General features: G+C 41.9%; 28 protein-coding genes and 2 long non-coding RNA genes across 54 annotated transcripts; 19 read left to right on the top strand and 11 right to left on the bottom strand.

Moving 5' to 3' along the window:
- Nucleotides 1–891: 891 nt before the first annotated feature.
- On the top strand, nt 892–32076 carry fmnl3 (formin-like 3). 7 transcript variants are annotated; one of them, XM_085782059.1, is made up of 26 exons: nt 892–1479; nt 15708–15791; nt 15918–15998; nt 16112–16188; nt 18213–18296; nt 18872–19018; nt 19928–20036; nt 20202–20278; nt 20747–20840; nt 21940–22014; nt 22103–22213; nt 22303–22452; nt 23059–23160; nt 23366–23726; nt 24207–24299; nt 24401–24525; nt 24862–25064; nt 25151–25454; nt 25541–25621; nt 25717–25846; nt 25939–26099; nt 26316–26417; nt 27325–27417; nt 27544–27667; nt 28543–28665; nt 30579–32076. In XM_085782059.1, exons 1-25 carry the CDS (start codon nt 1366–1368, stop codon nt 28632–28634), a joined length of 3174 nt encoding a protein of 1057 aa, XP_085638185.1. In that variant the 5' UTR covers nt 892–1365; the 3' UTR covers nt 28635–28665; nt 30579–32076. The 7 variants fall into 7 exon arrangements, with proteins under 7 accessions (XP_085638185.1, XP_085638184.1, XP_085638187.1 ...); XM_085782058.1 differs by having other exon boundaries at nt 28543–28655; XM_085782061.1 differs by lacking the exon at nt 28543–28665 and adding an exon at nt 29209–29252.
- Nucleotides 32077–32306: 230 nt separating this feature from the next.
- lrp1ab (low density lipoprotein receptor-related protein 1Ab) lies at nt 32307–113909 on the bottom strand. 3 transcript variants are annotated; one of them, XM_085782057.1, is made up of 89 exons: nt 113423–113909; nt 101105–101245; nt 88852–88989; nt 81956–82075; nt 81528–81656; nt 80959–81219; nt 74925–75087; nt 74283–74505; nt 73229–73418; nt 72968–73111; nt 72580–72816; nt 72206–72386; nt 71626–71848; nt 70904–71093; nt 70653–70775; nt 70207–70347; nt 69693–69818; nt 68491–68607; nt 68309–68389; nt 68023–68190; nt 66576–66758; nt 65829–66026; nt 65408–65653; nt 64901–65098; nt 63464–63668; nt 63075–63239; nt 62571–62815; nt 61547–61678; nt 60315–60542; nt 59993–60167; nt 59522–59616; nt 59236–59385; nt 58939–59079; nt 58668–58796; nt 58449–58580; nt 58203–58337; nt 57962–58091; nt 57730–57856; nt 57416–57567; nt 57141–57265; nt 56514–56888; nt 52110–52299; nt 51715–51919; nt 51409–51601; nt 51153–51278; nt 50911–51039; nt 50440–50559; nt 50064–50177; nt 49808–49957; nt 49583–49705; nt 49292–49408; nt 49046–49174; nt 48805–48933; nt 48492–48632; nt 48138–48325; nt 47093–47276; nt 46913–46998; nt 46690–46809; nt 46385–46572; nt 46037–46242; nt 44150–44338; nt 43677–43825; nt 43335–43428; nt 43114–43230; nt 42852–42971; nt 42614–42736; nt 42394–42519; nt 42187–42303; nt 41458–41564; nt 41189–41321; nt 40806–40928; nt 40567–40689; nt 40318–40455; nt 40084–40221; nt 39846–39965; nt 39479–39765; nt 39175–39353; nt 38978–39084; nt 38635–38754; nt 38354–38530; nt 38090–38230; nt 37815–37988; nt 36887–37048; nt 36546–36717; nt 36000–36101; nt 35807–35874; nt 35634–35727; nt 34641–34785; nt 32307–34167 (listed from the first exon to the last, which is right to left on the bottom strand). In XM_085782057.1, the coding sequence occupies exons 1-89, from the start codon at nt 113493–113495 to the stop codon at nt 34030–34032; spliced, it is 13656 nt and encodes a 4551-aa protein (XP_085638183.1). In that variant the 5' UTR covers nt 113496–113909; the 3' UTR covers nt 32307–34029. The 3 variants fall into 3 exon arrangements, 2 of the variants coding, with proteins under 2 accessions (XP_085638183.1, XP_085638182.1); XR_015036161.1 differs by having other exon boundaries at nt 35634–35874; nt 64889–65098; XM_085782056.1 differs by lacking the exons at nt 32307–34167; nt 34641–34785; nt 35634–35727 and having other exon boundaries at nt 35734–35874; nt 40318–40452; nt 64889–65098.
- Nucleotides 54416–55658, top strand: LOC146984668 (galanin receptor type 1). The gene has a single exon (XM_085782075.1). The coding sequence runs from the start codon at nt 54547–54549 to the stop codon at nt 55582–55584; it is 1038 nt and encodes a 345-aa protein (XP_085638201.1). The 5' UTR covers nt 54416–54546; the 3' UTR covers nt 55585–55658.
- A 6348-nt stretch (nt 113910–120257) lies between the features above and the next one.
- Nucleotides 120258–137110, top strand: LOC146984669 (RNA-binding motif, single-stranded-interacting protein 2-like). 3 transcript variants are annotated; one of them, XM_085782070.1, is made up of 14 exons: nt 120258–120557; nt 127575–127783; nt 131141–131199; nt 132215–132306; nt 134421–134578; nt 134844–134923; nt 135096–135205; nt 135331–135377; nt 135470–135563; nt 135754–135804; nt 135927–136037; nt 136471–136551; nt 136639–136720; nt 136841–137110. In XM_085782070.1, exons 1-13 carry the CDS (start codon nt 120483–120485, stop codon nt 136714–136716), a joined length of 1245 nt encoding a protein of 414 aa, XP_085638196.1. In that variant the 5' UTR covers nt 120258–120482; the 3' UTR covers nt 136717–136720; nt 136841–137110. The 3 variants fall into 3 exon arrangements, with proteins under 3 accessions (XP_085638196.1, XP_085638197.1, XP_085638198.1); XM_085782071.1 differs by having other exon boundaries at nt 120359–120557; nt 127578–127783; XM_085782072.1 differs by lacking the exon at nt 120258–120557 and adding an exon at nt 121990–122345.
- Nucleotides 137111–139192: 2082 nt separating this feature from the next.
- Nucleotides 139193–149144, bottom strand: senp1 (SUMO specific peptidase 1). Its single transcript, XM_085782065.1, has 18 exons — nt 148506–149144; nt 148257–148315; nt 147974–148155; nt 147806–147881; nt 147502–147694; nt 147229–147370; nt 147020–147138; nt 145166–145446; nt 144990–145053; nt 144652–144690; nt 144461–144545; nt 144221–144361; nt 143742–143873; nt 143404–143607; nt 143233–143312; nt 143031–143115; nt 141418–141513; nt 139193–141214 (listed from the first exon to the last, which is right to left on the bottom strand). Exons 1-18 carry the CDS (start codon nt 148637–148639, stop codon nt 141152–141154), a joined length of 2175 nt encoding a protein of 724 aa, XP_085638191.1. The 5' UTR covers nt 148640–149144; the 3' UTR covers nt 139193–141151.
- A 2260-nt stretch (nt 149145–151404) lies between these two features.
- Nucleotides 151405–155205, bottom strand: LOC146984671 (protein lifeguard 2-like). Its single transcript, XM_085782020.1, has 12 exons — nt 155005–155205; nt 154118–154208; nt 153873–153961; nt 153645–153709; nt 153501–153554; nt 153371–153421; nt 153232–153271; nt 152850–152887; nt 152610–152697; nt 152355–152450; nt 152189–152242; nt 151405–152099 (listed from the first exon to the last, which is right to left on the bottom strand). Exons 1-12 carry the CDS (start codon nt 155017–155019, stop codon nt 151950–151952), a joined length of 831 nt encoding a protein of 276 aa, XP_085638146.1. The 5' UTR covers nt 155020–155205; the 3' UTR covers nt 151405–151949.
- A 602-nt stretch (nt 155206–155807) lies between these two features.
- Nucleotides 155808–159437, bottom strand: slc61a1 (solute carrier family 61 member 1). Of its 2 annotated transcripts, none has more exons than XM_085782021.1 (2): nt 159306–159437; nt 155808–158081 (listed from the first exon to the last, which is right to left on the bottom strand). In XM_085782021.1, exon 2 carries the CDS (start codon nt 157998–158000, stop codon nt 156552–156554), a length of 1449 nt encoding a protein of 482 aa, XP_085638147.1. In that variant the 5' UTR covers nt 158001–158081; nt 159306–159437; the 3' UTR covers nt 155808–156551. The 2 variants fall into 2 exon arrangements, with proteins under 2 accessions (XP_085638147.1, XP_085638148.1); XM_085782022.1 differs by lacking the exon at nt 159306–159437 and adding an exon at nt 158806–158838.
- A 935-nt stretch (nt 159438–160372) lies between these two features.
- On the bottom strand, nt 160373–173263 carry nr1d4a (nuclear receptor subfamily 1, group D, member 4a). 2 transcript variants are annotated; one of them, XM_085782023.1, is made up of 8 exons: nt 172693–173263; nt 165926–166228; nt 165753–165841; nt 165509–165653; nt 162647–163230; nt 162358–162543; nt 162020–162230; nt 160373–161891 (listed from the first exon to the last, which is right to left on the bottom strand). In XM_085782023.1, the coding sequence occupies exons 1-8, from the start codon at nt 172712–172714 to the stop codon at nt 161695–161697; spliced, it is 1737 nt and encodes a 578-aa protein (XP_085638149.1). In that variant the 5' UTR covers nt 172715–173263; the 3' UTR covers nt 160373–161694. The 2 variants fall into 2 exon arrangements, with proteins under 2 accessions (XP_085638149.1, XP_085638150.1); XM_085782024.1 differs by having other exon boundaries at nt 172699–172933.
- Nucleotides 173264–174940: 1677 nt separating this feature from the next.
- Nucleotides 174941–220129, top strand: rarga (retinoic acid receptor gamma a). 3 transcript variants are annotated; one of them, XM_085782025.1, is made up of 11 exons: nt 174948–175057; nt 175187–175301; nt 180780–180846; nt 188303–188638; nt 213782–213930; nt 214289–214430; nt 215557–215720; nt 216158–216334; nt 216610–216814; nt 216988–217146; nt 217327–220129. In XM_085782025.1, the coding sequence occupies exons 4-11, from the start codon at nt 188470–188472 to the stop codon at nt 217692–217694; spliced, it is 1533 nt and encodes a 510-aa protein (XP_085638151.1). In that variant the 5' UTR covers nt 174948–175057; nt 175187–175301; nt 180780–180846; nt 188303–188469; the 3' UTR covers nt 217695–220129. The 3 variants fall into 3 exon arrangements, with proteins under 3 accessions (XP_085638152.1, XP_085638151.1, XP_085638154.1); XM_085782026.1 differs by lacking the exon at nt 180780–180846 and having other exon boundaries at nt 174941–175057; XM_085782028.1 differs by lacking the exons at nt 174948–175057; nt 175187–175301; nt 180780–180846; nt 188303–188638 and adding an exon at nt 199753–200357.
- A 2958-nt stretch (nt 220130–223087) lies between these two features.
- On the bottom strand, nt 223088–235210 carry calcoco1a (calcium binding and coiled-coil domain 1a). Of its 2 annotated transcripts, none has more exons than XM_085782067.1 (15): nt 235055–235210; nt 233718–233882; nt 233513–233615; nt 230800–231002; nt 230388–230600; nt 229959–230107; nt 229788–229857; nt 229528–229683; nt 228824–229078; nt 228438–228563; nt 228192–228287; nt 227270–227357; nt 226858–227105; nt 226533–226624; nt 223088–225178 (listed from the first exon to the last, which is right to left on the bottom strand). In XM_085782067.1, the coding sequence occupies exons 2-15, from the start codon at nt 233847–233849 to the stop codon at nt 225151–225153; spliced, it is 1959 nt and encodes a 652-aa protein (XP_085638193.1). In that variant the 5' UTR covers nt 233850–233882; nt 235055–235210; the 3' UTR covers nt 223088–225150. The 2 variants fall into 2 exon arrangements, with proteins under 2 accessions (XP_085638193.1, XP_085638194.1); XM_085782068.1 differs by having other exon boundaries at nt 229959–230104; nt 230385–230600.
- On the top strand, nt 232632–286600 carry LOC146984676 (uncharacterized). Its single transcript, XR_015036163.1, has 3 exons — nt 232632–232715; nt 264749–264843; nt 286471–286600. It is a non-coding gene; the product is annotated as an uncharacterized LOC146984676 (long non-coding RNA).
- hoxc13a (homeobox C13a) lies at nt 280132–284598 on the top strand. The gene is made up of 2 exons (XM_085782029.1): nt 280132–280938; nt 283370–284598. The coding sequence occupies exons 1-2, from the start codon at nt 280275–280277 to the stop codon at nt 283624–283626; spliced, it is 921 nt and encodes a 306-aa protein (XP_085638155.1). The 5' UTR covers nt 280132–280274; the 3' UTR covers nt 283627–284598.
- Nucleotides 286601–291545: 4945 nt separating the features above from the next.
- On the top strand, nt 291546–294654 carry hoxc12a (homeobox C12a). The gene is made up of 2 exons (XM_085782079.1): nt 291546–292247; nt 293426–294654. The coding sequence occupies exons 1-2, from the start codon at nt 291659–291661 to the stop codon at nt 293662–293664; spliced, it is 828 nt and encodes a 275-aa protein (XP_085638205.1). The 5' UTR covers nt 291546–291658; the 3' UTR covers nt 293665–294654.
- Nucleotides 294655–305117: 10463 nt separating this feature from the next.
- On the top strand, nt 305118–308432 carry hoxc11a (homeobox C11a). The gene is made up of 2 exons (XM_085782076.1): nt 305118–305961; nt 307425–308432. The coding sequence occupies exons 1-2, from the start codon at nt 305223–305225 to the stop codon at nt 307655–307657; spliced, it is 972 nt and encodes a 323-aa protein (XP_085638202.1). The 5' UTR covers nt 305118–305222; the 3' UTR covers nt 307658–308432.
- Nucleotides 308433–316323: 7891 nt separating this feature from the next.
- hoxc10a (homeobox C10a) lies at nt 316324–319547 on the top strand. The gene is made up of 2 exons (XM_085782089.1): nt 316324–317164; nt 319147–319547. Exons 1-2 carry the CDS (start codon nt 316450–316452, stop codon nt 319422–319424), a joined length of 993 nt encoding a protein of 330 aa, XP_085638215.1. The 5' UTR covers nt 316324–316449; the 3' UTR covers nt 319425–319547.
- Nucleotides 319548–320377: 830 nt separating this feature from the next.
- LOC146984681 (uncharacterized) lies at nt 320378–340910 on the top strand. The gene is made up of 2 exons (XR_015036164.1): nt 320378–320514; nt 340787–340910. It is a non-coding gene; the product is annotated as an uncharacterized LOC146984681 (long non-coding RNA).
- hoxc9a (homeobox C9a) lies at nt 327416–329987 on the top strand. The gene is made up of 2 exons (XM_085782081.1): nt 327416–328095; nt 329143–329987. The coding sequence occupies exons 1-2, from the start codon at nt 327552–327554 to the stop codon at nt 329388–329390; spliced, it is 792 nt and encodes a 263-aa protein (XP_085638207.1). The 5' UTR covers nt 327416–327551; the 3' UTR covers nt 329391–329987.
- hoxc8a (homeobox C8a) lies at nt 333510–337299 on the top strand. The gene is made up of 2 exons (XM_085782083.1): nt 333510–334292; nt 335694–337299. Exons 1-2 carry the CDS (start codon nt 333857–333859, stop codon nt 336008–336010), a joined length of 753 nt encoding a protein of 250 aa, XP_085638209.1. The 5' UTR covers nt 333510–333856; the 3' UTR covers nt 336011–337299.
- A 5514-nt stretch (nt 340911–346424) lies between the features above and the next one.
- Nucleotides 346425–347799, top strand: hoxc6a (homeobox C6a). 2 transcript variants are annotated; one of them, XM_085782084.1, is made up of 2 exons: nt 346425–347054; nt 347478–347799. In XM_085782084.1, exons 1-2 carry the CDS (start codon nt 346658–346660, stop codon nt 347786–347788), a joined length of 708 nt encoding a protein of 235 aa, XP_085638210.1. In that variant the 5' UTR covers nt 346425–346657; the 3' UTR covers nt 347789–347799. The 2 variants fall into 2 exon arrangements, with proteins under 2 accessions (XP_085638210.1, XP_085638212.1); XM_085782086.1 differs by having other exon boundaries at nt 347481–347799.
- Nucleotides 347800–349389: 1590 nt separating this feature from the next.
- Nucleotides 349390–352355, top strand: hoxc5a (homeobox C5a). The gene is made up of 2 exons (XM_085782088.1): nt 349390–350051; nt 351289–352355. Exons 1-2 carry the CDS (start codon nt 349574–349576, stop codon nt 351495–351497), a joined length of 687 nt encoding a protein of 228 aa, XP_085638214.1. The 5' UTR covers nt 349390–349573; the 3' UTR covers nt 351498–352355.
- A 6313-nt stretch (nt 352356–358668) lies between these two features.
- Nucleotides 358669–363398, top strand: hoxc4a (homeobox C4a). Its single transcript, XM_085782082.1, has 2 exons — nt 358669–361922; nt 362431–363398. Exons 1-2 carry the CDS (start codon nt 361487–361489, stop codon nt 362790–362792), a joined length of 798 nt encoding a protein of 265 aa, XP_085638208.1. The 5' UTR covers nt 358669–361486; the 3' UTR covers nt 362793–363398.
- An 8697-nt stretch (nt 363399–372095) lies between these two features.
- Nucleotides 372096–375150, top strand: LOC146984687 (homeobox protein Hox-A3a-like). Its single transcript, XM_085782078.1, has 2 exons — nt 372096–372598; nt 373933–375150. Exons 1-2 carry the CDS (start codon nt 372226–372228, stop codon nt 374478–374480), a joined length of 921 nt encoding a protein of 306 aa, XP_085638204.1. The 5' UTR covers nt 372096–372225; the 3' UTR covers nt 374481–375150.
- An 8869-nt stretch (nt 375151–384019) lies between these two features.
- Nucleotides 384020–390760, top strand: hoxc1a (homeobox C1a). Its single transcript, XM_085782030.1, has 2 exons — nt 384020–385396; nt 389031–390760. Exons 1-2 carry the CDS (start codon nt 384820–384822, stop codon nt 389438–389440), a joined length of 987 nt encoding a protein of 328 aa, XP_085638156.1. The 5' UTR covers nt 384020–384819; the 3' UTR covers nt 389441–390760.
- A 36087-nt stretch (nt 390761–426847) lies between these two features.
- Nucleotides 426848–432165, bottom strand: cbx5 (chromobox homolog 5 (HP1 alpha homolog, Drosophila)). 2 transcript variants are annotated; one of them, XM_085782036.1, is made up of 5 exons: nt 432030–432165; nt 431301–431481; nt 430507–430735; nt 429722–429822; nt 426848–428413 (listed from the first exon to the last, which is right to left on the bottom strand). In XM_085782036.1, exons 2-5 carry the CDS (start codon nt 431429–431431, stop codon nt 428272–428274), a joined length of 603 nt encoding a protein of 200 aa, XP_085638162.1. In that variant the 5' UTR covers nt 431432–431481; nt 432030–432165; the 3' UTR covers nt 426848–428271. The 2 variants fall into 2 exon arrangements, with proteins under 2 accessions (XP_085638162.1, XP_085638163.1); XM_085782037.1 differs by having other exon boundaries at nt 431987–432165.
- Nucleotides 432166–432800: 635 nt separating this feature from the next.
- On the top strand, nt 432801–435925 carry hnrnpa1b (heterogeneous nuclear ribonucleoprotein A1b). Of its 2 annotated transcripts, none has more exons than XM_085782034.1 (11): nt 432801–432846; nt 433398–433514; nt 433884–434030; nt 434126–434336; nt 434427–434510; nt 434627–434677; nt 434787–434840; nt 434923–435051; nt 435132–435281; nt 435358–435421; nt 435589–435925. In XM_085782034.1, the coding sequence occupies exons 1-10, from the start codon at nt 432835–432837 to the stop codon at nt 435408–435410; spliced, it is 1008 nt and encodes a 335-aa protein (XP_085638160.1). In that variant the 5' UTR covers nt 432801–432834; the 3' UTR covers nt 435411–435421; nt 435589–435925. The 2 variants fall into 2 exon arrangements, with proteins under 2 accessions (XP_085638160.1, XP_085638161.1); XM_085782035.1 differs by having other exon boundaries at nt 435132–435278.
- A 613-nt stretch (nt 435926–436538) lies between these two features.
- On the bottom strand, nt 436539–442118 carry nfe2 (nuclear factor, erythroid 2). Of its 3 annotated transcripts, none has more exons than XM_085782031.1 (4): nt 441249–442118; nt 439400–439478; nt 439198–439311; nt 436539–438391 (listed from the first exon to the last, which is right to left on the bottom strand). In XM_085782031.1, exons 2-4 carry the CDS (start codon nt 439445–439447, stop codon nt 437102–437104), a joined length of 1452 nt encoding a protein of 483 aa, XP_085638157.1. In that variant the 5' UTR covers nt 439448–439478; nt 441249–442118; the 3' UTR covers nt 436539–437101. The 3 variants fall into 3 exon arrangements, with proteins under 3 accessions (XP_085638157.1, XP_085638158.1, XP_085638159.1); XM_085782032.1 differs by lacking the exon at nt 441249–442118 and adding an exon at nt 439631–439679 and having other exon boundaries at nt 436910–438391; XM_085782033.1 differs by lacking the exon at nt 441249–442118 and adding an exon at nt 439636–439656 and having other exon boundaries at nt 436910–438391.
- A 6146-nt stretch (nt 442119–448264) lies between these two features.
- copz1 (COPI coat complex subunit zeta 1) lies at nt 448265–452826 on the top strand. 2 transcript variants are annotated; one of them, XM_085782039.1, is made up of 9 exons: nt 448265–448291; nt 448773–448841; nt 449896–449977; nt 450072–450163; nt 450939–450994; nt 451093–451170; nt 451297–451348; nt 451437–451475; nt 452179–452826. In XM_085782039.1, the coding sequence occupies exons 1-9, from the start codon at nt 448274–448276 to the stop codon at nt 452224–452226; spliced, it is 534 nt and encodes a 177-aa protein (XP_085638165.1). In that variant the 5' UTR covers nt 448265–448273; the 3' UTR covers nt 452227–452826. The 2 variants fall into 2 exon arrangements, with proteins under 2 accessions (XP_085638165.1, XP_085638164.1); XM_085782038.1 differs by having other exon boundaries at nt 451297–451475; nt 452179–452385.
- Nucleotides 452827–463631: 10805 nt separating this feature from the next.
- On the bottom strand, nt 463632–471928 carry znf740b (zinc finger protein 740b). Of its 2 annotated transcripts, XM_085782041.1 has the most exons (7): nt 471843–471928; nt 468815–468948; nt 468409–468636; nt 467886–468014; nt 467650–467785; nt 467208–467326; nt 463632–465833 (listed from the first exon to the last, which is right to left on the bottom strand). In XM_085782041.1, exons 2-7 carry the CDS (start codon nt 468857–468859, stop codon nt 465684–465686), a joined length of 807 nt encoding a protein of 268 aa, XP_085638167.1. In that variant the 5' UTR covers nt 468860–468948; nt 471843–471928; the 3' UTR covers nt 463632–465683. The 2 variants fall into 2 exon arrangements, with proteins under 2 accessions (XP_085638167.1, XP_085638168.1); XM_085782042.1 differs by lacking the exon at nt 468815–468948.
- A 1110-nt stretch (nt 471929–473038) lies between these two features.
- On the bottom strand, nt 473039–477820 carry csad (cysteine sulfinic acid decarboxylase). 3 transcript variants are annotated; one of them, XM_085782045.1, is made up of 14 exons: nt 477805–477820; nt 476752–476897; nt 476540–476666; nt 476370–476460; nt 475906–476128; nt 475711–475790; nt 475372–475426; nt 475129–475245; nt 474960–475024; nt 474778–474859; nt 474471–474670; nt 474062–474113; nt 473876–473965; nt 473039–473721 (listed from the first exon to the last, which is right to left on the bottom strand). In XM_085782045.1, exons 2-14 carry the CDS (start codon nt 476887–476889, stop codon nt 473548–473550), a joined length of 1494 nt encoding a protein of 497 aa, XP_085638171.1. In that variant the 5' UTR covers nt 476890–476897; nt 477805–477820; the 3' UTR covers nt 473039–473547. The 3 variants fall into 3 exon arrangements, with proteins under 3 accessions (XP_085638171.1, XP_085638169.1, XP_085638170.1); XM_085782043.1 differs by lacking the exon at nt 477805–477820 and adding an exon at nt 477006–477268; XM_085782044.1 differs by lacking the exon at nt 477805–477820 and adding an exon at nt 477006–477033 and having other exon boundaries at nt 476752–476894.
- Nucleotides 477805–480354, bottom strand: LOC146984695 (uncharacterized). Its single transcript, XM_085782046.1, has 4 exons — nt 480271–480354; nt 478675–479015; nt 478498–478587; nt 477805–478414 (listed from the first exon to the last, which is right to left on the bottom strand). The coding sequence occupies exons 2-4, from the start codon at nt 478988–478990 to the stop codon at nt 478134–478136; spliced, it is 687 nt and encodes a 228-aa protein (XP_085638172.1). The 5' UTR covers nt 478991–479015; nt 480271–480354; the 3' UTR covers nt 477805–478133.
- Nucleotides 480355–513194: the final 32840 nt, after the last annotated feature.

Below are 513194 nucleotides of genomic sequence, written 5' to 3' on the forward strand. Positions count from 1 at the left end.
TTTATATCATTGCCTTAAGTATTACAAAACTGTGCACAGTTTGTCAGTGTTTATGAATTATGTTCCAGATGAAGTTTTATATGTTTTAAAAAGAGCTTTCTGAAAGTTACTTTTATAAATCAAAGTATTACAAACCTAGACCCTCACATTACCACTGAGAACAGAGGTACGGTACTGTAAGCAGAGTCTGAATCACTGTGCTTTTATGAAGAGAAAACTTTGTAGATACTGAAAACTCATCGCTGGTGTTCTTACACCGAAAAGCTTCTTTGTGTTTGTAAGTGTTTGTAGCGCTGAATGCAACAGGCCAATACCGTCGGCCACGTTTTTATTTAGCTTTTTGAGCTAAACAGCCACGAGAATCATGCAAATATTGAGATAGCTTCCACGTAGCACCACCGTCACCTCACCACAACATTTATACTCTGATTTGTGGTCGTGGAAAGAAAATAGTGTTTAAATGTCAGTGATGAAGAAGAAACCTGCAGTGCTTTGACATAATTTGAACATGTAGCTGCTGAACTTCTTGATTAAAGTTTGCACTCTCATGAACCAAATCAGTTTTGCTGCTTTTTTATTTTTGCCTCACACTAATAAAAAAAAAAGAAGGGGAAAAAATATATAATTTAGGGTCATTTTGATTACATGTCATAGTCGTATGTCGCCACCAGGTCGCGATAAAACACCGACAAAACCTCACGTCTCCGTCCAGCTGCATGTGGGCTCACTGCCTCCAGATGTGAGGGTGGGGCGGGGTAAACCAACATCAATTGATTGACGTGTATTTGAGCGAACGGGGACGCCGCATGCCCCCCCTTCGAGCGGGGGCGGGGCTACAGAAGAAACCCTGCCCTCTGAGTGGAGGCAGCAGCGAAGAGCTTAATCAGGATCACACAACAATAATGAATGGAAACACGTCGTAGCCAAGAAAGTTGAGCAGCAACTAAAAGTCATAGTTGTTCGGCGTTTGATAGTTGTCTTTTATTATTTTATTTTATTTTTTGTAAGTTATGGATTGGCCAGGCAAATTAGAGAGTACTTTCTGGAGGAGAAAGCAGATGTACTTTTATTGCTTTTGAACAAAAAAGTAAGTTTTGAAGGGAAACTACAGAGAAGGAATTCACACTGTAAAACTCGAACTCGTCAATTCGTGTAAATGGCATTTTGGGACATTAACACGAGACTTCTGCACTGTCAGCTTTTTATCTCGGTGTTGAGAAGTGGATTATTTGGATTCATCCGTTAATGAGACTGGTGGAATACTTTTTCCTGCTTTTCCTCTAACTTGGATTATCATCACTGAGAGACGCAGAGGAGGTTTTTAAAGTTGACAAGGGGGGAATCCAGTAGGCTACTAGAAAAAAAATGGGTAATATAGAAAGTGTGGACGGACAGTCGGAGATGAAGCATCACATCATGCCTCTGAAGGTGCCCATGCCTGACCCCACCGAGCTGGAGGAGAAATTTGCCATTGTTTTGGTAAGTTTTAAACCTAATAATTATATCAGGGGTTTTGGCCACGGTTACAATGAAATATGTTGAATTATATCACACATCCGCCTGGAGATCTGGTGCTGTGTTAAACAGCCTCAAACTGCTCATTCAAAGTCACAATAATGCCATGACAAACATTTCTGATGGCAACTGTGCAAAGAATCAAAAGTGGGCATGTTTGCTATTGTATCTTTTTTAGCTGAAGGTCTGTTTGTATTTACACTTCCCGTCCATTATGAGTTGCTGATGTTTTAAATGAAGCGATGTGAGTTGCTGTCCCGCCCCTCACTCCCTCTGCCTGTTGCCCCCTACCTCTCTCTCTCTCTCTCTCTCCCTCCCTCTCCCCCTCTCTCCTGCGGTTCTTTTGTCTCGGCTAAAGTCAGACAACTCAGCGTTTGGCTGAAGTGGCAAACACTGAGAGCACAGCGTGGTTGTGCTGGGAGTATAGTGTGCACTGCTGGTGGAGGTGGAGGTTGGGTGCACATCCATGGTTGGGTGTGGTGTGGTGTGTGTGTGTGTGTGTGTTTATGTTCGGGGGACTCCACTGCCGACTCCTTGACACAGCAACATCACAGGATTTGGAGTTTGGAGTTTATTTTTTGAAAAAGTGCTCTCGCCGCAGGCAAACCATCTGAAAACAACATTTTCTGAATTCCCCCAAAACTCCCACACCCGAAGAGTCCCTCCCTCCCTCCCTCCCCCCTCTCTCTCTCTCGCTCCACATCAGGCTGGAGCTGCACTGTCTGAGCGCTTTGTAATAATGAGCTACGCAGTCAACACCCACTTTTACCATCTATCAACACAGTCAAGTGATTCTTCTGTCATCCTACAGTGGAAGGACGGTTTCATTTGGCTGGAACTTTTACAAATTGAGTCTCTTTTTGAGGAACAACAATGTGGACTGGAGTTTACAGTAACTTCTGTGTCAGGCTGTTATTGCTCATGACAACCTGAAGCAGAGGCTACAGCAGTCAAATCAACTAATTAAATGATTATTAGATAATGAATTAACAATGGCAACTCTCAACCAAACATTTGATCCGGTTCCAGCCACTCCATTATAAGGACTTTTGTCTTTTGTGTTGGTGCATATCAGCAGGGCCAGAGGTCCCCTAATGGGCTCCAAGATCAATCAGAGGGGTCCGTTGAGATAATTAAAGGTGATAGGACAGACAGACAATGATGTGATTTTTCTTGCTTTTCTTAAAATGTATCATTTTGTTGTTGACGGTAATTAGGCCTATACAATAACTTTCTTGTACATCAGTAAGTTGTCCTGGAAATGTGTCTCAGACCAAAAACTCTTAACATTGTCTCTACACAGACTTTCATCAGATGTAATTTATATGAAATCATATGAATTCAACCTGACGAGGATGTCTAAAGCTGAATAGCTTGCATGTGATATCTGGTTTGTCCTAAAACAAAAATGTGAAAGTAACAAGTTGTGGTTTTACAGGGTCACTGTCACCAGCTGAGGCTTTTACACTTAGTTTTTTTCTTTAACAGACATGTGCACAATGAAATTCTGAACAACCCCAGACAAGAAATCTGTATTTCCCAGGTTATATATATTTTAACTAGTTCTATAAACAACAGAAAATCTGAAAATCATATTTTGCCCCTGTCTGAACTGAGACCATAACCTGTGGTAAGAAGTTACAAGTGCCTCATTTGGGTTCATGGGGGGTCACAACAAGCTGCAGGAATGGTGATGCAATGAAGCAATAATATAATTTTTATTTAAATTTTTACATCATGATGCCAGAGTGCCCTGTTGGCAGCGAGTGACTGCATGTAAATGGCAGAATATCCCTCATGTGATGTTGTTCACAAGACTTTTGTTTGAGTTGTGTATTTGAACAGTGTCTCCGGCCTACTCTGCTGCACACACAGAAAACAGAAAGCTCCATAACGTCGCCCCAGTGCAGACTCTGCCATATAAAACGCATAGACACAAACCTCAAATAGTTTTTCATATGGAGAATAGACAACCTGTATGTTTATTTTGTCTATTTTTTGTCAAACAGTACCATGAGGGTTTTCTCACAGGTGCTTATTTTGTGTCTCCTCGCTCCACATCTCAACATAACCACACCCAACCTTGATTTTCAGCTGTTTAAGACCTTAATTACAGTATAAAGCAGTAAAGAGCCAAGGTCCTCACAGCAGTTCTCAGATAGTCTCATTCTTGAATACTTTGCGGGTGCTCTCTGTTTCTGGAATAAAGCCATTATTTGCTTGCCAGAGCTATCAGCAGCTACAGAGTAAAGCCCTCATATGAAGAGACGAGCACAGCAAGAAGCCATTCAAGGCCCTCTTGCTGACTGCTGTGCTAACTCTCAGCCATTATGACAATTATGCACCGTACCACACTGTACAGTAAGCGCTGAAGTGACAGCTCAATTTTTTTTTGCCTCTTTCCCTCACTGCCTGGGTGAGTCAGTTGTTACAGAAAAGAAAGTTTAGATGAATGTAAGCTTTTTTCCATATGACTGATGGGTTAAAAAGATTTGCAGCCTTCACATTTCCCGTAAAAAGAAAGACTGGAAATCATTTTATATCAACATTCACCCTGCCTGGAGACTGGAACAGTCTACAGTTGTTTGCCCTTAAACACAACGTCAGTCCCTGTTATTATGCTCAGCCGTGCAGAGCAGATGATTTCTGTGCAAGAAGCAGTAGACTCAACATTTCAGTTGTGTTTCTGACGAGGGGGGGAAAAAAGTTTTCGAGCTCTCTCACCCCACCCCAGGCTTCCCCACATTAGCTCCAGATTTCCTTTACTGTGTGGGAAAGAACAACATGCTTGTATATTTTAGTGTCCTTATCAGACAATGGTCTCCTCTCTGCCCCACTTGCCCCTTGTTGCGAGATAAAGGTACATCAAAAGCTTCTGTCCGTGTGGTTGGAGCTCTCCAGGAAGACAAGGCCGTGGCTTTGGTGTCTGGCAGTGGCTATACTTCTGGTGTGCTCTTTCCAAACTATCATATATGCCAAAAATAGTCAGCGAGTACACATTGCTTTTTCTCTCCACTACTCTGAGCAGACACCCCCCCCCCACTATTTGTACGCAAAGCAGAAACTGGCTTTGTCACAGCCTCAACACTCTCCATAAATAGATATTTTTGAAATGGGTAATTTCCACTCCTCTGGACCACTGTGTTTCCTGCTTCATGATGGCATGCTGGTGTAAACTGATGTGTCTGCATCTGTGCGGCGGGACTGCTCTCTCTCTCTCTCGCTCCCTCTGTTTCTCAGACACAGCTCGCAGACGTCCCACTGGAATGACAGCTGCCCATAATGATGTCATGGGTGCAGCAGCCTTCGCCAGTGTAGTAATATCCCTGGGCTAATGAATTTAACAGGAGCGCTCTACTGTAGATGGTGGAAGCCAATGGAAGAGGAGTGAGACCCCTGGGTTAGCTTTGACTACTTCATGCGGTCTGCTAATAAAATGCTCGGGTCGGGTTTAACTGGCAGCATGTGCTAAAAGCATCCTATCACTTCTTTGCTCTCTTTCTCTTTTTGTCCAGCATTGTCAAAAAGTGCCTCAACTCTATCTTTTGTGGTTGGAAACAGCTGCCTGGCATTTTCCTTTCTTCATTTCACAGAGGAAATTGTATTGTAGCCAGTGGTCGTTGTGGTTGGTTTGCTTTACAGTATACGAACTGTGTTCCTGCAGGCCGCTACTGGTGTGGAACATACAATTAGTGACGCAGCTAAAGATATAGATCTACGTAGACCTCACAGGTTGAGATCTCTAAAAATATATCTTCATCGTCATTGTTCACGTTCTCTTGATGGTTTTGGCTCCTCCTCCTTGGTAACTGTTGCATATTCTTGGTTTTGTCGAGGTGGAACCTCTCATTCAGACACCCATTGACTGTTTCTCCTACTTTCCCCATTTCCTGAATTTACTCTCACTGTGGGTCTGGCCTATAAGATAACCTTCTCCATATGACTCTGTCTTTATGAAAATGATGTGGAATGAGCGAGTGGCATTTTCAAAGGTGCACGTCAGGCCCGGGGATCTTCTTTCAAAGTGCCGGTGCACCAATCCACTGCTGGATTCCTGCGGTCTAGTCTCGGCTGAGGCCACAGGAGAACTCAAGAGAGGGAAAAATCTCTTTCAACTGGCGGCCTGCCACTGTTCTTGGTTGTAATGACTTTACCAGTATTTTTAAACAGCGCACACATATTTAAGAGCTGTTACGGGAGCAGCATGGGATTATTTTCACCACTTGATTGCACTGGAAACCATTTGAACCGATTTGTCTGACTCTGCTCAACTCGCCCCCATCTTTTATCCTCTGACATTGAGTTGCATCATGCGTATGTGGGCTACCATCTCAGCTTTTCTTTTGAGGTTTGATTGTGCAGGAGCAAAGTCTCACCATCAAGTTGCATCCAACGCTGGGAAAACTACAGCTGGAGAGTTTTGCGTGAAGTCAGTGTTATTGAAATCAGACATGTCGACAGTGCGACTCTGCTGGCCTGTTTGACATCACTGTTTCATGATGGCTGAGGTCTAAAGAAAGCTGCCTCGCCTGATAGATGCCACTCAAGTGGAACTAATGGAGTCAAGCTGTGCAATGTATTTATTAGACATAAATCATTTTTATTTGTTTAATGGTGGCTTGGTTTATTTATGTGTCTGATAAGTCTACCACTCCCTTTCTCACACTCATCATTCCTGTCTTCTAAAAAGAGAAAATGTGTTTGTTACGTAGTTGGGGAGGGAGTTGTGTACATCTGGCTTAGCCACCCACCACCATATCCCAGGAAGAGAGGGATTATGGGAATTGAGTGCACACAGTTAACTTAGTTTTAGAGCAGCAGTGCAGGCTGAAGGGGGGGCTCAGCATCAGGCTGTCCACCTGGCTCTCTCCACCCTCGGGCAACAATTCCCCAATCTGGGCCGGGCTTTATGGCGAGTTTTACTGCTTCTCTACTCCTCTCCTTGCAGCTATTTTAGAAAGCAAAGGTCAAGTTAAAGACCATGACTGAGCAGATGAAAAACATCCACATTCAGCAGTGTGTTTGAAATATCCCCATAAGATCCACCAGGGTGGCTGATGCCATTAAAATAGTCTAATTTGCTTTCTTGCCTAGAGTTAGATGAGGTGATACATGTCACTCTTACGCCTGGACTGGAAATGTGAAGCTACAGCCAACAGCCCATTATCTCAGCTCGCCTGCCTCTGGAAAGAGAAAAGAAACAACAACAAAATCCTTACACCTCTTAAAATCACCAATTAACACATCATTTCTCATTTGTTTACTCCATGCAGAAGCCAGGCTATAAAAATGCCAGCTTACCTGTTTCTCTCTGTTACCGGCCTTTGTGCTATGCTAAACTAAGCTAAGCTGCAGCATCAAAATGAGAGTGATACTGATTTTCTTATCAAACTCAAACTCTTGTTTTGAGCCAGATAGTCCTGTAAAGCTAAAGGTCATGTGGTATTTGTTTTATTTGCTTCTCCACATAGCTGTTTAGAGATAGAGTTGGCAATTTTGACTCTTAGTCAGAGGCAGCAACTAGTGAGACACAACTTGTTTGCTCACATCTCTGAAGAATATGTCTAGCCTATCTAGATTTGTTCATCTTTGCTCAGAAACTGCATGTGTTTGCCATTTAGATGCACATGTAAGTGTTTTTTTTCTGGGGCATGTGCATGTGTGAGTGCATTTGTGCGTGTCGGTGGGGGTTTGCATTGCTGCTCTAATGCAGCTGCACCAAGGCTGTAGGTTGGAGAAGTGGTTTCCTCCTCAATACAATGGGGACTCTGTCAGTCAGTGTTGTTTTAGAAAGGGGGCCTCATCCCCTGGTGCCTTTTGTGCCTCAACACTGTTTTTACGTGGACACGCAGAGGAACTGCTGTAAGCTAATTTTAAGAGTCAGTGTACTGCGGCTCGATGCCACTTCTCCTATACATGATAGTGACGTCATGTAATTATTTCCCCGGCCTTCCTTAAATGACAAACAGTACTTTTTTCTTTGTCATGTCATGTCTCACTTCTCAGGCCTTTTCACAGTGACACTTAAACTGAATTAAGTCATACTGAGAGAAAAGGGGATTTTTTAAAAAGACATGTGACTCGTAATGGGATTCGTGTGAAATTTGTATGTAGCTTAATTATTTTAGTTTTGCTTTTTGTTCCCCTTTTTTCCCTCCAAATATCACCAGTTCTCATACAAACTTCCTCCAAGGACAGAGATCCTTAGAAAGTTCATTAGTTTCACAACTTTATTTTATACGCAGCTCAGGCTCAGATTTGTTGCCCTTTCTCTTTGGCCGACCTTCATCTTTTTAACTGGGCAGTGTGTCAAAAGGCCTGACCAGCATGAATTATTGAGGCATTCATGTACCTGCATTCCTGACATTCCCTGTGTATATCGTCTTCTGGCTGGGGCTTCCCTGGCCCCTGCACAGACGCAAAGAGGATAACAAACAGGATGTTCACTACGCAGGAATGAACGAATACCTCCGAATCATGACCAATTGTCGTATTTATTTATAACTCAGTCCTTACCTGACTTATGTCTTTGTTTGTGCCCAGATTTCCTAGGTACAGAATGTTTAAATAATCAAACACATTGGACAATATCGTTGTCAGGTGGGATTGCTGGAATAGTTTTACACTATCTTTGGGACAGAGAGGCTTCCGATAAGCTCACATAAACAAGTTTTCATTTTGAAGCTGGAGGAACATCTGGTTTCAGAGGGACCTTGAGCTCAGGACATTTACATCTTTATCTTGGGCTTCAAAGACATCTGTGATGATAATAGGCCCTAGCTTGAACCCAGCAATCACCGATGTCAATCATTATTATGTCACTTGTACAATAAACATTTTGGCCAATGGGCAGCGGGAGGTGGTTCTTGATTTATCAACCGAAAAGGGCATTTCACCAACTTCCTGTTGCTTCGCTTGGCCGTGGAATGTCTACTTGGTTGTGTGTTGTAAAGACAGGTCTGGAGGGAAAGTAATTTCTTTCAACAGAGTGACTCCGAGGTCACAGACTAGAAGATGGGAGTCCAGGGAGGCTTCAAAGTGCATTCAGGCTGTAGAGGGGAAGGCAGTGGACTAGCATGAGGGCAGGAGGCTGAAAACCTCACACCACAGCTGTTTAACGTGTTTCCCTTAACTCCCAATTTAATGGGGATCACCCCATGATTTGAGCTGCAAGGCTACTTAGGGAAAGTTTCAGCCGTTAGATCGACTCTGAGTTTTATCTGCTCTCATCAATTTTTTTGAAGATCAAAAAACAAAAACTGTAAATCTGATAAGTGTTTTTAATAATTTGAGTAATCACCTGACATATAACATTTCAATATTGAATTGGAATCAGTTATTGGTAAGATGTATCTATCTCTATGACAGGTCTGATCTGGAAATACATCAGTAAGATATTTCCACTAGAAAATAGTTCACATAATTGTTTTTCAGTGACTTGTTTGACTTGTTTTCACTGACTGCATGCTTTGGGTTTTTCTTGTGATGTATGTGGTTTGCCCACAGACACGACATTTGCAAGTAAATAAGGTGCATGTCTTTACCTGTTGTGTTGATATCTCAATAAACAAGTGGTTAACTGAGCCTGTTTATATTTGCTTTGTAAACAAGGACCAGCATCAGGAGGAGTGGACAGGGAGGGGTGCTGAAAATTTTAATTTGACTCTTCCCTTTAAGAAAAACATGTTTTTCTCTCTGTCTCTGGGAGGGCTGGTAGCGTCCACCCTCTCCCAATCTTGCAGCATCTTTGTGCAGGGCCTGTGCTTTGTTGTGATTGCCTGGATTGAGTTACCTCACAAAAGAGCGACAGGCTGATCAGGTGTCTGCTCAGAGAAAAGGGGGCAGTGTTTTCTCACACTTTGCTCTGTCGCTTTTAATGCAGAGAAGTTTACCTTGAAGCTGGAAAAGCAAGTATACATTCATTCTTTGGACACATGAACACAATGTAGGTGTGTGGGTATGCATGAACGCACATAAGCTTGTGTTACACGCAACAGCCTCGGAATAAACCTAACATTACACAGAGTACGTTTTTGATTTCCTGAAGAGCTGAGGAAGTCCCTGCAGCCCCATGACGACAACAGCTGAGTCTCTCATCCTGTCTCCTCTCATTGTGTTCCAGTACCACGGAAAAGGAGGAATCCAAACAATAACACTGACAACCTCATTCATTAACACAAAGCTCGTGTGATGTTTACTAGATGCTGTCATTGGCGGAGTCTGATTCACACTTACGTTTACCATGAATGAAGTCATCTTATCAGGTCATCTGCTGATGAGCTCCACCTCAGGTAGTCATAAGCGACAGTACGTGACTGTGACGTGTACAGTGAGACAGAAGTCGCGTCTATATTTACCCTTCCTGTTCTTCTTTGCGTTTCTAAAGGATGTAGGCAGTGATTTGTTTCTCTTCTCTTTTTTAAAATTTTATTTAAGACATGTAATATCTACTATATCTGGCGGTGCATCACTTTACCCCTCTAAAACATGCTCAGTTAATATGCTTAAAGAAAACATGGCCATGCCAGGTCCCATACTCATTGTGTTTTCTTTGCCTCCTCGTTGGCTCCACTTCCTGACAGGGATCCGTGGTCTGGCTTTTTCTCCCCTCTTCAGACGGTACGCTTTGTTAAAGAGTTACAAGTCTTATCTTTCTCTTTATTGGCTGGCTCAGTATTTTCTTTTGTCACCAAGTCTGTACTGAAATGTGTTTGTTTTTTTCATATACAGCTGAAATAGAATATGTTGTGTTTACTTATAATTTAGGGGAGAAAAAAGGAGTGAACCAATAAATTCGCTGAGATTTTTAATGATAACATTTTCGATCCAGTATATGATAAGTATCCAAGTCTTAGCCTGGACTCAAATGTGAATTAAAGTTATGGCAAAACCAGCCTTTTATCCTGTGCAATGTGTAGCAAGAGTCACAGGATGAACATCCCGACAGGATCTGGAAAAGCCGACCTCTGCTTTAGTAATGGTCGTTTTTCAAACCTCAGCAGCTCAAGTCTCAACAGAGATCAACTGTTCAACTCAAACTCAAACCGACAACTCAAAGGTCACAGAATTGATCTTAATTCAATTCAGTTCAGTTTTTATTTGTATAGCGCCAAATGACAACATGCACAACATTAACAAACCCCTACAGGAAATATGCTTGTTGTCCTTCTTCATTTTGATGAGAACACTGATACATTGATGTGAGTAAGAAATGCTTTACTTGGGAAGAGACAGCTACACCCTGGCTTTGTTTTCAATGTGTGCCCTATGCTCAGTGCTTTGTTGTATTGCATGTGGCCTGGGAGCCTTGATTATGTTGGCGGGACGGCTTCCATTAGAGGTTCTTTTCCTCCCGGGCCCCACCTTGATGAGCAGACTCTCAGACTTGTTGGGAGGGGGAAAGGGGTCTGTCTAGGCCTCTGAGTCTGAACTGCCACAGGCTCTGTCCAGCATGGTTAGCTCTTCAGCCACCCACTCCTTCCCCTCTGAGCTGATGACAACTAAGTCTGGCCCGTGTAAACCTTTCAGAGTAGATAAAAAACACAGACACGGTGCTTCCAACCCACTGATACAGCACAAAAGGGAGAGTCACATTCAATGCATTTACGTAACGTAGGCTACTTTCAGAGTACTTCAGTCTGCAAATTTGATCTACAGTAGATATAATAAATCACATTACCTTTCTATCACTCCACAAAGGTACCCGAGGCATAATGTTTTTCAGCTCGTCTGTCCATCTGTCCACCCTCTTCTTGTGAATGTGATATCTCGGTGACGCCTTGAGGCAATGTCATCTAGTTTGGCACATATGTTCACTTGGACTCAAGGATTAACTGATGTGATTGTGATGGTCAAAGGTCAAAGTTTGAGGTCACAGTGACATCATGTTCTTGTGAATGTGATAGTAGTTATTATTATGTCATGCAGTACCACAAATCATACAAGCCACATCCTGAATGCTGCACACTCATCCTCTAACAATACGGCTTTAAAAAAAAAAAACATCTGTTCATATTTTAGGGTTAGAGCATTTCATGAAAAATGTAACAGTCCAAATCAAAACAATGCAGTAACTTTACCACATAGCTTGCAGAGTACAAATCTGCTGCATGCCTGTCAGCAACCTTTATTGCCAGTAAATCTGGCAATGCAGTATCCTCTACAAAAACAAATAGACTGAGGGAAGTCTAGTTTAGTTTGGAGTATGACGGTGTTATATCTCATCCTGACTGAAAGTGTGAAGCTGTGAGAAAGATCAGTGAGGAAACATCCTGTCACTCTTTTCCATTTGTCTCTCTGGGAGCGTCCTGCTGGAGCTGCAGGTCATAAACTTAACTCAAGGCTAATTGTAAATCAGTTCGGATTAGGAAGCTGTCCGGTGCAGGGCAAATGGAGTTGCCCTGTTGACTCTGAAGTCTGAGGTGACCATGGGCTCCTCAGCACTTCCCCCATTCAGTTGTGGGGATCTGTGCGTGACTTGAGCACTCGGCTAAGTCCCTAATGGCTCTTCTGGACTCTGCATGCCTCCTTAACCGGCAACCTGACCCCGTCAACTACTTTAACTGTTGAGTCTTTAAAACCTCAGTCTTCCTTTGTCAATGGCTCAGATGTCGCTCTGTTTTAGAGTTTCTACCTTCCTGTTTGGCCTGTGGTTCTCTACAACGCTGTTTTCCGTCTTAACGCTCGCCCCCACTTTGCATTTCATAATAACTTCTCTCTTTCAGGTCATTTACCTGTGACTCATCCTAGGACCACGACCAATGACTTCTTTCACTTTCAAATTGTCTACCAGTCACATTTTCTTCTTCTCATTTAAAAAAATATCATTATCTTAAGGTAACAAATTCAGATGTGGTGTGTTTTTGTCTAAAACTCATATGTAAAACGAAGAAAAGCTCACCCTAAACCCTCACGTATTTATTATCTGACTGTCTCCAATATTATTTCTGTCATCATATGTTTTGTCACTGCGTTCTTTCACTTCTCTATAACTGATGTGTTTGCAAATCTCAAATTAAGCAAAAATAGTGGGTGTATATTGATCAAGTTTAAGTATATTAGAATTTAACACACAAGAGTTTTCATTCTGTCTCCACAGTGACTCTGTTTGGTAACTCAGTCTCTTGTCTTGGATCACAATGGGGCCCTAATGATCAGAGAGATAGTGGTGATAATAGAACCAGTTCATCTGGTTGTGCAGTGTACTGGTGTTGTGTTTTCCCCAGATCCTGCTGCACACAGCAGCACCAGGGGGCATACACTGACCTTACCCACCAGCCATTGTTAGCAATTTTCTATGAGGGGAAAAAAAAAATAGCTCAAATGTCAAAGGATGGGAATGGCACAGTACCAAATCAAAACAAAGCTCCACATTGAATCTTTGTCAAACCAGTCTCAGGTCAAACAAGAAAGGCCTTGCAGGAGGAGAGAGTACGTGGGCAACATGGCAACATAACAGGCAACCGAACATTTTTAGCATTTCTGTAGTATTTTATCCCTAAAATGGTCTGGTTGATCCCAAACTATAAAGAGACACAGCTCCCTCAGCTCCATAAGACGACTTCTTTTAGCGTCTTATAAACACAGGAAGTGCAAGATTGTATCACTGTGGGAGAAAGTGAAATGAAATTAGCTAAATTGGGTTACTTGGCTCAAATTACCCAAATCTAGTCAGAAAGGAAACATCCCCTCTGTTTTTTGCCTTGTTGGAGGATAAACCTCTTCTGTAGACCCCCATGTTCATATGAGCAACATCTTTTATACAGGTTTTTTTTTTAACAGTTGTAGTACCACACACATCTGCACACAGTCCCACCAGTATTTGTTTACAGTACCTGAGGCTCCAACTGACAAAGAGCAGAACATCATTAAACACCAAAGTCGTCAGTGTGTGTGATGAATGTGAATGAATGCTTTCTGTAATTGAAATTCTATACGGTTCTTCTTTTCCTTGTGTGTGTGTGTGTGTGTGTGTGTGTGTGTGTGTGTGTGTGTAGAGTCTGCATGTTTTCCAGGGATTCAGAATCAAATTACCTCAGAAGGAAGGAGGCCTTGCTCTTTGCCTGTTTGCTCCACAGTTCTACTTTAGTATTCGTGACTGACCTAGAAAACAAAGTGAACTCAACTTTGGGCCTGGAGCAGATATCTGGACTTATTCTTTTCATCCAGCATTCAGATGTTTTGTTTCAAAACCAAACCTATGGGCCACATATCTAGAGCCAAAGTAGTCACTGTACAACTGATGCTGTATTGTACTGATGAAGTAATCCATTACTTCATTATGAATATGAACAAGCATCAGTTCACAACTCAGGAGGGCTCAGGTCCAAACCATTTACCATAGGATAGATTAGGGCAGCAGGGCTGGTAATGAACAAGATTGTAATAAATAATATGCCAACAATATTCTTCTACTAGCCTACTACTGATTATTTTGTAATCAGTAAGTTGTTTTATCTATAAAAGCTTGAAAGTAATGATTAATTCTTGTTTTTCAGAGCTTAGATTGTGTGTTGAGATGTGTTGTTTTGCCTGGCCTGCAGTCCAAAACAGAAAGAGACTCCGTTTGTAAAAATGTATAAAATCAGTTATTGTATGTGCACAAATCAGGGCAATTTAACAAGGGAATGAAACGAGATAATCAGAATAGTTGCTGTTTATTACTGCTCATTAATTGAATAGATTAAATATGATATTTAATTTTAATTCACTAGCTGTTTTTTTCATTAACTGTGTTTAGTGTCAAGCCCTTGCTAAAATGCTCAGATACAGATAATTTATAGCTAATAATTCATAGAAAATGCAACTCTTCACCCCCTGAAGACTGTGTCGTGGGTAAAAGCTCCCCGGGGGCGAGAGTTGCCTGGGGGTCAGACAGGAGAGAAAATTTACTAATATAAACTGCTACTATAAACAAGACACATTCCTCCTGTAATTCTCAACATCTGGTATGCATGTTAGGTCTCTCCTCTGTCCTGCATGGGATTTATAAAGCAGGTTGAATCAAAGGCCCTGTATGTACGGTAACATCTTGGCACTGATTTCCACTACAGTTATAGCCTGTTAAAGATTTTTTAGGCATTTAATTTATAGACTTTTTTTTGAAGGGCTTCAGTTTTGCACTTTGTAATTTGTCATCACCAAAATATGCCATTTACCGTGAACTTACTTGTCAGCAGCACCATCACAGCCTGACTCATGGTCGTGCTGACTGAGTGAGTGATGCGGTCCTGATGTGGAAAACTTATTTTAAAATACTTGCATGTGATATTCCTGTGATATTCCAACACTGCCAGTCGTTGTCATGGGGACAAGTATGTATTATTTTCCATCCATCAAACACCAGCAGTGGCAAAACACCAGTGTGAACATCATGTCTGTCTGGCCTGGGATGGGTTAACAGGGCAGGGTGCTGCGTTTTAGACGGCAGGCAGAGTTATAGCTGCAGGTTAAAAGTCAAGCTGACAGGCCGTTTGTGGCCGGGCTTATGGGGTTCTGTTGATACGGGTGTAAATGAGGGTTCCCAGTGCAAACAATCCCTCATGTCTCTTCAAAGAGAAATGCTGAGGGGATCAGTTTCAGGGGCTGGCAGGCTCCCTCATATTGTCGCGCTTCCTCGTTTTTAAGATTTCCATGTCAGCCCCTGTTTACAAGCTCTTGGCTTGGTCAAGGAAGTAATTAGTCATATAGTTTGTGTGTGTGTGTTTCTTCTAACAGTGATCACAAGGACATAAAACGCTCAAGTGGAATGGTCTCTGTGCACAAATGAGAGCATTTAGGATTTAATTTGAGCCACAGTGAACTGGCTGCCTCAGGACACCTCATGCGGCGTTCAAGTGTTTTTATTGCAGGATTAGAGGACAGGCATGCTAACGGGCCAGTACTCTGATAGTGGCTTGCTGTGGTTAAAAGCAAAAGCCTGAACGACGCTGAGGCAAGAGAGTGCAGAGGAGATGCAGTTCATCTCCTGCGTCAGCACGCAGGATGCTGAAAGTCAACACAGGAAGTGAGGTCATGGTGCAAGTCCCTAAAATTTCGTCCAGTGCTTTGCCGTTGGCGCCAGAAGTCTACATAATCCCAGTGACACACACCACTGTAAATCAGCAGCTTCTATAAATAACCAAAGAAGCAAAAAAAACAAAAAAGGAAACATGGCTATGACTGAAACTGATGCTTATGTTTTATATTTTCAGAATTCTATGAACCTGCCTCCAGACAAAGCTCGACTCCTCCGACAGTATGACAATGAGAAGAAATGGGACCTGATCTGCGACCAGGTGCGAACATAAACTCCAATTCAAAATTTGCATTGTACACACACCTGCCCTTATAATTGACTCTGGGCCTACACAATGACTTCAGCAAACAGACATTATAATGCTTCCTCTGTTATGTGTCCTCAGGAGAGGTTTCAGGTGAAGAACCCGCCTCACACCTACATCCAGAAGCTACGAGGATACTTAGACCCTGGAGTCACACGCAAGGTGGGACAGTACATAATTTTCACATATATGTCAACTAATAAGAATCTGTCAGCTCTGACACTTGCACATTGACAATTCTGCAGCAAACTCTCTACTTCCATTGTGTCTTCCAGAAATTTCGCAGACGGGTGCAGGAATCTACAAAAGTCTTGAGGGAGCTGGAGATCTCTCTGCGGACAAACCACATTGGGTAATCAATTCTTATCCTCAAATTTTTAGCAAAACCAAAATACTATTTCCCCTCGTAAAGAATAGTTCTGTTTGTGCTCTTGCTGCTGCAGGGATCCAGATCTCTCTCTCTCTCTCTCTCTCCCTCTGGTGCCCTGATCTCCCCCATTGTTTTAACTTGCCAAGCTCTGCAGCTCCACTTCATAGAGCTGGTCCTCATAATGCCCAGATGGTAGCCATTGTGCTGCATCGTCCACTCCCCCATAGTGTTGAGCAGGAAGCTTTGTTGTGTATGCCAGAGGGACAGGAAGACACTCTGACCAGTGAACCCAGTGAAAAGCACAAAACACACACAAGGATGCTTTCATGTTTAGACATTGTCTCATACTAAAGCAAACAACCTTTTGTGTTACTTTTCCATATTTTGCTCCAGAATTTAATACTATGCAGCTCACTATACACCACAGTGTAAGTGAATGCTAGGCTAAGCCTTCTAGCCTTTGTCCTTAGGGTTGCAGACATGGATTTTGACTTAATCTGATGTCACACAATCACTTTTGCACAAAAATGTGCTGCAGGGACTTGCCACTGAAAACCAAAAAAGGAACGTGTAAAATGGCTTTGGTTTTCCATAGCATCGACTGTGCTCCAAGAATAACTCATATTCTATTAGACTTCATCAAAAGGGTCTGTTTTAATGCATTTCCCAGAAAGACTCACAGGCAAAGACGAAGAAAAAAAACAAAACAGGAGGGCTATTTTCAGAAGACTTTAGTGGGTGGGATTAAGTGTAACAGATGCTGGTTTATTGTGTGTGTCTGAATTCTGGGCCCGTTCTGATGTGTTATTCCTGAGAATGCCAAGAAAATCTGAAATAGCAACTGGTTGGAGAGAAGTAGAGGGAGAGGCTGCAAGAGAGGACGGAGTGAGGGGTCACAGGGAAGGAGAGAGAAAGGGGAGGTGTATGTGGAGGGGTGGGGGGGGGTGTTAGACAGGAAAATGATGATCAAGCCTGCCTTCTTGTCCACCCCCTCCTTCTTTCCTCCTGCACCCAATCTTACTGCTTTGTTCCCTTTCCTTCTGTACCTCCCCTCACCTCTCTTCCTTTTTCACCTCCCACCTTCCCTTCGCCGCTGTGAGACTCTTGATTGCTTTCCTGCCATTGGCTAGCCGTCTGTCATCTTAACCAGTGCTCCAAGACTATTTTAAGAACCTTTTACCCCAATCCTGTCCTGCTCCCCTGTAGTTCCCCCTGTAGAAGTGGGGAGGAGGTGAAGGGGGTCTGTGGGGGAGGCAGACTAAATACTGTTGGCTGTCAGAGATCCGACCTGAGTCCAGCTCCTTTAGCCTTATGCCCTCTACATTCTTTCTCTCATCGCAATGGGAATTCCTTTGTTTGGAGTTGTTTCTCCGTCCAGAAAACTGGAGTTAAACGGGGAGGAAATCTGAAGCCTCGCTCTACTTTTCTTTCCAATGCATTCCTGCCATTATCTCTCAGTCATGGAAGGGGAAACCCCTTCAGAGATGTTCTTAACAGAGTACAGTAAAGTAGCACTGCAACTTATGATTATGTTCATTCCCCATCTATCTGCCAATCATTTTCGACAGGGGAGACGTTGTGTGCACTGGCACATGCAGGCAATACCTAGTTATACACACATACCTTCATATTTACACATCCACCTGTCTACTTATTAATGTAATCTATTACACTAATCATTTACCCTGTCCTGTGTCAAAGTCAAAATTCTCCATATTCTCCCTTTAAATATAGAATTTACTCTCAATGTTTGAACGTAAATATGGGGATTTCCATTCATTATCTCAGGATGCATTACACCTAATAAGACAAGTAGATGTCATTGTCAATTATTCATAGTAATAAAGAGGGATGGCCAAAACATTTCCTGAGTTACAGGCTAGATTAATTCTTACGGTTTAGGAATCACATCAATCTCCGCTTCTCTCTGTGTCTCTGCTAAAGGATACGGGTGTGTTCATGGTTTCAATGCCCTGCTCACCCCTCTCTCTCCTCTTGCGTCACAGGTGGGTCAGGGAGTTCCTCAACGATGAGAACAGAGGTCTTGACGTCCTGGTGGAGTACCTCTCCTTTGCCCAGTGTGCTGTCATGTGAGTTCTCTTGCACAAATACATTAATTACACACACACACACACACACACACCTCCTGACTGTAGGCCAAACCTTTCCTAAAGGAACTGGGTTGGGCAGGGAATCCAGCTGCTGAGTTCACACGTTCTGTCCTGTGGAGCCTGTAATAAGCTGCTTGTGCATCTAAAATGTGCTCGTGACACATTGCCTTCTTTGGATTTGTTTGTATGCCCAGATGCTATATGGTGTAGTCTGGAGCTATACTTGCCTGAATGGGTCAGAATCTCTGTGCTGAGCTTTATCGTGCAGCTTGACAACAGTTCCTGTGATAACCCTGGCTCTCTACCAGGCTGCCTCGCTAACCTAACCTTCCCCTTGCCTCTCATCTACACCTCTGTGCCTCTGTGTGTGCTTGTCTGTCTGTCTGTCTGTCTGTCTGTCTGTCTGTCTGTCTGTCTGTCTGTCTGTCTGTCTGTCTGTCTGTCTGTCTGTCTGTCTGTCTGTCTGTCTGTCTGTCCTTCTGTTTATTCGTCTGTTGGCGTGTCTGTCGGTCTGTCTGTCGGTCTGTCTGTGTGTTTGTCCGTATGTGGCCCAGGTTGGATTTTGAGGGGCTGGAGAATGGGGAGGATGGCTTCTTGGACAAGGCTAAATCTTGGAGTAGGTCAATAGAGGATCTGCACCATATGAGCACCCAACCCTTCTGCAACACACTGGTGCGCTCTGCCCGCCAGTCTGTCCTCCGGTACGTATTGCTTTAGCTAGCTTCCCCGCTATTACCTATCCCTGTTATTGCCTCGCTCCGCTAACCATGAATGCTATAAATATGTACCCGCATGCAAACAAGTTGTCTTGGTGCTGTTTTGTTTTGTTTTGGTAAAATGCCTGAATGGTTGATAAGTTACCGGTCTGCTGACCTTTCTCTTGAACTCAAGGCTCTGCGCAATCTCTGTCAGATGATGAGCTGTATCAGAGATACAAACTGCAAGTCTCTGACCTTTTGCACCATGTGTCTCACTTTTGTTCCTCATCCTCCCTCATGTGTCCAGATGTGCGTTTGCACTGTCTTCAGATGAGAGCCAGCTGTGAGCAACAGCACATGTTGGACAGTTGCGATTCTCCTCTTCATCACTGAGCTACAGAGACATGAGATGAAATTAAGCATTACCAGTGTTTACAGAAAGACAAGTGCAACAGAAAATCCTCCACGCTTTATAACATTCAGAAATAGATGAACATGAACTTCTTTTAGAAAATGTTATATACAAAAATGCTAGATCATGAGACACTGTAAAACCCATTTATAAACTGGACAAGCAGAAATATTATGGGCACAGGCTGACTGTGCAATACAGTTACATAATACCAGTCTGTGTGCACAGACCTCAGTCAGTTGACAGCAACAAGGAAACCAGGCTCCCATAATGCATCTGTAACCTCAAAAGCCATCTAAGTTTTTTCTGTCAGAACTCGCTCTCTGTAATTTTCTCTCTGTGTTTCTCTCTGTCACACACTTAAAACAAGAGTCATATGAGAAGCAGATACACTTCAGAAATAAACGGAACAAGCTGCCATTAATAATACATTCTATGTAAGGAGTTGAGTTAAAATGTCTGTACCTCTACTAGGTATTAACTTCTTCCATCTGTTGCAGCTATGGCACAGTCTCGAGCAGCAAAACCATCAAAAACTCCCGCCTCGTGAGCCAGAAAGATGATGTGCATGTGTGCATCATGTGCTTGAGAGCAATCATGAACTACCAGGTAACAACCACCAACACAAACACCATAGAGGCTCACATAGATTATTATAAACATGAGCATTGTGTGTTTCCTGCGCACTCTGTTGCACTGTGTATATATATCTAACCAGGTTTCTCTGACCACATCCTGTTCACTCTCTCTTGTCTCTCTCTTTTCCTCATGTAGTATGGCTTCAATATGGTTATGTCTCATGCGCACGCAGTCAATGAAATTGCTCTCAGCTTGAACAATAAGAACTCACGGTAAGAACTGAGGCCCCCACGTCCTCACAGGGGCTGGGTCAAACAATAGGGGAAACCCTGCAGCCAGTTCATATGATATGCTTCCCATTCTGCATGGGGCTCGGCCTCTCTCTGAAGTTGGGGCTCAGAGGCTCATATACAAGCTGTTAAAGGAATGTTTACCGAGGGGAGATTAGTGGTAAACCGCTGGGGCTGATCACTTCATAATGAAGTCTACCAGGGTAAACAGTTCAAAAGCTATAAAGACCTGCCCCTGCTTCAGACCTGAGCATGGATTATTATTATGTCAACTTCTGTATGGTGATGCATTTGCACTAGTTTTGAGGATCGCATGCAGAGACATACATTCTGCTAGTGTAAATAGCACAGAAATTGTGCTTCTTCATTATTAATTGGAGATAGAATTAGTTTTTGCACTTGATATTTATCCATGTATGTTTTCCTCATGAATGTCTCCTGTACTTTCAGGACAAAAGCTTTAGTCCTTGAGCTGCTGGCTGCCGTCTGTCTCGTCAGAGGAGGTCATGAGATCATCCTTTCAGCGTTTGACAACTTCAAAGAGGTGCTCAAAGATGCTTTGAAATGAAATTTGATCCATGATCATCTAACATTTCACTGTTTACAGTTCAGGATGAAACTATGCTAATTTATGTGTTAACTATGCTAACTTATCTTTATAAAATTGCCATCATTTCCCACATCACCAGCCTGCATAAAGAGTGTAGTGTAGTGTAGAGGAATGAGCATTTTTTGTCTACTAAGGGTGTAAGCAAAACCCTACAGTGGTCCTGTCTCAGGTTATTAGTCTCATTACGACACCAGATGTGAGCTAACCTTGAACAATGATAAGGATCAACTCCCTGATGGGAGCCAGTGGACCACAAAGGTTTTCTTAGCCTCTCAGTTTCTGTCTGCACAGTCATCTAAACACCGGAACAGGACAATTACCTTGCAGCCTAAAGCCCCAGAGAGACACAAAAGCCAATCAACCCACTAGTCAAAACAAGATGGTATTTTATTTAGTGGTATTTTTTGAAGATTATACTTTAATAGAAGGTGACACATCTAAAAAATCCCACAAAAACACCATCTGTGGTATTCAGGCTGTAACAGTAAACAAAGATTAGGTCCACACCGACTGTATCTAGTTAGAATTAGGAGAAAAATTTGGGGAATTGAGACAGCAGTGCACTTCTGTTTTCCTCTTTTCTTCCACTGTATTTATATGCTGGAATGTGCCTTAAAAATTCCTGAATTTCCTTCCCATGAATTATAATAATAAGAACATGTTGTTGCAAGCAGAGGAAGTTGTCCTACTCTACCTACAGCTAAGATCCTGGGATTGGTTATGTTTGATCCAAGAATGTGTTTAATAAAGACAAAATACTGCATTCAATTATGCTTAGTTACATGATATATATATAGCACAGTACTAGGGGTTTTGGGCAGGATTTATGGGTAATGTCTACTACGAAGCCACAGCTCTTCATATACAATAACAATAATAGAGATGAATAGTTATATTTTATTTGTTTATCTCCTCTGCATTTTTGCCAATGTAGAATAACGTTACATCTTATTTCTTTTTTTTTACCGTTGGAAATGATCAGTTTAAAATGATATTTTAAAAAAACTCTATTTTTGCTTCTTTTCCATTTTAGGTGTGCAAGGAGAAGCATCGGTTTGAAAGACTGATGGATTACTTCCGCAGCGAGGAGGGAAACATTGATTACATGGTAAATGCAAATTATCCATACGTGTCTTCCCTGTGGTGTGAATCTGAATCCACTCATCTGATTAAATATAAATCTGTCTGTGGTTCAGGTTGCTTGCATGCAGTTCATTAACATCGTGGTCCACTCAGTGGAGGACATGAACTTCAGAGTCCATCTGCAGTTTGAATTCACTAAGCTGGGATTGGATGACTACCTGGAGGTAAGAAGACATTATCCTCACATGGAGATTATGTGAAAAGTTTGTCTTTACAGTATCACTCAGTCTGATTCACTCTCTCCTCATGTCAGAAATGTAAACATACGGAAAGTGACAAGCTGTCGGTGCAGATCCAGGCCTACCTGGATAACGTGTTTGACGTGGGTGGTCTGCTGGAAGATGCGGAGACTAAGAATGCAGCACTGGAGAAGGTGGAGGAACTGGAAGAGCACCTGTCCCATGTAAGTGCACCGCCCAGTCTGGACCACCAACACTGCTCTCTGGGCTCATTTATGAGACTGTTGTGGTTCACCAGCTATGTACTTAACTTGGCTGTTTCTACGTGGTAATTAGAAATCTACTCAGTGTTTGCATTTCACAAGTGGTTCAGGATAATAACAGGGTGGAGAACACTGGCAAATACTGTGCATGTAACAATCTTAATATTGTTCATGTGTTGCCTCAGTCTTTCTGGGCAGTTGCCCTCGTATCCCACGCCGCTTTGCAAAGACCCTCTTCACATGGAAAGGTCGTGGGCAGCCCTGACATCACTCTAGGAATTTCATAACAAACTCTTTTCTCAGAGGTCATGAATGATGGAGGAGGATGAAATGATGGGGGAGGAAGATCCCTGTGAATTCCTGTACAGCATGTGTAATGTGGTGAAAATGAAAGCTGAAAGCTATGTCATGCTCCTGCTGCGTCATGCTGCTGGATTTATCTTTTTTATTGATGATGCACTTTGCGTATGAGGAGAGAGAGCAGGGAGTGGAGCTGGGAGAGATGCCCGAGCCGTGGATCAATTTACCCCCTCTCATCTCTCTGTTGCTGTCTGCCCTCGATCACAGGTGACGGAGAAGCTGCTGGAGGTTGAGAATGAAACAATGATGAAAGTAGCCGATCTGGAGAAGCTGCTCCTTCAGAAAGATAAGGAACTGCACACAGTGCGGGTGAGCTGGCAGTTGTAATAGCGTATTATTGCGTGCATGTAACAGAGCGAGTTCAGCAACTGTGTATGTTTGAGCAAAGATCTGTTTGAGATGCATGTGGCTAAATTGCTGTGATAGCAAATTAGGTCAGGCAGGAAACAGGATGTTTCTTTGGCTTGTGGAGTCATTGTGTCGTGCTCTTTATCCCCCCCTGGTGACTGCTCAGGAGACATACGAGTCGACCAACACCCAGGTCAACACCCTGAGGAGGATGATCAAGGAGAAGGACGCCGCCTTCCAGAGGCACTTCAACATCGAGAGGCGGCTCTTGGAGCTCGAGCAGCAGGGCACCATCCGTTTGCACAAGAAACCCGACGGAGACATTGCGATCGAGCCGCTGGGCGTGGGTGGTGGCGTCGGGAGCGGTGGCCTTGGGATCCCTCTGGGTGACATCGGGCAGCTGTCCCTGGGTTCAGTGACGGGATTAACAGAAGCAGGAGGACCAGACACCAGTTTACCTCCAGCCAGTCAAGCTCCTCCGCCACCTCCCCCACCACCACCTCCCCCTCCCCTGCCGTCTGCCTCAGGTGACGGGCCGTGACTCGCTGTGATTATGTCTGCTGACACATATATGTGAAAGTTAATTTGACTATAGACTCTCAGCGGAGGTCTATTTTCAGTTCCCCCTTTTTTGCTAATTCGTGCCAAGCCAGGTGATGGGTCACGGCAGCGTTCTCATGGCCCAGACAGGAAAAGGAAACACAAGCCTTGTTTCCTTTGTGTGCGTGTGTGCAGGCTGATTATCTCTGACTCTTACAGCAGTTTTCAGTTCTTCATAATAAATCTACTTAACCAGGAACAGGCCTCAGTAAGATTAAAAATCTCTTTCACTGGACTGTTGAGCCAAGATAGTACAAAACACAGAAAACATAAAACATACAGGTTATAAAACCTAAGACAGCCTTATAATGAAGTAGAGAGCATATGAAGACCACAATAAAACGATGACAAAATAATGTACTCATCCAGTAAAAATACTTTAATATTGTCTACTGCGTTAATTACAGGCCTGGGTGCACCAGTCCCACCACCACCTCCTCCTCTTGCTCCACCTCTGCCAGACGCTTCTCCCTCTGTTATCCTGAGCCTGGGCCTGTCAGGTGAGAGCACAAACACAAAACAACATGTTTCTCTTATACAAGTACCTTCTATTCTACTGCAGGGAGCAGAACAGAAGTTAATACATGTATGTGTTTCACAGCTATCAGAATCAAGAAGCCCATCAAGACCAAGTTTCGCCTGCCTGTGTTTAACTGGACGGCCCTGAAGCCCAATCAGATCAACGGCACAGTCTTTAATGAGATTGATGATGAACGTGTACTTGAGGTAAATCAAGCACACACACAGTTACACCTTTTTAAGTCCCTTAAAACCTGGTTCCAAACTTGGTTTAAAGTCTTTATTGCAATCTTTGGTGTTATTATTAAACGTTCAGCTGCTTCATCAGGACTGTGTGGGTGTGGTTTGATCAGATTTGATTGACAGTCCTGGCAACATAAGCAACAACCCACCAGCTGCCATCACATTTTGATGATGTTGCTGAAACCTGGTTAGAAATATGCATCACTGCATTTTTACAACCGAGGCTCGCCTGCTTCGAATTAAGAAGAAGCTGAAAATATGTGTTCAAGGCCTTTATAGTAAACTGTCACTCATCTGCAGGAGCTGGATCTGGAGAGGTTTGAGGAGCTCTTTAAGACCAGAGCCCAGGGTCCAATTGTGGATCTTGCCTGCACAAAGAACAAAGTAGCTCAGAAGGCCGTAAATAAAGTCACCCTCCTGGACGCCAATCGCTCCAAGAACTTAGCCATCACGCTGAGAAAGGCCAACAAGACCACAGAGGAGATCTGCAAAGCAATAGAGAAGTAAGTAGTTGTTATGAACGTAAAAGACGTCTTTGAACCAGAGACAACATAGAACAGGTTAGTAATATGAGTCATTGTCTACTCAGGTTTGATCTGAAGGCCTTACCCGTGGACTTTGTGGAGTGCCTGATGCGTTTCCTGCCCACGGAGTCGGAGGTGAAGGTGATGCGTCAGTACGAACGTGAGCGGCGTCCACTGGACCAGCTGGCCGAGGAGGATCGCTTCATGTTATTATTCAGCAAGATTGAGAGACTCACGCAGAGAATGAACATCATCACCTTTGTCGGGAACTTCACCGACAACGTCAACATGCTCACCCCTCAACTCAACGCGGTCATCGCTGCATCTGGCTCAGTCAAATCCTCGCCAAAGATGAAGAGGATACTCGAGGTGAGAGGAGTTTATTTTGACTGTGTGTTTTAATATCAGCAGCGTTTGTGCAGCGTGCTCAACTCGTTCCTCTGGTTTTCTTTTAGATCATCTTAGCCTTGGGGAACTACATGAATAGCAGCAAGCGAGGCTGTGTTTATGGCTTCAAATTACAAAGTCTTGATCTGGTGAGTAACACACTCAGAAATACTCAATTTATTGCCATACCAAAAATATTACACACAGTGTGTTGTTAATTCCATTCATGTCTTTTGTTACACAGCTGCTGGACACTAAGTCTACAGACAGAAAAATGACATTGCTCCACTACATAGCTCTCATAGTGAAAGAGAAATATCCTGAACTGGCAAACTTCTACAATGAACTGCACTTTGTGGATAAAGCTGCAGCAGGTGAGTTTGCATTGTAGTAACATGAGATCATTTCTGTATAACATTCTTTTTGTTTGTAAGTAAGTCATAACATCTATTGAATGTGTGTGAAGTATCTCTGGAAAATGTGCTGCTGGACGTTCGAGAGCTGGGGAAAGGCATGGACCTGATCCGGAGAGAGTGCAGCCTCCATGACCACTCGGTTCTGAAAGGCTTCGTCCAGTCCAGTGATACACAGCTGGACAAGCTGCAGAAGGACGCGAAGTCGGCAGAGGTATCCAACACTGTCCTCACCTCCTAAACCTCAAAGTAGCCACTGGAAAATCTGAGAATAGACATGAGGCATTGCTCGCACTCCACGTGCAGCTCACTCGCCTTTCACACACACACACACACACACACACACACACACACACAAAAACATGACTCTAACTCAAGAGTGTTTACAAACATCGCTCCCACTCTGGCACTGTCCTCTTCCTAATTCTAGGAAGCCTTCAACAATGTGGTGAACTACTTTGGGGAGAGTGCCAAGACGACTCCACCCTCGGTGTTCTTCCCTGTGTTCGTGCGCTTTATCAAGGCCTACAAGGTGAGGGCACCAAGCCGGAGCAGCACCTGTGCATCTCTCCTCACTGTTGTACTGATGAATTGCAGCTTTCTCTTGTTCGCTCTGCACAGCCGGGAAGTTCCCTGGTTTGTCTTGCAGAGTAGGGGCAGAGCTTTTGGCTGCCTCTGTGCCACAGGACGTGGCGTAAACTCCGAGGCCAAATAACAGGAAAGGCCAGCTGGGTCTGACTCTAGAGCTGCAGCTGTGGTGTTTAGACTGGTTCTTCCCCCTCCTGTTCTCCCCTCCTCCCCCTCCGTCCCTCCTCCCTTTTTTACCCCTGGACAGCCTCGCCCTGCCCCACCACGCAGCACACTTCCTCAGATTGTTCTCGGTCTGGATTTATGGGATCTGCTCAAGGAAATGTGGATTTCTGTGCGCAGGGGTGTCTGTCTCAATTGTTTATATGTCTCTTCAATGAATAGTTAGACATGTGGCAAATACATTAATTCACTTTTTTTTGCCTAGACTCAGATGAAAGGATCCCTGAAACTTCTTGAAACTAACAGATGATGTTCATCTTAGAATAAAGTTTGAAAATGGGGAAGCATTACTTTCTGCCAGAGCTAGGCTTGTTGTTTCACAATGATTGGCTGTAGCTTTATATTTATTATGCAAACTTACCAGTACTATCAATCCTCTTGTTTATCTCTCAGTAAGAGAGTAAATAAGTATATTGCTCAAAATTTGCATGTGTTTTTTAAAGGTTGAAAGGGGGAGGGGCAGAAAATATATTCACAATGATTGGCAGTTCATCAAAATGCGTCTTCCCTTTTTATGTTCAACCTCTGACTTTGTCTGTTCTTACTACGCCACACAAGCGTGTTGACTCGAGTTAATTTGAGCCGTGGTTTCTCGCCACCGACCTCTCGCCTTCTTGTCTCCTCAACAGGATGCAGTGGAAGACAACGAGCAGAGGAAGAAGCAGGAACAAGCAATGAGAGAAAAGTTATTGGCTCAGGAGGCCAAACAACATGACCCTAAGGTACAGTCCAAGCGCAAGCGATTAAGCTGAATGAAAGCCATCAGATGTTTACTCAGTGCTAAATAAAGCCTTGTGGTGTGCCAGCAAGTACAATGAACGGTACAAATCTCCTCTCCACCGGTTCAGGTCCAGGCCCACAAGAAGAGGCAGCAGCAGCAGGAGCTGATCGCAGAGCTGCGCAAGCGGCAAGCCAAGGACCACCGGCCTGTGTACGAGGGCAAGGATGGCACTATTGAGGACATCATCACAGGTGGGCCAGACAGCACCTTAAGTAGAGCCCATGTGGGTCTCAGCAGCCCCGGCCGTCGCAGGCCGAGGATGACTGTGGTCATTCACTGCTCAGCTCCTTTGAACTGCACCTTGTGTTATGTGGTCCAGACACAGCCACATCTGGAGCACAGCACATAGCGGCCGCTAGTTATTCCATGACGTGCTGTCTCGTTAGCTTTGAAATGAACAACGCTAAAGCTGTTGAGCCTCAATATGTTGAGCTGAACAGTTCAATATGTTGGACCATGTTATTACAGGATCTCCCTTTAAAGCTCCCATGGGTGGAGTTTCAATGTGTTTGTAGTATTGTAGTATAGTGACATTTTGTTTGTAGAAAAATAGCACAGTCCCAGTGAAAAGTGAATGGGGATTATACAAGTGTCTTTCTTGAATGTACCACCAGGAGTTGCTAAAGTCCAACTATTTCAATTTCTACTGCTAAGGGCTTTAAAAGGGCAGTATCTACAGCCTCAGGAAACAATCAGTGATCAGTACTTACAATGTAAATAATATAAATGTTGCATTGGTATGGTTTTTAGTAATAATAATAATAATAATAATAATATTAATGATAATGCTAATAATAACAGCTTATTATCCAGCTCCAACCCTCACTTTGTTCTAATTCTATTAAAAACATCCTGAGGCTTTTACCAGTTTTACCTCCACAGATGTGCCACAAACAGCACTGATCCGCATTTCTCACATTCATTACAGTCTCTGAAAATATGAAATATAAAGGTGGGCCAGTGCCCTCGCCCCTCCTCCTCTTTCCAACCCCCCTACCCTCCCTTCCCAGAAAGCCAAGTGTCTCAGGTGTGACATGTTCTCTCTCCCTCCCCCTCCTCCCCCCAGTACTGAAGAGCGTGCCCTTCACAGCCCGCACTGCTAAACGCGGCTCACGGTTCTTCTGTGAAGCCAACCTCTGTGACGACGCCAACTGCTAGCCCTCCCCCCCTAATGCCAAGGTTGATCCAGGTGTCTCTCGTATGCCTCCTGACTACTGTGCATGCAGCATGACCCCCCCTCCATCCCTCCCTTCCTCCCAACTCCTACCACTACAATGACTGAAAACTAACTTGGGCCATCATTGGTTGTTTGTGTTCTACTACTAGAGGACTCCTATCAGGCATCTGATGATAGGAGTCAGCCAAACCTCTTTGCCTGGCATCAGAGCTACATGGAAAAAAAAACAACACAGAAAAAAAGAAAAGTTGTACAGAGTGTCAGCATATTTTGTGCGTGAAAAATATGGTTATACACTCAGAGTACAATCAGACATGACTGTGATTGAATTGCTGAGTGAGAGCATCATGCATGACGCTGTAACAGGCTGTGCATTATTATAGCAGATTTCTTTTCATGAAGCTGAATTCAACAATAAAGAGGTTTGGCTAATTTACTATTTGTTTTTATCAGCAGTGCCTTGTTCCATGAGACTAACTTGTTTGGTGTTGGTTTTTCCGGCTAACATGTGACTCTTCTTTCCTCAACCACCACTCTTTATTCTACCCCCTCCAGCTGAAAAGAAGATTAATGACAGTATTTGCCACTCCTAAGAGAGGGTAAGGAAGGTAGCCTGGCTGAAACCCGGCCCGCTTGGCCTTCCAGCTCCTGTGTGCTGCTACAGTGATGTCAGCTGCTTCAGCTAGTGCTTCGGATGCAAAATCAAAAACAAAAGAGAAAGATGCTTTACAGCACTGAGATTTGCTTTACCACACAGAAAATGATCATGATGAGGATTAATTAAAAGTTACAGTATGTTTCATGGTTTTAAAGAAATCCAATGTCACTTGTCCAAATAGCTTTGAAAACATGAAATCAGTGTTTTAATTTCCCACTAAGTCTCAATCACACATCCTCTGCACTATTTTCATTGGTAAACAATATTATTCATTTAACTGTACCCTTGTATATCATCATCGGTATCCTCACTCCCTCCTATTATATGTTGCATGTTGTCCAGTGTTCATTGGTCTCTCACCTGTCAACAACGTCCGCCATGTTTTGTCTTTGCTAACTGTCATCCGCAGCTATTTGGTCAACAGGCTCTAGGGAAATAAAAAGAGAAGCATTGAGTCAGATACACAGTCTGTATCCAAACTTGTTATAGAGTTCAATGTTTTCAGTGTTTTCTCGCACTTATACGGAACAGGCTCATTGGTTGATGCTGCACAGATGAAGAGCTTGTTGACCATAAGTACTGTAACTGTCATAATGATGGCTATGTGTTTTTTGTACTGCTGCATTCTTAGTGTTACCACGTTGTCATAATCACATCCCCAAAGCCTTGGATTTCACTGGTTTGTGTGACACTGGTACCAAGTGAAGTGCAAGGTTATGGGAATGTGTCATTCAATGTCTAATCTGCATTGTTTATGCTCTTATTTGGCATTTTTATACTTCTAAAATGCATTTAACAACGTTAAACTGCAGACATTAAGGCAGATATTCTATAATGATTTGAGATATACAGTAACATACACTCAGTGGGCAGTTTATTAGGAATACCTAGCTAAAAGCAATGCACTCCAATACAACAGTATTGCCATAACTCCTCCCAAATGAAGATTATAATGCTGAATTTGAGTGATGTAGATTGTGAACTGTGATGCATTATAAGTGTTTTCTGATTTTTGTGTTTTTTATTTATATTGCCTACTCTCGTTGATGTTAATGGTTTTGATAAAAAAAAATAGAAAGACATAATTTTGTATGTATCTAATGAACTGGCAGCTGAGTGTATGTCCTCTACATTTACGTCTAAAACACTGCACTAGAATGAAAGAAGCTCAAGTGAGTAGCAGTGAAGTTGCAGTTTGACCTCTGGGTCATCTAACATGAGTGTCCCCCTCCCTGTCTCTTACTCCTTTCTCCATGCCCACTCACAGATCTCCGAAACCAGCCTTTCCTGCGAGCTGACGCATTGATCCGGAGCGGTTGGAAGAGACCCTAAACCACTTATTCGTCCCTTATTATCCCCTCCCCAATTATAACCTTCCTCCCTGTGCCCCGATGGCCCATCTCAACCCTGAGGCTGCAGATCACAAAGACTGAAAAGGGAGGATAGGACAGAGCCCTTGTCTTAGCCGGGTAATTTATTTATTTATGGAGGCCCTTAACAGCCACTTAAAAGTGAGCAGGCATCGTTACAGAAGCACAGTCGGCTACTCCCCCCACACTCACTGCAAGAGGAAGACTTTCCCTGCACTGTTGGCACTGAGAGCCAGGCCAGTCGGAGGACAGAGACGTACGTACAGGTGAGGTGAGTGGAGGACTGGTGGACCACGACGCAGGAGGAATGGGGATTTTGCTAACAAGTGCCTGCCAACATGAGGATCTTATTCCCCAAACTGTTAATTTCCTCAGATAATGCAGGATTTAGACGGGGAGGCAGCCAAGGGAAGATGCCAACACTGCTGCTGGGATGTTTGCCTCGAAGACACTTACATAACCTTCTTCCAAATAACAGAGAAGCTTTGATCTTAGACACTTGGGGACTGTTCCCTGACATCAAGCCAAGTCATCATATTCAATCAAGACTTAATCCTGACTATGGTTTTTTTTTTAGATTTCAATCGCATGTATCTCTGAGGAAAAGACCATCTACAGTACTGGTTCTTTAGGAGAGGCTACCTAAGCCTTTTTGAATGTGTCATGTTTTGCTTCAGAAGTGCCTTTTTTTGTGTAAACAGTGTTATTTCTCACACGTGAACCATCATTTGTTGATCTTACATCTTTCATTTGTTAAAGACTATATTTTTAATTGCCTTGTACTTTAACATTAGCCTTATACGGTAATACTTACAGCAATATGCAAAAGCTCAAATTCCCAGCTTTAACAGCACTCAACTAGAAGGTGAGAGGAATAATGATCTTAAACTTGCTTTGATTTACCTCTCTAGCACATCAGTCTTAAAGCTCATAACATTTGACATTTGTCATTGTGCCTTGCCCAAGCAGTTGTTAAGAAAATGAATGTTGTACGGCTCGACAAGACTTTCTGTCACTTTTTGTGACACAGGGGAAGTGACAAATGTATGAAGAAGATTCCACATGGACCAATGTCAAAGGGCTCAGATGTTGTTAATCTGCTACAGATGTGGTGATGGATGAAGGACGTTTCCATTTGTATGATGTCTTATGTTTTAAGCTTTTTTCTATCTCCAAAGAGATGAGTGTCCTCCTAAGAGACATTGGCACAAAGGGAGTGATTCTTTACACTACTTAATTTGGCTTACATTGTATGAGACACTATTCTTCAAGTGGACATTTATATTAATGTACATTTAAATCAAGAAATTTACTTTTTAGAAGAAATGATCCATGATATTGACTATTGACTGAAAGATGACACTTCCTTTTTAATAAATAAGATGAATTATGTAACTACAAGACCAAAGACTGTTATTGCAGAGCATGAGTGTGTAAACAAAGGTTTGTGGTCTTTTTTTTTTATGATGAAGCAACATGCAGACAAGCGCTTACCACATGTTCATGTTTTATTTTTTTGTTTACTATTTAGGATAGCTCATGTTAATTTCTGATGTATTCCAGCAAGAAATAGTGAGCAATAGCTTTTCCTCTCCATCTCTCCAAATGACGGACAGAGCCACCGCACATTTCTACTATAAAAATCCATTTAATTTCTTATATCAAAAAGAAATAGAATCATAACAAAACAATCAGAACCACAAATATCCATGTGGGTTTTTGCCACCAAAAGAATTTCTTCAACTGAAAAATGATTGTTCTAATTTACATGGTTGGGTGGAAATCTACCAGAACAGGGTGTTTAAAAAAATGTTATGAATACTGTTAAAAGTGAGGGGCAAAGCAAGAGTGTTTCCTCTAGGATGGGTGTGTGACAGTACCATGCAGAGTGATATGGCAGGTATGGCTGAGAAAGAGCTCAGTTAAAAGCAGCATGGTGAGCAGTGAGACACAGAAAGCAACTAGACTAAAAACCAGGCTGACACACAGACAGATGGTTAGCGTTAGCAGCAAGGCAAAAGAATTAACAAAGGAATGCTTATCAGGAAGCTGATCTGTCTCCTTCCTGGGAATGCATTTAACAATGAGCATTAACCTAAATTACATGTCCATGTAATTACATACAATACAAAGAAAAAAAAGAAAAGAAAAGAAAAAAAAAAATCTCCCACAGAAGTACGTACCATCGAACGGTCTCCCAGGCCTCTCCTCAGAGTACATTTACAATCAAAAGACAAGGAACAAAGGCTAAATGTTACCATTCCCAGCTAATTATTTGTCGCAGATTGATTTTCAGTGATGACCGGAAATTCACAAAAGCTTGCCGTCACTCCCAAAAACGAACTTTCTACAACAGTTTCAGAGTAAAATCCGGCTTCTGCCCAGAGTGTCCTGCAGTAGGCTAAACCAAGGCCACGGATATCCATCCCAGACTTTTCATCCTGGAATGTGGACTCTAATTACAATCATCTTCATCCAGCACACTCACACACTGCCGCATTCATTTCTAACACAAAGTATGTCAATTATACAATGACTTTGAAAAAAAAAAGAAAAACTGTTAAAAAGTACAGACTGCTATTTGTTACTGATGTTTGTATTCCTGGGTATATTTTCAAGACACTTTGTTAATAGGTTTATATATATGCAAATATATATAACTTTAGTCTGTGCAAGGAGGTAAAAGACAATCACTTGAATGTAGTTCTTTGAGACGACAGAACAGACACTGTCTGCGGTGCTGAGTCCTCCGTGTGTACATGTGCAGTTAAACAACTCATTTCTCCCTTTAGACCTCCAGCAGCAAACTTACATATACACATTAATGTGAAAGACTGGGCCGAACCAGCATCCAGGAAGCATTCATAGTGAGCACTGACACTTCTCCTCTCTTTCATGAAGAACAAAGACTTGGCAACATTTTCTATGATGGAACAATATTCTGTTTTTTCCCCTATACAATTCATACAAAAATAAAAAATTAAAATTGTTCCATGGCCATTTGTATCGCTCTATGTTTTACATTTGCACAGAGGTAGTGGCTATATGTGTGAGAGGGGAGGGAGAGCTGTGAGGAGGAGGTGAGCAAAATTAAAAAGAAGAACTGAATAAATGTCTATAAAATGGTTCCTTTTTCATCACCAGAGGATTTTTTGTCAAAGAACAAAATATAATACTGCAATCACTTAAAAAAGTAGTCCTTCATTTTATACATTTTATACAGTGTTCTTGCTTTTTTTGTTGCTTTTCTTTTCAGTTGGTAAAGGCATAAGATAAGAGAGCTTGCTGGCTCAGCACTGGGTTGGGCAGGGCAGGGCAATGTTGGCAGAGTTCAATCCAAGCCAAGCTCTACGCTAGCGGGTCACTCATGTCCTCGTCGCCCTGGGAGAGAAGCTCCTTCTTTTCATCTGTGCTGGCCAGAGAGTTGCGGCTGTTGTGGGCGCCCATGTATAGGGTGGCATACACTGGGTTGGTGAAGTTGGTGGGCTGTGGAGCAAAGGAAATTACATAGTGAGAACAACGTTTATTGCATATTGTACTTACAAAAACTGAAGATTTTCCCTGCTGGACTGGAAAAACATTGTGTAAAAAAACAATATATACAGTGGAAATGCTTGTGATCACAGCATCTCCTTTTGCCCTCTTCTGCAGTGGCTTATGGCACCAAACAAAAAACATGGCTCCACAAGCTTTTCCTAAAATTACATGAACATTCAGTTTTTCTTCTGGAAATTTGCAGCGAGAACATTCTCCTACCACACCAGTGTTTACTGGGGTCAAGAATTATTTTCATTGGAACAACTTTCTACCAAAGAAATAGCAGCATAGCCCAGACTGTGCTAGGGCAGAAGTTTCAGAAACTGATATCATAAAATTTGCACAGTTGGACACGTTTTTTTTTCTGAGATTTGACTCCTAGGACTCTTAAACCAGAGTCAGAGTGCATTTAACATCATTACCTTGTCTGGGTCCAAAGCAAAATCTGAATCCAGGAGCTCCCCGGCATCATCGTCAGGGTCTCCTTCATAGATCTTATAGGCAGGGTTCCCAATCTCAACATTCATTGCACCATTTGTCATTCGGTGGTGCTGGAAGCCCTTGGCACTGCAGACAGACGAAGATAAACAAACTCAACCAATAGCTTTAGACCTTTGTTTTTAAAAAGGACGATTAGATATTTTTTGGGAGAAGCCCAAAATTGAATATCAAAGTATTAAAAACTTGGCATGTACTTAGCACCAGCCACAAACAATCCACACAACCAAGACAACAAATATTAAAGGTTGTCAAATGACCTTTTTTTGTCAAAAGGTAATTTGATCAAACTCTAGAGAATATACCGCAGCATGTCTATTGTGGAGAATGCTGGACTTTTCGCGTTGCAAATATTGGGCTGTTTGCAAGCTTTTAAACATCTTCATAGATGCACAATTGTATATTTTACTATGCAAGAACATAGCGTAAGCCTAACATTTACACATGTAAACAAGGGAGGGTATGGAGTTGCAAGAGGGACGAAAAATATCAATTGTTTGTGCATCACCAGCAAAACCACTTCAGGTAAGAGTCAATAGGTCCCTGTGTTGCTGGGTTGGAAACCCCACAGAAGAAAATAGGAGATGACAGGCAAAGACAAACAGACAGTTTTCTACATTGATCAACAGAATGGACAAATGGACCAACAAAAAGCATAGCCATAGACTAGATATAAAGGAAGGGAGGAGACAGGATTTGTGGGTCAACAGGTTAATTATGTAACCCTATAAAGTTACCGCGAGCACTGAGAACGAGATTTGCCTGGCCATAGAGACCTGGGAGACAGGAAATAGATGGTTATCAAAAGGGTAAGAGAGAAAAAGAGGCTAGATTGTACAGGTGTGAAGAGCAGGTGAGAAATGGAGTTTGAAAAGATAAGAAAAGAAATTAAAAGATTTTTGAAAACCAGGACATACCCGCGCATCCTCCGCTTGTACCACAAGATGGCACCAACCACCAGCAGTGCCAGTAACAGCAGCAAGAGCACTGGGATGACGATGGAGGCAGTACCTGTGAGAGAGCACATACCGTGAGCAAACAGGACCAAAGTGCATTTTCTACAAACAAAACTCTTTGTCATGTGACTTACTTCCAGTAGGAGTATCTCTAGTAGCAGCTGCAATTTCACATCTGTATCCTCCCCATCCAGTAAGACACCTGGGTACACAATGAGTCCAAGTCGTGAAAATGTGTATGTGTAAGAGAGCAAGAGAACATTTCAAACAGGCAAGAAATAATAGAGAATAGAGTATATTAAGATGAGGGTGGGTGTCATATCTTACTTGCACTGAGGCAGCAGTGTGCGAGTGTCAACTGAACATTGTCCATTAGCGCAGTAGTCCAAACAGGAATAGCAGCTGGGTTGGGTCTGACCATTGGGACAGCTACACACACATACAGATAAAATATTTATTATATTCCTCAAACATTTAAAACAATACTGCCTGTGATTTAGGAATGACTGAAATGTATGTACTTTGTATATGTTTCCACCTAATTTTATCTCCACTAAGGAGGTTCTGTTTACACCCTTGTCGGTTTACTTGTTTATGTTTGGTACAAAGTGGTTATGAGTAAGCCTGCTGACAAACTCGACAGAGTGATGGGGCAGGGTAAAACGAATAACCAATAACAAACAATAAAACCAGGACAGATGTGTAGGACACCCTTGGCAGAGACATGGTCTCTACGTCAGTGTAACCAGCGCATGGATTGAAGTCTGACCTTGCCCACTTGCTACTGAGCAGTCCAAAATAAATATGAACAAATATTTACAAATCTAAGTCTAATTTATTTTGTCCAGAGCCTGCGTTCCACAGTGTACTCACCTGCAGGAAACCTCCCCTGAGGATGACGTCAAACACTTGCCCGTTCCACAGAACTGACATTTGTCCAGCTCGCACTCGTGTCCAATGTACTGAGTGGGGCACATACACAGCTTGGTGCCGTTGGAGGTTTCTAAGCAGGTTCCACCGTTCTGACAGAACCCTTCACATTTACCTGAGGGTGGAGGGAAGAGTTGTGAGAGGCGCAGAGAGAGCACTGTCATTGTGTTAGCAGTGGGGGACTGAAGATAATTTTCACACTTTTGTGACAGTGTTGCACATGCTTTTTATTCCGATCTGCACTATAAATCATCAGCAGGCTAATGTAAAGCGTTGCCACTTACTGTACTGGCACTGGTCTCCCTGGTACTCTGGCGGGCAGCTACAGGTTGGCTGGTTGCCCATGTTGACCGAGCAGTTTCCTCCATTCACGCAGTAGTTCTGACAAGTGTGGCGGTTGCATGTGGGCCCAGTGAAGCCCTTGGGGCACCTGCAGGTTGGTGCACCTACAACCCAGGTAAAATATGAATAAAGAGTTAAAAGTCTGAGACAGTCATAGTAAATGAATTAGATAAAATTGAGACCGTGCATGTCAAGAATTTGGGTCCTCCACAGCTTTTAAAACTCAGTAACAGAATAAATTATAAAGCACTAGCACAAACTGCGGGTTAGGGATGTGGAAATTGCCTTCATGCTTCATGCCCTCTCTGTTGTAGCCTTCTGGCCTGTGATTGTTGTTGCTAATGAGTACTCTAGAGAGCTCTGCCAGACATCACAAGGATGTGTGCAAATCGCACTAACAATGCTCCGAACAAATTGAACTTATGCTAAATTAGTTACGAGAGCAGCATTATAATTTCATGTGAAATTTGGAGTTTATCTCACTTAACTGACTAATTAGAAACATTTGCCCAACAAGGAAAATGTCCTCTTAATAAACACTGGACATGTTTGGGTTTCACATGGTGAAATCCAACATCCACCAGATGTTGAAACATTTCACTGAAGAAAAACAAAAGTCAAACTACTTCATTGAAAATATTTGCCAATCTACAGTATAAGTAGATGCAGTAGGACTCCCACCAGCACTTGTCCAGATGTTTCAGAAAACAGAAATATACACCACTGGGGCCCATTAGCACATCTGCTTTATTGACAAGAAAATAAATATCAACTAAATGACTTTTTAGTTGCTAAATAAAGAAAGGATCCCAGCGGGTTTGGATTAATGAGTAGTAAACAGGTGATTATGCCCTAGCGCTGTGCCCTTACCTGTATGAGAAGCAGTGCAGGTGCCACCGTTCTTGCAGTAGTCCCTGCACTGGTTGATCTCACATCTTTCTCCGGTGTAACTCGGCTGGCAGCGACACTTGGCCACCTGACGGGCGTTGAGGAAGCAGCTCCCGCCGTTCTGACACTGAATGTCACAGGGCCCTGTGGGGGGAGCTGCAGAATGGGAAGTCCACGTTGAAGCAACACTTTCTAAAAACCCTCACATGCTGAATTGTGGAAAGTGAGGACATAGTTGTAATGTGCTGCAGGCTTACAGAACGGTGACAGGGTGGGGCTCGGTCTCTCCACACACGTGCCATTGTCGGCCATGTAGTTGTTGGGACAGGTACACACCGGTCCACTGGGGCTGAGCAGACACAGCCACTCACACTTCTTCCTGTCACATGGGTTGGTCACTGATACAGAGGGAAAGAAGACATGCAGTCAGAGAAACATCCATGGTATACATTAAAAAATAAAAACCTGGGTATATAATGTATGTATATACAGTAATGTATGCATTCAAAGTATACACTCACTCTCTGGCTGCTTGTAACGGTGGTACAGGACTATGTCAGTGGCGTGGTTGATGCCTGTGGTGAGATTCTCCATTGGGCCTTTACCAAACTTATTGACCCGGAAGACGACGTTATTGATGTATGTGACTCCATATATGTAATCCTCAAAGACATCTATGCTGAATGGGTGAAGCAGGTCTGGAGGGAGGAGAAAACAGAAATGAGACGAAAAGCGCAACACACAAGCTGGCAACGTGTTAATATAAGATTGTCGTCTTTGATTGCATGCAAACAAACTCAACTGTTTTTGATGCCGGAGACAGCTATGACAGGATCAGAGCCATCCAGACGAACGCTGCCAATAACTGAGAGTTTAGCATCTGCCCAGTAAAGACGCTCATTGAAGTAGTCCACAGCCAAACCTGTAGAGGCAGAAAGAAAGAGCCATGTAGATAAAAACATGGCCATCGATATAAAATGAAAGGCTGTGGTTGGGCTGGGCGGCTCCAGAGTGTAGTTGTTGTTGTCTAAAGTTGTTAAGTTAAGTGTGAGTTGCTAAGTGTGAGTTGCTGGGAAAGAGCACGTCAGCTGACTCTTCCTGGATAAACGTGGGTTTAGAGAAATGTGAGCTATTGAAGTGCTGACCTGTGGGCCACTGGATGTTCTCATGGACTAGGGTTTGTCTCAGGGTGCCGTCCATTGAAGCTGTCTCAATTTTAGGGTGGTTCCCCCAGTCTGCCCAGTACATGGTGCTGAGGGGAAACGCATAATAGAACACATATTATGAAACTGAAAAAACGAACATATATTTTATATGATTTTTTCACTACTGTGTCTCTTACCCTCTCTGTGGATCCACTACAATGGCGTACGGCTCGTCAATCATGCCAGAGATGAGGGTCTTGCAGTGTTGTCCTGACATCTGAGCCACTTCAATTACATCCCGACCGGAGTCAGTCCAGTACAAATTACCAGCCACCCAGTCTACAGCTATACCACGAGGCATCTTCAGCTCTTTGATCTGAATACAAGCAGCAGAAAGGAAGACATTTACAGGATGTCTGTGAGTTTGTGTGTGTAGTGTGTTTGTAGTTTTTACAAAGAGAATTACTGTTTGTCTTTCTGCACACATCTGAGCATCGTTACCTGCAAGTTGGTGATTCTGCCCTCGCTCTGTCGTCGGTTACGGTGAGAGTTGGAGGAGGAAGATGATGATGTGGATGGTCCTGGAAGTTCATAGGAAGAGATGCGTCCCGTGTGCCAGTTGGTCCAGAAGATGCGGTTGGTCTTAACATGCAGGTCCATTGCATCAATGCGCACACTGGCATCCCCTTGGAAGGTCTGCTCGTAGCGCCAGTTTGGCATGCCTGGGTCCAGGCTGCGGATTTCATTGTCGTCAGCGATGTAGAGGATCTGTCGACTGCTGTTCATGTCTAAAAGGAAAAGATGAAAATGTCACAAGTATGGCCTCACAAATTATTATAAAAGAAAGAAAGAAAGAAAGAAAACTTACTGTCAGCCTTGCAGCTGTCATTAATCTTTGTAAAGTATTTGTGGCAGCTGCATTTATGGGAGCCTTTGGTGTTGTTACAGATGTGGGAACAGACTCCAAACTGGAGACACTCATTCTTATCTGAAAAAAATGGAAAGTCGCAGGAAAATCATGTTGAAGACAAGAATTACACAGCCTCCAAAAGTGTAATCATTTTCTATATTTTAAATATTGTTAAGTGATGTATGTGTATGTATACCGCCACAGGTGTGGTGTCCTATCTTGTGGAAGCCTGGTTTGCAGGAGCAGAAGGAGTCTGTGCCATTGGTGACACAGTGGGCTTCATCTCCATCACCACACTGAGTCCTGTTGCTCCTACAGTCATTTAGCTTGGTGTCTGAAAACAAGCAAGCAACAAGAGAAAGATGAGTACATGCATTTAGAGTTTTAATACTTGAGACCTCAGTAACACAGACATTTGACCATGAGGCACCTGTTTTGCAGTTGATCTCATCAGAGCCGTAATCTTCACAGTCATTGAAGAAGTTGCAGCGCAGAGTGGAACTGATGCATCTGTGGTTGGCACACATGAACTCATCCTTTTCACATGTGGGAACAGGTGGAGGGGCTGCTGTAACACAACACCCACATGCATAGACAGACACACAAACACATACACAGGTTAATAATCTTGATTTAAGTAGAAGAAAAAAGGGTTTTCAAAGTGATTTGAACAACTTACGGCAGTTCAGTTCATCAGAGTTGTCGCCGCAGTTATTGACGCCGTCACATCTCTTTGACACTTGCAGACACACACGGTCATTTTGGCAGCGGAAAGCTCTAGTGGGAGGACACTGGAACCTCCCTGCGAGCCGAACAGAAAAGGAAGACAAGAAGGACAAAACGGCGAGGACATGTCAGGACAAAATATGTAGACTGACAGCGTTTTAGAGTGCGTGTGATTCACAAGGCTGCACTCACTGCATTCCTCTGGATTCTCATCTGAGTTGTCCCCACAGTCATCCTCGCCATCACACTTCCAGGCCAGAGGTTTACACAAAGTGTTGTTGCACTGGAACTCATCCTGAGGGCAGTGACGCCCAGCTGAGAAAAACAAGAGAACAAAAGAAGAGATTTTTCACTACTGCTATGTGTTTGCAGTGAACTTACTTCACCCTCTTTTTGTGGCATTTAACATCTGGGTGTTTTGCTACAACAAGCTAAATGTGTGACAAATCACAGTCAACACACTTCTGTCTCATTTAGATTTCAATTTCAACTTTTCTAAATGGGGTGGCATTGCAGACATATTGGTAAGAAGACAATAGAATTGAAAACATATACAAAGGCAAACATTTCCTCACCAGCAGAGCCACAGTTTTCCTCATCACTGCCGTCCATGCAGTCAGGGTCAGCGTCACACCTCCAGCGGATGGGTATGCAGTGTCCGTTCTTACACTGGAACTGGTCGTTGTCGCACTTCAGATCACAACCATTCTGTAGAGACAAAGGGGGGGGGTCAGCTTATACACTTACAAATAAATAGTAAACATCCACAATTTAGTATCATTATCTATCAGATAATAATAATAAATGTTTTTTTAATGTAACCAAAACATAAACGTTTCTGCACCTCATCAGATCCATCAGCACAGTCGTGGTCGCCATCACACTTCCACCTGCCGGCAATACATCTGCCGTTTGTACAGGCAAACTCGCTCTCTGAACACTGCCGAGGCACTGCGGAAGAAGAAAGACAAAGGTAATGTTGATGACAACACTGAAAAACACATGAAAGAGCACAAACATGGGACAAATGTTGAAATAAACACACAGGAAATTGTAGAGGTCATTTGAGAGACTAAAAGGAGCTCAGTAAATCTCAATATTACTTTGATGTATTGATAATATAACTGGTGTCAAGTCTTGTGCAGTGGCATCTAGTGGCAAAGGAAAACAATACAACAATGTTTTTTTTTTAAAAAAAGAATCTCTATAGAGCTCAGCCTGCAGACTGTCACAGGTAGGTGGGGACCACAGTTAGACACAAACATGAGAATGAAGAGTTTAAAGTAAAAAGCACAGCAGGGAGGTGACACTGAATATGAAGGTGGAGGAACTTACCTCTGGCTCAAGCCAACAGGACAGTATGAAATGAAACAAATATCAGATGAGGTAAGGCGCATCAGAAATGACAGGGAATGAATGTTAGTGACTTCATAATGTGAAGTTAAAGAGACAAAGGTGCAAAGAGAGTATGTTACCAGTGGACAAGGCATGAACACGAATGTAAGTGGACGAGGTGAGTTAACGAATGCTGACGGAGCGAAGGTGTCGTTTCCAGGCTCAAAGTGACACTTACTACACTTGTCTTCATCCGAGTTGTCCCCGCAGTCGTTGTCATAGTCGCACTGCCAGCGGCCCGGGACACAGCGGTTGTTCTTACATCTGAACTGGTACGGCTCACACGTCCTCTCAGCTGAACAAAGCACAAAAAAATGTTATTCTGTTACAATAGAAAAACAGAAGCATCATGTCTCTTCAGTGCATCTGGAGAAAAGACTCTTACCACACTCCTCTTTTGGTTCATCTGATGCATCGCCACAGTCGTCCTCACCGTCGCACTTCCAGCGAGCAGGGATGCAGCGACCGGAGTCTTTACATCGGAACTCATCCACACCACAAGTCATCTGAGCTGGAGGGGAGAGGAACATTTGGGGGCGGTTACACAGACAGCTTATCAGAATGACTCAGAATCAACTAAAGGAGAAATAAGCCGCGAGTCCTACTGCAGTTGGTGGGTTCGTCAGATCCGTCCACACAGTCGTTGTCGCGGTCACACACCCAGACGCGAGGTATGCAGCGTTTGGTGATGGCACACTGGAACTGAGTGGGAGCACATGTGACCTCAGCTATGAGAAAGAATAACAGATTCACAGTTACTTAATGAAGTCAAACACCAAAGCGAAAAGAAAATCACATCAGAGCTGCTCCTAAATGAAAAAAAGAGAAACAGCTTCTACTCACGACAGTCCTTCTCATCCTCTCCCTCTCCACAGTTGTCCTGACCGTTACAACGGAAGATGCCTGGGATGCAGCGGCTCGGGTGTGAACATTTGAACTGACTGGGCAGACAAACGTGAATATCTGCAGGGAAACAGAGATGATATGATGCTAATCAGTAATCAATAATTAAGTGGTGTTGGTGCCGTACAAGAAAAAACTGGGCATGGTGCAGATTTGAAAATGCAAAGATAAAATCTGAGGTTATATAAAGTGGGACACATACCACAGTTGGCCTCATCCGAGTTGTCCTGGCAGTCATTGTCTCCATCACAGATGTAGGCAGGGTTGGTGCAGATGCCTGTGCCACACTGGAACTGTCCCGGTCTGCATTTGAATTCAGCTGTCATGGAGGAAAACAGACACGGTTGATCAAAAACTCCTTTCTGCAGAATGACTCCTTCTACGATGATTAAATCTAACTCCATGCATGCTACTGCTACTCACGGCAGTCTGCTGGCTCGTCCGACCGGTCACCACAATCATCCTCCGTGTCACATTTCCACCAGAAAGGAATGCACTTGTCGTTCTTACAAACAAACTGAAAGCAAGGGAGGGAGAAATGAATCAAATTATGTGACATCACACCAAAGCTTCACTGTTTCAGTCCCACTGACAAACTAGAAGCCAGCTACTGTATCATTGGGCTCCTGGCCAATGTAAATATTCAACCACCAAGTATAAGCAGTTCATCAAACAAGCCACAGCGGGACACCCAGATATGAAAATTCACTTATCAACTGCAGTCGTATTCATATTGATGATGAGGTGTTTACACAGCCTTCCTACCTGGCTGGCTGTGCAGTTGGACATGCAGGTACGTTGATCATTGGCCAGGTAGAAGTTGGTCGGACACGCGCACTTGTAGCCTCCTCCAGGAGAGAGGAGACAGAGGTTACTGCAGCCGCCGTTGTTCGTCTGGCAAGGGTGGTTGAGCACTGGGAAAGAGACGGAAAAATGGCTCGTCAGCGCAAGATCATGGTTTTATCATATCTAGATTAAAGTAGAGCAAGTTATAATTTCAAGAGTGTGTGTGTCTTGGCATCTTTAAGTTTACCCATCATCATAAATTCCTACACCTTCACACTTTTTTTTAAGTCTTTCCTGGACCAGATGTTTAGCTAACATTCATTATACTGAAACAGAGTCAGGTAAGCAAATGTTTGGTAATAGGATTGTAAAATGTGTTGTTTCTATGCTTTGTCTTAAAACATCTTCACAATCTCAACTTTCTACGTGCTCCTCGGTGGTGTGTGTCTTACCTTCAGGCTGACGATAGGGATGGTAAATGTGGATGTCCATGGGTCGATGCAGGGTGCTGATCAACGTGCTTTTGTTGGTACCGAGAGTCTTGTGAGCTCTGTTAATGGACTTGGTCTCCCAGTCGGTCCAGTAGATGTACTCTTCAAACAGAGTCATGGCAAAGATGTGGGGGATGTCGTTGCTGAGAACTGTGGAGACACAGACAAACAACAAGGCAAATTGTTCATGAGAAAACACCTTAATCTTTTATAATGAAAGTTTCTGTCTTTCTATGGCTAACCACTGCACTTACATGATGACAAAGAAACTTTTTGCTTTTTCTTTATAATTAAAAAAAAACCTCTGACAGTAAACAGTCTGCATTCCAACTTGATTTAAGCCTGTGCACAACAGCTGGTGTCTGATGAAATAAATATGAGAAATGGGTAAATATAATCCATGTCTCAAACTCCCATGATATTCTAGAAATTCATGGCCCATATGTTGCGATTTTGGCAATCAATCATCATCTCTTCTTATTCTTGCTGCTGTGATGTTTCTGCACCACAAAGAGGAACAGCTGGTTGATGTAAAACAGGAGCAGGGTGGGGTGCACAGCTACAGTGGCTCCACTATATCTGTGTGTTATGTAAGGGGGTCCACGCTTCATTAGGCTTTACACTCCGAACGCACTGTTTCTGCTCCCATATTCTTTTCATATCATGTGTTTGCTCTCGTTGTTTGAGGCTAGCGCGTTGTGGAGGAACACCATTATTTTCTGTTGTAAAACAGCCATCCAAGCACATCACACATGCGTGGATAGGCACATGCAGGAAGACACACATGAACCCCACACACGTGGCAAATGTTCAAAACACCTGGTCATCAAGCGACTGTGTTTTCAGCATTGATTTCAACAAACAATGGGCTTAAAACAAATTAAAGATTTTTTATCATGTGATAGGACTGGGTTTACAACATCACGTCGAACTGATATATTAGTCAGATTAGCATGAAGCGCCCTTTGGTTAATCGTTATCTAAATTCAAACAGACCAAATCTTGTTCTGCAAACACATACAAGGCCACAAGGTGTGTGTGTGTGCGTGTGTGTGTCAAAGGAGTGGTGCATAACTAACTGGACATATTACTGGTAGTCTAACACTAAAAAACTATGTGACCTTCTACTTTGAATTGGCTTAGAAATTTTGTATAAATATTAGTTTTATTGCAACAGCACTGGTTGTTTTGCAAGACCTTTTTTTTCCTGAAATAATGTTGAATGAAAATGTCGGCATGTTTGAAACTGACATATAGCACAAAGCTCTCATACAAGTAAGTTCTTTAGATACTATCCCATACACCCACAGTTTTACATAATGTCTATTCTTCATCCAGGGAATGATGGGATGCCATAGCTGTGGTGTTCAGCAGCGCTTAGTGAATGTGAGAAATTTTAATACAGACGCCCGCTGAGCTCCATTCTTTTGCACACCCAGTTTGCTGACAATATCAACTATTGTAGCGAGTGAGCTAAACAACTGGGTGCTATGCAGACGTCACACACGCTAGAGGCCTCACTAATGAGGACAATCTCCCCCATTCAGTGTTTCTGTCTGCTGGGCCTGTGCTGCAGGATTTTGTCTGAGCTGCCTGCTTACGCTTGGTGCCATCATGACTTTATTTGAAAAAAGGAAACTCATTCATACAAGTTTCAGCACTTCCTCATTCACATTCACATAATTAGCCATGTTTACATCATCATCACTTGTTGTGAATATTTCTGCGTGCCAATACATGCACATGGAGTCTCATGCTGTCAACTATGAGTCAGAAAAGTGTAATCCACCATGTTGCTCTAGGCTGTAAAAGCAGTACAATTCATTTCTGAGTCTATGAGTCTATTACCTGTGTGTCTACTGGTGCCATCCAGGCTGGCAAATTCTATGTAGTCCTCCCTGGCATCAGCCCAGTATATACGGTCATTGATGAAGTCCAGGGTTAGTCCATTAGGCCAAGTGATCTTATCCTCTATGATCACACTTCTGTTGGTGCTGTCCATCCCAATTCTCCCAATGTGAGGGTTGTCACCCCAGTCAGACCAGTACAAGTACCTGAAGGCCAGGGAATAAAGACAATTGTTTCGGTTACAGTTACTCTTTTAAGACTTAGTGACATTAGTTTATCAGTTAAAATATAAAATATTAAAATATGACAAAAAAATGGGCTCAGTTTCAGGAGAGCGATGTTTCTCACCCATAGCGCACATCCACAGCCACAGCACGAGGTTCCCGTAGGCCGCTGTTGACCAGCACAGTGCGATAGGCCCCGTTGAGTTTTGACACTTCAATGGTGTCCCGACCTTTGTCACACCAGTACAAATTTCCGCCGACCCAATCCACTGCCAAGCCATCTGGGTTACTCAGGGAGGTTCGGTGTAATACCTGCCAGGTGAGTGGGTCACAGGGTGAAACGATGATTGAAATACTAACACAACTTTCATATAAATAAGTAAATGTGAACAAAAAAGTAAAACCACATTCGATTTTTTCCTCACTGACCTCCATGTTGCTGCCATTCATACGCATGCGTCGGATCATGCTGCCCTGAGTGGTCACATCTGTCCAGTAAATCATCTGCTCGGCATAGTGAAAGTCCAGCGCCACTGCGTTGTTAAGACCCTGAGGCAAAGATAGGTGCAGTTTCAACAGGTGCACTGAGGAACTTCACCTCGTCGTGTGACAGTAGGTTAAACAGAGAACCAAAAACAGGTGAGACACTCACCTGCTTTATGAGAGTGTAGTTGGAGCCATCCAGGTTGAGTTTTCTCAGGTAGTATCGGTTAGCAAAGATCAAATAGGGTTCCTCTTCTACACACAAATACCAGAGAGAAAACCAATTCAACAGGATTCAACTGGCTGCGAGCACCCAGCAAAATGCAAAACATACATGTGCATGCCTTACCTGATGTGGACTTGCAGATGGTGGGGTCATTGGGGCTGAGTTCAAAGCCATCCACGCAGAGACAGTGGAAGCTGCCATGTGTGTTGATGCAGCGCTGAGAACAGGGGTAGGTGGCTGTACACTCGTCTACATCTACACACGTTTTTCCATCACGCTTCAGCTGGAAACCAGGATGACACCGGCACTGAGAAGGAACAAGAGCACAGGAGATGTGTCACAATCTCACAGTTTATGGGTTCTGGCACTTCTGTGGAACAAGTACAAGGGCCTGCCACAAAATCTCCTGAAAGATGAGTTCTTTTCTTATAACCAAAAGCCTATTTTTTTCCAATTTCCTAAGTGAAGTGGTGCTGATATCTCTACTCCGATGGGAGTTGCTTGAATAGCTACAAATCTGACTTGCTAGGTTGTGTTACAACAGTGAGCACAGTTAATGAACTTTTTCATACGCACATCTGTGTTTTTCAAAGAACACCACACACACTCGCTTCCAAATTCTACTCCCTCGCTATTATGTGGGAATTTGCAGGATACTAAGCCAGATACACAAAAGAAGTCACACATGAGAGCAAATCTGTGATGGAAAATACTTACTGTACTTATCTGTAATAGCTTCACTACACCCACATAAATAAATGTTTTTGGCATCCATGTAGCTCCTTATCATTTTTTAAATTAAGCTCTGACCACAGGCTCGACACCACAGGCATGAGAGTTCACTCAGAGTTTAAGGTGTTCTAAGACCGGCCTCCTACTTTCAAGAAAAGGAGCCGAAACATGTTTTTGTCTTACATAACCGCATGCCTGAAGTGAGTGGTTCCCAACTTCTAACTTTTTTTTTTTTCCAACTCCCATTAATAGCATACAGCTCATTTGTTCTTGAGTAACTGTGCATCTATTGTAATTATAATTTCTTGGCTAATTTCAATCTCTGAGTTAATGCTATAATTTGATTTCTTTTAATTGAACTTTGACTGAAAACATGTGTAAAAATTGAAAAAGAAAAAACCCCAAAACCTTTACATCAATCATTTATATGGTTTACCTTGTAGCCAATCTTGAGGTCATCACAGAGCTGCGAGCAGCCACTCAGCTTACTGTTGAGACACTCGTTGATGAAGCAGTTGAATTCATCAGAGCCATCACCACAGTCATCATTGCGGTCGCACAGCAGAGTCTCATTCAGACATTTGTCATTACGGCACATGAAGGCTGACTCATTACACGTCCTCTCTGAAATCACGCACAAATGCCTTGTTAGATTACTGTCACTTTAAAAGAGGGTGCAGCTATATGGCCTGTTTGAAAAAAAAGTTATTCATATTATGACTAATACTTCATTATTATAGAAGATAAATTCTAAAGTTATAAAGAGATTTTAAAAAATGGTAACACCTACCCGAGTCAGTGCAGCGTGGGTTCTTGGGAGCTTCATCTGAGCGATCCTGACAGTCAAACTCTCCGTCACACTCCCATTTCTTTTGGTTGAGGCAGTGTCCGTTGGCACAGCGGTACTCATCTGGACCACATGTTGGATATTCTACACCAGAACAAGAGCACATTCAATATCAAATTCAGCCTCACTTAGAAGTAAGTACAAGTATAAACACCATTCTCACATTCTCTCACAACATGTTGTGTAGTTGGTTTGTTTTGTTCTTTTTATTACATTCCCTCTGAGTCTTCATCCATTTCTTTTCACAGACACTCACCACATTCTGGGGATTCATCCGAACCATCGGAGCAGTCGATGTCATGATCACACACAAAGTGTTTGGGGATACACTGTCTGTTCTGGCACATGAACTCATTCTCGGCATCACAGGTGTTGTTGGTGTACACTGGAAGCAGAAATGAACTTATAATTTAGTTTGTCTCTGCAAAGTTTTCATAAATCACTTCAAGAAGAGGACAGATTTTTCCATAGGAGCATTTAGTAACTGTCCCACTCACTGCAGCCAGCCTTGACACTCTCATCAGCTCCATCAGGACAGTCCTTGTCTCCATCACACTTCCAACGCTGAGGCACACACATGTGGGAGCCGGGACATTGGAAAGCCTCAGGACTACAGGTCTTGGATTCTGTCACAACATGATGGGAAAGTTACTTGGTGATATAACAACAGGAAGTCTTAGGCACGCATGTCTTGGCAGGAAGTACTTTTAAGATTTTGTGAGTTGAAATAAAATGTGACTTACTGCATCTCTGGTCCTCGTCAGACCCATCACCACAGTCATCAGAACCGTCACACACCCAGTGGCTGGAAATACAGCGGTGGTTCCCACATTCAAACTGGGTGGATGTACAAAATTTGTCTGCAAAGGACAGCAGAGAGAGCATTTTGGAAAAATTACTTAATTTACCCTAACCGTAAATCATGTTTTTCCATGTGCAGCAGGAAGTCTTAAGAAAACAGTCTGGTTTTCTGGCATGCCCTGTGTTTTGAAGAAACATCTGGGTATTTGAGGACAATTTTATTCAGGACTGACCACAGTGTGTCTCATCAGCTCCATTCTCACAGTCATTCTCCTTATCACAGGTCCAGCTCATAGGAATGCAGCGACCGCTGGGACAAGCAAAGAAGTTGACTGGACATTTCAGCTTCCTTTTATCTGTAAAAAAAAAAAAAAGAAAAAGAAAAAAAAAACTTAATATAAAATATCTGACAATTTAACAAAAAATGTAAGTTTTAATAGGGGAAACAAAAATGAAACCTGGGCAGTTTCTCTCATCAGAAAAGTCTCCACAGTCGTTGTTGCCATCACACACCCATGAGGACAGATAACAGAGAGTGGTTTTCTCACAGCTCTGGAAGGAAGCTCCTTTTACTCCCAGGCGGAAGAAACGAGAGCAGTCGGTGGCCTCTGAGGAATGCATAAAAAAGCTTTTAAAAACAGCCTTACAGAGTAAAGGGACATTAAACCACATAACCCTACACATGTCTCAGTGGTATCATCTCAGATTACTTACGACAGTTCATTTCATCACTAGCATCTTCACAGTTGACCACCTGGTCACAGCGGCTGTAGTTGGAGATGCAGCTTCCATCTTTGCACTGGAACTCTCCAACTTTGCACAAGGTCACTGCAGGAGGCATAAGAGTTTTTTTAATGAACAGATGGGAAGCAAATACAACCTCCTCATTAAGTCAACTTTATAATCATATACTTGTCAAAGAGCGTATCATTAGGCTAATGAACCCACTCTATGGCTCCTCTCTGAGGAGAGACAGCTTAAATGTGCAGATCAGACAGTTTGACCAGTAAAAACATTGCAGTGTGGAGTGAGTTAGTTAAAAAGGTATCCAAATCTTGTTGCACCTATAAAATGGAGAGTAGTTACTCACTATTGCAGGGGAGCTCATCTGAATGGTCACCACAGTCATCGGTGCCATCACACCAGAACTGGTGGCCGATACAGCGACCATTCATGCAGCGACGATATCCTTTCTTACAAATTCGATTGGCTGTGGAGAAAAAAACAGTTGATTAAAGAGTCCTTTCTGTATATTTTAAATATTGCATAATCCACCAATTTCGAAATGTATGGCTGAAACTGATAAGCTTTACTTTAAATGTATTACTTTTTTCTCTCTACCACACCTCTTTACTCAAACTGTACAATACTTCCCCTAGTCACATTGCATATACGCCATTTTCCCCCTGATGATCTGATGAATCATTGTATTTGTGCACTCATTTTAAATAGCTTTGAATATGATAAACAGCTAGTTCTCTGCACAATATAATAATACACAATATAAATGCTGCTCTGTGAGCTCATTGTTCCCTAACAAATAACCCCTTTAAAAACTCACCACAATAGGACTGTTTCTCATCAGACTTGTCCTTGCAGTGGGCCATGCCATCACATGTCAGGCTGTAGTTGATACAGTCACCGTTTCCACACTCAAAGTCATCCACACTTCCACATGACACGTTCAGTGCTGGGGAAATAAATACAATTGATTCACATAAACAATCAGCCTTGTAATGTCGATGAGCCATTGTGTAATGTGATCCTGAAATACTCCAAAAACATTATCTGTCTCTCTCTTACAAACGCAAGTGTTGTCTTCCAGAAGTTGTCTGTCTCCACGGCAACTGCAGTTGACCCGTCCATCAGATGTGGGCAGGCACAGGTCTTGGCACCCTCCGTTATTTGATCGGCAAGGAGAAAATTCACCTGAGGAATGTATAACATAGTTTGTCAAGGAGGGTGTCACGCCCTGAGAAAAAGCCCAGTTGCAGGAATGATGTAAATGAAGGGAGCAACATATACAAACAGTACAATGACGGCAGTGGATGATACTCACAGCTGTTGGTGTCATTAGCCACCGCAACGATTCCCATTGGCTGCTGAGGGATGTCAGCACGCAGCACTTTCATGTCTCCTCCTGTGTACTTGTCAGCTCTGAGGACGGCTCTCCTCACCCAGTCGGTCCAGAAGATGTAGTCTCCATACACAGCCAGGCCAAATGGATGGACAGGCTCATTCTTCAGTAAGACCTGAGGGAGAAGGAAAATTACAGGCATAAATTTACAGAACACTAAAATTCAATTCGGTGCCTTGATGTTTTTTTTTAATAGTCATAAGAAGAAAAAAAGTAGCGATGTCTCACATAACGGCTGCTTCCATCATATTCACAGCGTTCAATCTTGTCCAATGTGGCGTCAGAGAAGTAGAGTTTCTCAGCACGGTGATCTATAGCCAGGCCGTTGGGAGTTTTAATGTCATTGCCGATAATCACAAGCACATTGGCTCCATTCAGAGAGGCCCGCATGATGCTGGGAGACTGCTCATTCCAGTTGGTCCAAAACATGAGACTGTAGTGGGAACAAAATGCAGCACAGGCATTATAATGTGCAGCGGGAGCTTCCAAAATGTCTTGGAATAGCTAAAAGTTACGGTTGAGTGAACTAAAATAAATCTGCTGTTCAAAAGGAAAAAAGAAAGAAACACTATTGGAACAGGTCCCTGAGTGCAGAGCATCAAGCTTCAACATTAATGACTCACTCCTGACACTCGTCCAGCACAAAGGCTCTGGGGTGGTCCTCTCCAGACATAGTGACCACGGTGTTGCGGTTATAGGCCACAGAGCGGCTCTGGTCCACTGTGTGGCGAGTGATGGTAGAGGTTGTGTAACTGGTCCAGTACAATGTATCCCAACCGCGGTGGTACGCCAAGCCCTCAACTGACCCAACATCTGCGGAACAGAGAAGTAAGAGGTTGGCCCTTAGTAAATATTTTGGACCGTTGATGATAGTTTTTCTGCCTGTGGTTCCTTTGTTGCTGTGCAGCCAAAGCTTTCAGAAGCATATGGCTTGGGAAGAACAAGCCCTTTTATTTCACTATAAAAAATATCACCTCTCAGGGGTGTTAGTAGGAGCTTTAACGAGGACCTTCAATGAGAATTCAACAAATCATTAATCACTGTCATAGGTGTAACAAGTTGCCCCCATGTTTAACTCTTTGAGGTTTTATTAAAGAGGCAGCGGTAAATGCTTTTTTCCCCCCATCTTCCCACATCAATTCATGAATGGAAAAATGTTGTGAGGAAGACGGTCAGGGTTAAAAGGAAAAGTTAAAAAAGAAAAAAAAGAGTAAAATAAAAGCAGTTCCACACAGATCCAAGTATTTACCACGCCTGCTGTTCCTGGAGAGAGTTTAAAGAGTCTGTATCATCCTGTCATTTCATGGCTGGCTGCCTGCACATACAAATACAGCTCCCTGTGGACACACTCATTCATGGTGACTCCTTGTTCTGGGAGGAAAATTGCAAGTAGAACAGCTTGAGACACTTTAGGGACACAGACCAGGGTGAAGAAGTCAGCCGTGAATGGCAAAGATAAAGCAGCTGTGGCTCTCGATATCCATCGCCCTTTCATCCTGCAAACCCCACTCATGGTACATGAAATAGGAGTACTATTTTTATCTGTGCTTCCCGCATGACACACAACATCATGGAAAAGGACACTGTACTGCAGTCTTAGGGGCTCCAAGGTCTGCATCCATCTGTTTTAAGTCACACTAGCAACCACCTTTATGACCACTTACACCGAACAATAAAAACCTGGATACTCCACACAACTGTTTGCACTTGGCCGAAAGTCAATAATAGCCCTTTAAGAGATGTTTCAGATGAATGACAAAGTGCCATAATCAACCTTAATGCAGGACAATGTTAAGGTTGAATATGTTGTTAACAAAGCCACATAGAACTAAAAGACCAGTTCAGGGACAAACCCAACACAGAGTCACAAGAATAAAGCTGCTTCTGCTTAAAAAAAGAAAAAAGAAAAAACCCAATCAGGTTGCAGAAAGCACAAACAGAAAAAGGTGTGTATGAGCAGGTAATCGCTGGGATTAGAGGAAGAACACACGTGGAACAGGAATGAGTAAAGTTCATTGAAGCCAGTATTATGTAACGAGAAGCAGAGCAGTCTTCCCTCCCCTTGCTGGGATCAGCTCAGCCCCTGGTTACTGTGCAAACAGCGGAGAAAAGCTATTGAGATGTTCATTGCCACTCAGAAAAACAGCCTTTCTGACAGTCTCAGGAGTAGTGCTGCCGCTACTGCCGGAGTCTTTCTTGTTTATTTTTTATCACAAATTCTACAAATTTCCGAGGAGCTTCCTAATGGACATTATTCCTCCTGCCTGCGGTGACCACTTAGCATCAAGTAGCATTGACTGTTTTTAAAGTGGAATGTCTGTCAGCAGATACTGGGATGAATTTGTCCACTGAAATCAATACAGCTATAGAGTAGCTGCTGGTACTGACATCTCTTCTCTCTTTTGACCCAAACTACTTCTCCTTGGATTTACACACAGGAGATGCTGAGACAGCCAAGGAGAAGCCAGCGTGCTCTTTAAGGTCATGATTTTATCATTTTTGTAGCTGTGGTAAACTGGATAATGACACATGTTTGGAGTTTTTTGAGACAACTACTTGATTTTATTTTTTCACAAAATGATACTATTACATCTAATCATCTTTTAGGTGGTTTACATTTCTTCAAAAGACTGCAAGGGTACAACAATAAGGGACAAAATTGTAAGGGATTCAGCTGGATTCAAAAAATCTTTGAGCACTTGAGCATAGTACGTAAACTGTGACCAAATAATGGCGATCGATCTGTTTTGGCACATCACATTTACAGCTTCACACACAAACTAAACATAAGCAGCAGCATACCTCTGATTCTGTCTTCCAGTGGGAGCACCGACTATCAGTGCCCATGAAGTGGTCATCTGACAAGCATGATATTAACTGCTTAGCTAATTGCTACTGTTATGAGAGTACTGGCTGTCTTAATGGAGTGTGGTCGTGCCTGTGACTAACACAATTTATGACATGAACTAGAGTGAACAAATTCATCATCCAGACACTCTGTGAACATGCTGCTGTGATGCGTAACATTAACAGGCCTCATTAGACTTTTATTGTGGATGCATGGAGACTTTGGGGATGCAAGGAAACAGCAGCAGCCTTGATCAAATGAACCGCGCAGATGAGGCTTTGATTAAGGCCGTGGTGCCCATCCTGGATGGACTGATCCTGGTGACCGGCCTTGTTGGCCAGACCCTCGTCATCATCATCCTTACCGGCAGGAGGAGGAAAGCAAGTCAACCCCCGCATGGTACAGACACCCTGCTGCTGGCTCTGAGTGCTGCTGACCTGCTGCTGCTGCTCTGCCTCCCCTTCCACACCTCTGCTATCACCCTGGGCTTCTGGCCTTTTGGCAGCTTCCTGTGCAAAGCCATCAGCTTCCTGGGTGTGGCCTGCTCGTCTGCCTCGGTCTTCACCCTCGCTGCTCTGGCCGTGACCCGCTACCTGACAGTGGTTCACCCCACCTGGGCGTACCGTTCAAGAATGCATCGACGCATAAAGCTTACAGTGGCTCTGCTCTGGGTCCCTGCCTCAGCCTTGGCAGCTCCGCAGTTTGCCTTCCGCACCATTACCATGTCCAGTGCTGTGTACTGCTTTGCCTTCCTGTCAGACTTCAGCCAGCTGGTCTACAGCATCGCTCTCTTCCTGTTTGGCTTCGCACTACCACTAGGCATCATCGTGTTAATGTATACCAAGATCTACTGCTTTCTCCGACATGCACGTCTCCTGGGGAACGCTCCCCAGCTGGAACGCTACCAGAGGCAGGTCACTCACACTTCAGCGCTCCTGGTGCTGGTCTTCACTCTCCTGTGGCTGCCCTCCTACGCCCTCATGTTCTCCTTCATCGGAGGAACCATATCAGGCTCGCCTGGCTACAACATCATCGCCATCCTGGCCAGACTGTTGGCATCCTCAGTAGCAGTGGTAAACCCTGTACTCTATGGCTTTATGTCTCAGAAGTTTAGAAGAGACTTACTAGAGCTGGGGAGAGATCGCTGGGGATGGTGCAAAAGCTGTCTGATTAACTGTCCTCATTTAATGAGCAGGGACATGGTGCAGCCCTTTGAGCTGGACACAACCTCAGAGAGAGGACAAAACTGAGTCTTTGACCAGAGGAGAAAAAACACTGCTACATCATTACTGACTTGATCCTGTAATTAGAGCTACTCGACATGGACAAAAACAACATTGTGATATTAATAATATTATGTTACTTATCTACGTACTTACAGTGTATTTTTCAATACGATGCAATGTAAACATATCATGGTGTTAAAATGCAAATAAAAAGTTGATGTAGTATCAGTCTGATTTATTGCAGCATCTTATCTGGACTCATACACTCCTCTAACTTCAGCTGAGTTCACAAATTCTGTAGTCAGTGGATGAAAAATTTATGTGGAGAAACTGGCTACGATTCTTACAATCTGCTAGAAAAATCCTGATCTCAGGGTAACATCAATAAACAGACTAACCTCATGCACTTTTCTTGTTTTCCTGTCCTTCCTATCAAATAATTTATGTTTTAAATATTGCTTGCTAAGAACATCTTTGGTCCAAGGCTTTTAAATGCGATGTTTTTCTGGATGGAGTTCAACAACCTACTCTTGAATAATTTAAAAAGAGTGTGATTTGAAAGACATTTCAGCTGTGATATAAGTAAAAAGCCCAGTCTGTGTGTGTTGCCCAGTGTGCATGTGCGTTTGCAAGTGTGTCCTCGTCCTGAAGCGACAGCCCTGAGTGATGTCGGCCTCCTCTGGTTGAGAAGCTGCAGCTGTGTGTATGTTACAGTGGATCCTTGTGGGTGCTTGTGTTGTCAAGATGTGTGATGATGGCTGTTTACAGTGTTGAGGGGACGAGGGACAACATTCAATTATTAATGGAGAGGACAGGGAACCAACTAGGCAACAGAGTTTAAATATAAGTATTCAGACTGAGTGAAGCAAAGGTTTAGGTGTATTACTGAGTGGAGTCTGAAGGATTCTCTGATATTAAAAAGAAAAAGAAGTGATTGATGACTTCACACTTACTGTCCACCACGATCTTGCGGTCTGTGCCGTCATCGTTGATCTGCTGGATGTTGCCAAAGTGGATGTCGCTGAAAAAGATGCGGTTGGATCCCTTCCCTCCGCCCCCGTGGTAATCAAAGCTGAGCGCGATGACATTCTTCATGTGATCAGGATCCTCAAATGGTTTTATTGGCGCGTTGAGGTTCGTCTCATCGGACAGGTGGATGCTCTTCAGAATGGTCCGCTCCGAGTACAGCAGGTATCCGTCATAGTCGCGGCAACTGCGGTTGTCCTCTGCCAGCATGCCGTGAGCACAGGCGCAGGTGCGCTCCGCGTTTCCACGGAAAAGACACAGCTGTTGACAGCCACCATTGTTGTCTTTGCAGACATTGGTGCCTGGGGAGAGTGTGACATGTTTATGGGGCGTGTTGTAGAGCAAAATAATGTGTCTCGTTCTGATTCCTGGAGGGTGTTTGTTAAGTTGGGTTTTTAAAGTTTTTAACATTGAGTGTGTGAGGTTGTTGTCTTCGTATACGAGGATAAACCTGCAGCGGTTCACTGTTGTGAGAACATTTAGTGACTTCTTAAAGAAAAAGCCGATTTTTACAGTTCATGTGTATTTTTTGGATGTTTGATGTGTTTTCCTACCTTGCTGCCTGGCCCTGTTGAAAACCTTGATGTCTTTCAACTGTACGCCAATGCCAGTCCTGAGCTGCACAGCATCTGTAGCATTGTCTTTGCTGCCTCTCTTGATGGATCCATTGGCATGAGTCCTAAACAAAAGACAACAACACCGAGTCCATTAACACTACGCTACAAAACTAAATTTCTATTATATGATTTAGAGTTTGCCATCCATTAAAACTATGGATAGATAGAGAAAGATGGTTGAGTGATTAAACAAATACATCAAGTGCACTGACCTATCACTCCAGTAAATGTATTGCTCAAAAACAGACACAGCAAACATATCCATGTTGTTGTTGGCCAGAACCAGCTCTCTGTTTTCTCCAGTCTCCAGGTTAATGCGTTCAATCTTGTCTGTCCTGGCATCACACCAATACAGGAGACCCTCCTGCAGAGAAATACATATGCATATGAAATATATCTCTTGTTGCACAACGGAGCATGGCCCTGCCTCTGAAAAACTATTGCATATTTGCTCAAACTAGACATGAAATCAGAAACATGTGTTTTGGGATATGTAAATCAGTATGATGTCAGCTTCAGTCCACACCTCGTAGTCGATGGAGATCCCATTCGGCCAACTGATGCTCACATTGACCAGGACCAACCTCTGGGTGCCGTCCAACCGAGAGCGCTCAATACGGGGGTATTGACCCCACTCGGTCCAGAACAGATACCTGCAAACAGGGACACATTGCATGTCAGTGGAAATAAATTAAATGCAACCACACCTTTAACACTATTGCAGCAAGCAGAATTGTACTGTTGGTAAAAAGCCTCACCCTTTCACTGGGTGGACAGTGATGGCTCTGGGTTTGTCCAGTCCCTGAGAAATGACCACATAGCGGAAAGAGCCATTCAGTCTGGCCACCTCAATCACGTCAAATCCCTGGTCAGTCCAGTAGATATTTCCTGTGAGAACAGAGGGATATTAGTCAGCTTCATAATCTTTTTCCCATGCTTATGCACCGAATGATGCACTAGTGATGGATTTAATGAAAACAGAATGAGTTTAGTCTAGACCTGCTATCCAGTCAACAGTGATGCCCTCCACCCTGCCGATGCCATTGGTGACCACATCCTCTCTCCATGTCTGATCTCTCTTGGCCCTGCTGATGGTGCTCAGCCCCATGTCCACCCAGTAGATGGTGTCGTTCTCTGAAAAAGAAGAGACCATTTGTGTCACTCTATAAATACCCACTTCACTGTGATAATGACAACTTGAAGATGTCATTCAAGCAGTTACGAATGTCCCTCAGCATCACTCACCTGCGTGGAAATCGATGCCCACAGCCAGAGAGGTGCCAGACACCGGCACCAATGCGTCAGATTTGTCTGCTGGATCAAGTGGAATTCCTCTGATTCCCTCATGAACAGAGTAAAGAAGGAAGGAGCCCATTCCTGCTCAGGGAAAAGACATTTACTTTTTGTTTATATGACATGCTGCATTTCTGCTGCTGTGAGTGTGGCTGTGAATCAGTGTCTTACCTTCACAGGACTGCTGTCCTGTCTTGAGGCTGTACCCGGCAGTACACATACAGGCTCTGGTTGTTGGTGATGTAGGGAGACACAGCTGAGAGCAGTCACCGTTGTTGTTGCTGCACAGGTTGATACTCGCTACAGGGAAGGAAGAAGATCAGTCAGAAACAGTGGGGGCGAGAAGTGAGAATAAAAAGTCATGGTTTGGAGAGAGAATAAGAAGCAGTGACATTTCTTTTCTTCTTTTTTTTTTCAAATTATAAAATCACATAAGTCTTACCTTTCTGCACATCCTCATCATAGATCCTCATGTGCATCATAGGGGAGGTGTTGTTTCGCAAAACCTTCCAGTTTCCTCCGTCCTTCTTGTCACATGTTCCTATCTGGTCAGTTCCTTGATCTGCCCACCACATCTTGTCTCCTACAGTGAGAGAAATTAATTCACATCTTTTTGTTATCCCTTTAACTTGTGCTGGTGAGTCTAACACAGGGTCGAGCAGTAATATGATGTAACAATAAGAATTCTTACAGAAGGGGACAAATTAGTAGGAGTGGCTTATTATTGTGTTCATCTTACCCATGATGGCCAGTGCAGTAGCCTTGGTAAGTTTGCCTTTAACGCCTTCCAGGATCTCCAGTTTAGATCCGTCCATCTGACATCGGTTAATGGTGCTGTTTCCTGAGCTGATCCAGTACAGCTGCTCTTTTTCAAAGTCAATTGAGAGGCCTGTGTGAAAAGAATAATGTTGCTTTTATAGATACACATCTGTCATTTCTCTTCTTTCACCCTGAAGAGCTTAATAGAAAGTCAAAATTAAAGTCACTGTCAAATATTCTTGGAAGAGGACGGTAAATCTGCTCACCTACTGGTCCCTTCTGATTGGTGAAAAGCAGGGTGCTGTTGGTACCATCCATGTTAGCCATGCTTATGTTGTCACCATCAGTCCAGTAAAGCTTCCTGGGGAGGGATACGAATGGTATTAGATGTGGAGAGGAGCTGAGATCTATTTTGTGAATATCAACAGTCTATCCAGTGCGAGAAGCATCAGGAGGATCAAAATGAGGAAAAGCAAGTAGGTCAATGAAGAAGAAGCATTAAGAGACCGATTGTTGTGCCCCAAACACCTAGATCAAAGTGTATTCCTCTAAAGAATGAGTTCAAACAAAACCCACAAGTAATTAAGAGCTAAGCCAAGAAAAACTCTGCAATCTGTGCAATTAAAATCAGCAGGAACTTAATTAAGTATTATTGGGAGAAACAGAACGCAGACAGAGCATCAGACAGAGCAGGCACATGTTGACCTAAGACAAGAATAACTAACGGTAATACTCACCCCAGTATAGGGTGCAACACCAGACAGTGGGGCTTGTCCAAACTCTGGATGACAGCATTCTTGAAAGATCCATCTAGTCTGGCCACATTGATCTGCTTCTTATTGGCATCATAGCTGGTCCAGAAAAGGTTTCTGGACACCCAGTCTACAGCCAACCCATGGGCATTAGGAAGATCTGGGAAGTTTAAGAACCGCAGAGAAAAAAAGGTTAGATGCAGTGACCAGAAACTCAGTTTTTTCTGACCCTTGTGAAAACTATGCATTTATGAGAGTCTACAAAGCATTAAATAAAGACAACAAATACTTCTGGGATTGTTCCTACCAGCAGACACAACAGTCTCCACCCCTGTGCCGTTGATGAAAGCTCTTTTTATCGTCTGTGTTCGAACATCTGACCAGTAGATGCGATGCTCCACGGCGTCATAGTCCACCGCTGTCACATTATCAATGTCCGGCACAGTGAAGGAGATGATGTAATTGTAGTAAGGGTTGTCGATGTCAACACCTCGGATCTCGATCTGACGAGCATAAAGAAGGAACTTTCTGGACTCTGGAAAAGAAAAACAAACAAAGAATAAGAAATGCAAACATTTACTAGAGGTGTAATAATATACAGTAATTAGAAATTTAAAAAATAAGATATTGATCTAATGTTTATATGTGATGTTGTGTTAATATTACACACAATAATATCATGATGTTAGGCCTTGTGGATCTTTTGCTTATTACTTCATTTGGTTGTCTTTTCACAGTCCATTAAGTGTAATGCATTAATCTTTTGCATGTTTGTACAGTTATGGTTGCAGACTCTCTCTCCACCTCCCTTTACTTGTTCATTGTCCCTACATTGTGATTTAAGGTTAGGTTAAGGGTTCACACTGACCAGTCAGTAACAAAATGTTCTTGTCAAGGACTGATTACCTCCTGGGAGTTGGCGGGTGATGATAACATATAACTCCCTCTCAATTAGGTGTGTGTACAAATGAAACTCAGCTCTGCGGTGAATGTATCAGCATTCATGAAAAAAAAAACTATCGACTCAGACTGCTGCTCTGATCCCAGAAAAATCCTGTGTAACAAACAATGCATCAGATGCTCTCTAATCCAATTATCCTTGCATCTACACCGCTGAGATGAGGATTGTTCTGTAGAATGCTAAACATTTAGACCGACACTTGGAGTGAGAGTATGTGCTGACATGCACAGAAATTTTCAGAGTTAGCCCTCAAAATTATCCCGAAATCACACTGCAATAACTGAAGACTTCAGCACATTACTTGTTACAGCCTCTTATAGGAAAGGGAAGAAGGCTGCATAGTGCAAACAGAGATGCAATCATAATGTCAGTGTAAGAGCTGATGAGGCTGATGTCACATTCAGGAGATCATGTTGCTGTCCGACTCCTAAAAGTTGTGAGAACAGACTCCTGCAAACTGGAAGCCTGTCCCTCGCTTACTGATGACATGAATGATACTGTGTATCACACGACTGTGTGTATATTCTCCATAACCACAGCTTTTAAGGTAGGAGAAAAAAGTGCCAGGTGTTGTGTACCTTTGCAGGTGCGTTTGTCAGGCTGCAGCTTCATGAGGTGAGGGCAGGCACAGGAGAAGGTCTGGTTAAAGTTGATGAGACAGAGGTGGGAGCAGGGCCCTTTACCGTCGCTGGTGGCACATGGGTTGGGAGCTAGAAGAGAGAGAGAAGATGAAGAGGACGTGTAAAATATGACAGAATGGAGGGAGGGTCCTTGGATGCTGCAGTGCATCTTATATTTTCAAAAATTCAAAAAGCATTTACATAACCTGTACATTCTAGCATCAGACTGGGCCAAGAGTTTTAATGTGAGATGCAGTTTCCAAAGTGTCACAGGAGTTATTTTCTCATTTTCCTGAGTGTAATGGACCTCTCCGTCAATGCGCCCTCAAGGAAAGTGAGAGTGCAGAAACAGTTTGTCTACCAGGCCTGTCAACACAGCTTGTTGCCTCATCACTGTCATGGGCATTGGTTGCAGCTGTCAATCAACAACTCTGCGAGATCTCTCTTTTTCCGCCTCCAATTACAGGACCTGGTGGCTCTCTGCTGCCCACATACACCCCTGGGACCCCGTAGCCATTGGCTACTAAACATCAAGGTGACAACTCAATGTGACAGAATCCTGCAACACAGTTCTCACAATCCTACTACCATCTTGTCAATCATGTGTGTCTGTGAGATCAACACATGACATTTAAGTCACAGGGGAAGGGTTTTATTTCCTACCCAGCCGGTGGGAAATGCCAAACAGGGATGACTTTTTGATCAACAAGGCAGCAGGACGCATCCAAAATTGCTGCCAGTGTGAGGAGACAACGTGGCTCACAGCTCTAAAAGGTCAGCTGACTTTGGGGAATAGGAGTTGTGAATCAACACGGTCAGTAATGAACTGTGAGCTTGTCACGATTCTCCTTAAGAATTAAAGCCCGAAACAGTCAGCTGCATGACAGAGCAGGGCTAAATCTGTGATATGTGATCTCTCCATCTGTGAGTGTGAATTTCCAAATGAGCAAATTCATGCATCTGTGTCTGGTGTGGAACCTACCCTGGGGTTGTCTGGACGGGTGATAAACCTGCAGGTCAAAGGGTTGTGTGTTGGTGCGCTGGACTACGGTGACATTGTGCCCAGTCCACTTGTTGGCTTTGGCGAGAGTGTTAGTCCTCCAGTCAGTCCAGTAGACCTCGCCTCCATACATGGTAACAGCGAAGGGGTGGGACAGATACTCATGACCCCGCAACACTTCAATCAGCCCAGAACCGTCGTACATGGCAGAGTAGATAGCGTCTGACCTGGAGAGGAGGATTAAAGCACAGATGTATACTTTACATAACAGGGGTAACATGCGCATCAGCTTAAGTATATGCACGTTGCTCATGTCGGCAGATAAGTGTGTAGTTTGTATGCAGTTTTACATAAGCATAGCGCCTCTGGATGTTTATTAGAAAAGTGTATAATAAGACTGAGCAACTGAGTGATGCAATCAGTGAGTGGGTAGGTGCAGTGAAATGAGAGCGCTCTGTATATTCAGAGACTAGTGGCAAACATTACCTGGCATCGATCCAGACAATGCGTCTTTCCATGTAGTCCACAGTGAGTCCGTTGGGCCAGCCGCCACTGCCCGTTTCCCTGTGGATGGTGCGTCTGCCTTCACCACTCATAGACGCTGCCTCAATCCTGGGCAGACTGGCATCCCAGTCCGTCCAAAATAGAATACTGCCAATAGAAAATAATCAGTGTTAGGGGATTATCCCAGATGTGCATACAGTTTATATATATCCATGTCATTTCAAAGGGAATAATGTGGGAGGAATGTATCCTACACTGAGGCGTTGTTGCCAAAAGACTGAACTAAAAATGAAATGGAAATTGTATGTAAGAACTACACATAGAAATCAAAGGTGTTTTGGCTTTAGTATGCCTTGTTCCATGTCCCTTACCCATCACGAGGGTCTAGGGCAATAGCCCTGGGATGCTCCACCTCCCCAGCCAACAGAGTGGTTCTCATGGTCCCGTCCAGTTTGGCAACCTCGATTTGGTCTAGGTTGCTCTCCACCCAGTAGATGTTTCCTGCTATCCAGTCCACAGCCAGGCCCTCCGGAGTGGCCAGTCCATACTGGATCACCACCTCAAAACTGGTCAGGGCTGGGCCGGAACACACAAAGGAAATGGGTCTTAAAACCAGAACGGATCAGTTGTTGAATTTTATGACATTTTAATGTTAGAGGTCTTTAAAGTAGAAAAAAAGGAGGTTGTAATTCAGGTAATTTAGTTTAATAGCTTGGGTCATTTCACATCCTCCAGGGTGAGAGAATCTCTAGCCAGCACATATGGTTCATTGCAAAAAAAAGAAAAATCTCTGACAAACACTGGATTGTTTAGAATTCCTTACTCTTAAGGAATCTGTCAGTGAACGCACTGCTGCTGTGTCTGTCAGTGTGACTTCAACCAGCAGTATCTTCCCAATCCCACTGCCCCGCTTCTAAGAAAGACCTCCCTCTCTTTTTATCATTTCCCAGAAACCACTGGCTGTCATGCAAACTAAGTGCAAAACCCAAATGTGTCATCATCACTGGCTGAAGGCAATCAGACAAGTTCCTCACATGTCCTTCCAGTAGTAATTAGAGGGAGCGGGATAGGAGTTCTTCACAGTTTGCTTCAAGGAAATACTTGCATTCTGGTTTCCTTTCTGCGTGTAAGTGTGAGTATGAGTATCTTTATTATGCAGCTGCCGCTACCCAGTGTATGCCAGCAACTTTGGAGATGCTGAAACTGCTTCAATAACAAGCAGCATGAGCTGATGTATGAGTTGCTCACAATGTCTCCACTCAGAAGCTCTGTTTTAATGGTGGAGTTGGAGGGCTGGGAACTGGAACCACAGTGTGTTGTGCCTCCTACGCTACATCAGTGTTCTGGCTGCAGTCACGCACAGCGAGTACTGAGATAAATGGGAAGAGACAAAGCCTTCCGTGTGCCCCCTAAGTGCTGTGCTGGGAACACAACCTTGATTGGCAAGGAGACCTGGGGTTTTGGAGCAGGAAAGGCCGATCGTGACCTGGGAGATTTATTCAGGGTCACAGACCGCCACTGCTGACCACAGACTCTTTTTTAAAAACATTTGGCTCTGAGAAATTACAGAGTGGATTTGCTCAGCGGAGGTTAATTTCTAAGAAATGCACAGTTAAGCACAAACACAATTTCCTATCGAAGGAGGAACAATTTGCTATTTTTATTTCACTTACGAAGAGATGACACTGAAAAATGAACTCATTACAATGTAAATTACACTGTTCTGAGTGGCCATTCATTTCATCCCCCCATCTATCTTTCAGCATACCCTAAAGTTATAGAAAGCTGTAGCTTACTTATTTCCTCACCTCCATTTTCAGACAGTTTCCCACGGTAGATCTTGTCCTCCACAACATCAGTCCAGTACAGCGTGCTCTGGTTGAGGTGAAAGTCCAATGCGATGGTGTTTCTCAGGCCTGGCACCAGCACGCTGAACTCCCCCTTGTGAAGCTCAATCCTCCTGATCTCATGTCGGTTGGAGAAGATGATGAAAGGCTTAAAGGGATCTGAAGGCGAAGAAAAGTGTTAGCATCTCACCATAGTAAATCATCATAAAACTCCTTGTTGGTCTTGGATCAAATCCTAGAACAGCTGTCCCCCCCTCACCCCCCACCCCTCCTATCTGTCCTTTTTCAAAGGAACAAACAGAAAAACTGAATGGGGCTACCTTCTGCACCATAATGCATTATATACAGTACATACAATATAATCAGTATTGTAGAGTTTTCCAACAAAGTTAAAATATGCTTCTCTCAATCTGAAGCCAAAAAGAAACTCTTCGTTTTGTAGTGAGTGAGTAAACTAATTTTCCTTACCAGTGCTTTTGCAGCTCTCCATGTCAGCCTCCAGCTCCCAGCCCTTGTAGCACGAACACTTGACGCTGGATTTCTCCTGATCACACTTCTGGCTGCACTTTAGGTGTTTGGGACAGAAGCTCTGGATCTGGCAGGTCTTGTTGTCAGCTCCCAGCTCCATGCCCAAGGGACAAGAGCACATGAAGCCCTCTCCAGGAATGATGCTGCAGTTGTGACTACAACCACCATTGTCCAACGAACACAAGTCTGCATGCAACAGACAGAGATGAAGAGGTTGTAGTACATCTAAGACAGAGGAGCTGTGAGCAAGTGATTCTGTGGAGTGTCTGTGCTGCTTTAAGTATCAGAGGACAAAACAACCTGGCACTGAAACACATGTTGTGTTTGTGTAGAAATATTTTAATGAATAAAGAATGTTTACCGCAGAGTTTCTCATCGGAGCCATCGGGACAATCGTCAGTGCCATCACACAGCTTCTCAGTGGGCAGACAGATGGAGTCATTGGTGGCACACATGTGATGAGACAACTTGCACACCAACGCCTCGCAGTTATCCTCATCTGAGTTGTCCTCACAGTCACTGTCGCCGTCACACACCCAGGCCCTGCTAATGCAGCGAGCTGACAAAGACCACAGAACATCAACTTTCAACCCCTGCTGTTTTAGGTCTTTTATCTTAATATATTCATAAAGATCTAGATAAAGTTTTAGGTCTTGGTAACACCAGTCTTTTTAACAGCAAAGGTTTGAAACAAAGTTCAATTCATCTCAATGAAATTGTGAAATGAAAGCAAAATCAGCTTTTGCCGAATTGAGTCTGAGCTGTGTTGACCAATCATAAATTATTGTGACAGTGCTGACATTTAAAGGAAACCATCCAAAATTGAGGAATCTTACACAATTCAATTTTACATAATCTGTTTCACCAAATGAGAGGCAAAGGTAATACATTTCTATCCAGTTCTCCATAAGTGAAACCGACCACAAAGAGCAGCAACTGCCTGACTCATGAGCTAATACATTTCCCAGTGCCAGTGTCAGGGGTCACTGATCATCTACTCCTCAATTCTTTGTCCCAATACGTCAGAAGATGAAACTGAACTTTTAGAAATAGGAACGGTTCATCAACCTTAACCCCCGGTGTTTCAGGCAGCTTAAAGCATCCTCACCTGAGTCCCTGCAGCTGAACTTGACTGCAGGGTCACACATGTGGGTGACACCCTCACAGTTGTTCTCATCACTCAGGTCCATACAGTCCGTGTCGCCATCACAGCGCCAGCGCATGGGAATGCACAGGCCATCCATCCGACACTGGAACTCATCTACGTGGCAGCCGCCTGGAGGACGAGTGGCTGCAGAGACAAACAGCGAGACAGAACATGACAGGTTGCAACAAAGAAGATGGAGTGCGCCGTTAAGCAATGTCAAAGAAGCAATAAAATATCATTATAACTCAGCAGCTGAAAAATAACCAGACTAGAATCACAACCCGCAGACATCACAAACACAGACCACACAGTCACACACAAAAAAAAAAACTTAGTCAGGAAGTGAGAAGAGGAAGAACAGGCCTTTCTAGTCATTAATTAATGTGTAGGTATGCTGGGAAGCCGGGACAACAACTTGACACAGAGCCAAGTTAAACAACAGTGACACACACAGCTCACTGACTGATGTTACAGGCAGATTAAAGGCACCACGGAGGAGGTGGCACAATGACATCCTCTCATGGCAAAGGTCAACGTTTGGCACAGCTTAAGCAGAAAATGGCCTGGGGACTTTTCACCACAGAATACAATATACAGGAGGGGAAGGCGAGAGTATTGCTTTTTTATGTCAGCTAATGACTTCCAAACAGTAGGCCAAGAGAACACACAAACACACACACACACGCACACACACACACACACACACACACACACACACACACAGCAAGACACACACAGAGCACAGATTGCTCATTAGACCAACAGGTCACGCTGCGCCCCGTTTTTGCATGCTGGGACTTGACAGCAGTTGGCTGCATTTCTGCATGGATCAAACAGAAGATACACCCCCCCATACACACACACACAGTGCACAGGAGCATATGCTTCAAAGCAGACAGCTGAAGAGACAGTACAACACTGTGCTGCGACATTGTCATAGTCCTCGTAAATTTTTCCACTCAACATGACCACTAACACTTATTTTCAACTATCAGCATGTAAAATCACGTTGGTTGCAGCAGAGTCACAACATGTTTGCCATTTGCACAAGAGCGTGAAAGAGTTTAATTGTTATCTAACCGCAAAACATAATCACATCCTGAACAGTGCAACGAAGAGGATTTGCTGCAAGTGATAAGTGGAAGCCAGGGGGCAGGCCGGGGCATGAAGAGGGAAAGAAACGGGACAGAGAGGAGGTGGATCCAGTCTCCATTATGATAACCTCTTAACAACTGCAAACAGCAACATGTAAACACTGTGAAATACAATACATGATGTGATGCGGGCTTCACTTGGGTGGAGCGCGAACACAATTTTCATCTCAAACTACGAGGGAAAGGAGACAGTGGCGCCACAAAACAGTTTAGAGTGGTGCTGTTTTAGTTTTGGACACAGTGTAGTTTCCTACCCTGGTTGGTGCAGTTGGCATGAGTCTCATCACTGTAGTCTCCACAGTCATTGTCGCCATCACAGGTCCAGTATTCTGGGATGCAGCGACCACTGTTACATTTGAACTGGACACTGGAGCATGAATGGCTGCAGCCTGCTTCGTCACTGTTGTCCCCACAGTCGTTGTCTGTACATGAGCACACACACACACACACACACACAGAAAGATTTTATTGTTGGCTGCTGGATTGTTTCAAAGTGCAGCTTCATGGAAAGTGAAGAACGTCTCAGAGGATGATGCTCACCGTTGTCACAGCGCCAGTTGATGTTGATGCACCGGCCGTTGGCACAGGTGAATTGGGTCAGAGGGAAGCAGGTTGGGTAAGCTGGCCGGAGTCAAAATTCATAAGTCATCATTTGTCATCTCAAAATAAAATATCTGCTGCTCACGCAAAAGCAACAGAATAAACCCACGGTAGAGACTCACCACAAGAGTCTGGTTCATCGGAGCGGTCTCCACAGTCATCATCCAGGTCACATGTCCAGGAGATGGGGATGCAGCGCCCACTGGCACAGGGGTACTGGTTGGGTGGGCATGTACGAGCTACAAAGTGTAAAACAGTTAAGATGTTGTAAATAGTTGTTCCTTTTTAAAATACAGTATGCCCCACTCAACATCTAAACTTGAAACAACTCATCACTGTTACAGACTCCATGCTCAAACACCTACCGGTAATAGATTACCATTAATTCTGTTGCAACAAATAGTAATTAATAATATGCATATCCTGAACACAGCACACTTATCTTAATCGAGTTAAAGGCTTTTTATAATCTCCTTCAGTTTATTTGAGATACTGAGATCGCTCTTATAAAAGCAACAAATGGTGCTGGCCAAGGACCATTGCTGCGTTTCAGCCCATTATCATTGATGTGACAGATCAATACATTCTCCTGGGTGGTTTGTAAAATCACACTGACATAGTCAGGCTCCAAAATGTCTGCTGCAGAGGCAACTTATCCGTCTGCCCAAAGTTTCAATAGTCTGTTCACTGTTTCTCTTTTCGCAATATCACTGTTCACGATCCTGCTTAGAAAAAAATATTCAACAATACACTTTTATTGTTTTATTAATGCACCAAAATTATTCTGCACCTCATTTCAGTTTCTTTTAGTGTGGGTTATGTGTTGAAAATACTCATCTGAAAACAAAAACCCAGGTTACATAATTTGTAGCTGTGTTTATTCATGATGTCTATTCACTGTATTATTCACTGTATTTGTATTATTGCACTTATTGTAACGGTATTCAGTATCTTTTATCCTTCTTTAGCCTGACCAGGGACAAAGACTGCAAATTAGCTGAAGCTAGACGTCTTGTATGCATCGCATTTTTCATTCTTTGTGGCAATGTTGTATGTATCGTCCCTGTTAAATAAACATTAAAATAAAATAAATTACATAATGTATGAATTTGCCCGATCTGACGTCTGCAAACACCAGAGCAGTAGCATCATAGCTTTTGATGAGGTCTTTACAAAGTATTAAAATCTACCACAAAGGCATGAAACATCAACTTTGTGTCTCATATAAACAAAAGACAAATACAAAACTGAAATAACCTCTAAGCTACAAAGAACTCCAAAACATAATCACACCCTGGACGGTGCAACATGGTCGCCCCCTTACCAGAGCAGGTGGTGTTGGATTCATCTTCATCATTGCCGCAGTCGTTGTCACCGTCACAAAGCCATCGCAGGGGGATACAGCGGTTGTTCTGACATTTGAATCGGTCAGCGGGGCAGGTGTGCTGGTCTGCAGGAAGACAACAGGAAAGCGTGCATCAACACTTCTTTGTCAGAAACAGTTTTATTGTGAGATTCTTAAACACTGAGCTGACGGCTTTACTAACACTTTGTGTTTGATTAATAATTCTGTAACCCTTTAAATATGTCACGTTAAATGAAGTGCAACAAAATGAGCAGATCATCCAAGACAAATACGAGGGCCTGGTTCTCACTATCGCCTGATGAGGAGAAATCTGCCCAGTCAAATTACAGCCACATTACGCTGCATGGAAAGAGAAAATCTTGGAAACTACAATTTGCGCTCTGTCGGTTCACATTAGCTAGGACCTTTAAACACAATTTTTGTTTATCTTTGTTGTTGCTGTGTAGCCATGACAATGACGTGGCACACTCACGGCAGAGCCCAGGGGCCTCATCGCTGTTGTCCAGACAATCGTTGTCCCCGTCACACTTCCAACGCTCTTGGATGCAGCGGTTGTTCTGGCAGGCAAACTCCCCGGACTGGCACATGGGCGGGGGCACATAGGAGGGGTTGGCTGGAGATGAGATCAGGGGATAGGAGCAGAAACAGATGGGCCACAAAGACAAGAGCAAAGTACCAAAACACAACAAATCAGTTTTCATTTCTCTTCAAGTTACAAAAATATAGATGGGGATTCTTCAAAATGTCTCCACAGATTTGGAAAAGACTGGGGACGGTATAGCTTGCAAATGGAAAGTGCAGCCTTGAATTCTTTAACTGCCTCAACTCCTACTGAGTAATGAATTTTCCACAGCCTTCCACTCTGAACTTTGAAACCTCTCTACTGTTAAAGGAGCTAATGGTAGAGCAGCTAAGTACCTTTGCAGGTGACATTATCAACATCCAAGATTTGGTCATCGGCACAGCCACAGGACCTGCCGTTAGGAATGGCGAGGCACAGACTGCTGCAGCCTCCATTGTTAACTCGACACACGTTGGTGCCTGCACAAAGAGACAGACAAAGGAGACAGTGAGAGTACAGTAATAACAATAGTCTGCAGTGTTTTCATTGTTAAATTATACTCATCATTTGGTCATTATGAACTATAGTGGCAGAGATATAGGCCTACCTTGCTGCTGGTGTGCGTCATACACTCTGATCTCAAAGATGGGCGGCCTCTCATTGCGGAGCAGAGTGACTGTCTTAGTGACTTGGTCCAGTTTGTAGATGCTGCCGCCACGATACTCATTCCAAAAGAGGAATTGTTTGTAATGACATAAGCCAAAGGCATGGTTAAGCTCCCGCCCCTCATACACCACCTGTTAAAGTCAGGAAACAGATAAATCTTGTGATCAGATTGTTGGAACTGCACATGTTTAAATAATGTATCCAGGACAGGAATTTTGCAATTTGGCCTTGTTGTGTCCTTGAAAAAAATATCTGCCCTGAGGTAAGACAGTGTGATAAATTAGCAAACGAATAAGATAGGAATTTCAACATATAGTCATAGGACTGGACCTTTGTGCAAACAATTAAATGCATGAATAAATTTAAAGTTGAAAACGTCTTGTTTGAGCTTGTTTTATGTATTCATGTATGTATTCATTTCACAGATAGTTACACATCCTTAGTCCTTAAATTACATTAATAATAGACATGGACTTAAAATCATTGTTTTATTTTATGGCCTTGCTGCCCTGGCTTTTGGCCTTTGTGCCCTCAAAAAATTGACATCACAAAAGGCCATGTGGCCTTGCCCCTAAAATTATGAAATTCCAGGCTTGAATGTTTCTCTTCATCTGTAAATACACAAACATATTACCATCTCTATATTCCCTGTGCATTACCAACCTTTCGCTCAGTGGTGTTGAGGTAAACCATCTCAATCCGGTCGTAGTAAGCATCTACCCAGTACAGTATGCCTTGGGGAATGTCCAAACTCAAACCATTGGGCCACTGCACCGTTTTACTGGTCACAAACACTTGATGATTTGAGCCGTCCATCCAAGCTTTCTTTATCTTCCCTCTGTTGCTCTCTGCAGGGTCCTCCTCCCAGTCAGTCCAGTACATCCATCTGGGAGATCAGAAGACATCACATTCAGTGCCATAAGACTTTTACTGGAGAACTGAAGACTTCAAAAATGAAAAACTGAGTTGTGATGCTCTTTGATGGAACATCCCACGATACAAAAATAGGGCTATCAAAAAATCATTTGAGAGCCCTTCAGCTCCCACTCACAAGTGTGACTACTGAGTTCAACAAAAAAAATCTACAGCACAAGCAGCCCACATAGATACAAGTAAGAAAACCTCTGACCATCATCTCCCACTACTGAATGCTGCTGCAGCCAAAAATTAAAACTCCAACATAGCATTTATGAGAAAAGAATATCAATTAAAATAACAAAAGCCTCCCCATCCAGTGTCTCACCCATTCAGGGGGTCTACCACAATGGCACGAGGATGACTCATCTTTCCCTCAATGAGAGTCTTGCGGGTCTGTGAAGCCTTCTCCAGCCTGGCAACACTGATAGTCTTCTTAGGCCCATCGTCTGTCCAGTAGAGATTACCTCCCATCCAGTCTACCGCTATCCCCTCTACTGTGTGGATACCTGAGATAAGCAGAAGAAGCAAGTTTGAAAAATGAACCATTAGCCAGCCAATTCAGGATGAATATGAAGAGAAGAAAGTGAAACTGATATGGAATAACCTGACTGAGTTCTTATCCTCCATAAATTCTTTGTAGCAGCTAGGATTTTGTTGAAAAGTAGAAATAGATTACAGATCCTATCGCTTCAGTCTTACCTTCCTTTAGTATGGTGTCTCTCTCTGTGCCGTCAATCTTCTGTCGGCCAATTATGTAGCTGGTGGCATCAGCGAAGTAGATAAATTCACTTGCGGCGTGGTAATCCAGAGCTCGGGGGTTCATCAGGTTCTCAATGGGGATCATGTACTCATCAGGCACCTTGGCGTTCATGTCCATGCCCCTGATGATTCCAGGACGACCCTTACCGTACACCAAGAACAACTCATGATCCGGTTCTGCAGAGGAGGAATTAAAACAACACTGTCAATGATGTCATCACTGCGGACACTTTATATTACATCCACCAGTCATAGCTGCTGAGGCTGATGGGGATAATAAGTTTATATGTTTGTCAAATCAGAGGTTTCCTTCATTCTTAATACTCACTCTTGCAGGACTTGCCATCACTACCGAGGCTGAATCCAGAGCGACAGCGGCAAGTACGGGTTTTGTGGCTGTTGCTCAGCAGACAGATGTCAGAACAACCTCCAGCCTTCCCGAACTGATCCAGGGCACACGCATGGCTGCGCACTAAGCAAATAGAGCAAGGCATAAAAACAACAGTCGTGAAATAGTACACATTAGCAGCAGACATGGATCTAATGTCTCAGAAGTTCAGATTTGTGCTGCGCCTTCCAGAGTAAGGACCTTGAGGTTGGCGCCTCTGGTGGTACACATGGAGTGCAGCTCCCCGGTCGACCCGCGTCACCACCTGGAAGTCAGAGCTGTTGAAGCGGTTCACTCGGATCACGCTGGTCTTGGGGTTGAGGTTGCCCTCATCCGAGTTTGTAGCATACAGGTAATTCTCAAAAACAGTCAGTCCATAAAGATGCTCAATCTGAAATATAATGAGACAATGAAGAAGCAAAATTTAACACATCTTAAATTTGCTTTTGAAAGTGCTGACATTTTGGGTAAAACAACTCATGGTGCGTGACTAATAGTTTGTGGGATATCGTTTGTGTACACTGTATACTTTTCTAACAAACTATTCCTCAGAATAAGAGAGAGACGGACAGACGTGCACAGACAGAGATAAAGGCAGAGTTTGTGTAAACTTGGCACAGGGCAGCATAATTGCTCCACTTCCCATTTACTGTTAAATAGAGAGGTTTTACTTTTTATAAGGGTCTGTACTGTGCAGTTCTCCTCTACTGTCAGAAAGATGTATGGGTTGGGATCATGTTACCTTACCCCTCCTCTCTCTCTGACTCTCTCACACACACACACACACACACACACACGGTCGCCACCACCTACCCATCACAGTCCTGATTTCATTAAGATCATTACTCCACTATAAGTTTAAGGGCTTCACTCTGGCCAGACTAATATGTTTAGAGAGGCACTAGCCTGGAAAATCACACACTCCTTAACTAATATCAATCAAGGCAATAAAAAAGAACTTATCCCCAGGAGGGGTAGACTGTCTTTGTCTAGGTACACAGGAGACAACTAGAAATTAGTGCTGCTTCTAAAGAAGATTAGATTAAATCAATGATGATACAGATTTGTAAAGCAGATGTTTCATGTCTCAAAGGGATGATTAAAAAGTCAACAGGGACTGTGGCCTATTGCTGTTTGCTGAAATGTAACCTTTCAAATGAAGGCTGAGCAATTTGAGGTCTACACTGAACTGTATCTCTGGACATTTGGGGATGAAGCTTTTTTTTTTGTGCATGCACCAATCCCTTTGCCTCACCAGCAGGCCTTGGATGATGGTGTGTCGGTTTTTGCCCTCATAGTCCACCACTTCAATGTAATCCAGATAGGCATCAGCCCAGTAAACCAGGCGGTTGACCAAGTCCAGGGTGATACCATGGGGGAAAACGATCTTACTGTCCACCAGCTTAGTGCGGTTCTGACCATCCATGTCACAGCGCTCCACCCGCGGCGTAGACCCATAGTCTGTGAAGAACACTTTACTGTAGCAGAAGGAGAGAAGAGGAAGGACGGGAAGAAAAAGACGACGGTGCAACGTGAGAAAAAATGTCATTAGCGGTCGGCGGTCGTTATGTTTTATTACACAATTTACCAAAAATAAGCAATATGTGTTACTCATTATAATGAGTATAAATGATTTCCTGAGCAAAATAAAGAAGTGATACTGAAAAAAGGAACTACATCAGGTACCAGATTGTCAGTATCAGGAACCTGAAACAGCCAAAATGCAAGTGTTGATGTGGCACACTAGTGTTCGTCTAGGTTTCCATCTGGAGGAAGTGCTTTGATGCCTGCTTGCTCAGCACGTTGTCTGATCATAAGACAGCATTTTCCTTTAAAGGGTTGCTCAAACAGTACTGAGGGTAGTGTTAGGTCAAGTAGGCTGGAGAGAAGTACAGACCCCATGGCTGGGTCCAAGGCAATGCCCTTAGGGTTATACAGCTCCTGGTCCAGCAGGGTCACACATGTCTGGCCGTTCTTGTTGCAGACAAACACCCGATCATCCACGTCATCCACAAAGTAGAAGTTTCCGGTCAGCCAGTCGATAGCCATCTGCTCAACATCTGAGAGACGTAGAGCAGAGAAGAGAAAAAAAGAGCCTCATGAGAGCACAGTCATATAACTATTAATCATAAACCAAGATCACTTCATAATGCCATGACCCTCTTCTCAGAAGTGCCCACCCTCTTGAAAAACACAATAACAGTGCTGAATTAATGAGTCTCTGTCCTGCCCTCCTCTTGTCTTTGATTAAGGTTAGCAGTGCATTGGAGAGAGAAAAAAACACAAAAGACAGATATGGATACGCATAAAAGGTGAAAGCCTGCACTTTCTAAACTGATCTTCTAGTAACATAGACTCTCATCTGTAGGGAGACTCAAGACTTGTTTTAGGAGATGCACTGGAACTGACTGACCTATTCTAAATACTAAAAATGACAACAAACAGAAAGTCAGTGCCAGCTAAGCTTCATTTGGTAAAAGGGATTGTTAGCATATTGCTACTGCATAGGACCCATTTCAAGTGTGCACGTTTTCATTCACTAAAATAAAGAAGCCATGGTCCCTTCTAGTATTGATGTTTGGATCAAGGTGGATCATTTCTCATAAGCCATCAGTCTTCAGGCAAGATTGTGTTAAATTTCAATTTTAAAGTTCAATGGCTAACTCATAAGGCCGCATATAGATGTGAGACCAGTTAAAGGAAAATCCATGGACTCTACTGGAGGAAAGAACAAGTTTCTTCGATATTTTCTTATTTGCTGTTAAAGCGGTGGTGGAATACGCTCACATAGTAAATTTGTCATCTGTGTGAAATAAACCAAATGGCTTGGCCATGGCAGCACATATTCATGACACATACATTTTAGGGATAGAATTGAACACCAAGTGACCTGAAATACTGTTGCAATACGTCTCCAAAAGGAAGCCGACATTATGCAACCCGGTTACTAAGCTAGAAAGAGGAAGCTTTGCAGATGGAAACCCTTACATATAGATATACTCCCAGCATTGGGAAATTAAGTCCAAAGTTAGCACTGGAAACATTTCTCACTCCCTCAGAACTCTGTCCTGGATGAGACTGGCTGCAGAAGTCCCAGACCACAGGGAGACCCAGCTTGAAGGGGGGGCTTGAAGATACAGTCTTGTGTTTTAACAGCTGCCACCACGATTCCTTTCAAAGCAGAACACTGTATACACACATGCACATCACACAGACTCTCTATTCACACATATACTATCAAAGTGACCACAGGTGTTTCTCCAGTTATTCCAATGGACAACTTTGATGTCGGGGTACACGACTGGGTTATAACACTAACAACAGTGAGTTTGCCATCAGACTACCCCAAGTCTCTGATTTTTTTTTTTAATTAAAAGTTATTTTCAAAAAACGGCCTCAAAGGCCCCAACAATGACAATGCTGCTGAGATAGAGCCAAAGCAAGTTGCACAACAGAGCATACACACATCTGGACTCAATGTAGAAACCCCACCTACCAAACGTACACAGAGCCTCAGAAGGACAGCCCCACATGGGACTTACAGTATGTTTGGTGCAACAATGTAAGCGGAGAGGAGGGGAAAATGGGAAATTATGAAGGATTTTGGGTCAGTGGTCAGGAAAGAAAAACGGATATAGGCCTGCTGATGGAGAAATAAATTCATCACAAAACATCAAAAGCTGTGGTGCAGCTCTAATCTGGAAATAATTTATGGACAATGGTGGTGGTCATCTTACATCTAAGAGGGGAATAACAGTAAATATATGAGCTAATAAAGAAATCACAGTAAAAGAACAGAAGGAGGGAGTAGAAACCAATCCAAGATGTTTCATAAACATCACAACCAAGACTCTGACAAAGGAGGTTTGTCATGCAGCTAAAAGAGATAGCGATACTCCCATTGGTATCAAGTCTTAACCCAAACCCTAGAAAGAAGTCCAGCTGGAAGCCTGGCTGCACAAGGCATTGATTAGACTCATATAGAGCCACTTGTGCAACACAGTGAGTAATGCGTTGTGTAACAGCCTTCAGTTAGTGGACCACCTCATCCAAAGAGCCAGCCAGTCTGTTTCACGTCCTCGCTCATTCAGCTTCTGGTAAGTGGAAAGTTTGCTGGGAAACTGAATGAACCCACCCTTTTCTCTCCATCCAACAACCCTGCACTCACAACCACTTTTCACTTCCTGCCCTTTAACACCTACCAAGCTCACACTACTCTGAGGAAACATTTCACAGACCGAGGGGGTCTTACTGGCAACAACAAACATGCTTTCCGCCCTAATAACATAGCTATTTACATACAGGGCCACAGCTTTAAACTAGTCACACACCTCCACTCTATTTGCATGTGTTGCAAGTTTTCCTATATTTATGCGTTAGTGCAAAGCAGACAGGAATCATCATGTGGCTTCCATAATCCTCCCTGTGCCAAGAAGATCCTATTAATCTGTGTAAAAACCTCTTTGACCTCTCTAGAGCACAGTTTTAGAGTTTAGCGATTATGATTTTCCATAAGGATCTGACATATGACCTCTATTTAAGAGGCAGTAATTCGTAGGATGTTATGCCAGTTTTAAATCTCCCACTGCAGCAAGTGAAACAGAGAGGTTACTGACAGGAAAGGAAGGTCTGAGAGCAGGGGTACTGTGACACAATTCCACCCATGACCAAAAGGAAAAAGAAGAAAAACGAAAACATGTTCTGTTTGGATGCAAGAATAATTTGGTAGGAAGTTACCCTTTGGTTTAATAGGCATCTTTCCTGATCAAACTATGAGTATATAATCCGATCTCGACACACAATCTGTGGACTGATGCATTCTGGAAAAAAAGGCGACGAAAGAACAAAGACAGAGAGAGGAAGGGGGACTGAACGATGGACACAGGGACATGCGGAGAAGTGCTGGTCCCTGCTGTGGAGTTCCGCTCAGAGGGTGGAGAGGTTGGGATGACTAGGCTCTGCTCCCCTTTTATCTTCCCAGTCAGGGAAATCACACATGCAAACAGAGCAGGCCACATCTGCAACTCTCGTCTACTTATCTGCCCTCCTCTCTCAGGCTCCCAGAGGCTATAAATCACCCTCTTTGTGCGAACCCTGACCCCAAACCCCTTGCCTCCATGGTTTCATTCATACCCATCTAAGGCCAATCCACAGGTCTGCCCATCACACTTTCTGGAGTACACCTGAGCCCTGCTTGTTATAAAATATAAAATAGTGCTGACAGAGTCTGTGTTGGTATCAATTATATGATCAGAATTTGTTTGAAAGAGCAGGTTCCCTTTAAAGTAGAGGTAAGAAGACATATGGGTAAATCGAGAGGGACAGAGTTCGCTCAGGTCAAGCTTAGCTAACATTTTAAAGCATGCGACCACAAGGGAAACCAAACATGCAGTATACGGCCCCTCCACTACATTAAGGGTGGGCGTTTGCTCCCTTATCACAACTGAAATCCAATCTGACAAGACAGCAAAGATTGTGGAGTCACAGTCTCTTCCCTTCCACACAGTGTGGACCAACTCATCAGAAACTAAGACAACCTCCACTAACAGTTAACAGACTTTAAAAAACAAAAAAAACAAAACAAAACAGAAGCATTTTTATTTAAATGAAAATTTGCACCATTTCACAAAATAATTACTATAAACTTTGTGTATAGCTATTGTCACTAGGTACAATATCTAAATGGCAACCCACCTCTCTGATGCAATTTCCTTGGGGAAATACTTAAAATGCAGAACCAGCTTACTTTGCCCTACTCATTGTGAATGCTGCAATACCCCAAAATTCAACTGAAAGTTACTGCCCAAAACGGCTCAAACTGATATCATCATCTGATACCTAATCAGATGCCAAGGAAATTGCTCAACAGAGGTTGGTTGCCACTAAGATCTTGTATCTAGTGACAATAGCCTGACTTTAGTTTTACTGAAATTATGAAAGGAAGATTCAAGTAATATCCAACACAATAACCCCCTGCAACAACTGAGGATACTGAAAATAATACTGCAAGTCATTTCAGGCTGGCTGAAATGCACGGTACAGTAGAAGCATTTTATAATCTGAGATGTTCACAAATGGGCCAGAAATTTCAAATCTTAATTCATAAAAGGTAATATGTCACCAAGTAATGGGTGCATGAGTCAAAGGTATTTGGGTCGGGGTGTGTGTGTGTCTCTCTGTCTGACTGTGAGCCTCAGCTATGAGCGTGTTTTAGTGACCTGACTGGACAGGACCTGAGACGGCCAGAGGAATGTAGAGGCTGTTCAGGCTGACATAACCCAACAGAGGAATGTAAATACCATCTGCATGACCACTCGCATACACACAGACACACACCTCCAAGGTACAGCAAATCACTACCTTCTCTCTCTCCCTCTCATTTTATCTATACCCTGTCTCCTGAACTTCAATCTGTCTCTCAGGGTCCCTGTCTATTCCACCCCTCGCCCCCATTCACCCCTGAGACCACTTAACAAAGCGGCGAAATCAAAAAGCCAGAGGAGCAAGCCAAGACAATGAGTGCGAGGTGGGATACAGCCCACACCCCATGAGAGTGCCATGAATCAGCTGGGGAAAAAATAATAATAATTTTAGGACGCTGGGGTTTACTGAGCCCCCCAGCCTCGTCTGTGCCTCGGCTGTCAGCAGCGACAGCAGGTACACGAGCTTAATTTGAACTGGATATGAGCCGAGGCACTAAGCACGGTGCAGGTTTTGTGAGCCGCATTACAGGTTCTACACAAACATCTTCCCCACTTGTTTTCTCCATGTCTGCAGTTTCAAGCCTGGGGCTAATTCTCAAGGGAACGATTCCCACACGCACCTACGTACAAGCACACGCACAAACCCACAGCCTGGATTATATTTTGTCTAGGTCTCTGCCCCCATCCTTACAGAGTAACGGCTCTGTCAGCCAGGCAAATAAAAACAAACCTTGTCAGACTGGTAATCAGAGATATATATCATGTCAGCATTATATGAGTCATTCTCTCAAAGGGAAGTGTTCCCATGCTGTGTATGTTCATCTACTTGTGTCTGTGTGTGCGTGAGTTAGGATGGTGCCCATGGCCATGATGATCTAAATAACACAGAGCAAACGTTTCACTTCTCGGTGTTTATCAGTTGTGGTCTTTATTGCCTGACTACACACAAAAACATGCACTTACACATGCATCTACCTGCAGTGCACCCCGGGACAAAATGTGCAGTGCTTGGGAGAACTTAACATGGCCTACCCAACTGCAAATGTCATCATGGCAGAAATCAATGACGGGAGTTGGAGTACATCCGATTAGATTCAAACACATCAGGCGAGTGCAGTAGAAAAATACATACAGGCCTCTAAATAGTATATAAATCAAGCTGCACAGTGGGCTACTGTTTGCCTGTCAGGAAATGCGCAAACTAACGCCTGAAGGCACGCTGGCAGCCTTATATGTATCGTATCACCGTAAGTCAGCTCTACACATATTGCCTCTACAGGATGATTTAGTGTGTGTCAGGGTGCCCCTGTTCTTCAAAGAGAAACCTTTTGGAAAATAAAGCTGGACTCAGCGTTTCTAGTTGGCACTTTTATGCTGGTATGAGCAGCTTTCTGAGATGAGACTGTATTGCTTCACATCTTACGTTTGTCTGAGCTAGCAAATGAAACGCTGACCATTTGATTCCTGGGGCAAAGTATGGAAATTTCACACAGAGTGAGTTGACAACTTGAACTGACTACCTGAGCACTGCCAACGTGCTCTCATGCAAGGCATTCATTTCTGTTCCACAGGGGATCCTACAGCTTAAGTCATGTTTTCAGTGTACCCGACAACATTTTTTATAGGAAAGCTGTGAGTGGAAAAAAACATCTAGAAAAAAAAGGCTCATCAATTTCTGTTACAGTCGGATGAGATTTCTCGATTTTTGTGAATGAAGGTACTACTCACGGTGCAGGCTGAGGGAGATGTTGATGGTGCGGATGTTTATGACAGATTTCAGGTCAGGGATGTTGGCGCACTTCAGTTGGGTGGCGGCAGGGGTGTCACCCACATCTATCCAGCACACCGTCTCGTCAGCATAGATGAAGTCCATAGCCATGGTCTGCTTGGTGGTGATGGTGGGTAACCGGGACGTGGAGCCACTCAGGGAGGTGCAGCGGATGTCATGCAAGTTAGCGATCAACAGCATGGGCAGACGATCCACTGGCTCTGATGATGATGATGAAGAATGTGATAGAGCGTGGGGTGGGGTGGGGCATGGGAGAAATAAGGGGGAGGGGGAGATGGAGAGGAGTCAAAAGGTCATCCATTCACCGCATACCTGTAACACATCTCTCTCTCCAGTAAACAAGCTTGTAAAACAAACAGGGATGTCACACCATGCAGATGTGATTATCTGATATAGTACAGCAGGGGAGCCATTTCCAACAGGGAACCAAATCAACTCTAATCTTTTGTTGGTTTAGTAGGAACAGCATCCTTGGGCTCTGCTGCGCTTTTTGCATGTGTGTTCTCACCATTTTTGGCTTTGCAGGAGCGGTTGTCTGGCTGCAGCAGGTAGCCCTCCACACAGCTGCAGGTGTAGGAGCCCTCTGTGTTCGTGCACGTCTGACTGCACGTCCCGTACACATTGCACTCGTTGAAATCTATAGAGGAACAACAATATATTACAGAGGCAGCCAGCGATGAGATGTATAGGGATAGTACTGTACTTGTTCACAGCTTATGCAACCATTTCTTTAGGTGGGGCAGAAAAGAAAAGCAAATTCTCAAATATGCACTTATTTTCTACCAGGGGGCATGTGGATTAAAGAAACTCTAATCTTCTCTACATGTTGCCCCACGCTAATTCCAGCCAGAGAACAGAAAAGTCAGAGTAATCAGATGAATACTTTCAGTGTTACTTTAGCAGAGCGAGAATATATCTGCCAAATCACCCACTCACCTTTACATGTCTTTCCATCTGCAGCAACCTCAAACCCATTTCTACAGTAGCACTTAGGCCCATCATGAGTCACAGCACAGCGAAACTGGCACCCATGGGAAGCACAGTCTGGTGCTCGTTCTGTACCAGAGAAAAACACAGAGACAGAGAATGTTACTAACTGTGAAGGCCAACACTGACGGAGAAGCTTTGATTTACAAGGCAGAGAAACACGGATAACAATGGCAGCCAAGTGAAACCTGTCTAAGTAACTGTCTACTTGATCAGGTTTGTACACAGATAAGCTTTCAAATGTTTATGTTAATCCCAGTGCAAGCCATACTGTTAATATCCTATCACATCTCCACTGGGAGATCAGATAGGATTGTGGTTGCATGTGCACGCATGTGTGCATGTGTGTGTGTGTGTGTGTGTGTGTGTGTGTGAGAGAGAGAGAGAGAGAGAGAGAGTGGGGGGGTGGGGGGGGGGGGGGCGGGGGGGGTTACACTCGTGCACCAATGTGTGTTCATCTGTGCATGTGACAGACCAAGTTGATTTGAATGTGCACGCGTTAGAGGGCCTCTTCTTTCCCGCCCCCAAGGGAACTCAAGGACACATCCTTTTGGCAGGAAATGAAAGAGGGGCATCCACACATCCCCTCACCATGCTCTCTATAGGGTGTGTGTGTGTGTGTGTGTGTGTGTGTGTGTGTGTGTGTGTGTGTGTGTGTGTGTGTGTGTGTGTGTGTGTGTGTGTGGTGATATGTGCGTCTAGGCTTGGGAATAATTGGGATAGAGTGTCTATTGTAGACTGAAGTGATGCGTCAGAGAGGGACTCACATCTGACATTACAAAGCAAATTATATTTCATCTTCAGCTTAAACCTCTAATAAAGAGTCTTGTGACCTCAGGCTTAGAAAATATTTCATTACTTTGGTAATGTGTGCACCGACCAAAAACGGGGATGTGACACGTGGCGCGGGTCTTGCCCTGGAGTTCATTCAACCTAAACCACAGAGCTGGGAGAGATGTCTGTGAGTACATGCCAACAAATGGACAGGTATTATCCTGATGAGTTTATTCAGTAATATTCTGTTTATGTCTCTCCTGTCCCTATGTCACAGATGTAAGTAGAACTTCCCTGAATTATTCCTGAATGAAGACAGTGGCATGATTTATGACAGGTTTGTATTCTCAGGCTGCAGACGAACAATGCAACAACCTCTAGCTCCCCTTTGAAGCTCCCAGCACAGCTGCCACAGCAATATTGAGCAGCCAGTGCAGAGCAAAACTTTATTTAAAAAAATGTATTGAACTTGTTGAGAAACATTTCAATTTAATCCTTGACCAAATAAGTAAGAGAAAAGTGGTTTCCAGAAGAAGAATAAAATTGACCTCACTCTCCAACAAAAAAGGTTAGTGGTCACACACACATAGTGATGCATACAGTAGTTAGTGATAGTATGGCTGTGAAGAGTGTAGATCGGACCAGTGAAAGGCTTAAAGGCCCTTGGCACTCTGGGCCACAATGACCCTTTTGTTGTTGCCCCACTGAAAGGAAGAGTCCCCCAGCAAACACTGTGGCCCCATATCAAATCCATTTACCAAGCCCCAAACTGTGAGAGACCACAGGCAGCTACCAAGCTAAAATACCCATAAATGTGCCTCTGTTCCAGATCTGTTTGTTTGGTTTTGTTACCTGAGCTATGGGTGGCCAATAAGGACAAAATTACTATTATTATACAATCTTCCTTAACATTATCTCAATACCAACCTGCAATGATACAAATTCCATTGTAAACTTGTGTCCACCCATTTTTCTAAATGTAATTTTGCTCTCAGATAATATAATTGAATAGAATTAAAATAATAATAACAATTCAGATTTTATCTTAAGAAATTACCAATCTCAAATTTAACATATCAGATTTTGGTTGACATAATTGTGTGCAGAAATAATAAATGTTACTGCATTGCCGAGGTAACAAAGACAATATTATTGGATCTCTAAATCATATTTTTGACTAATTTGGTATTTACAAAAAAAAAAAAAATTACTTTCCTGAGGCAGATTTTCATTTTGGAATGTGAATCTGCTAAATACTTCTGCTCTTCAAACCTAAGAGCATTTGCAGGTGTTTAATGGCAGGCAGACGTGCCATGGAGACTGAAGCAGAAAACAACAGCGCAGTGTCAACAGAGGTGGAAACAAGCGCATAAAGGGCTTAGGGATATGGAGTGGTAAGAACGTTCCAGCTCCAAGCAAACAAGAAACAGCAGCGTGTCAGATGTTTGACCAGGGGTTAATGAACGAAGCAAACAAATCACACACTGACACACTTGAGGCCTTCAGTCCTAAACAAGCATGCCAGAGCCATTGATCGTTCCACTGCATGGATGGAAACCCTCAATTTCACTCATCTATAGTTCTTTAAGGGGAAGCCGCCAGAGTATGAACATGTTTGTCAGTCGGCACACTAGGCTTAGTTTCACCTGATGACATGAGACAGTTCAAAAACCAAAAATACCCTTATGTTGCAAGACTGTGTCAATGAGAGTTTGAGTCAAATGATGAATTTGTCACGCATGCACGATAACATCACATCAAGAAAATACAAGATGAGATTCTGTTACAATCCATAGATTGCAAGCATTATAATGTCAATATGAACAATCTCAAGATGTGTCTGGAGCCAGTCCTTAGCTTCAGTAGACTAGACACAAGGTTGTCAAATGACTGGCTGTGCTACCAACACACAAAATGCACACATAAACGAAAGAGCAGAGCAATAAGAAAAACGGTTCATTAGCAGAGGCTATAAAGAAGAGTGGGAGAAGAACTGCTCTTGGCATCTGTCCATAACCACTGTATGAGAAAAAATTTATGAAAGTTGACATTTTGTGGTAAAATCCAATCATTGGGTTGAAGGGTCTGTGCAACAGGGTGACGCAGGTCGAATGAGACAGAGACCAGGTGGTTCTGGGGTCACGGTCATTATTACGCAACAAACCTGTCACGACTGAATGATTCCATACACGTCTCTCCTTAAAAAGATCAACTCATCTATCCATCAGCTGGCTTGAAACCAAATCCCATTTCTTACTAAAAACCTAACATATGATAAGCCTGTCTCCATTTTCAAAGTGGAAGCTGAACTGAAACATCACCTCTATAAACTACTGCAGTGTGTGACATTGTAAAGAAGAGGTTATTCCCACGACATTCCTACCTTTGTGCTCTCACTGTCTGGAAGCATGTCCACACATGCCCTTGTCCTCTACCTGCAGCTGGCAGCAACCTACTGTTCCCCTACAGGGCTCCATCAAGTTGCCCAACTTCTTGTTCTTACACTTAATGTCTCATTCATTCTACATACTCCAAGTATTTACTCCTACCAATAGAATGTATTTCACTTTGCCTGCTCAAGCTGATCCTGGTCCAACTTTAATATTTTCACAAGATGCTATTTCTTGATTGTATAAGGTGCATCTGTGTCTATACTATATTTCTATCTATGCTAATTGTTTGCAGTGTAAGACACAATTTTCACGTAATAAATTTGCATTCTAGTAATGTCTACCAATCTCATCTCAGTTTACCGTATCACCAAGGTTAATTAAACAAAAAAAATCAGACCCAGTGTAAGACAATGCTGCTCACTCCATGAATATGTTGTTATGATATTGTTTCATAGTGCATTTCATAACTGATAAGTAGAATAACCGAAAAAGTGAGCCATGCCTGGCACTGCTAACTAGACATAAAGGAGATAAAACTATGTAGGTATGTGAAAGGCTGCATAGTCAAAGGGAGTGAAATGACTATTTGCAAACACAAGCAGGGCAGCGGCTTGAGTAATGAGCAAACAGTAGCTATCATAGTCCCAAACAGTGGCAGCATGCTGCCTCAGACATCTAAATCTAAACTTGCACAAATAATCAAACACAAATGTACAAATACACATGGAAAGTGCCCACAGTATTGCAACAGCAAACATTCCCGGAGAAAATCAATACTTCTATTTTCTTTAATCTGCAGCCCATTTTGAGTAAAGGGTTTACAACACAGGAGTGTCTCTACATACAGTGATGGGTAAAAGACTAAGTCAATAAAAACAGGTCTTATCATGCAGGACAACTCTAACGGCAGCCAATAAACTCATTTAGGTCAAGACCCTCTCATGAATAAAGATGAAAATGTGGTCTTTCCAAAAGCAGCCTCAGGTCACCTATGATTCTCATTCCACAGTTAGTGGGACATGAAGGACAATGAAAGCCCACCGCATGCATAAACAATAGCATCAGGCCATGACAACAATCAGGGGTCCCTTTTGGACAGCGAGAAAAAAGGAAAAGCTCTTAAGAGTGCTTCCATGACCCCATTTTTCTTTTCCCTATCAATCAGTCACTTCTGAGGGAGGCAGGTCTAAAGCCTCACTCTCCCATGAGAGGCCCCATCACCCACAAGTTACAGAGAAAGGGCAAATGAAGGCCCACAGATCAATGAATAGACTCAGCTTTCACTCATACAGAAAAACAACACAACTGCCAATTGTGTGTAAAGGCTACATTTAGTTAAATAGGCTTTGTTAAATATAGTCTTGGGACTATTTGTTGTAATTTGACCAAAGACCCGAAGTTAGACTATAGCATAATTGTGTGACAAGCATCACTGGATCAGGCGCTCACTGAACTACGTCGGAAACAAGTCTATTGTTTTGTATGTTTTTTCTTAATGCTCTTGGGAAGGCACCAGGGCCCAGTCGTACGCAGGAGGCTACGACTGAATTGTGTATTTCCTTTTTTTGTTATTTCAAAAGTTGTAAAGTATTTTAGGTTTTCTACCAAAGATACTATTCAAGTTCATTTTAGATAAAATAGCATATAACAAACACTAAAAAACTGACTGTTAGGGTGTAATATGACTGGCAATGGCGTTTCCCAAACATTTTGATCCATGTTGACAGCATGATAATATGTTCAAGTTCTGATTTGTTTTCACTTTGCTTTTACCTTTTCAAACAGTAAAAAAAAAACACAGATCAAGGGTCAGACTAAAAGCCTTGGAACCGTACTACCAGTAACAACCTTACCACCCATCACAACACCACTGAGCCCACCTGATTACTCCCTGATATCATTCCTAAATGTAATTCATGCCAGCTAATCTCAACTCTTGCCACACACTATGAAAACAGTGAGGAAATTTATTTAAGTCAGATAAAATTCCTGCTTAACCTACCTTGCTACGCTCCCCTTTCTAACCACTCTTGTCAACAACTTTGGCAGAATTACTTGGACACACTGACTGACAAAGTGTGCTTTCAGACATCAGCGCCCAGGTACACTTGCACAACCCTGCAGTTTGTACAAGAAAACACTAGGAAGCTTGTGAAAGGCCAGCCAGGCCTTTCCCTGGAAAGAGGGGAGCTCACAAACAGCAACGCCAAAAGTTTGTGTGTGGGGTAATGGGTGTGTTTGGGTGTGTATTTACAAGAATGTGACTGTGTGTGTGTGTGTGTTTGTGTGAATACATGCATGCATTACAGGCACATGAACATGTAGCTGTGTGCGCGTATGTGTGTAAGTTTAGGTGTGTCGTGACCATTGCCGCACTGAGGACAGCTGGACTTGTGTCCTCGGGGACAGCCTGTGCATGCTGTGACTGGATGATGTCATTGCTTCGTTGTAGGCTTGTCCAGCAGTGATGACCAACACGTGGGATACAAACAATCTCACTCTCTCTGTACAAGTGTCCACTTCATCTGTCCAACAGTTCCTGTGCTTTGCTTGCCTTATGTTATCACACTAAAATGATCTGACTTTGACTAATGACTTTAATCTCATCCCTGTGTAGAAGATTTGTTTTAAATACATGTAAAGACACATGGGAGTGAAACAACAAAGAATTCTGAAAATGTCAATTTCATGTAAAATAATGGAAAAACCTAAAATACACAAAGTCTCAACTGTTATAACAATAAAAAGGGTAAAAAATAAATAAAATAAAATAAAAAGAACTAACCTCAATGTATTATTTTAAAACATACATGTGCCTACCTTTGCAGATACTCGTGTGGCCAATAAAAGCTTTGGTCAACACTCCGAAATTAGCATAAAAGATAAGGTGGTCCAAGATTAGAAACAATGTTTAAAAACCTGGCAGCCCCACCTGTTGTTACAGGACTTTTGTGCTAGTCATAAATATTTGATTAAGTGATTTCATATTCCGGGAAAGGCATATTGATAATGTATCGCTACTACAACAAGTGGATTGGAGAGACAAACAAAAAGTGGTGCACAATAAAAATTAAAAGCAGTCATGCATCGCAGCATGAGTTATTGCGGCTATAAACAGGCAAAGCTTCAGACAGCTTTATCTGAGACTGCCTGGCTGAATACTGAGGCAATCCTCTGAGGCCAGTCAGTGTTTGCTCCTTTGTCTGTAGCTACAAAGACCAGCACTATGGACTCAATATGTTCCATCTATCATTCTTCTGTAGTCCCTAATTAATAGTAGAGGATTTGATGGGATTCTTCTTCAGCTGCATCTAGGCTGAATGCTCATCATTCCCGCAGGGATTGGGGAAACATCCTCATAGCTGAGCTGATTGATAAATTAATGACTTTTTTCCCAAGAAAGCCAAATTCCATTGTAATTGCACAAGCCAGAGCAGGCCAGAGCAGGCCAGCTCATTAAAGGGCCTAATAGAAGAGATTATTGGATAGATATTATAGTTTTGGATGGGACGACAGGGAGATAGCAGTTTTTTTGTAGAACAGAAGCCGATTGGTCATTTTTGACCCACAGCAAAGGGCAACACTCTTTGTGTGTGTGTGTGTGTGTGTGTGTGTGTGTGTGTGTGTCTGTGTGTGTGTGACAGAAGATATATTGAAAGTGATTGTGCCATCTGTTACCTCTGCAGTGAGGACCCTCGTCCCAGCCGTCAGAGCAGTCGGGGACTCCATCACACACTTTGCTCATATGGATGCACACATCCAGGTCCAGACACCCGTGATCATTGACAGGACACTCGTTCACTCTGTTGTGTGTGCCTGCAACACAAGCAAGACACATCTAAGGAAACAAAGCAGTAAAAAGCAACAAAAAAAACAAACTCCAACAAATAAATAACTCGTGCACAATGGTGAACAGAACATGTGTATTTGTGCACTGCATTATGTCCTCCAGCCTACAAGTAATAGGACATGGGCAGTCGCAGTCAAGATCAATCTTTATTTAATCAGTTATTTTCACTGAGATCACTGAGAGACCAGCACAAAGCGGTACATGGTGCTGTTGTGTTCTTCTATCCACTGCATCCTCCTCTTTCACTGTACTTGTATGATGATATGATGACAAAACCTTATGAAGGTTATGGTTACATAATTCAGGGATTTACTGCAGATATTTCTTAAACTGGAACTCTAACTGCTGTTACTCTTCCCCCCCATCCATCACCTGCACCATGTGAGAGTTCATGATTTGGTTCATATGACAATTCAAGTAAAGTCTACGAGTCAGCAGATCATCATCACGATCAGACTGATACATCGGCTGACTTAAGCTTATTGCAGATACTTGTGCTGATGTTGATATCAGCTGATTAATGCCAGCAAATTGCTGCGCAGAAATACCAAACTAGGTTTGAGGTTATTTAGAAACAGTGTGTGTCACCATTACATAGTTTGTCAGTGAGCAAGCACTGCCAAGCTGATGTCCTGCCCAGGGATCCACAGCAAGATTGTTGTTTATGCAATGTGTTACATAATTTTTTTTTTTAACTGATGGATGAGAAAGCAGCTTTCTTTCCTTTCAGCTTTGTCGTACAGCCTATTTGAGGGTTTCACTTTTTCCTCCTCGAGTTTCAGTGAGGTCAGGGCCATCATCAGGGACGATACCACCTCGGTAGATTTACCTGTCACACTGTCTAACTATAAAGGACCTAAGGTCAATTGGCTGCCAGTCTTAATCACAGCCTGTAATTACTATGAGCTATGTTTTATCTTTCTATTCACTGCCATAGGCCTGAAGTTTTTCAATTAATTTCTCCTCTGTTGTGAGGAGGACAGTCTCATCAATCAGCGTTAAAAAGAAAAGTCAGTTTAGAAAACAATCTTCTCTGAATCTGCGTGTCATCATTTTCATACATTAGTCTTGTGGTCTACGGACTGAAATACAAAACTGCAGAAGACTGCCGCAAGATAAAGGTTTGAGGTGAGAGAGTTAAACCTTCCCTGCAGGTGTCAGAGAATGAAAACAAAAATATTATGCACATATGACCTGCTTTACGTGCATGGTTTAAATATGTACTGAATGACAGGTAATGAAATGTCTGCAAATGTTGAAGGAAAACAATTATACTTTTTTTTTTTTTAATAAACAAAGATATATGGGATCTTAAGATGTATAGAGGGCAGAGGAGACAATATGATTTGCTCTGGTCCTTTTTGTTTTTCCTATTACCAGCGTCAGACCAGAACCGTCGATGAAATCTCTTCCTTGCACTTTCTCCCACTCTTCTCTCTATCTCTCCTCTCAGCCCACACTGCAGAGCAAACAGTTTGCTTTGGCTGTTTTTCCTCTTCTTCTTCCTCCTCCTCCTCCTCCTCCTCCTCCTCTACCTCTCTCGCTCTCTCTCTAACATCTGCTGACCCATTTTAGAAAAACACTAGAAGCAGAGAAAATAAAGTTTGCTTCCTTCACAGGAAACGATCTGTAGAGTTCTATGGGTTATGTGTGGCGCTGGTTGAGATTTTGATAGCATGATATCTGCATATGCACAGTCAGAGCTGTAAACCTGATTCAGATGCCTCCTTCAGAATCTCATACAGGCAAAGTCTTTGGTGTCTGAATATTAAGCAGCTGTTGCAGCCAAAATGCAGTTCCTTTGACCCTTACTTCTGCTTTTATCCATTTGGAGCTTCTGTGTATCTGAGCTGCGAGTCAAGAGGATTGAGAATGTGGCACTGTACAGATTGTAACTTCAGCTAAGAAAAACCTAAAGTATGATTGACATGACTCCACATGATATAAAGGATTTTATTTCTGTGCCATGCACATTTCACACAAGTAAAGACGTTGGAACTTTTTATAGCTAAAAGGAAATGAAAAATACATATAACTCAATAGCTAAGACTTGATACATTGTACCAAGACAAGTCATGTCTTTATAAACCAAAGTGTGGATGCATAAAGACTTATATGTGGGAGAACATTTGCCTGCATGTCGACATTCCCTGAAGGAAACCACATGAGTCCTCTCTATCCATCCGAGAGATTAATAACCACACACAGAAACATTACATGTAACTCAGATAAAACAAGTGCCTTAAAGTGACAAGAGCTTCCATTAATGATCCCACCACAGCAGCCTGTGTGGAAAATGTGCCACATTCAAACAGAGAATTAGCTTCTAATACATCTGGCTTAGGGAGAAGGAGAGTAGCTTGCCCAACTGGGGGATGCTAGCATATTAGCAGCCCTCCTACAGTCTCGGCCTCTAAGCCAGCCTGATTTACATTCAATAAACTGCCAACCTGGGGATTTCTACATAAACTGCAGTACCGGGAATAAACTGTCATGCACACTGGAAATGAAACCCCTGCCAAGGATTTAGCACAGTATAAGAGACACTGAATGCCATCCGCACACATCAGTGTCTCTGCAACTATGAATACAAGTAAGTATATTTAACAAAAAGTGACATATTAAGGATTCAGCAGTCAGACTGATTAACTAATATGGCAACTGTGTGCTCCAGTGTCTCAGGATACTTATACACAACACACCTTTCCAATGGACAGGCAGCAGCAGGAGGCTGAATAAGTTTTTTGGATATGCGCTATAACTGCCAGTAATACACAACAGCCAGAATGAATTGTTTGAGTTCCACAACACAGTAATACCTTGGCAGGAGCTGAATAGGGACCAGCAGCAAAAAACGAAATAGAAAAAGGACAATATGGAGGATTAAATAACTTTGCAGGAGGGACAATGGAGAGAAACCTGCTCCAGTTTGGGAAGTTGTTGGCAGTGCATTACAGTAAGCCCCCCCCCCCCCCCCGCCCCGCCCTCCCCACTTCTCGCAGTAGCCATTTTCTGCGTCATCTGTCAGTAGAGCCAGAGCATTACTGAGGGCAAAGAACACAGCTGAACTTCTGATCTTCTGTCTTTCTTCATTTGCACATGTGGTTCGCACACACTATGCAAGTCTGAGTTTTATCTCTTACTTGCACAACAAGTGGTGTCCACAATTTGTTGAGAATAATTCTGGAAGGCGTTGAGGCCTCAGTGGAGTTTGAAAAATTGAGGTTTGGAGTCCATATCTATAAACTTGGAGCAAACAGAGTAAAGCTCTTTGGATATTTGTCCTTGCCGCATTTGTGAGAATATTTTACAGACTTCCAGGACACAGCAGCAAAGCGAGGGGTTCGTAAAGCCACACCGAATACTATTCTAATATCTTCCAGTATATCCACCCAGTTTGCTTTTATTTTAGGACAAGACCAGACACCTGGACCTGTGAGTTTAGGTCCGTACTGAGATACGAGATTTTAGGCGGAGCCCAGAATTACATTGTCATCACAAACAAGAAGGCCTGCACTCATTCTGTCCAAGTGTTGATCCCATTAAGGTTTTCCAAAATCAGAGTGGATATTTATGTGGTGTCATTGAAGTAACAGCTGTGAAGTAATTTGTCAAATCTGCAGTGCCATTTTAGAACTGAAGGATCATTACATGAAGATGTAGCTGCAGGCCAAAACAACTGCAAGCTACAGCATCATGAATAAGGAAACAAGCATCTGGCTGTAAAGATGGTAAAGACATAATATTCCTAAGTTCCTAAGTTTCTATTAAAGTAGACGCACACCAACAGCTATAAGATGTTGCTGCTCAGTAGAAAGGTGCAAATCTTGATTCAAGGACTTAACTCTTCTGTCTTTTTTATATGTCCAGGGTTGAAAGCAAGTCAAACTAATGACAGTGAATAAACCCATCTTACTCAACACCTGAAAACACCATCTGTTGAGAAAAAAAAAATCTAAAGTAAGCAGAAAGGACTGACTTATGAAATGTGATCATGTATCATTAACATTGCAACAGCTGTCCTTCACCAAGGGAAGAATGATTCACAGTTTGCAATGTAAATGGTAAAGTTTTGACACTTTTGCCCTTTGGCCCTTTGGATTTATTTCCTGCTTGTTGGACATTGCATAGTGCTATTTAGTCATATTCACTTCTTCACTGTTCATGGAACTTTAACTTTCTTCCTGCCATCATTATCATGTTTGCTTTTAGATTTCAGTAATTTATTAGCTTTTTGTGACCTGTAAACACTCTCAACCCAACGAACGATCTTTCTTTCAACAAAGGACGATTTCCAAAAATTAAGTACATCTCACAACATAACACAACAAATTCCTATGGTCTTTCCTAGAAGTGCCTCTTTGCATTCAGCTTACAAAGAAAAATGAAAACTCCAGGATTTGTAGGAGACCAAAAGATATATCACCCACTGGTTTATGTTTCCTACTGGGCTCATGTTACTTTTATTTATACTCCTAGGAACTGTTTAAAAATTCTATGAAACATAGCTAAGATTGTAAAAATGATAATCATCTCCATCTGTATGTCCAGGACTAGTATTTTCCCTACAGTATCATTAGCAGGTGGAGTGGAAGTTTTTTCATAGGAGTGAAGGGATGTAATTATAACAGGACATAATTTTAGAATAATGTAATATGTCGCTTTGCTCAGGGATTATACAGATTCTCCAGTAAGCGATGCAGCCTGGGAGACAGCGATGCAGCTGAGAACAATGTGGGATGAGTGGATAACAGACAAAGAAAAAGGGGGAAAATTACAACCTTCACACCTATTAGAGGGCAGAGTGGGGATAATTACATTATTGCAGTGAACTGTGTTATTAGCTGTGATATTAGAATATCCTCTCTGTGTCTGCAGGGATCTTGACGGTTAAACCTTCGCCATTCTGCGGCGTGATCTCTTTCTTTTACTTTCTTACAGTAATCACAAATTAAAGAAATGAGTGCCAATTAAAACATTATAAACTGTGAGTCACACCATAGACCGTGTTCAGTTTTATTGAAATTCATATTGCAGCATGTGCTTATGTGCAGTGAAATATTACTTTGCGCAAAGACAATGTTACACATTTCCCCAGAGCACAGTGTGGATATAGGCAATGCATTGCAGCCTGAGTCTGTGTCACCTTCAAATAATTCCCCAAACACAGATTGCTGTTATCCCTTGCATCTGGGTTCCATTAAGTTAGTCTGACCGGCACAAGGCATCAAGAGTAGCGACATGAGAGGCAGTGTCTCGCAATGTGTTCTTCCCTCCAAACACCTCAACCTCTAGACCCCACCATCCCCCATCCCTCAGTTCCCGTAGTTATGCAATGACCTTAAATTTGGATACCCTGTCGATCCTTTGTCCTGAACATAAAAGCCTCCTTTTCTTCCTGCTCCTCGGGTACCATGGAAGCCCCTGACTGACTTCCATAAAGTCTGCTGTCAGCTCAAATGAATATGTTGTGCAGGGTGACAGGCAGGCCTGCCCACTGACCGACTCTCTGCTCTCTGGAATCACACATGCCAAACCCTACGGAGGCAGCCACCGCACACAGGGCTAACAGAGCAGCACACTCTGCTGTGCCTGGAAGAAAACCTGATGTGCTAGTGCTTTCCCTCCTGCTTACACACTTAACATATGAAGTTATAACTGACAAAAATCATGTGAATTACTATATCTAGTGTCTTGACTGAAGAAATCAGCTACTACTATATAGAAATCCTGACAAAGATCATGTCAAAGGGAAGATATTTTAAGAGTGAATCAAAACCCCAGAAGCTTAAAAAAGGGCAGAAAAACATTTTTGAAGTGAAACTCGTGTATCATAATTCACTTCTTCATGATGCCCATGCATATAATCAGTGTACTCTGGAGTCAACGCTCTGTCATAAGAGGTTAAAACATATTGCCTCAATGTCACAATAACATCTTCTATGAAGAGCTGCCAAACCCAGTACATTGAAGTGAGCTATGGTATGTGAGCAGTTCATTATACACTTACATTAATTTGATCCGACCAGATCGACGGCTTTTAACAAATTGGAAACACTTTACAGCCACTCTTCAAGTCCGCAGAGGCTGAGTGTTAAAAGATGGGGCTTGGGTGGAGTATACAAAGTTCTTTCAGTAAAAACAGCAAAACAAATTCGTCAAATCTAGTTACCTGCTTATTCAGACATTTGAATCTTTATCTAGCTTCAAATACAATCTGACTGTCACACAGTCACACAGACCATTTCCTCTAAAGTGTCGGAAAACAAGTGGCTAACAAAAACAAACCCAAGTCACCATTCACAACCAGAGGGGGGAAAATCTGAGGCAACTGCACCAGAGGAAAGACTGGAGATGAGATATGAGGTGCAGGGGACAGAGATGACGAAAGCCTAGCATCTCCACCTGTTGTGACAGACAGGGAGGAAGACAGAGGGACGGAGTAGGACAGAATGAAAGAGGGAGAGAAGGAGACAGGGCGTGGAGGAGACAGCAGAGAAAGGGAAGTGGTGCCTGTGTGGCGTGAGAAAGCCCTGTGTTCTCTGTCTGTTGATAGGCCGGTGAAGCTGAGGAGGGCTCAGGGCCACAGACCAGAGGGATTTACAGGGCTTTGCTCCTTCCTCTGTGGAAGCAGTGTGTCAACCACTGCCACTGCAGACCCTCCTGCCCCTGCCTGGTGCCCCCTGCAAGTACAGCTACATGACTGATTACAGGCTATGAAAGGATCCCTCCCCCCAAAACTCTACTGTAAAGGGCTGTTTCTATAGAAAGAGGATCAGAGTCTTACAAAGCCATTTCCATTTTCCTCCTGAGCCTAAATGCTAATCTGCTCATTTTCTTCTATTCAAAGCCTTTTTCTGTAAGATCATCCCTTCTCTGCATCGCTCCATGCCTCCATCCCGTCCCACTACCTCCGCAGTCTGCTCTTCCTGGTTGTCTTGGAGAGGCTGCTGGGCCATGACAGTCAGATGGGCTGGACAAAGGACCAGGCTGGCAAGTGTCCAGAGGGGGCTCAAGGGCAAGAGATGAACAGATAACCTTGTTGTGTGGCCCACAGCCGCCTCAGGCAGCTGCATGGAGATGATAACTCAATCTTCATCAGACCTTCTTACCAGCTTGGCCCCCGGCCCTTCACAGCTCCTGCAGCAAAGATCCAGAATGTGTGTGGGCCAATGGACATGGTACGATTGTGTTCTGCGAAGTACTTTCACTGCAGTATTGTGCCACCACTATTACATCAGACCACCTCTTTGAAGCAGTTTCCAGTGTGTTGGCGCTAATTGCTCTGTTGCAAGCAAATGACATGAAATCATATGTTCACCGAAGGCTTATCATGAAAGTTTAATGAAAAGGAGAGTGTGTCTGGATTTCAAGGTTCACATTTGGCTATTGTTACATGAAATGCTTTTAGCCTCTTCAGCCAAGGGTCCCTCAGTTTCATTATGAGTCTGCATTCCAGGTATATCCCCTCAAAATTACTTTCTAGCATCAACGAGGAAAGCAAATGAATTTGTGTGAGTATATGTATGTGTGTGCTACTTTTACCAGCCTGTGGAGACAACTTAAGCGACAACTTGACAGAGTGAGTAGGGAGTGGCTTGTCATTTGCAAGTGTTAACTACTTTGAGTTATCAGCCAATTTTCTCTCCCTGAATGAAAGTGGATAGCATCTCATGGGAAAAGAAAATAAGTGCATTTGCATGACTGAGACGCATTTCAGCCCCCGCACTGAAGTCCTCCTGTGGACATTTTCATGCTAAATCAGGGGGTAAAAAGTCTAACAGGGAATTAGGGGCAAACAGTTGTTGCATAAGGTTTTTTTGATGTTGAAAGGGATTCCCTTATGGCAAGGGCTTCTCATGACAGAGAAAGTGCTTACATGCTAGGACTTACTTGAACATCTGTTCCCATTCCCTGGCTCAACCACAGTGAATGAGGTTCACGCAAGACTCATAATTGCACACAGACTATGGGTTACAGACAGGGAGTCAGTGCTTTTTTTTTTTTTTTTTAAACCACAACTGGTCGAACAAAGCTGTGAAAAGGAATGAAAGTTATGACACAGCATTTTTAATTTTAACAACAGAGTCATGTAAAAGTGGTTTGAAAACTAAAGCTATCAAAAGCATCTGATATGGTGAGATGGAAGATTTCTACTTGAGAACTACAAAACTATCTCCAAAACTTTTACAGATTTTGCTGTAAAATGCTGTGACCTCATTATGACTCTCCCCATAACTAAAAAAAGGCAGAGAATTCAAGAGCTGAAAACCAGTTAAATATTTAAGAAAAACTGTTCTACACCCGTGTCACATCAGCAAAATGCAGAGAACCTAAGAGAGTAAAATGTCTCTGTGGGTTTTCTTTTGTTTTTGGTGGTAATCTGTTGTGGATAAAGCCAAGACTTTTTATACCAATACTTTTATCTTTTATGGGGAGCTACGTGCACAACAATCTCAACTGCGTGGTTAAATAAAGACAGCACAAATGAACACACATACACACCCCCCCCCACACACACACACACACACACACAAACAATATTCAAGAATCTTTAATCCACATCTCTTAGGCCCAAACCTCATCAATCCTATGTGAACTGCTATACGCTGTCACACTGACTCCATGAGCAACACAAACATCCTCTCCCTCACTATTTTATCAGTGCAACATGGAGTGAACTCGCTGACAGCATACCACAACTATAGGAGCATTAAAGAGCAGCAGTCCTGTGCACAAAGCACCATCGTTGAGACAGATACAACATAAACTTCTGCCCCGAGGACACATGTCAACCACTTCCTGAGCCCTAAGCCTATATGTAATTGAGGTGAAACGGCTTGTCTGAAACCAATTGAAGCCATGCAGTGAGGGGGAGCCACTGCAGTCCCTGGGAGAGGATGACAGGGTCACACCTGCAGACAGGGGCCTGTATAGGCAGCCTGCTGATGGCTATCTAATGTCTACTAGGGGGAATGAGAGGGAGGTGCACACTGGGGGTGTGAGGGCTATGATGGCCCTACAGCTGGCAACCTGCCCAGACCCCCGCTGAACCATTTACGATGACAATTCATCCAGATCCATGGGCAAAAACACACATCCACATATGAAGCCCCCTATCACTCTGCTTCAGTACCCCTCTAATAAACAAGCCCATAGGCTAAGGATGCTGACATGCAACACTGACCCCGAGCATCACCACAGCATGTCAGTGCCTCATGCGATGTAACAACACCACTACTGTGGCAGAAGTCTGTCTTTAGCTGCTCAGTTTAATTACAGCCCTGATGAATGGTTTGGAAACGACAGGCAATTAGACCTCCAGACAGTATGATACTGAAGAGTGCACTTTCCTCCAACATGGGCACTAGAGGTGTAGATCAAAAGATCTTCAGCAGACAAATGCACACATTTACAACACCCACCACTCCGTGAGAGAGTGAATTCACAATTGTTGTAAATAAACAGGTGGCAATTACCAAAAACAAGATCCTGCTTTAGTGGCAGTGTGATGTTTATCCGAACACTTGAGCTTGCGGTGAGTGGAATAATATAGGCAGGCTCTGATTTTCACTTTTCACAAGTGCCCTTTTCAAATGATAAACAAATTCAATTTAGAGACAAAGCTCAGAGCTGGCCCTGCACACTGCCTGCAGTGTCACAGTCTCTGATTTACAACATGGCCAGACTGTGGGGTGATCCTGCACCAAGACGTAAGCAGAGCCAAGCACCCACAGGAGGGAGAGATGGAGAACAGAGGAGAAAGAGGGAGGGAGAAAATATGAGGAAAATGTTTTAGCCATGTGAAATCGCAGTGAGCACTCTTTGTAAACCAAGCCTTGTAGTTAGTAATTAACTTGAACTGGAGATAATGTCGTAATTATAGGACCATGCACAACCCTAACTCCCATCAACACTAACACACTAAAACTAGACCTGTGGTCTGGGTGCATGTTGAAACAAAAGTCTGAGAAGCAGGGAATTTTCTCAAAAATGTCTGACTTTCATAAACTAAGTCTGAAAGAGAAAGTTGGACAGCTTTTGTAAACTTGTGAAATGCAGCTGATAAAAAAATAATCACTAGACAAACAGATGACAGCTTGAACTGTCAAAAAAAAAGGCATCAATTTCAGCCCCCCTCTAAGATGGATCTGTTTTTAGCATGCCTTTATATCTGCTATTTCCATATCAGTTCAGTTCTGAGCTTCCTGGCTTATAGCATGTCTCTTATGATGCTTTCCAGTAGGGGAGTAACCAGGCTGATGACCTCCAAACTGCTCAAGCCCATGAATGGAAAAGTTGGGATAAAAAGAAAAATACGTTTTCATTCCTCTGAGTCCAAGCAGGATTTTAAATACGGTAACCTTCAAAGTCATTCTCCTCCAAACTCTCCTGTCTCCATCTAGGCTGGCTCGGCCCTATTCAGTCTGTAGCTTTATCTGCAGCCCTCCCATTCCAAACACTACTCACATTTTAATGGGTAGATCAACTAAATGACTGTGGATAAAATCACAGTCTGGCTGCCTTTCCTTGTGATACTTAAAAGGCGCCTTGCCTTTGACTGTGTTTTTTAGGCTGCAAACACACAGTGCTGTGCAGAGAGAAAGTGCATTAATTTCAGTAACAGATATTTATTATGACTGCCGCAGAAACTTACATGAATAGAGAAGTGCTTTAACTAAAGGTAAAGCGACAGGCAGAGTAGAGCCCATGGGAAGCGAGTAATTGAGCAGAACATATCTTGATGTTCTGGTGAAACACCGCTCTCCATCTCTCCACGCAGAAGATGAATCACACCATTGTCTGTGTCACAAAATTACATAAGTGCTATGGAAAATTCACTCAGTTCAATCGCCTGGTAGAAAAAAGGGGCAGAAATTGAATGGCCGCAGCTTGCTTGACTGAATTATATGGGTCACACTTGCATAAAATTGCACATGTTCTGTGATTGCGGTTATTTACAAAACTACAATTGATAATTTTCCTTCCTTCTGAAACATCCTTTCATTGTACCCCGTATAAATTAAGTGTTAAGCTGTCGGGAGCAAATTCTCACAGTGAAATCTGTGTGAATCGATAAAACACAGAAGAGTGACAGAGGGAGTAGATGAGAGACTTTTATTTCTGTTCAGCTTCACCTTTGTATTTTAGCTCTGACTCAAACTGTTGGGCAGCTCCTCCTCAAACTAAATCATTTCAAAGGTCGGACACTTGATCCAGCAAAACTCTGCGCATAGAGGAGATTACTTGACCTGTTTGTGGGAGAGGGATGCAGCTAACTTTAACTTTCTCTATTTCTCCACCTACACTTACAGTATGTACCAGTGACCAAAGCATCAATAATGCATCATAATACCCTCAGTTATCTCACACATTTTTAATCCATAATCCTATGTATACTTAATTGTGTTTTTACCCACCAAAAAACAATTCCCTTAAATCTGGGTGTCAGCTGCTTGTCTCTGCGTGCCAGACTGTTGTGAGAATACTTGCGGCATGACAGATGTAAGGTGTGGCACATGCAGACAGTAAAATCACCATTAGCGCCTGCATATAAACAGAGGGGAGGCTTTTACCAGAGAGAGTTTATGGATGGAAAGGCGGGATGGGGAGGCTGACAGATGTGAGCGGCTGGGACAAGACTCTTAGGGACTGCACAGATCCCGCAAGAGTCCAGACAAGAGAAGACACATCCCTGAACATTCAGACTAAACATGGCCACATAATTAGAGCTATAATTCAGCAGAGCAGCCAGAGCGCACAGTGTGACGCTGTGTCCTTCGTAGACAGGGCATAACCTATCCTCGTATTCAGGGCTAAATTAAACGGTCTGAACATTGTGCTGGTGACTCTTTAAAGCCATTTAGAGGAAGGGTTTTTAGTTTTTTTTTACTTTTAACGTCATGTACAACATTGTGACTGTATGAGAAAAAAAAAAAGAAAAAAAACACTGAGAAAAGTTATTTTCCAAAATATCAATCTGAAGAAACAACAATGCTCTGAGCTGACAGCTTGGAGAGATCATGAGTACACAAGTCTGCTGAATAGTTTCAAAAGCTGCTATCATGTAGGCAAACTTACAGATATCTGGTGATTCGTCTGAGCCATCTGGACAGTCTTTCTCCCCATCACAGCGCCAGCCCTTAGAGATACAAGTCACCTGGTCCTTACATTCAAACTGCTTAGTGCTGCAGGTCTTAGGATGGTCTTCAGTTTTGGGAGCTGAAAAAAAAGCAAAGGAGAGTTGATAAATAACCTTGAGGAGCAGCCGTGGGGTGGAAATGTTTTTAAATCTTGAATACATTTCAGGAAAAAAATAAAAAGCAATCCTCAGGCATCCAGTCCAAGGAATCCCAGCGTGAAAGTGAATGTTTCTTTAATCTGTTCTTCTTTTTGTTTTTTGTTTTTTAAAACCATTCTTTCCCGTGCAGAATCTACATAGGAAATTTCCAGCTTCAAGCAGAGATCTTAACTCAGCAGGGCAAAGCAACATGCAGGGTCAACCTAAGTTTACAATGACGTTTTTGTATCAAAGACCCGCAGGCGCACACTAAAACCTCCTCTACAAGTTTACAACCAACAGTGGTGCCTTTTAGTTCTGGGTTTGTTTGTTGTTTCCCCCTCTTCTTACGAACATCTCATTTCTTTCTGCCTTTTTTTTATTACTCTTAAGGTGTTTTTAAACTTTCACCACAGAGCCTCTTTCATGTGTCACGGCACAGACATAACTGGGCATTCAATCTCCGTCTGACCCATGGGAAAGTGCAGAGCACTGGAGTTCTGGGCAGTTAGTCAGCGCAGATTGTTGAGGTGTACCACAGGCTAGCAGCGCCGCAGCAACGCTCACGACCCATCAGCGGTGTGACACTGCTGACATGCTTTAACTCAGCCACGCTCAGAAAAGCCCAGCTCGAGTGGAGCTCTGCCTACACGGTCTTGCATCAGTCTGTCAACACTGAACCTGTCACTTGTGTAAACATTTATCCTACAGGGTTGGTTCATCAAAATTGCAAAAGAGAAATATATTTTCCTGCTTCCCTCCTGTGGTATCCAGCTGTGTGAGTTTTGGTTTTATTTGCTCAGATTTTGAGACATCTGTCTGTGAGATTTCTACCCTCACTTCAATATAACCGAGATGAATTTAACAAACTTATTTTATTGTCTATTCAACTATTTTGTTTTTGTAGAAAGTCCATCTCATGAAAACTGATCACACTGAGGGCTTTGGATTATTGTGGTTGACAGGAACATTGTTTCCCAGAAAAACACATTCCTGTTAACATTTCTTATGAGGTTTAAATGCTTCAAGGACCATGAATGATATTCTATTCATCTTTTGGAGATACATCAGAAATCAATTTTTTTCAAGAACTGGATAAATAAAAGCACCCACATGGCATTACAGTTAATTTGGTTGAACTGACCTTTTAAATGGAACACAATGTTGAAAAAAAGACCAAAAGTAATGAATAAATTGAGTATATATAAATTGAGACTCAGTGACAACATAATCAATCACCTGAACATAAATTAAAATGGAGAAAGCTCTAGTAAACATTCTCTAGTAATATTTTCTCCCATTCTGGGGAAAAATGAAAATGGGTTTCCACATATAGAAAGAGGAAATGCTTTCCTGAATCCATGTGGTCAAAAATGTAACACGCAATGAAAAAAAGACCACAATGTCCGCACCAGGCAGTAGGCTGTGTTACTGTATTGTTGTGCAGCAATGCTCTGGGAAGGACAGTGCCGAAGGTCTCATTGTGATTCTCTGCAGGGACGTAGCCCTCTCTCGCCCTGGATGACTTGCCTCCCTACGTACTTGGCAGGCAGAGAGGTGTTTGGGGCGGGCAGTCGGGGGGTGGTGGGGGGGTGCGCCGCAAAGGGGCTTGGATGTGACTGAAATCACAAGAGAGCATGAAGATTGTGTATCATTGCAATCACGTTCCTTTTGACTGTCAGACTAGTGGGTTTAGAGCCTTGTGTGTTTTTTTTCATGTGACAGTGAAGTGTAGATGTCTGAGTGTCATGTTTTTGTAAATACAATTAGAAGCTAAAGGGCTGCAGGGATCAGTTCACAGCTTTCCCATTATATGAACAACACCTTGATATTTGAGGAGATTAAGAGAAAGAGGGCGCATTGGATTTTAAAATGCAGAGCTGCAGACCCAGTATTCTTTTCACATAATGGCAGGGGCAAGGCTTACAAAACAAAATTCATGACATACAAGAGAGTAAGATGCCATAATACAGTCTATATAAAACGTCATTAGACTGAGATGAAAGGAAGAAACAGAGCTGTAAATGAACGGTCAGAGTCCAATGACTGGATCACTTAAAACGACATGCACACACCCCAGCCCTTGGTGAAGAAATGAGAGGGAGGCTAGCCGTGGCCTGAGGCCAGTTTGTTAGTTTTGCTTCCTTTCAGCTTACCAGTGTCCTGGTACATTTAGTATGGTGGTAAATACATCGGATTTGCCTGCGCTTATATGTTGCCATTTAATCTGACTAAACAATCAGACAAACAGCCACACCGCCTGGGCCCTGAGCTGAAATGACTAAAAGCAATGAAACCTTGCTATGTGAAGGCATTCCCTCTGTCTGTCTCTCTGTGAAGCAGCTGGGTTGAGTTGTTCCCCGTGAGTGGGCATAAAACTGGAAATAAAACATTGTGGGTTCTAATTTTATCATCGTTTTACACACCAGCATGAAATGACCACAGAGGGGAGAACCTCTGAGCCTAATTGGAGGTTGTGGCTGAGGAGGGGTTAGAGACTGAGGGAAATACTGGCAGCTTTCCCCCTCAGCAGTCCTCTTTCAAAGCCCACTTAAAATATCTCAAACAGAGATGCGAATTGTTAATTCAGCCTGCAAAGTCGCTTTTTTCCCAAAGTTACTGCCAAAATGCTGACAATTTTTGGAGGGGCCAAATCAGGCTGGGATGTTAAACCATTTGAGTCCACTTTGCCTACAAAAGGGAATGAAGAAGGCCTTTATTCGGTGTGCTGGGATTGGCCCAACAGCAAACACCAATCCCATTGAATCAAGGTACATACTCCACTTACAGGAACTCCTTTAAGCCCTGTGTGTTTGCCTCCAACAGAGTTCCCTCCTGATAATGCCATCCTAACTAAAGCGTTTCCTGCCACAGCTGAATGGCAACTCGATCACACTGCTGCAAGTAAATGATAGGAAATCCCACTGCATTAAAATATTCTAACCACAAAAGAGGAGGATTATCACATTTTCAATGAATTATAACTTCACTGTCTGTATCTTAAAATTCTTAAAAGTAAGATCAGTACAGTATATTTAAACATGATAACCTGATAAAAACGACCATCCTATCTATTAGAGCAAAAGGACATCCAATTAGAGAGGAAAATGAGAAAAACAGCTTTCACAGCCTTTGAAACCCACAAGAGTTTTGGATTTCACACTATTACTCAGTAAGAGGAACTTTGGAACATCTACAGGAAACAGTGTTTCTATTTCTGAGGATAAATTATACCATGTACAAATATCTTTATTTGGTGGCTTTAGAAAAAAGAAAAGAAAAAGAAAACGGAGCTTGTTTTAAAAACATCCGCCTTCCACAAAAACCAAAATGCCTATCTCTGTCACTCTGATCTACTTACAATGTGTTTCACTGTATTTTATTTACAATATCCTTATGGTAAAGTGATTAAATATGAACTCCGAAAAAAGTCCTAGGCAACTATAAGCAGAGTGAATTGTACAATGAGAATCAGCAGGGTGAATTTTCTGTCTGGAAACACAGTGCGGTGCCTCAGTGAACTGAGGTCTTACAGCCCTTACAGAAATTTTGCTGGATTAAACCTGTTAGATTAATGTAGTTGAGTAGAAAGTACAATATTTTCCAATGAAAGTGGAGTGGAAGTATAAAATAGCCTACAAATGTTTTGTGATGGGTAAAGATATTTTAATAGTAGTCAACACAATCATCAGAGTCTGACCTGTAAATGAAAAAGAAGGCTGGTGTCTATCTTAGAAGCTAATGTCAAAAGGGTAAAGGATAAACTAAACCACCACAGACACATTAATATTGGAATAATAAACTCTGTATTGAAGCCAAAGTGATTATCTACAACTAATCCTTCACTGTCTTACCGCTCCTGACCTGAGTACCTGTTTTGTATAGGCCTAGGTAATGAAATGACAAGCCAAGACTAGAAATGAAAAGGTTAACTATCTGCTACTGCTAGTGAACATTAGTTGGCTAAACTGTGACTTAAAGCTTAAGCTTGTTTTTTTTTAACCTTTTTACTTAAAGCTAAAGTTTAAAACTATCTAACATTGGTTAGCTAAACTGTAGGCTAACTTAGAGGGGAACTATGCAACAAAGCTGGCGAGAAATAATGGATAACGTTATATATCATACCCGCGTTACTATGTGTACATCTGTGTAGTCTTATCCGTCATAAACAAGAGATTACAGACATCGGGTCGGCGGCACTTATCTTGTCTTGCAAGGTTGGTTTTCGGGCCAAGAGACGCTACGTGGAAGGCAGAGAGCCTTCCATCTCTCTCTTAACAAGTTACAAGTCATTTATTTAACCATCATTACTCTAAAGTAAAAATGTATAGTTAAGATAAAAAATCATGCATAGGTATATATAAACAAGTTAACACTGGAATCTATCTGTAGAGGCTTGACACAATCAAATTCAGAAGTCTGACGTTGATAAATAAAATAAGATAAGCTAAAAGATAAAAGTGTAGTAAAAAAGTTAAATGGTTAACCACTACCATCCAACAGAGTCTACTGATTCCGGGAAGAGATTGAGTCACTGATCGAGTGAAACAGGCAGAAAAGAGGTTGAGCCGGGTTCAATTTAGGTTGGTCTGTAATGTATTACAGGTGGAAAATGTATTGTAAAAAGAAATGGCAGGTGAGGTGGACATGTTTCAATTCCCCTGAACTGTTGTTTTTACCTCTATTGGGGTCTTATTAGTTATATCAGGGACCATAATTTGTAAGACTTGAGTGCCTGTGTGAGCTCCAGCTCTACATGAATGGAGTCAAGCTAAGACATAAAATTAATTTCTTTAATTGCTATTATTCAACAAGCACACCGGCTTATTGTAGGTGCTCTGTGGGGAGAACATAGGGCTGAGCAAGACTGTTAATGTCAAACTGACTTCTCCACACTGTTGCTACTAAAAGCTTTACTGATCAAATGTTTAAATCAACTATGTGGATGCCCAGGCTCCAACTGGCTGACACTGTTGGACCAAGAGCATACTGCCACTTGTATGGAGCCAACACTGTGTCCTTATGCAGGGCCACTGGAGCTCTATGTTGTGTAAACAGTGCACACTGAAGTGCCCCTAAGCACTGTGCATGGCAAAAAGCATTAAACAAGAGCGAATGAGCAAATGCATAAACACAGAGCTCTTATAGAAATGTCCGTCCTGAGTGCCTAGTAAAGAGAATAAATTAGCTTCAAGGCCACTCTTTCATCTGCAAGAAGGAATTTGAGGTGTTGCTTTGTCCTTATGTCATTCAAAAACTTTGCAGAAACAATCTTTAGGGGCGGATGGGAACTCATGTGGGATGGGATGGTGAGTAAATAGTGCTGTGGCACCAATTCAGCAACCAAGTGATGGAGGCCTTCAGACCATCACCACCTGGGGACTCAACACCACACCTCCCACACACGCCCTCCCTCCCCCCATGATCGGCCTCTCTCAATATGGCCATCCGTGCTCGACAAATCAACTCCAGAACCATGCAGCACATTCCAGCACCTTCTAATTGATTTCATGTGTACAGCTTTGCCTCAAAAAAGACAATCTGTTACAGACGAGCAGCTGAATCTGAAAGGAACCAAAAGGCTTTGCTTTTTTAAGACAAGGGAAATTTACTTATTGTTGGATTTTCTTTGGTGCAGGGCTACTAGCGAGTGCATATGCTAAGAGTGGGAGGAAGCTCTATTGGACTGTAATATGTGTTGCAAGTTTGCTTCAATGATCAAAACACCATACACTATAAAGATAATAATGCACAGAACACACACACCCAGCTAGGACATTCACCAAACAAATACATGATATCTGAAAGAAATTTACTTCTGTATCACAAGCATGCTGCCAACACTGAGCTCATCTTGGTATTCAACCAACCCAATCCAATTCTGGATAATTTCTAGGCTGAGCAATAGAGCATGTATTCTATCAAATGCTGTTAGAAGATAACAGTATGAATGAGAAAGTGAAATGACTTGAATGAATGAATAAATAAACGGTGGTCTCGATGGTCTTGCTGGGCACAATGGCAGTGGCATGGAGAGAGTGGGAATGAAACCAGGACTGTTTCTCATCACCCACCACTTCTCCCCTTCCTGGTCCTCTCCATTGTGGAAATCGTGTCTTACAGAGTATTTCGGGGAGTGAGGAAAAAAGCAAACAGACTACAGCATGTAATTAGACCCAAAAAGGTCAAGCTTGAAGTGATTTCTCTGTTTAGCAGGATTTCAAACCTAAAAAATCAAATGCAGTATGAGTAAAATTAAAACCAAACAAGCACCACAGGGGAGAGAATGGAGTCAAATTGAAGACATTATTCCTTCATTTTTGTGCTGCATTAATTATTCAAACGGAACACTGGTTCTTTTTTGTAACCAGAGCCTTTTAGATGTAAATTGTAATACATCCGTGTAAAACACTCCCATATGTAAGAGTGGAGAAAGTGTCTATCTGATACAAGGCTGTGGAAGCCAGTGAAGCCAGTGAATTTACTCTCACTTCAATGGTAACACAGTGTAGTGCCCATCCAGTGGAAACAACCACTTAGCTTTGTGTCAAGCCACAGCAAAGTACTGGAGCACTTAAACCAGCTCACAATGCCCATGCAATATCCATAGGCTACTGAAGCTCTAATCCGCTACAGCCATTTTCAAAGAGTTTGAGCATGCATAAACAGCAAAAAGAAGTTAGGACTGGGAGTTAGTAGCTACTCTTGTGCCTAAAAGCCTTGTTTTTGTGTCATCGCACAACAAAAGAGGTGCAGCTTTGACCTCAGAGGTAACCTGATGAGGCTGTGCAGGATGTCAACGGGCCATGGCAGTAAAACACAACGCAGTAAAAGAAACACGGTGAGTGAGTGTGATTGATGGACATAGAGATAAATGTAAATAGGCTCGGGGTGCTTCCAAAGGAGAGTTCTTCTACACACAGCCTGAAGACTCTGCAGTTCTCCGCACCCATGGAGGAAAAGTCAACCCAGATTCAGCCGTTACAAAAACAGAATATGGGAACCACAAAATGAAGGCTGGACCACATAAATTGAAGCATTCACTGCAACTGAGAGGACTGTAAATCCTAGCATGCCTCATTCCTCCAGTTACCTCCTTACTTCAGCTGAGGGATGAAATGTTTCTGAGATTTAATGTGAGTGGATCTCCATGAATCCCTCATTAGATTCACACTAAGGGAGGTGGGCGGAGGGGGGTAATGTTCCTGGCTCAATAATCGCTAGGCATGACTCATAAACAATGCACAAATGAGCTGTCATCCACTTAACATCGTTACAGATGACCTCTTTGTTCAGTGGTGAGAAATCCTAAAACCTGTGTGATACATAAAAGGTGTGTCATGAATGTCAATGTGTCATGAATGTTCTTTAGATGGTTTGAAAATGTGGACTGGCACTGTAATAAAAGTGTGGATGATTCAGCTTTCCTGCAGGATTTTTTTTTTCCATAAATTTAGTAAATTAAGAGTGTGCAAAGAATGATTGCCCCACAAAAGAACAGAATAAAAGCTTTTTGCAGCTTAGTTTACTTTTACATGACGCTGTAGACTTTGGCAAGCACAGTTAAAGCCAAGGATGCACACGCCCTGCAATCTTGATAGCATTGTTGGAGACCACAGAGGAGCAGGCCTACATACAACTGGTTAAACCCAGTCGTATTTTAAGATGATAACAGAATCAGACCAGGAAATACAAACTTGAGCATTGCAAAGGGTAAATAGTTTTGTGTTAAAAATATAAAACACACGAAGCACGAGAGAAACATTTGTTTTTCAGCCACAGTGCTTATTGAGATGACAAATACCTGAGTGAGGAGAGATCTAGCAAGTATTTTACAAGTACAACCGTAATTGATGACAGATGCAACTGTCAAGTGTTAAAGTGCAAAGTAAAAGTACTAGATATGTTGAATAACAGGGCCACTCATGTGAGATGAGTCTGTGATTATTTTTGAATAGCATGATATTATAAATGTTACATTATCATTGTCACACTAATCCTTCCCTCCACTGGGAGATCTCGTTTTACACATTAGTGATAAAAAAAATTGGATCTAATATTTTTCATGTATTGCACATTTGATAAAGCAAAGCATTAATGTACTATACATAACATTTTTGAGTAGTGGTGTTCCAGCCACATATTATGGGATGCATTCAACTCAAGTTACATCATCAAAATACAACTGCAGTGCATTTTGTAAGTGCTACGCCCAAAATCCTACATATAATATATTAAACTAGCAGATGTCCGTTATATCAGCTGGTTATACAAGAGCCATTATCTGTTTGCTGGTTTGAGCTGCAGTGCTGGAGTAATCTGACAGACTATTTGATGACGAGGTTGCAAATTATCAGATTAAAAGTAGTGAAGTTGCACAGTACTTCAAATGGTGAGGTGTTTACACCATCAGGTGGATTATTTCAATTACAAACAGTTAGGGGTGGGTCAGAGTGGTAGAATAGAAATTATTTCATCTTGTTTCATCATAGAAAAATATTTGTACAACATTGGTCCATCAACAGTGGTATACAAATTTACATAACCTCACAGTACTGTCATATCACCCTGACACATACATGTCAGACACGAGGTGCCATAAAGAACTGAATTGTGTCCACATCTTTGTCATGACACAGAAAGTATAAATGTTTGGTACAAGTGCCATCCAATGACTATGATTCATAGCTGTGACTCTGATGAAAGTAAACAGCGTTGACACTTTGCAGCAGTCCATGAAATTGGAATCTTATTTCCAAATATCAGATCCTCCACTCTGACCAGGTGTGAAAGCAACCAAGGGTCCCTACGATCAAATCGATTCTCCAGTCAAGCGCAAAGCCAGCAACATCGGCAGCTCCTGAAGCATACATGAGCGTGAGTGGGTGAAGCCAGTATTCTCACAGCTGTGAAAGGTGTCAGGCAAACATCGCAACCCTTTGTAACATTTGAACTACTCTGTGTGCTCTCTTTATGAAGTGCATAGAAAAGCAGCTCCTCTCACATCTATCACAACTATGAGCAAAATGTGCTTTGTTCATGTGGTAGGCTCCAAAAAACAACATTTCCAAGAGACATCATTATATTCACGGCCTGATATAATTACCTACAAAAACCCAATGAATCTTGCAGAGCTGCATTAATACACACCCACACTCCTATTTTGTTAAAGAAGCCGCTCTGTTCCCTTTTTGGGTCTTAGGAGCTAAACAGGGTAAACAGTGATGTAGCTAGCATAAAACACCAATTACAGTACACCCCTGCTATTCACAATCAACAAGCACTCTTTCATCTGCAGTCTCACGCCTTCGATATGGGAACAATACTAAAGACATTTATGTTAATCTGCTTTTACCTTCTAGTCACAGTTGTTTGCAATGCAGTGCAGGAAGAGGAGGGATAAAAAAAGGATTTTTTTCTGCAGCTACGGTCAAGAATCCCACTGTCTGCTATCATCATTTCGCAAATATTTTCACTAGGTTCAGGCCTAAATGCAAAACACCTGCACATAAGCTTTACATCAGTCCTCAAGAAGCCAAGTCAAAGAATGTATCAAAAGTGGACACTTGGCTATATTTCACTATTACATATTCACATATTTAAGTTTTTCCATCCTGTTTCTTTGCACAAGGACTCTTATTGGCAGAAATCTGCGCATCACCTGTGTTACCTCACAAGAGTGCAGTCAACAGACAGCCTCAGGTGTACAAAGGTACAATAACCTCCACTTGGAAAAGCTGCAGAGAGCAATTCAAAGTTCTATTATCTGTTGAATTTGTATAAAGGATGCTGAATTTTTCCAGCAGATGTTTCCAGTGACAGTTCTGAGGAAAATGTATAGCCTGGTTCCAATAAAAAGGTCAGGCAAACAGAGAGTAGGCTCCTCAGGAATTCAACCTCTTTAGCCTCTGACCCATATTTACACTTTTCACCAAAAGGATTCTCCTGCCTCTTAAAGGGTTTGTTGTGATCCTGTACGTAAGCTCAGTAGTCATAAAGTTATCTAGGCCGCACATATAGATGATATAATATAATTCACCAGGAATATGTTCATTTCAATATCAATCAATACGGAAAAACAATTCGCTCAGAAATGCCAAAGGGATCTGAGGATCAATCGCCAATTAAAATAGTTGTTAACTGAACTGTATGAATGTTTCATCATATTCCCACATCTAAGAGTGGATTAACTAAAACCACCAAGCTCTGAGAATTGTGCATTACCAGACTGGATTTTGTCAGACTAAAAGGATGACACCTTAAGTGCCACAATAATAAGCTCTAGTCAACATCAAAGGTCAATAACAAACAAAGAGGTCTGTCCAATGTTTAACTGTTAACTACGGCCTTCTGACCCTCGAGTCACTAATCCTTTCCCATTCATAAATTCATGCTGTGGCCCAGTGGTGTTCCACACAAATCCAGTCCAAGTGGCCTGCCTTAGGGTTTGTATCCAATCACTCTCTACCCTTTAAAAACCAACACTGCTCCTAAAAGGGAGGCTGGTGAATCAACTGTTAATAATAACACAACACACACACACACATCATCCATCCACATTTCCATCCCTCACTCCTGTGATGTAACTATGTGTCAGTTTCAGAGACTATCTAAGACTGATTCTTGAAGTTTATTTCACTTCACCCGCCCTCAACCCCAGCTCTTCAGCCAGTCCCTCCCCCCCTTGCAGTCAGATCTAAGTTGGATTAATGGTCTCCCTGTGTCCAGATGTTACATACTGATGGAGGAGGAGGGAGGAGCTTGCAGACTCCTGTAACCTTAGCTATAGCTTTCACTGTGAACAGCCTCCATCAAAACCTAATGAATCTTACATAAGATCTTCCAAAGCGGAGAAGGACAGGGGCATATTTTGTGTAGACATAAGAAGCTCAGCTGCTGTCTAGTGACAAAGTTATGTGTAACTTAGTGCATTACTACATCAAAGTAAACAAAGCAAAAGCATAAACTCAACATTGAACTCAACATCAGATTGACATTACATTTATCCATATCCAAAGGTGTCAGGTCGGACCTAGATGGGACCATGACCTTTTTTTTAACACTGTTTTAGAGACACAAAATATTATAAATGACTTCAAACACACCTCTGAATATGATTTGTGCTATTTTGTGCCTTCATGTTTCTCTTCAAGTGCTCAAGAGAGGGGGAAAAAACAAGCCGTTAGCTCAACAGGTCTGCATTGCATTGTCACAAGAGCAATGGTGCATTTAGTATCTCATTATTACTATCAGGGATTGTGGAGTATTAAGGAGCTCCGGGGACGTTAAGAGGATAACTGGACGACTATTCATTTCACTATCAGACTGTACCTGGCTGTCACTAATAAACTATGCTTCCCAGGCAGTAGGACAAGCCGCGCCATTAAGATTACACCTTAACAAGCAAACACAAGTGTTGTTTTCATATGCGCCAAGTAGCCTGACTACAAACAAACATGAAAATTGATCTGAGCGATGATGACTGCCACGGGTTTGATAGGAAACTCAGGCGTGCTCGCTCTCATTCTGGGGAATCAAAAAGCACAGCACGTTTTAGGGTTTGGATGGTGGCGATCAGCTGTCGCCTGCACAGAGGATCACACATGAGGAATTGTGGGGTTTTGTTCTTAGAAATCGCGAGGAGGCTTCTTTAGCCATTTTGTCGCAGTCAAGTCAGAAATGATGTCGTTCTGTGGAAATGGGTCGCTCGAGCAAGTGTTTGCGATGATCGCCTTTTTTACCTGCTGGATATCCACACTGTGAATAAGCTCACTGTCTGCCATCCTCGCAGGCAGGCAGGCAGGCAGGCAGGCCCCTTTCTGTCTGCACGGACAGGAGCACAGCTAAAAGACGCAGACAGATTTTTAGGCCACTGCTTATTTGAAACGCTACTTTCTCTGATTAGAGGCTTCTCCTAGTGATCGATCTGTGCCTTGTGAGGAGGAGACTGCTGTGCCACACTGTCTGATTACGGAGACAACCTATTTGCGGTGTTGTTGGCTCTAACTCTGGTAAACGCAGGCCTGTGTAGAGATGCTTTGGAGGTTATAAAAAAAAAAGTGGTCATGCTTTCTCTAGTAGGCTATCACAATGCAAGATAACACAACAGGCTTTCTTACCTACGGTGGCACCGTTAGGAGATACGATCTCCAAGTAGAGTATAAATCCCAAGTAGAACAACCTCATCGCCATCTCCTGAGCAATGCCCGATGGCACTGCTGTTACAACGGAAGAGAGGAAAAGTTGGCTGGATTTCTCAAACCGAACAACCCGATCGACCACCTCATCCGAACCCCCTCAATGGTCCGGGTGCGATTGTCCGTTCAGTTGCACCCTCAGCCCCGCACGGTTGGACGGGCTTCAGACAGGCTTCTGCAATAAAAGGCGACTGGCTACAGCCCGGCGAGGCTATAGGCAATGCAGCAGCACAGTCATGTATATTTCTGATTGATTATCGGCATTCAAACATGATGCACAGTGCAACCTCTGTCTCTCTGTGCTTGCTGGGGTCTCTATTTCACCACACCATGCCACTAGAGTCGTCCGCTCGTACAGGAACCCTGCAGCCGCCGGCTCTGCTCAGCTCATTCCGTGGTTGCCAAACTTAAAAGAAAAAGTAAAAGTAAAAAAAAAAAAAAATTAAAAGCCTTTTCTGATTATTATTTTTTTCAGCTCGGAGCGCCAACGTCTCCCTGTGCTTGTGACTGCATGAGTGGATGGTGAATCTCTCCAGCTCCAGCACTGTGGACGAGCCCGTGACGTAACGCTCGACTCCTTAAAAATGGGATAACCAAGCGTCGAGCGCGCATTGCGCGTGCGCCAACACACCTCCTTTTCTCCTATTTCATGCTCTTTTTCATCAACAGTGGAGGTGGGAGAGAGGCGGCGACTGCAACTGGCGCTCTACAGTCAGCCATATTGGCTCAACGTTGCTTTCTTTCTTTCTCTCTCTCTCTCTCTCTCTCTCTTTTTGTTCGGCCCCTGTTGACCCCTATTGTACATGGTTGTCCCATTATCTCCCAGAAACCAATCAGCACTCCAGTGATCGATCGGTCAATTGGCGCAAAACTGAACATTTATTTGTTATGTGAAAGGGAAAATTCCAGAAATTCAATGACAACAGACTTTAAAATGTGAATATTCGCCATATGTTCTGTTGTTGTTGTTGTTGTTTGTTTGTTTGTTTGTTTGTTTGTTTGTTTGTTTGTTTGTTTTTAGCAAAATGTTACAACAATTTTGATCCTAAAGAATCCATTGATTGTAACTGAAACAACTCTCAGATGTAGCTACAAATGAGTTAAAACAAATGTGTTTTGCAGCCTTATACTGTAAAGGTTAGTGGGGATAGAACATTAGTCAAGGTTTTCTGTGTGTTAATTAGGCCAGTTAGTTAAAGCAATCTGAGAAAGCCTTAAAAAATAAAGAGACAACAAATAGCCTATGAAGAAGACAGTTATTCAGGTCGACTCTGGGGTCCCTGCAGCTGTCTGCTTTGCCTGGCTGATAATCCAGCTTTGTTCACAGTTGCTGAACACATTTCCATCTTTTAAAAGTTTTTTCAAATAAATCTGTGGCGTGTTACTGGTTGAAATCTCTTCATACATTTCCAGCTTCCACGTGAGAAGATTAAGTAAAATATATACAACAAAATACAAAAAAAGATGCAAATCTTTCCATGCTGTTATAACCTGTAAGCAGCTGTATGCTTAGAAAATTAGAGTCATGTTGTTGGGAAATGCAGTAGCAATAGGCTACCTTTGCAATGAAACTCTTCTTTTGAATTAGAGGCCCAAAGAAATTCTTGCCTGTATGCCCTAAATTAAGCGGTATAAGCGCATGGGTCTGGTTTTTAACATTCACACATTCAGAGTTACACCCATTTCACAAGTTAAAGTGGATATTAATGCAGTGAGACAGTTGTGTGGTTTATGTGTAGCCTACACTGTGGAGGCCCTTCAGCCTCTACATTCCTCACTAAATCCCGCCCCCTAGTGGCACAGGGGAATTAGAAATCAGTGAGATTGTTATGAGATATGATATGGCATATTTCTGGATACCTGAACAGCTACAATAGTTTTTCAGCTTCAAGGGCAGGGAATTAATCACAGAGGGAATATATTTTGGGGATTTTAGAAGCAAGTACCATGACTGCTTGCCAAAACTAAGGACAAAAGGTTAAATCAGTCTGGATACAAATAATTCTTTTATTCAGCAAAAAGCCCCAAAATATTTTCAATAATGTGATGAATTTTCAAGATTTGTTGTGAGTTTAAAAACAACTCTTTGATATACATAACCAGAACACTAAGTAACATCAATGACAGTAAATCAGCCCTGCATGAATATCTACCTAACTGAAGTAAATTCAGATATAGGCATCTTCAGAGAGTAGTCATTTGTTGTTTCAATAACCTCTGAATCTTCCACATTTTCCAACTTAGTAATGTATTTATAGCTTTGAGCATCATAATCTTTGTTGAATTCTTCTTTTGAGTTGTGCCTGTTCGGTCTTCTCATGAACTATCTAAACCTGCAGGGGGCACTGAGCGCTTACATTACAGAGGCATGCAGACTGGAAGTCATTTTACTAATATAACAAAATCAACTCAACATTTTGTTGCAATATTTGGTCAATATTACACAGCCCCCCTCTGAGGAGGCTCTGATCAAAGACTCATTTGGTTTACAACTGAACATGAGAGGATCTTGGCCCTGTGCTGCAGCGGCTTTGTAACTGTAAAATGCTGTTATGACTCTTTCTGCAAACCTATGGTGTTGTACAGTGTTTGTGTTATTTTCCCACTGGCATGTAATCTTAGATATGAAAAACAACAGGTGTGTATTTCACACTACACAAACCGACAGTAACCTCAATGCCACTGGTGTTAGGAATAAACGTGCCTTTTGGGGAGTTTCAGCTTACAGATGTTTACCCAGAGCCCGAATCACAGGGGAGAATGTGAAGTATGCGGGGAATCTGTGAAAAAACATGCCTCAAGTGTCTGGATATCTGTTGAATCCAAGCACATTTTCATGCAGAAGATGAAAACAAAATATAAATGCAAAAGTTAGGGGAAGATAGTTAGAATAGCAGTATTTAAATGTTTTTTCTTTTTCAATCTTTCACTCCAATTGTTTCAGTAAAGCCCCTCAATTTAAAATCTTTTTTTTTATGTTTGCAAATGTGTTTGCTTTTAATTGCATTGCTGTCTCTCCTGTTTGTCAACACTAGTGAATCAACATGATTGCTGGTGTCACCTCAACCTGAGAATGCCCCCTTTTGTGGGAGGAGGGTTGAGCATTGTCATCCAGTAGAGACAGACGCCAGCATGCTGTGTGGGAGACAGCTTGAAAGAGTGCCAGCGTAAACACTCCCAGACCACATGTTCTCCCAGGGCAGAGGGGCTGGCCTCTCTCCAGGCACATCTGCACACAATCCCTCAGCTTTTAGCAAGCCTGCCAAGGAGACAGAGCGGGGGCAAAAGGAAGGAGAGGAAAGTGAGAGAGAAGCATTCCCAGGCAGAGAGAACCTGCTCCTCCTTTGACAGTGGTGTCAGTGATTAAAGTGATGACGTTTGAAAGAAACAGTGAAAAGCAGAATGCAAAAAAAAGGAGGGCCACAGCAATCTGCGACCTGTCTGCAAGGTTGAAAAAAAAATCAGCATGTCAAGGCTTACCACCATCTTTGTAACTGTGCATCTGCATCACACCACCAGATTTACATGCCAAGGTCTGCCTGGCTTCGATCGTTACCCGACCGGCCTGTATCCTTGAGAGAAGATGGATTGCTGCATGAATCAAATTGCTGACTCTCTCACAGTCACAATCTACATTCGTAGCTACGCTGCATATGAAATACACAATGAATGTCATTTTTCACCATTTTCTTATTCTGCTACGCTCATTTAGAAAATAACAATCAACCAGCTCTTATTGCTTTCATGTAAATATAAACATATGCCCATCTGTCTCTGACATCTCCCCTAACACCCCTTCACGGTGCTGCTGCTCAGTTTGCTGGTAAAGTGCGGCTTTGTGCATGTTTTTCACAGAAAAGGTAATTACTAAGCAAGCTATGCTGACAACACCTGAGGAATGCGGAGCATGCACCAGCAGCCTGTGTTCTTCTAACCCCCCACCACCACCACCACCCTTTCCCCTACCCCTTACCCCACCTAACTTCTCCCCCATCTGCAACCCTCCCCCCCTGTAACTCACTAGCAGGACTCCCAGTCCAACACAGAGTTCATCGTGACATTTTCACAGGAATCTTGGATTTGTAGACATGCAGGTGTTATTTTTATTTTTGGTTGTTCTGCCAGGAAAGATATTTCAGCTCTGGAATAAACTGCTTGATACACAAAAATGAAATCTATTGTATTATACAGTTACAATCACATCATATTTTTTTCTATCTTTTGGTGGAGGAAACCCTATCCAAGAACCCACAGTTCCCAGCAGGCTCCAATATTCCCGTTACTGGTGAATTCACAGTATGTGTTGGCTGGCTCAGGCCCTCTGCTGATTGAGTCACTCCCCAAACTGTCCTTGAGCTGTGTGGAACTCACAGCCCATCTGGCTGAACACTTGCACACGCATATCAAAACATTGCATAGATCGAAACAGGGGGAGTGAGCGACACTGGATGACCTAATTGTGGTCTGAAATGGTCCAGTCGAAAAAACATCAATATCTAACCAGAGAGAATGATGGCAAAACAGAATAATGTCATTTTTATGCAAATGAAACCAATGCTTCAAGTTTTGACATCGTGTGCATGTGTGTGTGGGAGAGAGAGATTATGAATTCAGCTGAGCCTCTCCCATCTGTCTGACTAGACCGTCATGATGAAATCAGGATGAAATCCCTTGTGCATATAGATCAACACAAGTATATAGGCCTCTGTCTCTGTCTTTCTGTGATGCTGGGTTTTACAGATGTGGATACATTTAGCAAATCCTACTGCTAGAAAAAAAACAGTATGGCTGAGTGAACAATTGCATATGTTTCCTGCACACTTGAGGGCTAATCAGTCAGTGTATGCAAGACAAGACAAAAGGGTCAGGGGATTTAGTTGCGAAGCAACTTCTGTTGATACAAACACTTTTTTTTTTTTACTCATAAGATGAGAGACATCTAAATGCACACATATGGGGCATGAATTAATATAAACAGGCATCTTATTTATCAAGAGTTAATTTTTAATTTGGGTCAGATCCAGAAACATAGAATTATTCAATTGCATTATTGCTTCAGCTACATTATACTCAAGCGAACTGTATCTATATCTCATGCAGTATAACTTAAATATCTTGCAACTATATGTCTGATGTGAAATATTAGTTTACTGCAAAAGCAGTTGCAGCATAAAACATTTAATTTCACCATTGTCTCTTGCTATTGGAGACATCAGCACAGCAGAGAGATCACATTGGTTTGACATCAGCCCAATTTTAATGCATGGATGGACTCACGTGTGATCACATATAGACTGCATAAAGTATGTAGAACATTTTGCTTTGCTTTGCCTATATTCCATACATGCACTTTTTAAGATATAATACTGTTTTTGTTTTTTATTCTATAAGGCAGCAGAGAGTTAGTTTATTAGTTTTCCAGTCTTAAGCAGGGTTAGTAAGTATGGTTACATGCCATTTGTTTAGTACTGTGATGCTCTTGTAAAGTTTTTTTCACATCTGTTTAGTAGACTGCAACCAGTTAATCAGGTTTCTTTGCTTTGTTAAGTCTGCAAAATACCACACTGAGTTAAGACATAATTCACTCGATCAAAAGAAGAGGATGTGACACTTTAATTATCAGTGTTGTTTTTAATATTGTTATTAGGGTGACCAGGGTGAGCCTTTTCTTTTTTCTTTTTTTTTTTTAGAAAATCAGGTGACTTCTTCACTCTTGAATGTGTATATGCTGAAAACCATTGCTCCAAAACACTTGAACAATGCAGCAGTGAAGCTTGAAATCACGGGTCTTCAATGTTTTTCAGGCCAAGGACCCCCCAAACTGATGGAGAGATAAAGCACAGACCCCCTACTTTAAATATTTATAAAATTGTGTATTATATTAAACTAGGCCTAGTAGCCTACCATGTATAAACGTACCCTGGATTCAATACTCAACACAGGTTCGTATATTCGTGGTCGTGCCACTGCCATTTATAAACAGACCTTGTTAGTAACTGATACCAATGCCAATATCAACAATGTCTTTCAATTGAATGATAATCATGCATACAAGCTATTCAAATTGACGTTTTTATTCTAACCATAAATGTGGAAACAAAAAAACAAACAAAATTGTATAATCAATTTCATGACCCCCCTGCAGCACCTCTGCAGACCTCATAGGAGTCACGGACCCCCTGTTGAAGATCTCTGCAAATTGTAGTGAAAATGGTAAACAACTGGAAAAAACACAGTATTGACAAAAAAAAAACCCAAAAAAACCTTGAGTTATCATTTTCAACCACAAAAGCTCTTCTTATGACATTTTATTGTCTTATTGAGGGAAAAAACTCTTAACTCATACATGTTTCTGGCTGCCTATTGATTTAAACAAGTTGCCATAACCTGCTTCAGGCAATAAGAATCTTTTTAATTTTAATAATTTAATTTTTTAAAGGTAAAAGGTATTCCAGGTCACAGTGAGTCATTTGTACTTCTTCTATTCAGGGAATAGTGCACTATTCCTTCTCACTTCTAGTGTATTATTGAAGCTTGACACTAAAACCAGATGCTATGGTGACTGGCTAAAAGGGGAACACGTGGGATTCAAGAAGTCAATGTCCCTACTTTTGAATATTTAAAAGAAAAATCACAATTCGTCATTCATCCATCTACAAAACACTAGAACTTTAATGCACAAACAGTTCTGCTTTTTTTCCACCTATAATCCTGCAGGGACATTTGGCACTGGTATGGGGGGAATTAGATGTAAGATATATTTAAGTGTGTTGTTAAGTGAGCAGGTAAGAGAATATGCTGCTGGGATCATGAGCTTGAGATAAAGTCAGATATAGAACATATAGAGCCGGTGTAGAGTGAGTGCTGGGAAGAGCGACTCCAATCACTACCGCTGCTCCTGGCTGAGTCTCCCTGGCTGACGTCAGCTGACTGCCCTGGCTCTCCGCTCCTCCGCTCCTCCGGACACAGCGCCGTGGTAAAAATGCTGCTCTCTGTGCCGCCAAGGACAGGAATCAACCCGTACAACGGCTACACCGGCAAAAACAACAACAAGAAGGTAAATAACACCGGCACAGCCCGTTACTTCTTCTTCCCCTCTCTGTGGCTTGAAATGCGGGAGTCATTTCTCGATGCGGTGCCTTTTCGAGCTCAGCCGTCTCCAGTTAAAAGCTGCTCGGCTGTTTAAGCTGCAGTGTCCTTGAAAGTGGATCACAGGCGACGCTTAAACTCTTGTTACTCGCTGTTGCAACCTTCGCTCTCGGCTTTTTGGATGTTGGTGTGACACTGTTACAAACTAACACGGGGCCCGTTACATTGTCGCCCGTAGATTACTACCACAGTTTGCTTTCGTTTGTTCCTGTACGGCCGCTGTTCTTCTTCCTACACCCCAGCTCTGCACGCACTGAGCACGGCTTCCAAACCGGCTGAATACGACTCCGAACGAGCTGAAGAAAAGCTGCCGGTGTTGTACTTTTATATGTATTCATAGGGGCTCAATCAACCGCGTCTTTGCTTAAGTAATGTTTTCATTGAATTAAGGACAAGTTAGCAAAGTTTTTTTTTTCTCCTCTTTTACGCGTACACGTATGCCCCACCCCTTCAGTCCTGCTCATGATGACTGAGGGTTTGCATGGCACTGAGAAAAGGAGGAAAGTTACAGAGCCCATGGAAGAGGTCTGATATTGATGTGATGCATGTGGCCACCTGGGATATGTAGATCAGTTGCAGCTCTTAAGGTACAATATTGATTAGTTTGATTTCTCCTATTGATAATTAATAGGGTGACACCGGCTCTGTTTTCAACCTCTTCTGTATAGATCACAGCCTACATTCAGGGGTATTTAGAGGTTCTAGCATTGGACAAGGTTGTTTACAACTATAGGGACAACATGTTAAGTATTTAGAGAATTTACAATGTTGATCGTTGAAGATTTTTGTTTACCTGCTAAGATCTCAACCTACAATGTGAATGTTGCAGCTCAGCTGTAACGTGGAACGGCCTGTTAAGCGCGTTGATGTGTGACTCTCAGCATTTCTCCAGCAATGTCTCAACAAAGCTGAAATCAAACACCTCCCTCCTTGCCTGTGTTATTCCCTTCCCTGCCTCACGGCTGGCAGGAATTCAGATTGCTCAGATTAATGACCTGGAATTCCTGGAATCCTGGATTCAGACAATGTGCTCATTTCAAGGAGGTGGGGGGGCTCTGCAAACTCAAACCTTTTTCCTTGAAAGAAGACATGCACACACACACACACTCTCTCTCTCTCTTTTTTTTTTTAATTTTGCATTGTTAGAGTGCCAAAGTCACACAGAGAGGGGACTTGTAAATCCAGCGTCAAGTGCTAACCCCCTTGGTCTATGTCTTTTACTACAAGAAAAAGGGCGGAGAGAAGGATTAAGAGGACCCCCCTCTTCCCCCCTTCTGCTTTCAATTAACTGCCCCCAGTCTTTTTTCTTTTCTTTCTCCCCTGTGTGTTTCACATACCTTGATTTCTTGTCTGTCAGTGCTTCAGTTCACATGGAGAAGAGAGCCTGAACATTCCTCCTAACTCATGAATGTACTCTCCGGACTGTTCAGCGTGTTTGATACCTGTTGAAAACAGATTTTCCTGAGGTTTTTTTTTTTTTTTTTTAAATAAAACTGGATTGAGTCAGGAGAGCAAGGAGAAGTCTCACCTTTTAGCCACAGGACGCCAAGGACTTTCATCCCTTTTTTCATTTGGCTCTTCTCAGCTTGCACTGCTTTTTTTTGCCTGCAGCTGCAGAAAGATAATATAAAGAGATTGTGTCTGTAACACAATGATCTTCTCCACGGTGCCTTTAAAGGTCTCTTTAGCCAAACAGGTAGGACCCCACATTTCAGATATTTCTCCTTAATTCAAGATACAATGTGATGTACTCATAAACATAGCCTTACTCTTAGCAACATAGAGATACAGATTTTTACAGTTTGACGTTAACAGTACTACTGCATGGTTATGGAAGGTATCAGTATGTTAATGCATTTCCACATTGTTTTGGAGATGATGGAACATAATATAGATTTGTTGTAGGAAACTACATCCATCTTAAAGGGATGGAGATAACTAAATGACAGCAGTAAATAGGAAGACCTTAAGAATATTTTGAGAGTAGCATCAGTTTGCACAAAGGGTGTGTGTTGCCAGAGAGATGTTGCATTCAGTTGTCACACAATCAGGCTCATACCCTTGCTATTAAAGTTAAAGTCATACATCCTGCCTCACTTAGCACTCGTTGTTCTCTCTCTCTCGGATGAAAAAGTCCTTGAGTCACTCACGGTCCCCACTGGCATCACCTCTGCGCTCCCTCCAACTGTAATCACCTCATCAGTCTTCAGCTGCTGTCTGGAGCCAGCTCCCTCTCTCAGCATCATACACGCTGTAGGCCAGTTACTGTGGTCATGCTTCTTACACACAACTATAATAATAACACAAAGTGCTGATTTGTCTTTCTGCGACTATAACTGTGCACTTTGATATTAATGGGGATGTGAGAGCTGTCGAGCTTCTCTCGCCCCAGTGGCTGAAAGCAACAAAGCATCAATTGTACATCAACAGATAGGATTAAGTTTGTTTTAAATCCAATATTAGTATGTCAGCTGTAAATAAGTCTATGTTTAAAGTGCACACAGAGGGATTTCCTGATTTTTTTTCCTGAGTTGATCTTGTCTTGTCAAGAATCCTAGTTCCCACAGAACAATTGCCTCCAGGAATGTAGTTCAATTTAACGACAGCTTCAACTCTGATCTTAGACCCAGTGCATGCCCCTCTGCAACCCCCACCCACTTCAAGGAGAGAAACACAAACATTTGTGTATTGCAAAGGAATGTAAAGAATGCCCACAGATGACAGTGGTGCATGTAAGGAGCAGTGTAAACAGATAATGTGGAAGGAAATCTGTAACATGTCAGAGGGTCAGGTTTTGGGCATGAACTAACTGAGGGGATATGCAGTTTTACAGGCTGTAAAATTAGATTTGTGATTCCCAGTCATGCACATTTAAGACTCTCATCATGCTCTCTGACCTTCCTAGCTGTTCTTCTGCATGCCTGTTTTTTTTTTTTCTTTGCTTGCACCAGCACATTGGGTATTACCTTACATGGGTGGCAAAACACCTGGAGCTGGTGCTGGGCACTGGTGCAGATGGGGAGTAGGTGTGGAGCTGACTCACTGCCATCCTTTTCTCAGAAGAAACCTAGCAGAGCGGTCTTAATGAGACACTACCTTCTGACTAGAGAGCACATGAGAGGGATTAGCACTTTCCGCTAACAAGCTCAGATCCCAATTAGACAGGCCTCACTAGCCAGGCCTGGGCCCGGACTCGGTCTCCTGTCAGATTCTTTCTCCCCAGGCTTCTGCAGGTGCATCCCTCCTGATAGTCTCTGCAGGCCGCCTACAGTGAAGGCAAGTGAAAGCACAGGAAAGGCCTGTGATTGTGGAAAAACAAACAGCGCACTATTGATGATAAAGAAGAGAGGGAGATTAGAGAAGAGGACTAAGATGAATAGGGTCTGTGAGTCACTGTGATTTTCTGGGCTTGTCTAAAAAAGAGGGAGAAACATTTGTTTGGGAAACATATGGCAGCTGTGGAGTGGAGTTGCTGTTTCTCATGTCAGTAATGACTAAAAGAATGTTACAACATTATATGTACTATAGGCTCTGAAAGTAAAAGGAGGAAGCATTTAAACATAATGACTTGATTGATTCAATAAAAACTATTTTTGGCAATATTTGGTGAGTCCACCCAATGCCTTTCAAACAGCACCAGTTTTCCTTGGTACATTTGCAGGCTGTTCAAGTATCTTGTAGGACTTGTCTCAGGTCTTCTGTGAGATTCAGTCTGTCCCAGATTGTCATGAGGTCTGTTGGGTCTGTACCGTCTGTTGCAGAACTCCTCGTGGATGCAGATAGTTCTTTATAACTCTGCTGCTTGTTTAGCCATTTGGCTCCTTGGTTGTAAGTATATTATGTAGAAGAATGTAAATACCTAAAGTGCTTGGAATCTAGTTTCACGTGCATTGTCAAATTTACCATTACATCACATACATGTTTGGTGTATGAATTAATATTCTCATAATTAACACAATCTGTCAGTTTTCCTTCCTGTTGACATTTTCCCAGCTTCCTAAACATCTACAGTGTGTCACTGTTCATGAAATCTGTGTGGGCATGCATAACATTACAGAGCACACATTAATATTGCAGTAATGTAATAATAAAGCTTTCACAAACCAGAGACATTATTTTGAGAAGTCTGGGTGCTCTTATTTTAACTGGATAAGCACTTTACCTTAATCTAGTTATACATAATATGTTTCAGATTTTATAGTTTCCATGTATTAGATGGGCTTAACCTTTTTCATATTAAACTCAATTTGACAAAATCTTATCCAGGATTAATCTATGTAGTGGAAATTTTTAGTGAATATTTTTGTAACCTGCCTTCTTCTTGTAATGGGAAAGATGCAAACCATCATATGGTTGCTTCATTATGATAACTTCATTTAGACACTTTTGTAGTTGAAAACAGTTTCAATCAGAGCTAAACCCCTTGACTGTTTTAAAGGAGTAGTCCTTTATCTGCATTCTTGCCACACAATTGTTTTTACTTCTGAGAATTTACAACTACCTGTCTGTGCAGCCTGACATCACCAACAGTCAGTGAGGGGAGGATGCCCACATTCTTGTTCCTCACAGAACAAGAGACGGGATTGTTCTCATGTTGGCGCTCTCTCTAGGGACCATTGATCTCTGTATGTGTGCTGATATAAAAAATATCATATTTGAATGAAACCCCCAAAGACATGCCTGAGTCTTTATCTATCAAACGGTGTCTGTAACATTAACTCAGGTTAGATTGGAAATATTGTGATATTGTGTTCATTCAATGATATAATACACACAGACTAGCTGTCATGACAGATGACACTGAGCTATGGCTAAAAACAAACAATAGAGGGTCATTTGCTTTTCTTTCCCATCATCCTTTGCTACCTACCTCAAGAGGAGCTGTTGATTTTCTGTGTTGACTGACATGATGTGAGGCCAAAAATGTGTCAAATTTCATTTTTAAACATCCAAATCCTGTTAATCACCACATCAGAGTGCTGTTTGAATCTTGCTTTCAAACTTTAGAATATTGTTTTGAATTTTGTAAAATGTGATTGTCTCGTATGTATTTTTGTTCCAATGTGAATTAAACTAGTTCTGTTGGGTTTGAGCAGAGCCACGGCAGAGAGAAGTAGAGAAGCCTTAATTAGCTTGATTCGAGCAGTCTTTTGACAGCTCCTTCTCTGTTAACAAGCTGGTGGTCCAGCTCTGACCTTGTGGTGTCCAACAAGCCACCCCATTGTTCCCTGGGGCCGGGCCCGCTGACCATAACTAATCAAACAGTTCCCCCTCCTCCAGCACTGAGGGGACACTGAATTTATCACTTCCTGACTAATTTAATTTAGAAGTTTGGCCTCAAATCATGGTACTAATAAAATAAAAAAGTTCAAAAACATATCAGTTGTATGCACATACAATATCTGTACATGCTGCAGTGTGTTAGTACTAAAAACACATCCAGTCATGCAGACAGTCATGGTTTGGAGATTGGAGCCAAGACCTCAAAACAATAGCAGCCAGCAGAATTTGGTTTTCGCTGCTCAAAGCACTGAAAAATCAAATTAGAAAAAGAAAATATAAATGTTTCTTTCTAGAAACCATGTCCTGGTTGCTGTTGATAATCCACACATCTCTCTGTGAACAGTTTTGATTGGAACAGTTTCAAATACTCCCAGTTAAAACTGTTTCAGCTTCAACCCGCAGCACAAGAGCCTCTCATCGAGCCACATTAATTCCAGCCAGATTTCATATTACACTCTTTGTTCTTGCATTTGTAAGAGGGATCATTTCCCATACATGCTAGATTTTTTTTTTGCAGTGAAGGGTTCTGCCAAAAGTATAATTTCTCTGAGGTTTTGTTCCATTCAAATTGAGGTAATTTTGATTTGCATTCCTAAGTCTGTAATAATAATAATAATAATAATAATAATAATATGGTAATATTAACAGTGAAGGCAACAGCTCTCTTGTATGATAGTATTCATAGAAAACCCATCAGTGAAACACTGATAGTCCTTTTGCATCAGATGCCCAGGCACAGTAATCAACTGTGTGCCTTCACTAATGCACGATAACATGTTTACAGGCAGCACTGTTTTACTAGATAGGGTGAGTTCAATACTCCAGTCAACATCCACTCTTACAGCATTAATCTGAGGCATGCAGTCTGAATTTTGTTTTGTGCAAATGAATAGTGAACATACACATTAGTAAAATGCTGACTTGTAGAACCAATATTCATTTACCTTCCAGTCAAGCAGGATATATTGGAGAAACTAAATCACTGTGTGGTTGTTGTCGAGGCTACAGGTTAATTATTTAGAGTATCTGCAAAACCTGCTAGTTATAGATCTTGGTTTGGCTTTTTTTTTTTATTCAAATAAATCACTGCACATTAAGAGCTTTTAATTAATTTTCTTGAAAGCACATTCCTGTGACTATGACCTTGCTTTTTTAATGTCTTCATATGCACAAGAAGAGCAAACAACTTTGTCTATAATCCTTTAATGTGAGCATGTACACGTTGCTCATTCATCTATGCTGTGGTGTTGATAATTCTTTTTGGATGACAGAAATGAATTGGTTTACATTATAACACCTATTTAATATAGAGCAGATTTTGTCTTCTTTTTGTAAATCTTTCATGACATTATAGCTGACCTATGAAGTCAGATGAACCAGTGAAATTGCTATTGATATCCTGGCTCTGACTGTGGCCCCATTAGGACGTTTGACACCATGTCATTAGGCTAACCAGCCGCTGTTGCTCACGTTCTGGCTAATTGTGTCCTTAATTTATTTTCTCCCCATAAGCCTGTAGTTTGGACAAGTCAGTTAGTGGACCATTAACCAGCTGCTCTTGCTTCATATTCAGTTTAGCTACCACATCAATACATCCATTCAATTGCTCTCTAAATGCGCTCTTTCTTTGCTCTTGTTGCAGCAGACGTATGTGTCCCCCTCCAACCATCAGATGGCTCCTCCAAGCCCCAACAACAACAACAACAACAGCAGCAGCAACACCATCAGCAATGGCAGTGGTGGTGGCGGTGGCAGCAACAGCGGGGGAGAGCAGCTGAGCAAAACGAACCTGTACATCCGTGGACTCCACCCAGGAACCACAGACCAGGATCTGGTCAAACTCTGTCAGCCGTAAGTCACCCAAAAACCAATCGCTTCAGCTGTCTACCAAGACACCTAATAAATCTCTCTCTGGCTGCTTGCGCTGAGTATGAACCAGGTTAGAGAAGCAGAGTAGATTAAGATAGAACAGAGTGATGGGTGGATGGATAGATGGCTGGGTGGCTGAAAGACTGAATGGATTGCATTACTACACGGGCAAATACAGGAGATGGATGGCTTCCTCACACTTGAAGTGCACATGAATGCTTAAGTACACCTTAGCAGGTATTTCTGGAACACAGAAGACAGCCACATGTTTTTCAGGCCCATCATTTAGTGGCCTTATGGAAAAACCAACAATTATTTGGCCTGCAAACTAACTAAGACCTTTCACTTTGGCACAGCTAAGCACAGACTTTCCAGCAACTATACAGAACGTTTAGTCTCCCTCTCTCATGTTAATTTGTTCTCTATGGCTGGTCTTGCTCCTTCTTTGACTTTGAACCTATATGAATTATGGCTCCTCTGTGCTTGAGTCTTCACCATACATTATGATGACAGTGAGACTATACGTTATCCCAATTCAAAGTCACATCATGCACTATAAATACCATGCTATGTTGCTCTTCAATGTGAGTGTGAGTCTTTGAAAACTGTCATGGGCTGCGCGTAGTCAGACATCAAACAAGAGCATCATCCAATCCATCTGATATGTTTGTTAGGTCTTCAGTGGGAGACATCAAAACAAGTAGGGCTTAAAAGAACGATCTGGGGTTACTTAAATGAATTCTGGAGCCTGGTGATGAGAACCAGAAGAGCAGAGGAGAGGAGTGAGAAAAAAAGGAGGGAAAAGGGGGCAAGAGGGATTGAATAAGGGAGGGAGGGAGACAGAGAGAGAGGGAGAGGGAGAGGGAGAGGCCTGCTATTTTACAGCTGTCTGGAAGATATGGCTCACATGAGGCTGCCCAACCCTACAGGAAACGGCAAGCCCAGGGGAAAGGGAAAGACAAACAAGGGCAATGGCATGAAGAGGGGGGAGGTGGGGTTGGGGTGGTGGTGTTGCTGGATGGAGAGAATCGGAGGGGGGAGGAGTGAATGGAGTTCAGGGTTTGTGTGTCAGGTGGTGTTCTGTGGGGGTAGTTCTCATATTTCTGCTTTTACAGAGCAGATAAAATCACTGCATGAAATTTGCCTGTTAGCAGAGCGCATTAAGGCCAATGTAATTCACAGTTAAAGTAGACTGAGATAGGATACTCTGATAGCTAATAAAGGAAAATGCTTGTAGATCAGGGTGTAAAACAGCAGGAAGACAATTCACAGAGGGGATTTTAAATACTTTACTCAAAGTTGGAACAGTTAATATGTACATACTGTGAAGACACAGAACTCCTAAAGCTCCCCTCCCCCACACCTAGAGTTGTTGTACACACACTCTGATATATACTGCGCAGGGAGTGAGGGATGAGAAGAGGGGATGGGGGTTGGTCCTCCATCTCTGGCCCCTGCAGTTGCCTCCCTGGGTGCCTCGCTTCCGCTCTGGCCCTCACCCTGGTCCTATCTCTGGTGGTTGACCATGGATGGATGTTGGGCTGGTCTCTGTATGCTGTGCTCTCTCACACATGGCTGAGTCTCTAACTCCTCTTATCATTCTGCATCATGTAGTCCAAGACCTCTGAGCACAGTTCAGTATCTCTGAGCACAGTTCAGTATCTCAGTGTCTTCAGTATCTCAGCTGTGAAAGCAGGGGAGAGCAGCAAGTAGAGCTCATAGCTTCATTAGATATAATGTGCAGTAGGAGACTGGGTGGGTGGCGGTCTGCACGCAGTAATGATGCAAATGAGAATATAGGGAGGGAGACAGTGTTGGCATATCCACCCAGTCCAGTTGGTTGCACCTCAAGGTTTAGAATAAGAAATGCACCTTGAAATAGTAATGTTGTATAGGAGGTCAGATGCATAATACAACAGATCTGCAGTTGACATTTTCTGTTTTCAATTTGCAGAGGATTTAAATGGGATAAATGATATAACAGTGTCAGTATGTTAAGTAGAGAAATACATTTTAATGGTGATTTTTTTTAGAGCATGTCAAAGTGTTTTATGTTAGATAGAGATGCAAATAAGATTTAGGAATTAGGATTCAGCCATTCAGTTCGTAGATTGGTTTTAAGTTGTTTCTTACATTTGACATTATCAAACATAAGGGGAGGATGAGTTCCAAAATTCAGTAGATGATAAACTGGTGATTGTTAGGTTACCTTGTATTGCAGATTCTGCAGAATTGATCGATGTAATTCAAGTAAAATGTGAATTGAATACTTGTATACTCAGCACAGTATGTATTTATTGATATCCCCAACATGTAATTGTGTAGTTTATTGTTATAGCTTTCAAATAAATGAGTAAGGACTCTTGGATAGTCACAGTGAAACATAATAATATTCACAGGTGACTTTAAGATGCCTTTGTTGCAGAGAACAGATTTACAGATCTCTTTTTCTCTAAAGGGGAAGTGACCTTATAGTAACTTTTCATTTCCAATTCAGAGTAATCCAAGAGATTAACTGTCAGATTACAGTTTTAGCAGGTCATTGCTTAATCCTTATTAATAAAGTGTATTTTGAAAGTGACTCCTCTAGTCCAGATGAAATGTGGCACTGGTTCAGCGTCTGGATGAAAGCTGGATTGCATCATGAGGGGCACTAAGACCCAGTGGAGGGTTTAATGCTGCCTAGAGGGGAGCTGGTTAGGAGAATGAGAGTATGGCTGGGAGCCAGCATTGGACAGGACAGCCAAGGAGAGGCATATCAGATTACACTGCATGCACATGCCTGGAGAGATGGGAACTGATAGACACTCTGCCTCACACAAGCATTTGCCCAAGTCAGGCACTATCCTGTGTATCTGCAGTATCTGTAGCTGGACAGCTCGGAAGATAATGCAGATTTTTTTTCCCCCCATATTTTCACATTGTGACAAATTTCCCTTGAGACATGATCCCTATTGACATCTGTGTGTGAGCTAGCTAGAATGAATAAGATATACATAACCTATAGTTTATTCAATATACTGTATATTCTCTCTAGCATGCAGAAAGCCACAGGACAATAGGCTTATTTCATTTAATTTATGTCCCACCCCCTCCCTAAAGATCTCCCCATGCACATCATTTACTATCAGATGGCGTAATTGTATTCAATGTCATTGCACTTACTCTGATAGGTGAATTATGAGTTGATCATCATGGAGCACATAGTCTCATAGGGTGTGTTAAGTTTAGAGGGAAACTACTTTGCCTCTGCAATGCAAATAATGAATTTAAACACGTGAATATTTACAATGCTCAGTACAAAGATGATGCCTGAGTGTAAACTTGAATGTTTTTCAGGTATGGGAAGATTGTGTCCACCAAAGCCATCCTGGACAAGACTACTAACAAGTGCAAAGGTGAGGCATAAAGGCATTGGCAGGTTGAAAAAGTAACCGGCGAGCAGAGGTTTAAAGGTCAATCTGTGCAAAGATATGTCAGGTTTTGGTTTTAATGTGGAATTTCAACAGGATTTTAAGTGGGAAAGCACCTATTTCATGAAAAGCAAAATAACAGACAGACTTTTTGCAGCTTCAGGGTTAGTAGCACAAAACAACTATACATTCTGCAACCTTTTAATAATAGTTCACATAGTGTTTGAATCTAAGAATCTAATAAAGATGAGGGAGAAGTACATGTATCCTTGAAAAATGCTGTACCTTTGTTTATGCTATTGATTTCATTACATATTGTTTGTACTCCATATGTTGCAAGCATGGTTGAACATGGAGTCAATAACTCTGAATCTGAAATTGAAAATTTGAAATCCATATACATGATCTGTGATATCTTAACATTGCTATAATTGCATTTGAACAAGCAGTATGGACGACTGTACGCAACAACTAGCCTAATTTAAAATAGAGATGCACTGTTTTGTGTATGGCCTCTCTTTTTCACTTAAATCAATGTGTTCAGTAGATAATGTATTCACTGACACCTTATCTTGTCAGCTGACAACAATTTCACTGCATATCAACAACAGAGAGGTGAACTAACGTCACAGGCATGACACCAGACAGTTTGTCATCTCTGCTGTAGTTTGTGTGGAAAGTTACAGATTCCAGTGTTAAGGTTGCAGCACAGTGCAGACACACTCTTTGCAGTACAGCTGTTTGCTTTTGGTTGCCAAATGTTTACTCTGTGTTAAACGTTGCACTATTCCTACTTAACAGGTGTGTATTGTGTGACATAAATAAAGTCAGTGTTGTATAACTCTACATCTGTCCTCAATAGAGAAGCAAGATCCAGACAGAGCAGATTCAGTGTCTAATACTATGAAAGCTGCATGAGTTTACATTACATGTCCGTGTCTATAGAATCCTGTGGTATGCATATCACATTGTCATAACTTGTATGTCTCGCTCCCTGCAGGCTATGGCTTTGTTGACTTTGACAGTCCAGCTTCAGCTCAGAAGGCAGTGACAGCACTGAAGGCGGGTGGAGTGCAAGCTCAAATGGCCAAGGTAAGTAAGATGACCAAGCTGATTGAGATAGCAGCTTTTTGGTGGATTTATGTATAACAACCCAGTGTCAGGTTGAATCAGCACAGTAAAAAAAAAAAAAACAGATATTCAAACAGTGACTCAGCAAAATGTTAAAGGCTGAATTATTAATTACTGTTATTCAGGATATTTAATTTCTTGGCAATTTTTTTCTTTTCAAGCGTTCTGAACTGTGTGTTCATGCGTGAGGTGGTGAACTACATGCATATATTAGTTCAAGTTGAAATTAGCCTGTGTATGTGTACAGTAGGTGTATGCACAAACAGGAGTCCACAGATGCAAACAGGTATAGTGTGTAGACGTGTATGCATGCATGCATGTCGTGCTACATAGTGGTGACGGTGTTGGGGGAGTGTGTCCCAGGGCCTGGTCTCTCAGCTCCCTGTACAAAGGATCTGTCTGTTCTCCCTGGTGGCATCTGACTCAGTGTCTGAGCAGCTCCCCAGTCAGCAGGGCCCTGTGCCCAGCCACCCGCCCTGTCAACACACGCACACACACACACACACACACACACACACACACACTTACACGGGGAAAGAGTACACTTGACAATCACGCATGCACTTCAGCAGCCTTGCCTCAACCGGATTATGACACACTCACAAGCATGCACACACGCACGCACGCCACCAACACCCTGGGAAAGCTGATCTGTCGTTAAGCTGGATCACTGACATTCATACGGCTTCTTGCCCACAAAATAACTTGATTTCACTCACCCCTTCACTCCCGGTTTTACAACAGGGCTTATGTTTGCGTCAGATTTCTCTCTGACTCAGTATGACTCACTGGCGGTTGAAATCCACAGCAGGTCTCCTCTGCTCACTCCCGTGGGTTCGAGCTTCATCATTAGCTTGCGCTGCTGCGAAGGAGAAAGAGGAGGAGGGAGGTGAAGGAGAAATCACCTTCACCGCAGGTCGCAGCGATTACACATGCATTATTCATAGGATGGAAATTAATTCGCACTGCATTTACAGGTTTTTAATCACATCTGTACTCTGTACTGAGATAATGAATATGCATAATGGTTAGAGGGTGATACAGATTGGTTATCTTACAAGGTACTGTTGGTCAAATTAGATTTGTTTGAGCAGGAGGCAAAGAAAAGCCTCCAAAATAGCTGAAAAGCAGAAAATGAAACTGTGGCTCTCAGAGAGATTTTTTTCCAAGTTGTTTTCTAATAATTTCAAGTACAGTTTTGGAAAAACTGCATAATTAGTGCTATTTATGCAAGCCGACAGAGCCGGCCTCTGTGCCTGCATTCAAGGTCAGGATTACCACATGAATATAACTGCTTGAATGCAAGCGACATATTATTACCATGACCCAGGAAACAAGATGATAATGTTCGCCTTGTGGGGAGATGATGGGCACAATGCTTTAGATGTTCTGAAGATTATTTCCAAAGGTCTTTGTCCGAAATGTCTTTGCTGCGATTCTCCATCGAGCAAAAGCACATCATCATTTCAGATCATTCATGGATGGAGAGCCATATGAAATGTAATTATGCTTTCATATCACATTACCGTGCTCCTGCGCTTTCATCCTCTTAGAGTTTAGTCTCACACAAAGAGCCTGTCTTCTTCTCTTTTTGGTCATAACATATGAGTGATGGAGAACAAGAGAAGAGTGAGGAGGAAAAAAATGGGTTTGATGAGTAGAAATAGAGGGACAGAGAGAGACAGAGAGAGATTAAGTGAGAGAGAAGTTCATCTGAAGTCCAGCCAGACTATCTCCACCATCTCTGAATATCTGTTTTCTCCTAAGATCCCATCCACTGTCTCCACAAGGCCAAAATGAAATTCTCCTCAAACTTCAAACCCTCTACGTCTACTCTCAACTGTTTTTCTAGCTGTCTGATGTCCTCCACCTGCCACCCTTCCAAATGTCAGACATCCCACACACTTCCTGTTCAAAGGTTATATAAATTCCCCCATGATATCTTCAGTCCAGAGTTTTTGGAGGGCTCCTGTCAGCACAATACAGTTGGGATTTGCCATAAGCAAAATGAAGAGCCTTGGCTGCTGGTCCACATCCGCATTCTTAAATCCTCCTTCTGGCCTCTATGCATTCAGCAACAGGAGCAGGACCCCACCAACCTATACATCTCCAACCTGCCAATGTCCATGGATGAGCAGGAGCTGGAGAACATGCTGAAGCCCTTCAGCCAGGCCATTTCCACACGCATCCTTCGCGATGCCAACGGAACCAGCCGGGGAGTGGGCTTTGCCAGGTACGGACTTTGTTTATTTCCTCATCTTTATTAGTACAGCTTTTGTTAAGTCAATCAGTGGTGCTGCAGCTGCATGAAAATATTCACTTGCACAAAGAAATATCCAAAAATTTGTGTTAGCCAGGAGAGGAGTTACACATCAACTTCATGTTATATCATTAACCATGGTGAGTGAGCCCCCTGGTGGTTAAAACAGGTAGAACGTTTGTCTCCTGTGAATGTAAAAGGCACTATTGCATTTACAAGACATGACATTTTCCTATAGGATGGAGTCAACAGAGAAATGTGAGGCCATCATCCAACATTTCAATGGAAAATATATCAAGACTCCACCTGGAGTTCCAGGTTTGTGTTTTTTTGTTATTCTGGCTGACATGTTGATTGGATATTGCATCTTTAAACACATCTCTAGTCCAAGGAAATAATCTGATCCAACGAGTTATGCATTCATGAAAATGAATGTTATCTTTCATTTTAAATTATATTTTCTCATATCTAAAAAAAAACCCTTGTGCAGTGCCGCCAGAACCCTTGTTGTGCAAATTTGCTGATGGAGGCCAGAAGAAGCGTCAGAGCCAAGGAAAATATCTGCAGAACGGCCGGCCATGGACAAGGGATGGGGAAACTGTGAGTTTTCAGATTTTTCTTCATGCCTGATGACCGCTGTTTTTCTTATTATGCAACACTGCAAGGCTTGTGATTGATCAGCCTCATAATCACAAGCCCGTCTCTCATCTCTCTTTGTCCTCCAGGGAGGAATGACCCTCACCTATGACCCCACCACATCCTTACAGAATGGGTCAGTGCTATTACTCTGATAAACCCCTTGTATATCCAGAGGGAATGGGGGTCATGTTGTGGTGACTAATGACTTTGTGTATCTTTCTGCAGATTCTACTCCTCCCCGTACAGCATTGCCCCTAACCGGATGATCGGACCAACCTCTCTCTCCCCATACATGCATTCACCTGTCTCCACCTATCAGGTACAGGGTATTTTCAGGTCTTCAAGACTCTTTGTTAAGATGCCAAACTGTGAAGGACAAGCTCAGACTCACGGTCAAATCCCCATAAATCCCATCATAGCTTTCCTTGTATGTTTTTTTTTTTAACTGATTGAGCCTATTCATATTATGTCACGTTGCCCTGTTACACGTGTCTTTCTTGTTCCTGCAGGTACACAACCCATCCTGGATACATCACCAGTCGTACATCATGCCTCCCACAGTCAGTATCTACAATCTCGCTGCTTGCCTTCCTGTTTTCGTAGCAGCGGACATCTTTTAATGTTCTGCCTCTCATTCATAATATTACGTTCCTTCCTACACCCTTTATGTTTTTTCCCATAGGGAGCAGTCCTGACGCCAGGCATGGACCACACCATGTCCATCCAGCCGACCTCGATGATGGGGCCCCTGACACAGCAGCTCAGCCACCTCTCCATGGGCAGCAGTGGCACAGTCAGTAGAGTGTACAGAACGTTTAGCATTCAGCTGGCATCAATATTTAACTGCTAAAGCTGCATTTGGCACCCTGAAACACCAGCGGTGTCAAATGACGGCTCGGAGCAGCTGTCTACCAAACTAGCTAGTCTGGGATTGTGTTATACAAGACGATACCAGAGGGATGAGAGAAGCAATGATCTCAATTTTTCCCCAGTCTTCAGTCATTACTGCCAAACATTTTGGGTGGAGATAACTAGAATTTTATTTGGGTAAATGAGGTGAACTGGGTGGGGTGTTCCTCTTGAATAGTGGCTCCCTTTTGTAATCTAGGCTGATGAAAGTTGTCGTAATTTCCAATATGAATCGCATCTCATGCAGCGTTAGTTGACAGCGTTATTAACAATGCCATGTGAAATTTTTATTGTTATTATTTCCATTCTGTTTTCAGTATATGCCCGCAAACACATCTATGCAGGGGACCTACATCCCCCAGTACACCCAAGTGCCTGCCACCAACATCTCAGTCGAGGTAATGACCTCTGTTTTGTCTCACTAGAGCAGATTAACACTTGAACACAATGGATTTTTAATCTTTGCTGCCTCCCTCTCATGTCAGGAAAGTGCCGTCCAACAACCTGTTGCCATAGAGACGCCCACAGAACACACAACCTACTCCTACCAGCATAACAAATGAAGAGGTGGGTTTTGATCATCACTGGTGTTGGTGTTTGTGTGTGCCTCTGTATGTGCACACTGCACAGGTCTTCATTTAAAGACATTGTTGTTTCTAATTTGCTGGTGTTGTCACCCTGGGTCAGATCTTCCTCTGGAGCTGGAGTGACTCTCAAGGGGCCCAAGTGCTGAAACTCGGCACAGTGACAGTGCACCTAAGGCACCAGGCACTTGGGAGGAACATGGACTGTTACACAGAAAGGATATACAGAAAAAAAAAAGATATTTTCTACAAACTCATATTTTAAAGCAAACTCTTTTACTCCAAATAAGCAAGGCTGGAGGATTGCAGGTGTTGGGAAATGGAAGAACAGGACAAGGAGTGTCTATTTTGCTAACGGTCAAGAAAAAGTCACACACAGAGACACACATTACATATGTTTTAACGGTTTGTTTTGAACTTTATTCTTTTATTCTTTTCTTTATTTCTTTTCTTTATACCTTTTCCAGGGGGAGCTAGAATGAAACCAGGAAAAGAACACTTCAAAAGTCACGTTTTCTTTTGACCTTTTTAAAGACTTGCTGATTTTACTTCTCACTTTTTTTCAGTCTGATACTTTCAGGCTTTTTGAACCTGCCTTTTTGTACATAATTCTTTGTTTTGGTGTGTTACTAGCGTCATGTGTTGTCGTTTGATTTACTGGTGCAAATATTTGAATACAGAAGGCTCAGATACGACAAGCTAAAGTCATTCAAAAAGCTGATGACTCATGTTTTAAACAGATATGGTGCTGACTTGGATTAGCTTCTCTTGAAGTGGCAGCGATTTTTTTGTTTGTTTGTTTGTTTGTTTGTTTTGTTTTGGGTTTTTTTTTTTTCCAGGTATGAAACCTTACCTGAAGTGGTCTCACTTCTTTTTGGCACTTGACCCTCAAATAATTTATAGTTCCAACAATCTCGACAAAGCTTCAGACAATCAGAAGATTAGAAAGAAGAGAAAAATTTAGAGATGATGGTCATTGATGACAGATTTAACAGTGAAGACGTCTTTAAAAGCTAAATAGATTTAAAGCATTCCAGAGATTATTATCGAAACGTTCTAGATATTGGTTCACTGCTCCATTTGATGAAAATCCAAAGTTGCTAAAGAGGGATCACATCTCATACAGAGCTGCCTGTAAATAAGAGATTTTAATTTAGTTAGGCTTTCTTTTGATTTTCAGTGTGGTAATGCTTCGGTTATTTTAACAACAACATTATAGCAAACAGTTTGAACAAAACTGGTATCTCTGTTTTTTTCCTCATTTCCCTTTCATTAAAGGGGAAGCTGAATCTCCACTGACATCCAAAAAATTAATTTTCTGAAGCATGACTTAGGTGTTGTTATTAGAGTATGAAGTTCTTATTACAGAGACATGAAAATCAACTGATAAGGTGTAGCTCTGCCCTGTTTTATCTCCAGAAAACACTATCAGTGTGGATTGTTATGGCCAGTAGAGAGATTCTTTAATACTGGCCATTGCTGTGTGTTTGCATTTGCTTCTGTGTTTCCGTTTTTCACCCACATGATTTTTTTTTTTTTTTTTTACATTTCTTATTTAAATGTTTTCTTAAGTTTTTTTTTTTTTTTAATTCAGTTTCAATACTTTTAAGATTGATCCTATTTTTCAAAGAAACTTTGATTTTATTTTTGATAGTGTGTTGAGTGCTTCAAATAGTGAGAAATAGATGTTTTCAACTTTGTGTTTTTTTTAAATAGTGATTTGTTTGTATGTTTGCATACTTCTCTTGTTCTGGTTTCAGCATTGATGTCAAAGAGGCTTTAAGTTTTTTTTTTTTTTTGGCATTTCAGTTCTGTCTGTGTCACAAACGTTGGCACTTTATGAACATGACTCCTGATCATGGATGAATAATGTACACTAGGTTCAGATACATTGTTACACACTTGTACCCACAGCAGTTGGGGACAATATAAGATAAATATATGTTCAAAACCTTGACTTACCTCATCCTGCCAGAGCAATGTAGATTCAGTTTGTGTACAAGGTTCACAGGCAATAACCAACTACAGTAGGTCTCATGGCTGTTCACAGCTGGTACTGTGTCCACATCCTTTAACTCTTCCGTCCAATGTTCGGAAAAACATGCCCAAGGTCTGATGATCTATGCAATTAATTTATTGTCCTTATAAATGCAATACTACAGATATCCAAGAGACACCTCACACTATGACAATGGATCACCTCACAATATGACTTCACATTCTGGCTTACATGGATTTATCTTTCATTATACAAACACTGAGTCTTTGTTTTCTGACTGAAACATTTGTCTTTGGTTCATTAATTGTTGGTAAAATTGCTGCATTAAAAGGGAACTATTTCATACCAAATGTGGTTAATAAGATTATAGTAAATGTAGGAACTATAGAAAAAAAACAATATGGCAGGTGTGCTTTATGTGTATGAAGGCAGGTGTTGCCCACTTGTCTGTCCGCATTTTTATGGACACCATAGGGTTGTGTTAGATGTAGTTCACAGTTCCATCCAATTACTTGTGCGTCCCGTCTAGTCCTGTTTCGTAACCTTGCTTTCCTCTTTCTCTGAGTAACTGAAACTGTTTTCTTCCCTTAAAAACCATGAAACAGTTCACTTCCAGGAGAAAATTAAACTTCACAGAAATGCCTTAGATTTCACTGGAAGGGATAGTGAAGTGCTACTCAGATTTGATGGGCTTGAACTCTGACTGGAATTCTTTTTTTCATGCACTGCTAATGTTGAAAAGATTTTTGTTGTATCAGAACTACTCTGAACATAGATCTATGAAGCAAAGAAATATTTACAACTTTCAGCTAATATTTTGTGTTCCTTTGTCATTCCATTATTTTTTATCCAAAATACTGAATAAAAACTGAGTGGTGGCTTACTGAGTCTAAAGAACTATTGCTGCTATGTTTGGATTGCTAAGTATTTAGAAAACTTTAGCTGAAGGTCATTCAATATATCAAGTCACATATGGGACCAGTTTGTAACACATGTTCAACAATGTCCATGCAGTCTGTTTTTTTTCTTCTGTGCATCAAACAACCTTTCCTCAGTAAATGTTTGTCTGTCTGTGCCATGATGCAGGTCTTTTGTCTCCTTCAGCTCCCTACAGCTATTAAACTTTTAACTTGGTTTGATTTTGAACTTTTTTTTTTAATAAATCTTTTTTTTTTCACTGTGGTTTGTTGGTCTGAGTTTTTTTTTTATTACATGGGGTGACACATTTAATCTTGTAGAAGAAATAATGCACTCTTAAATAAGCCAAGACAAATTTCAAATGTCCACATTCTCTCATGTTTATCAAATTATCAAATATGGCAGTTTTATATCAAACCAAACTGATTCTGAGGTAACACAAAGAGCAGTCACAATACATGAGAATTTATTTCTAAAACAGACTTGGTTCTAGATAAAAATAGATAGGAAACAGGTAAAAAAAAAAAAAAAAAAGTATATTACACTGTTCAAGAGGCTGTATATGTTTTAAGTATGTACAAAATTCAAAATATACTGAATATGCCCAAAATTTGCTGTTGAACTAAAGGAGACTCTGAAATACATAAAATAGACTTTGACCATAATTTACAATCTTATATCAAGAATCAAGAAGGAAATGGCAAAACCTTTTTACCCTGCTCTTTTAGGGCGTAAATAAGACTGTTATACTCGTGGCAAGGTAAGACAACATTCTGTTTTCATTAGAAATCATACTCTGAGGCAATGTCACATGTGAAGACTTTTTGTGCATTTTAATCCGATGAATTACAAAAATAATCCTGTTTTGGGTTTAAATGTTAAATATTGCAGAGAAAAAGAAAAAACAAAACTATTCTCATGCCCAAATACAAAGATTTTTGGACCGTATACCATTCAATTTTCTGTTTTGTGGGCATTCATATTGTCAAAGTAAAGTCAATATGCCTTTGCACATACCAAGAGTATAAACATCGTCAGTGACAGCAACTGTACTATAGCCGTCATTATAAAAACAATGCAGCATAATGTACTCATCTCTCTGTAAGACAAAAAGCATGTAAACTTTGTGTGTTTGCATCAAACAGAACATTGCACCTCAGAGTATGGTCTGTAAGACAGTACAACGTGTAATTTCAAAAACAGTTCTGGCTGGGCAATATAAAACACGCAGTGTTTCAGCTGCTATACTGATGCACCGTGGCTGCACCAACAAAAAAAAACTGGAGAACAGGACTGGGAGGCAGTGCATGGGTGCTCCAGCAACATCCCATCAGCCAAGATCAGCTGAGGGCTTGATTGGCCTTAGAGGATGGAGAGTGGCAGAGCTGGTTCCTGATTTGATGCGCTGGTGTGCAAGTCTTTCCCAGCTGCTGAATGTAGCTCATAGTCTCGTGTTTGTAACAGCGAGCTGACAAGTTCACAATCCTCATCGTTACATCACAACAGCTTATGGTTCAGAATTTCCCAAACCATCCTTCTTCTGAAGTAGGGCATGTGTTTCTGTGAATAAAAGAAAAAGGATCATAATATTAATATTATTATTAATAATAATAATAATAATAATAATAATAATAATACATTTTATTTATCACATGCTTTTACAAGTGCTCAAAGTCGCTTAAATATCATGCAAGACATTCTTAGGACACCGCCATAATGATGTTGCCAGATAATCTTTCTTTTTTACTGCTGTTTGTTATTACCTGTGTGAATGTGATTGGCTTGTCTTTGGTAATGTAATCCGCATATTTGCATGTGAACATTCCACAGTCGCTACCATTCATCTGCTGAGGGATCTCCTGTGAGGAAACGAGAAATAAAAATGTTAATCTGCATTTATAGTTACAAGTATTCCAGACTAACCTGCAATGCAAAATGAAATAATCTGTGACAGTTTGACAGGGCATTTGATTAATACCAATGACTAATTTATTACTTTACCATCTGCTCCAATTTTGCATTGATTTAGCTGTGCTTTCATTCTTAATGATGAATTGATTTTGAACAGTAGCACATTGTACCCTAACGACCCAGCTAACCTGTCTAACAGTGCAACAGCCATCGTCTTTCTATGAGAAACACAACAATACTCCTACACAAGATGCTGTAGTAGTTTAAGATTTATAATTATTTTGTCTGCAAATTTTCACCATTTTCTGCAAATGGTGATGAGCTGACAGACAAATGAATTTCCCTTTGGGGATTAATAAAGTAATTCATATTCATACATCGAAACTACTGCTAGTTACCAAGAAATAATGAAGGGCTATAATGACTCCTTATAATTAAAACTAGTTCACTGGTAAGAATACTGCACTACACCATGGACCTGGACAATCAAGCAAAGATGGAGCAGCATCCCAGACTGCAACCAAAATAATCTTATGTGACGACTTTTTGACAGTGTAGAAGTTACATATTACATATGCTCCCATACATGCAATACATATGTTTTGGTGTCCTGCATGTACCGTGTGGGAGTTCCCTGGCTCAGTTAGTCCGACTACCTGCACTCTCTGTGACAGGTCTGTCTCTATTACAGTCGCTCTAAAATAATCTAGGTTCGAATGACAGGCTCTTAAAGTTACCATTATCTATTCCTGTATAACATTACAACTACAGGAGCTAGTGGAGCTATGAGAACAGATACCACTGGAATCTGTGAGTAATTCAACAGGTGGGTTTAAATCCCTGCTGTGAGGTTATTCATCCATCCAGAGTGTTTGTACTTTGTTACAGTTGTTAAACTTTGAAGATAATGTTTGGTGCTGAAGGTGGTTTCCTATCCTTAAATATTACTATTTTAGACAACATAATGGTTTTATAAATAGAATTTCAGATATGAAACAGACACTCCTCTGATTATTACCACAGTATTACAGTTTAAGTGTTAACCAAACAAATGCAAACCACATGGTCCGTGCCCAGTTTATAGGAGTGATGTCAACCTCTGGGAATAGACTTGTGACAACATTGCCTCTGCCCTCAACCCACGATAGATGGTGACACAAACATCTCCACCATGCTATGCCTGTCTCGTTCAGAATGGAAGGTCATAAATGTCCTGATTAGACAATTTGATATTGTATTGGTGCTTTAGCAACAAAAAAGTGCAACCAAATCATGTGCAACCAACTGAGAAACATGTTAGCATCAGTGCAACAGAAAAAAAGTTCAATCTTGAGCTCTGTAGAAACACTACTAGCTCCTAACACTGTAACCTGGAGCTACATTTGTTGACAAAACAGCACTGACAGGACACAAATATGAAAGCAGACTTCTTGAGGCTCTCATCCTTTGTGCGTCTTGGACTTACACTGCACTTTTTGCTGGACATAGTCCAACCTGAGGTATCCAGTTCTTTGCCCTTCTTGTCCTTACTTTCCTGCTGCAGGTAGTCCCTGGGAAATAAAAAATGTATTATTTCCTGTACACAACAGTGACTCGCCAGAAGTTCCCCAAATATGCAAATATACATCTCATTCAATAAAGAAACAAATCTGAAAAAGAAAACTTACAACAAGATTTTGCATGCTTCAGCGTTGTTTCCTCCCAAAGAATCAAAGTACATGACGGCCTTTTTGCGGAAATCCACCACCTGGGACAAACAGATGCTTAATGAAAAAACAGTTAAATAAGACAATAAGACTGTTACTTCCAAGCACAAAATTATGAATGGTAAGACTTACAGAGAGGCACCAATGCACATCCAAGTGGACAGGAACCAAGAGGATGTCTTTAGAGAAGATGTCCATCTTTTTGGTCCAGCGGCGGACAGCGGAGTATCCACTGCTGCGCAGCTTTGGGTAGAAAAAAGTGTTGAACGTATTGACGGATGGCATGTTGGGGTCCTTGCTGCGCTCGACCAGCAGATTCATGTAAAAGTTGATCACCTGAAAGATTAAAGGGGGAGAGTTTTAATTAACTAGACAAGCACTGTGGTCAGGTATCCATATATCATGTACATAGGACCCTAAGGTTTAAATTAGTTTATACAGATCTTGGCTTGAGGATAGTATGCACTCACTTCATCATTCAGCCAGTTGAGGTTGCTGAGGGTGTGCAGGTCTTTGCGTGTAAGGCTGAGACCAAAACCTTCGCTTAACACTTCATGAGGACTACCACCTCTTAGCACTCTGTTCACATCTGCCTCCATCTCCTAAGCAGAAACAGACAGATCACACAAAATTAGGAGTTACATATGAATTTCTTCCAAAAGATGAACTTGCAGAAACAAGAAATGGTCTATCCTTGTAGCCCTTGTTAACTTAATTCTGATCTAGATAATTTGACCAAAAGAATGGGGCTGTAGAAAAAAAAATTGCTTGCTAACTTCAGTGGGCCTGAAGTAATTTACAATAAACTGCACGTAAATGCACCATTCAGGCAAGTGTTTCTATTTTTTTAAAATAAAATCACACATTCAGAAATGAAATGCATGAAAAGATATTTCCTATTTGGATGGGTCCTCTGAATTTGAGTACATCAAACAAACAACATCCATACCTCTGTGAGTTCAGGGAATTCTGGTTTCTCTTCCACAGGCTTTGGTTCTTCTATCACAGGAGTCAAAGGAACTTCCTTCTCCAAAGGAACTCGAACATGGACCTCTACATCTGGGCTGCGTTGCCCCTCTTCAGACAGGCGCTAGGAACATGACACAGGTTATTAGGAAAGCCAGAGGTTGAATTAAAATGCACAATTCACAAATTAACCTGAAGGAGGCTTTCAGTAAATAACAGACACCTGTCGTAGCAGCTGGGCAGTCAGGGCCTCCTGCTCTTCTATCTGTCTCCGTCTCTCTCGCGCTCGAGAGTCGTACATACTCGTTCTATAGAGGCATAAAAACAATTGTCAATGTGGCCATAATCAAATTTAATGAGTGTACAATAGACCATTTATGTATTTAACAATTAAATGCATTGGCATGTACTTACAATTCTTTGATCCATAACTCAGCTTGGAAACACGGCACCCTGTAAAATCAGAGTAATATATTGTTTTACATGTACCAATTTGATATACGAGATTGACTTAAGTCATTGTTTTTACTTTTACCTCACACTCATAATGCTTCACAGACTTAAATTGTGTGTTCATATAAAAATCTAATTCATTGCGAAGTATGAACTAAACAACATACAACATGAAAAGCATAAATGTCTCCCATTGGCATATTTTTATTACGTTTAATCATATTACAAATTACATTTTCATGAACCAGGGAAATGTAGGTCATCATATAACAAAAACTAGACTAAAAACAAATACTAACCTTGAGCTGTCTTTCTTTTTACCCTTTTTCTCATTTACGATAATTACAGAGTCACCATCATGAGCTACAAGAGACGAAGACAAGGTTAATCCAAGATGAAGAACTGAATCAAGCAAATATTCAATTCACCTGCAATACACGACTTTCATAATTCCTATATGAGGCAAGTATCCAACCTGATGATTGTGTGTCCTGAGAGGAGTTGTCCTGCAGGGCAGATGGGGAGGGAGCAGATGTGAGAGTAGCTGCTCTATTAGAGCTAAGGTCCGTGTCCAGAGACCATGCCTGGATCCCTGGCCTGCTGGAGTTCCCAACTGGGCTGGGGAGGTTGCTGGAGCTCTGGCTTGACATCCCTCTCGGGCTGGGTGGGCTGCTGGTTCCCTCTGAAGTTCCTTCTGCTGCTGACCCAGTGAGGGAAAACTGCAGCAGCCTGCGGCTGGTGGTCAGGAAGCTGGTGCTGATTAGAGCATGAGAAGGGTGAGCAGAATAAAGCACAGGCACTATCTAAGATAATTTCCATACATAATCAAAGGGTTAAGTCATACAGTATATATAGCATGGCTATGACTTACTTTTACTAGCCATATGAATACATGAATAGTTTGTGATGCAGTAAATATGGATTCTCTTTCCTTACATGCCACTTCCAACTAAAAACCATGGGTGCAACTACCAAAGAGTATGTACATCTGTTGATTTCACATGGAAGTAGGATCTTGATCATTTTGTCCCTCTAACACACACAGGCCCTCATTTATCAAACTGGTATAGATTCTGGTGTAAGTATCAGCGTGCACCAGGTGTCACTTGTGGTTTACAAAAAGTGTGTACGCTGCCTTTTGGTGTAGACCCAGCGTGGTGTTGATAAATTTGTCACACCCCGATATATTCCTGCTTTAGAGGCCTCGTCCTGCCCACTTTACGACATGGAGACACGGAAGACGGGACTTTACTGACATTACCATGTTCAACAGTAAGAGGGCGGCTCCATTAAATATCTGGACATTAATAGAGTGATTGTTTTGTGATTGGTACAAGCGTCACTGGTGGATGGAGGCTGCAGACGCACGTATCACAGATGACGTTAGGAAACCAAGTAATCTCATGAAATGCTCCTGCAGTTTACTAAACATAAGTGTTTGAGATCAGAGCCTAATTACTGCCGTGAACGCAACTTTATAACCGTCAGCACTGATGGCATGGTTCCACTGATGGAGGGATGTGAAACACCGGGCCCAATCCCTGATCCCCCGCTGACAGGTCCCGGTGACAAAAAAACCCCTCCACTGTGGAGGTGACCTGCACCTGGGCAGGTGCCACACCGGAACGGCTCGTCTCCCTGCTCAATCGGGGCTCTGGTGTCCAACAGAGAAAGAGACTGAGCAGCTGTTTATCAGTGAGATCGTGGACGTTTCTATCTGTGATCTAACAATACTGTAACAGGTCTGTCATTGACCGTTTCTGTTTACACAGCTGATTAATGAGCATCTGTCATATTCACCTCAGTTGCTCAAAATAAAAGTTGAGTTAAGTTTTCAACACGGACATGAATATGTGGTTGTATCATCTTTATTTATTTTACTAATAAAAACAACAACAATGTGAGGTCCACATCGCTGCATTAGTATGGTTTAATAATCATTCTGACACAGCAGCACTCGTTCCTGCATGTTGTGCACTGGTTCAAAATCTGCGTACACCTGGTCAGAGCTGGCATGAGATTTTTGCGTGCCTTACGCTCACGTTCAGATTGATAAATGCCGATCCTTGCGATTTGGCGTACACCCATTTTTTTTTTGTGTACGCACATTAAATAAATAAATGAGGGCCACAGAGTGCACAACCAACACAAAAAGTGGATAAATCACTAGTGCTGAGCTTATGCGCTTTTGGAGCCACCCACTGGCCTGTAAGTGAATTCTGAAAGTACTTTTCCTACTGTAACCACCTTCTCTGCGTCTCTTTACATGTTTCATTGACAGGTAAAATCATGGCATCGTAAAATATCCTGCATTAGAATTACTACTTACAAATCTCTGTGTGACCTCACGATGCTGTGTGAGCTGCCGTTGTGAAGGAAAGACGACTGACCACCAGAGACCATGGTCAGAAGCTGCTTGTAGATCTCCTTCTCCTCCTCACGAACGGACTGGAGAAACAGAAAGAAAAGTACATATAAACAAATGTAACAAACAAATTCAAAGGAATTGTAGGGTGCCTTATCGTGCCGATGTCCGACCTCCTGTGCTGTGCAGCGGGGTCTGCTCATATGTATACGGCCGGATGAAGTGCTGTGTGTTGGGCTTTGCACCACTTTGATGGGAAAGGTCTTCTCATACATGCTGGTACAGCCACTTGTGGTGCCCACTCCACTGAAGAAACTGCAGAAACAAAATGACAGTTTGGGACAACAAATATCATCAACTAACTGACCTCACCCAGTGTCACAAAAAACAAAAACAACCACTCAAGCGAAAATGTTGAAAGGCAAAAAACAAGATCTGAGGAATACCTTGTTGAACCATGTGGTCGGAGGTTCAGGGGTCTGCCCAGCCGTGGAGTGGAGTGCTGTATAGAGTTGACAGATGGTGGCAAGATGACTGAATGCCCATTTGTTTTTGGCACCTCACGATGTGTGGGGCTCATGCACACCTGTCTTCTGCAGACTTTTGGTCCCACAGTGGACTTCTCATTACGCAACCACTCTAGAGTTGGAGGGAAAACACAGTAATTAAATCTCTCCAAGATGAGATGAGAGACAGCACAAATCCTATCGACCTTGATGAAAATGCTAATACAATGCTGTAAGTTTTTACCTGTTTTAGATGTTTTCCACTCCAAGGTTGTTGCAGGAGCAGCAAACATCTCATCCAAAGAGTTCCTTTCAGCAAGCTTTATCCAAACAAAGAGACACATTTAATTTTTTTTTTTAAGAAGAAGTTTTTGACATACTTTAAGTCATGCCCCTAAAATTCAATACTTACTGGCCTGCCTACCCAGGCTGCTGCAGATGTTGAAGGCTGTGGCTCTCCAGGTGGAGGTCCAGAGGAGGCAGGCAGCATATTTTTCAATTTAGGGCTTACACTATTCTTCATCCACGAAGCCACACTGGAGCTATGAGTCTTAACTCCTTCAGCTGCAGTCTTGACTGAGTCAATAAGCTCACCTAGACACATTTGAATCAGATACAATTGTAAGTAGCAAAACAGATTTAGCTGTGACCTCATAGATATAAGCGAGGCATTAGGGTAAGTAATTTGCAGTTACCCATTCGTGACTTCTTTATCACTAAGCCATCTTGGTCGATGTTATCTCCATCTTCCAAACTTGAAGTAAAACGGTGAACGAAAAGACGAAAGTTAATAAAATGTTACATTAATTCAGACAGACGGATTATTGTTTTCTTTGCATTACAAAAACTGTTAAAACGCGGGCCCAATATGGTTTAACGGGACCGTGTGTCTTTTTAAACTCAGTGTCATTACACATGGGAAACATTGTTGTTACAGCTCATACCATTCAATTGGTCTTTTCCTCCTCATCTGATCGTCTCCCGGTGCTCGGTGAACATCTGAGTGCTCCGGAGCTGGCACACCGTTGCGAAGATTGGCAAAACTCGTTTCTATCCATTCGTAGATTTTATTCAACATGGCTCAAAAGTTTTTTGTTTTTGTTTTTTTACAAATAGCGCCTCTGGTTGGGAGATAACAGTTAAATCGCCGCCGCTGCTTTTCAGTCTACCTGCCAATGTAGTGAAACCAAAACTAAGCTGATACGCTTCATCGACTGAGGCCGGCTAGCTGAAGCAGTTTGAAAGGCTGACGCTCTTCACAAATAACATTTTACTTTCCTCCGACATTAGCTAACCGCTAGCTAGTTAGCTGAGAAATCGCCAGTTGACTAAGCTAGCACGCTATGCTAACTCCCCCCTGCTAGCCGCCGTTGTTAGCTACACAGCTAATTTATGGAAGTGTGTTTAAATACCAACGGGGATGCGATAAGTCGCAACCGACACGCTTGGAAAAACGGCTATCATTCTTGGCTCACGTCCTAACTCATTCATGTATCCTTAACGTGACTTTAAATTGCGTATAAACTCGTTGAAGAATAACATCTCCCGCTTCTTCCTCATTCAAAACCACAACATGGCTGAACACAACGCGCTACCATCGCACGCTGTGATTGGATGACTGTGCACTGCTAGTGCGAGTGCGCTACAGAGTAACTGGTCGCCTGCAGATTGGGAGGAGAGCATTTAATGTCACGTCACACCCGCCGGCACTGACTGACTGAGGAGCACAGGTTCATTTATTAATTTATTTTTGATGATACATAATATTGGAGCACTTGTCTGCTGTTCTATGTACAGTTGTTTGTATGTACAACCTTTTTCAATAAAGTTCATTGAAGAAAAAAAAAAGAGGAGCACAGGTTCAATTTTTCCCTGAAGCCTCTGACTGACCCTCTTTTTGTTGTTGCTTTGTTTGCTGTTTTATTTTCTCTATGTATTTTATTTTATTCTTTGTCCCTTTTGTACCATCTTTGACTTATTTATTTACCTTTTCTTTAAACTATATTTTTGTAATCTAGTATTGTAGGCCTACAATCAGTGAAGTGCAGTCAGGTGAGGCAGGTTAGGCAGTGCCTCACCTAGGCTGTCAGGAAAAATTTAATTATTCAGTCAATCCAAGGTTTAATCTTTTTTTTTCTTTCAGATAACTTTACCACAGGTTTAAATGTCAGCATTTGGGGATTTTCATCCTACTCTGTCCTAGGTTACTGCCTACAATGCATTGACTATTTGTGTTTGTTGTTGTTGTTTTATATGCTGTTCTACATCAATGTATATCTTGTTGGTTCTGTAGGTTATACTTGCCCAATAAAAAGGGAGAGAGAGAGACAGAGGAGCACAGTTTCATTACTATCACATGCACGCAATCACTTTCCCCGTGTGCCCGACGCAGTTATATGCAAACATTTTATTGATGTAGCCTACATGCACATGCCAAACACACGCAGTTAGTCGAAGTGACCTATGCTGTCTGTCAGAGTTCTTTCTCATTCATAATTAGGCATGACATCATCAAGGAGGTTTAGTCTTTTGCCTGTGTCTGTAGCTTCCTAATTTAATTGATAACGATTCAAAACAAGAAGAGAACGTGGTCATGTTTAAAAACAAAAGTTGGACCATCCTGCATACAATACGAGTTCAAATCTAGTGTAAGAGCCGAATTAAAACTTTGGAGTCATAGGCCAAAGTAGCCTAGATTGGAGGAGGACTGTGGGCCAGTTCTCACAGTCACTTGTGCAACAATAAACCGGATTAAATGAATATATTATTATTGCTGTTGTTTATATATGTGCACAAATCAAGAGACCTGAAAGTAATTATATATATGTGAGAAAACAAATGTGTTGAGTGCTATAGGGTGTGGAAGGTCATTTCTACCTCTGGTGCTGGATAGGACAGAAGGTGGCTCAGCTCAGGCATGCTTTTAATTGCTGAATAGCCATGCTTAATTAAAGTCTTTTTATTTTTTTTATCCTCATGGGTGCCTCAGTTTTTGTAATCACCTCCAATAATTATATACAGGCTATTTTAACAATCTTCCTTCATTCATTTCCTACACTGAGTTTCACATCAATAGGGGCTAAGACAGACTTAATACTGAGTGAATGTAGACATATTAAGATATAATCAAAACAAACCAGTGAGCACACTCGTACACATTCACCCTTTAATAAATGAATACAGTGACATTAAAACTACAGTGAAATGTTTTTAGAATAATATTATACTGGAACAATGTCATCAAATAAAGGTATACCAAGGCCACTTAAGAAGACTAATAAACTCATTTCAAGCTAAACTCACCATTTCTTGCTTTCTAAAATATAGGTATCACTCTGTCATAAAAAAATAAACTTCAAATCTCATGAAATATAGCATTCAAGCCCCTCCACAAACGTAGGCCTTATCAAAAGTTAGAGTAAATTCATGCCTATTTGGCACCATCATGTTAATATTTAATTATCATGTCACCACTTCAAACAAGCTGTATAAGCTTAAATATTATTAGGACCAAAGACTACAATGCCAGCAATCAAGGGTTTCTCAATTTCAGCATTATCCATGAAGGATGACTACACAATCAGCAATTAAAAGAATTCAGGTTCAAACACACAAATTAGATAAATGACATTATAAATAAACAGTGACGATGATAATAGTTGAATGCAGCAAAAAAAAAAAAAAATCAACATATAGACCTCACAGTATATAACATATAACAAATCAAGGCAGAGATCAATAGCAACATCCCGAATCCAGTAAATAACATTTTCAGATTGTCATTGAAAAGTCACAAACTGTTAAAAACAGAAACTAATTTTTTTTTTTAATTTTTAAAAGAAAAAAGTTATTTCTGTGCTTTGCGTGACTTAATCAACACCCACAGCAATAGTCCAGACATGTGATGACCGTACTTGGCATAGTTAGGGTTTTTTAAGAGTCATGCATAATGTACTGTTGACCAAATACCTCCAAACAAGCACAGACATATTGTTTGCAGGAGATTTGCGATGCCAATGCAAGAATGGATATATGACACCCATACAGCTTCATATGAACACTCACAGAATGTTTTTTTGTATCTACTTTAAATGGATCAACACCACAGACCACTGATCACTGGTAAAGCCAGTAAGCTAATCCCATGTAAGGGTTCCCAAACATGCAACATCAGAGGGAAAGGTTGTAGACATCTTGGATGTGAATATTGATATGTCTATGTCTAGCTGTACAAGAGATTCACAAAGTATTTGTGACCATGTCAGTATCAGGCAAAAGAAAAAATAAAGCTGTTACAAGAGGAAGTATTGTCACTACAATCACCAAAAATTCACAATGTCTGCCTATATTTCCATAGGTGAATCCTTTGTCTGTAGGTCAGAAGGGGTTTAGTCTCGCTTTGTTCCAAAGATTTGGAGGAAGAAAGAGAAGATGTAGATGATATCAAGGTAGATGTTGAGGGTGGCAAAGACATATTCCTCTGGACTCATGGTGTACCGCTTGTTCCCCATGAGGAGTTGGGTGTCAAATGCCAAAAACTGCAACAGAAAATACAAACAAACTTTTTGCATGTGTCTGATCCTTGTCTACAATAGACTTATGTGACTGAAATTTTCTGTAGTCTTACCATGGTAAACAGTATAGCTCCCAAGGCAGCGTAAGTGGCATCCAACCATGGTACCTAAATGGAAATGATAATTTACTTAGATGATTCCAGCATGTACTGTATGTCATACAAAATAACTTGGAGCTCACAATCATATTAAATGTATCTATATCCTGGTTGTACTTACATATTGAAAGGGAAGGACAAGGGCCAGCACCAGTCCAGAGATGAACATGACCATGCAGAAGACAAAGAGCACACCTTGGTATGATGTAACGTCAAACTGGAGGTAGAAAGCACATGAGATCAAAGCTAAGTATGTTTATCCAACAGTATGAAAAGCTGATAGACACAAATGACTCTCTAACTTCACTCTGAATCAAGCATGTTTATCAGATAAAACATAAATACAGGAGGATAATTTTTTCTTTTATTTTCTCACCTTAGTTTGGAAGCTGAAGATTGTGACCAGGAGGCAAACAGTTGCTGTGATGCCCAGACACATCACCACTGACTTGGTATTATAGAAACTATTAAAACAAGAAATATACAGAACTTGTTATGCATGTTTCAAATTATTCATGCTGTGAAATTAAAAATACATCAGTGACTACACATGCAGTAAAACCACCACAAGATACAATACAGGGCACAAAAATCAGTGAGGAAACATAAAGCATACCTGGACAGCATCCCTGTCATGTAGGAGAGGGACAGGGTCTGTAACAGAAGATATGATTGTCATATAAAATTTTGTTAGTTATTCAAATCTCACTCCACTTGAGGAGAGTCATGGATTGACAGCATTCATTTTTCACATTATCAGATTGTTAGATCGTTAGATCACTTTGACTGTTTTACAGTCTTTTCTGGGGTGAAACTCATGCATAAACAAATACTGTTGATGTATACCAGGGCTACACAATATGCAAAACATCATGTTGCCATTATTTTGGCAGGTATCATGAGTGCAATGTGAGTCACAGTTTTTCATAGTTAAATAGCACTGACAAATAGTAGAAAGAAAGATTTCTGATGGGGCATGCATGTTGCTTTGTACATACAAAGATGGCAAGCAGAATCAGATTCCATGGAAACTGCCTCCTGCAGGAGTAAGGAAGGACAATGTAACTGATCTAGTAAAAAAAAAGTAGGCTATTCATTGATTTTTGATGATGTACAGTCTGAGAACTTTTGACTTACCTTGGTGCAGAGCAGCAAGACAGGGTCAGATAGGTAACAAAGAACACAGCGCTGTTAAACAATAGGGATACTGTTAGATATGTTATGTATTACTGGCTTGAGACTGTTCAAAATTAAACTTGTTACTTACTAAGAGGCCCAGTACCATCCAGGGTTGGCTTGAATGTAATCCTTCACAGGGTCACTAGAAGTAGGATAATCTTAGGTAAGCACACTACCCAGTGAAGTTGATCAGAATTGCTTGCTCATTGAGAGATAAGTGTGAAAGACTGACCAGAATGTGAAAAGTGCCACAATAGCCAGAGTGACCAAAAGCTGGATCATCAAGATGGCGTACACCTAAGGACGTTGGAGAGAAGAAAGATTGTATTATTGCCAACTGGTATGTGCTGGTCAGGCCTTTAAAGTTTAACAATGTTCAACTCGGGTAAATTATCTGTGACACTCAGCATTCACAACAGAGATAATATTGTAATCAATGTGATGATGAGGCTTTTGACACCTTACGAATGAAGACCCTCCGGATGTTGCGATCATCCCAGGTAAACTCCGTGAGCATCTCGACATCACTATAGCAAGGGGCACTGGTGCCTGGAGGATATGTTTATTTCCATTAATTCAAGACCTTTTTCATTGCCAAAATTCACATTGTGTTTTTCACCATCACAAAAACATGATAAACACTGTTAAATCTATTTGTTGAAAATCAAGACATAGACAAGCAGCCTTCTTAAGGTTTTGTTATACCTGCAGTGGCTTCCTCATAGCTGGGAGGAGCTGGTGCCACTAAGGCCTCTCCACTTGAGGACCCATTGGTGGTCTTGTTTGCAACTGAAAGCTGAAAGATGAATGTCATCCTCTAGTTTAAAGTAGTGAAACTGTTGATAATCCTGCAGAGTAAAGTTTTCTTGGTGTCTATCTAGCCTATATGTAGACTACTGTGGGGTGAACAGGGGCCCAAAAACAGATGTTCGCCCCAGGGCCACTTAGGAGTTTGATTCGGCCATGGTTAGAGAGCACTGGTTACAATTAACGGACTGTCCTTTGAAATAATTAACATTAATTGTTGTATCCTCAAAAGAAAAAAGAAAAGAAAAAAGGACCAGGCCACAGTAATCTAAGTAGCACCTCTTTTTTTTCTTTTTTCTTTTTTTACCATAGCTACAGACAGAAACTTGTTGTCATGGTGACGCACCGTGGTAAAACAACCGGTGACGCATTTCAATCACCTCATCTCTGGTAACACTGAACACCTTAGCATCACGGGCTACATCACAAAACTATCAAATTAACATACATGACGAAATATATCAGAGGATTTAGCTGTAAATACTGTGCTACAGGACAGTGAAGCTCTCAGTGCACGATTCAAGTAGACTGCTACTCTCTTATTGTTATATCATTAAAATCGCTGTTTTAGTAGCCTATTTAAAGCTGAATTGCAAAAACATCTGACAACAGTGAACAGTGAGACTAGAGGATGAAGTAGAGGCACGCATATCAACTGACTGTTACGTAATTATCTAGGCCACACTAAAAACATCTCAAATGTAGCCTACCGCTGTTCTATCTCTTCGTGATTTACATTTGATAATAACGGAGATATTAGCTGAATAACAGGATTAAGCTCATACCTTGCCCTGTGTCATGGTGCCAACCTGTCTTCCTGCAGTAGACTAGAGGCTGTCCTGTTATGGATGCCAATGGGGCTCTGGTGTCTCCTTTCCTGATATTGTAGTTCTTCTTGCAGAGAGTGTCACAGAGGATTGACAGCTGTAAGAAAAGGCCTCTGATAGTGCGATCCTTTTTGCCCAGACTGAACACCGTGTGACGATGTTGTGATGTAATCCCAAAACAACGCAGTTCAGACTCGTGCAGATACCCCTCCCTCACCCGCAGAGGGATGTTCTAGCAGCATCCAGGTGAAGCCGCACCATAGAGAAAAGCTGGGACTGTACCACAGCAACGGTAAAAATGGGGAGGATGGTTGCCTGCATGATGTCCGATGAGGAGAGAAGTCCAGAAATATCTGGAATTAGGGTCTGCAGTGAAACATATTTAAGGGGTAGCCTACTGCAGGCAACATTGTTAATTTTCTACATTTCAAACAAGGACTTCTGGTTAGTTAAAATGTTTTCTGTAAATTTGAACAGTGACCTTGCATTCAATTAACCCGATTCAGAAGTGACATTTTCTTTCCAGAAAAGTTGAGTACTCTACATGTTAACTTTCACATTAATTACACTGTAGCTACTGTGAGATACAATGGGTTTTCTTTATGTTAAACTCGATAACACCACTATGGAGAATTTCCCTTTAAAGATGTGGTTAATAATAATAATACAAGAAAACAGATGTTGTGAGACAGAATACATATCATAAAACATTAGTATATCTCAAAATAGAAATTACAGCAAAAAGAAGTTTTTATTAAGTGTGATATGAGATATTTTATTTAAAAGTGCAAATAACAGACATGTTAAGACACTACAAAGAAAAAATTCAGTAGATGGTGCTGAAAAAGTATTCAAAGTAAAACGGACCTACTGCAGATTGCTCTTTTCAATAAAAACAAACCACCAACATAAAAGAAATCAAAGTACTGTGTCAGAGGTACTGCATGAACTGACATTCAGATACCAATCTACTTACTAGCTATGGCCTTTTTTTTTTGGATATTTCTTCAACTCTCTGTAAATTAATGTCTTTTCCTGTGTGTTGTTAAGCATTTGAAAGACAAGTCAAATTTTCCAATACCCCTGGGGCCACTGACAGGTAAGATTAATTATATCCTGTCAAAATCATCCCATCTCCCTAAAGGTACACACACTGAGGCAAGAACATTTTATCTGGAACAATTAATGGAATGATTCATGGGTTTTGGACATGGCTGACTAAGTTTTCAGCAATTTGCATGACAAATGAAGGTAGACATGACCATGTTCCCAGAACATCCTCTACACAAACAGAATTAATAAGTCTCTCCCAAAAGAAGTAACAAGGTAAACATATAAAAATGGATGTTTATTAAATCTTCATCTCCCAAAACAGCCCCTAGGGGCTTCAATTTCTTTACTGATGCATTTGGCAAAATTCTGGTCAAACACACAAGGTTTCTGTTTTCAGACAAACAAATACATTTTGAATCAGTAAAGCATGAATGGATATGTTGCCCATCCCCTCAGTACATCTCCCCCTCCCCTCTGGTTCCCTCCAGTTTCAGGTCTGTGTCGTTTCTCCCCAGAGTGAACAAACTAACAACAGCCATCAAAGCTGCCAGCATCATAATGGCACAGCCTCCAAACATGTGTCGGGTACCACTGCCCGCCTCCCCTCCACCTGTTCCTGATACCTCCCCATGGAGGGCCAGCAGCCCTAGGCAGGCCAGCAGGTGCAGAGGCAGTCGGAACCAGGCCAATACACCAGCCCGCTTCTCCTCTGGGATAACCCTGCCCTGGAGAAAGCTGACTGCTGGAAAGTAAAGGCCACAGGCGAGCTCCAGCAGCAGGAAGGCCAGAAATGATTCATGAGGTCTAGGTTGGCCTGGGGCAGTGGAAAAGGTCAGCATGAAGAAAGAGAAGAAAGCCATCAGCACAGCCAGGCAGACCACATGGCCAGGCTGTAGATGGTAGCGAGTAGAGGTGGCAAGGCGGTACAGCAAGGAGCCAGCCATGCTGGCAGCCATCAGGCAAGAGAACACTATTCCTAAAGGGGGCCCATGAGGGTCCAGTACCGGGGTCCACAGGAAGACAAAAATGTAGAGTACACTTTCAAATATAGCCTGCACTCCACCCAAGAGCATGACTCTTCTGTCTGAAAGCAGGCAGCGCAGCCCCTCGTGGCAGCTGCGTGAGAACCTGGCCTTCGCAGACAAACGGGTCACACCTCCATTTGGATTGCCAAGAAGAAGTGTCTGTTTGTCCACCTCAGTTGCTCCTTCAGCCTCTTCCTTGCCCCAGTCTGTTAGCACCACCCAACCACAGCACACCAGGCAGGGCACAGCCAGGAGAAAGGGAGCCACTGGCCCTAGGTGGAGCCATTCTGCCAGCAAGTTAGCCACTAGCCCTGCTCCAACGGCGAGGCCATGGTTCCAGGTAGCAGCTTTGGTGAAGGTGCTGGGGATCCACTCCTTGGGAAAATCATGGACGTCTACATGTCGATACACATACCAGGCTTCAAATGAGGTGGTGAGCAGGGATGTGGACAACCCCCCCAGGACACGGCCCACAATCAAAACAAAATAGTCCCTGGACAGCTTTGTGAGACAACAAGCAGAGTAGGAGAGGCAGAAGAGAAGGCATGTGTGTCTGCGGCCCAAGGCTTGAGCTAGCCAGCTTGAAAATGGAGCAAACAAAACACAGGAAGCCAGGCCACACACATATAAGATGGCTATTTGGGATTCCAGGAAGCTGTAGTGGCGATAAAGTTTGTAGAGGTAAGGGCCCTGGAGCCAGTCTGCCCACAAAGCCAAAAGGTATGCCCGGAGGAATACGCTCTGGAAGCGACGGAAGGCTGGGTTGGCTACAGCGGTAGGGGTAGACTGAGGTGGGGTGAGACGGCGTGCTGTGATCTCGAGGCCAACACACAGGGCAAGCAGGAAAATTATGGCAAGATATGTTGTCACCAACATGGTGTGATGAACGGCACCCACTTGAAGTCAAACTTGAGATCTTGGGGCGTTTTCAACTCTTTTCTTTCTGTTTCTCAGCACCTGTGGAGACACAAAGTAAAGAAGTAGGCAGGAAACCAATGAACCAATGCTGAAATTAGTTTCTAATTTAGCAATTAAGGGCAAAATTACAGGACAGAGTTTTTTAGACATGCCAGTTAAAACTTAAACCTAATTTGTGAAAGACAAGTAAATTGCAAAGTGTTTTCCTCAATCCAGAGTCCATCTCACCAGGTCTAGATCAATCACCATTATTCCCAGAGTTTTCAAATAAGGACCTAGATTAAATAAAAGAAATTAAAGATGTTTTTGCCCAGTTGTTATTGGTCAAGAAGAGCTAGTCTGTTGTAGTCTCTGGATAGGAGAAATCCCTGAAAGATATTTCCCTTAGTAATGGTTTTTCAGTCACAGGTTACACAAATTCAACACAATGTTATGCAGTCTTAATGCCATTGTAACTAACTATACCTTATCATTTACAAAAAAAATATTTTAATATATGCCTTAGTTTGACAATTGCTATGTTTTTTTTTCTTCACAATAGAGGAAAATAGAGGCTAATGATCGACCCTTGTCCTGTATAGCGTATTGCATTGCCACCAGATCTTGTATACAGTATACAAGATCTGGTGGCAATACAATACGCTACAATACGTTGAACATTAGTGCAAGATCTATCTGATACACAATAGATGTAATAATTAGTGTGATCAATAAAAAGTCCAGGTGCGCAGTTTGTCCTTTCAAAAAGGGAAAACTCTCCCACCTGAGAGAATCAGCGTGGTGGCAGCTGAGAGGACTCACGACACTTTCGCTACACTTTTTTCAGCCAGAAAGGTCAGAAGTCAAAGTATGGTCGCTGTTGAGCACCACTTGGTCCGGGGGCTGGTTGGGAAAACTTAACTTTCCCCTCAACCTCGGCAAACTCTATGACAGAAGCAAAGCATTGCTGCAGCAGTGGCAGCGAAATCGCTTCACAAGTCGTTGAAAGTCAGGTCAGCATGAGAGTCAGTTGTTTGTCTTGTTATTTTTTTCCCGCAAATGCACATGAAAAGCTCGGCTTTTAGAAAACTGGTTACTCAACAAAACGGCACTGGCCAATGTCAATTTAACCTGCAATAATATATTTAACACTGATTAGTAGCTGATATTGCTATTTAGCCATCGCTAGCTTAAAAGCTAACCTACTAGTAAAAATAAACCCGTTATAGTTTCATGCTGCTCTACTAAGTGTTTTCCTGTATAATGCTCTGAGATGTGACTTACCGTGTTGCGTGACAGCGGTCCCATAGTAGTGACACGACGCGGAAAGTGACAACATTAAACTTAAGTTGCTAGGTGATAGTGGAGGATAAAGCTAAGGAAGTATTGCCTTTAGCAAACACACCGTCCACTTCCGGCATCCGGCATGTTCCTTTATTTCACCACAGGGTGGCAGAGTCCTACTTTGATATTTCTTACACCGTGGCAGCAGAAAGTTGAATGTCTAAAGAGTCCGCCTTTCTTGCCTTTCTTTGCCAGCAGTTTGTCAACGTTATATGAGGTAAGTAGCTGTGCTGTGTAGTTTTCCCCCGTGTTTTCTCATGAAATTTACTCACAGGTCCGAGAAGCTGTGTAGGCTACGACCTAAATGAAGTAGGTAGATTTTTACAAGAGTGTCTGGCTTTTATGCTGTAGAGTGGTTCTCAAACTTTTTTAGATCAAGGACCCCTAATTAGACCACGGACCCCCCACTGGACAAAATGTTGAAACAAACACCAGAAATACACAAATAGGAGACTGAATAACGTTACGTTTTTTAGTCTGTTTACGTGCAAATTAGGGCCAATGGCGTGAAATTCTGGAAAAATGTAATATTCCTGGGGGGGGGGGGGTATTATTTTATGTCTTGCTGTTGAATGACTGTTTGTTTATTGTGCAGCTGAGAAACTGAATTTCCTTCGGGATAAATAAAGTATTTATCTATCTATCTATCTATCTATCTATCTATCTATCTATCTATCTATCTATCTATCTATCTATCTATCTATCTATCTAAAATTTCGAGGAAAAAGTTGGGGACCCCCTTAAACCCCCCCCCCCCCCCCCCCGCCCTCCCCAGGACCCCTGGTCGAGTCACTTTGAGAACCACTGCTGTAGACTGTTTCTAGCTAGCTATGAATCACCCTTTAGGTTGTCCCACATGCACAGCAGGCTGTAAACCTGTGTGAATTGTGACAATAGGCTATAACTTTGAGTTGCATTACTTACTTTTTCAGATTCACACAGACCTAACTACTCAGCATGTTTTCCAAATAAAGAACAAACAAATAAATCAACAACAACAAACAAGCTGAATAATATTTGAACTTTATATCATTATATCATTTATATTTAGGAACAGAAATTTACAAAATGTACAAGATGTGCTCGATCAGCCATAATCAAACAAGCAAACAGTGAGAAGACCAATCAAACAAGATCTCTCACCCAAAAATATCTCTTCTGTTTGTATGACAAACATTGGGGGCAGAGGAGGGGTGGATGCGGAGTGAGTGCTGGTGATTTCAGGGATTATGCTGGTTGGTTACATCATCTGATAGCAGGAAGTGTGTCGTGTGTTAGCCGTCTGAGAATCACTACTACATATTCTCCTGTGCAAAGCCCCCTAAGCATGGCCAAACCCCCACCTATTACAGGAAGGTCAGTACATTCTTCTTTATACCGAACTCATCTGTCCGATCCATTATATATCAGTTCAGTCATTGATACATAAACATTGGGGTAAAATAATATTTACAGCAACAAAATTAAACAAAGGAACTACAAAACCCAACATGCATGGAGCAACTCCAACTGTTCAGATGTGATACAATATAAGATGACAGAATATTTTTGGGAAATCATAGAAAATACCATTGAAGTTGGCATGTTCAAACCCAAGGTTTGCCAAATGTTATCTGGAAATTCAGTCAAAAATACAGACAGGATGCATCATATTGTGCACAAGTGACATGTTAAAATAGTGGTCTCATTCCAGTGCTAATGCAGATGGCATGTTTGTGAAACAGTGACAAACAATTACCTTAAAATTTCAGATTTTGCTATGGACTATATACAGGTTCCCTTTCTCTTACATACAAACTGGCATAATGTCAATCATCACTACTGGTCCCTAAGTAATAACTGTTTAGGTCTATGATATTCGTCTTTCAGCTGCTGCTTAGCGATGGCCCGTTGATACTGTATGATTTAAGGAATAAACAGAAGTGAAGTGGCTTTTATTCTTAAGTACACTGGAAAATGGACAAATGCACAAATGATCTGTCCAAAAGGGTAATAATAACTCTACATATTATTTTGTTTACTGGAACAATGTCTTTCAAGAGGTGTTGAGGTTTATGTGTATACATGAGATTGTATGCATATGTTTATTCGTCCCAAAACACGGCATGAAGATCAATAGTGACTCAAAAAGATGGTTGTCACTGCCCTCATTTATCCTTTTGAAAAACACTCCTTAGATTGCAAAAGTTCCTTGTTCTTCAATTTTGAAGGTAGTCGTGTCCTTGGAAGATATTATTTGGGTGTGCATGTGTGTGTCCAGCATGGTGTACTGTATTGTCTTTTGTGTAAAATAGTTTGTGTCTCTGTGCTGAGTGAACAAGTGGCCTGCTCAAGGGTCAATGCGAAAGGCCAACAGTTTGTCGGAGTGCAGATTGTTGAGGGTGCGCAGGTCTGGCAGGCGCAGAAGGAGTTTGGAGAAGAGGGCGGTGTCATCTGGACGACGCTGGGTGATCAGTGACCGTAGAGCCCGGATCAGACCCTCCTGGAGCTGCTCCACAGCCCACATGTCCGAGATCCCAGAGCGGTCTGAGGGACAGACAGGATGTCAGCGTGAGTTATTGACAGAATACATTATCAGTTCATTAATCTATCACTGCTTTCCAGCTTTTACAACAGTTTTACCTCCCATAAAGTAAATTGTGCCCCCCTCTCACCTGCAGAGACCAGCACCACAGCCATGAAGAGAGCCATTTCATCAGGCTCAAGCCCCAGGGAGCCCAACTTCTCACTGAACTCGAACATTGCGTCCAGCAGCGAACCCATGCCCAAAGCCCGCAGGGTAGACAGGGGGTAAGTTTGGCCATTTAGGAATGTCACTGTACGTTCCTCAGCATTGAACAAGGTGCAGAATCTCACCATGAGAACCTAAACACACAAAGAGGAGGAACACAAAAAATTCAAACACTTAAACCAACTACACATTTGAACTCTTAAGTTACACATTTTGCAGTTATTGCAGGTGATATTAATCATTAGAAATATATGTAATTACCTGGAAGGTGCCTGATTTGAGCAGCATGACTTGGTCTTGTTGGCTAAGCCCTTGAAATCCTGGGATGCCCTTGGCAAACTCGACAACCTCCTTGACAGCAGGAGTGAAACACTGAGAAAAGGATTCCCATATCTCCTGACTTGAACGATCTGCCCCTGATACAGGGCACGCATTGAGAGGACAGGCCTAAAGAGGAAAAAAAAAAGATGGACAAAATTAGAAATTATAGGTAAAAAAAGACAACATGAATGGGAGTCTTCATCTAACTTAGCATACTTGCTACACTTACCAGCACTTTAGCTCCCTGAGCTAATTTCCATGGGCAGGAGGGCTGATTTGTGGCACTTTCTGTGTTGCGAAAACTGTTATGATCAGCGGAGTTGCCTCTTTGAGGTATTCTTCTATTAGACTGGTCATGATTCTGGTTTGTAGACACTGCGTAGGTGTAGCGATTGTTGTCCACATTGTGGAATGTAGGCTGGTTGTCATTAGGGGCAACTGGGCATAGAGTGGCATGGGCTACAGGGCAAGACTGATAACTCTGGGCAGAGTTGGGATGAGATGAGACTTGGGGGAAACTGGCATCCTGAGAAAAGCGAGATGTGTTGTGGTGGTTGTTGGTGGTGATGTGAGCCCTCTTGGCTGGTCTCTCCTGGCTGGTAGTGTTGCTGGTGGTGAAGATGTCGCGGTAGGCTCTGGAGATGGCCCCAATGGCCTCCTTTGAGTTACCATCTTCTGGGCTGGGGGGAGCCTCCCTCACTAAAGGTGAGTCCATTTCCATGGCAGCCGACTCATTTAGGCTATTCATGTAGCTCTGCATCTCGTCCAGAAGTCGCTGCTTCTCTCTCTTAGGGATGCGGCCAAAACGCACAGCTAAGGAAGACACAAGAAATGAGGACGGATTAGCCTCCAGTCATTGTGACAACATGGAGATGTACAGTTATTTGCTCAATTTTTCTACTTTATTAATAAATGTTATCCCCACTTTGTTTATTATTTTGCTTGAACCGAATGCTCACTAACATTTCATACATTTCTAAGCACTCCAGTGACAACCAAGACAAAATAGTATGCTATCTTTTAAGTTCAAGGGGCAGGTACATTCTACCTATGCAGCAGGTCAACATTGGAGGCACAGGGCTCCTTGTGTAATATATATTGGATATAAAGTGAAACAGTTACAAATTACAGTTTTTTATACAGATGCACACATCAAAAGCACAAATAACTCCTAAAGTTTTGAATGATCTCAAGGAGAATCAGGGAAGCTGTGAGATGAAAACTCCCCATCCCCCTTCCCACAGTAACCATCAGCTGGAGAGGCTATTTATAGACCCCCTGCTACCATCTGCCTCATCCTCTCCTCTATCCACCCCTGTCTCCTTCCTCTCCCGCTCCCTCCCTCTGTTTGTAAGTAGGGCAGTGGGGCAACGTGAGCGTGATGTCACTGGCACTCAGATCATAAGAGGGAGAAGGATGAGAGAGGTGGGTTTGAAGAGAGTAAATGAGCTGAGGAGAGAGTAGTGAGTAAGTATAGAGGACTGAAGTGAGAGACAGTGATACATTGAAAGTGAGAGTGTGTCGATGTGCGGAGGAGGTGTGTGTGCTCAAGTTGCAGTTAGATCAAGCAGAAAGTTGAAGGAGTTGAACTGTACAGCCTCAAAGATTTTTGTGAGTCCAGTGCACCTGATTTTTTTTGTGTGTGTGTGAGTGGATGTACTGTCATTTCTACATGTCGAATACTTCACACAAAAAGACACCATGTTGGGTCAAGTGAGGCAATTTACTTGACCCAGTAATATGCACAGTAGATATTAGCATGTTGCCAAATCTATGAGAATGTGCTCGCTGCCTGCAGGGTTCCTTGATGAGGATGGGGCCAGTAACATAGCATGAGATTAATCCCTTTCATCATGGTTAAAAAGAGGCGAATGCCGACTAATGAGCTGTTGATCTAAAAATGTTGCGCTGGTTAGAGGAAGAAAAGTGTGCCGTCATGCCAAGAGACTTTAATGCTTGCCTATATTGTAGAGCCAAAGTCACACAGCTGCCTGGTGTGAAATCAGGGTGTACTTTATATTGTGGGCTGCAGGCAGTTGCATGCGGTTTTCCTGTTTTTGTAATGGTTGAAACAGAGCAAAAAGGGGTTTCTAGGTTGTGGTCCCTTACGCTTTCTAAATCTTCCCTATAGGGGTCAACTTGACTGTTTGTTCTCCTCTTCGGTTGCATTTTGACACCCCATTTTCTCTCTCAACCAAAAATGTCAAGCACATGCAGAAATAACACTAACCTCTTTACTAGATTAGGCAATGCGGGGTACTGGAGGGTGGAGATAAGCAGCAACCATACTGAGAGGCAGAAGACAGGAAAACTGCACCAAGTAGGTCATGATGTATGAGTACACTACAGGCCAAATTCTGTATTGTTTTTCTAGGTCAGCGCAGCTGTTTTCTTAATGTGTGATGATAGGTGATCAATCAATGTTCAGCTATCAGAGGTAGAACTAGGTGATGTGAGCGTCACGCCTGTTAAATTCTGTCACAACGATTGGCTGTTTTTGTGCATCTCTCGCTTAATTGTTGCCCTATCCCTCATTAATTGCAGTAAGATGTTCTATGAGCACACACAAGGTAATCAAGTTGACCCTGTTCCAATTTCCTAAAATAATTCCTGTGTTTGCTGCAGTTTTCTAGATGATAGATAGCTTCGGGGACTTCAAGGCTCCTCTTCTCATAAATCATTGTCTAAGGGGGAGATGTAAGAGAGCTGAGGGGACATGGAGGAGGAGGGGCTGAACTGAACAAGAGTTTAGAGGTAACAGTATTGTGGGAAGATGCTGCAAAGGACAGGGGAAAGACACAGAGAAACTTAAGAGAGTGATACAAAGCCAGATGGTTATCTTTGGTAGCGCAAAGACACGGTAGAAGGGCAAGACAGGTGCAGGTCTGCTGATCAAGTGAGTACCTGAGCTACTGGCACGATGACCTCAAAAGACTTTCCGCATTACATTTTTCACACAGACCTACATATCAGTGGTGCTCCGCTTTCGGGCTGCCCATTTCCCTGCTGCTTTGCCTAATCAGGGCACTGTGGTATTCTGGCAGAACTGCAAGAGGGTCTCTCTCATTAAAAATGTGTCAGGATGTCTCACCATCTCTTGACATGCCAACCGAGAGGCATTTCTTGAAACGGCAGTGCTGGCAACGGTTTCGGTTCATGCGCATTATCAGACAGTTCTCGTTCTTCACACACATCTTGTAGTTGATGTTCTGCTGGATGCTGCGGCGGAAGAAACCCTGAAACACAGATACATACACATATGTAAGATGAAACAGACCACCTACCAAAGGCTACAGGTTCAGTTGTCCCACAGGGGGTGTGTGATTGGGGCTTACCTTGCAACCTTCACATGCATGCACTCCATAGTGGAAACCAGACGCTATGTCTCCACAGACTTTGCAAAGCAGGACCATTCCACCTGTCTCTGAGGAAGGGCAGAAGGGCAGTTAGATACGTTGCAAAAACTTAAATCAAGAGAGAAGTTGTTATGCAGTGAGGAGATACTTACTTGTGAAAGTTCCTGTGAACCCGCATGGTCTCTTTCCTGCAATGGGGTGGGTGTAGGTATGCTGTGGAGTGGCTGCAACTGAGGGGCCGTTGTAGACCTCTGGGAACTGGAACACCAGTTTGGAGGATGGGGTGGTGCATCCACCTGCCCTCTGTTTCAGTGGCCCAATCTCTTGGAAGGTAAACTCCTCTGGAGATGAGGGCTGGGAGTGTGAAGAGGGAGACTGTGTCTGGTACCCACTGGAGGGGCTGCCAGGGCTGGGACTGGCACTGCCAGAAGAACCAGCATACAGGATGACTCCACCTGCAGACCAGGGAAAGATGAAGGACATTAAACCACTGAGCTGAGAGTTCAGGCAAACAATTTCATTCAGGTACTGATACTAAGCGGCATTCATTTTTTTGTACGCTGTATACGCAGACTACCGTATGTTATATTGGAAGAATTAAATCAGCTGTAAACCCATAAGAGAAACAAGTTGGCCATCAACATCTCCTTAGAAACCGTCCTGCTGCTCTATTGGAAGTGATGTGATGTAATGTTGCACAACCTCTGGGCAGCAGAGAAGAGCTCTGAGAATTTGCAGCGTCGTTGCCTCATCCTGAGTGTAATAGGGGTAATGGTGCGCTCAAGCGGATAAAGTGGGCGCTAAAAATACTGCTGGTAGCACAGCAACAACGCAGGCAGGCTTCCTCTAGAAGCACCAAGGAAGCGCCACTTTTCTCTTCTTTTTAGTAAATAATTCCTGCCTCATGCTATTGCAGTATTTATATAGGCACCGCACCGTATAAATGTGTGCAATGTTTTTAGTCGTGCAGTTGTTCTCGTTCTCTCTCTCTCTCTCTCTCTCTCTCTCTCTCTCTCTCTCTCTCTCTCTCTCTCTCTCTCGCATCCTCTCTCTGTTGCGCGCGCGCATTTCAAGTCATGCGTTGTGGATGAGCTGAGACACGGCCTCACGTGTCTGCGGGGTCTGCTGCCTCCTCCGCTCCAATAATAGCCTCGCTCCCCTGGCACCATGCCCAGCGCCAGCTAACAGCACGACACCTGACCGCCGCCTCACATGCATGGACTCCTGACACGGTTACTGGCCGAACCAAATCCGCAGTCCCGTGTTGAAATATACAACAATATGAAGTCAGATCTGTGTTTATAAACATGCGCTGACTGGGAAGCTAACCCGGGCATGAGGTGGCACCGAGTCTCAGCCTGAGAATGTGAGTCACGTTTTTGCAGATGGAAAAGCCTCAACTGCATGACTGGACTGCTGTAATAATGTAACTATTTAGTGTACAGAAGAGTCCAGCAGAGAGAGAAGGCTCAGAGTGACAAATATGAAAACCAAGGCAAAGAGTCAAAAAATAATAGAGACAAATGGGTTCATCCTTAATGCTTGACTTGCCTTTTGCAACACATATGTCGACATCTGAAATTCATGTTATAGTACAGTGATTAAGCCAACTCAGCCTTGTTTGTGGAAAATCATGCACAAATGCAGCAGGCTGGTCCCTGTGTTGCTGTGCTGCCCTTTGCTGCACAAAGTATTTGTTTAGCTCAAATGTTTTGATAATCCCTGGACCAGCACGTGTTGGTGGATTTGTTGACTCATGCCAGAGCCATAGACAGATCCAGCAGACACAAGCCTGAGCCTCACCTCTCCCTGAGCTTACATGTAGACAGTGGTGGCCCTGCCCCCACTCCACCCAAACACATTGCATGTCCACCTGAAGGCTCACATGTAGCCTAGAGTGTTTATGAATGACCCTGAGAGCCACTGGGCTGTAAACACTGTCAATTAACAATCTGTTTTTTACAGCATGCTTTCCTGAGTTGATGGGCGGGCGCCAAAGTGATCACCTGCATGTTTTCAACTGTCATAGTACAATCCACAATGAAAACAATGCAGGCAGCATCAGTACCCAGACCAATGATTGATTAAGTGTTTGGCAGAATTAGTATAATTGATATATTTGTTTATTATTGGTATAGCCTGTAACATCAATCAAATAATAATAAATTGAACTAGGATATATTAGACATATCATTATATTATGTGGAATTCCTTTTATTTCCACATAAAAACATTCAAATTCCTGGTTTAGGCCACTTACTAACATGCAACACTGACCATCCTGATATAGTTGTGTACCTGCATACAAGCTACTGCAGCCAAATCAAACTTCACTTGGTTTTCTTTGGGGGGTGGGGGGTATTACTCTGTGGGGATTTCCCATGCAGACACAAACAGGATTGCCGTGCACACTGTCACAGAGTGCACAAGACGGTTACAATTTAGGTCACTGCAGACAGCATTAATTGAGGAGTCAATCAGTCCTCAGTGCCCATTTTAAGCTTAGCCTACCCGTGCAAGCACTAATCTGCCTGGGACTGGAGGCAGGCAGAGAAACGTGAGCAGTGAGCAGTTCACGGGCGAAAGAGCTCTTCTCCTCTCTTCTCCTTCCCTTTTTTTTCTTGTCCTTTATCACTCACTTCGACTGTTTCACTTTAATGCCGGACATGGACACAGAGGGAGCGTGCCTATGTTCCCTCAGCCCTATGTTCCCTCAGCCCTATGTTCCCTCAGCCCTATGTTCCCTCTGGACTCTCTCTACCTATCTGGACTCTGTCTATCTGGCCTGTCTAGCCTCTACCTGGTCTTTTTACTAAACTTAACCAACTCCTTTCTTCATTGCCTAAACCCAACCAATGGTGGGACCAAAGGGCTGTGGGAATAGGGCCTAATTTTCAGTGACAACAAAAGTTAGAAATGAGGGAACATAGGGCTGAGGGAACATAGGGCCTAATTTTCAGTGACGACAAAAGTTAGAAATGAGGGAACATAGGGCTGAGGGAACATAGGGCTGTGGGAACATAGGGATGACCCCGACACGGGTATAGCCTACTGTTATAGTGACCATGTGTTTGCCTGCCCTTTAAAGTTTATCTTGGCAGCATTACAGTGTGTATTGTGCTGTACCAGGAAAAATATGTATGGCAATCAAATAGTTACAGTGCTACTTGGGTGTTTGCAGTAGACTTTATTAACTCCAACTTGTATAAGTAGGTCAATATCACAGGAACTTGATCAAATTGTGCCCATGTGCCTCCAGCATTTCTTCAGACTGACGCTGCCTGCACATGAGAGCTCTGGCTCAATAAATATCTGGACAGACCATATCAGATTGTCACAGTTGATCATTTATAAATGTCAGGGCGATGATTTGAAATGTGTACTTTCATATCCTCGTCGTCACGGTTGTTGTGGCTGAAATCGCCTGGCACGCGCTCCGAGTTAAATACGGACCGAAAACATCCGTTTCAAGGTTATGCGATTTTTATCAGGGAACAGAGTTTCCATGCAGCCTCTCGGTGTCTTTAATCCGCTATCTGTTTCAGCGGCGTTAGGGGAGCACAGCGGATGAGAGAGGGGGGATGTTAGGTTTAACAGCAGAGTCACGTTCCAGCTGAAACACACCCTGAGCGTATGTGCGCCCTGAACCGATGGGCTCGGGGACAGATGTTGAGTCAAAACTGAGTCAGCTTCATGCACACTGCGAGGTTTCTGATTCGAGGGAGGGGGGAGGTTGGTTGGGTGATTTCAATACAGGCAACCGGCGCATGAGGCGGGCAAACGTGACGAGAGAGAGAGAGGCAGAGAGAAGTTAATGCATGGAATCGCTGACCCACTGACCAAGCTCTCCCTCACCATCACCGCGGGCGGCATCAACACTGAAACGTCCGTGAGAGCGAGGAAGCGGCAGGAGGCGGGAGGAGGGCCCGGGTATCTCACGCGTCGCACGCGGCTCTGCAAGGGAAGCCACGTGAGGAGGCTTTTTGACGGAGCTTTCACTGAGAAGACATGAAGCTGCGCTGCAGCCAGGAGCCAGAAGCTCCCACAGTCAGCCAGCGGCTTATAATTGAACAGCCAAATTAAATAGACCAGCATGTTATGCGCAGGGGTGGTCTGACTGTGCACCACCAACAGCAGCGCCTGCACTGTCAGCTAGTCGCTTTGTAAACAGTAGGGTGAAATTAACGTGTCAGCATGTGGTCACTCAGACCTGAGTTTGTATTCTGAAGAAATGCATAAGATGTTGAAATTCAGGTTAATAACAGGCTACTCTTGTTTTCTAACCTATACAATTTAGATGTTAGTTTCTTTCATCTCTATGAATAAGTGTTTTAGAAAAGGGGGAGTAGTTCAACTGCAACACAAGTCAGTTCCCACTCAGCCTCTCCCATTCAGAAAGTTAGTTGTCAATAAACCCTGAACTGGAAGTCCTGTTTGCAATCCAGGAAAAAGACTCACTCATTTGTGTGGACTCACGTGTCTGTTTTAAATAGGTGCATTGGTATTTTGTAGATGCCAGAGTCTTAGATATGTGAAAACCAATGTAGTTATCTTACATAGCTTATAACTTGTGATTATTATCATGGTTAATCATGATGCTGGCAAAACTTGGTCCCCGACTAATGAGTTTTTTCAGGAACTTTGGAATTTAAGTAATGCCATTTTCCAGTTGGTGGTTAGGAATGGGCCAGTTTTAGGGCTCTGTGTGCTTTGAACATGGTGATAAAAATGCTAAAAAGCTCCACCAGGGGAATGTCAGAGGAAGTTTTAGTGGCAGAACACAGCACATTAAGTTATGTATTGGACAGAGGGGAACGTCTGTTTTTATTATGTGAGCTTCATTTCACAAGTACATGTGACCTACTGTAATTGGGTACTCATACTATCATGGTGCTACTGAGAAAATGCCGGTGTGGAGGAAGACTAAATATTTGCAGTGCTATGACACCATATTACAACTGACCTTAAACAGAAGGTCAAGGTTGTACAGGTCGATGCAAATGTGGATTCTGGCAAATATTATAATGTAGGCTATGTGAAGATGCACAGTACATTTTCAGTTATTAGCTTGACTGGCATTTGGTTTGCAAACATTTGCAATGATATAAACAATTTTACAACTAACCCAAGCCCCCCCCTCCTGGTTAATATTTATTAGAGCCAATGGAATAGGCCTATACTGTTATGACAGTATTTATCTGCATATGATCTAGGGCCCATTTTGTATGTTATATGGCATATGAGACATGCCAACCCCTCACCCTCACACCACCCAATCATATCTGCAGGTACACACACACACACACACACACACACACACACACACACACACACACACACACACACACACACACACACACACACACAGACATACGCACACAATCTCATTTTATCTGCAGGACTTTATGAGCCTTATAGCCCACCACTGCAGCCATATATTTGCCAGGTTATGATGAAGTTTATGAGCTTTGTTTAGATCACACTGAACTCATGAGTGAAATGAAGTCATGTGCATTCGCTTATTGAAATATTAACAGTCAGTGGACCCAGTTCAAGGTGGTCACTAAACATTTAAATCTAAGAGAGGACAAAAAAGTGACACAACACTTGAAGAAAGTTAAAATAAAAATAATAACATTTATCATCTATATAAACTGTAAAAATACATGTTGAATAAACACATTGAAACTTATATTTGCAAACTGGACCTACAAATCCTCATTCACTCACCTATTCCCAAACAGCAAATATCAATAAAACACCAACCCTACAGTTAATACTACAGCTATTATCTATGATTGCACGTTTAACTGCTTTGTATGCTCTGTGAAAAACACTGGCCCACTTTATCAGCATAAGTAGAAAGTCATAACCCGGTGAGTGGGATTAGTGTTGCCTTCAGATTAGAGTAACATGTTGACGGTGCTCAGGGTGCGCCCATCACCTGTGCTGGAACGTGACCGACACTGTTGTAAATGATTCACCGTCAATTAGGAGAGGAAAGCAAGAAAACATGTGCACCTTTGGCTGACCTAGAATAAAACACTCCCTAATGCCACTTAACAGATGGGAGTCCTGCAGCTATCAACTTTTATATGGCTTTGATAAAGGAAACAAACACTAGAGAGTTTCCTTGTTTTTCTTCCTCCCTCCTCGTGAGATGAAGGGGGGTCAGTGCGCAGTTAAGGTTGCGGCTCTGACAGATTATGATTACAGTGACAGCCAAGTGTACTGTAGCTCCACGTGAGTTTGTTTTCATGAAGAGAAACAGGAAGTGGACAGCCCCACTACAGCCATATGGCGCGGCTCGCTCACAGTGGAGCTGCACAGCCAGGCGCTGCCTGTTTAAACAGCTACATCATGCAGCAACTTTTTCACAACTCCGCGCACAAGTGTTACAATTCTATTTAACAGAAACAAGTTGAAGGGTCTTAATCTTATTGCATACGCCAACAGTACTCCCAAACAGTGATAAAACTACAAAGTGACCAAGCTCTGTGATAAGTTCATTCTAAAAAAAATTGCATGCAAAAGTGATGCTTCGTGCACCTATACTGATGCATGTGATGAGAAGTCACACGCGGAATTGCAAAAATAATCGTCAGTTATTATTAGTTATATTAGAAAACAACACATTGTGAGCTTTGGGGTTGGTTTACAAAATTATTCATATCTTAGAATGACCAATAGAGATAATTTTCCTCAGCGTTACACTAATAAAATGTTAATTTTGTTTAAATTCACATTTATTTGAGTTTTAATAATATATTGTAAGTTCAATTGCTTTGGCATTTTGATATCAACATCAATGAAACAACATCCTGTTAATCAATTTGACTATTATGCCATAAACATCCTTAATATCATGGTGGAGCGGTTGCTTCATTCAAATATGTAAAAATGTTCAAATATAACTTACCACCACCGGGACTGTTATCCATGTCTCTTGTTGAAGTCGATGACGTTAAATATACTTGAAGGCAGATGTCAGTTAAGTGTCACTAGACTTGAGCAAAAGTCTTTTGAAGACAGGTGAGAAAGTCAAGAAATAGCTTTGCGTAAAACACCTGCTCCATGGAGCGCAAAAAAAGAATTGGGAAGCAGTGATGGAAACGAGTCCACTGCGCGTAAAGTTTGTCCACAGTAAACCGCAGGCTGGTGCCTCTCTCAAACTGTGTGTCTCTCTCAGCTCTTCTCAACCAGAGGTGTGTCAGACAGGCAGGTCTCCTCGGAAAAGATACCTGGATGCCTTCTGCGCGTTGGATACTGCGACTCAGCTCGAGCGCATGCGATGTTGCACGAGCGAAGATTAAACGGTTCTCAGAAATTCCAAGAAAGTAGAGTCAGCATATCCGTGAAGTGTCAGGCATGACATACACACCCACTGATACAAACACCCACATCAATCACGTTTGCAGGTGAGTTGGAAATGTGACCGCCTTTCCGTTCTCCCCAACTTGTGTTGTGTCTGTTTGTGTGGGATTTGGCTCACTCTTTGTATCTCGCCGAGTCCCTTCTCTCCCTCTCTCCCCTTCACGCTTTTGTGCATTTTCATTGGCGGGGATCTGGAGCTGAGGGGAGTTTGATGCGCTTATTCGACCGTGGTATGTGTTCAGTAAAGCCACGCTACATGTGCGCTCTGCATGTGCAGGGGAGAGCGCTGCCCTACTGATACACATTTTATGCAAAGTACGGAGCGTGTGGTGCTGAGGGATGGAGAGATTGGTGGATGGAGCACATGGACAATAGGCGTGGCTCACCGTGACTGCTTGTTCTGTGACAAGCAGCGCTGCAAACGGGTGGTAAACACTGAGACATGCCAAACATCGGGTAAGTGCCAAGTTTAAAGCCCATGTGCCAAAGGAAACTGTAGAAGCGCAACTGGATCTCTGACACACCACCAACACACTGCTGGAGTAGGTGACTAAACCGTAAACACTCAACCATGTTTCACATTTTGATGACTGAAAAACGTAAACTACGGAATATTTTGAAAGTGTGATTATTTTTCGCCTAAAGTAAAACAAGATATTCTCTCTGCGTCTGATAGAGACGTCAATGACATTGAAAAAAATAACGAAAAACAAAATTAGTGTCTGTTGTTTGTACAACAACAGGGTCTAGAACACTATCAACAGCAAACTGTCGCCTGTCTGAAACTAAAACAGGAACAACCCAAACACAGCTTGAGGAGAGCGCCCCTCAGTGGCAAGTCACCGCACTGACAGACACAGGCAGGATCCGATTTCAAAACTCAACAAGAGGAAACGAGAATAAACCATAAAAATAAACAAACCAACAAAATAAACCACAGCACACTTTTTTTTCTTTTGTCTTAACACACTAAACAAAAACAAAACAAAGAAAATGTTATTCTTATAACAACAACTTTCTCCACTACTACTAATTATAATGATAATACTAAACTGTTCTTCCACTATTCAAATAAAATAATAGTAGTATAGTCGTAGTATCTATCTATCTATCTATCTATCTATCTATCTATCTATCTATCTATCTATCTATCTATCTATCTATCTATCTATCTATCTATCTATCTATCTATCTATCTATCTATCTGTGTACTTTAATGACTTGTTAACAAACCAACAGATCCATTTCTCATACTTACACAGATGGGAAGCTAAACAAGTAGCCTAGATTATTATTACTATTCAGTTGATAAGAGTAGTAGGACAAAATTTTATTGTAGGGTGATTGCAGTATATGTAGCCTATTAGTATCCCTCATCAGCAAATGAGAGTGTATTGGCTGTTTGTTCGCCTACATTAAAAAAAAAAATCTATTTTGTAACTTTCACATGAATCTCAAGGAAATTTAAATCGAATGCAACTGGACTTGGTTATTTGTCTAGGAAGACGTTTCACCTCTCATCCAACAGGCTTCATCAGTTCATGTTCGCATCTGACCAGGCTGAGACTGGTCTAGAACTGAACTGAACAGATGAAGCCTCTTGGATGAGAGGTGAAACGTCTTCCTAGACAAATAACCAAGTCCAGTTGCATTCGATTTAAATTTACTTGAGATAACTATGACCTGGACAAATGAGAATATCCACAGGCGTATTTCACATGAATGTCTTTAATTGTTTTGTTTCTTGTGTGTCTTCCATGTCATCACGCCCTCAGTGACAGTATGGCGGTCCTGTAGTCCTCTCTTCCGTCACTAGGGGGAGTCACAGTGCCACAAATCTTCACGCTCGGCAGCTCCCATCGACGCCCCTGCGCTGCCGGGACACAGTGACGGATTGGCAACAAACGAAGGTAATCTGACAAATGACTGAAATGATCTCTGAAGCGTGAGGCCAAATGGCGTGATCTTTACAAGCCGCCGCACCGGAATACAGGACTTCTCTGAAGACTGTCCATGACTTTGTTTTGTCTCCTTCACAGAAAAAAAGAAAAAGAAAAGAAAAAACTTCGCCGTGCGTGCGCTCGTCATCCAAACTATTCACGCTTCAAACTTCTGGGAGGATGTGCTCGCGTTTGAAGCTCTAGGCGAAAGAAGGTAGGCTTGTGTACTCTACATAAATCATCTCCTGTCGTGATTAATTGGATGTGTCTGAGAATAAACGAAGCTTAAAGTGTGTGTTTACTCTGTGTGTGTGTGTGAGAGAGAGAGAGAGAGAGAGAGAGAGAGAGAGAGAGAGAGAGAGAGAGAGAGAGAGACTCACGCACCCATCATGAGAACACGTTATGGCAGGGCACGAGATAATTACAGGCTGGTGAAACTGTTCGGGACTGAACAGAACAGGAGTTGCTGCCAACATACACACCTGCAAAGCACTGCTTAGCCCCAGGCTGAAAAGACACTCTTCATCACTGTCTGTCTGTCTGTCTGTCACCCAGCCCCCTAACCACCACCACCACCACCACCCATAACCCCCACCCCCACACCTTGTTGAATGTGTGCTTTATGAGGATGATTCCAGTTAAGGAGGAGGCTGATGAGAGACTTAAGTTTATTCCGGACTGAATCTCTCTCGTAGTTTGTTTTAGATTAGCTTCCAGGGCGGTTGATTAAGATCAGGAAAGCATAGCAAATGAGCAAAGAATGCAGAAAATTTTCCAGTAGTGGACTGTGTGGAATTAGCCTCATGATCAGCACAGATTTTTTTTTTTTCCTTCTTCAGAAAATAGGCAACAGAGACCTGTGTGTAATCTCAACATACATCATATACATATTCATATATGCCAAAAAGTAAAAGCAAATGAAAGTTTTGTTTTTTTCCCCCATGTTTCCTGTGCAGTATTTAGTGCCCAGCTTTCTCACAAGGGCAGTTTTATGTGCAGGGAAGGAGGCATGGAAAAGAAGACCTTTCCTTTTGAGCTCACAGATTTGCAGTAATTACAGAATCACTTCCATATGTGGCTCTCTGGCTGCCTTCTCGCTGCCCCCACCACCCCTCTCTCCCCTAGTGTTCTCTCTCTCTCTCCCTTTCTCTCCCTTTTTTCATTTGCATTCTCCCCTATTCCTCATTTTTTTCCGCTTTTATTTTTCTGGATTCCCCCTCATGCACTCAGACCATTTTTTTTGTAAAACCACAGCTTAAACAAAGTTTATGATAATCAGAACATCCTGGCATTTTTGGCACACGGCTGTGCTTTTTGGTGATTCAATTAGACCACGCTCGCCAAAAAAAAAAAAGACAGAAAAAGAGTGTCAGCGATTCAGTGAGAAGAGAGAGACATGGATGGGAGAAGGGAAATGTTGAAGAATAAAGAACTATGAAAAAGAGGAAAGAAAAGAGAATGGGAGTTCAGTGAAGAATTCGAGAGGCAGGAACAGAGCGTGAAGGAGGGAGAGGTGGAACAGAAAATGAGGCAGAGAGAGGGAGGGCTGGAGTAATGCTTTTTGACAGAGGTGGGTTCAAGATGGGTTCATGGTGACATCATGGCTGATTTTTGAGGAAAGTATAGACAGGAGAGCCGTTCACCTTTCATTGGACACACATGTTGGGGAATAAGCAGGAGCGCTCATGTGCTGGCACACACACTGGTAGCTGTGTCGACAACCTCTGAATGCAACCCAAAAATATGCACAAAAAACTCACCCCTTTTTTATTTTCTCTCTCTCTCCCTCCTCCCCATCTCTTTTTCCCTTCATCTCTGCTGCAGTAAAAAAGCTTTTGGCTCTCACTCACTCTTTTCCAAGCTTTGTGCTCATTTGTTTTTGTTAGAGGAGTACATACTGGTATATGCCCTTCGGTCCCTAACACATACATTTCTCCTTTGCCATGAGTAACTCATTTTCCTGTGAGTAGTATTCCTCTGTGTATGTTTTTACTTCAAGGCGGTTGGACTCTAAATGAGCGCACTTTGCCAGGCGGGATGAATGAGCTCCTTCATTTCACAGGATGTGTGTTTGAGTCTGTAACCAAGAAAGTGCAAGCAAGTATATATTTGTGTGTCGTGTGCGCATGAGTGTGTTTGCGGCACATGTGTGTGCGCGCACAAAATGACTCTTGAGCGGGGCGTGTGCGTTTGCCCCGCGTCCCCCTGCCTGTCTCAGTGCGGCACCAAACTGCACATGACATCAATCTGAATGTGGGGAAATAGTGATCTCATTACAGGCATCTTGTTACTGATTAAAACCTGCCGCCACAGGCACCAGCTCCCTGCGCCCCTTCTCACCTCCCCACCACCACCAATCCCATCAACTCCCTCCCCCACCCCCACCCCCTGCTCCTCTACAATCCATCCATCTCTCCATCTCACCCTTCAGGTTCCCTTTCCTCCCTCTTTCTATTTCACACCCCTTTCTCTCACATTCCCTGTACCAGTGGCCCTCTCGCCCTCCGACGCCTCTCTCCTCCTCCTCCTCCTCCTCCTCCTCACTCCATCTCCCTTTAACCCCTCTAACCTCACTTCCTCTATGTCTTGCTCCCTTCTTCATCCCCCCCCTTTCCCTTCTTTCCTTTCTGCCTTTTGCTCCTCTTCCTCTGCCAGCGTGCCCCAGGCCTCTACTCCGTAGCTCCGTGAATGCAAATACGGCTGAGTCTAAAGTGGAAACACACGACTGGGGTATGATGATTCCATGAATATTTCATATCTTCATAAACACACCCAGAGAAGCTGAACAATGCCTGTGTTTGCCAGATGACTTCCTGTGAGGAATTGCCTCCCTGTGTTCGACTTTTTGTCAGAGCACACTGTGTTAGGATTGATGTCAGGGCAGTGCGTTATGATGTCACAGGCTGAAGTTAATGATACGAGAATGGCGGGGGCCATAGGCCATGTTTCCAGTGGTGCCCAGAGAGAGAGATAGCACCCTGATCTATCTTCATTATCCCCCACTCTACAGCCTCCCAGACACAATGATCATAAATCTCTGCCTGGAGCACACTTCACTGACACTGAAACACAAACACTAGTAACCTCTGACCCTCTTGCTGCTACTGCCTACACACACACTTATCCATGCACACAGACACAAGCGTGCGTACACACATATCCACAACTGCAGACATGCGCACGCATAGGCACACGCATAGGCAAATCCTAAGCACACCCCCTGCTCAAGCCCAGTGTCATAATTTAATAAGGAACACAGCATGCCCTGTGCACTGACACACACACGACCATCTTCATGCACTTGACTGCACATTCTGACACAAACACATGGTCTCAGTCAGACTGATGGCATCACACTGACTTGAAATTCATACTCCACAGTTCTCATCACTCTGACAGTTAATATACAGTTAGCTTTTCTCACTGTCCTATGGCTGTGTTTACCCTCTTGTTTCATGTTACACAATCACTGATTTAGTACTGCTATGTAAACAGTTAAAGGATTTCTATTAGCCTTAGTGGCCTCATAAGCAACACATAAATCAAATGTAAACGAGATAAGGATCAGCTGAAGTGCTTTCTGCAGAATGGCTTAGATCCGTGCTTCCTGAATATAGGGTTTCTGCAAAAAGGCAACACAACCTCTCACTACTTATCCATTTATTCAGCCTGATTATGTGCTGGAAAATCCACATCAAAAAATGTATGAAAGAACATTTCAGTAAGCTACTGTAGGCCATATGTGGCTGTAAAGATTAAAAGCACGTAGGAATAACCAAAGCGAGGCTGGGAGGGTTTTTTTTATGATTATGACGGCTTGACTTTATCCCGGAGACACTTTGGGGTCAGTGTATTTGAGGATAAGATCTCTGCCTGTATCAGGCCAATTACTGAGGTTTACAAACACAAGCAGCAGTTATAGCTGGTCTTAAATGTACATGGAGCTGGGAAGACCAAGGAGAGGAAAGGTCCCACATGCTGCATTAGTTGGCACTTCTGTTTCACACTGTGAGAACTGAAAGAATCAAGTGATGCATGGCCAATATGCCTGAAGGGCATCATTTTAGATGAAGTTTCAGAATAAGTAGTGCATGTATAAGTTGGTTATTTTGAAAATTCTTGCTGCACTTATTTGGTTTAGACATGCATTAGACTAGATGTCGCTTACATTAGTGGGAGGGAAGCACGCATGTATTTACACTGACACGTGTGTGTGTGTGTGTGTTTTTTTTTCTGGTAGAAAGTGTAGTAGATCTGTGCGATACTGAAGAAGTAAACAGTGCCCGTTGAGGTACCAGTTGAGGTGTGCCTTCTCCTCCCAGTTTTGAGGTTTGAGGTGCTCCTCATAACCAAAACAAGCTGAGAAACATTGCATTAAAAAAAAACAGGGCACACGCCCAGAACCGCAAACACATAAACACAGATCTGAAACATATGATCTCATATGGAGAGAGGGGCATGTTCAGGGGCACACCCAAATCTGTCGCTGCTGCACAGCTCTGCCATCTCACACATGGGACTTCCCTTCAGCTGATGTGCCACCACTAGTTTCAGTTTAGGGACTGAAGTGATTTAGGTTTAAAACTGTGCCACTTTTTGTTTTTTGTTTTTTTTGGGGGGGAGGGGGCTTTGAGAAAGTGTCACTTGCACGAAGACTAGCAGGATATCAGCAGATGTTGTTTATCCTGAAAAGTACAAGCTTTAAATGCTAAATTCTGCTACACACATGTTCTAAAAAAGGGCAAATATTAAGATGGTCTTGTCTTTGTTTCTCACTTCCTTAATCAGTTTCAAAAGGACCCATATATGCTCTGTCTTTAATGTTCCACTGTATCCCTTCAGCAGTATAGCTTTAGCAATAGTAATAGCTGTGATTTATTATCAGTGCTATGGGAAGATTGTTACAGAAACACTGCAAGCAATAAAAAACAGAACCAATGACAAACATGTGTTACACAAACAGCATGTACAGTTCATGCCGGTACAGAGTAGACAGGTTATTATGTTGTTATGATAGGTTATGATGATGTTAATTCCATGAATTGATCACACCAGGAAGAAATGAATAGGTGAAACCGCAGATGTTCTTGGAAGAAGAAAGCTAACAGTGTCTGCATTGAATCAAAACATCATAATACTTGTTGAGGATTTTCAAACATCCTCTCCCATTAAACAGCAAACATATTGATTAAACATGCATGATCCTGGATCACGACATCGCTCTGCACTTCAGCATGCACAAACAGTTTGTAGGTAAACCAACTCTTAGCCAAGAAGATGAAGGAGAGAAAACGAATTCACCCAAGAGACAAAGAAGGGAGAGAGAATTAAAAACAGAAACTTAAGCTCTCTGGGCCTTTTTCTTCCCTCCAGGCATTTTGTGGCTTGTGAAAAAATGTGCTGTATATTTGAAGTGTTGGGTCACGTGACAAAGGAAGGCTTTATGAATCAGAGAGTATAATTATTTCTTAGTGAGTGAGAGAGTGAGTGTGTGCCTGTCTTTGGGGAGTGAAAGAGTGATTTTAAGAGGTAGAGACTGGGAGAGAGGAGGAGGAGGAGTGCAAGAGGGGGAGTGAGAGAGAGAGAGAGAGAGAGAGAGAGAGAGAGAGAGAGGCTCATTGCAGCTCTGTCTTTGCTGTCAGAAGGACTCTGATGAACGTACACACATCTTTTCTCCTTTTTCCTTGGCTAGCTCCGCTCATCAGACCGTTCCATCAGGTCCTCGATCTGTCCGTCTGCCTCATCAACGCGAGAACTTGGTGAGTCATTTGAACTTAAGTAGTATCGAAGCAGTAACTTTAGTCATTGTTTGCCTTCCTCTTCTCTATTCACTCTGTGTTAACAGACAGAGAAAGAAAGAGAGAGACTGTGTTTTTTGGGAATGGGTCGACAGTTTTAATTGAAGTCAGAGACCGAGTGTGCAGAGACACTTGAGAGACTTCAAGACAATTAATCATTGTTTTCCCGAAATCCGACCCGACGTCCATGTGTAAACACTAAAATGTCCTGGCGCACATGTTTGTTGCATGCAGGGTTTTTAGTGTGTTTTCTTCTCTCTACTTCACAATTGTGAGACAGAGTTTATATGAAAACATACTTAAACGTGTGTGTGTGTGTGTGTGTGTGTGTGTGTGTGTGTTTGTGTGTATGTGTGTGTGTGTGTGTGTGTGTGTGTGTGTGTGTGTGTGTGTGTGTGTGTCTGTGTGTGCACATCTGTGCTTATTAATGAGAGTTTGAAGTGTTACCCAGTTGCCTGTGGAGCTCTTTATTATTAGCATATGTGTGTTAGTGTGCACACGCTTGCATGTGCGTGTTTGATGTGTATGAATGTGTACTCATCAGAGGCGTCACCAGTCCCTGACCTGTTTTTTTTTAATATTTTTATATAACATGCATATGAAGACTTGGAATAGAGAAGCATTGTTTTCCACACTTCATACAGCACAGACTAATTCCTGTGGAGTGAGGTGTGTCTGCAGCTCTGGTCTTAGTTTACATGAAAGTTTATTCATTGTGTTCCCATAGTTAGCAACTTGTCAGTGAAGATTATTTATTGATGCTGGCATATGTGCTAGGTTAACAGGTTCCACTTGTTACAGCCATGTGGAACACTGTGCATTTAGCGCAATGTGATTTGGATATCAGATAAAGATCAAGCACCTGATGTCAGACTGTAGCTTTCCACAGTGCTTTGGTTTATTGCTCCAGCAGTGACTGGCCAGTAGGTAAAGGGCTACAGCTGGACTCCTTTGGCTTTGCACCTGCTGTCCACTGCTTATTTCCCCTGGTGGACTTGACATAAGTGTGAGGGACAGTTTGATTGAAGTGAATAGGAAAAAAAAAAAGAAAAAACACCCACACAGCTGAGTGAGGACTGGTGATATCTGTGAAGCCCTCTGCTGTCATCTGGTCTTTGAGTTTGACACTGAGTCTGTCACATCTGGAGGGGAAGAAACGGAGCTCATCCCTCTCCTTGGTGAGCCACCCTCGGGTCTTTTTCGAGGACGAGGTTGTCCATACAGAGCAGCTTTACCTTCATGGTGTTCAGTCACAGCATATTGTTCATGTTTTCAGTGACAGTTTGGAATCAATTATTATCTGCATTTGCTGTTTTATGGCCAAGATGTGTGCATCATTACCCATGAACCCTGCTCTTGTGGTCACAAGCGTGTTGTGTAACAGCCTCACCCGCCTCCCCAAAAACATCTCCCTTTTTTTTGTCCTAAACATTCACACATGAAACAACTCTCCTGCTTGAAAATTCTTTAGTCAGTGCTCACATACTCTCTATTAAATAAAGCTACGTTGAAACAGAATAATAAAGAGTTAATTTTTCTTGCAGTGAAACAGTGTGATTAGTGGTAGTTTTCCAATCTTACAGTAAATGACCTCAATTTAGACATGTCTGCTTGGGCCAAAAGGTTAAATGTCATTAAAGAAATCAGATAAAATCAGACAAAACAGAGGCTATAGAAACAACAATAATTTGTTACTTGGACTTTACAAGCGTTTCTTTATTTAGACTAAAAAAAGCAGAACTTGGTGCCCTGTGTGCTGAATTTTCAGGTGGAGCCACTGAAACAACAGCTGATTCATAAAAGCTTCTGTGTTGCAAAATCTTCTCTCTTTGTGACATGACTTTGAGCCGTAAATCTGGGAGTTGTTGATACCTGTCGTTTTCTGGAATTTCTATAGCAATTAAGGCCAAGTGGTGGGGAGGAGTTACACAGGTGGTTTTAGGGGAATCGAGGGGCTCTCTGCTGCCACACTATAATTAACAAGGAAACTATCTCCACTCCATTTCCTATGTCTATTTTTGCAGGTGTGCTGCTCTGATTGTGAGGATTTACATTTTCAGTCTGCCTCTGAGCCCTCATTAAAAGATCTTTTGGCACAAAGCTGGGCTTGAATGTGAGTTGTTTTCCATGTTGCGCTTGCATGTGTGTGTGTGTTTGGGCCTGCTTATGTCTGAGTGCTGCTTTGACTCCCGAGGCTAAAAGTGGTGGTGGTGAAACCCATCCATTATGTATCTCTTTATACAGAGAAAGGATTGTTTTCTCTCTGAGTTGAGGAAGAGAAACACCTTCATAGCTGCCTGTGAGACTCATCAACAGTTCCTCTTTCAGTAATTTCTTCACAAGACATGTGAGAAATGCCAGCTCTGCCCTTCGCTTCACTAGAAAAGTAGCCATCACGATGTTGCCACTTCAGACTTGCAGCTCTTGCTTTATTTCCTGTCTCTCTCTGGCTCTCTCTTTATTTCTCAAAACATCTTACCATCATCTGGCTTGGCCTTTTCCTGTTGTGGTGTGTTTTCTAACTCTGCTGGACCCACTGCTGGAGTCTCCATGTTGAGTATTCCAAAGAGCTCTACCACATCATGGAAACAACAAGCTGTCAGGATGACTTCATCATGTCACAAAGTGTTTTATGTCTTAGTGTTAGTTCTCACTCTTTCCATACTTCTCTCCACCACTGCAAGTGAATGCAGCTTGTTATTGACATGATGTCTAAACAAAAAAAGAGCGCGGGAGAGAACAACATAACAGGAATTAAAGTTTAAAGATTGCGTAAAGGCACTCCCCAGTGGCACTCCCCTAAAACAATACGTCTATAAGTGACAAACGATTACACAGAGGTACTACTCTGGATTGTTGCTGTAAGCAAATACGTGTTTGTGTGATGCCAAGAGCAGGCAGATGTCAAACAAGTTTTAAGTGATGGTATGCAGATCTGTTTGGAGACACTGAACCGTCTGTCACTATATGTCTCTCTCAGAGCCATTAACCAGCCACTTGTTGAAAGACCGGGAGCTGTCAGCTTTGCATCAGATAATAGTGTTGAGGATATTGTTTTCACAGCCAAATACTGCTGACGCCAGCGACAAGATCAGATAATGCTCTCATGATCCCATTTCAATATGAACATTTGAATTTTTTTTATTTTTTTCTCTGTCAGTCCTGAATCCATAAACAGTTTAGCAGATTCTGATAGCTCTGCGTTTGCATATTAAGCAGTGATGATGACAATAAATGTTAATTTAGCTCCAAGCTGATGGAAAAGCCATTCACTTGGGACTCGGGCTGTAAAATCATTGATTTGACTGTTGTGGTAGCATGACTTTATCCATGACCCAAAACTTAAACATAACCCTCTCTGCTTCAAGTCGTTTCCTTCACAAAGTCACTGAACATTAATCATTTGATGATGTTGACAATTGGAAGTCAGTGCCTGGAAGACATGCAAGGTTTTCTCTCAAAAAATGAACAGGAGTGAGCAAGTCAGAGGTGGAAAAAGGGTGAGAGGACTCAATGGTTCTGCCAAGCTTTTCCTGTCAGGATACATGGTACACTTCATTTATCTCGAGGCTGTGACTTTACAGTTCAACCTTTTTGAGTAAAGGTTTTGACTTGCTGCTCTGCCCGGGCTGATTGACACATATTTTTATTTCACCTTGCAGGAAATTTCTAAAAAGAAATTGCACATTGTGGTCTTCTGTTGAGCTCAGGAAACTCAACAAAAAACGGTGGACTCACCCAGAAAAGTGAAACAAATAGAAGTCTCTGAAGAGGTCGTAAAAAAAAAAGAAGTTTGACTTCAAAGGCAAATATCCACAAAGACAAACATACAATTATAACTCAGTGCAACATCACGCACAGTTACTGTAAATTCTTTTGTGTTTTCCTTGACTGGGATAAGAAATGTCCTCCGGTAAACAAACCAGAGCAGCTACGGCACCCAGAGTCCCGCTCTTGTGCGCCGAGTAATCACCTGTGGTTTCTTGTGCTGACTAAAAAAAAAAAACCCACCCCAGTGCCTTTCTTGGTTGTATAGTGCCGTGCTTCCTGAGATGCAGTGATTTATTTGTTATGTTTGACTGCAGTTCTTAATGCCTGAGGGGCCTTGCTCCGTCACAACATTTAAGGCACAATTGTTGTTTTGCACACAGAGGATTTGATACCCTTTGTTTGACAGACATTCAATCTGTGGGAACTGTTCTCTCTCTCTCTCTCTCTTTCTTTTTTCTTTTTTTTTTTTTTTTACTCTTGCCTGGTTCTCTGTTCTGCTCCGTCTTTTTGTTGAAACTCAAACTCTTCAGCAAACAAGGGAATCTCATTCTCTCGGAGCGTGCCTCGTCTTGTAGCGCTGTCTCCAAAATCGCTGCCTTGATTGATTTCATTTCATTTGCTACACGGCGTCCTGTCCTGATAAAAATCAATGGATTATCTCAAGTGTAACCAATGAGTCTGCTCTAACATGATGAACTACTGTGAGGTCTGACACTCCGGCGTTTACAGAAACAACCAAAGTAAATTTATACTGCCACAGAGTGCACCTCTTAGGCAATGATGGAAAGTCCCAGCAGCAGCAGCAGCAGCAGCAGCCGTGAACCCACCCATAGCTGGCCCTGGTGCTCCTCGCCTGCCTGGCCGCCTGCTGCCTCCTGTGTGCCCCCCAGGCTCAGGGGAAGTGGGGAGGCCCTCTATGCCCATTTGGCCCTGACTAACAGGGGATGAGGTCACTCCAAATTCCCCTTATCCCCTTATAGCCCCAGACGGGCTGGCGAAGTGAGCCTACCACAGGACCCAACATAAAACATAAATGGCTCTGTAAAAAGCTGCTGGGCTGATGTGACTCATTAAAAAACACTGGCGCCAACTCTTTTATTAATTCATTATTGTGTTTGGGAAGAGTAAGGTTACTGGGTTCTACTCTAAATGCCTGTGTTTCTACTTCCATTGTTTCTTTCGTTCTCTCTTTCCTAGTTTTTTTCTGTGTTTCTGTGTTTTACGACATGTACGTGAAAACAGCGACATGGGTTTTCTGTGCTGAGGTATGACCCTCAGCTCGGTCTGAAGCTCATTTTAAGTTTCATTTTCGCATTGATATACTGTTGTTTCCAGCTGTGGCAATACAAAAGTCACATGAATAGAGCCCGGCAATGATTTCTCCCTTTGCTCACACACCTTCATTTTTCTCTTTATCCTTCTCTTTTCTCTCAGCACTCGCAGACAGATTGTGCTGCCTTTATGGGGCCTGGTTTGAGTTCATGAGGCAGATACCCAAACGGGCAGACGCTGGCCAAGTACATACTCATAATACACACTCGACTCAAAACACGCACGCACGCACACATTATGAGTATGTGCGTTGCTGGCAGTTTTGTTTTTCCACTCTGTACCTCTTCTCCCATTAGGGCCACTGTGAAATCTGTAGTGATGTTTTTGAGCGTTAGCCACACTGTGGAACTGCTGCTTGGGGTCATGGTACAAGTTGTATAAGCAGTGGAAGGATGGAGATGGGGTGCGGGTGGGGGAGTTGGGTATAGGGATATGATTATAGAGTGGAGATGTGAGGTGGGTCAGAAAAAAAGGGGATGAGGGAGGGAGGGAGGAGGGGGGGGGGATCAAAGGTATAGCATGGCTGCAGAGGAGAAGGCTGGAAAGGTGAAAGAAAGCAAGAGATACAGAGAGAAAGGAGGTAAGGAAAAGAAAGATGGCAGTACGGCTGTGCTGGCAGGATGGGGGTGGGTGCCTATCGGCGGCTGCTCCTTCCTGAAACGTGGCCACCCGAGCCTGCCTGAGCCCTGGATGCACATGTGGAACAGTTTACTGTAATGGAACTCTAAATTAGTGGTGGTTTGAAGCTGCCTGCAGCAGTAGGGTGTAATTAACTGGCTCTGTTGAAAGAGAAAGAGCCAGAAAGAGAGGCAGGGAGGGAGCCAGAGCCCTGGAAAAGGCAAGGGGTGAGAGAGGTGTGTGTGTGTGTGTGTGTGTGTGTGCGCATGTGTGTGTTAGTGGGTGCTCTCACACATGTGTGGTGTAGTTTTTTTTTTTTTGCAGTGCTTGATTGCATGTGTGTGCGTTTTCAGACTGTGCGGTGCATATGTGTGCATCTTGGAAAGCTCTCCCTCTTTTTCCCCGGGCACGGCGCCACCTCTTAGTGCCCCCCAGTGCCCAGACCCTGTCACTGTTACTCTGTACTTTTTCGCACAGTTCAGCAGTTCACCGGTTCAGCGTTAGATCTTTTTTTTTTTTTTTTTTCTTCCTCCCCTCATTTCTTTGTTTATACCGAATTCATTACCAAGATTTTTTCCCTGTATTTTCTCCCAGATTCACAAGCCACAGCAGTTCCAAATTCCTTGGCTCTGCTCTTTTTCAAAGCCACATTTAAAAAACAAGCTGATCACACCACCCACTCATGAAATCACGCTAGGGAAGCGAAAGGCAAAAAGAAAACATGAAAAAGAAAATGGGAGGCTTTACCGGGTTTTTTCTCCACCCCCACTCTTGTATTAACAGTCAACAGTGGGGCATAACTGCAGCCTTGTCCACACTTGAGCCTGACTTGTCTATGCCTACTGTGTGGAGTCAAAGTGACGAGCCGGCTGCAGGAGGTTAGAGCCAAAATGACTCTGTGGGATGAGAGCCTGACCTCAAGAGAAGATAGTTGGAAGTGACAGCAGCAGTTAGCAATCAGTGGATCTCATTTTCCCTACCCCTACCCCCTACCCCCATCACCCCCACCCCCCTCCACCCCCTCCTCTCTTCAAGCTGCTCTGGACCCCGTGTCTGGGCCTCTGGTCCTGGGGGAAAGAGACAGAGAGGCAGGCTGCTGTGCTAGGCTGGCAGCAGGAACAGAGGAGCTCTTTATAGTAGAGTTCTGGTGATTTAAATCATATGGCATAGCCTGGAATCACTGTAGAAGTCTGGAAGCTCTTCAAAACTGCAGGAACAAGAGCTCTCTCTCTTTTTCTCGCTCTCTTTTTTTCCCCTCCCTCCCTCCCTCCCGCTCTTCCCTGTTATAACTTTTTCCAAACTTCTTTCTTATTTTCTTTTCCCCTCGCCCAGTCCCAGTTTTTCTGGCTTTTCCTCTCACAGCTCACTCATTCTTTTTCTCTCACGTCTTTATCTGTTTTGGTTCACGCCGTCCCGTCCTTCCCTACTTCCTTCTTCCTTCCCATTCTCTCATACCTGTTGGTATGAAGTTTGCACATCCTTCTTACAACTGTGGATAAACTAGTCGCTGTCCCAGTACACACACAGATGGGCTCAGAGTTGACGTGAGGTGAAATGTGTTTTTGGAATCCGTGGAGAATCTCAACACAAACCACTCATTCTATCGTTATGCTCATTCAGAAACACATATCCTAATGTTTTATGCGCTGAATGTATTAGTAATCAATAACACATTTCTCTGCTTTCTCTCTCGCAGAACATTGAACTGGATGACTCTTCCTAAGTGGAGTACGACCTTCCCTCGCTAAATCAAAGGCCCAGTCATCGCTGCTCCACTCCCCACCCACTTGGATTTCCAGGTGTTGTGAAAGCCATCACTTTCACCTAGTGACCCGCTACGGACCCCCGGGGGGCTCTGTCGCCATGGCTACCAACAGGGAACAGCAGGTGGGTCACATGACTGGCTTCCCACCTGCTGTCTACCCCTTCGCCTTCAACTCCATGAGAAGCCACTCCCCCTTCGACCTGCTGGCCAACAGCAGCCTGTTTGGGAGATTCGGTGCTGACCTGCCCAAAGAGATGGCCGCTCTCTGTGAGTAATTTTCATCACAGTTTGACTCTCTCTCCTTCTCATGTATCTTTTTCCGTTTCAGCTCAAACTACATACATGGCCCATATACCGTCCTTGTAGTCAGGTCACATTAAACAACTTGGACTTGAGCTGGAGGGAGGAAAATATGGCTACTTAAATTGCACTTAATTATGTGTAATTTTGTGGATGTGGAAAACTTAAGGTCCTGTTTTGTGATATAGGATGAAAAGATGAAAAAAAAATCCCCAAAAGAAACCGTGAGGAATAAGTCCACTTTCATCAATACAATGATTACTCTGCTGCTGTGGTTTCCTTATAGATGCTTGTAGATGGTGTGGTCATGACCACAAACTCTGACTGCACTGGTCTGTGTGTGTGTGTGTGTGTGTGTGTGTGTGTGTGTGTGTGTGTGTGTGTGTGTGTGTGTGTGTGTGTGTGTGTGTGTGTGTGTGTGTGTGTGTGTGTGTGTGTGTGTGTGTGTGTGTGTGTGTGTGTGTGTGTGTGTGTGTGTGTGTGTGTGTGTGTGCGTGTGTGTGTGTCTCACTGAGCTTTCGTGCGGCAGGCAACCCACAAGTCTGCAATTAGAGACAAAACAACATTCCTTCAGTGTGAGGTGATGAGCGCTCTGAGCATCAACAAATATTTGAAAATAGGTGCAATTGCCATTTGAAGATCCATCTTGCTGTGTTTTTTTCCCCTGAATGAACCTACTACATAATGTTTTTGTGGGAAGGATTGGGAAACTGAATGCACAATTTAAATAACACATGGCCCTGTCGTTTGAGATTTGTAGTTGCACGCTTGACCACAGGGGGCGCTGTTGTACTCTGAAGGCCCGGGATGGGATGATGTATGGAGCATTAAACACAAAGAGGAGATTGTTGGCAATCCTGAGTGTTTTTCTGTCATGGAAAAACTGGGCAGATTACACAAACGCCGCCGACAGACATTGCTCATTGTTGGAAACACCTACTTGTTTCAAAAACACTTTTTTTTTTAATCGGCATCAGGATTCTAGGAAAATGGATGAAAAGACACTGCTGTATAATTAGTTGCTGAGGATGTGAGTGTGAGAGAGAAAGGAGGGTGCACGTTCACTTTGTTGCTGTTACTGCATGAGGTAAAGGTAAAGGCAGGAGAAATCCTATCTGGGTGCAGTGCAAAAGGGTCGGCTGGTGGTGGGTGGTAGGTGGTGGAGGGGCTATAATGGGTGTGGGTGGCAACAGCTGAGTGCAGAGCTCAACCCCCCCCCCCAGACACACACACACACACACACACACACCAACCACCACCCCCCTGTGCGTGCAGTCCCCTACCACAGCATGCCTGAGCACCTCTCCAGCCTTTCAGACGTCAATCACTACCTCACCCCCCTCACCCACCAGCCACCCATCCTCACCCTACCCCCCCTCTTTTTTTTTTTCTTTTTTTTTGCTGCTTCTGCTGCTGCTGCTGCCCACCTAATCCTTAAGGTATTTTCACAGAACCAAAGCAAAAGAGAGAGAGAGAGGGAGAGAGAGAGAGAGAGAGCACCTGGGGGTAATGTCCTAGTGTGGTGGAATCCAAGAACACACCCTGCTAGGAAAACACACAGATGCAAACACACCACCAGAGACACTCTTCCCACTCTTTTTCTCTGTCTCTGTCTTTTCTTTTCTCTCTCTCTCTCTCTCTCTCTCACACTCACACACACACACACACACACACACACACACACACACACACACACACACACACACACACAGCACTTCTTTCATCGAAAAACTAGAAACATACCCCATGACGCAGAGTGAAATCCCACCGCACTGACAGATGGATTCTTTTTGGTTTTTGCACTGGCATGAGTTAAAACAAAAACAAGTATCAAAGCACAAACATACGCAGGCAACCACATGCACTGGGCCTTCATACATGACTGCTTGCACTGACACATCCACGCTGGCAGTAGTATCGTTCACGAGGGTTAAAGACTGCAGTTATTTGGTTTAAGCTTGGTCTTAGAGCTCAAACAAGGCCGGGGTCAAAGATTAAGTCGGGATTATTGTGACAATTGACTACAACTCGGCTTTGTGTGTGGAGATGGACATTTTCTCATTTGTACTTCTATATTAGTGTCAGTATGGAGGTGTGTTATATATTATTAGAATCAATAGAAACATTATTAGGAACGAATGCAATGCACTTCTACCAGACATATTGAGCAACAAAAGTATTTTTTATTTGTACTGAATGGAATGTCTAGGGAATCATCCAATTAATAGTTTCATTATCAATCAATTGTTGAACTAAAAAATGGCTGCTTTGTTTGACCAAAACTAACACATTTGGTTGAAAAAAGACAGAGCAATAATTGAAAACAGTAAAAGTTTATAATTTACCTCTTGACTCATAGATAATAAACTAGCTGTCAGTGGAATCACTTATTAATTAACCAACTAATTGACTAATTATTTAAGTGCTACGTGTGTCATTCACGCCCTTAAATTGCAACTGCAAGAATACAGCTTTAAGTTTCCGCCTTGGAAAATTCTCAGTTGTCAGTATCAACTTTTAAAACATCCTTTTGGTGTATCCCTTGACAAGGAATGTTACAAGTCATTTTACTGACAGCAGTCTCATTCCCCACTCTCTTAAATGTTTGCGGGGAAGACAAAAGGCCTTGGTTTGGACATTCCCCAGGCCCTGTTTTTCTTCTCCTTCTACTTTTTCTCCAGGAGTTGGCTTAACAGGCCTGCTCATTGTTGTCAGAGTTGTCTGTAGGCCAGACTGAGAAAATACCTTCCACATAAAGGGAGCAGCACTGTGGATATCTCTGTGTGTGTGTTTGTGTGTGTGTGCAATAAATAGCTCCGCATTCTTACTCAGTTTCAGAGCACTGGGTGTAATTGTTGTCAGAGAGGTAGCCCGGGTGACACCTACCTTTGTTGGGTGTGCGCGCTGTGCCGACAGGTTGGAGCACCTCCCTCGGCGACGCTCTATTTTGGCACCAGAGTGTCTTTGGAAATACCTGTTTTACACAGAGGTGGGAAGAGACAGGAGAGGGGAGGGATGGGGTGGGTTGACTGTGTTTGCACATGTAGAGACAGTAGGATTTTCTTCATTCCTAATGCATAGGAAGGAAGTGGACCCAGAAAACCTTAGCACTTCACGTCAACTTCCAAGTTGTGTGTGAATGAGGGTTCACTGACCATGAGGGTGTGATGCAGGACTCCCATCCTCACCACCCATATCTTTACGAAGGCGCAACGGCGTTTGTTCATCCATGAGAGGGTCTGATGGCTCTCTGTGCAGTGTGTAGCGGAGGCCGTTATCAGTTGATCCCTGTCATTATGGGAGTTCTTCAAACAAACAGTTTGAAGCCCATTAAGGCCACTTACTACGTGATAACATCGCCACTGAGCCCTGAAACACCTCTCTAAGCTTTCACCAATCAGGGCCGGAGCCCTGGCCCCAAAGCCGACCACAGGGATGTTTTGAAAAGCTGGTAGGTCATTTCCTTCAGCCCACATGGCTCTGTCCAAAATCTGAAGTTTGCTGCGCTTAGACTTTCCATTCAGACTATGGTTTTCTAGTTTCATGTTGAGTGATGTAAACAGAAAGCTCATGAGAGGTTCAGCTGTGAGAGTCTGAGCTGCATCACAGCAGGATGAAATTAAAAGCATTGTATTAATAGAATGGAATGAATAGCGTGTTGAAACTTGTGCAAAAGCTGCCTCAGTCTGCTCAGTTGTGCCTCTGCTGGAGACAAGGTGAACAGTTGTTTGTGTAAAGTGTGTGTTGGGCACAGGGATTTATATGCCACACACACATGCACAGACATTAGCATACTGGCTGCTAATCATATATACATCCATCTGTGTATGTACATTCAAACCCACGTTACCACACACACACGCACACACATAAACACACGCACACACACACACACACACACACACACACACACACACACACACACACACACACACACACACACACACACACACACACACACACACACATAAACACACACAGACCATTAAGTCAGAGAGGCTGTGAAAAGGACCGAAATGTTCCAGCAGAAAAAAAATATCCTCATGTAGAGTGACATAATTAAAAACACTCTTTGCATTCTTAAACGCACACACACATACACACATAAGGAGGTCATGTTGGCTTAGGGAGCTCAGGGAGTTGCGTAAAGGAGCCATTTTGTTGGGAAATGTGGTATGAGAGGGAATGTAAAAGCGAACCTTTAAATGGAGGAGAGGGACAGCAGGGAAGGATGTCGACTAGCAGAGTGAAGCCTTCTCCACTGGAGGCGAAGCAGAGCACAAACAACACATTGTACCTCTTTATTTATTTTCAGAAAGGTTGAGGTGCTGGGTTTCAGCCCATCCTGGATGGAGGTTGATAGGTATGTGGTTGACGGTGGAGGTTCGGATTTGTCTAGGTGCATACGTGCTTCTTTATGTGGGCATAGGGTATACATAAATGAAGGGAGGGAGGGAGACGGAGGAGAAAGAGAGCTGTGTATGGATATGAAAATGATGAGCTCAGGGTTCCCTATAGACCAAAAGTTAATGTAATCGTGGTGGAGGGTCGCGGGCCAAAACTAAACATTCATGTTGCAGTGCATTAAATTAAATATGTGCAAATAATATTGTGCAAAATAAACACTCACACAAAGTAATTTTGAAATAACACTATTGATTATTGTGTTTCACTATTAAACAGGGCTCCAGACTGCCCCTAGATGGGGGCATTTTGCCCCTAAAATTTGGGACAGTGCAAGTAAATTTTTCATCTACTTGCACATGTGCAACCAGATATTTGTCATTACAGGTGGCAGGTCAGTGTGTGTGAGTATTGTGAATACTTGCTTTACAAGTCGATTTACAAGTGTGTGCCCCTAAATGTTCTGCTTAGTTAGGGGCCACAGTGCTCCTAGTGAAAAATGTTAGTCTGGACTCTGGAGCCCTGAGCAAAGTTACTTGTACTGGTACTCTGGTTGAGAAGGGCATTGTCTGCTACCTGCGTCGTCCCCAGAGAAGCAGAGTAGCCTATGTGAATTTGTTGCCGGTACCGGTGCCGTACCGGTACCAGTTCATGCCCAGTCTCCCTGCTACTCTCACCCACACACGAGTGCCCTGTGCTGGGCTGCACGGCCGGCCAGCCTCCCCTCCAGAGCTCGCCGGAGCACTGGAGAAAGTTCCAAAGCTCCTGGCAAGGGTGACGGCTACATGCCGGTACCGTTGCTGGTACCCTTGCCACCGGTGCTAAAGCTCTTTGGCGCTCGGAGCTCTGGGGCGAAGGCTGGAGGCTGGAGAAAGTCAAAATAACTTGTGTGTTTACTTCGTGTCTCTTCTTTTATGAACACTCCCAGCAGGTTAACAACAACACTGGTGACAGACTCCACCTAGTGGTCGGAGTCATACATGCAACATACATCACAGTGGGAAAATAATAATGATTTCAAAAATTAATCGGTCCAAAGTATAGACACAGAAACACAAACAAAAGCTGCATCTCAGTCTTTGTCTTTGCTTCTTGCATACCCGTCACAAACTGTGATGGCTTAATGTGCAAATTAAGACTTCACACTGTCGCATTTATGTAACTGCATGATGATCATTATGCTGTTTTGGTGCCCATCCCACACAGGTACTTGCGTAAGCCATTGTGCTTTGAAGTAGTACTTTAACTTCTCCTCTGGCTGAGGCTGTCTCTTCCTGCCTGCACTTTCACATGCACTGATAAGAGGAGACTGGTAGAGAGGGAAAGCCAATGAGAGATTTTGACTGATGATGAGAGTGCAGGTGCAAGTAGGGGGAGACGGTGAAGAAGAAAAACCACAGTGGCCCGGGGAAATGCTTTGCCGTCTCTATAATGTGGGCAGCTCTAAACCTGTTACCGGGTAAACCCAGTCTAAGCCTGAACTGTGAAGTTGCACAACAAGAGGAAAAAACAATGAAATGTCAAGTTCAACTTTACCCATAATGCACTGAAAGAGGAACTCCTGTTCACAGGGTGTGACCAAATCACGTGCTGGTGTGAGCAACCGAGAAAGTTGGTCGCACCAGTGGGAAAGTTAGTGTGGTGCCTCTGTGTTTACTTCACCACATGCTCCTGACATATGGATAAAGTTTCACCGTAGTCAAGGATTTGAGGATTTGCAGTTTGTGTATTTTGATATCAATATGATTAGCCCTAATTGCAGGGATCATCATCTCATATTTTGAGTTTCATACTTTCAAAGATCTTATCAAAACCAAAAAAGAAATGAGCCCTTCATAATTTACGACAATAGCATAAAAGAAAACCGCAGATAAGTTCAGTTAAGAGTTGTGAAAGCCAGTACTATCACATTACCTTAGCACCCAGTGATTACACACAATCAGTGTTGGCTGTGTTTCGTTTTGACTGCGGTGTTTACTATTATGAGTGCTGAGGTTTCATCAGAAACGTGTACCGTTATAGAGCCATCTGCTCGTTGGCATCTCTGCTCCTGTGACCATGATCTACATAGCAAATTAGCAATGCTAGGACCGGACCATTTGTGTGTGTATTTGTGTGTGTGATGACAGCATGTGTAGCGCGCTGTTTGGCTGCGTCCTTGATCTATCCGTGAGACTGGAGCCTCGTCTGCTTTAATAAACAGCTCCGCATCGTCTGACATCCCTGCTTTCATCTCCCTAGGCGACCACTGGCCTCAAGATGACAGGCGCTCCCCTCCTTTTTGGAAATCGATTCCCCTCACATTTCTTTTTTTTTATTTTTCAACTAGAGCTGGCTATGGTTCAATAGATGAGGGTGGGAAATGGACAGAAAGGCCTGCTTTGTTTGTTTTTCCAGACAATTTAAGCACCCACTGAAGGAGTTTTTGTGCGCGATAGCTGGAAGAATATCTGCTCCTCCGATGATGTCCCCCTAAACCCTGACGGCTTTACACACTCTCTCCTCAACCTTCACCTTGGATTTCCTCTCGTTATCCGTCGCTGCAAGTTGGAGCCAATTCGCCTTTAAGTGCTAGAAACTCTGTGTGTGTGTGCGGAAAGTCAGAAAAGGTTGGTGGTGAGGGAGAGGCCACCGAGTGTAACACAGCTCTGACATGATGACAGATGAAGATAAAGAGGCTACTATTAAAAATGGGAGGCGTCTGTTTTCAGATGGGCCTTTGTGGGCACGTGCAAGACCAAGAGCGCGCAATGGCGAGAAAGGAGGGATGGGTTCTCAGAAGGCGTGGGAGGGCACACAGGCGCAGGATGGGCCTATGAGAACAAGACAAGGGGCTTCGTATTTTTGGACAAACAACTAAAAGATCTGTCTTTCTTTTTTTTTTTTTCTTTCTTTTTTTTTTTGCTCCCCATGAAACACGGGTAGCAAAATGTCATGACAGTGCGAGTCAGTGAGAGAAAAAGACAGAGAGTGAAAGAGACTTTCCTGAAAGATGGCCAAGACTGATAATACTCTGAAGAGTAGCTCTGTTAGGCCTTTTGGTGGAACCAGCATGTGAACAGAGGCAAACATGGCTGCCGCTGAGAAACTCTCATAAGTCATGCCTCACTTTCCCCACGTCCCTCCTCGGTAACACATCAGGTATCTCCCAGAGATGGATAGTGAGAGAGTGAGGTAGATGAATGGATAAGATTACATGTCTTGTCAGAGCTGAACATGTGTAAAAAGCTGCGGCTCGCGGAGCAGTTGATGGATGTGATGAGAAAGAACGTAAGGATTGTGCTCCGCTTTCGCAGATGAAAACAACACACCATCACTTAAAGTATTTGTTTATTAAATGAGTAAATGAGGAAGACAGAAACTGCACGGATCCTGTTTGTCGGCTCCTTCATTACGCAATTTTCATTTTAATGACGACCTGTGGAGGATTTGTGTGTGTGCATTTGTGCGTGTGTGTGTGTGTTCTGAGTAACCTGAGTCTGGCTGTTGTGGGAGGGCGCTGTGGACTGGTGTTCAGTGTCTCTATCATCACCGGCAATCTGTTTCAGCATGTCCACACACTGCACACATGCTCACATCAGCGATGGAAAAGCTCTACATTCCTTTCAAAATCACCACGCTGCGTTTAGTGCGCAGGCATTTAAAAACAAGCTGCCTTTATTGCCTTACACACCACTGTGTTGTTGACTGCTTGCCTGGAACCTGAATGATTGTATACAGAGGAAGTGGCAACAATGTGGAGTATACGTCTTATCTGTAATTGGCATCACAGTGTCAGACAGTAGTAAAGCCTGATTTTCCTAGGCTCCAGCCCACGTGGAGCTGCGAGCAGACTGGGTCCAGCTGACTAAGCTGACTTCTGTATAGATAAAGAGATGAAACATCATAGATAGAAAATCCTATCAGGGTGGAAAATTTAAAACGTTTTGAATATGTGTTAAAATCTGGTCTAATCAGTGCCCTTAAACATGATTGAAAGCAGCGGTCACAGAGTGATGAGCGAACTGGCAGCCGCTGAAAATGAAACATTTCCAAAACCAGAAACAAAAGCAGAGAACTTTGTCAACTAAAGCAAATCATGCAGTCAGGGGAAAAAAATGGCCATAGGGAACTTGATGAAATGGGGAGAGTATTTGCAGAAACTGGGGGGGGGTGGGGGGGGGGGTTTGGATAAGGAGAGCAATGCTGAGACTGGTGAGCCAGAGTGAGGGAGAGAAGGAGGGAGGGCAGGATAAGTTTGGGGGGAAAGTTAGTGGCCCAGTGGGGGTTTCTTCTAGAGTTCAACCTCTCTGGCCGGGGAAGGAAGGGGAGGAGGGAGGGGAGGCGGGGATCGGCCTGGGTCAGCAGCAGTATGGAGTATGTGTAGATTAGATGTCTAAACTCGCTCCGCAAACCCTCTGAAGCGCTGGAAGACTTGCAGCTCGCAACGCCGTGTGCCAATAAGTGGAGAACCTGGGGTTAGCGGTCTGAGTTACAGTCTCAAATACAGTAAAAAAGAAATGTCAAAACCAGAGCAGAGTCAGATATGGGCCGTAAATCTCCAAGAATAAAAGGGTTTTCAATTGTGAGCACATGATATTATAAATCGATTGCGTTGCAGCTCGGCGGCCCAGAGAGCAGCCCTGGCACACAACGCTGATGTTACATAGAACATTTGAACACCAGGGGATTAGCCAGTTTTTAGTTTCCAGGATGCTGTATGAAACCAGCACAGAGTGAGAGAGAGAGAAAAAAAGACAGGAAGGAGACGATAGACGAATGTGAGAAGAATGCTTGTGGATCATAAAAATGTGACTCAGGGCAGTGATGATTTAATCTGAAATACATCCACATCAGGACTTTTTTTTTTTTTTTTTTTTTATTATTGTGTAAATGGGTGGAGAGGTAGAAAAAGAAAAGTGAGTCATTTTTTTAACAACTAACTGTTAGAAGCATCTATGATAGATAACAGTTGGTTATCTAGTCTCACTGCTCCATTGTTGGTGTCATAAAGCTTCCTCTTTATGACCTGACAGCTGTATGAAGAAACACACAAAAACTACTGATGTTGTTTACTGTTTGATGCAACAAAAGAGCTGCGAGTGTGTGTGTGTGTGTGTGTGTGTGTGTGTGTGTATGTGTGAGAGAGTGTATACGAAAGCTATCAGCTCACATATGTTGAGTGTGCGACTGCGTGTGAGTGTGCCAGTTTAAGAAAATAAACAAGAAGTCTCAACTGGAGGAATAGCTTCTAGGTCAATAAACATTTTAATCTAAATCATTCAAAATAGCCCCTAAACGTGAAAGCATGGTTTCTTTCATGAGACAGGAAAAAGAGTGAAGTGTTAGACAGAAGAGGAGGAGGGAGGGAGGGAGGGAGGAGGGAGGAGGGAGGGCACTGTGTGTTTATGGAGAGCGTAGCCAGCAGCACAGATTGACAGGAAATGGTGTCTTTTTTGCCTGCTGGGTTGTACCACTTGTACTGGTCTGACAGGGGGAGATGAATGTGTGGGGCACACAGACTAAAGCCATTCTATTATCATATATCTCCCATTGTATCAGGCTGTTTGCTTTAGCTCAGCCAGAGTCTATCTGTCTGCTGAGCAACAGTTAGAACCAGTGACAGGCTGTTTCATTGACCGCAGACCGCCTATTGATTTCCTTTGATTTACCGTCAATGTGAGGGAGCTGCTGCGCTTTAAATTGAATTGTTTTTAGCAATACACAGAACAGCCGTTGTAAGCAGCCCGACTGTGGAAGGATGATGAATTTTATGGTCTGAGTCTCAGTGAAACAGTCCGATGATCACTCAGGTAACAAGCAGCGTTTTGATTCGTTAAAATTCATCCTCGCACAACTTCGTAAAACCCGCATCCTTGGGTTTCTACGCGTCTTTACAAAGGTTGCTCAAAGATAAATCACTAACAAGGTCAAGTGAACCTGTGAGAAGTGTGTCCAACACATGGTGTGTTTGTATATAGGGGGTATTTGTCTGTGTAAATGCACTGCAGGGATTGAGCAAGGCAACCCTCATCCATCACTGTTAAAGCACTTCCAGAGGGAGAGACAGAAAGAACTGCCCATCCTCTGTTCGCTCAAACAGACAGAGAGGAGGAGGGATTTACCCTGGCATCTGGTTTCTGGGTTCAACTACAGCACAATGTTCTTTCTCTCTATGTCTCTGGCTCTGTTTCTGGCCAGTGGCTGGACTTTAATATGGTTATGATTAGAGACGGGGGCTCAGAGAAGGGAGGGGAAGGGGAAGGGGTGGTTGGGGGTGGGGGGGTCTCATATTTACTGCAGGGGAATTGGGGGAGGTGCGATGTAAAGACAGACAGAGACAGGGACCAGATCTGAATGGGACGCAATGTGTATGTGTGTGTGTTTGTGTGTGCGTGTGTGTGTGTTGGGGGCGAGGGGGGTTTGTTTGCATTTGGGGCTGAAATATGAAACACAAAAGCAGCACGGACAAAAAAAAAAAAAAAAGCAGAAGAAGAATGGGAATAAAGTTTTGTCCTCTACCCAGATCAGTTCTTCCTCCAGTGCAGGCTCTGTTGGTCGGCCCCCTCTCTTCCTCTCCCTTCCCTCAGCCCCCTCCTCCTCCTACTCTTGGGTTCCTCTCTCTCTCTATCCCTCCCTCTCTGGCATTCTCTCTCTCTCTCTCTCTCTCTCTCTCTCTCTCTCCACCCCCTCTCAGAGCGTCTTGCCGAGGCAGTTGGTTTGCTCCGCCGTGTCTGGGGCTCAGCGAGAGCTGTGAGAGGCTGTTATTTAGGTCTGTTACAGCAGACAGGGAGCAGCTCACCCAAGGGCAGGGGGAGAGGCGAGAGTCGAGAGTCAGAGTCACGCTCAGCTCAGCTCAGCTCAGCTCAGCTCAGCCAGGCAGGAACCAGATCTGCATTCCAGCTGAGAGGGACAGAGGGAAACTCCAGCATCGGCAGGAAAGGAGAGCAGAGCAGAGAGAGTGACAGCGAGAGATAAGTGAGGGGAGGGAAAGGGAAGGCAGCAGATCCAGCTAGCTGTTGCTGCTGCTGTTTGTTGTTGTCACTGCTTCAGCGGGTGACGTGAGCAGTGGAAGCAGGGCAGGACGCAGGCAGGACTGAGGGCTTGTAGTGATTTATTTTTTTTATTTTATTTTTTTGCTGAGGGCGGGGGGGTACCATGTTCGACTGTATGGAGGCTCTGGGAATGGGCCCCCGTCAGCTGTATGATGTCACCAGCCGCGGTGCATGCATGCTGCGGAAGGCGAGCCCCTTCTTTGCGGGGTTGGACCCCTTTGCTTGGACGGGCAGTGCCAGTGTTCAATGTAAGTGGCATCCTGTTTGTATTTGTTGTGTGACACAACCATGTCTCTCTCTCTGTCTCTCTCTCTGTCTGCCCCCTCTCTCCCGCTCTCTCTCGTGTTACTGGCTTGTTTACCCCTCAGGGCTCGGCCAATGGGGCTGCTGTCAGGGGCTACAGAGCAACACAGGAAAAGACTGGGACAGACAGTCTCCTCTCCTCTCCTCCTCCCCCCCACTCACCCCTCACAGCCCACAGCCAGTTTGAGCTGCTCAGTCATCTGAAAGAAACTCTCTGCTATGATATGATATGAGCCTGTGTGTGTGTTCGTGTGTGTATGTGTGTGTGTGTCCATGTTTGACTGGTGAGTTTGAGTCCACGGAGTCAAGTTTCAGCGACGATATGAGCCACCTGAGGTTTGACCTTGCCAGGTGCTGTATACTAAAAACAAAGGTATTCACAGATATAAGACAGAGGAGACGGTTGGGAAGTGGCAGGAAGTGAAAAACACTGATGCTTGGGATACACTCCATTTTGTGTACCACCACTTCATGGTGTGGCTTTGACAATTGAACATGTGTTTGTCATGAAATGTGTAACAACAAATTGAGCCTGCACAACGTAGATGTTCAAAGTTCTGGTTTGTCCAAGGTTTGTTTATGCTTTTGGATACTGAGCAGTGGATAATGATATTCCTCTTGAGCCAAACAGCAATGAATTAGTAAGTAGATTAATTATTTAATGGATAAATGGATGAATAAATTAGAAATGTGGAATGCATACAGAGCCCTAAGAAGGCCATGGGATATTCTGGCCAGCTTTCTTTTCGTCCTTTTTCTCTGTCAGCGTCTCATTTGACAGGCCTGTCTGTGGACAGACAAAACCAGGGTCCATTTCCATACACTTCCAGGGGGCCACTACTGCTGTGAGAGAGCGTGTGAGAGTGGAAAAGGAGTGGGGGTGTGTATGCGTGGTATGGTGGGAGAAGTGTGGAGGGAGTCAACCCAGATATGACAGTGGAAAAACAATCAAGAATAAAAGAGGCAGTAATAGGACAAACAACTTTGCAGTGTTCTTGTTTCTGGGAGCTTTTTGAGTTTGGTTCTGAATTGTTATTTATTTTTTGTATTTTTTTTTTTTTTCCGTTTGTTAATCCTCCTGCTTTTTGTTCCTTTTTACTGCCTCTTGAGGGGAGTCATCTGTCTTCATTAATCGTGAAGACACCAGCATTTCAGTGGCTGTCATGCACACTGGCTGAGCTTTAATGAAGACAGATGCCCTGTCAGTGGAGGCCGAGGCCAGGGGGACTCCAACCAGCCCAGCCTGCTCTGCTTAGCCAGGGGAGCCCTGATGATAACAAGATGAGATTTGTTTATTTAATCAATCAGGACCCTATGGCCTCTCCTTTTAACCCATTCACACACATGCCCACGTTTAAAAATTAGGCCTCCATATACCAGAGGTACATTTTTCTTTTTTGGGGTCTTTGTTCCAGAAAATCAAAGAGATAAAAAAGTCCTCAGAAGCTGCCCCCAGGGTAAGAGAGCTTGAATCTAGCAGAGCGGAGCAAAGTGGAGGCTGGTGTGGTGTACTGTTTCAACCCCTCTGTGCTCAGTAACCTTTGTAAACAAGGCTGCCCTATCCCCACACGAGAGGCCATAATGCCTCTCTTTACTGAAGCAGTTGCCCCTCATTGTCCTCATCAATGAGGCTGATGAATTGATGTTTGAGTCTGATATCTCATTAAGCCGGCCCAGCTGCACAACAGAGGGACCTGTCTGGCTCCCACTGCCACACTCACACAAGCCATGCATGCTGCACACCAAAATAACTTCTGGGTTTGTGAAGAGTCACCTGGCCCTTGCATGATACTCAACAATGAATTACTGTGGTCAAAATGTTTGGGTTTTTTTTTTTGTTTTTTGTTTTTTGCTTACATTTAACAAAACAAACAAAAAATTTACAGCAGTCAAAAATGTCCAGTTGAGGCTTTCAGTTGGATTTTAGAAAAAGAAAAGAAAAGTCAGATGCAAGATCTTTTCAAATCTTTGGGAATGCAATAAAAATTCTTGTGCCCCTAAATCTCCCACAAAATGAGTATATGCTATTGTCTTGGCAGTAAATCTCTTGCGGTGATAAGTGTCACTGTTGTTGGCTGTTAGCCAGGGACATGGTCAGTTTTCCTGTTTTTTTGTTCACCAGCAGGAGACCTCAATGTCAAAGGTTAGTCAGAGGCTACAGCCTGGCCAATGTCAGATCTACACCATGTGTGGCGGCCTTGTCAGCCTGCTGAAAAGGAGACCCTTTCAACCAGCTCGGCTTGTGTAATGCTCTTAAGTGCCTTATGCCACGGAGCTGGTACTACATCTGAGCTGCTCTGGACGTAAGGATAATGGACACTGATTTAGTCATACGTCAATGAGAACTGAATTAGTCAACTGCCAGGGAAGCCATTTGAGAGAGCCTATGCAGACCAATCCCCTCTCTGTCAATGTTCATTTGCTTAGAAGAATGAGGCAATTAAGTTTAGCAGTTCTCCAGGGTCAGAAGAAGGGGAAGAGTGTTTTTCTCACCAAAACACACTCGCAACTCGATCTTTTTTTGGACACAGTTTGGATATTAATCGTGATAGGCGAAAGCGATACATACAAGAGACTGACAAGGCAGTAAAGGATCACTTGAGTAATCCATCACTATGAGCAGCCACGCGCGCACGCACGCACGCACGCACACACACACACACACAGGGGCACACACACCTCTTTGTTTTTCCTTAATGTGCTGTTCAGATGTGAATTGAGGAGCTAATTGAAATGGGGGTGTATCTCAGCAGCAGTGGCAGAGAAATAAGAGCTTCCTGTAACCGCTGGCACATTCTGGCCCCGATCATTTTCTCCCTGATAGAAGTCCGCAGTTATTTCATTATAATTACAAAAGATTCAATTAAAAGATTAGAATGCCTGAGGGGGCAGGACTGGGAATAGATAGTGGTATCTTGGTTAGTGGGGTGGTAAGAAAGAGAGAGAGAGAGAGGTTGAAGAGAGAGAGAATGAAGGAGACTTATAATACCGTGGTTGCAGTTCTAATGAGGACTTGTCAGTGCTTGTCAGTGCTGTTTTATATACATAAACCTCGCTGATCCTTTCAAGATAATGTCAAATGAATGTGCTGAAGTTAAAAGGCTTAAGTAGTCAGCTGGTCCAAGGTCACTGAGTCGTAATTGATATGGCCGAGGGAAAAACCTTCACGTGTCTCAGAAAACAATTATGCCAATGCGACTGAATGAGCCGTTTGAAGTAGAAAATCAGCACAAAGTGAAATGTCCAAAACACTGAAGCATGAGATTAATCTGTAATTCCAGACTGTAATCAAAAAAGTACCTAATTTTAGAGCGCAGTTAGGAGACAGAGAGACTGTATTTTGCTAAGTTGCTCACTGGAGACTGATGCATTGCTGCGTGCATGCATAAGTGTAGGGTTTTGTGTGCACACACGTGCATATATTTCCAGGCTTTTATGAATATTTATGTGTGCCTAATGTACATATACTGTATGTACAGAGTTACACTTATTTGTCAGCAATCACGAATCCTCACGTGACACCCATAATTGAAGTGTGGTGTTAACAATTAATGGAAATAGACCAAAAGAGAGATGTAAATATATCAAACATATTCATAATGGTATCATAGATTCATAGTAGAAGTTATAGCTGTTAAAAATACTGTACATTAAAATCTGCCTAAACAACATTATAGTGTGTTATAACCCATCTAATAAATGTTTATAGAGCTCTTATGAATGCCAAGTAGAAGAGGGTAAAGTGAAATGATACCCCACCATGTTGATTCATACTTGCTTGTTACTGTGCAATAACAATCCATTGAATCTTAATGTGAAACTGAATGAGATTGTTATAATAAAAGTTAATTTTAGCCATTTTAATTTAATGTTTATTGAGTTATATTGCATTACATCAGGGAAAACATTTCACCATGTAGCTTGAAGGCCTTTTCAGTATAAGACCGACTTGTGTTGCAGTATCACACCACCTTGCTAACCGATCTGTCTCAGCCCTGCAGTAATAGCTGGGCCCATTAATAGGCAGTGCCGCCTATAAATAAACAGATTCAATCCCTGCAGTTGCTTTAAGTTTTTTCCACAAGCTCTCTTTCATGTGTGGTTTTGCAATATGCATAAATATGAGGGTGTCAGCCCGTGCGTGCGTGTGTGGAGTCTGTATGTGAACTCCTATATGTCAACGTATGTAGTGTTTACGTGCCTGTTTGGCTGGCGATGGGCACCCAGACTGCTCTGTCCAATCCAGACACAGACAATGTGCCAGGCTGGATTCCTCAGGCCTGTGTTGGAATCCTGTTCTGCTCTAATAGCAGTTTATAGCCCCTCAGCAGCGTCAGTCACACCACTGTAAATAAAATTCATCAACCACCATGTGGAGGCTCAATCTTCCACCCTGGGACTGGGCTGTTTGTCTGTTCCTGTCCATCTTAGTGAAGTTTTTTTTTAACATTATTCTCACAGGAATGTTTGCTCTGAAACATTAGGAGGAATCCTGCTCAGCTAAAAAAAAAAAAAAAAAAAAGTGTGGAGAACAACATGACAGAACAGGCTGATATGAAGTAATTGGGCCAACAGTTTGCCTCTGTGTATCAGCTCTAGCTGAGTATAAAATGTGGACTTTCGTAAGCTCTTTCACAATAGTTTGCTGGTCACAGAGGTATTGTGGCTGCCCACCCTAACACCCATGTCTGGCTGCTGCTATTGTAGCTGTTTACTGAGAACAGCTCTCTGCCTGCCAGGCACATTTTCCCTCGTACAAAGGCGTGGGCAATTGGCAAGATATATATGTATGTGCATGTGTGCCTTGGCATTCATGTGTGTGTGTACCGTGCTTGTGCAAGAGGGCTTATTTCACCGGTGAGCATACAATGTACTGTTGCACATGTGTGTTTGTGTATAGTATATATAGGAGTATGTGTATGTCAGCTTGGAGCCATGTGTGAGCTCGAGTGTGAAGAAAGCACCTCTGTTAGCACCGTGTTATTGACTGACGGCTTGGCTCGAGCGTTGCTAGGGGCTCGCTGTTATGAGAAGCAGAGGGCTCGGACAGCCAAGCCGGGACTAGAAAACCCAGACGAGCCGCGCTGTCCTCTCCCTGTGTATGTGTGAATGGGTTGTGTTTACGCAGCCGACAGTGTTTGGCAGGGAGTGGTGGGCGGCTGGTGTAGTACAGCTATTATCTGGGCTCAGGGGTGGAGAGTGATGGAAGAGGAGCTGGCCGAGCAAGGGAGGAGGGGAGGGAATGGGATAGAGTGAAAGAGAGAGAGGCAACGACCGCTGGCATTGTTTTCGCTTGGACATTAGTCAAATTCTGCCAATGTGCGTGTGTGCAACTGCCATGACCACTTTTCTGCAAACGGTGCCTGAGTTCATTTGTATATACTCGCACCAGTTCATTTCTTTGTGTGTCCAGCATATGTGTCCGTGTCGGTGTGTGTGTGCGTGTCTTTGTGTGTATAATTTTGCCTTTGTGATCACTGGGGGAGAACAGGTGTGTGTAAGCTGACATGCCTGTAATTGAGTGCCTAGCCGACACTTGGGGGATTTTTATTTTTTTTTACTAGGATATGAATGTCAGTGGAGAACTTCACAGATGTTTCTCTGTGCATAATGTGTGTGTATGTGTCTATTTCTGTGTTTACTCACCGACAATGTTTACACGCGCTCATGAAACCATGTTATTGAGGAAATCGGGTTAAAGCAGGAAACAGGAAAATCTGTTCACATCTTGAAAACTTAACATACAGCTGGTCAGTAATCAGATTGCTCTCCAGCCTACTGTCATATTTTTGAACCTTGTCTCAGTCTGCACTACTTTTTTTCTTGAAGTGTGCACATGTGTCTGGGGCTTTACAGATAGTGTAGTGTACAGCTGTGGAAACTTCAGATTGTGGATTTATTGATTTTGGATACACAGATGCACAGTTACAGTAATGATCTTTTCTTTCACCTCACTGCACAGCGAGCTATTCCCTGAACTATTCGCTGACCTGTTCACAAAATCCCTGCCATAAACCTGGTTCAGTGTGAACATGGTCACAAAGTCAGGTTTCTCCCACACGTAGGTTTCTTCATATGTTTTTTTTTTTCTTCTTGTGGTTAAGAAACCAGAAAACCAGCAAATAACCAGGTTACTGTGGTGGAGGTAAATACACTCACTGTTCCACTGGGCCCCTGCACTAGATGTCTTGCTCTGTATCTGACACAAAAAATGCATTTTCACTTACACACATGACACGTACTCACGAGTAGGCATGCAAAAAAACAGAAGAAAAAAAAAGTTCTTAAGTGGATAAAGCAGGGAATATGTCCGTATCTTCACCGTAGCATGACCTGTGACTGAATGAGAGCTGGCTGTAGTCATCCTGTCAGTAGGCCTGGATTTATCAGCTCCTGCTCCACTGTTTGAGCACCTCACATTTGCCAGAAAACACTGAGAGAAACCCAGCCAGCCAGACAGACAGACAGCCAGTTAGACAGGAAGCGATCCAGCAAAGGAGTCAGGGGCTGCTGGGGATGATTCATGCCTCTTTCAGGAGTGCTGAATGAATTCAGGGTACACCGCTGTTGTGGGAACTGACTGAATGGGCATTGCCTACCTTCTCAGTGACGTAGCATGTTTTTTGAATGTCAGCAGTCAGAATGTGACATATTACCCCCTATTAAGCACTTATATGGAACTTCCAACACATCAAGATGTAGGCAGAACAGGAAATGAATCACTGAAGGGCCTCAATCTGAATATCTTGTCTGTGCTCTGACAGCCTCCACCCAGACAGAGTTGGGCAACCTGTTGGCGGTTGGTTGCCAAGCAAAAGTGAAAAACTGTGATATGCATCATCGCTTCTGTGAACCATTCAAAGCAGAAGTTTCTCAGAGAAACTATTATATCTGATATGACTGTGTGTGTGTGCCAGTGTAAGGGGACTTTGTGCCTATGTTTGAAAAATCACCTTACGTACATCTGACTGTGACTGCAAATCACTGAAAAATCTGAAAAACTGCTCAGTCTTACTCAGCTTTTGTCTTGGGTCTTATCTATTGTGGTGCTGCCTTTAAAAAAAACCCTCTAAGTGAACATATGGGGTGAAAATGGATCCACAGATGCAAATCTGGACTCTGTAAAAGCAGAAATTATATCAGATAGGTGGATTTTACAAAGCACTCCATGAGCTGCTGCATATGTAAGGCCACAGAGAAAAAGCAGGAAGTACTTTGGGTTGCGCATGCAGATGTTTGGGCATGGGCATTTCCATATTAAGTAGGAATAACTGTGCACTACTACTTGTGGGTGTGCTTGTTCCTTCCAATAAGAGGTTTGCGTTTGCATGCTTTGGTCTGCGGTGCTCCCCCAACGAGCTGGAGTGAATACTACTGTTGTTGTTTACATTATCCTCCTTTCCCCTCACTTCCTCTGACAGAGCCAGGCTGCAGCCACGGCCGGGCTACTTCTACTTTTGTAGGTTTCTATTGTTGTGGGGAGGAAGCAATAGCAATTGAACGAGCACTAGTGGCCTTGCCAGAGACAGACAGGTGAGAGCCAGGGCTACAGATGGTGAGAGGAAGTCTGGGAGGACGAGAAACAACCCCCAGGATCAAAGAGTCAGGGGTTTCCCTCGATGACTCTCCTCTCCTCTCTTCTCTCCTCACCTTGCCTGTCTGCCTGTCTCCGCTGTCTGCCTGCTTCTTCGCCTGCCCGCGAGTTGTCCTGTCCTCTTGACATGATCAATGGCCCAGGCCTGCGCTGGATTGCCAGGTTTGGGTTCATCCTCCAGTCACCGGAGGAGAGCTGTGTTCCTCTCTGTCTTCTGGTGGGCAGATGAAGAGTCAGCTGGAGCTCACTGCGGGGATCAGTGGCCACATTTTTTCCAGAGATCTGCACTTGACTGTGTGCTTTGTCCTGAATTAGCCATAAAAGGCCACCGACTAAAATCCCTTAATTGAAATTATGTTTCCCATAGTTTTCCCTCTCGTTTTAGGACCTCCTTCCTCAGGTTTTGTACAAGGACATCTGAAGGAAACTTTCTTCCTGGGTTCACAGGGGACAGGCAGCTTGGTGGGCAAGTTTGTCTGTTTGAAACCAACTTGTGTGTTTCTTGACAGGGCTGTGTGGTGCAGGAAAAGGGGGGGGGGTGCTTGCTGCCAAATGTTGACTTGGCTGACTCCATCAAGAAAATATCAAAAGGCCCTTTATGAGGTGCTGTAAAGAAGAAAGGGTGTTTTGAGAGCACCACCAGACTGCAAGGGTAATTCCACTTTTTAAAATGTGCCCTGAGGATACAGGCTTATCCCACCTGCTGCCTTTCCTGCTTTGCTCTGCTTGTATGCTTTCTTTGGGGGAGCTATAGATAAAGAAGTGTGAAGTGTATGTGTGTGTGTGTGTGTGTGTTGGCCAGAGTTTGTGTGCCATGTCGTTCTGTGTAGCTCGCAAAAGTCCAGAGTTTGGTCAGTGGCGCTGAGAGTGGCCACAAACACAGACCAAACCTTACATTTCCGTCTGGTCCCACGTACATTCACACGTGTTCGTTTTTCACTGTGTTTCATGACTTTCTGCTGGTTCTGACAGAAAGGTGTAAGTTCCTGGAGGTGTGTGTGTGTGTGTGTGTGTGTGTGTGTGTGTGTGTGTGTGAGAGAGAGTGAGTGTGTGTGTGTGCGCGCGCGTGTGTTAATGTCCGGCACCCACTAGCCTCAAACCTGAGCCACCTCCTTGCCGGCAGCCTGCTTTTATCACAGACTTTGTTTCAAAAGACAGCATAGCGGGGGCCTCTTTGCAGGCGTGTGAGTGAGTGTCAGAGTGTGTGTGTGTGTGTGTGTGTGTGTATGGGTGTCTGTTGGAGCCCAGGTAATGAGCTTTCTGACAGCTGTCGAAAGGTGTTGCTACTGCTCAGCACCTTTAATGAAAGCATCCCCCCTTCTTGTCAACACACACACATTCCTCCCTCTCTTCCCCCAGCCAGTCTACCATATAAACTATTTCTCTCTCAGTCGCTGAGAAGGTTACACTGCCAGTGCTTGTGTAACTCACACAATAGAGACTTGATAGACCTCCCACTTAAAAGCTTGCAGGTGACTCAACTGCGTGCGGCCGAGCTTGAAAAGAGCCGTGCTACTATTCGACCTGTGAGAAGGGAGCGGACACGCAGAAAAGGTGTAGCAATGAGACAGACAGAGAAGTGGCTACAGAAGCAGTGACGGAGATCCTCCGGAAGGACTGGCACTGAAAAGAGGAAGGAAACCAGGCTGTTGTGCGGGACCTTGTAGCAGAAGCCTCAGAGAGATGGCAGGAAGACGTGGGCAGTGAGAAACAGAGAAGGAGAGTGAAACATACTGGCACTACTGACAAGGGTGTGGTACTTTCTTTTCCTCTTTTGTGAAGCCCAGTTCTTCATGGAAACCTTTTGGTGGGTTTTGATGGTCACTACGCACCCTGTGGTGCAGTAGCCTCTGCTATGGGGTAGAGGGCCAAAGCCCCCCCTCAAAGGCCCCACCCAGTGCCAGCAAGTCTTCCAGCCCACTGTTAAGCGTCCTTTTCTCAATCTGCTCCCCTTCTGCCACTACTGTCTGCCCAGTGCCCACCACTCTATTCACAGTGACTCCACTGTGTTCCCCCTCGCTCACACACGGCTTTCAAGTTTCGCACACCCTTTTACTGCTCAGTGCATTCGACAAGAACACGCAAGCTTTGCAGGCTGTTTAATGAAGGTAGAGATGGAGACAAAGGCTCCACATGCCTGTGCTTGCAGTTTAACACGAACAGGAAAAAAAAACTGAGCACACTGGGGCACACACACTCCCTCTCCCTCTCTCCCTCTCTCTCTCTCTTTCTCTCTCTCTCTCTCACACACACACACACACGCAGGAGAATATTAAATGTGGAGCACTGGAGCTCACTGCTGCACTGTTACAAACAGTCTTGCGTTTGCAAATCAAACAGAGGCTGGGCAGCGCCGCTGGCTGGAGTTGCATGCACCCAAATGGCATAAAGACAGAAGTGAACACACAACATGCGTGTGCCACTTGCTCGTGTCCTTTACTGTATGCACTGCGCTGTCCTCACACAGAAGCAGCATGCGCATTCAGTCTCACATGCCAAGACCAGACTGCTGGAACAGAGTCCCACTGAAGATTCAATCACACCAACAAGTCACGTAGACAAAATCTGCAGGCCTATTGTGAAAGAATACTTGTTACCCTGCCAGAATGTCATATGCTGCTCAGTTAAAAGGAGTGTGTTGCAACACAAAACACGAACCACATAGTCATGCCTTTGCTCACATACATTAAAAACATTCCCCTTTCCACCTGAGTGAACAACAGGCAGCTTGAGTGTTACCAGAAAGTCTCCTGTTTTTTTTTCTTTCTATAGTACCTTTCCCTATTGTGTCTCTTTCTCTCCTATCAGTTGAACCTAAAGGGACATCGATTGGCCCCGTTGACTTGACCTAGAATTTAATGTAATTGACCTAGTTGAAGTCACCTTCAACAGCTATTTCTGTCGTGTGCAGTTACATTTCACATCTAATGAGGTTGTGGAAAATGATGTACCGCACATCCAGCTCAGGCTGAAGCACTTTAATGTAATAGGGAGGGGGATTATGTGTGTGCGTGTGTGTGTGTGTGTGCGTGTGTGTGTGTCTGCTAGTTTGTAGCTAGTGAATATTATCCTCCTGTGTGCGTATGTGTGTAGTTTGTAACCATTGAATAGTATCAGTGTGTTTATTTGACCAGGGGATTAGGCCTGGTCAGTGCAGCTGGGCCACTTGTGCACAGAGAGCATTGAGTGAAGGGATTAGGGAGTAAACTGATACTTAGCAGGAAACGAACAGTGGCCACTGATAACTCAACTATCCCTCCTTCATTTCTCTCTCATCCTCTTCTCCTCCCCCAACAACAGCAGCCACCCAGCTATCCCACTCCTCTCATCTCAACTGTCCGTCATCGGCTCACAGGCCCTGGCTGGCGGATTGTCATGCAAATGGTGCCCCAGGCCTCGGAGCACTGATAAGGAGGGCCTCTCATTTTCACAGGGCTTTGTTTTCTAAACAGTGATGAGCTGAGTTTAGGAGACTGGGGAAAGGGGCTCAGGGCGGCTGCCTGAATGGGCCCTCTCACTGTGGCGCCCTGGGGTAAGTGATGTGGGGGATTTGGATGGCGCGAGCTGAATGAGGTAAAGTCTTGAAGGCGGGTACTGGAGTCATGTTCTCTGGCAGGGACCAGGTTCCACGTGTTGACGGAGCCTGATGCATTTTCTCTCACTGTTGTCTGAGCTTCCTCCAGGACGGCCTCTCTCTTTCTGGCCCGCTTTCTTCCTCCATTTAGACAATGTCAGTCAGTGTTCGTTACTTGACGCCACATATGGTTTGTCCTTTTCTAAGGGGTTGTCAGCGCTCGGTCTGGAGCCTCATTTGCTGCTGTTATTATTGCATAAACACAGAGGTTCATGGCACGTTCAGAGGGTTTCTGCTCTCCCACTGACCCTGCCGCTTTCTTACATTCTGGCCAAGGAGATAGGAGGACTGCTGTAGAAACATTCAGCAGGCGTAAACCTCAGGTTTTAGATTGATTTGTACATTTGGCATTGGGATTGCTCTTAAAACTAATGGAAAACATCTTTGCCTCCAGCAAAGTAAGGCTATCAAAGGAAGAATTTGAATGTGGATTCTGAAAAGTCAAATATAAAAATACATATGAAAAACAGATGTTTGAGCAGCAGGCAACAAATGAAAAAATGTCTGACATATTTCTGTTATTATCATTAATGAGGTAGTAGCTGGCCAGTCGCAGCAGCTGTAACAGAAGTGGTAGTAATGGTCAGCTTGGTCTTGAACAAGACTTGCCCTCAAGAGCAACTGTGTCCTCTCCTCCCCCTTTCCCCCTCTGCCCCTTTCTCTGTTTTTTATCAAATTCCTCTTTTTATGCCCCCTTTTTTTCTTCTTTTTGAAGTCTCCCCTCTCTTGTAAAAAGCCAAGCTGGTGGTTTTTGCCTCAGCCTTGGGTGTGAGATAGGGGAGGAGGTGGGGTTGTAGGTTAAGTTTAGGCTAGCCCTCTGTGCTTTCCATTGAAGGTGCTGGGGGGGAGGTGGGGGTAGTAAAAGTTAGAATTTTAGAGCCTCCCTGTTTTTTATTTTATGATTGGCTTTTTTTACGGGCTGGGAGCTACAGCTGGTGGTGTGAATAGCTGCCCAAGGTGACCAGGTCCCAATAAAGTGTAGGCCAGCCGGGCTGGGGCCTCCAGTCCAGCCATGGGACCGCCTTTATAGGCCGCCTTACGAGCCTAGGCTTCTATTAAAACCTGGCAGGGCTGCACTGAGGAATTTAGGGCCAGGAAACAAGAGAAAAATAGGGTTTGTGTGTCAGGGGGTGGTGGGATGCAGAGTTTTGGGGGGTGGGTTGAAGTTTGAGGGTAAGCAAGGGTGAAAGTTGAAAGAAGTGCTGTTGGGTAAGAGAGAGAAGGAAGGGGGGGGGGGGCTGCAACATGTGTGTCTGTGAGCTTGTGCAGACTAACATGTGTGACGAGGGTCTGGTCCTACAGTTTGTGTGTGTGTGTGTGTGTGTGTGCAGCAGCTTATGTTTCCCCGGTGAAGTATGGAATCCATACGCTGCACACTTGAACTTCCAAAAGAGCCTATATGGCGTCCACTTCAAAATATAATGAAGTTTAATGTACCATAGCAAGTACGTGACTGGAGGTAGTGCTAACGTCACAGTCACAGCAGAGCTTCACTCAAGCTTTGCACGCATGTGTGTTTGACATGTGTCTTCTCCGGGCGGACAAGATGTCATCACGAGCTGCTGTCAGTCTGAGGAATGAGGAAGAGCCGGCTCTGAGACTTGGCTGCAACAGCTCCCTCTGTTACCTGGCCTTATCAGAGAGCCTGTCAGTCAATGGCACTTGTGGTTACTCCTGTAAAAAAGCTGTTTTTTCTGTACTGTCAGACAGTCATCCCTCCCTTGTTTCTCTTTCTTCGCACAAAACTGTAATCTCCTCAGATATGCACCTGAGCGCCGTCCCTAAGGGGGGTAATTGGTGGCTGGAAATATAAACTGTTGCCTGTCTCTTATATACAGTCCATCGCTCTGGCTCTTAGTTTTGTCCCAGAGAGAAACAAACATGAAAGAAATATGATCATGTATCTCAATCCCCCTCCAGGTGAAGTGTTTACATCTCTCACTGACCTCACAAATCAAATGGAAAAGGAAGCGCTGTCAGCTGTCACATCGCGTTTGAACGCAGTTAAACACACTCAGCTATCCACACCTGCCACATGTGCTGACAAGTGCACATGTGACATTTGCAGACTGAACAGTAGCTGTAGGACGGTGATTTGTGACGAATCATGTGCTCATGTGTTCATGTGTCTTTCTCCACAGCGGTGGAGACCCAGAGCACCAGCTCTGAAGAGATGGTACCCAGTTCTCCGTCTCCACCTCCGCCACCTCGTGTCTACAAGCCCTGCTTTGTGTGCCAGGACAAGTCCTCGGGGTACCACTACGGGGTTAGCTCCTGTGAGGGCTGCAAGGTGAGAAGAACCTGCCAGCCAGCCTTTTGAGTTCTGCTTTTTCTGGATCTGTTACATACATCTGCAGGAGTTAGTTATCTGCCGTGAGGAAAGCCTTGATAATTCAGCACATTAGCGACTTATTTAATATGAGTGAGATTATAGAGTTCAAAATATAATCACTGATAAGAAATTAAAGGTAAAGACACAAAGACTGGATTGTTTCTCTTTTGTTCTGTATTCAAGTGACAAGACAGATGAACAGATGAAAGGAGGGCAAGTCAGAAAGAAAAACAGCAATTTGATGACTTGACTATAAAACACAATCTCTCTCTCTGTTGCCATCTCTCCTTTTGTCTCTTGCTTCCTGATGCTCCAGGGTTTCTTCCGCCGCAGTATCCAGAAGAACATGGTGTACACCTGCCACCGAGACAAGAACTGTCAGATTAACAAGGTCACACGCAACCGCTGCCAGTACTGCAGGCTGCAGAAGTGCTTTGAGGTCGGCATGTCCAAGGAAGGTGAGCCCCCAGGGACTGGAGCCACAAGAGATGGAGAGACCCATTTCTTTCGTGGATATGAACTCTCGCAGACACACACAAACAAGGCTGCCAATTCTTTCAGCCACACATCACATCAATCAAACATCAGTCAAGACATAGTCAGACAGTACTTTTATGACTAAATACCTTGGAAATGTTGACAACCGGTTTACTTGGCTCATGACTTGGTTTTGGTTTTAGCACTAAATGAGAGATAAGATCTGATTCATGGTGTGAACCTATCACACTATAATCTATTAATGCTCAGTCAGTGACTCTGGGAAACTATGCAGAGAGACAGAAGCAGATGATGAGCGTAGCAGGGGTGGTGATCAGGGCGAGGCATGGGCACTGTACCAGTCATATGACTAATCATTTTACGAAATGATTCTTACTTCTCGTTTCACCGCAAAACCTCATCCCTCTGGCCAGCAGAGACACTGCTTTCATTCATAAAGGACAACAGGGCAGAAAAGATTTGGAGTTATGACAAAAAAATAATAGCGGCAGGATTCAAGTCTAATCAAAGATCCAGTTCTGTGCCGTCTTTATTTTGACATTGTGTGTCGACGGGTGTGTCGAAGTGGCAGTTTCTTGCCCTTCACAGAGCCCGTGGGACATGTATGTGGGTGTAATGTTTGTGTGGGATGTGTGTTAAGACCGGGATCACATTGTGCCTCTGCTATTACTGGATATCCTGAGAGGAAGGAAAGTATGGGAGGAGGAGGAGGAGGTGGGAGAGGAGGGAGAGAGTCGAGGACTGGCTTGTGTGCACCGGTCAAGTGGATAGAGAGATGGACAAGGAAGAGAGCGGGTGATAAGAAAGAGATAGCCCATGTCCGTGCTCTGCTAAAGGAAATATGTTAATACTGTTAAGAGCAACCTTAGTTGCCTCTGAGTTCTGGTTTCCACCAGTGAGCAAGATGTCCTTGGCAGTGGTGAAAGACACTGAGCATGAGTGCTGTGGATGTTTTTGCATGTGATCACAGATAGAGAAGAGGAACATTCTGTAGCTGATCTCAGAAATTGCATGAGGAAAGGATTTAGTACGAAACAGTGGAGAATCTTTCTTAACGGTTTTGTTTTCTTGTTTTCCCTTGCGTAGCGGTGCGTAACGACAGAAACAAGAAGAAGAAGGATGTGAAGGAGGAGGTGGTGCTTCCAGAGAGCTATGAGCTGAGTGGAGAGCTAGAGGAGTTGGTCAATAAAGTCAGCAAAGCTCACCAAGAAACCTTCCCGTCACTGTGCCAGTTGGGCAAATACACCACCGTAAGTCTCTCTCTCTCACACACACACACACACACACACACACACACATAACCTACACTGTTGTTCACTCATACTATGTGGCAACTTTCACTAAGCTATGCCGTCACTGAAGGCTCCTAAATTGCATGCAAAGGCGTAAAATCACCGTAGCTTTCCCAACAGAGTGGTGGCTTAACCAATTCACTTCCCCATTAAGCCATCTGTGTGGCCTCTGAATGATTGATGTAACATGTAAATGGACTTTTTTTTCTTGATTAATGTAAAATGTAAATGTGTTGTGAGGCTCAGACATGTTCGTGCTTGATGCATTTTGTTTTTGTTTTTTTTTTGCGTTGTTTTGTTTTGCACAAGTTGCACAAGACCCCGGTTACAACATGCTGAACTTGTGGGTGTTTTTCTGTGTGTGTGTGTGTGTGTGTGTGTGTGTGTGTATTCAGAACTCCAGTTCAGACCACCGCGTCCAGCTGGATCTGGGTCTCTGGGACAAGTTCAGTGAGCTCTCCACCAAATGCATCATCAAGATTGTGGAATTCGCCAAGCGGCTGCCAGGTTTCACCACCCTGACCATCGCAGACCAGATCACTCTGCTGAAGTCGGCCTGCCTGGACATTCTGGTGAGGAGCCCACTGTTGTTTTCCTTTTTTGTCCTCCTCACTCGCTTTGATAAATGAATGACCGGAGAACAAACAGTCCACTCTGGGATGAGGGAACACCGGCATCTAGTGGCGAAAAGTGGTAGTGTACCCAAATATCACTGAGTTGTGTCCGACAATACATATACACCTTAATAACATGGCACCTTGAGCTGGTGTCTGGTTAGCTGATGCACATTATATTCATATTATCTATTTATATTTGTCTTATCTTCTTCTGTTATTGTCACTCACAGATGCTGAGGATCTGTACACGCTACACCCCAGAACAGGACACCATGACCTTCTCAGATGGCCTGACTCTGAACCGGACACAAATGCACAACGCCGGCTTTGGTCCACTCACAGACCTGGTTTTTGCCTTCGCTGGCCAGCTTCTACCCCTGGAGATGGACGATACAGAAACAGGCCTCCTCAGCGCCATCTGTCTCATCTGTGGAGGTACTGCAGCATATACATAAATAATGATTGCATCAATTGTGGGGCGAAAGTATGTCATATGTTGTTTATACGTTTATTTCAAAGCATAAAGAGACTGTCACAAGTCGTTTTCAGATCATGTAGAATTCTGGTAATTGATGAACTATATTGTGTGTTTTCTGCTTCCTCATCAGACCGTATGGATCTTGAAGAGCCTCAGAAAGTGGATAAGCTTCAAGAGCCCCTACTTGAGGCTCTGAAGATCTATGCCCGCCGCCGCCGCCCCAACAAGCCCCACATGTTCCCCCGTATGCTGATGAAGATCACTGACCTCAGAGGCATCAGCACCAAGGGTTAGTTTGAAGAGAGAGATTCTCATAGAACAACATTTCATTGTATAAAGGCCCTGATTACAGCTTTAACCATCAAACAAGCAGAATCACACACTCTAATCACTGGTCTTTTGTCGTTCATCGATGTCGTCGGTGAGGGAGCGGAGCGTTAAGTTTAATCACCATGCTTCCCTTCTCTAGGCGCAGAGCGAGCCATCACTCTGAAGATGGAGATCCCAGGGCCCATGCCTCCTTTGATCAGGGAGATGCTTGAGAATCCAGAAGCTTTTGAAGACCAAACGGAGAGCAGCGAGAGCCCGCCGCCCCCGCCGCCGCCGCCGCCGCCACCTCCGCCACCAGCCATGGTCCTGAAGCAAGAGGCTGACGACGAGGACGACAGCTGGGCCACGGAGAACGGCAGCGAGCCGTCACCGGAGGAGGACGAAGACGACGACGACGACGTGGGAGACGAAGAGCGGGACAGGGGCTCGGACAGTGATGGGGAGCCCTGGGGGGTCCTGGATGCCATAGATGGGCCGAGGAAAGGCCTTGTTGGGAGGGCACAGTGAACGGAGCATTTCATACATACATCCATACACTAATGAACACACAGGCTCACATGCACACACACACACACACACACACACACACACACACACACACACAGATACATACAGACATACAGCACAACCTCACTCACTCACCCATCTCAAGAAAATGCTGGCCTTCCCTCCCCCCCCTTCTCTCTCTTTACTGCACATCATTGTGTCCTCCTCAGCGGAGCACAGCAGAGCCTTATGTGTACAGACACTTCTAACTCAGGCCACATGGTCCATGACAAGTGAACTACAGGAAAGTAAAGCAAAGGAGAGATGACAGAAAACCATATGAACTCCTGGCATAGCCAAGAGGGAAGTTAAGGTGACAAAAAGAACATGGTCTCTTTGAGAAAGCTAAATGTCTCTTTTTTTCCACTATTGTTGTTTATATCTAAATAGGGGAACGGCCAAACCAGACACCAGAACTGAGCAGTTGATTCCAATGGATTACAACAAGCACATTTCTCAAAAGAAAAACAAGAGTACAGGGCAAAACCAAATCGAGTATGCTAATCATTTGTTTTTGTTTTGTTTTTGTGGTTATTGCTTTTGAATATTGTTTTCAGTTTTTCTTTTTTTCAATTTATGAACAAGTCCATACATATCTATATACCATTATATTTTTGTCTTTATTGTTATTCTGGTTTTATATATGAATCCTTTTAGACAAGTGTTTTTTTTTTCCTTTGAAGAGCTTTCCTGAGAAGATATTCAGAGGGAAAGAAGGGTAATCAGAACTGGCTGGGTCTTCCTTATCAGCTACATATGCTTGGCTAGGGCTTCTTTGGGCACTTTGGCTCACTGTGGATGTCAATGATAATCAACCCAGAGGACTATTGTTATGTTGCAGTGACTTAATCAGTTTCTGTTATCAGGGAATTGGCATTATTTCATTTTTGCTCTCGTTGCAGCCACCATGAGCTGCCAATGCAGAAAGTTGTATCTTTGTGCCAAAGTTAGGAACAGTCATCTTTTGGAGCATGAGTTTGACTACTGGCAGGGACTCCAGCCACGATCCAGCAATCCTCACAGCAGAGCACTCATTCACAGGCGCTAATACAGACACATCCTGATCTCATGCACAGTAAACTACACACAAAAGCACACACTCCTTTCACTCTACCCCCAGCCGTAGCAGATGTGCCGACCTGGCATCGAGTGCCCAGGCAGAGATTAACACTTGACCGTATATGTAGCACTTTTGTGATCCTCCATTCAAGTAAGGCACATCTCATCCGCTGAGTGTAGAGCCACCGTCTCTGAGCTTCTATCTCCATCAGCATGTCCAAACTGAGGACACTGTCAACATAGGAAATACAATCAACCCTAGAGCACTCCCCAATGAGCCAAATACACACACGCGCGCTTCTCAGCACCAACAGAAACATCCACACATAGGAACATTATGCATTAATACAATGATCAATCAAAGACATATGCAAGTCAAAAGCAGGAATCCTTATGGAAGACATTTTGGAATCAGACTCAGGGCTTTTCAGTAAGGACCAAACCCTAGCTGCTTTCAGGCACGCTAGAAACAGGCAATATTTATGTGTGTATTCTTGACTCCGTTTAGATCAGCTCGACCCCTCTGCGTGTACAAAGGTGATAAGTCTGAAAAACAGCATGGATGCCAGTCTGACTCTCCCAGAGGGGAGGGGGCAAATCATCACCATCCTCCTCCTCATCTTCCTCATCCCTCCTCATCAACATCTTCATCAACATCATCATCATCGTCATCACTGCCCCGCCTGTGCTTGCGCTGGCATCCATGCGGCAAAACTGCCTTCTCATCCCAAAAGCCATTATGTCATCTTGTGTTCTTGTGTAAATCCTGACTTCTTGTTAAAGGAGCTGTGGAGGATTATGTGTTTTTTTTTTCGTATCATTTCTTTATTGCTAAAAATGTCTCAGTAGGCGATCAGCTGGGAGGGTGCAGCTGATATACAGTTACAGAGGTTTTTTTTTTTTTCATTTTTATTTTGGTCTCTCTTTGAAGCAATATGAACGTTCTCTCTGTAGTGGTGAGAGGTCCCATCTTCTGAATATGGGCAGGTCTCGTCATTTAGAGCTGCGTGCGTGAGTGCGTGTGTGCGCGTGTGAGTGGGTGAGTGCGTGCGTGTGTGAATGCTGTATCATTTTTTCAGTCATTGGGTGAATGTCCTCGGTATGGTGCTATCACACAAAAACTCTTGTGTGATGACCTCATCCTCTCTCTCTGCTGGGCTGTCATGATGTTAATGATGGTAATGCAGGCAGAATATTGAGATTATGTTGTTTTGTTTTTGTTTTTGTTTTTGAAAATGGCCAAGGTGTTGTCTACCCTCTGTTTATGTCAACTCTTGTCATACAAAGAAAAGCCATATAAACAGTAAGAGGCACAATAAACTACTTTTGTGAGATTACTGGACTTTTTTTCTTCCTTGTGTAAAAATGTCATTTATGAAATTTCACTCACGGAAATATAACATTTAAGACTTAACACTGTAAATAGCTTTGGTTGCATATGACTATACATTACCAGGATGCATCAGTAGAGGGAGCTCTTACACCATGACTGCAGGCTATGTATACTACATGCAGCAGTTCACCCTGCATGGAGGATGAGAGCAGGTTCTGTTGGGTCATTGAGAGCTGTGGGTGCAGAGGCTAATAAATCACAGCCTCCTGCTGAACAAGGACATCAGATAAAGGTCTGTTCCTGAGATTTGTTCACTCTGCGGATAGAGGAAGGCAGGTGGTAGCGTTAAAGAAAATCATCAGAGTTTCTCTTTCCTGTTTGTTTCTCAGATAGAGTTGCCTGGAAGTTCAAAAGTAAATCTGTCTGTTATGATGTATTTACTGAATTTTAGAAAGGCAGTCAACATGAGATAGAAAGAGGGTGCACCTGAAACGCCACAGTGCACCATAAGACAACAAATGTTAGATTAAACTTTAGATTAAACATATCAGATATCAATGGAGCTGAAGTAATTAGTTGATCATTTGAATGGTCGATTAAAAACTGAATATTTTAGTGTCAATATTTTGTGATTGACTTCTTCTTCTTTTTTTTTTACATTCACAGAGTTAACAAATTAATTGAAGGAATAAACATTAGAAGATCAATCACCAATAAAGTAAGAGTTATCTGCAGCCTTACGTGTTAGTGTTAGTGATGAAAATGAAAATGATGCTTTCAGCTAAATGGTCAGCACATGGTTTCAGATTTTATTGGGCCCGTGTGATATTTGATCTAGTGTAACACAGCATCTTGCATCCAAAACTGAATCTGACTTGTTAATGACCTGTGAAACATGAAAGGACAGCAGGGCCTTAAACTCGACTCAAAGTCAACAAATTTGTCAGATCATCTCACCATTGTGAAAACCACATACACATTTGTCACAGTTTTTTACAACTCCGCCACTGTCAGTGATGTGATCAGCTTCTCTCGATATCCTGGTAAAGAACAAGAAGCATCTCAGTAAAGGGCGACTGATAGTAAACATCTGTCTTTTTTCAATGTACCAGTGTGGGATACTAATGCCTCACCTTGATTTTATTAATAGAGACATGACTGGAGAGAGAGAATCAGGGGAGGGTGATAAACAGAAATGAGATTCTATCAATTATATGATTGCTTTAATTAACTGTCATTAAAGACAGATCAATAACGCCAGAGTGGAATTAAAATAAGGTCCATACATTATACACTATTTTACAAGGAACAATCAAATGGGCTCATATACTGAGCCCCTGGAAGGTGTTGCCATGGGAACCCATGGGAGGGTTTGGGTGTGCTCGGGGGAATTTAAAGGAGACGGGAAAGATTTCTCCGTACTCATCCTTCCAGATCAGTGATATTTGATTAACTAATTACTTGAGGTAGGGAGGCTATACTGGAAATGAAAAAAGGACGAAAATGTGTGAAGAAGGGCCCCTGGGAAAAAAAATGGAATAACTGTACAATGAATTAATAAAGGGTAAAAAATCTCCCGTGTAATTTTCTTGCAGCCACAGGACATCAATTATTCACAAAAAATAGTAAAGAATCCATAAAAGTAGGTCATGACTGCGGGATACCAAAGAAATTCATTTGAATAGTTAAACCCAGAGAGGAACCATGCTGCACAAACTGCACCGTTGGCTCTGAACATGAGCAAACTGCAGTGGCTCCTCAGTCAACACACAGGAGAGATAATGAGGAGTAGCAGAGGCTGGTGCTCCTCGGAGAGTGATCGGGAGGATAAAGCTCAGTGAACCCAAGTGCTCCTGGCAGCAGTGAGGGAGGAAGGGCCTGGGCTCAGGGTGTGATAAAGGCACAGAGTGGAGGTGCATGTGAGCTGGGTTTGATGTGATAAAAAAAAAACAGGAGGGTCCCTCTGTGTGGACCTACAGCTATATACAAGACAGAGAGGCGTATATGTCATATGCTGCATGCATGGAATTGGGAGCAGGGTCATAATGTGAAATACCACATCATTTACTGTGTGTCTCCTGCTTGGGTCAGAACAGACAAAAAGGACATGCTCATCATTTGTTACATATATGCAGCAAATCCATGGAGAGCTGGGAATCAGTCAAGGGAAGAGAGGAGAGGTGAGGGGAAGGTGAGAAACGTTTTCAAGTGCAAAGACCATAAATTTCACACCTTCCCCCTGTTCGAGCAGAGAGGTGGGCGGGCGGGCAGGCGGGCAGGTAGGCAATCTCGAAGAAAGGGCAATGGAGAAAGAGATGAAGAAATGGGTGAAGGTATCTGTGACAAGAGTGAGAATGGAAGGTGTGCCAGCAGGGAGGTGGAGGAAATAAACAAGGCCAGGTAGAGGAAGGGATGATTTGGAAACGGGGAGCGAGGGCTGGGGAAGGCAGGCATCAGGGTCATAAAAACTAGGAGATGTGTTCTGGCCTCTGGGTCTTCATATCTTTTACATTTCTAATTAAAAGAGATAAAGAGTGAGGGAGCCATCAATCCCACAGTGATTTCCCAGTTAAGGTTTTAGAGGGAGCTGTAAACTAGGCAGCCCGGCATCATTGATTTTATAATTAGCTATCGTCACCCCAGACTTAAGATGGAGGGAGTGTGGTAGAGGGGCAGGAGGAGAGCTTAAAAAAGGGAACAGGAGACTGCTGGAGGAGTGGGGATGCACAAGACTGAAGATGATGGGGAGGTCAGCCCTGAGGGGGGACAGAGGGAGAGCCAAAGGTGAGCAGAGAGAAAATCCCAAATGAGAAATGTATCTGAAACAGGCAATGAGCCAAAAGGGAATATAGGCTATAAAGCTGTGTGAAAAGAAATGGCATAGTTAATTACCAGTGAAATATCATGTGAGGATCTAAATATTGCTATGATCTTTGGCCAGAAAAAGACACATTAGATCCAATAATGGATACATAAACCGTTTTATTATACAGAACCCACCCAAACCCTGTTACATGACTGATAAGAAAATACACGGTGGTGTACATGTGGGATAACCTTCACACAAAAAACTTTAAAACAAACCATAACCACTGGCGGTTTATTGCAATGGGAGACAGTGTCCCGGTGAGGAGCATTTGTATTGGAGCTCTCAGCAAAAAAACAAACAAACAAACAAAAAAACAAGACAAAAAACACTTCCCTAAGACATAAAGTCAGATCACAACCACAAACGAGGACTATGGAGAATACATGTAGTGTGCTATTTTCTGGAAAAGAACACCAAACTCCTCAGACGACTACATATGGAGAATCAACATATATTGTAACACCAGAGTAACTAGTGACACAAAGGAAGTTAAGAGGTTGGACAGACATTTACCCCTTTCATGACTACCTTAATATTTCTGTTCCTTCTGTTTAAACATATAAATCCATTCCCTTTAGCACCGCCGTCTTTGCAACAGTACAACTCATATATCAACTCTTAATAGACTCAAAGTGAGTATTTGAAAGCATAAAGTAAAAACACATATTGTCGATAAAATATACGTAAACACAACACACACAGGTAATGATTAAGATAATGATTAAAAGGACACAACTTACATATCGTTAAGTATCCATATATCAACTTTTCATCTAAAAACTCTTCTATAGTAAAAATAGGGTGCAAATACAGCAGATAGAATCAAGCATCAAAGTGTCTAGCAAATTTTCTTAGCCAAGCATGGAAAATTTTGTCACACATTGCACAAACAGATGTGTGAAATCTGAATGCCTATTTCAAACTAAACCTGAATATAGTTTCATTGCAGCATTACTGAAGTTAATTATAAATAGGAAACCATGAAAAATGCATACAGTATTGATTAAAAGGTTGTCAGCAATTTTTATTAGGCGGTATATTGCCATAGGGCTAGGGGAAAACACCAACACCATGTGATGATGTCAGGATCTATAAAGAAGATATTCTTTGACTCTTACTTCAATATTTTAGGCACAAATTTAGAACTGCATGACTGTGAATTAAGATTTCTGTACAATATAAACTGTAATAAAATCTGACGCTAAATATCCAAATGACCAACTAGTAAATTAGCATTTCATTTCAATAATTATGAAATGTAAAATCCAGGATCATTAATTAACAAGTAAAAACTGCAGCTGATTTATAGTGAAAAGCTTATGAGCATTAATTTTATAATAACCTATGATATGAAGTCGCTGAAGTAGAAAGTTGCATCTGGCATCTATCGTGATAGAGTTTAAACACAATCTGTTCAATAATCTCTCTATTTCAAATAGAGAGCCTCTGCATCACTAAATCTCCTGAACTGCAACCGCATGACAATCAACTGCTAATGCGTACAAGAAAGTGCATATCAAATCTTAGTTCTGAGTAAATGGAGGAGAAATATGATGTCATAGACCTACATTACTGCAATATAATTTTAGCATGATGCTGTATCATTACTTTATGCTGCCATGAATAGTGTTCAAAGCTGCTGGGCAGAATTTAATGCTAGAGGAGAGTTTTGCCATGATTTTCAGTGGAGCCAGGCCGGCACAAAACATCATAATTACGTTGCCTGTCATGACTCCTAATCACAAATGTCATAAAAACGACATAGCATCCATCGTAAAGCTCTTGACATAGCAATGATTCAACAGAAATCATTCGGCTACAGCCTGCAAACTCTCAAATGCTAGAGCCCATGCCTAAAAGCCCGTCGTTTCAAACTACGCAACAGTCTTATGTCAGTCATAAACACGGTGTTGACCCGCCACCACCAGCATTATGTCATTCCTAACTACAAAACAGTGAGGGTAATAACACAAGAGTCTAGGGGGAGAAAACCAAGGTTCACGGCAGATACGATGTAAATTGCATATTAATATTTTGTCTGTGTCGTGAGTGAGCTGTATATGTGCTTGTTAGTGGAAGTAATGTGGAACCACACAAAGTTCCCCCTTCTCCTCTTTTTGATTTCTCTCTGTGGCTGCGGCTGGACCGTCCATTGGTTACCATAGCGAGGTGTCGGCCAGATCACTAGAGGAAGACACAAAAGCAAGAGAGTGTGTGCGTGAAAAACCTGAAAGAAACACACATTCTGGTTGAAAGAGGATGTTAGACTTAAGGAGTGGGTGAGTGGGAGAGCGAGGGCTTTAATGATGCTGAAAATTGGCCCGTGACTGCAGTACACCCCTCAGGTAAATCATTGCTACGGCTTGCTGTCAACTTATCTGTCCCCTTGTCCTCCCATCTCGCCCCTCCCACGCCCCGGCTCTGTCTCAAACCGTTTCCCCCGCCTCACCCTGACTCAACTTCTTTTACGACCACATATTCAAAACTTCCATCTTCCAGCCATACTCACCCTGTCATCATAAATAACTGGTCGCATGTGTCTGTGTGCATTAGCAAGGTTTGAATTCATTGTGTATGCATGAAGCATTTCTGTGTAGAAAGAATCTTCACAGATAACTATTTTTTTCAGATACTAAGTTTAATGACAATGTAGCACTTTCATTTTCCATTTTCATTATTTTTCTCTATTACAGGGAGCAATATGATACTTTTTACTCCACTGCATTTATCTGGTGGCTGTGTTCACTAATTACTTTGCAGAGTAAGACTGTACGCACAAATCAAGTCATGCGCTCATAAAATATAATGCATTAGTGGAGTTTAAAACCAGTCAGCGTGACAGGTAGAAATTTGTTGGCATGTTTGAAAAATTCATTTCAATATGAAGTCGGTAATGCAAACCTCAATTTTTGAACATTAAATCTTCAACTGTGATCAATTTGTTTTGACTGTCTTATTATCACTTAATAAAGCCGTGTCTTTCAATGCGGGAAATATCCTTCACTGTTATTATGTTCACATGTCTGTTCACACGTATCTCTGCCTTAAATATCCTTCATATGTGTAAAAGTACCAATACTATGCACAAATCCTCTGTTGCAAGTTATGGAGTAATACCAACATATACTGAAAAGATCAAAGTACTTGTTCTGCAGAAAAGTATCCCTCTGGCTGATATATCAATATATACAGTATATATATATATATATTACATTATTATACTGTTAATACTGATGCAATTATATGTAAGTAGCATTTAACGGTTGTAGCTGCTCAAGGGGGAGGTAGTTTTATCTACTTTATTCATAGATGGATAGGTTTAGTTCAGCCCCCACAAGATAGTCGAGATTAATCTGAGGGGTTGTGAGATGATTAAAAGGGTAGAAAAGAAGAAATGTAAATTTAGTGGAGTAGAGGTATGAAGTGGAAATATTCAAGTAAAATGAGAGTACTACAGAATTGAGAGAAATGGATATTCTCTCATTCCTGTGCGTGTCTACACTCTATATGGGCATGTGTTTGAGGCAGGAGGTTGTACCTGAGAACAGTGTCCGTGTGCTCAGGCAGCAGAAGAGCTGTTTCTTCTCCAGAGCTGTGCCTTCCACGCTGAAGTGGATCAGATTCCTCCTCCTAAACACACACACACACACACACATTTAACACATATCTATCCAGCAGCTATTACAGTCTAATAACTTGCAGGCTAGCAGCCTAATTGCAAATGAGATAGCGTGTATATCAAATGATCCACTGCCAATGTTTAATTGGCGTGCATGGCTATCAGCATGAAGACATAGCTCATTTTCAGTATCACACATCATTTCGCTATGGTGACGCTGAACGGCTCAGATAGCACGTCTCACCGAGTCTGAGCTGTGCGCAAGGGTTTCAGCGCCGGCCTGGTGCGGTGAGGAGAGCGGCGCCGGCTGGTTGATGACCACTGCGCTCCTCTCCATCTCCCTGGGGGACGGAGGAGGGGTGGCAAGGAGCAAGGAGTCAGGCTGACCCTGCTCACACAGGCTGTAGTGTCCCAGAGGTCTTGGTGGACGGAGGGGCTGCAAGGCCTCTGGGTTTTCGTCCTCAGAGTCAGACAGCACACTGTCAGCCCGCCCTGCCAGATAGAAACATTGGCAAAGAAAAAGTGATTACTTCTCCTCACTCCTCCCAACACGGGCACTTCTGAACAATATTTAGTGTTGCTGTTGAATGATAGTTAACACTTTTATTGTTCACAGCGGCAGGGCATACAGTAGATTAATGTGTGGCTCCATTCACCTGTAGAGACAATCAGGGCGGCACTCCACTTGGCACTGGCCTCTGTTCCCATCTTCTGCTCCAGCTGACAGATGTACTCCATCAGCTCCTGTAGTGGGAAATACAGCCATCATATCACACACCAGGGCAAGACTTTCATCATGGCTCCAACAACCAGTACCCTTATAACCCTCATGATATCCAACTTCCTCAAGCCAAAACCACATAAAATGGTTACACAGTAAATATAAAAACACAGTATTTGTTACAACATAAAGATTGTTATCACTGTAGTATAAACATATAAACATTTGTTTGATTTATGATATGCCACAGATTGGCTGCTATACTCCTATATGGCAGATGTTAAAACTGAGCCGGACACTGATTTTAAAAACGCTGACCATCTACTCCGCTGCCAGTTGTGGGCAAATGTGGTGGCGGTGGTGGTTCGCCAACAAAAACTACTACTGCAGGCACTTTAACAGTGGCAGCACTGACTGCCCTGAAACCCACTGATTTATATTGCACTATAAACAATTTATATTGCACAATAACAACTACGAAGACAACAACAGACAGAAGCTTCCTAACACCTGGGACATTCATAATACCAGTATACTTGTTACATCAGTAAGTTTTAGGATATGAGTAGATTATTAAGCTTTTAGGAAAACAAAAAATATTCACTGGAACTTGACAGTGGAACAAAATGTAACTAAGCCTATACTAAATGTAAAGCTGATAAGAAGTTAAGTGCTACAGTTTGAGGCTGATTAAGATTTACATGTTAATCCATACAAGCCATTCATCAGCTTTCAGACTTTATCAGCTGTAAATTAACAAGTCACAAAGCAGCTACCCATGACAACACACACACACACACACAGTTTTTTGCATATCTAAAAACTCTTTGTCAGCACAGATTCAAGATGTCTCTGACCTGCTTCTCTGCCAGTAGCTGTTCCTTCTCTTTTTGGGCGACCCTCAGACTGGCCTTCAGCTCCTGGAGCTCCCTGCGGGTTTCACTCAGCTGAACCTGATTTCATGAGACAGCAGGACACAGTAAATCAGAGCCGAATACGGTTGCATTTCTCCTCACTGCCATAATGTCGGCAGGTTTGAATGTGCTCATTTTAGATTACATCAGAAAAGCGCATCTGCATCTACATAACACACTCTTTCGTACCCTGTTGCAGTCCTTTTCTCTTCCCAGCTCAACCTCCAGCTTCACTCTCTCCATCCTCTCCTCCTGCAGCCTCTCCTCCATCCTCTGCATCTCTGTGTTGAGTTTCTCCAGATGCTCGTGGTCCCTCTGTCATCGACAACACACACACACACACACACACACACACACACACACACACACACACACACACACACACACACAGGCAATGAAGTCAGTGGTCCCTGTGTAAAAACTTGACTCAACTTCACAGTTACAGCTCACAATAAAATAAAAAATCTATACCATATGGCAAAATGTATTCAAAAATGTATTTCAACCATAATACAAATATATTGCGTTCTCTAAATTCTCCACATCAGATTCTGTGCTTTGCAGCAATGCAGTACCTCAGTGGTCCGCAGCAGAGTCTGCCTCTCCTGGGCCCAGTGGGCTCTTCCCTCTCTGAGGGCCAGGCTGGAATCAGCAAGCTGAAGGGTGAGCTGGGCAGCCTGGAGACGAGCCTGATGCAAGTCTGCCTGCCCCTGATCCCTGTGAGCTACCATGGCACTCAGATCACTCTTCAAGCCCTCTGCAGCACGCTCGCTCGAGTTCAGACGCTCCCGTAGGCTCCGCATCTCCTTCAATGCTGCCTCGCTCCCCGCCTGGCCATAAAAGAACAAGAAAGCTTATGTTGGCTACAAGGGTCGATCTGCTACGTGATGCCAGTCACTGAATTTGAAATGCCAAATGTTTTAGATCAGTTCCAGCAGAATATCAGTGTGTGCTGACAGAGCTGCACTAGGAAGCATATTTATGAAGAAAACTATCCATGTATCAGCAGATGTTTCATAGAGACACGTTGAATTATTGAATTATTAAGTAAATTCTGATGAATGGCTTGAAGACGTGAAAACTCAAATCAAAAATACAAGGTCTCTCCAGAAATCAGTGACGTTTTCTTTGTTGATAATGAAACTGTGTGAATAGTTGCAGTAAATCATACATTCGAAGGCCTTTCAAATTCAAAATGCAGCTTTAACTATTAAGCCATATGTTAATCTCGACCCTTTTTTCAATGACATCATCTCTGAATCCCAAAGAAATGTCTGACCTCTTTCCTGTGGGCGGTGGTGAGTTTCTGGGTGAGTGTGGTGATGGTGTTTTGGAGCTGAAGGACACTGGTGTCTCTTTGAGCCAGCGAGTTCCTCAGACCCTGGAACTCCTTTGACAGACTTCGGAGTTCACCTTCTGTCTGTTCCAACTTGGTCTAAAAATTGCACAGATGGGAAAAAAGTAGAAGATGAAGGAGAAAAGACGGACAGAGATAGGGTTTTTTATTATGATGTACAGCATGCTCTGACTTATAAGTACCTGTAGGCTCTTTCTCTCACTCTCCTCTTCTTTCCTCTGAGCCCCTGCCCTCTTTGCTCTTTCCTTCATCCTGCACAGACAGATTTAGTTACTGAAAATCAAAGGTATTCATGAGACCAGCACAACATTAAAAGTAGGAGAAGGGGTTCAGAGAAAAAGAACATTTCAGACCTTTCCAACTCAGTCTCTCTTTCCACAGTTCTCTGTGTCAGGGTTTTGATGTCCTCCTCCAGCTCTTTGATTCGCTCTTCACTTGCCTCCCTCGCACCCAGTAAAGCACTTTTCTCCTGCGCAAGTGATTCTCCTAAAGCCTCCTCCTCCTAACGGCACAGAGACATTTTGAATCTTTATGAGAAACTTTAAATTATCACAGACTTAACTAATTTTTTATTTTAATGTATTATCTCTGACATGCCCCTAAATTGCTGTTACTAAGATTTTATAATAAACATTAGGCTAGTGTTTATTGTTTAAGCAGAGACTTATGCTTTTCATCAGAGAATAGGAGCATGGATTAAGAGTAAAGTATGGAAATGGGAACACTTTAAATGGTCATAATCAAATGATCTTGCTTTCTATTTGCTTGGCTCCATACACCACCTTCTGCTTCCTCTCTATCTCCTTGATCTTCTCTCGACTCAGCTTCAGCGCTTCCTGCAGCCTGTTGATGTCACTTTCCAGATCTTTGCGTTGTCTGTCCCAGGCCTCTCTTGCCCTTTTGTACTCCTCCTTTTCTTTATCCCTTTGCCTGTTTGCTACCTCCTGCATCTGCAGCAACTCAGCTCGCTCTCGCAGACATTCCTGCAGTCGACTCTGTGAAGAGATGGGAGGAAGCAGTCAGCGGATGGGGAATTATCACTGTGCTTTAATCTTTGTGCACACAAGAGTAAACAACAGTATGTTTCCCAGAATATGTGTTTTATCAGCACTCATTCATTTTGCAAAACAGGAAACATACCCTCCCTCCACCCTACCTTATCTTGCCAATCTAGTCCATATTTGTCATGCTCACCTGCAGCAGTTCAGCCCTGGGAACTACCAACAGCATGCCTGTGCCCCCTTCCTCACCATGGGACTCCTCCTCAAGGGTCACCAGATCCTCAAGTGGTTTCGGAGCACAGAAGGTAAATTTGGAGCTGCGGGAGCAGACTTCCCCTTTAGCATCAACATATACAAACTCATACTCTTGGGAGCTGGGTTTGGGTAGGTAGGAGGCTAAAAAGTGGAGAAACCAGAGGAGAAATACATTAAGGTTAATTTGAAGAGAATAATTTTGATTTTTAGTAGCCATGCTTTCATTTAAATGTGTAAAATAGGTGCAACTTAACTACCACTGAATTTGACGGAGCTAATCACCTTTTAAGAACACTATAAATCTTAACGATACAGATGGTATTATGGTATTTATAAAATATGAGGCCATAAACACATTTATTCTACATTATATGGCTGTGCTAAAGTGATAAATAAAGCAGCATTTACAGAAGATTTAACTCTGAAAATCAATTTCATTTTATACTGCAATAACGCTCACTTATATTGCAATACAGCCCCCGGCCACCGGAGGCGGCAACAACATCGTTTAGCACAGGTGAACCAGGTGAACGAGACAGAAATGACGCGCCAACTTTTAAAAATGGCCGCAATTACACTATCAACATGTACAGTAGCCTCCACCGATAGCCTAATCTTGGGAACAAATCGATGTTTTCTCCGATACGTCGACATGGGACAGCCTGCCCCTAACCTGAAGTATCACTAATTAGTCCAGCTAGCGTCGAGTCAATATTTTATTTAGAGGCCCACCTGAAATAGTCCGGCCACCCCAACATGCATCATCTCAAACTAACGCTGAACAAGCTGTCTCAAGGTAGGCTAAGTGCTTTGTCTACGAGGCTTAAAGAAATGTGTCTGTCTTCTGTTTTACGCTTGTTTGTTTGCTTCTTTAGCGTGGCTGGCACAATTTTTTGTCTCTGTCGGAAGTGTTTAGCATAATTTAGCATATGTTTAGCATACGAACCTAACCGAAGAGGAAAACCATGCCTTGCAATGGGTCGCAATTTGACTTATTCATCTGTTGTGCTTTATTACCAATACATCTGAGAATCACCAGGGGTTTTATGGTAAGAAACTTCATAAAACCAGTGACGACACAGGAACAGGAGAAGGTCGCCAGGCCCAGTTGTTTAGCTCAGGACATTTACACACGTTAAATGTAAAACATAGGCTACCTGTTGTTAAGCGTTTACCCGGCTCTTCCAGTGATGGAGTAGGCTATAATGCTAACACTACCCAAAACATTAAAGAGTTCATGTGTAGTAAAGCATAGATAATATAGCGACAGTATAACTTAAGTAAGTTAATTGAAGTGGCACAGCAAGTGGTAACAGGCCGCATCGACACGGAAACTAATGAGCCTTTATTGCATTGTTTTGGAGCTATTAAAGCATGAAATCTTGTTTTGAGGTTTTATGGTCATTAATAAGCAAAGCCAAAAGGTATCATCTAGTTGCTTGCTAAAACACTGAGGTGAGAATATTCGTACTGGCTTCTAGCATTAATGAATGTGGCAACATGAGATATTCATAGATACTGTATTGGATTTCAGTGAAGGAGGACTTCTCAAACATAACTTAGGATATGATTAGAGTATTTTTATGCAAAAGCCATATTAGTCAAACTATTGTGCTTTTCCATATCTCTTATCTGGTTGATTTTTTTTTACTGACTATTGTGTCATTAATATAAACTTGCAACTTACTTCCAGTATAGTTTCCATATGTGTCCATATGTACTCATTCTTAATTCTGTTTCTTTTTTAAATTCCCCTCTAAAAAAACATACAGGAACTTAAGAGGTTGTGTCTCCTGCTTCCCCCTGTGACCGTGAGCAGCTCACCACAGTGTATGACCTCACCCAGCCCATAAAGTAAGCCAATCTAATATTATCCTTATCTCACACAGGCCATAGCTTCATGTGTAGAATGATTTACTTCAAATTTCTGTTTCACAACACATGTGCAGTTAAGGGGTAAGATGGAAAACAGACAGGAAGAATGACATACAGCAAAGTTTACGAGCTGTATTGTAACTTATAGCACCAGCTTAGGTCACAGTGCAGGAACCAGTCTTTTTAAATCACTGCATCTCTGGCGATAAGGGACCATCAGCAGTTTTTTAGACTTTCTTTCCACTGCTATTCTTCCAGTGAAGAATGACATCCGCACTGTGCTTAAGTCTGTGATAAATCATTTTACCAGGGGTCAGTGCCACACCTGCTGCACACGTGCCCCTCACACTGAATCAGGCTTATCAGCTGCCACTGACAGGCAGGACAGAGTACTCACTGTATTTGCCAGTGAGTAGTTGTAGTCAGAGCAGGCTTTGAGCCATTGTCTTTGTCATCCTCATTACTCAACCTCCTGCTTACTAAAGAAATTTATTCAAACCATGACACAGACTGTGTCTGTGTTAGACCAAGCCAATAGAGATGTTTGTCTTCTGCACAGGATATTTTCCCTTTTACATCTGCGGAAATACTCTTAACATAGAAATGACGAATATTTTTTTCTACAGGCGCAAGCCCTTTGTACAACCAAGCAATTCAATTTACAGAAACATCAATCTCCTGCTGAAGGTTTTATGTGCGGATCTAAGCACTGTACTGTATAGATTCTGGCTAACTATGGGAAATAAAATACAGTTAGTGAACAAGGGCAACAGTACCCTGGAAATGCACAGAGCAGTTGACATCTGCGCCCTCTTGATAGTCTGCTGGGGCTAGAGCCCAAACAAATGTGTGGTAGTCCTTTACCGATGTCCATCCCACCTGTGGAAGAAATACATGCCCGCTGTGTTATTTTGCAGCTGAACAAACACACAGGTAGTTTTTTTTTCCACGTATTTGTGACAGTCATCAAGTTAACAATACCTTGAAGAGCCCTATCCAGTCATTGCTGGCCCAGTTGTGCCAAGATCTCAGTGTGTAGTGGCAATCAACTCTGCTCTGAGGGAAGTAACTGCAGCCCACGTTTCTGAACTCCACCTGCCAAGCCTTGTCCATGGCAACACGACACAAAGGCACGCTATTTTGCACCTGCAGGAAAAAAAAAAGTTTTTTTTTTTTTTTTTGTGGGTTTATGTCCTATAAGTTCAATGTAGAAACTGACATGCATGGTTAGATGAGCTAATTTCAAAGTAGGTAAAAGGTGACCACTGGAGAACAAACAGAGAGCTAGCAGTCTGTGAATATTTATTCAGTGAAAGAAGATATCCTGACTGAATGCACACATGAGGAAAGGGCACCGGAACTAAACCTCAGTGACAGCATGGCCTTTGAGCAACATGACATATTACATGTTTGTCACTAGGGCTATTTCAGTCATCCTCAGAATCATCTGGTATTGTACACCGTCACGTGTCAACATGCAGCACATGGTATGGGCCTCTGGTGTGTATGGGTTCAAAATCCATTGGCAAATACTTTCCATGAATTTTAAGGCATCCCTGTATGCAGTTAAACACACCACGTGCAGACATGCTTAACTTACAGAAAGCATTGTTTATGCATTTAACGTTGTGTGGGATATTGACCACAATGTAGATCATGTACCTAATTATGTTGGATGAACTCTGGCATGACAGAAATTCAAATTTTCTCCCAGACAAGCATGCAATCAGCAAACCAAGTCAAAGGAGAGAGATTATCAGCAGACTAATTTGCCAACATGTGCAACAGGGAGGAAAACACTCTGAAGGCTAAAAGCCCTGTTTTAACAGTGCACATGTGCTGAAATTATGGATTAACTGTGACTTTATCAGCTTTCATCTCCTGTTGTACAGTCATAATCCAATATATTTACAGAGGATTACAATTTTCTATTTTCATCAGGCAGTTTTGGGGGATATAAGCCAGAAAAGTTTCACATCTAAATGATTCAGAGCATTGTATAGATTCCGAGTAAAGCCACAGATCAGTGACGAAAATATACAGTAGCTCTTGGAAGGCTCACATTACTCAGCACGAGGCTTGAGGCCCAACAGTAGCACATGTCGACAAAGCGATGTGCCATGCATGTCGATGTAAACCTAGGAAGACAGTAGCGTAATGTACGCCAGGACAGGTAGTCTTGGACCCACAATGGGTAATTATTATTGTCCAATTAGGTAATGAGGTGCGCGTGCACGTGGCGGTAGACAATAACGTCTTTGTGAACTACAAAAGACATCTGCGCATATTGTCTCGACCGTCTCTGCTGTCTCGCTTACCTTTATAAAGCAATCACGTCTCTGTTATTAGTCTAATCGAGCAGCCTCTCTACGAGACACAGGAGTGACAGCCCGCCACAAAACGACAAAAACATGAGCGATAAAGCCGTGCTTTCCTCCTCGGGCTCGGTTGCTCCACTAACCCGAAACAATAACAAAAAACCAAAGCAAAACATAAGCATGACAGCCTCACTTCCACCGTGGGATTGTGGGAGCTGTTGTTCAGAGCGTCCACGACGCAACGCTGAAAACCAGCGTTTTGAACTACAACCCCCAAGCTCGAAAGCGGAGGAGCAGAGGTCGCGCTGCACGTAATATGACGCTTGTCTTCGGTCCCGTTGCTTTTCTCATCGCACGTGAAAGCACCGAGGGCCATTGGTTGTAGGCGACGATTATGTTGTGAAGACAGACCAGTTGAAATCGGCTTCTCTTGTATGCGATGAGGAAAACAACGATCAGCTGGTACGGCAGCGAAACGGAAACGCAGATTGGGAGAAAGCAACTTGACACTTATTTCCATGCTCCTGTTCACTTTTTTTCTTTCTTTTTCTTTTTAATTTGCAACCGTCCCTGTCATAGTCTTCAACAAATATAGCAGATGTGTGCAATGTGTGTGCTTTGTTGTTGTCAATGTTGTTAACGTATTTTCCAAGCACTTTCAAAGGTAGACATAAGAAGGCCATTTAATTAGGCCTAGAACAGTAAAATACTGTATTCTCCACATAACTCTAAATTTCACTTATTTGTAATTATTAGGTTTCAATTGAATAGATGTTCCAATTAAGCGATTTCTTTATTTAGTCATCTTACTGAGTTATCTTTTTTCTTAGTTACCTTTCTGTGCCTTCCAACATGGGGTATACAAATAAACCATGATGATGATGTTATGGGACCAGACAGCAGATGGCAGTATACCATCTTGAAACCCCAATGCTTTGCATTCAGGTTGCCACATGCAGACCATATCCCTAAAGCCTCAAAAACACATAGTGCATGCTCTCTTAACTTCCTGAAACTGATCCATGGCCTTGTGATCTAATCTGAGTCTTAACATAATGCAGAGGAGGCATTGGATAAAAGAAACATAATATTTTATTAGGCTGTGGCATAAGATCTGAAAGATAGAAATTAGAATTCCTTAAGGCCAACATACCTTTCAACTCTAATTAATCAAGTCTGGTGCAATTAGCTCCTGGAGATATTACAAAAAAACAGCTAAGTATGACTACATAATGACAGTGCCTCAGAAGAAGGAAGTCACTTTTAAGTTTTAGAGGTTGTGTGTTACAATTATATGTGAAATTGTTTGTTTTATTACAAAGAAAATATTCAAATATGTATTTTACTTTAAAACTCACAATTACATTCTGGGAACTTGGTCAGAAATGACTAGAAAAACTAAGATAATCCAAAAAAAAATTGCCATACTTTTGGCAAAAGGCAGTTTTCTGCCCGCAGCTACAAAAAAGAAAAACCCAGATCACAGAAGTGGAAATAAAAGTTAATATTCAAGATTTAAGGTTATCATGCCTCAGCAACTGCATTTTAAATAATGTTCATCCTGTATTATTACAGTTATTGATGTTCCCATACTGCCTGTAGCCTGCTTATTTATCTCTGCTCATTGACGAGTCAATCCAGTCACACAGTACTTTACTCCTCCTCAATTAGTAAGTCCAGTTTGGCTAATTTAGTCTGTTGAAGACACTATAAGGACGCTTCATGTAATTTTATGCCGACGGACAGTCGATGTTGAGACCCTATAAATTGTGTTTAAGTGGATTAATAGTGTGCTGAGCTTGTGTGGGCAAAGTAGTGCTGCAAGTAGTGGCTCTCTTTGCAGTGGGATAATTGAATAGGTTGTACTGCAAAGACTATAGTATCCACTGTTTCTGTATATTATACGTGATTATATTAGGACATAAAGGTTTAAAATAGGTTAGGTGCTTAATTTGGTTTTGTTTGCTTCTAGATGCTGAATTGGATATCTTGCTTCTGCTTTGTTGATTATGATTTCAGTTGACTGAAACAGATATTCCCAAATGTAAAGGACTTTTTCTGGCAAACATCGCGGCAGACCTCAGGTAGCCTTGACTTTGAAGCGTCACTGTTGTGTGAAGTTAGAAGATGGCTGTGCAGTAGGAATGTGAGGCTTCACCCTAATAGAGACTAGACTGAAAGTGGATTGTCCATGAAACTGCTTGATCTTGACCTGACTGCCTGCTGTTATGGGCCCTCTGTCTGTCATAACCCACCAACCACACACACACACACACACACACACACACACACACACACACACACACACACACACACACACACACACACACTGAATTTATACGTTTTTTTTTCTGTGGGAAGTGTAAACTGCAAAGATATCAACACTTTTAAACATTAGGAAAAAAAAACAACACAATCAACTGTGTCGGCACAAAAGCCTCAGCATGCTCTTTATTTATGGGTTGTAGAACTAGTCTACACAAATTTAATCCCTGTCGTCTGCTGATTTCTAGCAGCCTGGCTTGGAATTCCTCTCAATATAAGAAAATGGTATAGCCCCTGAGTGCTACTGCAGTTTTATTACCTGAGGTGGTCTGTCTGAATATAGCTTACCACATGTCTCATTCAAAGGGAATGGCAGGTATGTGTCACTAGTCATAAATTGCAGCTTGCCTTCAGCAGTAATCAGTTGCTAAGGAAACCTCAAATGGGATTATGACCTTCTGTTGTGTGTAGGCAAGTAAACTGTTAGAGTTGTCAACATCCAAGAGACAAACATTAAAGATTTATGTCGGCAAACAATTTATTTCCTCATCACACTAAATTAAAGTGTGATGTGCCTTGTGTCGGAATAGAACACAAGACGGTGCCGTTTATTTTCTGTCAAGGTGTTATCTAAAGCAGAACAAGTGTTTTTGAGTTGAATATTGCCCATCACTGTGAGAAGAGTGATGTAATAATATGTGAGCATATAGTGAAGGAAAGGCATTAGAAGGGTAGAAAACAAAGAAAGAGGGAGCGGGAGTATAGTGCCTGGAAGGAGGGCAGAATGTTGGGAGGGCGGAGATGGAGAAATGGGGGACGGTAGTATTTAGTATGCACAGCCAAGCTGCCCCATCTGCTTAGCGCAGCAGTCCCTGTCGTATAACTGTCTACAGGCCGTGGGCCACATAAAGAATGTCTCAGATTTGATGTAATTCCGCAAAATTAATGACAGCTTTACTCGGTATGGGCCGTGAGGGAATGATTAGTGTTTGATCGTCCATCTGATCAGTTCCCTTGGCTGGCTGCAGGAGAGATGCTCTGTTATCGGCATGCTGCCTATGGCAAGCACACATGGACACACAGATACACCTATCCCCCAAATTTTCCTGGGCCCCATGCTCTAGTTTATGTTTGAGTTCTGGTTCCTGTTTGCGTCAACATCGGCAACCAGCATCTTGTAAAACCCTCTGTGCTGTGACACTTCGCATCAAACTGAACACCTACTGATGGGAGGGATGCAGGTCCCACTGGTGAGGTGATTGTGTACCGGGCAGTTTTTATATCAGGCTGTGCAGTATTTCAAAGGAAAGTGGGCCAACCAGCATCCAATTTAGAGAACTCAGAGGTCACACTATGACCTTTTACAAGATATGCTTTACTGCAGTTGTGATTGGAATTGGGTATTAGTTTTTAAAAGAGATGGGGAATGGATTGGGAATTTGAGGGAAGAAATTGATCCACTGAATGGATTGCAGGAACTGGACAAGTGGAATTCCTCTCCTCCTTTTAATTCAGCCCCACCTCAGCCTACCCAACCCCCATCTCTTCCCTCCTCTTGGGCTGCTGCGTTTACAAGCGAACGGGGCATTCTGTTTTACAAGTGAGCCTGGTGCGTCTCGGTGTGCTAGCAACATTAAAATTGAACCCGTCTTATCTGTACAAAGCGCAAGGCTTTACATCAGAGGCTGTCGTGCTGCTGCCATGAGGCTCCTGCGTACTTTTATGTAATGCGCTGCAGTCAAAAACCCAGCGGACAATTAAAGTGGGCTGATAGATAAACAAGTGATTGAAGGCTGCAATGTTAGTTTGTGGAATGTAAGGTAGAGTTGGGGGAGGGCAACTTTATTGCCAAACTGTTTACTATTGTTAACAAGGCCAAGTCCAACTCATGACATACATTTCTCAGCCAAATGAAGTGTCATCATCACTTTCAGACAGACTGATCTCAGGAGAAATGCAGTGTCTCTGACCATTAGCACTTTGGTCCAGTATCAAGCCCGGGAAGCCCAATTCAGCAAAGGCTCGGGGAGGGTTGTGTTACTGCCAACACAGATTGTTGGACAGATTGGCAATCCTTCACTGTGTGTGGATGCAGTGTTTTTCCCTGAAATTGTAGGCCATTATAACAAATTACTTGCAAAAACACCATTAAAGTAAACAAAAAACCTCTTGCATCTGTTTTAATGCTAGGTCTGCTCCAGCTCAATTGCAACTCATTTCATTATCCTCTCTGAGTTTTCTTCTTTCCTCAGTGTTTTTCCATTTTTGTACTCTCTTCCATAACACTGTCTTTCCAAATTACTTGAACGTGTTTCCTCCCGCCTGGGTTCCCCCTTCCCAATCCTCTGATCTCCTTTCATTCTGGTCTATTTCTTGGCCCACTCGTCCTCCCCCACTGCTTTCTTTTTCTCCTCCTCATTTTATATTTTTGGCTGAGCTGAGGACCTTTCTTAGTGCAGTGACCTTTCAGGTTTTAAATTAAGCCCCACTGCGGCATGTCTCTCTTCATAGACCGCCAGTTACGAGCCTTCAGAGAACCGCAAAAAAATAACGATTCTGATGAAATGGCCCCTTTAAAAAGCTCTTCCAAATTCCTTTTACATTTTTCTTCCCCTCCTCCCCCCTTTTCTGGTCGCATTAATATTCACACTAATGAGGAACATCCTAAAGAGCAAACCATGGAAAATGTGAGATGAGACACATGCACATGCCTCCCCACATGCACATCATACACACACTGTTGCTCATAGCTAATGGCTTCTAATCAAATGCCATGTATGTTTGAAGTGATTTATGAAATCTGGGCAGCCTATGCTTGCAATGTGATTGCTTAATCAGAAAGAGACCATTTTTCAATGGATAACTCAGTTTGTGGCCTTTTAGAAGGGACCATGTTTTACATTATGTGATTAATAGCCTTCTATTAAATCGTATTTAGATGATGAAGAATTTTTTTTACTGCGCTGAGGTCATGTTGTTACCTGGTAGTTGTGTATTTCTCTCAATACTTCACATATGTCCAGAATTTCACAGTATGATGTCAACAGGTCTGTGCTGTGTTAGGGAACAAGGTGATGATAAACCATCAGTGCAGTTTAGTCATACAGGACCTCCCAGGTGCTGAGTAAGGGTGTAATGGCCTTGTTCACTATCATCAACCTCTGGTCTCCTGTGCATAATCCTGCCATGCTCTCAGAAAATGGTAATAAGGAATCCGAACCAGTCAACCAAGGTGTACTGCAGAAATACCTCAAATTTAATTGAAAAAACATGAGCTGTATCTGCTCTCCAAAGCCACAATCAAATCATACCTGCTCATTGCCCTGCAATAAAACTCAAGCCAGAGAAAGCAACAGCACTTACGGGGAATAATCAGAGCAATTAAGCCCTACAGTGAAGACTGCGCTAGAAGCTGTTTTGGGCCTCATGGGAAATGGTGAGTGTTGTGGAATTGCAGTGGCTTACTCTTTGAATTTAGGTGAGGAACGAAGTTTTACTCAAGAATACACTTACAGTAGATATATTTTACCTTTTTTATTTAATCACGTATTGTCATTGGGTTCAGCATTCCTTTAGCAAGAAAGAGCAGTACGTCAGAGGAAATCAGCAAGGAGACAGGCCACGCATGACTGGCAACAGAAACATTTACCAAAATCTTTGAGAATGTCCCAAATTAAAGTTAAGTTTAATTAATTAATTTAATTAAAGTTTAATTTGGGACAGTCTTCCCACTGTCGAATGAGGTGATTTTACATTCTTTGTAGGCCTAATTTATTGTATTGATAGGCAGGGTATCGTTTGATGACAGTCTTAAATTCAATTCATTTGTAGATTATCTATGTTTGGCTATCCCTGATTGTTGTGTGGATTATTGAAACTTTAGAAGGGATGTTATAGATGGCAGCTTTATTAGAAGACCTTTATAAACAAAGATGATGGTGTGTAATTCTCTTCTTATTGCCAGTGAGGGCCAGTCTGCTTTATTTTTTATGTAGTGCACAGTGACTAGTAGTATATATCTGCCATAATGAGGCATGAGGTACAATCTGTATTCTGGAAGAGGTTAGCACTGCACTGAGAAGAAGATGGCTGTATTTGAGCACATTGGTGGTGCACGTCTTGCAGCTACATATTTCATGTCATAAAATTTCCACTGACACCCTCGTATACAGAAACGGTACCAAGAAAAAAAGGGATGAGGAAAATTCAGAACAACCTGTGACTTGATGTGGAAATATGCAGACATCAAATGTGCTGTTTTTCTCCTCTCAACATATTGGTACTCTCCACTGTGTGAGAGCACACTGTAGCCTTGAATATTAATCTCCTTCCCTATGTGGCCTGCATCTAACAACATGTAGAGATGATTTCTGGGGCCTCTCTCCTAAGGTGCTCCTTGCAGCCTTGGTAACCCTAATGAATTATGGGCCAGCCTAGTTAAAACATGTGTGGTATTACCCCATCCCAGGGTGTGTCCTCCTGGGTGTCTATGAATCACTGATCTCATCAGACTGGTTCTCTCGCCCCTTCTCTCTCCTCCCTGCTCTTCACATCTCTCCCTCTCTCTCCTTTTCTCTCCCTCTCTTTGCTCCCCTCCCCCATTCCCTGTCACACTCCAGTCCCCCAGGGCATCTGTCTGGGATCTGCCAGGCTCATCAGTAGAGAAGAGAAGGCTAACTGGGAGCCTGTACTGGCTGTAAATCTAACCAGGGAGGGAGAGAAACCTGCAGTGGCCACACTTCATCCACAGCCCAGTGAGTCCAGCAGGCCCCCAGTACACTGAGAATCTCTTACTTGCATCAACATGTGCAGAAGCATAAACACACACAAGTGCTCAACAAGGTAGTTTGTGTTCAGGTGTTCCCTGCTATTAAAGCTCACCTACCTAACTTCACTGCAATTAGCCAAACCTGTTTTGACGTGAGAGTGTCAATGAGCTCTCATGCTACATCTTTCTCCTCACATAATTAGCCAGCATGCATACACATGCCAGAAATGCACAAACCTTTTTATAAAAGAAAAAAACAAAACAACGGATTCTAGAGCTTGCGGTATATTGTGAGGCCAGGGTATATTTCTTTTATTGGTAATCGCTTTTGATTCTGTTTTGCTGCATGACTGGAAAAAAAACAAACAAACAATGCCTTATCTTGGACAGAGAGGTCTGTATGAATAAACATGTTTTTTTTGTTTTTTTTTTACATATACAGTTGCTTACAGTGTTTATTATTTCCTAGAAAGAGTATAAAGGCAAATGTGTGCTGCTAAAGAGCTGATGAGATTTGGGTGCCACGCTGTCTGAGAAGTGAGAAGTATTATTTAATCCATGGTGCTATGCAGAGGTAATTTCAGTCTCAGAGTAGCCATAAAGCACTGGAAGCCTAGCACAGATCTAGACTGCAATGCAGTGAGGTGGGCCCTGCTCTCATACATACATTTAGCTGGGTGTGATACCATTCCATACACATAGACACACACCCTCCCTCTCCTTATCTGAGAAATAAGCATTTTTACAGAGTTTGAGCTGTAAAAGGAGAGGAGCAGATAGCCCATAAATCTAGCCATAAAAACGTTAAGTTGTCAGAGGTGCCATCAGCTATCAATCGTGTGCGGCAAGCTGATGAAGGGGAAATAGGTGATAAAAAACAGCATTTTAGGGAAATTATGTCCAGTCTTCCATTTGCGAAGTGCTGCAGTCGCATCACGGCAGAATCTTAATCACTGGCTGGTGTGGCCAGGGACTGTTCCTTGGTGTGACAGTGAGGAGGAGCACACCCTGGTGGGAGGGTGGTATAAGGAGGAGGAAAGGAGAGCCGTAGGGAAGAGGGGGGAGCAGCATTGTAGAAAATTATACAACTAGCATAAATCACTTCTACACTACCGTTTTTCTCTCTCCCTCAATTTCTCTCTTCCCCCATCTCCCTGATGCGCTCTCTACCTCATTCTCTGCTCCTTTCTCTCCTTCATGGCCGAGCTTCTCCCACTCCTTATTTGCACTCCCACTGCTCTTCACCCCGACAGTCACCCTGGCTTTCTGCCCTTTATTCTTCCTTTCAGTTTCTGCCCAATGTGCTTTATTTGAAACACTGCTGGTCACCCTCACTATCCCATTCTCCATCCATCTCAACTTCATTTCCACTGTGGTTTGTTTACATGCTTTCTTTATTGATCTGCTTTTTGTTGCCTACGAGGGATTTATCCCCTGTCCATGGGACTGTATTAGTGAACCTTGAGATTGACTTGTCTCTCTGAGATGGTTCGGATATAGTCTGTTCTTGAAATAAAAGAAAATACTATCTAGGCTGCAGCTTATTTCACACTTTATCAGACAGCACCGTGACAGGATTCCTGGTTGCTTCTTTATTGTGGAATTTTCCTCCCCAAATAGGAAAAAAACAACCAGTGATGCTTTTATATCCAAAGGCATTTTAATACAACTTGGGTTTTCATTGAAACAGCTGTGAAACGAAAGTAAATTATTCGACACCCTAGAGCTGTTTTTTATATTAACTTGTGTATAATACAGTGTGTGTCAGTGTCAGGGAGTGTGGGGGTTACAGTACAGAGAAATGATAGAAAGGCATCATGTGAGATTAGCCTTGCCTATTGAATTGATAAATGCCCTCATTGTCTGATCTGTGACTCCCCCTTTAATCTAAGGTCATTTGTTAATTAATTTGAATAGCCTTACAGGCTCTAGTTCTGCTCCAGTGGACTTGGTTGAGTGATGTCATTCTGCACTGAGCAGACTTTCAGCACTGCAAAATGAATGCAGCGATGCATGTTCATCTGCAGTGCCCCCTCTTGTGTATTCTGTCCTGTGTTCATTTCTCAGGGGAAGGTGTTACTGAGAACAAAGCACTCCTCAAGGCGTGAAAAGTGCCAATGTCGTATTTTCTCACTTAAGATGGGGACAGGGATATGGTAGACTATTGATTGATAATATAGCAAATACTTGCAGTTCTAATAAGTTTATAAAGTTCTTATGTTTACACAGGACTACCATGATGCTGGCTTCATTCACAAAGTTACTGATCACCTACCAGGTGGTTCTCTGTGGTGCTGGTGGTTTATGTTGAGACATTAAAGATGCTCTCTAGCAGTGATTGCAGAAGACAGTCTTGTGTCAGGGGCTGTGCTGCCACCTTTAGATAGACTGAGGTACTGTAATGCAGTATCCATTCCCACACCATCAGTTTTGGTGGGCTACTCTGCAGTTCGGTCACACAGCATGTGTTTGTGACAGGGTAGTTTTACTGCATCACAGCTAGTGTACCAGTGAACATTCAGGCTTTATGTAAAATGGACTGTCACAAAGATATACTGTGTTTAAGCTTTTCTACCATGAGTGCAATTCATTTTTAAAAACAACCATATGAACTTGTGAACAGTCTTCCATGCATTTTAGGTGGTGTTATACATTTAATTCCTTGTGTATTTCCTTACTATGCTTGTGCCATTCCTTCCTATTTGTTGATCAATTACGGATATAAAATGTTATTGGTATATATTTGTGTTGCTTCATGCTTTCAGGCTGCATGCAGGCAGGCAGCATGTTTTCCCCCCATGCACACTGGTTCCAGGCTCAAACTGAAACAGTAATAAATATATAATCTTTGCCTGGAAATGTTTAAATGAAAAACATTAAAAATGCTCACCAGTTTTTGGCCGTTGCAAACAGAATGAAATGGAAAAGCTCTAAACTGAGCTGGGTGGCAGTAGATTATCTTAATGATTTCAAGCACAAGAGACCAGGAAGTTAGTTGTTTGTTCACATATATGTAATTTTTCAAATTTCGGCATCCGAGACCTTACCTTAAGAGTGTCCATGTTTGCAAAACCTGGAACACCATATTGCATCTCACGTTTGTATTCAGAAGTTTACTGTTTTGACTAATGTGTTTTAAAGATTTTGCAAAGGGGATAAATCTCTGGGGTTTCAAAAGGTGTGCTATCCTTCATCCCTTCAGGATCCTCTGACAGTTTCAATGCTTTCATTGACAATGAGAATAACACCATGCACTGCAGATAATATAAATAATATATATATATATGAATATATACAGGACATAGGACATTTTTTCTAGGTTGTTCTATTATAGGGAGTGGTTTTTTCCTTTCTGATGGTGTTGGTGCAATGACAGCTGCATCTGACAGGGGGCAGTCGAGCACACACATCTAGGCAGCAGAGAGCCACAGCTAGTGCTGCCTCTGCACATATCCTTTTCCCTCCCTTTGTGGCAAATCCCTGTTTCTGTCTTTCTATCAGAGGACGTTCAAAGCAAATTGCAAACCAAGCATATATGTGTAATGCTATACGAATAATTATTTAGTACTACTAACTGTATTTGAATGATTTTCAATCGTGGTTATATTTCTGCAAAGCACTGCTGTAATTATAAGCACTCACTGGATTATATCCCCTATTAATGTTCTCTTCATTAGCATTAAATCATGTCAGTCATTTTCATTTGGAGGTCAAAGGGGGCAAAATGAGGGATGGAGTGACGATAATATTATCTGTAGGACAATGTCTGCGAGGAAAAAAGCAGTGTTAAGACCATAACACATTAAGGTTAAGCATTTAAAAAGTTTAAGCAGCGTACATGAAAAGACCATTTATTCACTCTCTCAAAGCAAGCTTGCCAGTTACAGTTCAATGAATTCAAAATGTGGAGTTGTAATTTTGTACCCATAAAACTATTGAAAGAATTTTGTTCATTTCACTACTATCCATTTCACTACTCGCCTCATTTATGAGCAATAAGAAATAGATACATTAATGTTATTGCACATTTGAATAATGGTGCTGCACTAAACTCCTTACTGAACATTCACAGACTGGTTTTGTTTTTTTCCCCTCTATTCAGAAGCAAAGGAAGTAATATCAAGTAATGATTTCAGGCTGATGAAGTTTTGGAAGCCGCTTCCATTTCTTTTATTATTTATATTCATTGTAATACTTTATGTGTTTATAATAGAACACAATAAAATTGAATATTGCTGTTTGTTTTCATTCACAAGTAATTTGTTTCCTCCCTCTCAGCACTTTGACTGTCGGTTTGATTAAAGGTTTGCTGCCTCTTCTCGGTGGGTGTTTGCAGAAAAGCATGGCGATTGCAGAAGTATGGTTGCATAGCATGCTGTGTAGGCCTTTTTGTTATTGTGCTATAAAGGTGATTACATCCTAGGTTTAAACTTTTTTTTTAAGCCCAGTGTCACTTCTGTTTCCTTAGCCCTCCATAGAAGAGAAGTCATAAACTTTTTTTTTTTTTTTTTGAGCAACCATGTTAAAACGAACACCTGTAACTCTACACACAGACCTCTCTACTCAAATGCCAGGGGCAGCTTTATGACTCATGGGAATGGGGACACACGGCTAAATAGATAGTTTGTGTACAAGCCTATCTTCCAGTTGAGCATTCTCTTGGTTTCAAACATCTGAATGGAGGCCATTTTGGTTTAGCCTTATGTTTGCACAGTCCTGGGATTGTGCAGGCGCTAGTGGGGGATGGGTGGGCTGCTGCCGCTACCCTGAAGACTCCTGTTAATGTTTTAGTCATTCTGGAGCCGCTGGGCTGGGAGACAGATTCAGTCAAAAAGCATTTGAGCACCCTCAGGTTCTCAGAGTGATTTACTGCGTATTTGGACATCTGCAAAGAGCTTTTGCACCTTGAAATTCTCTCTCTCTCACTCACTCTCTTGCTCTCTCGTCTCTCACGCTCTCTCTCTCTCTATATATCCCTCTCTTTGCTGTAGTAAACCCTTGGGAATGTTCTGTCGCACTGAGTCACCTTGAAAATATCCAAGGTAGATACACTTCCTGTCACCTTCTCGCTCAATAATCCATCCCTCCCTTCCTTCCTTCCACCCCTCCATCTTACCTCATCTTGCTATCACCTTCAAACCTTCTGCTTGGGTCTCAACCACACCCCTCTCATCGTGGCCATCAGATTTAATGTGTGCTGCTCCAGCTCCTGTGTCTCCCTAAGCCCACCTCTTGCTCACCAGCTGGACACATCAATCCACGTGACAGGTGCTTGTCAGTCTGGTCCTTACTGGGCAGCAGCCAAAAAAAGAAAGAAAGTCTTAGACAGCACAACTCTACCAAGATAAAATGTGCGACTGTGAACACATCTTTATAGGTTATCTATCCTCACTAACAAGATAAGTGTAGGTAAGTGATAAGCAGTTATGACTAAGTTGCGTTACCTTGACAAGTTGTATTTACTGCCTTGTTGCCTATGGCGGCCACACCGTGTCGGGTGAAGAGGAGAGCCGTCAGTGGTCATCAATAACAGGTCTGTGTGGTGTGGGTGGTGCAGGCTGTGTGGCATGTGTTTTAGAAGTGATGGCCAGAGGCCCTGTGTCTCTGCAGCTCTGAAAATATGGTGTCATTAGCATCTGTGTCTCCATAACTGGGACTGTTGCTGAAGAGGCCCATATCTGGTATGCAGTGTTTAGGAGGCACGCAGACAGGATAATTGCTGGGCAGAATCTGTCCACAGCTCCAGACTTTCATGTGCTCATTGCCTTTGAGCGTTTTACACCCCAAGTGGCTGAATAGCCTGGGGGAAACAAGGTCTGCATTGATTTATTGCTCACCCTTAAGTCTTTTGTTTCTTAAGACCAAGGACAACTTAATCAGCCACCAAAGAAGAAGCCTCAAAATTGAGTTTGTCTATATCATTGGAGTTTGACCGGTTATTTGTTACACATAGGAGTGAGAATGCCATAGAAGCAAACATGTAAAATAGAGCCAAAGTGCTAAGCCTTTATTCATTACTGGCACATTCCCTGAAATGTTTGGCTGCATTTCATAACCACAGCAGTCTCTCCGCCAGTACCAGTGATTAAACACAAGAACAAAGTGTTCTTGTTGAGGTGGAGAGACACTCGGAATGTTGTCAGGGTAAATCTGAAACCGTATCTGCATATAAAATAATTTATATTGGTTAGCTTAGGTTTGATGCTACATCTTTTTGGCATGCCACGATGTTTATAGTGTAACATAAATGCGGGGTGACAGTGTTCTTCATCCTGCTTCTTTACTTCATCTTTTCTTTTTTCTTTTTGCATGAATGCACAAGTGAGACATCGCAAGTACTGCTAAAATTACACCAAAAGATTGAGTGTCTTGTCTCCTTTTTATCTCTCTCCCTGCCTCCCTCACTTTCTTGTTAAAACACACAAAAAAAGAGTTCATAATTAGTTACATATGTTGCTCAACTGGCATACCCATTTATTTGTGTGTTGGCAAGACATATTTACAGTCAAAAGTTACGTCTTGCCATAAATATATTTATTGTTATATTATGCACTTGTGGGGATGGCACAGTGATTGACACCACCAGAGTGAGGAAAAGAGTATAGAGGCTGTAGACGACTTTTCATTCCATTAATGTTGATTTTATACTTGCTCAACAAACAGTGAACATAAAGTAAACTACGTCTTTGCTACTATTATGGTCTTGTGTGTGTTGTCAAAAATAAAGTTTTAGCATTTACTTCCTCAGTGGGATGAAGTACAGAGGCAGGTAGCAATACAAGCAAGACCTGTGGAAAAACTGCCATTGTGTAACTTAAGTAGTTTTATAGTAGTAACTATGTCAGAGAGGTGTTGATTCAGGCTTTTCATAGGTTCAGTATTTTCTTCCCCCGTACCAGTTGTGCGTTTGGGCAGAGTAAAATATTTGGGACTGATATTTTGTTCTGTTGATTATTTTAATATTAGTAGTTCTGTTGATTATTTTAATATTAGTATTCGTCAGTGCATCAAATATGTTACATTAACAATTTGCTGACATTGTCTTAGTATTCATGATCTTAAATAGGCATTATTCAAAGGAGATATAGTGGATATTGTGCAGGGTCACTTTGTTTCTATTCACTCCGACGCAGTCAAATTAACATTAAGCGTCTACTCTTTCTGACATTGTTTTGGATTGGTAGAAGAAAAGTACATCATATACATACGCACCATGTATTGTGTTTTTGTTGTACATGCTAGTCCACCCTTCTTGTTTTGCGGATATTGCACTGAAGCTGAATTTTGTAAGTGAAAAACTCTGCTGAAACAAATCTGTTAAAACAAATTATCTATGCACAATAAATGGATTATTATCACCTCAGCCAGCTCAGTCCAAACTTTTGGCTCCTCTCTTTTAGCTCAAATTAGAGCTGGAATATCTGTCCGTTTGAACAAACCCCTGCTTAGCCCTCTAAGGTATGGCTTGAAGTATGCTAAGCCCCAGCCAGCAGCCATTACTTTCCAGCACTATAAATGCCCAGATGTCAGTACCTAAGCAAAGCCTGACATGAGGAAAAATGATTAAGACAAGCAGAATCTCTAATACACACACAAAATGCCTACAGCTACTGAGAGATAAATATTTTCTTGAGCTCTCTAATCAATTAAATCTATCAGAACTGACAGAATGACTAATAAAATTTCAAATGTTAGCTTTAAATTATGTATAGGTTCATGATATCCACCAGTGCTCTACTCTTCCCACAGATGTTAATGACTCATTTCAAATGTGCATGTACTTATGGTGGAAACTTGATTATATACCCTTGTAATATTCATTGATATACAACCTATTCAATCTCCAGCCAAAAATACATGGTGACAACGATCTCTCTGGATATTTAATTAGAGGCTACATAATGGCTTCCATGTTGCTCTGTCTCCACCACCACTACCAACAATTTCAGAGTTGGATGGCAAAAGTGCAAAACGGTGACATCAGCATGTGTAACTGGAAACACATGAGGTTTGATTACGTAATATCCGGCTTTGCCGTAATGGAACGTGAGGTTGAACTTCTTCACAGGTGTTTAAAAAAAAGACACTAAACATTACCAAACATTTAATATGAAAAAAAAGAAAGATGAGGGCAGGAAACGTATTGGTGGAGCCATGTTATCCAGAGACATATTTCCTCCATTTGGTCAGAAGTGAACTAGAAAAGATGGATCCTTTTCTGTTTTGCAGTCTACACTCCACCTACATGACCAAATATGTCCACCGAGCCACCATACTCCACTTTTCTTTGCTACAAAGCAAATGATTCTGTGGGCTGATTTAAAAATAATACTTTTTTCCTTTTGCAAGGGTTTTATGACAATGGTATATGCATACACTTGAGTAATTATTCACAGGGACGCATTACCGCTCCAGACATGGGTGTGTGCTTGTGCAGACATGGAAAACCCACCAAAGTCGAGGGAAAACTGCTTAGATGAAGGGAATTAAAGACCTTGTCAAATGACCGTTAGTGGTTAACTCTCTAGAGGAGCAGTAGTGGCAGTCAAGAGTGATGCACCACAGAAACTGATTCTGAATCACAGCTTTTGCAGTTTTTAGATGACTTAGGGATCTATGCCAAATCCAATCATAAATAAACAGACAACCTCCTACTGAAAGTTAAAACAAGCGATTGGAGTAAATTTCTTTCCTAAATTTATAGCCTGAGTTCTTTATACAAAAACTGACAGTAAGTGACTGTTAAACAAGATTAAAAAAACAGTTTATTGATTGTAAAAGGTCTAGTAAAGAAGACCTTTATTTTTGAGTTACGATGTGATGAAAAAACAGTGAAAAGCTATGGCTCATGAAATATCCATAAATACTCATAATATAGCCCAAACTGGTGCCTGGGCTTTGTATAATAGTTTTTGTTACACCCAATTTAAAAAGGGAACACTTACTAAAACACATACTCCATGTTATACTTCATGTATGTGTCAATCAAATATTATGTTACTCGAAAAGAGATTTTCAAGGTGCGAGTCAGTCTCTCATCATTCACCCACTCACTGCAGTAACATCCTGCTTTCAGTACACATTAAACTGTAAAGAATGGCATGACTATGTTAAGGTGCTAAATTTTATCTGAACATGCAAAACCCATTTTAAATAACAGATTATCTACCCCAAACATTACCTTTTTACTGTCCATCATTCATTTGTATTGGTTCAAATTATATTTTTTCCATTTTCTTTATTTGCATTTAGTTGTCCAGCAAGGCTTTGTTTGACAGTAAAAATAAACATAGAATGGAAATCAAGTTAAGAACATTTTTTGTTGTAAACAGCAATAAAGTACTAAATCATTAGAGTTTTAAAATATTTCCTTAATTGTCCACCACTATTACTCTAAAGTGTGAGAAAACTGGCATTTTTATAAAGCCAGCATGGAATTTGCTAAACCAGGGAATGTACATTTAGCAAGTTGTGCTTAAAATTAGAAGTTAAATCAATCAATCTATATCTATTTCTCTCCATCTTTTTGTCTGTATATCTGTTTATTTGTTCTGTAAACCAGTCAAACCATGGAGATCAATCTTGTTGATTTATGCTTTTCACTGCAGCCAGGTTTAGTCCTCTCCTCTGCATTTATAGCCGTGTGTGTGTGTGTGTGTGTGTGTGTGTGTGTGTGTGTGTGTGTGTGTGTATGTGTGAGAGAAACAACCTGGCTGTGTAGGGAAAACCTCTTGATTGGTTTCTAAGTCATATGTATTTGATTGAATGGCACTACCAGCATTTGTTTTTGTAGTTCATACCTCAGGAAAATGTACATACTTGTATGTAGGGCTGGGCGATATGGCCTAAAAAAAAAATCTCCGATATTTTTACAAAAAATCCGATTCACGATTTAAATCGATTTTCCCCCTCTCTCACCTAAAGCTATGGTCTACGACAGCACAACTGGATCTCAAGTGAGCGGACCAGTAAAATAATAGCATGATATGGTACTATAAATAAAAAGAACTTTTTCCTTTGTATTATAAGATGTTTACAGTTAATGAACTATTCTTTTACAAATCATATTATGAACAATCTGAAATGTTTTGACAAAAATACATGCAATTTCAACAATATTATGCCTCTTCTTCCTTCTATGTAATTTTCACACATGGCAAATTCATTCTGAGGGCCAGATTGGACTCCCTGCTGGACCAGTTTTGGCCCGCGGGCCGCAGGTTTGACACCCCTACCCCCGACCCCAGAGCAGAGCAGAGCAACAAGCCTGCTGCCAGCAGAAAACACGGCGCCAGCTTTGAATGCGGAGTAAAATATCGAATTCACAACTTCCACAATAAAAACAAAGATTAGGCTACCTGTTCAACATAAACTCCGCTCTATCAGCACCACCGCTGCAGCCTGAGCGGTCGCTCTGCACAGTGCACACCGCGGCTCCGCGAGCTTTAGACCCCGTGTCTCCCTGCTTCTCTCCTGATGCACAGCGCCCTGTCCTGGGGATGCCCGCCGCCGCCGCACCGACGGTCTGGTTGCCGCCGCCACGCACCAGCCAGGAACACACTGGCCCGACCGTCGGGCGTCGGAGAGTCGGACCACGTCGGGTACAGGCAACTGGTGCCGCCGTCATTAGCAGTAGCTGGTACATGGTGGTGACTGTTTGGGTCTTGTTCCTTTCATAGCGAGCAACAACACGGGAGAGATGTTGTGGGGGGCGCGTGCACTCTGAACTACGGGAGCCCAGCAGGGAGCGTTGGTGGTGGATGTTGAAGAGAAAATCGATTTTCATTTAAATAAATCGACGTAAAGTACAAATTCGAATTAATCGATAAAATCGATTTATCGCCCAGCCCTACTTGTATGTATTAACAGTAATGGAAATTAACCTTTTGAGATATAGAGATATTTAGATATAGATGTTAAATAACACAAAAACAGTTGCCATAAAACCAACTAGCTTAACTAAATCTGTCTTCATCACTACTTAACCCAAAGAAACATCCAATATCAGAATGCAGAAGCAGATCTCCACACATCACAGTGTAAAATTATGTAATGGTAGTTATTTGGCATTTTGGGGAAATACACTGTCTTTCTGCCCAGAGTTAGATTAGAAGATCAATACCACTTCCATCTATATGGTAGTGTATCGTAAATAGCCGGGGCCTGTAACTGCTTAGTTTAGCACAAACATTGGAAAAGCAGCCAGCAGTGAGATCTTTATGCCAAGCAAAGCTGACTTGCTAGTGGTCTCAGCTACACAACAACCATAAGTTGTGAGTGACACCAACTTCTCATCTACTTCAGCAAGAAAACAAATAAACAAATGACCAAAAATCAACGCCAAACTGGTCAACTCTCAAACACCACATGGGAAATGCTGAGGTGATGCAACATTACCATGCAGTGGTTAGACACAGCCACTACTGACTGGAGTTGTCAGGAGAACCAAAACTTTGGCACCAAAGTAGATGCGTCTTCTTCTACAGTGCTGTCGATGTTGTAGGTAGTGTAGATTAGAGTTGTAGCGATCAGTTTTTAGCAATCGTTGATCAGTAGATACCAGTTGCTCATGGCTTTGCAATTGTCAAGACAATATTTTAGTTGTTTTCTTTTTTATGTACCGGTAGTAACTTATTTGTCATATTAAAATAGTACTAAATTTTGCCCTCAAACTGTTTCATGTACAACCACATTTACCCATGCAGCACATGTTTTTTTTTTATGATGGTAAACACAAATTTTAGGCTGTCGGTGAGAGAGATGGAGCAAAGCGGGACAGACTCGCTTTTGTGGGCCCCCCCTCTCCCAACCCCATAGGTATAGTGCTGCCAGAGTGCACCAATATAACGCTTTGCTATTTTTTTTTCCCCAAGTGATGAAATAATATATCTACAGTTCACATAATATGATATTTTTATACATTTTAGGCAGTTGAAGTTTCAATCATCACAAAAGCATTTGTCATGAAGAGAGCCAATAAAAACAAATGTCAAAGTTGTCATATTGACATTTAAGGTGTATTGATTGATTTACCATCAATGAGGCTTTGAGTAACATGCAAGAAAATATTTCACCTTAAAAGCTTCGCTACTGTGCAAAAGTTTTAGACACTTCAGATGTTTAGATTATTATCCATACTGCAGTACCATCCGAGAGGCCTCAGATCGGTCCCAAATTTATTCTGCAGCATGACAATGACCCAAAAATTACAGTGTGTCAAAAACAACTAGTTTAAAGGGACAACGATGAGTTTCTATTTGGTTATAAAAAAGTCTCACGTTAATGTGGATGAATCTACGCTACCCACTCTTGTTAATGACTCCATTTTCGATAAATATATTGTTTTGTCTCTATCGTTATTTTAATTAATGGTGGAAATGCTGGGCGAGCCGACCAGCGTTTCTCGGTTTCGCGGACGCTCATGAGAATAACGCCGCCATATTGCCGTTTATGGTCGGGACTACGACGGTAACTGAACCTCTTTGAACCTCTGACTTTAATTCTTGATGAATGAAAACATGAGTCCGTCTTGCGCCGGTCGAAGAATTCTACGGTGCGCGCGGAGGCTCATAACTGTAGTATGAAAACGCTTTGCTTTTCCAAAACTCCTTGTTGTCCCTTTAATTAACAAGAAGAACACTGCAAAAGATGGTATAGCTCCCTCCACAGAGGCCTTATCTCAACATTATCCAGTCAGATGTTCTTGTTTGTTTATCGCAGACAAAGTAAGGTTTTCTGCGATACACGAACAACAACATTTGATAATCCTGAAGACATAATGAATGTTTTCAGTATATTATCGAGTCAGTCTGGGATTACATGAAGAGACATAAGACACTGAGACAGCCTAAATCCACACAAGAACTATGGCAAGTTCTCCAAGATGCTTGAACAACCTGCCAGTCAAGTACCTTGAAAAACTGTGTACATGTATTGAGGAGAACTGGTGACAAAGCATGGTCACACCAAATTATGATTTGATTTAGGTTTCTTCTGTTGACTGAAATTAATATGAAGTTAATTGCTAAAGACAATTCATGTCATTATTTTTGAAAGCGTCTGCATTCTGCACTTCTAGGGCCTTAAACCGTTGCACAGTACTGTACATGTACAGGAACAGGCCAGCAGTGACTTGTGGGGAAAAAACTCCCCATCTCGAGATATTTTGTATTTGATACGGATAATTAGGGACAAGTTCTAGACATGCAAATTGTGCCAGAGGCCAAAAACCTCAAACATCTATGCATCCAGATCTGCACACAGAATCACTCCATTCAGAGTGAAAGAGTTGCATAGTAAACTTTACGTTAACAGTTTTTTTTCCCACCAAAATATTAATATCCAGAATTGTTACTGGGATTGTTTGAACTTGAATTGTTTGGACTGCGACAGCTGACATCTGATCTATCAGCTCCAACCGCAGTGTTCACTACGGCTAATGTAAGGGATATTCTGGCGTAAGTTTCACCCATGGTGTAACACACCGTGAGACCGACTTCTCTACTTGTAGAGACTTCAGCACAGACAGTCAGATGGCAAAATACTGCTGTGGAGCCAAGAGCGATCAAAAAAGCCACTTACAGCTACAAATAATGCTCAGAACAGCACCATACTTCGTCAACAATACAAATAGGGTCCCAGCACATAATACGAGGCAGCAAACACCTGCTAGCTTTGCCTGATTTCTATTGAAAAGAGACAAAAACATAACTCACCCACTCTCCTCCAGCCGCTTCCTACTAATGCAGAAGCCCTAAAAAGTCGATTACTGAAGGCAGTAGAAAAGTAAAGAGTCCAATGACGTTTTTGTTACAAAAATGTGTGCAAGCTTTGCTGACTGTGATAGTTTGAGCAACTCAGCTCTGTTCATTTCCCTGTCAACACTCACTAATTATTGTTAGAAACAGATAGGGAATACAGATAGAAAACTGATGTATTCGGTTATCGACTTGTCAGGGTTTCCCCACAACTAGGCAGCGCCTGGAGAAGAGTGGGTGAGCTTTGATTCCGTCTTTTGTAAATAGAAACCAGGCAAAGCTAGCAGGTGTTTGATGATTGTATTATGTGCTGGGACCCTGTTTGTACTGTTGACAAAGTATGGTGCTGTTCTGAGCATTATTTGTGGCTATGAATGGCTTTTTTTGATTGCGGTTGGCTCTTGGCTCCATAGACAGCAGTATTTTGCTATCTGGTTGTCTGTGCTGAAGTCGCTACAACTAGAGAAGTTTGCAGTCTGCGAAATTGATCTCTTGAGGGGGTGTTGTACTCGGGAATATCCCTTTTAATGTGGTGACATAAGATGAATGTGGTCCTAGCAACATTAGCAGGCTACAGTCATCACAAAATACAATGCTTTTTAAATTATATTTTCATGTAATGTTTGTGGTAGTATTGAATTTGTGATTTTTGTTTAATTAATATGGATGGATGTGCAACTCTAACAAGTTTTCATTAGAGGTTGAGGAATTTGTAGATAGATTTTTTAATTGATCTTTAACAATAGGGGTGAGCAATATGATGATCTCATATCGTAGATAGAACTTTGGCACATGATCTACTTTTAAGATGAATTAGATTGCAGAATTATTATGTATCATTAAAAAAGCAGCAGTATTCATATACACAATTTCAAACATAAAATTGCTAACCAGACCAGCGTCGACTGTTGAAAATTAGCAGCTAGCCTGCTAACTGTAGCTGGGCGTCCTTGTTCTGCTCTGCGGATCTTAGCATGGCAGACCATTCTCCACAGAAGGAGAACAAGGACAATGTGTCACAAACTAAAGTTCAAGACCGTGGAGTAACACTGCAAGACAAGATGCCTGCAGGTTAGGAACGGCTGGCAAGTCGGCAGCGAATAGCAAATGTATCATTATTATGTTCCTGTGCTGTAACATCTTTTAGAGCACAGACATTTTAAATGGAACGGTCACCTGCCCAGTACAGTGCTGTTGAGCCAGAATTAAACACTGCAGCTATTTTGTGCTTGGGGATGAAAGAGTGAACTGAAGCCCACATACAAGTTTCAAAAACACACAATCACAGGTCAAGGCACAGAGCTGTCACTATGAGATACAACAGATCCATTTTATTCAGCTTGCTTTGTGGTTGGCACCTCCCTCTCTCTCCACTGTGTCTGAGTGTGCTCTGTACGCATGTGATGACATTGCTCAACACACAAAGGCGAAGTCAGACAGATTTTTCTTATGCTGTTTTGCCAGCAATTAAAGCACTGCCAGTGCTGTCTGTATGACTTCTGCATGCTACTCCATATTATGTCAGCTAACTTCCTCCTCTGCTGCTCATAATTACTTCAACGAGTGCAGGGTGCTGGACTTCTGCATTAGTGCTACTGTAAGTAGTAAAAAAAGTGACCCAGAATAAATTCTTCTCTTCGTCCACTAAATGTTTGGACTTGTAAGTGGTGTGGCTGTAGGGATGGTAATGTTGGTCTGTTGGTTGAATGACCACTCCAGACTGAAATATCAAGAATCCACTGACGCTGATCTGGACAGTGAGGTCCTTAATAGTTAAAGGCCCATGTCAATGTTTTTTTTGTTTTTTTAATGAGATACTAGGAAATGGGTGATTGGAGACTTGATACAGATACCATTCAGATTTAAAATGATGGCACACAGACCGCTATTTAAACTTTGCACATCACGTGAAAAGTAGGGGTGTGCAGAAAAATCACTTCACATCAGAATCACGATTCTATCATTTATTCCAAAAGATTGATTCATGTTTTTCAGTCTTGTAACGACACAGATTTACATTTTTTCCTGACATGAGTTTAGCTTGCCAGTCCAAGAAAAGGCAACGTGTCAGTTTCTGCTCCTGAGTGAGGCGAAAATGCAGTGTGAGCAATGGAAAAATATAAAGGAAACAGTAATTCAACCAGCCCCATCTTCATAAAAGGCAGCATTTGGACACATTTTGAATTTCATAACCTTCAGTGGAACAAGCAGCCTGATAAGTTTCATGTTATATGCAGGCTTTATGTACATTTTTAAGAGCTTGAACATCTGATCGTCACTAATGCTGATGTCATGTAGAAAGCTGATTAAAAACTAATGAAATTGTCACTTGTCACATTAAAGGTATATTGATTGATTTTCTAATCATCAATCATTCATTTAGTAACATGCAAGAAGATATTGCACTCCAAAAGTTGCAGGTAGCTGCTAGAAGTGTCTGAGCAGCACAGTACATTAAATTGATTGGTATAAATGCATGAGAAACTCAGCCAGGGGAACTTGGACATATTGCATTGCTGGTAATGACAGCTATCTTAGATATGTTTTCATAACCTCGCCTGTTAGCTTCTCCCGACCTCTGCCCCCTGCAGCTTTTCCTTGGAGTGAATGGCTTCACTTGCTTGGTACAAGCAAAAAAATGAATTCAAAACACAAACTACCTATGTTAATTCTCACTGTGCTTAGTGCCATGCTAACAACCCCATCTAATATTCTGATGCCGATCCACTCCCTCACCATAATGAAAATGTTCGTAAAGTCAGTCTATTATTTGATCATATCATCATCGCTAACAAAATGTAAACTTGTGGTAGGAACACTGGCTACATAACCTTAGTAATGAGCTGCACATGTGTGCACATCATAGATCCACTCCAGTATTTAGAAATATAACTTGACCATCATGTAAATTTGGAATATATCCCATATGACCTACAACAAGTTTTTGAATTGAATCATGAGCCTGCATTGGGCTCCTCTGATGAAAAGAGTGACACAACAGCATTTTTTTTCTCCTTTTTGTGGTAAAAAAAATAAAAAATAAAATAAAGCTAATAATCAAAATATTATATAGCAACAACATCAACATGTCGAAAAGCCAAATCAAGGTTAGGGTAATTATATCAATGTCGTCTTTGTCTTAAAGGTCCCAGGCTAAACTTCAGACTTTAAAATTCTAGTTAGACTCTTCACTAAACTTGAAAAAAAAAGCTTATTCACTAACTTCATACTACGTTCCTTGAAGGTATACATTTGAATTTGTATACAAAAAGTGTGGGTTAGCAGGCCACCAGTTTGGGCACGCAATCAGTACCAACATAGACACTGAACTGCTTTTGGAAGGGGAATGCAGAAACAAAGAAATGGATTTTAGCCACCTAATATCAGTTTACTTATGTGTTTTTGAATAATGTGCTGCCAAACAACGCTTTTCCTTTGGTAGTACATTTTCTCAACCATTGAACTTCCATATGCCTTGTACACTTACTGCACTACAGTTTTTGAGTCATGAAGGGATGTGGAACGATAAAATAATGAAAAAAAAAAAATATATATATATATATTTTATATTTTTTTCTGTCCACAGCAGTACATGGATCAGCTTCTTTGCTGATGTGTAGACTCCACATTGGCAGCTCATTAACCCAGACCTATTGCAAGTAATACACCGACTGTGGTTGAGTACCTCTAACAACCTCATCATATAACCTGAACCATCACTTTAAGATCTGACTTGTGTGTAGCTCTTGATAACCAAGCCAGTATTGTATTATGGATTCCTTCTTTGTGACTTCATGTTCAGTTTGATCCTTAGATCATGACAGTAATGTTGTTTAAGAAGTGTTCAATAATTTGACTATTTAATTTTGTGCACTGCTAACAATCTAATTCAAGAAAATTCAATAGATATACTGTAACACATGAGTAATATTTCAAAAGCAACAGAGGGAGCAGAAATGAAAAAGGTGATATAAAACAGCTCACAGGGACCCTCAGACTTTGCCTCAGTGATCTTTATTACGTTTTACTTTACTGCAAGTGACCTAGTCAAATATCCAACATATGATCTCTTTAGAAAAGAATAGATGGGTCATCAATGCCACACCTCCTTATGTTATCGACTGTATGTGGTTAGTTGGCAGGGACAACAGGAAATATATGGAGAGGGACAAAGTCTAGAATTTCCACAAAGTTTGTCAATTATTCACATTTCTTAAGACAGCAGAGAAATTAACATTTTGCATTGTCTGGGGTTTTTAAGAAGTGGTCTCCCTGCTGTACAATCTTTGAAACTGCCAATCCTGCTCCTGCAAGCACAGAGAGACAAAGGAGAGAAAATACAGTGAGCATTAGGAGACACACAAATCCCTTACACAACTGGCGGTAGACCTACTACCACAGAATAGTAAAGCACTTCTATTCAGAAGTCTAGCATCTCCTTAGCCCCATAAACAGGTCACATGTTGCCTTGATCATTAACAAGACTAAGGCTCTACAGCTATGCTAGCAGACCTGTGAGGCCACAATGGTACTTTGAACTAAATGCTCTCTGTAGCACACTAACATGCTGACAATGACAGTGCGAACATGCTGGCGCTTCCCATCTCAGTTTAGTGTGTTAGCATGCTATGATTCAAAAATTAACACATCACGAGAAAAGTCAGGCTGTCATCATTCACTTTAATTTATCCCTTAGGGACAATGAATATTTTTAGCATATTCAATGACAGTCTATGTTAAGAGTTGTCAACACATTTCACTTTGGTGATTCCAACTTAACTTTTTATGCCACCATGTTCGAAGTTGCTAGGATTTCTCCTTCAGGGCCAATGAAAAATGTCATGCCAATCCATTCAGTACTCTTGGACATGTTACAGTGTGGACAAATATTTACTACCCCAGCTATTATTGTAATGAAAATTAATAGAATTGTTTTGGATATTTTTATTACAACAATGACAGAGGATTCATTCATTTATTCATTCGTTCATTCATTCATTCATTCATTCATTCATTCATTCATTCATTCATTCATTCATTCACAGGGTACATTGAAAAACATTAGTGGTGGGCTTTTCTTTCCCTTTCTTTCCTGATACAAGTGTTAAAAAATTCTTTAGAGACTGCCATTACATTAAAACATATGTCTTCAAATGTTTTGTCCATCCTTCATTTCTAAGTGATGACTCCCTGAAAGCACAACTACTGTAGAATTAAATGAATATGTTGTCTTTTCAATTATTTATATCCAAAACGTTAGAAGCAAATTATGTTACATGTTAGAGCTACAGACATGTGAACAGGCAATAGGCAAAGTAATTGCAATGAAATTGTAGATGACACACACTTTTAGTGTTGTGCAAACAAAAAAAGCAAGTGATTCATACAAAAAAAAAACATTAAAATACTGTAATTCTAAGTAAGAACAAACAGCATAGATCTACCACGTCATGTCAGATGGCCAGCTGTTTCTTCAGACTTCATATACATTACTTAGTGATTGATGCCTGCAAAAGCAACAGACCATGGCTCACTCTCTGATTGCCTGGTTAAAGGGTCTTGACATTTTTATAGCCCTCCTAATACCATTACAAAGTATTACTTCAACAGCGGGGCTCTCGCCTTTGCTGTAGAATTCGATACAAAAGGCTGTTTGCTTTGATCACTTGGGGCAACATAGTAGTGAAAATGGGTTTTTGTTGAGCCTGCATAAGGACTTATTGACATTTTGACGTCTACGTTGCCAGTCGTAGTCTGGCAGATTTCATTTAATGGCCAAAACTACACTGCCAAGCCCGAAAGCACTAGAACATGACCATATCAAGGTTAGAGGTTAAAGAAAATGCACAATGATATTGTTAAAAGACAAGGCTACTATTTACTGCACATTTATGAAAATATCATGTGCAAAAATGTAATTAATTAAAAATGGTACAAACTTATAGTACTGGAATGGTCACATGCTTAATAGGCTCACAATCTCAGATGATATCATTTTAATGGCGGGACAGGATCATTATTAGTAATTCATTAATCCACCAGTGTTTTTTTTTGCTGTAATTTTGCTTCTAGATTTTTTCCCCCCATAATATTCATTAAAGAGCCTAAGGTGACCTATTAACCTTGGTTTTTAATGACCATCAGTCTCAAAAACCCAAATTATTCGGATAACTATATTCAAGAACGAACAGCAGCAAAATTGGAGAAATTGGAACTAGCAGATGTTGGCACCTTGAAAAATTACTAAAATAATTCATTAGGGCATTAACATAGGGCAGGGGCAGTGTACATCCAGGCTCCCACACAGCTCTATCACAGGGATGACATGTAGAGACGAAGAACCTCACACACTCGCAATATCCACTGGCAATTCAAAATGGACAATCAATCGAGTGCACATGTGTTTGGACTGTGGGAGAAAGCTGGAGAGAGCTGGAGAACCCCGAGAGAACCTATGCAGGCACAGGGAGAACATGCAAACTCCAAAGTGTAGATTTGTTGATCAAAATAAGAGAATAATATAGACTGTTGCCACATACAGAGAGCATTACTGATAAAACTATATGTTTCCAACCTGCATTATGTTTTTGAGCATTATCCTTTCACTAGTTTTTAAAGGTGTTTTACAGAATGTACATGATGATGAATTTACGATCATTATAAAAATAAATATAAAAAAAGACAGTGGTGCTAGTAGAACAACATACATATAACATGCTCTCTCTCTCTCCTTCTCCCCCTTCTCTCCCTCTTTCCTAAAACTTCTATTTATAGAATAACGCAAGCAGTAAGTAGGCTGAAAAACTAGGTGACATGTTTTGTTTATTACTCCACTCTGTTTAATCACTGCACCTAGACACAACAAATCCAGCTCGAATAATAGTCAGCTGATTGTAGTGCGTGTTTGTATGTGTGTGGCTATGTGATTATATGTGGAGGATGCTGACACAAAACTGTGGTTGGGTAAATTAAATTAGCTGTACTAGTATTTCTGCTACTAGAACTGATGGTGATGATAACACATTAATAGGAAAACAAGTCAAGTATTGTCTTGACATTGGCAGGGATTAATCTGTTGACTGGTCTGTTGATTGTTGATCACTGAGATATCTACTGCCAAAACTCTAGCGGCATCTTTTTTTAGTGGTTCTCCCCTGCTAGCAAAAGGAACAGTGGCATGTTAAAGTCCATGTTAAGACTTTTTTTTTTTAATCAACTCATGTTGGCAGTATAAACAAGACCACACAATTCTGTGAGGCTGCTTGGTTGTTCTTTGAACTAAATGCTAATGCTGTATGCTAGCATGATCACTGTGACAACAATCAGGATGATGGTGTATAACAGGTTTTTTTTTATTTTTTTTTATATATAGGGTTTTGGGGGCTTTTTCGCCTTTAATGGACAGGACAGTTGAGAGAGAGAGAGACAGGAAATAGGAGGCAGAGAGGGGGGTAATGACATGCAGGACAGTCACACACACACTCGACACAGGAATCGAACCGGGGCCGCCTGCAGTGAGGACTATAGCCTCAACACATGGCAGGTGCTCTACCAAGTGAGCTAAACACCGCCCCGGTTTAATGTTTACTGTGGTTGCTTGCTATGTTAATTAAACGTGTTGGCCGACATTTGCTAATTTAGCACAAAACCCGATATACAGCTGCAGCAGTTGGTAGTGTCAATAGATTTACAAGTACTTTATTTTGTTGGAAAAAGATGAAGAATGGTCAAACTTATTAGGGTTTATGTTGAGGGGTATGTGAATGTCTGTGTGGGTCAAATATTGTCACAATCCCTTTAATAGACATGGGGGCATTTCACTCAATCACAAATGTGAACCTCACAGTGGTGCCAAAGAAAACATAAAGGAATCAGGATTCATCCTCTGGGAACCATAATTGTATTTTGGTATACTGTTCTAATGAATATTGCAAAATTATTTCTGGCAGATGTCGTGATAAATATATTTTTTGAACTACTGATGGTGCGAGTCAGAAAAGACATCAGGACGGCCGATCTTTTTTTTTTCCCTTACACAAAGTAGCTTACCATAACCAATAATGTAAGCTGCTGGTGACTAAAGGGAAAGACCAGCATCAGTAGACTTCATCCTACAGAACGTCATTGCACTCCATCAAATAGTTGATATTTCAGTGTGGACAAAGTGGTGGGCTGACCACACTGACATCTGTAGTGCCCACCAATGTGAAACAAAACAAAAACAGTCAGTTACTAAGGCAACACTTCCTTTAGCTGCAATAAAAGTGTTCCAGTTAGCATTATCAATAGCTCGACACAGCATGGGGTGTAGCTACAGCTCTGGTAGCACAGTGAAAAAGAAACTTCAGAAAACAATGAGGTTCTTGTTTGTTTGATATGCTCAGATATCCTACAGAGCAAACAATATTGTTGACCACAGTGCTATCGGGTGTATTTGGTCAATATGGTGACTCCATGCAGGGAGGGCACAGTGAAAATGCACATGAGCATAGCATGCCACGGCGCTACACTGTGCTTTACTGAGTTACAGAGTTAATAAGAACAAAGTGTGTCCCGTTCCTCCTAATAAAGATCCTGCCGATCTCCTGTCAACTAAGTGGCAAAAATTGATTTTCGGTATGATACCAATATACTGTTGCTTATAGTATATTTTGTTCCAGGATTTGTTGTGACTAGCTATTTATAAATACTTAATATCCTTTTAGTTTTTCTTACTAATTGTTTTAGTTGTGTATTGTACAACACTAATTGTTATTACTACAAGAGTCTAGGAAGCCGAGCCAACCTGAATTTACATTGTGCCCCATGCCTTTGTTTTTATTTCACCGTCAGCTGTGACCTCTAGAAACAAATCTAGCAAGTCAGTATATTCTCTCTAAATGTTTGTTTCTTTTTGTTCCATAGTTACTGGTGCCATTGCTCAAGCTGCAGGCCAGTAATACACGGTTGTGACGCCATGTGTTTGAACAGCCCCCAGGTCCTCTATCAACACCCAGCAGGTAACAACATCTGGACCATCTTAAACGACATTTTCAGGACTTTCATGAACATTTGCCTATTTGGCAATACTACTACTTTATTTTATCCACCGCAAGCACTTTCAGATTAATGCACATGTCACCAATAATTTTGAATTATGTTTTCCTTTGTTCTATGACCACGGGCTTACTACTCTCACTCAGTATAAGTGAAAGCCTGAGTTAAACAAAACAATAACAGAAAAGTAACTCGGTGGGAATGATTATACATGTAATTTTCTTTTTCTCTCTCCATGCATCGTATTTATTTGATTGGATGATATAAACACATCTCTCCTGTAGTAGAAATGAACTGTTCATTTGCTTTATTTGATTTGATGCAAGATACAGTCCATGGAGTTTATCTACTTATTGTTTCTCAGCATTAACCAGAGTATTGGAATATTTTTGGGAGTTTTTGCTTAAAAAAATAGTATACTTTCAGTTTTCTATCAAGCTACAATACTAATGTCAGGGTTTCAATAGAATTTTAGTTTTGGAGGCTAGTAAAATATTTTAAAGTTTACTTTTTAACAAAGTGTGATTCATTTAAGTCTTCCCCCTCAAACACATAGCCCATCAGCAAAGAAAGGCAGACTTGCAACCCTTTTTTAAATTCTGCATCCAGAGGAGGAGAACCAAATGCATAGAAGCGCGGATTAAGAGGTTAGGTGAAAAGGGGAAGAAAAACCAGTCAGGATTTATTTGCCTTCAAGCCATAAAATCGTAAAAATCTGCTATAGCAGCTTGGAAGTTGTTGTCAGCATGGCTGACTCAGCTGGACTTTGAGTACTTTGAGTAGTGATGTAAATTATTTAATGAAGGTGAACTTTCACCTACGTGAAGTAAAATCTTCTCTTTTTTAATTAAAAATAGAGAAATGTGAATGCTGAAAACATGTATACAGAAGATAAATATAATTCCACAGTTGAGCAGCAGTCTGGACCCAAGAACACATGAAGCAGAATTATAAGGATGAATAACCACTGTACAAATCATATGCAAATTAGAGGGAGAGTGTGGCGGCACCCGTTTGGAAAGCAGTGACTGATTCTAGTCTAATGGTATGAGCATCAAAAATTCAGCAAAATTACCAGATGTAAACTAATTCAAAAGAAGAAAACAACATATTGTATATGAAAGGATTTTATTTATTTTGATCAAGTATGCTACAAGATACAAGTATGATGGAATCTTGCAAGTCTACAGTCTACACATGATGTCCTTAATCTGTATAGTGAATATATAACACACAGGTGCTGTATGCAGTGGTAAATTGTGGTGTTCTTCAAAAGACACACAATGGAGACAGAACATAGTGTGCAAGGACTTTAGCTTATTGTTTTTAGGACTTATTATTTGCTTCAAGGATATTTAGATCAGGCACAGTGGCAAAATTTGACTTTTATGTTTTTGTTAAAATGGTTCCATCAGGAGTTTCCCTCTCATGCCACCAATCGTGGAAAGACTTTTTTTTTCCCCAAGTGGTAGATGTCCTGTTTTGGAAAAGAAAAATCTCTCTTGTGGTTATTATTCCCACACACAGCATGGGAGCAAGTTGTAAAAACAACATTTTCCCCGCTCTGTTGACTGGGTGTGCATAAATAAACACAAACAAAATATGTCCACCCAGAGAGTCTCCATCGCTCTTCTTCAAACTGCTCAGAATCAAGTTGGTGTGTCTACATGCAGAGATCGTGCCATGTGACTCGAGAATCTATGTAGAGCTCATTTGTCTTTTTAAGCGGTTTCTTTTGTTGTTTGTGCAACACATTAAGGAAGGAGACGTTCATTAAATGAATTAAGTCAGATGTGACGTTCTCATAATGTTCATTTTACCAACTGTTCTTTTCTTACCAAACTGCAGTCAACAGTCAGTTATATAATACTCATTCTGTACTGTCACACCGACAACACACATGTTCACTTGAGCACTTGACCTTCAAACACAAATCTGTTGTATTGTTCTGAATTTATTGATACACAAACTAGTTCCAAAAATAATAGGAAACAATGCATGTAATACGAATATCACACCAACAGTCTCTATAAACAGCTGGCTTGTGTGGTGCAGCTCTCGGTGCAGGAAGACACTTTAAAGGTCAATGTCACCATTTACATCCTAACTGATTATGGTGCTTATGAGTGTTTAGATGGTTAAGCTTGCAGGCATGTAGACATTAATGATTTCCAGAGACATTGCACTCCGGTCTCACTGTCATACTGTCTTCTACATTTTTAACACTTGATTTTTTTTTTTGGCTCTTACAGATGACCTCATTCCAGCTCTTGTTGCATTTCTAAGACAATACATAAACAAAAAGTATTGATATTACGTGTGTAACACAAAAGTGTATACTTTTCTAATCAAAGCATCATAAAATCGAGTGACATATGCATATAACTGAACTGAATCCTGCATCCAGCATTATTTATGATGCTGCCATCCCACATTACAAGTAGACATGAAATGATGCACGTAGCAAAGAGTACAGTTTTCAAAGTCAAAGGCAACACAGTAATTTAAAAAAAAAAAAAAAAAAGAGAAACATATACTCGGATTAATTCACTGTTCTGCTGTATATTTTAAATTACATTATAACATAGGTATAAGCAAATGGGTAAATTAAATATTTAGTTCATTTTTTTAATTAGAAAATAATAAATACTCCTTCCGCAGCAAACAGACATTGAAGGATGAGCTTTTCTTTTTGTGGTAATGCTCCTTTTTTAAATAAAAAGAATAAACAATAATTGTGGCATGTGCAAAAGTTTGGGTACCCTCCTACATCTGTAAGCAATAACAACCCTTTTGCACAATGCCTTTTGCACAGGCTAAGACTTTTTCCCTCTTATTTTAGGAAATTTCACCCATTCGTTCTCCAGATCCCCTTCAGAAATGTCTTTAATACTGCTTTGCACACACTGTTCTTGAAATGATGTTCGGGCTGTGATGACTGTTCAGACAGCTTCAGCCTTTGATTCTGTAATGATTCATGGATTTTGAGGTCTGCTTTGGATCATTGTCCTGAATTTAACTTAACTAAATTTTTGCTCCTTTTTATATATATATCTTTCATATTCATTTGAAGAAGGGATTTTTAATGTCTGCCTTTTTCATTTACGAAATCAACAAAAAAAAAGAATTTTCCCAATGATGCCCACACTTTTCTGTACAACTGTGCACAGCAGAATCGGCATTATTTGCCACGCTTAAATTTCTGAAAAATGACATATAAACTGCAAAGATAAAATGTAAAGACAGTTGTCACTCTTAAGTTAATTTTGACTCAGAAAAAAACACATTATGCAGCATATCCTATGGATAAGAAGAAGCTTGGAGAAAGGATTCTGCATGGATCATGAAGGTTTAGTTCTCAACTCAACTTCTCCAAAATAGCATTTCCAGTAAATCACATTCCAGATATATACAAAATTTGGTTTTGAAACTGTTCTAGTGAAGTAGACTGTAAATAACGGCCGCGTACTGCAGCAGTTCCTAATTAATTTAAGGCGGTGATGCTTGTTTAGTAGCTTGTGGGTCACATCTGTCTCCAGCTTAAACCTGATCACTCGATCAATTTCTTAGAGCTTTAAGAGCAGTACCTCGCAGTCAGTTCAATGTGTTGTTTAAGGCATGTCATTTAATTGCAGTTTATTTGGATGGCTGGATGGCTAAACATTGAATTGCTTGTAATATACTGTACATCTACCAGTCATTGAAACAGACGTCTTGGCCAAATTGAGCCAAGCTAAATGGTCTTTTTGTGTTTACTCTGACCCAAATATTTCCAGGATTCCATAACAGTCAAAGCAGCCTTGAGAGAACCATTTATGCATGGGAGTTACACCAGGGAGGTGTTTTTCGGACCACCAGTATTCATTGTGAAAAAAATATACGATTATTTGAACATTTTATCTACTTCCTGACTTAAGATTCTGTCTCTTTACAGTATGCGGCTGTGTTCACACTCAGTTTAAAGGTTTCCTTCCTGAATAAAAAGAAAAAGGGGGGAAAAAAAAGAATGCATATCCATTGCTTTGTTAGATAATCTATTTACTGCAGAAAATATGAGATGGAGCTACAGTTGGATCTGTGCTTATGTACAAACCTACATTCACACTTGTGCTTCCTAAATTTAAAAAGGCTCTGACTCATATAAAACTTGTTGGCACTGATATGAAAAATGATTACAGACATTGAAAATGATTTGATTAATAACTAAGCATTTCTGTTATTTGATGATCATTATTGCTCAAAACTAACTGGAACTTGGTAGCCTACACTCATATATGTTGTGTAATGTGCAGCATGTCTTATGATTTAGAGATAAATATTAATCTTTAACGTCATTAATTATTATAATACCTGTAGAAATAAAAGCATTTCAAGCTATTTTGGTTTTCTTTTCTTCACATTCTCTCTCTCTTATCCCAGGATTATACCTATCTTGATGTTACATTAGAAACGATTGTTTATTTTCTCTGCATTATTAGTCAACAGGTTAAATGGGTCAGATGGCCTGATGTCGGACATTAATTTGCACCCTGTATCTTAGTCTCGATATTATTGCCATATAACCACATGTAAAACCCTCTCACGCATTTAATATCTTACCGATGCGGATTATTTTACAACCTCTTCAATCGTCAATTATGCAGTTAAATAGAAAATTAATTTAAGCTCTGAAGCACCGATGCATTTTTCTGGTGAAACAGTTGCACGATTCAGGGTCCGAAGTTTTGGAGTTTTGTTGGCTCCTCTATAAAATCCCACGCAGGAAGAAAAAGTGAAAGTGTGGTTTTTCATCGGCCTATTACTCCTCTAAATATGTTAATAAAAGTGCTTCAATGTCTGACATTTGGTTTGTATTTAGGTGTTATTTATAAAATCATTTACTGAGAAAGTCAATGCACATATTTTTCAAAATCACAACTTTGAATAACAAAATTGAAAACACTGAACAACCGGAACTATGAAAAAGTTTGGGGATCCAAGCGATTTTTTATTTCAGCTTCATGTATTTACGTATTTATTTGTGTTTAAGCTATAAATAGTTACATTTGACTTTGTGCCTTTCTTGCATCAATTTACATTCTTTTAATGAGTGAATAATGAATGAATGGACGTATGAATGAATATTTATTTTCACACTTATTTACACTCTTTTTTGATGATATTCTAAACGATGTAGAACAATAGACCTGTTTAGGTCGTCCTATATGATCCACACAGATAATACATAATTAAATTTAAACTAGAGTCAGAATTACTTTTGTTTTACCGCTTCATTTTGGTCCGATGAAAGGGAATCCAGCCATAATATCTGATGTTATCCACACTTCAAAGAGAAATCAATCAATAAAAGTATTGTCCATCTCCCAGCCAACCGCTTTAAGGTGCCATTAATTACAGATAGGATTAGAGATAATTCCATGATGGGTCTGTTTTAAGATGAATGAGGGTATTGCTCATTACTTAAAATTCCACCCTGGGGCTGCTGATAAGATTATTCGCAGTTCTGCTTCGTCTCTTTTTTTGGCTCGGGTTCAGTGGGAATCTCGGCTATTTTCGGATTTGGACTCAGTTTATGCAAGTGGCTACTGTTTTGGTTTACGAGCGAGGTGAGAGAGGTGAGGGGTGTCCTGTCCTGAGTACACCCAGCACTGCATGAGCACAGTGACTTTGAACTTGAACTTCGTCTTGCTCATCTTCATAATGTTTGCAATGCATCCCTACAAATGAACCTGCACTAATGTTAGCCCTTGGATTAATTTGGCTCGTTGGCCTATCGATCCATTAGGACCTCTTATATCGGCCGTGAGCAGCAGTGCGCAGATAGAAATTAAGTGCAGGGTGGTTCACTGTTGTGCTCACCCAGACAGCAGGCCACAGCACATATCTTATAGCTCCATCATGACTCCACCTTGGCTCTCTAGCCTGGCTCTAATGTATCCCTGGCTTCAGCTTCTCTGCCTCCCACTCGCTTTCTTTGCTACAGAAAACAAAATAGCCCGAAGGAAGTTTTTTTTTTTAATGAGACTAAGGGCATCAAACACAGGAATGAATTGATGTTCGCTCTCTAACAATGGAAGACTTACTGAGCCATGAGCTTCATGCTTCAGAGTAACTAGCTATGTTCATCACCCGTCATATAGCGAAACGAGGGATGAGGCTCATACCTGAAGAAGTCAGGTACACTCTGAGCAGCGAGTCGTTCGACTGTGAATCCACATGAAAGAAATACTCAGTCTTTGTGGACGTTTAAATTAACCTATAGCCCATTGTTATTTACTAACTTGATTCTGTCGTCTTGCAATCAATTCTTCAGTTATATTTCATTTGCATTTACCGTTTTTCTCGCTTTCATTGCCAAAAGTTTTATTACACAAATTATTAGACGTTCGGTCCTGCATGTATATTCATTCATATTAAGACGGTCTACTGACTAAAATCTTCACACCAAAACGCATCAGTGGCTTGATGACAAGGTTTTTGTACTTGTATCAGTGTAATTACTTCCTATATCTGCGGAGTCGAGGCTGAGGGGGAAGAGCCAGTAGTCACGTAAGGAGCACGTGCATGTTTGAATGCAGGTAAAGGTGCATTGGGAGAGACCGCCTCATACACGAAAACAAAAATCAAAACCGAAGGAAATTGGTTATCATTAGCCAGTGTAATATCCTCCAAAATCGTACAGGATTAGAAGTGTCAACTTGGTATCAGTATTGTTAAGAACTTTATTTTCCATCAAGGTCGCTGTCAAAATGCGGAAGACAGACTTTGATTTTTCTTTTTGTTTCCATCAACTTGTTTATGTTTTATAGGTCTTTGTGAACACGGAATGGAACTTGGGGGAATTCAAATTTGCGCTCCGAGGTCTCATCGTCCATTTTCGAAATTAGATTTCCGCAATAATGTATTTTTTAAACACCTCATCTAAATAGTCTATACTTACTCTAAGCCCAGCTGAAACAAAATGTCCACGTCTGATTCTAGATAATGATTCACTTGAGACGAAACACATGAATGAGACTTGCCAGATTAAACCCAACAGAGCTGCTTTTCCAAATACTAATTTTGAGATGAACGTGGTTGTAGTAGCGAGGATTTAGAGCTGTACTCTCAGCTGCAGACTGTATCCTTGAGGCCTCTCACATGAGTTCCTTATAAACTGTTTGGATCAAAACATTAAGTGCCTTTTTTTTTTTTTACCTTGTTGATATGGTTCAGAGTGTGGCTTCCTGTGCATCGTTTCACTTTAAGATGTCCTCCATCATAACGAGTTAACCAACAACAAGCAGGTGCAGACATCATTTTCCAGTCCGCAGCTCTTCCAAACCAGCAGCTCATGTTGACTTTAGCCTCCTCATACAGTCACTGTTGGCTTACTGCACACTGGACGAGGAAGTTGTTGTTCCTAAAATCGCTTCCTATGATTTTCCCGGATTTATATTTGGTGTCTTCGAGCAAAGTGTGCTTCACAGGGATGGCCATAAAATAAACCATTCACCCATCAAATATAATTCACTTAATGCTTAACTTTCTGTAGGATACAGCAAGATATAACCTACACGTTGCACTAGTGACATTATAGTGCGTATAGAAGCTATATGCGTAACCTATAATGCAAAAGTGTTATGTTAACAAATGGAATGTAAATGTCGCGCATCCTCCATAGGATATGTTGTATGAACTGCAAATAAAAAATAAAGTTTAGGAATTTATATAGTATGCAAGGGAAAGTTATACGTGAAAGATGATTGGATTAACCAAGTGTCTATCTTATTTAGCATGCATTATAATAAAGGAAGGGCTGTAGCTATAGTGCTAGATCTGCGGTGCTGCATGTTGGTCCAGGTCTCTGAACTGTATCACAAAAACTTTAAAAACGACTTTAATTTTCCTCTTTTTGTCCTCGGACTCATTATTTGCTTTCCGGAGCACTAAATATTTGACACAACTGATGAAATATGTTCTAAATAAATATGGTCTTTTTTTTTAGCGGCCTCGTTTCCCTTCCTTTGTGCTGGACAACACAGTTTCCCTGTTGACTGAAAATAGGCTGACCTCCAAAAATGATCAGATCGTCTAGACTTTCAAGTTTAATCTAAAAGTTATTTAATCTCATGCTAATTACCTATGACATTCATAACTAAAGGTTAATACTCAGGGAGCTTTCTATTTTCAGACCTATTTTGGAGAGGGATTACCTCATCAGATTCAGAGCCACTCTGTCTATAAGCATTAAATATTTTTAAATGGACCCAATTAAATATTCTTGATCAGTTTCTTCTCGTCTGTGTGTAGTCTGAAATATGCACGGGAAGTTTGAAGAGCGTTACTCTTTGGGAGAAGAAGCGAGATGATTAATGATGAACGTGTGTGTCTTTTGTTTTGCTGTCTGGACGGAGGGAGCGACCGCCTCTCTTAACTTGAACTTGGACTTCCGACGAGACGCGTCAAAGTGGATTTATTTAGTCTGCTTTCTCATCGGTTTACGCTCTGGACTGCAGCAGCAAAATGAAGGATCCTCTCTCCTGCAGGACCACTTTTAGACAACGATAAGACTAAATGAGCACATTTGAAAAGAGCCACTTGGTTGATAAATTACATTAAGATATCAAACAGGACGCGTTTGGATGATGGGGAGACATAATTTGATATAGGCCTAATGCTGGTATCCTGGTCCTAGTTAATATCTTTCTGCTTTGCTTTACTTAAAAAAAAAACAAAAAACCTTTGATCAAGAATATTTTTGTGATTAGTAAACGTATTGACCGTGCGTAACAGATGCTCATTATCCCAGGGCTCTGCGCAGTTTCAGCTTTGTACCCTTGATATGAAGGAACAAAAATATGTTTTATATGTGATTGTAGACCATTATTATGCAGCAGTTATAATTTCCAGCGTATTAAATCTCTAAAATTGTATATTCATTTGTGTGTTCATACTCGCGTAGCCTGTTTTCTAAATTGTAAGACATTCAAATGCAACGTGCTCGCAAGCTGCATAGTTTTCCAAACTACTGATTGCAGGCTGCGGGTTTTCTTCCAAACTGGGAACTACTAATCTACTTTGTGCTGCATAAATGACGCTACAAGATATCTAACTCTCAAATTTGGCTGCAGCTTCCTGTCAGCACCAAATGCCATGTAGTGACGTTTTAATAACACCCTGATAGTACAGTAAATAAAAAGGCTGCAAAGCCTGTGTTGTATTTTGAAAATCCACTCTGGCCTGGCTGGAGCGGTGGTTTGCCAGCCTGCCCTCTGTCCTCTGGGCGCGGCTCCGCCTGGCCGGCTTTACTTTGCGGTTAAGCCACAGCCACCCTCCTGTAGTCTACCTGTTCTGGATGAGGTTAAACGAGTCAAATCCGAGACAATTAGGCCTAAAGTGTATAGTGTTGGTAGTCTTTGTGATGCATCGCTTCCCCCCAACCTATATAACACACGGCCGCTACATTACAGTATCATATTATCAGTGGAAAATAAAAAGATTGACAAACCTCTTGGTGATTATCATATAGACACCTCCACCAACATGAATAGAAATCTCCTGAATTCCGTAATCAGGAGCCGTAATCTCTCGTTTTAAAGCCTCTGCTTGCCATAGATGCGCTGCACAGCACATCTGTTAACTTCCTATAAGGATTAAGTCTATTTTACATATAGAAGAAGGTGTTGGTGTAAAGTGAGTCTGAGGGGGGATACTCCCCCCCACACCTCTGTACGGCCTAAACTCGACACTTGTGGTGTCCTCTATTCACTGTATGTCGTTTCACGAATGCTTAAGATAATTTCAGTTTTGCTTGGCAAACAGGCCCATCGTAGTGCTGTAAGACATCTATTTTGTGGAAAGCTCAAGGCTCCCATGCTCCGTACTCTGTGTCCGCTACAGGCCACACGTGCTGCAGACCAGTGTTGAACCTTTTTGAATATGCCCATGCAAATGCAGCAAGATCTTATGAGAACTGCGGCACTGGAATTTGTGAGTCTTGTTGTGAAATGGGAAACTACGTGTTCATAGTAATCTGCGCAAGTTAGAATTGTGTTTAAGCGTCTCTCACAACTGACTGTGGGCTATAACCAATTCATTTTGTTTTTTCTCACACTAACACTGCAGTACCCCAGTTATGTATTTCAGACCACGGTCTAGCATTTTCTGGACAAAATCACATGTCTCCCAAAGCCCTGAATGTTGGCATAGAAGACCAATGCTCTTGGCTTTTACGATTATGAACACTTTTGATCGTAAATTAAAGCCAGCCAGAGCGGGAAAACACCAGATTGAGATGCCGTTTTAGTTTTGTAGGAATGTTTTCATGACAGTGGACTGCTCTGCTCTCCTGCCTGGTGAACAACAGCCCGCTTTCACTCACTCACACACACACACACACACACACACACACACACACACACACACACACACACACACACACACACACACACACACACACACACACACACACACACACACACAGGTCAAGGGATAGACACACTGGCAACATAAAGTAATGTAATCATTAAAAATATGTGAAATTTCGTTATTTTGCGGAGGATAAATTAGCACCAAGCCTTGATACAAAATGCATGACTCACAGATGCAAATGCACACCAGTCGTGATTTACTATGAGATTTATATACTACAGCCTGATTTTGGTCCATCCAATTAGTCCAAATAGTAAATGGATCCAAATTTCATTCCACGAGTTTGACGCGTTCATTTTCTAAAATCTTTGAATCCTTATTTTGAAAATGACTATAGGACTGACTGGCCTTTCAACTGTTAAGAGTGCGTAAAGTTAGGGGATTTTGGTTGACGTCGTCCACAGTTCATTGAAATTACCCAATGCTTAACTTTGATTATAGAAATGGTTTGATCTCGAGGCTATAAGCCTGAAGCTGGCTGCAAACTCGTAAAAGCAACCTGATTTCAGCATGCATGGCGCGGACTCTACCTGTAAGCTGTCAACACATTCTTGGACCGCCACCTCGCCTCTGTAGAGATTTATACCAGGGATTTGCATCATTGTCCAGAACGGTGAGATACTGTTTGAGAAGTAATGGTATTTGTTTCTGATGCTGTTTTGTGACATTAGGTATGTTGATATGGGGTTGCAAAGAAAGACGGACATTTTTGTCATTGAGGTATTTCGATGGATGGAGTTGTAGCCTATATAGGAAAAATAGCTCACCCTCCGAAATCAAAGCAAAAACAAACGGACAATGATAATTTCACTTGTTTCCAAAACTTTCTTTTTGGTCTTTGTGACAATTTATTTGAGTAAGAGCTGTATGATTTTGAATTAAGTGGAATTATTGTTTTACTGCATGATCAATACAGAAAATGCGACACATTGCTTTAGGCTTCTCTGTGCGTATAAGGGTATATTCTGCTTGCTTAAGATCCATTGGCTCAGTCATGTGCACATGCAGTCAGTTCCTGGGAGGAATCCGCAGGTAGGCAGCATTTGTATAGGGGTGGATGCTTCCCCTCCCCCACAAACCTCCGCATCAGACGGTCTCCCTCTGTCTGACAGGGCCTGTCTGGAAGGACATGATGTCTGGTTGTCAAGATATTTACAGCAACACATCATGGGCTGGTTGTCAAGATTCTGATAGCTGGGGCTAGTTCCTAAAAAAAAAAGTGCAAAAAGCGCAGTGGAAATATTTCTCTCATCATGGCGGATTGTTTTGACGCACTTTAAGATTTTTTTCTGATGAAATGCGACGAATATATGTAAGAAAAAGGTACCTGCATTTGAATTCCACCAGACTAGAGAAGTAGATACACAGAAATAACAGACTACCAAGTTGAAGTTTACATTGATGCACGAAAACTGTCACAGCAGCACTTTTTATTTTATTTTATATTGATGTAAACGTCTGTGCCGACAGCGTTGTTGCAGTGGCGACCATATTAAAGTTTTAGCACGTTACCTGTCAGTACGCGAGTTTAATTTTGTTTTTGAAGGGGTTAAATAATATTGTAGAAATGGAAATCTACATTCTATTATTGATCTACACTTGTGCCTGTCGCCTAAAGCCATTTTTCTGGGACCTGTGATATAATCTATAATGACTAAATGAACATTTAAACCCAGCTAATTAATCCTTGTTTACTTTTCTCTTTGTAAGCTAATTAGATCTACAAATTTACACACAGACAATATATCCAACCTATAATCAACAGCATCTCCGCCTCATAAAGTAAAACTTAAAGGTGTTTGATGGGTGCGAAAATATCCACCTTTCATATCAATTAGCGGTTCCAAAAAAAGTCAATTTCAGTGGAGGAGTATTTTGTTTCTTCAGATCACATTGATATTTGGGTGGCAACAGCAAATATGAACGTGAAACTTGAGTAGCTATGCTTGAACTTTAAACCACTGATTTAATTCTTCATTAATCCACCTGTGCGTCCACAACCTGCCAGACGTCACTGAAAGATAATAACAACAAAACATTACCTACAAATGTTGGTATCTCTTGGACTGCATTGTGCGTTATTTATGCAGGGCGTGGTAGACCTATGGTTACAGAATGGTCGCTCGCATGTTTGTAGCGTCAGGCTGTAGAGCTGCTGTGTAAGTGTCAGCCTCACAATATTTGTTATGCTGGAAATGCGCCAGACACACAATTATTTAATATTAAGATAATGTGTCTTCTCTCAGTACAAGTGTATGTTCATTTGGCCTATGTTAGTTCCTGTAAAAGTTAAAAAGAGTAAGTACTTTATCTTTGAATTCTGTATTTGCCACTTTATGAAAGATGTTTATTATTTTCCTTTTTCCTGAAACATGAATTATAAGAATATAAAAATAATCTAGATATTATTTTTTTAGTTGAGGAGAAAACCACAAGCTGGTTTAAAGCGTGATTTGTGGTTATTGCAACATAAAATGTAACATAATAAAATCAGCATTTTTTTATTTTCTAAATTTTTACAACTGTAACTATTATGTGTGAGACTTTGCCGCCCATTACAACCGCGCTACATCATCCGTATATTCCTCAGGGCGAAACTATTGCCATAGTCAGCAAACATTTGGAGATAATGTGGAACTAAGATTAACTGAAAACAAAATCCACTCAACTAATAATAACATGCTCTCTTTTGTAAATCGCAAAAAAACAGCTCATCTCCTTAAGTCTGAGCTTACATGGAAAATATGTTCGTTTGGAAATAGTCGGTTTCCTGTTGCGCAAAAGAAATCTGTCAGATTCCTGGTCCTTTAAAATAAAACACTTGGGATTATTTGGGCTTCTCTCCCTCTCTTCACACAGCAAATATTTTAGAGTGAGGGTCTCTAAATAACAGCTAGTTTGCATGCATACTCTAGTGTGAAGTTCATTCTTGTCTGTCTAGACTCTGATTACGACCCTGTTTGTCTGCGTTTTTTTACCTTGACCTTGGACTTCCGTGCAGCTGCCGTTTGGATGAGCCCTTCGTAGCTGTAATTTCCTTGAGACAAAAGAACTATAGCCTCTGTCCGAGGAAGGACAGGGGACTAGCTTCCTCACTTACAAATACACAAAGGTGGTCTGATTATTCCCAGGGAAGCTCAGAAGTGCAAAAATGTTGATTAACTAGGCTCCCCTCGTGCATGGGGCAGCTCGTGGCTTGCTCAGTGACTCATGGGGCTGGCATCACAAAAAGCATGTTTTGTGGATACTTCGTTGGTCTACCCCATCGGTTATATTCCACACTGAAAAAATAGCCAATTTTGAAATAACTATCATCCCATAAGTGTTTTAAAACTGGTGCTTAAAAGGAGAGGAATAGAGAATCTCGCAAGTGCTGTGATGCAGGGCCGGGTCACGAGATGAATTAGAGTAATTTAGTATTTTTGAAAATCCACTGTCCGGTCCTTCAAATAAGAGGACGCGAGTGAAACAGTGGAGCCAAGATTTCCTGAGAGGAAAAGCTACGCATCTCTGCCATGCTGTCTAATTAAATAAAGTCCACAGTCCTGCTGAAAGCGGCCCCTTGTTCTGATTTTCGCCTGGAAGCGTCAGCATCCACTTGTATGGTATGACTGAACAACCCATACACAACATCACATGAAGTCGTTTAATGGTTATTTTAATTGTCACGTTAGGGTTTAAAAAGCTTTTTGGGCCTAACTGAGAATATTAGGATGGAGCATATCTGTGCCCAAACATGTTGCGGAATGTGTTTATATTAAATTACTTGAGGTAATTATTCACCGTAGGTTATTCATGTAATTATTAATTCATGTTAAATACAGCCTATACACTTTGTAGTGAAATGTAATGCGCACAGATGATATCTTACCTGGAGGGGCTATCACCTTGTCCTGTGGCTCTCACTGCAGAGCTAAAAACGACTCTCAACTTTGCAAACACTGAAACTCATAGTTCTGCATTTCACACACACTCACACACGGATACACACACCCAAAGATAATATGTATCTTTTTACCTGAGTGGCCTAAATTTAAAAACTAACCACATCATGCCAAAAAGTTCTCATATGCTCTATTTAGCTTCCACGCTATCAACACCTGAAAGGCAACATTATTAGTGAACATGGTTATCATGTCCTGCTGAAAAGTAACACTCCACTACCAGGCTTAGTCACAGCATCTCAGCATATTAATAGGTGACCCAGTGGAAGTTAGATACGGTTTAAAGGAGATGCGCCCTACAAAAAAGGAGTGTTGATAAGATTGGACTGTTTACAAATCTGTATTTGCAGAGACAACACTGTATTTTCCATTTTATGTGATGGATATTAAATTGACTACAGACCAGGGATTACAGATTAAATCGTTTTTTGTTTATTACTACACTACATGTAATAATCAAACATACCGCCTCCACCCAGCAGTAAACAAGACACACACACTCTCTCTCTCTCTCACACACACACACACACACAGACTCACACACACGCAAGTTTTAGCTGCAGCGCTTCAGAAAACAAGTTGAGAGATAAGTTGAAGAGGGTTCATTAGAAATATGTATTTTTTAAATTTTATTTCCCATGTAGGCTACCAACTGTGACATGTATCATAGCCGATTATATTCTCTGTCAGTCCTCGGAGTCGGCCAAATTTCACAGGTTGTTTTCGTTTGCCACAATCTTGAAAGTATCCAAACTCCCCTTTAAGAGTGCGGGTCTAGGTGATTTAAGCCAATGATATGACTCGGTATTCTGCAGGAAAAAACTGTGACATATGAGGCAGTGGGTCTTTAAAGGGCTGCTCTGCTCCAACTCACAAGCCCAATCTCATAGGACTTGTTAGCGTATCACGTGCCAGATTCTTAATGAAGTGGACACACGAGGGCCTTGTGTGCGCATGCGCTTGGTGTAAAATGTAGTTGGAAATGAGGTGTCCGTCTTGGAGTAGTCGACTTTTAAAAAGCATCGGCAGCCCCTGATATGACGACTTCGCTGGTTCTGCATCCACGCTGGGCGGACACCTTGATGTACGTTTATGAAAAAAGCCCGAATGAAAACAACCAGAATAAAAGCCAAACAATGGAGGGACTGAGCGGTAATTGCCCTGCGACCCACTGCAGGGACCTGATGTCGCACCCCGCGCTAGGACGACATTCTGGCACCATAGCGACCCACCAGGGCTCCGTCTACTCGGATATTTCCTCCCCAGACACCGGCCGGCAGTGTCCCGCTCCCCAAACATCATCGAGTGCATCTTTGAGCTACGGTTATCCCTTTGGAAACCCATATTACGGCTGTAGATTATCTCATTCGCACAACGTGAACTTGCAGCAGAAGCCTTGCTCATACCATCCCGCAGAAAAATATGCCGAGCCCAGCACAGCGCTGCCTACCGAAGAACTGTCTTCCAGGGCGAAAGAGTTTGCCTTCTACCCGAGTTTCGCCAGCTCTTATCAGGCTGTCCCCGGATACCTCGACGTGTCGGTGGTGCCTAGTATCAGTGCCCATCCTGAACCGCGGCACGACGCCTTGATTCCCATGGAGGGCTACCAGCACTGGGCTCTCTCCAATGGCTGGGATGGGCAGGTGTACTGCTCCAAAGAGCAAACGCAGTCAACTCATCTTTGGAAATCACCCTTCCCAGGTATGGAAAAATTCATTTTCATTTTTTAAAGTAGTTATCAACAGGCTTGAATTCATGTTAGTTCAGCGACTCATAGGCTTTTGATGCCTATGTCATCACATTCAGAAAACTATTTTAATACAGGCTCTTAAGATGTTTTTTCTGTCCTAAGATGATATTGCTTTGTATCTGGATTTTATTGTCTTAAAGTGTCAATATCAACTCGCCAGGAAGTCAGGGAAACACTAAATGTGCGGAATAAACAGTCGACTGTCAATCCCCATGTCAGTTATGAAATGTTCTTTATGTACTCTAGGATCATAGGCAGCCATATTCTTCAGTTTAACACTAAACAAACGGTCATGCATTTTCTTAGTACTGTGCATAAAAATGACAATCATAAATGTGAGTTCAAGGAGCTTTTCAGCTGCAAGGCATTTTAACGGTTAATATAAGTTCAGCAACGGAACATTTGCTGTCTGCAGTTATTTAGGTTTTTTCTTCTCTTTGAAGTCATATGACGAGTTTCAGTCACGTAGAATAGAAAGGAACACCAACGCAAACCTTTGCCCTCTGTTTGACTATATAGTGATTAAGCTAGCCTACTGTGTTTGGATTCTATACCTATAAATCTCTGCGTCCACAGATGTGTTCAGTCTTTTGCATATCAGGATTCATTTCTCAAACATTTGTCTTGCACACGGACCCCGGCTTCATATTACACAACCTGTTCACAACCATTTATCAGTTCACTGTATATAATTCAGGCTCGCCTTTAGCTTTACTTACTATCACACAACATGCATGATATCTGATAATGGACACTGGGGCCCAACCAGTATGCAGTTTACAGAGTGTTTACTAGACTGCTTCTTTTACCGCAAGGGTTTATTATCTTTGTGCAATCTGTAAGTATTTTAATTTCATGGATGTGAATGTTCTCAGACCTCGTCTGAACTTCCCACACAAGATTTACCCCCCTTTATATTGAAAATACACATGAGCAAGCCACGCAAGCACGGGCACGCAGTCAAATGCGCGCGCACACATGCGCAAAAACACAAGCGCGCGATTTCCATGTCTTCCATCTACCTCCACAGGCATATATAGGCTATACTCAAACTGGCGCACACAGTCACATAACTAATTTGCTTTAAAATGGAGCTACACCTACAAAAACAATGAAGGGTGTCCCTAATTGGTTCATATAAAGGAGTATGTGATGCATCGAAGTGTAGCATGATGAAGATAGCGGGAATATCCTTTGGCTTGAATTACGAAAACACAGTCTTCTATACACACAATTTCTGGAGAAACATTCTCAACCACTGACTGTAAAATGACACGGGGGTAAAAAGGCTTCATGTCTCACAGCTTGCCACTATTTCTCAAGGTATTGCCATACTTGTCCTGTCATGTTTCTCATTGGCTGTCTTGCTCTCAGCTCCAGCCTTGGCGGAGGGGTGTAATCCAGTACTCTGCTTACCTGAACAAATAGGATGAGGTATCCCCTGCCATAAGGTTTTGTGGGTTTTAAAAGATTTACAAAGATCACACATGAAAACCTAGTGTAAAAATTAAGAAAAATCAGTCAATAGTTAAAAAAAAAAAATTCAGAACTTTTACGTACATAACGTGTAACACAATTTATCGCCATTCAGAAGTTAAAGTTCTAATTTTTATCAGTTTAGTTGCTAGATTTCTGCGCTTTGTAATAAGCGCCATCAGACTGTTGCTTCCACACTGAGACTTCTAGTATAGTTTATACTTACATCTCCCCCGCACTTTAATTAAACAGAGGCCATCTACCAGAGATTTATCTAAGATACCATTAACAAGGTTTGTTGTATAGTTTATAGTTTAGTAGATAAGCAACCAACAGATTAAGTATTGACAAGCGCGAAGGGGGAAAAAGATCAGTGGCACTGGAAATAATGAACAGTTGCAGTGGCTGTAACTGGATAGTGACTGTTAATCTGCAGATATAAACATCACATCCATCGCAGTGTAGCCTAGTGGCCCTACATTAGTTCACTCGTTCCTACATGTCAGGTGCAGTACACCTGAGATCTTGACTGCATCAACATTTCTGTCGCGTACCCCCCCATCCCCCACCCCCTCTCTATCCACACACTCACACACAGGCGCTCTCTCTATCTCTCTCTCTCTCTCTACCTCTCTCACACACACGCACATCCACCCCCCCACACCACACAGGGAGAGAGAGAATTGCGCAAATTCAGAATTTAATTGGGATATTTGACATTTTTAATTATTTCTTATTTATCAATCTGCTGAAGTCAGTGTTTAACCTCGAGCATTTCCCAGTCTACTCCAGGGGCAGACTGGTCCTGACAGCTGCAGTGCTGCTTGATTTTGTTAAGTGAAAGATTGCGATGTTTCTGTGCACATCCTTATATTTTCCTGTGATTTCCTCTTTTTTTTCTCACAGATGTCGTGCCATTGCAGCCTGAGGTCAGCAGTTACCGTCGTGGGCGTAAAAAGCGGGTCCCTTACACCAAGATTCAGCTGAAGGAGCTGGAGAAAGAGTATGCAGCCAGCAAATTCATCACCAAAGACAAGAGAAGGCGCATCTCGGCCGCCACCAACCTCTCAGAGCGTCAAGTCACCATCTGGTTCCAAAACCGGCGAGTCAAGGAGAAGAAATTTGTCAGTAAATCCAAGAACAATCACATGCACACCACTTGATAAGATCAACGACCTCCTTCAAACTGCAACTCATACCTTCCAAAAACATCACGCCATATGTTTACCTCTTGCATCGAAAATCGTGGCTGAAAAACATTTTTGGCTGAGTGTTTTTTAATTTAAGTTCCACCATCTCCATCGACCATGCCACCACGCCCCCTGTTTTCAAGTTAGAGAGGATGCTCTAAAAACTGTGAAAATATTGAAAATTCACTTCGCATTTGTTTTATATGAATGTACATATATAAATATATAATATTTAAAACGATATCTGTATTTCAAAGACAAGTATTGCGTGTTTTTCTGTTCTTTGTTTTTTTTTTTCCAAGCCAAATCTCAAAAGGACTGATGACATTTCTAAGACTTGCAACTGGCAGATCAAAACAGAGGAGACGCTTCGTTTGGTGTCATTTATAGAAAGAGAATCGCCATATGGACAAGAATTGTTATGGCATAATGACACGTTGAACTTGAGACTTACGCAGCGTCAACAAAAAAGCTCACAGGGAGGACTTTCGGGAGAAAGAATCCTCTTTTTTGAGGTTTCCTCTGAATTTCAAAAGCTATGTTCCTCTGTGTGGGGCATGTTCTATTAAGCCTGGGGTAAAACAAAGGCTGCTATGTTGTTAATCTGTATAGTGCAATGCCTTTTATTATTTAATTCATATTATCTAGTATGACAGAACTGTAAACTGGAATATCCCAAAACCTGTATGTTTTCCTTAATCGGTGAAGGATTCTGTCATGCAACTGGAATGATTGTAAACCATTAAAAGTCAGTGAGTATTACACATAAATGCACAATCGTTTTACTTTGTTTTGTCTTTGTTAGTGTAGCATTGGAGCTGATGACACGCCTTGTACGGAGCCTGTAATTTCTACTTTCGTGCAGTATGTGAACTTTATTGTGCTGTTGAATTGCGTACTGGTAACGTGTTTCATAAATAAATGATGATTATGAAAATGTTCAGATATTCAAGTCAATCAGCCATCATCCTTGCAGCATTTCCATTCGTTTCAAATTACACTGCTGTTATTAAGCAGCAAAAGCTCTCACCACTGTCGCCTTGCAATTTCAGTTTGAGTCTATAACATCAGCAGCGGATGGACGAGTGAAGGTTTGATGTCGCAAAGTGCTTGATTAAGACTTACTATTGGACATGCTGGAGTCTTGTTAATGGCAACAGGGGATGATACAGTGATTATGCATGTTTAGTGGGCAGCAGCGCTGATACTTATCTGACACTTGCAAACAAAATGAATCATGGTGTCTGTTTTCAGATAGAAGTGCCTCGGCCTGCAGAATCTGATATTTCAAATGGATCCGTATAGAAAAACATATTTCGCGGGTTAGAGAGAGATACTTGCTATGACCAAATCTGTCCCAATTTGCCCTTGAACTGATCGCATTTTAATCAGAATTATTGCCAAAGAGATATTTGGCTCCCGGTTACTTGGCAGAAGCACAGCAAACGCGCCAATCAAGGGATTTGTGCCTCAGACGTCACCAGAACATTTACCGGTTCACCACAGGATAATGTTGTCAGTCCTGTATTCCACAGGTATTGATAAATTGCTGACAGTATGAAAGTTAAAAAGCCGCACCCTATGAGAACGCAATGAACATTTTTCTTTCTTCCACGCCGTTCAGTGCATCTACAAGTTTTTGCTCATATTTAACTGGCCATACCTTCTATAAGACATCAGCAACACATATGGATTAGAAAGGTGAATCATGCTTGCGTAAATGTATGATACATTTGCAATAATGATGCGACATGCAGCCACATGCGTATTTTTGGTTGATCCTGCTAACACTTGTGTGTCAGCATGTAAAAAAGCACAGGTGACTTTTGCATTGAACTTGAGAAATCATTCGTCAGCCAATGATTTTGCTTTTCTAAACATGAATAGTGACTATCCGCGTGCGCGCACACACAGGATCACGTCTATAAAGTTTTGTTCACAAATAATGCCAATTCACATATTTAGTATGGCTACTCCGTGTGTGCATACAGGACGTTTTCCCCCCTATGCAGACACTGTTTTTCCCCCTTACGTATAAAGGCCTTAATGTCTCCAAAGTTAGACTGCTTCAGTTGCAGTTATGAAAAATGATAATTTGGAAAATTAAAGTTTTAGATAGGCTCCATTTGGTTTCCTCTAATGTTTTTTTTAAATGTATTTATTTAAGTCTGTCTAACTCTGTAATTTCAGTTTAAAATCAGAATAAATCTTGACATGTATTAATTTTCAAATGAATATAAATAAGGTTTCATTTTTTTTCTTTTGTAAAATGAATTGACGTCGAAGGCCCTAAGTATTAGATAATTCGGGTTTCGTCTCTGTTCTCAAAACCAAGCTGAAATAGCAGTTATTGTGCGACGTTTGCTTTTTTGTTTTTTGTTTTTTTTGTTTCAACTTCTCTGTAGGCGAGTCATTGGCTGGACTGTGTCACTTTTTCCAGCTTCTTCAGATCTCTTGGAGGTGGTTGATTACAATCCAAGCCGTCACACTTCAACTTTTTTGTTTGTCTGGTTCCTGGATTTTCAATCCGTGTGGAAAGTTCTGGGTCTCCAGATTTACCCTTGACCATGACTATGCAGTCACTTTGACCTTGACATCACGGCAGATTGTGAATAATAAATAGGGGGCTGGACACCAATGCTGGCGGTTTGTTTGTAGGCAAACAAGGTGTTATTTCCCTGTCTAGACAGCCGGACTTAATGACATGCCATAAATACATAAAAAGGGGAAGTGCACCGATATCCTCTGACCTGCATTTCTGACCATCACTCAGAGCTTTGCATTAACATTTGGGCTCTATTCTTTTGTGTTTTGCAGAAGTCCTGTAAAAGCAGTTGTTCTGGGCCATACCTCTGGAACCACCAATAGTTTCATGCACTCATCATGAGGTGTGTGTTATTGACCACGAAGGACAGGTAGGACTTTTGACGTCTCACACCAACACCAGTAATCCGCAGCAAGCAGCCATACTGTCTACACAGCGAGAGGAAATAATAATACGACGTCGCCCACAGTATAGCGTTTAAAGGTATGGCCATTTTCTTCCTACTATGGCAGTAGGCCTACATGGACATTGCTTTAGGACTTTTTAGCTGACGACAAAGGCTGTGCATTAGACAGCCCAAACTAACGTGAAATATGAGGAATAACACGCATTCACAGGCGGATTAGTAGCTGCCTCATTTTTTTTTTAAAGTGACTGTTTTCCTCCAAGTGAATGTCGCGCAGCGGCGATGGAAGAGAAAACTGCTTTAGATAGAAGTATTTTAACTCCAAACGCCTGCGTGATCTTCTGATATTTTCGCACATTATAACACAAAATGTTAAATTTGTCAAAGTTGTGCAGTAGCACATTAAATGTGTGAGAGAAGATTTGCCACCTAACAATGCTAATTTCGACCAGCATAATATGATGAGACCGATTAGAATATGAAAATAATTTTCAAACGTTGGTGTATTTCAACAGGCCAATTTTGTTTGTGAAATTACATTAGTATTTAATTTTACTTTAAGAAAGAATACAAAATATAATTCACACAAGATTTACGGGAATATTCACGTACATATATTCCTAATAGATGTATGTCCAAATATTAAATATTAAAATCTGAAAGTATGTTCCGTTTGCCCAGCACTGCAATATAGTCTATTCCTTAAGCCTTTTTTTTTTTTTTTGCTTGCCATAGCCTACTTCTACTACTACTACTCACCTTTAGTAAACAAATCGGCTGCATACCCGTGAATAACATTTCCTGTGCCGAACAAAGGCAAAGCCAGAATAAGATCATTTAACCAGATAGCATCTCTTCAACTATTTTCTGACTCTTGACACCTTGATTAGCCTCGTATTTAACTTGCAAACATATGATGTAGGAAAAGTTGCATAGCCTTTGGTTGTGTGTGGAGGCGTCAAAGCAGCAGGCCTCTGTCAGCCACAGAGACATGAGACAGGGGGCTGATAACCTCTGGTGGTGACCAGAGGAAAATATCAGGAAGTGCTGCAGCTGTGTGTTTAGGGTTATTTTAGTTCAGTTAATTTGCTCTTTTTCGCTGTCACGCTGTCAGTTTAGGGTTGACTCTTTTTTTCACTGCGTTTGACAATACGCCATTCATGAAATATCGAGTTGACAGTCCTTATTATTTCAGTGCAAAGTTTAATCCAGCTGTGAATTATAAAGGGCCGCTTATTGTGGATGGGACAGCAAATACACACAAGTTATAACTGAAGCCATGTCTCTGCTAACCGTCCTCAGCTGTTTTGTGATTATATTAATTTTTACATTAATGCATTGAAGACATATTTTTATGATTTTAATATGTCTACTGTTGGGGTATATATTCGACAGTCAGAAAGTCACATGTCAGGGCAGTTTAAGACAAGAAAAATAACCAGGGTTTCGATGTTCAGTTGTTTTATTTATTTTTCTTTCTTTTACATTTTGGCACACGTGGCGTTAACAACACCTTGAACACACTTGAAAGCACAGTTATTTGAAAAATTGCGTTGTGGTATAGCGCTTTAGAATAAAATTCAAACTGGCTGAAGACAAGAGCCAGGTTTGGTTTGAAAAGTCATAATTTATTGATCATGAATGCATGTGAGGCTACAGTTAATGAGCAGTATGAGCATTTGATTTTCTTGATTATATATCTCTGTCACACACACACACACACACACACACACACACACACACACACACACACACACACACACACACACACACACACACACACACACACACACACACACACACGGACATATGGGATAAAATTTGCAGGTTCAGCACTGGAAATTAAATCGGGAAAATATCAAATTAAACCAATTAATGCACAAAGCTGAATATTTTCAATTGTAAGCATTTAGGCTGGTTTAACGCCTCTCATTATAACTTAATACAAAGTGACGGTCAAGTTCAAATGTTTGTATGTATAGAGTGACGCTGTAAGTCCTCACCATAGTTTCTGGTCTGCGATGTTTAATTAGCGCAGACTTCGTCAGACTGGTGTACTATAAATGTGTGTTGTACCCTATTTTTTTATTGATAAGTTAGAATATTGTAATATTAGTGGTATTTTTCAGATTCGTATGAGTTATTCTTAACGTTTAAGTAAAATCATAAATACTCACTCCTCGGGTTTGTGCGCATGCATTAAGTTATTTATGTAGCAAAACCGCATTAAATATCGTTTGTTGAAGTAAACAAATGACAAAGATCAGCCAAACCATTCAGCTAAAACATTAGCACTTTAGTGGGTTCTTTAGGCTTCCCTTGGTGGTTTGTTTTCCTTGAAGGAAGCTTTAAAAGGGTTGCACAAGGCTATAACTGTGGCAACCTGCCTGCAGAGAATCAAAGAGAGAAAAAGGGAAGAAAAGCCCTTTGTTTAGGCTATTGCCCTGTCTGGACAGGACCAGTGGATTCCAGGAGGGTAATTTCAATATCGAGCAGACAGTGTACTAGACAGTGACCTTGACAGTGCTATATGCTTACTTTACCAAGTTCTTTTTTTAACAGAAGAGATTCGTTTTTTTGCTAAACGAGAGCACAAGGCCTGTAGCTCACGGTCAGATATGACATCATCGCTGAGCTAAAGATGCACTGAACAGACGAGCAGTTGTTTGAATGAGAAATGCGGATCAGAGTGAGTCGTGGATCGGAGGCGTGGAGAGACGAGGCAAGGAGGCGCAACACATGGCCTCTTTTCTCCGAGGTAAAGTGGCGACTTAAGCCTACACTTTACTCACTCATTATGGCAACTGTTGTAATAACACGAGAAGCCGTGACGTGATAGCCAGACACCCCAATGTTCCTCATAAGACTGTGGCACAAGATATTATATTGGATTGATGTTGTGCTGCATTGCGAGACTGACTAACTAGATACTAGAATGTGCAGTGATAGGAGAAGCAATGAGTCCAGGGGACAGAATGAAACCGCAACGGAACTCTAGGAGCTTCTCCAGTTCAAACATTTGATATATTTCTTTCTATTTAGGGCTGGAGCAAGGCCCGGGGCCTTTGGGTTAGATAGGATACATGGTCACAAGTGACGGACACAGCTATCAAATATTGCCTGACTTGCACGTCGCCCCCAAACCAATGTTTAAGTGAATGCTAATGTTCTCACATAACACTTCATTGGCAAATTTGTGGCACGCAACTAACACACCATTCAGCACGCATGTGCAAACTGTCGTAACCCTGCACCTTTCTGTTAATCCTCAGCTTCATGAGATTAGTTATCAATTCAGGAAATCAGTACTTTTACCTACTTTTCCTTTTGACTCACTTCTTTTTTTTGTTGTCATGTTAAGAACATGATAGGTCGCTTTTTAAATCAGACAAATGGCTCTCGGCGCAGCTGGAAATATATCTACATTATTTTTTATGACAAGAGTTGTTAGTCCTCACTTTGAGCTGCTACAGCCTAAAAGGCTGTTATATGTTTGTTCACTTTTATTGATATAAATTTACACTTTAGTTATTTAAATTGAGTATTTGAGTTCAATATCAAGTTCAACTCACCGTGACTGCGTCCTGAACTTGAGTGGATTGACGGCGAGTTCCGTGTGTGCTTGGTTATGCTTTGAGTTTTTTTTCTTTTTCTTTTTTCTTGTTGTAATTCCGTAGCAATGATGAGTCAAACTATTTGCCCTTCATGTGGTCACACTTTTTAAGTGCCATAACTGAGAAATAAGCAATCCCCTCTGCTGAGTTATGACAACTTTTGAGATCCATAAATTGATTTTGTCTTTCTTACATGTAGGCGAGAGTGGGCGGTGGTAAATTATGAATTTATAAAGGGAAATAGGGATTTCAAAATTGATGCTGGACTGATATAATATAGAGAGCTATAAACGTTTGGAAGTTCTTCCTAGATTTTTTCTTTCAATTAATGAGTAGTCTGTGGACTCGGGAGAGGAAGGCAGAAGGCACAGGTCAGTCATAAGAATATGTTTGAGGATGATGGTTGGCCAGTTTGATGACCAAAGACCACATTAGAAATTTCTTGCGCCAGTTGTTGGCAGAGTGCCCGAATCCCGTGCACATCGTTTTTCTGCAGAAAAAAGTGCACTGTGGAAAAAGAAAAAAGTTTTTTGTGTATAAGGAGTTTTTTTTTTTTTTTTTTTTTGTCAAAGCAGCGGATGACTAGAGCATGGCATATCACATATTTGTTCACTGCCTTCAGAACTGCATCTACAAATCAACTAATTAGCGAGATATAAAGCAGGGAGACCCTCGGCTGATTGAATCAGTTAAGTGCCCTCTGATATCTTGTAAAATTCATATAAAAGAATTGTGAGAGGTATAACAATCCCACCAGAGTTTGGCTGCGAACGTTTATTGGAGGTATCTGTTAAAGTTGTTCATGTGAGGTGTACTAGAGAATATTATGTGAAATATACCCTCTTAAAGTAACCTTGTAGAATATCGTCCTCTTTTACAGAGCCAGTGGCTTCAACCTGCTGACCCCGTTACTGTAAATATGAGTAGAGTGCGGCAATGAGCATCAGTCTTTTCTTAAAACAAGCTTGTAAAATTGGGACATCACAGCTTTATATGACATGGAATTCAACCATAATTTGCTAGAAAACAGGATGTCATATGCACCCTCTCCTTCAAGAAAAATAGTTTTCATAAGAAATAGCATTTAAACAACTTTTGCCAGCTTATAAAGATATTAAACGAGGCCATGGACAGTTGTACAAGTGTAAAAGGAGAAGCAGCCTAGGCTCCTTTTGGACTCAGCATGACTCAAGTGAAGAAAAACAAGATTCTACATTTTTAATAAAAGCTTTATAGTATTTTTAAAAAGCATATAAACCTCTGTAATACAGAAGTTAATGTTTTGTTTTGTCTGAGATGGACCAAGTGGGTGGTACCATGTGTAACAGAAGTTAGCCTGGACACGTGGTTTGAGGATGACCAATCAGGCGCCCCTCCAGGTTTAACTATGTTAAATGTCAGATTGCAATAAACTAGAAGCTGTTGGTCGGGCCCGCGGAAATGGGCGAGCATAATCTCCTTAATCCAGGGTTTGTGGGACCTTTGGTAAACATCCACACTGGAGACACATTTTACTTTCCGAATTTTAGAGCCTCAGGGGGACAACTGGCGGGGCTACCGTCTCTCTCCTACCCGAGAAGGGACAATGTTTGCTCCCTTCCGTGGAATCCTTCGGAGCCGTGCAATGGATACTCTCAATCCTACTTTAGCAGCCCCGTGTCTATTAACCCTTCTTTCAATCGGTCGTGTGAAATTACCAGACCAGAAGAGGGTAAATGTTATTATAACAACGGCAACGGGAACAGGGAGACCTGTTCAGGTGGCAGCAGCCTCAAACGTGAGGATAGGGCGAGAGACACATCATCCCTAACATCTGACCACGGGATGCACAGTGGAATTGGCAGCACTGCCGCCTTTTCCAAATATGATTATGGGACCGAGCAGCTAACGCAAGACCCGCCATCCTGTCAGTCAATGGAGTCCGACTCCAGCTCCTCTCTGCTCAACGAAGGCAGCAAGCCTTCATCCAGCGACACACAGACCCTGGTGTCACCGGGAAGCCATTCAAGCAACATAGCAGCAGGCGGAGGTGGGTGTTATTATTTCTAATCACAATAATACGGAACAAATGCTGCGTCTGTCGTTATTATATAACATGGCTGCACATAGCGCACATTTGCGATATCAAACCATCACTGGAGCTCGTTGTATTGATGCATAACTTGCATCTTAGATTAGCCTGCAGGATGCTTGCGTGGTGTACAAACGCCGCTAGGGGTTGCCCTAAAATACTCCACGCGCAACGTGGTTGTGTGTGTGGAGTTATAGATAACCTCACCAAATCATATTGCCCAGCAGCTTTAGAGTAAACAGTCAGCCATGTCATTGTATTTCTCCAGCTCAGATGAGGCTGTGTGTTTCAGGCTCATAGATGGTTGATTTTGGGTCACTGCTGCTCTTTGTGTACACAAATTAGTGCAGTGATTTAAAGGGGTGAGCCGCTTTGGTTGACTGCATCGAATAGAGAGTTTTCTTTTTAATGACTCGTAAACAGAATTAATATCTGTCGCTGTGTACTCAAGAGTCATTTAATATGCTCTGAAACTCGCAAATAAGCAGGGGTATTTGCAAGTACGGCTTAATTATCACGTTAATGCTACTTTAACTGCAACAATAAAACTTCCTGTGATACAAACCGCTGTATACTGGTGGTCTCAATAGGAGGCTGAAAGATAAAACACTTATGAAAAATACATCCACCATTCGAGGGGTCCTGGTGGTCCGGAAATTAGATCTGAGATCATATATGTGCAGGCAGCCCAGGGGGTGGGGGAGACCAAAACAAATCCAGTTTGGTTGTGTATGGAGCAAGTGACAGCTTTCAGGGGCATCGGGTCTGTGTATCCTAATATAAAACAGAATCCCTACATCTGAGGCCATAGGCAAAACACAGAAATCTTCTCTTAGCTTTTGAAATACTGTCTTGATTCCCTTGATTCCCACATTTCTAGAAAAACTTTGTGCTATATCACTGTAATGCAGTTTGACTTGTAGATAGGATCTAGGCAGTGATTTCCAGTCTAAGCTAAATGAAATGAAATTGACTTTGCCTATAGTATCCAAGCTTTCCTTTGACAACTGGCGCCCCTGTAGGCTCCTCATAACCTTGGAGGTGACCGTGATTTTGCTACTGTGGTGACTAATCCGTAGTATGCACCCCCCCATCCCCCTCCCCCCCTCCTCCTCCTCCTCCCCCTCCTCCTCCAGGTGCCCCGTGGTACCCGATGCACACTCGGACCAGAAAGAAGCGCAAACCGTATTCCAAACTTCAGCTGGCTGAGCTAGAAGGTGAATTCATGCTAAATGAGTTCATTACCAGGCAGCGGCGGAGGGAGCTCTCCGACCGTCTGAACCTCAGCGACCAACAAGTCAAGATCTGGTTCCAGAACCGCAGGATGAAGAAGAAGAGACTCATGCTGAGGGAGCAAGCTTTGGCCTACTTTTAGAGATGCGGCAGAAGGTGAATCGATAGGCAGTAAAAGCCAAGCCTTCTGTGCTCCCTTAGGTCTTCTTCGGTGCATGCACTCATCTACCCATCTTTTACATCGCAGGCAATTATTACAACATTTTCTGATTTTTTTTCTCAAAGGTGCGGGCCACACAAGCCCAAAACAAGCCATTATGTGGCATTCAAAGCTGTTCTCAATGAGACTGGCTTCATGTTTGGTATAATCGCACAAAAAGCTGTGAGGATGTGTTTTCTGTGCAAGATGCATCTCTTGGTTTTCATGATACGTCAAGAGATAGTCTTCGCCCTAATTGTAAGCCATGCAAAAAATGTGCAACCCAGTATCACGCCAATGCGTGTAGGTCAAAATGTTTTTCTGTGTGTCTGGGGTGACACATAATGACAAACTTCCGTTAGTTCCCGTTTTGGTTAGAGAAAATAAAGAGGGAGCGGGACCACTTTGTGAAATCTCAAAATAGGCCTAAAAAATAACAGTGAAGTCCTAAAGACACAGACGCCTGACAGACAGGCTGGTGCCGCATCCGCGCAGTAATTTCTTTGAGGTTACGAACTGATTAAGAAGAATCTCCCTCACGGTTGCTTAATACGTACACAGTCACATTTGTTGGGTCAGAGAAGAATCACCCTTATCTCCTTTCCATAGTTTTTGTCAGGCGTTGTGGACACGTTCACGGTCACGGGCAGGAAGTCTGGGGGTCTGCATAGGGAGAGGGAGGACTACAACCGCAACGAAATCCATATAGATATGTTTATGACTGCGCATTGAAAAAGTAATTGTCATGACTTTGTTCATGTGCTAACAAGTTTCTAAAGGTAGCCTATTTTTCTTACTTTTATTACCTTTCAACTTGTCTTAACAACAACCACAGAAATCTTGCATGAGTTGCATTTCTTTATTTGACTGAGATCACCGTTTGAATACGGGTTTGAGCTGCTATTAAAAGTCCACATCCAGATTGTGAAAAAATAGTATATTCTTCAAGTAACTCGCGAGGATCTTTGATGGAATTAATCAACAGTATGTGAACATTTCTAGGCCCACTTGTTTAAACAATGACACCGCCAAAAGTTGCACCTGGGAGGTGGGATTAGTTTGTACGCCTAAAAAGAGCATTTGTGAAACTTAGTGCTCCAAATGAAAATAAATATGTAGAAAATTCAAACATTTAATGATGATAATAATAATAGGCCTACATCTGTGCTCCCTTAATTCGGGGGCGAATGCAGTGCATTATCTGTAATGTATAATGAGTAAGCTATAGCAGTGAAATGTATTTGCAGCATGTTATTGATGTGAAATAGCTATAAGTCATGTTCTGCGGGCCACTTTTTCTCAAGGTGACTTTTTTATACTTTTTTTTCTGAACAAATCAAATGCGAACACAACCTAAAACATTTTTGACACAAACTTCTACAAAGAATGTATTATTATTGTTATTACTATTATTATTATTATTATTATTATTATCATTAATATTATTATTATTATGGGGGAAGGACATGGGCCTGTAGGCCTACTTAATGTACTTGCTCCTTGCAACGTGCTCAGTGTCATCCCTTTCCTTACCTTGTACTCGTGTATAACTTTGTAAAATGAAATTACACATCTTACTATTCGCATCCTATTTTAGGATCCCTTATCGATATATAATAGTGCTTTCTGTTATTGATCGTCTTGTACAATATCGCATTCCGCAGCCTATTTGTGGTTGTAAGGGTTGGAAATGTAGGCCTATTATATTATACTGCCAATAATGGATATATGAAATTGTATGCAAGAATTCTGAGCATACGTGACATTTAAAGAAACTCTGTTTCAGTGTAGTCGTTGTTTGTTATCGTTCTTTTATTTCGTCCCTCACTGCATTCCCTTCTTTGCGCTTGTAAGGATTGCTACGTTGTCTTGTAAAAGTAATAATGATATGAATGTATATGCGTAAGGTCTTCAATAAACAGAATATTGAAATGTTTATTGGTGTTACTTCAGTGTGTCATTTCGTTGCTTCTCTGAATGCTCTGCTTTAAAATCCGCCTTTCTGGGTGCTGACTGGTGGGATTATTTTATTAGACGTGACCTGTAACACAGTTTAAAAATACATGTGTCCACCGCAGTGAAATAAAGATCTGAACATTAATGGGACATTTGGAAGCATTTGAGAGTGTGTTTTGTTGGCACATAATTGTACTTGCTGTGAACTATGAGCAATAGGAGCCCACACAGGTTGGTCTTGTTTTATTATGGCTGCTCAGATACAAAGGTAAGCTATAGGCAGATATGATGGCTTTAGACCATGCAAAATGGCGGCCAGATGCATGTTCTACAGCCCACCATGCATTGACTATTATTCATTTTAAGGACTAGTCTGAAACGCAGCAACCGCTATTCTTTACTACGACTGCAGTTTTAGACAAAAAAAAAAAAAAAAGTTTTTCTCTGACTCCTTGTGGTTTCCCTTGAAGTTCGACCTAATCAATGTCAGTGCTATGCTACAAGCCTATAACGGCGCAGCTAAACACGCAATAGCTCTGTAAAGCAGTAATAGGGTTACACCCCAGTGCTCCATATAGGCATGTCACTTGGACTGACTGTGCATCCTATTTCCTGGTTGGCATTCAAACATGTGACAATTGTGGTTCAAATCGTGGTTTATGAACACATACACACCTTACAAATGAAGAAAAGAAAACTTTATCAAATGTATCTTTACAAACCACAGAGATCTGTGTACAGTAATGAGATCTAAAATACACAAGGCTCTCCCTACTGGCAAGGAAGTGTAAAGCAATGCAGGGATGTGCAGTGTTTTCATATCAGCTCACCAACTAAGCATTAATGCGTTTGTCTTCAGCAGCTCCTGGTCTCAGTTAGCCGAAATATGTTCACTGGAAACTGTAGTGCTGTCTCAATGTTGAGATCAGATGTTGCCATTTCAGTGAACTGTGCACAGCCGCTCCTGCAACCGACCCAATGAATGGCCTTCCTGAGTCAGTCTGTCCAGAATCAGAACATATATACACCCATATAAAATGCTCAACACTTAACACAGTCATTTTGGTCTCCATAGGCTTCAGCATTTATCAGCTAAGGTGTATCAAAGATAAGGTGTAATCATAACAAGACATATCTCGTGATGAGTTGATCAAAGGCTTGCTGCAGTATTTGCTTCTTTGCTAAGGGTGCGTCTCCAGCCACAGATATTTGTGCCAGTGTTCCTTACTACACTCATGCAGCTTTCCAAGTAAAGGGTGACTGTATCCCAAATATTTATTCTTATATATTCATCAACACAGTGCATATTTCTTTGTGTATTGCATTCCCAGTAGCCTACGTGTGCTGAATGAATAAGAGCAGCAAGTACAGTCTTTCATGAGACGCAGGGCCGTTTGGACCCGCCGCTGTCCGTCCACACAGCATACGTTTGCAAATATCAAAAATGACATGTCTAATAGTAGTTTCAAAAATAACCTCTGTAAAATGTATTCTTTAAAAAAAAAAACAACCACAACAAAATATGGCGTCAATTCAAATTGTTTCTGATTATACAGTATAGGTCAAATCTAGTCAGACTAAACGCACTCCATGTACATTTACGCATCTGATTACATAGAGGTTTAGAGAATCATTTCAATGAAATGACTTGACAGAATTTTCACGTGTATGTCAGAGGATGCACTAACAGTTGAGTTTGAATAATCTCCGTATAATAAGAGACCTGCTGGTATATCGCTTTAATCTGCGTCCTTTTACGCACCGACAACAGCATTCATGTACTTTTTAATCAAGGGAATACAGTGTATTTATTTGAAGCTGATGCAAAGCATACCCAGTAAGTCTACCAAGTATTTGCTGGTATATGATGATAACCAAGTCAATGAAATAATACTGCGGAGATCTTAAATTGCGTGTATTGAATTTGATCATCCAGGGGACATCATTCATAACAACTCCAATCTTTTTAGCCTATCAAACGCACTGTTGACCACGAAAGGACATAAACTAATGTCTTGTGTTTGTGTGTTGCCTTGTTAAATGGGTTAGGGGAGAATAATAGATGTAAAATGCACCATGACGGTCTTGACTGTTCAGTATCTCAGCTATTATTTAAATAATAATAAAAGAAATCCTCAAGGTCAGCTATGCTACAAACATTTTCTGTAAACTTAGAAAAAGCTACAGGAAATATGTCCATATGTGTGTTGTAGAAATTTAAACAGCAGCAATTATCATCCCTTGATGAGGTTAGATTATTCATACTTGTAGTTTTATACGCATTTGGGCTTGTAAAAATGCGCTAAACAATTTTTGCGATGTGGAGAACACAACGAAAGAAGGAGGATCCCTGGTTTGTTGATGAAAAATGCAGTAGATTTGCGCCCTGTTAACTGTGGAAAATATGGAGGTAAATTTGCAGCTGCTGCAATTTGCATAATTTGGTAAACAAAAACAAGAAAAACACATTTTGGCAAGCGGAAAACTCTATTACAAGCACCAAAACAACTCAAAATGTGAATGCTATGCCAGGGGAAGTGATGCAAACAGTGGTTTGTGTTTGCAGGCTAGTTAGATGATTCCTGCGTCAAACGCTGGGATTATTTGGACTGAATAATGTGACAGTCTGGTCTTTGGCCGGTGCCAAACGGATATCTGAACGTGGAGCCTAGATTTAACTTGAACTTCAAACCAGACGAATCTGTTGACGGTGACTGTTTATGTCACTTTCCTGTGGAGTCTATTTACCCAGGTGGACTATTTCCGTCCTTTATTTTGCATTTCCCTGTAACAAATAAACTTGTTGGGAGCGTTTTTACGCGTCCACGTTTAACAAATCACTAAATATTTCGCTGCGTCTCCATCTGCCATCCCTACTCCACCCTCAACATCTAAAAATGATCACAGCATATAACAGTTAGTACATATTTGCTGGTCTGTTTTCTAATTTGGTCTAATTCACTTTATACCGATTATAAGAGAAAATAAATAATAATGAGAAAAAACTCAAATTTGTCGCCTTTGCGGGCAACCTCAAGATATTTGGATTGTAAAACAGGATGAGATCTCAGTTGGCTTTGCAGGTCTTTTACAATAGGGCTTTCACTGCTCCTGAGCACTTTTGACTTTGAGACTGGCTAAATCTGTTTATGGCGGCCTGTCTCCGCGTCCCAAAGGTCAGTGAGCTTCACAGTGCCCTTCGCAGAGAACTTGTGTGGCATGTGGTCTGCGTCCCCCGCCACCCCTCTGCCGTTTATGGTACGGAGCTGGCTAGAGAAATAGAAAGCCATGTTATTCCTGCTAAAGTGTGTGTGGAGTGTGTGGACGTGTGTGAATTTTGAAGGAGAGTGATAATGTGATAGAGAAAGAGAGGATAGGTTAGCACGATAGATCCATATCGCTCCAGTCCTCTCACAACTGTTATATATTGATTTTGACATGATTTGAAATGAGTTCTCTATGAGCTCTATTTTTCCTGAAATGTACCGTCTTATCAATTTGTTTTTCAATAGCCTCGCACGTCAGCCACCCCTTAATAAGCAGCATGAAGGTTTCATTGCTGCACTGAAAGAGCCGAATTCCTCTTAGACCAGTTGTTGTCCCTGATGGAAAAAAAGAGAAAAACATCTTAGAATTTGAAAAGTGATTGATGTTGCAATCGCAGATCAGTAGCAATTAGGTTACATTTTGACGTTCATGTTCAGCCCATTATTGCATCATAGACCATCCCTCGTTTTGTATTTTTGAAATCTCGTGCAGAAAAGTATTAACACAGGTAATGAATGTGTACGGCATTTATCAGTGCCTAAAGTGACATTCTGCTTAGTAATCTCTACTCCGTGTTATTTAATATCCCTTTTCCAAACGCCTTCCCAATGTTTATTTCTCTCTTTTAGGACTGTCCTTTACACACCGACGCTTGGGCCCTAACACACTCACTGAAGGTCAAGTATGCAGCATCGAGCGGCGCATCCGCTCTAACCATTTTAGATGGAAAATACTGTCACCTGTTCAAGTTTGTCCAATTTCGGTGTACTGTGTATGCCGTGTAGTTTTAACTCTACGACGTTTTTCTATATGAATATCGGTATTGAATGTGCATATTCTCTGTGTTTAAAGGACTGGGCTCTAAAGAGAAAAAAAAGGCTTGGAGAATCTGCAGCTCAGATGGCAAAGCAAACTTTAGCACTAAGTGTTTGAGCAGGCATTTCAAATATATCTGAGTCTGTAGCGTAAAGCTCGAAGCTTCTATTTTGGGTGCACATACTGAGCCACTCCTGTGCAAGGCCATGTGTAAACTAAAATAATGCATTTTGACCCCCGGTGTGAAAAGACCAACCAGTGCGGGCTTCGCCTCGTTTGGCACAAATGTTCAAAATATTTGCTCCATTCGCACTGATTGTAGTCACAATGACAAATTAATTTGATGCATTTTCAAACACTTAGGGACGACTCCGTCTGTCATGTGATTGTCCTTCGGTGTACACATGGCCCTACATCTTCCTAAGACATTGGTCGCAAAGGGCAAAACGTGACCAAATAATGAAAAAAATGCCACCAAGTGGAAGTTTTGCGTCTACCGTTGGCAAAATGAGATAGATATAATTACCGCACAAAAGGATGTTGATGACCAAAGCCAGCTTTAAATATATATATATATATATATTTTTTTTTTTATCTTTGTCGCAAAACTAAGTCCGACATCATCTGTAAATTGTCATTACAAACCAAACCATCGGTCAGGCCTGATTAGCAGGTCGTGCGTAATTTTGTGCCGTCATCTGCGTAATTTCAGAAAACACTCTATTTATGATGGTTAGTCAAGGCTGAATTGTTTTCAAACACTGAACACATTATCCCTGCTGGTTTTTATGCTTGATTTGGATATCTCCGGAGATTAACTGTGCAGTTACAAGCAATCTAATACATTTAAAATATCCCTTTGATAAATATATCGACATGTGACAGGCCACAGCCTGTGCTGCATTTTTTCCCACATAAAATTATTTTCGTTTTGACTTTTGTAAAATAGTGAAGTTAAGAGCCATCAGCAAAATATCTGACACACAAGCTTGTTTTAGTCCATCCAGCATGTATTTTAAAAACAGATGCACTTCAGTGTTTGCTGATTCTCTGCACAAAGGATTTCCAGGTTTTTCCAGGACATCTAAATAACACAGCGGGGTTGAAGCCAGCAGTCACTATTGGGCAGTTCCTTGTGATGTGAAATCATTTAATACTTCTAATAAAAAAGTTAACACATTGTTGTGAAAGCTTTATGTCCTAGTGGTTGCAAGAGAAATACACTCTGGAGATTGCTCTAAATGTAACAGCAACACACATCCTTATCTTGTAAGCTATTGTTGCCACCACAGACGCTGCACGCTAGGTGCATTCACTGAGACCTCAGTAAAAAAAAAAACAAGGCTCTTTAGTGTTGCTTGAAACTGTTCGCAGCTCATACGGCCAAGTTTAACTGCCCGACTTACATCCAATTAAACTTATCTAGGCCATGAGGGGACAGTAATATGATTACACAGGCTTCCCACATTTAGCCTGGACTTCAGCTAACTGTGCTGTAGTGTCTTGCTGAACTGGTCCCATTGTATGTGCGTTTCAGTGTTTGTGTGTGTGGTGAGTGTTGTATTATTTGGCAGAAGATTTGTCGACACGGAGCCAAAACACTGTGTAATATTTAGGTGCGCCATTTCTGGACTGAGAGTTCTTCTTAACAAGAGGGTGACTCCTAGGTTAACCATTATAATTATGGGGCTAGGTAGCAATACATAGCTTAAATTCCTCAGACGCAGTTGTAAAGTTTGTTCTTCAACAGTGATATTTAAGCAGAAAATGACATAGGGTGACAACACCTTCATTTTGGATTACCCAACAGTACAAAACAGAGCAGAATATTGGGTGCTGCATTTAGCATTGTTAATCATAGTATGAGTTCTTAAAATATAGAATTAGAATGGGCTGATCACTCAACTCAGACCTCTTTGCGTGCAAACTCTGCATATGCTTAGCCTGCTCATTTGGTGCAACCAAATCAAACTTTCCTGGGTCCTACTGCTAGCGGAATATCAGCTGCTGTGCTGTGTGTCGTCCATCCTGGGAATAAACACATGGTAAACCTTATTCTTTGACTGTTGGCCTGGGCGCACCAAGGCGAGAATATTCACAGTTTTAACTCTCGGAAGGCGGATATTGCTAAGTGATGGACGCTGACTGGTCATATTTTGCCACATTATGACAAATGCTGCGACTTAAACGCAGCCAGGAGTAAATACTATTTCCCATTTCTTTAAACGCCTCACTTCCTCCTGTGTGCTGTGCAGCCTTTTAAATCCCTCTTTTGCATTTACACTTGCCTCGATAAGCAGCAACAACTTTGGAAATTTATCAGTGCATTTCTTATTTATTCCCTTACATTATTTATTTATGCAGCGCTAATACGCATCAGTGAAATTATGAGGAAATGATCTGACAGTATTGTGTTGCACTGTCTACCGTGGTTCTGTTGTCTGCTGAAAGAAATGTGTGTAGTTTTTTATTTATTGCCATCTTTATGCTACAGATGATATTATGATCAGAGTAATGTTAACATACGGATGCATTTTAAATGTCGTAATTCAGAACCAAGCCTTATTAGCAGACAATTGGTGCGGCGGCTTTTCACTTGTTTTTATTTTTTATAAATTCAACTTGAAATCCACCCCCTGTGTTTCATCTTTTAATTAAAGTGCACCACATATTTCAAACTGTTAAAATGCACAATGACACTTTGATATGCGAATTATTATTATTGTTATGCAACTGCGCAACACTAATGCTGCAAGCATGTGTCGAGCATGTGTCCATGCAGGCCACAGGCCAGTATGTTTACACAAATATCTCCACAGCATCGGTTCTATCTATTTTCCAAGAATTACATCTTCTAGCTGGGCTTCACGAGGCACAAAGAAACAATGACCTTTTTTAGTTTTTGCATAATGTCCATCAGTCTTGTTCGGATTCATTTCACTGAGAAGTTTGGCATTGTAAAAAGAGAAAAAGCAGATTTTTTGGACTTTAAATTCCAGTATTAGTGACCTAAAGTGCCACAGTTTTCACATGGACAGCTAAACCTAAACTGCAGAGAATGCGTCATGGTGTACGGTGTGAAAATGCAGCGCACTGTGATTTTTTTTTTTTTTTTTTTAAGTTGCAGAATATCTTGTTGCTGAAATCCAAATTCCTGTCATTCTCAGCGTTTATGGTTTTCTATAGAACAAAGGAATTTAGCGTTACTACTGCCATTCTGAGTTTTATGGTGGACGTAGAGAGGATTTTAGTGGTCAAATTCAAGTGCTGTGTCTGGACAGCTGTCTGCTTTCTTTGTACTTGGATGCAGGATGCATCATGTGAGACAACCTTTTGTCTGTAGCGGTAATAAACAAGCTAATGCCATTGCCACCTTTTTCACAAATACGCCTGCAATGGACTCTCATTTCCAATGCTAAGTTGTGATGGTGTTGCTTGTTTGCCTCCATGCTGGGGAACAGCAAAAACACTAACTTTGTTTTCCTTTTTTCCCCCCTAAACAACACAGGTGTCCGATAAGTGGTTGTAACAGAACAACAGTGTTATTGGAATATTGGATAATAATTGAAGAGTCTATTGCAACATTTAGGAAGTAGCCTATAATCATAAACAATGGGCCATCATATTAATTTCACCTTGTGATAGTATCAGTTAGTCTATAAAGAGTCAAAGATGGCCCTCAACAGTACAATTAAAAGTTTACAATGACGCAGGAAAGAACACGCAGGCGCATCTTTTCTCCAAACCATTCATTTTATTACATTTTATTTTTTTATTTAAAAAAATAAAAGAAGAAGAAGAAAAATCCAGGCGACATGTCTCTCTTTTTAACAGGCACCCACAGATAAATGTCGACATTCTGGTGGAAAATAAAATGATCACAGCAGCTTGCAACATCAGCTGGGACTTATTTAATTTTAGAGGGAAACGTCGGATACAGTCATACTGCCTGGTCAATAGGCTCAGTCTGAGTGGCCTGTTAGTAGCCGTTTACAAGAAGACAAATTGTTGCTCTGCTTTGAAGCCTATAGACAAAAGCTGCAAAACCAAAACATTTAATTTGATCGAATAGTGAGTCCAAGGAGACATCATAGCCCAACATATCAGCTGAATATTTTATAGAGAGGCAGCAGAGATTTTTTTTTTCTGGGCGGTGTTGTCAATAACTGGAATAATGCTGACTGCATCAGTTTGTGGGGAATAATTACATATTTTGAGTTTGTGCTTGTGTAGTAAGGGAACATTTTCCCACTGGAGGACATGCACGGTCCCAGGGCTTCACTGGTAGTATTCCTGCAGGAACTCCAGCAACCTTGGGACTTAAATTGCGCAGTTCTCCTCCACAGACTCTGTTATGATCCAAAGTCAAAGGGAATAATGAGAGTGGGCCGATTGCTTCAGCTTGCTCAGCCAGTCAATGTGTAGCCTATATGCTGTGTATCCAACTTTGCCTCACCGGTGGTTCAACTTCACTTTACACGTAATCTCACTCAGGTCCAGTGTAGCAGGGATTTTCATGTGGTGAAAGAGAGAGGACTAAATAAAATGGATGAAGAATTAATACGTTGCAGCATCTCAAATAGATGAGTCCGGCTCATTCACACCTCTGTTTAATAATGTGTGTCGTAGATTTATGCAACCACTATTAAAGAATGAAAAGGGGATCCAAAGAGCTAATATAACCTTTATGAAAAGATCCTCCTGCATACTTCAAAAATCAGTGTTAAATATCCTGGGGAGTCTCAGAGATTTGTAGAACACGAGTCATTCGCTCTGAAACTTTTTGTAAATAGTGAAACTATGATTAAGCTCGAGGGATTACTTTTGAAAGAATTTATACCTTACTGGGCGAATCCTACTGTCTTTATGCAGATTTGTACTGTGTGTAACAGTATCAGTGAGTCCTCATTCTGTGATAAAAGGATTAACATTACCACCAGTCCAGTAGTAAGCTGCTCGAATAATAATAATATGAATATTAGTATTATTAATAATAAAACTAATAATAATAATAATAATATTAATAATAATAATCTTACCTGTAACACTCCATAACACTATGAAATGCAAGCTACTGGCTGCGCTCTGCAGTTAGTGCTATGCCTGTTTAAGGAGCTGGGGCTGTTAAGCTAGCCTACCACCAGCCCATAAACATAAACACACACAGCACATATCGCTCTAATTGTCATAAGGCAGCAAACAGGAATCTGTTACTGGTTTTCTTAGTGCGCCTTTGGTGTTTGAAAATTATTCGTTTGAACCTCCTCGATCTTACCTAAAGCCAACCACTCCTACACATCCAACTCTTCCAAATTGATATATGACAATATCTACTTTCGATCACGTGTCTGCGGGGCGACTTAGACGGATTGCGCGTCATCTCGCCTTCCCAAATTTTTCCCTTCTGCTGCAGCTCGTATCCAAAACATCTATCTATAGTACGGAGTACGAGAGAGAGAAAGATGTTTAACTCGGTGAATCTGGGCAACTTCTGCTCCCAGACGCGCAAAGACCGGACATCCGAGTTTGGGGACAGGACTGGCTGCGCGTCCAACATCTACCTCCCCAGCTGCACCTACTACGTTCCCGAGTTTTCTGCCGTCTCCTCGTTTCTTCCACAGGCCCCGTCCCGGCAAATCAGCTACCCTTATTCCACAAATCTGTCTCAAGTACAGCCGGTACGGGAAGTTTCATACGGCTTAGACCCTGCTAGTAAATGGCACCATAGAAGCAATTATGCATCGTGCTACTCGGGAGAGGATCTGGTGCATAGAGACTGTCTTCCACCATCCACCATGACAGAAATGCTTATGAAGAACGAGAGTGTGTACAGCCACCACCATCACCATCACACCCATCCGGTCTCCAATCACCCCTCCACAGGTTTTTACTCCGGCGTGGGGAAAAACAACGTCCTCCCGCAAGGCTTCGACCGCTTTTTTGAGACCGCATACTGCAGCAGCACGGACAATCAGTCAGACAATTGTTTACAAAAGGGCGAGGGGGGAAAGCTGGAAAGCGACTCCCAGCAGCAGCAGCAGCAGCAGCAGCAACAACAGCAGCAGCCCACAGCCTCCGTACCCGGAGCCCCGGAGCAGGAAAAAGATCCAGAAGATGAGGAGGAACATACAAATTCAGGCTCATGTACTTCTTCCTCCGCAACAACCAAGGACGGCAACGCCAGCAAGAGTAGCCACTCGAGTAGGTATACCGAAGCAGTAAAATGGGGGAAGGTTAAGGGGACTAGCCCGGTGTTTTGTCGGTCAGATTTTATGTGGAGTTTTATAAGCATTCAAAGGATTTTATTATAACCCTACAAAGCTCTTTCTTGCAACGAGAAGAATTTTTACGATGGGAAAGCGCTTTGAAAAAAGGGGGATGTTATACACAGACGCCTCTATGGTGAGAGTCTGTGAAATTTTTAAGAGAGAGCTATTGTGACAAATGTTAACTTTGATCATGAACTTGCGTTGGGCATTTTAAGGGATTTTCTCGTTGGGCTGTTGAGAGTAAAAACCAATTGAGCAGAACATTGCTTTTGGCGTCTTGTGAATTTTCTTTTAGCACTGGGTTTGCCCGCAAAAGACATGCTGCACAGAGTATTATACACTTTACGGTTAAACGCGTTCTATCTATCTATCTATCTATCTATCTATCTATCTATCTATCTATCTATCTATCTATCTATCTATCTATCTATCTATCTATAGGCACTAAATGCATCAGTGTTACAGAATCCACTGTTTTGCTTCCTCCATATGAGGAGAATGCAGCTTTGCAAATTATGCTATTTATTCAGTAGCCGCTCCAAACAGCTTTAAAACAAATCCCATAGGTTTCCTTTTACATTTCACCTGTCGACTAGTGATTTGCATGCAGGCTGACACAAGGCTAACTTGAATGACTAGCATGAAGTGCAAAAATAATGCTTGCTTTTTAGCTGCTGCTGTGGTTATTGTTGCAGCAAGCAGGTCCTAATAGTGTTTAGCTTCATGTGCATTGTATTAGCCCAGCCAGGCTGTAGATACAAGCTAACTGAGGCTGATGTTTGTCCCTCTTCCACACACACACACACACACACACACACACACACACACACACACACACACACACACATACACATACACACACACACACATCAAAAAAAAAAAAAAAAAACTATAAAAAAAAATCTATTTCCCCAGTCACCTGTTTGATAGTAAGTTATAGGGCCACAGAGGTCTGCATAGGCCATTGCAAACAGGGCAATGCATTTCAACCCACTGCCAAAAGATTGTGTAAATTGTTAGTTTAGCTCCAGAGGAATGTGACGCACATAATGCGGTGAAATACTTTTGTTGTTGTATATTTATAACAGATAAACACGTACTTAGAAGCCGTAAGTTGATATTATTTGCTCTGAGCGAAGCGGATATTTAACACTCTTTATGGCTGGTTTATCTGATAGCCTCAGTTACTCTGCTTGATGAATGTTGACTGAAATGTTATCATTACTAATGCCACTGAAACTGAAATCTTAGCATCTGGCGAACCAATCGCCACCTCAGCTGTAAAGCCTCATTTTGTTCATTTTTGTTGATATTGTTGTTGTTAATTGATGTGATGTCATTGCTGTTTCCCGTGAATGTCTGATTTTGTTGATTTTTATTTTACTCTGTCTTCAGGCACTCCTCGCACAAGGAAGAAGAGGTGTCCATATTCCAAGTTTCAGATTCGAGAGCTGGAGCGAGAATTCTTCTTTAACGTTTACATCAACAAAGAAAAAAGGCTTCAGCTATCCCGAATGTTAAACCTCACCGACCGCCAGGTTAAAATTTGGTTTCAGAATAGAAGAATGAAAGAGAAGAAGCTGAGCAGAGATCGCCTGCAGTACTTCTCTGGAAACCCCCTATTGTGAGCAGGAGCAGAGAGTGTCACAGTCTTGGTCAGTGACATTTAGGCCTACTCGTATCTCATTTAATTGTAATCGTGGGCATAAGCATTTTCTAAAGGAGCCCAAATCACCAACAGTGCAATGTGGACAGTCGGAGTTACAGGCCTGCATGGGATAAAGTCGCCATTTTCTTATTGCCCTGCGGGCGGCGGTGATTTTCTAGCTGATCCCCAGAAAGGCCTACATGGTTAGAATAATCATTTATATTCTGTTCTTGAATATGTCTCCCTATTTATCACGATTCTCCATTGTGTTTATTATATTGTTCATATAGACATATTTGTTAATAATATCAAATGTAACAAACAGTTTGAATCCTTATTGCGCAGACAACTTTTAGCTCTTCCCTGTCCCTCTGGTCTATGTATATAGCATATCATTATCTAATTATTTCTCGGCCAGAGTATGAACAAGTTATAGCAAATCTCCAGGCTGCATTGTTTTCGCCAGTGAGAACTGTGACGTCCAATCTGTGAAAATATACCCCCCCTGTACAGAGTAGCCTATGCAATGTGCATTCGTGACTGTAAATAGGCGTATGTTGAATTTCCTTTCTCCCATCCCTGCTGCTATTTTTTCAGTACAGTGCCCCTACAACTTCAACAGCTTTAACGCCAACACTCATTAAATTATTTGCTTCCAACATTGGTGCTTTTGATTCCAGAGACGAGGAACAGATTGTCGGCCTGTGTATCATTAATATAATACCTATGAAATAAACAGAAACATATAGGCAAAACCCACCGGCTTTGTGCTTTTTGTGCTGTCGTTATCACAATTACCTTTACTGGTGACTATGTGTTTAGTCTGGAACCAGCATCATGTTTACTGCTTGCGCTTTGTCATAACTTTTGGAAATTACATGCGACTTATAAATGTGCGTAGCATATAACCTAAAACTGCTGGTCTATATACATAACATGTGCACAAATCTAAATTGTGTTGATGGCCAGTTCATGATGATACACATTTTTACTGTGGTAGATTTGGTGGCAATTGTGAAACTGATGATTAGCCTGGGTCGGTGCCGACGGGCCTACACTTGTCATATTTTAGGGTAATTCCAGGTTACACCACTCCGAAGGATCGTGTTTGAATAGTACCAAGCGTGTTAACGAAGATAAAGCTAAGATCTCCGAAATGTAGAGAAGGAGAGTGGAATGATAACCTCTTTTAGTGCCCACTAAATGGAATCGCCACTCTTGTAGTCTAGACACTACCATAAAGACAGGGGCACTAAATGGCTATTTTTTTCTCTTAATTGCACCGTCTGTTCTTGGGGAATGGCGTTCACTTCCGCAGTAAATAGTAAACAAGCAAGACTGGATGTCCGAAGGGGGAAAAAAAACCTGCCACGAGGTTTCGACATGAACTCGGTCTATGTTGTCTGCAACGTCAACCCAAACCCCAACCCCTCAACAAACAACTGTCATGTCCGCCATTCTTCTAACCTGAAAATAGGAAACGCAATTTAAATCCTGTCTTTTCTAGAGTAGCTCATATTTTACCCAACTTAAATTAAATGTTCTTATTTTGTTAATTTATTACAATTTGTATATATTTTTCCCCACAACATTTTGGATATTTAGGACGTCTTTAAACTTCCATGTTTTCCATCTCGGATATAACTAAGCTTTTAAAATAATAGTCTATTTGTTCGAACTGACCCCAAACTTCAACCTATTTCAACACATCAGTTATGAATAAATAATTGTTGACTAATTGGGCCACGTGTTAGTGATACTTAAGGGGAAGGAAATCATAATTGGCATGCTCTTTTTTTTTCCAAGTGTGTGTGTGTGTGTGTGTGTGTGTGTGTGTGAGAGAGAGAGAGAGAGAGAGAGAGAGAGCCTTATGTGAACGCATTTCCTATACGTTTGTCGTGCACTCAGCATATGTGCATGATGATTGCACGTGTGCATTAACTACGATTTATAATTAAATGTAGTCTTTGAACTTCAATAATGTCAAGGCCTTCACCTTTAACCCGCCGCAATAAAGTGGAATCAAGGAGCCCCTTTAGCCCGGAAATGTGTGCAGCGGCAGAATGGGCCAATGAGAGTGAGTGGGAACAGAAAATGGAATGTGTACAGAGACCAACTTTGACCCCTCACATTAAACTACAGCAGGTAACTTTGCCAGCTTTAGCACGCCCAGTAAATACACTTTATTGTCCTTGTAAAATGTATACGTTTTCACGCATGAGGCGTTTTAAAACATGTTGGTATAAACTGTAGGCCTGTATTTGTATTCTCTAAAGAAAAAAAATTATGTTGGTGTGTGGCTGTCGCAGTGTGCTTGTCGTTATGGGTGGTTCTTTAAGTGCATACATGACGGTTTGTGCGTGGGTGTGTTAGTCCGTGTGAGTCGGTCCATCCTTTGATTCTAGATGTGACTCCTGCCCAGCTTGCTCAGTGTGGATCAAAGAGGTTTTACAATGCAGTTTTGCACGGTTGTGTTTTAACTTCTGAGTGTTTAGTTAAGGTTGGGGTCATTTTGGCCGAGGTTGGGATAAAGGTTAAAGTTTTTGGTTGGGGTTTAAATTATGTGCATGTAAAGAAAGAAAAAGAAAAACAAGCGGAATGGTAGTTTATCCGCGTGATAACCACTATTTGGTTTAAGCTACTTGTATCAACAATACGCTGGTATCTGTTTTCTCTTCAGGATCTGGGATCTCAAGATCTCTGAGGCTCAATTTGCATATGTCAGTGTATTATCAGGAAGGACAGGGGGCCGTTTTGACAAAAGAAAGACGATGCACATTGGCGGAGATCAAGGCTATAGGAGCCCCCCTCTCGCCACACCCACCAACCTTGGCCCTGGGACGGTGACGTGGGTAATTTGTGGTTTCTCCAACACAGAACGTCACTAACAGAGAGCGCTGCAGAGGATCTTGCAAGTGTTGTCTATCAACCACACGGGGGCCAGGGGTCTCCCGGCCTCTGCACTGTTTTGTTTCCTCAACGAGATCTTGAAAACGTTTCCTGAGAGACGAATGCTCCGGGGATTTTCTCAGTAGTAGCATTAGTCGCATGGACATCCTCCCTCGTGTTGTGTTGTGTGACAGAAGGACAGTTCATTCTGCTGGAATGCAGCTCCTGTCGAGACTCAGTCTGGGTTGTGCACTTGGGTGTTGCGGTGAGGGAAAATGGCGGTGTGTTTGATGTAGATGAGGCGAACGAGGAAGCAGAAGATGCGTCAGGGTGCCACTAAAGTGTATACGGAAAATTCATTCATTCGGCTGCATAAAAATATCATAAGAATTACCTAAAGAGTCCTCGTTTTCATCTGATGCTATAAAAACCATTTATAATATTTTGTTATTTTATTTCTGGAAATACCTAGGCTATAAATATAAAACATTTTCTCTTTTGGTCCACGGTGGAGTGTATATTTATACTGAAAATTGTTAGATTTTTCTTTCTCGTCTATAAACCCGACTAAAATAATATAACAATATATCCCAGAATGACTGAATAATATAGGCCATTTTCTTTTTTATTGTGAGGTTAACACATTAATAAAAATATTTAACAGTTTGGAATAATATAGCTATATAGACCTATAAATATAGAAATGCAAAAGTTACTGTATAGAGGCTTATGGGGGAGAAATGTGTTCTCATGTACTAGGACTTTTATTCGATTATGTTGTGCAATATTTCCTAATAATTTTGTTGCTCAATTTATGACTTACGAATGTATTCATTTTACAGTTTTTTTTTAACCTTTAATTGCGAAGTCAACGCAGGGGTGTTCCATTTTTGTCTGCAAATACTAATCAGGGGGTTATAGGCTATTGAATGGTTTTATACTACAGTGTACTACGCACATCTCAGCACCTATCCTGTTCTACAGGGCCATAAAACAGCTCGACGCTGTAAAACGAGCTCCTGCCATCGCTGCAACCAAATAACTCTCAAAACGCTTCAATTTACATGAGCGCATGTGTAGGGAGGTATTCATTTTTTTGTTGCCACCGTGCTTACACAGTCTTTCCGTAATTTAAATACAGTTTTCAGTCTGATCATGCGGCGGATGTGTAGCCTATATTTGGTGTGGTCGTCAGTATAATAATGTAATAGCCTAATACCGCTGTGCTTTGATGGCGGTTGCCACTTTGGGTTTTAATTAAGAACTTCCATGATTCTGGCACCATAAATTCGCAGTTGCTCATGGAGTGGACAGCAGCATGAAAGAGGACACAAAGCAGAACCTCCTCACATCCAACTGGAAAAATATGTCAAAGTAGCTGCCAGCAGCAAATTAGTTGTGTCGCCCCAGTGGCTGCAGATTAGTACAATGAGGAAACCCGCTAGCAAGCCTTCTGTCGCCCAGCATTCAACACCTATACCTGCTTATAATAACAGCTTCCAGGTTTCAATCAATTGGACGACAATTTAGAGGCGAAAGTGCTGGGCTGTAGTTTAGACAAGTGTAAAGACCGTGGTAAAATACAGTCACAGTCAAGTGTGTGTGTGTGTGTGTGTGTGTGTGTGTGTGTGTGTGTGTGTGTGTGTGTGTGTGTGTGTGTGTGTGTGTGTGTGTGTGTGTGTGTGTGTGTGTGTGTGTGTGTGTGTGTGTAGGCCAGGCTCCATTACACATAAGCAAGGAGTTGTGTGAGAAAATATTTGAAGGTTTAATGCACCCAAAAATATCCCTGCAGCATGTACACATATTTAGAAAAAAAAAGAAGAATAAAAAAACATTTTCCTTTTTGTAAAACTATGCCCTCATCAAAATGAGTTTTCCGTGAAATAGTTTCACTTGACAACAAATGTTGTAAGCATCTGTAAATCACTAGATTTGTAGGAATGTTTTATCGGGGAAACAACGCTGCCTTCCATGTGTTTCCATGAGAGAAATAGACCTGGAAACCTGGAGTAAACAGCAACAGAGAGCGCATTTGTTATGGAGGCTGGAAGGTATGCACACACAGTGAAAGCTTCCCATTCTGGCCTTGTTGTTCTTATCTACAAATGTAGGACCAATCAGCACAATATACTCTGTAATATGCAACACGTATAGGGTAGATGCGGTTGTTTGCTACTCCCGCTTTTGTGTCGTTATGTTGTGCGTAACCTGCCACACAAGTTAACTGCACGTGACTGCGACTGTTGCTGGCTCAGACTCACTGTCTACACGCACGATAAGGTCAGTTCTGTGCTCTCAGAGTTGTCATATCACAGAACTAATGTTACTTAGTCACATCTTTGGCATCATAAAGGAAGTTCCACAGAACTGTCCCGTCTCTGACATCACACAACTAACTTGCAACATTGTTGCACTTTTACATTCCAATGCAAACTCTGCTGTGATGTCACAACATTATGTTATTGTGTGCCATATGTGACGTTCCAACATGGCCTAACCCCCTCCCCTTCCCTCTATGACATCAGAATACATATTGTCCCGACCTGTCACATCTGTGAGACCTGACAGTGCCAGGTCTGAGGCATCACTGTTTCGGCACGTCCTGTGACATAGAGGCGTTATATAGAGCTCGCTGCTCCTTGCGAAGTTGTACTTGTGTAATTTCTTTTTATGTGCTTGACTTTTTGTGCTAGGCTGAGTTGGAGGTAGCCTGCAGGCTAGGTTTGAATGTGTCATAAAGCAGATTTTTTTGTGTGTGTCAGTGGTGCGAGCCGGGCTATACATTAGGTGTGGTTATTAATATGTCCTTCGGCTGCACGAGACAGACTGTGTGTGTGGATTAAAGAAAGATGGAGAGTGAAAATAATATCCTTAATAATTCTTTATTTCAGCATTTTCCTTGGGTGAAAAAAAAATCATTCTTCAAAAGTGTATATTTCCCAGGAACTCCACAGAACTTGTAAGTCCTTGGCTCATGCCAGTTTCTACTTTATATTATGGGCTTTCTAAGGCTTTCATCAACCCAAGATGTTCTCCACACCCATGACCACATTATCCTTCCGTGTATGCAACAATCACACAAACTGAAGAGGCACGTTTTTCATTCAGCATCAAGGATCTGCAGCTGTGTTCTGTTAGGCAGCCATGTTAGGCCACATTTTCTTCATAATTGTGGGGAATGTTGGGAATGGAGAATGACCACAAAGACACGGATTGTCAATTATTTTGAATATTTATTTGACTTACATTGGGTACATGACAAGATGAGCAGAGGTTAGAGGTTTGACCTGGAACATCGCTGTTCACATTCAAATGCAGACAGATATCCAAAGGTGCACATACGCTGATGAAACATGTTGCCCTTGCCTTTGAAAATGATTCTGAACTAAACACAGAAAGAGACTGGCGCGCGCGCACGCCGCGCACAAATGAAACAACAAGAGCACAAGTCTGTCTGCACAGCTGTGGTTTAGGATTTGAACAAACATGTTAAACTGGTTCAAACTGACTCTGTAAGTTCCCAATATATTTTGGTAAGTGGCTGAGCTGATAACAGGCCCAATTTATTTACTAGTACCATCAAAAGACCAAAATGCTGATGCTAAGACATTATTTAACATGTTTCTACAATAGCTACAATAAATATTTAGTGGCAGTTTTAAAATGACACAACTTTAAAAGGTATCAATTTAGCTCTGTAGCCTAAGCTCACTATATTTTTCACATAAAAAATTAAACGCACCAGTGTTTCACTTTGTTCCATTTATTTAGTGTCAAATCTCCCGCAACTGATTCTGGACAAAGTGTTATTGTTAAAACTGTAACCACAGAGTCGCAGGATTTCATGAAGTTTCAGCAGCAGCGGGGTTAGTATTTGTATTCTTTAGTGGAACTGCGGGACTGCAGTAGCACACTGCCAAATACTGCAGGCATAACACACTGCACACGACAGGAAGACATCAGTGCTTTTTTAAAGTGAGAAAATAAAGACAAATCATGTGGATTCGAAGCTAACGTCGTTGTATTGACATGCAAAGTTAATTGAAAAAAAAAGCATAATAATAACATACACTGGGTCGTTAGATACAAACATTTGTCTGTGTGCAACAGATAGCTACGGGCTATGGCACAACGTTAGTCGTCTCATCTTTATCATATCAAGATATTTCAGAATATCGGTTAGTTGAGCATATAACGAATGTCATGCACATTTAAACACATCCAGTAGACTATTCATGATTTGCAATATTAGCTTAAAAATACCACTGGTTGATTACGGCTGCAGCATAGTATTTGTTTACGTTGTTGCTACTAACTTATTTTTAAGAAATGTAAGTTTTCGACCTTCCTCCTAGACCGCATATTCAGAGTATCGCGCTAATGTTGACAGCATCTAAACCTCTTGGAGAGAAAAGAAGAACTGGGATGATTCGCCTGTTTATGTAAAAAAAAAAAAAAAAAGGCTAATAGTCTATTATTAATTATACTAATAACAATAGTAAGTATTGCATGTGGCTATGGTGAAAACCTGCATTCATTTGCATGAGCGAGAGAGGTCAACACAAAGAATGAAATCATTGGGGAAAACAAAATCGCCACAAAGACTGAATTGCACATATTGGGGATAATCATTGAAATCACATGTGAAGGAACACGAAACATCCTGAAAATAATTGCTCAGGTATGCAATGAATTATTTATAAGGGTGTAAAATGGTTTGTGTTAACAATAAAACGAGAGAAAAAAATAGAAAAACGTGGAAAGAAATTTGCTTGACGTAATCTTGTGTGGGATTAGTTTCCTGTTACACCACAATGATAAATATCCTTATAGGCCTGCCATCCACCAGCGAACAGATTCTTAGTAGTATTTTATAACATTTCAAGTAAGGAGTGAACTAACTTCGACTTCATGAATGAACCCAATGCAATTAAAGTCAATGAATACGTCTACGGGAAAAAATAATTTAATCTCTTTAATGAATTCTGGTGGGGTAAAGCAATATGAAGAGAAATGCAAATAAATAATCTCGAAGGAAATAAAACATCAGGCCGAAGCAAAAGGTTTTCTTAATAAATCCAGGAAACGCCCTATTGTAACTCTACACAGGGATGACAGACGCGTTCAGGGCATCTCACAATCTTAGATTCAGCACTGTAGTAGGCCTATTTGATTTTTAGACATCTTCGCGGCGTCAATAGTTACAATCTAGTCGACATTTTGACTCATTTCTCAGTTTTAAATTCTCTATGACATTGAGTTTATATCTTATTTTGCTTGAATTAACACCTGCTTACATCTTACCTTGCCAAACTGGTGGTAACAACCAAGATAATCGATGAAAACAAACAAAAAAGAACTGACTCAGTGCACTATGGTCTTATGACAAATCCTCGATGGCTTTATCTCCGCGGCGCTGGAGCCAGGACGAGAAAAAAAAGAAACCATGGGTTAACACAGTTTCTTTCCAAATCAGAAGTTCTACTTAAATGGAATTTAAAAAAAAATCAAAAGCCACGTAGTAGGTGTCTTTAAAAAAAATCCCTGCTGCAGCAAGCCGTCCTTTGTCCCTCCTGGTGTGGGCCTGCTGTCCTGACCACTGTGTGGCCGCTAGGTGGCGCTCTTGCTCCATCAAACTCCCTTAGGTTTCCCAACTTGACCGCGCTGACGTCACGTCAGTCTGGAGCATCAAGGCCACTTCCACGCCGCTATTGGTCTGAAAATCACATGACATGTCTCCCAGCATCCATAATTATGTTACTGATATTTTTGCACCCCCCTCCAAAAGATGTCAGCATCCTACTGTCCTTGTTCTCCTGGAGAAATCCCGTAGTTCAGACCAGTGGAACATACCAAACGATCACTGTGTTGTCAAATGCAAAAATGTCATGTCCGAATAACATAGCGCCCGGTAACTTCCTGATGGATTCCTTAATGGGAGGATCATCTTCCTTCAGGGGTGAGGGTTATTCCAGCAACCCCGGAATGTACATCCACACAGCTGCAGAGTACGGATATTCAGTGATGAGAAACATTGGGAAGGTTGGACCATCTTCACTCTCCAAAAGAGACGAGGTTCCTGCGGGCGGTCTGCCGCCCAGCGGCTTCCAGGATGCGCCCTACCTGTCAACACAGCTGGCCACATGGACCCCAGGCTCCAAAACCAGTAGGGACGAACAACCTGTTGCCCAGTGTTTACAACCATGCTCGTTTCCAGCGGGTAACGTCAAAGAGGAGGCGTTTTGTTGCCTCTATCAGGATGACAGCAATAGGGGGAAGCAGACAACAGAGTCGGCCACTTACATCCGGCTTGGGGACAATAGCTGCCGGCCTGAGCAAACTGCCGCCTCGTCCAGTGGCTGTTTCCAGGTGTACAACGGAGAGAGGCCGCAGCAGGATGGCCAGCAATTCCCCTCCGGCTTCCCTCTGACCCACTTGGCGACATCTGTTGAATCAGCAGCAGAATCGACAATAAGTTGCAGCAAATCAGCGCAAGAGACAGCGAGAGAGCTTCCAGAGGCAGACGAGAGTCAGAGCAGGAAGGAAGAGAAGGCCAAGAGTGACAGCTGTTCAGATAACTCGGACGGGGAATTAAAAGGTAGACTACTACTACTAATCCCCCCCACACACCCTCCCTCCTCCTCCCCCTCGCCCTCCTCCCTAACACACATGTACACACACGCATTCATGCAATACACACACACACACACACACACACACACAGATAAAATTGTGGAGCGTTTCTCTAAACTATTTCACTCGTGCATTATTTCTACCAGTCTTGTGTGTGCAGGTTGATGTGTCACGGCCCAATAATGCAGACCTGTGTTTGGTATCAGTCAGAAGGCCTGTATGGGCATTTCACAGCCTCGCCTAGCAGGGGTTATGGTGCCCGTGGCATTTAACACCTTTCCATTAATGTGAGAATGTGAGATGGGCAGTTATCATTGAAATAAACACGCTCTCACACACTCATATGTACACCCTCACACACACACTTCCCTCTCTCACTTTCTCTTTCTCTACACTACTCCTACATGGGTCATTTACATAGTGGGACGTAGCCATTTGCAACAGCACCATTTTACGCTTTAAATTTCTGGTACTGAGCCAATGTAAAATTGTACGCTCTTGCTGCACACTTGAAAAGCTCTTGTCACAGTTCCCTGCCTTATTAAAAACCTCAGGGAACCTTTAGCAGTATTACATAGGAGAAAACATTAACATAAATACGTTAACACGTGTGTGCGTTCGACGCAACGGTAATTCAGGATAATTACAGGCCAGGTTTACTGCATAATTATTTACAGTGAAAAGTTCACGTCTGCACATTTCTGTCCTTAACTTGACGCTGAAAGTGGGAGGTTTATAAGAATTAGGTGAATTTCACACAAATGTGGATCATAATTAAATTAACAGTGTAATTATTTTAACCATTTAACGTTCGAGCTCGTGTTGATTTAAGCTACACATTTGGCATTTATTATTATTAACAACATTGTTATTATAAGTATTGTAATTGATAATAGTAATTATTATTAATATCCTAATTATATTGATGCTCGCTCCAGTAATATTATTCATAGCACATTCCATTTTTAGTTTGTTTGTTTAGATAAATGTCCAGGTTATTGTGTTATTTATGGATTTAGCTAGCTTCATGCATGATGACCAACAAGCTGCTTTTGTTTTAATTTAATTGAAAGATATAAACCAACAGGACAGTCTCTTTGAGAGTGTGTGCTTGCGTGTGTGTGTTGTGTTTTGTTGTGTGTGCGGGTATGTCCTGTTAATCCCATATTACTAAATTAAATGTTTTCCTAATGATTAAATGTGGGCCACACACTGAGTTCACATTAAGGTAATTATTACTGTAACCTGTGTGTGTGTGTGTGTGTGTGTGTGTGTGTGTGTGTGTGTGTGTGTGTGTGTGTGTGTGTGTGTGTGTGTGTGTGTGTGTGTGTGTGTGTGTGTGTGTGTGTGTGTGTGTGTGTTTATAACAGAGGCGTTAGTCCCCAGAGTCCACAACCTAATCAAGGAATTAACTAAATGAGCAGCAATGTGATTTTCGCAGCTATTATCGACCTGCCTTGTTTCTTTGTCTTTATGTATTTATTTATTTATCTAAATCTGGTATTACGCTGCAGAGAATTCCCTTTGTTTTGGGATGAACCTCCAAAAATTCATTTGGCTCCGGTGTGCAAAGGTAATAAAATTTTATGAGAGTCTGAGGTCCAACATAGACAAAAGAAGTGCTTACACACTCTAATTTGGTTTGATCTAATTGTAGCTATACATCATACAAAAGCCATTTTTTCAAGCAGTAGGAGTTGTACCAAAAGGTGGGATGTTTGGCATTGTTCATTTGTTCAATTAAGAGACAGGGAGAGTCCACACCCAAGATATAAGATACTCATTATGATCTAGTTGAACCGTTTTCAATGTGCATTAGAGAAATGGGCGTGTACATAGCATCCGGTGCTGATGGAGGTTATGAAGCTGCATAATGATCTCTCCACAAAATGCCTGCTCGGGATTTGGCTGCAGTTGACCACTGCTGTGTTTCTCTTCCTCCGATAGATGATTTATCCGTGGAGAAGACAACGGGAAACTGGTTGAAAGCCAAAAGTGGAAGGAAGAAGCGGTGTCCCTACACAAAGCACCAGACGCTGGAGCTGGAGAAGGAGTTCTTGTTCAACATGTATCTGTCTCGGGAGCGCCGCCTGGAGATCAGCCGGAGTATCAACCTGACCGACAGACAGGTCAAGATCTGGTTCCAAAACAGACGCATGAAGCTCAAGAAGCTCAACAGGGAGAGCCGTGAAAGGGAGCAGAGCGTTGTTTACAACTACTCATGAGGAGATTTTTTCTTTTTTTCTTTTTTTTAATTCATACTCACATTCACACACATACACTTACTCATACACACACTCACACATTCATTTGTATTGACTCAGACACAAATACAGACATGCATGTGTAATCTTAAGAATTAATCAGATATTACACACACACACACACACACACACACACACACACACACACACACACACACACACACACACACACACACACACACACAGTGCCTTCCTAAATCAACTATAATGCTGCAACCTGCAGACTAGACTTGAGTTCCAGGTGAACACTTGCTGCAGCATTTGAACAATGAGGTTCTGTTACCTCGCAATGATAATTATAGGATATCATGAACCAAACGAAAGGAGGAGGCGAATCTCTTGACAGTGTATTAATAACTCGTGGCATGTAAGCAGTTTCACTTTGCTGAGCTATAATGAATGTTTGGCCACTTGTACAGCTTCTTCCCCTGGTGTCTGTTACTGTGGCATATCCGCGCTGTGTAGTGTGCATGCACAAGATGATATTAAGCTATGTCATGGCAAACGATTCCAAAACAATAAAAAGAGGGGAAACGGAAAGGTATTACCAACTTTGTCCTTCCCCTGGCATAGTGGTGAAAATGAGAGGGAGGGTGAGACACTGCGGATGAGAGAAGGAGATCATGGCAGTTTTAATAGAAGTGAGAGACCATAACGTTGATTTAAATATTATCCAGGTGACCACAGTAAGTCAAGGTCATAAAATTCTAATGTCAGGTTCGCCCTGGAAAGCGTTGGGGGTGGATTTTATGATCTGCAAATATAATGTGCTGCAGCAGTAAAGATGCGTTTAAAGGTGTGTGTGGAGGAGGGCTAATCCACATAGTAGAGACTGCAATGTGCAGGATCCAGCCGAGCCGCTGGGCTGCAAGCTGGAGCTGCCGCCTCCACCCGTGATAATGGAGCTGCATGGGAGCAGGAGATAAGAAAGATGGTGGATAAAAGGGACAGCGACCGCGACGGCTGCAGGAACAATAATAACAACAAGCATCGCGGTAAACACGTGGATAACTAAACATGCCGGGAAGACGTCTGCAGGAAGCAAGAGAAGGTAGGACTCAGATTTACGTAATATTTTCACGTCCTGTTTTGGAAACTATGCCACATCTGTCAGGGAAGCTGGCTTGACAGCTCCTGTGGCACGCATGGTGCATGCCTGCTCACGTCTATAAGTCACATGAAGTTGTTAATCAGCGTGCTGCTGATATTTGTTGTGTTTGCTGCTGGCTGAAATCAAAGTGTTGGTTGCTGATTATTTAGGCATTGTGTTCCTGGATACGCACTGTGACTGAATTTTCAAGTTTGCTCATTTTGGAACAGCTGATTTCATACTGCGCTGTGCTGGCACATATTGAATTAGAACAATGGCATATTAAAGCTGAGCCGGGCTTTTTTTTTTATGAGGGAACTAGTCAAGACATGCGTCTACAAACAATGTTGAGAAAGTAGCTTGGCTGTTGCTAAAAGACATGTGGAGTGTTTTATTGTGATGGTACTCGCCTTTTTTTCCTCTTTGTGCTGGATAGTGTTAATCCTCATTTGGCTTTTGCATGCACTGTCCTTTCCATGGATTTAACCCCTTTTTGCGCGAAGCTGAAGCGTGGTTTAGGTAGTTTCATGTTGTTGGGGTTGGCTTCCTGGCTCGGCAACAAGAAACTGCCTTGATTACGTCAGTTCGTCTTCATCAAGGGCACAATTTCCGCCGAATTACCCCCTATAGTCACCCAGGTCCCCGCAAATGGCATTGTAAATGAACTGAGCTGCAATACCTTGGGCAGAGACGTTTTCTTTCTTAGCTGTTATTTTGTGGTGGGCTGTAAAACCTTCTGAGGCTCTTAGAGGGAGAATAGGTTGTAAACAACATGGGGTAAAGTTTTAGACTGCGTTGTATTGCATCTGTCATCAGCTGTCTGCTTGGGTTCAGTGGCTTCAGCTGCTTCATGATGAGCTGAATGGATATATAGATGTCTCATATTTTACTCTGATTCCAAATCAAGCTAAGTGTAGAACAGAAAATTGATTTCCATGAGTTTATGTGAGCAGCGTTTCTTCTTGTGGCTGCTGATGCTGAACTGTCTGCTATGTTTTATTTTTCAATTAGCTTGAAGGTTTTTAAACCAAGAAGAAATCTAATATCAAAATATGTGACCGTATGATCTAAAACACTTGAAAGTGAGTGTTTTGCAAAAATGCCTGGTCAGACATCATTCAATTATAAATCACATTTGGCAAATTGAGGCCAATCTATTTTTGGGTGAAATCCACTAACGACCTTAACTCGTTTATGTCCTTCTTTAATTATTTGTCATATTCTTTGCTGAAAATATCAAGTGAAACTTTAATGCAGTTTATTTCTCGGCTCGTTAACGAAAAGGATAGTTATGTCAGCACATACTCCTCTATTTTCTATGTCCCTGGATTTATCCTCCATTAACCTCAGTATTAAATTATATTGTCCTCCAATAAAGCTCAAATATTTAACTAATTGATATAGCACATACGGGAAAATTGAACCATACCGCAAAATTATAGCATAGACACACTGACCACCTCACTGGCTTCAATTTATTTACAATGTTTTACCTTTAACAGTAATTCATTATTCATTTGGTAACCAACAATGGTGATGGATGTTTAAGGAGACGTGAAATGGAAGTAAGATCATTAGAGAAAATGGAAACGCTCTGTAAAAGCGTATCTAAAAGAAACATAATAACTTATTTATGCAATAGTCTGCTGCAGTGGCGCAGGCAGCATCTTTCCTGAGGGGGAGTCCAGTGTTTGTACTGGTCACTATTTCCCCTTGTTTTCTCAGCCCCCCTCCCTTTGGCGGTAGTGCAACTGGAAGAGACAGTCTGGAATCCAAAGTCACTTTCATTCAGCTCAGTGAAAGAGTGTCTCCCTTGGAATGCATCACTGACAAAGACTTTACAGCGCTGGAAACAGCCCCGAGAGCAGCACAGATTCACCCTAAAACCATATACACATAAAACAATTTATTTCACTTTATAGTAGCGCACAGGAACTGAAGCCTTTTACACTGCCACTTCTTTCGGAAAGCTCAACATGTTACTACTACTGGCATGATCAGACATGAACTAACTGCTCACGATTTATCTTCTTGTTTCTCTCTCCCCCTCTCTCTCTCTCTTTTTTTTATTTAAACATTAATACGATTTTTGTGGGATATAGAGAAAAAGAGCATTACGGGCTTTATTTGTAGATTTTTTTCAACTAAATTCAGAAGAAAATGGGTATTGACTCTCTTTCACTAGAAAATGTTTACATTTTTATTGTCATTTTGAGCATCGTTGGCAAAAAAATTTGAAGCCCAAATATGTGTTGTTATTTTTTTTTTTTTAATGACAACAAATTATTGGAAAGAATTCGTATCCCACGCTGACGGGTGTGGAATTAACAGTCAAAACTGAATAACGCAGTAAGGAGATTAAGGCTCAAACGGCGAAGAACAGACTCAAAGAGCTGTTTTTAAATTTAAGGAATTGTGATCATCATCTCACTGAAAATTACTCCGCCATTTTATCACAAAGAACTGTAAGACGGGGTTGGCAAATAGAGGCTGTGGCAATGCGGCAGGCCCGCTCCCTGTGATGACATCTACTCATCAACACTAGATCCTACAATTTGTTTATCTGAACACCATGTTGGTGTGATTGGTCTGAGTTTTGATGACGAAGGGTTTTGCCTTAGAGGGTTGATTTTTGAGTCAGTCTGGAGTGAGACTTCATATGATGAAGATGCGTGTTTGGGTTTTGTAGTCCAATCTGCAGCGGTTATTTCTGGAGAAGCACTACAGAGATCATTTCGTGGTCTTTCAGCTGATCACACACAACTACTCTTGGATTTGCGGTGCAGTCTGTTTAGCACATGGGTCTGTTATAAATATCCTCTGATATCCACTTTAATTTTCCATATGCAGAGATTAAACGCAGATAATGTGCTCCAAATGTTGAGCAGATAACCCACTAATTGGTTGAGCTGCACAGTGCGTGTTTGTGCGCGAGAGGAATGTCCCGTTTGATCTGGAGGTTCATGGGCAAATTTTCTGTGCTTATATGTTGTGACTGTGTCTTGGAGAAAATTAGGCTGCATGTAATATCACTATTGTGAGGAGATTAGATAACTTGCTCTCACCCTGTCATTACGCAGCAGCAGCAAATGTCACCGTGCGTGTCTAATAAAAGAGGAGCATGTTACAACCCATCTTTAATGGTTCGTTTTTCCTTCATCCGCCCTGCACTGACACATGCCCGTTATGCTGGTGGAAATAAACACAAACAAACTTCAGACCTCTTTGACAATGAAGATGGATTATCTTTAATCGTCCATCAAAGTTGTTTGTTTTTTCTAATATCATAGGCCCAAGGGTACAAATAGACTTATCTGCAGCCTGTCGAAATCTAAAATGCATACACTGATGCTCTGCCTTGAGCCAGAGTCGAAATTCGCTCATTCATTTCCATGCGGACCAATTCATTGCCTTAATTGAAGCTGTTTGGTCAATAGTTTTCTTTCCTCGCATTTCACCTTAAACGCTGCAGTAAGACGAGCCACACTTGAAAGTGGTCTGTGGCTATGAGATTAAAGTTGTGAGTGTTAGAACACTTGTTTCTGCCAGTAATGTCAAATTATTATGAAGCATCAGTGAGTGTGGTGCGTCGACGCGGATACACCCAAACTGTGACTCACTGTCAGGTTTTTGAACATCAGCGACCACTATTAACGGCTGAGGGCTGTAAACAAGTGGCCTGTATCCCAAACAAAAACAACTCTGTCTATTTTAGTGAAGATGTTAACAGGCGGCCATTAAAGGCCTATCTTTGAGCCATGATGCACCACTAAGTCTACCCAATGCGTATCTGTTCCGTTTTTATGAATGGAAATAGAATCATGTAGTAGATAAATGGCAGAGCCGGGCTTTATTGATGCGCACTGGCAACACAAGTTCCAATCTTTGTTTTTATCATCACTGATTAACTTACTTATTTATAGACATATGGCTAATTTTGCATTGCAGGTATAGGACATATGCATTAAATTGTAGGCTATATAAGATGATAACACACAATAGGTTTTGTGTTCAAGGAGAAGTCGCATGTCAAGCCTTCATAGATGAGATTTTGGACAAGAGCAAAAATAAATTTACTTCACTCGGCTGCTGACGAACATGCAATCCCGAGCCAGCTACTTCTTAGGATGTGTTCCCCTCTTTAATGTTCAGAGCATGTGCCATATCTTTGTCTAGGCTATCAGTCTAATCTGTATTTTCATATTGGCGATGCGGTACCGTCATGATAGTGACAATCTAGTACTTGTTTTGCCATATTAGGGTGTCTTAGGTCAAATGTGAAAGAAGTGAAAGTGTTAAGAGGCTGTAGGAAAAGGTTTATCAATGCAACAATGAACCTTTTTTTGTAAGCGTTGCTTTTAAATAGTTTTAAATACGATTGCAGTTGTGCCAGGACAGAAAGTGTGGAAAAAAGAAACGGCAACAAGAAAGGGATTATTTTAAGATGTTTTTTTATTATTATAGCACATTAAACATGGATAAACAAGCTGTAAAAAAGAGAAAAGAAAAGTTCAGTTCTCATTAATAAACATAGACAGACTGACACACACGCACACAAACTACACACACACACACACACACACACACACACAGAGGCGCACACGCCCAGAACAATATAAAGGATTTCACTGGATTACTGTGGACATGGACATAGACTATATAATGTATTTATATGACCATATGTTATTGTAATGAATGGCCACTGAGCACTCTTTCATTCAGCTTTAATGGCAGCGGTGGAATTAACGGACTTAGACCTTCAACCTGCAGAAAACACACAACTTTAAAGCGATCTGATCTGGGCTGAAGTAAACCTTGCAAACGGTTTTATATCTACTAACATGTGGCAGAACACTTGAGTCGCCACAGACTTGCGCACTCCGGGACACCGTTTGGCGTTATTCGGGTTAAGGTCTGGCGTCTGGCCTTTTAAATTTCATGGTTGAATCTGAACTCAGCAGCCATGACAAACATCGCACTTCCTAATTCGTGCACTGATTTCATTTTGTTTTACACCACCAAGCCCATCTATTGGATACCCCACCAGCTAATTCTACAAAGTGAGAAATTAATTTCACTGAGGTTTGAATTTAGTCGAGACAATTTCGTGACGTCATTTGAGCCTTGTAGTCTGGCGTTGACAAAGACAGGATTTGTTTTCAAATCCCAAGATTTCACTGTTGTATTTTCTTACAGATGCACTATGCATGCGCAATCATCACTTGTAACTCAGGATTTATTTTGAAATTTATCTTTTTTGGTCTCTGGTGAAACGGCCATTCCGCACTTGACAATTTATGGAACAGTGTGCGCCCACTGAGTTAATATAATGTGAGTGTGGTGTGTTCAGCTGCGCTATAATTTCACTTTTACGCATAACGACTATCAGATCTGTGCATTCATATATGCAGTTCCCTCCTCTTTCAGTTTATTTCTCCCATTTAAGATAAAATGTCAAGCAGCAATTACGAGCGCCATGGACTTTAACCCCAAATAAACAGGCCGTAGCACATAAAAGCCACAGAAACATTAATGCATACACATAACCTACACATTGGCAAAGATTAAAACTATATACAACAACTCGTCAGCATCACCGTTTTTCAAAATGCACAAATATGCTCCTGCACCAATGTCACATACATCACAGAAATATAACGTGTGCTGCTGCTTTTAGTGGGATTTACTAATGCATCTGCTGCGCCGTTGTCTGCCTTCTCCACTGCGCTTATGCATTAAACTTTCAGTATTTATGTTACAATTAGTCTAATTGTGCTCCCCATGACACTGGTGCCTTCTTCAGTTACTGCTGCTCCGTCGTATATTAGTATTGTGTTATTTGCCGTGTCGCTGGAAACCCTGCAGAAGAGTTCAGGGTTGTTTCACAGCCTACTAACTGACAGGTTGCACTAGTATATTGCAGGGCAAAACAATAAAGTCCTGCCATTAGATAAAACAGTAGGCCAATATTATCCCTGTCATGAGAGCTTCCATCTAGTTAGTCCTTTAACGAACCTTTTTACCTCCTCTCCTCTGCAGTCTATTTCCTGTCCTCGGCCTTTCCAGTCTGATATGAATTGTTTTACATGAATACAGTGGTGGTGGTTTTATGTTGAGCGAGGAACCCGGATGCAGTCTTATTAACGACACGTTTATGAACAATCAAATGGTCCTCGTTAAAATTTATTGATGGGCATAAAAACATGAACGGTCACTAGCTGAATATAGCCCACTGTAGTGGGCTGCTTGTCAAGAATCTGAATCCCCTCCTCTCCTATCTCCGCAGATCCCATTTAGGAAATGTTTGGTCTGTTGCGCCCTCGTTAAAACAGTGCTAACTTTATTGTTGTAGTATCCTGCATGCCGTATTTTGATTCCCCCTCTCTCGTCTGTGTCTGTGTGGCTGCCATGGAGGCTTCTCTGTCTGTTAAGAAATAAACAGCATTCCTCAGGAAGTTATAAACCATTCACTTTATCAAATGTGCTACTGCTCTGATTAAGATAAAACTCGTCAGCGATTCAATAAACACGTTAATGCTGTAATACTATTCCTCACAGGAACACTGGGCGACGGTAGAATTTGCCAGACAGAGATTGATTACACCATCAAATAGTGCCTCGCTCGGTTTTAGACGTAATGTGCGCAGGTCTGTTCTGCGACCAGAGAAAGACCCACTATCAGTGCTGCAACCGCACATTTTGTTCATAAAGAAACGCGGTTGATGAAGTTACCTTTAATACGTCCAAAAAGGAGCAAAAGAGCACATTCTTTAATCCGATTTATGTGCATTGGTGTCCCAGGATAAGTGGCGCATTGATCCACTGTACAGTTTTTGTGGGGGTAAATATAATCACGTGTCAGAGAGGCAGCCAATAGGAGCCGGGGAAGTGTTGAGAAATAATTACCTGCCTTGATTGTTCTATGGCTAGATAAAAAAAGTACACATACACTCCATATAATAATCGGATGCATGTAAAAGAGTCGGGGAAGCTTCGACATGTCGACCACGGGTCCCATAAGTAATTATTATGTGGACTCCTTGATCAACCATGAAAACGAGGATGTCCTTGCTGCAACTCGGTTTTCGGCGCCCGGTTCGCACACAGCCGGCCCTCGTCCGACGTCCCTAGTACCGGAGTGTGCTGACTATCCTTCCTGCAGCTTCGCACCCAAGGCACCCGTCTTCTCCACCTCCTGGGCCCCTGTACACTCCCAGTCATCAGTGGTTTACCATCCATACAGTCACCAACCTCACTTAGGCACAGACTCGAGGTATATGCGGTCATGGCTGGAGCCGATTTCAGGCGCCGTGCCTTTCCATGGCTATCCGGGGAACAGCAGGCATTATGGGCTGAAGCCGGACGCATTTCAGGAGCACAGAGCCGGCGAGTGCCTCGGTTCCAGCGGACGGACCTACACGGATTATCTGTACTGCTCATCCACTGACATGCGAGAAAAGACGCAGCAGAATATCCCCTCTCCCGAGTCGGAGATCCTGGCTCCAGGGAAACATAAAGACGAGAAGCCGGAGCTAGACCCGAGTAAGTTCAAGCTCCTACAGTCTTTTACAACCGATTTGGAGTTTTGTTTTGGGATTGTGTAAACCTGATTTTTGCTTAGAGGCATTTTAACGCCCTGCATAAAGTGAAATTATAAGATGTTTCATCCTCCCACAGCTGCTGTGCTCTGAATCGCCTCTGCTAGGGGAAAAGCTTTAGGAACTATAAAAGACAAACGCTACTAGGCTAATATTGGGGCTATAAAACCAGACGGGGTTGTAAACATGGATTCAAACCTGCATGAAGACGTTGAATTTGGAAGGATTTTACGTGATGTGAAAAACATGCAAGGTGTTTCTTTTGACATGAACGGCTTAATCCGACATATGAATCAGAATTCATCAGTAAATGCCTTATGGTGCATTTTTACGACCATAATTTGACCCCGTGCCATCACATACGGCACATCAAGCCCCATAAACTGCACTTTCAGCCCTGGATTTTTTTATGTAGGCCCATCGAGTGCACAAAAGCCACATTCTGGCTCTCTTTGATCCCCAGTGGTAAAATACACTATTCACCCACATAATAATGGGCAGATGATATGTATATAGTTGCTTATGAAATTTTGCTCTCCTCTCTGAGTCCAGAACAAATTCACGACTCTTGCAGCCAACTTGAGGAATGTAGGGACATACTTGAGGACTTTCACCACGGACCTGTAACGGCTTGAACTACGGGCCATTTTATGGGCCAATAAAGTGAATAAGCGCATTGAGTATTTTACGACGGTGTTACTCACAAGTTAAAGGGACAAGGAAGCAAATCAGTGCAGGCTTGGATCGTCTGAGGCTGTGGATCTTCACTCAAAATGTTTACTATCAGATTAGCTTTAACAGTAAACACCAAACCCGTGTATGACTTGACACTGGATTTAATTGTAGCATCACCCCCACGAGGCCAGAGAATTGCTGTAAACATTAAACCTGGAAGTAATTTGTCATTTGTTTCACTTTTTATATTGCCACTGTGTTGCCCTCTTTGCTACCCTGCCTTTATTACCATTATTGTTATGGTTTTTGTTTGCAGATAATCCTGTTGCAAATTGGATACATGCCCGCTCCACAAGGAAGAAGCGATGCCCTTACACAAAGTACCAGACTCTCGAACTGGAAAAGGAGTTTTTGTTCAATATGTACCTTACTAGAGACCGCCGATATGAGGTCGCAAGGGTCCTGAATCTGACCGAGAGGCAGGTCAAAATCTGGTTTCAGAACCGGCGGATGAAGATGAAGAAAATGAACAAAGAGAAGACCGACAGCAGCAAAGAACAATAATATGGACTGCAGTTAGAATACAACCATCATAACCACTAGACACATGGACAGCACAGTTGTACCAAAACACACGATGACCCCCCTCTTCTCCTATTCTTAATATTTATCACTTTGTTGGATTTTGTATTAACCTTAATTTTGAGGCTGTTTGATGCTGGTTATGTTATTTTACAATGCACAATTATGTGTCAGGCGTTAAAGGAAAAAAAAAAGAAAGAAAAACTTATATAAGGAGAAATTACATTCTGCTTCCACTTCGAAATATCTTTGTGTCTTTTTGTAAGAAAAATTATACAAGCGCAGTTTGGATACGTTAAAACTGTCCGAAGAAAGAGAATACTTGAATTCATTTGAATTTTCACAAACCCATAATTTATGATGTGAATGTTTTTTTTCTCCATGTTTACTTCCTTTGTACGTTATTGTGCAGGTGTAGTATTTTGTACAGAAACAGAACATCTGCGATCGGACTCGTCTGTCTTGTATTTTTGTGATAGTTGTTGTATTTGTGCATCATTTTTTGTTTTTGAACTGTAGTTACAAGTTTAATTATAGAGTGTAGATATAGACTTCTGCAAATATAAATATAATCACTAAGTGCTTGTATTCTGTATTTATTGTGACTTCAAACTGCACATGCTTGATCAGTACTACACGGCTACACAGAGGGCCAAGCACACAGAATCTCAATCAGTATCAGCTCCAGATATGGTTAATTTAAATCCTGCAGGAAAGTTGAGTTACCAAATCATTATTGTATTCGCGTAGTCACAGATTCCAAATAACTGAATGTTTTTTGGAATAATTATGCCTCCACTATTCTTCGTCCAACATGTTTTGGTCGACGCGCGCTCCTCCAAGTCCAGCTAAGGCCTAAAACGAGCTCTGCCACTGCAAAGCCTGGCGAAGTCGACAACCTAACGATGCCAGCGCGGCTAAGACCTTAGCAAGAGAGGGTTGATTTAATTTAATGTAGCACTGATGTAAGCTTGACTCTTAATTAGCCTTCTTCTCAGTCAACGACGTATATTTTACAGCCATATTTATGCTAAGGCATGGTATCCGTTTACACATCAAACAAATACACAAATACCAGCGTTTTCCTAATAGGGAAAATACATTCCTCTGAAAACATTAAAGCATCAGTTCTGCGGTGGAAAATTCTCCGCTGTTGCGTTGACACTTTTACTAATATGGTGCAGCTGCAGCAGTAGCATTTAGTTCAATTTAAACTATACACAGAACATTATTAAACGTGAATATGTATTTATTTCGACATTTATTTAATAGACTAGATCAGTGTCCTATACATGCTGAAGGCCTCTGAAAATATTAGTGCAGATGCCACATTTCCAACAACGTGCCCTCGTTTGGAAATATTTCTAAATAAATTGCCCCCTGAACAAGCTTGGAGTTTTATACTTTTCACCAGGTCCAGAGGCAATCAGAAAATCCGAGTCTGAATCTGAGCAGCTGAGTTTTAAGTGAGAGACAATTTCCCATGTCTCGCATTTGTTTCCTGGGATAGGTCTAAATTGCCTTTTTGTGGTGGCAAACAATACGGACAGGATGCAGTAATTTCAAAGCCCAATCCAGCGCATTTCCGCTCGACTCGGACAAAAATGCCAGTTTTACAGCCCTGTTGGAGCTCGGCTGTTTGTCTCAAATGCAGACGAACAAAGCAAACTCGACTAACTGGCTAGACGTCTGGGCTAAATTACTTTATGGTTTTAATGGATGGTGGTGGTGGACTCGTTCAAAGGAGAGTCATGCGCACTGTTCAGGGGACTTTTGCCTGATGGGCCATCCGCGGCCCCCCTGCACTTCATCACATGAGTGGTCTATTAGCCTACAATTAGAAGGGAAAAAGTCAATAGTTATTATTCATAAATGTGAGTGCTGCAGAACACTGTTAGCTCTTATATAAGAGCAGGTATAGCGGCCATGACAGGAAAAGACGGAGCACACCTATCATTTGAAGCCTGGTGTAAAACAGCAGAGACTGGGGACATGTAGTTACACATGCGGTGGTCAACAGTTGCTTTATTCATGGAAAAAGAGCAGAAATGAGCAAGGTTTGGACAAACGACTATAGACCCGGTCTGTCCACACCACAGCTGTTTCTGATTGGTGGATTCTTGCAGGTTTAGGGACCCATCTGAACACTAGATGACGCTGTTGGTCCACGGTTTGAGCAGGGTCTGTGTGTCGAGGAGCTTTTTTTTCTCTTTCTTTTTTTTTTTTTTTACAGCTTTGTGGCTTGGCTGAAGAATGAAGAGTAACCTATCGATGACAAAATGACAGATATGGTCACCCACCGCATTTTGTGTAATAGGCCACAGAGCAGCGGTCCAGAATGCCGCGAGCTGGTTGTTGTGTCGGCACAGGATGTGTTTATACACACCATTTTGATGTTTTCATTTATGATTAATTATATATTTTTTCTAATTAATATTCTCTGCTCGCTTCTGTCTTTTCACGTGCTTTTTTTTTTTTTTTACTGCAGTTGTTGGTTTAAATTACTTATCAGCTGTGGGTGAATTTATGAGTTAAATGGGAAGTTGTGCAGTTTTGTTTTTTGTTTTAATTGCGACCCGTTGTTTACCCATTTAAAATCAGATAATTAAACTCAGACAGGTTCTAGTTTTAGAACAAAAGGCATCAATAGCTACATTCAGGCACGGAATTATATGTCTGTATTTTTATAGCCTGTTTTCTTTTCTTCTTTTACTTTTCATTGCGTTAAGTCAGAGGAAAGAGAAACTCCTATAATTAAAATACTTCCGTGAAAAAACAAACCAACCACACAAAGGTTAATTAATGAAGAAGCAGGAGCCATATTTAAACACAGATACTACTTTATTACCGGTCAGGTCATAAAAAATTACATCAGCAGCATCACATCAGCAACAATAAGAACAACAGCAACATTATCAACTTAAAAAACACAATCCTATATCATACAACAAGACAACATAAAAATAATAATAATAATGACAATAATAATGACATCTGTATCGCCACTGTATAGTTTATTTTATTTATGTTTTTATTTTATTTTTTAAAGAAAGAAAGAGCTACCTGCTCATTTGTATCTATAATATGTGACGGTGTGCGCGAGCAGTATACGTCCCCAAGAAGGGCGCAACAATGATTGGCAATCTGCATATTTATAGAGTGTGAAAGGTCTATAAATTCGCCCAGTGCGCCTTTCATATTTTACGATGATGTGTATAAAACGTCAGTAACCCCACAAAAACCACACTGGCATATTTGGAGAGAGAGAGAGGGAGAGGGAGAGGCAGACCATACAAGTATTGAGCTGGGAATTGTCCGCGCGCTGATTGTAGCTAAACATCCCAATGTAAAATTTTATGAACTCCTCCACGTAGGGAGATTTACTGCTCATCCTCGTCGGTTTTACGGGGTCAGTAAGTGGCACCTATTCATAGGTCGTGTTTATATTTGCGCGTGCCTGTGTTTTACAGCTCACGGTGCAAGTGTGTCGCTCTTTACTCGATTACACCGAGGAGGAGGATGTTTTGCCTCAAACTTACACACTATTTCACCTGAATGTCACAGCTCCAGCGTTGTCTGCTTTTAGTATTTTTACTCTTGTTTTATGCCACATATTTGGTCTTCATGAACTCTCAAATGCTGTTGACCTAGTGGAGGCAATAAAAGGTCACCGCCTTTCTAGATATTAGTGCGTAACCTTCAATAGGGCCTGAGAGAGCAAACACCAACTCCAACTGTAACATCTTTATCCGTCTAGAAGGCGGAAAGCCTCTCTGCTTTACACACCTCATAAGCCCCATGCAAAGACAACAAGCTGAACTATAAATTCAGACTATTGTGGAAATGCATCACGTCTCTTGGTCTTTATATTTTGGCCGTTTCACAGGTGCGTGGATCAGCTTCATAACAAAGACTTTTGTGATAAATATAACATTGATCACATTTAAAGCCTCTTGGGTTGTTGGTTATGATTAGTGCAGCTCCTCTCAAGGTGGATATACGTAAGGCCCACGTCTGACCGGTCGCAGAAAGATGAAGGGGTGGGGGGAGGTTGGAGGAGGGTGGGGGGCGCCCGTGGTGGGGGTGGTTGGGTGGGAAGCTAAAAAGAAAAAAGGAAAAAGAAAGAAAAGAGCAGCGCCTGTGACTGTGCCGGTCGAGCAAGCCAGCTTTAAGCTTAGCTAACGCACATCCAAAGCACATGCCATGAGCCGGGTTTGAGCCCGCAAAACCTGGAAAAAAACACTCACGCCTGCGAGAGAAATCCGATGAGAGGAACGGCTCAGAGAGAGTGAGCTGCCGTAGATTGTCCAAAGGGGCAGCGTTTCTCCTAGTTCCGGTTTGTCTGCCTGTGTGCGCTGTGCGAGTTGGGACCCTAAACAAAAGGCTGCCATCATCCTAAAGGAGATATTCAACTGCGAGAGAGCCCGTCTGCTTGATGCTAACTAAACATGAGCTCCTATTTTGTTAACCCTCTTTTTTCTAAGTACAAAGGCGGCGAGTCACTGGAGCCAACTTACTACGACTGCAGGTTTCCACAAAGCGTTGCCCGCAGCCACACGCTGGTTTACGGACCCGGAGCAGCCGCACCGGGCTTTCAGCACCCGTCCCATCATGTGCAGGACTTTTTCCACCACGGGACCACGGGGATCTCCAACCCCGGATACCAGCAAAACCCCTGCGCTTTGGCTTGCCACGGAGACGCAACGAAATTTTATGGATATGAAGCCCTTCCGAGGCAAACGCTTTATGGTACCCAGCAAGACGCAAGCCTAGCGCAATACCCAGACTGTAAATCGTCGAGCAGCTCTAACCCCGGAGAAGGACAAGGCCACTTAAATCAAAACTCCTCTCCCAGTCTTATGTTTCCTTGGATGAGACCCCACGGTCAGAACCATACAATTATTTCCTATTCTTTCTGTGTTACTCGGTGCGCGCGCGTGTGTGCGTCAGCGTGTCTGCCCGTGTGTTTGTGTGCATGTGTGCTAAATATGCTTGAGTATATATGAGTGTGTGTATGTGTGAGTGTGTGTGTGTGTGAGAGAGAGAGAAAACTATAAAACGAAATAAGTCAGGGAACATGATGGGGCACATACAACCTGTATTGCAGGCTGTTGTTGCTCTGCAGCACATGTCCATACAGGGCTGAACGCTGCTTTCTAAAGTGCCCTTAAAACACTGAATTGCTGATGAGAGCTCATGACACCAGCTCTTTGAAGTCAATTATCGTTCACATAAGATATTTCACAAACTCTAAACGCACCAGGGGGGAGGATGAATAAGTCATAGTGTAAAATATGATAGCACCACACACACCAGTAAGCATGCAGAGTGACAGGAGGGCTAGCTCAGACACAACATACCCCCGATTATCCAGAATCCGGGTTTTAGGGGTTTGGGGGTAATTTGACCCACAGGCCCAGTGTGGCTCAGACTCATAGAGCCATAACCATAAGGGCTTTGTAGATATTACCTCTTCCATTCATGGATCATCCTGTTCAGGCTATCAGGCTACATTAACTCCACACAGGTGTAAGCGTCAGTTTTATCTACACAGAGAGATATTTATCATGAGCCTGTCCCCATCTGTTGTTACAGTGGAGTTTTACTCCATCTCTCTCTTTTCATACTTTTTCCTCCCTCCTTATTTTTTTCCTACCATGTGTGTGACAATGTGTGTGTGTATGTGGGTCTGAAAATCTCAATCAGGCTTTTATAGGCCCTGTTGGTATAGGAAAACCCTACACATTTCTGTCAACAAGCTAAAATTAAAATTAAAATAGAATATGTGAGTTTTGTTTGCAGGAATTGGGCATCAATCAGCATATGGGCATCTACTATGATGGCAGTATGAATTCATAATTGATATTCATACTTTAAAAAAAAAAACAGAGTCTCCTCATACTCACCCAGTAACTCTTTAGTGAAGCGGGTGTAAAAGTTGCATCAGACAGCTGATCACTCCAGCTGACAGGACTGTAAATGACACAAACATATGAGTGTAAATTATAATTACCTGGAGGACTATTATTTTGAAATTCCACACTCTGTATTTGGCACATGTGTGGCCTGATAGATATTACTGCTGATGGAAAGTCTGGTGTGTACACCACTTACACCTTAAATTAAGGCACTTTCCCCGCTCTCCATGTGTGAATGTGAACCAAGCAGCTGAACGATAAGTGTGGAAAACAAGTAGATTCTGAATTAAATGTAAGTCATCTGCATGTTTTAATGGGGGGCCGTGGTCAGTCCATCCAGCTAACATCTGGCTTTATTTCATTCAAGCCCCAGGAAGACGGAATGGGAGGCAAACCTACAGTCGCTACCAAACTCTTGAACTGGAGAAGGAGTTTCTCTTCAACCCTTACCTGACCCGCAAGAGAAGGATCGAAGTGTCCCACGCCCTGAGCCTCACCGAGCGGCAGGTGAAGATTTGGTTTCAAAACAGGAGGATGAAGTGGAAAAAAGAGAACAACAAAGACAAGTTTCCGGGTCAGAGAGGAGAGGCTGAAGCCGAGGCCGAGGAAGAGGGCAACGAGGACGGTGAAGGGGAAGAGGGTGAAGAGAAAGAAGCGGAAGAGAAAGAAGAGAGCAAGGAGTGATTTTATGGTCCTTTTTATGGTTATATGGCTGAAAAAGAGAAAAAAAGAGAGGTCCCATAAACAGACGAAGAGTCACAAGGAGGCAGAGAGCGTCAACTTTATGACCACCCTTTTATTTTGTCAAGGGGGGAACAGGAATCCCACCAATATTGCTGTCATAGATAGACTAAAATTCTCCCTTCTCACGATTATAACATGATCCGCATTGCCATTTGGATTCTTCAGTAGAAGCTACACACGTCTGTAGCACATTTTCTTTGGTAGGACTGTCGCCCTTGCGAGAAAAAAAAACACGTAAAAGGGGGCTAAATTAAAACGCATGTTAGATGGAAAATGGCTTAGCTATTTTTTACAAATTTGCTTTTAATAATAACTGTATCAAAAGCATAGCCAAATAAGATCAAAGATGACCAACGCCGACCTGTGTTGTAAATAGATTATAGCCTACATTAAAAAAAGAACTTCATTTCAGAGTAACCTTTGCGAAATTGTAAGTGAAATGTAGGCCTATAACTTAGTATTAAGTGTTCAAACATCATCGCTGCAGTTACATTGGCCATCAGCCCATGTATAAACCACCAAGTTTTATTATTCTAATTGTTACTGTTACTGTTTTACTTGTTTTCATGTGAATGGCCTAGACAAAGATAGCCATTAGCTCCTCAGACATCTTTTTCTAGGATTACCAGGGAAATGCAATCGTTTGAAATCCTTTGATGCTACCTAAACCTGGGGAAATTGCAATAGAGATTTCTGAATATAGAGATTTCATATGGTTTTAATTTTAAAGTGTTCTATATCAACCTTATATTATTAAGTTATGTATGTAGCATTTACCCAATATACAATATACACTTGTTGAAGACAATTTGTGAGTCTTGGGAAGACAATTAGCTCAAAGCCAAGCAAACAATTTTGAGATTGTACCACGGCACTACCTAAACTCAGAGCCTTGCCTTTGCAGAATTTCTATTCCATACTTATGGCATCGCTCTGAAATGATTGCAAGCTATTTCCCCAACAACTAAAACTGCCTATAACGCACATGTACTGTGTATGATGATACCTGCTACAATTACAACGATTTTAAAGTAAGGGAATTTTTATTTTAATGTGCTGGTGATATAGCGTAGTTGTTTTGCACTGAATATAATCTTTATGTACGTCTTGTTATATATTGATGTTAACAGTATGCTCGTTTCCTGGTGTTTCTCCTGTGAAAGACGGAATTTGTGTGTCCCCGCTATTGTTGATGTAAAATCACAAATAAACAAGATGGCTCACAATCATTTCGCTTTATTATTTTTATTTTATTGATATTACAGCCTCGGTTACTGAACGTGTTGCCTCCTCCACCCGCCCACCCACACACATAAAAAGATGAGACGCATACATACGTGGACTGAAAAGCTAAGTCACAGTCCAACGTAATATGTAGTCAACTCATTTATTTTATTGTTTTGCCACTTCACTGCCTTTCTCTTTAACAAGTTATAAACTTTCAGACGCCGCAGAAACGCTCAGAGCTCACTCGAAGCCCTCTGTTTTCGGGAACGCTTCCAGAGGTAATTTAGTTCGAATAATCAGAGCAATTCAATGAGGGAATGGCGAAGCATGCAACAATGTTGATGTTTTGATGATGCTTTGATTTTCAGCCCATATGGGCTCAAATCATCCGCTGGCGGCAGGAGGAGGGAGGGGGCTCCAGTATATTCAATCACCTCTTGTGTAAAGTTTGTCTAATTTAAAGTTTGCAACTTATTCGATTAAGAAGAAAAAAAACCCGCCAGACCTGCATTTCCAGACGTATCCTTTTACCTTTTAAGGAAAGTCTGTGAAATCCCATTCACAGCAGGGATACTCCCAAAAGCATGAGTCGTGTTTGATTCATCCTCTTAATAAGAAACTTCGTCTCTTCAGGGAGGACACGAAGCTTTTCTTAATGAATTTCGAGATGAATGATGGCTGTTTGATGTGAGATTAACAAACATCTGTTTATGTGTTATCGCGTGATGTTAATAATCAGACTAAATAATGCCAAAGCATGAGGGAGGCTTTATTCTGTCTATACCATGCAAGGTGTTGGTGTCCAGACGATTCGAGTGAGAGGCCAAGTGCAGGTAACACCTTGTGCTTCCTCCTCTCCAGCTGCTGCTGACTTTATGATGGCCGTTTACACTCAGCTGATATGAGCACGCACCATAAAATGTGAGGATGCAGACATTTACGCAGCCTAAACAGCACAATATGTCTCCAAATACACATCAGTGCAGTGTTGTTACAGTTGGTAAAATACCACTTCTGACTCCTTTATAGCCTTTTAATAGAAATTTGAACCCTCTTTTTCAAAACATGTAATTTGACCTCTTCCTCTTCCACCTACTGCTTAAAGCAGAATTTCACCGAAACAGCCTCTTTGGCTGTGGCTTTAATTCTGAAGGCCAAAATACACTTCCCCTTGCTTTTCCTACACCGTTGCTTTACGTTTTAATTCTGTTAAAATACGACATTAAAATCTAATCTCTGGGCTATTTTTCAGCTAATTAACAGTGTCGTCTCCTCGTGTAGTTGTTTCAGTCTCATGCATCTAAATTATTCAGTGCTCCCCGTGCGTCTGGTCTGTCTGCTTCTGGTCCACTCAGTCATATTATTGTAGTGTTGGCTGCTATTATAAGAAGCTGAACTGATCCATACAATGTGTGCATGGGGTGCAAATACGTGACATATGAGCATTAAAGACTGTTGGACTGCTGTTCAGATATCAGGCCTTTATTGAAATTTAATCCAGTCTTCATTTATTTATATATTTATTATTTAAAGGCAGAGTGTGGAATCTGGGAAAATGAAGCCCTAAATAATCATGCAAATTTGGGGAGATAGGAAAAAAGAAAGGAGCAGATATTAGTGTATATGTACATATTTCTATATTTTATTTTATTTATCATTTGTGTTTTTCCTGTAAAACTGTCTCGTATAGACAAACACAACATTTATTGTGTTTGGTTAAAACTTCATTGTGTTCTCTAACGAATGAAATCGAATCGAAAGTGTGCAGTGTCACAGGCTTTATGGTTGAATTTATTTGTGACAACTGTAGAATATGCAGCTCTTTAAAAAAAGAACTCACTATTTATTCTTAATGGGAGAAAATTATAAACCAAAATATAAGTTGTTACCACAAACACACACAGGACTTTAGTTGTTGTTTTTAGTGTTTCCACACCTTGTGTATATATTTTTTTCCTAGGTGAAGCAACGTTGTGTCAGGGCGCAGGCTTTTCATTTGGGTGTTTATTTCTCTATTTGCCTGTAGTCTTTAGAAAATTCCGGATGTGTCCCCAAGTCACAGCTATTCTGCAGTGCGGATGGGCCCTTTGTGTGTGTGTACTTTTACCACAGGGTTGACATTACCAATAAAGTTTAGTGTACCTGTTGTAAACTTTATTGGCGGTGTAAAGGCACGGCTCGGATGGGTCTGCATCCTTTGTGTGTGTGTGTCTCGAGGCTCAGTGTGGAGATCACGGCCTGAAGGACAAGATGCACCGCTCATCCGAGTATGTAAGTCATATTTCTTTGATTATTTATTTCATTCGTTACTGAGACAAGGATACATGTCTTTGATTTTTCTCAAATAGAAAGCGCCAGGCCTTGCGCTGTGGGATTTACGAGACGCAACCTTCGCGTTAGGCTCAAATTCAGTGATTTTTCCTCTTCTGTTCACTTTCTCCTTAATACTCTTATTCTCTTATTTTTCCAACATATATTTCGATGCTGTACATTTGCTGAAAGTGCAGAAATCCGCACATAAACAAGTGCTCGCCTCGTGTTTTTCATATTTCCAAGATGTTAAATTTATGTCCGTGTTTTTTCAAAAGACGTAATTTCTTCCTTCTTTTTGTCTAAAACCTAATATCTGGTTTAACGTCTGATCCAGATTTACAATGCATGTTGACTCCTCGTCCTAAGGTTTGGTAGCAGATGTGGTGTGAGTGTCCTCTGCAGGCTCAGACTCCACCTTACCTGCCTTTCCTGTTTTTTCATGGTACCTTGAAGCCAGTGGGTTAAATCTGGCATCATTTGAATCTCTTGTTCTGCTCGCACCTGGAGCTTGTATCTGGCGCTGAATGTGTGAAGCAAAACAACCTGACATCTGATTACTGTCATGTAATCCATCCTGGGAGTCAGGCACTCAGACAGAGGCCCTAATATGGAAGTATATATAGTTTAGCCTAATTGAAGTTTAATGAGACACCTCTCTCTATCTCTGTATCTTTTCCTGTCTCTCCCCACCCTCCCGCTCTTTCTCACTCACATACTTTTATTTCCCGTTGGCTTGGCTACATGATGGCATACAGCTTGTCCACCAAGGCAACTGTCATCATTTTTTTTTGACGCACGTTTAATTTGTGACATATGGGAAATTTCAGCATCGTGCCTCCATATCGTTTGGCCATTTTTAGGTTTGGGAAATCGAAAAAAAGAAAGAGAAAGATGGGTGCAAACATTCCTGGTTGTTAAAGGGAGAAATTTACAGCTGAGTAATAAAAGTTTACGACTGAATCCTCTCAGCGATTGGCTGCAGCGAGCCACGTGGCACACGCTCTATGAACATGAACTTTATGCTGTTGTCTATTCTCTGGTCCTTCCCTTGTATCAGCAGCAGACTAAGCTGGGGCGTAGAAACGCCTTTTTTTCTTTACTCTAATATAAAAACACTACACTGTCATTCTGGCGCTGCTTCGTGTGATATTCATCCGATCTCCGACTTCCTGACAGAGGGATCTTCGGGACAGTCGCCGCCTCTACCAACCGCCGCCTGCGTCTATCCCCCCCCCCCGGAGGCAATAAAGCCGCGACTGGGTAGGGAAAAGCAGCAAGCAAGCAAGCCTGCGAGAAAAGAGACTTTCCCCGGCAAACAGACTCCCTGCCTCCACGAGCTCCTTCTTGCCGGGGATGCGAGGAGAGCCGGGAAGCACACGGGAGAGATGTGCGCGCTGTGTTGATATTTCCCACTTGCCATCGTGACCCCTCAGCTGCTGTGCTGGACAACAGACAGACTGCAAAAACTACGGAGAGCCTGCTGGGGTAAGATTACACATTCTCTTCGGCTCGCTCACTGTGTTTGTGTGTTGTGTTTTGGCATCCGGCCGCTGATTTCTGGCTGGAAATGATGAATGATGCAGAGGCGTGAGCTTGTGAGATCATGAGAAGGTGGAAGCGCCTGCTTTGTGTAGTTGTGACCTGACCTGTAGCCTGGGAAGCTGCTGTTGCCCAGAACGACTGCCATTGCAATGTACCTGAGAGGCTGCTGTAGCAGGATCTGCGTGCTGGGAGAGATCTTAGAGATGCTGTGCCAGTCTGTGGCCATAAATTGCCCTCTGATAGTAAACTTTCTCATCACTCATAGGCCCTTGTGACCAGTCAGTGACAAACTGCGTGCAGAGCTGCCTGATGTGCTCTAATTATGCCCTGTTCCATTGCTTGTTGTCACTTGTTATATCCGGTCTGTGCCAAGAACCTGAACGAGATCTATATGCAGCTTCACGCACGCGCATGCATGTCACACAAATACACACAGACACACACACACACAGGCTGGAGTATGTACACATTGACACAGATAGACAGCTCTCTGCAGTGCCCCCTAGCGACCAGGGGCCATAGCATGTGGAGGTGGGCGGGTGTTGAGGCTTGTTGTTTATGGCCGCTGTGTTTCGGCGGCGGTTCACTGCGGATGTCAGCTGACCCGGCTGATACACTCCCGCCAGCAAATGAATGGCGCACACGAGCTCACAAACACGAGTGTTGTGTCTGAGTGTGTGATTTTCTTGTAATCACTCTGGAAGGAAGGAGGAGTGAGGGATTTGTCTGCCTCATTGTGTTGTTCTGATGTAATGAGATGCAGTGATGTGTGGGCCCGTGAGTTCTCGCGCTCTGTGACATAATCACTGACGACATTGTGAGAAGTTATCACGTCATTTTATTTACATCATTAGCAAAAAAAAGCATCACACATGTCCTCGTGATCACAGAATAAAAGCTCTAATAACAACAGACATTTAACAGTACAACTGCGCTCAGCTTGTGAACCACATGTGTATAAACGGTGCCAGATAGACGTGTTCAAACACACGTCAGTAGGTGGGTGTCATTGCATCACTGACAAAATGAAATGAATGCAGGCAATTTAAAAATAGCTACAGCACGTGAAACAGCAAATAGCTCTCTCTCTCTCTCTCTCTCTCTCTCTCTCTCTCTGTGTGTGTGTGTGTGTGTGTGTGTGTGTGTGTGTGTGTGTGTGTGTGTGTGTGTGTGCAATAAAAATGGTATACAGCATTTGCCCGCATTGTATCTCGACAAACAAAGTAGTGTATTGGAAGTTGGAAATGGTTGTTTTTTATCAGAGCTCAGTTTCGTGTTTTATTGTTTTGTGCAGAGACAAAAATATCGTTTGTGTTGTGTAAAGTGGTTTCATGTGTCTCTGTTCCCTGCTGAAGCTCAGCAGTCCTGCCTCTCACTCTAGTAAAACTATTGGCACAGCCTCATTGTGGAAGCCTTTAAAGTCTTAAACCTACTGTTACACACGTTGTTTGCTTTTCCCTTATGAAACATTGTTGTTGCAATGGATCGTGTCCGCTGCTGCCCAGTATCATGCCTGCAGGGAGAGAGAGAGGGAGAGACAGAGGGAGAGGGAGAAAGAGAGAGAGAGTCCTTTAATGCATGCCATTTGGGTTGTTAGGTAAATCTTGGTTTAAAATAAGAGGGGAAAACCACAGTCTATTGTTTTGCCCTGCAGTGTTTTAGAAAGCACAGATAGGTTAACATAAAACTCCATGAAGTCATGAATCTGTCCGCATCACCACATTTAGAACCTCACTTACAAATCCCGACAGGACCAAAATTTTGCCTACTAATGGTCATAATTTATGATGTGTGGATCAACATGCGCTCATTGGGCAACAGCTCTCTGAGTGCTTAACGAGCATAAAGTCGAACACTTCCGGACATTAATTGGGCTGGCCAGCGATGGTAAAGTGCTTATAGAGGGCTTTACATTGTTAGTATGTGAATTACTCCTTATTAGTAAGGTTTGAAGCGGGGGAGAGGAAAAAGCATCAGGGGCTGACCAGACGCTGCCTCCCTCGCTGTGTTTTTAATCATGGCCGATAATGTAGAAATTTTACAGGTCCCATATAACTAATACTGAAAAATGTTGTGGTGTTGGATATTGATGCACATCTACAGGCATGCAGAAGAGAGGCGATGTAGATTCATGGAGGTGGATGGGCCCTGTTGTGCTGCAGGGGGAGAAGGCTGTTAAAGTCAGGCCTTCAGCAGAGAAACTAATTGAAGCGTGAATTTAAATCTGACCCCGCATGTTAACAAGGAACATTTAACACCAGCAAACACACTAATAATAATAATATTAATAATAACAGTGATCATAATTATAATTATAATTATAATGACAATAATAATAAAATAGCTTGCTTTAAGCTTGATCTTTTTTCCCTTAAACTTAAGTGCGAATTCATGTAGATAACTAAGAGCATATTCTGTTCATAAATGAATTATTAAAGCTCATTATTAATTTTACTGGTTAGTACTAAGTACTAGGCTATTGTTAATAATTTATCATTTCGGTATTAGACCTTTTTGGTTCTTGCATATATCGCTGGGCATAATATCCTGTGGGAGATGGTGGAGACGTGGACCAAACGGCCTCTGTCCCTCCTGCATCAAAAGCCGCGCATGTGATTTGCCTCACGGGCCGCAATAAAACACTAAAACACGAGGGAAAGAATGACCTTTCTAATTCTGCACACTGGCACAAACCTCTGCTGCATTCCAGTCTCTCCAGTCCACACATTGGCTTCACTGTTCAGCCTTTATTTACAACCTGAACTTTATGGAGCAGCGTGCTTTTGAGGGGGGTCGTGAATAACAATTAGCTGAAGGAAGATCTGTGTTTTGAAACCCAAATTTAAATTAATATAATTGTAGATGAAATTGAGCATTGGATATGTCTATTAATTGGAATAAGGCTTTGTTTTGTTTTTTAAATGGTAGCCTTGTGATGGCACCAGAAATCCGTCTCAGGAAACAAAGACTTGTAACATGTTGTTTCTGACACCGCGAGCATGACAAATTAAGAAACTAACACTGACCACAAAACGCGACATTCATCACATTATCTGCTTCATTTCCTTTTCTTTGAATTTAAATTCCAATTTAATGTCGCAGGTAAAAGTTGTGAATCCACCGTTTTAATGCCTCCAGCACTTGGAGCTCAGTCTGTCCTCTCTCTCTGGGCTGAAAATAAATGTGTATAAACTCGGGGGCTGCCATTATTTTCACCCTGCTGCATGTTTTTGTTTTTAATGCGTCCATTCGTCCGTTAATATGAAAAAAGAGAAAAGAGTGTGAAATGATCCCGGATCAGCAGTTAAAGGTTGACATGACAGCCTCCAACTTTTACGCTTTATTTGCCTCAAATCTGTGCGACGCGGATGTCACATATGGCCACGAATATGGCGAAGGGAAACTTTTATTGCACCAGCGACTTCCTCCTCTTTGTTCTTGTCTCTTTTATGGTCTATACAGGATCCCAAACAACAGACCAAACAGTGTTGCACGTTTAGGCTGCAAGTATTCACTCCATTGAAGAAATCAATGAGGTGGACCAATGGGGCTGTTGTAGCCAGGGCGACTGCGTTTGAGCAGACATTTTCAATAACTGTATTGATTATTTTATTGATATGTATTATGACCTGTTGCGAGAAGCCGAGAAAATGTGGATTTTGTTTAGTTTCGAATAAAGTGTGAAGTTAATATCCCATTTAGTTTACACGTGTCTGACTTTTTGGAAATAAAATGTGTTAGTGACGTTAAAGAAAACGCGCTCTGATCCATTTTAGATAAAGTCATTTAATTACGTTGATTAAACAGCACTGAATGTGAGAGACACACTCTCTCTCTCTCTCTTTTTTTTTTAATAGAATCATTCATGTGGGCTTTAACGCATTTAGTGGCTGCACGTTTTGCCCAGACAGGCTGCTTAAGTTTTGCTAGATCTTTTTTTTTTTTTCCAAAACACCTCCAAAGTAATTTCCAAAGCCTTCATCTGCTGCTGAGATAATTACCGGTTCCCTTTCCTCTGTGTGTGTCAGAGGAATGTCCAAGTATGATCAGAACAGCAAGAAAAAGGCAGGAACATCTGCATAAGCATTTTAACACGTTGTCCCCTTTTTTAACTGTAACTCGGCTCTTATACTTCTGCGCGTAAAATCAAAAAAGTATACTCTTTATTGTTATGAGTTAAAGAGACTGTACCTGAGAGCTGCATCAGCCCATAGAGAACACCGGGCACAGCTGACCTGTGGACGATTTTGTCTGTCGCGTGCTGCCATCATGGACAGTCGCATAACTCACTAGATTTTTCAGAAGTGGCAGAAATGATCTCCTCAGACGCGGTTCTGTATTAGTCGACTGGACCTCTAGGCGCGTTCTCCCCCCTTTGGTTTATGCCTCCACATGCTGTGCAGGGCTTTCATAGCTGAGCTTGGGGGGAGATTGCTGCTCGTGTTGCAGGGCTTTGCTGCAGAGATAGTTGTTGGTGAGCTGAGGAACGTCACTTCTTTTATTGCCCTGACAGAAGAGAGACACCATAAACGCATTCTTACCACCTACACCCTCCCCCCAATCAACTACCAAAAAAGCATGGAGATTACACACATGCCTGATAATTCATACACAATGGAAACATTAACAGTATGCTGGAAACTCGTCGACAGACATGCTTGATATAAACAATAAATGGCAATTTTCATTTATAGTTTCATATAAGAGGCTGCGGGCGAGAGCATAGATTATTGTAGCATATATCTCTGCAGTGGGGTGGTGAAATGAAATTAAAAGTGAGTTTTGCACACACAAACACACACATACACATTCACATACACATACACACTCTTACACACGCACATACACACTCATTCTTACATATTACAACTGCTCAGTATCACAGATAAAGGGTTTTGCATTGTGTTTCAGTAAATGTGTGTTAAACTTAATTCACCTTGTAGACACATTTGAACACGAGTGCCTGTGTGTTTCTATGCAAATTCTCCGGCTTCCCTTTTGAATGTGCTCACTGTGCTCACTGTGCTGAATGACACTGGCCACAGTTTGCGTCACGCTTCCTCTTTTAAACGCCACATCTCTTAAAGTCCAAAATTTCTCACAGAGCCAAGCTGCACAGTGTGCCACTCCAACTCTACGCTGTGTTTATCGGCATTTAGCACTAATGTTCAAGCTCTGAGCTAAAAGCTACAGTTTCTCCTCAACTCCTGCCTCTCAATTGGTGGAGAATGGTCAGCTGACATTGTCATATTGTCTCTCACCGAGCCAAGCCTCGGCTATAACACTCGGGTTTGTGCGTCTTAACCGGAGATTGGAAATTAATAATATTGAATCCTCAAAGTAGCCCACGTCCAGTTAGAGAGGCAGAAAGTCGAGAAAAAAAAGAAGACCTTGGAGAAAGGTGTGGTTGGTTGACACAGACGGGAAGGAGATTTACTGAGAAGGAGGTTGAAAAGAGACCGATAAAGAAGTGGGGAGAGTTGGAGAGAGGGTTACAAGCAAGGTATGAATTCTTATTTCGCAAACCCGTCGCTCTCCTGCCATTTGTCGGGTGGTCAAGATGTTTTGCCTAACGTCCCCCTAAACTCCACCACCTATGACACAGTCAGACATTTTTCGTCGTACGGTGCCGCTGTGACCCAGAATCGGATATATACACCTTTCTACTCTCCTCAAGATAATGTGGTTTTTGGGTCTGGCAGGGCACAGTATGAATATGGATCAAACGTGTTTCTTCAAGACAAGGACGTGCTCCCCAGCTGCAGACAAACAAACATGGGACTCAATACACAAAGCCACATTGCTCAAGAGTACAGTTTGGATCAAGGAAGAGCAGGAGCGCAGGACCAGAAAAGCAACATCCCGATCTACCCGTGGATGCAGCGAATGAACTCACACAGCGGTGAGTTTTACTACGACAAATAAATTAAGGAAATGGGCCAGTTTTACGATATGTCTTACCAAGAGAGTAAGTTACTTTTTATGACCCCATAAAACATTACTGTATCCCCTCGACTTGTAGATGGGCCTTTACATGTGCAAACAAACAGCTTTCATTTTAAGAATGATATAGTAGCCACAGTCATTAGCGAGAGGCAGACGGGATACATGAGGGTGACTTCTTTATTTTGGATTATAAAGCAAAGATGCCCTTTGAGATAAGGTTAATCTGCTATAGTTAAATATGTTTACTTTCTTTTTTGTGTTTAGATTTTCATCTCTGATTCTAATAATGAGGCTAAAAAAAACTTCTGCTCAAGTCTTGTCAGTCTCTAATGTGGTAAATATGAGGAATTAAACGGGTGATTGTACTTTGTGATCCCAGCAGGAGTGGGCTACGGGACAGACAGACGCAGAGGACGTCAAATATACTCTCGTTACCAAACACTTGAGCTGGAGAAGGAGTTTCATTTCAATCGCTACCTGACCAGGCGCAGACGCATCGAAATCGCAAATGCGCTTTGTTTAACAGAGCGGCAGATCAAAATCTGGTTTCAGAACCGACGCATGAAATGGAAGAAGGAGAGCAACCTGACCTCCACGGTGACTGGAAGTGAACAGACAGGAGCCTCGCCAGAGGAGGATCGCAGTGGCGCAATTGAAGAAGGGAAGGATGAGGACAAGAAGACAGAATAGTTCAAAAGAAACGAAGGGAAAAAAACACCTGATGACCATGAAAACCCAACATAACTACCTAAAAAAAATCTATATGGACTTGAGAGCGACTTCACTGCATGATGGCTACCCCGCAGCTCTCCCACTTATATCTCATGTTAACCACAGGAGTGTTGAGCCTTAGAAATCCAAATTATTTCAGCCACAGTTTGGCCTCTCTGACATTTGGAGCGCTGAAGGTTTTTTATTATTATTATTATTATTAATGCAATGTCACACTTGTATTGTGAAAATAAAAAGAAGTATTAATTTCTGTGTTATTTCCCATGCCAGTAAAAAATCTGTGTATATACCCCCCCCAACCCTCCTCCACCCACTACACCCCATCCATCACTGTGAACTCTTTGATCACCTCACCAAATACAGTGTTGGTCAGACTTTAAGTCAGTATTGAACATGCACATTCCACGGAAGGAAAGAAGCAGGCGGATACTTTGATTTGATCACAGTATAATCCAGTACTTGAATCGTCCGCAGAAAAGTGTCCTGCATAAACCTGAAAGTTTCACGGACAGTCAACAATCCACTCACACACACACAACTGAAATGCCTGTATATAATCCATGTTACAGTATATAATGTAAATCCTGTGAGGACTTCTGTGCATTTAGTCGCTTTGATAGACGCTGCATAACATAAAACTGCGCTTAGCCCCATGTTTTTGTTTTGATCATTTGCCTCAATAGGATTTCCTCGTGAGATAGATTTGTACACTAGTAATTCTTCACTTTTGTTCGGGAAGTTACAAATTCATGTTTTGTCATAATTGTGTATCATGGAATAAAATATTTGTAAAACTTTCACCATGGTTTTGTGTTTATTTGGCCACACGTCCAAACATAAGTCAGATGACGGAATAAAGCAAAGCTGCTTTAAAAACACGCAACACAAGTCAGGCCGTAGTTTGGTGTTACATTTTAATTCTGTCATGAAGCGGGTGGGGAACAAATGATATGATGGAGCGACTTTTAAAAACAGATTTTTGGCCAGTTAAATATTAAATATGGGACTTCATGATTGGCGCTATGGGAGCACGGGAATGAGCTATTGTTCAATAGCCTGTACAGTCACACACTATAATATTTCCGTACCTCTATTACTATAACCTCCATTCCAGCGACATTTAAGTTTCAAGTCAATGTGCGTAAATATAGTTTCACCAAGTTTGCACTTAGTGTTGTTATTATTATTGTAAAATATTATTGTTGTCGTGATCATTATTATAATTTTTATTATAATTATCATGATTATTTTTATTATTAATATTATGTAGTGATAGTGGACTCTCAGTGTGTCAGGGGCAGGGTGCCGGTGGTCGGTCCGACCGTCCTGCCCCATACCAGACACCAGATGACGCTCTTGTCTTACTGTCCTGCCCTTTTTGCGCTAAAGATCTCTGCCTGGTCCTCAACAACCAACAGCTCAAAGTTTACCGGACACGTTTCTCCTATTCATCAATATCCCCATTGAGTATCAAAGCCAATTTATGACTGGCCAACATGTGCACGTGATCCCATACAAATACCCCATATTTGGGCAGCGCGCGTCGGATCAAGAATTAAAAAAACAGATACCAAAGCCTACTCCACCTATAAATCCTGGATTATTTTTTTAGGGCAGACAGCTCTGAATTTTCCAAAAGCGGCTACAAAGAAAAGCAATGATCAACAAAATCAGGGAAATAAGCGCAACATACATCCCGCAGCCCTCTCTAGTTTAAAAAGAAAGTATCGCTGGTAGTTGAAAATGAGCTCTTATGTTGACAGCTGCAATCTCAGGCAAACGAGCGAGACAACTTCTCCTAACACTATGTTTAGTTTCGATCTATCTGGGCGCAGGTCCAGCCGTTATGAGGATGTTAATGTGAACGGGATATTCACTTGTCCCGTCCCCACGACCTCTGTTGAACGGGAGGAGATGAAAACTAGCCTGCGTGGCAATACGGATACTCCTCTCCCGTCAGGACCACAGATAACCATGGTCTCCAGTAGCTCGTCCATGGACGCAAGCGGGCTGAGCTACGGCAGCAGCACGCTGCTGGGACGAGGAGCAGACAGGGACCCGGAGAGGAGCGCAAAATCCGGCGGCAACAAGAGCCAGGAGAGCGAAAGAAACGCGGAGAACACGCAATCGGTGAAACGAAACACAAATGTGAACCAGCGTCAGGACAGTGAGCAGCGACCACAGATTTATCCATGGATGACAAAACTGCACATGAGCCACGGTAAAGTTTGCCTATTTTCTGAAGTGCGACTAAGATGCTTTCCCTTATTCACTCTTAACGCTGCAACACTTCTTTTCGCCCGTTCCAGTTTCCCCCTTGAGTTTTATAGGCCAAACGCAGGAAATAATAAAAACTCGCGGTCATAAATTTTATGACAAAGGCATCCATTGCTCGTAAACCTGCTCTGTTACGGTGAAGAGGTGATCTGTGGGTGATTTATGGTGGTATAATTGGATAAGAGAACAAAACTGTGATAAAACTATGAAATAATATTACAAAATGCATCTCCAACTGTTAGTTTTTCTTGCCTTGCTTTGGTTATTAGTCTTAGTTGGACATGTTTGACATTATCAGACTGTGTGTGTGTGAGAGAGAGAAGCTTTAGCCTTAAATTGAACTCTGGGAAACACCAATGCCCTGACCCAATCATGAACTTTTCACCTCTAAAAGATTTGAATAGGGCTGCTCTTTCCCCATGCCTTCAAACCACTGGTTGACTATTTAGGCTGCAGATGGACACTGACCACATTTGCTGCAAAAAAAGAAGCTGCATTTGTTTTGTGCTTCTCCATATGCAAACATCCAGGAGCACACAGCAAGGGAGGGGTGTTAAAAAAATATGTAAGTCCAATAGCTCAGGCCTGTTGCTTTACTTAGCACGCCTGCATGTTGCACGACCCTGTCTATAAATACAGAAAACATTATCTGGAAGACATCAGTTTCCATTTTCTAATCCCACTATTTTTGATTTTACACATCTGTTTTTCCTCCCACGATACCCTTCCCCTTTGCAGCGGCATTAGGCCGAGGCCAGTGTTTACAGGGAGGCCAACACACACACATTAGTTATCTCCTTTTACATATTACAATGAGATAGCACTTCTTAAGTAATAGTCTTGTATATTTTTTTATGTTGTAATGTGAAAGGGTGTAGAGGGCCCTCCTCTAAACTGGGTATATTTTATTGGATCTAGTTAACCACCCTTATCAGCCTGACATAAATTTTTATTACACGAATCCACAGTACGTAATATCAGGTTTAATTAGGTTATATAAAGATATTTGATCTTTCAAATGAGGGTGGAAGAGGACGTAAATTAACAGATTTTTGCTTGTAATGCTTATTTTTATGGATAACCAAGCTTTTTTAAGGCAATAATTTGATAATAATCCCATTATTCTATTTATTTACGACTATAATGCTGCTGAAAGCTAACTTATTTTAATACCACTTCAGAATCGGAGGGTAAGCGGTCCAGGACCAGTTACACCCGCTACCAGACTCTGGAGCTGGAGAAAGAGTTTCACTTCAACCGGTACCTGAGCCGCCGCAGGCGCATAGAGATCGCCCACACCCTGTGTCTAAACGAGAGGCAGATCAAAATCTGGTTCCAGAACAGGCGAATGAAGTGGAAGAAGGACTCAAAGATCAAAGTGAAGGAGTAAAAAAGTGCTCCAGTGAACGGGGTGCATGCAGCACGTTTTCAGCCCCACTCTGCACAGTGCTGGAGTGCCGCCTGACCTCCGGATGAACTGCTAGGAGCAATGACATCATGACACCGCTCTGTGTGCTTCATCACCAATTATGTGTCACTTGCTGCAGTTTGGGACCTAATGTATTGAATATCACTCACTTTGATCAATCGGTTTACATTTCTAAATTAATTTGCTGCCCATGCGATGATAACCTCACTTTACTGCACGAAGGGGACAAGAGGTTGAGGGGAGCTGGGTCCTTCACGCTGCGAGGCTTTGGTCTGCAGTGCACAGAAGGCTGCACAACGCTACTAATATTTTTTGTTTTTAATTAGGATAAGAGTAATGGAGGATGGTTGACAGCATGCATAAGTCTCAACTCTATATCATCATCATTAAGATCATCGAATCAAATAAAAGACAAATAATAATAATAATTCTGACTGCTTTGGAAATAACAATGATTCTGATCTGTCCTGTAAGCAACAGTTTCCCATCATGAAAAAAACAAACAACAATTTTTCCCTTTTTTCTTTCTGAACTGACTCTCTAACATGTTGCAGTACAAAGTTAGGCAGTGGTTGGATGTGTGATTTGTCTGTTAGTGAGTGGCTCCCTCCATGTTGTCTGTCATATCCTTGTGAACCTAAATCTTTCTGTATAATTCAGCCGACTGTGTGTGATGATATTTGTGATGTGCAATGAAGCCATTTCTCCTCTCCTTTGTAAACTCCAGGTGCCTGGTTTACACAAGGCCTAGAATAACTGATAGATGGCTCATGTGTTGATTGTAACCAATAAAGTCTCAGAATTAAAAGTGGGAACATTCCTATTTGCACATTTCTATTTTTTTTTCCTCTCATGATATTGGAGCTCAATGGTAAAGTTACGTTACTGACGTGTATTTAAATCAATTTGTACTACAAGTCCACTGAATTAAACAGTTTACACATGTTAAATTTTCAAGTAGAACATTTTCATTTGTTTTATCTCACTAATCACGTTTTCTTTAGTCTGACTCGGGAACCCACCGATTTTCACTGCCTGACAAACGCGCTCTGAAGTTTAAGGCCCCCCCATAAAACTTTATTGCCCCCTTTTCCACCACAGACAGACTCCGTTTCCTGTTTTTTCAGGGAAGGAAGAGACACGCTGGCCTGTGATAACACTCGCCCACGACACAACATGGATGCAAAACTTTGGTTTCCTGTGGCCGCAGACTCACGCGCCACCATTGCAGAGGCCATATGGCTACTTTATGGTGTCGCCCTGCTCTTTAATCCTGGCATCATTACAGTGTAGTTAAAACAACACTATCTGCTAATATAAAGGACATTAAACCAGTGCCAGTTGCTGGGTGTCTGCATTCAGCTGCAGCTGTGGTAGAAGTAGCAGAACATGCCGCAGTATAGCCCAGGGTTATGAGGTAATTTCTCTCTAGTACTACTTGAAGAAAATAAAAATCAACTCACCTCTCAAACTAATAGCTTCCTATTCAACTTCCTTGACGGTTATGAGAACCGGTCAGCGCAGCGTCCACTTTCTCTGCGCTCAGTAAGGCCTAACCTATACGTGGACAATGTATTGAATCCCTTTTTCTATGTCTTTCTTTTAGGGTATTTTAAAGTTTACAAGGTTACATATGCCAATTGCCCCAAGCAGGGCCTGTGAATGGTGCATAGGAAGCACGTGGTGTCATTTAAGTGGGTTTTATGGCCTGGAAGAGCTGACAAACCTTCGATATATACACATCATATATAATCTTAACTGTCCGGAATCGCAGCTGCTGGCTTCCCCTTATCTGAGGAAGAAAGGGCTTTGTGGCAGTGAGGATGCAGTACCTTTCTCCGGACTGTGTAGTCGAGTGGTGCGGAGGACTGAGGAGCTGCTGCAGTAAGTTGCTTTTTTACTTTGCCTACAGGCCTGAGACTGGGCTGTTATTATAACATCAAAATGTATTGTAATATATTGTATATTCAGGACACTTTGAACGCATGGTGAAACAAGTAATCGCCTTGAGATTTGACCGTATTAATTGATAGATAATGCGCATTAAAATAGAATGATAGCACAATTATATAAATGCACATTAAAAAAAATAATTTGTAAAATATCAAGTTTGGCAGATATTTGGTGCTGCAGGGACGATCCGTAAATGTCGCTCATGGTTACAGTGATGCTACGAGGATTTCCTTTTTCTTAAGCAGCATCATGTTTATATATTTGTATCAAAATTTAAAAACGTAATCTTAAAAAGAAAAAGAAAAAACGACATGTTTTAGTGTGTCACAGTAGATCAGTCATACAGTGGCAGTCAACAGTTTGCTGTGCATCCTGTTGGAGGGAGGAAAGAAAAACATTTTGGAAAAAAAAGAAAGTGACGTTGGAAAAATAATAAGTCAGCCAGAGCTATCAAAAACCATCCAGCTTCACCACCCACCCCACCCTCTCTCTCTCTACCTGTTTGTAAAATAGGTGCAATACTATGTGTGTGGATGAAAAAATGTGTTGTGTATTTTTGTGAGATTAAAATATTGTATTACAGGTTAAAATATTGTGTAGCTGCATGTCCGGGCTGGGAAATACAAGCAGCCCTGATTAAAAAACGCCTCATCTCATTGTTCCACCGCCACGCGAGGATAGAGTGCGCGCTCACGAGCTCCTGTTGTTTTTAGGGTCATGTCTGGGCCAAGGCACAGGTTTGATTCAAAGGCACTTTGCAGCTTAACTGTGGTATCGCCCAGACTCAGCTCCTGTAATAAACACGGTCTGGGCGCATGGCTGCTCTGCATTATGCATATTTTACAAAAAAGGAAAAGAAAAGAAAAAACACACACACACACACCTACCTTTCTTCCACGAGAGATTAGTTGTGTTTTGTTGTGTGTGTTTGTGCACTGCGTTAGCTGTCCCCTGTGTGGCCGTTTTTACTACAGATATTACTGCATTGATCAGCTGGAGACTGATGAGGCGCTGGGTTCTTATAAGCTCGATGATTTTCTGTTGCTGTATTGGACGCATCATTTAATTGCCCATACGTCTCAGAAAACAGTTCAGCCCAGAAATAAGATTCACTTCTTAGTCACTGTGTGGATTTGCAAATGGCAAATTTGATTTCTGACTCGTGTTTGGTTTGGAGTTTAGCTCACACGCTGGTCCTCACGTAGGAATCTCACTAAATGGCACAAACCAAACTGAGATGTTTTTTGATTCAACTCTGGTCCCCGTGAGAACCTCCCAGGCTGCAGCTTCAGGGCACAGCTGCACTGCAGGGCTGGGCACTAACTGCATCAGCTCACCTCTGTGTGCCACTTGTTTGTATGTGTGTGTTTGTGTGCGTGAGTGTAACATTTTGTCAGCATTACGCTGTTGCCTGTGGCCTGCAGCTTTGCTTTCAGGTGTGCAGGATGATCAATTATACACTTCCAATAGGGGGCACTGTGTAACACGCCTCTGCGTGGGTGACACACTGTGGGGCAATGTGTTCAATGCATGGCACAGTGTTGCTCTTTTTTTCCTAGGATTTTATTGTAGCCTATTTTCACCTCATTCCGAGCTGCTGTATACTCATGGTAACTGTTGCCAGGTGGAAGGAAATAATCACCACAAACTCAAAAACCAAATAACACCATCCAAAGTAGAGAGATTTCTTTACCTCCAGAAAACAGATGTAAAGTATTTTCTCCTCTTCCATAAATTACACTCAGATTTATTCTGATATATTCATAGAGGTCGTTGAAGCAATATTGTAATCGAAATGATTTTATTCCCACGACTCCTTGGGATACAGTTTGAATCAAAGATGCTGTTGAATGTCACTAAAATTCAAACATTGCGACTCAAACCAGTCTCGGGTTGCTACAGTAAAAGTGAAACAGTCTAAACATCCGCTTTCACTGCCATGTTCTGGGCTCTTGTATCCCTTTCTCTGACCTGTGGAGCTGACACCGTCATCATTCAATCCGCAGAGGTCATTTCCGGGTTAGCACAGACTTCCCTTTGTCTGAGCCCAAATAAGAAGCATTAAGTGCCATTACGTCGTTATTGGATACAGATACACATAGAATTTATGTACAGTGTGAAGAGAAAGTCGTGATTTTTTTTATTTTTTAAATGGACTATTTGCCATAATTCAGTCGGAGCTGAAGTCCAGGGATTTCTATTCATAGAGCATTTGCCCAAGGAAATAACCAAAATGCTTGTAAATTTAGTTTTACTGTCTGAAAATGACCCGTCCTAAATATCTGTCCTCGGTCTCAGTCAGAGCTTTTCTAGGGCAGCCTCCCTTCACCGGGGCTAGTGGACAGCAGAGGAGATCAGAGGCGGAGGGACACACTTCAGGATCGTCATAACGAAACATATAAAAACAGTTGGAAAGCCAAGAAATTAACCACAGTTAACTTAACAAAAATAGTTTTGAGAGGGCCTGTAATAGATATCATGTCCATTCGATTTATATATAATAATAATAATAATAATAATAATAATAATAATAATAATAATAATAATAATAATAATAATAATAATAATGTATATCACATGTTGCCCATATTCATTTTTTTAAATTCGTTGTGTTTATTTGTATTTTTTTTAATGATATGTGGCATTTTTTAATGGAGCAAAAAAACCAAAAAAACATAATTTCAACGCGAAATAAATCATGATCTGATTGTGAATCAAGATTCATCCAGTTAATTTTGCGGATAATTTATTGATTTAATATTTTAAATTTTATTATTATTATTATTTCAAGAAATTGTAGAGATATTTTTTTGTGGCGTCATTTAAATTTCCCAGTTCTTAGAGCAAAACATGAAATAATAATAATAAAAAAGAACAAGAATAAAAGAAAGAAAGAAATTTATAAGTCTGGAGTTTTTTTGGTTGTTGTTTTTTTCTTTTTTAACTTTTGGACCACTCTTGATCTAATTTTCGTTTCTTCTCTCTATTTTTCAGACAGCTCACCGGGTCACCGTGAGTGGGAGCGTGGATTTCTCAGTAAGTGTTGTCCACCTGGCTTCAGTCAGGAGATAGGAGTCTACATGGTGGAGCTTGTTATTTGGCTTTAGGCAAACAGCTGGTCCCGCTGACATCACCAACAATGATGCCTGCACTCTTAAAGAATTTGTTAAGGTTGTTTCTGGAGTTTCTGTAAGAACAACAGTCATTAACAACCGGTGCTCTCACTACAGTTTTATTTTATTCCAACTGAAGATGCTCCAGCACTGTCACTGTCTTTCTGCGGTCTTCCTGGGTCTAGTTAACTGTCAGACAAGTTGCACTCTTGTTGCTCAGGTGAACTGGATTTAACACTGCACTATGACTCTAATGAACCACAACACTGTTATAATGAACTGCAAAACCAACCAATGGTTTCTGTGGGGCAGCTAGTAGCTAAAACCAGCTCTGCTCCCCTGGCTGCTGCTTTTAGAGGGTATTCATATCCAACTAGTCTCCTGTCTGTCTGCACTTCATTAAAACTTTTTTATTCTAACTGGACCATCCAGCCTAACGTTATTACACCTGGGGAGAGTAAACGTGTAAAGGCTATTAGGTTAAGGGTTTGATTAAAAGCGCATCGTAACCATTTTCATCAGGGAGCGGGATTATTGCTGCACTGTCTGCATCCAGGTCAGGTGCTGCTGCTGAGCCACCAAATTAAAAACAGCCATGCATGGACACAGCGAGCGCCTCCACATAGTTTCGCACAGATTTATTTTGTTTACATATGTACATGTGTGAACACGCTTGTACCGCTGTGTATTTGCAGGGGAAGGGGAAAGCTGACCAATTTCTCAAATGAACAAATGAAACATCAAATTAGTCCGCCTGAGGGCCTCATTTTTTGTACTCCTACATTATAACTAGTTATTGAACTAGGTGCACGATCTGAAAGCCATTTGTGAGGAGAAAGAATTCATTCATGCTGTCTCTCCATCAATAATCCTTGGCAGTGAACTATTGGAACCAGTCAAACGCGAGGGGTGAAACTCGGGTCAGGCTGTCTAACTAATATTAAAATGCGCCCGCCAGAGCGCACGGAGCGAGAGGGAGTATGCGGTGTGCGTGCAGCTCTTTTCACACTGGCTGGGTGCACATATAAATATAAATATCGTGTATTGAGATGAGAATATGACAAAGCCGAATGAACGTGAGCTGGGTTGTTTTCACTTTTCAGTGTTTCCCCCTTTCCCTCGTCGTCACTGTATTTCGTGTTGGTTTAGGAGGCTTTGTTCTCCAATAAAGAAAATCTATGCAGCTGATACCCAGAGTGCACCAGGAGAAATATGTGGATTGAGATGTTTTTTGACAGAGTTTGAAGTCCCCCCCTGTGCATTTCCACTGTAATCAATTCCATTGATTCACAATCTGAGCATGTTTGCTGTTTTTAATAACCCCTGGAACAGGTCACATGTCTGATATTGCATTTTTCATCCGAGGCTTTTCTCATTAGCTTCCAGAGTGGCAGGAAGAAAGGTTACCGAGCGGTCAGTATGGTAATAGCAAGCAGAAGAAATGGTTGGGAACAATAGAAACTTATTTTTCATCAGTGCTGTCACGCCGTCCCTTTGTATCCGCCGTGTTTGTGACCGAATATTCATATAGGAGCTACCTCAAAGGCAGAGGTTGAATGTTGAGAAAAGAGACCCTCTTGTCCTCTGCACACGACGTTTTGTCTGTGTGTGTGTGTGTGTGTGTGTGTGTGTGTGTGTGTGTGTGTGTGTGTGTGTGTGTGTGTGTGTGTGTGTAGGCAGGCATAGGCTACTTGTGTATGCAAGGATTTTTCTATCAGGGGAAGAGATGTTAAAAGAAGACGCTATTTTCACTCATTTGTAAACGTGTTAAGGACAGAGTAGAAGTGATGTGTGTTTGAGTTTCTCTGACGAACAGCATCCGCTTTGGCACACGTTTTGCGCAATATTTCCTCTCTATTGCAGCCTAAATATTTTTTTTTTCTGTAATTGTTTTGACACTATACTGAAATGCATGCCCGTCCAGATGCAGGCACGATGACGTGCTCGCACAGAGAGATCATCTTTGCCGTTTCTAACCTCAAAAAAACATTAGTTGTCTATATGTACCCTGTAGAACCGAATTTGTGTCACATGCAAACAATCGCAAATACGTCTCTACAGGAATACATGGGCAACTGAAATACCACGCCAGCCAATGGATGCTCCTGCTCTTCTGCACGTCTTCTTTCTTTTTTCTGGCCTTTCTTTTTTCCCCTGCTATTGCACACAGCAGCATCACTGATATGCTCCTACAGCCTACACCCAGACACTAGCAATGCAATAACATTGTCACAAATTGTATTCATAGTCCAGACAGCCATAGATTGAGTCGCTAGGCCACAGAGAGTAAACCCATGTGTGCAGTCTGCGGCTTCTACTGTGTCAGACCCTGTAAAACACGTTAGGAACCAGGGGTCGTTTAAAAGTGACTGATTTACGGCTTTTATTGCTCTATAAAACGCCTCTAACATCCTCGCTAGAGGTAATAGAAATGTCGTGCGCATTCTGCACAAACAGAACAGCCAGAAATATGTCACTTCACGTCGTTTTTTAACCATATTATGTAATTATCGCTGTGGAAATAGATACACCCGTTTACAATGTAGCAATGTGGTGCCGTTTGCTCTTTGTCATTATCATCATTAGTATCATTATTATTCCTACTTTTCCATGGCTGCTGATGAGCGCACAGATGAAGACATATGTGAAAGAAAACAAAGTGTGTGGATGTTCTGTAGGAGGCAGCTGAGCTGTTAGGGAGTGAACCTCTCTGCCTGTGTGACCACAGCTGACCCCGAGATAAGAATGAGGAGCCTACAGCTCATGACAAGTTTATACAACCAGGCAGTATCAGTTTACAATATCACAGCATACCTCCAGTAATGGGGCTGATGGTCAGTGCCTTAGCCAAGATTAGCATGCAATATGGCTGCTGGACTGGATTTTTAACATTTTTCTTTTCCTTTCTTTCCCTCTTTTTCAATAAGTGGGACATAGCTGTGGCTACAGGATCATGCAAATATGATTGTTTTTTCTTTGTTTTTGTTTTTTTTGTTTTTTAAATGTGTTAGATACTTGAGGTTCTTCCTCTCAACATTTTCTTTCCTTATATGTGATATGAATTGTGGCTGCGGCTTTGAAGAACTCCTCTTTCATCTGCTGGTCACAAAGCAGCCACAGTCCACACACAGATTTACTTCACTGACAGATTCTTCTATTTTTGTTTGGGCTGAAACAAACACACCACATCTTGCAAGAAACAGAAAATGACTTGTGAAGGAGGATGGGGAGAACGCAGCTGGGAGCAGTTTTCTTTTTTGTTGTTGTTGTCAGAAAACACTTTAGTCGTGTTAAAGAATTTAACCACTGGTTTGATTTAGTTACAGTCTAACAACGCTGAGGACATCTGTAAGCAGGGACTGCACTGGAGGATTGTTGAGCTTCTAGATGTGTGAGTGCATTGCTGCAACAACTACATTTAGCCCTAACTTCACTGTGGCACAGTACTAGTCGACTGCAGTAAAGCCAGCTCATTCTGATGTTTAGCTGCTCTCAGGTCTGTCACACCATGCTGGTGCTGCTCTTCACAGTTGTCAGATTAGTGACACCAAAGTGGTACTGTTCTGCAGCTGGCTGGCGTTACTGGATGTCACATTGGTGGCATGGTGTTAGTCTGGTCTGTTGGCTGTTCCCTGGTTGTTGAGTCTGTGACATCAGTTGTAGTGTTTTACCACATGGCATTTCTCTGCTGCTTTTGAACTGTTTTGTATTGCATCACAATATTCACAGTGTTATTGAGCTGTACTTGTGGACGGCTTTAGTTGTGTATCTGTGTATAGAATCAGAAGTTGTCATTAATAAACACACATGTTGCCTATTAACTTTTAGGCTACTCCTATACTTTTGTACCATAGATTACAACCACCAAACTCTTATTGTATTTTGATCGTTCTCTTTATCATCTGTATGTTATTAAACAGCATCTCACTCCTTTAGATGCAGCAGTTTTATTTTTATTTTCAAAGCTGTGACATTCAAAACCACTTTATAAAGCATATGCGTATCAGATGAGGGACCCATACGGAAATAATTTACAGTCATCCTTAGAGATAGTCAATTAAAATGTGCAGGCCCTGTTGTTGAGAGAAGAGACTGGGACCAGCAGACAAATGTCTCATCATTGAATGAAGGCTGTTGTTTAGGCAGCCTGACTCTTGCTGTCCACCTTTCTCCAGCATTATAAATTATCAGGCCTATTTTCAGAAATTAACCACACCTCCAGAGCATCTCAGCAGCCCAGTCCTCTCTGACATTTAGAGTCACAACCAACCTGTTAAATGTTGCTGCTCAAGAGCTTTTTGAGAATATCATCTCACACAGAAGTGATGCAGCTCCGATTCTTTAAGCGTATTAATGGAGCATAATCTGTGTCACAGCTGAAGTGCTGTTAGTAAAGTCTGTGCCTTCATTAATTAGCAGATAACCTTTATATAAGGCGTGCAGGCGAACAAAATGATGGCTTTGCTATTGTTGTGCCTTATCCTTGGCGAATCACCTATTGTCCCTTTGAATAATTGAGACCAGCAGATTTTGCCTGTTTTATTTTTTCCTTGGTCAGCAACTAGCTACTAGTTTTGTCCCCAAGATCAATTGCCTTGGTAACACAACCAGAGAGAGAGAGGGAGAGAGAAGTGGGGGGGAGGAAGGATGAGAGAGAATGAGAGAGAGAGAAAGAGAGAGAGAGAGAGAGATTTGTGCCCACAATGGCGACTGTAGGTATGCTAAATACCTCTGGTTCCTTATCCGGGAACTACCTCTTACTCTGCTATTGGGCCATTGGGTCACGTGGTAAAAGTAACTTTACAGGGCTGCTCGCAAGTAGGAGGGCTTTATGGAGCAGAAAAACGACAAAGCTAGAAAAATTATTTTCCACTCCAGAAATTAATGATCATGAGCTCGTATTTGATGGAGTCTAACTACATTGATCCGAAATTTCCTCCATGCGAGGAATATTCGCAAAATAACTACATCCCTGAGCATAGTCCAGAATATTACAGCCGCGCAAGGGACTCTGGCTACCAGCATCACCACCAGGAGTTATATCCTCCGCGGGCGAGCTACCAAGAGCGCCAGTATAACTGTGCAAGCATCCCTGAACCTGACACGCCAAGGGGACATGGAATACCCCATTCTGCGCACCTGCTGACAGGGAAAGGGCAGCCTGCTTCATGTGAAACCCCACAGTTGTCTATGTCCCCCGCCACCCCACCGGCCGCAACGTCCGCCTGCAACCAAGCTACCCCGGAGCATCCAAACAGCACAGCCTCCTCCAAGCAGCCCGTGGTGTACCCATGGATGAAGAAAATTCACGTCAGCACTGGTAGGCAACTTGTGTGTTTATGTTCCCTGCTCTCTCCGTGCTCCTCTCTCCCCTTCCCTCCCTTTATCAGTCCCTCTGACTCCCATCTCGTTGCCAGCCCCTGTTTCGATAGCAGGGAAGCCTTTGAAATGGCACAATTGAGGCGGATTTACGACTCGGCATTGGTAATTACACCCACCATAAATTTTATAGCCGAGGTATACTCAGGGCAGCCGTATCACCATGTGGCTTCTGCTGTTATGTATTGCGCGATAGAGAAAGGGGGAGAAATGAATAAGAAAAAAAATTGAGCTTTGTAATCTTGCATTAATAATTTAGTTCATAGTTGGATGTGAGTGTCCTCTCATTACGCTGAGAAGTTCTTAACTTCCCATTTAAATTTCTCAAACAGCTAAACATTCATATCCAATAAATCTTTCTCGCCATATCTCAGTTGAGGCCATTCTTGTTTACCCCTCCTTTCCTCCCTTCTCTGTCTCCCTTTCTCTCCACTTCTCCCTTTTTCCAGTGAACTCGGGTTACAATGGGACGGAGCCCAAGCGGTCTAGGACAGCATACACCCGGCAGCAAGTCTTAGAATTGGAGAAGGAATTCCACTATAACCGATATTTAACTCGGCGGAGGCGCATCGAGATCGCCCACACCCTGGTTCTCTCCGAGCGACAGATTAAAATCTGGTTTCAAAACCGCAGGATGAAATGGAAAAAGGATCACAGGCTCCCGAACACCAAAGTGAGATCTTCCTCCTCCTCCTCCGGGTCCAACACAAGCTCAGCAGCCGGCGCTGTTGCCGCTGCCTCGGCCACTAACACTGGGGCCCCCGACGAACTCACCGGAGCACAGCATGGCGAGGATATTACCAGGTTATAAAACCACCAACCACGGTTGTGGCTAGAAAAAAGAACTGATTATTTATAGAACAATTATATATTTTGTTTTCGTAGCTATCTTGTGCGGTTTCCTTTAAGTCCAAAGTTATATAAAATGCATGTTATATAGCATGGATTACTGCGAATACCGATGAATTATTTTTACGTGACACAGGGTTTAATTTATTTGAAGCTCAATTAAAATGATGTTTTTTATTAAAATGTTTTGAATGAAGGAAAAAAAAGTAGAAAAAATATACATTTTATCAAAATGTTATTGTGGGCCATTCTTTTGCCCTGCTGCCCAAGGTGAAATGCACAATCTATTTATTTCAAGCAACACTGGAAGAAAATCAATATAATAATAGTTATTTTTGGTATAAAAAGCTGGAACACACCATTGATCTTGAACTTGTATGTTTAGGATAATAACAATGTGTGAATTACCTCGTGTATTTCAAAAACAGGATTTTGATTTACAATTTAGTTTTGTGGTGTTGATGTTGTGTTTAGACCGTTAAAAAGCAGATTATTGTGAAATGCAATAAACGGAGTTTAGTGTTCTTGTGCTAATCATATTGGTCAATAAAACAGTGAGTGTCTACTAGTTTTATATACGTTTGGTCGAAGTTCATTTTTAGGCAAGATGAGGTCTAACTATGGTTTTGGCTGTTTGGAGGACTCTACTGAAAAGTGTACAGACGTGTGGATATTTGAACATTTCATGAAGGAAACGAGAATCACTGTGTTTTCAAACTGTTTATCAAACCTGCAGCTGATTTTTTGCGTCTTTGAATTAGCAATGTGTACAGACAGTGTGTATGTGTGTGTGCGTGTATGTGTGCGTGTGTGTGTTTTAAAGCTTCACTCATAATGGACTGAAGTTATTTCTAAAATCTGAAAATGACATAGTTTGCGCTGTGCATTATGTGCAACCTCATCAGTCTGAAGGGCATTCAATTAACGCTAAAGACAAGCCACTGAGGCCCTCCACTCCACTCCTCTCCACACTGCACTGCCTCTGCCACAGCCACGACTGAAGCTCCCTGCTTCCTTCGTCCTCACTTGAACACAAAGCTGCATGCGATTCCTTTAGAGGACATTTGCAATGTGTTAGAGATGATAGATTGTTGTGAAAATATTCTTATTCATTTTGTAACCTATAGTTGCCCTGCTTTTTCTATAATCCACTGCGCCATGCGACTGAGTTTTCAAATGTAAAGAAAAAAAAATACAAATAAAAATAAAACAAAGAATAAAGTCGTTAATTGCAGATAGATTGAATATAATGCGTCATGTGGTTTTGGTTAAATAACAGTGCGGATGGTGATGGAGTAAAGCAGCTGACCTTTGTTATCAGTGCCTGTCTATAAGAAGCAATGCTGATGTTTTCCTCTGTGCTGCTCACACACTTGGCTTTTGCTTGTATAAACACTTTTGTCACATTTACATGCGGTCTCTCCCCAGTGGGCAGTTTGCCTCCAGAGTGTGCAGCAGCAGCAGCAGCAGCTCGCGAGAATAGCCTGCAAAAAAAAGAAAGAGAAAAAAAAAACACTAGTATTTCAAAAAACGGCGCTAAACGCATCCTCTGCCACGTCATCTGGCAGGAGGACCAACACACCACAGGACTAATTCACGACTGTAGAACAGAGGTTTTACCAAATATTACCCAAACTGCAGCTCTGGAGTCTAAAAATGTACTCTCTTTCGCATTTGCATTCATTAAAAAAAATCTGGACAGTCTTTTTCAGAATGATTTCAGTTTAAAACATGACTCAAAGCCAAAGACGCGCAAGAATTTGATAGATTATTGAAATTGTGACATGAATAGGCCTTATAAAATGCCTTGCGTTGTGGGGGGCAAAGGAGCACAAAGGGAAGAGGTATTCTCCATCATCAATCTTTCACTACACAGCTTTGTGTTACGCTCTGGAAAACAACTCCAACAGCCAGTTTTGATCCCAACAAATATCATGTACCAGGCCGCCTCCCTTTGCCCATCACTCCCCAAGTGTGGGAGCTAAACTGGACTTTTAAAACGAACCGTTTTAACTGGACCATTGCAGATACCGTCTGCTGTTTTTTTTGGACGTGGCTTTGGAAAAGGACTAGAATGGGCGTTGAGACGTGTCGCTGAAAAATGAATCCAGAAGCCTTTATGTTGCTGGACAGATTAGAGAAATTAATGTGCTCGCCACAGTCGCAGCATCCCTCCAGTCCCTTTCTCGGCCCTGTCGCCTCCATGTCGCGAGGCTGAAAAGGTACTTTATTGAAGTTTGGGGGCGAAGTGGGAGAAGGCCGAGTTCACCTCGGGGACACATTTTCTGTCCCATTAGGCTCATTTCAGTCTGGATGGCCGACCTCTCCAACCCTGTGACCTGACTCACGCTCTATACGTGTACCTTCTGTGTGCGCCCTCGCTGTTCCCCCTCGGCCACGGCTTTCTTTTGTGGATGTTTTCTTTTTTAGTGAGACTTCAGTGAATGTGTTGCTCCCTTTATTATCAGCGTGACCCAGGACAGTGCTGGACAGGACAGTGCTCCTCTCTGCAGGACTTCACTTCCAAACAAGCGCCCTCTTCTTTTACTGGAGCATCTTGTGATTTGGTGGGGGGGATTTGTGCAACTGTTGCAGAGAGTTATTGTGGCTGAAGGAGAAGTTCACATCCAGCCTGAAACATCCTTAGTGGTTTTAGGAGACATGCGCGGAGGTGATTGTTATAAAGCTTGTCTGTGAGGGAAGAGAAATATTGTACATGTATTTAATTATTCATTCATTTTGAACTGAAATTAGCAACAACATAGAAATTAAAAAAAAAAAAAAAAAAAACTTCACCCAACCCAAAGATACGACTCTAACCTTAACCCTAAAGGACATAACCCTTACCCCCAAAAATCATCCAAACATAACCCCAACCCGAAAGATCCAACTCTATCCCTAAAAAAGATAATAAACCTATGCCCCCACCCTAAAAAGGATAAAACAAAAAATCCAACCCTAACCATCACCCTAAAGATCATAACTCCAACTCAAATCATAATAATGATGATAATAATATGAACCCAACTCTAACCCTAAAGATCCAAACCTCCCCTACCGTAAAAAAAGAAGGAAAAAAAAGAGAAAAAGGTCCAGGCACTAGTTACATCACTCCCTAAAGTCTCCAAAAACAGGAGACAGTAAAAATAGTTCCTGCGGTCACATGACTTTCGTGTGACTTGAGAGAATAGCTGGTCTCAGGTCAGCACCTCCAGTCAAAAGTGAGCTGCCAATTATAGCTGGCTGTGTCTGACAGTACTGGGACAGCTGGTCGTTGTGATTAGTTTAGTGACAGGGACCTTCAAGCGTGTTGTCACAAAAAAAGAAACCTTGATAACTTTCGACAGAGACTCCAAAACATTTATTTTTATCCAGATGCAAATGTTCTCCTCAGAGGAAAAGGAAACTAACCCACATAGCTTTTTGTCGTCAAATAAATATTTACAGCCCAAAGCTCCAAAATCTGAATAGTATCAAAAATAGAAAGAGGATGTGAGCGAAAATCTCACTCATCATTGCTCTTGTTGCCTTGGGTTTGTGGCACGTTTCTCTATTTTTGATGCTCTGAGCAACAAGTTCGTCCTTTCTTGTGTGGCCACGAGCAGATCTCGAGCACTGATGGAAAAATATGAAGACAGCGTGTCCTCCAAGATAAACAGCTGGCACTGAAAGCCAAACAACTCATCTCGGTGTCTGTCATTTGTATGTGATAATTCATCCCGCTGCTCGTAACCTGTAAAGGTGCGGCTCGGATTTCACTCTGAACAAGCAGGGGACGTCTCTTTTGTTTGAGATCTTGTAATTGAAGATTAGTGTAAAGTAGAAACAGAGCACGTGAAGCACAGTTTGATTTTTTTTTCCTATACTTTTTTTTTTGTTGGCCGTGGATTTAACTAATAGTCACTTTTAAGGCCTGGCTGGATTTATTATGGGAATAAACAAAATATGTGGTTTGAAAATATTATCTAAACAAAAGCTCACGTCGTCTGTCAGTCATAAATCAGTCGAGTCTCGCGCTGTGTTATTAAACCCTGCTCCAATGCGCGCGCACTGCTACTCAACACAGCGGAAACTTATATAAATATTTACATAGATTTACATAGTTATTTATTATCATAATATTTAAAGATGGGAGAGCAAGTTGTATACTTTATTCTTCTCTGTTCTCGTGTGATCCAAGCAAGCAAATGATTCATTCAATCCATAAAGTTATATAGTCTTACCTGTCAGAAGATCAACATGAATGAAAAAAACAAACAAACATATTATCCCTGGCTAATGGCAACGTTTCCTGTCTTCTTTTATGAATGAGCACAATTCATAAAGTTTAGAATAAACTCTTTTGATTTTTCAGTTCCGTCCATTCATTTATAGCTCTGAGCTGGCCTTTGCTTTAAGCTCAGTGTGTGGAGTATAGTGTGAGGCAGTGAGAGGCGGCAGTCACCATTAACCCCAGCACCACGCAGGAATCTACTGTATTTTATGTGTTTGAGGTTCAGTGTTTAAATTCCTCAGCACTTACTCAGCTCTAACTGGTTTCTTCTCTGACTTGAGACTGTTGAATCACACATGATTCTCAGCTCACATTGCACCGCTGCAGGCTCCCTGTGATTTATGGAGCACCTCAGGCGAGGGCTCTCTCTCTCTCACACACTCTCTCTCTCTCTCTCTCTCTCTCTCTCTCTCTCTCTCTCTCTCTTTCTTTCTCTCTTGGATGATACAAAAACTTTACACAAACAGCCATCGAAATGTTTGAACAAACAGGGGACAGAAGTGATCAGCTGCTCTGAGGCTGGCCTGCTTTTATTACCTGCTCTCACATCGGGTTGAGCACAAGTGTTTTTCCACTCGTCTCAGGTGAGTGTCTTCTTCAACCACTTTGGTTTGTAATGAAAGGTCCGGGGCCAGCGTATTGTTATGGTGTAGTGTGTTTAAACGGCAGCCATGGCAGCTGCATAAAGGCTGCGAGTTGAAACAGGGGTCATGCTGCTATTTTCCAGGGACAGAGAGGGAGAGGCTCACTTCGCATTGACCAGCAGTGGGTGTGTCATAAATCCGTAAATCTCTCCCCCTCCATCCGTTCACTCAAGGGAGCAGATGCACCATGTCTTCCTTTCTCTATGTGCGTGCGTGAGCGCGCGCGCGTGCCATGGAGGGAGAGAAAGAGAGGTACATGAATTTACATAAAACTAGATTTTAAAACTCCATCAGACATGTTAAAATGATTTACTGTCAGTGCTGGCAAAGCTTTCAAGCAGGGGACGACAAAGCAGCTTGGAGCAACGCTTGATATCCCGCTGTAGACTTCCAACATCACATCGCATAGGAAATGATGGCCTGGGTAAACTTGCCAGTAATACTTTATGTCATCATAACGCCTCGGTGAGGAATATTTCATTGGCCTATTTGCTGCATCGTTGAGGACCTTCGAAATTACAGTCATTTTCCTCCGTTCAAGGTGTCACCGGGGGCCCAGACAGCCACTGGATTGAGTTATGATTATGTTATTCACTTTTCATTAGCAAAGATGATCTGAATATGGGATGCCGAGACTATAGATCCACAATTATGTATGGGTTAAGTGAAAATGCGCTTTTCATTTGATTTGTTCTCTGGAAATGATTCTCCGGTGTCTTTGTGTGGCCACCAGTTGCATTTGTACAACAGACATCTCACTTGGAGCAGCTGCTGCAGCATGAGGGCTTGTATTTATACATGTCCTTACACAATGTTTTATAAGGCGGACAGCATGCCAAATATTATCTAAATGTAAAAACAAAAGGGTCACACCACTTCCAACATTTAAAACAGAGAACTGGAGCAGCCTCTCCCTCTCTGAGTCCAAGACATACATATATTATAGGCATAAATACTGTTTTCTGACTGTTTAAAGGTTTGTTTATTTACACCAGACATGTTTGTGGTAAAGTAGGCCCTGTTTTCATTTCTACCAGTTGAGAAAACAAAATTGTATACACACGAGCTGTCAGCAGCTATTTTATGTCCAGCACAGATTTCACTGGAAGAAATACCAGTTTTTCTGCTGCAGCATTATTTAATTCAAAGTCTGCAGACATCCAAGAAAAAAAAATACATCTCCTGAGCAGAAAGAACAAAAATTTATACCCAGATTTTAGACTTTGAGATGGCACTTCATTGGCTTGGGGCTGCAGGATTTATGTGAGCATGCACTCTGCACAGACAGGCCAGGATTTACAGTGGGCTGTCCTACACATCAGGCCCAAATTAATACTCTATGTTAATGCACATGCTTATGCAAAAGTCAGGACTTGTTTGGGAAATTGACAATGTGTGTCTTTTCCTCACTTATGAAGTGCAGTCTGCAAACTCTAGTCCTTTCATTTCACTCTGCATTGTTTACAGCAATATAGGGCACCGGGCCCATAAATCTTCTCCTTGCTCTGCCAAGACAGCGCCATTTGTATGCACCGTTTTAACCGACAGCATCCTCTGCCCATTAACGTCTTCTCCCCAGCTCTCTCTCAGTCTCCTCTTATCTGCTCAGCTCTGTCCCCTGGAAATACATTAACTGATCCCTGCTTTCGTTGAGCTCTGAAAACCAATTATGTTTTTTGTTTTTTTTAAGTGAAAGGAATATATAATTTATAGTAAAATAAATAAATAAATAAACAAAAATATAAGCATCGTGTTGCAATTCTCCAGATTTCCCTGCCTGAGCGCAGATGCACATTTTCTCCCACTCCCCGGCAGCGCTCTCTCTCTCTCCCTCTGTAAGTTATTGGTATGAAAAATAAAAGTTTATCGACAATTTCCTTGGTTGTTTGTGTCAGCAGGCGAAGAGAGCGCAGAAGGTAAGGAAGAATTGTAAAAGGGTTGACACCCAGAGCGACCGGCGCGCTTTTGTGTGAGAGAGAAAAATGATTTATTGCCACTGAGGCGGTTCAAACAGAGTTCACGGAGAATTGTGGTGGAGGCGCGGAGGAGCTAAATTATGGTCTTGCTGAGCCAGTATATCATAGATTCTATCTCCAATTCAGAGAGTGTGTTCAAGAGTGTGAGGTAAGAAAAACAAAACGAATTTAATTACTTTCCCCATTCCAGACACTAATAATAATGATAATAATGATAATAATAATCATAATAATAATAATAACAATAATAATATATTCACTTTTTGTACACAAACACGTGTCATTTTATCAGATTGCTATACACTCTGTCTCTACACACTGAGGTGGACTGTTTGTCTTTTTAATAGACAGGCTGGGGGGATTGAACCTGGCCACAGTCATTACCTTCTCAGTCAATAATTACAATAAAATCAAGTCTTTTTAGAGCTGACTGAGGTGAGCAAAAAAGACATATTCCCACTAAAGCAGTGCTAAGTCCAGTTCTGAGCAAGAAAATGTGTTCAGAACTAAAATAATTCATGAGTTAAAATAAATTAGAAAAAGAAATCCAAGGACATGACTCCTCTGTGGAGGTTCAGGTAAAACCTCAGTGACAGTGGCAGCAGCAGCAGGGGTGAAACAGAAAAGGGGGAAGGCTCCTCTCCTTCCAAGCTATGCAACCCTGAGTGCATAATCCATCACCTCTGAGAGACATTTAAAGAGGGTTTTCTCGACAGCTTTGTTGTAGTGAAACACCAGAAGGAACTTGTATCTAAAGCCTGGCCCCGCTATGATTGATACTGGGACAGAATATGCTAACATTACATCCTGCACAACCTTCTCATTTTGGGAGATAGATACTTTTGGCCACACTCTTTCAAATTTTGTGAGAGCTTCATTATTCTAGTTATTTATCCAATTTGCATACACTAGTGTATTGTTGAAATTGAGCAATCATGTTTAATGAGATTTTTTTCCCCCACAGTGTAACTCAGTTAGGCCACACTTGATGCAGCTTTTTAGCCCGAATAATTTCCCCCACAAAAATATTTATTATGTTGGTTTTAAATGAAGTTGTAAAATTCATATTTTACTTAAATACTTGGCAAAGTCATAGCTTTAATTTCCAAGTTTGCTTGCGTCTTGTTCTCCACATTCCACACTGGAAGAGCAAACAGGGGCAAACAGAGCTCTCCTGCTCTTTGTCCATCCAGCCGAGCAGCAAGCGGTGATGTTTACCATCTAACATGTCCAGTGTCTGTCTGACTGTCTGTCTGCAGCCTCGCTGGGAGCCACAGACAGGGACACTCCATAGGCTACTGTAGGCTACTGCGATGCCTGATTAATGCAAATGCGTGGATTCGTCCTATAGAAAAAAAATCTCTAATGATTGCCTCCTTTGTCTTTGTGTGGCAATGACTGTCAAGCCTTTGTTTGACCACTCCCAGTGAATCCTATTAAGCCACAGATACACTTCCACTCCGACAGTTATAAACATATGCTGTTATTTAAAGGAAAGCCCGCCGATTTATAACGGGCAGTTAAATGAGTTGCAAACAAAGTTATCCCAAAATAATCGTAATGATTTATTTTTACAGGCGAAAAGCAGCTTTACAGCACAAAGTCGATATAGGATTGCTAATAGCATGTGTGCAGGAGTAACTATTATAATTTTTAATTGTGTTAACTTAGGCTATATATAGCTATATATATATTAAAAAAGGAAAAAAATACCCAGGAACGGGATGTATTTATTTATTTAGTATTTTGGCAATTTTACACCTCGAAAGCTTAGGTGAGAGTAACGAGCTGTGGTCGACCTACGCTTTTATCCAGTGTGTGATTCCAGTTAATAGACGCAGCCTACTGTATAGTGAGAGCTCCTCGCGTTGGATGTGGCGGCTGAAAGCGGCGGCTCCGTCTAAATAAAGGCGTCCTGCCACGAATAGTCGCATTATAAGAAATCAGCGCCCAGTTTCTACAATGAAGGACGCTCCTCAGCACCCATGTAATCTCTGACTCTCTGTCTGTGTCTACCCACCTCCCCCTTCCCCTTCCCCCTGCCATCTCCCCCCTCTCTTTCTCTTGTAAACACATCTCCTTCTTCCTCTCGCTCTCTCACGCTCTCACACTGATTACCGTATAGTTGTTCTAGTGGTCTATTCACATTCCGTTATACGGTCTTTTTTTTCTCTCTTTCATCCCTACAGGTAAAGAGGCGCAGGCTGCTCATAGAAATGTTGTCTGAAGAAATATCGCAGGAGCTTCTTCGGGCACCCCAAGTTGCCAGTGGATCACTTTGCAACTCCACAACTCGGTCATTGGAGGACGGCGTCACGTGACTACGGCACCCTTCTGGTAAATATTATTCAAATTTTCCACATGGTTACTCCAAGTGCTCTTCCCTGCATGCCTTTATACAGTCAGGTTAATTGTGATCGGATATTACAGACAGAAGTCCTAGTCTTTACTACTGTTGAGGGATTCCTGGTTTTATTTGAGACAGTTTAATGAGCCGGGTCCATGGACCCCCAACAGTCTGCCCTCCCATTGCAGCTGCATGGCAACAGTTTTGCTATGAGCTCTGGACAAGTGCCAAAACTAAGGGCGGGATACAATGCAGGAGGAGGAGGTGGTGGTGTTGGAGGAGGAGGAGGAGGAGAAGGAGAAGGCCAAGAAGCAGAACTTAATCAGCAAAACATGACCTCCTCTGCTCATGTCAGTTCCAGGCTGAACCCAGATGAACACTTCCAGAGCCCACTGGAGCCCCTGGTTCACTGCCATGCCAAGGGCGAGCTGGACATCAAGAGCAGGAGCTGCAGTCTACTCACCATCTGCCGCTCTGGAGTAATGTTTCCCTGGATGAATCCACGCACAACTGACTCTGAACAATCTGGTAACTCTGCTTTTATTTATTACACACTAAGTGTCTTTTACTTCATAAACTGAGTGTGCAAAATATTGTTGACTGAGGGGGCTCATCCATAAAACCATAGCGTTCATCTGTGCATTGAATTTGTAACTCATACCCTGATGTCTGACTTTAGCTATTAAATAATGTTGGAAGCAAAGACACTGAATGCACATGATATATGTCTCACACTTAATAACAGCATTTACAAACAGGCAGAAATCCTAGATAATAATTTGATGTATATGTCACCTGCACATGTGAAGGCTCTCTCTCCTCTGTTAGTTTAAAATCCTGCCTGAATGGGTGTTAATGTTGCAGCACAGCTAAAACCAAATGTGTGTGTCATGCCCAGAACTGTTTGTTTTTCCACTCCTGCAGGTAAAGTCATGTTCAAAACACTAATGCCTCAGTAAGTGCTTCATATACACTGTACTTCCATAGCTGAGGTTTTTATTTTTGAAACAACCATAAAAATCACTTCATGTTGTTTCTTGAAACAGTCATACAATAAATTCAGTCCGTTGGTTTAAAAAAAATCTGTCCTATTTAGTCAATGAGTGAAGTAAAGTCAAATATTTTGAGAGTAAATTCTTATATTTTTATGTAAACTTTACAAAAAAGAAAGAATACAGTGATAGGAATTGTAAATAAATGTGAAACTATACATATAATTATTTCATTGTTCACTGATACTGCTTCTTTTTCACACTAAAATAAAAACATCACTGTCTAGAGGCTGCAAACAGGAAGCCTCAGTCTCCCAGTCTGGTGGGGGTATTGTTAAGGAGAGTAGTTTACACTCTGGGGTCACTATAGGCCTTATTAAGTATCCATTAACCCCAGTGTGTTATATTGTTATCAACAGGGGCCCGGCACCACTGATATACATGATATACATGTCAAATGGAATCTCTAATGGTGGTTATTTTCAGTGGTGGTCCCAAGGTACCTTTTAAGTGACTGAGATGGGGATTTGACAGGTCTGCTTCCGTGTGTGGCTGTGATTAATGTGGCCTGTCAGGCTGCCGTAGTGGCGTCAGATGTTTCCCCCAGACTGTTTCTTCGGGAGGTAACTTTCCCCGAACACATGACACAGTAGACAGCCAGTCTTGTACGGTGTCTCGAGCATGACTGAATACACAGGAAGAGCTGAGGGCCCTTCTTGGTCTCAGGTTGATTGGTTGAGGATTAACATGGGCCTTCCTGGCACTTGAAGTCCTCTATGTGGAGCTCAAGCATTTCAGGATAGACTTGTTAAAAAGGTGACACAAGCTTTTTATCACTCTCTCCCCTTTATGTGGTTCCTCCAGCATCAGTCAGCGGTGGTGCGGCGGCCGGTCTGCCAGTCAGAGGGAGGCCTGGTGTGAGGAGGGAGAGGACGGCCTTCACCAACAGGCAGCTGCTGGAGCTGGAGAAGGAGTTCCACTTCAGCCCTTACCTGCGACGTCCGCGGAGGCTGGAGATGGCCGCCGGGCTTCAGCTCACCGATCGCCAGGTCAAGATCTGGTTTCAGAACCGTAGGATGAAGTACAAGAAGGAGCACAAGTATGGGAAAGTGGTAGGTGTGTCCCAGCTCTCTCCCTCCAACCTGTGCTCCAGCTCCAGCTGTGCAGACAACCTGAGTTTCCCAGGTGCGTGTGTTGTTCGAACCTCCTCCTCCTGCTCAAATCGGCACTTTACAGATTTTGCCCCCATGTCCTCCCCTCTTTTTGGTTCTCCCAGTGACAGCAGAGGTGGTCAGTGTATTCACCCCGCAGACCTGTCACATGTGAATCGCATACTTCCATCTGTTGCAAATGGTACGTGGCCCTCCTGTATGGACATAGATAGTCATCACCATGATGGCATTTCAAATTGGCCCTAGGGCCCTATAATGGCCATCCCCCCTGTGCTCATCAAAATCTCAATGATACATCCACTTTCACTTACTTATGAAAGACTGGAGGGTGGCTGATTAGCAACCCAGGGCTGAAACCCCCTTAACACGCCCTTTCTACCATTCGTGAAGAATTTTAATTAAACTATATCAACGTATCTTAATTAAAGGAGAGCTACAGCGATATCATTTGTTGTTTCTCAGGCTCAGTGACTGAAGACCACAGGTCCTCAAACTCGCTGCTCAGAATGTTGTACGTACATGGTACGCACAAGACATTTGAACAATTAATAATTAAATGTTTTTTGCTGTAATTTTGTGACTGTTCAATTTGTATTGTAGTTGCATGTTTAATGCATGTGGGAGTCATATATGAGTGAGTTTTCTATTTCCCTCTGTTGGCAGATAATAGCTAAGTGGTTGTCATATTTTCTAAGTGTCACATTAGGCCTCTTTTTCATTCTCTACTGTAAATAGCAGGTCGTTTGTGTACAATGTTTTAACTGTGAAATGGACAGAGTAATGTTCATATTGAATGATGTTATATTTTTGTTAAAGCCATTAAAGGATTCGGCGAGTCTTTGATACTGTTCTTGATGAATTGAGATGTCATACAGTATACTGTACGTGCTTAATAAATGCATTTGGGAAAACTGTAGCTCTTGTGCAGTGTTTACCCAATTCATCGTTGATAAGAATTAAGGTTTTTTTTTTTTTTCCTGCAGTATTTCATGATTAAGGATTCCTGGATTAGATCCCAGATGTAAAAAAAAAAATGGGAAAGATTCTGTAATCAAATTAAAGCATGCTTCAGATTCATGGTAAACTCTACAGTATTGTGCATTCAAGTTGCACACAGTCTTGCCACATAAGCCTCTCCCTCGCTCCTGCCTCCGAGTTCCCCACCATTAATCACAGAGACAAGGCAGTCTTTCCAGCACTCCAACCACAAGCTCTGAACCCACTGGGCACCATGACAAGATCTCCTGCCTCCTCCTTCCCTGCCCTTGCCTTTTCAATAGCCAAATTGTAGTGCTGCAAGTTGGGGCTGGCCTCCCTCTCAGGGGGCATGTTAGTTGTGTAGCTCAGAAGCCCTTCCAGCAGCCCATGGGCCTCAACAGACCAATGAGGTTCAATCACTAATGACAACATATTATCTTAAAGAACAATGAGGAGACTTTTTTCTTCTGCCGTCATCCTCTGTGTTGTAGTGACGTATGGATTCTCAAATGTAAACTGTGTCATGAAAATGTTATTTTCCTATTTTCCTTCACTATTTTTGATTTCAAAATTTCCGCTCACCGAGCTAAATTACACACAGGGGCATAATGCATTTATTTGACAGAAGTGGGTCACAGGTTCTCTTGGGTCTCAACAGTTTTACACGTCAATGATAAACAGCAAGTTTCATGATGAAGGAGCAAACCTCTAACACTCGGTAATCTGAGCCATAGTATCATTATTCTAAACAAAGTTTTTGGACATGCTGACAGTTTTATATCAGTTTTATATTGTCACAGAGGACCACTGACAGCTTTGAAGCGAGGGAGGTGGAGAGGAAGCTGATCCCCTAGTGGTCCTGAGTGGAATGACTTCCTGCTCCCTATTCATGACCTAATCAGTCTCTGGATCAGCTGTCATTTTGTAAATATTTGACACCATTTGCAGCAGGCTTCATGAAGTGTCAGGGGAGCTATATAGCTGCTATAACGCTGTGGAAATGTTAAATAAAATAAAGTGAGGTCTACACCACATCTGTATCAAAGAGGTGGTGACAGCTAGGTAATTCAAGAGTGAAGTAATAAAGGGCAAGAGAAGGAATGAGACAAAGCAGGAAGAAGTTCTCTCCTACAACTGTGTTTTCTCACATAGAGACAGAACGAGGGGGGACTGTGAGGAAGAAGAAGCAGACAGTGTTGGATTCCTGAGATTCTTGCATATGCCGGGTGATTTATGGAGTTGAGGTGCCGAGGCTCAATAGGACCTTTACCTCTGGTTTCTCAACACATTCTCCTACCAGACGCTATAAGCCAGGAGGATCCACACACTGGAGTGCAGTAATTCTGTGGATGGGGTCAAGGGGGGATCCTTAGGGGTCAAGGAAAGCCCCCCTCCTTCAAGGGCCCCTCTGCAAAGGGGAGGGGTTGGGGGGCAGTCTACTTCCATTTCAGCATTGAGTTAGCCAGTTGTTCTCACACTGGTTTACTCCTAGTTAGCAGCTAAATTCATTACTTCCTTTGTGCTCACTTGATGACATCTGTTCTTCGAGGGGAAGATCTCCAAAGCCCCAAATCCTTACATGTATTTTTTTAAATTCTTAGCTTTGATCAGAACTGAGTGATGCATTAAGTGGATCTTTGAAGTGATAAATGATGCCAGCCGTGGTGCCATGAAACCAGCTTTGGTTACGGTCCATCATTAATTTTCAAAATTTTTGCATTATGTCCTTTACAGTGACTGATGTTCCACTGTCCCATTTGCAGCTGTTGTGAAACCGATTTTGGAGTTAGACTTTAAAATGCTCTGTGCATCAAGAACTTTTCCTAAGCTGCCGTGAAAAGAAATTGGCTCTGTGCTTAACAAAGACGTCCTGCTTTAAGTATCTTCAAAAGCATTTGCCCCTGCACTCAACAAATGTGAAGCCTCAAGCTTGTCATATTACCATTACAGTAAGCTGCTGGTGTCTACTGGAGTACTATGTTATGTACTGGTAATTCCATTCATTATATGGGGATCACTATCAGATGAAATAAATGATAATGGTGTTCACAAATGTCCATGTGACAGCCCCTGCTTGTGTCGGAGTATATGCCCCTTTTTTCTATGATTAGTTGGATTCACCATCAGATTCCTTACAAATCATCTAAGACCCATCACAGATTAGACATTGTTGTGGGGTTTAATGCTTTTTCATTCTTTATTTTTACATCACGCCACAATCCACATGTACTCCTTATAATCAATGCCACTGACTCGAGACACACCTCAGAAGTACAAAATCATCTTTGCAACTTACGTATTTATTTATTTATTGAGCTCATGTTTTGAGTGGTATCTTTAAAATATTCTAATAATTTAGATATTAACCCCCGAGGCAAAAAACATTTTAACTGTTTGTCTTTCAAGAGCACAAATTATTTGTGTGATTCTCATTGTTGAGGTTATATTTTATTATTCTCTGTTACAAAACACAATTCACAACAGCACACAACCTAGCATATAATATAGTTAATATGTAAAAAAATATATTGATGTATATTAATAAACAAAATACAAGACACACAAAATCAAACAAATCACACAATTGGTTCTCCAAGGTTAAAATCTTAAAATCTAATCTCAATGCACAACAGAAAATTCAAATTCAATTCAACAGAAATAATGGGTTAAACTGAAACTTCATATTTCCTTACTCTTCACAGGGTGTTTATATTGTATTGTATATATTATATTTTGTATCATTATATTGGACATTTTGTATTGCATCCTTTAAATGTCTGAATTCACCAGGACAGGACAGTGCTAATGTTTAATCTGCCATTAATGGACTGTATAAAATGAAACTACAGAAAACCTCAAGACATGACTCTAAAGAAGCAAAGTTATCTGAAAATGTTTGTTGAATAAACCATGTTCACTCATTTCTATAGACAGAAGCCCAGCCCCTCTCTCTCTCTCTCTGTCTCTCTCTCTGTCTCTCTCTCTGCCTCTCTCTCTGTCTCTCTCTCTCTCTCTGTCTCTCTCTCTCTCTCTCTGTGTCTCTCTCTCTGTCTCTCTCTCTCTGTGTCTCTCTCTCTGTGTCTCTCTCTCTGTGTGTCTGAGTTTCTGAGAGTTATGCAGAGACAGCCCTGCTATATGCTAAATAAAACATGTTAATTGCTATTTCAGGTGTTGATATTCCCTGTGTTATGGTGGCAAAAATCTTCTCCAACAAAATAAGTGGGCAGATTATGACCAACTAAGGCTAATTTTCAATGTTCTTTTTCAATTATTATGTTTGAGAATTGACCGATTTGTATGGTGAAAGTCATAGAAGTAAAATCCTTCCCAATAGTCACTGTTTCATGTGATACTTTGGCCCATTGTTGAACTTTTATGCCCGGCCTTTAGGAGGTTTTGTTCTTTTTATGAACTATTAACCTTCTCAGGCTTCTCCCTTCACAGTAGTAACTGCTGCCCACCAGTCTCTCCAGGTGCTTGTTGCTCAAGATGATTGTTAAGTATCAATTTCCTGTGTCACCTTTATGGGTTTTATTTATTTGTCTGCTCCTTCACGTGGAACAGAGCCTGAGCATCACTCAGGTAGATGGATTATAACTCAACTGCTACGACTCATCAATCTTGGAAATTTGACTTCCTGAATCTCATACAACTGTTACTGCCATATTATGGCATGGCATTATCAAGATCAATGACATTTTAAATGCTTCCCAGTTAAGGATGATCGGTGACAATAAAAAGGTAAGTTGGTGATGAAAGTGTCTCAGCTGTGGTGAGCGGTGCTGTGCACAGCGAGGGAGTCACCTGCTGGAGCTGCACGTTTCCCTCTGAAGAGCAACGCTTAAATGAATGAACTTGTAATCACAACATTCACCCTGCTAAATGTCACATGTTGACCATTATCGATCACTCAAGAATTATTCAACACCCAATGGCTTCATCACACAGGATCTAATCAATGCACACTTTCTTTTGGTTGCTATGCCATAAAAAAAAAAGCTGGGAGGGAAAAAAAAATGTTTCATGACAACAAAGAACAAAGAGATAATGATTCTGTTTGGGGTCCTGGAGACCTTGCACCCTCTGTGGCAGTTTGAGAAATACTCAACACTTATTATATCTGCTGGATGTTTCATTACTTTACCACTTGTAAATATGATTTAAACAGATGTTTCCGTTCAGCTGTAAAACATGGTTAAATACAGCAGACTTCCACATCGGTGTTGAAAGTAACTATTATGCTGCAATAACCCAAATAAGTCAATTTAATTTTCTCTTTTTGCAGCTTTACAACCGTCATAAGACAACAAATAGAGAGTTAGACCAGGAGCATAAGATTTGTTGCTATGGAGGATGACACTGATGTACCAGCAGAGGTATGTAGTTGTCAGATTATTAGGTATATTATGGTTAAAACAGTCCAAGACCACCTCACTGTGTTAAATCATGAAAGCTATGATGACTATTTGTTGTCTGTTTATGTTGTTATGTGTTTTATAGAGGTGTCCTTCCAGTTCAGAAGGACAACGTATTACATTTCAACAGCCTCACAAACTACAGCCTCCAAAACACCATGAAGCAGAATAAACATCTCTTTAATACTGCTTCAACAAAATCTGGACTTATAAAATATGTAGCTTCATGACAGCTTGATTTATTGATCAACTGTTATAGCATTAGTTTCATATGGGTGTCCCTCATAAACTGGCAGGTCAGTGTGTATTTGTATATTTTGTCACCAGTTAACTCAGTCTTTAAGGAGCGGTACATATTACCTTTGCAAATATTAATATTATTTCTCCATGTGCAGCAGCAGGACCCAAAATAATAGGGAATTAAAGACAATTTCAGAAAAACAGAACAATTACAGCTGTGCCACTTAATACCAGACTCACCCGTTTCTTTTATTACTTTTAATCCATCTTGAACTTCAATTTCTGAAACTAAATATTTATGAAAAGTAACACTAGACCAGTGTCATTTCTCTGTCTGCGTTCAGCAATCATTGCAAACTCATGCTGTGCAGCCAGATCTTGTTCTGTGGTAGATGACTTTATTTTAAATTCCGCTGCATATCCCTATCCTGGAGTTTCTACTCTATCTGTCAGATTTTCTAGGAGATGTTTTTAAATGAAGCACAGAGCAAATTTCATTTTATGGAAAAGTGCAGCTATAAAATCATGGCTTGAATAATTCATTTATCTTATACAACACAAACTACTGCTGAGCTAAATAAAAGGTATTACTCTAATATTGAATATTGTAAATATCTAAAATTGCAAATATAAGAATTGAACTTTTATCTTTCAAACCTTTAAGATTCAACATTTTTCCTTTTTATCTGTAGGAATAACCCTTCCCGAGCCTCAAAGGATTAGTGTTTTATTAATACGGTGTCATTTTTCCTATCAGCATTTTGTTATTAACCATGATTAGCATGCACAGTAGATTACTGATCTGCATTGTGAACAAGCAGGGGATGTTTAAGCAAAAAAAAAAAAAAAAAAATTAAAAACCACTCCCTCCCTTTCCCTGCAGCGAAAACAATGCTGTATGAGGGAGAATATTACAGAGTGTGCTGCAATGATGAACATTTCCTCCTGTTTCATGTTTAACCCTGCTCATTTCCCACAGTAAGAACTCCGGAAACACACAAGTGTGCACAGCAGCTTGGGGGGAAGATGACTGATGGCTTGTTGTCATGATGTTTGGGATTCTGCCGACTCGAAGCCTCTTGGCTCACTGAAGCTGTGAAGCGCTGCAGTACATACTACAGGCTATTGTTGAAAAGTCCTCATATTAGCAAGGTATTGCTTCATTGTCACACTGTTGAGCCTGTGCAGAATGCAGTTATCTGTAATGTCCCTGGCCATTTGCACAGTAGTTGCATTGGATTTATGATTATGGTTCATGTACTGTGACAGATTTCATACCATTCAACAATAAAGCAAGGACAATTATTAGAATTTCACACTGTGACTAGATGGGATTTTTTTTTTTAAGGTATTCCCTGGATTGTGTGTGGGCTGGGTGTACACTAAGCTAAATCTTACTTCAGACATCACAATTTCTCAAAAATGTCAATATTTGAAAAACCCTGACATGCTCTATCAATCATAGAGATAGCCATCTTTCAAGCGGTCAATGTGCCACACTTGAATTTCTGTTTCTGCTTCTTCTTGAGCCAAGCTCTGACCCCCCCCCCTTTTTTTTTTTGCTTCTCTCTTTTTTCCTCTTGCTTTATTTCTCTTTGTCCCTCTACCATACAGCTCTATCACAGTGCCACATTGATGAGCCTGAACTCCATAAACATGGCATAGATAGCTGTCATCTTCCCCTCTTGGAACTGCATTAAAGGCAGTGACCTCTGCAGTGGTGACAGTCGTCTGTCAGCGCTGGTTAATTCCCAGTCTTGTGAGGGTCAAGAGCTGACATATAATGAGGCTCAACAGTGTTGGAGGGCGAGACAAGGGTCTGGTGTCAACAGCGGCCATAGCATCATGTCAGCAGCAGCAGAAGCAGCAGCAGCAGCAGCAGCAGCAGCAGAATGAAGGCTCAATTCAAGCCATGGAGGTAATCCGAGCGAGCCTGATCTGATCCCAGGGCCACGACTGCCTATTGACACACATCAGAGCATGGATGCAAAACAAATTAGCATCACTCAATATTATCTCCCTCCTCCTTCCTCCTGACACAGCCACCCAAGTGCTGCCATGTTTACCTCACCTCCAGTCAAAACAATAAAGACAATAGTGATCATGATGGAGAATGCCTGCACAGCTTTCAGAGGATGCTTTCAGGGCAAACACTCAAATTTCCCCACTGTGTGTAAATGTGGTGCACAATTAGGGGTGTAAAATTCAGAAATGTATTTGTGGCACCCATCTCACCTAAATTGTGAGATTATTCTCTTTCTTATTTCTGAAGCCATTTCATGCAGAATTTGTGGTTTAGGGGAAACAAGCTGTCCAGAGGAAACGGGCTCAGCTGAAGATCATTCTGTTTTGTTTTCTTGTTGTTTTCTTTTTATGCTAAATGTGATAATATAACTTCTGTTGCATAAAGGTGCTGCCCAGTGATGTGGAACAACACCTCAAATATGCTAATCAAACATATGGCACTTATAGGAACAAACACGAATTGCTGTCCTTGTCCTACAAGATAAAAAGGTTACTTGGATTTGAATGTAATTTGAATGCGTCCAAGAGCTGTAATAGGCTGAGGCGGCTTCATTTTTTAATTCGTTTGCATACGGGAAAGCAGAGATTGCTCACACCTGTTTTTTCCTCTTCTTCATCTTCTTCTTCTTTTTCTTTTTCTTTTTCTTCCTCCTCTCCTCTCCCCTCTCCCGCCACCCTCCCTCTGCTGAAAGCCATTACAGAAATACAATTTCTAATACCTCCGCACAGGTCTTCGATCGACTGCAAACAAATTTATATTCAGGCGGTAAACAGAAAGCTGCAGAGATTTATTTATTGAGTGTGGAGGAGAGAAACAAGCTAGCGCGTGAACCCTGAGTAACCTCCGAGCTGACATGAAGATGGATCAGTGCACCATGCAAATGCATGGAGAGAAGGGATATATTGCACTCAGTCATTCAGCACATCGCTGCCTGTAGAATCCCATTAACTCCCACAGCTGGGACCATATTTCTGTGTTGTAAGAATGCAGTTAGAAGTTGTTCATTACGCTGAATTATATTGTAATTACTGCAGACTTAAAAGACATAGGGAATACTGTTAAAATAAAACGATAAGAGAAGTAACACAAAGTAGTTTCACGTTTGTTTTGTTTTTTATTTATTATTTTTCATTAAATAGAGTTTCCTGAATGCTGAATCTGGGAAATAATAATAACAATAACAATAATAATATCAATAATAATAATAATAATAATAATAAAAATTATTATTATTATTATCATATTATTATAATTGTAATAACAGACATTTGGTTATTTGATACATTGATTACTATAGCCTTTAATTATCCTATCTTTTTATTATAGTCTATATATTTTGGTTATTCATATTATCTTATTACTAGGCCAATTTAATTATATCATTGTAATTATAACCTACTATTCAATATACTTATCTAAGCATACAGGGGCAAGAAAATGAAATAATAATAGAATAGCCTACCAACAACTCTGATGATAAATAATTAGGCTAAATGTAATAATATAATTTTGCTTTTCTTGGTTCAAAACCCTGTTAGCCAATCACAGGACACATGACTGAAATATAGCCTACTATAAAAAACTTATTCTGAAAAATTAAAAAAAAAAGAAAAAAAAATTAAGTAATTGTGTGATTCTTTGATAATTGACTATTTTGTGTTTCTTGGTTACGGCCCTCTCCTCACTGCGTCACTGTTGGTTAAAAGAATGTAACGGTTTGGAGATCAGACGTTAACACGGATCATAACATGAGGATATTATTAGCTGTTATTAAAACTGTATGCGAGCAGCCTGAGACACAGTGACGCTGTATTTGAAAGTAGGTCAACAAACTTGTGCTGCACTATGGAGCTTCATGACATTTTCACATCTGCACTGGAGGTGAGAACACTGGCTGTGATCCTGCTGGTCTGCTGCTAGGCCAATACACAGGCTACTTTTCTTTCTTTCTTTCTTTTTTTTGCCTATGTGGTTTTCATGGGCGATGCTGTGTGTGTGTGGTGTGTTCACCTCATCTAGGCATTTCTACACGTTCGAAGCAGCATTTATGTTAATTTGCATGTAGATAATCAAACGATGATTCACTGCTGAGTAAACATACAGATATGCCTCCTAACAGATCTGGGGTCTGATCCAGCTGAGGAGCCGCTGTAACCTTAGCTCAACATCTCTCCTCTGTCAGTTACAACTTCTTGATCTCAGCTCGGAGCTCGTTTTTGTATTTGTTCGAGGCTAATTACAAATCTGCTGCCACTGAACTTCTAAATGCCAGCTGTCACGACCTCTGAACCCATTAAGTGTGCCTTTCACATGACCTAAGCCCTTTGCTAAAGAGGGCCTCGGGTTTTTTCAAGAAGCCCTCACAAATTTACATAATCCATTAGCTGCATCAATGTAGGCCTATATTATGCTAATTCTGCCTTGAAAAAAAAAAAAAAAGAAGCTTCATTGTTGTCTTGAAAAATAATCATTAGACAAGAATTCCACCCAAAACACAGACTCCCTTATGTTGAGCCCTAAAACCATAGGATTAAAAAAAGAAGAAAAGAGGTGTCTGACATCACAACCTACCTGTCTGAGTAGGTGAGAGGCCCATGAAGGCCCTCAGTGTGATGATGACGATTTATATAAATATATATATAGCTTGCATGGTGCTACTCTTCATGCTCTGACAATATTGACCTGAAGTCAGTTTCACAACTTGCTTGCTCGGCTTAATCAGTGTTGTCCTCCCTGATGACAGAGATGTCCAGCTATTGGCCGAGACCAGGAGGGCACGTCATCTCCATCAATCAGGGACTGCTGTTTCTCCTCTGAGAAATGTCCCCGCGGTCGTCCAGCCGCCTGACCATGCGTTACTGGATGCATGAGAGGCCGGGCATGAAGTGCAACCCCGTCCAATGATTATGCAGGGGGAGAGGTGATAATGACTTCCTATCAAGAGTTAACGGCTGAAGGGGAGAGTAGCCCTCTGTTCACAGGCTGCTGCCGAGCAAAAGAGGTCATAAACCGGGACCTGGGCGGCAGGACTCAGCCTCAACTCGCCAGACGAGATGAGGAGGGAAAACTGGAGGTGGAAGTTGCCTCAGGATTTAATTCTCTGCATCCCCGGTACTTAACTCTCTCTAACAGTTTGGCTCTGTGCACCTCTTCGGACAGCCCTCCTCCTCCTCCTCCTCCTCCTCCTCCTCCTACACCGCCGTGTGAGCCTCTCGAGGGCTTCTCGACACCGGCCTGCCCCCACTCTTCCCGTGTCCCCTGGCGGTGCAGGGCGCAGGGGCAGGGTTGTCCAGGACGCGGATACTGTGCGTCAAATAACAGCGAGGCGCGACTCTCCGACTTCGGGTCACCAACCGCGCAAATCCACTTCTACTCCCACCATGGCCCCGAGATTCACGTCGCTGTGGGAAGTTCAGCCAGCTCGGACTGTAACGTGGCTGATGTGGATGAAAGGAGTAAAACTTTTGAGTGGATGAGAGTGAAGAGGAGTCAGCACCGGGCGGGTAAGTTTTTGTCAAGGCAGACTGAGCACGACAGGAGGCACGAACTAACCTTGAGACATTATCATTCAGGCTGAATGGCTTTGGTTTTTTAAGCTCCGGGTGACTTTTCTTTCATAGTTGGCAAAGTTTGGTCGAAGTTTCCTCCACAGGCTGGAAAAAAAGAGAAAAAAGCTGACGTGTTTTGTGCGTCATCGTGCACAATTTCCTCCAACAACAACAGTTGAATTGGAAAAAATGTCTCCATTTTTTTTTAAAAAGCAAATCAAAACATAAGACGTACACAACTAGCTGTTTGCTCGACGCCAAATTTGAATATGCACATGAGGACTCGGTTACTATTTCCTTAACGGTTCCATGTTGATGTAAATCTGTTGGGTTATTTAACTTTTTTGCTCCACCTACTGTTCCAAGCAGGATCTAGACTGTACACATGGAGGGAGAGTGACGTCTGGTAAAAGGCCTGCTTAGCCTCAATGTGTATGCAACACAGAAAATGATCAATTATTTACCCTCGCCCTTACTTACCAGTAGCCTTTGAATAATGCAACAGACCACTGCCTGTCCAGACTCACAGGAAGTTGAGTAAAACTTACTCTTGTAAGCTGGAGTGCTCCCTGAGTATTGATTAGTTGTCTGTTTGTAATGAAAGCCCTTGTGTATTGATTTCAGTTTGCAGCACCTTTACATGTGTCCACCTTTTTAACATAATTGCTGTCACAGATCATCATTTCCCTGACGGATGAGTCCTGGGCAGAGAGCCCACAGAAGAATACACATCCCAGGCTTTAAAAAGAAAAAATACCAATAGCCTGCTAATGTGAAAAATGCCTATCAATCTTCAAATTTATGAGTTATAGTATTTTATATAGATCCTTCATCTGATCAATAATGTCAGTTGACTGACTGACCGCTGTACTTGGGTTGAGTTTCATAAATTTTACATGGAGGAAGATTTACAACAACGGTGGTCCAGCCTTCTTTTTTTTTTTTTTTTAATTCATCCACAGAACAGTCTGTGTTTGCTGTGAGCTGCTGCTGACCCAAATGTTCAGTGACCAAAGATGCTGGTTGGCCATTACCACACAGTGTTTGTGGTAAGAGGCCTGAGTACCTCTGCAAGGGTTGTAACAAACACAAAACTACTACAAAATTCAAAATTGTGGGGGGAAAACAGTGTAAAATCAAACATATTATCTCTGTAAGATGTTGCATTATGGAGTCGTTGTGTACAGACAGTTCAATCAGCACCTTTAATTTGACCACATCGCTGCGTGTGATGCAACAAATACAGTTTACAGCTTTTCGTTATGCTCAAAATCCAGAATGATGTGCATTAGACGGACTGCGCATCAAAACCAAACGCCATCAAAATTCAGATTAGTGTGTAATGATGTGCTTTCATACACTTTGACCTGATGATGTCACCGTGTGAAACCAGCACCTTTCGTTTGTCCTAAACGTTGCAGCATTGAAAGGTGCAAGGAAAAGAGAAGAACCATTTCTACTATGTTGAGAGTACAGTAAATCAGAGGGTAAACATCTCCCCTGGTTAAGCCACAGTGAGGGAAGCAAAAGGTGACAACAACAAACTTTAACTGGTCCAAGAGTCATTTTTGTCATAAAACACATTAGCCACTCATCTGATCCACACCCGTGCACTTGAGAGAGCCATTTGCTCACACCCACCCACGCACACAAAGACATCTCCTCACAGTACTGTTAGTATCTTTGTAACCTCTTTCTATATCTCTCCGAAGGGGATCAGCTGTAGGAGTAACTCATTAGCGCTACTGTGTAACTTGTAAAAGAGTCATTATTGAGAGTATGCTTTCCTCTTGAGGTTGTATTGGTTTTGGCACAAAGCAAAGTCTCGCGTATTCCTCCATGTTGAAAGGCCTCCACAGACCTGCTGTAACCTGATCTCCTGGCTCAGTGTATATACTCCCAGTGCGTCATTCTTCAATTATGCTTTGACAGCACCTGAATTACTGTGGGCTGGATGCCCAGATGACTGAGGCAATGTGTATCGATCCATCCCTTTTCTTCTTCTCTCTCCTTGGCTTTGGAAGGCCCTTCCATTCCCTTTGCTGGCTGGCTATTTTTAAACGTGCAAGTCATTCCTCAAATATTTAGTTTGATTCTTTTATGCCTTCTGGCCGGCATCAATTCTATTATCTTTGGAGCCATTAATCAGAATGTGCATGTGATTTGCACTCCTGAAAGCTGAAGTTCTTAATTACGCACAGTTACTCTGTATTGGTTCTTCATATTATCTGGCCTCTAATTCTCAGGCTCGGTTACCTTGACATTCATTTTCTTAAAACACAGATGTCGACATTTATCCTATAACTGACCTTTCCATCTGCTGTGCTTTTCCAAGTGGCTAGAGGCCTGTTAACCTTCCTCTCTATGAATTGTGGTGGGAGACATTGGACTACACCTGGCACACTGACTCCATTATGCAGGAGGAGAAGCAGCGCATGTCCTCTGAGGCAAAGACACACTGACGACCAGCCACAATGTCAGCAGTGAAAAATCAGGATATAGCTGCGGTTCCTGTCATTCATTGCACATAAGTAGCACAGATGATACTTTAATGTGTAACCCAGAAACCTCAGAGGAAAAAAATGAAGACATTTGTCATTAATACAGTGTTTGAAAGGATTTGTAAACTGTTAAACTGTCATTGACACAGAAAGGCCTAAAGGCAAATTATTAATGATTCTGATGAATACAGTTAATGGACTGTAAACGCATCGCTGTAAAGTTCTTGTGAATCGCCAAACATTCCTCTGATTACTTTCATACATATACATATACACAACAACTTTTTTTTTATTATTATTTGGTGGGCTTTTCAAGGAGACATGAAAACCTCAACAGTATCCTACAGCCCAGTGCAACAGCCCTGCAGTAACTGTGAAACGTTCAGGTCTCTCAGTCAAATCTCTGGTCATTTCTCCGGCTTTGGTTTGTGATGTTGTTGATTTGCATTGCATGATATTGCACAGGCGTCCACACCTTTAGATAACACACACACACACACACACACACACACACACACACACACACACACACACACACACACACACACACACACACACACACACACACACACACACACACAGGTCCCCATTCACCTGCTGTACAGCATCAGGAGATTTTGTAAACCACCCACAAACTGTTAAAGTTGATGCCTTGTGACGTCCATCTTTGTTATACAATTGAATTGAAATTGGCTCAGAGCCATTTCAAGAAAATCTTTTAAAGTTTCTTAAAAATAATTTAGGTCTATTGAAGACTTGAATATTTGATTACTGTAACTAATTTGCCTTTGTACCAAACAAACCTACGATTATTTATTCATTTTACTTCTAATCATCAGAATTGTTTTACAGTAAATTGAAAAAACAAACAAACAAACATATATTTAATTTGAATATTTATACAAAGGTCATAACATCATATAAATAAAACAGTAAAGTTTATTTTTTAACTTTTTCCTGTTTCAACTTTATTCTAATTTTTTTGAATCTTACTTGTTGGATAATTTTATTCAAAAGGGTTTTGTGTTTCTTTTGTGATGAACCTCATGAAGTTTGCTGACGACTGTTTTCATGCCCTCTGTTCCCAGTCAGGACGCACATGACCTGTGGGTTCAGTGTTGTTGGCTCGGGAGTCGGTGTTGTGGAGGCTGGAAGCAGCAGCAGCAGCAGCAGCATCTGCACGGATGGCCATCCCACAGTGAACGGGGCCCCGAGGACCAGCTTCAGCACTAAGCAGCTGACCGAACTGGAGAAGGAGTTCCACTTCAACAAGTACCTGACGCGGGCCAGGCGGGTGGAGGTCGCCGGCGCCCTGCAGCTCAGCGAGACGCAGGTGAAAGTTTGGTTTCAGAACAGACGCATGAAGCAGAAGAAATTACAGAGAGACGGGCTGCTCGGCGACCCGGGGCCCGCGGCTCCACACTCTCACGCGGACACCGTGGACACCTGCCCCTCTCCAGGACCGACCTCGCCAAAACACCTGCCCCAGAACTCGTGAGCCGCGGGAGCTGCATCATGCGTTACACAACGAGGGCACCAGCCTGCTGATGTTTTGATTCGCGTTTGCATCGGTTTCAATCAGGCATCACCTTTATTTGCTTACCACGATGGATGCTTATTGCAAGAAGCGCGATGGCAAGTTTCTTCATGCAAGAACGGGTCAAAACAATTTGTCATCCTCCCCGGCTTCAGACTGGCGCTCTGATTTGAATATTAAAATTCGAGTCAGTGCATTGCGCTCCTATCTACACAGTGCAAACGAAGATACAAAGTTATATTAATTGTCCGTAGAAACGGTGGCAGACTATTTGTTTATTTATTTTGTACAATTTATTCAGAAACAGACTTTATTGGAATATATTTATTCAGCAGGACATCATGCTTCTTTTAGTTCGTTTAAAATAACTCGGTTAGAATATTTTTATTTATTTTAGCTCGACATTTGATGATATTTATTCTATCGACACAGAAAGGCAACACATTTATAGGAAGTTTTTTTTTTACAAAATGAATCCAACATATACTTCTGCTTCCTCCCTGACAACATTATGGAGACTTCTTTTCCTATTTCTTTATAAATCTGTTTGTCTCTGGCATTTGAGGGAAAAGTCAAATGCACCTGTTGTGGACCAGGCACATCTTTAAACACGATGCCTTAGTAGATAATTATCAGGTTAATTTAAATGCAGCTCCATCGTTGTCTATGTTTTTGTCCTGTTTCCATGATCCACACGGAATGATTAAAAATGCCATAATTGACTGATAGATTTATTGACCGCTCGTATTAAGAGTATTGATCCGTGGTGATCCATCTATTTGAGGCACAAATCTGGGAGCATTTGCATGCATCTGTAACTGCATGTTAATGGAATGTAGAAATATCACGACCGGGAGTTGTTGCGTCTTTTATTACCACTGTACATGCATCAGAAAATGATAATTTAGCTTGAACACTCATGCGGGAGAGCAGACAATAAAACGCTGTCTGTGCTGTTTTGCAGATCAACCAATAAATTGTGTGTCTCCAGCAGCTAAATATTCCTTCCAGATTCACAGCTCATCTCATAGACAGTAAATGATTATAAACTCGGCCCTTAAACACTGTTGTGTTCCCGGCATCACGGTGCATTTCTATCATGTTAATGTCTATTTTAATATCAAGATATGGTCCATCAGCCGCATTAATTTTATGTTGGGGAATATTTTTGTTTAGCTTTCAATTAACGGCGCCTGCACTGGAGATGAAGGTAGCCGAAACATATTAATGATGACAAGACATGCAACTTGAAGCAGCTGGGTGGCTGCAGCTTGGAAATAAGAGGGTCTGTGCAAAGTCTAAACGGGTGACGTCACGGGAATAGGCGTGTAAATAAATTACAAATAATAATAATAATAATCATGATAATAACCGGTAATAGATAATTGCATCCTTGCAAAGGCGCAAGAGTGGACATGAATGCTGCAAGGCCAAGCTAATATATGCAGTTACACCAGAGTTCACCTCTCACCTCTTGACCTTTGTCTTGCCTCGGGACAACGATGACCCGGTCAGCGGCTCAGAGAGAGAAGGATGGACCATTCATTTGGGTGACCTCGAAGTCTGAGCTTTTTCGCCTTCTTTCTTTCTTTCATTCGTTTTCTTCTTTTTTTCACCCCAACAAGCAACTTGGAACGCTTTTGTTCTGGTGGTGGGTCTCTATATGTCCACACAATAATATTTCATCCAGCTGAATAGAAGGGCGACCAGGCCATATGATAATTGTTCATATTATAATTCCATACCAGACCAGATAATGCTTTTTTCCCCTACACCTAGAGCTAACCTAATTTTTTGCCCCGGCTCTTATTTTAATAAGTCAAAAAATATGCTACTGGCTCACTTTATAAACTGGATGAAAGAGTCTTTTCACCCAATAGCATTTTGGATATAAACTGCAGACCTATTTTTAATGGCAAAGTTGAAAAATTAAAGATACTTGAGCGTACTCAACACTTAATATGATTCCATGTCAGAGCCAGCATAAACAAAATTTAGTGCAGCTATTAATTACAAGCCTGGGGATTATATCTATCAAGTATATTTATTTGAAATATTTTTTTTAATTCAGACATTAATCCCTCCCAAACAATACATTTTATAATGTGCATCTCATTAATATTAACTGAAAGCTAGAGAGGAAGAAAAGTTAAACTTAAAGGTCGACAGAGGCGTTTGTGACAACACAAATGTTGAAAAGTTTTATTTGGAATTGATAAGAGGGATTTTACATACAAGCTAGACTTATAATGTGTTGAACTCAATTTATTCTGAATTTGCATTTAAACAAAATACACGCCATTAAGGCTGCCTTCTTTAAACAAAATAGTACAAAGTGGAATGTTTAACAAAACTATCAAATGCGCCCATCTTTTTAATGCAAATAAGTGTGAACTTGAAGGTGAAGGTTATGAGGATGACGGGGACGACAATGATGAAACAATTTGTGAATGGTCTCTCATGTCCAATGTTCCTACTGCGAAGTGTGTTAGTTTGACCTTGTTAGAAACTCTTTTATCATCTTGTGAAAATGTGCCCCCCCCCCCTACCCACCCCACCATGTCCCGCACCACCCTGCCACATGCAGGGCTCGTGTTACAGGTTGTAATGTGCACAGAGGATGCTTGCAGCAGGTGTGCACTCAGACTCTTTTTTTAAAAATCCAAACTGACTCCATCACAGCTCTTATCGATCCACTTAGAAATGCAAATAAATAGAAACCCCTTTAAACAACAGTAAGAACATATGCGCCGAGAAAAACTTAATGTGAATCATAAAGATAAAAAAGTAGTTTATTTTGGGTGAACTATCACTTTAATTTCATTCTGTGGCAGCTTCAGCATTTGCCTCTCAATTGATGAAAGGCGAACCACATTGTTTGTTCAGACCTGACATTTAGTTCAAAAGCATTTGAGTGTGACTCTGCTCTGATGAATTTGTGTTCTTCTGTAATCCCTTCCTGAAGATGTACTGTTGGTTCAGGAGACTGACAGCTGTGCAGGGCTCATACACGGGCAAACCAAAATAACTCATCTCAAAATGTACCAGTGCCACAGGTAGGAGCCATGTCGGCTTTGAACAAGTTTGAAATGTCTTCACATGTATTTGTCACTTCCCCACATTTAAATCAATAATTTCCTGCAATGAAAATCATTCCAGATCTGTTATGTGTTACTAATTAATTTAAATCAAGAATTACAGTAACATATTCATAAAAGAGAACAATAGCTTTAACATCATTTATAAAAGTGAAGTGTCGTGCCTTTTTTCTTCTTTTTTTTTGGGGGGGGGGGGGGGATAATACAACCTAATTAAGGAATTGAACAGCTATTGACACTCTCTGTTTTCTTCTATATTGTCTTCTATTGCAGCCAAGCTGATGTTGGCAGCTGCTGCAATTCTCCTGAGGAGCACTGTGTGGCATGAGCAATGAGATAACACATGCAGCTTACAGAATAGCTTACATTACATTTTAAATGAACAAGATATAAGTGGGTTCCTTCTGAGCTCATTGTAATTAATGCTAAGTTGACCTAAAATTAACTTAATGCATAATATGCATGTAATATCTTCACCGGTGCTCAGGGAAATGAAATCAGTTGATCAAGTTAAGCTCTTTCCAAGTCTATGTGAAGCACTTATAGATAGCTCAGTTGTTGTTGTAATTACTAATCATTTGAATGTTCTCCTCCCTTTTAGTTTTTCTGCTCGTCTGATTTTACTGTTTTTTTTTATTTGCAAAGACTTTCATGCACGATTTGTCTTTTTCATCGGTCCCATGCACATATTTGACTACCAAACAATTTGTACATCAAGAAAGTTGAAAGTGAAGTGCACCTGTGTGTTGAGTGTGTGTGCCTATTATATATGTGGATGCCCTGTGTACAATTACACAAATATGTGTTTTGTTTCCTAGGTGCTACTAATAAAGCGCACAAAAAGATACAAAGCACCTATTTGAATAATTGTTCACTCACACACGCATGCACTCACACACTCACACACAAATCCATGCATAACATATTCTGACAGAGCTACACTGAACAACATACACACCAATCCAGTCCTTGCCTTGCCTCTCCTGCTCCACTCCAGGGAGCAGATGTTTGGGGACAGCTTACAGCCTCAGCGAATTTGTGTGTACAAAGCAAACAGCAGCACTCAGCACTTCTGGCTGCAAAGGGAAATTTGCTCTTGAAAGGGGGGGGAGGGGAGGCTTTTCAGTCAATGTAAGGTATCATGAGGATGGGAAGTGAGGGGAAAAGAGTGAGCAGGGGTGCACGCAGAGGTGAAACAATGTCAAGGTTATGAGTCTGTTGCATAGGAAAATTCCCTGTGTCCTGAGACATCTGGCATTGTGTGTCAGAGCAGTGCAGGACAGCAGTATACATACAGTATCACCCTGTGGTATCATGAAGCATCAGTGAAATCAACCAAGGTGGCCCCACTACCTACCTCTGATTGTCTCTGACCTCTCTGTGCAGCGCTGTCCCCTCACTAGTTTGGGTTGCCCTTTCAAAAGTTGCAGACAAGCACAAAGTGAGGGGGAAAAATGGAAAACAATGCAATGAGCCTTTAGAGTTTGCTGATACTGCATGTGAGACATCAGCCATAACCTAGGACCAGCTACACTAATGATGCCTGATATAATCTACTGATTTAATGACTGGTTCTCCTGCCACTGCTCTCTGCAGTTTGTATCCTAAAGAAAAATGGTCTCTTAAAAATATCAATCACAATATCCTTCTTGAGACGACAAGACGTCTCGTTATATCAATAATTAAAAATATAATTACATTAATAATGTTTTAAGGCATACATAAATATAGTGTTTTAATTAATTCTCTTGTTCCCCTTCCAAAATATTTGGAGTGCAGCTTTAATACAGATGACCGACAAGATGCAGTCATATGCAAATAGGCTCAAACATACAACACATTCACCAACTCCTCTGTCCAGACATGTGTATAGGAACACACATGTTGACCTCACACCAGTGCTTTATAATCCCTAAACAAACCATCATAAATGAGCCCGTCGATGCTTATTTATCTGAACGAAAGGAAGCCCCCTCTTCCCCTGCCCCTGGGGTGAGGTTGCCATAGTGACAGATTCATAGACATATGGAGAGAGAGGAGAAGGGGAGCTGGGTTGAAGGGGTGGGGCTGTAGGGGGTGTGGTGGAGAGGGAGGGCAGAGGAGAAGGGGATGGGTACCGGTTTGAGGACGCTGGCGCTCTGTCTTTTAGATTTGTCTTTGTGTTTCATCTGTCAATAAGCCTTCCGTGTCAGTCTGTGCTCAGCAAGGGAACAGTTCACGAACTTTTCTTAATCAAGTCTCTGTCAGGCGCCATCTTGGCTGTATTTCCCGCAGGAGAGGATTGATCCTTGTGCTGGCTTCACAGCCCGAAAAACATGGTATGTGCAGAGGCAACACTGGCAAATAATTCAGAGGAAATGTATAACGTTAACTTCATTTGGCAGGCTGTGTTCACATTTTGTAGTCTCTGGCCACTTCGCTGTTTACACTACTGACTAATTAACATTAGAAAAACAAACATACAGATGTTTTTGCTCCTCGGTAATTAGATTCAGATGATGTAATCAACCTTTCAGCCAACCTGAGGACAGCTTGACAATGGACAGGGAGAAAGGGAGAGAGGGAAAGGGTGAGAGAGCGAGAGGAGAGGGTGGGGTGGGGGTGGGGGGTAGGGCTGAAGCAGCCACCAGGACTGGCCTTGCTGCTATAAAAACACATTTTTTCATCAGCCATTTTATGCAAAAGGGGAAGCCCAGGTGCTCAATCAAACCTCACGCCTACTGTTTTATTTTTCATCTTCACCCCTCCCAGTGCTTCTCCACACAAACCTTCTGTGTGCCTTCCCACTACCCTCGCACCATTCTTCTCCTCCTCTTCCCTCTCTCCATGTCATTCGTCTTCCCTCCTGCCTCTCCGCTGCCTGTTCTCCAACTGATATGAGAGTGACCTGGCGGGCCCTCAGGGGTCAAGTGATACAAGGTCATTGGCAGGTTATCTCTGCTGACTGGCTGACCTCTAAAAGGACTTCTGGAAGGAGCCAATCAGGTCTTGCTCCTTCCCCCCCTAAGGCGGATCCCCCCTCCCCAGCTCATCAGCAGCCTGTGTCACATGACCAGGGCGAGGCGTCAGAGGGAGGATGATTAATGATGCTTTTAGTACCTGTTTAGAATGAAGCTGTCCACACCGCACTGTAATTACCCACTCCCAGGCGGCAGCTGCCCAACATAATTGCTTTTTGTTTGTTGACCTGGTTTATTGAGGAGAAAGATGGCTTTGGCTGGGTAAGATGGTGCCATGTACAGTATACAGAGGTGAGGATGTATGTATGTTAAAATTTGGGCGTCAATGTGTGTTTGAGATCAGTGTAAACTGAGAAAGTGTGAGTGAGAAGTGTGTGTCTGAGAGGTGTGAGGATTCAAGTGACACAAGAGAGAGTGGTGCTTCAGATTAGGTATCCATGTTTTAAAACAAAATCAAAGTTATGGTATGGGGCAACAAACGTCAGTCAGGACAGATTGAGACATGCAACCCTCCCACATAAGGTCAGAGACACCCTCAGACCTCTTTTGCAAGGTTACTGCATACCACTGAAATACACAAGTATTCAACATGCCCAGTGAGGGAGGGGTTTGTTCTGTCATACATAATTTATGTCAACATCTCAAAAGCACACGCACCGTGTTGCTCTGAAAATTCAAAACTAAGTTCAGAAGGTCAGTGCAAGAGATCCCCCCTCCCCCTCCTTTGGCTACATGCCTAAGGCAAATATGAAAATTTCAGTACCTGCGGCGCAGTGCCACGAGGACAGTGACAATGAAACCCAGATAAACAGCCCCTCGTTTGACCTATGGGGAGCATAAATTTACCGCCCATAAATCCTTGAGTGTTTCAGCTCCGTTTGGCGCATTTGCCGTGCCTCTCTACCCAGACAGAGAGAGGCAAGTGTCGGGTATCAGTGCTGCTGTATGAGCAGCTTTCATCCTGCTCCTGGTTCTCACATAACTCAGTCTTGCAGCCTTTATCACCGGCTCATAAATAACTAGGCTATCGCCTGATAATGTCCGCTTAATGCTTAGTCAATAAAGCCCACAGTAAGAGGGGCCTTTTTTAGCCTCTCTCCTGTACATAAATATAAACAGTGCAGTAGATTGATGTGATGGGCAGGCTCTTTCTACACTGGGACAAAAAAAGGCAGCGTGTGGGCCCAGGAGCTGAAGGTGGGCTGTGGGGCTGCAGGTGTTTAGAGGAGATAGTGGGCTGTAATGAGGGGGCTGCAAGAGAAGGGCTGAGTGGATAGCCTTGACTGATCACCTGTGAAAGGCACATACACACATATACACACAAATGAAAGCACACAGACAGTAATGCACAAAGGTGCATACGCACGTAGGCACACTCATTCACACACCCACACACACACACTAATGCCATCATTATTTAACCCATTGGTGTCGATGGCTGGTGCACAAAAGCTCATCCTCCCTATTTGAAGGGCATTAGAGCATTAAGTTAAATAGTCTCTCCAATGAACTGCTTTTATATCTTGTTCTTGTTAAGCATCTTTTCTTCATCTACTGACACATTAGCAACAACAACCATAGGCTGCTGCTGCCTCAGAATTATATCCAGGGATGTAAGTTTGGTTTGTTTCATTGCAGGGACAGTTATCGACCATTCACACTAGTCATCAGATCATCCAATTCCAGTGTTGAGCCAGGGGCAGCTGCAGTCAGTGTGGTGGCTGGAATGGGATCAGACTGAGCCCTGGGGAGACAGAAGAGACTGACAGGGATGTTGCTGGGTTGAACGAGAGGGCTGATTGTGATCCATGAGTCAGTCAGTGCAGCAGCACCTGGGCTGGGAGCAGCAGCTGGGAGAGACGTGCAGGGTGACACTGAGTGGGTTCAAAATGAGAAGGATGATCCAATCACATCATATTGACATACTTGGTGGGGTGCAGTCCGTGGTTTGGTTGTTATATCAACGTTTACTCTACACACATTTTGTCAGGCCAAGCTTGGCCCCAAGATTAGGCAACGCACCAGACAGCAGAAAGCCCTGCTAATTTAGTCGCTTTTTTTTTTTTTCCAAATGCGAAATCCCCAAGTTAACTAAATAGGGATTTGTTTCTGGGATCAACCAGGAAACATTTTCCCCTTTGGATTGAGCATTCATTATCACCAAATAAACATAATGGAGTTATTAAAAGTGACCTTTGTGCCACTTAATTATAGCTCGGCATGCCAAAACCACATTGACTGATGATTACTCTGAGCTCGGCTACGACTTTGAGCCACATTAACATTAAACTAAATTCAAAAACGTCATCCAAGGCATGTGTCAATTACAAAGAACTCTGGATTAAAAACAAACAAAATATTATAATGGTCTTTCCTGAGACATTTCACTTTCATCCTCACTGCCACATTAACAGATTATAACTAATGATCAAAATACCTTTGCAAAAAGAAAAACAAAGCGATATTCATACAACATAATGTTGGCAAATGACCATTTCTCCAACATGTGTAAGAAAGTTTATCACAAAACAAAGCATGTGGGCCATGAATACTTCTGAGATAAATTCCAAAACACAACAAAAAAAGAGTCAGATATAGCACAACCACACTTTTTAAACCGGGATTCAACAGATGAAGCAGATCAAGTTCAGAGACAGTTTTAAATAATATTTCTCTGTAAGAGAATTGCCATTTTAAAAAAATGTGTGACCATGCAGATTCATTCACCAAATCCACAGAGTAACATGAATTCTGGAAAAGTTTATTGCAAGAACAAAATGAAAATGTATGAAATTGCATATCTTATTTTGGTAATCAACATACCCCAGAATCCTTTGCTCTCAGGCAGAAACATATCTTTAATTCATCAGAGAGACGTATTTAATCATCAAATACTAAAAAGCAGCAGCAGCAAAGCCAAACAACAAAAACAACAAGACCATGGTACATTCTAGGAATCACTATCCAGAAAAAAAATAATGAATTCATAATTTATGCATAACATGTAAGGCAATGTAATACAAATTAATGACTGACTGCCCAACCTTGAAGCTGCTGGAGGAACTATGTGTTCACTAGAGATGCTGGTTTCAGTTAGCGCAGCTCTTAATATGCTGGAGAGTTAGAAGCAGTGCAACAGCTATTTTTCAACAGAATGCAAAGAAATAGGATTATTGTTACAGATGAGTTTGTCTGAGTCTGGGTAAGTAATACGATAAACTTGTTTTATAAAATGTTGGGTGTACTTAAACGAATTACACCCAGCTTGTCTACAAAAGCATCACTGTCATCTGGGCTATTGCTCATACTGGACTTCATTTATCAATATTTGCTTCAGTGCGCTAGGAGAATATGAAAAGCTAGACCAAAGCACTGAATGTGTTTGTGCAATGTTGTGCATGATTCAATACTGCTTACTTCTGTTGTTATTTATGGGCTCTGTACAATGTCTGCAGTGTATTTTGAAATAAAAGTTGCGTTTTGAGCTCCTGACATGTCTGGACATGCAAACTGACCAAGGCCACAGAAACACTTCAGAAGGCAAAGCAGAATTCAAACTACACATTCAAAAACCTGTAGCCTACTCCTATTTTTTTTTCGGAGGAGGGAGGGTGGGGGGGGGGGGTTATTGCCTTTAATTGATAGTACAGTGGAGAGAGAGACAGGAAATGGGGAGGCAGAGAGGGGGAATGACATTCAGGAAAGGGCTGCCCGATGCGGGATTTGAACCGGGGACACCTGGAGCGAGGACTTTCGCCACATTTGCAAAGTTGGGTTTAAAAAATTGGATTTTATAAAATATTCCAGAAAAAGCAGCCACACAATTATATGTGCTCGTTGGATTTTTGAATTCCACACAACCTGAGGTCACAGATTTCATCCCTGGCAGATGTTGTTATAACATAGGAGGTGGATCCAAGGATGAGGTGGAGCACAGGCCAGATTTAGGAGGAAGGTGAGTGAGGAGGTTCCCACAAACTAGTGGAGGCACTGCTGCGAACACTGCGGCAAATGAATCTCCTGGGTAATGGAGACAGAACTATTGCAAAATTAGGAGAGACATTAACTGGGGTATCAATAAATAAACCTCTAATTAGGAAAAAAGAAGCGGAGCGGAGCAGGGGCAGCAGCACAGGGGGAGAATATCAATGGCACGCTCACATCTGTATGCAGGCAGAGATCTCTGGTGAGAGGCTGGGCCTCACGGGGGCTTCACCAATGGCATTGGCTCACCCATCCATTCCTGACCCGCCCTGGTGGAGAGAGTGCCCGCTCTTTGACTGTGCAGCCCAGTGTACCCTCTCCTCCCTCCCCTCACCTCCCCCTTCTCCAAAGTCTCCCCCCAAGTGCAGCCCCTAGTTTCTCTTCTCTTCTCTTCTCTTCTCTTCTCTTCTCTTCTCTTCTCTTCTCTTCTCTTCTCTTCTCTTCTCTTCTCTTCTCTTCTCTTCTCTTCTCTTCTCTTCTCTTCTCTTCTCTTCTCTTCTCTTCTCTCCTTCTCATCTCGTCTTTTTTTCTCCAACCAGCTTATCTGCACAGTGCCCTGAGTGTGCCGCTGTGCTCTGTGACTTCACCATGATTGATTGTGGTGTGGGTCCTCCACTCCCTCGGTGAGAGAGAAAATGGAGGAGGGAAAACAGGAGAGAGGAACAGAGGGAGAGAGGGGAATGGGGAAAGCAGAGAAGCTGGGAGAGAGAGCCTATGATGGGTAAAATGAAATAGAGGGAGTGTTTGTGTGTGTTCGTGTATGCACACATGTATGTGTCTCCATCTGTTTGTATGCATACAATAGAGTATGCTCAAGCACAATGTGTTCATGTTGGTGAGAATGAAGATAAACTGCATTGTGTGCGTGCCCTGAGTGTCAGCATGCAGGTATGTATCCAGTTATAATGTGTCAGGATTAGTTGGATGTCTGGCGAGCAGGGGGATGTGGGGGTGCAACCTAGGTGTTGGTGGTGGGTGGAGGGGTGCGTGGCGCTGACCGCTCCCTGTCTCTCCCCCTCTGTTCCCTGGAGGGTAATAAAGACTGATGACACTGATGCTGTGCCATCCGGCTCCACAGTCTCCACTGCACAACCATTTGCGCCATCATTTATCCCGCTCCCCCCTCCCCGCTCTAATTCTGCTTTAATAACCGCCAGCTCCATTCATCAGTGTATTGACGGGCATGACAGGCGGTGCGGCACACACTAACTCCCTGCCCTTTACTCGCTCACAGCCGGGGTCAGCGCGAGGTCACACAGTCAATAATCACAACACACCTCACTGTCACCTTGGAGCGACTGCATGCCCTGCATATCCATCCTCACGCATGCCCAAGCTCCTCATTGACTTTACTGCTTAGTACCCAGCACCGTGCACATTTGTTACACATCTCAGAAGCAATGGGCAGAGTTAGAGCAGCACCACAGGAAACATGCAGAGCAGAGGAAGTGTTGATGTTGCTCCACTGGTGATCCAAATATGTGAATGCGGACTCAGAGGACTCTAGGCCATTAAACTGAGTTAGATTATTCCAGTTCTGCAATGTCAAAAAAGATTTACCACACGTTCCCCAAAGTATGCATTCTTTCAACTCTGCGAGAGTAAGTCTGTCATGCACATCATATTTATACTTGACTCTCACCACTTATATTTTGAAGGGGAAGGTATCGGAGGGAGGGGAGGTTAGAGTCATTTGTTACAGGTGCAGTCTCTCTCTCTCTCTCCCTGGGCATTCACCTCTTCATATGCAAAACATGTCCTGCTGTCCTCTGACTCCAGCACAGTTTGCTGCTGTGACACATTTTTTCTTCATTTCAGCTTGACAGTGACATTTATGTTCATTTGCTCTGTGCAATTGTGAGGCATCTGGAGAGGCTGTTTCCCTTTTTTTTCATCCTCTCTCACCTCTTTCCTTTTTTCTCTCCTGACAAAAATATTAATGTAGATTTGCATGCCACAGTGACTAAGCCCTTGATGAACAGTGGGATTTTTGGGAACACACAGAGGAAAAACACCTCTGCAATTATACATGGCAGGAAGACTGAGGAGTGCAATGGAGTCTACTGTTTTTAGATAGATTACAGTGTGCATGGTAACTCAGAACATAGCCAAGATCGGTGGCACTGGGAACCTGTACTAGTCCATGAATCTTACAATGATGCTGAGTATGGTGGTGCTGGGAGTTGTGGTGCACTGGGGAGCTGAACATGCTGCACACTGCGCTGAGCCAGGTGGCACCCACCCTTCTTCCTCCACCGTGGTCACATGATTTATCCCCAGGCTCTCGTACAATCTACAGTCCCTTTCCTGACCCCTTCTGCTCACAAACACAGAGACAAAAACATTTCAGAGGGACAAACAAGAGGCCATGTGGGATACACATATGCAGATTTAAAAATAATAATAATAAAAAAAAAACTTACGCAAAAGCTTTTCATATTTACTGTACACATACTATAGCTTCAAACACACCAAACAAACAAACACACACACACACACACACACACACACACACACACACACACACACACACACACACACACACACACACACACACACACACCTCCCCAACCCCACATCCGCCTTGTTTCACCTATGCTGGCCAGGCAGCAGCAGCCAGGGGTGCGGGTGCTGAGGGCTCTAATCCTCGGCACAGGTCCCATCGGCAAGGATCATTGAGCTAATTAATAACGTGGCACAGAGAGGGATGGCAGTCATTAAGGAGCCACGGCTGTGTGTGCCGAGATGCTGTGGGCTTCTGCATGGGAGTTTACATGAGTACGTGTGTGTGTGTGGGTTGGGGGTGGAAGGGATAGTGGGTGTGGGGAGGGGGCACTGCAGACACAGGGACCCACTCTGGCATTCAACCCCTTGATTCATAATTCACAGAGGCCATGCAAACTTGGAAACTCACGATTATACAGCTAGACACACATATGTATGCAAACATACACGCACAACATGGGTATAAATGCATGTTCATCACACAAATGCAATGTGGAAACTTCAAGCAAGCTCAGCTGAATATGTGTAAGGGTCAGCCAGAGTGCAGCTGAGCAGGATTTCCCTTCCTCTTTGTGTCAATGAAGACAACTCAGTGTGTTATTCCAGTTAGACCAGACTGTAACTCACACACAATCGGAGCAGCACAGTGCTCCATGGGGCTCTGAATAAAACACAACTGCACCAGCAGAGCCTATCATTTCCAGTCTGCGGCCATATGTTAGGAGATGCTGTATACATCGCCAATATTTACTATAGGCTAGGGGACCAGAAGGCTAAGAGCACTTAGTTGTGTGAGGCAGCCCAATAGCTCAGCCTGGGCTAATGAAAGGAAACAACAGGAGCAATTAGCAGTGTAAACAAACAGCTCGCTGAGGCCCCAGTCTCCAGCCTCCCCCCTGACAGCAAAGGGACTGGCAGCCTGGAGAAGGAGGTAATTGGGGGAGCTAGGAGCCGGTTCAAAATCAATGGCAATGCATGCACAGACACAGCACGATTACTCACCACCCTGCGTCGCAGCCCCGGGGACGCAAATACAACAAGGTATTGCAGCAGGTTCGACCTACTGAGCATACACTCACCTGAGGAAATGCTGCTTGACTGTACCTCAGCGGTGTTCAAATGTGTACACACTTAAATACAGTCACATAACATTAATTTTAGAAAAAGGACACACATACATGCTTTCACGCTGACAGCTGACACGACGCAGTGTACAAGCATCGCACTTTGACCACTGGCCATAGAGGGGCCTAATGACCTTCCTCTCAGTCTAATTGATCTCATCTCGGTGCCATTTATGTGTCTGCCTGTACGCTAATGTCTCCTACTCACTCACTCATTGGGAAGCATCAGCGTCTACAGTGCGACCATGTGGCTGCAGCCTGCAGACAGCCGTGCAGAAGCTACGGCCATGGATGTCTCCTTTCTCTCCCTGAGTGGAGCCGCAGGGCAGAGGGGCATCACTAATGCAGGAGGCTGGCTAGGACTTCCACTCTGCAGGGCACATTGAGCTGTAGGCATGGGGTTACTGCTGTCTGAGTGCTGGCCAAGACAATAATCAGCAAGAAAGACTTTCCTGCAGAGTTTTACAAAAGTCTCCCATACATCCATTATGAAATGTCTCTCCAAGTGCAGGTTTCTTCTGAATCAGGACTTGTTGGCTCTTGTCTTGGGCAGCAAGATGATGTAATTAGCAGCAAAAAGACAACAGTGATTCAGATAGTAATATATATAAAATTTAGACATACATAAACACATAGTTATAATAAAGACACATTGACACGCACGTGCACACACATACACACATTTATATATTGTTTTTAAAATTGCCTCATGAACACAAGTTTATAATGTACAGAAGTATCAAAAATAAAAGCAATAGTTTAAGATAGACTCCGAAGAAATGCAATTGTAACCTTTCAGTGAAATACCAGATTTGACCCAAAATAAGTCATCAGTGAGATTCTTTTAGATGTGGGTGGTGGGATGGGCCCAAGTCACAGGGAATACAACGTCAAGCCCAACTTCTGAGATGTCCAGAACAAAACTACACTTGCCGTGTGCAACTCACGTGAAGAGTGAAGACTGACAAACCCAACCCTGCCTTAAGATAAGAATCTCCTCAGTGTTGTGATAATAACGTTAACTGGCTTATATTACAACATGTGAAACTTTAGACTGTCAATTTTGCTGGTATGGTAGTTGTTTTGATTTAGCAAACACTAGCCATCACACTCACAATTTGAAAGTAAGATTAGCAGTCTGATCTTAGCTGTTCCAAAAATGTTATTCCAAATTCCTCTTATATAATGATGTTAGGTGTCTAGAACGACTAATTTGACATTTCTAATGTTACTGCCAACAACATAAATTGCTTTTCTTAGCTGAAGTGCTAAAGTAACACTAAGTTTCCCCCCCAGATGGTTCCAGTTTCCTCATGAAGATGATATATGGAAGGCTAATACTGTCTTAACACCATGCAATTAATTTGCTTTGTATCATGAGAGACAACTTCATGCGACAATTGATACAATTTAGATAAAATCCACCTATGTTACTTATGAGTAAGTTAAACACAACACTTTTTATAGCCTATTAATGTTGCTTAAGAAGACAGCAAACCAATCTCTGCAAATAATACAAGCTGAATTGTAATTACCTTGTGACTTTTTACGGTATGTATATAAGGCTTGCATTATGTATGTGTATGTAATTTAATTATTACACATAATGGATGTACATGTGAGCAGAGTTTAGATGCAGCTCAAAGAGAAGATTATATTAACAGTTTTTGAAATTATGGCGAGTTACCTTTTTAATATTATTGTATGTTTTTATGCAAAGTGAGAATCTGCAGTCATAGGTATGCACAAATGCTAAAATGTAGCGCTAACATAAATGAAATTATATAATTTTTCTGAGGAATAATTCACTACTTTGATTAATTAATTAATTGTATAGTGTTATAAGCAAGTACCAAGCAACTCTTGGTTCCAGCTCATCAACTGTGAGCATGTGGGTCTTTTCTCTGGTTTACATGCCAGCACTTACATTCAGTTTAAAGAATAAGATTTAATTTTGGACTGGTGGTCCAACCGACAAAACATGAAATTTGAAGAGTCACCTTGAGTATAAGAAAGGAAGGACATTTTTTTTTTAATTTTATGGACAAAATAATTAATTGATAAAGTGATAATATCATCTCCAAGGATTCTACAATGTGACCCTGTGCTCTCCCTGAAAAATGACAAATTTCTGAAATGACTTAAAAAGTATCACATTTTTATTATCATTATTCCATCTTCACTGTCAGTCAGTATAGGAAGCAGGATATTGGCTTATTCTGCTTAAAAGTTGCATTACTTCACAGCATCAGCAAAATGCCAAAACTACGAGGCAAACTGGATACCTCAAGACTGTATTTCAAAAGGGATTCCACATGGACATGCATTTTGAGCTCACAGTGGAGCTTAATCTGGACCTAAGAGACTTATTCCATCATTTATGATTCAGAAAATTGGGGGGGAACATGACATTCATCACCTACTTCAGCTACATTTCTGATTTAGTGGTCAAATGGATGGATATTGCCTCTATTAGTCCTCATTATTACTGTAAATTCTGCAATACCGCCAGGTTGGCTCGGTAGGGATTATGGACCGTTATGAGCGGAGTGGAGACAGAGACAGAGATACCTTCTCTAGCAGATACAGAGCAGGCAAAGCAGACGGGCAGGAAAGAAGAATGCACCCACTAGGCTCCACGTAATGTTGATACAGGAGACAGAGCTCTGATTGGGGTACAACACAGTCCCACTCAGCTATACTTAACAGCATTCTCCATAACAGCATCCTTTGCTTATGAGGGTCCGGATGCTGGACATTGTGCACACACCCACACACACACGCCGCCTGCCCTCCAAATACCAGTGCATTACTGCCCTGGCGCTCATTGACAGAGCTGCCACTCACCACGAAGATGGATGCTCCTCCTGGGACAATTCCAAACCTCTTTCACCGACTCATTTGTTTTGCTGATCCAACTACCTTTGAACACAACACTGAGGTGAGTGTGTGTGCTCTTAAAGAGGGGAGCATCAGTGTTTTTGTGTGTGCGTTTTTGTGCCAAAAAGTGATCACAGTTCTTGCTCCCTTGGCGCTGTTAAAACACCCTCATGGGGACTGCTAACAGTCGGCAGAGAATTAAAGGGCCTGCCACCAATCTTTTCCCCCTCTAACTTTAAACTACAAGTGATGCTCTCCCTCATGAGATGCTGCACAAATACGGCCTGTTGCTCATTTATGCACGTTTCCCCAGAAGTTCCTTGATTAAAAACAAGACCCCAGCTTCCCTGAGCATTATATTAACCCTAAACAAGACTTTTAATTTGCATTTTCATTTGATCTGACAAGGCTCAAGGATCCTCCATCCAGCAGTCTCTCTTCCACTCCACACCTCCCAAAACATCTTCATCTCCCATCAGTCTCCCATTGGAGTGTGTCATGACCATGGACTATGCACACACTGTAGCAGACAGCCCTGCATTCATCACAGACTCCCAGCATTGTCGATAGTCACCGGGCTGCAGAGGCTCATAATGAATTTGAAGAGTTGCACACCTATAGCAAAGTCATTTACTTTATCAGTCCGATAAAAGAAAGTGATAAGATAGTGGCTCGCCACTGCAAGAGTATCAGCTTTACTCCGCTATTCATCTCACCAAGATCTACAAATGGTGAAACTCATCATTCAGAGCAGCCGCGCTGAGCCTTTATCTATGGAATTCAGAAAAAGCCTAATATCTCATAAGAATGTGTGCTTATGAAAACCATCATTTCCATATCATTATCAACCTGGATATCTGACTGCCATGCTAAGAGGCTCCTCTGGCCTCTTTGTATTTATTCTGCTTCTGGTTCAGGGACTGCTGGGAGAATACAGGTGCAAATATGATTTGGGCCTATTCCTCTTATGAAGTTGACCCACTGTAATTGACACAGACACACTGGCAATTTGATTAGCTCTTCCTGCTGCCTAAGGGCATTTGACCATACCAACCTCATGGCCTGTTTTATGTACATAGCTCCACCTATTGGTGAAGATGGGGAACAACATACTGAGCAGAACAGAGCTGAGTCCCTCACATAGTGTTTGGAATTGAGCCACTGGGCCAAATCCAAGAATATTTAACAAGCCAGACCACGGCTGAACCACACACCTAAACCAATTAATGCTACAGGATCATCTCAGCAGGAGCAAGGCCACAGAATACATTTGGACATTATTTACATTTTTTGCATTTCATTTTTGTCATGTGTTGCATTATCAAAAAATATGCATTTTATATTTCCTCTTTCAAATGCTTCCCCATAAATATGTATATTAGTATTTTTATAGTGTGACCATGGGCACATGCACATACAATGATTTGATAGCGGGCGTGGGTATGAGTATGAGTGTGTGTGTGTGTGTGTGTGTGTGTGTGTGTGTGTGTGTGTGTGTGTGTGTGTGTGTGTGTGTGTGTGTGTGTGTGTGTGTGTGTACAGCCAGCCTATGTGTTAGTGAGTGTGCATGTGCCACTAAAAGTAGTTCATCCTGTTATTAAAAAGAAAACTGATAAGAGCCTCTTGAAACACTTGAGATAAGCTCGCCGGCTTAAGTGCATTGACATTGTCACCGAACACGTAAGGCGAAGGAATGCAAGTAAAGAAAAATGGGCAAAAACACACATGCACTTCAATAGCAGTTTTATTCACAGCGCTGAACAAGAATGTACCTAATAGCAAAACAGTGTGTCACATGAAGTGAAAATTACTGTACATCTATTCATCAAGATATATCATTAAAGCTGTCAAACATCAAAGGCCCTCTGATCACAGCTCATTCTTGAAAGACACCAATAGCCTCATTTATCATATTTGTTTGAGCAAGGAGAGACAGAGTGAAGCAAGACAAGAGGAACAGAAAAGAAGACACCAAAGAGGGTGCTTAGAGAAAAAGTCAGGCAAAGTAAAAGAAATTTAAATTAATAGGACTGAGAGTAAAATAATAATTTAAACAGACTGGAATACATAATGCAACAGAGCGAGGATCAGAAATGACACAAACAGAGAGGAAAGATATTGAAAGGGTCTGAATAAATAAAGGCACAGCACCAAATGAGGGATAATTAATAGCAAGTGGCAACAGAGTTTTGCAACACCCCTGTTTGCTGTGGGACGCCACCTGGATGGAGCCCTAACCCCTGAGGCTCTCTGAGCTAAGCATGCTGGTTCAGAGCTTCACACACCTGCACGCACCAAAAATGTGCACAAAATGCCACGGCTCCCTCCATCGTATAGGTTTTTATTATCTGCATCGCTCACCCTCACCTTTATTTGACCTCATAAGACTTCCAGCACATCACTCACTTCAGTCAAGATTTATTGTCATTTATCATTTTATTAACATGGGAAACATTTTGGGGGGAGGCTGTATTGCTAATTTCTATCCAAATAATGCTTGTGAGAGGACATCTTTAAAGTTTACGCAGCTCGTGATCAAATGGTTTTTATATATCCCCAGGCTCTTGTATTCTCCAAATTGCTTCAATAAATAACTTGTAAGTCTAATTATGCAGCAATTAATTGCAGCCAACATAGAATGCCCATCAATCTTGTAACTTGAAAAAGTCTTTTCCAGCACAGCCTGGCAGTCCAAATAAGAAATTTGATTAGATTTTGCAAGCACGTATGGGATTATGTGTGTGTGCCAGTTTGTCATTATGTGTGCATGTGAGTGTGACTGGGTGTGTGGGAGAGAGAGAGAGAGAATACATGTGTGCGTATGTGCGTGAACATGTGCGAGTGCCCGTGGAGGTTACAGCCAGATCACAGAAGCGAGCGCTCCATCCCAGCAACTCTCTCTGCAGTCTGCTCTCTCTCTCTCTCTCTCTCTCTCTCTGCCGTCTCGTCCAGTTGCTATGGCAGCGGTAGTGAAGGCTGTATCCATGGCCAAAGGAGGAAGCTGGCATCCCCCAATAAACAGACCTCCCACCCCTCCTCTCCTCCCTGTCTCCCCCCACCAGGCTCCTGACCCGCTGGTGAACCTGCCTGGGGGTCGTAGGTCAATGGCTCAGAGCTGCCGAGTGACAGTGAGGGATGATGAGGGAGAGAATGAGAAAGAGAGGAGTTACACCACACAGATGGGGAGGAGAGATGAGAAAATGAAAAGATGAGACCAAATTTGATTACTATCAAGAGGTGGGGAGGGGGGGCGGGGGGGTTGGCGATTCCACGTTTTAGAAAATGGCTGCTTTTTTGCCTGGTGCCTTTAAAATGGAGGAGGAATGCGGATTCTGTTGACCTTTTTTTTGTTCTATAGTTTTTGTTTGTATACTGTGTTTTCTGATTTGTCTGTGTGAGCGTAGGCTGAGCTGAAGGGTTTAATGGGGCAAGAGACAAGGGAAAGTCAGGCTATGAGAGGGGGTGGGGGGTGTATGGCGTACGTCAATCACATCCTCTTTTTTTGTTTATTTATTCTGTGCATATATGTGTGTGTGTGTGCATGGCCACAAGAGAAAGTGTTTCTCTCAACAACTGTGTACAACCCATCTAGGGAGAGTAAAGGTATGTGTGTGGGGAGTTGTGTGTTTAGTATGCATTCAGAGAGGCTGATATGGTCGAGGGGGGGTCAAGTGAGTTGACCCCTGACCTCTCTGCCTCTGAGAGGTCAGACAGTCTTAGGTTAGCCCAGAACACGACTTCCTCACCTTGAAGATTTGTGTGCTTTCCTACCTAGGGGCCTTTAAAAAATATGCAGTTGTTCATCAGCATTTGTCAGACGCAATTTCCCAAAGCAAAGATTTGCTGACATCCGCCAGTGAAATGTAGCTTTAATTTAATTGAGTTTACCTGAACCTACATGTGGAAGAATTATTTTCAAATATTGTTCCAAATCAGCGTGCATACACTTACACAAATGGCTCAGTGAAATCTCTCAAAGTGATCAGACAGAAAAAGGATCCATAGGGAGTGTGGAGGAAGAAGGAAGAAGGAGGGGGCAGTGGAGATGACCCCCTCCACCCTCCACCCCCAACCCCGACACACATACACACTCACTCACTCACTCACACAGGCACACACCACCACCTGCATTGTTACAACCTGTGATAATACATTATCATCAACCCTGCTGCCAATATGAACCAGGAAATCACCCACTGCTGCCTGAGATAAGCACCACAGTTTCTATGGAGAGCATAGTGGCTCGTTTGAATACTGTGAGGAGAACATTACCCCCTAGTGGCCAATGTTTGCAGCTGCACCCTGAAACTCATGTATAAATGAATGTCAACAGCCATCCATACAATCAATCTCCATCCGTAACACTCTGTGGTCCATGCAGTAGCTATGGAAGAGAGGCTCTAACACTCTGCCCACTGCTTCTGATACACACACACACCATGTCAGCACTATCAGATGTAACTAAAGAAATCTTCGTTACCATCATTGGCTTGGGTGGAGTTTATGAGCCAGTAAGTTAGGACTGACTCGAAAAAGCCACACAGTAGCCCAGAGGGCAGAGCAGAAGGTGTTTGCTGCCTCACACAAACACACACAATCACAGGGCGCTATGCAGACACTTTACGCAGTCCCTCTCTCTGCTGCATTCTTTTTCTTCTGAGTGTTCTTCAGATGTCGTGTCCTCTTCGTCACCCCGTTCCTTTGCTTCGCTCTGCTCGGTTCCCCCCGCCCAGAGACTTGTCACAGCCCCTAACCGCATCAGGAGCACTGCTAGATTGGATATACATGATCTGTCCATCCATCAACAGGGAGAGGGAGAGCGAGAGACAGAGAGAGAAATGGTAGTCTATCTGTGAAGAGTGAGATAGAGACACGAGGAGAAGAAAAATTGTCATTTGCAAGCATAAACCTCACACACCACAGGAAAATGATTAAAAGACAGACATAAACAGAAACATATTAAAATGCTTTCTTATGCAACATGCGGATGTATACTTCCAAATCTTATGATCAAATTCACATGGGAATAACAAGTTACCTGTGCAGTATCCATGATGCTTGGATGCAGGTTCTTTATCACTGTCATTGGTCAACAATGTGATTATTGATAATGTACTTGTGTGGAGATGTGGAGTGCCTGGCTGACAGACCTGTCAGCTTTGTGTTGCCATCAAAAGGTCTACACACTCTTCCCTGAAAATTGAAAGATATGTTTCCAACATCATCTGCTGTGTCTCACCTGCCTCTCCACTGAAGATTTACCTGGTGTTGCTGAATCACCTTGCCACTTTTGCTCTTTCCATTCTGTGGACTGAATGAGCTGGAACACGTGTGTTATGGCCCCTGTAAAATGTGTAACAACGTGGGCACACACTGTCAAAACCTCCGGGAGCTGAGCTAACACTTGGCTCCACGCATTTTTATCGGCAGGTGTTCCATCCTGGCAAGATTATTCCCTGCTGAAGACCATGTTAATGACGCACACTCAGATTCAGCTCAGCATGATGAGCTGAGTTGTGTGATATTTGCCTTGTGGTCCCAACTGTGTTTTGCAAACGAGCTATTTATGACAACTGTAACCATGTTGGACACATTATATGTTAATGGTTTAATTTAAACTATGATATTATACATGATTATAGACTAGTTGTTTGCTTCTGAGGTGAGCCCTCAATAGCAAACAATAATTCTGAAGGTGGATCTGTGTCAGTGTGGTTTTAAAAGACAGACATTTCTTTCTTCAACTGCCTTCAATAAATAAATCTAAATGCAAAACACCACATCTGACTGCAATAAAAACACAACTGCTCCCTCCATTCCTTCTTGTGGTATTGCTGCTTATAGCCACAGACAATGTACTGTCATATATTTGTTTGATGTGGAATGTACAGTATAAGCAGGGTTCAATCTGAGGTTGCCCCAACACTCCATCGTTTTATCTTGTGATATTCATCTATGTCTGCTCCTCTATCTATTCCATACATTTCCAGGTGATGCGTTATCACGAGCACATCTGCACAACTCCTCCTTCTCCCCTGTCTCCATCTTGCACTCCATATTCTCTCAGTCTCCTTCTCTCCTCTCCCTCTGTTTTTCCTCCCACCTTTACCTCTGCCTTCTCCTATCTTTCCTTCCATTTTCATACTGACGCCCCCCACGCCTCTCTCTCTCTCCATCCCTCTCTCCCTTTCTCTCTGTCCCCTCTCCTCTCTCTCCCTCTCCCTCTCTCTCTCCGCTGTGCTCTGATGAATTGCCTTCCCCTCCCGGTGAACTCGACCGATAATCCTGGGGAAGCAGTAAAAGACCATCGATCAGCCCTGCAGACAGGCCCACAAGCCACAGCACAGGAACAACACGCTAACAACAAGCCCCTGCACTTGGCTCTCACTGTAGATAGTATATATGTGTGTGTGCATGAGGGTATGCATGAGCATGCATGTATGTTTGCATAAGCATATGTTTGTATACATGCAAGCATGTGCGGATGTGTACAAACTGAATGCATGCATGCATGTAGGACGAGGAGGAGGTATACATGACTGAAGACAGGATGTGGGTTTGCATCAGAATGTTTATTAGTATATTCCTTCACACATGTGTGCAACATCACATATTGAGTTGAAGGGAACACTCTAATACGGTCTATCACTGGTGGTTGTATTTCATATGCTATGTTGAGCTGCATGTGTCACCAGCATGCTTAGCATACACTGAAGAGTTCCCCCTGTGTTCGTACTGTTTCCTCACTTGATGCATCCCCTGCTGTGTATCATCCACTTGAATGTGCTCATTTATGTGCGAACATGTATGCATGTGCATATACTGTGTGTGTGGGTGTATGTGTGTGTGTGTGTGTGTGTGTGTGTGTGTGTGTGTGTGTGTGTGTGTGTGTGTGTGTGTGTGTATTTAAGGCTCTGTGGGTGTTTGTGTGTCTGCCTACTAAGTGTGTATGCTTGTCAGCATGTGTGTATAGTATTTGTATATGTATGCAGCACACCGAGAGGCCATAAATCATCCGGCATTCTCCAAGCCCATCCTGAAGGAGAAGGATAGAGAATGCACATGATCTTGGGCATAGCGTGATGGCTATGAAATTGACCAATTGATTGATTGAAACAATTAATTTTGCACCAGGCTTTTATGGCAGAGAAGCTAAGCGATCATTAGTTTGCAACAAGCAACTGAAGACAGCTGGATTGTTTTATAATTTCCACTGAAACATAGCAAAGGACTGGCTACTGCTGCAGGCATCTAATAATATCCTATCAACTATTGGTTTAAGTTATATGACATGATATGTTAGCTTGGACTGTGCAAAATCATGTATGAGGTCAATTCATCTTCATCCTCCGTTTTGCACAGAGAAATAAGCCAACTTGAGCGGTTCAAGTCCAAGACAGTCAATGGTCATTATTCAATCCCCTTAAATATGACAAACGGAGGCTGCCTCTGTTGAATCCCATTCTTTACATGCCATATTACAAAGCACTGTTGTTTGCCAGTATGGAGGAGCTTGACCATAAAAAGCCAGTTGCTTGGAAAATAAATCTCTACTATGACAACTGGTGAACTGCTATTCATTCAGGAGGTTCACCATTCATACTTTATCTCCCTTTTTATTTTGGAACTGTTTGTGAGTTGTCCTTCAATGTCTTTCTCTCTGCTGCCTTTGTTCCTAATGTACTGGCAAGACTGACTTCATTAAGCCCTGTATGCAGCAAACACATTTATGCCCTATTTTCATTTTTCCTATTTCATTTTGCCGTGATACACCACAGCACTGCCACCAAAGCGGAAAATAAAGCCCCTGTCAGGCTTGAAGCCATGTGCTCTTTGAGAACAAGGTGACACCTTGTGGTCAAAACAAAGAACTGCAGCACAGGCTGAAATCAACACAGCACAGGAGGAGAATCACCTGACATACAGTTAAGTACAATGCAGAGAACTGGCCTTAAATTATCGGTACTTTTGAACTGAAAGAATGGATCTTACACAGAACAAGAGCAAGGTATGCACACCAGCCATGAAAAGAGTTTGAGAGACACCTGCAACAGGTATCTGAGGCATTTCACAAGTATGAGAAGGCGTTTCCTGCTCTGATTCTTCTAATGCTTGGGGAATGACTTAATGTGAGGGTGTGTGCGAAGGTGCATGTGCCCGTGTGTGTTTTCCTGAGAGTGAAACGCCACCACGGACGTTGACAGATCGCAAGGGAATGTTCAATTGCAGGTTGTTGCGTCCTGCTGTCATTGTGCTCATCTGTCACAGGGCAAGGCTAGCTGGGAGGCAGGAGCAGGCAGGAGCGAGGGGCGTCACTCCTTCCAGGGATGATGATCACACCGGGGCCCCTGCCAAGCGGGCTGCTGGCCCTGTCTTGCTCCTGTGGTCCCTTGGAATTTCTCTCCTTCAGAGTCAGTTCCAGAGCAATAATATTAAAGCTTTGGTAGAACACACTGTAGACAGCACTGTGAAGCTAAGAGGGATTTTCCCACTTGAATAGACCACAGCTCTGTGTCCATATCTCTCTATCTTTTGGCCACAGTGCTCACTAGACTGCATCAAATCTTTGTTGAGATTAATTTTACAGCTTGGGGGGGTTAGTTTGGCTGGATGATTAGATATCTCTTGCTAAAAATGCCACACACAGATGCTTTGTTTCAGAGTTGAGTCAATACAGAGCCCTGCAGGAATATAACTGACCTGACCTGCTTTCTCTCTCTCTCTCTCTCTCTCCTTTCAAGTTTGCCTACCCATCTTGCACGCCAGTAACCTTTCTTGTGTCTTTCCCAGCGAACCAATACTTCCTCATCCTTTCTTTCCCTTCTTTGTTTCTTCTTCCTGTACAGAATCTGTTGTTGTCATACTGGCACAAGCCTGCACTCTCACATGTGCACCCTCTACAGTCAAGGCTGGGAAGTGCCTTTGTTGTTACATGAGAAAGGATACAAACAGGAAGGCCAATTACAGCCCAGCAGTCATCTATCTGTCAACCATTTGACAGGAACATAGCACAGCCAAATATATGACTCCCCCATAAATCACAGCATCTCACTCTAACTAGCCTGTCTTGTGTGAGTAATTAGTAGTATCATGCAGAAGCATTTCGGTGTCCCGAAATACCATTAGATCATTTTACTTTTGATTTTCAGTCACTTTTCTCCAAAACCCACACACTCAAATAGCCAAATGTTCCTGAAAATTATATGCATAAAACTGATTTAGGAGGCACTCAGGAAATCGATCATGCAACAGAATCGTTTAATGTTCAAGGAAGGGCCTTATGATTTGTGGATGTTGAAACAGAGTTCATATTCCACACTTAAAGATTAGAAAGAGGACCTTGTATTTTCATAGTGAGCCCTAACCGCCTTGTACCCCCTTGGAGCAGTCCCACCCTGAGAGCTCCATTGCTATTGCAGATGCTTTATGACGGGCAATTTAGCTTCAGCTGCTATCTGAGCCATCTCAGGAATGGACGCGCTTAGAATCAAGTGCAATAAAGCAGAGAGGGAAGTGGAGGAAAAAGAAGGGGGGAAGAGAAAAAATAAAGAGACAACAAGCTCGTCTGGACTACCCCTCTGGACAAAAGGTTTGGGGGTTGGGTCTGCTGTGGACAAACACACACACAAACACAAACACTGGTTTCCCAGGCATTCGGATAGACAAGGAAGAGGAATACCTGTTTGTTTTTGCAAGAGACAACAAACAAGGCCAAGCGTGTGTGAAAGACTTAATGAACGCATGCTGGCTTCATCTGTGTAATGTGCTGTGTATGTTTTTTTCTGGGTCTATACATTTCTGTGTGTGTGTGTGTGTGTGTGTGTGTATGTGTGTCTGTGCACGTGTGTGAAACATTTGGTCCTCCACACCGACTAGGCTTTGTTGAGTCTGCTGAGCTCCAGGAAATCTCCTGAGACGGGGAGACAGATTTACACCCTTCCCCCTGAGAGGGCTTTACAGCCTGGGACCCAGCAGAGCAATGGAGGGGCCAAGAGCGCCAAGTGAAGAGCAGGGTGATGAGACAGAGAGGGAGAGAGGAGGAAAGAAGGGAAGGATAAAGGGAGAGATGGAGCATGAAATATGGCAGAAGAGGGCGGGGGCTGTGATATCAATGGAATGCAACATGGCTGCTATTTGCTTGCCGCCCTTTGCCTCTGCTCTTATACACTCTTCCTCCTGTACCTTGTATCTCTCCCTCAATTCATCCCTCCTTCTCCTGCACACACATGCATAGACACACATGCACAAAGTAAGGCCATAAATCTGCCAGTGAGTGCTGCTGGGATAGGACACCTAAGACAGGCCTGTGCTGTGTTTGGAGAGAATGCAGATGTACCTGCCTCCAGCACATCATCCTCTGTCCCTCTACCTCTTCCTCATTCTCCTCCTCTTTGCCCCTTCATCTTATCCTCTCAACCTCTCTCCAGAGTTTTCAGTCTCAAGTTCTTAACCTCTTTCAACCTCGACTCAGCTCATCTCCCCATCCACTCTACACTCCCTTTTTCCTCTTTGGTCTCCCTTTAAGGACTGACGCTCTCCCACTTAGGGGGAACAAAATGCTCCAGCCGAGTCCCATGCTATTGTTGTGCCAAGACAAGAACAAGCCAGGGATCGGACAATAGGGCAAACAGAAGGGGAGACACAGCTCACACTATAGGCGGCACCTTGTGGGGGAATAATGGTAACAAATACAGCGTCTATGGAACCTGTTTGCTGCAGTTCCTCTGTCTGAGAGCCAGTATCCATCATCCAGTGACAGGTCTAACAACCTACTGAGTGATACCTGATGTCCTCAGATGGGCTTCATTCACAGCCATCCACATCTACATGATATGTCTGGGATAAAGAAAGACAGGGACATCACAAAAGAATCAGGAAAATCTTGAGTAGGTTTTACGTTTGCCCGTAATGGGAAATGGTGACGGCAGGTGTAGGTATTGAGGGGATCTATAAAAAACATCTTTGTTTGTCAGACAGTGCAGTAACTCTAACTATAGCTAGTGTTTCAACCCATCTGTACCAGCCGTGATGGCCTCCAGACAAAACAGAACCGCAAATATAAGCACACGGCCTCATATTCACAGGAAACCATTGACACCTCTGCCTTGACATTATCATATGCCAGCGTTGGAGAGTCTTCCAGCGAAAACAAGGCCTCAAACCTAGGCACACACACGTAAACATACTCCAGCCAAACAGACGTGGCCTGTATGACCTGATTTACAACGAAGTAAACGGTTTAAGCCGCACATCTCACTCCAACACCTAAACACCTGACAGGCCTCTCATAAATAAGGCTGGCCAGAGACTCCCACATAATTTACACCTTGGCTATCTCCTAAGCTAACATGTAACAGGTCTCCACTCCATATTTCACCACCCGGAGCTCGCCACTCACTGGAAAAGACAGACGTGCAAAAGTTGGTCAAGCAAGAAGGGGGTAGGGGGACTTCAAAAGCTCAAGAGAGAGGTTTGGATCTTGGTGTAATGTGGTGTGAGGATTGAAACTATCTGGGCCTAGAGTAATGTGCGTGTGTGTGTGTGTGTGTGTGTGTGTGTGTGTGTGTGTGTGTAGGAGAGTGCATGTGAATGACCCTGGCCTGGGGCGTAGCCTAGCCTGGCCTAGCCACAGCCCAGCTCAGATCAAGGCCCACAGCCAGGAGTTCCACTTCTACGTCTGCCATAAATCGTCCTGCCTTTGTCTGTTCTCTCTTTCACTGGCTGAAACTTATCCTCTTCCATTAAGAGTGATGGATCAGCAGCTCTCAGGGCGTAAGAGACTCTGAGGTTACAGGTCCTTGCAGAGATTTTACTTTACACTGCAAATGTTGAAGAAATGTACACACAGGCATACATCCATAAATGGCCCCACACCAAACAGACAGCTTGAGACATAAAGTAGGATGATCAAAAAGCGGGGAAAAAGACACGTGTTTGATGTTAATAATAACATTATCCTAGCAGCTGATACACATCTGCAATGGTAATTATCTCTAGCATGTGTAAGAACAATGGTGTACCTTTTTGTTACCCTGTCAACTGCAGCCTAATGGTTTCTAATCGCCAGGTACTTCCCTTGTATTTGACAGCATCTGTGCTCCCTCTGGTGGCCGCTTCCTGCCACGACCACTTGATGTGTTCATCAGTATGTCCATGAAGTTGAAAACAATAATAATCACATATCTACTATGATCACACTTTGATACACATAATATTTGCATTCATAATTAAAGCAAGAGAAGAAAGTAATCACTTGTGTGTACTGTAATAAATATATTTGAAATGACAGACTACAGTTAAAATAACACACATTAGATCATTAGCTACACAGGTAAACAGAACGCAGACCAAGAACGTTTTTTTTTTCTCAGCCAAAAGATTTGGCTGCAGGTATAAGGATGATTTTCCCACAGTGCTACAGAGATAATTGTTTGGCAAGAGATGTTACAAAACTTCTCCACATGTTGCAACAACGACCTCAGATCAGCAGCTGTGTGTGGCGTGTGTGGGTGGGTGTGTTTGCTTTATAACAGCAACAGAAACGCCTGAGCAATGCCTTTGCTATGTTTGTAAGTGTTAAAATGTGAGTTGTTGAAAAGATCAATGGCTTTAATATAATCTCAGGATATTTTGCTGAAGAAATGCCAAACAGAATACAGTACGTTGTACCATTCTGTCATGAAAACAAAGCAGTCCTTGCCCACAACTGAGGTTGTGCAGGATAAATGGCAAAGTAAGGAAATTGCAGCAACCTCCTATATCTGCATGTAAATTCAAAGAGAGAAAACTCTAGTTCAAATGTTGTAATCATGAAGCACATCTAGACAGCAGAAGCAAATAAATATTGTAACACCACATAATATTATTTGAAGAGCTAGTGCTGTTGCATCAGGCTGCAGCTGCGGGCCAGCTGAGTGATGATGCCCTCAGGTGGTGAGAGAGTAAAACAGCAGCAGTGAATGTGAAGTCCATCAGCCAGCTGAAAGATTCACTACTGATGCTTTCATCTGCTCGCTTGTATAGTACCCCATTTGTGTTTGAATGAATCGTGTTTTTGATTTAGACTGTGTGTGTGTGTGTGTGTGTGTGTGTGTGTGTGTGTGTGTGTGTGTGTGTGTGTGTGTGTGTGTGTGTGTGTGTGTGTGTGTGTGTGAGAGAGAGAGAGAGAGAGAGAGAGAGAGAGAGAGAGAGAGAGAGAGAGAGTATGTTCAGCCTGAGTGGAGCCCGCATGCGCAATGCTCGGGTGAGCCGTGGCCTTTGTCTAGGAATGTTTGGCCTCATGCGCTTGCGCGTTTCTTCGCCGGACAGCGGAGGCACATAAAGCCTGGTAAATTGCACCAGGGCAATAAAATGGCAATAAAATGACAACAACAGTGCATTAATCCATCACCAGGGAGCGCTGAAGGTACTGTAAAGAGCTCTGGCTGGAGTCGGGAATGATTTCTTGGGTTTAGCAGCTCAGCGGCTGCAGCGCCCATTCAGCATGCCAGGGGGCAGTGAGGAGCCGGGGAGGACTCAGCCTCTCCCTCCCAGTGGAGTTGGCTTTTATTAATATCAGGCAGATAGGGCACACTAATAAAGATATGCAGCAACTTTATATTGGCCGAGGCTCTTTTAATTAGAAGACAGAATTAATAAAAATGAAAGGGGTGTAGCTTTGAATTGGCAAGGGGGCTGATGGAAATTCCCAGCTCTCTGCCTCTTTTAGCCTAGCTGTACTTGGAGCTGTGCTTTCCAAGACATGTTCTCACAAGAAGGCAGAGCTTCACTGAGGTAGCAGCACAGCCCCTCCAGCTTGCAGCCTCCCCTCTGGCTCCCCGTGGCTCCTGGAGAAAGAGAGCTTTATTCAGGAGCACCTGGATTTATGTGGGGGAACCAGAAGCAGCAGGTGATGGAAACTGCTGGCCCAGTGGGTTGGCTGTGGCCAGGGGGTTCTGGCAAAGCAGTAAGTGGGCCCAGTGGGTCACACTGTCATTTCCTGTTTCTCTACCCTTTTACTCTCTTTTTACCGTTTCTTCTATCCCAGCCTGCCTTCCTGCCAGAATCACTTCCTCCAATAGGAAACAGATGAGTTGCTCCGAGTCTGAGGTGGCCGTGCTTTGCCCTTCCCATCATCAAGGCAACACATCTGACATACATTTTCACATAGTTGGGGCTAAAATATAGGCCTTTCCTTTTAAAGACAAAAATTATTAAGGCTTATATTCTTGGCCTCTTGACATCTACATGAAACTCTCCTCTTTAAACAAGATTGTTGACGTTGCCTAAAGATGAACACATTCTCTTCAGGTTTCAACTTGGACACTTGAGCAGCGGTTACCTGGCTCACAACTGACAATGAATGTTTGATTCTGTGCCCGCGTCTCAGTGTTTTTCACCGCTGACGTGACAACAAATGTAAGAACACACACAGAATAACCTTTGAGAGAGAGTGTGGTGTAAACATGTAGACCTTCTCTCCCCAGATGAAACCACTAGCCTGTTTGCCGTCAGCTATTCCACAGAAACAGCATTCTAAACTGAACCAGGTGTGTACATGCCACAGAGGAGAGGTCAAAAGTGGAAACACATGATCCATTCTTTCTTCTTCTTCTTCTTCTTCCTGCTCTTCTTCCTCTAATAACCACTGCCTGGTTAAAAAAAAAGCTGTGTTAAAATGGCCCATTAAACCTTCAAGTAATGCTTATGTAATGTGTCGCTCAGAACAGCATTTAAACCAGAGCATGACGAGTGCAGTTAGTTAGTTAGTTAATTAGTTAGTTAGATTGAGATCAATATCTTCTTTGCAATGGTGTAAACAAATTACACAATACATTTTATTCATCAAACAACACCCAACACACACATACACACACCTGGCTGCATTAATTGAAACAATCACAAACATGATTAAAAACATGAGCAAGAAAAACTTTAAAGTCTCTCAGAGGAATGAGCACCTCTAACTTCAAGCTGTGTTGAAGTCAACAGCAGTAATAATAAGGCACAGGGAACCAACGCACATTCCGGTTCAAAACCTGAATGTTGAAAAGAAATTAAACCAAGGATGTTAAATATTTCGGTGACTCATATAAATGAAAACACAGGTATGCTGATGCCGATGCCTTCTGTGGATTGACTGAGAGAGAGACAATCAGATGGATGGACAGTCAGGTGAAGTGGGAGAGACACAGCAGAGAGCACAAGGATAGGAGGGAAGTAGGAGGTGTCTATGTAGTGGAAAGACATCTGTTTTGTCTGCTCTGCTTCCCAGATTCTCTCACGTTTACTGGACCCCTGCCACGCTGCTTTGCCTGGGTTTATTTCTGGCCAACAGTTCAGATGAAGGACGCAGTGTTTAGACATGAGCTGTTTGGATGAATTGGTTCGTATGTGTTACAGATCCTTTGAGTGAAGCTCTGTATCACTTCTGCGCCCTCAGAAGTATGACACCCAAGACACATTATATTTCACTGAGATTCGACAGTGAATCAGCGAGCAGCCCATCCGCGTCTATTTCACAAAGTTTTATTACAAATGTGTTTACTGCTAATCAGTGTAATGGACTAGACTGTGAGCACTTGAATGTGTGTTTAACATATATATCCTGTGGGCCCCAGGAGATGAAGGGGGCCTTACAAGGATGGTGGCTGTAATATTGAATTATAAAACCTATTCAAGAACCTGTCAGGAGCCCCTTTATCCTGTGTGAAGAAACATCTATGCCTTCTTTTATGTGTTAGATTTCTTATGCAACATGGCTTTATAAAGTATTTATCAAGGCTTTATAAGCTACTAAAATTATAATCAGTCCAGGAGCCACCTCCAGCAGCAGACCGGCCCATGTTGTTGAAAGCTCTCTGGTCTGAGGCCTGGGCAAGCCTGCAGGATTTCAGGTTCTGCCAGAACAATTCCTTGTGGATCAGTTAATATGAACTTCAACATCTCCCGCTGAAATAAATACCATGACAGAAAATCCGAGGGATTTCATGGCCTCTCTGAACTCTAATCCTTGATGGAAATAGAAAGGACTGAAACTTTATGTTCATTTGACATCCTATGATTAAAATGTAAGACGTGTAGTGCTATACAGTAGACAGATGTGATTTTTTTCCCCCTCTCTGCCAGAGGAAGGCCATTGCAGCTGGACTTCTCTTGCTCGGTTATAAGCCTTGCATATTGGACCTCAAGAGTATAATACTTCACATTCATATACAGTGTAACATTAGATAGTTTATGGCGCTGTATTATGTCGAGGATGGCTATAGCTGGTAGCAGAGGCAGGAGAATGTTGTGGTCAGCGATGGGTCAAAGAAAGTCAGGGCTCAGGGCTGGCAGAAAGCCAGCCTCAGTACGTGTCTGCTCTGAATGTTAATGGATTAACGCTCGCCACACATACAGCTAGACTGGGAAACTCAAGATGACTTTTAACGTGAAAGGCCGCCAATAAGTCGCCATCATAAATTCAGGGACACATGCTGTCTGTAGCAGCGCGGCAGTCAGGCGTGTTTCCTCTGGGAGGCCAGGGCTGAGGGACTGTGTGATAGAGAATGGGGGAGCAGGTGGGCTCTGCGTTGGCTGACCTTGCCTCTCAAGCCCCACAAGATATGATCAGAGTATGCTGGCAGCTGTGGCCTTGCTTAATAACACCCAAGGTATCATATAGAGCAGGTACATGGTGCAGTTTTCCACCTATAGACAACTGTGACTACTCCGACTGTCGTTTTACCCCACAGTGTATACAGCGTTTTAAACTTAGATCCCGCTGATTTAGCATTTCCAACCACAAGAGAAGCTCGTTCGGTTCCATCATTTTTCTCTTAATTGCTTTAAGTGGGTAACTTAGGCTTGTCTAATGTGAATTTCCAAATGGCAAAGGGAGCTGCAGTTGTCGTGCTCAGGCACTGCAGCGGAAGCCCCGGTCTCTATGTGTAATTTATCAGCAGGGGACAATGAGCTAATCTTGCAGGAGAGCATATACTCTCAATTTAAAATCAATCAAGATGCATTTGGATTTTAGGACCTCCACTTGAGCTGTGCTGTAAATAAGAGCTAGGTTCGAAGCACACAGTTGTTGTCTGTCTGCGTGGGGGGTCATTTAAAATCCACTGATGGATTCACAGCACATTTCACTGCAAAGTTTCACACACATTCTGACACTAATATACCCCATTTTTCCTAATCATTTTGCTGCTGCACTGCAAGTAATTAGGTATAATTATGTCAGTGGATGATTTCTAGCCATTTATTGAAGAACTGACTTACAAGTAATCATTAGCAGCAGAATGGTTTTAAATACTTGAAAGAAAAACAAGTGACACATGCAGGAACAGAAAAGTTATGGTGGTGGAATTTGTAATCCAATTATCTTATTCGCGTGAATAAAACACTGTGCTGTGGTTTCCTATGATTTTCTGTCTCTAACCACCGAGAGCTTACTTAATGCCTTCAATCTTTTCTGCTTTCTCTCTTCTCCGCAAATTAATTTATGGTCTAATTACAGGACAAGCCTCCAGATATGAAGGAACACAAATCACTAGTCCTTACCAGATGGCAGAAAAACGGCACAGGATAATTGAAAATCTAGAAGTGGATCAATATTTAGAAGCCCAAGGTTACACGAAGTATGACACTACTATTAACATGGAAAAATGATGCATTGCATCCACAGGCAAATTGGCCTCTGTTATTTGGTGGTGAATGAGTACTAACTGAAATGCTGCTGCTGGGTTCTCAATAACAAAGATACCACACTAGCTAACTACTAGTTAAATGATTACACCTAGAGTTTATTTAAAAAAAAAAAAAAAAAGGTTACTGTTACTGTCTCATGTGCATATCGACTACAGCCATATGTGCACACTTACACACATGCATAGTGTCAGCCAGCGGCGTGTGGATCAGGTCTGGAGGTCTCCTCTTCGACAGAATCTACCATAAAGGCTCACCGTGTCACCGACTGCCCAGGCTTACCCCACCCTTCTCTAGCATTTACCTCTGGCCTGTTAAAAATGATATCAGCTCATGGAGGGCAAGCATTAGCATTTGCATTTTATTGGAAGCACAGAGATTTAGAGCAGAGGATATATCAGCTCTGAGCAGACAGAATTAGTTAACAATGCATTACCTGCCTTTTATGGCAGCTATAACTCTTTCCCCTGGTGGGGAGAGGAGATGAAGGGAGGAGTGTGTGTGTGGGTGGGGGGGTTGAAGGGGAAACACAGCCAGCAGAGGGTTGGCGGTGACAGCCATGGCGCAGTAGAGGGGGGGCATTTAGAAGGAAGAAGCTTTGTCTATGGTGCTTTACTGCACATTAAGTGTGATAGCCACCCAAATTAGAGCATCACATCGCAATCACCTTCACACAGATCAGTGCACTGTGCTGGGAGATGATGCGCCAGTCATCACTGCAGACCTTTTCATCTGGTTGTAGTGAGGAAATGGAGTCAGCTGCACAGCTGTTGGGCAGCTGTGCCTACATGATCACAGCACAAGAAAGGCCACATCAAATTACACAGGCCTTGCTCTGTGATACTCATGACTTGGGTTAGGGTTAAAAAATTTTCAGTTTCTCTGAGACCCTGACAAAAGACTATGAATCTTTTCTTTTTCATGGGGGCGCAGTGGGCTGTGCATTAGGGTTATTTGTATGAGCGCACATTTATTTGTTTGTTGTTTTAGTGGTATACTTGAACAAGCTGCACTGATGAGGCCCACTGCAGCAGTGCCTCCCTTACCACAGCTGCACAGTAGCTCCCCTGACACTCATTTGGTGTAATGTGTTGCAAGACGACCCACCTCTGCCATGGGCAATACCCACTGGAACTCATTTGCACTAGAAGTTACTGGGACAGGAGGGAGTAGGTAAGTACAAGGATGCTGCTTTGGATAAATATATAACTAAATACATTTGCACCAAAATTATTTTAAAACATTTCACATTAAGAAAAACATCCTAATAAACAGACTTAAAAAAAGAAAAAGAGGAAAATAGGCTGAAATGCTTATGCAAAACATCAAATTGCATTCGAGTGTATGATTGAAAATCTATGAATTCATCCTGAAAAGCTAACACTTAGTTTAACAAAGCAGAGGTACCTCTCTTTGGCCCCTCCCATTTGACAGCTCACACTGATTTTTAGCAAAAGGCTTTAATCAGATTTTCCTTATTTAGATGTTTAGTGTCGGTGAAGCTTCAGTCTGCGTGCCTGTAGACCAAACACCAGAACTGCATCTACATCTGTATATGCCACACACATCACAGGCAGAGCTCCCATGAGTGCCACTGTGGCTTTTCCCAACCAAACCCTCTGGCCTGGGTTTGTCAGCAGACAGCTCCAGGCTCCATAAAACAGCCTGCTGCTCGCTCCCTTTGCCCAGCTTAATGGTCCCAGGGGCTGGAAATTTACTGGTGACCTTTGCATTCCATTTGGAGTGTAAAAGCCTTTTTGCTAGGAAAATTCCATCACGACGTAGCCGAGCAGCACTTTGTGTGCGCGTGTGTGTATATGTGTGTGTGTGTGTGTGTGAGAGAGAGAGAGAGAGAGAGAGAGAGAGAGAGAGAGAGAGAGAGAGAGAGAGAGAGAGAGTCACTCTAAAAGACAAGCAAGGAAGAAAAAGAAGGTGGTGTGAGAAATGCATAATTAGACTCAACGTTCACTATAGTTTATTAGGCTACTGATATTGCAGTTGTTTGTTTTGCTTCAATCAATTTTCTTTTCTTTATTCTAGGTAACAAATTATATTTCTATGAATGAGGATTTCCCATTTTTGTCACAGTGGTCACATTGAGATAAAATGGAAGATCCCCCACGCATCTCCAGATATAGCTACTAATAAGTATCAGTACTTGCTCCCTCCTTGAGCAAATGTCAATCAATTCCAGATTTTATAAATGCTGCAAGATTTGTCACTGAAGCTATTAAATGGTTCACTGATGTTTCTGTGATGTCAAAATGATACCACACTGCAGTGCGGTACGTGGGTGAGCGATTTTAGGAACATTTCAGTGAACCACCTTGTATCTGGCAGCTGTACAAACTCCATCAGAACTTTAAATAAATCTGTTACTTTACACACAGCGTAACATAAGTTTGTGGACCCACAGGTGGGCTTCAGCAGAAGTGAAAGATGTGATGTTAGTTGGTGAAACCTTATGTGAATCTGTGCCCCTTTAAAGACATAATAATATAATAATCCATACAAGTTTGTCAAAGATGTGTAATTTCTAAGGGGTCGTAGAGAGCAAAGTTTTTGAATTGTGAATGACTTGCATAAAAACAGTTAACTTTTACATCAGTGTTATTTAACAGCGCCATCTGCTGGCTGTGAGGGGGTGGTGCTCCTCAACAGAGAAAACTGATCTCATTTCAACAGAGACCACATTACATAGGTTCAACCTCATATTTGTAAATTAATTTTTCATTATTATTATTCTTTTATAACCAATCTTGGTGGTAAATTAAAGTGAAGTTTATTACACCTGCTTGCTTCACCCAAATCTATTCATTTCAACCTGCAGTAATAGATTATCCATCCATTCATCAGTGTTACCATTTCTCCAGGCAGGGTAGGAAGGGACTGGAGTCAATACGACGTGAAACAGGATGAGGGTGAGACACCCTGAATAGGCCCAGTATATTTAAAATTTGGTTCAAGTAATATTGTGTTTGCGAAAATTACACTCTCATCCTGAAATAACAGTCAACTGACATTTGGTTTTAACATTGAAAATGTTTATTAAAGGGTGCTATTGTACACATTTGTAATATTTAATTCACACAAGAAAGTCTACATTTTAAAAATTCTGCCCCAGCAAAAACTGACAAAACTCAAGGATCCAAAAGGACAAAATATTTTTAATGTAAGAAAATGACAATGAAGTTATGAGCCAAGTGATAACAAGGGACATGATTAATGTACTGCATGTCAAGGGAAGGTCACAGCCTTCTAGCACAATGCCAAATGAAGCCAAATAAAATTACAAAAAAAAAAAAAAAGCTGATCTCAGTCTTTCGACATTTGGTCCTAAGAGTTCATGTTGGAACACAGCAGATCAAACTACACAATCAGCATCCATCGAGTCAACTGACCTCTGCTTGAGAAATTTTAATACTTAACATTCAAGAACAATAATTACAATAAACCCTTGGAAAGATTAACCCAAGAGGTTGTCCAAATATTTCAAATCATGACATCAACAATACCCCGATTACTGAGTGGATTTTAAAAATACCAATGTTTCACTAACTTGATGAGTTCGTCATAAAGAGTGGTCACACAGCCCAAACAATCTTTCTCTTTCAGCCACAAGGTGGCACACCCGAACAGCTGGTGTGAATGCTGGCTTCATTGTATATGGATACAGTAAAGATTGTCTAACCTGTGAAAATGATCCAACTACAACACTGCTGTAAAATAAAATAAAGTGGGGGGGGGTTACAAACCAAGTAAAATTACTTTTATTGTCCTTTTCTTTAAATGGCAATAGCATATAGAAAAAAAACACCACACAATGTTTACATGTTAAAACCTGGAAACGAGAGATTAAAAAAAAAAAAAGACAGTTCACTACATTATAAAGACATAATTGGCCGGTGTCCTCTGCACGTTCACAAATTGAGTCGTTTTACCTCAGTAGCAGGACAAACAAAAATCTACGAGATAAAAAGTTCTAAAAAAGGAAGTGATCATGCAACCAGGGAAGTGCTGCTGTGGTTGCTTCCTGAATATCAATACTACGTTCTTATCGTTGGGTTCTTCAAAAAAAAAAAAAAAAAGACAAAAAAAAACAGGGGCACTGCTTACATTAAGATGGGGGTTGTGCACCCAAGCTCAAAGTTAGCACAGCTTGTACCAACTCTGGCTGTCTAGACTATATTCTGAATTTTAACATGACCATCAGTGCACATGGATGCAGAATCTCTTAGTGACTTAATTGTAACCTGTAAGCACTAAAACATGATGTGTTAAGACATAAAAAGATGATAAAGAATACAAAGACAAAACAGCAGAAACCCTCCCCAGTAGCATATCACCCATGTCCACTACAGCTGCTTCTCCTGTCTGATGGATCCTTCTCAGCGGTCTGGGCCCTTGTGCTCCATTGGGGCATGGATGGAGATAACACGACTGTGTCCACTGTCTTTGTGTCGGTGTTGGACATGGTAAAGAGGAAGGATGGGAGGTTTGGTGTGAAAAATGTCTGAATCAAGCTTGTCCCTGCAGTGGAGGAGGTCCCGTTTCCTCCTGAGGTTATGCACTCACGCAGTGACAGCATCCTTCTCCTTCTTGTCGCCATCTTCATGCCAAGTGAGACGTTCCTCATAGAAGGCTATGACAATCTGTGGGCACTTATGATTGGCCTCCTTGGCAAGCACGAGATCAGCCTCATCAGAGTCTTTCCTGCAAGATGAGGACCAAAGTATGTCTTTAAAATGACTTCAGGGCTGTGCATATTGGAATAAAATTAAATATCCAATAGTACAAAAATAAAGATTTTCTTTAACAGATATTTGGTTTAATATTTGACAAGACAAGTTCAGCTGAACATGTTTCTGTGCCGTTTACTATTTGAAAACCTATTGTTACTCAGGTGTTTTAGGACCAAACCACAGTTGATTTCTTTGAAATTACATCATAGTCAATGCGTCTTACAGACAAGCCAGCCTGGGATTTGTCTGTTTACACCGATTTCTCTGTAAATATTTGTACCATTACTACTTCTACTATATATTGAGCTAGCAACACTCCTAAATGGGTTATGACACAGAGTGACTGATGACGTACAAAATCTTGCTGATAAATGACATATCATTTTATGCTGCCATGTACCGTTTGTATGTGAATGGGCAGCTAGACTATTTGTGTTGATATGATAGATATCATAGATATAGATGAATAAGTTACATGTGGCGATCTGTCATATTTAGAGCTACCGCCTCAAAGACTTGTGCCTTTCCAAATTTAAAGCAGTACTTCTACAGATGGCAAGGACAGCAAGCAAACACAGCTGCAGTTTCAGGTTAACACCCAGAAACCGGAGGAACACCATTTAGCATGAAACTCTCTTTATCATCATTGATTACGATGAAACTGTATTATAACATGTCCTTACCACACAGCTAGGGGTGGGTCTGGGCACTACTACTTTTACCAATACTGCTTGTCAATTCGGTACTTCACCAGGTGCCCCAACATAGTGAGAATGATGTGAGCCTGAATTTCTGGACAATGGATGGACTTCGTTTGGATATTAATACAGATCACTCATATTTCCACCCCCACCAGCTAAAGACCACCATGGTCAGAGTAAGGCCTGAAAGAGCAGGGTCTGTGTTTTTGTGAGCATGCTTCATGCTGCTTTAGTGCGTCAAGTTTGTGTGATGGCCTGGGCCCCGAGATAAGATATGCATCAGGGTTTTTGAGTAGCAGTGATAGACAAGAAATCTATCTTCTTAATTTCACCAGAACCAGAGGCAGCGATAACACTGGAACTTATCAATATTGTGGTCTTAAAAAAATGTAGCCCTGGGTGCATTTACTTCCAGGTTTCTGCATCCCTACATCCAACTCTATCTTACAGAACACACCACAAAAGTGGAAAATGTCATAACCAAGCTTGTGTTATGTATCACTTCTTGCATTTGAAAAAAATCACCTGAACATGAACAAAATCCGCAAAGTTTGAGATGATGCATCAACAAAACTTACCACTTCATGAGAAACATTAGGTCTCCACACGAATCTGTTGCGCCAATGATCTTCTCTGGCTCAAGTCCTCTCTCAAAGCCACGAGCAACTAGAATATCCTCCTGAAAGATGAGAAAATACTTATTTTAGTACACAAAGAGGCTCTTGTCTGTCACAACAACACGAAAGGTATGTAGACTGTTTAGCTATACTGGCAAATAGGCTAAATGTAATGGATTGTAATAAAATAAAAAACAGAAATTGAACCTTGTATAATAAAAATAAAATTCTTAAAGTCATATCGATAGAATGCCAAAAAAAAAAAACTTAATGAAAAATGGTTTTAATCATTTTTTGTTCATTATTATACTGTGGCTCAGGTTGCAAAAGTGTTCACACTGGTAAAATATGGCAGCATGCAGCCCAAACCATCTCTGGCCTGTTCAGACTTGTTTAACATGTCTTTGGCACTCTAATCACAAGTCGGTAGTACTGCTCACAGCTCTTAGATGAGACACCCAAATGTTAATTAACATATACACGACTTTTTTAATCAAGGGTGTAACTGTAGAGTCTCCCAAGAGTGGAGAACTGCTTTTGAGTTCATTGTGCTGCACTCACAGGTTGCAATGTGAGTTAAACTCACACATGCAAATAATCTGAATGAGCTATATCCTATACATTACAGACTTCTATTAAAATGGTTGGATTGGATTTAAATTTTTGACCAGGTGATGGTTCAATTTGACTGCTCCCAACCAGTCTCTCAAAAAAACATAACAAATACACCAACTTAGTATGTATACCTCCTTCTTCTTCTTGGGTTTACTTCCACCCTCTTCATCATCGTCCGAGCTTCTCTTCTTTGAGCCGCTCGACTCTTTGGAACGTCCCATGGAGCTTGAGCTTGTTTTGCTGCCCCCACCGCTGGGTGCGGTGGAGGTTCCACCACTGCCTTTCTTGTAAGTCTTCATGAATTCAGAAATAAGCTCAGGGCAATCCAGATTCTTTTCTGGCTCCCATGTGTTGTGCTTACTGAAGAAGATCACAGTGCAGCAAGTCAGTGTCAAGAGAGCCAAAACATAATCAGAGGGGAGACTGACGATCTACACCTGTATCAATGTTATGATACTATGATACTATGTAATATGTAATTTGACGTTTATAACATTCCAGTTATAAAGGTCAAATTACATAATCTTACACCAGTTCTTTTCCTGGTTTTAAGAGAGGAGTTATGGTAAACTGTACCCTTTTCAAAAATGTAGTGCATGGCCCTGCCTGGACAATATCCAGGGGTACAACTAATAATTGCATGCCATTGCTTCATTGTTTCTTTGCTTAAAACAAGATGACAACAGAGAATAAAAATTCCCATTACAATGTTTCACAGTCGAAATGTCACAACATATGTCCAGTTAATTATGTATAAATGGCTGTTTTTCTATAGTGCTTCTGAAAGAAACACTGAACAATACACTCCAGTTTTAATGCATTTGTGATGTTTAATCTCATCTATAGCCCAGTCTAATGCTGTAATTCTGCAGTGGGGTTTACACAGGTGTAACTTGGCATAGATACTACCGTCAGTACAACTTACTCTGAATATCCTTTCCACTTCAGGAAGAACTCGACCCTGCCTTTCACCACCCTCCTGTCCAGCACCTTCTCCACAACATATTCTTCCTCATCAGAGGATGAAGAGTCCTCGTCGCGAGACTTTTTGCCCATAGCAAACTTTGTTGTTGAACACCACGCTGTTGCAGGCCAAGGGTACTTTCCTGTACGAGAAGAAACGATGGAGAGGCTAATGTTTTTGAGCACAGAAGTGATCCATAATCGATATATTCCGCGCAAAATAACAAAAAACCAAAACAACAACAAATAAAAAACATTAAGCACGAAGAGACTACTTCTATTCGGCGCTGGGTTTTGAAGATATAATCTACCATACATCAAGGCACGGGATCCTTTCATTGTCGTTTACCAATGCTACGTTACAACATGCACAACTTAATGAAAATTATCATCTTCGATTTGCCGGAAAACGCCTTTCGACAAGGCCCCACGCGCTAAAAATGTTTTTTAAAAGGTACTGTAACATTTCCAGGAAAGTGAATAGCCAATGCACACGGCAATGTAGATATAGTGTTGTGGTGGCTAATCGTCTAGCTAACCACTGGGCACGAAAAGCAAACATGCTAAGGCAGATAGCCCGGGAGCTAACGCTGCAGCGAGCTAACACTAGCTAATTTCGGTACCAAACAGCTCACATAAAAATAATACCTGCAGCAGCATTTAGCTGCTTTGGTGTGTAACTACTTCTTACCCTTTTCGACGTGTAGACCGTGGGCCTTGGGCCACTTTACCGCAGCGGTAACGTTTGTCTTTCGTGGAGCTAGAGCTGCAAGGCCAACGCCGAGGCTACTTTAGCGTCTCGCTTGTTTCACAAAAAGGTACTGTGCGCTCGTCTGTGCGTAAAAAGCGCGCGTTAAAGGCGCACAATGAATGTACCCGCCCCTCGGTCAGCTGATGACCTATATACACAAAACCAAGATGCACTTACAACAATTACAACTCCGGTCTGCAAGATTTAGCGACAGGTTTATTACAAGACGTTTGCAAAATGCGCTCCAAATGCGAATGCGACGTATGTGCGTAATGTTATATACCAGTGAAATGAATATAGATGCCATGGCTACAACTCCACCCACAAATCAGAGGTCGGAATCACTTTGAATTGGTGATTTGTGGTGGAATTCGCTCTATTTTCTCATTCCTTCCTTTGGGGATTCGTGTTAGGAACCACTGTTGCGTGTATTCTGTTTAATAACCTCATATCTTTTTATAAATACCGTGTTACACATAATATTCCTAGCCAATTTTTCGTCGTCGTGAAATGCCCGCCTCCGACCAGCTCATTTGATGGTGATGGTGATTGACTGAATTTGGTCCAATCAGGACTCAGTTCCTGCTGACGATAGACTGCAGCGGGAACAACCAACCAATCACAGTGTGGGAGAGGTGTGTACGCTACTATTTATTGTACTGTTGAGGAGCAGGCTGAGCTCGTCTGACGCAGATCACCTCTGTCCGGTCTGTTCACAAGGAGTCTTCAAGGGTTTATACGCAACATGGCGAAGGACGTGAGTATTTACGATTCGGTGAAACTGTATGTGCCCTTTTGTCAAGTCTGTTGTCCCAAAATGCATGTTTTTTGGGGGGCCCTTGTCGACATGCAATGCTGTTTACCGACTGCGTTTCATCGGTGCTGCAGCAGCTACCGAGTCTAGTGAAGCCGCCATTTTATATCAGTTGGGCCTCGTGGCCTATTGTTCATGCGGCTAGCGATGTACACACACAGGGATGCCTCTTAATTCCTTAAAGTGCCTTTTAACGGCAAACTAAAGAGAAATAGTCGCACACACTGTAACAATTACGTTTGCACACAATTGAAGCGAAAGGTGTAGCTGCAACAGATATCCGACCCGCCTGCTAACGTTAATGGCGGCGACGTCTCCCTCCTCCACTGTGGCCTGGTTTGATATGTGACGCAGGACTGGATTAATGGACGAACAGCACAGCGTTGTTACTAATGTTTGACTTTTAAGTAGTTTACTAATAAAATTGACACTCGGCGCTTCATACAACTACTGGTTATTGTTTGCTGATTGCTGCGTCTTTGTCCATTGTCCAGGTCCCACGTGAGCCAGAGCAGCTCCGCAAGCTGTTCATCGGAGGTTTGAGCTTCGAGACCACAGACGAGAGCCTCCGAGCTCACTTTGAACAATGGGGGAGCCTAACGGATTGTGTGGTAAGTGGGTTTGTGAGGAATAATGCTTGGATGCTACAAAGCGCCCATTTTGAATAGCTGCAGACAGCATAATCACATGACTCCATATTTCAAGCAGAAAACAATAAATATTTGCTTTATTTGGGGGGGGGGGGGATATCCTTGGCTATGCACATGATTCAGTCTGCAAACAGTCCCCGTGCTTTTGGAATAGTTTGTGCTACTATCTACGTGTGTAATACTACCCAGTGCTGTTGTAGTGTACTCCACTGATGTAAATGGACAGGGCAAAAAAAAAAAAACGTGGCCCAGTAATATAATTGAATTGAACCACCCCCATATTGACTAAGTGTATTTTGTCTAGTAAGTAATTGAAGCTTCTTCCTTCAGGTCATGAGGGACCCCAACAGCAAGAGATCCAGGGGCTTTGGCTTTGTCACATACTCATCAGTACAAGAGGTTGATGCTGCCATGACTGCTCGCCCCCACAAGGTCGACGGAAGAGTGGTGGAGCCCAAACGGGCCGTTTCTAGAGAGGTACGTTGTGCTTATGCTGGAAATATGCTTCTCCATACAATAACGAGTGAAAATGATGTGAATGTTTGGTAACAATGACAATTGTCTGTCCGCAGGACTCAAACCGACCGGGGGCTCATGTAACTGTCAAAAAGATCTTTGTTGGCGGCATCAAGGAAGATACAGAGGAGTCGCACCTGCGGGATTACTTCCAGCAGTTTGGCAAAATCGAGGTCATTGATATCATGACTGACCGCAATACTGGAAAGAAGAGGGGCTTTGCTTTTGTCACGTTTGATGACCATGATTCAGTTGACAGGATTGTCAGTAAGTATAAGTCCTCTGTGCCAAAATTATGTAATTTAACTGTCGTCATCTTGACTGGCTACTTAATACATCCTCTGTCCTGTCCCACAGTCCAGAAATACCACACAATCAACTCCCACAACTGTGAAGTGAGGAAAGCCCTTACAAGGCAGGAAATGCAGACTGCAGGAATGGGTATGAGAGGGAATTTTTTACTATGTTGCTGACCTAGATTATGCACAGCAACATTAGTTCACACTGACATAATTGGCACTGCTCCAGGACTAATGGGCTGTGTTTTTGTTTTTCAGGTCGCAGCAGCGGTGGCAGGCCCTACGACTACGACAGAGGCTTCAATCAGGGTTAGTGTTCTTTGAGTAGGCTTCCCCTTCATTTGTTTTTATTTGCAATGGTGTGATGTCTAAAGCCAGACTTGTTTGTTTCCTTTAGGAGGAGGAGGAGGTGGAGGAGGTGGGAGGGGGCGATACGGTGATGGTCCATACAATTGCAATGGAGGAGATGGTGGTGAGTAGGACATTTTGTCAAACTCATGTTTTTTTCAGTACTGAAGCTTTGCATTGCACTCAATATGTCATTTATGTTGTAGGCTATGGAGGTGGCCCAAGCGGTCCAGGTGGATATAATGGTGGCAACCGTGGTTATAACCAAGGTTACAACCAGGGTGGAGGTGGAGGCGGAGGCTATGGAGGAAATGGTTATGACAGCAACGGTTATGGTAAGTGTCCCCTTAATTTCCTTTGCTTATCTGAACTACCTGTGGTGGTCAAGCTGTAATTAACAATAATTTGTTTGTAGGCAACTGCGGCGGCGGTGGTGGTGGTGGCGGCGGCGGCGGCGGCAGCAACTACAACAACATGGGCCACTATGATCCCCAGGCCTCTAACTTTGGCCCCATGAAGAACAACTTTGGTGGTGGCGGCGGCGGCGGTGGCAGGAACTTTGGTGGTAAGGGTCAATAGATGGTCAGCAGGTGTGATGTGCACTGCTGGGTGCACGTAAACTGACTTGTGTTTACCCGCAGGTGGCTATGGAGGGGGCTCCAACAACGGATATGGCCGTCCAGGACGATTTTGAAATGTGAAGCGGTAAGAATCTAAAGGCATGCTCACACTGTTAACTTTGTATCATTAAAACCAGAGTTTGTGGTTGCAGGGTATCGTTAAGTGCAGATAACATTTAAAAATTCACTCTGGATGTCAGGTCATACAAAGTCAGTGCACAGTTAACAATGTTGTTCCGTATTGTTCAACAGGACTGAGTACTTAGGAGAGGAGAGCAAGGAGAGGAGAGCAAGCGAAGTGACAGGGCAGCTGCAGGTTTACCTCCTAAATCTGCTCAGCCAAACAGTTGTGGCAGGTTACAGCTGCTGCAAGAAGAGATGTACAGTAGATAAATCATGGAGGGTCTTCATTTAAACGTTTTTGTTTCTTTTTATTCATCAAAATGTGTTTCTGGAAAGCAAGCATTCCAATAAGGTTTTATGTAGATTTCTTTTTTCCTTTTTTTTTTTTTTTCCTTAAAGGTCTGGTTTTATTTGTAACTGCATCAAATCAAGCTGAAATAAACCATCTTTCAGTTTTTTTTAAAAAGTCTTGTTAGCCTCTTCAGTGTGGGAAAGGGAGGGCACATTAGACACTGCACAATGTGGGGGAGAGGGTCATATTTTGCATATCATGAGTCTGGAGAAGCACATTTCCTTGGTTTGCAAGAAATCCTACACTAGTCATCACATATGGTACTTCATGAATCAATGCACTTAAAATCTCAATATGAAATGCAATGGTGAGGAATGAGAAGGTGTGCAAATGCAGTCATCATAAAGAGGAATGAGAAGGTGTGCAAATGCAGTCATCATAAAGGGGAATGAGAAGGTGTGCAAATGCAGTCATCAAAAAGAGCCCATCACTTGGTAAAGACTCTACCCTGAGGTCTGCAAAGATCTTCTGGAGGATGCTAGCTTACATGCAAAGTCTTTGAGGCTAGCCATGGAAGCCAGCTGAGGGAGAGCAGTAGCAAAACCATCGCCAGGATCATTGAAGCAGGGGAGAGTGAGAACAGAGGCCTGAGGCTAGCAGGCAGCAGCTACCAAAAGGCTTAAATGCTGTCTGTAGGTAAGACCAGACTTCTCAACTACTGATAGTGTATATCTTGCTTTTGTCATGTAGCTGGTAGAAAGTTGTGTTGCCCAATAATGACGTAACATTTCTTTGTGCAAACAAGTTTTTATTATGACTTACACCTTTTGACTGGTAAAATTGGCCTCTTAATTGTGCACAGAGGTCTTACAACAGAATGCATGCTGTTAAATAAAACAGTTATTTGAAAGATTGCTTTTTACTTATTTGGTATTTCTGCTTTCTAGGCAACTCTACACAATGGTCTCCAAAAACCTGTCTTCATTTCTATGACAATGGCTTCAATCAAATCAGGTACAGAACAATAAAGTGTCCAGCCACTTTTTTTTTCTTCTTTCTATTTCAGTTTAACCTGATTGTGTTTCTCTGCCTCACAGGTTTACATGGAAAAATGATGCTGGTGCAGAAGACTCATCCCTTTTTTACTTTTTTTACTGTTTTTAAAATAAAGTATTTTTTTTTACAAAGTACTCTGGTGTGGTTCTACTCAATTCTGGTAACATGTAAAATGCCCATTAGTGCATGATGTGTGTACATATGCAGGCAGAACCAGGTGAACTTCAGTTGGCACAGTCAGGCAGGCAGAACATGTTCTGCAATAACTCTAAAGACATGAATGTCCCCAGTTCTTCAGCATTGTTCTCTCTTTTGCATAGCTGTGTGAGGTACCAAATAAATTTTCCCATCAGGTGTCTGTTGCAGGGTGTATTCATCTATTGAGTATGGCTGTCCATCTTCATCTCTTAGGTGAGAAAATACTTCTGAATATAGATCTGTAAGGCGATGTTTGATGAACGACAAGCTGCGTTGGAACTCGAGCCTTTCCTGTGCCAGATGTTCTCTCTGGGTCTGCAGCTGGCCCAGTTCTCGTTCGAGGTGAATTATGCTCTCGAGCTTCCTCTTCCTGCAGTTCTGAGCTGCCACCTTGTTCTTCCCTCTCCTCCTAATGTCCCTTACCAGTGCTAGTTGACTATCTGTCAGAGTATATTGTGTCAGAAGCTCATTGAAGTCATCTACAGGGAGATTGATAATCTTTTCCATGGGGAAGGGAATCTTCAAAGCCACTGCCCGACGCTCATCTCTGGTCAGACTAGCAGATGTGGAGGTGCCGGCCTGTGGTTTTGTGTACATGTTGTGCTGTGAGCTCCCTCTGCTGGACACCCCAGAGTCATTGTACATGTCATTCAAAGCAGCAGCCTGGCCCTGTGGTTTCACTGATCGTGCAGTCAGAGCATTTGGTTGTGCGTGAGATAAAGTGGGTTGGGGAGAAAAATAAGATGAATGTGCACCTGAGTGTAAATATGATTGAGACTGACTCTCATAGTCCATTGAGTAATGGATGTGGGCTCTTCTGGCATGCTCAGTCATGCTGTCTGGTTCACCATCACTGTATGTCATGCTCATGTCTACTCCCTGGTAACCTGGTGCACCACCAACAGGATTATCTGGAGAGGCCAGTGGTGGACTAGAGCCCAGAGACAAACCAGAGTCTGATTCCAGATCCTCAGCTGAGCGAACGTGTGAGATTTGTCCGTGCGTAGTCCACAGCATGTGCCGATTTAGACCCTGAGAGGAACAAGCATTGGCTCTCCTGTGCCCTTGACTGCTACCTGACATGTTCATCTGCTCCCTAAGAGCCATGAGAGGGGGCTGCGTCTGGGAGGAGATGGGGGGCATTCTTTGACTGAGCTGAGACCCAGAGTGTCCGTACATTGCCTCTGCGTTGCTTCCCGGACGATGACAGGCGGGCACCTCTTCAGGGTAACATCCATTGTAAGTGTCAGCAGTGCTGAGCTCACAGGTAGCAGGAGGATGCTCAGAGTGAGACTGAGCCATCCCATACCCTCCCACATGGACCATGGGCTCCATGGTTTGGTACTGTGCTGTTTCATAGGAGCCTTCTCGAGGGACTTCAAACTCCTGTAACGATAACAATAAGGACTCACCTAGATGTGATTGGCAGGCATATAGGCTACAACAGATACAGAATGGTTAAAGACAAATTAAATTCTCCAGAGTACCAAGTTAATTAGAGTATTTTTCACAATTCTTCTGCTTTGCTATAGAGCACAGTTTGCCCCCACTTCAGCCTGCCACCCTGAGCCTATGAAGGGCTCATAGATGTGATCAGGTTTCACCTGGAAACAGATGGCTATTGTGCAGTGCAGGGGGGCTGCTAGCAACATACAGCGTTTGCCCCCTTTCACAATCTCTTCATCCTGCCATCAGTCAAATAGACCATTGTTGCCCATATCACCTGAGTATTCGTTTTTCAACAGTAGCCATCACATGAAAATTGATTAAAATGTATCATTCCACTGGAATTAACCAATAATATTCAGTTAGTTATGAACCACATTTTTAATGGGTGAATCTTGTAGCTTATGTTCAGCATTTAAAAAAGAAGAAAAAAATAACACATTTGACAAACTGATTAAATATGGTCAGATTAGCCAAACCTGTACTGTCTGTAATAGATGCTAAACATATTAGTGAGGTCAGAGCCCAGAAAGGGAAAAAATATATACATTTTGTTCACCTTATGTGAATTTATCAGATACAATACAACCTGTACCTCCATGATTATGCACCATGGGGAGTTGGAATAACATACACTGAATGGTAGCTATATCTGGCATAAAATGGGTAATGTATATGGTAATATTTTGCAATAAAAAAAGTCAGACTTTTACAGTGCCCTCAGTGTGTCAGTGCTTTAGAGTTACCTGCAGCTCTGAGATGGCCATCAGCTCCTGCCAAGCCACATCTATCTCTGTGTCTCCAGGGAAATTAGTCGGCATGGACACTCCTCCACACAGCCTGCCTGGAGTAGCTAATACCTAGGAAAAGAAAATGAAACTAATTCATACGTCTCTTCTAGGCTTGATTGTATGTTATATATGTTTCCTTCTTAATAAACAGACCTACCTCACAGGTTCTCCTCAGTGGGAGAACATAATTGGCCGTAGAACACATTCAGGACAGGCTCTCACTACAAATGATCAACCTGGTAGAGACAGAAAATAGTGAGATATATTAACTATGCAGCCTCTACACTTTGAATAATACAAGAAAGAAGAAGTATAAACAATAAAGAACATTATACTAATCAAAGTATCTTTTCGTCACAGCATGCCTTGAAACACGTGTAATACATACAATACATTACATATCTGAAGAGCTGCTGGTGCTAAATAAATGACTGTTTGGGTGTTGTGTCTTTTTGGAGCGTATGAAGGATTCAGTTCAGTTGAGTTGACTCCTCCCATCAGCTGTCCCGGGGTGCAGCTATGCCAACCCCTGATAAGACAATCTACGGGGAAACAGCATGCTCTACAAGACAGACTGGGGCCTGGTGACTGCTTTGGGAACCTTGGTGTATTGCTAGCATAGGTCCAGTTTTCAAGACCTGCAGTCTTGGAACATCATGGATTGTATTAGCACAGAACACACCCAGAATTCAAAGTTTTCGGTATGAAACATGTCAAATGACGGCAGAGAGAGGGATGTGAACACTGAAGGTCACAAACCCATATACTGTAGCAGTATGTATCATGTAGCTGTATATATTTAATTTATAGGGTGTGTTTTTTTAACAGCTGTTTTTTTTAGTTGTTTTAACCACAATTCTACCCAGAGATGACAAAATTAGCGCCAGTGATGCTCCATACCCTGATTTCTGTTACGTCCCTTATGTAACAGTGTTCATTTGTGTTAAATAAAATAACAAATAAATTGTATTGTCAACCATGACAGTGGACAAGTCACTTAAATAATTTGTTTGTTATTCTTAATACTGTGTTAATTTAACATTTTTTTATTGGATGAGGATGACCCACTGACCGTAATGATATAATTTCATGTTTTACAAAAAAACGATTTAAAAAAGATATAAGTCACCAACAACAGGCTGTGTCCCAGAGGTGTCACAGATTACAGTTAAACTCAATGGGTGTAGCCTCTGAAGACAATGGCCTGCATCAACTAAACTGTTTAAGATTTGAGAAGAAAAAATAATTGCAATCGCAATTGGTTAGTTCTAATATAGTTTTCAAGTGTCACCCATGTAATGTTTCCACGGGTGATATTTATTATACAATTTTTAACTAAACTTTAAATTTCTAAACTGCAAAATCAGTTGTCGGCATTAAATCTGCAATATTAATTATTACTTTATTAAAAAGCTATGTGCTATCACGTGCCGCTTTTAGTATAGTTATAATATTTAAATGTTCTGAAACATGTGGCTATAACTATAATATCCTGTTACAACTGGTGTCAGGTTGGTGGTAAGTTTTTTTTTCTTTTCTTTTTAACAGCTGTTTCCTTTACTGTAAGGAATCATAATTCACTGTCAAAATGAAAAATTCTATTCACCAGTTCATTTAGTGAAATGAAAAATAAAAAACTTGATAAAGCAGTGAATAAAATTAGGTCAGAAAGATTATATTTCATTTAATTTGTGGAAACCTATTTGCAGAAAAACATAGGGAATCTGTATTAATGCATAAGGCATATAAGTTGCATATCAAAGCCTCACTTAAAGATTAACTTAATTTAACGACTAAACAACAATACAATTTAATTGTTCAATACTTTCACTTTGGTACATGTGGATGTGTAATGTCATGGTATCTGAGTACTATTATATACTAAGTTCTTTTATGGATACAGTAGTAGTAACCGTAAAGTAAAGTTGTAACCTCTCAGCATGTAGTCTTATAATAGAAAGAGAAAACATTGGACAAATGACTGGAAGTAAGATGAGTAAACATACCTGAGCAACATTCTCTGCGTCTTCAACGGGTAATTAGTAAAAAAAAACAAATAAAACAATCCCGACGGTAAGAGAAAAATGAAATTCTCTTCTCAAATATGTTACTTTTAACAGTTCACAACAGGCGAGTCCTCTTGCTCTATATCTTATTCAGCTGTCTCTCTCTCTCTGTTCAGCTACTCATACAGTCACCGGCATAAATGGGATGGCTCTGTGCAGACAAACGCAATCTTCCTGTAAAGCACCCACACCACAGTTTTTTGCACTCTTGCATCCTTAATAGCACACTTGCACCCCAACCTCCAAATTTCCCTTTTGCCCACATGACAAACCACAAACCAACAGTTTGGCATACACCATGGCAATCGTTTTGTCTGTCTACTGTGAAGTAGATAGCTGTTTACAAATCCAGAGAAAAAGACTGAAACCAATTTTGATTCCAATTATGAAACATCAATACACGTAAAACGATCGGGTTAGAGAACTAAAACTGAGTGAAAACAAGCCGGATGGTTGTTCCTGTCCTGGCCAAACCGTACAAGAACGGTGTCCTTTCAAATCCTCCCAAACGAAAGGTATGAGGAGTGTGATGTGGACTGGAGCACCTGGAGTCAGAGCCGGCGTTGCGGTGAGGGCCCTGTTCAAGCAGGGGTGGGTTGGAGGCTGGATTGAGACTTAGTTTAGTAGAAATGGAATGTACACCCTCCGCCAGGTAAGAAAGACTACATTGTTCCTCTATCTGGCAGAGCAACCACCAAGGGAGCGAGAGGAGCAGGGGGAGAATGAGGGGAGCGTGTCTTACATAGCAAGTGACCATTAAAATCCTTCACAAAAAATCCCCTCATTGCCCTGATCTGAAACACTGTGAACAGGGAACTCACAAAGGCTATGTGTTAGGTAGAACTGCCTCATTGTGCAACAGCTTTCACGATAGTGGTAGTAGTAGTAGTAGTGGTAGTGCTAATTTATTGTTTCGTACAGCAATAAGTGTTTATTTTTATACACTCTGTGAGTTGACAGTATATCTGTCCCACAGTGACAGAGATGATTTTGTAACCAATCCACATCACATGAAATATTCAAGGCCTTTCATGTTCTGTAAATGACCTCTTACTCTGTACATTACAGCAGAGTGGGTAGATTTCATTTCAAAATACTGGTGAAACCAAATCGCTAAATGGACATATTGAAATGTATGTATGTTGACTGACCTTCTGTTGGTACAACATATGTTGAGATAACCTCTGCAAAGTCAGATAAGCAGGTACAAACATGTTAAGGTGTCTCTATGTAAAATCCTGTGGGCCGTTTTCTGAAAAGTGAAACATTTGCTGTTATTTGTATATAAGACGACTGCACTGTGTAACATGTGTATGTTACGTATTTAAACAAGCACAGACTCTGTGGAATTTAGTTTTCTCTAGAAATGCAAAGCCAAGAGCAGATGACACAATCACTTTCCGTAAGTTGCAGTGGGTGAATTAGCATGTAACAAAAATATATTTGCAAGTCACAGAAAACTCCAGGAAAAGGTGCACAAATAAACTCACACTTTCACAAATATTCTACATTTAGAATATAGACTACACACTTGAACATGTTCACCATTTTCACTCATATCTCTGTGTAATATATTTGTCTTGACTAACTCCATTGTTACACTTTGTTAATTATCAAAGAACAGGGAGTGAAAGGATAAATGAAAAAGTTTGAGGGACATATTGTAAATGTTTGCTCTGTATGCTGACCTGATGTTTCACTGTGAGATAAACATAAATTGTGGGAGTTGAGACTTTCAGTAAGGCAGTAGATATTCAAAGCCATGAGAACATGGAAGGTTTTGTCTGGCTGAATCCAATATCACATCCCACTGAGACATAAATCGCAATGTTTTCTCTGTCATTGTTCTAAGATGGAAAAAGTAGGTGGCTGACAGAGTCAAGAAAGGTGAATGTCTACCAGGAATCAAAGAAGGGACTTCCCAACCCAAGTTCCTAGCACCCAGCCCCTGACTCAACCACCGCCTCGGCATGCCAAAGAGCACCCTGTTATTACTGCGACCACAGTGGTTTTGAATCTGGACACAGTTCCCAGGTCAACGCCCACGTTCCCTGTTTGTGTTTATTTGCTTCAATTAGTCTTTGACATCTCTGCTTTCCAGCTTGCTTCAACTTCTCTGGACTGTCACCCTTTATTTATTGTGCACCTCAGTGCCACAAACAACTGGACTTCAAAAATAGACCCAACATGCTGGGTGGGACCTGCACACAGTTGACTCACTGGTTCTTGGACATTTTATTTTACTACAGAGTGTTCAATGAAATCTGAATTTAATGGTTAACGGTTTTTGTTTCCCTGCTCCTCTCTGTATCCTGGTGTTTCCACTGTATTTAATTTGTTCATTAAGGATAGTGGAATGTGGCATTTTGGTTTTGTCTTAACATCCAGAAGGCTGTATCAGACTTGAGCGGAAAAACCACCTCACTACTAAACAAAATGAGTGTGTGCTTTGGGTTGTGGTATCAAAAAGGGAATATTTTTGGAGTGAGTTTCTGGGAAAGGAAAAAAAAATAGAGTGCAGATGTAGTATGATTTTTTATTCGCATTAATTATTAACCATCTTGATTTCTAAACATGAAAATTAAGCATGTTTTACTTGTCTGTCAATTGTACATGTAACATTGAAGAAAAACAATGCAAGTTGAGAGAACATAAAAATGTCAATTTGAACTGAACTGAATTGAACTTCTTTTCATTCGTTTCACACGAAACTATCTAGATCAGGGGTGAGAGCAATGGTAAGTAGATAGACATTTGATCCGAAGATAACCTCTCTATGGTTGTTCTTGAAAACGGCTGTCATGATGGTCACAGATTATCACTACCTGAAAAAGCACAAATGAGGAACCTGAAGATGCAGCATCATTCTTCTGAATGTCACAATATGGGCTGTGCTTATCTCAAGATGTTTAGATAAGGATAAAGTTATGCAACAACAAAATTTAATTTCATAATTAGGGTATATTTAGCTTTACATTAACATATTATATGACTTGTATTGGAAAATGGGGTTGCAGATAAGAAAATTAGTTATTTACTATCTATTGTTTTAATGTCTTTAAATGTTTGTGTGCATAGATATTTGTAGGTTACATACATCGTGCAATGGCAATTTTAAACATGCAATTACTGGAGGCCTATGTCAAGGCTGCTTATTATAGTAATACAGACACGGAGAGGGAAGGCAGGGAAAGGAGGATGTTGACTGGCGGAAGCTCTGCTTAATGCTGATAAAAGGACCACTTGGTTCTTAGGAAGGGAACTGCTAACTGCTGTGGTTGCTGCTGGCATTAACTGAGGAGAGGGTATAGCAACCCATAATGTCACACTACTACATCCTCTCTATGTATTATGTTTTTAATTTCTGCTTTGTCGTGAGTGATAGACTAATTTAATGATGTAGGCCTAGATATTTCATTGAACTTGATCAGGGGATGTTCTGTGTAAGTGACATTATCAGCCTCTTTAACAGTTCGATCACATCATGCTTTTTAAGATTTTACAAACAAGTCGATTTATAACCTACTTAACTCTTAAGTTCTTTTTGCAGGTTTTTCAACTATGACATAGCTATAGGTGCTTTACATTTTTACACATATTTTGGTTCCATTTTTAAGCCTGTACAATCAAGCAAAGTCACAGTGTAGGACTGTTAGGCCACTTTTTGTATGTTCTTTTATAATATTTGTTGATTCATCATTTAACTTTCATTCAACCCCACTACTAACTCTGCCAGTCATCATCACTTAACAAAATTATAATGAAGGCATGACTATGTCTGACTTCACAGACAACATGGCACGATGACAGTGACACCTTTATGTTTATCAACCTTACTGTAGGCCTATCTGTGCGCTAGTTCAAGGCAGTGCACTGTTTCCTCCCTAGTCAGGGTCATTTTGAAATTGTAGTGGCTGAATTGTGTAAGGATAGCGTAGTATTGCAACATTTCATGGTTTCTTGCCGCACTGTTATGAATGCGTGTCATAATAGTTTGTTTCTTTTGACCGTTTTGCAGTTAAATAATGGCTGTAGCCTACACCATTTGCTTTCCAAACTGTGTGTATTTCCGTATTATTTGAAACTCAAGCTCAACCATATTTTACAGTAAGGTCAAATTCTGATGTCATCTATGGAGTGAGATAGAGGGAAATCCCCATCAGCCTGGGTTTCCAAATGCTTCCCAGAAGTGGGAACTAAGATAATTGGAGTTGGTTAAATGTAGGAGGATCCTGAAAAAAGATGTTGATGAGTGTGAGCAAGCTAAAAGGGCTGGTAAATGAGAGATTGTTTCTAACAATACCAGTCCTGCAAAAAGCAGCGACCACTTAATTCATGAAACTTATCATATTTCATAATAAGGATCTAATCAAGTATTGAACTCTGAACCTCAGTAGGCCTACTGGGATTTAACAATCAGTACTGCAAACAATATCCCCCACCCAATTCCTTTTTTGATAGCCTAGCTGCTGTGGTTGGGGAAAGTTGTAGTGGTGGAAAATATATATATGAATAGTATTCAAGTACTGTAGTAAGATACAAATTTGTTTAAAGCAGAAGTAAGCGGAATATTTGTGTTAATATAAGTCTTAAATAGTTATATCTTCCGACAGCAATCACTTACATAGGGTGTTTGGTCCGAAACACGGGTCTGTCAGTCACTCTGCTCTGCTGTAAGCCGAGGAGAAAACTTCTTGTATACTTCCTTGTATCCTACAACTTTTATCCAATGAGGAGAGAGAACGCCATAAAGGGCTGTGTGTGCAGCCAAGGGATGCGCGTGAATGTGGTGACGTAGGGACGAGGACCAATAGATCCATGACAAGGGCGGGGGCTGCTAACTCCATCGGCTGACAAGAAGTTAGCCAAAATGACCGGATTGCTTACTTCTGCTTTAAGTATTTGAACTTAGGTGTTTCATTTTATGCTTGTCCATGTGTCTACTTCAGAGGCGAGTACTGTAGGCTACTCTTTACTTCACATTCATTTTCAAGATGATACATATTTTTGCAGATTCAGTTTATTAGAACAAATTTAACCCACAAATGAATTAAGATGTATTATAAATTAAACCACTCAGCAATACAAAAGGATTTAGATTATCCTCACCTCTAGAATGTTAAATTCATACATTAATGCACTGAGGTGACATCAGGTAAATTGAGCCACTTTTTGGTAAATCGCTTAGGAAACTAAAAAAAGCACTGTGTGACACTGACTTGTTTTTTTGTAGTTCATATTGACTGTTTTTAATATATTTTTGCTGAATTGACATAGGCTAATTAAATATAATTGTTCAAGTCCTATCTTTTGAAACATCAGTTGTCCAACATTTTTGAGATGAGCATTGTTCAGGTAAAATGGGCCACCTGTTCAGGTGAAACGAGCCACAATGAGCCACTGAAGCAAAACACAGTCATTTCTTCTTCTTCTTTTCCCTTAAAGTTTAGTTTGGGGTTTTTAGGCCTTTAAGCGATAGGGCAGCTGTAGAGAGACAGAGAGGGGGAATGACATGCAGCATAGGGCCACCAGAGGAATCAAAACATAATTTCTGATAAATCAATCCACATATATAATATTATTATATTACATTTGAATTCATGAACAATAACATTGAAACATTAAGAATGAATAGAACACTAGAATAACATCATGACAATTTTGGAACTTGTGTGTGTGTATTTGTGGTGTTAGTGTGCGTGCATGCGTGTCTGTGTGTTTGTGTGTGCACAAGCTTAGCTGAAATGCCCACAAAAAATGCATTTGAATTAAAAATAAGTTAGCTTAGCAAGAATTTTGCATTCTATCCGATGAGGGGAATCACAATATGTATTATAAATCACATTTTTTATTGTATATCTGTTTTTACTGAGTTATCAACCTTATCAGTTTGAAAAAAAAATTGTCTGCCAGGCCACTTCTCACACTTCTCATCAGCAGGCTGGATATAAAGCATTGTCCCACCCACAACAACAACCAAAGACCACTAGAATCAATAGTTTTTTGTCAAGTACAGTTGTAGCAACAATTTGAAATAATTTGCAGCCATTGCCTGTTAAAATTTAAAGAGCTAGGAGGCTCAAACCTTAAATGGCTCATTTTACCTGGTGGCTCAATTTAGCTGATGTCACCCCACCGATATATTATTTTGAAATGTGTCATTCTGCAAAATGCATACAAGTGCTGTTGGATATTTACTTGTAACTGACTTCAGTTTTTCTACACAATGCCCCTTTTATTTGTAAGTAAATGAGCTGATGAGTGCTACTTGATAGCTGAAATGTTACTATAGTTAAAGGCTTAGCTTGTAAATTTGGGCCCTCGATTGTATGTGTCAGTGTATTAGCCCTAGTAGTGTGTCAGTGGATCACTTTCACCTCTTAGTTCTAAAAACAACTTTATTTAGTGGTTAAGAAGGCAGTGAAGCCACATTAAGTAGGACAAGTGTTTATGAAAAGTTATTTGTCTAACATGCTGACAGTAGCCTACATAAAAAAGCATCTGAAGAAAGTTTTGTACGTTCCATAATAAACACCTGGATGCAGCCGTGTTTCACAGTAGCCTACATGTATTCCCTCTTTTTTGATGTAGGCTCTTTCAGTGTAAACATGGTTACTTGAAAAAACATTGATCCCCACTTTATTTGTTCACACTCCACTCATCTCCTCTCCTCTCTAGCATTCACAAAACAACGTTTTATTTGCCTTACTGCTGTACAAGCTTGTAGCCTATTACTTTTAGAGAAGTCGAGTGTGGATCAGATGTCAATAACACACGGTAGCCTACATTAAATGTATTCATTAAATGTATTCTCCCCTGGCTCCCCTCCCTTCAGGAAACTGCCCTTTGCCCTCTACGCATGACGCGTCAGGAGAGAGACTGTCAGCCAATGGGAGAGCCTCGTTTACTGTAGTATGACGTCGGCTACACATAGCCTGCTAGCTGGTCTGCTAACGAGAAACAAGATGGATTCTCCCATACTGGTAATATTCATTCTTGTACTTACTTTACACAGTGTACGTATCATGATTCCGTGTTTCGTCTATAAGTGTGTCACACAAAATGTTTGTTTAGACTTGTCTCTCGAAAAGTGGTAGTTTACTGTCGGTTTAACTGGTGTTGGCTGTGTCGGCTAACCTGCTAGCATCGGTTAGCTTGTATACGTTTATCGGTGATGTGGAAGTGTCATGTCTTCCCTTTGACTTCTCGACTACTTGTCTGACTAATTGTCTCAAATACTAATTGTTTCAAATACTGTTCACATTGTTGCAGACCGATTTGACTGTATTTGTTTCATTCATTTGGTGTCTGCGCCCGTCGTAGTTTCTTTTTTTCTTTTTTTTAACTGGCCAATCTTTCGCTTCTGACCACTGTTTGTTGACTGCAGCCACTTCACTTAACCTGGCGTTATTATACGACTCTGGTGTGAATTAAACAAAGTGCGTTTGTTTGGTGTCTTCACAGGAACCATCCTTATACACGGTGAAAGCAGTTCTGATTCTCGACAACGATGGAGACAGGCTGTATGCCAAGGTATGATTTAAGCTATTGTGCAATAAAATTATCCTCAGTGGTTAAAGTTTTCTCCAACATTTGCTCACTGGCCCTCTCATTTACGTTTAACCGCGGGGAAGTTTTTTCTCCCCAGCATAATCCATTTGCGGGACCAATGATGAACTGAGTAATAATTACAATTTTACGATCATAATTGAGGGCAGACATAATTCTTCTGATTAATAAGTAACTTATGTTGGCTGGATATGTATGTGTTATTAAGGATATTCTTTGATATACTGTATGCTTTGTGTTGCCAAACAAAACTTGTTTATTATTAGTGTGACGGAGCCATGTATTTTCATTCACTATACAGTATATTAGTGAAGAGTGGCATAAACTAAGGCAAATATGCTTGTTGGACAGGGTCATCCCTGTCTCAAGGGTCCATATTTTTCATATTGTCGACAAATCACTAAAATGAAATAAAACTAAAAGATTAAAATCAGCAATTAATTGATCCTACTAAGTATAACCTAAGTATTCAAAGCCTAGTCCATCGTATTCACCACTGCCAGTAGAGCTCATTGTTGTCCAAAACTATTACCTTTATACAGACACACCTAAAAGCCACTATTTCTCTGGACCACATGATCCTTTATTATGATGAACATTATGATGACGTTCTCGTCATTAAGTAATATTCATATAGCAGCAAATTTGCTGCTGAAAATATTTACCAACAAATGCATCACTTGCTCCTCCTGACTGAATATTGTTTGCCAAAATACTGCCCAGATGGATTAGGCAATAATTAAGCCTTTAAGATTAATTAAATAAAACCACATTTCTATCACCTACTCCCAATATATTTATTTTGTCACTTGGAAGGAATGTACTTGGGTCTGAATAACACACTGTTGATTTTGATCTGTTTGCTCTGTTTGGTTTTTGAACAATAAAGAGGAAATACAGAATATCAGCAGCTTTATATTTTAATAGAAAATTAAACAAATTAAAGTGTTATGTGGGTTCTTAGGTCCATTCAAACCCTAACCCTATGATAACATCTTTGAATTCAATGTATTTGCAGTATTATGATGACACATACCCGACAGTGAAGGAGCAGAAGGCTTTTGAGAAGAACATATTCAACAAAACACACAGGACAGACAGTAAGATATTCATTATGTTTAATACAGTCACTGTTCTTCACATAGCACATGTATGAAAACACTGTATGGTTGTTTACTTTTTGTGCTCCCTTAGGTGAGATAGCGTTACTTGAGGGCCTCACTGTCGTCTACAAGAGCAACATAGACCTCTTCTTCTATGTAATTGGAAGTTCCCATGAAAATGAGGTAAGTTTAATTTAAGAACTTTAATCAGTCATAGGAGACCAGACAAACTTTTTTAGCAATGATATTTAGCCTTGTGCAATATGAGATTTCAAAGTAGTAAAACACTTAGATGCTTGTACAGTCTCATCTGTCTCTTATTAGGTTTTATTTTACACCTCTACATAAACATTTGACAGTCTGTAGTGAATGATTTGCAGTAATTTGTGTTTATTTTGTGATTTTTTTTTTTAGCAAGTGAAACTTGTTTTTAAAACTGATTATGTGACCTGCTGAGCATTTTCTTCTTAATTTGATGCACGGATCATTTGTACTTCCACATGTCGCTATTCTTTTTTTCTCCCCGTTGTCGTCTGTAGTTACATTGCACAACAACGATCAGAAATTGAAAGACATTGTGTGCCTTCCTATTGAAAAAATTTGTGAACACACCATAAAAAGTTATACTTACCTCTTGTATTTATTTATTTATTTATTTATTTAACCAGGATTTCCCTTGAGATTAGATCTCTCTTTTCCGTGGGCGACCTGGCCAAGAGGCTGAACTGGTGCACAACAATTATAAAAACAACTGACATAACAATAATAATAAAAAATAAAATAAAATAAAAAAATTGACATAACAATACAAACATTTCATCATTCAAGAAAGGTGCACATCTCTGTTTATGTTTTATAAGAGCCTTGAATTCAGGAAATGTATATTTTTTTTCCTGGTTAAAATTGTGATCCCATTAAAAAAAGAACAGATTCACATATATTGTTTTGTTCTCAACAGCTAATGCTCATGGCTGTTCTAAATTGCCTTTTCGACTCGCTTAGTCAGATGCTGAGGTATGTGTTGGCAGCTGTTATTTATTTAAAGCAAATATTATTTTTCTATCTGTGTCTGTTGAATTAGGCTTTATGTATATTTTTGTCTTTTTCCATAGAAAAAATGTTGAGAGAAGGGCTTTGTTGGAGAATATGGAGGGGCTCTTCTTGGCTGTGGATGAGATCGTGGATGGAGGGTAAGTAAGAACCCAGCCGCTTAAAACTTTAGTCGTTTTAACAAGAGGTGACTTCTACACTGTCAGTGCAGCCTTTTTCTTTTGTATGACAAACTGTTGGTTTTGTCTCTTTGCTGCCTCCTGCAGGGTGATCCTAGAGAGTGACCCACAACAAGTTGTGCACCGCGTGGCCCTCAGGGTAAGCCTCTCCTCCTCTCCTCAGAAATATTCAGCAAAGTTTAGTGTTGCTTATGTCAGCTATAAACATACCGTTATTGTTCCTGCAGGGGGATGATGTGCCTTTGACAGAGCAGACAGTCACCCAGGTGAGAAAAACATCCCCGCCTTGATCTTCTCTCTACTATAAAGTTTAAAAGCTCCATTAGTTTATTGAAATTACTTCAGAACCTGTAAATACAAGGTCGTTGTTATGGCATCATTCCCCTCCACCCACACTTTGTCACTTGCCTCTGGGTTGTCATATATTGCATCCTCTTACACACATGACGGTGTACATGATTACTAATTATTTTTGCGGTAAGGTGGTATGTAGCCAACAGTGGTTCCTGCGCTTAACTTCTAACATGAGTCTGTCTGTGTGATTGAGCTGTTGTGATTAATGTTGTCATTTAAGAGGCCTGAGACTGGCTACCACCATCCCTCCTCTGGCTGAGATTAATGGCTGTTCCCAATCCCCATGCTTTATGGTTATGCTTCAGCCTTCATTCAATGAATTAAGATGATTAATTAGATCATATTTTTTCCCCATTTCCATCACTAGTTCCTCATTTCCTCTTCTTTTTTGTAATGGGCATATGCAACTTTTTCCATTCCTCTATCTCATCAACAAGATGCAACTTGTATACGTGTGTATATATATATATATATATATATATATATATACACGTATATATATTTCGTTTTATTTTATTGATGCTTTTTCTCCTCCTGGTTTGTCTCGTGTTACTTACAGTTAAAATTTTGTAATTTGGGATGTTCCACTTGGTCTAAGCTTGTTTTCCTCCACAGGTTCTTCAGTCTGCCAAAGAACAGATCAAGTGGTCGCTCCTACGATAGTCACTCCTGCCTAGCCACCCACCAGTCTGTCAGTGAGCCGCTGTTCAGCCCAGTCTTCATGGCACTGATCCACATATTCCTTTTCCTCCGAGTTCAACTTCCTCAATCAAAGCTGTGAGGAGTACCACTGGCAGATCCAGTCGCACTCCTGGGACTACTGCTTGATAAAAGTTTCACTTCCCTGTTATTTTTTTTTTTTCTGTTTGTGCAGGCGTGCATTGTATGGCTTAATCCTAAGGATGAGATATGGTGTACATTCCAGTGTCAGGGTTGGCCTGTTTTCCTATGTATGTTTGTTTTTTGAATTACAGGATCAAGGTGTTTATTGACCAGATCTATTACTCCATAAAACATCGATAAACCTCATCTTAGCCTGCCACAACATTCCATGTGTCTCCAGGAACAAGAATTTCATTCAGTTTGGCGACTGCTTCAGATTACTGTACTAAGTATTCAGTCACTATCTCTTTCACTTCATGTATATGACCATTATGATTAGAAAAAGTGTACGACTAGTACTGTAATTATACCACTGATCACAGAGGGGTTTTTTTGCATTCTGTCGCCAAATAAAATTGTTTGTTGTTACGGGAATGCGAACATCTGCTCCATGCCTCCATACTACCTCGTGTGTTGAACACCGGATTCTTCTTAATCTTTGAACACACACACACACACACAGCATTTTTAAAATCTGCAAATTGAGCAGGTTTCTAAGGGTGCACTCACACTAGGGCCAGTTGTTCCGTACCGTGCAGAAGCACGAATGTTAAGTGACACGCGGTTGCAGAAAACGTGATGGAGAACGAACCCGAAGTGCAATTGTACCGTGCTCAAGCACACCTCTTCCAACCGTGCCGTGCCAGGGAAGTGCACCCTACTCAAGCACGGTACACTTGCACTCACAATAGCCATAGAATAGAATCCGGACTTTGGGGGGCAAACGTGCTTGGGCACAGTACGATTGCCTAGTGTGAGTGCGCCCTTAGATCTACTGTTTACTTAGCTCAGACTTGCCTAGCTCTTTGTTCCTTAGGACTGGAGCAAAAGCCAGTGTCACTAGAACAAGGGCTCCATCTCCTGGTGTCTCCAGCAAAGTGCAGAGGTGAAGATGCACAATAGCCTACAACCGACACTAAAGACAGAAAGGGGAGGAGACCTCTTCATGCAGCTATGATCAGGCGCTTACATTGTACTGTCACATGCAAATAAGTTTTATGGAGTCTTATTTGATTCATTTCTTGCCTGGAGAGAGGCGCTGTGCATCATGAATTGTGTGCTCCCATGTATGGACCCCCACCTTCACACATTAACGGCATACACTCATTTTAATGCAAATGAGGGATACACTCCTTAGAGGAATAAATGTGAGAAAAGGCACTACATTATGCGGGTATCTGATGCATATTACAGGAGGAGAAATGATAGATCTGGTTTCTTCCAGCATGGTATCCCCCACATGTTCTCAGGCTGATCACTGAAGGTTTTCCCTTTTTTGCAAGCAGAGATTTGCATTGATTGCGCAACAGACAGAGAGCCATGCCTAATTTGAACCACATTAGGTCATGGATCTTATTACAAATCTTTTTTCCTTCCTTCCTTGTGAGATTGTACTTGGCATGCTGTGACCTGTCTGCTGGTCAGAGTCAAAAATTATTTTTGCTCCAGTTGGTGCACTTTCTTTCTCTTATCTACAAGCAGATAAGTCACAATGCTTCAAACTGTGAAACAGATACAGTGGGTGATGTGGAGATATCTTTGACCTGGAGGTCTTTGTGGAGAGAAGCACATACGTTGGTAGTAATGTCAGAATGCATACTGTTTATTTGCCCTGTGGGAAATATCGTCCCTCTTCCACTGGCAACAAATAACAATCATAAAATAAAAATATTTGTAGGCCAGACAATGAGGTATAAATGCTTAAAATATGTTTAAAATATTGTTTGCATATTGTATCAACCACCGTTTACTGCACAGACATAGATAATAACAAAACAAAGTGACGTGTGTGTGTAGTTGATGTTTTTACATACACAGAGCTGTGTAGTCAATGAAACTGTTATTGGCTCTGACCTGTCCACCTATTGTCTTGGCACGGCTCCAGTTTCATTCATTCAGCCTTGTGAGTCTATGGCTCTTTACGGCTGCAGATACAGCATGAATGGAGGCTGTGTTGATGCCACTTTCTCTGTGTTTTACTGGAGAAAGAGCCACAAGAAAGGGAAAGATAATCACCATAAATGAACTTCATTATCACACCAGCTCACTGTGATCCCACCAGTTTGCTGGTGTAAAGAGACACGAAGACATGAAGGTTAAAGAGGACATGGTAAGCAGAGGTAGATGTCAGTAAATGTGATTAGATGAGATTCCAGAGAGGGCGCGATGAGGCAGAGATATAAGGGTTAAAACAGATTCCCCCCCAGGGTGCCTGTCCATACCCTCACTCTTCATCTAGATAGCCTGCAGCACCATCGGTGGCTCAGTGACTCACTTTCATCCACTAATTATAGTTGCACCACCATAAAAAACCACTGAGGTAATTTATATTAATTATACAGGAATGAGTATAACAGTTTGAAACGCCATGGCTTGACATGCTGTACATAACATGCAGTAAAATTGTCAGAGATGTGTGGGCTAGAGCTTTGTAATTGATCGATGCATACAGCGAAAGAGTCGCTCTCTTTCTCTTGTGTGTGTGTGCGTGTGTGTGTATGAGTGGACTGTGTGAATTAGAGTCAATAAATTATCATCATCTGTAAGCTTACAGAGTCTTTATGTCATAGTCAATGGGCCTGAGCACCCATCCAATGTCTTGCCCTACTAAGGAGAAACATTGCTGGGGAAAACAATGACAGTATGTTGGATCCAATACAGTAAACAGATTAAAGGAAGTGCCATTATATTGTCTGAGCAGGACAAAGGGCAAGACCCACATGATGTTTAATGACCCAGTGTATTAAAATTAACAGGGCTATTTTACCTCCACTGCTCTCCATTTCCAACCAGTACATGGCACTAAGATTTAACATAATGATATTAACATTATGTCAGAGAAAGCAGCCTGATATGACAGGAAATCATTCCCTCCATTATCCATTCTTAAACTGCATTAATTCAGTCAAAAGAAACTAAACCACCATATCTACAGAATCATTGTACATATAGTTTTTTAATATGGATCATTATAGGCAGCTCAAAGTGTGTGCGTGTGTGTGTGCATGCATGCATGCAGGGGAAAGATGGTAAGGGCCCAGGCCAGCTTCCTTTGCCTCAGCAGCATCTCAGCAGCCTGATGTGGTTTATGGCCCCAGTTGCTCTCTCTGGGTCTGTTTATGGATTCCCATAGAATAGAGAATCATGGCTGCTTCAGGAAAAGCCTGCCAAAAACAACACCTCCACCACTGCACTCCTGCCTGGCTTTGCCATAACTCAGCACACTGTTTATGTTACTGAAGAGAAAAAAACAGTATTCATAGTAATGACATAAGATGACTGTAAATTCTGATGCTAATGTTTAATTTTTTTTGTTGATGTAAGATAAAAATGTCACCACAAATGTGGCTGGTTTATTGGATGTCGTTACAGGTTGGTGAAAAAATTGTGGGCTTTGTTAAGGGAAAGCTTTTTTCTTGGGGTTGGAATAGCATTGCCTTTGCAGGAACAGTTATTTTATGATACCTGTAAGATTTATTACATGAAAATGTTCAACTTTGATAGGATAATGAAAGTGCACCACCAAGGGCATTGTTAATCGAGGAAATATTCTACCTGATGTGTTTTCCCTCTGCTGTTTTCCCCCAAAGTTCTCCTATGCCAGTGCAGTGCATTAGTCTTCACAGAGAGCATACTTTAGAAGAGTGATAGTGCAGGCACTCTGGATGTGAAAATACTCTCTGGTCAAAGCTGGTACTGGTGAGAAGCAGTCGGGCCGTGTTGTGTTTCTTTGTGCACGGATGGCAAAACAAAACCCTCGGCCGTGGTTGCTCAGACTCGCTGTGCCGCAGGGGAAACTCCCATCATCCCCTGAAGCTGCACAACTGGGGCACATCTGGTTAGTGGATGGGCTCAACTGGACCCTGGACGACCCCTTCTGTGATCCTGCAGGGCCGTGTGTGAGCCGGGGCGCCTGTCGCTGCTACTGATGGTGCTGTGTCATGACAGTCAGAGGTTACTGGGTTACTGCGGTTATCAAACAGTCAACACTGAGTTTTGGTCCAGCAATGATGCAAAAGAGCAGTAAAGGAAGGCCATCAGTCATTTTCACTGTAGACAGTCAACATCAGACACTGCCCTGCTGGCCGTAAAGCTTTATGAGCTTTGCTGTTGGTGTTATTTAACTCCCACTGCATCCATCAGTATGTGTCTTCTGTGTGTGTGTGTTTTTTTCTGGCCATGTTTAGTCTTGTTTTGCTGGGGGAAAAAATCCAAGGTATTCCCTCCACCTTTTTACTACTGTGTGTAAGTGTGTATTTTTTTGTAGCAGGGGCTAAAGAATGTAAAGAAAAGCATTTTCTGTGGCATACCTCTGAACCCTCAGTTTGTTTCCCTCCTCCCTCTGTCATCTACTCTTTCTCACTTTCTCCCCTCCCTCCCCGTGGATTCCCCAACCACACCACAACACCGTTAACAGACGCAGACCCTGACAGATTTACAGCCATCGTCTTTCCATTGGCCGCCAGCGTGACAGCAGAGATTTAATGCCGGCTTCTCATTGGCCAAGATTTGACAGGTAAATTTATGGGCGCACTGTGATTTGATGCCTCCTGCCTTTGAAGTGAGTTACAGCTCTGTGGCTTATAGGACACAGAAACGGTGTCAGGTTGCAATCGTAAAATCTTATCCCTGAAGGGAGGTGGCGCTGGAGTATAATAGTCCTGACGTCATGAAAGGAGAAGAGACCTTCCTGGGAGCACAGAGGAAGAACAGAGAAATTTGTGATAGGATGAAAAAATGCAAGGGATCTACCCCAAAAGATTTAGAAGGCAATGCAAAATATTCCATTAATGCCAAAGACAATTCAATTTTGCCACTGAGAAAGAGAGAGATGGGAAAACTTGAACTTCCACCCTGCATCTGATTTGGGGTTTTCTACCTGAGCTGTCTGTTATGATCAGCAGGTTTTCTGGTTGACTTGGAGGTCAGACGATGCTAAGCGGCTGAGTAAATCACTCAAATCAAATAGCTGATCAGCAGCAGCAGAAAACTGCCAAAGTCACTTTGGCGTCTGACTCCTACTGTATCTCTCTCGCACTGCAGCACCAGTGTTCGTGCAAGACCATCATCCGTCTGCAGCCTATCTCTTCATCAGCCTGACAGTCTATCCCGACAAGATCAAGAAGAGCGAGAATGTGGCCCTGTAACAGCCTTGACCCATGGAAATCTCTAAGGGTAAATAGCATGGCTGCCCCTGCCCCGTCTATCAACCCCCAGTGAATTCATGCACCGTTTCCCTTGGATATCAAATCCCTCTCTTTACTCTTTCACTTCACACTTGAGGTCGTCTGCTCAAGTGGAAAATTGTCTGAAAATGCAAAGACAGGGGAAAGCCCTGGACTCAAGCGGGATTGCATAATTTCATAAAGACCTTCTCGTGAACTTGATAAGTTGGGGTTACACAACGTGCCCTCTGACAATCTGCCATGTAAGAGAAAGAAAACAGGTTTTACATCTCAAAGAGATATGATCCCTCTGAACTCGGGGGAATGATGGATAGTTTGGCGGTGTGTTAGAAGAGGTTGAGACAAATATGCCTGTATAGAGTTAACAGTTTAAATGAGGGCTTTTCCGTGCAATCATGTTCTATTTATGAACCTTGGCCTTTGTTGCTCTGATGTCTTTAACAGGCAGTTCTGACTATTTCTCTTCTAGCAAAATGACTTCATTAGTAAAAGCTTCTTTTAACTTATTAACAGTGTTGAGGTCATGGAAAAAGCTTTGCTGAAAGTTAATGTTCTGATAAACTCATCTTAGAGAAGATTTTCATCACTCCTTCAGTGTGTTTCTGGTCTGGAACATAAATATTGTCTCCCGACAGAGCAGCGAGCACCCTGTAGCTCTGAAGCCCAAATATGGACTCTTTGCAGTGGATGAGACTGACGATCTAAAACTGAAAAGAGAAATGTTTTTCACCTGGTCTCCTTTATTGTGTTGTAACTGTCAATAACGACTTAACAAGGGAGTCTACAGTCATGCTTATGGCTCTGTGAGACTCAGACACAGTAGAGCTTTGGGCTAAATCCCAAACCGAGAGTCATCCTCACGTTGTCAGGGGAACACAAAAGTTATTATCGTCTGTACCAAGTGTGATGGCAGTCCAATCAATAGTGGTTCAGACATGCCTCTCAAAACTAGACATGTCAACCTCAGGTCAGTATTAAGAGAAAAGGAAGGGTCATCAGAGCAGGTGGCATACAGTACAGTGTCAACATGAATGTCTGTAATCAATGGGGTACTTCACAGGCTAAGTGGAAACTTTGACTTGGTGGTGGTGTTGAGGTCAGCAGTCAGCAGAAGTCTTTACAGGACTCTCAGTGTTTGAGCTACATCACTAAGAATGGATAAAAATGGCCTAATCTTTACAAGTTATTCCACAATTTACTGGAATAAACTACACATTATAACAGTCTTTTTAATCTAGAATAAAGAGATTTCTCTAGAAATCCATTCAACAGACAAATATTGACATTTATGTAAATAAATCTCATGTATCTTAAGCAACAGCAAATCAAGATGAAGATTTATCCAGTTTAGCTCGTCTGTAGATTTGTTTGCAGTAACAACAACAAATGTGAAGCCTGTATAATCCCACAGTTAATGATAATGAATCCTTTTAAACGATATACAGTAAAACTTTAATAGTGGTGTCGCCCTGCTTACTATAAAAGATCAGAGAGCAGTGAAGTTGAAGAACCCATTCTCCTGGCATGTTGCCCCTTTTTAAAGACTATTACATATGTCAGATTAGAGGAAGTGTGCAGTGGCGTTTACAGGGACCAACATCACAGCTGGTGGGTTGTTCCCTGGAGAAGAAGCGCAGTCTAAACGTGTCCCAACAAGCTGTAGATTAATAGGGTGGCGTAAGGCCAAGGCATGTTAATTTATCTGTCGAGGCTAAACGCACCTCTGTTGGAAAGTGATTTTTACACAGTCGGCAGGGCGCCGGGGTGTCCATTCTGTCAAGGGGAATGTGGATGACTCTTTGGCCAAATAAATCTTGGCAACAAGGTCCCAGGCAACTGAACTTGATCTTTGTAAATGCATCTGCATGCCGTAGACCTTTAGCCAAGGTGTGCATGGCAGAGCAGGAAGCCCCCCGCCCCTTGTTCTCCGTAGCCTCCGGGCCTTTTCTGTCCATTCTCTCTTTGTGAGCACATTTTTGAAGCGGCAGCAGAAGATTGTGTGAATCAAGAGATATCAATGTCAGTGGTTTGAGTTAAGATCGAGATAAAGTTACACATTTCCTTTGACCTCAGCAACCTCCCTACTTTCAGATGCTTTAGTAGTCTTGTGTGGTATTGTACATTAGGAATTCAGACAGAAGCTGTGTGAGAGTCCTTGTCATAGCAAGAAGAGCACAGGTGTCACTCACTGGCAACATAAAGAGTAGCTGAGTTCTTCTCAAGTGTCCCAGTCAGCCATGACACTGTTGGCACGATACCACGGCCAAGAAGTTGAAGCAGCTAAATGGAATTCAGCCAATATTTATTTTATCATTTACTATTTATGCGTATTCTTATGGGCTTTTCCTCCAATAAAATGTCGACGTCTTACCCATTAAAAAAAGCACCATCAGTCACAGATTCAAACTGTTTCGATCAATCTAATAATCTATCTTTTCCCTTCATATCTTCAGACCTCCTATCCCATTTGTCTCTTCCTTTTACAGATCTTTTGGGCTTCACCTCATTAAACCAAACTGCAAAAAAACAACGTATTTTCTAAAATTCTTTTTAACCGGAGGTTAATTTCCATGTATGAATATTCATGATTTGAATATATCAAAACATGCAAGTAGGCCAAACTTTACTTTTCCCCTGTTACCAGTCAGTGGGTGACGGCCTCCGCCTCTCTTCTCCTCAGTGTTACAATTTTGAGTAATGGGAATGATATTCACAGGCTAATTAATCTTGTTGAGTTACACTAATTAGAAAAGTAGTGGCAGACATCTGAATATGGGACCGTTTGAAACATGATATGACACAACATTCCCCATCAGAGACATTAGGTGAGGCAGGTGTCTCCACTCTAGCTTCCATATGTTTTACTAGATTTGGTAAAACTTACTTTTACTTTTATGTATGCAACGACTTTGTGTAACATATTTGTGTGTCCTTTGTCGTTTGTCCACCTCAGACTGGTGTAAAATGCCTGCCATTTGCTAAGATGCCCGTCACTTACGGAGCTATTCTTTAATTTCGTACCAGTAAAGTTCTCATATTGGTGCATTATGCCTTTTGGTTATAACGTAGACCAGGCTTCAGTTACATACATAATTTAGTTCTGAATAATATCCCCTAGTATTAGGGAATATTACAATATTTGGTAATCATTAATAAGTAATGCATTCACACTTTCGCTGCTCATTGTTTGACAAGAATTTTAGATTTATGGCAATTTTTTTCATGTAATATCAAATAATTATTGAGCGAGTGTGATAAGTCAAATTGATGTTTTTACAGTCATGCTGCCACGGTTGGGTTAACATTAAAATCTATGTGTGTAAGTGGTGATTGCACCAACAGGGTCATGTTCACAGTTAAGGTATTTAATTTGAGATTTCCTCTCTACATCTCCTATTCTGGAAAAATATAAAAAAACAACATTATATTCTCACTTATTGTTGTGTCTTGATCACCATTTACCGTGGACACTGTGGTCTGAGTGAATGTTTGAGGACATGTTAACTTAGGTGTCCAGGAAAATGGGAGTAACCCAGACAGATGAATTGAAATTTTAATGATGAGCAGCACCACCACGCTGACGGCCATGGAACACCTCAGACAGCTTAAATATCACCGCTAATTAACACAGAGAGGTGGGCTGTCACGGGCATGATGGATGCTCGGGTGAGGGGGGGGGCAGATCGCTGCTTTCAACCAACCAGCGATTCCTTTATTAATCAAAGCCTGAGATGAAAAGGCTCTCCTCCACCTCGGGGAGAGGGAGATAGCTGGAGCTATTGTTGGGAGGGTTTCAATCATTCGCTGTAAGCCTGTGATGTATTTGATCAGGGGGCATCCAAACATTTGTAGGAGACAGAACGTTTCTGGTGCTGAGCTCTTGTTTTTGTAAACCTCTGAACCACCCATATGTTGACAGAACCACAGTATGCTCAGTCAGTTGAGATTTACTGGATGTTGGGGAAATTTCTGTTTGGAGGACCTATTTTTTTATCCCTCTGACGGGAGAGGTGAGGATGTAGAGAGCTGGCTATCAGTCTTAAGAGCACTCCCCTCCCTGATAGAGTGAGCCAGACGGAGCACAAGGCAGCACTCCTACACTTTACCTCTGGACCGGCTCCATGATCAGTCTGTCTCACAGAGATGATTTCGAACCTAGATGATTTCAGCACTTTGTGTATGAAGATGGAGTGTTATCTCCCCCTCTCTGATCTCCTCCCCATCTACCTCACTTAAAGAGGTCCATTGTTAAGTGCCAGGGGCCTGTGGGTGCTGTAAATCAGGCTGCAGAGGGAGGGGATGTCTCCCATGGGAGGAAACGCACACTCCCAGCAGCCTTCAGGCTGATCTCATCCTGCCTGTCTTAATGCTTTAATTAAAGAACTGGTCAATAGCAAAGAGGAAGGTGCTAAAGGGTATGATCTGCACCTCCAAACGTACAACTGATGTGGCAATACCCTCGCAGGCAGAATGACGGGGCAGTGTACTTGGAGAAATTCTTTCCTACTGCTTGAAGAATGCAGATATTAGCTATTACCACACAGACAGTTATGTCTATTTTATTGCCTACTTTGACAATAACAGCAACATTTTAAACAAATCATCTTCATGCAGGTCTGACTGGCTGTTGTGTGGTTCCCATTACTCCGTTGTAGATGTTTTAACAAGCTCTAAAATCAAATTTGATTTGAAAACTGTTTTTTTTTTATCAGGATTACTTTGACCGGAATTTTTAACTTTTCTTTGCAAGTCCGCAAGTAGTATAATACAAAATCATATATGGGTCATACATTTTAAACAAGTCCAGGACATGATATCAGTGATTGCTTTGAGTTTTAAGGTGTATTGATCATCTGTTGTCTCAGCTTTAACGATTACCATAAAAGGCCCCTGAAAACTACAACAACACTTGGCTTTTTACACAGTGCAAGTACCATCTGTTTCCTACTGTCTCTCCAGGAAGGTCGTAAACAGGCGGTACCTTAGCATACACCTCCCTCTTGTGGTACTGACGAGGCCCTGTGTGAACCTACTTAAGCAACAAAACTGGATTACTTTGTGTAGTTGTCCAAGCTGAATGAGACGTGTTGATGAAAGGAGAACTCGTCACTGACAGTTGCCCTTTTCAATGCTTTTACTTTTCTTATTAAAACTAATCAAAATAAAATAGAAAATGGGAAGACATTTTCCCATGGAGGTCTAGAGATATCACATTCAAAAGATCATGATTTGTGATGTCACAGTGCCCTTCGACTACCAAAATCTACTCAGTTTAAGAAATTTGTAGAAATGACCTAAATTCCCTTAAAGTGTTGCTGAGAGAAGGTTACAGCCCTGACTGTCGCTGTCACAGAGGCATAAAAACTATTTTCATCAGCTTTGTATTATTGTAAATATTTTTATTTTGTTGAACAGTGGTAAGAAAAGCAGATTTGTTATTATTTTGCATTTATCATATAATTTGCTGTTGATGTGTCTGTCTCATTATGGCAAGCTGATGTCCGTCTCGCAGGTTATTTGTGTTTGTACACACACACCTGCCTCCCAAGATTCATTTGATAGTGTAGTAACATATGTTTTACATGTTATTATTGAAAACAACAGATTTATTTACGCTCAGCAAAATTTGGAGCATCTCCTTTAATCACATTCATGTCGATCAGTTACTGGTATTTTCTTCCCCAGAGCACTGAAAGTATCTTTAATTATTTCTACATCTTTGCCACTGCACTATGGAGACGACTGACCCTCAATTGTTCATGGATGCCACCTGCTGACATAACTAGTGCACTGCATTATTCTGAAATGTTCTGCAGTCTTTCTTCTTATCTTTTTCTCTAAAAGATGTCCTGACTGAATCAGGTAATGTACAGTTTGTACAGTTTGATGCTGATTAGAGCTCAGCAGTTGCGAAGTCATCAGAATAATCTGCTAATCCCTCTGAAGAAGTTTAGTTTTATGAGAAGAAAGGAAGAGATCTGATGTGAACAATTCACACTAGTTTAAAAACCGTAACAGCTTTATTGAGACTGGGGGCCATAAAAGTCCACTCACTACAGCATGATTGAGTCTTTACTTCACACCCCTGAAATAACAAAAAAATAAAAGTTGGGGCTAACATTAAAAAAATGTCTTTACCAAAACAAAATGTATACAAGTTCCTCCAACAAATACATGCAAAAGAAAAATAAAAAAAATATGCTGACTAATCATGGCTGCTATACTAAAAGGGAACGAGTATCAGCTTTTACTTTACTCCTAAGAGCATGTTGAATGATAATTCATCATGGCCTTTTCTGTTTTCATAAAAATCATCAGACTAATGATTATAACTTTGTAAATACTTTGATTCGCTTTTGGAGTGTAGGTCCCATACGTTCTATCTTCTACCCTTACTACAATTTAAATATATATTAACTTCATAAACAGTAGACAAGTCAGTGAGGGGCCCAAAACTCCTTTCACATGATCTAAAAGTCTGACAGCAACGGAACTAACAGTCTATTATAAAACATGTTTTAACCTAAACAGATATTAAATGTTAAAAACTCCTGTCTTCCTTTACAACTGAGCTACCATCTTCAGTCCAGTGTTTACAAACTGATTCGATTCTACAGAGGCCTGGACATACAATAACATAATGTAGGTTATGATCATAGCAAACACCACGTGGACCTTGTATTCCTCCCCTGTCCATAAACTACATTTCTCATCTTCACTGAAGATGCTCAAGGTTTAAACGGAGATGAAATGACATGGCACTATATTCAGGTCACATTCAGTCAGGTCAAGACATAGGTCAGCTGTCTACATCTGTGGATGAGTCAAATTACACGTTAAACACTTTAAACTGTACCGGGCCACTTTCACAAACTCTGAACTAAATCTGGTTAGCACCAAGAAAGATTTCCCAGTACCAGCAGTGAAAAATGATTTTAGGTCTGGGAGTAGTTTATGATCCACCTCTGTGGAAACAGCCTCATAAAAATCACTTCTGATGAGATTTGATAATATACTGTCAGGAACCTTTAGGTAGGTCTCAGCATTACAGATAATATGCTGACCCAGCCTCACTTAGAAAAATACTTTTGAAAGTCTCTCAAAGTCAGAGGGATCTAACACTGAGTGGAAAGAAATAAGACTGACAGTGGTTCCTAGGAGCAGGGACAGTAAACACACTGAGTTTATCTCAAGGGTGTTATTACAGAAGCACTTTAGGAAACCCCTGATTTTGCCACAGACAAGTCGTTCCTACATCCAGCTAACATTATATAAAAAAAAAAAAACTCACTAGATTTGTTTAAGAGCATCAAAAAAAAAATCTCGGCTACTCCTACAAAACCTGTCAGCCTCTACAGCCTTTCAGCAGCGTAACCTATTAACAGTCAGGGCATCACCCCTTTAAAACAAGGAACATTGTGAAGAACATGCTAATACCCAGATTATTTGAAAATTGGACATTTCAGGAGATTATAGTTAACTGTCAGTGTTATTCAACCTGTCTGTAGTGTTGTATAGTGTAGTTACTGGATTTGTGGGTAATTACTTCCCCGTGGCAGCACAGACCACAAGTCCGCTGGGATGTCTCACTTATCAGCATAAGCTGGTACATGGTTAAAAAGCTACATAGTTCTGCGCTTGTGCCCATTAGTGAATTGTCCGTGTGGTAAGAGGCAGCTCTGGGGCTGACAGCAGACAGTTCATGCAGCCAAAAATATTTGCAATCTCTTGGCAGCAATACCAAAAATACATCTACTCAGATTAAAGTAGATGTGAGCATTTTTCACTGGGTTATTGCTGTAATATCATGATCTGCTGTCCAGGATTGTGAATTAGTCCTTCTTTTGCATGTATCATAATGTAATGGCAGATTTTAAAAAAGTACAAAAAAACTACTATCAAGCTCTATGGATGAGCAAACTAAAGTTTGGTTGTGTTTAAGCTAGGCTGTCAGGTTACAGTTCTGTGGTGTTTCAATGTTCAACATTACTGAGCCGCAGACTGCTGCTGTCTGTAGGATCTTTTTGTGGGGTCCTGGAGGGCAGGTGGGTGTCAGACAGTCAGACGGTTGTTGGAAGGCTGTAGGGGGCTCCAGGAAGCTGGATGGCCAGGTGTATCCTGCGAGTACTGGCTCTCCTCTTTGCTCATCCCAACAGTGCAGAGCCGTCGGTGCCTGAGCAGTCTGTCTGTCCGTGAGAAGTTCTGAAGCCGGGCAGAGAAAGATGTGCATTTGAGTCAAAGTGAAATAGCAAAGCTGACTGCCACAACAGCTGCTTTTATTTATAAGATTCTGGCTAAAATGCAGAAACCCTAAAGAACATGCAAAGCCAAGACATTGAGAGTGAGTATGATTTTGGCCTGAAACTGGTTCTCAAAATAATCCTCAAATTGAGCATAATTTCTGCCAGACTGTTGATTTATGTGCAGCGTGAGGTAATCACAATGCCAGATTAACTGCATGAACAATCAACCAGTCGGCTCTCAGACGAGCAACCACATGTCTGGTGTGTGAGAAATTTTGGTCAACTGTCGCGCAGCGGGAGCAGCTCCTCTGCTGAAGCAGCATTTTCAATATTCCAGCTAAAACTTTGGTCTTGGAGCTGGTGTGATAAAAAACATAATTTCTGCATAATCCAGCAAGTTTTTGTTCAGTTTTTTTTCACCTTTATTTTCAATCAGTCATCAAAGAACTGCAGAAGGTAATCCGCCCTTTTCTGTTTTCATCATTATTATTGAGGATGCGGTTGTTATGTTTGGGGAAACTTTATTGGAATTATCAATGGACAAAACCAACCTGTGACTCTGTGTTTGCATTCAGTGTGAGCATCATGTCACGGCTGGTCAATTGATCCATACAGCATGAGTTTAAATGAGGTAGATTGTGGCCATGCAGAAAGACTGACTGAGATGAATCTAAAAATGCTCAGTGAATAACATACAAGAAAAAGGCTACATTAAAGGGATAGTTCACCCAAAATTCAAATTTCACATTATCTACTCACCCTCATGTCGACTAAGGGCTGGGAGAAGTTTCAGAGTCCTCCGTGCCTTCTCAGAGTTACAGCGGGGTTCCGTGCAGCAGTATTTGTCCATATGGCGGTAGCGAACGGGGTTCACTTTTCTTTGTCCAAAAAGACACACCAAAAAACATCCAAATACCTCCACACAGCTCGTCTGTAATGTCCCTCTTGTATTGAAGCCCCAACATGAGAAATTGTTCGGAAAAAAATTAAATAAGTCTATATTTTAAGCTTGTTTGTAGCGGAAGTCTTATAAATAAATAAATATATATAGACTTATTTAATTTTTTTCCGAACAATTTCTCATGCTGGGGCTTCAATACAAGAGGGACATTACAGACGAGCTGTGTGGAGGTATTTGAATGTTTTTTGGTGTGTCTTTTTGAACGAAGAAAAGTGAACCCTGTTCGCTACCGTCATATGGACATGCAGTGCTGCACGGAGCCCCGCTGTAACTCCGAGAAGGCCCAGCCCTTAGTCGACATGAGGGTGAGTAGATAATGAGTGAAATTTGAATTTTGGGTGAACTATCCCTTTAAAAGAATGAATGACTAACCTGATGGCAGCGATCACACTGGTAGGGCTTCTCTCCACTGTGCACCCTCTTGTGTCTGTCCAGGTGGTAACGCTGAATGAACCGCATATCACACGCATCACAAGCAAATGGCTTTTCCCCTGTGAACAGCCACAAGTGGAAAATGTATCACTTACAGTCGATTTCACTGGACACATTGATCTCTTGCTTGCATAAAGATACTTTTCACTTTTAACATTAAATCGATTTGAAACATTAATCTTCTACTAAAACTTTGAAGGGTCCTCTCCAAAAGAGCAACACAATTACATGATATGGACAAACACAGAACATTTTTATGTTTTCTGTAGTTAAATCCAAGCAAAAGGAGCCTTTGAAATGTGTGGAGGCTACTCATTACTCCACCCTGCGTTTTCCGTATCTTTATACCAGAAAAAGGTCACAATGAGCTGTGTGTCCTCACCTGTATGTGTAAGTATATGTCGCTTGAGGTGGTAGCTACTCCGGAAGGCTCCATAGCAGTGGTCACAGATGAAGTTCTTCTGGACTTTCAGGGAACTGTCATCATCATCATCCATCTCGATTGGTGGAAGTAGATGCTATCAACAACAGAGACAACATTTAACATTTAATTTGTGAAATCTGGATTTAATATCACGAGTAGATCTTTGTAAAGAACAGCTCTAAAAATATCTTTACCTCCACCACTTTCTCTTTGACTTTGTTGGATTTTTTGTGCTTTTTCTTGGGTTGCATATTCTGGTTCGCCTGCATGTCCTTTCCATCCATCAGTCTTGATGTGTGATAATCCCCGTCTTTTCGGATTAGCTTCAGAAGAAAGCAAGAGATCAGTATAGTTTAGTTTACCACTTTGAGAGCTATTTAAAAACAGCAGAGCCTGCAATTAATAGTATAAAAGAAGTCACAGTTGTTGAAAATCACTGTGTATTATTAATAAACTTAAAATATCCTTGTGTTTGCTTACAACTGCATCATAGTGCATATTTAGTGTTAAAGCAATTCATCAAAGTTTATATTTTGTTTAAATATTAAATAATCACATATATTCTTCGCAATACACATGATGTTTCCTACACTGTTCCATGACAGAAGTAGACATTTTCTGTGTATAACCATCAAAGCAAAGCTTTTAAACTACAGATTTAGAAAACCCTCTGAGTGACCCTGTCTATTTTTGTCTTCATGCAAAAATCTCCCTCACCAGAGGTGGACAGCTCCCAGTCGAAGGATGCCCCATGTGGCTGTTGTGTGGTTGTCCGTGGTGAACCTGGTGTCCATGGTGGCTGTGCTGCGAGTGGCTTTGCTGGCTCTCAGAACTGGCTCTGTGCCCGTGACCCAAGGATGACATCATCTTCTTCTGGCCTGGGATGCTGTTGGCTTGCATTAGGGCCATGCTGGACAGCACCGCCTCACAGCCCAGCAACCCAGCCTGGAAACACAAACAACATGTCAGAGCAGAAAGTGGGGGCCATAAGACTCCTCACAGAGACAAGGAGTCGGGGAGAACGAGGTTGGGGGTCGAGAAATGGGACTGACAGAGAGATGAAATGGTATCGGGACACGTTAAAACCATGATGGTGATTCTGGAGATGAAGACTTCCACTGACCCATTTCATATGGTCTCGAACAGAGTTGTTGGAATGGTGTGTCATCGCCGTGGTTTGAATGCGTGTGTGTTTGGGGGAACAGGGGGGGCTTCACTCAGGATGATGGGTGACAGAAGAGACACCCACCTGAAAGTCTGAAAGTAGAGGCATGACAACATAAGGCTAAGCTTTTTACATGCTGGAATCAGGCGCTGGAAAACCACATCAATCTATTTAGATTGATCAAATCACGTCTGGATATACGGCATGCCCAGAAATTTATGTCCAGCATTAATATCTAGTTTATTAGGCAATAAACCCCCAGAGGTCTGGTGCACATTACATGTCACCACGGGTGACAGAAAACACAACAGTCGGGGAGAAGAAATAAAAGAAATGGAAGGAAGAAACTGACAGACATCAAGGCAACCTCCAACAACAAAACACATGTGTGCAGGAATGATACATCAATCAAACAAATGCTTCAAATGTGAAGTGACAATGAAAAGTGTAAAATACATCTAATGCCTGTGCTTTTTCTTTTTGACAGTAGTAAGTGCGCTATAAAACCCATTCTTCCTTTTAATCTTAGATCATATTGTTTTAGACATCGTAAAATGAAATATAGGCGACATGGGATGTTTTATAATCTGATTGAAAGCTACAGTTTGTCTTTGTACAGCTGAGAAAATAAGCCCAATAAACTGACAATACCCTGAGTCTACATCTGAGCAACTCACATTGTCATAGCAACGCTGGAAGTCGTGTTTCACAGCACAAATCAACCGATGAGTCACTGGGGTATTTCAGATAGTTCACAAACCAGTCAGTCACGTTAAAGTGAACTGGACAGCAGCCGTGAAATCTGGCGCTGTGGTAACTTCTGCAACTATCATCTGCTCTCAATCACCTGCACATGTAAAGCACTGTGTGATAACTCAACTGCATATAACTGCAAAAGTATTTCTTCAGAACAGCTTTAGTGTGGATAATTACATAAACAAAAATTAGTTTTTTTTTCTGTTGTCTCTCGGCTTGCATTATTCTGATTATTTAAACGTACAGCCAGAGCATGAAAATGATAAGATTGATAGAAGATAGATGACATAGGCTGGGATACAAATGTAGATGCTGGGGTGTCGTTTAGCTCAGTTAGTAGAGCAGGCGTCTCATGTATAAAAAGGCTGCAGTCCTCGCTGCAGCCGGCCCCGTATCGAATCCCGACTTGGGTGGCCCTTTGCTGCATGTCATTCCCCCTCTCTCTGCCTCCCCATTTTCTGTCTCTCTCTACTACGCTATCAATTAAAGGCATAAAAAAGCCCCAAAAATATACTTTCAGAAAAAAAAAGAAATGTAGATGCTTAACATGAAAGGGTCAACAAAATAAAAGAACAGCAAAACTTCCATAATAGAAGATGTTATACCGACACACCTGATGATCAATTAGGAAAAAGGACAAGGCTATTTTGTGTAGGGTTCATTACAACATTTCCAAACAAAACTCACGCACTGTACAAACTCCCTGCTCCTCACTGACTGCCTTTACATGTGCACGAGTGTCTGCTTTTTATGAAAAACACGTTATCCAGGTTTCTAACCATCCTCTGGCATGTTTTCAGGTGCATGCTCGACTCACATTACATAGTAAAAATATGTTTTTTTAATGGCAAATGCTGCACCGGCAATAAACTTGCTCAAAGGGAGTCTGATCAAAGCAGGTCATGAACAAATTGTGGCACTGGTCTGCAATCACTGATGATCAGATGCAGAAGGCAAATACAGGATGATTAATGAAGCAGAGCTTATACAGCCAGAAACCAAACTGCGTTAATATGCAGGCGTTAGGTAACTCAGTCAGAACAGGAATAACACAAACCAAACCAAACATCAGAAACCTCATGTGTATGAGTCCCCAGGTTTCTTTATAATCTGTGTAAACAGTAACACCATATTCCACATCAAAACCAGAATACCAGTGTGTATTTAAACACACTCATGTCTCACATGATCATGTAGCCTATAAGATGAAAAGGGGCAGGTAGCATTTTGTCCTTGAGAAAATCATCAAACATCCTGGGCAGTGAACAGCTAGTGGAGCAGTGGGAACACAGTACCACCATGCTCCAAACCCCTCACTGGATAAAAGAAGCCAGTATGACTATTGCAATGAGTGGTGAGATAAACAGTTGCGAGGGAGGCATCCAAGATTTATTCAGCAGCATGATGAGGCCAAATACGTAGAACCATCTCAACCTCAGTGAGTTTAATTGGGATTTTACGAAGAGAAAAGACACTGGGAGAGCAAGTTCTCCACAATGCATGGAACAATCTACCTGCAAAGCGGAACAACTGCAGCTACCAAAGAGAAGTGGTACCATTTTAAAGTATAGTGCAACCACACCAAATGTTGATCCAATCTACTCTCTTTGTGCACACTACTGTTACCTGGACAGACCATGCGTGCACACTTTAATGGTACAGAAAAATGCTACACATCAATTTAGAGTAAAATGTTTGCTCACAGTCAATCGAAGTATTTTTAAAAAGCCGGATAATTTTGGATTGTGAATGGCGCTCATTTGAAAGCATGTCTGTATAACAACCACGTTAAACAATGAGGCACTCAGGGTACTAGGGAGCTGGCTAACGACTGGTACCATGCTGGAAACCTGATCATCCCTGAACAGGTGAGCTTCGGTCAGACGGGGCTGAGTGTGGAGCTCTCAGATACCTGCTGCTGCTGCTGCTGCTGCTGCTGCTGCACGTACGACGTAAAAGTGAGCAGTACAAAGAGAGTTTGCTGAATGGAGCAGAAAATGCTAACCAGCTAGCCAGCCAGGAGTTGGGTTTGAGGATAACTCTTGTATGACTGCACCCCCACCCCCCACCCCAGACAACACAACAACAGCCAGGCAGGGCGTGCGGGCTCAGTGCCGACCACAAAACAACAGCTCCCTCTCCGGCTACAGCCGCTGGAAACAAACGAGCAGCACGTTATAAAACGCCTAAAGAACCGCGACAGAAACGTGTCGGAAAGCCGACTGCTTACCTTTCGGTTTAAACAGTTTTGTAGGTTATTATTTCTTGTCGCACTTCCAATTTCTTCTCAGTTTACAAACACTGACAGGAAACGCCACCGGAAGCGCTTCGCGGGGAGAGCCGTGATTGGGCGAACGCGCAGTCACGTGACCGGAGCGCGGTGACCTACATTTTCGGCCATGATTGTGAGGGACTGTTGGAGGCGGAGTAGGAGAGTATCTTTGGTGGAGGCGAGGCAGTGGCGGAGCACAAAGATCTGGACTGGACCCCCCAGCGATACATAGATAGGGAGGGACCACTACAACCGCTGTTTTCATAGCCAGCCTGTTTGCTCTGGAAAAGTCTATTTGAGAGGAAGAAGGGAAGAGATGATCAGGGTCTGTTTCCAGACTCTTTTGTGATGTGGTCTGACAGACCAACCACAGGAGTTTTGCACTGTAAAATTCATGAGCTAACTTCAAATATTTGTGACCAGAAAGTGATTTAATGAGACAGTCAAAAGCATTTGAAACTGAGGTGTGATATGCTTGTAGGCTAATTCAGTGTGTGCATAAGAAATATAACAATCACCCAGTCAAATCCCCATAATCTACAAATAGTCATTCAAAATATGGCAACAGTTTTAAGATCCGTTGTAGGCTACTTAATGTGGCTCATGATCTGTTTCTTGGCAGAATGTAAAAGTCAGTGTGAACACGAACCAGATTAATCCCTAAAATACCAGATTTCTATTTTTCTTGATATGGATCAAGTGACTCGACAGTGCATGACCTCCTAAATTTAAAAGATGAACTCATGCATCTAAAACTGCAGCGCTTTTCAGTCCTTTTTTCATCAACACATTTATTTATATCATACATTATTAAAAATATTTTGGCCCTTGTACTGTACCACTGCATTTCATTATAAAAAAAAATGTTTTATTTGCAAAATTGTGGTCAATAAGTTTCCAGCCAATGAGTGCGTAGCACATTCTGCTGCAACATGGACATACCATAAAAAGAAAAGATTAAAAAAAAAAGCGTTGCATAGCTGAAGGCACAATCCACAGATTGCATGACTTGGCTATCACGCTCAAACTGACTGACAGGTCTTAACAATGTTGAGCAATAAGTCAGACTGAATTATTACACTTTTATAATGCAATTGGTGATTTATTTCCCTCAGCAGATCTGATCACAACAAGAGGAGAGTCATAAACTACTCATGTTTCAACATTTTTACGTGAGAACTTGTATTCAAAACAGGTTAGGTTAGTTTAAAGGAACATTATTCAAATACATACATTAAGTAAAAAAGTATGAGAAAATAACAGGGCAGAGTGTTGGGTTTTTCTGGAATTCACAGAAACATCATCATCATCACTACATTTAACTAGGACTAGTTACTTACTCTATAATGCCGCCCTGAGGGCAAAAAGTCAAAATGCAAGTGCAAAAGGTCACATCTAGGACGGCTTATATAATATTGTACAACAAAACAGATTTCTTGATATGATTATTGTAAGTCCCCTTTTAATGTTAACTGCTGAAAATCATTGTTATAAACTACTTGTTTCTTGATCTGAGGATGAAAAGTTCTAAGTCTGGAAAAACTAATTTCAGAGCACATGTTTAATCACATCTGTCAAACATGATAACTTCTTAATTTCTCATCATTTGTGACATTTGGATGCAGCCTCAGATTATGAATGGGCAGCTGAGTTGTAATTTTGATCACAGATCAGTTCCCAGTCTTTCAATTTCATTGAGAAAGAAGTCCATGTCTCTCTGGGAAACAAGAGGAGAGAAAACAATGACACGGAAAAAGTTGACCCTGTTTCCCAGAGGTTGGTAGCCAACCATCATTGTGCCTTGTTTCATCATGCGTTCCTTGATGACTGGAGCAACCTTTGAATCAAATAAGGAAGATAAAAAAACACACACAAAGAGTTATAGACAAAAAGCATGGAGGCTACAAGCATCCACAAGGAAATTAAAAATCATAAACTCTTATGTGACTACAGTCTTTATGTGCGCACTTAACTGTAATACAGACACTTACTTTTGCCAGCCTCTCCTGATAATCTGCATTTCCTTCCTTCCCTCTCAGACTGGGTGGTATGTACCAGAAGCACACATTCACAAACTCTGGCTGCCAATGGAGACAGAAACAGACATGTGTTAGACAATTTTGCAAAGAAAAAACAACAACATACCTTTTTTTAGTATCATTAAGATATTTACTTACCTCATCCAAAAGGTGGAACCCTTGTCTTTTCTTCATCTGTTCAACCAAATACCTGTAGGGGCAAGTTTTTACAGTATAAGCCTTTATATAAAATGTTGATGATGCTGATGTCATTTGTGTTATTTTTTCAATAAAATTGAGATGGTGATGGCAGGCAGGCAGGAGAAGATTATGTGAGTGAGGATTTCAGTTTCAAAAATCACCTACAAGTATCGCAACCTGCTGCACAATCCTAAATATTCCTTCTATTCTGTTCTATAATGTAGATGAATGAACAGCTACAGTTTGTGATAAGATGTGAGTTAAGTGAAATAGCAGTGCTTTTAGATGTCATCTTTTCAAAATGAGATCATTTCTAATTCATTAATTATTTCAGGTGTGCATTGAGCTACAGCTGCAGCTTGCTTACCTGACATGGTTAAAGGCTTTGTCTACACGTTGTTCAAAGCCATTAGAGCCAACAGCCTTCCACATCAACCACAACTTCAGACAGTCCACCTTGCGGCTGCACTGCACAGACTTATCCCCAATGTCCAGATTGATGTCATAGAATTTGTCTTGCTGGAAGAGGTAGGTGGCGTTGGCGCTGTGGCACTGCTTCAGCAAATTCTAAGTAAAAGAAGATACATGACTGTCACATTTTTGAAGTGCAAAACCATTGAAAAAGGTCAAGATGTGTATCAGGTATGAATTGTCCTCAAAGTGTGAAATCGAACCGTGGTATCCTTAAGCAGTAAGGTAGAGCACTGCAGGCCAGCCACCAGCATCTTGTGTGGATTCCAGGCAACTGAATTTGCTCTTGTTACACAGACACAAGGAAACACACACATATGATAATCAATAAATCAAATATCGCCTCAGTGACCATGTCTTACTGCCTGGCCTGTACATTTAATACCTGTCAACTCCTTTCATCAGATGTCGGTGCTGCTTGGAGAAGAGCACACTCCCTCCCCAGGCAGCCTGAAACAAATACATACTTCTACATGAACTCACGTTTTAATGAATGTAACACAAGCTAATGCAAGAGACAGTGTCACTGAGATTTCTTTCACTAGAGGACTCACATCTACGTGCATCCAGAGCTCGTGTTTCTCACAGACGTCAGCTATGCGGTCCAGTGGGTCAAAGGCACCCTGAACTGTGGTCCCTGATGTGCAGCTTACCAGGAATGGCACTGAACCCTGGTAGAAACACACTGAAAGTCAGTACTGTCATCTTGCACTCTGTGATTTGTGACTTGCAGGATGAACAAAATGTTTTACGGTTGGTTAGTGAACCATGACAGGTCATACCTGATACTTACTCACCTGAGATTTTGCCAGCTTTATCTGTTCATCCAGGTCATCTGGTCTCATACGCCCCCTGCAGCACATGAGAGAGCACAGAGAAAAAGGAAAGAAAAATCGGTCAGACATCACTGTGGCAGGATCCTGAGAACCGACCGACAACTGGCTGGTGGGAGTTAATTGTTTAATCTGTAAAAGGTCAGAAAATAGTGGAATAATATCCATGGTCCACAGTTATGTTACATTACCATGTTATTACAATGATATAACATGAAAAATGGGGAAAGCCTCTCATTTGAGGATATGTACCAGGAAACCTTTGGCTCCAAAATGGCTCATACAAAAAGAACAGTAAATTACCTATCATCCACTTTCACCAAAATGACGTTGTCCGTCCCAATTCCCAGAAGTGCAGCCCCTTTCTTCACAGAGTAATGGCTCTGAAAACATAAGTGGTGCTTCTTTTAATCATATTTATACACAAACACTGAAGTTTCATTCTCCATCTAGGACCTCAATCCCTCAGATGTACAGTGTTGAACAGCTGTTCCTGACCTCTGGTGATGTAAAAATGGTCAGTCGTGGGAGACCCCACAGCCCCTGGCTTTTGACCTCTGGGAAGAGTCGGTAGCGTGCAAGGTTCATGGCGTATATGTTGGAAGTAGACCCCCCAGGGCAGAAAATACCATCACCTTCGGTCCAGCCCACCATCTGACGCAGGCCCCTCAGAACCTCAGTCTCCATCAGCACGAACACAGGGGCCACCTCGTAGGTGAAACTGCAGGTAAAATACACACTATAATGACCAGAGCGCCGAGTAAACACCTGAAGTGCATTTAGGTACATTTACTCAAGCACTGTATTGTGTATTTTCACTTATTACATTTTCTAATGCAGATTTTTTGTTATTTTTACACTTTTACCAGTAGAAGATCCAATACTACCACCTGAAACTGTCACAAAACCTTATCTACATATATCACTTGATGTGTAATGAGCTATCTCTTGCTGATTCTTACAGGTTAGTGTTGAGAGCCTCAGTGAGCATTCGTCCAGACAAGGCGTGGTAGTCTACCCCCCCAAACTGCTGATTAAAAAAACGTGGGTGACCTGAAATGATCGAGGGAAAAAAAAAAAGAGTGAATAAGGTCAATCTATTCAACTGGTACAGCTGTCTCAGCAGTCTTACTTGTCTTGATGCTGTACTTGGCGACATCTTTAACTCTTTCTAGGAGCTTGTGCTGTGGCTCCCCTGTCGGCCTCAGCTCCAGATCCAGCAGCAGAGCCAGCTCCTCGGGCTCCTTCCACTCACAAACCTGCAGGAAGAAAAAGTGGATAATGTTGTGAGTTTTATTCAGAATCATCACTGTAATTTGACACAATTGGGATTTGGGGCGTTACCTTCTCTTTGATGTCTGTGCCCTTGCAGAGCACCTGCTCCAGAATAACTTTGAAGGTTTCATTCAAGAAGAGTTGGCCCTCGGTGTGGTCGATAAGAGGTTCACTCAGGTCAGTAAAACCAGCTGCTTCCTTCGTCATCTTATCTGCTGTAGTTACAAACAAACAAAAAACATGAACCATCACTTCCAACAGTTAAGAGCTACAAACAAAAACAGAAAAATAGCTACAACAACAGCACAATGTAGACTACTCACATGAGTTTGCCATATCAACTAATGTGACAGGAGCGTGAGGGAGTCTACCTTTGCACCAGACTAAGTTAATTAATGTTATGTGGGGAAAACACAGCAAGTAACTTATCTTTTATCAGTTTCTGCTTTATGAGAGCGTTGTTCTCTGATTAACCCTCTGAGGTCGGAGGGGTATTGTCGTTTTTGCGTCTATTTCCGGAACGGAATACGATAGAGACGTAATACGACAGAGACGTAGTTCTTCTTTTTTTTTCTTTTTTAAATGGAACCGGGACACTTCAACCTTTAAATCGACCCCACCGGTGTCTCTGTGGTTTACCCATGGATCTATTAAAATGCATCCATGAGCTTACCCCAGAAGCCGAGCAGTCAAGTGTAATATCGGGTGTCCAATAGGAGACCAGTGTGCCGTCACATGACGAGCGAAGATCCAATAGGAAAGCTGTGAGCGGTCACATCCACCGCCAAAGATCGTTTATTTACATCAAGACGATGCCTCTGTTGCTGTGTATGATCTACGTCCCCTATGTGTATGATCCATAGACTGTAGATATAAAGAGGTATGATCACTACTGTCAGGAAATCTCCAGTAAATTCTACTTCTACTGCAAACACACTGTTTTCATGCCAGACACACCAGGCAAGTGAGCCATTTGTGCAAATAATGTAAATAATATATTTTATATCATAGCTAGAGCCTTGATTCTTTTACCCCTTATCCTCAAGACCTTAAAGAACACCCATCAAAACACAGGACAGAAATATGATTTATTCCTCCTCTTTAGATATTCTGTTGTAGTACATTAAAATAAAATGAGCACTGCTCAGTTGTTTTCCTAACTGCCTTGACTGGAGGGAAAATATAAAAATCAGTATTACAGTCACAAGAGAAAATAGAAGCAGCCCTTTTAAAGAAATTCCAGCTAACAAATTTTTTTTTTCTACACTGTAATAAAAAGCAGACGATCATCTTTGAATGAGAGACCTCTTGTCCAGTGGTACGTCAATGTCTCTGAACTGGTCCCATTAAAATGGTCTTTTTCTAATATGAATTAAAAGTCTTTATAATGAGAAATACACTCATATCCAGTTGCAACATCCTCCTTTGAAAGTATTTCAGTCCCAGGGGCCTCAGTCACTCTTCAACAAGTGGTCAACACTTTCAGGTGGCAGCGCACAGTCCTCCTGACTGAGCAGGGAGTGCAACTTAGCTGCTGTGGCTTTTTCCCTCTGGCACGTCCTCCAGTAGCGTAGCATGGCAAATACTCGCTCCACGTGGCTGGAGTGGTCCTCCTCAATCTGCTCCAGCTTCACAGACGGGATCTCCAGAGCCACTCTGCCAATCTCCCGCCAACATTTGCCAATGGCACGAGCCACGGTCATTAACTGCTTCTCCGTCACTAAACAAGAGCCTGTAAAATGAGACAAGCAGATAAAGCAGGTGATGATCTTACAGTATTTTGAGGGGAAAGGCTTTGAGTGGAGCGTGACTCACTGTTGTTGCAGATCTGTTTGCCAGGAATGGTCTCTTGCAATTCAGCTTTTCTCTTCTTTCGTTTTTTTCTTCTTCTTGTTTGTTCTTGTTCTTGTGTAAAGAAAACATTTATATTTAAGATATAAATCTAACAGCATCTCACAGATAGCTGAAAATATTGAGCGGATATTGACCCACCTGATGATAGCGTGCTGATTTGCAGATCCTTGATAAAATCAAGCAGTGGAAAGGTTTCTTGTAGAGCCTGGTCCTTCAGGAGCTCCAGTAATCCTCGTGCTGCTTCAGGCCCTCTCTGGAGGATGTGATCTAGCAGCTCAGTCACCTTCTCAGTAGGAATACGGCATGATTTCACCTGCTGGTAGCCGTGAGGTGACAGCAGACAGCGAGAGTCTGCGTGCTGCAGCACAAAGTCAGGATCACCACTAAGTATTTCTATTAGTCTGGCCTTCTGGCTCCGGAGTAGCTGGATTTCTGCTGCTGGTTCCTCAGCCATGACTGAATGTCACTTAAATCAGCTCCTGAGAAAAAATATATAGTGATGATGATACATTTTCTTTATGCAAATACAGATCCAATCTAAAATAATGGCAAAACTTAATACTAAACACTCAGTCAGACTCAGTCCCCTTTAGTCCTAGAGTCAGTTATTTCCTGAAATAACTGTCTGTGACATAGATAAACACATATTTTTTGTAACTAACCTAATAAAGCTATAAAGGTACAATGATATTCTCAAATTTATTTCTGATCGCTTGTGAAATCTGCAACCAGTGAGTTGGTCATGAAGCATGTGCAGTGGTTAAATAAATGACTTATTATCTGTTAAAATATAATGACAAGGGAATTACAAACCAAGCAATGCTGACAATTGTCCAGGGCCCCACAACAGATTTAGTGCATATCATTTTTGTTTCACATGATTAGATTAATTTCATATTAGTCATAATTTTTCACCACTTAAAGAGAATAATTATGATGTGCCCTACAGCTTGAAGTCCTGGTCAGGCAGGACGAATACCTTTAGTGTTGCAGCATAGTGTTGTTTTAATTTCTCTGTCAGGTCATTCACTCACAGCCTTCATAGTAATGCATCATAGCAGTAGTGTGAGGCTGTAACCAATAATCATCTATACAATCAATACTTTTGACAGTCACTTTCCTACATAATGGATTGGTTGCTTAGTGTAGCCTATAGCCTACATGCCAGAAAAGATCAGAAAATGCTCATGATTATGCCCTGAAGATACATGTTCATTTGGTTATATTGATAGATGGTGACGAAAATGACAAACGTGTTACCAATCGATTTTCTGTCAATCAAATAAGCAAATCTACTAATCAGCTTGTTAATTTCACTTCCAGCGCACCATTTGGTTTCTGGGTGTGTGGGCTTATCATGAACACAAACTGAGAGCTGCTTTAGTGATTGATCTGGAAGATACAACCAATTTCTTACTATAAGTGTGTTCTTTGTATAGCCTAGTGACAGACCATTATTATCATTATCTAAACCCAGCGTCCTTTAACAACAGTATGTGCTTCGTTACACAGGTACAACTGAAGCCCACGTCCAGCAGCCTGACCACAGCCCCATGCTGAGTTTGTTTATATCTACACTTCCTGATTTCCTGCACACTGCACACTCCCTCTCTCACGGCGTGTTCTCACAAGACTCTTTTTCAATTTATTGTAACAGCTGATATCACAGAAAAAATACGATTAAACCAAAACAGCTTTGAGCAGACAAAGAGAAAACATTTCCTGTGTTCTCACATATCGGGTTTGTTCCTGCTTCTTCGCTCCCGCTTCGTTTTCTTCTTTGTTTTTGTCAGAGGAACCAAACTTTTTTTTTTTTTTTTTTGTACTGGTGCTTATTGGTGTGCTGCCAGCTAGTGGCCGGATGATTTAACTGCAGATTTTAACTCCCAAATCAAGACTTGGTGACATCTGGTGGGATTGAATACACATTGCAGTCTGTGATGAAGGAAGTGTTCAGAGATATTTTCTTTAAGAATAAATCATAATAAAAAACATTGTTTAATCTGAATAAAGATGAAATAAGATGACACTTAATGTCCCCTGAGAGTAGATTCAAATTACAACAGCAGGGTGAAAAGGGAATAAATTAGCCCATATAAAGTGCTGTGAAATAAATAAAACACAAAATAAGAAATGAAACACCTAGGAGAGAGGATGTTAAATCTGTTCACAATAGGTAATATGAATTAATTAGATAAAAACACAAAATTCATTATAGTATCAAGTATATAATGTTGTAGTATAAGTCTGAAATAGCCTATATACATTTTATCATAATAATAAAGTATGAATCATACATAGGCTAATGGAAATTGAAGATAATACTATGATACAGCATACACACACAAAACAAACACATTCACTGGTTCTTACTCTCCATTCAGTCAACATAAAACAGGTCAATGACTGTGGATCACCTTTTGCTGCTTAACATAAAATATATTAGAGACCATAGCTTTCAGATTAGGTTTTCTCATGCAAACCATAGACTGTAAAAGGTGCAAACTCAAAATCACGTTTACACTGTAGAAATTCATCATTTCACATTCAAACTTACCTGCAGAGTTATGGTAATTAGACTGACATCTGCCTCATTCTGCTACATCTACAACGACATCTACGACACCCCACCATCCCAGGGATGGTGCAGCAACCTTTCATTCAAGCTGAGAGAGGAAGTCTTTTCATGACCGAGGCAAAACGTTCAGGACCACCAGCTACATGATCAGAATAATCGGACAAAATAAGTTCTGGATGTCTGGACATATCTGTACAGGAATGTCAGGATGGATCAGATGGATGAGTATAGGGTCATGATGCCATGAAAAAGACAGGTTTCCATATCCCTATAGCTTTCTTGCATGTTTGCAGGAATTTCATTAGTTTCATTTTGTGCGCATGCAAAAATGGCACAAAAAAAACCTACTTGAAGTATAACGCAGCATTTCCAGTTCACTTCTGTGGCACATTGAGGTGGCACAATCCAGGCGATAAATGAGTCCCATTTTCCTTGTTCTAATGGAATCTTGGTTTATGCCAAATAAACAAATGAAGAAAAGACACTTCAAAGACAATGGTGATCCATACTGTAATGCTACCTGTTGTTAGTGTTTTTGAGACAAGTGTGTCACTGCCATAGTTATATATTTAGATTGTTAAACAATAATCTAAATGACTTCTCCGCCCAGAGCGAGCTTCCTCTAAAACAAGCAGCTCCAACATTCATGTTGACAGTGGAGAGATGTGTTGTTGTTCATACTGGGGAAGCAGAGTGCTGTAAACATGGAAATAAATATTTGATTTGTTTTGTTTGTGCAGAAAAGACTCATAATGTTTATCAGACGTTTGTGCTTTGAAAGGTACCTGCAAGGCAACATGAATGATTTACAGTTCAGCATGCGTTTAGTGTCATTTTCAGAGGAAATGCCCCCGACTGTTACCGGACAACAATTATCAACAACCACCAATCACATGTCTGCTTAGCCTGTTTACTCAGCTTCAGCTCTGGGAAATGACAAATCAATATCTTATTCCTGGACAGATATTTGCTTTGTGAGAGAGGAAAAGCCTCTCAAACTCATTTCATCCACACACAGTATACACTCTGAGTCACTGTGTGTATTAGGTGACTGAATAAATCCAGTTTTCTCTCAGCCTACAGTGGGTGGAAAGAGTGGAGAGAACCATCATTTACTCTTATTATTTATTCTTACTACCCAGGTGAGACTGCTGTGTAAGAGAGGAATGCACAATTCATCTACTTTTATGTACATCTAACGACTTTATTATGCTATAAATTTGCATTATATTCAGTTTGATCTGGAGAAGATACATCCTGAAGACTTTCGCAAAGCTGAAAAGCAGTCATCTGATCTAAGGAAATTACAAACATGTTGACACTCTGGGAGCTTCCAACTGCAAATGCTGTATAATGTGCCTGTGAAGTGTGCACTTAGTCATTCTGCATTATATCACTGTAACACAAGTGGAGCATGGTCTGTATGGAAAATGAAAATGAACTTACTTTGCTGGCGATCGAGCACGATCCCACTCATACTCTTGTGCTGTTCAGGCCCCATCGCGCTCCCTGTCAAGTGGTAAACTCCATTTGTATGTGCATGCTAGTGGTGGATGGTATAATAGCTCAGATGCCGCACAGCGCTGATGGAGAATAATGCAGTTTCCTTATGAGTGGTTCTAGCTCCATTCTACAGACCTCTGCACCTGGAAAATTGGGATTTTGCAGATGACGATGTGTGTGTGTGTGTGTGTGTGTGTGTGTGTGTGTGTGTGTCTGTGTGTTTATTTATGCACGTACACAATTCAAGAGTGAGCCAAAGCAGCAGCTTATCCCCTCCACGCCTTAACAAAGAAATTAGATTTACATGTAAAGTAACAGACAAAAGGAAATTGCTCTTTCTGACAGTCTTTAGCACTCTGAGCCACAAGAAACAAAATGGAGATGGGTCTACATTTGTATGGATCAAACATTGCTTCCCTTGCATGTTGACAATACATGAGTAAGGACTTTTATGTGAAAACAACATAAACAGAACTCCTTTTGAAGTAACAGCCTTGATGAGGGCGCCTTCTTCTCTTTTGAACATGCCTTTACAAATAGCTTCATTCACCTCTGCTTTGTCACATTTCTTTCAAATTTAGACTCAAGCTCAGATTAAAAAAAAGATCCACTCTATGAACTAGCATGATTTTATGCGATGATACAACGCTGTATAAATAGACTGAGGTGCTGGACCAACATTGATTTCCCCCTGTAGAATACACATGGCTGTGTTTGATGCAGAGGGCTGTAGTTCAGCGGGGGCCCGGGCTGCACACGGGGGGCCTTCGAGACATGACCCACCCTACCCTCCCTACTCGGGGTGGATGGAGCAGCAGCGAGGGGACGCCCATACATTTGAGTGACTCTGACATGTCTGTTTGTTTAACATGCATTATAAATGAAAGACCAGAGCAAGGGAGGGAAGAGCACAGGAGCAGGGCAGCCGAACAGAGAGAGGGAAGAAGACAGAGATGAGACAGACATTGGGAAGGGAGTGAAAGAGAGGGCAAAGGGAAGAACTTATTCACAGTGGAGTGAACACATACTGAAGGTGGGAAGCTTCGGTTTTCTGCAAAAGTGGGGCTCGATTTAGCATTATGACAGAAGAATAAGAGCAAAGTAGAAAAAAAGTACACTAGTAGAAAAAGAGATTTCAGTGTGGCTCAGCTCAGGGCTCCTAAGTAATGCCGTCTGAGATATTATAATCCTTACTTTTAGAGCAAAGAAGGGTTTAATATGGTATAACGGCAGGATGACTATCCATTATCATTCAGTCTGTCATATACATTCTCTCAGATCAAATATATATGAAGCTGTTGTTCATTAAGGGAAGAAGACAGTTTGCAGAGGGCTTACAGGTTGAGCCTGTACTGTAATTTATGGCTCCATTAATGCTGATAGAAGTGTAAATAATTCATATATATGTGTGTGTGTGTGTGTATGTGTGTGTGTGTGTGTGTGTGTGTGTGTGTGTGTGCGTGCGTGCATACGTGTGTGCGCTCCCCAGCACCCTTACACGGAGTGGATACTGAAAAATGGCAAACACAAAGGCATCTTCCTTCCTTTAAGTCTAATGAAGGGAAAAGACAGTGAGTCTGGCTGACAGAGCAGACACATTCTCAGACTACATTAAAGCCACGGAGGAGGAGCTGCAGGAGAAAATGGATGAGTGCAACGTGTGTGTGTGTGTGTGTGTGTGTTTTGGTGGGTGCGAGGTAAGCTGGACTGAGACAAAGGGAGTGTTTTCAGTAGGAGGTCAAAAGGGTGATTTAAAAGAAAAAAATGGGAGGAGGACAGAGTTGAGGAGTTCAAATGAGCAAAAAGGGTCAGTGCACAAAAGGATGCTCTTATTGCATGAGATCATCATGGTTGAAGTCACTGGACCTGGGGAGAGGCAGGTGTCAGCTGATATCAGCATTTCTCACTTGCTCTAATGCAATGGAGCCGTCGGTCGTTGCTGTGTCCAGACGCTGTTTACAGGATTCATCAAACCAAATTCCTGGACCAGGGGAAATCTGCATCATTATAACAGAATGGAAGTGACTGAAGGAGGGGAGAGAAAGAGATTTTGTCAACTGCAGTGTGCCTGGACCCCTAGAGGGAGCTCTTATCATTCTAAAGTACCACTTAAATGCTTTCAGCTGGCTGCATCACTCAGCTCCTCAATTAACCACGAGCATGCCTCTTGTATGATTTTAGCCATCAAGCTCAGACCTTCTTCGACCCAATAGTGTCTCTGTTTTTGGACATGAGATGACACAAGGTCCCCTCTGGCAAAAAAGGACAAAAACAGCTTTTCTGAGTTCCTGAAAAGAAACCCGGCGGCAAAATGGGCCCACACTCTGTTGGCTTTGGGGTTTGGTGTGGTCTGTCCTAAACTTAGTGTCCTCTGTGTGAGAGCCGGAGTGACTCTGGAGTTTCTGAAATCTGACTTTGAAACTCTAAAGCTTTCTGGGGGCATCCCACCTGACCATTTTAACCACTGTCACCCACTGTGATACTGACTGAACATCTGCTAATGCATTTAGGGTCCTTGTGGATTTACGGCAACATGCACAATGATGACGACACTGGACCAGTTTAAAGCTCGCAGGGAAAAGTGTCCAGAATGCCTCCCTACTGCCGACTGTTCTGTTCCTGATGAAGTCTAGTGCTGCGATTTCTCCCTTCAGATCTTTCTCTTTGGCTCCCTAACAGGTTCGCTGCTACGAGCATCACACACGCAAGATGAATCTGTAAATAAATCTGTTGCATAGTGTGAACTGCATCATGAGCAAAATATGCCCATATTTGGGAGGTCGTTTTGGCGAGGGCACGATAAGGGCACATTGCTTATATTTGACAGACTTAGAAATAGATTTGCAGTGAGAGGTTTGCAAAGCACCTCTATTCAAGTCTCAGTAGTATTGGAAATACGACAACATATTCGGTTTGGAGGTTGAGTTATCTCCTTACACTCTCTGGTATATATATATTTTTTAAAGTGCGAGCATGAAAGTATTTTAATATTTTTTCTCTGTGTGTTTGACATGCATTTGCACTGCATTAGTAATTTGAATACTTTTGAGTGAAAATGTCGAAGAAGTGGGTTTGCTTGTACATTTTATGTTGGAGTGCTAACAAAAGGCTTTTAGAGACCGAGTAGGTCATTGAGATGGTAGAGAGGAATTATTACTAAACCATCCCTTTGTATCACTTTCAGCTATTTCCTCTTGTGCTGTGAAGTGAAGTAGTGAAGTCCTCAAGGCTTCAGTTGCACTTGGTGTTCATTATCAATTGAAGAATCTCATGAACTGCAGTGATCTGATCAGTACAAGGAAACAATGCTGCTTCTTAAAAGTTACATGAGCTTTTTTGTCTTTTACTCCGTCAAGCTCATTTGTTGCCTTGGCCGCCATCGTCACCTGCATACAACAGCTGCTGTTAATAATCCTGTGGGAGCAGTAATTTCATACTGGATTTAGAAACATCATTCGATATAAACTGGGTGTGTTTCTTCCTTATGCTTTTCAAGATCATCTACATTTACTAATTAAAGCACTTGGAGACAGGAGAGAGACTTCTGACTTGTGTATGTGTGAAAGTGTTAAATCCAAAGCATAGATGTGGTGTCGATGTCTGTGTGATTTTAAATGTTCATGACAGCCGTCATTCTCTCCTGCTGTGTTCCCTCCCCACATTGGTGAGGATATGTGTGTTTGCGCCTTGCTGAATGTGTTTATAATAATTGGTGGTAGTCCGGATATGGCAGTGATTCATATTTGAGTGTTGCATCACACCTCACAGCCCCAGCGGGAGGAAGTCTTCCTACCAATTCAATTGCGAAAAACTGTTGCTCAAGCCTTGGAAAAAGGATGAAGCAGGTAAATAATTATGGTGATATGTGATTGTTAATAAAAAAATAAATTAAAAAAAGCAGGATTGTTCGATTTATCTTTGTCTGCATATTTATTTTAAACATTCTCACTTTGGTGTTTGAGCTGTATTGATTTTTGCCAGTTGCTGCTGATGCAGATATTTTTAAAGCAGTTTGCTGATTCCAAGTATTTTATGATAAGGTGTTTGTCTCAGAAATGTTATATCGGTATATCTGAAAAACTCCTAAAATACCCAATGAAGTTTATTAAGTTGGTTGTAAATAGTTTAAATTTAATCTCATCTTAAAATGCTGGCACCTATTTAATGGAAATAAACTCTTGAATACATCTATACTTGAAGGATTAATGTGAAATTAAATGAAGGGAAAACACAACTGTGGAGGGATTTGATTTGCTGTTTCAAAGTCTTTTTGGGTTTGTTGGTTCTCCCTCACATCTGCAGATACATGTAGGTCAGGTAGACCAGATAGTAGTAATCATAGGGAGTGTCCATTTGTTTTTGTTTTTTTTTGTTGTTGTTTTTTTTTTTTACAATACAATACAATACAATGACAAAATGTTCAGAAGTGACATTCTGATATGAACAAAAGTGTTCTATAACTGTTTTATAGTCTACTTGCCAGCCCATAGGGCCCCATTGTGAACCCGGAAATGTTGAGTACCCCAAAGTTTTATGTTAGAAATATATAGTATGGGTCCCCAGTATTCAGAAACTGCCGGATGCTAACTTATATATATTGGGCAATTAGCATAACATGCATCATTAGCATAAATTAGCATAATTGCCTATATGGGCAATATTTCAACAAAATTGACTTGGCTGATCTGGGCAATATTGGAGTGGTTTTAGGGGTTATTGATGATGCTGAATCCATTTCTGACATTTTCAAAATTCAAAATGGCTGTCTAAACCGGAAGTGACAAGATTTTAACCGCCAGTGGGCCGATTTTGATGGATTTTAAGCCAAATCTTAAATTTTAGAGGATGCTGGTTGGACATATAATTAATGTATTTGAAGTAATATAGCAGTTTCTGAATACTGGGGACCCATACTATCTATTTCTAACATAAAACTTTGGGGTACTCAACATTTCCGAGTACTCATTGTTGGCAAGTAGACTATTAATGCACATGCAGAGACATGTTAAGATTGATTTGACTGATTTAAAGAAATGCCTCTGTGGCATCGTGGGTGTATACACTTGTATTAGCTGTGGCATGCGAGTGTGTATTTTCGATCACTTCCCACATCTACACATATCTCTGTCTTATTAAAAAACTGTAAGCTCTCCGTCCCCATAGATCTCCATGCTATAACCAGACAATCAGTTAGTGTCTGGCTGTGGCCTGCAACCCACCGACTGCACTATCCCTGCCTTGGCCACAGGAAGGGAGTATGTATTGAGTGGCCTACCTCAGGTCATTAAGATGCCCTCACTCAGCAAAACTGGCACATCTGCGCGTGCTAATCAGCCTGGCCCTGTGGTTGGTGGAGGAATGATAACTGCACGCTAATTAAAAAGCCATTCATTGGAGTGAAAGGCCAATTAAAGGCCTAATATTTGATAAGGCTCTCTGTTCACTCAGCAGTAAGCCCACCTGGGAAGTATTTATTAAATGTTAATGGAGACTGTAATTAATATCCAGGGCGGATTAACGTGCAACTGAATATCATTCACCGAGAGGGGAGAGAGATGGTGAGAGTGAGAGCAAGTACAAATGAGAGACAGATATGTAACTCAGCATTTTGCTCTGGTTGGCTGCTGTGAACACAAGAGGCTGCGTTTGTCATCATCAGTCATGGAGCATGACGATTCCCTTTTTCAGAAACTGCCAAAAAAAAAAATTCTAGCAGAAATATCCAGATTTTTTTTATTTTTTTTATTTGTCACAGTTCACATCTTCTAAATATAGCAGCCAACTAGATTCTCACTGATACTAATTCGTTTTTTGTGTTTCTGTACCCGTTTCTGAATTCATATACAGACTTAATATGATACATGCAGTATACATAAGATATACAGTGTATGTACAAATGTAGTGTAATACCCGACTCTCACACAGACATTTATACAAATCAAAATGCCAACATAGGTCATATTACAGCTAGTTTGAATAACATCGGTGTCAGTTTTATAAAGACCACATATTTCAGTCAAGGCAAACACTTCTAACAAGCCTGTTAGAAGTCAAAGGTCACCAGATTTCTTGAGCAGTCTGCACGAAGATTAGATTTATGATAGTCGATATGACCTCACCTCTTTTTTGTTGACATTTGTATTTCACAGTGACAAAACAAATGCTTCCAAAAATCTAAAATCCATGTGATATGATGCCTCTGTAAGACTTGATCTGAAGATCATATTTGACAAATAGCACTGTGCTGTGTCGTATGAAAAACTGTAAAGCCCCTTAGGGCACAAGTGTGTGATATTTGAAGATACAAATAAAATTTGACTTGACTTGACTTGTCTTCAGTCTCTGGTTATTATTCACTTGTATTTGCATCTGACCTCAATTAAAGAGACCATCACTTTCTCACACTCTCTTTTTTCCCACTTTCAGTTCTATCATGTCCCTTCAATCAGTTCAGCCATGTTAACCAATCAGATTCAGTCTTCAACCCCATGAGCCCACCATTTCTGTGGCTTCCAGGCTTAAAACTGTTAGTTTTCTGCTTCTGTCAGCTTTAGTATCAATATCTGTGTTGATGTTACACACTTCCACCCTATTTACCTCCTGTTTCATCAGAATCACCTGTCTATGGGTCATTTCACTGAGCTCTACACACTATTTATGTCAAATACATTGATTTAAAAACTCTACATCACATTACTGTACATACATGGATTTCAAACCATAACATTTCCAGTTTATTAGCACCGCTTGTCTGGTTGTGACTGTGTCAAAGTGACTGTCCTTGCTTCTGTCCCTCAGAAGCTGTCCTCTATTTATACATTGTAGATGTAAAAAAAAAAAAAGAAAGAAAGAAAGAAACTGTCCTCTTGGTCCTCCTGTGCGGCACAGAACCTGTGAGAGACACTGTGTGTGTTCCCTGGCCCTCTCAACAACAGAGGACAGGCCAAGTTGAGCTGTAGACAACATACCTGGCAAAATGATTTCCCCCCAGAATAAGCCTCTTGCCCACCTTTTCTTTTTACAAATAGCTTTGTTTGTCACTGCTGCTCTGTACCGAGTTATTGCCTGGCCGTGATGCTGGTTTTCTTTCATTTTCCTCTCATTGCGGAGAGCTGTTTTGGTTTTACTTTTGACCTTGTTTACATCCCTTCCACAAGCCATTAGGGACTATGTAGTGTGTCTTCATTACTGATGGCTGCTCTATTTGCCAAGACTAATAGACATGGTCACAGAGGACAGACATGCCAATAGCAATAAATATGCTAAAGTCTAATGATCTATCGGATTGGTGGCAGGATTAAGGTTATGGCGAAAGGTTAAGGTTGGTGTTCCAATATAACACTGGCGAAGCTGATAGAAATTGATAGAGTTTAGTGACTCTTGTCTGCAGCAAATTGTCAAGTGGCCACAGTCAGCAGTTTACTAGTGGCAAAAGGAGGTAAGCTGATGATGCTGTGGCCAAACACACAGGCTACACGGGTGTGATTTTTAAATCTGGTTGTTAATCTATGATCTATGATATCTGCATCTGATGGCTCAAATGTATGCATACACTTGTTTGTATGTTTGTGTGTGTGCATCTCTTGAGGATGATGTTGGGAGGTTACACTGTGGGGGTTTGACATGATATTAATATCATGAATAATACAACCTGATCTCACAGAAATGCGTGAAATGACCACGAACACCTAGTACCAGATTCCGTGCTCCTTTCACGTAATGTGTTAAAATTACGTGAAAGAAGCACGGAAACAGTCTCCACTGAAAGCCAATGAGTCCAACTTCCGTGAGATGGCCACGCAAACCGTGTCGTGGTGGATGCACGCATTTTCAGCTTCAAAGACACCCCCAGTGCGTCAACAGCCTGACGAACGGTCACTGTCCCTCCTCGTCACATGCTTGACTCATTAGGTGCCCGTTTTTTTTTTTTTTTTTTACTTTTCCTTAAAGCTTTATTGAACCTGATGCTGCTGTGTCTGACTTTACAGCAAGGACGTCCTTTCGGTTACTATATATTATTTATTTATTTATATTATTTAGTGATCATGGTGTTTGGTGCAGAATAATCAATAAATAAATAAATAAATTAGGTCGGAAGCTACGTCAGACCGGGGGGGGGGGGGGTTGTGGATTCTACAGGTGAAGACCACATCCGACCACTTCCGCGTTCAAAAAGCTGCTCTGTTTAATCAATATTCTGAAGAAAGGATCTGATTATTAGCCATAACGCTGTAAACCATCCAAGGAAGACTGTGTAACAATATTATGTGCTTCTGCTGAGTCCAAAAGCCCTGTGTAATATCAACTGTATTTTAAGAAAAACACGTTTTGTTTCCAATGTCATATCACGGAGAAGCACTAACATTACCCATAATCCTCATATGTATCAGCGACGTGTCTAATTGGTTGAGCTTGCTGTTACCAGCAAATGAAAAAATAAAACAAATTGAGCTTATATTATTTCCTTAGTAACTAAAAAGGTCTTAACATCTTTTTTGTTTTCAACATTGAATAAAAAAAACGGTGCTATATTGTTAAAATTCAACAATAAAGTGCATACAAGTTGGCTTGACTTCTTTCTTTTTTTCTTTTTTCATAATTTTTCACCAGCACCAGCATCTTTCTGGTCCACATCACTTCACATTTAATGTAATTTTTTAATTCAATGAGTGAAATTTTTATTTTTTATCTGAAAAAACATTATTATGAATTCAAGGGTCAGAGGTAACTGATTAGTGTTAAATTTAACCTTTTTGACCCTGTTTCCTTGAATAAATCACTAAGACTTTGATGCGGGAAGCTGAGATTTTGAATTTGATTTTGTTCAGATAGCACTAGGGACAAAGTTTCTGTAGAATTTCAGACCTGTCGGACGTCCAGAAAGGGTCACAGCTGACCGTCCAGGCTCGTTTCTTCTCGGTCTTTTCTGCTTCAAAGCAAAGCCTAGATTTAGAAGCCTTTTTTGTCTAATGACGTCCACATCCTTGGGGTTATAAGGCTGAAAGTTTCATGCATTTGTCCGGGGCCTAAGGCCATCCACCATGTGCAATTTCAAACCTGTGCGACCTTCACAAGTGTCAAAGGTCACTGATTTGTGACCTTTTTTGACACCGTTTCCTTGAATAAAACACCAAGACTTTGATGCGGGAAGATGAGCTTTTAAAATGTGGTCCTGAATGTCTATAGATTGTGTGTGCAAAGATTCAGAGCTCTGTGACATTCAAGAAGGGTCACAAAGAGCCAAAAAGCAATGCTCCTTTCTCTGACCTCATATTAAAGGAGAAATGTTTAAAACAGCAATTCTTTAATAGCTCTTCCAGATGCTTTGGCCTATCAGGCTGAATTTTTAGCTAAAGGAGCTGTGTACGATCAGAAAGTAGTGGAGCTGTGCATAAAGCCAATTGGTAAGTGTCAAAGGTCACAGGGGTCAAACATCAAAGTGAATCCAGCCATTCCTGCTTTTTCCTAACAAAACACACACGCTTTAAGTTATCATCATGAAATATAAACATGTTGTATATCAGAGAGTCCTCTATCAGAATATTTTGGTCCCGTTGCTCTAGGGGCCCCGGGGGGCCACTTGGCTTTCCTATGCTCCCACAGAGTTGGGTCTCGGGGTGATGGATAAGGGCCTCACCATGAGTCCACAAGCCAAGTTTCAAGTGATTCGGTGGGTTTCTATGGAAACAGTGGCCTCAAGGATACAGAGGAATGCGGCTGTTTGAAGCCCCGCCTCTCGAAAAGTAATGGCTCAATCAGGACCGAAAACAAGTCTATGCGCTCATCTTGGGCCCCCGAACCATATATTAAAAATTCAGAACTGTACGACTTTTGGAAATGTGTTTTGTCCATGTTGGCTTTTCTGACTCAGAGTCTGTCAGACTTAAAGCTGAGAGACCCTTCGTCGTCAGAAAAGCCGAAATAGACCAAAACACATTTCCAAAAGTCGTACAGTTCTATTTTTTAATACATGGGTTTCGGGGGCCCAAGACGAACGCGTAGATTGTGTTTGGTCCTGATCAAGCCATTACTTTTCGAGAGGCGGGGCTTCAAACAGCCGCATTGCCTCTGTATCCTTGAGGCCGCTGTTTCCATAGAAACCGACCAAATCACTTGAAACTTGGCCTTGGACTCATGTGAGGCCCTTATCCATCACCCCGAGGCCCAACTCTGTGGGAGCATGGGAAAGCCAAGTGGCCCCCCCGGGGCCCTAGAGCAACGGACCAAAATATTCTGATAGAGGACTCTCTGATACACAAGATATTATATTTCATGATGATAACTTAAAGCGTGTATGGTTTGTTGAGAAAAGCAGGAATGGCTGGATTCACTTTGATGTTTGACCCCTGTAACCTTTGACACTTACCAATTGGCTTTATGCACAGCTCCCCCTACTTCCTGATCGTACACCAGCTCCTTTAGCTAAAAAATTCAGCCTGATAGGCCAAAGCATCTGGAAGCTATTAAAGAATTGCTGTTAAACATTTCTCCTTTAATAAGAGGTCAGAGAAAGGAGCATTGCTTTTTGGCTATTGTGACCCTTCTGAATGTCACAGAGCTCTGAATCTTTGCACACACAATCATACTAGACATTCTGGACCACATTTTAAAATCTCAGCTTCCCGCATCAAAGTCTTGGTGTTTTATATTCAAGGAAACGGTGTCAAAAAAGGTCACAAATCAGTGACCTTTGACACTGTGAAGGTCGCACAGGTTTGAAATTGCACATGGTGGATGGCCTTAGGCCCCCGGACAAATACATGAAACTTTCAGCCTTATAACCCCCAAGGATGTGGACGTCATTAGACAAAAGGCTTCTAAATCTAGGCTTTGAAGGCCGAGAAACGAGCCTGGACGGTCCAGCTGTGACCCTTCTGGACGTCCGACAGGTCTGAAATTCTACAGAAACTTTGTCCCTAGTTGCTACTGAACAAAATCAAATCAAAATCTCAGCTTCCCGCATCAAAGTCTTAGTGATTTATTCAAGGAAACAGGGTCAAAAAGGTTACATTTAACACTAATCAGTTACCTCTGACCCTTGAATTCATAATAATGTTTTTCAGATAAAAAATAAAAATTTCACTCATTGAATTAAAAATTACATTAAATGTGAAGTGATGTGGACCAGAAAGATGCTGGTGAAAATTATGAAAAAAAGAAAAAAAAAGAAAGAAATCAAGCCAACTTGTATGCACTTTATTGTTGAATTTTAACAATATAGCACCGTTTTTTAATTCAATGTTGAAAACAAAAAAGATGTTAAGACCTTTTAAGTTAACTAAAGAAAATAATATAAGCTCAATTTGTATTATTTATTTACATTTGCTGGTAACAGCAAGCTCAACCAATTAGACACGTCGCTGATAAATATGAGGATTATGGGTAATGTAGTGCTTCTCCGTGATATGACATTGGAAACAAAACGTGTTTTCTAAAATACAGTTGATATTACACAGGGCTTTTGGACTCAGCAGAAGCACATAATATTGTTACACAGTCTTCCTTGGATGGTTTACAGCGTTTATGGCTAATAATCAGATCTTTCTTCAGAATATTGATTAAACAGAGCAGCTTTTTGAACGGAAGTGGTCTTCACCTGTAGAATCCACCCCCCCCCACCCCCCCCCCCCCCCCCCCGGTCTGACGTAGCTTCCAACCTAATTTATTTATTTATTTATTGATTATTCTGCACCAAACACCATGATCACTAAATAAATAAATAAATAAATAAATATATAACCGAAAGGACGTCCTTGCTGTAAACTACGTCAGACACAGCAGCATCAGGTTCAATAAAGCTTTAAGGAAAAGTAAAAAAAAAAAAAAAAAAAACGGGCACCTAATGAGTCAAGCATGTGACGAGGAGGGACAGTGACCGTTCGTCAGGCTGTTGACGCACTGGGGGTGTCTTTGAAGCTGAAAATGCGTGCATCCACCACGACACGGTTTGCGTGGCCATCTCACGGAAGTTGGACTCATTGGCTTTCAGTGGAGACTGTTTCCGTGCTTCTTTCACGTAATTTTAACACATTACGTGAAAGGAGCACGGAATCTGGTACTAGGTGTTCGTGGTCATTTCACGCATTTCTGTGAGATCAGGTTGGAATAATACACATGCCTCAACCTGTGTTATTTAAATGCTCCATTAATAATAAAGAGACACTGATCATGAGCTTTGCACCAGTGCACTTTAACACCTTGGGCTCTTTGGCAAACACTGTGTGTGTACGACTTGGTAAATATGCGTGTATGTGTGTTTGTTACAAAGTTTGATGAAAGCGGACATTGTTTCATTTGACTAAATTGGAAGACAATTAACTGATTTATTTCCTTTTATTTGTCAGTTCTTAAAATGTCATTTTGTTTAATATAAGTCTACAAACTACAGACTCAGCACCAGCAAACAGGGCAGAGTATAACTTGCAGAGACTCAGAGGACCCCACAGTAAATAGTGATTGTTTCAATAATAGATGTGTGTGCGTGTGTGTGAGTGACTGTATGGTGTCTGCAAACAGCAGGAATGGAGTGCGTGTGTGTGTGTGTGTGTGTGTAGCCTTTATTGGTCAATAAAATACTCAGGCCTGAGCTCGAGTGTAAATTTATTGTTTCCGTGGTCAGTTAGTTGTACGTGCATGGATGTGTATGTGAATGTGTGTAGCAGTATTAAGGCCACAATATCCAGTAAATCAGTCAGACACAGCAGACAAAGCACTATGTTAAAACTTCACTGTAGTGCAGCTTGAGAGCTAAGATGGATGGGTGGGGTGGAGTGGTTGTGGGGTGGGCTGGGGTGGAGGGGGGGCTATTAAAGGATATAAAGCAAGAAAGGGAGGGAGGGCGAACGAGAGGAAATCAGCAGGAAACGGCTGTTGAACGACGCTCAGATCAATACTAATAACCACACACAGAGAATGACTTCCTCTCATCCTAATAACTCACACAGAGGAGGAGAGATGGGAGCACACATCGAGAGGAGAGAGGCGAGAACATGGAGGCTGTTGGGAGAGAGGCAGAGGAAGGAAAAATGAGTGTGAAGTTTAGATTTGTCTGTTTCGCAATCTCTGTTGGTCTCTTGCTCCCTCGTTCTCTTTCTTTATGTTTAATAAGAGGGCAGGGGGAACAGACGGTCATGTCTGAGGTGCTACTTTATCACTGTGGAAACACAGTGCCACCCATCCCCTCCTACTGCAGCCCTCACACAGCTTCATATTTGGAGGATTAGTGTGTGCATGTGCATGTGTGTGTGTGTGTGTGTGTGTGTGTGTGTGTGTGTGTGTGTGTCTGGAGTGTTAGTGAGCCATACAATTTGTGGTGGATTAGATTGTTCTAAAAGCATCTCTCAATAAGAGGCTGGTGAATGCGTTTGCCCTAATGGCCTGCCATTTTATATTTCTTTAATGAAGTTACAGAAGAGGAGAAAATGGTCAACCCTGCTGTGCTACCCCCCCACCCCACCCCCCCACCCCAACACCATCACCATACACACTCACACACCATTCTTTCCACTTTCTTTCTAAGCCAAGGTGCACACATTAACCTCAGCTAATTCTGTGTGCCACAGAGAAACTGAAGCTGCATAATGGTTATCTCCTCACACTCCAGCGCACAGCTCCGTGCATGTTTCCAACTGTGTTTTTTTATAACTGTGAACATATCTGTGCACATGACACTGTCGTCTTAACTTACCAACACTGTATAAAAGCATAATACTGTGATATCCCATTTCGCCTTGGCTTCGCAGCTCTGCTGAAATTTCAATACCTTGCACAAATATGTTCACGCATCACTGAGTTGAAGGTTTCCCATGAGAGTGTGTGTGGAAAACTGAGGGGCAGAATAAAGTAAGGGCTTGTCTGATGTCAGATGAGTAAACTATGCACACATGCAGATATTTCAGTGATGCCATTGCTTGACAAGTGGAACAGTGAAGCCAGTTTCTTCTTTTTGATGCCAAATGAGAGGACCAAAGGCAACAGATCAGTCCAAAGCACATGCCTTCCCCAGTATGTTGCATGGCTGTTTGAAGAACTCTTCAGATAATTTCCAACACAGCGAGCATTTGCGTTGGAGAGCAGACTTGTTGTGATTCCCAGATGGCAGACGGTTCATTGTCTGCTGCTATATACATAGAGCCAAATTTTAGGACAGAGCTTTCATAAGCTGGTCATTATGGTGGAACTCAAGAGCAGATGGCCCCCTAAAGCCCTGCCTGGAATTTGCTTCCTACATCTACCACTAGGACATATTGTCTGTAATATTTTTCATGCATTCCTTTGGTAGGTAATGACCCTTGGGTATGGATTCGGAAAAAGCAAAAGAGATGATATGAATCTTCACTTAAAAAGCAATATGTTGCAATTAATTCAAGTAGTGTTTGTTGATCCTCAATGAATTGTTGTGTATTATCCAGGCAATCTGCTCGAAAAAGCTCCTTGTACTTATCAACAAAATCACAATCCGAAAGAAAAGTTTACATGCTTTGAAGACTTGATTATTGATAAAAATTTGAAACATAGACTTGAATGACTATGGACCATAATATACAGCTTAACCATTTGTTTGCAATAAAAAGCATCCAGGTGTATTGATGAGAAATTATGTGCAAATGTAGTTTTCCTGCCAAGAAACAGGTAATCTCAAGAACAGAAAAGCTCCAGAGCTATATGACTTACTCCAACAGGAACAAGGCTTACTTCTTCCAGGTAAGTAATTAAGAATTTGATCAAACTGAATGAGACACAGGAGGATTCCCTATTGATTTATTCTGATGAATAACATTATTCTCTACATTTCTCTGACACACATTTAGTTGTCATCAGTGCAATCTTCTGTAGGATTTGTGCGGATCAATAGTCTACCCTTACCTATAGATTTTCTCTAGGGCTATCTTCACATGGCGCTATAGCTCATCAAACAACGATGATACATATCACTATTGACCCATCCTAATCAATTATTCAATCCTAACACCTACGCCATACCTGCATATTTTACAGCACCCAATGGTCCTATTTATCTCTTCCTGTATTTTCTGTTGCTCCGCTCCTGATGTAGACTTAGCCAGGGCAAAGGCTGGTATTGAGTAGAGTAATGTCTGGCAAAAATGCCATTGGCTCAGACGGTAAATGCTCATCAAAGTTCATCCCATTGGCAATAAAAAGCTATGGATATCACAGCAACAGACACGTATAGGATCAAGTGTTACTGAACAAATATAACCCAATAAGGATGACGTGAAGAGAGATTTCTGCATATACAAGAAGGTACACAGGGTGTCAAAGTAATTAAAATCCAGTGATTATTTATGTACGTGAGAATATATGCTTGGCATGTTTGAAGCTTTGTCTTGGTGTTGTATCCTGTATGGTTATATTTTACTAAGTGTATTTTCAGGAGTTGCAATCAATATCACAAAATCACTGGAAAAGAGGCAGCTAGCTGTCCTGTTAATTTTCATTATCCTTGTGTGATGTTAACAACACATAAAGATGATGAAACAATTAACAACAAGAACAAGCATAGTGGAAATTAGCTTTTCTATTCCCTTGATTGTTGGTTGAGCTTCTGAGGCCACTACAGATATGCATGAGTTTTCAGTAATAATGTTGTCAATAATAATTTTAAAACATATTCCCATAACATTTGCTGCACAAACAACATAATACTCTACTGTCACCATTTTTAAACCACCTCAAAAAAGAGGAGCATAAAATAATTGATCAGTTTTCACTGGCAGCCTTCAGTTAAGATAACACGGTAAAAGCATTACAATGCAATCAGACCGAACGGGACAAGCTGAAAGCTATTATTGTACGTTAAGACTCATGTGCAGCACTCATGTCTTTGCAGAAATCTCATAGCAGAGAGGTCAAAGTAAATTAAAACCTCTTCTCACTGTAATGTGAAGACTTGAGTGAACTACATCTGAACTGGATGAAGAATGTGATGGTGGTTCATGAGTGAAGGAGGTGAAAATAATTCAACATTTATTTCTAGAGGTGACTTTTACAGATAGGAAAACAGAGCCAGGTAGACCTAGATGTAGCTAACTATTTCATATTGACCTCTTAAACATCCTTAAAGGGATAGTTCAACATTTTGGCAAATTGGCCCATTGCCATAATCGCTATAGTCATAGCAGTAGGTTCATTACCTTTAATTGTAGGTGTAAGCTATTTTCAGTACGGCGGAGCGCAGCAGCTGGCTGCTCAGAGCTACGCTATGGAGGCTAAGGGAATTTCTTGGTTTCCCTCATTAAACTCATCAAATTCAACATCCCAAAACTCCACAGCGCTTTTGTAGACAAGTTGTGACCTGCACAACCACCACGCTATGAGATAATGACGGAACGCTACGAAACGGAGCCGTTTTCGAGGTAAATACAGGGTAAATACGGAGACTGCTTGCTGAAAAACTGTCCCTGAACGCAACGCGCATCAGCGGTTTTGTATGAATTTACCTCGAAAACGGCTCCGTTTCGTATCGTTCCGTCCTTATCTCATAGCGTGGTGGTTGTGCAGGTCACAACTTGTCTACAAAAGCGCTGTGGAGTTTTGGGATGTTGAATTTGATGAGTTTAATGAGGGAAACCAAGAAATTCCCTTAGCCTCCATAGCGTAGCTCTGAGCAGCCAGCTGCTGCGCTCCGCCGTACTGAAAATAGCTTACACCTACAATTAAAGGTAACGAACCTACTGCTATGACTATAGCAATTATGGCAATGGGCCAATTTGCCAAAATGTTGAACTATCCCTTTAACCCCAGCGCACAGGGTCAAAAGTTTAAAACATGCTCCTCCCCCTTCAGCTTGGCAAACCCAAGCACTGTGCTAAGACCATAGCCCACTGCAACCACAAGGGGGAAGTAAATTTCAATGTGATTGCAAACAGGCAATATGAGATCCCATATATAGCCTAATAGAGAGCTGGTAGGGTGACGTAGGCAGACCTAAAGGTGATCATCCATTAGCTTTTGTTTTTTGTAATAAAGAAAAAAAAAGCTCTGATGTAGAAAAGCTTATGCTACTTGTACATTTTTCAGCAACTCATCTTCGCAGATGAAGATCATTTGAATGCACGCCTACATACATTTACTTATTTACTAATGCATTTCATGTAGAAAAAAACATTAAAAGGTCTTAAGCTTGTGTTAACCAAACACATTATTCCAGGCATCTAGCCAAACATCCACTCAAAAACCCTGTGACTTCAGGACAAGGAAACTGGATTTATTTCCAGGCTCAAAGGACTCATAGGGCAGAGCACTGTTCAGTAATTGTTCAGTATTTGATGTCTAATTTTAGGTTTGGCTGGTCTACTTGACTACTTGTTGTCCTGACAGCACGCAACTGGTTTACTATGTTCTAACAAACAGGCCTCTGGTGTTCTTTCTAGTTTTAGCTGCACTAGTACACTAAAAATAAGGCAGTATAAATACACAACAGAAATCTGGAAAGAAAAATAAGACAACAGTACCATTAATGAAGTATAAACTTAGTCCTGGAAGTAAGATAGAAGGTTTTAATTTTTTGTCCAAACACTTGCAGGACAGTTCCCCTTTTGTTTTGGGCTGGAAAGTCAACAGAGTGACAATGCATTGAGCCTTTCCTCAAATGATTTAACAAATTCACAGTAATCTACTCATTATACTTTGAGCTGTATTATCCAAATGCAATTGTCAGTCTCTGGGTTATGCTATATTAAAGAGCAAGTTGTCAACAGAATTACACAGATACAGTTGGTCCTCTGGGCAGCATGATTTTATTCAGCAGATGTTATGGCATCTTTCCTCTATGTTCTGGGATATTTTGTGTTGAAAGTTGACAGTCTGGTCCTGAAGTGGCTTAATTAGCACTTGATAAAAGGCAGGTGCACTGGGAAGGAGTATTGCAGGTGCAGATCATTCTATGAGGATATTATGGCTTTTTGCTTTTATTACCAGCCGCAACAGTGGGGCTGGTAGGCTATTGTTTTCACCCTCCGAGTATGTGTGTGTATGTGTGTCAATGTGGTAACAATGTGGTCCTGGAGATATCTGCTGTCACAGGAATTATCACACAGGCTATTTTGAGAACAGGCATTAAATTGTCTGTCTGTCTGTGGACAGATTTTGCCACTGCAAAAGCATCACAACCATGCAAGAACTAAAGGTGTTTATTTGATATCAAAATGAAAGTCATGGGTGCTCATGGGGTGAAAATGGTATGATCTCAATGAAGGCATTAGGACTAATTTGCTTACTAAAATGACTCACAAACGGGGAAAAAACAGCCCAAACAACAACTGTGACTGTAATTTTGGATATTTTCTCCAACTGTCCATTACCTATGCATGTTCTCGTTCAGGCCTGCCTTTTCCTGGTAATTCTTTTGGGAAGCTCATCTTTTTGACAGAGCTCTTTGTAGAGCTGCTCTCCATCTGCATCCATTTTTTTCCCCAGCAAAGACTAGAAACTATGCAGGATTTGTAGCTTAACTATGCTACATTTTTACCTTAATTTAACAGCTTTGGAGTAATTGTGATGGTTTAATAAATGGAGAATGGAGGCTCTCTGCCTTCAATGTGTGCCACCTATTGCGTCTCATGGCTAAAAACCAACCTTGCAAGATCAGAGCCGCCACCCCTGTGTCCCAGCTCTCGTCTCTGCACACCGTCTCACAAACGCGCCCCGTAACCCCGTAACGTTACGAGGCAAATACAGAGACTGCTTTCCAGAAAACTGCCCCCCCGACGGGAACGGGCATCAGCTGTTTTGCATGAATTTACCTACAAAACTCTGTCTCGTAACGTTCCGTTATTATCTCATAGTGTGGTGAATTTGCAGGTCACAACTTGTCCACGAGAGCATTTTGGAGTTGTTGGATTGTGTATCTGATGAGTTTGATGAGAGAAACCAAGAAATCCCATTAGCCTCTGTAGCGTAGCTCTGAGCAGCTTGCGACTCGGCGGTTCTAAAAACATCTTACACCGAGAATTTAACGAACCTACTCCTAAAAGTATAGGGATTATGGCAATGGGCCAATTTGCCAAAATGTTGAACTATCCCTTTAAACATCCATCAGCAGAGAACAACCTCAGCCAACAACCTAATTTGACACATGCTAAATCTATTTTCAGTAGCTACTGCTGATTCTCTATGGAACTAAAATATAATGCTTAGGTAATTTCCTTTGTTAACTTTAGTGGAAGACAATGTTCACTTTTTAAAATTTCCTGAATTGCAGACACTGACAGCATGAATAAACTGTTCTAGCATTTTGAGAGAAAAGGGAGCAAATTGTTTAACGTCTGGAGACCCTAATTCTGTCATGAATGAAATCAATTTTTGTAAGAAAAAAAAAAAAAATCTAATGTGGGTTATTGGATTTTTAAAATAGTGATGCATTAACTCAACAAACAATGAAAATATATTGAAGCTTTGGACAAAAGTGGGCTAGTCAAATGAGGCAAAGTGCAAAAAAGCTCCTTCGGGTCAAATGAGATCCATTCCATTTCAATTCAGTGAAGATAGGCTACTGAAAGGCAACAAACAAATAACCCAGTTGTACTTTACAATTGCAGCTTGGCTTGAAATTGTTTTCAAAACTGTATGGGCTAACTTGTTGTGGTTGTTCAAGTTACTGAGGTAAAAAATTGAAGATGCAGCAATAAAGCGTTGTCAGTTTGTTTTTATCAAAGACAAACGCAGTGCTTGGTTCAGGCGGCTGAAAGTAGCCTAGATGATTTTCCTTTGGATAAATTTACTCTGAACATTCATGAATTCATAACAAAAGCACTATGTGGAATTATAGTCATACAGAGGAGAAGACCCTGGTATCCGTTCACTCTGAATTTGGTCTGGATTCTGGTTCTGGTCTAGAGAGCCGATCCGGACTTCACCAAATTCACCAAAGTAAAAGTGTTCACTAAAATAAAACGTATAAAATAGACAATAACGTGTAAATACAATAAAAGAAAAAAGTTAACTTAATGGCTCGGGATTTTCCGGTAAATTATATTCTTTAAATTAAAAAGTTTCACGGTATTATTATTTGATTAGTGCTTTTATTTTGGCGGAAATGCCTGTCGCTGTCGCCCTGGTTCCGGTTGCTTAATCAAAACACCCAAACGGTCCCAGACCAGGAATTATTGACACTCCACCAGAGGGCCTGGCTGAGAATCATTTAAATTCCTACTCAATATCAAAGTAATTCCTTCACAATTATCAGTATAGAAATGTTAAGATGCAAACAGGAGCAGCTGATAGTAATTCAAAACGCGAACAGTGAAACGGACCCTGAAGGCCACACAGCCTCAGTGAGGGAAGTTAACTGGCAGGTGTCGGAGGCAGACTGATAATTTAAGGTAGACGTAAACTGCATAATTTCTTTAGTTAAATTTGAAAACATTGTTGTGACAGAGAAGAGAGTCTCTTTTCTTCATCGAGTCACAAGGTTTTGGTCTGAAATTTGGTTCATGACGTTTTTTGCCGCCTAAATTTTAAACCAACAGTTGCTCGTCTTGACAGGTTCGGCTTTTTTCCCCTCTGTTTTTTGCTAGCTAAAATGGTAACTTAAGCTAGCTACTACGACATTAACAAACTTTTCAACATTTCAGTGTCCATGGAAAAGAAACTTTTGGACGTGAAGACACACAACCTCCTCATTGTAAGTCTACAGCAAGTGTCAAACATATTGCTGACATATTACTTCAAATTCATTAGTGTGAAGACGGTATTAGAAAGTCATATTCAGGCTATTAGGCTATGTGCTGCTAGCTAACCTAATTGCTTGCTAAAATTAAAAGGCTGTGGAGGGAAAAACTGTTACCAGTACCATTTTCTGCTTCTAATAAATTTAAACATGTTTTGCAGTTGACATAGCTGAAAGACTAAAGTCACCTTTTGTCTCAATTTCAAAAACGGTGTAGGCTACTTTGGGTCATGTTGGTGAGGATGAAGCAGAGATGGAGGATTTCTACCATCTTAACCCTCTATGGTACGGCGTTGCCATATGGCAACAAACCCATTTTAAGCCTTCTACACACAGACAATACATCCCCAGTTATGTTGCAATGCATTAAAAGAGAGGTGGGGTTCTAAGTAAACCAATAGCAGTGTTTAAATATGTTACATGACCCACTGGAGGCCATTTTGAAGCCCTTTTCTGCAGACGTCTTCACAGGGAGGAGCCTCGCCATTTGACCCCTCAAAAATGATCTAAAAAAGTGTTTTAATGACATTTTTCAACTGGGAAAAAAATATATACTCAATAATAGATTAGTTAAGTTCATTATTCTGTAGGTTATTGCACTGTACTTAATCATTAAATATTAGAAAATTGTTAAAATGTGTATGTTGCCATATGGCAACACCGTACCATTATGAATTGCTAGCCTGGCATGTTGATAACATTTTGTATTTAGTTATAGGCCTAAATTCTTCAAAATAATATTGTAAACTTTATGGACTCAGGCTCCACAACCATGTAGAATCATTTAGTTACTTTTTCAGGTCCATCAATTTGACAGATACACATTTGACTGTTGTAGTAAAGTTAACAGCAATTGCATTCAGTGTTGAAGAATATGAGCAGCTGGCAACATAGCAAGGACAGAGTGAAAGATGAAGACAGTGAGAATGATGAAGGCTATGAGCCAGAGAATGAGGACAGTGGAGACAGCGAGTGCAGTGGAGACAATGAGGACAGTGGAGATGGTGAGGACAGCGAGGATAGTGAGGGTAAAGTGCAGTGAAAAATGTCTTTTTAAATGGTTTTTACTTTCAAATGAGATGCATTCTTAACTGTTCAGGCTATTGGGGATTGTTGAGACTATAACATGAGTTTTAAAATAAATGTTATTACTATTTTAGACAAAACTATTATTTTCATTACTTTCCACTATCGTACGGTGTTGCCGTATGGCAACGAACCCTAAAAACTACTAAAAAAATAATATTTTTTGAAAATTTCTCTTGATTATGTTTAATTGGTCTATTTTAAGACAAAAAAACACCCAAAACATTTTTTTACCAACTGGGATCATAATGCGTACCATAGAGGGTTAAGACGGATGAATGAAACACTACAAACTGTGAGTGAGAGTCATCCTTACATTTATTGTGCTTGTGTTGGCCGCCGTGCCATTGCTGGACCCATGGCAGTGTTTGTTGTGACCTCTGTGGGAGTGCACTTTACTGGACAGGCGAGTTTGCTGTGATTAGACCTTGAACACAGTTACTCTGCAGTGTTGTCATTATTAAATGTATTCATATGAATCATTTCTGCAGCCTTGGTTTTTGCAGCACATCCATTCATAGCACTGGCTTTGTGTTTACATGTCTGACATTTTACAATGATAAGGTCTCAATGCTTGTAACTTTTCTTCAGTGCTTATACAACTCATCCCAGTTTAAGTAGTATGGACATATATGTTTTCTAGTATTTTTTTATTGCAGTCAGTTGGCATAGCATTTGATGTTTGGATTAGATTTGCAGGCATTTTGCAGTTGTTTCAGTACAATGGAGGGCGACATTGTCATACTTTATTTGGCTATAGGTGTCAGTTTTTTGTGCACCTCTATGCATGAAATAAGTAGGCTACTTATTACTCTATGACTTACATCAGTGAACATGATGAGTATTTGTAGTGCTGTGGTAGATTGGTAATAAAAATAGTCTTGTTCGGACGTCTGAATGGCCCAACAAAACACAAACTTCTTTTAGCGTAACAGTTCACTATAGGACTGTGATTGTCTTAACTCTGCGTTGTAGGAGGAGCTATTTGTTGTTATTAAAAAAAAATGTAATCAACGTTTATCATGAATTATATGAAAAATTCTGTCTTCTTTATGCCTCAGACAAAAAGAAGAACCAAACCCACAAATCTAGGGCCCACATAGACCTCAGCCTATGCGAAACTGTTTAAAAAGTAATTAGGGGGTTGACCTCTTTGAACATCCATGGTCATCAGAGCTTGGTATACAACATTTTAATGTTAGACATTTTGATTTCTCATCATTGATAACATGATCATGATGATCATTAATCAGGTGCCCCAGTAAATCATGGCAGTGAGCCAGAATGCACAAATATCCAAATTCTGAAACTGGCTAATCTACAGTTACAATGAATGTTATTATCAATTACATCTGTGCTTTTCCTGCTCGCACAGCTGCAAATGTCGGCCTTGGATATGAAATTGTATTACAAAATTATGTTGTCAGTATTAAGTTTTATGGTGAATAATTTGGCTTTGGTTTCACTATAGCATGATAGCTTAAATCAATTTTATTTAGTCTTCAAAGGCTTTTTGTAATATAAGAAATAATGTAAAAAGTCAACAGGGGTGATTCAAGTAATTCTCTCAATTGTGTGCGCGATGGCCAGACCAAATAGAAGAGAGGTCTGAACAGTATGGGTTGGTATATTTGTGTGTGTGTGTGTGTGTGTGTGTGTGCGTGCGTGCACTCTCACTCACATATGTGAAGTGGGTGTGGACACGGGAACTAATGGTGACTTATTAACATCATAATTCAGCCAGGCAGGACAACTAATCACTGAGACCTCAGATAGACCAGCCACAGGGGGTGATGGATGAAGCCTGTGGGTGTGTGTGTATGTATTTGTGTGTGTATGTGCTGTGCGCGTGGCTGCATGTGCATGCGCGGGTGTGTGTGCCCGTGTGTGTTAGTGATAGATGGGTTGTGTGGGGGTCCTTTCACACTGAGATGTCTCCTAATCAGTCTTAATGATTAGGCTCCATTGATGAGGTGCGCTGATGAGAATGGGATTGTGGATGTAGGGTGTGGTAACACCCCATTGATATCCTGTCTTCTTCAGAATTTGAAGAGGACATAGTTAACACTAAAAAGCAAATATGTGTGTCTGTGTTTGTATGTGTGCACCTGATATGTATGTTCATATACAGTATGTGTTGGATCCTGTTATATGGCTCTAACTAATGTAGGGCTGGACTGAGGTTGTTTGTCACGAGGAAGTCTATAGAGAGGAGTGTGTGGACGTCCCTTCCCCTGTCTTCTCCTCCTCTGTCTGTGCCTCCATCCATCTCTCGGCCTCCGCCCTCGGTGATGCCACTCATCCGTCTCTGGCCCAGTCAGGGCTGTTTACACTCATTTAGTTCCAACTGAGGTGCGGCCAGGGCAGGCCTTGAGGTATTTATAGGCAGCAGGAGAATAAGAGCGTAAACAGGAAACAAAAGAAGAAAACATGAAAATTGTGTTGACGTAATTTGGGTGGTTATTTCAGAGGAATGGCATGTGACATGCAACAACAACAACAGGCTCATTTTGGAGTCAAATACTTTGTCAGTGACCAAGTGCCACAGATAGGTGAAAATGAGATTGCCGTGATGGCGTCTGCTCCCTGAAGCCTGCAGTTAGTGTAACAAATATAGGCAATGACATTACAATGCAGAGATAATTTAGCACATGTCTGACAGGAGTTATTCTTAATATGGACATTTCCCCACCCCTTCTTCTTTCTCTCTCCCCATCCCTTAGCAAGTGACGAGGGCCAGCGGAAGAGCGGAAGAGACAAACTGAATTAGTGTTCTTTTCATCATCCATGACCGGAGAGCCGTCTGATAACCCTGATCTCATTACGAACGCTAATTGTTAAGTTCTCCCTCCTCTCATCCTCTCGTCCTCGCCACGCGCACACACACGCACACACTTTTAGAACCAAAGACTCATTTGAGTGAGTGGAAGCATCTCTCTCTCTCTTTCTCCCTCTCTCCCTCCTTCTCTCTGTCTCTCTCTGTGTGTCTTTACTTCCTGCCTGTTAATGGCACCAACTTTAGGGAGACGCCCAATATCCAGGGAGAGCATTGAGAACAACTTTAGAGATATGGTCTGCTGAATGAAGTCTGGCAAATCTTGCAGCTTTCACATTTAAACCTTTTAGCTGTCTGTTTTCCCTAAGCATCCGCCCCTCCTGTCTCTATTTCCACTTATTCCCTCTGTCACTGTGTGTATTTCTGTGTATATATCCTGTATGTGTGTAACTGCAGCAGTTTTTTGTCTTCATATAGCACTATTATTTTAATACTTGGTTTAAAATATGAACAACAAATGGTATCTGGTGTCCTTGGTTCAACTGCCTCAAGTTGAGAATATGGGACAAGGGAGCATCAGCCATGTTTTGATTATTGGTTTCCTCTGTGTTCCTGCTGTGAGTAATGACCACGACTTTTAATGGGGTCTTACCAGTGTCCTGCTATTAATTAAAGCTTGATTGGAAGAATAAATTAATCTAGCTGTGGCCCGCCTGATCAATAACCCATATGAGGGCTCCATTAAGCACCAAGGGCTGAGCACTCTGCATGTGATATGTGTGTGTATTGAAGGAGTTAGGGGAGTCAAATGGGCCTCTTAGATTGCAAGGGATTTTCACCCCTATTAATCATAACAACCTCATCAAGTCATGGGAGGTGCGTGTGCATGTGTGTGTGTGTCTGCAGCCATCCAGTCATGCTTGTGTGTACTATGCAGCAGAGTGCTTTTTGTGTTTTTGTTAACGGTTTTAACAGTCTTTAATTGATCATTGAGTTCTTCACACAGACAGAGAACAGATGGTATTTCTCAAATATAAGTCAGGGGAGTCTGACATTTTTCACTTGAATCACTGAAAACCTCCGCTATGAAACAAAGGCAAATGGCATTTTGAAAGTTCACTCAAATTAAATGCTAATCCAAAATCCAGAGTCATTTTAATATGAAGGCCAGCATTAAGCAAAATAATTCTCGTGGGGAGCTTCATAAAGGTGGAAAATACCACAGCGATTAACGGTGCATATAAGTGGTATCATTTTCAACCTCACAGATTGAAAACCTAAAATCGTATAACATGTCAGTTCACACCTGTGAAAACCATACCTTGCAATATAATTAGATGTTTTCATTTGATCCAGAATTAATGAAGCATGTACATTCGGAGTGCATCCATATGAGTAGTTATTGCATGATTGGTGTTTTGCATATGATTACATTCTCAGTGTGGCGTGTTTGCTGCATGATAAGATGTTCCAATACCCACCTTGAATCGGATTCAGAAAATAACTAATTGGTTTTTAAACTAATAAAATAAACATAAAATAAAATACATTAAGAAAGAGTGTCAAGGGTAATTGTTCTAACTATACTTAATTTTATTCCAGATTTTGATATATTTTTGTACAAGTTAACATTTTGGCTTTATCACATCAAGGTGATGTCATAAGTATTTTTTTGCACACTTATTGCTTTACATAATACCATGTTATCAACCAAAATTGGAAGCCAAGTATTTTTTTGACCTTATGCTAAATGAAGATTCAGGGAATAACCAAAATCATCAATGGAAAAAATGACAAATTTCATATTTAACAACATATTTTCTGGGGAAGGAAACTGTTAGCGTCTGACCTTGTCTCTCTGAAACAATGTCTTGAATAGATAAAGGGCTGGCACATCTCACCATAGCTGTACATAACCCAATGAGAGTGGTTCTGAATAGCTCAAAATGTCATGTTCTCTATGTACAGTAGGACAGATAAACATGGTCAGATATAGAAAAATATTTGATATGTGGACAGGTAAAGTTCACAGTCAGTTGGTTTCTGGTATTTGGCACTTTCCATTTGTGAGGCTCCAAAGCTGAAATGATCCAAAAAATAGAGACATAAATGACTTGCAGGTTTTCAGCTTCTCCTTGAGTAAGCAGTGAATGTTAATTTTCATTCAGCTTTAAAACAGAGTCTTTGATCATTTTTCATATTTCCTGTTGCATGGACTTATTCCCCATGTCCCTTGTCTAACTTGGATTCTCTTTCTAGGATTTACACCTCCTCACTACTCTCTCTCACACACACACACGCACACATTCACACACCATGTAGGTCTCATTTGGATATGCATTGGACTGTTTCAGCTTGAGAGCTTGCACAGATTGGGGCTAGTCAGACTCACAGAAGTACAAACCCCAAGCAAACAGCAGTGGCTGCTTGTGAATGCATTCTTGTTTCTTAGTAAGTGTTGCAGTGCTTGTTAGTCTAAATTGTTTTTTTTTTGTTTTTTTACCCCTCTTGCTAATGATTCATTTGTTGCTGGAGATGTTTTGCTTGTAGGCCGAAAACACTGATAATCAAAATCCCTGCGCTAATTTCATTACAACGCTTTAAATATGCTCCATGCTGTTTCCGGATGCAAATAGAGAACCCGCTCTCTTTCCATTCTTCCCCATTGCTCTGCCTTGCATTACATCTCAGAAAAGAGAAACCAATAAACCCAAGTCCATCTTGGGCCATGCATAAATGAATTTCTTACATAAAGACGATGTCAGAACAACTATTCTCTCCCCACTGTTTCCCATTTTTCTCCCCCTTTTTGTATTGTGTGTGCATGTGTGCAGAAGTGTGTGTCTGCTATTGTGTGGCTCCACGGTTTAATGGAAAACCTTGCTTGGTTTCCCCTACCTCATTATTTGATAGACCAGATGAGAAATAGATTTATGATTTCGATTAATAACGTTAGCCAGAGTTCATTGTTTCCGCCAGTCAGCCGAACAACTTCATATCAGTCCCACTAATGCTCCTGAAACACCAGAGCTGTGTGTTTAATAATATCGTTGTTAGAAAAGCCATTCGTTCTCATTTGAGCAGCAAGTCTCATTTGGTTGGATGGAGTAGCTCTCCACCTCACCAATCCTGCCGAGACTATGGGGAATACAAGGCAAATGAAGGATAGAAATAGCAATATTTCTACTATCTCGATGTGCAGATACCTAAGAGTCTGTGATGTAATATACGAAGAGAGCGCATTGAGAGAATATATTGAGAACTTTATGGAAAACAGATTAAAACAAATTTTTCTTCCAGTGTACCAAGTTCTTGGTAGTATATGTGCATTTGTGTGTCGACTTTAGAGCTGTTCATTATTTTATGGAGCAAACCATGAGAGATATTAATGGTGTGATCTGAATCGTATTTTAAGAGCTGCAATGCAAAAATGGAGAATGTTATCTTGTGTAGAATCTCCCAATATGGGATGACCAAAGTACAATGAGAGATTTTAATGTGTCTAACTAAAATGAAGTTAAGTTTAAACTTAATGAGCAAAGATCTTAATTTTTCCTTTTCTTTCTTATCAAGTGATGTTACTTCTGAAATATACCTGTTGTGATTTGAGCTGTCAGAAGACATTACATAGGTGGTTGTGACAATGGATCTTGCTGCACAATGGCTTTTAATTCTCTTTTTGGATTTTTCTTCTTTTTTTTTTGAAGGATGTAAGGACTGAAAAAGTGATGTAATTATGAATAATTCTTGGGCATATCATCCCCACTGGTTTTCCATCTGCACTTACATACTGTGACTGTTACAACTGTCAGAGATAGTACACTGCATTCAAGGTGATTAGTGAACCCTGCAGAAACCCCTGATAACGTAATAATGTTGCCAAATTTATCTGATGAGCAAGAACACTCGGTTTCTCATTTGCAGAGTCAGAGTTATAGTATATTAGGTCAGACTGTAGTTAGCCCAAAGTTTTTCCCGTCGAGGTCACGTGCTTTGGGAGACTGTGGGGCTCAGCTACAGCTGTGAACAGGGGTGTATTCTAACAATAAATGAATGTGGCAGCAAAGGAGCTAATTGGCCAAACAGTGCTGGTCACAACGGGACACCAGTAACCCTTAATCATCAAGCTGCAGCAAATTAATTACCACAATCATCTACCTACGGCAAATTAATTATCACAATCAATCACCACAAATTAAACTGGGCCTTAAAATAGCCCCGCGGTCAACTGGCAATCAGCACCTTTGGCCTGCGCCCAGGGTGGGGGGGACGCATGCAAGTAAATATGCCTACGCACCGTGGAAGAAAAACATTGAACCGTTTATACACAGTTCACATGCATTTTATGTATGCATATGTACACACACATAGACCACAAACTCATAAACGCACACACAGTCATACAAACGCACCTGCAGAACTAATAGGAAGAGAAGGACAGGAGAGTCATTTAACAGCAAATGTCATCTAGACAGCCCACTTAATTAGAGCTGCAGAGCTAAAATGGGTCGAGGGGAGAAAGGTGGTGGGGGGTGGATTAAGAGAGAAGATTGGAAAAACAATGTTGAATTGAGAAAATAAAATAAGGGAAAAGGTTCACTTAGGGGAGTGCACTGGCATCAGGTTGACTTGGAAAAATAAATCACCCCACAAAAACCTGAAAGCAGTGAAAACATAAAACAAATTTTATTTCTCCTAATTATTTGGTAATGTGTTCTTCCATGAACAGATTTTAGCAGTTGGGACATATTGTGTCAGCAACTGACTCCATAACTCAATATGGGGTGTTTGTGTAGGAGTGAAACCTCAGAAGTAAACAGCTTTATGGGTCTGACTGTGAGATGTGTATGATAATGACAGTCTGGTTTCTCTGCCTCCAACTGTCGGTGGTAGATCAAGCCAAAGAGATTTTACTATCAAGTTTTTACTGTCTTTTGAAAAATGTAACAATGTGCATCTCCAAAATGTTAAGAGGCTGTTGTACCAAAACAGTCTGTTCACATTGTTAACATTTCTCAGCAATAGGTAAAGCTGAGTGGATCTGTTGAAAATACTGACACAGTTGAAGTGATGTTACTGTTCTGTACAGTACGGTACAGTGGTATTAATGATTCAGGTGACTTCAGATTAAATTTAGTGTACAAAGACATGCATAAGGATGTACTTGGTGCTGTGCAGTCTGTGTCATGCTGGTGTATTTGCCTATAGTTGCAGCTGCTGTTCTGCTTTTTAAGTATTTTAACTGAGTCATCAAGTTCATTAAAGTTTGAAGCGTTCAAATTTTAACAGTTGCTCTCTCTTATCTGTGTGTACTTTTCACATATTTAGACAAAGTACACACATCTGTCTCCTCCTCTTCCACTTTGTCCCAAGCTGTTTTACTGAATCAGGCTCTGCAACAAAGCTTTTGTAAACGGTTCAATACAGTATATGTAGCCTGATCCATTTCCAGTCCTCTCTTTAAACCACTTGGTTTCCAGGTAGGCTGTAAAAAGAAATGCCCCATTGCGCTCTGTTACATCACTGCAACCATTTTCTAACGCACAATATTGAGAGCTAGTGAACCACAAAGCAGCACAAACAAGTAAATAGCAGCAACCAGCCTCAATTAATGATAAAAACGCTGACAGCTCCTGCTGGCAGCGCATGTGAGCAGAGATGGGGTGAAAAAAAGACCATTTCAGTATTTCAGGTTGACCACACTTCGAACTTGAAATTCAGTGGTTTGCTCACAGGATAAAAAGAGGGTGTGCAAGATCTGACCAACTCTTCCAGCCACAGAAATCTCACGTTGATATTCCTGTCTCCCTTACTAGAAAAATAAAGAAAATAATTAATAAGCGTTTAAAAACTTTAAAGATGTCCTTGGAGTTCAGTAAATCTGTCAGTACGTTTACATGCAGAGCTTAATCGAGCTATGCTCAAAATTCGATTTTGGCGTCAAGTCGGACTTCTGTCCTTGTCTCAATATACATGCAACTGAGAAAACCGAATAACTGACGGGGTCCGCCACCTCATGCGGCGTC

This window comes from Trachurus japonicus, chromosome 7, assembly GCF_045865225.1.
Source record: "Trachurus japonicus isolate A0001 chromosome 7, Traja_1.0".
Taxonomy (NCBI): Eukaryota; Metazoa; Chordata; class Actinopteri; order Carangiformes; family Carangidae; genus Trachurus; species Trachurus japonicus.

Coding starts and splice junctions, on each gene's coding strand:
- fmnl3 (XM_085782059.1), top strand. CDS start 1,366: ATGGGTAATATAGAAAGTGTGGACGGACAGTCGGAGATGAAGCATCAC. Junction 15,999..16,111: donor ACCCTGGAGTCACACGCAAG/GTGGGACAGTAC, acceptor TGTGTCTTCCAG/AAATTTCGCAGACGGGTGCA. Junction 25,847..25,938: donor TGTGGATAAAGCTGCAGCAG/GTGAGTTTGCAT, acceptor ATGTGTGTGAAG/TATCTCTGGAAAATGTGCTG.
- LOC146984668 (XM_085782075.1), top strand. CDS start 54,547: ATGGAGACTTTGGGGATGCAAGGAAACAGCAGCAGCCTTGATCAAATG.
- lrp1ab (XM_085782057.1), bottom strand. CDS start 113,495: ATGGCGATGAGGTTGTTCTACTTGGGATTTATACTCTACTTGGAGATC. Junction 72,817..72,967: donor TGATGGCAAGTCCTGCAAGA/GTGAGTATTAAG, acceptor CCTCCTCTGCAG/AACCGGATCATGAGTTGTTC. Junction 56,889..57,140: donor CAACAGGGCCAGGCAGCAAG/GTAGGAAAACAC, acceptor CACTCTCCCCAG/GCACCAATGTCTGCAAAGAC.
- LOC146984669 (XM_085782070.1), top strand. CDS start 120,483: ATGCTGCTCTCTGTGCCGCCAAGGACAGGAATCAACCCGTACAACGGC. Junction 134,924..135,095: donor GACTCCACCTGGAGTTCCAG/GTTTGTGTTTTT, acceptor ACCCTTGTGCAG/TGCCGCCAGAACCCTTGTTG. Junction 136,038..136,470: donor CCATGGGCAGCAGTGGCACA/GTCAGTAGAGTG, acceptor TTCTGTTTTCAG/TATATGCCCGCAAACACATC.
- senp1 (XM_085782065.1), bottom strand. CDS start 148,639: ATGTTGAATAAAATCTACGAATGGATAGAAACGAGTTTTGCCAATCTT. Junction 147,882..147,973: donor CAGCCTGGGTAGGCAGGCCA/GTAAGTATTGAA, acceptor GTTTGGATAAAG/CTTGCTGAAAGGAACTCTTT. Junction 141,215..141,417: donor AGCCAATCACATTCACACAG/GTAATAACAAAC, acceptor TTTTATTCACAG/AAACACATGCCCTACTTCAG.
- LOC146984671 (XM_085782020.1), bottom strand. Junction 153,962..154,117: donor CTATGAGGAAGCCACTGCAG/GTATAACAAAAC, acceptor CATATCCTCCAG/GCACCAGTGCCCCTTGCTAT. Junction 152,698..152,849: donor ATGACAGGGATGCTGTCCAG/GTATGCTTTATG, acceptor TTGTTTTAATAG/TTTCTATAATACCAAGTCAG.
- slc61a1 (XM_085782021.1), bottom strand. CDS start 158,000: ATGTTGGTGACAACATATCTTGCCATAATTTTCCTGCTTGCCCTGTGT.
- nr1d4a (XM_085782023.1), bottom strand. CDS start 172,714: ATGGATAACAGTCCCGGTGGTG. Junction 166,229..172,692: donor GGATAACAGTCCCGGTGGTG/GTAAGTTATATT, acceptor CCTGGTCTGCAG/GTGGAGTCATCCTGTATGCT. Junction 161,892..162,019: donor TGTGGTGCTGGTCTCTGCAG/GTGAGAGGGGGG, acceptor TCTGTCCCTCAG/ACCGCTCTGGGATCTCGGAC.
- rarga (XM_085782026.1), top strand. CDS start 188,470: ATGGCTACCAACAGGGAACAGCAGGTGGGTCACATGACTGGCTTCCCA. Junction 188,639..213,781: donor CAAAGAGATGGCCGCTCTCT/GTGAGTAATTTT, acceptor CTTTCTCCACAG/CGGTGGAGACCCAGAGCACC. Junction 214,431..215,556: donor GGTCGGCATGTCCAAGGAAG/GTGAGCCCCCAG, acceptor TCCCTTGCGTAG/CGGTGCGTAACGACAGAAAC.
- calcoco1a (XM_085782067.1), bottom strand. CDS start 233,849: ATGGACAAGGCTTGGCAGGTGGAGTTCAGAAACGTGGGCTGCAGTTAC. Junction 229,858..229,958: donor AGAGAGACTGAGTTGGAAAG/GTCTGAAATGTT, acceptor CTGTCTGTGCAG/GATGAAGGAAAGAGCAAAGA. Junction 227,358..228,191: donor AGCTACTGGCAGAGAAGCAG/GTCAGAGACATC, acceptor TTCCCACTACAG/GAGCTGATGGAGTACATCTG.
- hoxc13a (XM_085782029.1), top strand. CDS start 280,275: ATGACGACTTCGCTGGTTCTGCATCCACGCTGGGCGGACACCTTGATG. Junction 280,939..283,369: donor TTGGAAATCACCCTTCCCAG/GTATGGAAAAAT, acceptor TTTTTCTCACAG/ATGTCGTGCCATTGCAGCCT.
- hoxc12a (XM_085782079.1), top strand. CDS start 291,659: ATGGGCGAGCATAATCTCCTTAATCCAGGGTTTGTGGGACCTTTGGTA. Junction 292,248..293,425: donor CAACATAGCAGCAGGCGGAG/GTGGGTGTTATT, acceptor CTCCTCCTCCAG/GTGCCCCGTGGTACCCGATG.
- hoxc11a (XM_085782076.1), top strand. CDS start 305,223: ATGTTTAACTCGGTGAATCTGGGCAACTTCTGCTCCCAGACGCGCAAA. Junction 305,962..307,424: donor CAGCAAGAGTAGCCACTCGA/GTAGGTATACCG, acceptor CTCTGTCTTCAG/GCACTCCTCGCACAAGGAAG.
- hoxc10a (XM_085782089.1), top strand. CDS start 316,450: ATGTCATGTCCGAATAACATAGCGCCCGGTAACTTCCTGATGGATTCC. Junction 317,165..319,146: donor CTCGGACGGGGAATTAAAAG/GTAGACTACTAC, acceptor TTCCTCCGATAG/ATGATTTATCCGTGGAGAAG.
- hoxc9a (XM_085782081.1), top strand. CDS start 327,552: ATGTCGACCACGGGTCCCATAAGTAATTATTATGTGGACTCCTTGATC. Junction 328,096..329,142: donor GAAGCCGGAGCTAGACCCGA/GTAAGTTCAAGC, acceptor TTTTGTTTGCAG/ATAATCCTGTTGCAAATTGG.
- hoxc8a (XM_085782083.1), top strand. CDS start 333,857: ATGAGCTCCTATTTTGTTAACCCTCTTTTTTCTAAGTACAAAGGCGGC. Junction 334,293..335,693: donor TCCTTGGATGAGACCCCACG/GTCAGAACCATA, acceptor ATTTCATTCAAG/CCCCAGGAAGACGGAATGGG.
- hoxc6a (XM_085782084.1), top strand. CDS start 346,658: ATGAATTCTTATTTCGCAAACCCGTCGCTCTCCTGCCATTTGTCGGGT. Junction 347,055..347,477: donor GCGAATGAACTCACACAGCG/GTGAGTTTTACT, acceptor TTGTGATCCCAG/CAGGAGTGGGCTACGGGACA.
- hoxc5a (XM_085782088.1), top strand. CDS start 349,574: ATGAGCTCTTATGTTGACAGCTGCAATCTCAGGCAAACGAGCGAGACA. Junction 350,052..351,288: donor AAAACTGCACATGAGCCACG/GTAAAGTTTGCC, acceptor ATACCACTTCAG/AATCGGAGGGTAAGCGGTCC.
- hoxc4a (XM_085782082.1), top strand. CDS start 361,487: ATGATCATGAGCTCGTATTTGATGGAGTCTAACTACATTGATCCGAAA. Junction 361,923..362,430: donor GAAAATTCACGTCAGCACTG/GTAGGCAACTTG, acceptor CCCTTTTTCCAG/TGAACTCGGGTTACAATGGG.
- LOC146984687 (XM_085782078.1), top strand. CDS start 372,226: ATGGACCCCCAACAGTCTGCCCTCCCATTGCAGCTGCATGGCAACAGT. Junction 372,599..373,932: donor AACTGACTCTGAACAATCTG/GTAACTCTGCTT, acceptor CTCCAGCATCAG/TCAGCGGTGGTGCGGCGGCC.
- hoxc1a (XM_085782030.1), top strand. CDS start 384,820: ATGACTTCCTATCAAGAGTTAACGGCTGAAGGGGAGAGTAGCCCTCTG. Junction 385,397..389,030: donor GAGGAGTCAGCACCGGGCGG/GTAAGTTTTTGT, acceptor CTCTGTTCCCAG/TCAGGACGCACATGACCTGT.
- cbx5 (XM_085782036.1), bottom strand. CDS start 431,431: ATGGGCAAAAAGTCTCGCGACGAGGACTCTTCATCCTCTGATGAGGAA. Junction 429,823..430,506: donor AACCCAAGAAGAAGAAGGAG/GTATACATACTA, acceptor CTCATCTTTCAG/GAGGATATTCTAGTTGCTCG. Junction 428,414..429,721: donor CTAATGTTTCTCATGAAGTG/GTAAGTTTTGTT, acceptor CTCATCTTGCAG/GAAAGACTCTGATGAGGCTG.
- hnrnpa1b (XM_085782034.1), top strand. Junction 434,337..434,426: donor TTCAGTTGACAGGATTGTCA/GTAAGTATAAGT, acceptor CCTGTCCCACAG/TCCAGAAATACCACACAATC. Junction 434,678..434,786: donor CGACAGAGGCTTCAATCAGG/GTTAGTGTTCTT, acceptor GAGGTGGAGGAG/GTGGGAGGGGGCGATACGGT.
- nfe2 (XM_085782031.1), bottom strand. CDS start 439,447: ATGTGTTCTACGGCCAATTATGTTCTCCCACTGAGGAGAACCTGTGAG. Junction 439,312..439,399: donor CACTGAGGAGAACCTGTGAG/GTAGGTCTGTTT, acceptor TTCTTTTCCTAG/GTATTAGCTACTCCAGGCAG. Junction 438,392..439,197: donor TGGCCATCTCAGAGCTGCAG/GTAACTCTAAAG, acceptor TTATCGTTACAG/GAGTTTGAAGTCCCTCGAGA.
- copz1 (XM_085782038.1), top strand. Junction 449,978..450,071: donor CAAAACACACAGGACAGACA/GTAAGATATTCA, acceptor GTGCTCCCTTAG/GTGAGATAGCGTTACTTGAG. Junction 450,995..451,092: donor TCGCTTAGTCAGATGCTGAG/GTATGTGTTGGC, acceptor CTTTTTCCATAG/AAAAAATGTTGAGAGAAGGG.
- znf740b (XM_085782041.1), bottom strand. CDS start 468,859: ATGACACACCATTCCAACAACTCTGTTCGAGACCATATGAAATGG. Junction 468,637..468,814: donor TTCGAGACCATATGAAATGG/GTCAGTGGAAGT, acceptor TTGTGTTTCCAG/GCTGGGTTGCTGGGCTGTGA. Junction 467,327..467,649: donor ACATATACTTACACATACAG/GTGAGGACACAC, acceptor GGCTGTTCACAG/GGGAAAAGCCATTTGCTTGT.
- csad (XM_085782043.1), bottom strand. Junction 475,791..475,905: donor CCATTTTTACATCACCAGAG/GTCAGGAACAGC, acceptor TTATGTTTTCAG/AGCCATTACTCTGTGAAGAA. Junction 473,722..473,875: donor ATCAGGAGAGGCTGGCAAAA/GTAAGTGTCTGT, acceptor TTTGATTCAAAG/GTTGCTCCAGTCATCAAGGA.
- LOC146984695 (XM_085782046.1), bottom strand. CDS start 478,990: ATGGCTGAGGAACCAGCAGCAGAAATCCAGCTACTCCGGAGCCAGAAG. Junction 478,588..478,674: donor AATCAGCACGCTATCATCAG/GTGGGTCAATAT, acceptor TCTTTACACAAG/AACAAGAACAAACAAGAAGA. Junction 478,415..478,497: donor CAAACAGATCTGCAACAACA/GTGAGTCACGCT, acceptor CTCATTTTACAG/GCTCTTGTTTAGTGACGGAG.